Below are 576,716 nucleotides of genomic sequence, written 5' to 3' on the forward strand. Positions count from 1 at the left end.
GAGAAGGTAGGCTGCCCTGGAAACATTGCCATGCACCAAACTTAGAATTTTCTCCACCAGGAAGGCTTCTGAGATCACCTGTAAGCCATGCTTTCAAGTGGAAAGGCCGGCGAAACTTTCAGAAAAGGACAAGCAGTTGGTCTCCATCCTGGGTCTTCAGGATATTAGAGGACACAAATGGGGCAGGGAAACCCAAATCAGGGGTGCTTCCCCTTATCCTCCCCTTCTATCCCAACTGTTCCCATGTCCCCTGACCTTCTAGTCACTCCCGGGGACTAAGTGTCCAGCTTCTATGATCGGAGCTGGGGTCAACCTTCCAAGATGATTAGGCATAAAGAAAACAAGGCGGAGGAAGGAAGGAGGGAGCAAAAAAGCAGCCTGGAGAGAAGTGAAGAAAAAAAGAAAAGGCTTGAGGAGGAGGAAGGAAGAGGAGCGCGGCAAGGGGAGGCGGAACAATGAAGGTCTCAGGCCGTCAGAGGCGCACGATTCCGGCGGCACGTCCCTCGGTCCCCGCCTCCGGCCAGCAGCTGCACGCGGCGCAGCGTGTGGGCGCTGAGTCACGGTCCCAGAACGGGGAGCCGCCGTGCAGGTCTGGGGGGGCCGGCCCTGGTTGGCATTTGCAGACTGTTTTTTTCTTTCCTCTCTCGTTAAGGCTGTGTGCTGACTCCCACGTAGGAGGACTTATTAAACCGCACGTACTGCCTGACGGCTCTCGGGCCGCTCGCAGCGGCCGGCTGGGGGCGCCACAGCCCCGCTGATGAGCCCGCCGGCCCGCCACGGGCACCAGGCCGGCGGACGGCTGCAGTTGCTGGCGCGACTGCCGGATTCCCCGAGCAGTGCGAACATCTTGCTGGAGTAGCTTCTAACTTTAACACCGCGGCAGCCTGGAACAGCTCCTCACTTAGAAGGCCTCGGAGACCCCCCCACCCCCCGCCGCCCTAACTCTCCGAGGCGCGCTTTTGCGCCGGGCTCCGCGAGCTTCTCCATTAAATCTGGGGCTCTGTTGCGCAACCCCGAGTCCAGGCTCGCTCCCCCGCTAGGGCTCACCCTACCCCCGCCCGGCCCCGCCGCCACGCGAAGCTGCGACCTTAGGCGCCTCTGCGGAGCCTGGACCGGATCGCAGGACGGGCGCCCCGCGCGCCCCTCCAGGAGAGCGGCGCTCCCGCCAGCCCGGCACGCGCCCGAGCAGCCGAGCCACCTTCCCAAGCCAGGTGGCGGCGGGAGCCGGAGACTCCCGGGACGCACAGGGACAAGGGGCACCCTCCCTCCCAAGACTTGGGAGCTCAGAATTAATCAGCATCGAGACCGTTTATTATTGATTTGCTATTTTCGCATATCACCCATTTTTATGTAAATAGATAATGCAGAGACACGGTGTTCCTTCTTCCACAAGAGGTAATAAGTCTCTCACGCACACTCACACACTCTACGCAGCAAAAACAACGTTACACCTCGCTGAGACATTCACGTATTAAAATAAGTGGGGAGGGGGACAATGCAATGGTTTTTAAATGCCCTTAATACAATATATAACGTACAAAAATATCTCTATATTTGAAGTTACAAAAAAAAATCTTCTGACAGCAACGAACTTAAATATTGATAGTTACCTCTGTATATACAACACGCATTGCACTTTTCCTCTCTAGGTTTTGGAAAGTTCAAGTAATAGTGAGGCTTGCGCCCCGATGGGGTGACACCCCGTGAGAAATCAGTTTGTGGGCAGGCACGGCAGTGACTCAGACCCCTGTCCCTTGGTGGGGGGGGGGGTCTCAAGCATTTAATTCTCATTTAATTCTCAATTATAATCCTCTCCGTGAGCCTGGCAGGCCTCCCTTGCATTCCTCTGCCCCCCACGGGACACCTGGGCCGGCTTGGAACGGAGGGATCCGTGCCTCCGAGGAGAAGGGGCTCGCGCAAAGCCAGGGCTGGCCGCTGGACGGTGCCTCCCGGAATCCCGGTCTCTGCCCGACTTCCATCGGCAGAGGGGCTCGGCTCGGGGAAGCCCTCCGCCCAGGGGGAAGCCAGCGGGATGCACACGCGCGCCAGTTCGCTGCTGCCACAGGCGCCTACATCTTAAGGAGGTTGGCGAGCACCTGATGCACCCGGGGGGCCGGAGCCCCGCCTGGCCGTGGCTCCGGGAACAAGGGAGTCCGGCGAAGGCCGGGCTCGGGCAGGGAGCGCCGGCGCCGGCGGCCGTAGCCCTGAGGGCTAATCTTGCTCCTGGGGGCGACGCCGTCCTTGTCCTTGTCTGTGAACTGGTAGATCTGGTGCGCCAGTTTCTGCACCGTGCACGTTCCGAAGCGGCAGCCGAAGCTCCGCAGGCCCTGGAAATTGTTCATACTCTGGCGGTAGCGTTTGACTCGGATGCGGGCGGCGTCCGGACCGCTGGGGAAGGGAAGAAGGAAGGTAACATTAGACGCCCCCATCAAGCAGAGCTTTGGCCCCAGCCACGGGGAATCCGAGCCATTCAAGGACCAGAGGGACTGGAATCGGCTGCCGCCGTCTGAACTGCCAGGCGGCCCTAAAGATCCCCTGGGCCAGGGTAGTGGAGGAGAGCTCCCTTTGCCCACCCCGCTCTGGCGCAGGGCACTTACCTGGTCTGGGGGTTGCGAGAGGCGCCCTTCACGTCCTGGGTCCGAATAAGAGTCTGGGCCGGCCCGGCCTTCACTTCAGCGAGCCCGGTGGGATAGCTGCTGGACACTCGAAGTTCCCGCTTTCCGCGACTTACAGCCCATTTATTCCACCTAGAAAACACAAGACAGACCTCATTCGCATACCCCCAGGCCAAGTCCTGGTCCGGTCCGGCTCCCGTGCGCTTCTAACCCCTCGGGGCCGGCGGCCAGTTTCCCTGGTCTCCCAGGTGCAAGGACTGGAGAAGGAGCTGCCTGCGACTCACTTCTTTCGGAACTCTGACGCCACGTCTAGCCGTGCGGTGTCCGCGCCCAAGAAGGCGAGGGAGCCCAGGTATAAGAGGGCGACGGGAACCAGCTTCATGCTGGCGGCGATGCGCAGACCCTGGAAGGGAGAGAGGGGGGGGCCGAGCGTGAGCAGCACCGCCCGGGTCGGGGCAGGCAGGGTGTGGGGGGGCCCCCGCGCGGGCCGGCTGAGCCCGCGCTCTGCCTGGCTCAGACCCTTATCTCGCCCGGGCGCAGAGAGGCGCCAGCCGCATTTGCACCCGCCAGGCGGGTGACAGGCCCCGCAGGGGAGGCCCTCTGCCCAGCGCCAGGCTCCCAGAGCTTTCCAGCTCAACTTCTCGGAATTTGGGTAGTAGAGTAGAGGGGACTGGGTCTCTGCGGTTCCGGTTGTGTGCACCGCTGGGTTCAGTATATGGGACACAACCCGCAGAGGACCTTCCAAAATGGGTGGTACCCCCCACCCAGCACACTCTCAGCTTCCAGCACTCTAAAGACACCCCCCCCCCAGCTAATCCGCCCCGCCTGCGGCGCCTACCTGCTGAGGGGGTGATCTGCCAAGATCCGGGAGAAGGTCTGAGACGTCGCTCTGGTGCTGGCAAAACCCCAACGTCCAAGCTGCGGTGAGAAACTAGAGGTGGCGAGGCTCGAGCTGTTCCGCCTAGTGTCACCAAGAAACCACTGAGTGGCCGGGTCTGGTTCCTCCGCTTTATAAGAGCACAGGGGGCGGGGCCTGAACTGCCCTCGCACCCTCCCATTCTTCCCTCGGGCTCGCGCGGGCTTCTGCACTCGGGCGCGCGCTTTGCTGGTCCGAAGGGGTGGGGGTGGGGGGAGTGGAGGGGTCCCCCGTGCCCAGAGGGCTCAGCTATGAGCTCCGGAGATTGGTGTAGGAACTGCCACAACCCTGACTGTGGGCACAGGGTTCAGAACATAAATCAGGACTAAGGAGGGCCGGTACAACCTCTTAGGGTCCTTACTCAGGACCTATGCAACCCAGAGTGCGAGGCCTACCCGCACGGAACTGCAAAACCCAACGCGAGGTACCATGTGGATGGCCGGACCCCGGGACCCCGGGACCTCGGGACCTCCGGACCTCCGCAGCGGTGGCCTCGAGTGGACCGCGCCCCCTGCCGGCTCGGCGCCTGACCTGAACGCGACCCCAGACTCCCGCGGAGCCGCAGGGGCAGGACACGGAGCAGAGACCAGGGAGTGGGGCTCGCCAGCACCCCCAGAGAGGCTGAGACTCCATGGTTCTGGGATGGGCTAGTAAGATTTCGCAATAGGGGCAAGGCTCAGAATGGCTGATTTGAGAATTGGGATTTGGGGGGAGAATTATCCCAAGTTTCAGGATTTAGTTGCCTATTTGGAAATAAGAGAATAACAATAATTTGGACGGACGATACCGTTTCGTTTCTCGTAACGCCCATGTAATCTATATATTCCTTACAAGGTTACAACCTGAGAGAATGCCCTGCTGCCCTCAGAGACCTCATTCACCCATTGTAAACGTGAGGATTTACTGCCACGGAGCACACTAATGCTTCACGTATGTTAATCGTTTTAGAGTTTACAAAACATGGCCACATCCTGGTCTTTGATCCTGACACCTTGAGTTAGGTGAGGAAGGTTAACATTCCTGTTCTTATTCTACCAAGTAGATATTGAAGTTGAGAGAGGGGAAGAATTTGACCAAAGGCACACCAAACGTAGGAAGCAGTGAAGTCCTAACTCGGCCTGGCAGGCAAACAGCACAGACTCGGCTGTGTGGATATTTCTAGGCTGGGGTCATCATGCTGTCAAGGGGGAGAGGAGAGTCTTAGCCCCCGCCCAAGGATTTATGCCTGTTCATGATGAATCACCTCCAAGCACGTTTGTCACCCGTTCTCGTTCTTCCATCACTGCTTCTTGACTTCACTTTCTTACTTCCCTTCGGAGGGAACTAAGAGGGAACACAGCCTCTGCTGGAGCTCCCTAGTTCTGGCATTGGGGCCTCTGGTATCCTAGCACCCCCTACCCTACTCTCAAGTCCTGAAGCCTGGTGCCTAGACTAAGAGGCGGTGGGCACAGGACCACTGGGACCCTGAAGACTGCTTCTAGTACCCACCCCACATCTGTGTGAAGATGGGCAATTGGGCAGCCTGGGTGGCTCAGTGGTTTAGTGCTGCCTTCAGCCCAGGTCCTGATCCTGGAGACCCCGGATCAAGTCCCGCATCGGGCTTTCTGCGTGGAGCCTGCTTCTCCCTCTGCCTGTGTCTCTGCCTCTCTGTCTCCACGAATAAATAAAATCTTTTTAAAAAATGGGCAAATCACGTTTGCCCACTAGTTTTCCTATCTATGATATGCCCCCTGCTGATCTCTATGCTTCCTACCTGCTCTGCCACACTGGTTCTGAGACCCAGGGCAAAGGAAGCTGGCTGGGCGCTGGGTGGTAGGGACCTTGCCTCATCTGAGCCACACACTGCTGGTTCAGCGCCCTTTTCATTCCCAGAACTGAACCGTGGACATTGCACCCAGGGGAAGGAATGGCTGCAGCTGAAGTTATTTCAGGGAGTCCTCAGGGGGTCACCTGAATAGATCTGAGCTCCAGCTGAAGATGAGGGACAGATTCCTGGCTCCCGCGCTGGGTCTGACTGTGCTAAGAGCTCGGGGCCCAGAGGGGCAAAGCAGGGTAGTGGGCTGGGTGGCCGCCTGGTGGGCCGCAGGGGTGTCACTGCGGCCGACCAGGTCAGGCGGCCCGTCTGCTGGCACCTCAGACAGTAGGTGTTCCTGTGCCCTGTGCGCCTGCTCGGTTTCAAGGAGCCGCCCCTAGGCAAACTATTCTGCTTTTCTTCCACTTCCCATCTCTTCACTTCAGTTTGTTCCCAGAGAGTCAGGCTCTTCTCCCCAAGCCTGTCCAGGACAGGCTGGCTGTCAGTCTTCTCTGAGGATGCGACTTGCTGCCAACTTCCAGCTGGGTCCGCGCCAAGACAGGTTTTACTTTCATTTCTCTGGCGCGCGCGCCGCAGCCGCAACTGCCGTAGAGGTCAAGGACAGCTGGGCGCCGGCCTGCAGCCAGGGAAGGTCCCGTGGTCTGGACTCGTTCCTTCTGGTTCCCACCAGCCCTGGGTGGGGGGCGGGGGTTCGGTCTGCAGAGCTCTCTGGGGCTGTACCTCGTTACCTCCTCTCTGCGTCTTGCTGGAAAGCCCACGATTCCGTAGGAGCGAGTGCGGAGTGGAGAGAATTCGCTCTAGCTCCTGTGCGGGCTCGCGAAGGGTGCTCTGGATGCAAACCTCGCTTTGAGCCGCGGGCTGCTTCAGCAAGCCCAGCAAACCCAGGAGTGGGGGGGACTGGGGTGTGCCCCGCCTGGCTTCAGCGCCTACTACCCCAGCGACGTAGCACCGACGCCAGGAATTCCCAGCCTGAGAGCCTTGGCACACTTACCAGCCCAGCGCGCCTTGTCGCTCTAGCACTTAGATATCTGACGCTTCGAAACTCCGCCAGTTTTTTTTTTTTTTTTTTTTTTTTTTAAAGCAAAGTACTGGAATGGAAGCTCGGGATTTTGCTAGAACACCCGTATCTCCGAAAGACTGTGTGTGTGTGTGTGTGTGTGTGTGTGAATGTGCTCGCGCTCACACGCGTGTGCACTGGTGTTTGCGTAGGTGGCCGACCGGACCCAGAGTGTTTCCCTTAGGGGGTCGGGGGTATAAGTTGAAAGAATATATAAAAAATTTGCCAAATGTTGGCATCTATTCCCCACTCCCCCGCCCCGTGCAACCTGGAGTTCGCTTGCTTAATCATCGCTAAAGACACACACACACACACACACACACACTACCGGTTCTGTTAAAGAGTGGGATCTAGAAGGAAACACCACAGCGGGAGTTCTGCTTCTGGTGATTTGTTATAGTTTCATCCAAGTTGCAGTGATTGTAGACTAGAAGGAAGGAAAGAAGGAAAGGAAGAAGCATCTTTAAAATCTCACTGTCAAGAAGACAAAAAAAAAAAAAAAAAGAAATTCCAGTTAATGAAGGTCCACTTTTTTTGTGCCCAAGAATTCTTAAAGGGTCAAATTGTAAATAAACCCCAAACCAGGGTAATAAATGTATGTATCCTGAAATCATATATAAAGACACACAAATATGCTAAATATTTGTTGTATTGGTGTCTCAATTTCTTCTTCACATTCCAAATGAATTATTTTTCGGCCCTCAATCCAAGCCTTATTCTTAGTAATGTTTAGAGTTTAAAAAGATTTGTGGTGCTGGTTTCTCAGCTAATATGTGGACACAGTCCCTAAAGCTATTGTTACCACACTTAGGCCATGAAAAAAAATAATGGGAAGCAATATAAGATATCAATGATATTAATAAGCATAAAAGTGAATAGCTAAGTGCATTGCACAAATTATCTCAGATTCCTCTTTTTTTCAAACAGGAAATTTTATAATGCATTTATTATTCATATGTTTCAAAATGCTTTGCTGAGCTGAGGGCTTGTTTACAAAGTTCATTTGAAAACAAGGTTTAAGAAGCTTCCTGGAGTCATTAACACAAAATATTTTAGGGAAAGGACACAACCAGCTTTGTAGATTTGGTCATTCACAGGGAGAAGTAAAGCAGGCTTCAAAATTTGGCACTTTTTGGAATCTCTGATTTCTCCAAGAAGCAAATAAAATATAGATCTTTTCTAGAAAAATGCACACATATAGAAATCAAATTAAGTATAAAATTTGCTACCTCGGGGATACCTGGGTGGCTCAGTGGTTTAGCGCCTGCCCAGGGCGTGATCCTGGAGTCCCGGGATCCAGTCCCACATCGGGCTCCCTGCATGGAGCCTGCTTCTCCCTCTGCCTGTGTCTCTGCCTCTCTCTCTCTCTCTCTCTCTCTCTCTCTCTTTCTCTCTGTATCTCTCATGAATAAATAAATAAAATCTTAAAAAAAAGGTAAAACAAATTTGCTACATCATTTTTGTGCTTTTACACAAAATGAATGGACAGAAACAATCAGTTCTGGAGCACTTGGCTGGCTTAGTTGGTAGGGCATGCAACTCTTGATCTCTGGGTGGTCAGTTTGAGCCCCACATTGGATGTAGAGTTTACTAAAATTATTATATATATATTTAAAATATATTATATATATATATATATATATATATATATATATATATATATATATATATATATGTTTTAAATCTGTCCTTGTATGTGATAAAGCCAGAAGACAAATTTCCCTAAAGCTTAAAGAATGTAAATTGCTATAGGACAAAGAAAAGAGAAGAGGGTATACGGAGAAGAGGGTAAACATATTGAAACTTATTATACTAACAGCTATAACAACAAGAAGAAATTACTTCGAGGGAAATTTACTACTGATGACACAATGAGTGGCATTAATAAATGGATTATAAAAGAGAAGATTAGACCATTTGGGTTTCATCTGTAGCCAAAGGTGTTAAAAGAACAACCATTATGCTATCTGCCTCCAGGTGGGGATCCTATACTATCAGATTAGAACCACTGCAATGAGGCCTTTTTTTTTTTTTAACATTTTATTTTATTTTTTATTTTTTAAAGATTTTAATTATTCATTCATGAGAGACACAGAGTGAGAGAGAGAGGCAGAGACACAGGCAGAGGGAGAAGCAGGCTCCATGCAGGGAGCCTGATGGACTCCATCCCAGGTCTCCAGGATCACGCCCTGGGCTGAAGGTGTCTCTAAACCGTCCATTGAGCCACCCGGGCTTCCCATTGAGGCCATTTTTATGTATGGGCTGGCATGATTTGAAAGTGTGTTTATTCCTTTAACAAATACTTAGTGAGCATGCATTACATGCCTACCTCTGTGCTCAATGTTGGGCATACAGAAATCATCAATGCAAACATCATTCTTGCTCTCAACTAGCTTACAGAATGGTGGGGTAGCCTGACATAAATAAATCTTCAAAATAATAAATACATGATTGTAAACTATGGTAAATGTTGTGAAGGAAAAGCAAAATTAGGGGGACCTAATGTTCCAAATGGAGGAAACTGTGTACAAAGCCTTAGGTGTGAGAAAGCACTTGGTATATCAGGGAGAAGCCAGTGTGGTTGAAATGCATTGAGTGAGAAAGAAGAGTGGCATCAAATGAGATTAAAGAGGTCAAAAAAAAAAAGAAAGAGGTCATCAGTCATCAGGATTAGAGTATATAGGACTCTTTGGGATATGATGAAAATTTTGTACTTTATTCATAATGACATGGGACTCTACTGACAGGTTTAAAGGTGGGAGAGACATGATCTGATATATATTTATTTAAAGGATCATTTTGGCTATTTACTTTTTTTTCTTTTTAAGTAATCTCTATTGCCAAGGTGGGGCTTGAACTCATGACCTTGAGATCAGGAATCACACTGCCTACTGAGCCACCCAGGTGCCCCTATTTTGGCTATTTAATGTGGTGAATGGATTAAGGAAGAGCAAGAAGGGAAACAGTTACAGTGGTGGCACCCTGGAGAGACCAGTGAGGGCCTACTACCCTCCATAATTTCTATTACTTTACCCCTCCACACTCATACACACACACATTCCACCCTAAGCTTCACCAACAGAGTCAGCTTCATGAATACTCACCATGTTCCGTAACACAGGATCCCACACTTGGCTTAATGCTCTGTCGCTGTTTTGAAATTCTTTTTTTTTTTTTTTAAAGGTTTTATTTATTCATGAGAGACACACAGAGATGGAGAGAGGCAAAGACACAGGCAGGGGGAAGAAGCAGGCTCCATGCAGGGAGCCCAACTTGGGACTTGATCTGGGGTCTCCAGGGTCACACCCTGGGCTGGAGGTGGCGCCAAACCGCTGAGCCACCCGGGCTGCCCTGTTTTGAAATTTTTAATAATTTTTGGACAGAGGGTCCTATATTTTCATTTTGCATTGGGCTCTACTAATTATGTAGACAGTCCTGCTCACCAAACATGCAAGCTAAGTAAAAGCAGCCTGCAAACTCTCACAGCACTTATATACTTATACTATAACTGCTAATGTCACGTTTTTTTTTTTTAATTTTTATTTATTTATGATAGTCACATAGAGAGAGAGAGAGGCAGAGACACAGGCAGAGGGAGAAGCAGGCTTCATGCACCGGGAGCCTGACGTGGGATTCGATCCCGGGTCTCCAGGATCGCGCCCTGGGCCAAAGGCAGGCGCCAAACTGCTGCACCACCCAGGGATCCCTGTCACGGGTTTTTAATATGTGTGTCAGGATTCAACTATTCATATAATCACACGTATGAAAGCAACTGCAGGGTGATTTCTATCAACCATCTCTGAAGCCTCCTTCCTCCACCCCAAGCCCCAGGTAGAAATAGTGTGTTTGCTATATAAATTTAATTTGAAGACAAGGTTCATAGCCTACTTATTGTCTTTAAGTTTTACCTACATGGAAAGTCTGGAACCACCCATGAAGCAAGGATATCAGGAAGTGATTGCAATAGTTAAGGTGGAAAGTAATAGGAGTGGCTATTAGTAAGGTGGCTCAGATAGTGGGGTGTCAATGGAGGTGGAGAAAAGTATGCATATTTGGAAAGTAGAACCAATAGGGCTGCGTGATGAATGTGGGGCTGAGAGAGAGGCATGTGTCAAAGGTAATGATCATTAAATTTATTACTTAGGCAAATGAGTGGATGGAGATATGGCAATGGATCAGGCAATTTTATAAATGGTCTCCTTTATTGTTGGTTGTAGAGACTATTTGAAGAAGCCTTAACCATGCTCGTGGACATTTGGTTAAGTCTAACTCTCGTACTGCCTCTCTGAACTATAGTGGCTAACCACAGGAAGCACTTGAAATGACTGTACAGATCAACCACTCACTCCGCAACAGCCAACTGTAGGAGGAGAGGGCTGATAATTCTTGCTCACTAGTAATTGGCCCTTTTTTTCTTCTAAAGCATGAATGAAAGGCATCTGCTGTGTACACATCATCATTGTGTTGCATATTCTTCTTCCCTTCCTGCTCCTGCCAGCCATCAGTAAAACAAATCTGGGATTGCTTTACTCCCTCACTCTGGTGAAAGGTGATGGTAGTTATCTGAAAGGGACGGTCTGGCCTTTAGCCAACCTCAGTAATCAGCTGCCTTGTCAGGGCTTATCAGTTTCAACAGATTGGCAGCTGTCGGCTGAGAAGAAAAGCACAGCTCCAGTATATGCTACATATGTTCACATGTATTTATAAACATATGGTGCCTTTATACAAATAGCTGGGATATGTCAAAATCCCTATGTTACAAACACCCAGTTGCAAATGGAATGGCAGCCCACCTATTACCCAGCAGATAGAATAGGCCTAACAGCACACAGCATTTAATTCTAGGCTTTGAAAACAACTAAGCTTTGGGGATGCCTGGGTGGCTCAGCCGTTGAGCATTTGCCTTCAGTCCAGGGAGTGATCCTGGGGTCCCAGGATCGAGTCCCACGTCGGGCTCCTTGCATGGAGCCTGCTTCTCCCTCTGCCTATGTCTCTGCTTCTATCTATCTGTGTCTCTCATGAATAAACAAATAAAATCTTAAACAACAACTAAACTTTGGTTAAAAAAGAAAAGTTTAAATAATTTGAACCAACACTTGTTAATAAAATAAAACTCAACACATTTAAAAAGTGAAATGGGACTCCTATGTCATGTACAAAAATTAACTCAAAGTGGCCTAAATACAAGAGCTAAAACTATGAAACTCTTTGAAGAAAACAGGAGCAAATTTTTATCATCGTGCATTTGACAATGGAGTCATATGACACCAAAAGCATGGAAAACAAAAATAGATACATTGTATTTCATATGGTATATACAGACAATGGAATAGCCATAAAAAAGTATGAAGTACTGATACATGCTGCAACATGGATGAAACTTGAAAACATTATGCTAAGCAAAAGAACCCATAAAAGGTCACATATCATATGATGCTTTTATATCAAATATCCATAATAGGTTAGTCCATAGGGAGAAAGCAAATGGAGAAATGGGAGTGGCCGCTTACTGGGTATGATCAAAATTGTTTTGAGGGTGCCTGGGTGGCTCAGATGGTTAGGGGTCTGCCTTCAGCTTAGGTCATGATCCCACAGACTTGGGAATGAGTCCCACATACGGCTCCCAGCTCTGCTTTTCCTTCTTCCTCTGCTTTTCCTCCCTGCTTTCTCTCTTTCTCTCTCTCAAATGAATAAATAAAATCTTTAAAAAATTATTTTGGAGCTAGATAGAAGTGGTAGTTATACAACATTGTGAATCTACTAAATATCACTGAATTTTCAGTATACTTTAATGGGGTTAATTTTATGATATGTTAGTTTCATGTTAATTATTTTTGAAAGTTTTATTTATTTAAGTAATCTTTATATCCAACATGAGGCTGGAACTCAAGACCCTGAGATTAAGAGTCACATGCTTTTCTGACTGAGCCAGCCAGGCACTCCTTTCCTTAATTTAAAGAAAAGTTAAAAAAAAAAAAAAAAAAGTAAAATGGGGAAGGAACATGACAGCTGCCTTAAAAATCTGAAAGTCTAACCACTGAAAGATAGATTTTTTTTTTTTTTCTGTGTAGTTCCAGAGAGCAAACTTAGGGGAAGTTACAGGACAACTTTAATGTAAGGAGGAAGACCTTGCTAACAATAGGGCTTTAAACAGTGGAATGGGCTGCCTCCCAAGGAAGTAAGGCTACCCCTAACTGAAAGGGACCAAGTTGGGTAATGAGCTCTTCAGGGAAGTTATAGAGAGGACTTTTTTTTTTTTTTTTTTTTTTTGAGAAGATACTTACATGCCGGGTGTGACCGAGGCTTTTTTGGTTAAATTATTTTCAAGATCAATCTGTTATCTTCCCTCCACCCTTGTAACTAGGCTGATTCAATTTGACCACACACAAGCTATTTGCAAGCAAATTCCTAGAGTTAAGGTATTCCTTCCTGGGAATTTCAGTTCTTCTAGTGTAGCCAAGCCCTCTCAATTTGTAGATGAAGCAAGTATGGCACGGAAAGAGGAACTGATCAATTAAACTTTCAGAAGTTGAAACTCCAACTCTCTGGACTCCCTGTTCAGAGTTCAAGCTATTGCAACTTCCTGTTGGTAGTTGGAGAAACTGTACATTCCAGTCATCAAAAGTATTTATGCATCTTTATACCAGGCACTGTTTAGAGCTCTTAGATATAAATGGTAAGGGTCAAGTCCTCAGTTAATGAGTAGCAATGGCAACCACGAAGATGATCACATTGGCAAATGATGGTGATCCCCAAAACTTCAGGCTACCACCTGTAACCTATCCTACTACTAAAACTTCCCCCAATACTAACAAATGACAAAACATGGGGGGGGTGTGTGTGTGTGTGTCTCAGCAGACAAATTCAAAATGATCAATACGAGCTGAAAAAGATAAAGTGACCTAGATAATTCCCAGATTGGATGATGAGACCCACTAATTCATTTTATTTTTGTGCTTGTGTAGGGAAGTTGTAAGTCATCACCTGCGGTGGCTACAAGAGCCCCGGGACCGCTGCAAGGAGTGAAAACGTAGACGGGAGGGGCTCCGCTGGGAGACAAAGTCTCCTCCCTCCGTTGGTTCCGGCCAGTTTAGGAGGATCCCGGGGATGCCGCGTTCTTTGGTGGAATCCTGCCCCCCTTCCCCAGGCACTCCGGGGGAAGCCCAGGTCAACCACCCCCGGCCCACCCAGCACTGAAGCCCAAGGCGCCTCAAGATTGCGCAAAAGCCTCTCCCTCCCCCGCGTGTTCGGTGGCATGTTCCTAAAATTCCCATCTGCACAACATAAACAGGAAACGTGCAGCAAAAGCCCTGGCAGTGCAAATTCCATGCTCCAGTCGAGGGCGGGGGAATCTTGTCTTTGAGAGGGGAGTAGAGGCGGGAGGGGGGAGGGGAGGGGAAGAAGCAAACTTTCCAGGAGACCCCTCAACCATCCCGGTCTTTTCTTCCCAGATCCAGAAAGAAAGAATAAAGAAAGCGGAAGGAAGGGCTCCCCGCTTTGGAAAAAACAGGGGAGGGGGAGGGGGGGCACGAAGGGGCAGCCACGCGTCCTAGCGAGCCCCACCCGCAGCGGCTGCGGTGGCGGGAACAGCCCCGGCCGCCCGCTCCCCGCATCCAGCAGCCCGGGCGCGCCTCGGGGCTGCGGGGTGGGCTCGCCGCCCGCCTCGGGCTCGCCAGTCCACGCGGGTGGGGGCGGGGGAGGAGCGGGCGCTCCGCGCCGCGCAGGCGCACAGCGCGCCTCGGTTGTCAAACATGGCTGAAGGGCCCCCGCTGCCGCTACTGCTGCTGCAGGGAAAATGCTGAGCCCTCCCGGGCACGGCGGGCGGCGGCGGCGAGGGCGGCTACGGGCACCTGCTTCCCGGGCGCGGCGGCGGCGGCCATGGCCCGGCTGGCCGACTACTTCATCGTAGTAGGCTACGACCACGAGAAGCCAGGTAAGGGTGTGGGGCGGGCGCCGCCCCCAGGCCTCCCCGCCCCCGCCTCCCCCCCACAGCCCCCCCGTCCTCCCCGGCCGCCGGCCAGTGGGCTCTGCGGGGCTGGGCGTCGCGGCCGGGAGGCGGGGAGGGCCGGGCCGGGCCGGGCGGCGGCGGAGCTGGCCGTCGGGGTCCGGCCTTCTCGGCTGGGCTGAGCCTCGCGGTGGGCGTGAGGGAGCGACACGAGGGGAGGGGGAGGGGAGGAATCTACGTCGGCGGGGGCCCGGGGCGGCCGGGCCGGCGCGGCTGGGGGCGTGTCTGGGTGCCGGGACCCTCGCCCTGGAGGAGGCCGGCGGGATTGGGCCGGGACTGCAGGGCTGGGGGGGCGGGAGCCGACCGTGCTGAGTTCCTCAGGGATGAACTTGTGCCCTGCATCCTGAGTGAGCGACGAGGGACGCAGGCGCCTGTCCTCTCCTAAAAGGAAACGCGGCGACCGTCCGGTGCTACCTCACTCCTGCGTTGTTGGGGGTCTGCCTCGTCCCCGCCCCCCCCCCCCCCCCCGTGAACGCGTGGTACCGGGGAGGGGGACAGGATCCTTGCGCTCTTAAACATTTCTAGGAAATGCTCCCTGTTCTCTCAGGACGGATAGGACAGTCGTTTCAGTGTCTGAACACTATCTTTTAAGTAAGGACAGTCAGCCGATCGCTGAAAGTCTTGTTTCACCTTAATGTGTGGATTAAAAAAAATTTTTTTTTGGATTAAAAAGGTTTTTTTTTTTAAAGATTTTATTTATTTATTTATTTATTTATTTATTTATTTATTTATTTATTTATTTATTTATTTAGATTTTCTTTATTTACTCATGAGAGAGAGGCAGAGACACAGGCAGAGGGAGAAGCAGGCTCCATGCAGGGAGCCCGATGCGGGACTCGATTCCCGTTCTCCAGGATCACGCCCTGGGCTGAAGGCAGGCGCTAAACCTCTGAGCCACCCGGGCTGCCCAAAAAGGCTCTTTTGGGTATAGGTGACACGCCGTGTTTAACGTGTGTTTTCATTATTTTAATTCATCACAGAACTTTATTCACAAGGAACAGCTTGTCGAATACATTGTATTTCAGTTTCGTCAAGGACTTCTGCAAATTAAGAAAATTCAGGGTTCGTGCACGTTTAATTATGTACTTGCATTCCTTAATAGGACTGTATAGCCGAGCATAATGTAATAAATTGAACTGGGAAGAAACACAAATGTTTCAGGGTAATTCCGGTTGCACACTTTTTTTTTTAAAGATTTTATTTATTTATTCATGCGAGAGACACACACACACACAGACAGATAGGCAGAGACACACGCAGAGGGTGAAGCAGGCTCCATGCAGGGAGCCCGACTTGGGACTCGATCCCGGGACTCCAGGATCACGCCCCAGGCCCACGCCCCAGGCCAAAGGCGGCGCTAAACCCTTGAGCCACCCGGGTTGCCGTGCCCGGTTGCACATTTGTAAGGAATTTTAGATAGCAGCAGATAGTTCCTTCATCTTTCAGAGGAGATGCTGAGATTTTGTTTTGCCGATGGTTACAGCCATTTGTAGTGCTCAACTGTCCCTTTCCCTTTCACTATGACTCTTCCAATAACTTCCTTTAGTGAGAACCTTTTATATATTTTAATCTTTCGTTACTCACAACCTGATTGAGGTCAATTGTTAAGAGAAGGGCTTTGGATGTATTTAAAGTATCTTCTGGCTCCAACATTTTCCTTTTTCCTAGTAATTTTGCGTAGTCTGGTGTCTCTTACCAAGATTAACAATATGAAGAAACACAGTTTATTTTTAATATTATTTCATTTTTACCAACTTTCTTTTCTTTTCTTTTTATAAAAGGTTTTATTGGGGGATCCCTGGGTGGCTCAGCGGTTTAGCGCCTGCCTTCGGCCCAGGGAGTGATCCTGGGGTCCTGGGATTGAGTCCCACATGAGCTCCCTGCATGGAGCCTGCTTCTCCCTCTGCCTGTGTCTCAGCCTCTCTCTCTCACTCTGTGTCTCTCATGAATAAATAAATAAAATCTTTATTTTATTTTATTTTTTAATAACAGCTTTAAAAAATATATATCTTATTTATCTATTCATGAGAGACACAGAGAGGGGCAGAGACATAGACAGAGAGAGAAATAGGCTCCCTGAGGGGCTCGCCATGCGGTACTCCCTCCCAGGACTCTGGGATCAGGACCTGAGCTGAACGCAGATGCTCAACTACTGAGCCACCCAGGCGCCTCTTGTTTTTTTTTTTTTTTTCTTAAAACTGAAACAATCACAAACTTGCAGAAAACTTGCAAATGAAAAGAACTTTTTCTCCTGAACCATTGAGAGGAAGATGCTGACCTGATGCCCTATTACCTCAGAATACTTTAGTATGCATTTTTTTTTACAAACAAGGATATTCTCCTACTTAATCACAATACAATTATCAAAATCAGGAAATTTGTATTGATAACAGTACTCCGTCTAGTTTTCGACTGGTTCAGGCTTTGTTGATTGTTAATCAACATTCACCATTAATCTTACTGCTGGTAAAAGGACCCTATTCAGAATTACATGTTGCTTTGTTGCTTTTACTTGTCTTCTCTCTGTAGTCTTCATTCTGGAACAATTCCTCCATCTTCTTTTGACTTTCATAACCTTGATACTTGGGAAGATTACAGGGTAGTTATTTTGTAGAATGCCCCTCAATTTGGGATTATCTGTACAGGTTATGTACTTGGATGAAATATCACAAAGTGATACAGTCTATCAGGTGGTACACAATTTCAATTTATCTATCGGTGATTTTCATTTTGATTACTTGATGTAAGCAATGCCTGCTAGTGTTCCTCGCTATAAAATTAGTATGTATCTGTAGATAAATAATTTTGTGTGGAGTGCTTTGAAACTATGATAAGATCATAGTTCCTCATCTGACTAATGTATTCCTGTATTTCTATTTGTATGAATGTTTTTTTAGTGGATTATATTGTTACTATTTATTTTGATGTTTAGATTGTTCCTCATTTGGCTAATGAGAGCCCGTTAGGCTGGCTTTTTTTTTTTAATATTTATTTTAAAAAAATAAAGATTTATTTATTTACTTATTCATGATAGACATAGAGAGAGAGAGAGAGGCAGAGACACAGGAGGAGGGAGAAGCAGGCTCCATGCCGGGAGCCCGCCGCGGACCCGGGACTCGATCCCGGGACTCCAGGATCTCGCCCTGGGCCAAAGGCAGGCGCTAAACCACTGAGCCACCCAGGGATTCCCATAGGCTGACTTTTATGTCTTTTTGACATGCCTCCATCATTCTTTGAGCATGTCTTTACTTTTTAGCACAGATTTATTCTGTACTCTACCTGCCTTAGTCCTGCAGTTGGTTGTTTCTCCGGACCCCTGCTTCCTTGGGAGGCCTGGATCCTTTTAGTGGAGAATGACATTTTTTTTTTTAAAGATTTTATTTATTTATTCATGAGAGACACAGAGAGAGGCAGAGACATAGGCAGAGGGAGAAGCAGCCTCTGCGCAGGGAGCCCGATGTGGGACTCGATCTCGGGACCGCAGGATCATGACCTGAGCTGGAGGCAGATGCTCAACCGCTGAGCTACCTAGGCTTCCCGAGAATGACATTTTGAAGGTACAATCTCAGTGCTAGTATGTTTGTTGCCGTTGGGTTGTTAATTCTCCCAGACCCTTTTAATGGATGAAGTGGGGGAATACATAGATGTATGTGTACACACACACACACAAACACACTTACATCTGTATTTATTTATCTGTACATATTTAAAAGCATGAGTTTGTGTGAATATTAGTGTTAGTATCTCCAATTTCAGTACAACACTCCAGTTCTTTTCATATTTGTAATACTCTCCTCTGATAGAAATCTGGCTTCCATTATCCTTAATATATTTACGTATTTGTTCAATCTTCCTGTATTTAACCAAACTTTCATATTTGCTACCACCCCCTCCTTTCCTTGATGCCTTTTTTCCTTCTGTTAATTCTTCATTCTATCCCTCCCACGCTCCTGCCCCTTTCAGAATCTAACAGCACATACCAGGATGTCCCAATACAGAAAGGATACTTTCTTCAACTGCTCTGACTCCCCATGTTAGCTTTCTCACTGTTTGTGGATATACTTCTCACCCCACTTAAGGCTCTATATACCACATTGGGCTGCTATTTATTTATTTATTTATTTATTTATTTATTTATTTATTATGATTTTAGTTATTCATGAAAGACAGAGAGAGAGCCAGGCAGAGGCAGAGGTTTTATATTTATTTATTTATTTATTTATTTATTTATTTATTTATTTATTTATTTATTTATTTATTCATGAGAGACACAGAGAGAGAGAGAGAGAGGCAGAGACACAGGCAGAGGGAGAAGCAGGTTCCATGCAGGGAGCCTGATGTGGGACTGGATTCTGCGACCGCGGGATCTTGCCCTGAGCCAAAGGCAGACGCTCAGCCGCTGAGCCACTCAGGCGTCCCTGTACTGCTTTAATGTGAAGACATCCTCTTCATTCTGTTCACACCAGTGTGCCATGCCAGGTTGCCCCTCTGTGTTGACACCTTCCTTTCAGTGCTTGGGCTGAACATGTTTGAATGATCCTTCCTGCATGGACTCCTTTCTTGGTTCACTTGGGCTCTTACAACTCCCACTCCACCCAAGGCTGACATGACTATGCACCATCCCACAGCAGGGGAAGGGAAAGATTATTTTATTATTATTTATTAGTTGTGGGGGGGGGCAAAGGGGTGAGGAAGAGATCGAATCCTAAGTAGATTCCATACCCAGTGTTTGAGCCCGATGGAGGGCTCGATCTCACAATGCTGAGATCATGATCTGAGGTGAAATAAGGGCTTCACCCTCTGCCTGTATCTCTGCCTCTCTCTCTCTCTCTGTGTCTCTCATGAATAAATGAATAAAATCTTAAAAAAAAAAAGAATCAGATACCTAATGGACTAAGCCACACAGGTGACTTTTTATTTTTTATTATTATTATTATTATTTTAAATTTTTATTTATTTATGATAGTCACACAGAAAGAGAGAGAGAGAGAGAGAGAGAGAGAGAGAGAGAGAGAGGCAGAGACATAGGCAGAGGGAGAAGCAGGCTCCATGCACCGGGAGCCCGACGTGGGATTTGATCCCGGGTCTCCAGGATCACGCCTTGGGCCAAAGGCAGGCGCTAAACCACTGCACCACCCAGGGATCCCTAAAGATTTTATTTATTTATTTATTTGAGAGTGAGAGAGAGGATCACACCCTGAGCCAAAGGCAGACGCTCAGCCACTGAGCCACCCAGGTGTCCCTTTTTTTAAAAAATTTTTATTTATTTTTTTATGATAATCAGAGAGAGAGAGAGAGAGAGAGAGAGAGAGAGATATTAGCAGAGACACAGGCAGAGGGAGAAGCAGGCTCCATGCACCGGGAGCCCGACGTGGGATTTGATCCTGGATCTCCAGGATCGCGCCCTGGGCCAAAGGCAGGCGCCAAACCGCTGCGCCACCCAGGGATCCCCAGGTGTCCCTTTTTAAAGATTTTATTTATTTATTTGAGAGAGAGTGAGAGAGAGAGCAAGCAAGCAAGCGTGTGAGAGTGAGCATGAGCTGAAGAGAGGGAGGGGAAGAGGAAGAAGGAGAAGCAGGTTCCACGCTGATCAGTGCTCCTTCCTGGGACTCTAGGATCATGACCTGAGTTGAAGGCGGATACTTAACCGCTTAACTGACTGAGCCACCCAGCCTGCCAACTATCTTCATTTTTCTTTTTGTTTTTACTTTCTCCAACTTTTACTGAGATTTGTCCAAGAAAAATTGATAGTGACTGCATGGTTAAATCCCTTCTATGACTTTACTTTTATCTTTATTTTTTTTAAATTCATGAGAGACACAGAGAGAGAGGCAGAGACATAGGAGACATAGGCAGAGGGAGAAGCAGGCTCCATGCAGGAAACCTGATGTGGGACTCGATCCCAGGGCCCTGGAATCATGCCCTGAGCCAAAGGCAGATGCTCAATTGCTGAGCCACCCAGGCATCCCTTTTACTTTTTTTTTTTACTTGAATATCTTTTTTTATTTTTTTATTTTTTTTTAAGTTGGCTCCACAGCCAATGTGGAGCTTGAACTCATGACCTTGAGGTCAAGAGTCGCATGCTCTACTGACTGAACCAGCCTAGGTAGCCCTCTTTTTGTTTTTTTGCTGTCTATTAATACATTTAGAATTTAATCCATCTATCTAGATAGTATTTAACCTTTAGTCAAGTATCTTAATCATTTGAAATTCTTGTATTCTTTCGTTTGAACCCGTGTAAGTATATTAGAGAAAGATTTGCAGTACTCAGGTATTTGTTTAGGCAGTATGAGTGAAATAAGCTAAGAGGTAAACCTAACGGACAATACCTGAAATATAGTTTGAGACATTATAAAAATTGATAATTCATGGGCAGTCCTGGTGGTGTAGCAGTTTAGTGCCGCCTGCTGCCGGGGGTGTGATCCTGGAGACCCGGATCGAGTCCCACATTGGGCTCCCTGCGTGGAGCCTGCTTCTCCCTCCACCTGTGTCTCTGCCTCTCTCTCTCTTTCTCTCTCTCTCTCTGTCTCTATGAATAAATAAATAAATAAATAGAATCTTAAAAAAATAAAAATTGACAATTCATTATTATTATTATTTAAAGATTTATTTATTCATGAGAGACAGAGGCAGAGACATAGGCAAAGGAAGAAGCAGGCTCCCTGTGGGGAGTCCGCTACAGGACTTGATCCCAGGACCCCGGGATCATACCTGGAGCTGACAGCAGATGCTCAACCACTGAGTCATTCAGGTGTCCTGATAATTCATTATTATTGAACCATTGTAATTCATACTCAGCCTGGGTTCCTTCTCTTTTCCCATTCTTTTTTTTTTTTCTTTTCCCATTCTGTATTGAAGTACAGTAGTTGAGATTTTTTGGTTGCTGTTTATTGCTAGCTGTCAAGAACCATTTGGGATTCGTTGATTTGACAAGTATTTATTGCTTTTCAGGCATCATGCTAAGTGCTAGAACAAAAACAAATGAATAAATGTAAGATGCTGTCCCTACCTTAGCCATTAATGGAGACAGTCTTGAAATAAATAATGATAAATAAAGAAGATGGATTCACTTTACTGTGAAAGAAAGTGAAAACTTCTTATGAGAGGTGATGTTTAAGCCAAGTTATTTAAGATGAATAAGCACTGCCATGTGGAAAAGAGGGTAAAGGAGATTACCAGACAGATAGAAGAACATGTAAATATGTGGATGGTTCCAGGAATGGCGGAAAATATACTGTAGATGAGAATTGAAGTGAATTTTGCTAGAGTGGGTTCAGATAAGATTACGAAAAGTTATGTATATCAGATAAGATTATGAAAAGTTATGTATATCAGGCTATGGAATTTAGCCTTAAGTCTGTAGACAGTGGGATCTATTAAAAAATGGGGGTCTTCGGGCACCTGGGTGGCTCATTTGGTGAAGTGTCTGTCTTTGGCTCAGGTCGTGATTTTGGGGTTCTGGGATTGTGATCTCGGGGTCCTGGGATCGAGTTCCGTGTCGGGCTCCCTTGTTCAGTGGGGAACTTGCTTTTCCCTCTGCCTCTGCCCCTCCCCCTGCTTTTGTGTGTACACATTCTCTGTCAAATACATAAAATCTTAAAAAAAAGAAAAAGAAAAAAAATGGGGGGGGGGTTTCTTGAAAAGCAAGAAACAACATAGAAGTGTGACCCAAATGGCAAACTCAGGAGCTTTTACAGTGAGAATGGAAAGTATGGAGTCTAGAGAAATTTAAAAGCTCAAATTAGCAAAATTTAATAATGAAATGGGATAAAGGAGGGATAAAGGAGGAAGAGTTGTTGAGCCTAACAAAGTTTCTTCCCTAGTTAATTGAGTGAGTATTGATTCTATGAATGTAAATAGGGAATTCAGAAGAACAAATAAGTTTGGGTGCAGGAAAGGAATGCTGAGCTTAGTTTTGGATATGGAGATTAAAGGTGCTTGCTTATAATCAAGGTAGAGATGTCATTTAGGTGTCTAGATGTATGGGTCAGGAGATAAGAGAAGTGAAAATTAGAGATTTAATTTGACAATTACCAATATCCAACTGATTGTTAGATATAAAGAAAAAAATGAGATTGTTGAGGAAGTGTGTATAGAATGAAAAGGAGGGGCCTAAGAATTGAGCCCAGGGAAAATTCAATATTTAAGGGGTAGATAGAGCAGTAATAGCCAGGAGTGGTCAGAGGTATTGCAAGAGAACCAAGATAATGTGATATCATGGGAAACTTGCATGTAGAGAATTTTGAGGAGGAGGAAATGATGAATGTCAAAAACTCTGAAGATGTCATGTATAATGAGGACTAACAATAGTGTCTTAGTCCATTTGGGTTGCTGTAACAAATTACCATAAACTGAGTGGCTTAAACAACAAACATTTATTTCTCTCAGTTCTGGAGGTTGTGAAGTCCACGATCAAGGCCCAAGCTGATTCAGATTTTGTGAGGGCTGGCTTCCTGGCTTATAGAGAATGGTCTTTCCATCATGTCCTCACATGGTGGAAGAGGCAAGGGAAGTCTCTGGGGCCTGTTTTGTAAGGGCATTAATCTCATTCAGAATCCTTAGGACGTAGTCACCTCCAAATACCTTCACTTTGGCTCTACCTCCAAATGCTAGCACATTGAGGATTAGATTTCAATATATGAATTTTGGGGGACGCAGTCTATGGGAAATAGGCTCATGGACTTGATAATAAGGATAGTGACTTTATTTATTTATTTATTTTTAAATTTTTTAATTTATTTATGATAGTCACACACAGAGAGAGAGAGAGAGAGGCAGAGACACAGGCAGAGGGAGAAGCAGGCTCCATGCACCGGGAGCCCGATGTGGGATTCGATCCCGGGTTTCCAGGATCATGCCCTGGGCCAAAGGCAGGCGCTATACCTCTGTGCCACCCAGGGATCCCCAGGATAGTGACTTTAGAACATTATCGTAGAGTTGTGGGAGGCCAAAGCCAGTTTGATAAATGCATGTCCTAGGTCTTATGCTGTATATGCCTCACAGAGTCCTATTTATTTTGTTTCTTTTTAGAAGCTCACTATGACCTGACTCCCCTGGCTTGTGGGAAGTGGAAAGAGGAGTCAGAGGTGATGTCAAAAATTCCAAACATGAAAGTCTGGGATACTTGTGATAGAAAATATTTTACTCTTAACATTTATTTGTCTTTGTGGTCTTGTAAGATGATGGGGTTTTATTTACTTTAATAGCCATCCAAATGGAGACTTCAGAAAGAGGGACAGATAGGGGCTGGGCACTAAGAGTTGAGAGTCATTAGAATAGAGCTATCACACTGAATACCACCAGAAAGTTGGTATAGAGTGGAAGAATAGAGGACCAAGGACTGAGTTTTGGGAAATTTATTGCTAGAAGAGTAGAAAATAAAAGAAGGCATAGAAGAAGGGTTGGAGAGTTTAGGAGAGATATTTAGTTTTCCTCAGGACCTATTCTCCTAGAGGGTAATAGAACCCCTGGTTTTTTATTAGTCATGTGGCCATGTAGAAGAGGGACTATTTTCGAGTTTTGTTTCTTTCCTGTTTTTTTTCTCTCACTTTCAATTTTCTTTCTTTTTTTTAATATTTTATTTATTCATGAGAGACACACACAGACACACAGAGGGGCTGAGACACAGGCAGAGGGAGAAGCAGGCTCCATGCAGGGAGCCTGATGCAGGATTCAATCCCAGGACTCCAGGATCACCCCCTGGGCCGAAGGCAGGTGCTAAACCACTGAGCCACCTAGGGATCCCGGCATCTTTTATTTATACCTGTTTTCCACCCACGATTTCAGCATTGACAAAACTTTGATGTTACCTAGAAACATGGTCATAACATTCATGTACAACTCAAAGTGTAGCTAAAAACAAGCGTCACATTTTCTATTATTTCTAAAAGAAAAATAAATTCTGTAGAACATGTGTTCATATTTGTTTTTAATTAATGCTTTGTCATCTTTTCTGTTTGATTTTAATCTGAACAAATAATGATACCATTTTTATTACTCAGTAAGCATGAATGTTAGTTGAAGTAGTTTTTAAAAAACAGTAGTTTAAGTCCCCAAACATCTAAAGCTGGACTGATTTAATTTGTACAGTTAAACTGAAATAATGTTTTCTAAAAGCTATCCTGTCACTTCTTTTTTTTTTTTAAGATATTTTATTTATTTATTCATGAGAGACAGAGAGAGAGAGAGAGTCAGAGACATAGGCAGAGGGAGAAGCAGGCTCCCTCCCTTTTTTTTTAACAATAAGATATTTTGTACAATTACCCACTGCTGGATTTGACTTAGGCGGGACAGAGAGTATCTCTGCCTTCCTGATTTATTTTAGCCCCTGAAGTTATTGTAGATTAACATAATGGCCCCCAGGAAGGTGATATATTCTTGAAACTTCACCGCTTGATCCTTGTTCTGGTCCAGGTCCCCCATCACCTTTGCAATGTCAGCATCCTGCAGCGTCAGGCCAGTGGGGAATTCTTTCTGGGTCAGCTCCTTCTTGGTCAGGATGTTCTTGTCACCTTCCCTGCCTGAGTTCTTGTGGGTGGAAGATGGCCACAAGAAGGCCAATGGCCTGATCCAGGGGGCAAGCCATGGCTGGGTGCTGGGCTCAACAGGCAGCTATGAGAATGTTGTCGAGGGAGTGTTAAGGATCTCCTGTCACTTTCTTTTTACTCCCTTGTGTGATGAGTCTGGTTTTTTTTTTTTACTAATGATTAAACAGTAATTAGTTACCAAAGCATCTGGTTAAAAAAAAATCCAATCAAAACAGCAAAACTGGTCTCTCCTGTAGACCAGTTGTCTCCTGGTCACATGTTATGTGAGGCTCACTAGGGATTGTTTATTTTTTAAAATATTTTATTTATTTGACACACACACACACACACACACACACACACAGAATGCACACAAACAAGGGGAGTGGCAGGCAGAGGGAGAGGGAGAAGCAGATTTCCCACTGAGCAGAGAGCCCGACATGGGGCTTGATCCCAGGACTCTGGGATCATGACTTGAGCTGAATGCAAATGCTTAACCGACTGACCTAAGCACCCTGGGATTGTTTATTTTTAATGGGCAATTTTAGAGAAATGGTGTGATGAAATCACCATTTTGCCAAGAGTTATTTGTGTTTGTTGATCATGAGGTTTGAAGCTATTGAAGAAATTATTTGAAGATTTAAGGAAATTTTGTGAGTAGCTAACGGCACATAAGTAACCCTCAGCTATGGTGAACTACTTGGTATTCTCTTTAAAGAATCAATACGGTTTCTTTGACTTTGCAATTGCTACTCTTGTTATCTGTCTGATTTTAGCCATCCTACTGGGTGTGAAGTGGTATACTATTGATATTTTTAAAATAAATATTTATTTGAGAGAGAGAGCGTGCGAGAGAGAGCACATGAGCCAGGGAAGGGGCAGAGAAGCAGACTCCTCACTGAGCAGGGAGCCTGACTTGGAACTGGATCCTAGGACTCTTGGATCATGACCTGATCCAAAGGCAGTCACTTAACTGACTGAGCCACCCAGGAGCCCTGTTTTTTTTTTTTAATATTTTATTTATTTATTCATGATAGAGAGAGAGAGAGAGAGAGAGGCAGAGACACAGGCAGAGGGAGAAGCAGGCTCCATGCCAGGAGCCCAATGTGGGACTCGATCCCGGGACTCCAGGATCGCGCCCTGGGCCAAAGGCAGGCGCCAAACCGCTGTGCCACCCGGGGATCCCTATTTTACTTATTATAAAACAAATTGTAAATCTATTCATTTATGAATTATGCAGTCTGTGTGGGTTTTTCTTTTTTGTTTGTTTTTGTTTTTTGTAAGTAGGCTCCACTCCCAGTGTGGAACCCAATGTGAGACCTGAACTCATGATGCTAAGATAAACAGTCTGACACTTGACAAACTGACAGGTGCCCCTGCTGTGTTTTTATTTTCTTTTATTTTTTAAGGATTTTATTTATTTATTCATGAGACAGAGAGAGAGAAAGAGAGAGAGAGAGGCAGAGACACAGGCAGAGGGAGAAGCAGGCTCCATGCAGGGAGCCCGATGTGGGACGTGATCCCAGGTCTCCAGGATCACCCTCCAGGCCGAAGGCGACGTTAAATTGCTGAGCTACCGGGGCTGCCCAATGAATTAATTCTTTAATTTTTTAATTTTTTAATTTTTTAATTTTTAATTTTTTAATTTATGATAGTCACACACACACACACACACAGAGAGAGAGAGAGAGAGAGAGGCAGAGACATAGGCAGAGGGAGAAGCAGGCTCCATGCACTGGGAGCCTGACGTGGGACTCGATCCCGGGTCTCCAGAATCGCGCCCTGGGCGAAACGTAGGCGCCAAACCGCTGCGCCACCCAGGGATCCCTAATTCTTGTAAATTATTTAAAAATTGTCTGGCACACCACATGAAAAAATGCTCAATATCACTTGGCATCATGGAAATACAGATCAGGGGGATCCCTGGGTGGCTCAGCGGGTTACCACCTGCCTTTGGCCCAGGGTGTGATCCTGGAGTCCCGGGATCGAGTTCCACCTGGGGTTCCCTGCATGGAGCCTGTTTCTCCCTCTGCCTGTGTCTCTGCCTCTCTCTCTCTCTCTGTGTCTCTCATGAATAAATAAATAAAATCTTAAAAAAAAAAAAGAAATACATATCAAAACCATAGTGAGATAGCACCTCACACCAGTCAGATTGGCTAAAATTAACAAGTCAGGGAACAACAGATGTTAGCAAAGATGTGGAGGAAGGGGAACCTTCTTACACTGTTGGTGGGAATGCAAACTGGTACGACCACTCTAGAAGAAAATATGGAGGTTCCTCAAAAAGTTGAAAATAGAACTACCCTAGGGCCCAGCAACTGTACTACCAGGTATTTATCCAAAGGATACAAATAGTGATTTGAAGGAGCACCTGCACCCCTGTTTATAGCAGCGATGTCTGCATTAGCCAGACTATGGAAAGAGCCTAGATGTCCATCAACAGATGAATGGATTAAAACGTGGTATATATACCAGAGGAATATTGCTCAGCCATCAAAAAAATGAAATCTTATAATTTGCAATGAGATGGATGGAACTAGAGGGTATTAGAGAAACCCTAATAGATGGATGGTACTAGAGGGTAGCCAGAGAAAGACAATATGGTTTTACTCAAATGTGGAATTTAAGAAACAGAACAGATGAACATAGGGGAAGGGAGGGAAAAATAAAATAAGATAAAATCAGAGAGAGACAAACATAAGAGATTCTTTTTTAAAAAATTTCTTTTAAAAGACTATTTATTCATGAGAGACACACAGAGAGAGATAGAGACATAGAGGGAGAAGCAGGCTCCCTGCAGGGACCCTGATGTGGGACTCCATCCCCAGACCCCAGGATCACTACCTGAGCCAAAGCCAGATGCTTAGCCACTGAGCCACCCACGTGTCCCCATAAGAGACTCTTAAGTATCGGAAACAAACTGAAGGTCGCTGGAGGGGAGGAGTGTAGGGGGTTGGGGTAACTGAGTGACAGGCATTAAGGAGGGCACTTGATGTGATGATGAGCACTGTGTATTTTTTTTTTTTTTAGCACTGGGTATTATATGCAACTGATGAATCATTAAATTCTACCTTTGAAACTAATAATATACCATATGTTAATTGATATTGAATAAAATTTAAAAATTTGGCACACAATAATAGTGTAAGTTTTAATTTCTAGAAGTGGAATTGCTGGATCAAAGGATATGTATTTTTGTATGGACATATGTTAATTTTTTGTTCAACATTCTTTCCTTTGGGAAGCAGCCTTCTCTTTCCCGTAGTCCCAGGGAAAATGCTAGTACTAGTTACTCCCCACCCTCTATCTTAAACTGGGCTAATTAGAGCCATCCCTGAATCTTTTCTTCTGGAAGGAACAAGATACTCTCTTTCTACAAGGATGACTAAGGTGGGATACTTTGACTTAGCTGGGGCTGCCAATGTTCATTTTCCTACTGTGTTGAGAGTCTGGCTGAATATTGAACGGAGTCAAAGATAGCCAAAACATGAAGAGAGAGAGAGAGACAGAGCTTTGGAAACATCATTTAAACTTTTGGTTCCAGCCATTCTTGAAAGCCAAAAGAACATTAAAAAAACAACCTCAAAACAGTTTTTTTAAAAAAAGATTTTATTTACTTATTCATGAGAGACACACACAGAGAGAGGCAGAGACACAGGCAGAGGGAGAAGCAGGCTCCATGCAGGGAGCCCGATGTGGGACTCGATCCTGGGTCTCCAGCATCAGGCCCTGGGCTGAAGGCAGCACTAAACCACTGAGCCACCCGGGCTGCCCCCCAAAACAGTTTTGAGGTGCATTGCTCAATTCTCTTCCAGAAAGATTGTGTTAATTTATACTCCCATTTCCTTCAGGAGGATTTTAATTAGAAAAAAATCACTTAATAAGATTTACGGTTTAAGCAGCAACATAGTAAACTGCATAACTTCATGAAGGTGAAAATGCTAAGGACCTGGAACAGGGATATTAAATATTATACCTAATTCAGATTCTGTCTCTGAATGTTATAGATTGCAACTTGTCTTTGGCCTTTATCATATTGTAAACATATTTAAAATCAGTAATTTGGGCAGCCTGTGTGGCTCAGCGGTTTAGCGCCGTTTTCAGCCCAGGATGGAGTCCCACATCAGGCTCCCTGCATGGAGCCTGCTTCTCCCTCTGCCTGTGTCTCTGCTCCTCTCTCTCTCTCTCTCTGTGTGTCTCATGAATAGATAAATAAAATCTTAAAAAAAATAAAATCAGTAATTTGAATTCTGAAAATTACCAGGTCTTGTCTTTTGTATTTGATTTATTTAGACTGAAGAGTTTTTGAGGGCATGGTCTAAGTAAATCCCAATAGTCTATGAATAGACAGGTCTTTGAAACTGGAAAAAAATCCTTTCAGCAGAGATCCTTTTATTATTTTAGCAGACAACTTTACCTAAAGAGGTGAATAATTATTTACTTGGTACTTATCAAGTAGATAGATTTGTAGAGCTTTCTTTTTAATGATTTCTCTAATAGACTGAGTTAGGAGAAAGAATTTGTATCTTCCTTGGAAAGGCCCATCTTCCATTGATGAGACCATTCTGTAGATGACTTCTTTTTCTTTGATACGCTGTAGTTTTTTGTATATTTTATTAATTTACAAAATCAGCACCATGATTTGAAGAAAACAGTTAATTTGTTTGGGAACTTGACATCTCAATATGTTTTCTCCTTCAACCCAATATTCTATTGTTATACTTTATTTAAGATATAGACTTAAAAACTTGAAGATTCTTATTTAAAGAAAATAACATTTTGGGTCAGTTTTTAAGTGAAAAAAATCTGTTTATACTTAATGACATTTGCTTGTAGGTAAAAATATGTGCTTTGTTTTTTCCAATTTAAACTAAGTCTAGCTACATTTAGAGAAAGAAATCAAGTGTCAGAACGAGCTTGGAAAATAATAGTAGGAAAATTAATTTGCAATGGAAAGTAGCAGTTGGGACTGGAGTGAATTTTACAAATGCTTTATAATTGTCCCACGCAGTTGTATGGAATTTGAAAAGAATGTTACTTGTTTTTCTTTTGAGACAGATGTTTTACCAAATAATTTTAGTCTGAGTAAACCAAGATTCACACAGGATTAGATTAATAAAACTCATTTTTTTTTAAAGGATGAAAGAATTGAGAGGGAACAACAATAAAGATTGATTTAAGATGGTGTAAAACTAAAGGCTTTTAAAAACACAACTTTATTACCCTTCTGCCTCTCCCAAATTTTCTTTGACTGCTATTGTTCAGATTGTGTGTTTGAGAAATATGGTTGTAGAAGCATGAAGGATATTTGAAAACACTATAGCATTTGATAAAGTTACCACAATATGTTTCAGGATATTATATGACAACATTCTTTGGCCTTTTATAATTGTTTAGAAGATGGGATGCATAGTTTCCATTAGTATGGCTGCCATTTATCAAATACCATATGCCAAACTTTATTTATCATTAATTTCTCTCAACAACTACATAAGGTAGGTGAAGTTACTGAGACTTGGAGACATTATGTAATTTGCTTAGGGTTATATAGCTGGAACCGGTGGCATCAGTCTCTGAATCCTGCTTTTAGTTTTGTTTTGTAAGTCCAAGGCTCATGTTCTTACACTGTGCACAATCCTCTGTTGAAATTGGGGAATTCTCAGGTAAATATACTATTCTTTGTTTATTCAAGAAATGTTTATTGGCTATTATGTGCTGGGCATCATTCTACAAAAAAAACCAAGCCAGATACTGATACCTTTTACAGGTTCTATTAATAGGAATACGGAAAGCTAGACTCTTCTCCTTTAGAGAAAGATTAGCAACCTTTCATAAATGAAGTGCCAAATGGCTTCTGTTAAGCCATTCAGTCAAGTGTCTATTGAGTGATTGGTCAGGTTGAGGGAGTAGATATTGGCTTTGTTCTTAAGGAATTTATAATTTTGTTAAGCATGATCAGTTTCACTAGCAGAGGAATGGAAAATTCATTTAAAAGGCAGACATCTAGGGTACTGTGTGGCTCGGTTAAGCATCTGCCTTAGGCTCTCAGGTCATTCTCCCAGAGTGTTGTTCCCCCTCACCCACTGAGCCTCATGTCCGGCTCCCTGCTCAGAGAGGAGCCTGCTTCTCCCTCTTCCTCAGTCCCTCCCCCTCCTCTCTCTCTCTCTCTCTCTCTCTCTCATGCGCATTCTCTCAAGTAAATAAAATCTTTAAAAGAAAATAAAAGGCTCACATCCACTAAACTTATAATCTACTAAACTTATAATCATCAAGAGGTTTTGGACAGTCACAGACATCAAGGGGATACTAGCAAGAGTATGTAGGTAGGGACTAGGAGGTGGAACTGCCTGTAGAAAAAAAAATCCACCTAAATGTCTTACAGGAATTGGAAATTCAGCATCGGCAAGTAAACATCCCTGGCTCTTCCAAACCTTTTCTTCTTGGTCATTCACCCAAATCAAAAACTTGCCACACTTTTCCTTTTCCTCTTCATTTTCACTTTAAAGTATTTTATTTTTCTCCTTAATTTTTTCTCATATTTTTCTTTTTCTGTCTGTTCTACAGTCACTGCCATAGTTCAGGTCCTTTTCTATTATTTTAGAGAGCACTCTATTTGATTTTTTTTTAATTTATTTATGATAGGCACACAGTGAGAGAGAGAGAGGCAGAGACACAGGCAGAGGGAGAAGCAGGCTCCATGCACCAGGAGCCCGACGTGGAATTCGATCCCAGGTCTCCAGGATCGCGCCCTGGGCCAAAGGCAGGCGCCAAACCACTGCGCCACCCAGGGATCCCGAGAGCACTCTATTTGGATAGAGGTTTGGCTGTGTAGAGATCTAACATAAAGGTCTACAACAGTATAGAAATTTATTTCTCTTTCACATAAAAGTCTAAGTATACAGTTTTGGGTTTGTATAGGCTGCTTCCAGATTTATGTTTAACATCTTAACTCTATCACATCTGTGTGCCAAGTAAGAGGATGGAGGAAGTGGGGAAGAGGGATAACTCCTTCCCTTTAGATCCACATCACCTCCTTTGGCTGAAAGTTACCAGAAGGGATACTGAGAAATGTGATCCATATCCCTACTTAAAATTCAGGCTTCTATCACCACCACCACCAGCGCTATTATCATCATTATAGCTATTAAGAGACATCTAGCAATCTGCTTTAGGAACCTCCTTATCCCTCTCTTTTCAGTTAAATTCTTCTCTGGCTAATTCCATACTGTTACCAGAGTAATATTTTTATTTTATTTTATTTATTTTTTGGTGCAAAAATGTGCTTTTATTATAGCATGGGGATAGGACTCATGGGCAAAAATTGCTGCATTGTGAATATGAGGAACTATTGATTATATACTTTTAAGCTGGGGGTGGGGTAGAGATAAAGGAAGTTTCTAAAGGGATTTTCATGTTAAAGAAGACTTACAGGATCCTGAAAGTATGACCAGAGTAATTTTTTTTTCTTCTTCAATAAAATGGTAATATCACTCTTTAATCTTTTAGTAGTTTGGCTTCAAATACCGAGGATGCCTCATGGTATTTGAAGATGTAATTGGCAGAGGAAATCTGAAATCTACATTACCTGTATCCTGCAGTCATGGTGTCCTGCATGACAGGGATACTCCTTCCCTATCAATAATGATTGGTGTCTCCTAGTCTATTAAGGCCTCAGTTCTACGTCCTTGACTGAGATATCTCTAGTTGACCAAATTGTGTCTTCTCCTGTTTTGTACTTTTGCAGTGAGGATATACATGAGGTAGTATAATTGGTTGGTTGGTCATAACTGAGAATAAATTCTTTTTTTTTTTAAAGATTTTATTTATTTATTCATGATAGTCACACACAGAGAGACAGAGAGGCAGAGACACAGGCAGAGGGAGAAGCTGGCTCCATGCAGGGAGCCCGACGCAGGATTCGATCCCGGGTCTCCAGGATCGCGCCCTGGGCCAAAGGCAGGCGCCAAACCGCTGCACCACCCAGGGATCCCTGAGAATAAATTCTTGGCTCAGACAACCTGAGTTTGCATTTCTTTTCTTTTTTAAAAAATATTTTATTTATTTATTCATGAGAGACACAGACTTGAGAGAGAGAGAGAGAGGCAGAGACACAGGCAGAGGGAGAAGCAGGCTCCATGCAGGGAGCCGGATGTGGGACCTCCTCCTGGGACTCCAGGATCACACCCTGGACCAAAGGCAGGCACTAAACCGCTGAGCCACCCAGGGATCCCCTGAGTTTGAATTTCTTAACCACCTACTAGAATGTGACTCACTTACTTATTAAGCTGAATTTATTCTCTGTAGACCTGAGATAATAGTAACAGTAGTCCCTGCTTTCTAAGATTGTTGAGGGTTAGATGAGCTCGTAAGTAGGGTCTTTGGAAAAGTACTCAAAAATGGCATTTATTATTTTTATATATGTATGTGTTCTTTATGTGTATACATAATACTTGGGCATGTTTCATAAAATTTCTGCTGTATATGGTTTTTTATTGAGTTCCCTGGATGTTTTCACATTAACTAGCCAGAGGTACAGACATTTTAACATATTTAAAATATAGGTACTTTTTGTGCTGATTATTTTGCTGACTTTTGTACTTGACTATATACTCTTTTAAGACAGGAACTGTATCCTACTCATTTTTTTTTTAATTCTGGTCCCTAGTAAAATACATGGCACATAAAAGACCCCTAGTAAATATGTGTGAAATGATTTTTTTATAGGTTTTATTTATTGGGCAGCCCCGGTGGCACAGCGGTTTAGCGCCGCCTGCAGCCCAGGGCGTGATCCTGGAGATCCTGGATCGAGTCCCACGTCAGGCTCTCTGCATGGAACCTGCTTCTCCCTCTGCCTGTGTCTCTGCCTCTCTCTCTCTCTCTCTCTCTGTGTATTTCTATGAATAAATAAATAAATAAAATCTTTTTAAAAAAAAGGCTTATTTATTCATGAGAGACACAGAGAGAGAGGCAGAGACATCGGCAAGGGGCGAAGCAGGCTCCCTATTGGGTCCCTGATGCAGAATTTGATCCCAGGACCCTAGGATCATGACCTGAGCCAAAGGCAGCCACCCAACCACTGAGCCATCCAGGTACCCCTGTGAAATGAATTTTGAATGAAAAATTTACTTCTGTGAGATGGCAGCCTAGATGCCATCTATTTCCTGCTCCCTCCCTCTCTTTAACAGGCACTTTTCCTAAGAAGAGAACTTTATTTTATTTTATTTTATTTTATTTATTTTTTAAAAAAGAGAACTTTATTTATTTATTTATTTATTTATTTATTTATTTATTTATTTATTTATTTTAGAGAGAGAGAGAGAGAGAGGCAGAGACACAGGCAGAGGGAGAAGCAGGCTCCATGCTGGGAGCCCGACTTGGGACTCAATCCTGGGACTCCAGGATCACGTCCTGAGCCAAAGACAGGCGCGAAACCTCTGAGCCACCCAGGGATCCCCACGAGAACTTTTAATAAATAGATCAGATCTTTATTATAACCATTAAATCATTTATTCTGAGCTTTTTTTCCTGATAAGCTAAGTTTAATTTTCCTGAAGTACTTTGATTATTAGAGTTGGAGATGAGGGAGACTGAGTCACTAAGTTATTGATGGGAGTGGGGGAAAGATACTGGCTGCTGGTCATTCCTCCTCCATTATATAAGTAGTACTGTAGAGTTATGAAGAGGGGAATGTGGCAAAAGAACTGTTTTGGAATCTAAGTTAAGTGTAGATCTCTAAGCTATGCTATTTCCAAATGTACCTTAGTAGGCTTTGTTTATTTTTTTAAGACTTATTTATTTATTCATGAAAGACACGGGGGGGAGGAGGCAGAGACACAGGCAGAGGGAGAAGCAGGCTCCATGCAGGGAGCCCGATGTGGGACTTGATCCCAGGACTCCAGGATCATGCCCTAGGCTTAAGGCAGGCGCTAAACTCCTGAGCCACCTAGGGATCCCCTCCCTTAGTAGGCTTTAATTAAGATGGAAAGCACAATCAAAGAAGCACCTTGAATTATCTTTTTTTTTTTTTTTAAAGATTTTATTTATTTGAGAGAGAGAGAACACAAGCAGGGAACAGCTGAGGGAGAAGGAGAAGCAGGCAACGCCCTGAGCAGGGATCCCAGTGTGGGGCTCGATCCCAGGACCCAGGATCATGACCTGAGCCAAAGGCAGATGCTCAACCGACTGATCCACTGGGGTACACCCTGCAGCTTGAATTATCTTGTAGTTGTTATTTTTTTATATTAACTTCATAAATCTTTAATTTCTTGCTAGTTATCAGATGGTTGTTATTTTAAGACTTTTTTTAAAATTTTTATTTATTTATGATAGGCACACAGTGAGAGAGAGAGAGAGAGGCAGAGACACAGGCAGAGGGAGAAGCAGGCTCCATGCACCGAGAGCCCGACGTGGGATTCGATCCCGGGTCTCCAGGATCGCGCCCCGGGCCAAAGGCAGGCGCTAAACCGCTGCGCCACCCAGGGATCCCTATTTTAAGACTTATTTGGATAACTTTTCTCAAGTAGAGCTTGAATTCTATTATTTTTGAATGTTAAATACTTTTTTGCTTTCTAGGGATAATAGACTGCTCAGATATTCCCTCACTTTTCCCATGAGGATATTTGAATATGTTGAATAGATTCCAGAGATTTAAATTTCAGCCAGGATAAATTTTCCATTTGATATATCATTCTTCTTTTTAATGTGGTCAATATAGTTTAACTAAATGAAAGCTAAAAATGATATCTCAGTAGATGCAAATAAAATAAAATAAAATAAAATCATTTGACCAAACTCAGCATCCATTTATGATAAAAACTCTCAACAAAGTGGATATAGAGAAAATGTATTTCAAATACTAAAGGCCATATATGACTAACCCAGAGCTAACGTCGTGCTCAGTGGTGAAAAGCTGAAAGCTTGGGGTGCCTGGCTAGCTCAGTTAGTAGAGTGTGCAACTCTGGGTTGTGAGTTTAAGCACCATGTTGGGAGTAGAGCTTACATTAAAAAAACAAAACAAAACAAAAAAAAACTGAAAGAAAAAAAAACTGAAAGCTTTTCCTCTAAGATCAGGAATAAGACAAGGATGCCACTTTTATTCAACATATTTTTAGAAGTCCTAGCCATAGCAATAAGGCAAAAAAAAAAAAAAAGGCATTGAAAGTAGAAATAAGGTGTAAAACTTTCAATATTTACAGGTGACATGATACTATTCATAGAAAATCCTAAAGTCTCTACCAGAAATCTGTTAGAACTAATTAATGAATTTAGTAAAGTTGCAGGATACAAAATCAATATAGAGTATATTGCATTTCTATGCACTAATAACTATCAGAAGGAAAAAATAAAGCAATCTCATTTACAATTGCATCAAAAAGAATAAAATACCTAAGAATAAATTTATTTTATTTTTTTTAAAGATTTTTATTTATTTCTTCATGGGAGACAGAGGCAGAGACACAGGCAGAGGGAGAAGAAGGCTCCATGCAGGGAGCCCGACACGGGACTCGAACCCGGGTCTCCAGGATCACGTGCCGCACTGAAGGCCGTGCTAAACCACTGAGCCACCCGGGCTGCCCACCTAAGAATAAATTTAATGAAGGAGATAAAACACCTGTACCCTGAAAATTGTAAGATGTTGATGAAAGAATGAAAAAGACCAATAAATGGAAAGATATTTTGTGCTTATGAAGGAGTTAATATTGTTCTAACTCTATTATCCAAAGCAATCTATAGATTCAATGGAAAGATTATTTTGTACTTAAGAAGGAGTTAATATTGTTCTAACTCTGTGTATTATCCAAAGCAATCTATAGATTCTGTGCAATTTTTTTCAATGTTTCAGTGATATTTCTCTCAGAACTAGAACAAATAATTCTAAAATTTCTGCAGAACCATAAGAGTCTAAATAGCCAACACAGTCTTGAGAAGGAAGAACAAAACTAGAAGTACCACACTCCTTGATTTCAGACTACTACAAAGGTATAGTAATCACATAGTATGGTATTGGCATTATAAATAGACATACAGATCATTGGAACAGAACTGAGAGCCTAGAAATAAATTCACACTTATATGAACAATTAATTAATTAATTAAATCTTTAAAAAAATTTTATTTATTCATGAGAGACAGAGATTAAGAGAGGGAGGCAGAGACCTAGGCAGAGGGAGAAGCAGGCTCCATACAGGGAGCCCAATGTGGGACTTGATCCTGGGACTTAAGGATCATACCCTGAGCTGAAGGCAGATGCTTAACTGCTGAGCCACCCAGGCATCTTGAACAATTAATTTATGACAAGGGAGCCAAGAACATATATAATGGAGGAAGGGCAGTCTCTTCATAAATTGTGTTGGAAAATTAGCCAAATGCAAAAGAATGAAACTAGGTCACTGTGTAACACCATACACTAAAATGAACTCAGAATGGATTCACAACTTGAATGTAAGACCTGAAATCATACAATTCCTAGAAGAAAACATGGGCAGTAATGTGTTTGTGGATCTGATGCCAATGGCAAGGGCAATAAAAGCAAAAGTGAACAAATGGGACTCCAAACCAAAAAGCTTCTGTATAGTGAAAGAAACCGTCAAAATGAGAGGGCATCCCAATGAATGGGAGAAGATATTTGCAAATCATATATCTGAGAAGAGTTTAGTTTCGAAAATATATAAAGAACTCCTACAACTCAGGGCACCTGGCTGGCTAAGTTGCTGGAGGATGTGACTTTTGATCTTGGAGTCATGAATTCATGACTTCAAGCTCCATGTTGAGTGTAGAGATTATAAAAACAAACAAACAAAACTCATACAACAATAAAAAAATTAAAAAATGGGCAGAGGATTTGAATAGATGTATTTCCAAAGAAAGTATATAGATGGCCAATAGGTACATGAAAAGATGCCTATTAATAGGGGAATGCAAATCAAAACTACAGGGAGATATCACCTCACACCTGTAAGGATGACTATCATTAAAATGATTAGAAATGTTGGAGTTGATGTGGAAAAGTAGTGGAGCGGATATGGAAAAAAAAGGGGACCATTGTATACTGTTGGTGGGAAACATTATGGAAATTCCTCAAAAAATTAAGAATAAATCTACCATATGATTCAGTTATTGCACTTCACTTCTGGATATTTAAGAAATATGAAAACAGTGATTCAGAAAGATAAGCTAAGATGTGGAAACAACCTAAGTGTTCATTAGTGGATGAATGGATAAAATGTGGTATAGATAGACTGGAATATTATTCAGCCATAAAAAGAAGGAAATCTTGCCATTGCAACAACATGGATGGACTTAAGTGAAATAAGTTAAAGACAAATACCATATTATTTCACTAATATGTAGAATCTTAGAAAAAAGAATGAACAAACAAAATATAGAAACTCATAGATACAGGCAGCCCCAGTGGCGCAGCGGTTTAAGCGCCTGCCTTCGGCCCAGGGTGTGATCCTGGAGACCCGGGATCGAGTCCCACATCTGGCTCCCTGCATGGAGCCTGCTTCTCCCTCTGTCTGTGTCTCTGCCTTTTTTTCTCTGTGTGTGTGTGTGTGTCTATCATGAATAAATAAAATATTTTTATTTTAAAATAAAAAATAAATAAAATAAGGCAGCCCCGGTGGTGCAGCGGTTTGGCGCCGCCTGCAGCCCGGGGTGTGATCCTGGAGACCCGGGATCGAGTCCCATATCGGGCTCCCTGTATGGAGCCTGCTTCTCCCTCTGCCTCTCTCTCTCTCTGTGTCTCTCATGAGTAAATAAATAAAATTAAAAAATAAATAAAAAAATAAAATAAATAAAAATAAATATTAGCTTATCTCTAGAAATAAGCAAGGCCAAAGACATTGCAAGTTCTTTCTGATAAAGTTTTTTTAATTGAAGTAACATTAGTATTTAACATTATATAAGTTTCAGGTGTACAAAATAACTATAATTTTTTTTAATAGAGGGAGGAGGAGTGGGGAGGGGCAGAGGGAGAGAGAAGAATACCAAGCAGGCTCCATATCCAGCATGAGCCTGACAAAGGGCTCAATCTCAAGGCCTTGAGATTATGACCCAAGCTAAAATCAAGAGTTGGATGCCTTAACCAACTGAGCCACCCAGTCTAAGTTTACAATTTTACATCTACATAAACTGCAAAGTGATCACCACCAAAAATCTACTTACCATCACCATATAATTGACCCTTTCACCTATTTTGCCCACCTCCTAATTCCCTTCGGCCCAAGATAAGCTAATTTTTAAATTGCATATTTGAGAAAACTTGAACTCTATAGAAATTAAATGAATGGATAAAATGAAAATTGTTATTTATATAGAGCATGTAACTCAATAGACACAGAGACAGACGTGTATACTAAAATTTGCACACATGCCTGCATGTGTGTGTATATATCTTTTAAAAAATATTTTATTTATTTATTCATGAGAGACAAGAGGCAGAGACATAGGCAGAGGGAGAAGCTCCCTGGGGGAGCCCAATGTGGGACTTGATCCCAGAACTCTGGGATCACGCCCTGAGCTGAAGGCAGATGCTCAACCACTGAGCCACCAAGGCGTCCCATCTTTTTTTTCTTTTTAAGATTTTATTTATTTATTCGTGAAAGACACACACACACAGAGAGAGGTAGGACACAGGCTGAGGGAGAAGCAGGCTTCCTGCAAGGAGCCTGATGTGTGGGACTCAATCCTGGATCCTGAGATCACGCTCTGGGCCAAAGGCAGATGCTCAAACACTGCCACCCATGCGTCTCTGTGTATATGTATCTTATTAAAGTATGAGTCTGTGAGATATATATAAAAAAATAAAGTTCATAGTTTACTCCATTAGAAGTCATTGCATTTCTCTTGATAATAGTAATTGATATTTTAGTAGTTTGAATTAATCATAGTTACCATTAATGTTTTAAGAGCAGAAGAATCACTTTTTTTAAGAAGAATCATTTTTTTTTTAATTTAAGATTTTATTTATTTATTTATTCATGGGAGAAAGAGAGAGTCAGAGACACAGGCAGAGGGAGAAGCAGGCTCCATGCAGAGAGCCCCACGTGGGACTGGATTCCGGGACCCCAGGATCAGGACCTGGGCTGAAGGAGGCACTAAACCGCTGAACCACCTGCACTTCCCTCAGAAGAATCATTCTTTTATTCATTCATACATGGCATCCCCTCTAAATAGAAGTAAATTGTACTTTTTCCCAGAGTTATGTGATGATAGTTCATATAAAATTTTATTTTTTATTTTTTATTTTTCTTAAAAAATATTTATTTATTTATTTATTTATTTATTTATTTAGAGCGAAAGAAAGGCAGAAACACAGGCAGAGAGAGAAGCAGGCTCCATGCAGGGAGCCTGTCGCGGGACTCGATACCCAGGTCTCCAGGATCACACCCCGGGCTGAAGGCGGCGCTAAGCTGCTGCGCCACCGGGGCTGCCCTAAAATTTTATTTTTTAAAGATTTTATTTATTTATTCATGAGAGACACACTGAGAGAGAGAGGCGGAGACACAGGCAGAGGGAGAAGCAGGCTCCATGCAGGGAACCCGACATGGGACTCAATCCCGGGTCTCCAGGATCACGCCCCAGGCTGAAGGCAGCGCTAAACTTCTGCACCACCGGGGCTGCCCCAAGTGTTGATTTTCTAAAAAATATTTTATTTATTTGAGAGAGTGAATGAGCATGAATTGGGGGAGGAGCAGAGGGAGAGGGTGAAGCAGACTCCCCTGCTGAGCAAGGCGTCTGATGTGAGGCTTGATCCCAGGATTTTGAGATCATGACCTCAGCTGAAATCAGATACTTAACTGACTGAGTCATCCAGGCACCGTTTATATGTTTTATTACTGGCCTTTAGCAGGTATAGACAGAAGGTACCTAAAGATCCTAAATGTATGCTGTGTATAGTTTTTGAAAGAGGGAAGTAGTAACCCTTCTTTAGGATTAATTAAATGTATTGAAGAAAGAGAAGATGCTGATCAATTTTAAAGAATGTCATTGGGATGCCTGGGTGGCTCAGCAGTTGAGCGTCTGCCTTCTGCTCAGGTCTTGATCCCAGTGTCCTGGGATGGAGCCCCACATCAGGCTCCCAGCAGGGAGCCTGCTTCTCCCTCTGCCTATGTCTTTGCCTCTCTCTGTCTGTCTCTCATGAATGAATGAATGAATGAATGAATGAATAAAATCTTTAAAAAATAATGTCATCACTTTTTACATAATTGTTTTTCTAACTTGCATGGTCATAAAATTAGACTCTACCCAACTCCTCAAGGATACCTTTGTCCTCAGATAAAGATCTAAGACCTCTGTTGTCATTTCATTATTGATTGTTACTTTGTATGTGGTGGTACTCTAATATTAGCTCTTTCGTAGGCAAGATTGTGCCTTTAATGGACATAGATTCAATTACTTGTAAAAGAGAATTAGTTTTATTGAAATAAAAATACTGTAGACTTTTTATTTATTTTTTTAATATTTTTTTCTTTCTTTATTTATGTTAGTCACACAGAGAGAGAGAGAGGCAGAGACACAGGCAGAGGGAGAATCAGGCTCCATGCACCGGGAGCCTGACGTGGGACTTGATCCCGGGTCTCCAGGATCGCGCCCTGGGCCAAAGGCAGGCGCCAAACCACTGTGCCACCCAGGGATCCCCTGTAGACTTTTATTAACATATTGTGGGTAGTGAGGGCAAATTATGAAAAAAAAATGTGGACTTTCAGAATTTTGATGTGATTTTCAAAGTATCCTAACAAAATTATTTGCTACTGAATACGAGAGCCTAAACTATCCAAATCAGAGGAGAATGATGCAGATAATAATTCTTAAAATAACTATGAATTGGGATGCTTGGGTGGCACAGTTGGTTAAGAATCTGACTCATGGTTTCTGCTCAGGTCGTGATCTCAGAGTTGTGGGATTGAGCCCCGTGTTGGGCTCCTGCACTCTGTACTGTCTACTTAAGATTCTTTCTCTCTCAAATAAATAGATAAATCTTTAAAGAAAATCATGAATTATTCTTAGGAAGTAAATAATTATTTGAACATCTAATGTTTATCTGTTGTGATCCAGTTATTAGTAGGATTAAAAACACAGTAAATGGTAATGAGATCACTTGTTTGCATTTGACATTGTTATTTTTTAAAATTTTTTTAACATTGTTATTAAAGGCCTCAATAGATACTACTATGTATTTGTTCTTTTTGTATTTCTTGTTATTTTAGTAGGTCTGCAAATTGATTCCAGTTATATTAATCTTTGAATAAAAGAAATGATTTATTATATTATAAAATGGGTTTATTTTGTTGTCTTTTAAAAGTTGTTATTTTTTGGACTCTTAAAATGTTGATGCTTTAGATAAGATATATCTGGTATTGATATAACATTTTTATCCTGTTGTCGAAAAATCATTTCCTTAGGATCAAAGATATTTTCAGAGTATTTGATATTATTAGTTCTGCAACTTGTACAAAGGGTGAGAGATTCCCTAGAGTTCAGATATTGTGATTACAGTGTACTCATAGATTTTTTTATTTTTTATTTATTTTAGTTTTTTATTTTTATTTTTTTGTACTAGTAAAGTTAAAAAAAAACAATATTTACCAGATTTTTACATCCAGAAATAAGATTTTTTTTTTAAAATTAATCTCTACACCTTGGGGATCCCTGGGTGGCTCAGTGGTTTAGCACCTGCCTTTGGCCCAGGGTGTGATCCTAAAGTCCCGGGATCAAGTCCCACGTCGGGCTCCTTGCATGGAGCCTGCTTCTCCCTCTGGTTGTGTCTCTGCCTCTCTCTCTCTCTGTTCTCTCATGAAAAAATAAATAAAACCTAAAAAAAAAACCACAAAAAACAAAAAACCTCTACAAGTAGTGTTGGGCTTGAACTCAGAACCCTGAGATCAAGAGTTGTACCATTTTTTTTTTAAGATTTTATTTTATTTATTCTTTTCAAGGAAAGGGAGAGAATCTTTTTTTTTTTTTTTTAAAGATTTTATTTATTCATGAGAGAGAGAGAGAGAGAGAGAGACAGGCAGAAGAGGGAGAAGCAGGCTCCATGCAGGGAACCTGAAGCGGGACTCGATCTGGGGTCTCCAGGATCAGGCCCTGGGCTGAAGCCAGCGCTAAACCGCTGAGCCTCCTGGGCTGCCCTTTTTTTTTTTTTTCCTGGGCTGCCCCTTTAAAGATTTTATGTATTTACTCATGAGAGACATAGAAAGAGATGCAGAAACATAGGCAGAGGGAGAAACATGCTCCTGGGAAGGAACCTGATACAGCGCTTGATCCTAGGATCCCGGGATCAGGACCTGAGCTGAAGGCAGACGCTCAACCACTGAGCCACCCAGGTGCCCCAAGAGTTGCACTATTTTCTGACTGAGCCAGTCAGGTACCTGTGAGGGCAGGATTTTTATGTTGAGTGAGAGAAAAGAAGTATATGCAAATTAATAGTAATAGCTAACATTTATTCAGTACTTGCTGTATACAGAAAGCATGTTACCAACATCTCATTTAATTTCATAGTTTACTGATGTGGAGATACTCTATTTCCATTTTACAGATGGAAATTAGAGGCTTTACATAACTTGTCTAGAGTTTTGTATCTTAGAGTAAAGGACCTGGGATTCAATCCCAAGCATTCTCTCTGCAGTTTGTATTCTTTTAACACCTGAGCTGTGTAGCTTAATTTCAGTGAAATGAATTAAATTTTCCTTGTTTCACTTTAAATGAGATTGGTCGTAAGGAAAAGAGAGTTACTTAAGTTAGTTCAATTAAAAGGAAGATTATTATAAAGGGTACAGATAAGATCTAGAAATCCAAGGGCTTGGTTCATAGGAGCTAGTACTAGGTCCCAAATGCAGGCACAGCCTGTCGTTTATCTCCTAGGCTTCTGTTCGACTCCCCTTTTTCCCTGTTGGCCAGTTCTTTTGCTCCCCAGGGCTTCCTGTTTCTTTTTTTTCCTTTAATTTAATTTAATTTAATTAATTAATTAATTTATTTATTTTTAAATTTTTATTTATTTATGATAGTCACAGAGAGAGAGAGAGAGAGAGAGAGAGGCAGAGACACAGGCAGAGGGAGAAGCAGGCTCCATGCACTGGGAGCCCAATGTGGGATTCGATCCCGGGTCTCCAGGATCGTGCCCTGGGCCAAAGGCAGGCGCCAAACCACTGCGCCACCCAGGGATCCCTATATTTATTTATTTTTTTAAAAGATTTTATTTATTTATTCATGAGAGACACACACACACAGAGAGAGAGGCAGAGACACAGGCAGAGGGAGAAGCAGGCTCCCTGCAGGGAGCCTGATGTGAGACTCGATTCTGGGTCTCCAGGATCACACCCAAGGCTGAAGGTGGCACTAAACCGCTGACCCACCCAGGCTGCCCGGGCTTCCTGTTTCTTTATTACTTCCACTAGCTGTCCTCCTGCCTCTCTGTGGCTTTGCTGGTCCCTCTGCTCTCTTGTCTCCCATTTCTTGGGATAAATCATCTTGGCCTTTTTCACTTTTTGAGGCAGACCACGTAAGTGAGTGGGTTGTCCTTTGGGTACCTATCCTACCCAGTCATTTTTAAACAGAGGTAAAGTCACGTTATCCAAAACATGGCTATTGGCTCTCAGTGTAGTCATGACATTTTCACCTAGAAGTGGGGTATGAGTCAGCATGTATTGTAAGATTTATTGATTGACCTAGTTTAGGTGAGTTACCAAAGAAAAAAATGTGGTCATATGAATTTTTTACTAGATAAGTATTTTTTTTTTTTTTTAGATAAGTATTTTCTAAGGTACATTCCACAAAACAGTTCTAGGCACTGGCCTGTGAAGAGTAGTAACTTTGGCTAAATGTATAAGGAAAATTCTGCCTAATGTGTTTACTTCTTAGAGATTCACATTGTGAGTATGAGAATCCCTGCAATGTGAAAGTTTGATGAGCGATTTATTTATTTACTTATTATTCTTAAAAAGATTTTATTTATTCACGAGAGACACACAGAGAGAGAGAGGGGCAGAGACACAGGCAGAGGGAGAAGGCAGGCTCCATGCAGGTAGCCCAATGTGGGACTCAATCCCGGGTCTCCAGGATCAGGCCCTGGGCTGAAGGCGGTGCCAAACCACTGAGCCATGCGGGCTGCCCTCTTTTTTTTTTTTTTTTTTTAAGATTTTATTTATTTATTCATGAGACACACACACACACACACACACACACACACACACACACACACGCAGAGGCAGAGGGAGAAGGCTCCATGCAGGGAGGCCGATGTGGGACTCTATCCCTGAACTCCGGGTTCATGCCCTGAGCCAAAGGCAGACACTCAACCACTGAGCCACCCAGGCGTCCCAGATGAGCTCTTTTTTGGTATAACATTTCACATACTTATTTGGTCACAGAGCTCCTAATGAATGGTAGATATCTCACTGAGTAGTATTTTTTGGAAGCTTTGTATCTCACTGAGTAGTATTTTGTGGAAGCATTGCATTAGAGTAAGGTAGGAGTTTGTCGTTTTTCTTTAGAATTAGTTATTGTTATGGAATTGGTTATTTTAGTGGGTGGTCATTGACAATAGAGGATGGTTGTTAAAAACATAGCCTTTGGCCTACGTAGATAGGATTTTAATTTCAGCACTATTTATTATATGTGATTTTATGTAAGAACTTAATCTTGGGGCATCTGGGTGACTTAGTTAAGCATCTGACTGAATCAGGTCATAGTCTTAGGGTTCTGGGATTGAGCCTTGAATAGGGCTCTGCACTCAGCAGGAAGTCTGCTTCCCCTCTCCTTCTACCCCCCCACCCCCCATAAGAGAGAGGAGGGAGAGGGAGAAACAGGCTCCCTGCCGAGCATGGGGCCCAATGTGATGTTCGATCCCAGGACCCCAGGATTGGGCAGATGCCCAACCAACTGAGCCACTCAGGTACCCCAATAAAATCTTTTTAAAGAAAAGAACTTAATCTTTATGGGTCTCAGTTTGCTGATCTGTGATATTTTCTGTTGGATGCTTAGCCAACATCTGACATTTTTTTTTTTTAAGATTTTATTTATTTATTCATGAGAGACCCAGAGAGAGGCAGAGACACAGGCAGAGGGAGAAGCAGGCTCCATGCAAGGAGCCCGATGTGGGACTCGATCCTGAGAATCTGGGATCAGGCCCTGAGCTAAAGGCAGACACTCAACCGCTGAGCCATCCAGGTGTCCCCTGACATAGTTTTAAAGGCTTAATAAGTTGTGACTTGTAAAACTACCTGTTTCTATTAGAAAATGTTTGGGTGCACCAGTTAGGACAATCATTCTTCTATAATAGGAAACTATCTTACATCTGAATAGTTTTATCTAGCATAATTCATGTGTTAGATTTCATTTTAGGATAAATATGGGATAAATCTGGGCTCAAAGGAGAATCTCAATTTAGAGAAAAGGTATCGTTGGCAGAGAGGCTATTAAATCTTCATACCCAAGAGAAGAAAATATTGGGGTGGTGTAAGGAGATGTTACCATTTAAGACCTGCTGTATAGGACTGTGTGTGTAGGGGGTGACACTTTGGTGAGAGATCATGCTCTAGAGAGGGTGAACTAAATATTTGAGTCTGCATTTACCTAATGATGTTTTGGTTTATAAACCAAATGTGTATCGATAAACATAATGCTCCAAGAGTGAGGGACAGCTACAGCCCATTTCTGAAAAAAGCAGTTAGCTGCAAGGGCTTGCATCAATTGTTATACTTTTTCTTATGAGTCCCCTCACTTTGCCACAGTTCATTGGACCATGGATTGACATCAGTGATATATAACGTAGGCCTATTGGCTTATAAATTAACCTGACCTAAGAACTGTACAATAGTTCTCTCTTACAGAATGGTTAATTCACTCAGTGTAATCCTCTTCATTAGGGAATTTGAATATGCACTAGCAAAGAAAACAGTAAGCAGAAGCTCAGGGCAATAGAAACCATGTAGTAGAGAGAGTAGTCCTAGTGGAGAATTAAACAACCACTGTCACAGGAGACGCAGAATAAGGAAATAGTTATAATATTTAGGGTTCTTACTGGATACCAGTGGATTTTTTGTTTGTTTGTTTAAAATTTTATTTATTTGAGAGAGCGAGCGAGCAAATGAGAAAGCACAGCAGGGGGAGTGACAGAGGGAGAAGAAGAAGCAGACTCTTTTCTAAACAGGGAGCCTAACCCAGGACTCTGAGATCATGACCTGAGCTGGAGGTAGACGTTTAACTGATTGAGCCATCCAGGCACCCCTGGATACAAGTTTTATTTTATTTTGACCAGTGTTCCAGTTTTCAATGGGGCTTAATTGTGGAGACTTTTCTTGTGCTTCTGTGCTATCCCACATATTCTTAGACTAAACTCTCATTGTGAAGTAACTTAAATGAATCTGCATATAGTTCTGGCAGTTGGAAAGAGCCCATCTTAATATTGGCACCTACATCCTTTAAGTAAAGCATGATAATTCAGTTAGTTTATGTAAATTAATTAATTGATTAGCTGGATGGGAACAACAGGGACTTTGCTTGTGGCACTATTGACCAGGGAATGTAATAAAGATTATGCATCCCTTTTTTGACCGGTTGCCCCAGTCTTAGAGCGAAGAGACCTGGGTTTATGGCTCTGCTACCCATTAGCTATGTATTTCATACATATGTATTTCATGGGCCAGAGTTTTTTTTCTGTAATTTGAATTAGTCAAACTATTTTTCTTTCACCAGAAAGGAAGCTTTTTAGTAAAATTGGTCGTTGTTTACGGTACTTAGAAATGGTTAGAGATAGCTATAAATCTGAAAAATGAGAGGAAACAATAGCAATCTAAGTAAACATTGAAATATTGATGTAGCTTAACTAGGAAAGTCTAATAGTATTCAGCATTGTTCTATTCTTTTTTTTTATTCTATTATTTTGTTTATGAAAAAGGAATGTTGAGGGGATAGTGTATTTTCATAGATGTGGCATTAACTTGTCTACTTTCACTACAGTGTTTATTTTTCTCTTTTTTATTTATATTTCAAATATTTATAGCAATTTCCTCTAGAGAATTTGACAAACAGGTAGATTTGTTTTCTTAATGCAGTGCTTTCCTAGGTTTTTCATCCAGAGTCAACCTGATAAGGGGGCAAAAGACCAAATGCTTTTTTGTTGTTGTTGAGAATCTTGGATCTATGAATTAGATTAAAGTATGGACAAACTAAGTTATACTATGATTCACTAATAGTGATATCTTAGGTCAACAGTAATTCTTACTTCTTGACAGAAAAAGTTCCCTTTAGAAAAAATAATTGCAGACTGCCCCCAAAGTAGTCATTGTACTCTTAATATGATAGATTAATATTTAAGCATTGCTAGATTCTGTGATTTAGAGATCTTGGTTGTAACTTTCTGCTTTCCCATGGAATCATGAACATAGCCAGGAGCAAAAAGAAGCTTTAAAAAAAGAAAAAAACATGTTTTGGCAGTTTACCTTCTTTATTCCATTATGTATAATTACTTTGTAGGATCAGAAAAACGTCTGTTGCAAAGGTGTGTAATCCAGTCTCTTATGACAGTCTCTTATGACAGGATTTTATTTATTCATGAAAGACTCAGAGGGAGGGAGAGGAAGAGACATAGGCAGAGGGAGAAGCAGACTCCCCACAGGAGCCTGATGCAGGACTCGATCCCAGGACTCCGGGATCACCACCTGAGCCAAAGGCAGATGCTCAACCATTGAGCCACCCAGGTGTCCCAAAAGTCATAACATTTTAATTTGTTTTTAATATCTGCTCCAGTGCAAGCTTCAGAATCACCAATGTACATTTCAATGCAGTGACCAAGCATTGTAACAGAAAATACTGCCTAAAACGAAGGGCTGTGAGGAAATAGTAGTATTTTCAAAGTTGCCCACCGGACTGTGGATATACCTTATGACAGAACAGGTGGATGAGATGAGTTCTAAGGAATTAACATGGTGATAATCCAGTGCCTTTGGCATATTTTTTAAGCTTCCTTTGGACATGTCCAAGTTGTTCAACAAAGGTTCCCATTTGTCAACTGTTACTTCATGCTGAATTGCTTTAATTTTTTTCCGAAAGCATCAAGAAACCGTTTTTCTGCTGTTTTCCATTCTCTATTCTGAAGTGCAAGCACACCAATCTTGTGCATAACAAAAGGATCTTCCAGTGCAGTGTTTAGCTTATGCAAAGTTTAGCGCTTGGCCAAAGAATCTTTCAGCCTATTTTAAGTTATTGGTCAATCCATATTACAATACAGTGTAGAGCATTGGCAAATGACACTCTTTCATCACCTATATTCTTATGAAGTAAGCAGCCATGGCCTGGTCATGCTCACTCTCAACTGCAAACAATTGCTGGTATGCTACCCATGTGGGCCTGTACTCTTCTCAAGCATTGTTGCTTTGCTGATACACTTTCTGACATGTTCATTTTTATGACCAACCATGAGATAATAGCGTCCCACTGCAAACCAAGATACAGGATTGCACACCAATATATGAGAAAGAGAGAAAAAGTCATTTGTTTTATTTAGCTCCACAAATGTCCCTGTATGTACAGGTAAACAGTTTGCATGGAAAGGATCTTTCACTATTACTATAGAAGTAAGATGGTAGCACACTTACGTGCGTATGTATGTATGTATGTATGTATGTTATTTATTTAGAGAGATAGAATGGTAAGCAGGTTTCATGCCATGGTGGAGCCCTGCCTAGGGCTCTGTCTCTTGATCCTGTCTCATGATCCTTGATCATGACCTGAGTGGAAATCAAGAGTCAGATGCTTAACTTACTGAGCCACTCAAGTGCTGGCTTGTGTACATTTTAAAAATCACAGTTATGATGATTTCATTCAGCTGAAGACACTGTCACATCCAGAATCTCTTGCAAACGATCTACATAATTAGGGAGGACAGTTTCACTGGTTTATTATACTTTTAAAATTTGTTCTCAAATAGAAAGTATAGCAATTCCTTTTCTTCAGTACAGAGCATGCTAAAAGGTAATGACTCAAGTTCTTTTCTTTTTGGGCTGTCAACATGTGATGTGACATTAAAAGATTAAATGCTTCAAAACAGGCGTGGAGTCTTTGTAGCTATAGGTTGCTAAGGCTTAGTTATCCAGGTCATCTTAGATTTTCCCTTGTTAAGAGATAAATGGAACTTTTTTTTTTTTTTTTTTGAGAACCATGACATTTCCCATTCATTGGAGGGGTATTCAAAGGTACTTTTATCAAATATTTTTCAAATAACGTATTGTTGATTGTTTCTTCCATATCAAGAATATCAAGAGCCTGCTGATGCTTTCTTGCAGCATAATCACTTGTAGCTACAAGGTAGTGACAGCTTCCTTTGTTCAGTTTTTTGTGACTGAAGTGTATGAACTGCTTTGTAATATAGCACTGTCAGGTAAAGACACAACCTATGGAAGTCCCTGAATTCCTCATGAGAGAGTGAAGCTTATCTGCACAAAATAGAGCACATTGATACTGTTGCTGGTCCAGCTACTGTGAGATGTGCTAGATGTGCTTCCGCAGCTGCTGCATGTTTATGGCTGTGCAGCCTTGGTGTCCAGCTGAGCGGATTCAGCAGTCACCCTCCTTCCCACTGATACCCCCCCCCCCGCCTGTGTTGCCTAAAATAAACATAAAGTTCTTAGGAGTTAAAATCACTGTCTTAAAGACTATGCATTAATGTACTGGCAGGGTTTACTTCTGATTTTATGTAGTTCTTACTTCTATCTGTTGCACCCCTTAAGGAGAAAAATAAAAAGGTTTTCAGAAACAGAAGTTGTGACTGGCTGGCTTTCTTTCTTTTCTTTCTTTCTTTTCTTTTCTTTCTCTGTTTCTCTCTGTTTGTTTTTAATTTATTTATTCATGAGAGAGACAGAGACCTAGGCAGAGGGGGAAGCAGGCTCCCCCGGGTTCAAAACTTGAGCCAAAGGCAGACGCTCAGTTAATGAACCACCCAGGTGTTCCTATCTCTACTTACTTTTTCCTATCATTAAATTTTTTTTTTTTTACAAATCAAGTTATATATTCATGTAGCTTAAAATCAAATTTCTATGAGGCATATTACAAAACCATCAAATTTCTATGAGGCATATTACAAAATCACCCCGTATTGTTCTTCACTACTCTGTCCCCCACTTTTGTTTTTTTCATCCCCAGAGGCAACTCTTGGAAACTTTTTTTTTTAAATCTTTTTTTTTTAAATTTTTATTTATTTATGATAGGCACAGAGAGAGAGAGAGAGAGAGAGAGAGAGAGAGAGAGGCAGAGACACAGGCAGAGGGAGAAGCAGGCCCCATGCACTGGGAGCCCGATGTGGGATTCGATCCTGGGTCTCCAGGATCGCGCCCTGGGCCAAAGGCAGGCGCCAAACCGCTGAGCCACCCAGGGGATCCCAACTCTTGGAAACTTTTAAAGCTGTTTTTTTTGGTATTTACTGCTTGTGTCAGAGGTTGCTAATTGTTCCCCTTCCTCAGAAATGGAACCTCTGGTTTTTAGCTGGGTGCATTGCTACCTGGAATATAGATATGCTGCAATCTTCTTGCAGCTAGTTGTGGTGATATGACTAAGTACTGAGCAAGTAAGTCACAGGTGACTTCTGGGAGGTGCTTTTAAGAGTAAGGAGCAGAGCCTTCATTACCCTTCTTTCTTGCTGGTTAGAAGGTGGATGTTAGAATTGGTACTTGAGCTGCCATCTTGGACTGGGAAGTAAAAGCTGTATCTTAAAGATTGTACAATGAAAAGACAGTCATGGGTTCTCCATACCAGTCCTGAATTATTTCATTTATGTGGAAGAGAAAAAAATTTCCCTGTTAAGTTCTTGAGGTTTCTGGTCTCTTGCAGCCCAACCTAAGCCTAACTAGTATACCTCCATGTCAGTGAATAAATCTTATATTACTGTTTTTTTTTGACTGTTAAAATATATAACTATATTTCTTGATTTCTTGCATGAAAATGGGGATTGACTTTCACCTAGCCTGTTATATTTGCCTGCTCAGGCACACTTCTCACTTACCTGGCATCTTCCTAATACCTTGTTACAATGTAGTTTTGGCTAAATCAGCATTCAGTGCTTTCATTTTGACTGTGTAAATGAACTTAATAATCTTTGTTGTTTGCTTAGTGTTCTATTGCTTATCATTAATTCAAACTCAGCTAATTCTCCAAGTTATCTAAAATCTGTTAGCTTTGTCTTCTTGAAGATCTCTCTCTGGGCCTTTTGAGATGTTTTAATATGTATTGATTGTTTTGGTGATTGATGATGCACCACTGATATCTTGGAATTTATCTTCCCCCATAATTATGAAGATTCCCTTTTTTTGTCTTCCTTGTGTTGAATTTTTTATTCTTGGATCTCACTTCTTATTTTTTTCCTTAATTTTGTTGAAGCGTATCTTTCAGTGGCATCTTGAGAAAGGGAGGGTACAAAGGAAGTGATATTACTGAGGCCTTGCATGTCTGAAATATTTTTATTCTTGATTGATAATTTGGATTAACTAGAAATAATTTTCCCTCAGAAATTTAAAGTTATTGATCCATTATTTTTTCGTTTTCGAGATTGTGAAGGGTCTAGTGCTACTCTGATTCCCAGTCTTCTGTGTGATGCTGTTTTCCCTCCCACAGAACTTTTGGGATCTTATATGTATTTCTGGTTTTTGAAACTTCATGCTTTTTAGTGGGTCTTTTTGTATGCATTATCTATACTTTCAGTAAGCTCTTCTAAACTGGTAGTTTATGAACTTAAGTCCTTCCATTCTCCACTGTTTCTCTTCCCTTTCTGGAAGCCCCGTTTTCATTTCTTTGGTTTTTGTTTTTTAAGATTTTATTTGAGAGAGAGAAGCATGCACACTCGAGAGAACACGAACAGAGTTAAGGGTAAGAAGGAGAGGGAAAAGCAGGGTTCCTGCTGAGCAGGGAGCCCAGCATTCTGGGCCTCAGTCCCAGGACGCCAGGATCATGACCTGAGCTAAAAGCAGATACTTAACCAACCAACTGAGCCATCCAATCATCCCTGGTTTTGTTCTTATTCTTTTTTGCTGTTCTGTTAGTTTCTTCCCTTTTTATTCTATCTCCTTTTCATTTCTGCTGTCACTAAAAATATTTCAACAGCCTTTTTTGTCTCTGAATATTCCTTTCCATAACATTTGGTTTTTGTTTTTATGGTTAGAATATTTTCTCTATGTCTTTAAAGATATTACTGATTTTAAAAAATGTTTTTGTTTCCTTGAATAAGACTTTTTTTTTCTTTTATTAGCTTCTTGCCATCTTTTAGTTTTATTCTTCCCTTTTAGAGGCTTTCTTTAGCTTTCTCTTAATCTTGTAGTCATTGCGAAATTTTGGACTATTGGCTTCACCATTGGTTAAAAATGGGTGATCCTTCTGGGATTGGGTTTGATAACTTCCCTTGAGTTTTTGTTTGTTTGTTTGTTTTTACCTTTGATTTGTCAGATTTCCCAGATAAGGATCTTTCCATTTCCTGCCTGGGAGGTATAAATTTCGTTGCCAGAATTTGGGGAGCAGGGTAGAGGAAGATTTGAGATTGCAGAATTCATTGTGTAAACTTTTTTTTATTTTTAAAGATTTTATTTTTTTATTCATGAGAGAGAGGGGCAGAGACACAGGCAGAGGGAGAAGCATGCTCCATATAGGGAGCCTGACGTGGGACTTGATCCCGGGTCTCCAGGATCATACCCCCCGGGCTGAAGATGGCACTTAAAAACCGCTGAGCCACGGGGGCTGCCCCATTGTGTAAACTTTTACACAATTTCCTCTCTGCAGTTTGATGTGCCTGTTCTCAAATGCTAAGTATTCCCATAGGCCAATTATTCTCTTAAATTTTTTCCTAATAGTAAATCTCAGCTCTTCTGCTGGGATAGAGCAAGACAGTCACCCAGATATATAGAGAAGGGAGAGCATCTGGGGATCTGCTTCTTAACTAAGCATTTAAACAGTTCTACTCACATTTCATTTCTGGAAGTATCTGGTACTGCCAACTGCAGAGCTTGTTGAGAGTTCTGAAGTGTAAATCAGGTAGCTTCTTGTCATCCCTTATATTAGTTTAGGATTTAGTGTTCTAAATTTATCCTGCTGCTTTTCAACTTTTAAACTTGCATTTTATCCTATCCTGTTTTTTCCTTTCTCTTTGTGGTTGCATTGCTAATCATTGTTTCTTTGCTAACACCACTCCTTTATTTTAAAACTTTTCTTTTTTAAAGATTTTATTTATCTATTCCTGAGAGACACAGGCAGAGGGAGAAGCAGGCTCCATTCCACGCAGGGAGCCTGACGTGGGACTCGATTCCGGGTCTCCAGGACCACACCCTGGGCTGAAGGCGGCGCTAAACCGCTGAGCCACCTGGGCTGCCCTATTTTAAAACTTTTGAAACAGAAAGAACTAGTAAGTTGATTTGCTTATTGACTGTAATACCCGGTCAAGTTACTGCAAAAGTATTTTAGAATTTCAGAATTTCCTGGGTGTTAATTATTTTGTAAGATTTGTTTGCTTCATTAAAATGAGATGTTGGGCAGCGCCGGTGGTGCAGCGGTTTGTCACGGCCTGCAGCCCAGGGCGTGATCCTGGAGACCCTGGATGAGTCCCATATCGGGCTCCCTGCATGGAGCCTGCTTCTCCTTCTGCCTGTGTCTCTGCCTCTCATTCTCTCTCTGTGTCTCTATGAATAAATAAATAAAATCTTAAAAAAAAATGAGATGTCAACTCTTAAAAAGGGTTTTCTTTTTCTTTTCTTTTTTTTTTTAGAGACCATGAGCCAGGGTGGGGGGAGGGGCAGAGGGAGAGAGAGATTTGGAAGCAGGCCCCCACATCCAGCGCAGGGCCTGACTTCAAGCTCTGATCTCACCACCTGAGATCATGACCTGCCCAACTGACTGAGCCACCCAGGCACCCCTTAAAACAGTGTTTTTAAGATTAAGATAACATTTCTTACAATAAGAAAACAAATGAAAAATGTGTACATGTGTCTACTTTGCTTTATCGGCTAGGGCTGATACTGTTTTCCTTCCTTTTCCATTATAGCCATAACAAAATGATACGTTATGAATCTTTTCTCTATAAGCTCTCATCTCTACCTGTTGGCTAACACAGGTAGATTTTTTTTAAGACTTATTTATTTATTCATGAGAAACACAGACTGAGAGAGAGAGAGAGAGAGAGAGAGAGAGAGAGAGAGGCATAGACACAGGCAGAGGGAGAAGTAGGCTCCATGCAGGGAGCCTGATATGGAGCTTGAACCTGGATCCCAGGATCACTACCTGAGCCGAAGGCAGGCACCCAACCACTGAGCCACCCAGGTGTCCCAAGACAGGTGGATATTAAACCAGAATAGAGGGGTACTTTGGTCGCTCAGTTGGTTAAGCATCTGCCATCTGCTTAGGTCATGATCCCAGGATCCTGGGATGGAGCCCCTCATTGGGCTCTCTGCTCAGCAGGGAGTCTGCTTCTCCCTTTCCCTCTGCCTGCAGCTCCCTCTGCTTGTGCTCTCTGTCAAATAAATAAATAAAATCTTAAAAAAAGAACCCAACTCAGAATAGAAAGAGGTTCTAGTAAAAAGAGAAAATTTAGTAAGCACAAAGAAATATGAATTTTTTCTGTCATTTGGCAGATATTTGTTGAGTACCTGTTATGTTCTAGTAATGCACAAAATGAACAGTCTTTGTTCTTATGGAGTTTATAGTCAGTTTGAAAGACCTCTAGAAAAAAACCTTTAGAGTACCTGGGTGGCTCAGTCATTTAAGTGTCCAGCTCTTGATTTTGGCTCAGGTCATGATCTCAGGGTTGTGAGATCTAGCGTGGCATTGGAGGTGGAGCCTGCTTAAATTCTCTCCCCCTATCCCTCTGCAACCAACCCCCCTTCCCACCTCATGTTTCCTCTCTCTTAAAAAAATGTTTGGGGGGATCCCTGGGTGGCTCAGCGGTTTAGCATCTGCCTTTGGCCCAGGGCGTGATCCTGGAGGCCTGCGATCGAGTCCCACATCGGGCTCCCTGCATGGAGTCTGTTTCTCCCTCTGCCTGTGTCTCTCTCTCTCTCTCTCTCTCTCTTCTCTCTCTATCTCTATCTCTCATGAATAAATAAATAAAATATTTAAAAAAATGTTTGAACGACTGTTGCCTACAATGTCATACTATATTAATGTTTACAAGTACTCCAAAACAGTGTGCATCTCAAATTTAAATGTGCATTTGAATCTATTGGAGATTTGTTACAAATATAGATGGTGATTCAGTAAGTCTGAGGTGCGGCCTGAGGTTCTACATTTCTTTCTTTAAAAAAATTATCCTTTTTAGCTATTGATTTACATATGATAAAATTCACATATTTGGGACTCCTGGATGGCTCAGCAGTTGAGCGATTGCTTTTGGCTCAGGGAGTGATCCTGGATCCCAGGATTGAGTCCCACATTGGGCGACTTGCATGGGCCTGCTTCTCCTCCCTCTCCCTATGTCTCTGCCTCTCTTTCAGTGTCTCTCGTGAATGAATAAATAAAATTAAAAAAAAAAAATTCACGGGGGCAGCCCCCGCTGGCTCAGCGGTTTAAGCACCGCCTTCAGCCCGGGGCCTGATCCTGGAGACCCGGGATCGAGTCCCAGGTCAGGCTCCCTGCATGGAGCCTGCTTCTCCCTCTGCCTGTGTCTCTGCCTCTCTCTCTCTCTCTCTCTGTCTCTCATGAATAAATAAATAAAATCTTAAAAAAATTCATGTATTTTAGGTATATAAGTCAACAACTTTGACATGTATGTATGTATCTATATCTATGCAGTTGTTACAACCACTCTAAAGATAGCGTTTTTAACAAGTTCCAGGTAATGCTAATGAAGTTTGGTTTGAGGACCACACTTCTCTGAGTGTTGAGTCTATAATCATCAGTTGAGACTTTAATCACTCAAACTGAGGTAACTCAATAGAAATAGGATTTTTTGGTTGATTGATTTTTATTTTAAAAGTGGTCATGAAAAAAATGGTCATGACTATATTTGTACATTTTTAAATGTTTTGAACAGAAAACGAAACCTTGAAAATTAAAAAGGGTGATGAAAACTGCCCTATTCTTGCCTTCTAGCTACACAGTTTCCCTTTGCAGAGCCATTTATTGCATATCCTTCTTTAGATATTCTGTACAGAGAGAAGTAATTATGTATTTTAATTACCTGCTTACCTCCCTCTTTTTTACACACATGATTGCAGTTCAAATGTTCTTTTTCTTTGATGCTTTTTATTTTTAAAATCAGATTTTTATCTTTTGTTTTGTAACTTTAAAAAATTGAAGTAAAATTTATATAGAATAAAACGCACATATCTTAAGTGTACAGTTTGAATTTTAACAAACGAATATACCCTTGTAATGTAATCTCAATCAGGACTTTGATGCCTAACTTGGGCTTCTGGCATGCTTATTTTGATGTTTCTAATTCTATGATCATACTTTTAAAAAAGCATTTTTGGAAAAAATGGAAATGGAAAAACATTAACGAACCACTGTTTTATTGCATATAGGACTAATAAGTGCTTTTGAGATAACATCAACTACTTCAAAAAAAAAAATAGACTTGGGAAGCCTGGGTGGTTCAGCAGTTGAGCATCTGCCTTTGGCTCAGGGTGTGATCCAGGAGTCCCAGTCCTGGGATCGAGTCCCACATCAGGCTCTTTGCATGGAGCCTGCTTCTCCCTCTGCCTGTGTTTCTGCCTCTCTCTCTCTGTCTGTCATGAATAAATAAATAAAATCTTTAATTAAAAAAAATAAATAGACTTTTTTTTTAGAGCAGTTTTAGTTTCATAGCAAGATTGAAGGGGAAGTACAGAGTTCCCATATATACTCTACTCCCACAAGCACAGCCTTCTCCATTATCAGCGTCTTGCACCAGAGCAGGACTTTTTTGTTTTGTTTTGTTTTTTTGTTTTTAATTGCAGTTCAGTTTGCCAACATATAACACCCAGTGCTCATCCCATCAAGTGCCCCCCTCAGTGCCCGTCACCCAGTCACCCCAACCCCTGCCCACCTCCCCTTCCACAACCCTTTGTTCATTTCCCAGAGTTAGGAGTCTCTCATGGTTTGTCTCCAGAGCAGGTTTTTGTTACAGCTGCTGAACCTAATTTGGCACATCCTAATCATCCAAAGTCCATACAAAATACAGGATAGTTTCACTACCCTAAAAATCCTCTGCATTCTGCTTGTTCGTCTCTCTCTCTTCTTAACCCCTGGCAACTACTATTGTTTCTTTGCTTCCATAGTTCTGCTGTTCCTAGACTGTCCTATAGTTGACATTATGCCATATGTAGCCTTCTCAGATTGGTGTCTTTTTTTTTTAATATTTTATTTATTTACTCATGAGACAGAGAGAGAGAGAGAGAGAGAGAGAGAGAGAGAGGCAAAGACACAGGCAGAGGGAGGAGCAGGCTCCATGCAGGGAGCCCAAAGTGGGACTCAATCCCGGGTCTCCAGGATCACACCCTAGGCCCAAGGCAGCGCCAAACCGCTGAGCCACCCGGGCTGCCCAGATTGGTGTCTTTGATTTAGTAATATGTATTTAAGGTCTTTGTATGTTTCTTCATGGCTTGATAGCTCATTTCTTTTCAGCTGTGAATAATATTTCATTGTCTGTATGTGCTATAGTTTATTAATCCATTGACCCACTGAATGACATCTTGGCTGCTTCCAAATTTTAGCAATTATAAATCAAGCTACTCTGCATATCCATGTGCAGGTTTTGTGTGGACATGTTTTTAATCCCTTTGAGTAAGTACCAAGGAGCATGGTTGCTGGATTGTATAAGAAGAGTACATTTAGTTTTGTGAGAAACTGCTAAAGTGGCTGTATCCTTTTGCATTCCCACCATCAGTGAGTGAGAGTTCTTGTTGCTTCATATTCATGTCAGTATTTGATGTTGTCAGTGTTTGGATTTTGGCCATTCTAATCGATGTGTTAGTTATTGTTCTAATTTGCAGTTCCCTAATGAAATATGATGCTGAACATTTTTTATATGCTTATTTGCCTCTTCTGCATATCATCTTTGGTGATGTGTCTCTTCAGATCTTTTGCCCATTTAAAAATTATTGGGTTGTCTATTTTCTTAGTGTTCTTAGTGTTGAGTTTTAAGAGTTTTTTCCATATTTTGGAGAAAAGTCCTTTATCAGATATTTTGCTTACAGATATTTTTTCCCAGTCTGTGGCTTATCTTCTCATTCTCTTGAATTGACTCACTTATTAGGTGGAGATTCTGAAAAAGATTGTAGGTTAACAAAAATTCTGATTAGAGAATGGTTTATCACTCAAACTGAGGTAACTCAATAGAAATATTTATTTTTATTTGAAAAATATTTTTTTACAAATTTTTTTTTATTTATTTATGATAGTCACAGAGAGAGAGAGAGGCAGAGACACAGGCAGAGGGAGAAGCAGGCTCCATGCACCGGGAGCCCGATGCGGGATTCGATCCCAGGTCTCCAGGATCGCGCCCTGGGCCAAAGGCAGGCGCCAAACCGCTGCGCCACCCAGGGTTCCCCAAATAAATAAAATCTTAAAAAATTTTTTTTTAGTTATCCTCCATTGTCTCTTTTTTTCCCCCCAAAAAGAGTTTATTTATTTATTTTTTTTGTGAGGCTTGAACTCATGACTCTGAGATAAAGACCTGAGTTGAGATCAAGAGTTGTGTGCTTAACTGACTGAACCACCCAGGTTCCCCTCAAAGATTTTACTTTTAAGTACTCTCTACACTCAATGTGGGGCTTGCCTAAGACCAAGAGTCATGTGCTTCACCAACTGAGCCAGCCAGGTGTCCCCTGCTTTGTTTTGTACGTAATAAAATACTTTAATTATTTTGTTTCAACCCATTTCCAATTTTTATTCTTAGTGTCTTCCTTTATAGAGATATATATAAGGCACCAGCCAAACTGAGTCATTTTGTATTTTCCCACAGCGCTCAGATTCAGGGCCTTGTGTGTTCTGTCTTTTCTCCTCTCTACTCAAAATCTTGTATCCTTTAATTCAAGTACCACCCTTTTCATGATACTTTAGGGAAGACTATGAGTCTAACCTAAGAATATAATAAAAATATGCAAAACTTGCTATGTGATGGTGTTTATTTATTTTTATAATTTTTATTTTTATTTTTTTTAAAGATTTTATTTATTTATTCATAGAGACACAGAGAGAGAGAGAGGCAGAGACACAGGCAGAGGGAGAAGCAGGCTCCATGCAGAGAGCCTGATGTGGGACTTGATCCAGAGTCTCCAGGATCACGCCCTGGGCTGCAGGTGGCGCTAAACCGCTGCGCCACCGGGGCTGCCCTATTTTTATAATTTTTAAAAAAGATTTTATTTATTTATTCATGAGAGAGAAAGAAAGAGAGGAAGAAGCATAAGCAGAGGGAGAAGCAGATTCTCTGAAGGGAGCCTAGTGGGGGACTCAGTCCCAGACCCCAAGATCACACCCCGAGCTGAAGGCAGATGCTCAACTATTGAGCCACCCAGGCATCCCATTAAAAAAAAAAAAAAAAAAAGATTTTTTAATTAATTAATTACTTAATTAATTAATTTATTTATTCATTCATTCATTCATTCATGAGGGACACACAGAGAGAGGTAGAGACACAGGGAGAGGGAGAAGCAGGCTCCATGCAGGGAGCCCGATGTGGGACTTGATCCCACGACTTCAGGATCATGACCTGGGCCAAAGGCAGATGGTCAACCTCTGAGCCACCTGGGCTGCCCGATGACGATGTTTGTTGCAGCATTATTTATAGTAGCTAAATATTGGAGACAACCATAATTTTTAGTGACAATGGAATGAATGATTATAATGAAAAGTGATGTTGGGACATACAGAAACATGGAAAGATGATTATGGTATAGTTGGGGAAAAAAGCCAAGTATCAAAATCGTACATAGGAGATCCCTGGGTGGCTCAGCGGTTTGGCGCTTGCCTTTGGCTCAGGGCGCAATCCTGGAGTCCCGGGATCGAGTCCCACGTCGGGCTCCCTGCATGGAGTCTGCTTCTCCTTCTGCCTGTGTCTCTGCCTCTCTCTCTCTCTCTCTCTCTCTCTCTCTCTCTCTATCATGAATAAATAATAAATAAAATCTTTAAAAAAAAGTAATTACAGTTCTGAAACAAAATACAAAAGAAAATAGATGAAAGGAGGCTTCCTTTCATTTTTTTTTTTTTTTTAATCAGATACAAGATTTTGAGTAGAGAGGAGAAAAGACAAAACAACAAGGCCTGGAATCTGAGTGCTGTGGGAAGTACAAAATGGCTCAGTTTGGCTGGTGCCTTATATATATCTATATAAAGGAAGACCCTAAGAAAAAAAATTACAGATGGGTTGAAACAACCACACTAACACACCAAAATAAGTTGTGTTAGTGTGGTTGAATCACATGTGTTTTTTGTCCTCTCATCTTATACATTTTATGTAATATATGTAAAATTAAATAATTATAAATTGTTATAGTAAATATTTGTACATTTTATTTTATTGTTTAAAAGTTTGGTCAGGGCAGCACCGGTGGCGCAGTGGTTTGGCGCCGCCTGCAGCCCAGGGCATGATCCTGGAGACCCTGGATGGAGTCCCATGTCGGGCTCTCTGCATGGTGCCTGCTTCTGTCTCTGCCTCTCTCTTTCTCTCTCTCTCTCTCTCTCTCTCTCTGTGTGTGTGTGTGTGTGTGTCTCTATGAATAAATAAATAAAATCTTAAAAAAAATTGAAAAAAAAAAGGTTTGGTCAAAACAGTGTTGGGAAAACCTGAGAATGAAGCACATAAAGTGTTGAATATTGGGTAATTGCATTGAAAGGGTTTGCGGTGTTTTATACTTAGTTGTAAAAGCGTTCTGTACTTTTAGTGACAAGGAAAGCTGAGAAACATCTGAATGTGATGTTTTGCTATGGTAGAATTGGTGAAATTTTAATCTTCTAGTGTCTGGCTCTTTGAAGAAAAGAAGACATTTAAGAAAAAAAATCATGGGGTATTGCCTATGAGAAGAAAAGAAGGTAAGATAAAATGGGAGTCCTGATAAGTGCAGCTATTGAAAGGACATTGAAAAGGAAGGACAGCCATATAAACAGATGACCATAAAAGAGAGACACTAGATGTTAAAATAGTGTGGAGAAGGCCAAAGCTTGGAATGAAGCTTGTGACAAATGCTTAAGTACATAAAAAGCTTTTAAAATAGTTTTAGTAGCAATGACAACAAAGAAAGAAAGAATAGTCTTGCTATTTGGACTGTGGTGTTATATTAGTAAATTGTCAGAGTGAAAGCAGAGCTTTTCTATTTGCATTTGGCTTTGATCTTTTATTTCAAGGAGAATTATCTCTTTTTATTTGTATTTGAGTATAGTTGACATACAATGTTACATTAGTTTCAGGTATACAGCATAGTGATTCAACAAGTTAATGTGTTATACTATGCTCACCACAAGTATAGCTACCATCTGTCACCATATACTACTATTACAATTGAGTATATTCCCTAAGCTGTACCTTAAAATTTTTTTTTAAATTTTAAAGATTTATTTTATTAGAGAGAGAGATAGAGAAAGCACAAGTGGGGGGAGGTGGGGAAGAACAGAAGGAGAGGGAGAAGCAGGCTCCTGACTGAGCAGGAAGCCCAATGCAGAGTTTCCTCCCAGGACCCCTGGATCAAGACCTGAGCCGAAGGCAGATGCTTAACCAGCAGAGCCACCCACGTGTCCCTAATCTGTGACTTTTATTCCCATAATTTATTAATTCCATAATTGGAAGCTTCTACATCTCCCCTTCCCTCATTTTGTCCATAGCAACCATCAGTTTGAAGGAGAATTATTTTCAGAATAAAGAGGATAAAAGAGTTAGTGTTCTTTTTCTTTCTTTTCTTTTTTCTTTTCTTTTCTTTTCTTTCTTTTCTTTTCTTTTCTTTCTTCTTCTTCTCTTTTCTTTCTTCTTCCTCCCTTCCTCTTTTTTTTCTCTTCTCTTCTCCTTTTCTTTTCTTCTTTTCTTTTTTTCTTTTCTTTCTTTATTCATGAGAGCCACAGAGAGAGAGAGGAAGAGACATAGGCAGAGGGAGAAGCAGGCTTCATGCAGGAAGCCCGACATGGGACTCGATCCCAGAACTCTGGGATCTCGCCCTGAGCCAAGGCAGACGCTCAACCACTGAGCCGCCCAGGCATCCCAGGCTAGTGCTCTTTTTATCAAGTATGCTTATTTTGTAAGATTGTCATTTTTGTTGTGAATTAAAAAAACTAACCCGTATGGGGAGAAAAATGCCACCTTTTACTACTGATTCAATTTCATTAATAAGTAAGAAATCTATTCAGATTTTCTTTTTCTCCCCCCCTTTTTTTTAAAGATTTTATTTATTCATTCATGAGAGACACAGAGAGAGAGAGGCAGAGATACAGGCAGAGAGAGAAGCAGGCTCCATGCAGGGAGCCCGATGCGGGACTCGATCCCTGGTCTTCAGGATCACACCCCAGGCCAAAGGTGGTGCTAAACCGCTGAGCTACCGGGGCTGCCCTTTCTTTTTCTTCCTGATTCAGTTTTGGAAGATTGTATGCTAGGAATTTATCCATTTCTACTAGGTTGTCCAATTTACAGGCACATACTTTTTTATAATCTTTTTTTTTATTTTTTTTTAATTTTTATTTATTTATGATAGTCACAGAGAGAAAGAGAGAGAGAGGGGCAGAGACACAGGCAGAGGGAGAAGCAGGCTCCATGCACCGGGAGCCCGACGTGGGATTTGATCCCAAGTCTCCAGGATCGCGCCCTGGGCCAAAGGCAGGCGCCAAACCACAGCGCCACCCAGGGATCCCACTTTTTTATAATCTTTTAAAATTATTCTGTGTATTTCTGTGGTGTCAGTTATTTCTCTTCTTTCATTTCATTTTTTTTTTAAGATTTTATTTATTTATTCATGAGAGACATAGACTGAGAGAGAGAGAGAGAGAGGCAGAGACACAGGCAGAGGGAGAAGCAGGCTCCATGCAGGGAGCCCGATGCAGGGCTGGATCCCGGGTCTCCAGGATCACACCCCAGGCCAAAGGCAGGCGCTAAACCACTGAACCACCCAGGGATCCCTCCTCTTTCATTTCTAATTTTAGTATATGTGCTGCCGAGGCACATATACTCCTGTTTCATTTCTGATTTTCTTATATTTTTTAGTCACAAGTCTAACTAGGGAAGCCTGGGTGGCTCAGCAATTGAGTGTCTGCCTTCGGCTCAGGATGTGATCCTGGAGTCCCGGGATTGAGTCCCACATCGGGCTCCCTGCATGGAGCCTGCTTCTCCTTCTGCCTGTGTCTCTGCCTCTCTCTCATGAATAAATAAATAAAATCTTTTTTTTTTTAATGTCTAAATTTTATCAACTTTATCTTCTCAAAGATTGGTCTCATTGATCTTTTCTATTGCTTCTTAATCTCTATTTCATTTATTTTCACTGTAGTGTGTATTATTTCCTTCCATCTACTAGTTTTGAGCTTTGTTCTTTTTTCTAGTTTGGTAAGTTAAGTTGAGATATTTTTCTCTTTCTTGAGGAAGGCCTTTATCACTATAAACTTTCCTTTTATTTTTTTATTTAAGATTTTATTTATTTATTCATAGACACAGAGAAAGAGGCAGAGACACAGGCAGAGGGAGAAGCAGGCTCCATGCAGGGAGCCTGATGTGGGACTCGATCCTGGGACCCCAGGATCACACCCCAGGCTGCAGGCGGCGCCAAACCGCTGTGCCACCGGGGCTTCCCTATAAACTTTCCTTTTAGAACTGTTTTTGCTGCATCCCAAAGATTTTGGACCATTTGTTTACATTTTCATTTGTCTCCATTTATTTTTTAATTTCTTTTTTGAGTTTTTCTTTTTTTTCTTAGATTTATTTATTTGAGAAAGAGAGCAAGGAGGATGGGCAGAGGGAGAGGGAGAGAATCTTGAGCAGACCCCTCAATGTGTGCAGAGCCTAATGTGGGGCTCAATCCCAGGACCCTGTATTCATGACCTGAGCTGAAATCAAGAGTTGGATACTTAACTGACTGAGCCATCCAGGTGCCTGTCCTCTTTGACTTCTTTGTTGATCCATCCACTGTTTGGTAGTCTATCATTTGGCCTCCATATGTTTTGGGTTTTACAGTTTTTTTCTTGTACTTGATTTCTAGTTTCATACTGGTCAAAAACATTCTTAACATGATTTCAGTCTTCTTAAATTTTTTGAGACTTGTTTTGTAGCCTAACATGTGGTCTATCCTGGGGAATGCTCATGTGCACTTGAAAAGAATATGTAAGGGCACCTGGATGGTTCAGTTGGTTAAATGTCTGCATTTGGCTCAGGTCATGATCCCAGGGTCCTGGGCTTGAGTCCCAACATCAGGCTCTCCATAGGGGAGCCTGCTTCTCCCTCCGCCTATGTCTCTGCCTTTCTCTCTGTGTCTCTCATGGATAAATAAATAAAAGTTTTAAAAAGAATAAAAAATAAAAACCTGTACATCTTTATTTTATTTTTTATTTTTATATTTTAAAATATTTTATTTTTTAAGTAATCTCTATTCCCAGTGTAGGGCTTGAATTTCCAATCCAAGGTCAAAAGTCACATGTTCCATTGACTGAGCTAGCCAGATGCTGCAAAAGCCTGCTAGTGCTCCAATTTTTTTTTTAAGATTTTATTTATTTATTTGTGAGAGGCAGGGAGAAGTAGAGACATAGGCAGAAGGAGAAGCAGGCCTCTTACCTGGAGCCTGCTATGGGACTTGATCCCAAGATCCCAGGATCACAACCTGAGCCAAAGACAGGCACTCAACTACTGAGCCACCCAGGCATCATCCCAACCTGCACATTTTTAAAACTTCTGAAACAAATTTCTAATTGATCTCTAAATTTTACCAATTTACATTTCTACCAGCAAGGTATATGAATGCTCTTCTTTGTATTTATTTTTGTTTAAATCCCCTTATCAGCTCTGGGTCTTGTCAGTTTTTTTGCCAATCTGATAGATAATAAATGGTATTATATTTTATCTTACTACAAATGCTACCAATGTTTGAGTCTAGAATGATGAAATGTTCCTGGGTTCTAGTAAAAATAGGTTCCCTTGGGATAGTTAGAAGTAAACTGCACAAAATGTTATTTTTAAGAATTTCCATGGAAGGAAGGATGAATTTGAAGATTGTTTTTAATAGAGTTAAAAAATGAAAACAAAAAAATAGCCCTTTCTCTCTCTTTTTTAAAGATGATGTAGTCATTGTCATCTGGTTCTCCTGTAGAGATAATAAAGGAAATAAATATAGAACGATTATTAGGAAATAAATTTCTATTTATAGTAGCACAAATACATCCTCTGCAACTAGTTTTTAGGGACAGAGAGTACTCCATATCTAGGATCTAGATGTTTACTATTTTTTTAGGGAACATTTTTATACCACTTAGACAACTGCTTTCCTTGATAGGAAATTGAGTTTTCAGAATGCTGCATCTGTTTAAAAGATCCTTTTCATTTTTCTGGTGGAATTTAATATTCCATTTAGGTCTTTTTTATGAAAGTAGAAATTTTTTTATTAATTGAAATAAAAAAAATTATTTATTTGACAGAGACAGCACAGCAAGGAGAGCTGCAGACAGAGGGAGAGGGAGAAACAGATTTCTCACTGAGCAAAGAGCCCAACATGGGTTTTGATCCCAGGATGACCTGAGCTACCCAAGCACTCTTGTTAATTGAAATTGTTAAATATTATCTACAATATTATCAAGTTGTTGTTTTCTAGGATATTCTTCTGATATGAATTAGTTTAGAAGATTGTTAGTGATTTTTGTTTTTTTGATTCATATAAGTTTAAGGATTTTGAAAAAAAGATTTTATTTATTTATAATTGAGAGACAGAGAGAGACACAGGCAGAGACACAGGCAGAGGGAGAAGCAGCCTCCCCTCAAGGAGCCTGATGTGGGACCTGATCCCAGACCCCAGGATCACAACCTGAGCCAAAGGCAGACGCTCAACCGCTGAGCCCCTAGGTGTCCCATGGATTTTTTTTTTTGTCCTAATTCTGAGCAAAACAGATTCTCAGAGACAATAAAGGAAATATTTTATGTTCTGTTTGTTTATTTTTTTTAACATTTTTTAAAAAATTTTATTTATTTATGATAGGCACACAGTGAGAGAGAGAGAGAGGCAGAGACACAGGCAGAGGGAGGAGCAGGCTCCATGCACCGGGAGCCCGACGTGGGATTCGATCCCGGGTCTCCAGGATCGCGCCCTGGGCCAAAGGCAGGCGGTAAACCGCTGTGCCACCCAGGGATCCCTAAAGATTTCTTTATTTGAGAGAAAGAAAGAACAAGCAGGGGGAGGGAGAATCTCAAGCAGACTCCCTGGGAGTGTGAAGCCCAATGCAAGGCTTGATCCCACGACTCTGACATCATGATGTGACTTGAAGTCAGATGTTTAACCAACTGAGCAACCCAGCTCCCTGTTCTCTTATTTATTTATTTATTTATTTATTTATTTATTTATTTATTTCTCTTATTTTTAATTAAAATTTTGCGTGAATGTTTGTCAAGTCAGTCTCCTCAAACCTTCCTTCCCCAGAATGGCAAACTGAGATGTTAAATAAACCATTAAAATGGAATACTATTTGAGATGTGTGAGTATTTGAGCCTATTTTTGGCTTTGGGTTAATAAAATTATTAAGTACTCTCAGTATTCTTGTTGTATTAACTATTGGGCATCCTGGTAAACCAGGCAGATGAGGTCTCTATTTTCTCGGAGCTTTAGTCTTATAGGGGTCTCAGACAATAAAAAGCAAAAGGAAAGGAAAAGAAAAGAAAAACACCATAATTGGAAGTTGTGACAAGTGTTATAAAGGGAAAATAGTGCAACATTAGAGAATAATGAGGAGTCCTAATTTTGAGAAGGTGGTCAAGGATAAGCACTCTGAAACGGTAACAGATAAATAAACATGTAAAGATTTGGAGGGAGCCAGCTGTGTAAATAGCTGCGTGTCTTAGTTCAGGCCACTTAACAAGGTTCCATAGATTGAATGGCTTATAAACAACAGAAATTTATGTCTGACAGTTCTGGGGGCAGTAAGTCTGCAATGAGGAAGCCATCATTATTGAGTTCTGATGTGAGGGCCTTATAGGTTTCAGACTGCCATATTCTTTTTTTTTTTTAATATATTTTATCTATTTATTCATGAGAGACAGAGAGAGAGGCCAGAGGCACAGGCAGAGGGAGAAGCAGGCTCCATATAGGGAGCCTGACGTGGGACTCAATCCCGGGACCCCAGGATCACGCCCTCAGCCAAAGGCAGGTACTAAACCGCTGAGCCACCCAGGGATCCTGCCATATTCTTACTGTATTCTTACATGGTGGAAACAGGGCAAGAGAGCTTTCTGGTAACTTCTTTATAAGGGCATTAATTCCCTGCTTGAGTACTCTACTCTCATTATCTAATTACCTTCCAAAAAGCCCAACTTCCTATCTGTCCCTACCTGCATGCTATCACATTGCAGATTAGGATTTCAATTTCAAGAATTTATGGAGAGGGCAGCCCCGGTGGCGCAGCGGTTTAGCGCCGCCTGCAGCCCAGGGTGTGATCCTGGAGACCGGGTATCGAGTCCCACGTCAGGCTCCCTGAATGGAGCCTGCTTCTCCCTCTGCCTGTGTCTCTGCCCTCCCCACTCTGTGTCACTCATGAATAAATTAAAAATCTTAAAAAAAAAAAAGAATTTATGGAGGGATTCAGTCTGCTGCATAGGGGGATGGGTAGGGTAGGGGGATTAAGGCAATTTGAGGGAACAGTGTATAAAAAAAACTTTAAGTACGAAAGATCGCGGCTTGTTCAGGAGGGCCTCTATATGAGAGAAGGTGAAGTAAGAAGCTGAAGTATATATAATGGGTGAAGTTAAGATTAGACTGGGTTGAATATGGTTGTAGAAGTTGGAGCCTGATCAAACACATCTTGTAAGCTTAGTAAAGAATTTATTCAAAGTGCAAGGGATTTTTTTTTTTAGAGATTTATTTTTATTTATTTGTGATAGAGAGAGAGAGAGAGAGAGAGAGAGAGAGAGAGAGAGGCAGAGACACAGGCAGAGGGAGAAACAGGCTCCATGCTGGGAGCCCGACGGGGGACTCGATCCCGGGACTCCAGGATCGTGCCCTGGGCCAAAGGCAGGTGCTAAACCGCTGAGTCACCCAGAGATCCCGCAAGGGATTTTTTTAATTAAAGATTTTATTTATTCATGAGAGAGAGAGAGAGAGAGAGAGAGAGAGAGAGAGGCAGAGAGAGACAAAGGCAGAGGGAGAAGCAGGGTCCATGCAGGGAGCCTGATTCGGGACTCAATCCTGGGTCTCCAGGATCACTCCTTGAGCTGAAGGCAGATGCTCACTCAACCACAGGCGTCCCAGAGATTTTTTGATCAAAGTGCAGTGGGGGAGGCAATGAAAGACAGTGACATGATCCAATTTTTTTCTGTTGTGAGAATAATAAATAGATGGGCAGCGGGAAAACAGTAAACTAGGTAAGATGATGGTTGAGTAATCTAAGTAAGAAATGATGATGGCTTGGGTAGAGGCAATAAAGATTGAAAGAAGTGAATGGATTCAAGATATATTTATGAGACAGAGATGGCAGGACATATTGAAGAATTGAACATGGGACAAAGAGGAAACACAACGTCCATAGAAATATGGCTTGTTAGGTTTTATAGTCAGTAAAAGTATTTATTCAACGATGTGTACCTACTGTGTTACTTTTTATTTATATTTCTGGTTTCATAAAATGAATAAATAAATGAATTTCATATATACAATTTAATACAGGTGTTTTAGTCCATTTGATCTGCTGTAACAAAAATACCATAGGCTGAGGCGCTTATAAACAACATGCATTTATTTCTTATCATTCTGAAGGCTGGAAACTCCAAGATCAAGGTGCTGGCCTACTCAATGACTAATGAGGGCATTTCCTTGTTTATAGGCAGCCATCTTGCTATGTGCTCACATGACAGAAAGGGCAAGGGAGCTCTCTGTGGTCTCTTTTATAAAGGCAATAATCCTATTTATAATTCATAAGGGCTCCCATGACCTAATCACCTCTCAAAGGCCCACCTCCTAATACCACCACATTGGAGGTTAGGATTTGAGTTTATGAATTTTGTGAAACATGAACATTCAGTTTATATGCGGAGGTAAAGTTACTTTCAACTGGATTATATATAACTGATAAAACATCCCTGAAAATATAGCATAAATTAATAAAAATGATTTGTATACAAGGTTAATGAAACACATTACTAACTAAAAGACATTGTTTATCCTAGGTACTTACTAAGTATTTGTTGAATTAATGAATGTATTTCTAGAGATTTCCAGTGCTCTTTATTCTTTCTGAAGATCTAAGTTTCCCTTTAGTCATTTTTCTTCTGCCCAAAGAAATTCTTTTAGCATTTTGTGTGCAGTTCCCCTGGCCCTAAAGCTTTATTTCTTTTGTTGTTGTTCCCTTTTTCCCCCTAAATCTTTTTTTCCTTTCTGTCCAAATTCCATAATTTTATTGATCTATTTTCAAGTGTACTGAATTTTTATTTATTCATTTTTATTCACTGTTAAGCACATCCATATTCTGTCTTTTTCAGTCTAGGTTTTTTTTTTATTTTAAGATTTATTTATTTTTAAAAGAGAGAGAATGTGTGTACATGTGGCAGGTGGGGCAGAGGGAGAGAATATTTCAACCAGACTTCCTGCTGATTGAGGAACCTGACGGGCTTGATCCCACAATCCATGAGATCACAACCTAAGCTGAGGGGAGGTGGTTTTACCAACTGAGCCACCCAGGTTCCCCTAGTCTAGGATTTCTATTGGTTATTTTTAAAGTTTCTAGTACTCTGTTAAAACTTCTTTTTGTTATGATCATATTTTTTCTTTTATTTTAAAGATTTATTTATTTATTTTAGAGAGAGAGGGAGAAACATGATTGGGAGGGACAGAGGGAGAGGGAGAAAAAAATCCAAAGCAGACTCTGTGCTGAGGGCAGAGCCTGACTCAGGGCTTAATCTCATGACCTGAGCCAAAACCAAGGGTTGGATGCTTTACCAACTGTGCCACCAAAGCACTCTTCTTATGATCATCTTTTTTTCTATATCATTGAGGATAAACCTAATACTTACTTGAAAATCTTTGTCTATTAATTTTAACATCTGAGTAATCTGTACTTAGTCTCTATTAGTTATCTTTTCTCTTAAAATGGGTCACCTTTTCTGTTTTTTTTTTTTTTTTTCTGTCTGTAAAAGAATCTTGAATTGTATCTTGGACATTGTGAATGTGAAGTTGTGGAGTCTTTGAATTCTGTTAAGTTCCTTCAAAGTGTGTTGATATATATGTTTAGCAGGCAAGTAATTAACATGATTAACATGCCTCTTGGGTGGTGGTCCTTAATTCAGTTCTTTATCCTTAGCTAGGCTTCTTGAAGTTTATTACTTGCATATGTAGTTCAGAGGTCAGCCAGAAAATTACAGAGTTTTTTAAAAATTTTATATATTTTTTCATGAGAGACAGAGGCAGAGACATAGAGAGAGAAGCAGGTTCCATGCAGGGGGCCTGATGTGGGATTTGATCCCTGGACTTAAGATCACACCCTGGGCCCAAGGCAGGCGGTCAACTGCTGAGCCACAGGAGTCCTGAAAATTATAGAGTTTGTACCTAGATTTTATGTTTCTCTTTCTCTGGCTCTCTTCTTTCTGAGACTCCTCTTTTCAGCATCTGTGGTCTCCCTGAACTCTGTCCTCTGGTTCTTCAAGATGGTAAGTATGTGAGGTTTATGTGGAGTTTTAGGTATCCCTTGTAGTGCTAAGTGGACCTGCCCTCAGGAAAAAACTGTAAATGAGAAATTCACCCAGTACCACTCTTTTCCAAGTATTTTTTTTTAAATTTTTATTTATTTATGATAGTCACAGATTGAGGCAGAGACACAGGCAGAGGGAGAAGCAGGCTCCATGCACCGGGAGCCCGATGTGGGATTCGATCCGGGGTCTCCAGGATCGCGCCCTGGGCCAAAGGCAGGCACCAAACTGCTGCGCCACCCAGGGATCCCTCTTTTCCAAGTATTAACTCTCTTCTAATATTTGCCTTCTTTCAGTCACTCTTTAGTTACTTGATTTTTGTATTTTATTTTATTTATTTTTTTAAAGATTTTATTTACTTATTCATGAGAGACACAGAGAGAGAGGCAGAGATACAAGCAGAGGGAGAAGGAGGCAGCCTGATGTAGGACTCGATCCCAGGACTCCGGGGATCATGATCTGAGCCAAAGACAGATGCTTAACCACTGAGCCATTCAGGTGCCCCGATTTTTGTATTTTATTTATAGTTTATACTTATCTGTGTGAAGATTGATCTGGTACATGCTTACTTAGCTGTAATACAAGCAGAACTCTCCCATGTTCCCTTTTGTGTGGGCAAAGTCCTTTCAATATTAAGTCTCCTACTGTAGATACCAGTTTTTAGACATATCATGTGCTAATTTAATTAGTTAAGACATTGTCATTTTGAATATTGCATTTATAAATTGCCTGACTCAAAGAGAAAAATCAGGGCAGCCCAGGTGGCTCAGCGGTTTAGTGCTGCCTTCAGCCCAGGGCCTGATCCTGGGGACCCAGGATGGAGTCCCGCATTGGGCTCCCTGCATGGATCCTCCCTCTCTCTCTCATGAATAAATAAACAAAAAAATCTTAAAAAAAAGAAAAATCACACTTCCTGATCTTAAAAGATAATATATATTTTTTCTTTAAGATTTTATTTCTGTTACATTATGTAACAGAGTTCAGAACTTTTTTTTTTTTTTTTTTTAAGATTTTATCCATTTATTTATGAGAAAGGGGGTGGGGCAGAGACACAGTCAGACAAGGGACTTGATCCACCATCTCCAGGATCAGGCCCTGGGCTGAAGGCGGCGCTAAACTGCTGACCCACCCGGGCTGCCCTGTAACAGAGTTCAGATCATGAAGGGCCTTTAATGTCATGCCAATAACTTTGGACTTTAAATTATAGGTAGTAGGAAGCCATTGACATGTTTTATTTTTTTAAATAGATTTTATTTATTTATTTGACAGAGAGAGAGGGCACATGCAGCAGAAGGAGGGAGGAAGAGGGAGAAGCAGCCTCCCTGCTGAGCAGGGAGCCTGACATGGGGCTCAATCTCAGGACCCTGAAATCATGACCTAAACCAAAGGTAGATGCTTAACCAACTGAGCCACTCAGGTGCCCCCATTGACATGTTTTAAATGTGAATGTGATATAATCAAATTTAGATGTTTTATGATTATTTTGATATCAATACACAGAAAAGAGATATGGGGGATAGAGATACAAATTAAGGCAAGAAATTATAAAAGCCTAAGAGAGTAGTGATAGAGAGAAGGGAATGAATTAAAGTGAGACCTTTGGAGAAGCCATGGGTCTTGGTAATAGATTTGTTGTATGTGTTGTGTTAAAGGACAAAAAGTCATCCGGTAATTGGTAGTTCTCTTTCCTCTCAGAGATTATTATAAAATATGGTAACATCTCTCTAGGGCTTAGAGTTTTTTACCTTCATAAATATTATCAGGAATCAGCAGCATATTTTGACTTCTGGTAGAGGTATCATGTCTCTGACTTGTAGCAGTGTGTATTTTGTGGTTTTACAGTGATGATACTTTCAGAGTAATAAATAGAAGAAACTATCTAAACTTGTCAGTGGTTGTTTCATTTGCTTTTTATTTTCTTGAGTATGTAATCACAAATTTACTTATTTTTTCCATATTGTATGTACTAATAACTTTTATTTTTAGTTGGTTTTTTTTTTTAAACAAAACACTTAGTAACTAGAAGAGTATGAAAAGTCTCCATTACTTTGCCCATCCTCTTTCCTGTTTTATTAAAGTAAGACCTCTTGTTTGTTTTATTTTTTTTGGTGGACACATAATAGAGAAATTAATATATTGAATAACTTTAGACAATAGCATCAGTTGATTCATCAATACGGAAAATGAGCAATTTAGTAAACCTAATAACTAACTTGTCCCTCTACTTCCTCATAGTTTGTTTGCTATGTTAATATTGTTAGTCTGAAGGATAGTGTTATATAACTTCAGCTTCTTGAATTATCAAATGTATGGTGTCTGCTGATTACTTCCTGTGGAAGGTAAAGAAATTAGAGTACCTCATACTTACCTTTAATTCCTGAATTATGTGTTGTGACTTTTTAGACTGCTCATTTAGACATTGTTTATATATTAAATATTTGCTTTTTCCTAAGATGAATTTTTTTTCCCCAAAGATTTTATTTATTTATTCCTGAGAAACACAAACAGATAGGCAGAGGAGAAGCAGGCTCCCTGCAATATTCCCCAGGACCCCAGAACCACGACCTGAGCTAAAAGGCACATGCTCAACCACTGGGCATCCAGGTGCCCCCTAAGATGAATTTTCTTATCTATTATCTTTTTGATTCTTTTAAAAGTTCTTATTTTTAGCCTTTTTTTTTCACATTCCTTGTGTAGCTCTAATTAGACATATGTAATAAGGATTAGAACAATCTATAATGGGAAGATTTTTCAATTCCATTAGAAGAAAGAGGAAGGCAGGATGGGAGAATCATGATTATGGTCTTCATACAGCTTTTTGTATGTTAAGGAAGAAATAGACATGTTCTTTCTAATTATAGGAGATGTCAATTGGTAAGAATACTTGGAAAAGATTTTGATTGAGTGTTAAGAAAAATAAAGTTTTAGGATAATTTGGATATTTTCAACAATAGAGTGAAATAATCTCTCAGCCATTTTCTAGCATCTTTTTTCCCTTTTCTAGTTATAATTCCATAACTCTTTAACTTTGCTCTGATCTACCTTCACCTTCCTTGTTCTCCCGATTGTTTCAATCTAATACTCCCAGCATTGAATGAGCCTAACAATTCTTTTATTTATCTTATGTTTTAAAGCAACTAAATCCTTCTGGAGATTACATAGTTGTTGGACTTTTTCCCCCTTAAAGATTTGGAATAAGATATTATGGAAGTATGGAAAAGGAACGGTTGGTCATGGGACACAAATGTCAGAAAACATTTCTAAAAAGAGATGACCCTTGAGTTTAATCATGTAAAATGAGTAAGAGTTAACCTGTTGATGGGCAAAAAGGAGATGAGATTGATGAGGTGAGTTTGAAGGGACAATACATTCAAAGGCAGATAGATTACTTTGAATGAACGTATTTGGGATGCTGTTCATAGGTTGTGGAAAATAGAGTGCGCATAAGGGTATGGCTGAGAGGTAAGATTCAGATTATTAGGAATTTAATCATCATCCTGAATGTATTGAGAAGTGAGTTAATAACTGAACAAATTCTGGCAGCATTGAGGAAAATGATTTGGAGTGAAATCAGGGAGAACATTAAGTTATTGCAATAGTCTGTGAGAAATGAGAAGGATGCAAAACAAAACCACTGTAGTAGGTGTGGGAGAATATTGAATTTCAAAATCATAAGAGGTACATGGTTGTTATTGATGTAGAGGATTCTTATTTACGGAATGCCAGATGATCACAAAGAGGTTCCTATAAGATGATGTTTACCTTACTTTGAAATCTAGTTTTCAGTAATGCAGGCTTAGGAAATTGCATTATTTATAGGTCAAACTCAATATTTTCATTATGTCTCTGGAAATACATTTTTATTTTATTTTTTAGATTTTATTTATTCATGAGAGACACACACAGAGAGGGAGAAACACAGGCAGAGGGAGAAGCAGGCTCCATGCAGGGAGTCCGATGTGGGACTCCTGGGTCTCCAGGATCAGGTCTCCAGGATCACGCCCTGGCCCAAAGGCAGATGCTCAACTGCTGAGCCACCCAGGCATCCCTTGGAAGTACATTTTTAAATTGATAATGAGAAATGTAACTTTCAGAGTGAGAGTACTTAATAGTCTTCATGACCAATACATTCTTTTCCTTTCAACTACTTTGTTTCTGGATATGATTTAGGTTCCACCTTTCAAATGTACTTTGATTTGGAACAAAATCACACAGAGATAGAGGTGAGGGTGGGCTTGAATTTTGTTGGCATGGATTGAGAGAGAGAGAGAGAGAGAGAGAGAGAATGGTTCTGAGCTAGCAATTTGTGCAGTAGTTTCCTAATTAAGTGGGTGGCTTTCTATTTCTGCAGCAGCTTCCTTTTTTCCAGCTTCCTGCAGTGACAGCTTTCCTGATTGTGGCTGAGGAAGTGAAGGATAGTTCTATGGGCTAGGAGTTGTTTCTGGGAGCTCATTCACTCTGTCGATACAGCCTCCCTTTCCATTTTTCCAGTGATTTTAAGAGCATCTGATTCTTATATTAAATCCCTTTTTGTTTAAACTACCTAGAACGGATTCTGATCCTGGATCAGTACAGTAATTGGTACCAAAAGTGTTACAGGCAACAGATCCTCAAGAAGTAGGGGTCATTTGTAATCAATCCAAGGTGCCTAGTGGTAAAAGTTACTTGTTTTCAGAGCAGTCACCTGGAATGGAGTACCTGTTGAAGGCAAAGCTTAGGTGAACTGAGGGGTGATTATTTTAGAAGACAAAGGAATTTAAAGATTATGGGGAGGATTAGCTATTTTTAACTCTACTACAAAGTCTAAAGCAGTGGTTTTCAAGCTGGGGTGATTTTGCCCTGTAGGGGTTATATGACAATGGGTAGAGATATTTTTGGTTGTCATAACTGGGGGAAAAGGGTGTTACTGGTTTTTAGTGGGTGGAGAACAGAGATGCTGCTGTACAGGACTATCTCCTCTCCATTATAACAACATATTATCTGGCCCACAATGTCAATAGTGCTGATGAGCTTGAGAAACTGATTTAAAGCAGATGGCAGGGGCATCAGAGTTTAAAGATCTTGGCTGCAGTTACGGTTGGAGAACTCTAAAGAGTTTTATGATTGGCTTAAAATAATTTTTTTACATCTTATAACTCCAGGGCTGTCAGAACCAAAATCAGGTGCTGAGTCTGATCCAACAAGTTGTTTTACCTACAATGTAGGTTGAATTCACAGCTTAATCCGGTTTCTTAGGTGTTAGGTAGAGCATTGACTGGGAAACAGTGAGAGTCTAAGAATTGGAATGGTGACACTTGGAGTATTTGGATTGATTCCAGGTATTCTTTTTTTTTTTTTTTCTTCAGGTATTGTTACTCTGTAGTTTTTACTGAGCCTCCCTTGTCAGCGGAAACAATCCTTCTTTCCTTGACCTTACCTTGTAGAGCCAAGGTTGTTCTCATTCCCATCCGTACCATCTCATGGTCTCTAAAGTCAGATCCTAGCAAGTCCAAGGGGCCAGTTTCAAACTGAAAGATGAGTTTGTTTGTTTATTTATTGTATTTTTAAAAGATTTTATTTATTTATTCGTGAGAGACAGAGAAAGAGAGAGAGAGGCCGAGACACAGGCAGAAGGAGAAGCAGGCTCCATGCAGGGACTCAATCTCTGGTCTCCAGGATCCCACCCTGGGCCAAAGGTGGCGCTAAACCGAGCCACCCGGGCTGCCTGAAAGACAGGTTCAAGGATTAAAAGAATTGTCAATATTTTACTCATTTATATTCGCAAAAACCTAAGAAATAGATATAAAATTGGATTTTGAGGGTGCTAGACTAGGAAAGGAGAATCTATTTTTAGTTTGGGCTGAATTTATTAATGTAGGTTCATTTAATGGGAGATTTCAGATTTGGTAATTGCTGAAGCAGCAAGGACTGGTTCTAATTGCCTGTTCAGTTGACCAAAACCTTGATTCAGTAGTCATCTACACTGAATAAAGTTGAGATGTGAGAGTTGGGAAGTGAGGAATGTTGGGATGAATTTATGTTCAGCTGGCTTCCTTGATCTCTAATTATGTTCCCCAAGATGGATGTTTTTACTATCTTTAAGAAAATACAGTGATGAGTGGTAATTTGGTATCCTTAAAAGGTGCTGCAGTAGCTTTCTTGTCTAGCCTTGGTATGAATATGAGAGATGTTATTATTAGATGGGCCCCCTGAATTCAGTGGGATTATGGAATGGCAGAGGGAAGTAATAACTATCAGAGGCAAGGTAGGCATGGTTATCATTGTAGGCAAATTGATTAAGGTGTCCCTAAGACTGTTATGGAGGGGTACCTGTATGTAAGTACCTTCCTTTGAGGCAGAACTTTTTTTTTTTCTTTTTTGGTGATATCACAGGTAGGTATATTTAATTTTTTTTCATAGCCTTTCCTAAAGAAAGGGATCTTTGGCCATTTATGACTATAACTGTGCATCAGGGAAGGGAAATATTCAAACCTTGCAGGGGTTACTGGGGTCTGAGCTAAAACTAATTTCTAGTGATTCAGGATACCATCTTGTCTCACCAGGCAGAATGGGAGCTGTATAGAAATCAGGTATAGAATGAAGCTTTGGCTTGAAATTATTTCATAGTGGGCCTGGGGAGTCTATGAATTCATCCTGTGGTTATATCTTGTTTCTTAGTGCATATTTGGAATAAATGTGTTTGACTGTTGGGAGAATCCCCAAATTGGCTCTGTATCCATGGATTAAGAGCCATTATGGTAGGAAGAACCAAGTGTAACCCCCTGGAACTCTCTCTTTCTACCAAGATAATAAGCCACAGCAGTCATGGTAGGCATGCCTACCTTGCCTCCTAAATGGCTCTCATTACACACTCTTTCTCTCTTAACAGAAAAACATTAGAAGTGGCCAACAGTGTAGTATAGTGTCATCATATTGCCTCCATAGTTACATCAGTTTTTAGCTCTATGCAATAGTTTATTTATTTTTTAAAATTTTTCTCTGATTTATTTTTTTTGAAGATTATTTATTTATTTATTCATAGGGACACAGAGAGAGAGGCAGAGACATAGGCAGAGGGAGAAGCAGTCTCCATGCAGAGAGCCTGATGTGGGACTCCATCCAGGGTCTCCAGTATCACGCCCTAGGCTGCAGGCGGCGCTAAACTGCTGCGCCACCGGGGCTGCCCTATGCCATAGTTTAGTCTATAGGGATTTTGTTCATTTTACAGTCTCAAAAGTACATTCCACTGGTCCCGTGCAGTGATGACATCATGCTGATTGACAGTACTTTGTCACAGAAAACCAGCAGGCACCCTAGATCCTTTGTAAAGACCAGATAATGGGATATGAAACAGAAATTTTTAGGATCTGACACTTTCATGAAGTTTCCGAGATTGTTTTGTGATGTGTTGAGATATCCCTTCTGAAGTAGAAGATAAACTGTTATATCCCCTGTTACTTAAAGGACATATAATAACTGATGGGTCTCTTTGGATTTGGAGTCAGAATATATTACATATAAGTATACTGTTACAACCCCTTTATTGATTAATCTGTAAAGCTGTCCTTAGGTTGCTATAGGAGCTTGTTGCAGGCTCTGAAAAAAGAATCACTATAAGGGGCCTTTGATTTTGGAGCTTAATTATATCCTCTTTGGCAAGCAGATATTCTATTTTGGAAAAAGCCTTTAGGCTTGCTGTTAAATCTGACAGAGAATGAATGTCCAAGTACTGGAGACCAGTGACATGAGCAACATATGCAGAGAATGGCTAGCAAACAGCATTCTATCACCAAAAGATGATATTTAGGATTGGGGCGCAAGATACAGGTACCAAAAGCACATGTACATTGTACAAGGAAAAGACTCTTCCTATACTGCTACCTCTCATAACCCCACACCCATGGTTTCATTCTTGGGGAGTTACCCATGTACCTTGTTAACAGATGGTTCTATACAATGTGCTGGCACTTTGTCAGGCTAGTGGACAGACTCTTAGAAACTACCAGTTCCTTTCTAGTGTCAATTTTTTTCTTTTTCTTTAGAAACAAAACTGTGATGTCTTTTTCTTTTTTCTTTCTTTCTTTCTTTTTTTTTTTTTTTAGCAGTATAGTCACTTAACTAAGGCTCTCATTTGGTTGAGTATGGCTCTGTGACTAGGGTGTAGCCAATGATGTATAAGTGATACTGTTCTTCCAGAAATTCTCTTTACATAATCTGTCTTTTTTTTTTCTTCTCAATTTCTACATGGAGCCCTAACAGACATATTACACCATGACAATGAAGGTGAAACTTTGTAGATAGTGGAGTGGTGAACTCAAAGAAGCTGGATTCCTGAGACCATAGATCTGTCAGTTCTGGACTCCTACTTCTGGAGTTCTTTTAGATGAAATGAGATAAGCCCCTATCTTGTTTAAACTGCTAATATTTTATGTTTTCTGTCATGTGCTGCTAAACCTAATCCTGAGATGCTGAATGCCTTGATGGATATGATGCCACTATCTGATACAGGGAATGGAGCAGAAGATACAGGTTTTACAAAACAGATGGAAAATCCCATTTTGGTCTTAATTTGCTGTACCTGCAGAAATGCTCAATAAAGAATATAGATGGATGACACTAGGAGCTTGAGAAAGGTGCTGTTTTATCTGGTAGAAGAAGGCAATGTATGTTTTCAGGTGAGTTTCAAGGAAGACAACCTGTTATAAAGTATCTTATAACCAGTTTAGAATTTGGTTTTGTTTTGCAGGGTAAGAAGTTTGATTTTTGAGAAGGATTGAGCAGAAAAATATAAGGCTTAGATTATCTGTGCTGTAGTTCTGCTCAAAGATGAACTTTGAGTTGGAAGTTAAGAGATGTAAAAGAACATGGATTTGTGAAAGGGGAATATTGTAGGTGGAGGACATGTTAAAAATATTTGAGAAGAAGAAATTTGGTATCTATATTTCTTTTTTTTTTTTTTTTTTTGATGTTCCCTTTCTTTTTTTTTAGATGTTCCCTTTCTTTTTTTTTTTTTTAAATTTTTTTTTTAAATTTTTTTTTTTTTTAATTTATTTATTTATGATAGTCACAGAGAGAGGCGGAGACACAGGCAGAGGGAGAAGCAGGCTCCATGCACCGGAAGCCCGATGTGGGATTCGATCCCGGGTCTCCAGGATCGCGCCCTGGGCCAAAGGCAGGCGCCAAACCACTGCGCCACCCAGGGATCCCTGGTATCTATATTTCTTTAAAAGCCTGATTGATTTGCAAGGCACAGAGTGCTAGAGATTCTTTAAAACATGGAAATTTTTCTGCCTTCTCCTTTACTGGCTTATGGTTAGGGAATCCATTGATAGGGACATATTGAATGAGTTTGAATCAAAAATTTTTCTGTATAATGCCTGGTTGCATTGTGCAACAAAAAGGAATCTCTTGTTTGAGAAGAATGAACATGATGAACTTTGATGATTTTCTTTTTTTTTTTCTTTGCTGATTTTCAATCAAAAACTTTTCTCCCCAGTTTAAAATTGTTCTATTTTAAAATTCTTTTTTTTAAAGAAGATTTTATGTCTTTATTCATAAGAGACCCAGAGAGAGAGAGAGAGAGAGAGGCAGACTTAGGCAGAGGAGAAGCAGGCTCCTTGCAGGGAGCTGGATGTGGGACTTAATCCCGGGATCCCAGGATCAGGTCCTGAGAGGAAAGCAGACGCTCATTGGTTGAGTCACCAGCCGTCCCAATTTAAATAACCCTTCCCCCTTGGGTTATTTAAATTCAAGTTAGTTAACATACACAATATTTATTCAGTTCAGGGGCTGCTAAACCGCTGTGCCACGGGGGCTGACCTCAGGGTAGAATTTAGTGATTTATCACTTGCTTATGACACCCAATGCTCATAACAATTGCCTTCGGGGATCTTTGGGTGGCTCAGCGGTTTAGCGCCTTGCCTTCGGCCCAGGGCGTGATCCTGGAGACCCGGATCGAGTCCCACATCGGGCTCCCTGCATGGAACCTGCTTCTCCCTCTGCTTGTGTCTCTGCCTCTCTCTCTCTCTCCCTCTCTCTCTCTCTCCCTCTCTCTCTCTCTCTCTCTCTCTCTCGCTCTCGCTCTCTGTCTCTGTCTCTCATGAATAAATAAAATTAAAAAAAAAAAACAATTGCCTTCCATAATGCCTGTCACTCATCTACCCCATCCCCCCATCCCCCACCTCTTCCCTTTTCTTTATACCTGTATTCTTTCTTTTCCTCTTTGTCTACCTCTCTTTCATTTGCAAGTTTCATATTTTCTCAGTATTACAAAATAAGCATGTCTTTGTGATCTTCAGTTTGATTTAAGATTACTTCAGTGCAAAAGAGGTCTTTTATTCTACATTATACAAAATAACAATGTTTAGGCAGTAGCCTTAGGGTTCTTTGCCAGCGGACAAATTATTGAGGCTTAGATTCATAGAAGTTATTTTAAATTTTTTAAAATATTTCATTTATTTATTTGAAAGAGTGTGAGCTTGAGCTGGGGGAGGGGCAGAGGGAGAAACAGACTCCTTGCTGAGCAAGGAGCCTGATGCAGGGCTGTTTCCAGTACCCCAGGATTATGACCTGAAGGCAGATGCTAAACCTACTGAGCTACTCAGGAGCCCCATAAATTTTTAAGTAAGTATCGTTTTCCTATCAAGATATTCTAACTTGAGGAGTTTTTTGGTCAACAATCATAGTTTTATGCCCTCTAGTGGTAACATGTATATATTTCACATTTTCTGGTATTTGTTATGTGTAGAATTTTAGAGCCAGAAGAGACCTAAGATCATTTTTCAGTAAGACCAAGGTTCAGAGAAGTTAGTGGATTTGCTTAAGGTTACTAGTTAGAGATAAAGCTAGGATGGGCGTTAGATCTCATAATGTAGTGGTTCTTTTTTTTTTTTTTTAAACAAGACTTCATGATGTATATGTATATTTGTGAGGGCTTTCTTAGATTAGTTTGAGGGTATTTATTGTAGGAAGATATTTATATTTTGTGTTTTTTCTTTAAAAAATTTCTTTTAAGATTTTATTTATTTATCCATGAGACACACACCACACACACACACACACACACAGACAGGCAGAGACACAGGCAGAGGGAGAAGCAGGCTCCATGGAGGGAGCCCAACATGGGACTTGATTCTGGGACCCCAGGATCACACCCTGGGCTGAAGGTGGCGTTAAATCACTGAGCCACCCAGGGATCCCCTATTTTGTGTTTTTTCTATTTATAATTACTTTTGATGTCTTTAAGATAGTAGTGTTTGAGAAAAGAAAGTGTTTGGACTTAGAAGAGTGACTGACATGAGAAGGGAAATGGAAAGCAAATTGAGAAGACACAATAGTTTTCTTGAAGTAGTTGATTACTTGTGGGAGATGGTTGAGCTTATTTTTAGCTTGTTTACATTGAGTACAAATGTAATGGTATTGGAATGGTCTAGTTTCTTTCAGTAGAATAGAAGGAATAGAAGAGAGCCAGTGCCCAAGAACTAGAAATATTTACTAGGGTCATATACAGATTAAGTTCTATGTTGAAAGAACAGTTGATTCTGGTAGTTCCCATTCTTCCATCCTGTCAGTACAGCAACTAAATAAAGGTTGCAAGTCAGGCAAGCAATAAGCTTCAAGGACAGAGAAATTTTTTTTTTAAAGATTTTATTTAGGGATCCCTGGGTGGCGCAGTGGTTTAGCGCCTGCCTTTGGCCCAGGGCGCGATCCTGGAGACCTGGGATCGAATCCCACGTCGGGCTCCCGGTGCATGGAGCCTGCTTCTCCCTCTGCCTGTGTCTCTGCCCCCCCCCCTGTCTCTGTGTGACTATCATAAATAAAAAAAAAAGAATTAAAAAAATAAAGATTTTATTTATTTATTCATGAGAGAGAGAGAGAGAGAGAGAGAGAGAGAGGCAGAGACACAGGCAGAGGGAGAAGCAGGCTCCACGCAGGGAGCCCAATGCGGGACTGATCCCAGGACTCCAGGACCACACCCTGGGCCAAAGGCAGGCGCTAAACCAACCATTGAGCCCCCCAGGGATCCCCAGGACAGAGAAATTTTAAGTGATCCTGAAGCCTGTTGGAATGAGGATAGAGAATGGATGATATTACCTTGGAAAGAGGTATGGAGCCACTTGACAGCCGGATACTAGCCACTGGTTGAGAAGCATTTGAGTAGTAGATTTAGGATGACTTGGATTCACATTTGTGGTCTGCCACATATTTATACAGTGTGACTTTGGGAACATTATCTAATATGTAAGTTCATTTCTTTATGTATAAAATGGAGATTAGTATTTTTATTTCATAGGTTATTAGGACGCCTCATGTATAGTAACTGCATTTATAAATGTTGGTTGGATTTGGATCTGAGGGTGACTGACCTAAGCAAAGATAAAACCCTAGTCATAGGGAGACTTGGATTCTGAACAACTATTTCAACATAAGAAAGAATTTTCTAATAATTTTGGAAGTAGTGATCTCATTTTCACTTCAGATGATAAGGCAGAGGATGAACATCTATTTGGGAATGTTATAGAAGGTATTCAAACATTGAATTAAATTATTAAAATTTTTATTTTAATAATCAAATATAATTTATGAAACTCATAAGGGGGATGACAGTTTACTGTATGTACTTCTATTTTTTACTTTTTTCATTTTTCTTTTAGCCTGATGCTTCATTATTACTTTTTGTAGCATTTCCTTTCTGTTTGAACAGTTTCCTTTAGCTGATCTTTAAGTGTAGGTAGGTCTACTAGTAACAAATTCTTTTGTTTTTTTAATCTGAAAATGTGTGTATTTTCCCTTCATTCCTGAAGAATAGTTTTGCTGGAAATAGAATTCATAGTTGACATTTTTTTCTTTTAGCACTTGAAAAGTGTTGTGCCACTTTCTTTTGACCTCTGTGATTTCTGATGAGAAGTTTTCTGTCATTTGAGTTGGTATTATTTTGTTGGCAATGTGTTCTTTCTCTCTGGCTTCTTTCAAGAGCCTTTTCTTTTTAGTGTTCAGAAGTTTAATGATGAGGCATCTTGGTGTAAATTTCTTTTGAATTTTGAGATTCACTCAACTTCTTGAATTTTTTTTGTTGGTTTGCCAATTTTGGGAGTGTTTTAGCATTATTATCTCTGAATACTCTTTCAGTTCCACCCTTTCTTCTTCTAATATTCCAGGGTTATGAACACTAGATACATTTAAAAAAATTTTTTTAAGACTTTATTCATGAGTGACACAGAGAGAGAGACACAGAGAGAGGCAGAGACACAGGCAGAGGGAGAAGCAGGCTCCATGCAGGGAGCCCGATGTGGGACTCGATCCCGGGACTCCAGTATCATACCCTGAGCCAGAAGACAGATGCTCAACTGCTGAGCCACCCAGGCGCTCCAGAATTTGTGATTATTGATGAATTTTTATGACAGCTGCTTTTTAAAAAGATTTTATTTATTTATTTATTTATTTATTTATTTATTTATTTATTTATTTATTTATTTTAGAGATAGTCTGAGCATATGAGCAGGGGGAGGAGAATAGGGAGAGGAACAAGCAGATTCCATGCTGAGCACAAAGCCTAGTGTGGGAATCAGTTTCATGACTCTGAGATCATGGCTTAGCTGAATTCAAGAGTCAGGCGCCCAGCTGACTTAGCCACCCAGGCACTCCTGACAGCTGCTTTAAAATCCTTGTCAGATATTCTAATATCTTATTCATACCTGTGTTGCCATCAGTTGACTGTCTTGCATTCAGGTTTTGATTTTCCTGGTTCCTGGTGTGATGGTGATTTTTTTATTTTTTATTTTTTATATCTTGGACATTTTGGCCATTAAATTAGTCATTCTGTTTAGATTTAGCACATGGAACATGGTTTACTTTTGTGGCTTGTTGTTCTAGTGGCAGTTTAATTTTCAGAGCTTTTGCAGTGTTATTTTGGTCTTTGGGGTTTATGTGGTTCTCCTACTGGTTCATGTTGGTGCTTCCTGATGTGCCAAGTGTCCACCAGACTAGGATGTCTGATATTTCTTGGTTGGGGAGATTAATCTCTGGCCCAGAGGGCCCAAAATGTTGAGTTAAAAATTTTTTTTTTTTTTTTTTGGTTAAGATTTTATTTATTTATTTGTGAGAGACAGAGAGAGAGAGGCAGAGACATAGGCAGAAGGAGAAGCAGGCTCCCCATAGGGAGTCTGATCCGGGACCCCATCCCAGGACCCCAGGATCATGACCTGAGCCAACAGCAGGTGCTCAACCATTGAGCCACCCAGTGGCCCCATGTTTAGTTGATTTTTTTTCCTTTCAGTATTTTAAAGATGTAATTCTACCGTGTTCTGCCTTGCATTGTTTGTGAGAAGTCTATCATTCTTATTTTTCATTACTCTATGTACAATGTGTCTTTTTAACATTTTTGCTTTATATCTTTTTAAAGTAATTTATGATATGCCTTGATGTAGTTTTGTTTATTATTATTATTGTATTTGGAGTTTGTTGAGCTGCTTTGGTCATGCATATTTGGTAGGTGATTGGAAGTTATTCCACAGCTCATTGATGCTCTTCATATTTTTCAGTCTGTTTCTGTGCTTAATATTGGAGAATTTCTATTGTTATAACTTAAAGTTCATGAATCATTTTTTCTGTAGTGTCTAATTCATTAATTCTATCCAGTGTATTTTTCATGTCACTGTTTCTGAAAATATACATCATACTCATTATAACTTTGAATGTTCTTATCTACGAATTTTATCATCTGTGTCAAGTTGAAGTTTGTTTCAGTTGGTTGATTTTTCTTTTCATCATGGCTCCTATTTTTCTGCTGCTTTTCTTGCCTGGTGATCTTTGGCTAGCTGTTAGACATTGTATATTTTACTCTGTTGAGTGCTGAATGTGTTCTTATAAACATTTTTGAACTTTGTCCTCAAATGTAATTAAATCACTTGGAAATGGCTTGATATTTTTGAGCCTTCTTTTTCATTTTTGTTAGGTGGGCCCACAGCAGCATTTAGTCTAGGACTAATTTTCTACTTTATTGAGGCAATACTCAACTGAAATTTTTGCCTGAAGCTGAAGGAATTAAAACACTTCCCATCCCCTGCCCCCACCTTGGCTGTTGGGAACACAAACTATTCTTGCCTTTTGTGAGCTCTAGAGAATCATTTTCTCTGTTCCTTTCATGTGGTTTATTACCTGGCCTCAGGTGGTTTTATCATACTCAAGTACTAATTAGTATTTAGGTGAAGACTCAGGAGACCCTCTGTGGATCTCTGGTCTTCTCTCTTCTCTTTGATATTCTGTGCTGTGAACTTCAACCTTCTTGGCTTTCCTGGACTCCTAATTCTATTGCTTCAGCTCAGGGACACTGCTGGACTCCACTTGGATTTCCCCCTTCCCCCTTCCTGTAGTCTGGAAATGCTCACGAGGGAGTTAAGTTGGGGCAGTTGTAGGGCCCACCTATTCTCTCAGGGTTCACTGTCCTCTACTGCCAGATTTCAGAGTTTCAAAACCATTGTTCATATATTTTTGTCTGGTTTTTTAGTTGTTGTAGGTCGGTGGGTAAATTCAGTCCTTATTATTTCAAACGTCTTTGGTGATGTGGAAGTCCCTAAAGTAAAGACTTGAGACAATATTACAGTGTTGCCACTGGGGGAATAATTTAATGATTTTGATCAAGAAAGTTAGCATGATGAACTTTGACTTTGCAGAGCTTATTTCCATACTGCCAGATGCTTGAACATGCTGGAGTGAAGAGAAACAGGAAGCAGGGAGGTGAGATGGTAAGGCTGCTGCTGTCATCCAGGTGAAATATGATGAGAGTGAACTTCTGGAGTGATTGGGAATGTGCAGGGGTGAGAGCACATTTGAGAGGTATTTGGAGATGCAGACTTGAGAAGGTTTTCTTATTAGAAATGTTGGTATGCAACTATATGTAGATTTTATAGCATTTCAGATCGCCTTTTGTTCTTTCTTTACTGTTATTAAAGACATTTTATTAAGCAAGAAGATGCAGTCTGAAGAGCTTCACAAAATGCAAAATCATAGTTTTAATTTCAGTTTGTACTCTTCTATTTTTCTTAATCCTGACATTTATTCTCTATAAATCATTGAATTTATACATTATCAGTGAATTTTCAGTTTAATAGAGACTAAAATTGTGTAGCTATTGTTGACTTAATATTTTTTTTAATTTATTTTATTTTATTTTTTTGACTTAATATTTTTAATGGTATACTTTATTCTCTATGTATTCTGTTCAATTTTAAATGCATTCTTTTTTACTTCTGTAAAAGCCCATGGGCTCTTTGCTAAATATAACTCTGGAAAAAAATAGTTTGTGTGTTCTAAATAAACCTATTGAATAATAGGAGATTATACTGGAAAATCAGAAAATCACATTACATTCCTACCTAAATTTTTGAATAACCACAAAAGGCTTATTTCAGTTGAAATAAACAGACTTCTTTGATTAAATGCTAAATGGATCAAATATGAAAGCCTTTTGTGAAGTGATTTCCTGCATGCTTTCATTTCAGTGAATGACCAGTTTTTATTTTCTTTATCCTTTGAAAATTGGTCTATACTGACACAATCAGATCTACTTATTTTGATGAGCTTCAATTTTCTAGTTGATTTTTTTAGCATTACAGCATAAGTCTTATGGTAACCAGGTAAACAACATTTAAACAATTATCATTTGCTAAAAAGCAGATTTTGTAAATCAAGAATGGAAGTTTGGGACTTGCTGGTTGAATATGATCCTCATCTTAAATTTTTTTATAATTTATTTATTCGTAGACACAGAGAGAGAGAGAGAGAGAGAGAGAGAGAGAGGCAGAGACACAGGCAGAGGGAGAAGCAGGCTCCATTCAGGGAGCCTGACGTGGGACTCGATCTCGATTCTGGGTCTCCAGGATCACACCCTGGGCTGCAGGCGGCGCTAAACCGCTGCGCCACCGGGGCTGCCCCCTCATCTTAATTTTACCTATAAACAGGTAAATTAAGTTTCTGTTGGTCAGATTCTATCCTACGAAGAAGAATAAGTCAATTATATGTACCTGAAAGGTCAGAATTTCTGATTTTCTAGAATTGTGCTTTTGCTTTAGTCATTTCAGTGATAGCATTCTCAGTGAAATAGAGAACAGGTGTTAGGCATAAGCCTGAAGTTCCAAGCAGATTGAATTGATATAGAATGCAATAATAGGGTTGGTACCAATGTCAGTAATGTGTATATAGCATGTTTTGGCCAAGACTTTTTCTAAGTAGAAATTCTGACTCCAGTTGGTAAATTAAAAAAAATTTTTTTTGTTGTGGTAAATTAAAAATTTAATCAGGCCTATACCAGTATTAATGAAGTTTTTTGAGAAAATATTCTCTGGAGGAAATTCTTGAGCAATTTTTTAATGTAACACAAATACTTTCCATTTTTTTCAGTTTTTGTTTTCCTTACTGAAATTGTTTTTATTAGAAGTTTATCAATACCCATCAAACTGTTAACTTAAAGTGGTTACATTTTATGATATGTATGTACTAACTAAAAACCAAAACAAAAGAAAATGAGTGATATAAATATGGTGGGTAACAGACATAGGATGTAAAAAGTGAGTGTGCTGGGCTGACTAAAGAAATTTCACAGAGATATAAGTTTAGTTTGAAACACCTTTGTATAGATATATGATAGCATCAAAATATGTTTAAAAAACGATTTACATCTTTCATTCAAAAGTAACTTCAATAAATCAAGAGTCCTTTGGTCACCAGAAGACCTAATATGACAGACACCAAGCTTCACTGTTAGTGAGAGCAGTTCTCTACATTGTATCAGTTAGATTAGTAATCTCCAGTATTCAGCTCTGAGTACCACTCAGACAAACTGACACAAACTCATTTTGTTATAATCATGATGTTAATAGTCATCATTGTCATCATTAACAACATTTATATAGTGTTTACCATAATCAAACACTTGTTGAAATGACTTACATGTATGTTAACTTACATTTTTTTCATAAGAATGCCAATACATAGCTAATAGTATCCCTTTTTAATGATATGGAAAAAATGAAGCACAGAGAGGTAATGTAATTTTCCCAGAGTTACATAGCAAATAAATATGGAACTAGATTAGGATGCAGGTAGTGTAGATCCTGAGTCCATGTTCTTAATGATGTAAAAAAATATATATATGGGATCCACAGGACAAATTGAAAATATTTAGAGTTGAAAAAGAAGATTGGGGCATTGAGGAGGGGCATGGAGGAGGAGACAGGGGGACAAGATATTTGTTAGCTGTATTCAAATATGTGACTTATGACTGCAACTGTACAGTCTCTGCTTTTGTCATCCAGTGGTATTTTCTCTATGTGTTTGTGTCTTTTTTTTTAAATATTATATATTTATTTATTAGAGCAAGAGCACAAGAACAGGAGCAGGGGGGAGGGGAAGAGGGAGCAGGAGAAGGAGACTCCCCACTGAGCAGGGAGCCCAATGCAAGACTGGATCCCAGGACCCTGGGATCATGCCCTGAGCCAAAAGTAGACACTTAACTGACTGAGCCACCCAGATACCTTATGTCTCTGTTTTTTATTACCAAGGTACTTGTCATTGGATTAGGGCACACCCTAATCAATTGTCACCTTATCTTAACTGATCATATCTTCTAAGACTGTATTTCCAAATAAGGTTTCATTTTGAGGTATTAGGTGGACATGACTCTTTGGGGTACACTATTCAACCTGGTGTACCTAAAAACTAAACACATTTCCTGTCTTTTGGGATTTTAAATTTTTCAGATTCATCTAAAGATACCTATTTTGTGATGAAAAACTGAAAGATATATATAGAGAGAACCAGAAAAGAGATAACCTTAAATTTTAAGTCACAATTATCTTCTCAGTTTTAATTCACTTATTATATTTGGTGTCATTTTTAAAATAAAAGAATATGATAAATTATGATAACATACACATAATTAAATATTTCATATATCAATTTCTCAGAAAGATTTTCTGCTATTATGATCATCCAAAGATAAGATAGGCTGCCCTGAGATATTGAACATTTGTGTTGCAATACCTGTCCAAATACAGACTAAAAGAGCATGGTGAAATATAGGAGGAATGTATATATTATAGATGAATTGTGTCAAGGTTCTTTTCCAGACTCTTTTTCATCCTTCCACAGATTCTGATAGATTCCATTTTCAATGTAGGCGAAATTTAAAGAAGATCTATTTCTCTCAGATTATCTTAACTCTGGTAACAGAAGTGTATAAATACCATTGCAATGAAAATAAGATTTTCATCACTCTAAAAAGGTCTCTTGCACCCTTGTCATTCAAATCAACTTTTGGGGTTCTTTTGTTTTCATGTCAGGTGTTCTCAAGCCATTATTATTGCTTCCTTCTTACTCTTGCACAGATGCTGATACTTTGCAGGCTTTGTGGATGTTAGTAGTTTTCCTCCAATTGCAGTACTGGAGGAAATGTAAATGTCCATGAGGTTTTGGTTGTGCCATCTTCTTTTTCAAATTGTAAAAAATACATAGCACATAACGTAAACCATCTTAAACATTAAGTATATGGTATAGTAGTGTTAATATATGTATGTATACTATAGCAGATTGTTTTATGACATAGCCCTAGAACTTTTTCATCTTGCAAAACTGAATTTCTTTACTAACTGAACTACAACTCCCCATTCCACTCTGCCCATGTCCCCTTGGCAATTACTATTTTACTTTCTGTTTCTCAGAGCTTTACTTCTTTAGTGGAAGTGGAATCATGCAGTATTTTTTTTTTTTTTGTAATTGACTTCTATTATTTAGCCTAATGTCCTCAAAGCTCATCCATATTCTAGCATATGACAAGATCTCCTTCTTTCTTAAGGCTGAATAATATTCCATTGTATGTATATACCACATTTTATCTATTCATCTTTTTTTGCTTTGTTTTGTTTTAGAGAGTGGGAGAAGAGGGGGAGGGGGAAGGAGAGGGAGAGTGCAGACTCCACACCCAGCGTGGAGCTGATGTGGGGCTTGATCTCATAACCCTGAGATCATGACTTCAGCCAAAATCAAGTCTGACGCTTAGCTGACTGAACACCCGGGTGCCCCTCTCCATTCATCTGCTAACGGATGTTTTGGTTACCTTCAACTCTTGTCTATTGTGAATAATGCTGCAGTGAACACGGATGTGCAAATATCTTTTTGAGATAAATTCATTTGGATGCATAGCTGGGCATAGGATTGCTAGATCATATGGTGATTTGGGTTTTTTGTTTTGTTTGTTTGTTTTGAGGCACTTCCATACTATTTTTCATAATGGCTGCAGTCAATTTACCTTCTAGACAATAGTGCAAAAGGGTTCCAGTTTCTCTGCATTCTCACTAATAGTTTATATTTTCTGGATTTTTGATAGAGGCCATCCTAACCTATGTGAACTGATGCCTCATTGTGGTTTTGATTTGCATTTTTCTAATAATTTGTGGTGTTGAACATCTTTTTTGTATAGTATTAGCTGTTTATATTTCTTCTTTGCAGAAAGGTCTATTTAAGCGCTTGCCTATTTTTTTTTTTATTGGATTACTTGGTTTTTGTTAAGTTGTAGGAGTTCCTTTTTAAAAAATGTTTATTTTAGAGGGAGGGAGCGTACGAGAGAGAGAGAGAGAGAGAGAGAGAGAGCGAGAGAGCACGAGCAGGGGAGGGCAGGGAGAGAGGGAGAAAGAGAACCTTGAGCAGACTCCCTGCTGAGTGCAGAGCCCAGTGCAGGGCTCCATCTCACAACCCTGAGATCATTACCTGACTGGAAATCAAGAGTTCGATGCTCAATCGACTGAGCTACCCAGGCTGCTCAGTTGTAGGAGTTCTTTATCTATTCCAGGTATTAACCCCTTAACAGGTATATGGTTTGCAAATATTTTCTCCCTTTTTGCAGGATATAATTCATGGTGTTGAGTGTGTCCTCTGCTGCATAGGTGTTTTTAGTTTAGATGTCTATTTTTGCTTTTGTTTGATGTTTTATCTGAGATATCATTGCCAAATTCAGTGCTATGAAGCTTTTCTATTAGGTTTTCTTCTTAGGAGTTTTATAGTTTCAGATCTTAAGTGGAGGTCTTTAAGCCATTTTGAGTTAATTTTTGCATATGGCATAAGATAAGAGTCCATCTTTATTCTGTCACATGTGGATGTTTGGTTTTCCCAGTACCACTTGTCAAAAGACTATTCTTTCCATATCGTATAGCCATGGCACCTTTGTTAAAGATCACTTGATCGTATACATGAGGGTTTATTTTTGGACTCTCTATCTGTTTCATTGGTCTTTATGTCTTGTTTTCATGACAGTTCAGTTGTGCTATTTTGATGCTGCTTGTTTTAATTAATTGAGGAATAATTGATATATCACATTATATTAGTTTTGGATGTACAACATAATGACTCAATATTTATATTGTGAGATGATCACGATAAGTCTATTTCTGGGGGAGGTCATTTAATATTTGTTGTCTTAGCAACTTTCAAATATGTAGTATAATATTATTAAAGATAGTCACTGTGCTGCACATTACATCCTCATGACTTACTCATTTTATAACTGGAAATTCGTAATTTTTAACTCTCTTTATCTGTTCTTCACTTCTACCTCCCTCCCACCCAACCTCTGGCAAATAATCTGTTCCTGTGTCTATGAGCTTGCTTTATTTTTTTAAATTTCTCATATACTTAAGGTCATATGGTATTTGTTTTTCTTTGAACTTATTTTACTTCGCGTAATACCCTCAAAGTACATTCATTTTTTTGCAAATGGCAAGATTTCTTTCTTTCTTTCTGTGGTTGAATAATATTCCATTGTGTGTGTGTGCGCACTCACACACACATACCACTTTATCCATTCATCTGCAGGTGGACACTGAGGTTTTCGATTTTGGCTATTATAAATAATGTTGCAGTGAACATGGGATGCATATACCTTTTTGAGCTAGTGTTTTCTTTTTTTTTCAGATAAATACCCTGAAGTGGACTTGCTGGATCGTATATGGTAGTTCTAGTTTTAATTTTTTGAGGAAACTCTATATTGTTTTCCATAGTGACTGCACCAATTTAGCTTTCCACTAGTAGTGTACAAGAGTTCCCTTTTCTCTACATACTTGCCAACACTTGTTTTTGCCTTTTTGTTTTTTGTTTTGTCTTTTTGATCATATGCTTACTGCCTATATTTTCTTCTAGGAGTTTTATGTTTTAGATTTTATGTTTAAGCCTTTAATCCATTTTGACTTGATTTTTATGTATAGTCTAAGATGGTGGTTCAGTTTAATTTCTTTTGCATATAACTGTCTAGTTTTCCCAGCACCATTTATTGAAGAGAATGTCCTTTTCCCACCACATATTCTTGGTTCCTTTGTTGTAAATTAATTGACCATGTATGTATAGGTTTATTTTTGGGTTCTCTATTCTCTTTCATTGATCTATGTATCTATTTTAATGCTAATACCATACTATCTTGATTACTATAGCTTTGTAATATAGTTTGAAATCAAGGAGTGTGATGCCTCCAGCTTTGTTCTTTCCAATCATTGCTTTGGCTATTCAGGGTCTTTTGTGGTTTCACACAAATTTTAGGATTGTTTGTTCTATTTCTGTAAAATATGTCATTGGAATTTTGATAGGGGTTGCATTGAATTTGTGGATTGCTTTGGGTAGTATGGGAATTTTAACAATATTCTTCCATTAGTGAGCATGGAAAACCTTTCTATTTATTTGTGTCTTCTTTTATTTCTTCTATCAGTGTCTTTTTTTTATTAAGATTTTATTTATTCATGACAGACACACAGAGAGAGAGGCAGAGACACAAGTGGGGGAGAAGCAGGCTCTGTGCAGGGAGCCTGACGTGGGACTCCATCCCAGATCTCCAGGATCACACCCTGGGCTGAAGGTGGAGCCAAACGGCTGGGCCACCGGGGCTGCCCCTTCTATCAGTGTCTTGTACTTTTTAGTATACAGGTCTTTTTTCCCCCTGATTAAATTTATTCTTAGGTATTTTATTCTCTTTGCTATAATTGTAAATGGGTTATTTTCCTAATTTCTCTTTCTAGTAGTTTTTAAAATTAGTGTAGAGAAATACATTAGATTTTCATGTATTTTCTATCCTCAACATTACTGAATTTGTTGATTAGTTCTAACTTTTTTTTTTGATGGAGCCATTAGGGTTTTCTTATATATAATATTATATAAGTGACATAATATTACGTAATTTGCAAATAGTGACAGTTTTACCCCTTTTTTTTTACCAATTTAGATGTCTTTTATTTCTTTTTTTGTTGCCTAGTTGCTCTGACTGGGTTTTCTAATATGATGTTGAATAAAAGTGGCAAGAGCAGGCATCTTCATCTCGTTTGTGATCTTGGAGGAAAAGCATTCAGCTTTTTACTGTTGAGTATGGTGTTAGCTGTGGGATTATCATATATGCCCTTTATTATATTGAGGGACATTCCTTCTTTATCCACCTGTTGATAATTTTTATCATAAATAGAGGTTGAAAAGACCTTATTCAACTTATACTTGAAAGTTAGTATAACTTTCCCTATTTTCCATTACCCCTCAGTTTAATGCTAAGTGAAAAATCTAGACAGAGAAAGACAAATACCCTTCATTATTAATAGAGCTAAAGAAGCTTTTGTTTTTACATGTAAATAATAATAAATTTAGTTTGAAATGTGTTAGCTAGTCAGAAAGTCTGTACTTAAATTCCCACAATTTGGGGTACCTGGGTGGCTCAGTGGTTGAGCATCTGCCTTTGGCTTGGGTCATGATCCCAGGGTTCTGGGATCGAGTCCTGCATAAGGCTCCCTGCAGGGCACTTGCTTCTTCCTCTGCCTTTGTCTCTGCCTATCTCTGTGTCTCTCATGAATAAATAAACAAAATCTTAAAAAAAAATTCCCGCAGTTTTTCATGAATATCTTTGCAATATTGAAATATAATACAGGACTGAATATAAAGTTTGTTAGGTGTATAAATCATCTAAAAAACAAAGTCATTGTGAGACGTCTTGATGTGTGCATCCTGCACTTATAGACAATTTTATTATTTTTTTTATTTTTTTAGATTTATTTATTTATGATAGAGAGAGAGAGAGAGAGAGAGAGAGAGAGAGAGAGAGAGGCAGAGACACAGGAGGAGGGAGAAGCAGGCTCCATGCTGGGAGCTTGACGTGGGACTCAATCCTGGGACTCCAGGATCGCACCCTGGGCCAAAGGCAGGCGCTAAACCGCTGAGCCACCCAGGGATCCCCCTTATAGACAATTTTAAATTGCCTTTTTAAAAATTGCTTTTTAAGCCATGAAAGAATGTCAGCTTTTAAGCTTTTTCTTTTGGATACTCCCTTATTTTTAAATTTGGATTCTTGTAAGTTTACATTTCTTATCCTTGGGCTTAAATGATGCTGCTAGTATGTCAAAATAGAAGTAAGAAATAGCTCTGTTCCAAAATGTGGAATTTTTTAGTCTGTCTCTGATTTCATTAGACTCATGACCTGATTTCTAAACAATATGGTTTTCTTTCCTAATCTTTACTGTCGTTATACTGCGCCTGCATCTGCCCTTTTATTTGTATTTCAAAAACCTCAATTCAAGTTCTAAATATTCTCACAGCAAGTTTTATCCTTCTCTTCTTAGCACCTAACACAAGTTATTGTTGAATAAATGAATTTTTATAATAATTTGTTTGCCAGTTTTTCTGCATTTGTTCTCTTAACCATTCTGCGTGGTTTCCTAGACTAGAAAATTTGATAGTTTGTTCTAAAATCTCAGGTATGATCATTGCTTTCTGTGGCAAATCATTCTGTTTTTTGATAATTGTCATTCTTAGAAGGTTCTCCCTTTATATTGACTCAAAAATAACTTCTCTGCATTATATCTTTGACTCTAGTCTGCTTCACTTCATCTTCTTTCATGTTATAGCTCTTCGGGTATTTGGAGCACAATATATATTTTTTTGCTTTTCCTGCTTTTCAAGTTTTAAAAAATTTTTTTTTAAAAAAATTTTATTTATTTATTCATGAGAGACAGAGACATAGGCAGAGGGAAAAGCAGACTCTCCGTGGGGAGCCTGATGGCAGACTCAATCTTAGGACCCTGAGATCACAATCTGAGCCACAGGCAGAGATGCTCAACCGCTGAGCCACCTGGGCATGCTTCTTTTTAAGTTTTCTGACTAAATCTTTTGTTTCCAGATCTTTTACCAGTTTGAAAGATGATTTATCAGGGTGCTTGTTATAATGTATGCTAGTTTGGATTCTTTAGTGAGAATTAATATGGACCTGTTCATTCTAGTGAGGGAAAGATATCATAAAAATACCTCAGAAGTTTGGTAACAGGCATTATAGTGCTGCCAGAGTTTACTGGAGGTAGAATTTAGCTTTCTCTTGTCGCATCTCTGCTTCCTTCTACGTATGTATACTCTTAACTTGTTTTTGTTGGCAAGTCTGCCTAGAGTTTCTCTTGTTCTGTAACTTTGGTTTTACACATGACCGTGGTTGCCTGACCTTTCTCTACATCATGGCAAGTCTTGATACATTTTTTTGACTGCTTTAGTCTCCCATTTTTCCTGTCCAAAATTCCCTACCAGAAGGATTTGATTTATCTAGCATACCTCTTATAGCTAGGTCATTCTGGTCATAAGTTGCTTGCCAGTTTATAGATGCCCTTGCCCACTTAACAGTCCCATTTATTTATTCAACAGTTGTTTTGTTAAGTATCTAATAAATACCAGGAATTATTCTAAGTGCCTAGGATACATAGGTAAACAAAGCAGAACAAAAATCATTGTTTTCATTCTAGTGAGATGAGATAGACAAGTAACAGTAAATATAATAACCAAATAAAGGATTTAGTAATTTCTTTCTGGCTGGTGAGAAGAGTAGTAGGATTGTATGCTCTTGAATGTGACTGCTGCCCTTCCTTGAACTGTGAGTGATGCCATTTTTGATAGAAAAGGATGTGAACAGATGCATATCACACAGAATGGCTATTGTAGATAACATCTGATCTAATTTAGATAGGCATATCATAGAAAAAGACTTAGTGAATTATATATTAGAGTAACATCTCTCAAAGTTCAGAGTCTATATTAAACTAGGCAGTGTATATTTTATATATCTGTAGTCTAAGCACACACAGAAGGCACTCAACTAATTTTTGTCAATTGGTACAAACAACAAATACCAAACATTCTGTTTTGTGTAGAGCAGAGTTTTATATTTCTCTGCCAAATTGATCACTACTCAGTCAATAGTTCTGCAGATATACTTCTTCCTTATAGCTACTGGCAATACCATACGTATAGTATATTAGTTAGCAATCCCAGAGAATACTGTTGGGCTCTTCTGGAGTCATTGGCTACCACTAGAAGAGTCACTTTGTAAGGGGACTGATAGATGGTTGGATCATTCTGGGTCACTTGCTAATCCTTGTGGCTGAGCTGGGTGGCCCGCAGCCACACCAGGACCCAGGGGAAAGTGGGTTACCAAACATAAAGGAGGGAAAAGTGTGCCTGACTACACCAGTATTTCCTCACCCTTCCTAAATTTGTTTTGGACAGTTTGTCTAGCATATATATTTTTTTCAAAGAAAAGCATTTCCAAATGTGCTGGTGTTCTGCTGAACATCCCCCTTTTAATATATTAACTACATTCAATTATCATTGAATCATTTCTTAATTTTATGATTTTATGGGATAGGAGAGGAGGGACTAGAAAGAAAACATGAAGGCACCAATTAATAACTGCCCCCTTCCTTTTCCAGTGTAGTTGCATACAATGCAGTGGACAGTCAATTTTGTCTGCCTAATGTCTCTCCTTTGTAGGAAGTAGTCTTTCTTTTAAGCAATTTCTTCATTTCCTACCCAGTAACTGAGCCCCATTTAATATACGGTGCAAATAAGAGCTGCTTCCACAGCCACTCTTATTGACATGGCATACTTTATTTCTGGATGTAGGGATTAGTCCACAGTGGACATCTGACTCCAGGACACTTTTCCCTCACTGTGGCTTGCTTCTCAATATAAAATGTCATCTTCTTAGCATTCTTACGTACAATAGTATTGCCTTTAGAATAAGTGCTGAGTAAAATGTATAAACTAGGAAAAGAAAATGAGTTTAAATATTCAGACTAAATGCTTAAAAATCAAGAAACAAGAATCAAACAATGCTTGTTTACTTTTTGTAGAGCACCTTCATAAGTTCCTTGAAACCTGGTAGCTGCAGCAATTTATATATTTGAAAACTAAATTATTGTAGCTCTTTGCACATTTTATTTGTAGTGAAATATTATTTACCATTTTTATTTGTCATTTTCTAACCTAATTTCTATTTACAGATAACATTCATATAACTGAAAGTCATATCACTCATGAATCGTATTTCTGTGTGTATTTAGAAATGTTATGTCAGTATTTCAAACTGAGCTTTCATGTTATTGAAACACTGCATACCATTTTTTTTTAAAGATTTTATTTATTCATTCATTCATGAGAGACACAGAGCGAGAGAGAGAAAGGCAGAGACACAGGCAGAGGGAGAAGAAGGCTCCATGCAGGGAGCCCCATATGGGACTGCATCCTGGGTCTTCAGGATCAGGCCCTGGGCTGAAGGCGGTACTAAACCGCTGAGCCACCCGGGCTGCCCTGCATATCATTTTAAAATCAGTAAATATGTTGCTTCTGGAGAACTTTTGAATGTTATGCTGCTGCCAAAGAAGGACTTTTAATCTCTCAAATTGACAGTAATTAAAACAAACAAATGTTTAGAGTAACAATAGTTGGTAAAAATGTGGTGAAAATGCTAGTCTTAAAGAATTTACAGAATGTAAAAAGACTGTTGGATGTCTTTTTGTGGCCCCCATGGCTTTGTGCTAGTTGTAAAATTTTTCATTCTCTTTGACCCAGTAGTTGTATATCTAAGAATTTTTCTGGGGCGGGGTGCCTGGGTGGCTCAGTTGGTTAAGCATCTGCCTTTGGCTCACGTCGTGATCCCAGGTCAAGCCCTGAATGAGGCTCCCTGCTCAGCAGAGTCTGCTTCTCCTCCTCCCTCAGTAGCTCCCTCTGCTTTTATGTGCTCTTTCTCTCTCTCTCTGTCAAATAAATAAAATCTTTAAAAAAAAATAATTTGAGGGGGAGAAAGGGAGGTGAGGATAAAGATTTATATAGAAAGATGCTTTTGTAGCATTATTTATAGTAGTGATAAACTAAAAAAATGTATGTTGAATATCAAAGACTTACTGTGAAATATTAAGTAATAAATGAATAGAAAAAGCTAGGATTTAGTATGATCTCAATTCTGTAGAAAATAATACATGTGTACAAAAACGCTTGAGAGATAATTGTCTAAAATATTAACAGTAATTTTCTCCGGCTGTGGAATTATGGTGATTTCCTCTTTATATTTTTATGTATTTAAAATTTTTTCTGCAGTTAACACATATTTTTATAATTAGTAAAAATTAATATGATAAAATATTTCTTGAACTTAAAATACATTGCATATCACTCTCAGAGCTGAATAAACAGTATATGGATACTTTGTTAATTATAAGATAAATAACATGCATTTATCACTTTTTGAAAATACAGGGAGATGTGAGTTTAAAATAATTTCGGTCAATATTAACAAATTCATTAAAATTAACATTTAACTTGGCATGAACTAAATGCCAGACATTCAGGTTGCTCTGTGCTTGGGGAACAAAGATGATACTGAAAGAAAGAAAAAGCTTGCTCTCATTTCTTTTAGAAAGTTTTCTGTAGTGTTCTCTGCCATGCTGTGTTAGGTTTCCTTCTATCCTTGTACTTAGCATGCTATAATGAAATTATCAGCTTATTTGTTTGTTTCTCTTAATAATTATGAGTTTCTTGAGGATAGGAGCCATGTCTTCATTTGTTTATCTCCACTGCTTAGCAGTTTGTTGAATTAACTGTTTGCCATGTCAGAAGTGTTTGTTTGATATAGATTTTGAAAAAATGAGTGCCTATGATAGATCACTTTTAATTTAGTTTATCTTGAATTATATCCTTCATTCCCTTACAATGATGGATATAAGAAGGCAGTTGTTCGTTTAATTAAGAATGTTTTTATTTTGCCTTTTTCAAATGTGATCTCATTTTTAGAACACAGTAGTGAGTTGTTCAGTTAAATGAATTTAACTTTTTATTTATTTTTAAAGTTAAAAATTTGGCCATAAAGTGATTGAACTCTAGATGAGGGGCAAAGGGGAAGTTTAATTTACAGAGAGAGGGTGATAGATGAAGACAGATAATTTTTTAAATTAACAAATTGAATAAGGTGTTTAAGTCTCACTTAAGTTAGGTAGACAAATAATCAGTATTGTTGCTTTCACTACAAAGTCAACAGGGACAAAATATAAAATATGTAAGCACCTGATGCTCTTTTAAAAGTATAGCAAAAAGTAATTTAGATCTACCATGTACTTTTCATCCCTAAATTACTCAGAGATTATATCTCCAGTGTTGAACTATTCTTTTTTTTTTTTAACATTTTATTTATTTATGAGAGAGAGAGAGAGAGAGAGAGAGAGAGAGAGAGAGAGAGAGAGGCAGAAACATAGGCAGAGGGAGAAGCAGGCTCTCTACAAGGAGCCTGATGTGGGACTCGATCCCAGGACCCCGGGATCCTGCCCTGAGCCAAAGGCAGACATTCAACTGCTCAGCCACCCAGGCATCCCAAGTTGATCTATTCTTTAGAATCACAGGATAATTTTAAAACAGTGGTATTATAGACTGGTGGTTTTCAACCAGGGGCAGTTGAGTCCACTCTTCCCAGGACATTTGGCAATGTTTGGAGATGTTTTTGGTTATAATGACTTGGCAGTGATGGTGGGTTGAGGCAAAGATGCTGCTAAACTAAATATCCTAGAGAGAACAGGCCCTCTCCCACCCCCATCACACAACAAAGGATTATCTGGCCCAAAATGTCAATAGTGCTGATGTTGAGAAACCCTGCTTAGGCAATTGTCAAGCTCTCATACCACTCTAAAAATCCTTATTTTACCTGTAATAGTGCTTATGTACCCCATAACTGAAGCTTAGTGCTAATAGTCCCATTTCAGTTGTCACTCAAGATTACTTTGTCTCGGGACACCCAGGTGGCTTAGTCGTTGAGCATCTGCCTTCGGCTCTGGGAGTGATCCTGGGGTCCTGGGATGGAGTTCCGCCCCGGGCTCCCTGCAGGGAGCCTGCTTCTCCCTCTGTCTTTGTCTCTGCCTCTCTCTCTGTGTCTCTTATGAATAATTAAATAAAATCTAAAAAAAAAAAAAGTTTACTTTGTTTCCCTAGAAGAGTTTTAAAAATTTCATCCCGAGATACTGAGAAGATTGCTTTCTTTATTGGGAACAGGAGCAATTCCTCCATGGTATGGTAGAGGCTCTAGATTTTAATGCCTCTGTTTATTTTTCTTAGCTTTTCATATGTGTCACTCTTTTGAGAATCCATAGGATAGGGATTGCTTGTTATTTCAATATTATGTTTAGAAGGTAAATACTTTTGTGTCCTTTAAAACTTGAAATATTTAATATATTGATTTATTCAACAAATACTCATTTATAAATAAATATTGATATAACAAGTATTAAGATTTTTTTGTAGTGTATAACTAATTCACTTTGATTTTAATAGGGTCAGGAGCAGGTCTCGGGAAAATAATCCAGAGATTTCCACAAAAGGACTGGGATGATACACCTTTTCCACAGGGAATTGAATTGGTAAGTTAGTATTGCTTTATTGTGCTTTTATAATGACACTTTCCTTTTTATGTTACATTTATAGTTTTATTTATTTTATAGTTACTGTTAAATGATTTGGTAATTTAACTGTAACATGTTACTAGAAATAATACCTCTGCTTCCAAGTATAGTAACCTTTGAATATATTGATTCTGGAATGCTTGTTTTGCTATTCTTTTCTCATTTAAGCTTCTTTCTAATATTAAAGATGAAATCGATGATCTTTATGTACGCGGAAACTGTCAAATTCCTCTGATTCGCTAGTGAAAGTCTCAGCCTAGTAGCTTCAGTGATATTGTGTCACAAAACAAATAATTATTATATTTTTGTTAGAAAATTTTCAGGTTATTGTTTTGGTGAAAACTAAACAAAAACAGACACCTCTCCCCTTCACCTCTCGAAGGTTGGTTTAATGATCACCAGTCATGTTCAGTTTGGTCTTGAAATCACAAATTTGAATTCTTTTTAGCTACATGATCTGCAGATTGCTTTATAATAGTGCAGTTAAACTGCTTTATTTTTGTCAGTCATTTTTAAAGGAATTTAACAGTTGAACACATAATTTGGATGGTCAGGACATTCTGTTGACAGATCCATGGTGGTAAAATGAGGGACTGGAAAGAGGAGTACTAAAGCATTTTTTAAAAAAAGATTTTATTTATTTATTCATGAGAGACAGAAAGAGGCAGAGACACAGGCAGAGGGAGAAGCAGGCTCTATGCGGGGAGCCCAATGTGGGATTCAATCCTGGGACTCCAGGATCAAGACCTGAGCCGAAGGTGGACGCTTAACTGCAGAGCTACCCAGGCGTCCCTAAAGTATTTTATAATATGACTATAAGGTTTTGTTTTCAAACAGTAGAGTATGGATGTGTGTGTGTTTCTATGTACTTATATTGTGTGGGTGAATGCATTACATACATACACCCATATGAGAACTGTTCTGTAAAGCAGTTCTTGAGAGAACATTTGGAATGATTTGATAATAGAGTGCAGGCTCCGGAGGAGACTACCTGGGTTGAAATCCCAGCTGTATGGTATGACTTTAGACGAATCACTTAACTTCTTTGAGCAGCAATGTCCTCATCTATAAAATGAGGATAATGACAATACCAATCTCATATGGTGTTGTATAGATAAAATGGGAAAAAATATACAAAACACTAAGAACGATGGCTTCCAAAAAGTAAGTGCTCAGTAAATGAGGTAGCTTGTTGATAATTATGATAATTATTGTCATTGCCATTTGTTTGATATCTTGCAGCATCTCCCCTTTTTCCCCCAAACCCCCAGCAGAATTGTTCGTTCTCTTGTTATTTTTCATCAGAAATACCATTAGGAATAAAACTGATGTTGAAAATTGTATATTTTCTCATTCTAGCTAATGACTGTCCATTTCTGCTTATGGAGGATAAAAGATACATTGCTGAATGCTTAATTTTGATTGTTATAACCAGCTATATAAAGACAGCTGTGGGTTCTGTAGACTCACCGAGAGGGCAAATCTTGAAGTTGGGTATTAAAAATGGGGAAAGAATGTGAGGATCTAAGGAAAAGTAACTTTTTGGAGAGCCCTTATAGTCCTTTCTTTTCTCCCCGACATGTATACAAATATTTGTGATTGGCCTTATGGTGTGAGTAACCAGGTATTAATACTGTTAAAGCTTTTAAACCCTGCTTCAGTATCCTTTTTAGTGATGACTGAAAGGGGGAAATTTTGGTGCTGAGGACCACTGAGAACTCTTGTGAGTTCTTACTGTCTCTCACATCAAAGTGTGGAGGGATGTAAACTATATCATTTTGATAGTGTGAGTAGTGAATCACCATCATAAGCTTTAAGAACAACAGACATTATTGGGGCTATTTAGTTGTGACTGGGAAGGGATTATTTTTGTGTTTTGGATGCCAAGAGAATGAATACTGTGATGTCTGTTTTTCCAGTCATGAGGGAGAGAGACATATTGATTTCACTACCAAGTAAATGGTATTTTACAGACACTCCCTTGTTCAAGTGCTATCAGTGTATCTCCAATAACAAGTAGAGTCTTTTGTGGCTGACTGGTGAAGTGAGGTGCTAAGAGATAGACAGAACTTTTCCTCACCTAAGATTTTCTTAGATGACCTCTTGGCTGATCTTAGCAAAGCATTTCAAGATTTTTGTGTGCTGGATTAATATTTAAAGAGTTTTTAATCTGGATTATACTGGAAATTGTTTTCCTTTTTAATTTTTCCATCATTGGATAGTAACTTTGATACTTTGTTGTGCTTTGTCAAGTACAAAATAAATCTGTTGATCTAATATCTATTAAAGCCCAATCTTAAAACATAATAGAATAATTTAACTTTTAAATTTTGGTCTTTTTTATTATTTATTGCTTTGTGTTATGCTTGATGTATTAGAAGCGTGCAACCATTCTACATTTGAATAGCAATAACTTGAATAACTGTGAAATACTGTAAAAATTAACTCCTATAAGCATCAAGGCCAGATATAGGCCTAACCAAATTTTAGTCTAATTGAAGGTGATCTGGCTCAGTCCTAAGTGGTTTGTTGATTCCAAGGTGGTCGTGTTTTACATGGAAAAAAAATTACAGTGTTTTACAAGGAAAAAAAAAATCTCAGCCCTTCCAAAATAGTAAAAAAACTTTTAGCATATACCATTAATGGTAATATCTAATAGTTGCACTGGATTGATAGTTTCTGATGAACTCAGATAAATTAATTGATTGATGGTGGTATGTCTAATTTATGGTAAGCAAACTAAGGATTAGGAAGTTTTTTTTTTTAATTTTTATTTATTTATGATAGTCACAGAGAGAGAGAGAGGCAGAGACACAGGCAGAGGGAGAAGCAGGCTCCATGCACCGGAAGCCCAATGTGGAACTCAATCCCGGGTCTCCAGGATCGTGCCCTGGGCCAAAGGCAGGCGCCAAACCACTGCGCCACCCAGGGATTCCCAGGATTAGGAAGTTAAACAATTTCACTAAGCTCTAAAAGCTAAGATGCCGCAGAGCTAGGTTTTAAACCCATTACCACATGAAATACTGACTCAGTCTCAGCCACAATCTGAGAATATTCTGAGAGTCACACTTTAAAACTGTGGTTAGCATTTATATTTTAGTGTAAATGCAGGATCTGAAAACAGGGTTCTATAATTTTGAAGAACTCAGGTTCAGAAATGTTAAAAGAACGCTGTATTGTTGGTTAGAAACCAACTTCACATGTTTATTTTGTTTCAGGAGAAATCTGAGTTCAGAGCATAATACTGAAATTACTTTGTATTGCCTCCTCTCCTCTTCAGTCAGCATATATTTGTTATATATAAGTTCTGAATAACAAATTATTATGTTTAGCCTGAAGACTAAACTTTATGATTTGTGGGAAAAGACTTTAGGTTTCCATTCACTAATACATCAAAATCCAAATTTAATTTAGAGGATACTGAATTTGTTCTTTTGTTTTTATGTAAAGAATTTGCCCTTTTTTCTTTTCTTCTGTTGAGAAATACTGAACTTTAATTTGGATGGATTTTAAAAATAAAAATATGAAAATAAGCTAAACCAAACATAATGACTACTTTTCCAGTTCTGGGATATTTTTATCTTTTTCTTGTGCTTTTTAGGCACACATAGAAACCACAGACAGTCATATAAATAAAGTTACAGTTAATTTTAGTAACAATATTTCAAAGAAAATTTAAGAATTGTTTTGCAGAGGCATTCTATGGCTAACAATCTATTTCTGATTACAGGAACAAATATTTTTATTGGCTAGGGTTTGGGCATCAGCAAAATAGTATTGTTCTGACAGTAGCTCTTTTTAAAGATACCCTGTCTCAGAAGTGAATCCTTTTGTATTATTCAGAAAATTTTGTGCCATATTCTTCACTGTAATGCCTTCTCTGAGGCATTTGTATAGCTGTGTAATTTTTTTAGAAGACTAAAATACTATGATAAAAAATGCTGTGGCTTGAGTAAAAGAGTAATAAATGTTTAGTTAGAATCTCTAAGTTTTACCTTTGTAAAACATGAGTTCAGTTACTTACATACTAGTGATTTGACTACCTCAGTATGAATCCAGTTTTCTGTAAGTATAGATTGGAGAGAAGAGGAATAAAACAGTGTATGCAACATTCTGAAGTTTTAACATAGAAATAGTCTTAGTATGGGATGCTGTTTGTCAGAGAAGTAAGTATAAGTACCCTGTAATGCTTTAATTCTTTAAGCCATTTAGAATGCATTGAACACAACATAGGATAGCAGTTGTCCAGCGGACCTGGATATAAATACTGTGTGGTCAGGGAACTGAGTGTAGAAAGGATGGAAGAGAATATTCTCTCCCTTCTTTGTAGAGGAGTATGTATGAAAGGAGAATGAGGATGGTAGTGAACATATTGGATGACAGAATCAGAGTTCACAAAGATTTTAAAAGGAAGTTATAGTTATTAGCTAAGAAGATGAGATATAGGGCAGTAAGTAAAAATGTAGGTTTCTGCATGTGAGTATAAAAAGCCACTTGGGGATCCCTGGGTGGCGCAGTGGTTTGGCGCCTGCCTTTGGCCCGGGGCGCGATCCTGGAGACCCGGGATCGAATCCCACGTCGGGCTCCCGGTGCATGGAGCCTGCTTCTCCCTCTGCCTGTGTCTCTGCCTCTCTCTCTCTCTCTCTCTCTCTCTCTCTCTCACACTGTGTGCCTATCATAAATAAATAAAAATTTAAAAAAATATTAAAAAAAAATAAAAAGCCACTTGTATAACTAATTATTTAGAATAAAGATGGACAGGATAATTTGCCAGCCAAAGAGATTTGAGAAATACATGAAGACACCTAAAAATATATGATTATAAAAAATACCTATGAAGATATTATAGGTAGTGTACAAAGCCTCTGTGCTGACATAGGGCACTTGGTGATGAATTCATTTTTTTTTTTTTAGATTTATTTATTTATCTTAGCAAGTGTGTATGAGTCAGAGGAAAGGCAGAGGGAGAGAGTATCTTTAAGCCGACTCCCTGCTGACAGGGAGGCCGTCTGGGGACTTGATCCCCAGACCCATGAGATCATGACTTGATCTGAAACAGAGTTGGTTGCTTAGCTGACTGAGCCACCCAGGCACCCCTGATGAACTCAGTTTTAAAGATGGTATAAAGAATGTTTGGAAGGACTTTCAGTTTTATGTAGAGTTGAGGCTGAAAACATAAGGATCCTGCTCTGAAGTATGAAGACATGGCTTTTAAAACATTCTAAAAACTACAAAAAAGACATTTAAAGTTATGTTCATGACAAAGCGAGTAGATATAAACGGAGGTTAAGCTGGTAAGTGGTGGTTTGAACTCACATTTTTGTTTCCTACTCCCAGACAATTGTGTCTTTGAAGTAATAAAACCACATGGCAGGTTGGAACCTGATGTAGTCTAGAGCATGCATCTGAAATAGTAGATTCTCTCGACATCTCTGAAGTGGAGGATACTCAGTCTTAATGTTATTCTCATATTGCTCTATACTCATCAAAGTGGCTTGTTTCCTATACTAGATTTTCAGTTACTTACAAACCTCTTTATTTTACTGTTGGATTGATAGTCTCAGTTATGCTAAAGAATTTTTCACCTGGCCAGTCTCTGTGGTCTGCTACTTCAGTACGGCTCTCAGAACCATTGTAGGACAAGGTTTTCTCTCCATGTTAAGGTTCTCTTATACTTAATGCTTTGAATCCTGAGGAAAGTGTAGATCTACACAGACCTAACCTACTACAAATTCACACTGTTTGCAAATAGCCTGGCTCTCGTTATCACAGGGAGTACTGCAGCTTTTCTGTTGTATAAATTTGTTGTATCACCACTATGGGTTATTCTACTCTTCTTAACTTCTGGTTCTTTTTACAAGTTTTCTGTTTCCATTGATCTTAAGTATCATTAAGACTAGCTAAAAACATCTTTTCTTTATCTCTTTTAGCTATGATACTATTTCTTCATTATAAAATGTTTCGAATGATTCTCCTTCATTTGCTGTCTCCATTTTTCTTTTTTTTAAAAATATTTTATTTATTTATTCATGATAGATACAGAGAGAGAGAGAGGCAGAGACACAGGCAGAGGGAGAAGCAGGCTCCATGCAGGAAGTCCGACACAGGACTCGATCCCGGAACTCCAGGATCGTGCCCTGGACCAAAGGCAGGCGCCAAACTGCCGAGCCACCCAGGGATCCCCTGTCCCCATTTTTCTAAGAGACAAGTGTGGTACAGTGCAAAGAATATGGCATCAAGAATTCTAAAACTATGAGCAAAGTTCATTTACCCTTTCTGAAAATATTACTTTTCTTATAGGGCTGTTATCAGGTGGTTGTTAATATTTAATAAGCTATAATGTTATGATTTCCTGCCATCTGCCATACACCCATCTTATCCACATCTCAAGGGTTTATTCTGAAGTTTAGTTTAATGTCTTTTCCATTCCAAAATTACAAAGTTGAAGTTTCTAGTATTTTCTTAATTCATGAAGGTAATAATAGCTGTTATAATAGATAAACCTTGAGATTTTAGTGGCTAGCATGATAGAAGTTCTTCTTTTATTACTTGCATGAAGTCTAATTAGTGGCAGTGGAGTAGATGGGAGTGGGGTTTACTGTCTTCAGAGTGGTGTTGTCAGGGTCATCTTGGGTATCACCATTGACAGATTGGGAAGAGAAAGCATGGAGGATAGTAGGGCTGAGTTTTATGGGATGGGCCTGGGAGGCTGTATGCATCACTTCATTCTATTTATCACAAAGTTAGGGACACCTAAGTGGCTCAGGGGCTGAGCGTCTGCCTTCAGTTCAGGGGTCATCCCCGAGTTCCAGGATCGAGTTCCAGGATCGAGTCCAGCATCGACCTCCCTGTGAGGAGTCTGCTTCTTCCTCTGCCTGTATCTCTGTCTCTCTCTCTCTGTGTCACTCATGAATAAATAATAAAAAAAATCATAAAAAACAACAACAATAGAAAGTTATATAGCTCCAGTTAACTATAATGGGAGTTTGGTAAATAAAGCCTAGATGTGTGCCTAGGAGAAAAGCAAAACAGATTTAGTAAACAACTAGCTTTTTCTCTGCAACAATGTTCTTGTTGAATTCAAACATCTTTTTCCTTATTGTAATTCTCCTTGACCATTTTATTTTTGGACATTGCTGTTATTTAGTCTTTGTCTCAGTTCCTGGCACTGAACTCCTGAAACCCTTGGAATTTACTGTCTTTCGTATGCTAATGAATAGCTGATTGGTTTAGTGGGCCCTAGATTGCTTCAGGAACCAACTCTGTGATTAGAGGTCTGGAAATTTCAGCCCCACTGGGGAGAGGAGAGAAGCTGGAGACTGAGTTCAGCCACTAGCAGCCAATGGTCTAATCAGTCATGCTTACCTAATGAAAAACATACCATAAAAACACTAAATGAAAAGGTTCAGAGACCTTCTGAATTGGTGAACACATTGATGTGATGGGATGGCAGTGTCCTTCCAGAAGGTATGGAGGCTGTGTAGGTCCCTCTTCTCATACTTTTCCTAATACCTCTCTTCTTTTTGGTTATTCCTTAGTTGCATTCTTTTTTTTTTTTAATTTTTTTTATTTATTTATGATAGTCACACACACACACACAGAGAGAGGCAGAGACACAGGCAGAGGGAGAAGCAGGCTCCATGCACCGGGAGCCTGACGTGGGATTCGATCCCGGGTCTCCAGGATCATGCCCCGGGCCAAAGGCAGGCGCTAAACCGCTGCGCCACCCAGGGATCCCCCGTAGTTGCATTCTTTATAATAAACTGATAAATATAAGTAAGGTATTTTTCTTGAATTCTGTTTTTCTAGCAAATTATTGAACCTGAGGGGGGTGGTTGGGTAAGCCCCTGAATTTTTATTCTGCACGCAAAAGTGTGGATAAACTTAGGTACCCAGTTTGCAGCACACATCTAAAGTGAGAGCAGTCTTGTGGAGCTGAGCCCTGAGCCCATGACCTCTGGAGTCTGTGCTAATGCTGGGTATTTAGTGTCAGAATTGAATTGAATTGTTGGACACCTAGTTGGTATTGGGAAAAAACTTCATGCATTTGGTGTCAGACAAGATACAAGACAGTTTTCATCATGCTAATTTGATGAGCAAACTCCATAGGTTTGTTGCATATGGCACATTTCCTTTATTCATCCATTGATACATAGGTTGCTTTCATATTTTGCCTATTGTAAATAATGCTGCAGTGAATACAGGGGTACATATGACTCTTCAAATTGGTGTCTTTGTTTTCTTTGGATAAAACCTGGAAGTGGAATTACTGGATCGTATGGTAGTTCTAGTTTTAAAATTTTTGGGAACCTCCATACTGTTTTTTGAGTGGTTACACTAGTTTACATTCCCACCAACAGTGCCCAAGGGTTCCCACTTCTCCACAGCCTCACCAACACTTGTTATTTTTTTTCTTTTTCATCGTAGCTAATCGATAGGCATGAGGTGATATTTCCTTGTGGCTTTGCATTTCCCTGATGATCTGTGATGTTGACCATTTTTTCATATGCCTGTTGGAAATTTGTATGTTTTCCTTGAAAAAATGTTTGTTCAAGTGTTCTGCCATTTAAAAAATCAGTTGTTTGGGATCCCTGGGTGGCTCAGCAGTTTAGAGCCTGCCTTGGCCCAGGGCGTGATCCTGGAGTCCCGGGATCGAGTCCCATATCAGGCTCCCTGCATGGAGCCTGCTTCTCCCTCTGTCTGTGTCTCTGCTTCTCTCTCTTTCTCTGTGTGTGTGTCTCTTGTGAATAAATGAATAAAATCTTAAAAAAAATCAGTTTGTTTTTTGGTATTAACTTGTATAAGTTCTTTATGTATTTTGGATATTAATTTCTTTTTTTTTAATTTTAATTTATTTATGATAGTCACACAGAGAGAGAGAGAGAGAGAGAGAGAGAGAGAGAGAGGCAGAGACACAGGCAGAGGGAGAAGCAGGCTCCATGCACCGGGAGCCCGACGTGGGATTCGATCCCGGCTCTTCAGGATCGCGCCCTGGGCCAAAGGCAGGCGCCAAACCGCTGCGCCACCCAGGGATCCCGGATATTAATTTCTTAAACAAAAAAAATTTTTTTAAAGATTTTATTTGGGCAGCCCAGGTGGCTCAGCGGTTTAGCGCCACCTTCGGCCTAGGGTGTGGTCCTGGAGACCCAGGATCAGTCGTCCCATGTCGGACTCCCTGCATGGAGCTTGCTTCTCTCTCTGTCTGTGTCTCTGCCCCCCCCCCCCCCCCCCGCCGTCTCTCATGAATAAATAAATAAAATCTTAAAAAAGAAAGATTTTATTTATTCATGAGAGAGAGAGAGAAAGAGAGAGAGAGAAAAGACACAGGCAGAGGAAGAAACAGGCTCCATGCAGGGACCCTGACGTGGGTTTCCAGGATCACACCCTGGGCTGAAGGCGGCGCTAAACCGCTGAGCCACTTGGGCTGCCCTAACTTCTTATTGGATGTATGATTTGCAAATATCGTCTCCCATTCAGTAGATTGCCTTTTAGTTTTGTTGATGATTTCTTACCTGCAAAAGTTTTTTAGTTTGTTGGGGTAATCCCAGTTGTTTGTTTTAGCTTTGTTGCCCTTGCTTGAGGATTCTGGTCTCCCCAAAATATTGCTGAGACCAGTGTCACAGAGCTTATTACCTGTATTTCCTTCTAGGAGTTTTATGGCTTCAGGTCTTACATACAAGTCTAATTCGTTTTGAATTTCTTTTTGTACATGGTGTAGGAAAGTGGTCCAGTTATATTCTTGTGCATGTGGCTGTCTAGTTTTATCAGCTCCATTTGTTAGAGAAAATGTCTTTTCCCCACTGGATATTTTTGCCTCCTTTTTTATAGATTAATTGACCATGTAAGCACGGGTTTCTTCTGGGCTGTTTTGTTCCACTGATATATGTGTCCATTTTCTTACTAGTAACACACTGTTTTCATTATTGTTTCATGTTTCTTCGTGTGTGTGTGTGTGTGTGTGTGTATGTTTTAGTTTCTCTAGAAAGTGGTGGTATCACTATTTTGTCAGTCTTTCTGTACTTGAATCCTAGTCATACCCCACACCACACAGAAAAATTAACCTGAAATGGATTGTAGACTAATTGTAAAAATTGAAACTAAAAGATCTATCTTAATCTAATCTCTATCTATCTATCTATGTATCTATTTTAAGATTTTATTTATTCATTCATGAGCGACAGAGAGAAAGAGGCAGAGACACAGGCAGAGGGAGAAGCAGGCTCCCCACAGGGAGCCCCTTGTAGGACTGGATTGCAGGACCCCAGGATCATGTCCTGCGCTGGAGGTAAATGCTCAACCACTGAGCCACCCAGGTGCCCTGAAACTAAAACATTTAAAAAGAGAACGTCTTTGCAACCTTTAGTTAATGAAAGACTTTAGATGGAACACCAAAAGCATGACTGAATAAAGTTTTTCTGGAGTACCTGAAAACCTTTGAAAAAGAATGTATCATTATACAATAAAGGTAGATACTCAGATAGCAAGAATTCTCATTTTGTTTCATAGATTTCATTTAGATCTACAGAATTTGGATGCTACTTGAGCCTTCTCTATTTTCTCTTTTAGTGAGGAGAAGGACATTGGAAAAAATGAGGGGACATGCAGCAGTTCACCTAGAAGCTCAGGGCAAAGTTTTCTTAGGTGTTATCTGTGCTTCTGAGCCAGGTTTTCTTCTTCAAGTCAGAATTTTGGATATATTATAAATATATGGGGTGACTTTGACAGTAGAACTTTTTAATTAAAATTTTAATTGCTGTAGATAATAGCCAACTTTTGATATGTGGTATGGAAGAAAGAATAGTGAACTTTGGGGTTTTATGTATATCAGTGTATATACCCATGTATAGATAAATAATTTTTTTAAAGATTTGTTTATTCATGAGAGACACAGACTCTCTCTGTGAGTCTCTCTCTCTCTGTGAGAGAGAGGCAGAGACTTAGGCAGAGGGAGAAGCGGGCTCCTCACAGGGAGCCTGATGCGGAACTCGATCCTGGATCCCAGGATCACAACCTGAGCTGAAGGCAGTTGCCCAGCCGTTGAGCCACCAAGCATCCCTAGATAAATAATTTTTTTTCCTAGATAAATAATTTAATTATAAATGACAACAGCTATTTAGAAAGAGCATCCATTTCCTAGGTCATATAATCTATTTTCAAAGGTATATAAGGAATGATATTTTGATATTATCCATCTCCCTAACTCTCAGTTTTGGTCTGATCAAGTACTTCCATGATCTAGAAATCTTATTTATTATATGGAATATGTTCAGATGTTTTTGCTTGAGTTTGTATTGTGCTTTGAGTATTCATGTGGAACTTTCCCAGTTATGGAAATCACTGTGCATGGTCATCTTCCTATAAGTTACAAACGTGTCAGTTTTAAAAAGTGAAGTATTTGGTGGCCTCTAGTGGTACTCATGTGTCTATAAAAAGTCATTAATATTGCCAACATACAAAATTTAGGGGGAAGGAGTTAGTAAGGTGACAAAACACATATATGTAGATTTATCAAGGAAAAGTTTTTGATGTTTGAAAACTAAAATTTTATTAATCAATTATAAATCTTTTTTTTTTTTTGGCTGGGTACAGTATACTTTATTGGTGGTACATGACAAGGTAGGGCTCCGCCAAGCCCCTCCCCTTCCTCGGGGTCTAGGATGTAAATTGGAGGTCAGGAGATTCTCAGTGTGTTGGGGGATTAAGTTGGGGCAGGGACTCCCCAGCAGCTGAGGGCCTCTCTCTTCCTTTTGTTCTTGCTGGGGCTGGTAGTCCAGGAGGCTCTTACTCCTTGGAGGCCATGTGGACCATGAGGTCCACCACCCGGTTGCTGTAGCCGAATTCATTGTCATACCAGGAAATGAGCTTGACAAAGTGGTCATTGAGGGCAATGCCAGCCCCGGCGTCGAAGGTGGAAGAGTGGGTGTCACTGTTGAAGTCACAGGAGACAACCTGGTCTTCAGTGTAGCCCAGGATGCCCTTGAGGGGGCCCTCCGATGCCTGCTTCACTACCTTCTTGATGTCGTCATATTTGGCAGCTTTCTCCAGGCGGCAGGTCAGATCCATAACTGACACATTGGGGGTGGGGACACAGAAGGCCATGCCAGTGAGCTTCCCGTTCAGCTCAGGGATGATCTTGCCCACAGCCTTGGCGGTGCCAGTGGAAGCAGGGATGATATTCTGGGCAGCCCCTCGGCCGTCATGCCACAGCTTCCCAGAGGGGCCGTCCACGGTCTTCTGGGTGGCAGTGATGGCATGGACGGTGGTCATGAGGCCCTCCATGATGCCGAAGTGGTCATGGATGACTTTGGCTAGAGGAGCCAAGCAGTTGGTGGTGCCGGAGGCATTGCTGACAATCTTGAGGGAGTTGTCATACTTCTCGTGGTTCACGCCCATCACAAACATGGGGGCATCAGCAGAAGGAGCAGAGACTCCTTCCCTCTTGGCCCTGCCCTTCAAGTGAGCCCCAGCCTTCTCCATGGTGGTGAAGACCCCAGTGGACTCCACAACACACTCAGCACCAGCATCACCCCATTTGATGTTGGTGGGATCTCGCTCCTGGAAGATGGAGATGGACTTCCCGTTGATGACAAGTTTCCCGTTCTCAGCCTTTACTGTGCCATGGAATTTGCCGTGGGTAGAATCATACTGGAACATGTACACCATGTAGTTGAGATCAATGAAGGGGTCATTGATGGCGACAGTATCCACTTTGCCAGAGTTAAAAGCAGCCCTGGTGGGTGACCAGGCGCCCAATACGGCCAAATCCGTTCACTCCGACCTTCACCATCATGTCTCGGGGATGCAGCTGGCACTGCACCAGAAGATGCAGCTGTCTGTCGAACGGGGAGGAGCAGAGAGCCATCAATTATAAATCTATCAATTATAAATCTATTAGTGATGTGGCTGTCTCTACTAATTTATAGCAACATTTTTTTTAAAGATTTTATTTATTTATTCATGAGAGACAAAGAGAGAAAGGCAGAGACACAGGCAGAGGGAGAAGCATACTCCATGCAGGGAGCCTGATGCGGGACTTGATCCTGGGACTCCAGGATCATGCCCTGAGCCAAAGGTAGATGCTCAAACTCAACTGCCGAGCCACTCAGGCATCCCTATAGCATCCCTTATAGCATCCCTTAACATCACTAGACTTCCTTTACTTTTCAGAAATGCCTTGAAATGATATACATGTATCTTAATTGGAAGTATTTCCATGTAGCTTATACTTGGCCAGCAATAGTGTACTACTGCATTGTTCTGAGATGTGTCCATGAAGGGGAGTGCTAAGATTGATTTCTGACATCTCCTTAAATATAATAAAAGATAAAAATAGGTATGAGTATTGCATAAATTAATCATAAAGATAATTAGTCCTTAAAGTTTATTTCTTTAAACAGCAAATTCTGGTTAACTTAAAAATACTTCACATTTAGCAGAATTGTCTAGAATCTGAAACGTATGTAGAAATTTAGAAAGATCACTTCAGAAGTTGGGAAAATTTAAACTCAAGATTTGGAAAGCTAAAGAGAAAACACAGCTTTAAATAAGTTAAATTTATTTTATTTATTTTATTTTTTTAGATTTTATTTATTTATTCATGAGAGACACAGAGAGAGAGAGGTAGAGACACAGGCAGAGGGAGAAGCAGACTCCATGCAGGGAGCCCTATGTGGGACTCGATCCCAGGACTCCAGGATCATGCCCTGGGCTGAAGGTGGTGCTAAACTACTGAGCCACCGGGGCTGCCCAGTTAAATTTATTTTAAGTGCTGAAAACTTCATTCATGCTAAAAATAGGATACAAAGTCTAGAGATATTTTAATAACTTGCCCCAAATCATAAAGCTCCTAAATATTGGCAGAGTTAATAATAAAACTCTGGTCCTTTGACTCTTAACTAAAGGTTATTAAAAATTAAAATTCTCTTTGTGTTTGTTGAGGGAAACTCATTCTTTAAAAAGTTTTTTTCCCCTGCTATTTAAAAAAAAATGGTTAACAGGAATAGCCTTACTCTAATTAGGCTTAACTGGCATTAGAAAGACATGAAAAGTATTTCTTTTTTTTTTTAATTTTTTTTTAATTTTTATTTATTTATGATAGTCACAGAGAGAGAGAGAGGCAGAGACACAGGCAGAGGGAGAAGCAGGCTCCATGCACCGGGAGCCCGATGTGGGACTCGATCCCGGGTCTCCAGGATCGCGCCCTGGGCCAAAGGCAGGCGCCAAACCGCTGCGCCACTCAGAGATCCCATGAAAAGTATTTCGACATCAAATTCAGAAGTATCTAATGATACAAATCTTTGTTAACTAAGGAGTTGGTGATTTTTATTTCCTCCCAAGATATAAACTCTTTTTACAAGAATTGACTATAGAACATGTGGATTTGGGAATAACTTTGATTATGACAGCCGTAGTATTCTAATGAAAAAGTTATATTCTACTATTGGGTTTATAACTGACTGAAAATTTCACTAAGAATATGGTAAGATGTTAAGTATTTTTCTCAAATTCAGTAGTATGTACTTAGAAATAAACTGATATAAAACTTAGATGTGCTATAAATTTGTGAATTAATTATGATTTCCATTGTTTGAGCCACAGTGGGTTCTTTTCCCAGGCAGAGACAGTTTTGCCTGAGTACTGATAAATAAGATGAAGTAGAATCCTGGATTCTGGTTTTAAATGTTTTACTTTCTGATAGGCCAGAGAAGTAGAGGAAGAGACATGCTCAGAGTTAAAAAAGAGGCACAAGAAGTTCCCTGTTCATGAGTGATACTTCCACTAATTCCATCAGCCAGAGATTCTTTTAAAGTAAATGTGGCCTCTTTAAATTCTGGAAGATGCATTTTAATTATATTGTTCTACCTAGGTAGCATGTGTAATTTTATTTCACAGAACAACCTGTTGTCTCTTGGTGACAGTGACAGCTATAAGTAGAATGATGTGATGCTGCTAGTACTAATAGTGAAGAATCACTTTCTAAACATGAAAAAAGATTAAGAGTAGAGTCCAGAAACTAATAATTTAAAAATTTGGTATGATGATGAAAATGTTATGAAATCCTTAGAGTCTCCTGGTCAAATTCTAGCCTTTGTTTTGATGGTTAAGTCAGTTTGTATCGAATACTTTTGCCAGGTGGTCAAGTGTCTTTAGCCTATATTAAATACTTCCGGTGATTTATCTTTAAGTGATTTCTTAGTGCCTATTATGTGCAGTTTGTTTGGTGCTGAGAGTTCTGGTAAATAAGACAGGTGTGACCTATGCCTTCATATTCAGGCTTGTAACATATTTATAATGATGGCAAACATTCTCTGTTATATAAATTCACCTTCATAGTTCTATATATATCATCTTCAAAGGTCTTGCTCTTTTCCATAAATTTATAGCACTAACCTGACCTGTTTGGGTTAATATTCTAGTTTTTGTTCCTGTACTTGGAAATAATATGGGTTTTCTGTATTAAAAGCCTGTTTGGGACACCTGGGTGGCTCAACGGTCAGACCTTAGGCTCAGGGCATGATCCCAGGGCTCTAGGATCCTGTCACACATCTGGCTCCCTGCAGGGAGCCTATTTCTCCCTATGCCTATGTCTCTGCCTCTCTCTTTCTGTGTCTCTCATGAATAAATAAATAAAATTAAAAAAAAAGCCTGTTTACTAAATTTGTATTAGAATATTTATATATTCGGGGATCCCTGGGTGGCTCAGCGGTTTGGCGCCTGCCTTCAGTCCAGGGTGTGATCCTGGAATCCCAGGATCAAGTCCCACATCAGGCTCCCTGCATGGAGCCTGCTTCTCCCTCTGCCTGTGTCTCTGCCTCTCTCTCTCTCTCTCTCTCAAGTCTGTGTCTCTCATGAATAAATAAATAAAATATTAAAAAATAAAATATTTATATATTCAAATTCCTCTTTTGAAAGTTGGAGGTTCTAAAATGTTTGGATGTATCACTATATTACAAACACTACAGGACTTGGGGCAACCTGGCTGGCTCAGTTGGTAGAATGTGTGACTCTTGGGCTTGGAGTTGTAGGTTCAAGCCCCACATTGAGTGTAGAGATTATTTAAAAACAAACAAAACAAGAAAAGAACAAATACTATAGGACTCTTATTAATCTAATAAAATTAGATTTTCTAGTACATATGCAGGGCAGAATGTTGAAACTTATCAGCCTATTTATTTATTTAAATATTTTATTTTTTATTCATGAGAGATGCAGGGACATAGAGGGAGAAGCAGGCTCCTCGCAGGGAGTCTGATGCAGGACTTGATCCCCAGACCTAGAATCACACCCTGAGCCAAAGGCAGATGCTCAATCACTGAGCCACCCAGGCATCCCTTTATCATCCTATTTAATAATATTACATTGAGAGTGGGATTTCAGACATATAATTTCAGACATAAAATCTCTTGAAATGACTAAAATGGGGATCTTGTTCCATGTAATGCTGGATGTTATACTGTGTCAGTGTATGCTTAGGATCTTAAGTTGCCTTCTGTTTTTCAAAAAGAAATTCCAACTCTGACATATCTTTGGATATTTGTTTTAGCTAGCTTTGCAGTAGATCATATTGAGACCGCAGACTAGTGCCTGCTATTGCTAGTGAAATTGTGAGCTCTTGCTAATGCTCTGGTATCATTTTAGAGGTGTTAGCTGTAGTGCTATAAGGATATAAAGACCTTACAAAGGCCACAGATAATGTGAAGTTAATCTTCTCCATATCACATTGGATTAATACCTGTGACAAGTTACAAATGCCAATAATGATGTATTTTATAATCTCAGATCACCTCAGCTTTTTGGTTCAGGTCAGCTACTCTTTGTATATGAAAGTAAAAGATTAACCATTTTACTGAAGTCATTTAATGTGTTGGTTCCAAGCAGCTAAATGAGGCATTTCTTCCATATTTAAAACAGAAATGAAATAGGAGGATCCAAGGTATAGGTCAGCATTAACTATTATTTCTCTCTGCCTTGCAAGAGGAAGAGCAGAAGAAAGCACTTCCCACATACTGGCATAAAGGGAGCTGGGGGGCGCCTGGGTGGCTCAGTTAGTTAAGCATCTGCCTTCAGCTCATCCCTTGGTCCTGGGATCAAGCCTTGCTTCCTGCTCAGTGTAGGAGCCTATTTTGCCCCTCTCTCTTTGCCTCTCCCCCTGCTTGTGCTCTGTCTTGCTCACTCTTCTTTCTCAAATACATTAAAAAATAAATTCTCTCTCTCTCTCTCTCTTTTTTTTTTTTTTTAAGATTTTTACTTATTTATTCATGAGAGACACAGAGAAAGAGAGAGGCAGAAACACAGGCAGAGAGAGAAGCAGGCTCCATGCAGGGAGCCTGATGTGGGGACTTGATCCTGAGACTCCAGGATCATGCCCCAGGCTAAGCAGGGGCTCAACCGCTGAGTCACCCAGGCGTCCCAGTTTTCTGTCTCTCTCTCTTTTTTTTTTTAAGATTTATTTATTTATGAGAGACACAGAGTGATGGAGACACAGGCAGAGGGAGAAGCAGGCTCCCTGCAGGGAGCTGGATGTGGGATTCCATCCCAGGACCCCAGGATCACAACCTGAGCCAAAGGCAGATGCTTAACCACTGAGCCATTCAGGCATCCCAATAAATAAATTATTTAAAAAAGTGTGTGTGTTGGTGGGGGCGGGGGGTAGCTGGGAAGCAAAGAATCCATATAAGGGACCTTCAAAATTGTTTTTTGGTTTTGGATGACCTTCTGGTTTGGGATAGATTAGGATTTATGAATGCTAAGAGCAAGCAAGCTGTGAGCTGGGTGTAGAAATTGCCAAGTGATCCCCTGCACCACTTGGCTGGGCCATCTTTGTGTTGTGATTTTGAGATGAGGGACTGTGAGCAGCCTTGTATTAAAGGAAGTGTAAAACGGTTGGAAACATTGTGATTTATCATATACTGTGGACTGTTTTTAAGCTTGTAAGCCTCTATTTTTGTTTCTATTTGGTAATGTCTTTTAACATCTCCAAACTGCCTCATTGATACCCATTGAAATCAAAAAGGTTTAAAGGGGGGACGCCTGGGTGGCTCAGCGGTTGAGCATCTACCTTCGGCTCCGCTTGGCTCCGGGCCTGATCCCCAGGCCCTGGGATCGAGTTCCACATAGGGCTTCCTGCAGGGAGCCTGCCTATGTCTCTGCCTCCCTCTATGTGTCTCGAATGAATGAATGAATGAATGAATAAATAAAATCTTTAAAAACAAAAGATTTAAAGGAAGCCCTGTGCTTTCTTGAGTGTTGTATAAATTATGATTATGGTAATTGAAGTGAGACCACCAGGAGTTAAAAGGTCACTTAATCCAGTGACTGTCCTTTCCTGTAGATTTTATTTCTAAAGACGTAAAGTCTCTGTTTTAATGGAATAGGAAATAAGATTGATAAAGTTTTATTTTAAAGTTTTGCTTATCCAATGTTTGGTATATATCTGGAAGGGAAAGTTAATATATAGGCTAGAATGATGGACTGATATTAATAAAGAGAACTTTTATGGGGAAGTGTAAAATATTGTTATTATATCCCATAAAGCTGGCATAAGAGACAGCAGTTCATTTGAAAAAGATGTTTTATCTATAAGGTTGGCATGAACTATTGGCTTCTTTAAAAGCTGATGCAGTTTTTTGCTATGGAATCGCTAGGATGATGGCAGTAAGAGTGGAAATAGAGTGGTATTTAATTGACAGGGTTTGGTTGAATGATTGAATATGGAATGCACTAAGAGACTAAAAGTTATCATACAGGTTCAAATTTGGGTGACTGGGAGGATAGCAGTACCTTGACAAGTTAGTGCAAAAGTAGAAATAATTTCAGACCTGTCCAGTTTGACTACAAATTAATTTAGGGGTTGTAACACCTAAAAAGACAATTTGATAGAATGATTAAGAGCATGGACTCTAGAACTTCAGTGTTTGAGTTTTAATTCTGGCTTCACATGGTAACTCTGTGACCTTAGGCAAATTATTTAAAGACTATGCCTTTTTTTTCATCACTCTAATGAGAATAAAAATAATATTAACCTTATGGAATCATTATGAGGAGCAAATGAATTAATATATACATAAAGTTCTTAGAACAGTGTGTGGTACATAGTAATCATTATGTGTTAGCTGTTGTTACTGTTGTCATTATTAGGTTATGTTTTCCAAAATAATATTGTGATTTGGGGATAAAATTTAGTGATATAAAAAGAATTTATTTCACTTAGAACAATTCCAAGAGACTTTTCTTTCCTGCTCTCTATACCCTCTCAAATTTATAGAATCAAAGTATAGAAAGTTAATTGCGCAGGTTTAATTATTAAATCATGTTAGTTTTACTGTGAAGGGAAAGGTAGTGGAAGTGGGAGATGGAGAAAAGGTGTTTGAATATGTTTTATTACTGTAATTATAATTTTTTAATGCTTTTAATGCCGTATTAAAGATGTTTATTTCCTACTTTTGTTATCCTTATCTGGACACTATCTTAGCTCAATTAAATCCAAAGTTCAGATGTCAGATTTCATTTTTTTCTGCTAGACTTCATTCCATGACATTAATTTCAATGAATTTGTCTGTTATTTTTTATTATCCTGCACAGTTTTTGCTGACCTCTACCTTCATATACTTCCTAGTGTTATCATGGCATCTGCAGGAAGCAGTTTGCTTTCTCAGAGGAACTTTAACCTAAAGACTTAACTGGAAAAGCTGTTTTTCAGAAATTACAGATGAAAGGGACAGTCTAAGGAAAACTACCAGACTGGAAGAAGCCCCACAAATAAAAGGACTATCCATAGTTATTCTTAAATCTGTGGAATTCATATAGTTTTGGTTTGCTTCTCCCTGATTTCCCTCTACCCATCACTTTTAAATAAGCTATGCTATGTATACCCTTTTCTGTCCATTTCTTTTTTTTTATTTTTTTAAAATTTTTATTTATTTATGATAGAGTGAGAGAGAGAGAGAGAGAGAGAGAGAGAGAGAGAGGCAGAGAGAGAGGCAGAGACATAGGCAGGGTGAGAAGCAGGCTCCATTCACCAGGAGCCCAATGTGGGATTCGATCCCGGGTCTCCAGGATCGCGCCCTGGGCCAAAAGCAGGCGCCAAACTGCTGCGCCACCCAGGGATCCCTGTCCATTTCTTATAAATGTTTAATGAGCCTTTCTGTTTAACTGCATGCCAGATGAATGTTTTTGAATATGGAATGTGCCTAGCAATTGGATACTGATAATTCATCTTTCAAAATTTGTGACTGTTTTATTTAATTTTTAAAAAATATTTAACGTCATTTAAAAAATAATGCTGTTCTCAGCTGCGTTCTAATATCCTGACCAGAAGAGAATGCAATGCCATTGTAGTTAATGTTCTGTCTAGTTGCAAGGAAGAATCTTGCTCAGATAGCTTTATACCCTGAGTTCTTATTTCGGGCAACTCTGCTTTGAGTGTTCAGCATTAGGGTGGGTCTTTTCATTCTTGGCTATGTATGTCTTTGTGAATTATATTCTTCCATTGCTCCCAAGGACAGAGGTTTAATTTTTTTTTCAGAGGTTTAATTTAGTTCCATTAATGATCAGCATTCGTTAGGCTTAGATTCAACTGCAAATAACAGAAAACCCACAAGAGTGCCTTCAGTGAGGTTAGGATGTGTTTTTCTTCCCCGTAAAATAAGGCAGTCTGGAAGTAGTAGATGGTTTGGTGCTGGTATAGCAATTTTGTGATTTCATTAAAGGCTCAGGCTCTAACTTTCTTTTCCTCCCTTTATGGGATGTTATCCTTACCTTCATATTCTTATTCTAGGCAGAAAGAAGGGAAAGGGGGGGGGGAGATTAAAAATGTGACTGAGTCTTCTTCCTTCTAAGAAGAGCTTTCCAAGAAGTGTACCCAGTGACTTCTACTTACATCTCCTTGCCTAGAACTAGTATGTAACAATACCTAATTACAAGAAAGGCAAAAAAAAAATTAGTGGCCTTTATGTTTGTTTTAAAGTTGGGTGTATTGCCACTCCCAATAAAATCTCCTAGTAGGGGGAGAAGGGAATAATAGATACTGGATGGGCAGCTAGTTGTCTCTATCATATCCTCCAGTATAGAGTTCTTATAGGGCATCCTTCATCCACACACCCTTGGATTAATTATTTGTGGTTAGGAAATTAAGATTGGTTTCTCTTGAAGTTCTTGGCTTTGCAAGTCATAAAGAACTGCTTTGGGTTTTGTTGTTGTTGTTGTTGTTGTTGTTGTTGTAAGTAAACTCTACCCTCAAACTGGGGCTCAAACTCATAACTTCAAGATCAGGAGTCACATGCTCTACCAACTGAGCCAGCCAGATGCCCCTGGTTTGCTTTTTAAGGAAGAGGCCCTTGGGTGGCTCAATTGGTTAAGTATCTGCCTTTGACTTGGGTCATGGTCTTGGGGTCCTGGGATGGAGCCCCACATTCGGCTCTCTGCTCAACAGAGATTCTGCTTCTCTCTCTTTCCCTCTCTCTTTGCCCCTCCCTTCCACTTGTTCTATCTCAAATAAATAAATAAATAAATAAATAAATAAATAAATAAATAAAATATTTAAAAAAATAAAGAAGAGGTAGTATAGCTGATAAGCACTATGAGGCAGCATGCCTTGTTTATTAGTAGAGTTATTTAGTTTGTTGTAGAAATAATGCATAACTCTGGACATATCCATTTATGTGGCAGCCAAAATACCAAAAAAGATTGAAAATTGTTGTCTTCAAGGAACCGAACCTCATTTCTAATTCACAATTAAAAAAAAAATTCACAATTTTCGATCTTTCCAAATATGGTGATATCTTTCATTATATGTTCTATTAAAAATGTACTTCTTAATTTCAGGGACAGTTCACTAGTGTTTATTTAGTAGCTTTGAGTATTTAGCCATTATTTGCCCTTCTCTCCTCACCTCAAAGTATTATGGGAAAAGCCCATCGTTTTTGCTTATCCTCACATCCCCAATGTCAGGTATATATGAGGTAGTAAATAAATATTTGGTGAATAAATAATTGACTAAAGGAACAAGAATGGTAGCCTTCTGTTTGACTTTGAATAATCCCAGACAGAATATACTGTTATAGAAATTCACCTTTTCAAGTTTTATACAGCTCTAGAGAGGCAACATAATAGAACAGAAATAATATGACTTTGGAGTCCTTAGCACAACAAACTTTTTGGTCCACTCTGTGTGCCAGGTACTACTTTTGATGCTGGAGTAGGAAAAAAAGTTAAATATGTACCCTTATCTCCAGGAAAGAGAGAGACAAACTTATAAATAGTACTTATTAAACTTACTGGATATGTGCTATATGTATACACTAGGTTCTAAAGGTAGATCCTAAGTGGGTTAACGTAGGTTGGAACAGTGCATTTGAAGAGCACAGAGGTGTGGTCCAAGAAGACTGTTGAGAAGATGGAAGTAGCTATGTGGGTGACAGTTGGCCAGATGAGGTAAATGGGGATCATGTTCTGGATAGAGAGTAGCTGCTTCTGTGGGGACAGATACAAGACATACAAAGAGTGGCAGAAGGTGTAGGAGCCAACTAATGGAGAACTTAGATTTTTATCCAGAATACCATTAAAGACATTTTCAAAACAGCTTTTTGCTCTCTGATGAAAAGGGAAGCATATTTTTTTTATCTTGTAGAAGATCTCAGAAAGACATCAAAGTGTATAAAGAATACAATAGGGAACCCTGGGTGGCTCAGCGGTTTGACGCCTGCCTTTGGCCCAGGGTCCGATCCTGGAGTCTCCAGATCGAGTCCCGCATCGGGCTCCCGGCATGGAGCCTGCTTCTCCCTCTGCCTGCGTCTCTGCCTCTCTCTCTCTCTCTCTCTCTCTCATAAATAAATCTTTAAAAAGAAAAAAAAAAGAATACAATCAATTGTATTCTCTTCAACTAGATATATAACCGGTCTTAACATTTTGGTACATATACTGCTGTAATTCCTCCGTTTTTCTCCCTCTGTCTTCCCTCCTCTTCCCTTTTCCTTCTTCTCCCTTTTCTCCTTTGTTCTTTTACCCTTCTCTGGCCAGATCTTGTTGGCCTATATTGCAACTAAATGAAGGACTCACTGAAAAGAGAGGTTAAGGTATAGAAAGAGGCAAGGTTTTGTCTTGAAGTCATTTTCTGAAATATGATGAAAGAGGCATTGTTTGGGGGGATGGAGAGTTTGAATTTGGTTATTAGATATGTTTAAAAAATATATTCAGCCCACCTGGAAGCGGCTTCTCGCGCTCCTTCTGGAAACTCTGTCAGGTTCAGCCTCCTCACCTCCACTCCAGCCTCCACCATGTTCATCAGGGTGACCCAGAAGTCCTACAAGGTGTCCACCTCCAGCCCCCGGGCCTTCAGCAGCCACTCCTACATGAGCGGGCCCGACTCCCCCATTAGCTCCTCCACCTTCTCCCGGGTGGGCAGCAGCAGCGGCAGCTTCCGGGGTGGCCTGAACAGCAGCATGAGTGTGGTTGGGGGCTACGGCGGGCCTGGGGCCATGGGGGGCATCACGGCCGTCTCAGTGAACCAGAGCCTGCTGAGCCCCCTTAAGCTGGAGGTGGACCCCAACATCCAGGCGGTGTGCACCCAGGAGAAGGAGCAGATCAACAGCCTCAACAAGTTTGCCTCCTTCATCAACAAGTTCAGACACCTGGAGCAGCAGAACAAAATCCTGGAGACCAAGTGTGGCTTCCTGCAGCAGCAGAAAACCGCTGGAGCAACATAGACAACATGTTTGAGAGCTACATCAACAACCTCTGGAGGCAGCTGGACACGCCGGGGCAGGAGAAGCTGAAGCTGGAAGTGGATCTTGGCAATATGCAGGGGCTCGTGGAGGACTTCAAGAATAAATACGAGGATGAGATCAAATTGTGTGGAGACATGGAGAATGAATTTGTCCTCATCAAGAAGGATGTGGATGAAGCTTACATGAACAAGATAGAACTGGAGTCCCACCTGGAAGGGCTGACCGACGAGATCAACTTCTTACGGCAGCTGTATGAAGAGGAGATCCATGAGCTGCAGTCCCAGATCTCGGACACGTCCGTGGTGCTGTCCATGGACAAGAGCCGCTCCCTGGACCTGGACGGCATCATTGCCAAGGTCAAGGCCCAGTACGAGGACATTGCCAACCACAGCCGGGTGGAGGCCGAGACCATGTACCAGATCAAGTACGAGGAGCTGCAGACATTGGCTGGGAAGCATGGGGATGACCTCCATTGCACGAAGACTGAGATTTCTGAGATTAACCGGAGCATCAGCCGCCTCCAGGCTGAGATCGAGACTCTCAAAAACCAGAGGGTTGCACTGGAGGCTGCCATTGCCGACGCCGAGCAGCGCAGGGAGCTGGCCATCAAGGACGCTAATGCCAAGGTGGCTGAGCTGGAGGCCGCCCTGCAGCGAGCCAAGCAGGACATGGCCCAGCAGCTGCGCGAGTACCAGGAGCTCATGAACGTCAAGCTGGCCCTGGACATCGAGATCGCCACCTACCGCAAGCTGCTGGAGGGCGAGGAGAGCCAGCTGGAGTCTGGGATGCAGAACATGAGCATCCATACGAAGACAACCAGCGGCTACTCCGGTGGCCTGAAGTTGGCCTATGGGGGCCTCACAAGCCCTGGCCTCAACTACGGCCAGAGCTCCTTCCAGTCCAGCTTTGGCCCTGGCGGTTCCTTCAGCCACAGCAGCTCCTCCAAGGCTGTGGTTGTGAAGAAGATTGAGACTCGTGATGGGAAGCTGGTGTCTGAGTCGTCTGACGTCCTGCCCAAGTGAAGAGCCACCGTGGGCCCTCCCAGCCTCCTTGCTCTTGTGGCCCCATGAAGCCTTTGAGGGAAGGAGGTGTGCAGGGGAGCCTTGCGTACAAGAGACCCACGTAAGGCTCAGCCCTGGTCCCCAGCCTACCCTTAGGGGGAGTCTAGTGCCCGGTGGACTCCTTCTTGTCCATGCCCCCAACCAAAAGCCAATTCAAGTGTCTTTTCCCAAATAAAGCCGCTGCCAGTCCCCCCCCCTGCCCAAAAAATCTTCATAAACACCTATAGTGCTTAGTATGTCTCTAGTTCTATTTTAAGAGCTTTACAAAATTACATATTTAAATCTCATGACCTTACAAAGTATTAATTATTTCCATTTTATAGATGAGGAAGTTGAGGCATGAAGAGGTCACATAGTTTGTTCAAGGTCTATGTTAGCTGTAACTGTGGTAGACCCTGGAATCCTGGTTCTGGATTTTAAGTCATGGCAGTTTGGCTCCAGTGTTCATGCTCTTTACACTATACTCTCAAGTTGAAGCTGAAACTATTTAGATGAGTATAAGGGAAAACTGGGATTTTTTTGTGGGAATCAGTTTTTTAACATTAAAAAGCCTACTTTCCAATCATTTAGGTTTGGCTTTATTTTTATTTTTATTTTTTAAGCTTTGGTGAATTGAAAGGTCAACTCTATATAGAAATAGGTTTTATCTAGCAACCTGTGATACTCAGTTACTTTCCATAAAGTAAACGATCTGTTAGCATGACAATTTGGATCTTTTTAGAGATATAAACAGTTTAATTGCTTGGCAGTTTTCCCTATTTCTAACTGTTCCTGTAATATGAAAACACTGGTAGAAGTAGAAAATAAAATTAAGACATTTGAAAAGATTCTCTATTTTAAAATAAGATGGAATTGAAAATTGTCAGAAATGCAAAAGATATTTAGCTATTTAACATTATATATGTGGTTTTATATACACACACACACAGACACACACACTTTAAGATATATATCACCATTCTTCTGAAGTAGAAATAAAATGAATTTTTTTTAATAAAATGAAATTTTAACAAAAGAACACATAGAATTTCTAGACTATAAAGATATATTTAATTTTTTTGGCATTGCCCCAAAGTCTCATTTTATATCTCACCTTGAAAAATTCAAATATATGGGGACAGGATATATTTTAGCATGGTATTGCAACTTTTCTTTCTTTTTTTCCTTTAAGATTTTATTTATTTATTCATGAGAGGCACAGAAAGGCAGAGACATAGGCAGAGGGAGAAGCAGGCTTCCTGTGGGAAACCTGATGCGGTACTTGATCCCACAGCTCCAAGATCACAACCTGAGCCAAAGGCAGATGCTCAACCACTGAGCCACCCAGGCGTCCCTATTGCAGCTTTTCTTGAACCAAGAACACTTTATACATTTTTAGACTCTAAGTTTTATTTTTCCTTTTTGAAATGTTATCTATTAGCAGAACATGGCGATTGTGTTACAAAATTTAATGTCTCTAGAAACGACTTCTATGTTCTAACAGTTGAATATTCTATTTTGAGGGAAAATAAATTATGGATTAAGTGGGACCAAAGTATAAAACAAATTTCTTCTGAGTGATAGTGAAACATTTACTGAATTATAACTATTAGCAAAAATAAAGTTGACTAGCCATTTATTTTCCATGTGAACAACATTGTAGCTCACTGCTGTTTATTACAATTAAAAAGTAAGTCTGGTTAGTTAAACACCAAATCTGGATATATAGAGAAAAAATAGTTATTCCAAGAGCTTTCAATAATAAAATAGGAAGTCAGAATTTTGCAGTTTTTTTTTTGGAGTCAGAAGGTGGGTAACTTCCATTTTTAACTTAAATCAGTTTCTGGGTTTATTACCACTTGTTATAAAAGGCTACATTGTAGATGCATGGGTGAAGTAGAAATAGATCAGCCCTCACCAAGCTTTGAATTATTTTAACTCCTGATTGGATTAAGGTTATCTGTTCTTTCTAGAGCCTATAGGCTAGCTGCCTGCTAAAAGAAAACATAAATTCACTTTGGAGGAAGATAAAATTATTTAAACTTTTTTTTAAAAAAACATACAATATTCAGCATTCAGTTGAAAGTAATCAGACATCAAGGAGACAAGACAATGTGATAAAAAAACTAAGATGTAAGGGCAGCCCTGGTGGCTCAGTGGTTTAGCACCACCTTCAGCCCAGGGCCTGATCATGGAGACCGGGATCTAGTTCCATGTGGGCTCCCTGCATGGAGCCTGCTTCTCCCTCTGCCTGTGTCTCTCATGAATAGATAGATAAAATCTTAATAACAACAACAAAAACTAAGATACAATAGACAACAGAAACAGACTTACAAGGGATAGTGGCATTCAGACAAGACTGTTTTTGATATGTTTAAGGAAAATAGAAGATTAGCATTTTGCCAGAGTATTGGTAACTAAGAAAAGAGCTAAACTAAATTCAAAAACTGAAAAAATACAGTAACTGAAATAAGTATCCAGAAGATTGACTTGATAGCATACTAGGATTTGCTTGAGTTAGAATTAATAAACTGGAAGATAAGGTCAGAAACTGTCTTTCAAGCTATATCATGATGAAGGCAAAAAAAAAAAAAGGATAAAAATTACAGAAATGAGAAGATAAAATGAACCAATGTGTAAAATATCCTGAGGAATCTCCAAACAATAGCAGAACCAATAAATGAATTCAGGGAGTTTGTAAAATTTAAGCTCAATGTGTAAAAATTACTTTTGAATATTTATTTGCAATGAACTATTGGAACTTTTGAATATTTATTTGCAATGAACTATTGGAATTCATATGGAAATGTGAAAGAACTAGAATAGGAAAAATAACTATGACAATAAGAGCAAAGTTGAAACACTTAAACTAATGGACTTGAAGGCATATTATTAAAGTACATTAATTGACTCCATTAATACTGGAGTCAATATAGTTAATAAAATAATATTAATTCCATCAATAGAACAGAAAAGAGCATCTAAATATAAATACACACACACACACAGAGACACAAAACTGATTTTTTAGCAAGGTTAGAAAGATAGTTCAGTGGAAAAAAAGAATAACATTTTCAATAAATGATGCCAAAACAATTGTGTAATTCATTAACAAATGAACCTCCATTCACAACTTAAGATATCCAAATAGATATTGATGTAAATGTAAAATCTGAAACTAAAACTTTCCTTGATGGTCCATCAAGTCCATGAATTTTATTAATTCTGTTGATTTTTTCAGTGAGCCAGCTTCTGGTTTCCTTGATTTTCTTTTTTGCTTTTCTGTTATTAATTTCATTGATTGCTTTCTCATCCTTATTATTTTCCTTCTTTTGCTTACTTTGGGCTTGATACGCTCTTGTGTTTTGATTTTTTTTCTCCAAATTCCAGACTTCCCTCTTAATTTCTTATGGCGGAGGTTGAAGTCATTGATCTGAGACTTTAATTTTCTTCTAATAAAAAATATTTAGTACTATAAATTAATCCCAAAGCATTGCCTTAACTGTGTCTCACAAACTTTAATAAATTATGTTTTCATTTTAATTTAGTTTAAACTATTTTTTAACTTCCCTTTTAAATTATTCTTTGACCCACAGGTTATTTAGAATTGTGTTTCTTACTGTTTGAGGATTTTGTAGATAATCTCTCTTTTATTAGTTTTTAATTTAATTCCATTGTGGTCAGAGAATGTGGTTTATGTGATCCAAATAATTTCCAATTTAGTGAATGACTTTTTCATGGCCCAGAATATGGTCTGTCTTGGCTTTTACTATTTAATATTTGAGGTTCTTAAATCTTTCTTCTTTGTAATTGCAACAATTTCCCATATAGTCTTACTTCTTTATCACTGCTTACACTTCACTGTTTCTAGAGTTATTATTCTTTTATTCCTGAATACTAATCTGATTCTGACATTCTTTTTCCAAAAGTTCTGGTGATGTCCCATTATCTACAGGATCATTCTCTTTAGAGACCCTCCGGGTGGTTCAGCGGTTGGGTTGCTGCCTTTAGCTCAGGTCATGATCCCGGGATGCAGAATCGAGTTCCACATTGGGCTCCTGCAAAGAGCCTGCTTCTCCCTTTGCCTATGTCGCTGTCTCTCTCTCTATCTTTGTGTCTCTCATGAATAAATAAATCTTTTTTTTTTTAAAGAATCATTCTCCTTATTGGGGGATTATCTTCAATCATCATCAAGTTATTCTAAGAAAGCCTCATCTAGTATTACTATCCTTTTCAGCCTCTTTTCATATATTCTGTATTCCAACCATGTTAAACTGATTTTCTTTTCCAAAAATTCATTATGGAGTGCATTTCCTACATCTGTACCTTTGATCAAGTTATTCATTTCTTTTGGAATCCCTATCTCTTCCCTTCTTACTTTATATTTAACATTCATGCCAATTCTGTTCACCTATGGAATTTTCTTTCCTTTTTTTCAGCCAGAATCTACTGTGTCTTTGGTTCATTGTTTATACATATCTTAGAGTATGCTTTGACTTGAGATGCCATATTTATGTAGGCACTCAGTGTTTCTTCGGATCTCAATAGTGAGGAAATTAAGATAATTATAAGGGGTTTTTCAAAATTAATAGAATTAATATCTTTAATTCTGCACATGGACCAAGAGATTCAGTAAAGGTAAAAAATTTAAGTTCTACAAATGGAACAAAATCCCAGCTCAGTTTTCACTAAATCTTAGACATGACCAATCAGGGAGTTTGACAGTACTACAGAAATTAATGAATTGCAAAAAGAAACTGAAAATACTTTATCAACTGCCATCTATAAAATTATGTGTTCCTATACTTAGTGAAGGTAATATGTAGTAATGTTGGTGATTAGTTGGAAAATAAAATTATGAATGATGTTGGTATTGTATACATTTATGACAGAGATAGATGGATCAAAATATGAACAGGAGGAGAAGTTGAAATGACTTCCAAAGCTAGAAATTCCTCATGGTAGCCAAAGCTATTCAGTCAATAATTTCATATTATGTTCAAAATTTAGTTTAAGTTATGATAAAGCAATAGAAAGAATAATATTTTTCTAAACAACCTAAAAATTTCACATTATAATAAAATGATCTACATTTATATTTCAGGTTAAAATGAAAATTCAGAAGTGTTCATTTTTTTTATTCCTTTCATTCACTAATTTATCTGCTAATTACCTGCTGTATACTTCATGATCTATAAAAAATTGTGTAAGAGTTGTTCTTATAGCTAAGAAGAGAAGCTCTGTGCAATAGTAACATTTGAGTATCATTTTACAGTTTTCAAAACACTTTCAGGTGTGCTGTTTCTTGGGAGGAAAGGAATCCTAGTGAAAGGTGTCATTGGTATATGAAATCTGTGGTCTTTTTTTTTTCTGGTCAGTGGAAAGAAAGGGAGCTAGGTGAATAAACATGTGCTAAGTTTTTTTTTTTTTGTTACCATTACAGAAGCTCTTTAGAACTGGATTACTTGGACTATAGACATTTTTAGAGTTATTAAGTATGGTGTGTGTAGCATAGCTGAAAATAGACATATTCAAATATTATTGAATCTTTTGAAGGTGAGATCATGTATATCAGAATCTAAGATTTGGCGGTAATATATATATAAATGCATTCTCCTCCAAGGGAGATGTATGGCAACCTTTAGCATAGAAAATTGGGAGGAACCCTTTAGTTATCTAAGAGTCTTACAAGAAATGCTGACTGATGTTTCTATAATGATTTCACCCCAATTCCAGAAGGTATAAGTCATGTGTGATTATGAATTTAACACATTAGGTAATTGCCCCAGTTCTGCCTTTATCCTTTTTTGGTTATTTATCCTCCCCATTCATGCCTGTTCTTGTTTTTACTTAGCAGTTGACGTTTTTACACTGACTTGGGGTAAAAAAAAACCAGCAAGAACTAAATGCCTCCATTTCATACCCGCCATATTTATAAATTTTTTTCTTTGAAGTGTTTGTTAAGCCTGATCTGTTTTATCTAGTTGCAAAATGTGGAACATTGCTTTACAGTAGAATTAAAATAGATGATCAGTTATTTTCAAGGTGAAGCATTTCCAATTACACTGCTAAAAAATAGTCTGGATAGTTTTGTTCAGGAAAATATATTTAATTGTTTAAACAAAACAGGTAAATGTAGCTGATACTTAAATTTATTTTTTTGAAACATTTTAAGCCATTTCAGTCAAATTAAAATAAATTTAAATGTTGAATTATTAAATTTACAGTTAAATACTCTCTTCCTGAAATAACTAATCATAATCTGTTGGTCTTTTTTTTTTTTTTTTAAGATTTTATTTATTCATTCACGAGAGACACACACAGAGAGAGAGGCAGAGACACAGGCAGAGGGAGAAGCAGGCTCCATGCAGGGAGCCCGACGTGGGACTCGATCCCGGGTCTCCAGAATCACACCCTGGGCTGAAGGCAGCGCTAAACCGCCGAGCCACCTGGGCTGCCCATCTGTTGGTCTTTTTAAAAAAAATTTACTTAATTTTATTCATGAGAGACAGACACACAGAGAGAGGCAGAGACATAGGCAGAGGGAGAAGCAGGCTCCCTGTAGGGATCCTGATGCAGAACTCGATTCCAAGACTCGGGGATCATGACCTGAGCTGAAGGCAGACGCTCAACCACTCAGCCACCCAGGTTCCCCTAATCTGTTTCCTTATTCCTCTATGCTGATATTTGTTTAGAGAATGAGAATAGTGTTTTGCCCCTGCACTATCAGAATTCCTGATCTATAGACTCTATGACAATAATAAAATGCTTAATTTCAGCTACTGTGTTTTGGGATAGTTTATTATGCAGCAAGAGTGATTGAAAGATAAGTGAAATTTGATTATGCTAAAGAGAAAAGGCTCTTTACTGCTCTAGCAAAAGTTCAGAAATAGGATGTTAAATTGCCTGAAGCTTAGTATTTATTTTGGATTTGAAGGGATATTAGTTCATAACAGAAGAGAAAGCTGCAAAAGATAGTAGGGGCCAGTTTGTGGCTTTTAACACTTCATTAATGGGTTTAAACTTTTTTCTGTGTGTAATGGGAACATGAAGTTTTTTGAGTATAAAAGATCATAGAAAATGACAATGGAACTCTTAGATAGTTCCAACATCTTAGAATGTGTCTCAGGTTCATTTATTCTCATATGTTTATTCAGCAGACATTTGTCATACTTAAACTTTTGGCCAGAAACATAGTTTTGATGGTGTTTTTTTTTTTTTTTTAAACTACAAAGGCTTATTTACTATTTTTATGACATAAACAGTCAGAATAAGGGTCTGGTAAGAAAGCTAGTCATGACTTTTTTTTTATTGTTCTAAGTAGGGCACTAAAAATTATCCTGGCTATGTGTATATATTAAGTAGTTATAATGATAATGCAGAGTCTGATTATGGTAGAAAAGACTTGAAGGTTAAATCAAGTTCAGAAAATATTTAGTGGCGATACAAATCTCTGTGAATTTGTTAACTCTCACTTATGGATATTTATGAAAAAGCCTCCGGGAATTTGATGGGGATTGCATTCAATCTGTAGTTCAGTCTTGGGGGAGAATTGACATCCTAACAGTATCATTCTACTAATTCATGAATCCAGAATTTCTCTCCATTTATTTAGGTCTTCTGTAATTTCTTTCATCGGTGATTTGTAGTTATCTTGCAGCCTTGCTAAAATCATTTATTCTATGAGTTTATGTTCAGTTTTCTTAGTGCTTTTATTTTCGATTATTTTTTTTTAAAAAAAGGTTTTTTTTTGTTTGAAAAAGATTTCATTTATATTTGAGACAGAGAGAGCACAAGCAGGAGGGAGGAGTACTCAGGAGGGAGGAGTTCTCAGCAGGGAGCCCGATGTGGGGCTTGATTCCAGGAATCTGGAATCATGACCTGAGCCTAAGGCAGATGCTTAACCTGCTGAGCCACTCAGCTTCCTCTAGAAAATATTCTTGAACTTTTACATCATGAAAACACATTTGTGATGGTACTATCTCAGTCACTATGACTTTGTAAAATTCTTTTTATTGTAATATTTTATGCACAAAGTAAGAAAATGTTTTTAAGTCTTTGTTTTTATCTAGCTTATATTTATTATTATTTTCTACCAGTTGGGGTTCCAGAACATTTTGTCAGTATCTTTCATTGCATATTGTTTCACATGGGATTCTGTCATAGGATTCAACAAATTTCTACTTGTTATGCCTTTCTTTGGTCTCTTTTTACAGGCAAAAATTCATATACACTTGACTGTTTAACAACATGGGTTTAGGGCACTCACATTTCCCCTTTCCTGTGCAGTCAAAAGTCTGTGTATGATAACTTGATTTTCCAAAAACTTAACAACTAATAGCTTACTGTTGACCTGAAACCTTACCGCCAATATAAATAACCAATTAACACATATTTTATATGTTTTATGTATTATATACTATATTCTTACAATAAAATAAACCAGAGAAAAAGTGTTAGTAAGAAAATTGTGAGGACACCTTACCTGGGTGGCTTAGTGGTTGAGTGTCTTTGGCTCAGGGGTCCTAGGATCGAGCCCTGCGTCAGGCTCCCCAAGGGAGCCTACTTCTCCCTCTGCCTGTGTTGGTCTCTGCCTCTCTCTGTGTGGTTTTATTTATTTTATTCATGAGAGACACAAAGAGAGAGACAGAGAAAGACACAGGCAGAGGGAGAAGCAGGCTCCATGAAGGGAGCCCGATGTGGGACTCAATCCCAGGCCTCCTGGATCATGCCCTGAGCCTGAGGCAGACCCTCAGCCACTGAGCCACCCAGGCGTCCCAATAAATAAGAAAATCTTAAAAAAAAATCGTAAGGATGAGAAAATACACTTATTGTGCTGTGCTGTATTTATTGAATTAAAAAAATCCACATATAAGCATACTTCTGCAGTTCAAACACCTGTTGTTCAAGGGTTAACTGTAATTTAACTTCTTAGTTTTCTCAATGCTTAAGCATAATGCATGGCTCTTATGTTTAATAAATAGCTATTGATTGCTTTGAGGAGAAGAGAAAAATTGCATGTAGGTAACACAGAACCATTTTTCTCAAGGCTTATTACCACCAAGGAAATAATAGCAAAGTAGCAAGAAATAGTATTCCATGGGAAACATGACTCTGAGCTTGTGGTCAGTTTGTTTGGATATTATCTGCATTGGTCCAGGTGGAGAGAAATTCCTGTGTTGATAGCTGAATTAAACTAGATAAGAAAACAAACAGAAAAATAAATACTTATTCATATAAAATAATTAGGAAGTAAAGTTTGAAAGAAAACACAATTATTTCCCCTACTTGTTTTAAACTGATGAAAGATTTACACTTTTATAAATTCACTTTTATTTTTGTTGAACATCTTTTCCTATAAATTGATATATAAATTTAATAAAACTGACAAAATATATTTCTCATTTTCAGTCTGAATAATAGTTTTTTTTTTTTTTTAAGAATTTGAAGCTCAGTAACTATATACTCTAATCAATTTCACAGTCATCAAAGTCTTTTACCAATGTGTGATTTACCACTATAGATTCTTTATCTGGCTATTGGTTCTTGGTATTAGAACATGTTGTAAGATAGGTAGGGACTCAGGCTGATTATTTCATGGTGACCCTTTTCAAAAAATAATCTTTGCTTTTAGTTTTCAGAAGTAAGAATCATTTTTTTTTTTTTTTGTAGGGGAGAAAGGTTGTTGTTAATGGTATAAGTATCTGTGTGAAGTCTTTGGACCTAATAAAATATTAGCCATTTCGTTAATTTATTCAACAGTTATTTGAGTGCCAAATTTGTGTACAGTATGCTTCTTCTGTATTCTCATAGATGCTTCAATCAAGTAATAACTTAAAAAGTCCATTACAGGTATAGTCTCAAAAATTAAATAATCTTTTGGTGGGCTTATTAAAACTGTGCTCCAGCATGACATTGAAAGGATGTACTGTATATTTTCTTTTCATTTCCCAGTTTTGGATAAGTTTCTTAGCACTATGTATGGTGGTAGACATTGTAACCTAAGTTAAAACACAAAAAGGTTGATATCCTTAATTAATGAGCACCTAGAAATGAATAAAACCCAATAGAAAAAAATAGAATACAAACTGTCTTTTCAATGAAGGAGAAATTCACTTTGCCAGTAACTATGAGAAGCTACCTCTAATCTCAGGCATAATTTTATTTTATTATTTTTTTTTTCAGGCATAATTTTAAAAGGCAAATTAAAATAACAGTGAATGAAGAGTTCAGCAGTCAGATTGGCCAAATTATAAAGGTCTATAAGTAAGTGTTGGTAACTTGGTAGGCATATACACACATTAATGATGAGGTTTTAATTTGTTACAACAAGCATATTCTTTGGTATTTCTTCTACTAGGTTTCTGGTTAGGTAAATAGACCAAGTTTCAGATTTATGGAAAAGAATTAGATAGATTGTCTGGAAAGTTCTTTATGATACCATTAAGTGAGAAAAAGATGATGTGGATAGATAACAAATTTTTATTTAAAAAACTATTACATGTGTATGTTTATAGCTAGATCTGAAGCAATGAAAGAATATTTGTTTCCTTTTGTGACATAAGATTTTATTTTTTTTTCAAGTAGAGGTAGGTGATTTTAATTGTATTTTTAAAATAATTTTCTTCATATAAGTATGAAAACTGAAATAGTAACATTCTCTGGGAGATTTCCTGTTGTGGCATTTTATGAAATTACCCAATTTAATAGGAGAAGCCTTCAGTGTGTCCTATTGATATTTAAGAGGGAGAAAGCAGAACAAGTATTAATAGTATATAATACTCCAAAGTGTCATAAATAAGCTAAGAGTGGAGGAATGAATATTTTACACAAATAAATTACAGGTATTTGTGACCTGGGCCTCATGTCTTACTTCTTATTTCTCTTTCTTTTCCTCAGTACTCTTCCTCCCTGCCTTTCTCTTTCAAAGGTGAACATTCTTTGATTCAGTTTTATAGTATTTTGAGACACTTTAATCCCAATTAATTCTTCACTTCAGTAGGGAAACTGGAAGGAGGTTTCCTCTAGTTGAGTCAAGTGGTTGGAATGGTGAGACTAGGCAGGGAGGGATAAACCAAAGTTATGAGTTACTTATGTGGTGACTCATGAAGGAATCAAGTTTTGAGTAGCTGCGTGCCAAAAGAGAAGAAAGGTGTAGACAAGGTGTGTGTGTGTGTGTGTGTGTGTGTGTGTGCATGCCTACACATGTGTGACCTGGTAAAGTATGTACCATACCTTAGGTATGCCCCTAAGATTACATATTAATATAGTTAAATCTGTGATGTGTAAGGCTACTTAATATAAATTTTCATAATGTGCTGTAATAAGTGATGCTTCCAAGTAGTATGCAATAAATATGTAGGTAGAAGGGCCAACCTAAATGAATGTGTGTTCAGATTTCCACATCTCCATCTTCACACCCAATGTCAATGCATTTGTTTCTGATTGGAAAATAATATAATTAAATTTACTAAAATTATGTATAAACTGATAGTATCCAGTAACTCATTGAGAGTCAAAGGATTCTTATGAGAAAAACTAAGCATCTGTGTTTTCTTTCTTTCTTTCTTTCTTTCTTTCTTTCTTTCTTTCTTTCTTTCTTTCTTCTTTCTTTCTTTCTTTCTTCTTTCTTTCTTTCTTTCTTTCTTTCTTTCTTTCTTTCTTTCTTCCTTTCTTCCTTTCTTCCTTTCTTCCCCTCTCTCTCTCTCTCTCTCTCTCTCTCTCTCTCTTTCTTTCTTTCATTTTATTTATTCATGAGAGATGCACAGAGAGAGGCAGAGACATAGGCAGAGGGAGAAGCAGGCTCCCTGCAGGAGAGTCTAATGTGGGACTCTATTCCAGGACCCTGTGATCACAACCTGAGCCAAAGGCAGACGCTCAACCACTGAGCCACCAAGGTGCCACACCAAGTACATTTTAACAAAGATTTTTGATGTCTAATTTTACTCCTTAACTGTTTGGTTGTTTGGCCTATTTTTAGGATGTTGGTCATATTCTGCGTGATTGAGGATGTTGAACAAATGAGATGTAGGAAAATTTTTATGATTCAAATTTTAAGCAAATTTCCTGTACCTGTTTTGAGTTCTTGCTCCACATTCTAAAATACGTAAGAAACATACAGTTTATTCTGCAGTGTTCAAGTAAGTGCTTGGTGTGTATCAGCATAAATTAATTAATTAATTAATTAATTTATATTTTTATTTTTGAAAATATTTTATTCATGACAGAGAGAGAGAGAGAGACAGTGAGAGAGACAGAGACAGAGAGACAGGCAGACAGAGAGACAGGCAGGCAGAGGGAGAAGCAGGCTCTGTGCAGGGAGCTTGACATGGAACTTGATCCCAGGTCTCCAGGACCACACCCCAGGCTGAAAGCGGCGCCAAATCACTGGGCCACCGGAGCTGCCTGCATATATTCTTTTATTGATGTTGGTTGTTTTTGTTTTTAAAAATCATTTGGGGCGCCTGGCTGGTTCAGTCAGTAGAGTATGAACTCTTGATCTCAGGGTCGTGAGATGGAGCCCCATGTTGGACATAGAAATTACTAAAAAAAAAAAAAAAGGTACTCTTGGGGCATCTGGTTAGCTCAACTGGTGAAGCATATGATTCTTGATCTTGGGGTCATGCGAATGTAGAGTTTACATTAAAAAATAATTAGCCTTAGGAGAAATAGGTGACCAACTACTGAAGAGTCATTTTTAAAACTGGCTTGTGAGAAAACCAGCCCTGAGTACCTCTGTTTTGAAATTGTGGCTTGAAGTTTCTTCTTTTTACCATGTGAAAAAAAAAGAATCTTTCCCTATCTAAACAGTGTTAAGGCTTTATATGTAAATGCTCTGGGGGGAAATGAGAAACCTCCCCAAATTTATATTAAATTCTTTCTTAGGAACAGAATTCGATTGAAAGAATGAATATTCCACAGGAAATGTTCAAGGAAGTAAGCAGGCTGAGTGGATTGGAAGATTCAAGCCAGTCTTACCTGAAAATTTTGTCTGTTATCTAAGTATATTTCAATAATATTCTCTCTGCATGATTATTTTCTCTTCTGGATGTCAATTCCATTTCTTTGGAGAATAACCTCCATTTATTGAATGTTGGCAGTCATCACTAACAGGGAAATGAAGTTGAAACCACAGTGAGATACCACCTCATACTGACTAGGATGAGTACTGTTGAAAAAACTCCCGAAATAACAAGTGTTAGCAAGGATGTGGAGACTTTGGAACCCTTGTGCACTGTTGATGGGAATGTAAAATGGTACAGCTGCTGTATAGTGTTTCTTCAAAAAATTAAAAATAGAATTATCATATGATCCAGCAGATCCACTTCTGGATATGTATTCAGAAGAATTGAAAGCAGAGTCTCAAAGAGATATTTGTATATCCATGTTCAAATTCAAAGCAGCATTATTTATAATAGCTCAAATGTGGAAGCAACCCAAGTGTTCATTGACTAATGAATGGATAAAGAAAATGTGGCATATTTATACAATAGAACATTGGCCTTAAAAGAGAAGGAAATCCTGTCCTATGATACAACATGGATGAACCTTGAGGTTCACTTATATGAAGTCTTTAAAATAGTCAAACTCTTAGAAACAAGGAGTGGAATGGCATTTGCCAGGAACTGTAGGGTAAGGTAAATTGTGAGATGTTGTGAATCCAGAGTTTTGGCCCTGCAGGATGATAAAGTTCTAGAGATCCATTGCATGTCAATGTGAATATAGGTAATGCTGTTGAACTGCACACTTAAAAATGGCTATGATGATAAATTTGTGTTTTTACCATGATCAGAACTAAATAAAATATTGATACCAAGGTCTAACTGCCAAGATGCTCTTAATTTATATGGTTTGGGATGGGGTCCTGGCACTGAAAAATTGTAAAAGCCTCCTAGGTGATTCTGCAGCATGCTCAGATTTGTGAATCACTGAAATAAGCATAAAAACATAAGGAATTAGGGGTGCTTGGGTGGCTCAATTGGTTAAGTGGGTGCCTTCGGCTCAGGTCATGATCTCAGGTCCTGGGATTGAGCTCTGTATCAGGTTCTCTGCTCCATGAATGCAGAATCTGCTTCTCCCTCTCCCTGTGTCCCCTCCCCAGTTTGTGTCCCTCCCCAAATAAGTAACTAAAATCTTTAAAAAGACTCCCTCAAAACCCATAAGGAATCGTAAGACAAGCTACTAGGTAGATGATATCATGTGTCGTAAATAATTTCATTCCAAGAAATTAAATATTCTTTGGTTCACATGCTGTTCAATTCTGATTTACTAAGCAATCTTTTATTAGCCATTGGAGTTGGCATCAGAGAACCCTTTTAATAATAAATTGAATAGATTTGTGAAACAAATGAATCTTGATTCTCTCATGAATGATTTTCACCATGCCTATAACATAATAACACATCAGTTGGTTAAGAATTTATTTATTTATTTTATTTTTTTTAAAAATTTTTAAAAAAATTTTTATTTATTTATGGTAGTCACACAGAGAGAGAGAGAGAGAGAGAGAGAGGTAGAGACACAGGCAGAGGGAGAAGCAGGCTCCATGCACTGGGAGCCCGACGTGGGATTCGATCCCGGGTCTCCAGGATCACGCCCTGGGCCAAAAGCAGGCGCTAAACTGCTGCGCCACCCAGGGATCCCAAGAAAAAAATTTTTTTAATAACTTTTTTTTAAAGATTTATTATTTATTATTTATTTATTTATTTATTTATTCATTCATTCATTCATTCATTCATTCATTCATGAGAGACAGAGAGAGAGAGAGAGAGAGAGAGAGAGGCAGAGACACAGGCAGAGGGAGAAGCAGGCTCCATGCAGGGAGCCTGACATGGGACTCGATCCTGGGTCTCCAGGATCAGGTCCTGGCCTCAAGGCAGTGCTAAACCACTGAGCCACTGGGGCTGCCCTGGTTAAGAATTTTTAAATCTCCTTTTAACTTTGCAGTGATATACGTACAGTTAAATAACATTTAACTTAAACTTTTGCTTTATTTGAAAGATTAAGTGCAGTTAAACTGGAATTGTGCTTCAATATATATATATATTTTTTACCTAATCCATATTCTCACTTTCTGTTTTTTTAAATTTCCTTTTCCTTTTCTTACTGAGAGAGATGGGGGGGGGGAGGGCGGGAGAGAGAGAGAGAGAGAGATGAAGGAGAGAGAATCTTACACAGGTTCTGGGGCAGCCTGGGTGGCTCAGCAGTTTAGTGCCACCTTCAGCCCAGCTCGATCCTGGAGACCTGGGAGTCCTACGTCGGGCTCCCTGTGTGGAGCCTGCTTCTCCCTCTGCCTGTGTCTCTGCATCTCTCTCTCTCTGTGTCTCTCATAAATAAATAAAATCTTAAAAAAAAAAATCTTAAACAGGTTCCATGCCCATCCCAGATCCCCATGTGAGGTGTGATACCAAAGTCAAGAGTCAGACGTTCATCCTATTGAGCCACCCAGGTGCCCCTCTTTCTGGATTTTTAAAAGGAAATTTGTCTCCACTTTGTTGATACTAGTATTTACACATGAATCATAAGTGCTAAATACATCTGATGTGGAAGGCAAAGGAGAACAGGGAATACTGAGATAATTTTTGTTCTCTAGAGTTTTAGAAAATTAGAGATTGAGACAAAGGTGGCAGTAGGACATTATATTTATCAGTAAAATATAATAATGAATAGTACTACCATTTTAATTTTCTAAGTCTAGAATTTCTGCCTTAAGTATATAAGAATATGAAATTTTTTCTTTGAAAACATTTTCCAGCCCTGAGCATTGCAAAATATCTACTGGCAGGATATTAACTTGGAACAGCAGACTGTTCTTTTTTTAGTAGCCTTTTTCCTGCAGATGTGACTTTAACAGAGGAAGATATGTTGTTTTTTGTTTTTGTTTTTTTTTTAGTTTTTTTTTTTTTTTTTTTTTTTTAGTTTTTTGTTCTATTTTTTTGTGCTCCATCAGGTAATCAGTAGTAGAAGTAAAGACAGTAGTCATTTGTTAAATGAACTCCAGTCAATTTAGGTATATTGTGTGTAGAGCTGTTTGAATGTTGGTGATTTCTACTATTCTTATAAAATTGTTTTTTGAAACTCCTCTATGTAAATTTTAGAAATAAATTTTAACTATTTTAATATTGCTGTCTATGATTTGGAGGTAGAGGAAGAGCAGATGTATTTAGTTTCTATTCTAAAATGGGAGAATGAAAAATTGGTGGGAACATTTCTTATATTCCATTATCACATGACATTAGAAAAACAGGATGTATGGTGCAAATACTATTATAAAATTTTAAAAAATGCTTTGTAAATACTTTCCCCTTACCTATATTAGAATACACACTCTCTGGTCACATTTTAAATTTGATACTAAGGCAGAATTTTCTTTAGGATAAATTAGGTGGTATTTCTTTAAAATTTTTTATAAAGATTAATATCCTACTGAACAGGAATTTGACCCAGACTTACCTACATATGTGTATATGCTTCTAACTCTCTGGTCTTGACACTTGACTTTTTGCATTTTTCCTTTGTTGTACTTTAGTCCCTGTCGTAATCTGGAATGCAAAAAGAACTTCCGGGAAGGACATAGTATTACTTAAAAAATGTACAAATAGGAATAGAGTCATTAGTCAGTGACTAAGGATAGCTGAATTCAATTTCGCTGATGTTTAAAGTGTCTAATGTCCTGTCTTTCAGTGAGACGAACATTTGGCATTCAATATCTAGGATTGTGGGTGAGGTGAAAGGAAAGGTGAATTCTAATAATGAATCAAGGCAGGAACTGAAGGAGGCTTTGTTTGTTTCTTTAACTTGTTTTGTAATAGGATCACTTGTTTCAGTGAATAACCAAGTTGTAGTGACATGAGGAATTGCACGTTGCCCGTGAGATGTAGAATGACATAGGAACTGCCAAAATTCTTTCCATTTATCATGAATTCCAGAAACAGAACTTTTGACCAGAAGTATCACATTCCTTTTTTTTTTTTTTTAAACTAAACACTTTTCGTTCTTTAGGGAATAAAGCATTCCGGCTTTACTCGAAATCCCAAATGGAATCGTATTGCATGATTGTAATCAGAAAAAAAAATTGTAAATAGCACCCAAGAGAGACTCTTAAGGCTGCTTTACCAAATTTAAATACAACTTGTGTCTATAATCCTTTCTCTCTCTCCTCCCCTCCCAATAATCACACTTAATTGTATTAGAACTTTAATGAAAGTTCATAAACTTTCAGTCTAATTGGGAAAGAGGAATGTCAGTGTGTTAGCATGCAAGAAACCAAAGTATATAAGGGGCCTTGCTTATGATTTTAATTTTTTATATTAAGCTGAAAAGCAGAACAGGACCTGGGTTAATTTAATTTATTTAATTTAAGGGAGGGGGCAGAGGAAGAGGGAGAGAGAGAATCTTAAGCAGGCTCCATGCCCAATGTGGAGCTCAATATGGGGCTCAGTCTCACAACCTTGAGATCATGACCAGAGCCGAAAAATCAAGAGTCAGATGCTTAACTGACTGAGCCACTCAGGCGCCCTAGGACCTGGGTTTCATACATATTTTGTTTTGCTCTTTACTTCATGTGTGTCAATATTGTGTTGCAGGATAAGATTGCCAAACCGGATTTTTGACGAGGTTGAAATATATTTAGCTCTTTGTTTTGCATACTTTAATTTCTTTAAGATTTAGTTTCTTATCTCTTAATTTTCTTTCTCTCTCTCTTTTTTTTTATTTATTTATGATAGTCACACAGAGAGAGAGAGAGAGGCGCAGAGACATAGGCAGAGGGAGAAGCAGGCTCCATGAACCGGGAGCGCGACGTGGGATTCGATCCCGGGTCTCCAGGATCGCGCCCTGGGCCAAAGGCAGGCGCCAAACTGCTGTGCCACCCATGGATCCCCTTCTTTCTCTCTTCTAATGAAGAGAAGGGATAGATGATATTTTCTATATTCCCAAACCTCTTTAAGATCTAAGTTAGGAAAAAGGAATAGTTAAACAAATAAGTAGGGGCACCTGGGTGGCTTAGTAGTTGAACATCTGCTTTTAGCTCTGGTTGTGATTATGGGGTCCTAAATCGAGTCCCACATCAGGCTCCCCACAGGGAGCCTGCTTCTCCCTCTCTGTATCTGCTTCTCTCTGTGTGTCTCATGAATAAATAAGTAAAATCTTAAAGATACAAAAGAAACAAGTAAATAGATAAGTGCCATTGGTAACTTTCTGCCTCTAGCTACAACAGAAATTCAGAATTAAGTATATTAAGACTTGAAATGTATGAAAGGGTAATAAGTAGGGTTTTATTCACTATGAAGAAAAGGATGAGAGGGGGAAGGTAGTGAACAGATCTAGGCAGAGTTTTAAGAAAGGTGAAGATTTCCTTAAACAGACTGATCTGACTCAAAGCAGAGACTGAGGGAGGTAGAAGTGGGGGAAAAATGGAAATTAAAATTGCATAAATGTGTGAAGCCAAATAATGGATGAAAGCTGTGTAGAAATGTATATTTGAATTAGAAGAGACAGTAAGAAGCCATTGGAATTTCTTGAACAGGAAAGCAACATAATAAAAGCATTTAAAAAAAATGACTCTATCAGCAGTGCTACTTTGGAATGTTTGGAAGAGAATAGTTCAGTTTTCCCTAATGTATGAATTCTGTCCTGGCGTTGGAATTTGGCAGTCAATTCTTAAACAGTAACATTTTTTCTACTGTATTCAGTTATCTTACCTGGTATATGAATATCAACTTTGTATGTATGTAGTTTTACTTTTCTGTTTCAGAGCAGCATCTCAGTATAATCTTGGAAAAAAAAAAATCTTAACAGAGGGGTACCTGGCTGGATCAGTTAGTAGAGCATGTGACTCTTGATCTCAGGGTTGTAAATTCAAGTCCCACGTTGAGTATGAGATTAAAAAACATGCCTAGGGATTCAGATTTGAATTAAAATTCAGTTACCTTTGGTGCTATGAATCCAAATACCTCAACCAAAATGGTGTTCAGATGAGGAGATATTTTATATGCACAGTTGTATTTGTAATGGTGTCATAATTGCTTTGCTGCATAATCACTAAGAGGTTTCTTTTGACATTGATTGGAAGTTCTATCTTAACTGTAGAAACATTTAAGTGTGAAAGATGTGTCTTAGAATTGAGATTATATGGTATTTTCATAATGCTCATAGCAGATTTATGTCTCTAGTAGATTTGGAGTCTCAATATTATACACTAATAATTGAAACAATAAAATAGATTGGGAGTATTGTAGGATTTAATATCCTGAATTAGCAGGAAACAAAAAGAATAGTTACCAATAATAGAATATTAGATATGTATACTATGAATGAACAGTATTATTTCTGTGTGTACACATGAACCAACAGTTTTGGACTTCAGATTTTAATTTATAAAATGGAAGGTAGTAAATCCTGCCCTATCTTGCAGGATTGGTTGTGAGGAACAAATGAAAGACACTGTGTTTTAAATTTGCTTAAAGGATTATGTAAACTTTTAACATACTGCTCAAATGTATTTATTATCATTATTATCACTATTCTAAAAATACACAGCAGTATATTATAGTTCTTTATTAAAACCATGGTTTATAGAAAAGATTAGAAATTCCAGTACTTGGGATAGGAATATACATTTCTGGTATGATTTGAATGTATTATTTCAGGAAAAAGAATCTAAAGGAATGTTATATTTATTTGCTCATTGAAGCCAGGTATTTCTGTAATAATGATGAAGTCATCCATATCATAATTAAAAGAATAATAGAAAACACACAAAAAGGCATGGCTATGTAAATAATACAAATTCAAGTGTACAGATGAACTTCTTTTCCATCTTTCTGGTCAGGGACCAGTGAAATTCCTTGGGTCCTGGCAAAATAAATGAACCAATGTATCTGTCCTTTTGGTGTGTTTTCATAGTTCAGGGCAAAGCAGGGTCCCACAGAATAATGCAACCTCTGTTGAAGGTTGTAGTTATTGTTTCCATGGAGGAAACAAACTACCATGTAGAGAGTAAGTAGACACAATGAACAACAGAATGAATTCAAGAACTGGAGATAATAGAAAAACCTTAAAGACATCATGAAACAGTTTGTTTTAAATGTTTAGAGATTAAAAGAAGGAACAGGAACCATAATGTTAAACTTGTACGATATGAAAGAGAAACAGGAAGGTTTGAAAGAGACCAAATAATACTTAGAAATGAAAAAAACCCAGTACTTGAAATTAAAGTGTCAGTGATTTTCATTGAACAAACTTTTGTGTTCTGTGTGCCATAATGTATTTCTTACTATAGTATAATATAATAATTTTAAAAGAATTAGTTAATTTGAAGAGGGATTTGAGGAAATCACCCAGAAAATGGCATATACATATAAAGAGAAAAAATATATATTAGAAATGGTAAGAACATTGAAGACCAATTGAGTGTGTCTAACTTATGTCTAATAGGAATTTCAGAACCGAAAATAGAATGAATAAGAGATAATATCTGAAAGGAAGATAATAGCTGTAAGTTTCCTAAAATTAAAGAGAATCATGAGATTTTAGATTGAAGAAGCATATTATATTCTGAACAAGATGCATAAAAAATAAATCCACACTTAGTATTTATTGAACATTTATTATTTGCCAAGCATGTTCTAATTTATATGATTATTTCACTTAATTGCTTCAATAATCCTTTGGGAAAATTACTATTTTTGTTTCTTTTTAAAATCTGAGGAAACTGGGGCACCTGGGTGGCACAGTCGATTAAGTGTCCAACTCTTGATTTTGGCTCAGGTCATAATCTCAGGTCGTAAGATCAAATGCTGTGTGGGGCTCAGCACTGAGTGTGGAGCCTGCTTAAGATCCTCCCTCTCCCTCTCCCTCTTCCTGCCGCCCCACTCAGGCATACTTGCACTCTCTCTCTCTAAAATAAAACAAAATGAAATTTGAGGAAACTGAACCCAAGGAAGTTAAAACTCACATAACTTATAAATGATGGACAGTGTTTGAACACGTTAAATCCCTTGACAGCAATGACGAAGTAAAAATAGAAGTGGACACTATGTTAATAATATAAAGGGTACATGTTGAGATCTTTAAAAATTAAAATAGCAATTTTAAGCAGGTTTATCCTACAAATGTGAAAATTTTGAATAAAATTTAGGATTTGTAGTTTTTGAGAAAAATGTAAATTACCAAAGTTGGCTAAAGGAAATGGAAAACCTAAAAAGAACTTTAACCCTTAAATAAATGGATTCAGTTTTTAAAAACTGCCTGTATGAGAAATACCAGTCTCAGTTATATAACTTGTAACTTTTACCAAAATTTGAATTAGTAGCCTACCTCTCTCTTAAATGAAATGAAAAATTTAGTGATTTTCCTGATTAGCACTTATCACTTCTCTAACTTATGTCTTACTGCTCCATTAGAGAGTAACCCTTATGTGGGCAAGGATCATGCCTTGCTTATTTGCCTACTGCATCTTTAGCATTTAGTAAACTACCTGTCATTTGGTAGGTTCTCATAAATAACCTGACTGAAAAGTTTAGTAATGTAGTAATTATTTTAAAAATAGAAATCTTTGTGTTCTCATTTGAACTATCAAACTCCTACAGAGAAATAGTATATAAAGCAAGTTTGTTTATGTTTTGATATTTTATTATTTATTCTTTATAAAATGTATTTTATGAGGTTTTAATAAAAATATGTAAGTTTTAAAGTATGCTGTTAATGATGCATTATATAATTAAATGGGGGAATATTTTCGTGATGTATGCATATATCAAATCATTATGTTATACACTAAGTACCTTACAATTTTGTCAATTATATCTCGGTAAAGCTGGGGGAAATACCACCACCAAAAAAAAGGATATCATTTTAAACATACCTATTACTAGAGAATGATGTCTGTGAGATATAACAATTCTTAAATACTTTGAAGAATAATTTAGTGGAGGAAATAACAAATATTCTTTCCTGTTCTTTATCATAAGTACACAACTTTAATGCATTTTTTCCCAATTCTTCATCCTGTTTTCAACATACTTAGTAAGATTTTATCTTAACAGGAACCTTTTCTTATATTCTTTTCTTTCATTCACTTTATTATTTAAAGAGGTATGTCAGATTTAAATGATTTTGCTTTCCCTCCTCTTACCTCTTTTCTTTATTCCTTTTGCTTGTATATTCTGCTTCTTGCACATCATAAATTTTATTTTCTCTAAAGATGTGTTTGCTGACTGATTTATTAAAGATTAATAAATCTTATTAAAGATATACCTGATAATAAATGCCAGATTTACTCTCAGGTTTTTTGTTTTTTTCTTTCATGAGTTTAAATAAAGGAAAAGCCAGGTATGTTTTAGAAATAGGTACATTCTTATCATGTATGGGATGTGGCATTTTAGTTTATGGTTAGTGTTGTTCTTATTTTGTTCTTTGAAATCAGAGATTTTTCATCTTTCTGTAATCAGAGTAACTTTTGATGTCATTCAAATCGAATGTGAAAATTAAATAAAACTTGTAACCAATTTCTTCATTAAGGAATAGGAGTTTTTGTGCTTGATAGATTTAAAAAAATATTTTTAAAAAAGATTTTATTTATTTATTCATGAGAGACACAGAGGGAGAGAGAGAGAGACAGAGACACAGGCAGAGGAAGAAGCAGGCTCCCTGCAGGGAGCCTGATGTGGGACTTGATTCCGGGTCTCCAGGATCACACCCTGGGCTGAAGGCGGCGCTAAACCGCTGAGCCACCTGGGCTGCCCAGATTTTTTTTAATAGTGAAAAGAAAACATCTGTAACAGAGCACTTAAGTTAAATTTTTGTTCTTAATTTATTTGTATTTAAATCCAACCACAGTTACTTACTTCCAAAGAGGAAATCTTAGTGTAGCTAAGAGGTATTGGCACATCACCAAAATTTTGTATTAAATAAATATGTGTGGATGTAAGTTTCATTTCTGGTACTTTATAGTTTTGGAAAAGAAACACTGTTTCTGAGATTGAATTATTGCACAGTTTTACTGACACCAATAGCATATATTCTTTTGGTTTTTATTAAATAAATTTAAAATCTTTATTTTCTCTTTATATAAATTCACTGGATGGTGGCTTATTCTGAAAAATGTGATTGATTATTTCTTTTGTTTTGAATTTTTAAATGTGAATATTATTGACATACAGTGTTAAATTAGTTTCAGGTATTCAACATAATAATTAAGTTTCTCTATACCTTACTACAGTGCCTGTTCTTTTCTTGTCTATTACTTCACACTTTTTAAAAAAAGGATCCTATTTATTTATTTATTTATTTATTTATTTATTATTGAGAGAATGTGCCCATGAGCAAAGCAGACTCCTCACTAAGTGGGGAGCTCAAGAGATTTGGGGTTCAATCCCAGGACCTTGGCATCATGACCTGAGCTGAAGGCAGAAGCTTAGCTGACTGAGCCACCTACGGGTTCCACTTCACAGATATTTCAGACCCATATAGGAAATCATTCCCATCCCATAGGTTAAAAACTAATTATTTATATGATACTTCCTACCTTGAAAAGATTCTTCTTTTGGATGAGAATTTAAATTCTTGGAATAACCATAAAAGGTTTCTGTGAAATCATGTAAAATTATATTACAGTATGTTAAAATGGATTACCAGATTTAAAATAGTCATTTTATGCTAGGATAACATAACTTTAACTTTCTCTCCCTCCCCCCCTTTTTTTAAATTTTTAAAGATTTATTTATTTATTCATGAGAGACACAAAGAGAGGCAGAGACATAGGCAGAGGGCGAAGCAGGTTCCCTGCACAGAGCCCGATGTGGGACCCCATCCCTGGACCTGGGGTCATACCCTGAGTTAAAGGCAGACACCCAACCGCTGAGTCACCCAGGCGTCCCATAACTTAAACTTTCCTATTAAATCTTTGAAAACATAGAGTGGACAGAAATTAAGTAATTTTAATGTGCTTGTGTGTTTATGTATTTATATTTCTGTAACATGCATTTAATAAGTTAAAGTTATACTCACAACTATTTTTAACAAATTCGTACGTGTACTAATGTGTACATGTATGTGTACATGTCCTTTCCTGGATAAAATTAAACATATCAACAAGATTACCCATTTTCCTGATGAGACATTTTTTTGGTATTTAAATAGAAGCTATTAAATATTTAAAGGATGTCTGGTAGAGGACAAAGTAAATGTATATGTTAGAAGATCCATTTTTCTTTGTTCTAGTTAGCCAAGACCTTTGTTCTAGTTAGCAAGATCTTAATATGATAGAGGTTGGGTTTTGTGATATTAAATTTCTTGATTTTTAGACTTGTGTCCAAAATCAATCCAATAAGATGGTTTAAAACTTTAAGATCATGCAGTTAGATTCAAGTGTATTACTAGTTTTACTAATTTAACTGTGATTCATTTTATTGCATGTAGAAATTTATCTTGGATGTTGAAATCATGACATTTTAGTTAAAGCTATAGGTGTATTTTTCTTTTTTACTTCCTTAAAATGTCAAAAGAAAAATTGCTTAAAACAGTTTGTTATAATTAGTATGGCTACTAAACACATAAAAATAGAAGACTATAAATGTTAAATTGATTCTATGTTACTAGTTCATGTTGGTTAGTAATTGTATCTGTAATTTGGTATTTTGTGATAATTAAGTCAATGACTGCTTTAGAGTATGGGAAGACTCAGGAGTTGTAGGATTTTCTCTTTTGCTTGTGTATTTTTGTGGCCTCAGAAAAGGCAATGAAGAAATGTTTTATTTTTCTTCAAACATATAAAATACATCTGGAAGAATAAATTCACATCTGGTTCGTGGATTTCCTCCATGGAGATAATCCAAATTCAGTGTCAAGATTAGAGTTTGTACTCATGGGTTTGCAGAATCTGATGTGGAATTTGAAATATTTTGTTTGGATGTAGTTGGGGAAACAATTGATTCAGATGTTTGTGTTGAGTTCTAATTTTAGGTAGATTTCTCCCTTATTAAAAATAAAAATGTTTTGTGCTTCATAATATCAAGGTACTTGTAAACACTTTATATTTAACAAGGTGTTTTGGGGACTACTCTTAAACATTGTTCTATGAAAGAAAGATCAATTATATTGATAAACGTATCACATTATGATCATTGGCGACCTTTACCATTAGTGGAAATGTACTTCTTGTAATAGTGTAGTGTAGCCTCAATTGTGCTGTCACACTTCACTGACTCCATTTAAAATAGAAGCAACAGGGATCCCTGGGTGGCGCAGCGGTTTGGCGCCTGCCTTTGGCCCAGGGTGCGATCCTGGAGACCCAGGATCGAATCCCACGCCGGGCTCCCGGTGCATGGAGCCTGCTTCTCCTTCTGCCTGTGTCTCTGCCTCTCTCTCTCTCTGTGACTATCATAAGTAAATAAAAAATTAAAAAAAATTTAAAGTAGAAGCAACAGGAATCCTTTTTTAATTATTCTAAATGTCTGCCTAAATACAGTCTATAAGTTTGAAATATAATGGTGTATGTACTCAGTTCTTCCCTTAGTCTCACAATGGTTAATGAATGTATTTGTGTCTGAATGGTGTCCCTGGAGTAGCATAAAGTAGAAGCATTTGTGGGCTCAATCCAAGAAGCATGTGAACTAAAAATAATATTGTCAAACATTTATGAATTATTTGTCTTAAGCATTGAGGCTGCCAAACCTGGCTGCTAGTCATGTGAATTAAACTTGATAACAGTAGAGCAAATGGATGTTGTTCACTAAAGAGGATGTTTGATTTTTTGAAGGATTCTTTTTTCACCCTTTGACATGTGATATATTTTCTATATAATAACGTAATAAAGATTTATTTGTAGATAAATCTATAACTATTTGCTTTTCTATATGTTTTTTAACCTTGAACTTTCTGTGGAATAGAAAAATGCATTTTGCATATGTGTCTAATTTAGTGGTTTCTAAACAATATGGCAAGAATTTTTGTGTTTCAGCAGATTTTCCAGTGCATCATCAAATTGTAGGTATTATAAGTCTTTTAAGGAGCCAGTCCTTGAGGGCTTCTCCTTCTTTCTTCTTTTATTCCTCCTTTTAACCTTTCATCCCACTTTCGTCTTTGGCACATAAAATTTGTTCTTGGCAAATGAAAGTAAGACAAAACATTAATTTTTTAAATCATATTTATACTGTTGTTACTGTTAGAAATCTGATTTGCTGTATTGGTTCAGGCAACCACTTTAAAAATTTGTCTATTACCATTTTCTTTTGCAGCCTTCTTTGATGTTTTGTTCTCCCTACTTTTTGTTCTGTAGTTCTATGAATATTATCTTAACATTACCACAGAGCACTCTGAATGAATGCTTCATTGGTACATTACTCTTTCTGTGTGTGTGTGTGTGTGTGTGTGTGTGTGTGTATAATGTATTTTTTAACAGGGAGAGAAAGAGTGTGTACAAGCAATTGGGGCTAGAGAGAGAGAGGGAGAGGCAGGCTCCTCACCATGCAAAGAGTCTGATGCAGGGCTTGATCCCAGGACCCTGGGATCTTGACCTGAGCTGAAGGCAGATGCTTAACCAACTGAGCCCCCCAGGCATTTTATATATATATATATATATATATATATATATATATATATATATATATCTTTTAGAAGTATTTTTTGAGGGTCTATATAGCAGATAGTGTTCAGGGTACTAATTTTAAGCTGATTCGCCTTTCTTCCCTTTCAGGAAATGGAACTCCTTCCTTACCCTGTCATTCATGATTTGTAATTCAGTTTATTCTACTATTCTTTCTCAATTACATATCCTTTCCTAATCATCTTCTCTTTATCGTACTTTTTTTAAAATTTTTATTTATTTATGATAGTCACACATATCATAAATATGTGTGAGAGAGAGAGAGGCAGAGACACAGGCAGAGGGAGAAGCAGGCTCCATGCACCGGGAGCCCGATGTGGGATTTGATCCCAGGTCTCCAGGATCACGCTCTGGGCCAAAGGCAGGTGCCAAACCGCTGCACCACCCAGGGATACCTCTTTATCGTACTTTGAATTTGATGGTTTTATTTTATACCACTGAGGGTTGTATGTTACGCTCAGACATGAGAAATAATGGTATTATTGTAAAGGGTTTACTTTAATAACTTTTAACATATGCATATATCCAGGAAGCCACTACAATGATCTAGATAATGAACATATCCATCACCTTAAAAGCTTTTTCATGCCCTTTGTAATCCTTCCTTCTCATCTCCAGACAACCACTAATTTGCTTTCGGTCAGTGTGCATTTGTAGTGGGTTGAATGGTGTCCTCCCAAAAGATATGTCCACTTGGAACCTGAGAATGTGACCTTATTTGGAAGATGTGATTGAGGATCTGGAGATGACCTCATCCTGGATTAGGGTGGGCCCTAAATCCAATGACAAGTGTCCTTATAAGAGAAAGAAGAAGGAGACAGGAGAAGGTGATGTAATGGAGGTAGAAATTGCAGTGATGCATCTTGGCCAAGGACTGCCAAGTGTTGCTGGCAGCCACCATAAGCTAGGGAAGAGGCATAGAATACATTCTTTCTCAGAACTTACTGAAGAAACCAACCTTAAGAACACCTTGATTTTGGATTTCTGGTCTTTAGAATTGTGACAGAATAAAGTTCCGTTGTCTTAAGCCACCAAGTTTATGATAATTTGTTTTTATTTTCTATAAATAGAATTATAACAGCATATATTCTTTCTTATCTTGGTTCTTTTACTCAGTATATTTATTTTGAGAGCCATCTTTGTTATTGCATGTATTGAAAATTTACTTTTTATTGCTGAGTAATATTCTCTATGTGGTATATGTTTATCTATCTATATCACAGTTTATCTATTCACTTGATGAACATTTGGTTATTTCCAGTTTTCTGCTTTTATAGATAAAATTGCTATGAACATTTGTGTTAAGTTGTTGTGTGGATATATGATTTCATTTTTTTTGGATAAATTCCTAGAAGTTGAATGAGTATATTTAACTTTTTTAAGAAACTGCCAATGGCTTTTTGAAAACATTGTACCATTTTACATTCCTTTGAGTAGTGTATGAGGGTTTCAGTTTCCTCATATGTTGGCCAACTCTTCTTGTAGTCAGTCTTTTTAATTTTAGCTATTGAACTGGTATACGGTGCCATCTCATTATGGTTTTAATTGTCATTTTCTGAATGAACTATAATATTGAACAATTTTTCATGTGCTCATTTGCCATTTGCACATCTTATTTGTGAAGTATGTGCCCAAATCCTCATCCCATTAAAATGGATTTTTTTTCTTATTCAACTTAGAGATTAAAAAATTCTATCTGGGGACACCTGGGTGACTCAGTGGTTGAGCATCTGCTTTTGTCTCAGGGTGTGATCCCAGGGTCCTAGGATCGAGTCCCACATTGGGCTTCCTGCATGGAGCCTGCCTCTCCCTCTGTGTATGTCTCTGCCTCTCTCTCTGCGTGTGTCTCTCATGAATAAATAAATAAAATCTTTAAAAGAAAAGAAGCATGCAAGTCCTTCACCAAGTATGTGATTTACAAGTATTTTCTCTTCCTGCATCATGTCTTTTAATTCTTTATAAGTATCTTTCAGAGAGCAGACATTTTTTACAAATATTTATTTATCTGAGACAGAGAGAGAGAGATTGAACAAGCGTGAGTTCGTGCACATATGGCGAGTAGGTGTGGGAGGGGCAGAGAGTATCCCAAGCCGACTCCACGCTGGGTAAGGAGCTGGGTGTGGGGCTTGATCTCATGACCCTGAGATCATGACCTGAGTGGAAATTAAGATCAGATGTTCAACCCACTGCACCACCCACGCACCTCAAAGAGCAGAAATTTTTAAATGGACCAATTTTATCAAAAATTTTTAAAATTTTTATTTTATTTATTTATGATAGTCACACAGAGAGAGAGAGAGAGAGGCAGAGGGAGAAGCAGGCTCCATGCACCGGGAGCCCAACGTGGGATTTGATCCCGGGTCTCCAGGGTCGCGCCCTGGGCCAAAGGCAGGAGCCAAACTGCTGCACCACCCAGGGATCCCTCAATTTTTTAATATAACTTGTTTTGCATATTATATCTCAGTGATTATTGTCTAACCAATGTAAAAGATGTTTTGTTTTCTCAAAATTTTTTTATTTCAACAAGTTTACTTAGGTGTTGTTTACATAGAATAAAGTACACATATTAAAACATATTAAAAATTTTGATATGTATGAACACTCATAAAACCATCACAGTGAAGATAATGAATGTATTCATCATATTAGTAACTTCCTTTTGCCTCTTTGAATTCTCTCCCTTGAATTTTTTCTTTTTTCTTTCTTTCTTTTTTTTTTTAAAGATTTTATTTATTTATTCATAGAGACAGAGAGAGAGAGAGAAAGACAGAGACACAGGCAGAGGGAGAAGCAGGCTCAATGCAAAGAGCTTGACGTGGGACTCGATTCAGGGTCTCCAGGATCAGGCCCTGGGCTGCAGGCGGCGCTAAACCGCGGCGCCCCCGGGGCTGCCCTCCCTTGAATTTTTTCCCATCCACTTCCCTCTGCCAGGTACTCACTTTGCTTTTTGTCACTGTGGATTAAATTGTAATTCTAGAGTTTTATATAAATTGGAATCCTAATATATATTGTTTTTTTATCTGGCTTATTTCAGTCAGCATAATATTTTAACCTTCATCCATGTTTTATCATGTATCTGTAATCTATCCCCCCCCCTTTTTTCTTCTGAGTAATATTCCATTGTATAGTTATACTACAGTTTGTGTAGCTGTTTACCTGTTGGTGATCTTAGGATTCTTTCCAGTTTTTGGCTATTACAAATAAAGCTACTATGGACATTTATGTTATGCATTCTTTGGACATATACTATCTACTCTTGGATAAAAATTCAGTAATGGAATGGCTGGATTAGATAGTAGATATATGTTCAACTCTCTGAAGAAGTGTTTAAACCTTTTTTCCAAAGTGGTTATATCATTTTACATTTTCCCCATTAGTGTATGTGAACTCTATTAGAGCTTTTTCATTCTCATCAACACTTAGCGTGGTCAGTCTTTTCATTTTAGCCATCCTAAGAGAGATGTAGTAGTATCAAATGATTTTAATATGCATTTCTCTAATGACCAATGATGTAGAACATATTTTCATGCTGTTTACCATGTGAATAGCTTCTTTGGTGAGGTGAAGTGTCTCTTCCCATATTTTGCAGTTTTCTAATTGGGTTGTTTTTCTCTTTTTGAATTTTGAGTGGCCTTTTATATAGTAGATGCAAGTCCTTTATAATATGCTTTGCAAAAAAAAATTAAGGGTATGGCTTATATTTTCATTTTCTTAATGGTAAGTTTTTTGACAAGTAGAATTTTTAAGTTTTAATAATGGCCATTTCATGGAACTTTTTTCTTTTATGGATTATATTTTTTGTTACATCTCATAATCATTGCCTAATTCGAAGTAGTGATTAAGATTTTTCTCTTGTTTTCTTCCAAGACTTTTTATTTTTAGATTTTTTTAATGAGATTTATGACCCATTTTTAGTTGTTTTTTGCATATAGTGCAAGCTGTAGATCAAAGTTCAGCTTTTGTCTATGGAAATCCAGTTATTCCAGACTGTTGAAAAGGCTGCTTTTGTTCTAGTGAATTTACCTTTGCACTTTTGTTAGAAATCACTTGTCTGTGATTTCTATATGAGTGCATCTGTGTGTACACTCTCTTTTCTGTTCCAGATCTATTTGTCTTGATGTTAGTAGTACACTATTTTGAATGCTGTGTCTTTATAATGGGTCTTGAAATTTGGACTTTGTCCCCCACCCATTTTTTTCCAGAGGTTTTTTGGCTATTTTAAGTCTTTTGCTTTTCCATATAAATTTTGTAATCAGCTTTAAAAAAAAAAGTTCTGCTGGAATTATTTTGAAAAATATTTAAATTGAAGTATAATTAACATAATGTTATATTATTTATTTTTTTAAATTTTTGGATATACAGTATAATCTATACATTACTGAGTGCTCATCAGTATAGATTTTTTTTTTTTTTAAGAGACAGAGTGTGTGCTCACGGGGGAGGCAGGAGGTAGAGGGAGAGAGAGAGTCCCAAGCAAGATCCCCACCTAGCACAGAGCCTGTCGCAGGGCATGATCTCATGACCCTGAGATCATGACTTCAGCCGTCATGATCTTAGGCTGAAATCACTCAAATCAAGAGTCTGATGCTTAACCAACTGAGCTACCCAGGCACCCCAAAACTATTTTTATTTTATTTTATTTTACTTTATTTATTTATTTTTAAAAATTTTATTTATTTATTCATGAGAGACATAGAGAGAGAGGCAGACACAGGCAGAGGGACAAGCAGGCTCCTTGCAGGGAGTTCAATGTGGAACTTGATCCTGGGATTCCAGGATCATGCCCTGAGCCGAAGGCAGATGCGCTTAACTGCTGAGCCACACAGGCATCCCCCAAAGCTATTTTTAAAAGGGAAGTATAATCGATACTCAAAACAAAATGAATGAATCTCAAGGTCATTATTCAGAATGATAGTAATGAGATATAAAAGACTATATTCTGTATGATTTTATATGATTTTTAAAATTTGATTTTATATAATTTTTTATTCTATATGAAATTCTCGATGAAGCAGAAACTACAGTGACATTAAGTAAATCAGTGGTTGTCTGGGGCCAGGGATAGATAGAAGGAATTGACTAAAACAAGGCAAGAGTGATTTTTTTTGAAGTGATTGGCATGTCTGATTTTAATTGTGGAGATTTCTTCATGGGTATATAAAACTTTCAAAACTCATCAATATGTATACACGAAATGAGTACATTTTGTTTATGGAATTCTATTTCTTTTTTTTAAGATTTTATTTCTTTGAGAGAGAGATTGAGAACCCAAGCCAGGGGGAGGAGCAGAGGGAGAAGCCGACTCCCCGCTGAGCTGGACTTGGGGCTCGCTCTTGGGACCCTGAGATCATGATCTGAGCCAAAGGCAGACACTTAACTGAGCCACCTAGATGCCCCTATGGAATTATATTTCATTAAAACTGACTTTTAAAAAAGTTGGGGGCAGCCCGGGTGGCTCAGCGGTTTAGTGCCTGTCTTCGGCCCAGGGCGTGACCCTGGAGACCTGGGATTGAGTCCCATGTCAGACTCCCTGCATGGAGCCTCCTTCTCCCTCTGCCTGTGTCTCTGCCTCTCTCTCTGTCTCTAATGAATAAATAAATAAAATCTTAAAAAAAAGTTGGGATGCAGTGAAAGTTGTGCTTAGAGGAATAGTTTTACCTCTATAAATGATTATATCATAAGACAAAAGACTTAAAATTAGTGATTCAAATTTTTACCTTAAAACTAAAATGATAATCAAATTAAATCCAAGGAATATAGAAGGAATTAATTAATAAAGGTAAGAGTAGACATCAAAAAAATAGAAAATTGACAAAGGCAAGAAAGAAAGCATACAAAATTGATTCCTTTAAAATTTTTTTCAAGGAAAAAATTTCAAAAATTAAAGAAATTGTTCTCAACCTACTCTTTTAGGTCAGCATAACTCCCACATCTAAACTAGATGAGGTTGATAAAAGAAAACTGAGGACTGTTATCTGCTATAAATATAGACATACAAATCCATACAAATATTTGCACATGAAATCTCCAGCAATATATAAAAAGGATAGTACATTATGATTCATCATAATCAAGTGGAGATTTACCCATGAATGGAAGGTTCATTTAATATTTGAATATCAATCAATATAATTCATATAAACACAATAAAAGACAAAGTAACCACATATATGGGTGTTTCAATAAAAGCAGGAAAAACATTGAAATATTTGAACACTTGGGGTACCTGGGAGGCTCAGTCAGTTAAGTGTCTGCCTTTGGCTCAGGTCATGATCTCGGGATGTGTCTGCCTTTGGCTCAGGTCATGATCTCGGGATCCTGGGATCAGACCCAGCGTGAGGCTTCCCTCTCAAAGGGTGTCTGTTTGTCTCTCTCCCTCTGGGTCACCCCCCACCTCGGGCTTTCTCTCTCAAATAAATAAATAGAATCTTAAAATAAATTTTAAAAATTATTGAACACCCATTTATACCATTTATAATAAAAAAGTTTTTCCCTTACAGTAGGATTGTAAATAACTTCCCTGGTCTGATAAAGATGGTCTCCAAAAAACCTAGCACAAATATCCCATTTAATGGAATAATATTGAAACAATTCCCCCTAAGATTGGGAACATAACAAAGAACCACTCTCACCACTCTCACCACTTACATTTAAGCATAGCTCTGTTATTTAATAAGGTGGTACAAAGAAAGAAAAGATACAATGATTAGAAAGGGAGAAGTAAAACCATCATTATTTGCAAATCATGTACTATAAAAAATTACTAGTGCTAACTAGGTGAATTAGTAAAGTCTTAGGATATACAATTAGTATTATAAATTTCTTTCTGTAGATTGGTGGCCATAAGTGGAGATGGCATTAAGTGAATTTTAATTTTAATAGTTGGAAAACACGTGAAATACTTTGGATTAATTTAAGAAAAAAACCCACAAAACCTCTAAGTGGAAACTCCAAAAATTGCTGAGATAAATTAAAGAAGATAAAGGAATAGGTAAGTCATATTCACGGGTTAGATTTCATAGAATTGTCACCATTTTTTCTGTATTAATCTATTGTTTGAATGTGATTCTAAACATCCTAATCCCCAAGGAATTTTTTTTTTGCAAAAGTTATCAAGCTGATTCTAAAATTTATATAGAAGTTCAAAGAACTTAGAACTACAGAATGTCTTGAAGGTGAAAAGAGTTGAAATACTTATATTCTGCAGTTTCAAGATTTTCTATAAAGTTGTGGTACTCAAGACGGCACTGTATTAGCATAAAATATACAAATACTATATAGATCAATGGTACAGAGTAGAGAATCCAGTAAAAGACTTACACTTGGAAGATGAGTTGATTTTGAGGTGGCAAGCAGTGTAGATAGTGAAAGGAATATCTTTTTAACAAATGAAACTAGGATTCCAGAAACAAATATCAATTTTATATGGATTATAGATTTAAATTTTGGAAATTAGAATTATAAAGATTTTATAATATGTTTAGAAGAATATCTTCATTACCTTGGAGTATGCAAGTAAATAAGAGAGGAATGATCATAGAAGAGAAAATTGATAAAATAGACTTCTTTGAAGTTAAAAGATTTTCCTCAGCAACAGCCACTGTTAAGAAAATGACAAGGCAAATGACAGCTTATATTTACAAAACATATATTTGACCAAGGATATGTACCTAAAATGTCAAAATGATGGTTTTCAAATTTATTATAAAAAGAAAGTCATTTCTGAGTTTAGGTTTTAAAAAGACTGCACTTTCCACCTTGGGTGTGCTCTTTCATCCTACCTCTTTTAAGTAACTTGATCTGGGGGAAGCCAGCTTCTATATCATGAGGACCATCAGGAAGCCTATGGAAGGTCCTTGTGGGAAGAAACAGGCCTGCCATAAGCCGTATGAGTAACTAGAAAGCCGATCAACCTGGCTGACAGATTATATGCAGGGTGTGGAGAGAAACTGAGCTAGAGCTACCCAGCTACTAAGCTCTTGAATTTCTGACCCTCAGAAACTGTGATGTAGTAAGTGTTTGAAGATGCACTTTGGAGTAAAAAGATACACAAATAATACATTTGGCATAAATGAAGCAAAGGGAATAGTTGTGTGGTGCTAATGAGAGCAACCCATAAACCATTTTAAAAACCATAAACTATATAACGAACTTATAAAAAGCACCACACACAAAAAAACAAATAATCTAGTTAAAAAATGGGCAGATGATATGAACAGACATTTTTCCAAGAAGACATTCATATGACAGAATGAAAAGATGTTCAACATCACTCATCATCAGGGATATATAAGTCAAAACCACAATGAAATATCACCTCACACCATTCAGAACCCATAAACAATTTTAAAAACTAGCAATAATTCCTAAGGATAAATGTATACATGCTCTATGACCCAGTGATTTTGCTGCTTCATATATACCCAACAGAAATGTGGACACTTAAAAAAAAAAAAAAAGAAATGTGGACACTTTACATCACAGGTCATATACTATAAAAATAGTATAAAGCCAGAAGTTACAGGTGCTGAGATGAGCGTAGACTTTTGTTTTATGAAAATGGAAACAATAACACTTGACTGGTGTAGTTGATGTCACTTGACTCTTTGGTGACTCCTAGATTTCTGGACCTGGGTACATGGTTGAAGGGGAAAAAAATCAATCATTTTGTTTGGGTCACAATGAAATTGAATTGAAATGCTGCAGATGTTAAGTAGATCGTTGGATTTATGGGTCTATGGTAGTAGATATATGTATTTCAGATTCTTTATATAGAAATACCATCATCAAGCTTCATAGGTGGAGGATTTCTTCTAGGGAGTAAGAATTCTGGAGAAGAGTGAAGGTCTTTGAACTCATCTACTTCTAGTGAACGCCAATATTTAGAGTTTTGTTAGAGACCAAGAAAGAACTGCCAGTGAGATATGCAGAAGCCCAGATAGTATAGTGTCCAGCAAAACTGGAGAAGTGGTAAATCCTGTTGAGGAAGGAATAGGTGGTAAATCCTATTAAATGTTGCTGAGAGAGTAATTCAGGATAGGAGAGTCAAATATATTAGACTTTGCATGCTATTTGTATTTGGGCAGTTTACTTAATTCTTAATTTCTTCACCAAAAAGTTTGTGAAGATTTCTTTTTTTTTTTAAGTTTTTTACTTATTTAAGTAATCTCTACAGCACAAGTAGAACTTGAACTCACAACCCCAAATCAAGAGTTGCGTTCTCTTTCAAATGAGCCAGCCAGGTGCCCCTATGGGGATTTCTTTTTCACTAATTTTTTCTTTCATGGATCTAAGAGATCTTTATGTATGTTTATTTTCTTTTGTGGTCTCTGACTTAATGACCAGGTACTTGCTTGGAAACTAATACTATTTCATAGCCTAGTGTTTATTTATTTAAAATTAAATTGGATTAGAGTAGTGACTTCTAGGGGGAGCCATGGTGACTGAATGCTATAAATGTATTGGCTTATTTCCTGTTTCTTTGTTCAATAGGCTTCTTTTATTTAGATGTCCAGTTATGTCCCAGTTTCTATGGCTGCTTCAGAAAAATAATAATCATAAAATCTACATTTTGAGAAGCAAGTTGTTTTATACTTTATAAAATAATTCTCTTTTTCTCTAAAGCATTGACCCACATTGACAGGTGATGAAGTAGTTCAGTTCGGTATGACTTAAGTCCTTTAAAGGACTTATGTCCCAGGCCAACAGCAGTTCCATTATTTGTACTTGGATGATGACTTTCATTTAAATATCATTAAGCTCATGAGAAATACTATTTTTATTATTATTTTGAAGTCCCTTGTGGAGAAGAGGGCAAGTAATTTAGATATGAATAACTGATTTCTGATACATTTCCCTCTTGATAAAGTAAAGGATATAGATAAGATTATCCTCTTGATAAAGTAAAGGACCAAGACTTTGTGCTAATTCCATTCCTTTCTTAACAGAACCTTGACCTTTAAGACTATTCAAACTAAACATGGTTTGTTTGTAATTGTTACATGTTAAGACATTCTATGGCTCCTGTTCAGTTGACTTTTGAAATAGTTCACTATTAATGTAGTTTGGACTTCCAGTTTTTGGTCTGGCAAAATGCAAATGACATATCCAATAAAGGGTTAGTATCCAAACTGTATAAAGAACTTATAAAACGCACCACACTTAAAAAAAATAATCTAGTTAAAAAATGGGCAGATGATATGAATAGACATTTTTCCAAGAAGACATTCATATCACAAACAGAATGAAAAGATGTTCAACATCACTCATCATCAGGGATATATAAGTCAAAACCACAATGAAATATCACCTCACACCATTCAGAATAGCTAAAATTAAAAACTCAGGAAACAACAAATGTTGGCAAGGATGCTTACACTGTTGGTGGGAAAGCAGAGTGGTGCAGCCACTAGGAAAATAGAATGGAGATTTCTCAAAAAGTTAAAAATAGAACTACCCTACAATCTAGCAATTGCAGTACAAGGTATTTACCCAAAGGATACAAAAAGTACTAATATGAAAGGATACATGCATCCTGATGTTTATAGCAGCATTATCAACAATAGCCAAATTATGGAAAGAATCCAAATGTCCATCTGCTGATAATGGATAAAGAAGAAGTGGTATTGGGATGCTTGGGTGGCTCAGCGGTTGAGCAACTGCCTTTGGCCCAGGGCGTGATCCTGGGGTCCTGGGATCGAGTCCCGCATCAGGCTCCCTGCATGGAGCCTGATTCTCTTCTCTCTGTCTCTGCCTCTCTCTCTCTCTCTCTCTCTCTCTCTCTCTCTCTGTCTCTCATGAATAAATAAAAGTCTTTTTTAAAAAAAGTATCCATCTATAAAATGGAATATTACTCAACCATCAAAAAGAATGAAATTTTGCCATTTTCAACGAAGTGGATGGAGGTAGAGGTAGAGTATTGTGTTAAGTGAAATAAGTCAGAGAAAAGCAAATACCATATGATTTCACTCATATGGGGAAATAAAGAAACCAAACAAATGTGGGGGGAGACGGAAGAGAAGAAAACCAAGAAACAGACTCTGGACTATAGAGAAGAAACTAAGGGTTCCTGGAAGGGAGTTGGGTGGGGGATGAAGAATGGGTTAAGTAGTTAATGGGTTATTAAGGAAGGCACAGGTGATGAGAATTGGGTGTTATATGATTCTAGGCCAAAACAGTTACAAAACCTATATCTGACCAAGGACATAATTGAATTTAACACCATCAGTCAACTGGATATAATGGACATCTATGCACTACTTCGTCCAGCAACAGCAGAATACTGTTCTTAAAATTACATGGGACACTCTCCAAGATAGATCACATTCTGGGCCATTAAGCATACCCTAACAAACTTACAAGAATGGAAATTGTACAATGTCTGTTCTCAGACCACAGTGGAGTTAAACTAGAAATTAATAACAGAAAAATTCCTATACTTGGAGATTAAATAACACATTTCTAAGTAACACATGAGTTAAAGAAATCTCAAGAGAAATTTAAAAAATATTTTGAAGTATTTAAAGTAATTTAAGGAATGGCAGGTTGGCATAGAATAACATTTATTCAGGTATGTGCTTCTCATCCTAGCGTCTACTGTTTTCCCCCTTTCTCAGACTTTACCTGGCTCTATTTGTTTGGGGTAATTTTTTGTTTAGAAAAAAAGAAAATGCTCAAAAATTATTTTCCAAAAGGTTAAAAACTTATGGTTTATTAAGGTAATAGAAGTTATGTATTCATTATTAATTGGCTTTAAAAATGACTCTAGAGGAGTATGTTAATTATATGTAGTACTACTACATATGTGAGAATTAGAGTCTAAAGTTTGAATAGGACAGATATCTTGCATTGCCAAAGTGATCTTATGAGATTTGATAAATCTGTATAGTTCATAAATAATATAAAACTAAATCTTGGGCAGCCCCGGTGGCGCAGCGGTTTAGTGCCGCCTGTAGCCTGGGGTGTGATCCTGGAGACCCAGGATCGAGTCCCACGTCTGGCTTCCTGTATGGGGCCCATTTCTCCCTCTGCCTGTGTCTCTGCCTCTCTCTCTCTGTGTCTCTATGAATAAATAAACAAAATCTTAAAAAAAACACACACAACTAAATCTTAATCTTAAGCAGCAAAAAAAATAAAGCAGCTGGTTCTTGCAATGTGGAAGAAATTGATTTTATTTTTTCCAGCTAACCACTGAATGAAGTTGTTAGTATATTTTGAGTTTGCATTGATTGAAAATTATAAAATGTGGCTTAATACTTGAATCATACACTGTACAAAAAAATTTTTCCCCTAAAAGGCCTTCCTGGATTTAATTTAGCTATGTGGAAAACAGGTTTTAGTTTCTCATTTTATGCATTACTTTAGAGTATAATTTCACAGAATGGAATAGTAGGTAGAATTGTGCACACTGCATTCATAGTATATTTTCTGTCTCTTGTCTCTGTCTCTCTCACACACACACAACACACCCACATGCTTTGGTGTTGGCTAAGCTCATTTAGTTTAATTCCTAAATTTAAATGCATGTGTATGTGCTATCCGCTTATTCTGATCTTAAATCGTTGTTCTTTGCTTCTAATTTGTACCCTTTTTTGTTCCTGTTACAGAAATTATAACTTCAGTACACATAGAAAGTTGACCTAAATTGCAGAATTAATTTTCTAGTTCTAGAACATTAGAGAAAACAGTCTGTGATAAATAAATCATATGATTACAGGGTAGCACTGCATATGACTTACAATATACCTCTTTTTCATGTTTGTATAAGAAAGGTTCTATTTTAGGGCAGGCCATACTTTTTCACTTATGTGATTTATAGAGTTATATGATTACATGGTAGCACTGCTGATGATTTATGACATACATCTTTCTCGTGTTTGTATGAGAAGGGTCCTATTTTAGGGCAAGCCAAAGGTTTTCACTTACAGCTTCATACTTCAGTTAATCACAACTGTATATAGGTTGCAAAAATGGCAACTTCGGCCCTGTACTCATGGATTTCTACTTTTTAGAGTAAGATATTTTAAAACTAAATATTGCAATAAAAATTACCCATTTTCTAGGAAGAAATAAAATTGCTTAGAATACATTATCTCAGAATAAAAGTAAGGTATTAGCTATACTTTTGGTCTAAAAAACTTTGGATGGCTCTAGGGCCCTAAACCCTTCCTGTTCTCTTGGGATTTATTATTTTTATTTATTGATTTGTTTATTTTTTAGAGAGGGGGGGCTAGGGGCAGAAGGAGAAACTTAAGCAGTCTCCACGCCCCCAGCATGGAGGCCTACACAACCCTGAGATCATGATCTGAGACTAAGTCAAGAGTCTTGGCACTTAACCACCTGAGTCACCCTGGTGTCCTGGGATTTGTTATTTTAATTTTTGATTCTTAAAATTAATAACTTTGTTTTTGCTCTATTCTTCTATATCATTTGAAACATTATTTTCTTTAGATATTTTCTTCAGATCATGTTTGATGTAGGTTTTCAGTATTGTTGAGTATTCTTGAAATTTTTAATGTTTAATTTCTTTTAAATTAGTTTAGGGTGATTAAGCTTTACAGTACAAATACATTGAATTAAACTTTTACTTTAGTATTTCAAATTGGGCTAATACCTTTGGATGTCTTCCAAGAGAAACATGGAAGCAAAACTCAAAAACCCCCTAGAAATTTGTAACTGAACCTTTATCATAATTGACAGTTTTCTTGGTTTTAGGTCATTTCATGCTTCATTTAAAATATCTCCTGCAACAAACCACAAAAATATGCACTGGATCCCCTATAAAGTATAAAATTATCCTGAAATAAAAGAACTGTTGAACTTTTCCCATATCTACAGTGCTAATACTTTTTGAAGTTAATGGATATATCTACCTTGCCCATCCCCAAAGTTACCTGTGTTGCAAACATTAAATAATAATTAATTTTTTGCATTTATCTTGTATACTGGGCAGTATTCTTAAGTGCTTAACATTCATTTTAGGTCAAGTCTTTATGGAGCATTTTATTTACGTATAGAATTATGCTAAGCAATATGGATACTTTCCATTGACACATAACTTGGGGTAGCAACTTGCTTATAATTAATACAGAATAAATTAAATACAGAATTATTTAATTTAATAAATTACAGAATTATTTAATTGAAATTAAATACAGAATATGGCATATAGTATAGTAAATGATATAGAGAGGCTAAAGTAATTAGGGAAGACTTCGTCTAGAGAGGATAGTAACCATGTACAGAAGTAGTACTTCTTGAAAACCATGGACAAGTTTATAGGAAAATGTTACGTTTGATCTGGAGATTTCTTTCTTTAGGATCTATTGTTTGTGCCATTTGTTTGCCACCAAGTGTATGCTACTTTTTAATTGTGTTTATCTTTTAACACTTACCTATCCACTCCCAAATTAGATTATATTCCTGAAAAGTAAAGTAATGTAGTGCTATACTACATTATACTCAGTTGTAGCATAATATCTTGCATATAGTAGGTACTCAGTGATGTTTTATAGTTATATCATCTCTGGAAGGTATGTTGATGAGTAATTATTTCTCAGATACCACTTTCTTGTATTTTCCTGCAGGAGAACTGCAATACCATAAAAGTTAAGTTTCTTTATTGAAGCTCCTTTTTCATAGCTTCCAGAGCTGGAAATTCAAGAAGTGGGAGAAAAAAGGAGGTGAATGATTTAGCATAAATACCTAACACTTGGGATTTAGGAAGGAGGAAATTATTTTTGGATTATTTAATTATATCAGGTTCTGATAGTTTATTTTTCATGGTAAATTTGTGTCTATTAGTTGAACATGGTCTCTTCTACTTGAGTCAGTGTTTGAATAAGACATGTCAGTTCTTTCACCAGGTTTATATACATGTAATTGTGGCAAAATACATATAACATAAAATTTAGCATTTTATCCATTTGTTAGTGTACAGTTCAGTGGCCTTTAAATATATTTGCATTGCTGTGCAGCCATTTTCTAGATATTTCATGTTAATTTGGGATCTAGAATGAGTAATAGTTCTGGTGAGACAAAAAGATACTATATGAAGTGGCTTTTACAGTTTTTGGGAATGTTATAGATTGTGAGAAGATGAGAATGTGGGGACTGGGAAAAGGAAAATGTCCGAGTTTGATGTTTTAGCAATGGAATAATTTATATATTATAATGATTCTTAACATCAGGAAAATGAATGTGTATGTATCATTCACCAAGTTTCCTTTTTTCCTCTTTTTTTGAGATTCGTATTTATTGTTGCATGTATCAATAAATTTTGTCTTTTTATTGCTGGGTTGTAGTATTTCATTGTATGTATGTACCACAGTTTTACCCATTCACCTGTTACTGGACCTTTGGTTGTTTCCTTTTGTTGCCTATTTTGAATAAAACTGCTAAGAACATTCATGTAAACTCTATATGTTTATACATAATTTCTTTTCTCTTGGGTACATTCCTTTTTTTTTTAAAGTTTTTTTTTTAATTTTTTTTTAATTTATTTATGATAGTCTCACACACACACACACACACACACAGAGAGAGAGAGAGAGAGAGAGAGAGAGAGAGAGGGAGAGAGAGAGAGGGAGAGGTGGGGGCAGAGACATAGGCAGAAGGAGAAGCAGGCTCCATGCACCGGGAGCCCGATGTGGGATTCGTCTCCAGGATCGCGCCCTGGGCCAAAGGCAGGCGCTAAACCACTGCGCCACCCAGGGATCCCTCTTGGGTACATTCGTAAAAGTTAAATGAGTGGATCATATGTTAGATGTATGTTTAACTTTTTAAGAAAACTAATAGACTATTTTCCAAACACATTTTACCAATTTACATTCTTACAAGCAGTGCATAAGACTTCTTGTTCTTCTTTCTCCTAGACAACACTTGGTAGCTTCAGTCATTTTAGTTTTAGCCATTCTATAAGTGTATATTGGTATCTAATTGTGGTTGTCATCTGAAATATGTTCTTTGGTAAAATATCTATTAAAATATTTACCCATTTTAAAAATTGTTTCCTTATTAATTGAATTATAAGAGAAGTTCTTCATATATTCTCTACACATGTATATGTTTTACAACTATATTTTGTGTATATATTTTTTAAAGATTTTATTTATTTGAGAGAGATTGAGAGAGCACCAGCAAGGCTAGGGGGAGAAGGAGCAGGGAGCCCTGATGCGGGCCTCCCATCCCAGGACCCTGGTATCATGACCTCAGCCAAAGACAGACGTTTAACCTGCTTAGCCACCCAAGTGCCACTGTTTTGGGTATATGTTTTTTCCATTCTGTAGTTAATGTTTTCATTTTCAATCTTTTGCAGTGCAGAAATTTTTTGTTTTGGTGAAGTCTATAAATTTTTCCTTTAGTGTTTATTGCATCATATCTAAGCTTTGCCTAACCTAATGTAACAAAGATTTTATTTTATTATTTTTCTAGTAGTTTTATAGTATCCTTTACATTTAGTTCTATGACCCATTTTTTAAAAAAGATTAAAAAAATTTATTTATTTGAGAGAGTGAGAGAGCACAAGCAGGGAGAGACGGGCAGAAGGAGAGGGAGAAGCAGACTTCCTGCTGAGCAGAGATCCCGATGCAAGCCTAGATTTCAGGCCCCTGAGATCATGACCTGTGCCAAAGGCAGATACCCAACCAACTGAGCCACCTGGGCGCCCTCTATGATCCATTTTTTTTAAAAAAAGATTTTGTTTATTCAGGAGAGGCACAGAAAGAGAGGCAGAAACATAGACAGGGGGAGAGGCAGGGCTCCCCACAGGGAGCCTGATGTGGGATTTGACCCCAGGGCCCTGGGATAATGGACCTGAGCCAAAGGCAGACACTCAACCACTGAGCCACCAGGTGCCCCCCTCTGTGACCTATTTTAAATTATTTTTTGTATACTGTGCAAATTGTGGCTCAATAGTTACTTTTGCGGATAGGGATGTCCAGTAGTTCCTAGTGCCATTTTTGGAGAAATTATTCTTTTTTTTGGAGAAATTATTCTTTTCTATTGAATTGCCTTTGTAAAAATCAAGTGTGTTAATATATGTATGCACCTATTTCTGGACACTATTCTGTTCCATTGGATATTTATTTGTCTTTGCTAATAACATCCTCTTCATTACTGTAGCTTTATATTAGGTCATGAAATCTAATACTATGAGGTTTTTAGTTTTCTTCTTATCAAAATTATTTTGGCTATATTAGGTCCTTTGCATTTCCATATCAACTTTAGAAACAGCTTGTAGATTTGTACAGAAACCCACTGTGATATTGACTTGTGTTCAATGTATAACTCTGTGTGGAAAGAATGAACATAACTAAATTAAATTTTCCAATCCATTAGCATGGTATCTTTTTATTTTTATTCTATTCTATTCTATTTTAATCTCCAGTGTAGTTAATATACATTGTTATATTAATTTCAGGTGTACAATATAGTATGATTCAGCAATTTCAATTTATTACTCAGTGTTCATCAAGATAATGTACTTTTTGGGGTGCCTAGGTGGCTCAGTTAGTTAAGCATCTGCCTTCGGCTCAGGTCATGATCCTGGAGTCCTAGGATCGGAACCCCACATTGAGCTTCCTGCTCAGTCAGGAGTCTTCTTCTCCTTCTTCCTCTGCCCCACCTCTCACTCATGCTCTCTCTCACTGCTCTCTCTCTCTCTCTCTCTCTCTCTCTCTCTCAAATAAATAATAAATTAAAAGTCTTTATAAAAATGTACTTTTTATCTCCTTAAACTTTTCCACCCACCCCCACTATCCATCCTCCCTCAGGTAACCATCTGTTTCCTGTAGTTGAGTTTGTTGTGTTTTTGTGTTTTTTTTTTCCCCTTTTTCAATTTCTTTGTTTCTTAAATTCCACAGATGAGTGAAATCATATGGTATTTGTCTTTCCCTTACTGACTTACTTTACTTAGCATTATAGTCTCTAGAACCATCCATGTTGTTACAAATGGCAAGATTTCATTCTTTCTTATTGCTGAATAATATGCTATGGTGTATATATACACCATGTCTTCTTTATCCATTCATCTATTGACAGACACTTGGGCTGCTTTCATAATTTGGCTATTATAAATAATGCTGCAGCAAACATAGGAGTGCATATATATCTTTAAATTAGTATTTGTTGAGAGATTTTTATTTCTTTCATTATTTTTAATTTTTTTGTATATAGATCCTATACATACTTTGTTAAATTTATTTCTAAATAATCCATGTTTTCTTATGCACTTGTAAATGATACTTTAAAAATATTGTTCTTGTGGTTTTTTTTAAGATTGATTGATTATTTATTTATTTATGAGAGAGAGAGAGAGAGAGAGAGAGAGAGAGAGAGAGAGAGGCAGAGACACAGGAAGAGGGAGAAGCAGACTCCATGCCGGGAGCCTGACGTGGGACTTGATCCCGGGACTCCAGGATCGCACCCTGGGCCAAAGGCAGGCACTAAACCGCTGAGCCACACATGGATCCCCTGTCCTTGTGTTTTGTTCCTTGCTAATCTCGCTTACTAGTTCTAGTAGCTTTTGTAGATTCTTTCAAATTTTTTATGTTGATAGTTATGTCACTTAAAAATTGAAGAGACTTTTGTTTTTTCTCTTCTAATCTGTATGCCTCTTTCCTTTTTTTGTCTTGTTTTTTTTTCCTTTTTTTGTCTTGTTGAGGTTATTGTGCACCCACCACAGTGTTAAGTAGTGGTGGCAATGACAGCTGTCCTTACCTGTTACATATATGCAGGCAAAAACATGCATTGTTGCACTATTATATGTGATACTAGCTTTGAGTTTCAGGTTGATAACCTTTTTCAGGTTGGGAAATTTTCTTCTATTCCTAGGTTGCTGAGAGTTTTAAATCATAAGTGGATGTCATATTTTTGTCAAGAGTTTGTTCTCTGTTAGATTGATCATATGGAAATTTTCATGATATGAAAGCATTATACTGATATGGTGCATTATACTGATCAATTTGCAAATAATTGAATTAGCCTTGAGTTCCCGGAGTCAACTTCACATAGTCAGATGTATTCTCTTTACACATGACGAGTTATGACTTGCTAATATTTTGTTGGGGATTTTTTATTTGTATGCACATGGGATATTGGCCTGTAGTTTCTGTGTTCTCTGGTTTTGGTCTCAGTGTAATGCTTGCCTCAAAAAATAGATTTGGGGGCAGCCCGGGTGGCTCAGCAGTTTAGTGCCTCCTTCAGCCCAGGATGTGATCCTGGAGACCTGGGATCGAATGCAACATCGGGCTCCCTGCATGGAGCCTGCTTCTCCCTCCGCCTGTCTGTCTGTCTGTCTGTCTCTCTCTCGTGTCTCTCATGAATAAATAAATAAAATCTAAAAAAAAAGATTTGGAAATATTTATTTTTCTATTTTCAATAGGTTTTTATGGAAAATTAATATTATATCTTACTGAAATGTTTAATTGAATTTGCTCATGAACCTGTAAGGCGTAGGATTTTTTCTGTTGGAAGGTTTTAAACTAGAATTTCAAAGACATAGGACTATTCAGTACATCTATTTCTTTTGTATCTTTTTAAGAATTCACCCATTTCATATGAGTTACTGAATTTATGTGCATGAATCATAATACTAATGTTTGTTGGATCTGTGGTCATTTAAAAAAATTTGTGTCTCCTCTTATTCTTTAGTCAGTCTGACTAAAGTTTTATAAATATTTTTGAACTTTTCAGAGAACTAGCTTTTGATTTCATTGATTTTCTCTATTGTTTTTCTATTTCCCTTTTTTAAAAAAAAATCTCTCTGATCTTTATTATTTATTTTCTTTTCCTTTTGGTCCATACACTTGGATATTTGAGGAGAATTCTTTGCAAATTTCTGGAGTTTTCTCTCTGAGCATTTCTCTCTTCTGTGGTGCTCTGCTGTGCAAGCTTTAGCTTCATGGTCTTTCTGGATATCTGCCATGTCTTCTCAACTTAGGGAGTCTATTGGATTCTGTGCCTCTCTGTGCTGTAATCTGGAAGCTCAATGTGGGAAGCTGAGGTAATCATAGCAGTCCTCTCATCTCTCGTAGATCATTGCACTTTATTAACTGATGTCTAGTGTTTTGAAAACTGTTATGCATATATATTTTGTCCAGTTTTTTAAAAAAAATCATTTCCACAGGAGATTAGTTCCCTGTTATTCCATCTTGGCCCATCATTTACTTTTCAATTTTTATCTTATCAAAATGGCAAACTCTTGAAGGGAAGACAGCTTTTGTACCCTTCATAATATGTAGTACAGGGCCTTGTACTGAACTAGTGCTTATTGTGAATTTGGCTTATTACTTGAGTTTACTTGAGCTGGGTGAAGAGGGAGATAAAAAGCAGAAGAGTAAAGCCTCTATGTGACTGCATTTCCCCTGCTTGTCAAATGAACCCCCTGGAGCCCTGATAACATTCTATATTCCACTCCCATCTGACAATTCTAGCCCTTGTAGCTGGGTTACTGGAACTACCGTGAAAACCCACCAGACATCATTGGGCCAACTGGTCCACTTAGTCTTAGTTTCCATTAGAGTGTGTAATTTGATAGACTGGTAGGATGTTGAGAGGGGAAGAAGTCTATGGGAATATCATAGATTAAGAAATAATGTCAAGGAGTCTTTTCTGGATGCTGACTCCAAATGTCCAGTTTCATTATTATTATGAAGATTAGTTTTTCTTTTGTTCTCAAGAATTATCAGCAGTTACTGTTTCTTCAGAAGTTTTTTCAGTCCCTTTTTCTTAAATTCATTACATGAATATTCAGGCCTTTCAATCTACCTTATATGTCTTTTAGCTGTGGTTTCAATTAAATTTTTTTTCCCCTGTCTATGCTGAGCTCTTGGTGAATGCATCAGGACTATCTTCTATTCCAAGAATTCCACCTTCAGTCTATCTAGAGAAAAGTCTATTTCATCTATTAATTTTTTATATCAAAGACTGTATTTTTTATTTTTAAATTTTCTTATAGAGTTCTTTTCATACCTACATTTCCCCCTTTCCTTTGTTTTCATTGTTTCTTATTCATTTTCACTTGAAGTTTTGCCCTCATATATCTCTGTGAACATTGTTTGAACTTATTTTTAAGGTCTTAAATTTTATTTCCATAAAATTATTTTTATATTGAATAAATTCATATTCTGATTATTGATTTTTCTGGCTGTAATTTTTAGCATTAGATTTCTTCCTATGACTCTGAATAATTGGTATACTGTCTCATTTTGAGTGTGGTGTTTTTTTTGTTTTTTGTTTTTTGTTTTTTTGGTGGTGTTTTTTTTCTGTCCTTCCTTCCTGTCTGTGCATACACCTATCTGTTTCTAGGTATTCAGCTAACTTTCACCTTAACCTTTCTTTTTTCCAATCTAGAATGAAGTCTTATTCCAAATTTCAGTGATTCTGTCATAAGTTACATTGGAGATATCGTAGAAACATTTGGTACTTTGCTTGAGTTTCTGATAAAAGGTTAATAGGTTATGCCAACACCTTCTCCCTTATGCAGGCATTTAAAAGCTCTAGGTAAAGATTGGCGTGTGTGTGTGTGTGTGTGTGTGTGTGTGTGTTTTCTAGCCTTTTTTCTTGAACTAGCTCATTTTTTGGAGGCAAAGACCAGTATGGTACTGATCCCTTACTCCTTTTTAATGTCTGTAATCAACAGGCCTTTGCTTTTAGCCAACTTTACTTTTTTATTAATGACTTCTGTTTTATTACTGGCTGCTAGAAATTTGTATTGTGTCTTTGAACCTATGTCATTTGTGTTATCTTTTCATGTATTTTCTATGTCCTGGCCATGTTTTTGGTATGCAGTTAGTGATCAGAAGTTTACCATTATGTTATGTTTATGATTTGGAGTCTCATTTCCAGGTTAGTAGATTTCAGAATAAATATACCTGGATTCATTCCTCCTGATTCTCAATGGATAAGAAAAGGCAGAGGAAACTTATAAATCAAATGTTACTCTTTTATTGGTCCTCTGAAATAGATAATACATAAGTGGCTTCTTTATTGAGTCTTGCTCACTTGTAATTACTTAGTTTAATTCTAAATTCTTTGAGTTATTTCTCCAGAATTTCTGCTACCAAGTCTTCTGAACACTGTCATATAAAGAGACATTGTTAGCCTAGAAGTGTGAGGTCCTAGAGCCTATCTGCATTAATCTGGGGGACATTATTTAATCTTTCTGTATTTGTTAAGTCCTTTATAAAACATGTGTAATATCTGCTTTCACTATCTCATGGGACATTTGTGAACATTGTAGAAGGTAATAGAGTGCAATTCAACAAAGTTTTACTTACCACCTGTTTGGAGAGGGACGTATTCCTAGGTTCTAAGGAAATGGAATGAAACAGTTCTATGGTTATTTATAGTACAGTGGGACATTCAGCGTGGTTTTTTTTTTTTAAGATTTATTTATTTTAAGGAGAGGAGGGAGAGAATCTCAAGCAGACTCCCCACTGAATGGGGAGCCAACTCAGGACTTGATCTCATGACCTCGAGACCATGATGTGAGCAGAAATCAAGAGTTGGACCCTTAACTGAGCCACCTAGGTATCCCTATGCAGCCTGATTTATAATCAGTTAATACAGAGTAATCTGTAATGAATGCTTAAATACCGATATTAAGCATCAAATTAAGAAGACCTAAAAAAGAACCAATTTAGGCTTCAGGAATGAGCAAAAAATTCACTTAGGAGCTGATCTTCGATTTAAAGCCCCAGGGCTTTAAAAAAGCCAAGGTGCTATGTAAACATATGGTGTGCTATTATTTTATATGCCAGATATTTTCCCACGAGCTAATCTTTTTTTTTTTTTTAAGATTTTATCTATTTATTCATGAGAGAGACACACACACAGAGGCAGAGACATAGGCAGAGAGAGAAACAGGTTCCCCACAAGGAGCCCGATATGGGACTCAATCCTAGACATGGGATCACACCCCGAGCCCAAGGCAGACGCTCAACCAGTGAGCCACCCAGTTGTCCCCCCGTGAGCTAATCTGATTGCAGACAATTTAGCCATTTCTCCTCCTCCTCCTCCTCCTTCTTCTTCTCCTTCTCCTTCTGCTTCTTCTTTTTAAAGATTTTATTTGAGGGAGAGAAAGGAGCATATGAGCAGAGGTGGGGTGAAGGACAGAGGGAGAGGGAGATGCAGATTCCTCTCTGAGCAGGGAGCCTAATGTGGGCCCCTTATCTCAGGACCCTGAGATCATGACCTGAACTGAAGGTAGTCACTTAACTGACTGAGCCACCGAGGCTGGCGCCCCTACTCATTTCTTCTTCACCTTTTTTGTTTGTTGTGTAGGTCTGCCCTTGCTATTAAATCTTCATTCTTATTGGTCGTGATGTTTGGGACTAGGCATATTCCTGTGGTGTTGCAGTCTTTCTTTCTTCTGTGAATACTGATTTAGATGTTGCTTTTTCAAGAGAAAAATTTTTTCCTTATATGTTTTATTTTTTTGATATTGGAGTAATTGAAAAGATTTTCCCTCCAGGCTGCTTTTCAGAGATTGTTACCTCTGCAGTTCCGAAGAAACACTATTTGGTATTATCCAGATACATTTAGACAGAGCTTTTGCAGTAGAACATTTTGTTCTATTTGCTGTAATTTTTTTTAAGGGACAAAGATAAACAGCTTAAACAGATAACCATCTCTGGTTGCTGCTCCTAACAATAATATTTAGCAGCCAGTGAATACTCGGCAAGTGCCTTTCTCAGAAAGGCTACATTAAGTAAACAAGCTGTAAATATTATTGGTGACTGATAGATGATAGAATTTAGGCTAGCCAGCTGCCCATATCAGGCTAAAACATTGTTTTTCTGTTTTGGTAAATAATACTCATCTTGTTTATACAGGTCTTATCAAAAATAGTGTTAGCATTTCATACCAAACATATTTTTATAAAGCTCATGAGAACTAAAACTAACAAATTTTGAATTGCTTGAATCCTATTTTATCAGTTTCTTTAGATGTATGTTTTGGTTTATTTCCAAATCACAAGTTATACTGTATCCTGTGTTTTGAAGTATGATAGCTTTTGTGCAGTGTTCAGTCACCATTTACAGTAAAATTTGGTTTGTTTTTGTCATAGAAATCTCAGCCATGGATTGAATTGATACTTGGGAACATACTTTTATTTGATCCTTGACTGCTAAAGGATTTTATTACAGGTGTTTTGTGAGGCTTATATACCTAATATTTGGTGGCTTTTGTATCAGATACTACTATAATTTGAAGTGTCATGCCTTTGTGTACTTTATAGTACCATTCTAAGGCATTTAACTATTTCTAGCCCTCTTGACTGGGTCCACAAAGGAGATAGCTACTATATACATATTTAAGTTCAGATGTTTTCTTGGATTACTTTATGTTTGAGTAATAGCACATCATCAGAATCACCAGAGACACTGGAAAGTGAACTCCCACGTGGATTTTATTTTTCTTATCATAGTTTCAGTGCTTGACACAAAGTAGTTGATCAGTAGACTAATTGAATTAATTGTCATCAGCCTCAGAGTCACCATCACTGCTCCTATTGCTTATAGAAATTACTGACATATAGGATCTAGATCCTGTCCTCCAACACTGGTCTTCTCTCTTTTATCCTACCGTTTAGGTCTCAGGTGAAAGGTTTAGTCATCAATCACCTCCATTCCCTTTTATAATAATAGCAATAGTAGCAGTAGTGAAAATAATACTGATTGCTAATATATCTGAGTATCAGTCCGTATAATAGGGCTTATTAATCATTTGCTATGTTGCAGATACTATGCTAAATAATTCACAATGTATTATATCACTTAATCTTATCAGGAAAATGTGAGGTATTTTATGATTAAGAAAAACTGAAGCTCAGGGTAATTTACCAAAATCATACCCTAAATTAAGGCCAGACTCAGGATTCAGTTTCCTTTCTAGCTGGTGCCAAAGGCAATGAGATTATCAAGTTCAGCCTTCTTTATGAATCTGTTTTTCAATATATCTGATAAAGTATCATCCAGCTTCTGGTTTAATATGTTTAGTAGGGGCTCTTATTCTCTAGGAGATAATTTCATTGTTTGACAGCTATAATTATTAAAAGGTTTTTCATAATATTAAAGAAGCATTAATACATGTTTTTGTAACTTTTAAACTTATTATGTCATTAAACTTTTCCAGAGATATCTAAGGTAGAATGAGTCTGTTCTTACTCACATTAGTTATATTTAGCAAATTATACTTAAAGCATATGCACAGGGGCACCTGACTGGCTCAGTTGGTAGAGCATGAAACTCTTGAACTCAGGGTCATAAGTTGGAGCCCCACATTGTGTGTAGAGATTACCTAAATAAATAAAAACTTAAAGAATATATGTATACATATATGTAAGCAGGAAATCTCTTTCAGATGGGTTTATAATCATGTATGTGTGACATAAAAAAAGACGAGAGAACTTATGAATATATTTAACATTTTCTGTAACCTTTATCTCGTTTATTCCTACATCCATATCTAATAAATAGTGATAAGTAATGAAACTCAGAGCAAATGGATTTTAATTAACCTAAATGAAATCATAAAAGGGATTGTAATGTGAGGAATATCTAACTGTTGCAGACTTTAAGAGATAGTAGAATTTGCATAATGAATCTGTCATAATAAGTCACTTGTGAAAGTTGGATAAAATTTAAAGAATATTTTCCTTCTGTTAATCTCACTAAGTTTATTTTGTTTTTAGTTTCTTATAGATATACCTTTTCTAAGAAGAGTATTAATTTAGACATCATTTCAACATCTACACTTTTTATATTTACTCTGTGTCATATGCAGTGCTAATAAGCATTGGGCAAGGTGCAGTTGTATCAGGTAGGGTTTTTGTCCTCAGTTTTTTTATCAAAATAGAGAACAGTGAACTCCCTTATGCTTGTCATTCAGCTAGAAAACCATTAACAATGGTCATTCTTTATTCACCTGTAAGCCCTATCCACTTACCAGCCTCACATTTTTCCAGATGTAGTATTTTGAAAAAAACACAAATATTAATTGGACCATATAAAATTGTATATACCCATCCATTTTTGACCTATAAAACAATTGCATGTTTTCAACTTAGTATCATTTCATTCATAAATATTTCAGTATGCATTTCTAAAAGAGAAGACCCCTTTTTTTATTAACATAACCTCAATGTCATTATCATACCTAAGAAATTTAACAGTAATTCCTTAATATCACCAAATATCCAATAATCTTCATGTGTCTTCACTTGTTTATGTGTGTGAACAGGCAATATTTATGTTCATGGTGAAAAATTAAAAAAGAATACAAAGTGGGATCCCTGGGTGGCTCAGCGGTTTAGCGCCTGCCTTTGGCCCAGGGCGTGATCCTGGAGTCCCAGGATTGAGTCCCTCATCGGGCTCCCGGCACGGAGCCTGCTTCTCCCTCCTCCTGTGTCTCTGCCTCTCTCTCTGTGTCTATCATGAATAAATAAATCTTTTAAAAAAAAATACAAAGTGAAATGTCGTTTCTATTTTGACCTTCTAGAGGTAGTTTCTTGTTTTATTTCAGAGATAATTTTATTAATATCCAGCTACACATGTTTATCCATCTGGAGCAAATGCTGTCAATATCCTGCCCATTTTTCCTAAGCACCTTGCATTTCTGTATACATTGTCTCAATGCCTGATTGCCAGCACCTATGATTTTTAGTTTGAGGGCTTTCTTTAGCACATGGACGAGCCAGAAGTACTGGAATATTCAAGCCTGCCATCTCAGGAGCAGCCTTCAACTAATGACTTACAGTAATTGAGAGAAAAGCCTTTAGCTCCCTTGCTCTTTGAGTGAGATTATCACTCCAATGCATGTCCTATACTGTCTCAGAATTCCACAGCATGATTGAGCACCGGTTGCCTACAGCTGTAGTCTGCTTATTAATGTGCACCATGACTGCCTTCTCTATTGCTCTACCACAATTTCCTGGATTATCTCTCAAATAAACTACTTGCACTAAAATTTTTACTTCAGGATCTGCTTTTAGGGAATCCATTATATAAATGGTGGTACCCTTAATACCTGCTTTTTTTTTTCTAAGTAATCAGAGACACCCCCCCCCCCCCGAGAAAGAATCCTGTTTATTTGGCTCTAAACACTCCAATTTGGTCAAGTTTATTTATTTATTTATTTTTACTTCTCAGTATCTGCTAGGATAATAGAATTTTGTCTATTATTATTTGAAAAATTTTTATCTTTTAAATTATTGTATTTTTTAATTTTTAAATTCACCTTTTTATTTGTTTAGTGTAGAGCCCTACATATTTTAACACATGTTTAGATCTGAGTAACCACTATCAGGATACAGGACAGTTCCATCATTCCAACAAACTTCCTCATGTTGTTCCTTTATTGTCACATTCTTACCTCTTGTAACCCTTGACAACCACTGATATGTTTTCCATTATTGTGGCTTTATGTTTTCAAGAATGCCTTATAAGTGGAATCATACAGTATATAACTTTTAGGTCCTGGGTTCTTTCAATTAGCGTAAAATATTGGAGATTCATCCAAGTTGTTGACATTATCAGTAGTTTGTTCCTTTTTTGTTTATTTATTTATTTATTTTGGATGATACAAGCTGTGTTTATTATGCCATCCAGGCATCCCGCATGTACTTTATTTTAAAGCCAGTTTTTAGTATACTGAGCTTAATATATAGTATGTAATTTTATTTTATAAAAGATTTCACCTTGGACAATCTTTCCCTGTTCAGACCTGCTGATAAGTAAATCCTTTTTCCTTGGATGGGTAGTGTCTGCCTTTTCCTTTTGTTTTGTTAAACTTCTCCCTTAAAAATAATGCGCCTGGCACCTTGCATTTCTTTTTGTTGTTTAAAGGAGGCTGTGTTAGGGGATAGTAGGCCCTTGAAATGTTTTCTTTAAAAAGAAAATTAGTAATTCTCAAGTTTATCTTCCTTGGGCTGTTACAAAGCACTTGAAAAGACCAGAATGCAAATGAATGTTTCACACATGGTGTAATTTCTCTAGGTTTAAATTTCATATAATATCAGCCACATTATGTATAAATCTTTTGAAGGAGTCAGTTGAAATCAAGATTCCACTGGGTATTTGTTTTTTGAGATCATGATAATGGAATTATAAGTGGAAAAGCCCCAAATGAGAGCATTCCTTCCATTTGTTATCCAGGAAATTAGTAAAATTCCAATGTTTATAAACAATGTTTATAAACCAAAAAGGAAGAAGAATTGATACATAACTCACCTTATTTCCTGCACTGTAGTTTTGAATTTATTCTAAAAAAAAAAAAACCCAAGGAATTCTTATTTGTAGGTTTTCTTTTTCTTTCTTTTTAAAAATATTTTATTTATTTATTTGAGAGAAAGCATGAACAGAAGGGAGGGGTGGAGGGAAAGGGAGAAGCAGACTTCTCACTGAGCATAGAGTCCAAATTGGGCTTGATCCCAGGACCTGGAGATAGGGCCTGAGCCAAAGGCAGACACTTAAATGACTGAACCACCCAGGCACCCCATTATTTTTCTTTTTCAATGAAAAGTATATCTATTATTGTTTCCCTGGGCCTTTATACCTGAGTATTTCTGACTCTTAAAGGGCAATGAGTTTCTATAAGTAAGCAGATTTGTTTGGCCTGAAGAGTTTGAAATATCAACTTTCAATACTGACTAGAATCTTATTTCCTTTAAATACAAAGTTTTGATGATATGATTCATCTTTTCTTAGAAGCTGTTGATGAAATTTCAGCTTTAACAACTGTAGTCTCATTAAGTTCTACCTTAGAGTTTAAGATAAATACCTATGTTAAAAAGCAAAAGTAAATATTTGTATGTGGTGAAATGTTAACAGTGAATCTAGATAGGGATGGGTGGGTTTGATTGCACTATTTGAATTAAACCTGAATATTTGTCTATACACATACCTGTGTATATAAGTGGTGCAACAATATTAGGAAGGAAGCATTTAGAACTATAATAGTGGTCTGCTCCCCTCCCCCTTTCTGTGGGATTGTGTTCACAATATCAGTTACCTGTGGTCCATTGTGCCTGGAAGCAGGTAATCTACCTTCTGACAGATCATTAGGTCAGTAGTAGCTTAGGGCTATGTCATAGTTTTTTTGTCTTTCATCTCACTTCACTTTATCACATAGGCATTTTATCATTTCACATCATTGCAAGAAGAGTGACTACTGTATAATAAGATGTTTTGGGAGAAACCACATCCACACAACTTTTATTACAGTATACTGTTATAATTGTTTAATTTTATTATTAGTTGTTAATCTCTTAATGTGTCTAATTTATAAATTACACTTTATCATAGGCATGTACTGTAGTAAAAAACTAGTGTATCTAGGGTTTGGTACTATCTGTGGTTTCAGTCATCAACTAAGAGTCTTGCAACATGTTCCCTGAGGATAAGGGGGGACTTCTGTATTAATAATGAATAGTATGGCTGGAGGTAAAGGGTAGACTGTCCATATCACTGGTCAGCAAGAATTTGAACTTCTTCTCTACAAACATTTGTATTGCTTGGATTTTTAAAAAAAGTATTTTGTTTATTTAGCAGAGAGAAAGAGCAAGACCAGCAAGCATAGAGGGGAGGGGAAAGGCAGAGGGACAAGTAGATTCCCTTCTAAGCGCAGATCAGGAAGCCTGACACAAGGCTCTATCCCAGGACCCTGGGATGACATCTGAACCATAATCAGACGCTTAACCAAATGAGCCACCCAGGTGTCCCTGTATTGTTTGGATTTTTAACGACAAAAACAAATTCATTAAGTATTTATTTTAAAAATTTTAAAATAAGAATTTTTGTTCACTGACATCTCAAAGGAACAATGCTGTGAATTCCTTAGAACCTAGAGGTAGATAAGAATCAAGTAGAAAATATTTTGAAGGGAGAACCTGGTGGTAGGTAGGTAGGTAATAATAGTAGTAACAATTATTTATTGAATGTTTACTCTTTGCTGGGTACAGTTTTAAACATTTTAGGTGCATAAAATAGTTTTTACAAAAGCCACATAAGTAAATGAATGTATTTCCATTTTACAGATTTGAAAATGGTTTTTGGGAACCTACACGGCTAAATAAATGGCAGTGCTGAGATTTGAATACAGGTCTGTTTTATTCTAGACTCTTGAGCCATAATAATAAAAAATGGAGAGGAAGTAAGAAAATAGTATTTCTAAAGACATAGCTCTGGAATTGGTTGCAATGGTCAGATCAGTAGTATGTAGGACCACTGGTCAGATGGCTGGACCTTGGATTCAAATGAGAAAGGACTCTTTTCTCCATTGAATGGAAGGGTCCAAATAAGATGAGCTATCTAGAAGTTATATGACCATAGTGTTCATTCCCTAAGATAGGTATCTCAGGATTAGAGGTGAATTGTAAGCAGATAACTCAATTGACTATGATTTAGCCTTTAAATCACTTAAGGAAGCATTTAATCCTGTATGAATTTATGCAAAGTAAAACTTACCTCTGTGGGTGTTGTGCTGAGGTGGCAATTAGAGATGACTTGCAAGCAGCAGTAGATCAGGAAACCCAATATGCAGGGAGAACTTATGCTTAGGGACCTTCTCCATTAAGATTTTGCTTCATCTTATTACGTTTTGCAATTATTTATTTATGTATTTATTTATATTTTATTCAACCTCTAGATCCACATTATTAAAAAAGATTATTTATTCATGAGAGAGAGAGAGAGAGAGGGAGAGGGGCAGAGACACAGGCAGAGGGAGACACAGGCTCCATGCAGGGAACCTGACATGGGACTCAATCCCAGGTCTCCAGGATCAGGCCCTGGGCTGAAGGTGGCACTAAACCACTGAGCCACTCGGGCCGCCTTTTTTTTTGGCTTTATCACAGTTCTTGACATCAGGTAGCATTAGTTATCTAATTCTGTCTTTTCCAAAGTTGTTTTGGCTATTCTAGGTCCTTTACATTTCCATTGGAAATTTTTTTTAGGTGTCTTATTTAATTAATTAATTTATAAACTTAAATTCAGTTAATTAACATACAGTATATTATTAGTTTCAGAGGTAGAGTTCAGTGATTCATCAGTCTTATATAATACTCAGTGCTCATTACATCATGTGCCCTCCTTAACCTCCATCACCCAGTAATCCATCCTCCCCCCACTCCCCTCTAACAACCCTCAATTTGTTGTTTAATATTAAGAGTCTCTTATGGTTTGTCTCCTTTCTGATTTCATCTTGTTTTATTTTTCCCTCCGTTCCCCCATGATTCTGTTTTGTTTCTTAAATTCTACATATGAGTGAGATCATATGGTAATTATCTTTCTCTGATTGACTTATTTCATTTAGCATAATACCCTCTCCACCCATGTTGTTGAAAATGGCAAGACTTCTTCTTTTTTTTTTTTAAGATTTTATTTATTTATTCATGAGAATACACAGAGAGGGGAGAAAGAGAGAGAGGCAGAGACACAGGGAGAGGGAGAAGCAGGCTCCATGCAGGGAGCCTGACATGGGACTGGATCCCAGGTCTCCAGGATCACGCCCCGGGCTGTAGGCGGCGCTAAACCGCTGAGCCACCGGGACTGCCCGGCAAGACTTCTTTTTTTGATGGCTGAGTAGTATTCTTGAGTGTGTGCATGTCTCTGTGTCTATGTGTGTGTGTATGTATGTGTATGTGTGTGTGTGTGTGTGTATCACATCTTCTTTGTTTATTCCTCTGTTGATGGACATCTGGGCCCTTTCCATAGTTTGGCTATTGTAGACATTACTGCTACTATTAACCTTGGGGTACAAGTGCCCCTTAAGATAACTACATTTGTATCTTTGGGGTAAATACTTAGTAGTGCAATTCCTGGGTCATAGGGTAGCTCTATTTTCAACTTTTTGAGGAACCTCCATATTGTTTTCCAGAGTGTCTGCCCTAGCTTACATTCCCATCAAGAGTATAAGAAGGCTCCCTTTCTCTACATCCTTGCCAACATCTGTCATTTCCTGACTTGTTCATTTTAGCCATTCTGATTAGTGTGTATCTCATTGTGGTTTTGATTTGTATTTTGCTGATGCTGAATGATATTGAGTATTTTTTCATGTGTCTGTGCCATTTGTATGTTTTCTTTGGAGAAATGTCTGTTCATGTCTTCTGCCCATTTCTTGATTGGATTATTTGTCCTTGGGTTTTGAGTTTGGTAAGTTCTTTGTAGATTTTGGATACTAAGCCCTTTATCTGATGAGACATTTGCAGATACTTTCTCCCATTTTGTTGGTTGTCTTTAGTTCTGTCAACTGTTTCCTTTACTGTGTAAAAGCTTTTTATCTTGATGAATTCTGAGTGGTTCATTTTTGCCTTTGTTTCCCCTGCCTTTGGAGATGTGTCTAACAAGAAGTTGTTGTGGCCAAGGTTACAGAGGTTGCTGTCTGTGTTTTCCTCTAGGATTTTGATGGATTCCTGTCTTACTTTTAGGTCTTTCATCCATTTGGAGTCTATTTTTGTGTATGGTGCAAGAAAATGGTCCAGTTTCATTCTGCATGTGGCTGTCCAATTTTCTCAACACCATTTGAAAAGATTGATTCATGAAGAGACTGACTTTTTTCCATTGGATTTTCTTTCCTACTTTGTTGAAGATTAGTTGACATAGAGTTGGGGGTCCATTTCTGGGTTCTCCATTCTATTACATTGATCTCTGTGTCTATTTTAGTTCCATAAGATACCTGGGAATAAATCTAACCAAAGAGCAAAGGATCTGTATTCAGAAAACTGTAGAACACTAGAATGCCTTGGTGACTCAGCAGTTGAGCATTTGCCTTCAGCTCAGGTGTGATCGTATGGGGCCCGGATTGAGTCCTGCATTGGGCTCCCTGCAAGGAGCCTGCTTCTCCCTCTGTCACGGTCTCTGCCTCTCTGTATCTCTCATGAATAAATAAATAAAATATTTTTTCAAAAAAAGAAAGAAAATTGTAGAACACTGATGAAAGAAATTGAGGAAGACAAAAAGAAATGGAAAAATGTTCCATGCTCATGGATTGGAAGAACAAATACTGTTAAAATGTTTCTGCTACCTAGAGCAGTCTGTACATTCAGTGCAATCCTTATCAAAATATCATCAACATTTTTCACAGAGCTGGAACAGATAATCATAAAATTTGCATGGAATCAGGAAAGACCCTGAATAGCTAGAGGAATATGAAAAAGAAAACCAGAGCTGGTAGCATCACAATTCTGGGTATCAAGCTATATTGCAAAGCTGTAGTCATCAAGACAGTGTGGTATTGGCACAAAATCAGACATATAGATCAACGGAACAGAATAGAGATTCTAATTGAAATTTTAAATTCAGATCTACAATTTCTACCAAAAACAAAGCAAAACTAAAACTCTGGCATTTGGGTTGGAATTGCAATGAATCTATATATTTATTCACAGAAAGTTAATTTGGAGAACTGACATAATGTGTACCTTTCTATTAATTTAGGTCTTCTTTATTTTTTTCAGCAATATTTTGTAGTTAAGTATATGTCTTTCATATTGTTTGACATATTATCCTTATTATTCTTGATGCTATTGTAAATGTTATTTTATTTCTTATTGTTCACTACTACTATGTAGAAATGCAGTTGATTTTTAAAGAGATTTTATTTATGAGAGAGAGAGAGAGAGAGAGAGAACACACATAAGCAGGGGAAGCAGCAGACAGAGGGAGAAGAAGTAGATTCCTCGCTGAGCAGAGAGCCCAATGCAGGGCTTGACCCCAGGACTCTGGGATCATGACCTGAGCCAAAGGCAATGTTTAACCAACTGAACCATGCAGGTGCCCCAAAATACAGTTGATTTTTGTATGTTGATCACATATTCTACAACCTTAGTAAGCTCACATATTAGTTCTAAACACTTTTTTTTTTTTAGTTTCCATTAGATTTTTTTACATTGACAGTCATATTAGTGGATAGGGTTAGTTTTATCCCTTACAGTTGATACATTTACCGTTCCTTCCTCCCTCCCTCTACCTGATTGCTCAGGCTAGAAGCTGTAGTACAGTAGAATAGAAGTGGTGATAGTAGACCTATCTGTCTTGTTCTTGATCTTAGCAGTAAAGCATTCAATTTTTCAGCATGAAGTATAATATAGGTTTTGTGTAGATACTTTTATCATGTTAAGAAAATTCACTTTTACTTCAAGCATACTTCTTTTTTTTTTAAAAAAAAAAGATTTATTTATTCATGAGAGACACACAGAGAGAGGCAGAAACATAGGCAGAGGGAAAAGCAGGCTCCCTATGGGGAGCCTAATGTGGAACTTGATCCTAGGATCCCAGGATCACAACCTGAGCCAAAGGCAGAAGCTCAGCCAACCAGTGAGCTACCCAAGTGTCCCTTGTGTAGTTACAGTTTTTAACAGAAATGATGCTGAATTTTGTCAAATGCTTTTTCTGCTTCTATTAAAATGATCATATCATTTTTCTTTTTTAGTTATATTTTCTTATGTAAAGGTTTTTATATGATGAGTTACATCATATTTGTTGTTGCTTTTCAAATGTAAACAAACCCTGTATTCCTGGGATAAATTCCTCTTGGCCATTTTATATTATTAGCCTTTTACTATACTGTTGAATTCAGTTTGCTGAAAAACATTTTAAAATAATTTTTGCGGGGCGCCTGGGTGGCTCAGTCAGTTAAGCATCTGCCTTTGGCTTGGGTTATGACTTCAGGGCTCTTGTTTGGCAGGAGGTCTGCTTGTCCCTCTCCCTCTGCCCCTCACTCCTACGTGCGCTCTCTCTCTCTCTCTAAGATAAATAAATAATAAAATATATTAAAAAAATTTTTTTTGCAACTGTGTTCATGTGTTCTGTATCTTTGCCAGGTTTTGGTATCAGGGATATACCAGCCTCATAGGATGAAGTTGGGAAGTACTTTGTCCCTTTCAATTTTTGGAAGATTTTGTGTAGAATTATTATTACTATTATTGATTCCTTAAATGTTTAGTAGAATTCACCAGTAAAGTCATCTGAGACTGTAGTTTTCTTCATGGAAAGGTTTTTAACTATAAATCCAATTTCTCTAATAAATATGAGTTATTTGGGTTTTTTGTTTTTTCATGAGTGAGCTCAGGTCATTTGCATTATTTAGAGAATTTGTCTATTTCATCTCATTGTCAAGTTTATTTGCACAAAGTTATTCATAATATTCCTTCATAATCCTTTTAATATTTATAATCTCTAATGATGTCATATCTTATTCCTGATACTGGCAATTTGTGTCTTCTCTTTTTTGTGATAAATCTGGCTGAAAGTTAATCAAGTTTTTTTTTTTTTTTAATTTTTATTTATTTATGATAGTCACAGAGAGAGGGAGAGAGAGAGGCAGAGACATAGGCAGATGGAGAAGCACGCTCCATGCACCGGGAGCCCGATGTGGGATTCGATCCCGCGTCTCCAGGATCACGCCCTGGGCCAAAGGCAGGCGCCAAACCGCTGCGCCACCCAGGGATCCCAATCAAGTTTTTTGATCATTATCTTTTTCTATTGTGTGTGTTCTCTGTTTTGTTGATTTTTGTTTTGATCTGATCCCTATTATTTCCTTTTTTTATTTACTTTGAATTTAGTTTTCTTTTTTATCTAATTCTTAAGTAGATGTGACGATCATTGAGACCTTTCTTACTTTCTACTTTAAGTGCCATATATAACTTTCTCCTGAAGTCCTGATTTAGTAGCAACCTACAAATTCTGAAAGGTGGTCTTTTCATTCTCATTTAGTTCCACATACCTTATAATTTCCTTTTGATTTCTTCTTCGACCCATGAGTTGTTTTGAAATGTGTTATTTAGTTTTCAAGTATTGTAGATTTTCCAGAGATCTGTTTTTGATTTCTAATTTAATTCTCTTGTGATATGGGAATGTGCTTCTTATGATTTGAAGCCTCTTAAATTTATTGCAACTTATTTTATGGCCCAGGATATACTCTGTCTTGGCAAATGTTCCAAGTATGCTTGAAAAGAATGTGTATTGCTGCTATTGTATAGAGTGTTATATAAACATCAGTTAGGTCAAGTTGGTTGATAGTATTTTTCAAACCTTATACATCTCTACTTTTTTTTTTGTCTATTCTATCAATTATGGAGAAAGATTTTGAAATTTTTGAGTAGAGGAAATTTGTTTCATTTATTTATTTATTCATTTATTGCAATTCTGTTAGATTTGTTTTATGTATTTTGAAGATCTTTACTTAGGACACAAATATTTAGGATTTTATGCCCCCTTGATGAATTGGCCCGTATATCATAAAATGTCATTTTTGTTAATATTCTTTGTTCTGCGATCTACGTGATATTAATGTAACTATGCCAGCCTTGTTTTGATTCATGTTAACATAAGATATAGTTTCCTAGTCCTTTTCCTTTTAACATCTTTGAAACTTTGTAATTAAAGGGTTTCTTGTAGGTAGCATGTAATTGAGTCTTATATTTATTTGTTCATTCAGTCAGTAATTCAATCATGTATGTATGTATGTATGTATTTATGAATGAGAGGTAGAGAAAGTAGGGAGGAGCAGAGTGGGAAAGAGAAGAAGAGGGAAAGACTTTCTAGCAGACTTTATGCTGAGTGCAGAGCCTAATGTAGGGCTTGATCCCACGACCCTGAGATCATGACCTGAGCTGAAACCAAGAGTTGGACTCTCAACTGACTGAACCACCAAGGTGCCCCAAGTCTTGCTTTTTTATACAGGCACAATGCCTCTGCCATTTAATATGATTATAAATATATTTAGGATTGAGTATATTATTTTGTTCTTTGTGTTACATTCATTTCATTGGTCTTTTCTTGTCCTTTATTTTCTGCTTTCTTTTAGATTATTTTTCTTGGGTATTTCATTTTATTTATTTTGTTGGATTATTATTTCTAACTTTTATTTTTTCATTTTTGGGGCTTATACATCTTTATCTTATGGCACATTTAGCTTAACATACTCTACTATATCACTTTTCCTGTGATATGTGAACCATATAATACCACTGTACTCTTCCATTTTCCCCCTCTGACTTGTGCAGTTGTTGACATCCATTTTACTTTTTTTTTTTTTTAAAGTTTTCATTTTAAGTAACTTCTACATCCAAGTGGGGCTCAAACTCACAGTCCCAAGATCAAGAGTCACATGCTCCACTGACTGAGCCAGCTAGGTGCCCCCATTTTGATTTTCTATATACTTTAAACCCCATACTACAGTGTTATTTTGCTAATAAGAGATTTAAATAATACAAAAAAATCTTTTGTATTTACCCATGTAGTTACCACTGATAGTGGTCTTCATTGTTTTGTATAGATCCATAGTTTCACCTGGTATTATTTTTTGTCCATTATTTTTTCAAGCAATTTTTTCTGTGCGTCCTCTACACTGCCTTGATTCTGATTACTTATATGATAGGCTGTTTGAAGTTGTCCCAGAACTCACTGATGTTCATTTTATTTTGGAGGATTTTCTTTTCTTTTCTCTTTTTTTTCTTTTCTTTTCTCTTCTTTTCTTCTTTCTTTTTTCTTTTTTCTTTTTTCTCTTTTCTTTTCTTTTCTTTTCTTTTTTCTTTCCTTTCCTTTCCTTTCCTTTCCTTTCCTTTCCTTTTCTTTTTTTCTTTTTTCTTTTCTCTCTTCTCTTCTCTTCTTTCTTTTCTTTTTCTTTCTTTTTCTTTTTCTTTCTTTTCTTTCCTCTATACCCAACACAGGGCTTAAACTCACACCTTGAGACCAAGAGTTATATACTCTTCCGACTGAGCCAGTTGGGAGTTTCTCTGTATTTTACTTTAGATTATTTTTATTCCTGTCAAATCAAGTTTATTAATCTTTCCTTCTGTAACATTTATTATGTTTTGAATCCTATCCAGTATATTTTTTTAACTCATACATTGTAATTTTCCTTTTTAGAAGTTTGAGTCTTTTATATTTTTCATGTTTCCATTGAACTTTTTCAACATGTGACAGTTACAACTTTCTGTCTTTTCTGCTCATTCTAATATCTCTGTCAGTCCTAGGTCAGTTTTGTTTGATTATTCTCCTTGTTAAGGGTTTTGTTTCCCTCTTTGCATACCTGTTAATGTTTAATAGGATGCCTGACATCATGAATTTTATCTTATTGGGTGGTAGATATTTTAAATCCTCTTGAGCTCCTGAGATACAGTTAAGTTTCTTGTAAACAATTTGATATTTTTAGGTATCGCTTTTATGATTTGTTATGTGAATTCTGAGCAGATCTAGCTCAGGACTAATTATTTCCACTACAGTGGCAAGACTTTTCTGTGTACTCTATCCAAGCTCTTGAGAATTATGAATTTTTCCAGTCTGGATAATGGGAATGGGCCCTTCTCCCAGTCATTCTTAAGCAGCGGGCACTGTTTTTTTCTAAACTTTGCAGATGGCTGTCCTGCCATCCTCAGGTAATTTCTTTAGACACATGCACTGATCACTACCCTGCTGACTTCTTAAGAGGAACTCTACAGACTTCCCCCATTCTTTCTCTGTGCAGCTCCCTCCTCTTTGGTGTTCTGTCTCCAGAGAGTCTCTGCTCTGTCTCATCTAGGGAGTCCTCTCAGCTCTACCTTTGTATCCTTCTTCCAATACCATGGCCTATAAATTCTCTCAAGACAGAATGCAGGGCCAATAGTCGAGCTCACATTATTTCCCCTTTCAGGGATTTTTGTCCTTTATTACCTTATATTCAGTGTCTTGCAAACTATTATTTCATATATTTTGTCCAGCTTTTTAAGGTATTTCAGTCTGCAGGGTAATCTCGGCCAAAAAATGAGAGTCCTCTTTCTTTATTAATTTTATATTCATTTATTTTATTGTATTCCATCATTTTCATAGTAGTTTTTTAGTTGACACTCTTCAGTTTTCCAGGTTATATGATCATGTATTGGGAAATAATAATTTTACCTTCCATTGTTTATTCGTTCGTTCGTTCATTTATTTATTTATTTATCTATCTATTTATCTATCTATTTATCTATTTATTTATTTATTTATTTATTTATTTATTTATTTATTTATTTATTTATTTATTTATTTATTTATAAGAGACACACGGAGAAAGAGGGTCAGAGACACAGGCAGAAGGAGAAGCAGGTCCCATGCAGAGAGCCTGACATGGGACTCGATCTGGTGTCTCCAGAATCAGGTCCTGGGCTGAAGGCAGCGCTAAACCGCAGAGCCACCAGGGCTGCCTGTTTTTAGCTTTAATTTCTTTCTTTGTGATTGCTTCTGCTAATTAGTGTCTAATAAATGATATCAATGGTAATGGGACTCATTGTATAATTTATTTAAGAATGGGTGTTGAATTATGTCCTATATTTTAAATTATGGAGTTAATTTTATTGCGTTTCTGATTATATCTATTAATGTGATTAATTAATAGGTTTCTGTTACTATTTTGATCTTTGATCTGTTTTAAAATATATAAACCTGTTTTTTTCTCTTTTTCCTTATTGTTTTCCCTTTAGGATTTTTTTATTTTTTAAGATTTTATTTATTTATTCATGGGAGACACACAGAGAGAGGCAAAGACCTATGAAGAGGAAGAGGCTCCCTCACGGGGGAGCCTGGTGTGGGACTTGAACCCGGGCCCTGGGATCACACCCTGGACTGAAGGCAGGCACTCAACTGCTGAGCAACCCAGGCGTCCCTCTTTAGGATCTTTTCTTTCTCTTTTATATATTGAAACTTTGTGATGATTTGCTAAAATTAATGAGTTTTAAAAAGCATTAATTAAGGCAGCCGAGGTGGCTCAGAGGTATAGCGCCGCCTTCGGCCCAGAGTGTGATCCTGGAGGCCCCAGATTGAGTCCCATGTCGGGCTCCCTGCATGGAGCCTGCTTCTCCCTCTGCCTGTGTCTCCCTCTGCCTGTGTCTCTGCCTCTCTCTCTCCTCTCTGAGTAATAAAACCTTTAAAAAAAATAAAAAGCATTAATTAATTATGATAGGCATTGAAAAATATAGTCTTGTCCTAAGGTTCTGGCATTTTTTTTTTTAAGATTTTATTTATTCATGAAAGATACAGAGAGAGGAAGAGACATAGGCAGAGGGAGAAGCAGCCTCCATGTGGGGACCCTGATGCGGGACTCCATCCCAGGACCCTGGGATCATGACCTGAGCCAAAGGCAGACCCTCAACCACTGAGCCACCCAAGAGCCCCAGGTTCTGGCCTTTTTGTAAAGAAGAGGGTTGTATTGTTTTTTGTTTTGTTTTGTTTTGGGGGTATTTTTTATAAATTTTTCCTTTGGATGTATTCTTTTTAAATTTCCTGTTACCCAGGAATTAGAACTCCTGCAGTGATCCAATTTCCTTCTCTCTCATTTTCCATTTGTTTGTCCCTTCTGAACACCACCTAGTGTTATGGTTTCTTTATTTTATTTTATTTTATTTTATTTTATTTTATTTTATTTTATTTTATTTATTTTTTAATAAATTAATTTTTATTGGTGTTCAATTTACCAACATACAGAATAACACCCAGTGCTCATCCCGTCAAGTGTCCCCCTCAGTGCCCGTCACCCATTCACCCCCACCCCCCGCCCTCCTCCCCTTCGGTTTCTTTATTTTAAAATTTTATTATATTTCTCTTGCTTTGTAAATGTTTTCTGATATATAAGCTCCTCTGCTTAATGTTTTGATCCCTTCTTTATTCTCCAGTGTTTGAAATTTTCTGTGTCTCATTACATTCTTTATGGTCTCTTTATGCATTTAAATAGGGGCTCTTTTTTTGTTTTGGTGACATGCATACATACCTGGTACCTCCCATTCATTATCTTTTCCAGCAATTTGTAGTGAAAACCAGTTTTCCAGCTTCCAAATTCTTTTTTTTTTCAGCTTCCAAATTCTTGTTAACATTTTAAACCTTTTCTCTCCTTTCACATTACTTTGCTGTTTGTATTTTTTATTACAATTTTATTTTATTTTATGTATTTATTTTAAAGGTTTTATTTATTTATTTATTCATGAGAGACACAGAGAGAGAGGCAGAGACATAGGCAGAGGGAGATGCAGAACTCTATCCCAGGATCCCAGGATCATACCCTGAGCTGAAGGCAGATATTCAACCACTAGCAATGTCTGTCAGTTCTAACCTTACAATCTTGAAGTATCATTTGTTTCCAGGTTATGCTAAGGTCTGAAAGAAAACTGGAGGGAAACAAAGACCAATAACATCCTGAAAAGGAATCCCCATGTATGAAAACAATATTAATTGTCAATTTATATAGTATTTTCTTTTATAATATCACTCTAAATAGCTGGGTTTCCTCAGTGACTTAAAAAAAGGAGGGCAAAATGATGGCCAGTCCGTTATGGCAGTCAGTTCTAAACAGTTTAGATTTTGCACCTGTGATAGCATTTTTTTTCCTGTTTGCCAGTAAAGACACTGGGGAGAACAAAATCCTGATTTTATCCTGTTTGTTTAATGCTTATCATTTTGCTTACTATCTTTAGTGAGTACTATCTTTTACTAGTCTGTTTCCAGCTGTCTAAACATTTTCTCACATTCCTGTCAGAAATGTTACTGCAGCTCAGGTTCAAGAATTGTAGTGTCCATTCCCTCATTGTTTATTACTTCCTCAGTACACTCATTTATGATTTGAATATTGTATTTTAATCCAAATCCTATGAGGAATACTTCTCATTAAACAGTGGGATCATCTCTTCATACTCCAAATTCTATTATTACTTAATCTTATGATAAAGTAAATTTGGAAAGTAGACATTTTAACTGGAGATTAAATTTCTTTTAATTTAAAGCATTTGAAAATTGAAACCTTGAAAACCCTTTAAAATTCTTGAAATTTAAAATCCTTTGAGAAAACATTTTTGTAAACTCAATTGTGTGAGCTATTTTTTATTTTCTGAATATTTGCATACTTATTTGAATATTTCATTTCATTCATTTGAAATCTCCTATGAAATGTATGGTTTTTTTATTTTTAGGGGAAGAGGTTCAGAGAGAGAGAAGGACAGAGAGAATCTTAAGCAGGCCCATTCCCAGCGCAGAGCCCAAGATGGGGCTTGATCTCACAGCCCTGAGATCATGACCTGAGCTGAAATCAAGAGTCTGACACTTGACTAAGTCGCCCACATGCCCCTATTTAAATGCATAATATAAAATAAATTCCTCTATTGCTGTAATTTCATGTGTGAAATAAAGAGATCTCATGTATAACCAGTGTCTAGTGGACTATCTTGACAGCTTCCTTGTGCAAAATTTAGTAAAAAATCTGACCAGGCCTGCCATAACTCACCACTACTGTCTTAATTGTGGTCATATTAAGTACTTATTGATCTGAAATGCGATCCTTGGAATTTCTCAGAAGTTTTATTGTTAATACTTTTTGTCTTATCAGAATTTAATGGAATTCCCTTTATAATGTAAACAATGAACCCATTTTAAGTAACTAAACTTTACTTAACTACCCAAACTTTAATATTCTCCTTCTGGATGTTTTGTATTTATTATTATATGTTAAAGGAAGAAATTTTCTTATAAGCTTTACTTTTTAAAAGAGACATTGATTAATTTTTTAAATTACAATTCCCAGTAAGTTGTAAAGTTTTAGATGTGGATGAAGGTCTTGGAAATATTCAGATATGGATGAAAGTCTTTTTCAGAGAACCTTCTATAATATTTCACTTTTGAAAGATTATTCAAATTAATCACAACAATACTATGGACGTTTTTGGTTATTCTACAATATTTTTATTATATTCAGTATATTTATGTATGTATATATATAGTATTTGGAAAAAGTGGACAGAGTAAAAGTTGCTTTTTCTAGTTTTAAGGTGCAAAATATTTGTTCATTTAAGTGATAGACCTACTTGCTTATGAAAGTTATTTGTGAACTCTGTTCTATGACTGGTATCTTTGAATTGAGAAGTCATTATATTTGATAGAATTAGAAATAACATAAAAAGATTTAGCTTAATCCTCTTTGAAAACCTATAGTTTCATTTAAGTCTTGCAAAAATATGTAGTTATTCTGTAGTGAATAGGTTTTAATGCCATTTGCCAAGCCTAATGAACGGCTAATAATGAATTACAGAACTCCAAGAGAATGGTATTATTTGTTATTAATTCATAGAACATATTTGGTCAGAAGAGTTGTTTGTTGAGCAATGGAATCCATCCATGATTCAGGCTCAGATGTCTCTTTCTTGATTGTGAACTCATTTTAGAAAATGATGTACCTGAGCACCTGGGTGGTTCAATCAGTAAACCATCTGCTTTCAGCTCAGATCCTGATCCCAAGGTTTTAGGATTGGAGCCCCACATCAGGCTCCCTTTTCAGTGGGGGAGTTTGCCCCTTCCTCTCCCTCCACTCCTCCCCTAGCTGTGCTCTCCTGTTCACTCTCTCTCAAATAAATAAAATATTAAAAAAAAGATGTACATAATTCTAGACAGAAGTTTGTTGAGAAAGAATAAGAAGGTTTTTTTTTTTTTTAAAGATTTTATTTATTTATTCATGAGAATACACAGAGAGGCAGAGACACAGGCAGAGGGAGAGCAGGCTCCATGCAGGGAGCCTGACATGGGACTAGATTCACGGTCTCCAGGATCACGCCCTGGGCTGAAGGTGGCGCTAAACCACTGAGCCACCTGGGCTGCCCAAGTTAAGAAGGTTTTGAAAGACACCTCTTAGTTTTGATGTAACCTGATTAAAACTCCCTAGTGCTACCAAGAATTATCTCTTTCTGCTATTCAAGCAGTTTAAGCCAATGTTAGTTAAATGTTAATACTTATTTCACTAAAATAGCAGGTCTCACGCTTTTGGGTCTCACACTTTATACTGTTACAAATTATTGAGTATCCCCAAAGAGTTTTGTTTATGTAGTTTATTCATTTATGTATTAGAAATTATAACTAGGAAATTTAAAATGATTCATTTAAAAGAAGAATAAGCCTTCACATATTAAATAGTATATTTTTTTATGAAGAAAGAACTGTAGTTTCCAAAACAAAAAATAGGGAAAACAATGGTATTATTTTATATTTTTGGAAATATCATTGATATTAGCTTACTAAAAGACAACTGGATTCTCATACCCACCTTATTTTTTTTTTAAATATTTTATTTATTTATTCATGATAGAGAGAGAGAGGCAGAGACACAGGCAGAGGGAGAAGCAGGCTTCATGCCAGGAGCCCGACATGGGACTCGATCCCGTGCTTCAGGATCAGGCCCTGGGCCAAAGGCAGGCGCCAAACCGCTGAGCCACCCAGGGATCCTCTCATACCCACCTTTACATCAAGCTCTTGCAATATGTTGTTTTGATTAAAGTATAGTAAGAAAATCAGGTCTCACAAATATATATTTGGCGAAAAGAGGAATATTTTAATAACTTTTTCAGATAAGTATGGAAATTCTTATTGAATTTCTCCATGCACCGGGAGCCCGATGTGGGATTCGATCCTGGGTCTCCAGGATCATGCGCTAGGCCAAAGGCAGGCGCCAAACCGCTGCACCACCCAGGGATCCCTTTAAAGACATTTTAAACTGAAACTGATTTTCGTTTTTAATTGCAAACATGCAACTGTGTGAAGAATACAATGACTACAACTATAATTTGGGGCTTGCTGCATTCATTTCTGTTAAGGTGCCAGCAGTTTTAACTGCCATGACTTTAGCACTGTCAATGTCAAGGTGAAAGAAACCATTAATTCTTAGTATTATTATGAAAATAATTTTTACCACTGGGACTTCTGTGACTCTTATGCACCACTCTTTGAGGCTTGCTATTCTAAAATTAAAAATCCTTATCATGGCCACAAGCACTTGGGATAGATAATTGTTGAGTAGAAACATACACATAAAGAAAATGACAAGTCAACTTTTCTGTACCAGATTAGTAGGATAGCTAATAAGTTCAAGGGAAATATATAAGAAAAGGTTGTTGTTATTACAATAAATATGTATAAAATGGTTTTGGAACACAGGAAAGGAACTTCTTGATTGTTGAGTGTAGAAGGTACTGGAGATAACTGGGAAGTTACAGAGAAGTATACAAAGAATAAATGATACTCAAGTACTCAATAAATATTTGTTGAATAGCTATTTCAAAATAAAATGTAAAGAAACATGTTTTCACTTACTTGCTAATTAGTGTATTTTAAGCTTTTTATGCCATTTTAAAAAATTCTGGTGAAATCTACTTATGAAAAAGAGTCTGGTAGAATTTCTATTTTGGTAGAGAAGCTTTGAACATGATTACTGTCTCTCTCCGAATGTAAGAAATTATCCAGATCTCCCTTTCTGATGTCTCATTAGACTCAGTCAAGGAGGCAGTGAGACAATGAAAGGAGGGACAAGGGCAGGTTTTGGAAGAAACAGAAGGAGAAAGAAAATGTTATAGATATGATGACAGTAGCTAAAGTTGGATCCGATGGGGTAATGTTTACTTCACTGGATTATATGCCAGGGGCTATTCTCAGCACTTTGCATGTGTTAATTTATGTAGTCTTCCCAAGCACACTAGCAGGTGGTTAATGGTCTATCTTTTATAGACAAGGAAACTGAGGTACTGAAGGATTGAATAAATTGTTCAAAGTTACACAGTTATTGAGCAGAATAACAGAAGATAATCTGGTACAGAGAGCTGCTGTATTGGTGAGCTCATTTCTATTTTTGTTCCATCTCTTGAACAATACTACTAATCAAGATATCTTATTTTCTTCAGATTTTTGAAAATGGACTTCACTTTTTACAGCATACACACACACACACACACACACACAGAGAGACACTAGGAAGAGTAGTTTTAGATTCACAGCAAAAGTGAGCAGAAACTAAGAGTTCCTATATACTCCCAGTTCCCAAAACACACGGCCTCCCACACTATCAATATCCCAGCCACAGTGGTACATTTGTTAACAATTGATGAACCTCCCTTGGTTGACATATCATTATTACCCAAAGTCCATAATGTACATTAACATTCACTCTTGGTGTTATACATTCTGTAGGTTTTGACAAACGTAGAACGGCATGTATCGACCATTATAGCATTATATAGTATTATATGTATATAGTATTATAGAATTGTACCATATTGTGCATATAGTATTTATTATATAGGTTCCATGCCCTGAAAATCCTCTGTATTTTGCCTGTTCATGTCTCTGCAATGCCCTCAGTTTCAAATAACCATTAATCTTTTTGCTGTTTCCATAGTTTCTCATTTCTCAGAATGTCATGTAGTTGGAACTACACCACGTGAAACCCTTTTGGATTGAAGTCTTTCATTTAGTAATATGCATATAAGGTTCTTCCATGCCTTTTCATGGCTTGATAGTTTGTTTCTTTTTAGCACTAAATAATATTCCATTATCTTAAATGTGCCACAGTTTATCCATTCACCTACTGAAGAACATCTTGGTTGCTTCCAAGTTTTGGCAATTATGAATAAAGCTACTATAAACATTCATGTACAAGTTTTGTGTGAACATATGTTTTTAATTCCTTTGGGTAAATACCAAGGAACAGAATTGCTGGATTGTATACTAAGAATATGCTTAGTTTTGTAAGAAACTATCATACTATCTTCCAGCATGGTTGTCTATTTTGCATTCCTACAGTAATGAATGAGAATTCCTGTTATTCACCATGTTTGTTGGCATTTGGCATTGCCAGTATTTTGGATTTTGGCCATTCTAATAGACAATGTGACAATATCTCGTTTTAATTTGCAATTCTGTAATGACATAAGATGTTGAACGTCTTATCACATGCTTATTTTTTTTCTGGGTATCTTCTTTAGTGAGGTATCTGTTAAGATCTTTTGCCTGTTTTCTTCAGTGTTATGTTGGCTCTTCTGGATCTTTTACCCCTCCATCTAAACTATAAAATTAGTTTATCATTATCCACAAAATAAGTTGCTGAGATGTTGATTGGGATTGCACTGAACTATATAGATCACATTTGGAAGAACTGATACTTGACAATGTTTAATCTTCCTGTTTATGAATATAGAATATTTCTCTCTATATTTACTTCTTCTTTGAGTACTTTCATTAAAGTTTTATAGTTTTCCTCGTGTAGATTTTATAGAAATTTTGTTAAATTTAAACTAAGTATTTAAGGTTAAATACTTGGGAAGGTTCTAATGTAAATAGTAATATATTTTTAATTTTAAACAACAGTTCTTGTTGGTATGTAGGAGAGCAGTTGAGTTTTATATATGAACCTTGTATCCTCGAACCTTGCTATAATTGTTTATTACTTTCAAGAGTCTTTTTTGTTGATGCCTTCAGATTTTCTACATAGACAATCATGTCATTTGTGAACAGTTATATTTTTTTCTTTGCAATCCATATACCTTTTATTTCCTTTTGGGGGGGTTGTCTAATTGCAATTTTGAAGAGTTGTGGTGATAGGGGACATCGTTGCTTTGTTATTACCTTAGTGAGAAAACTTGTAGCTTCTTAATCATTAAGTATGGCATTAGGTGTAGGATTTTAGTAAATGTTCTCTATCAAGTGAAGGAACTTCCACTCTATTCTTAGTTTTCTGAGAGTTTTTATCATGAATGGGTGTTGGATTTTCTCAGATACTTTCTCTGCATGCATTGATATGGTCCTGTGATTTTTAAAATCTGTCTTCTTGATGTGTTTAATGTACTTTAAGGTGTTGAACCAGCCTGTGTAACTGCAGTAAATCCTACTTGGTTGTAGTTTATAATTCTTTTCATACATTGTTGGATTCCACTTGTAAATATTTTGTTGAGGGTTTATGCATCCTCTCAGGAGGGAAATTGGTCTGTGGTTTTCTTATGATTTTTTACCTACTTTTGCTGTTAGAGTAATGCTGGCTTCATAGAATGAATCAGGAAGCATTTCCTTGGCTTCTGTCTTCTGGAAGAGATTTAGAGAATCATATAATTTCTTCATTAAATGTTTAGTAAATTTACCAGTGAACTTTCTATTTTGGAAGTTTATTAATTATTGATTCAATTTATTTAGTAGATATAGACCTGTTCAGATGGTGTGTTTGTTCTTGTATCAGTTTTTAAAAATATTTCATTTATTCATGAGAGAGAGAGAGAGAGAGAGAAGCAGAGGGAGAAGCAGGCTCCATGCAGGGAGCCTGATGTGGGACTTGATCCCCGGTCTCCAGGATCAGGTCCTGGGCAGAAGGTGGTGATAAACCACTGAGCCACCCAGGCTGCCCCATTCTTGTATCAGTTTTTTTTTTTTAATTTTTTTAAAATTTATTTATTTATGATAGTCACAGAGAGAGAGAGAGAGAGGCAGAGACACAGGCAGAGGGAGAAGCAGGCTCCATGCACCGGGAGCCCGATATGGGATTCAATCCCGGATCTCCAGGATCGCGCCCTGGGCCAAAGGCAGGCGCCAAACTGCTGCGCCACTCAGGGATCCCTCTTGTATCAGTTTTATCAGATTGTGTCTTTCAAGAAATTGATCCATTTCATCTAGTCTGCCAGATTTGTAGGCATAGAGTTGTTTAGAGTATTCCTTTATTATCTTTTAATGTCCTTGGGATCTGTAGTGATGTCCCCTCTTTCATTTCTTATATTAGTAATTTGTATCTTTTTTTCCCCTTAGTTAACTGGTTAGAGGCTTGTTGATTTTACTGATCTTTTCAAAGAACTAGCTATGGTTCTTAAGAAAATTTTCTCTGTTGATTTTTCATCTATTTCATTGATTTCTGCTCTAATTTTTATTATTTCTTTTTATCTGCTTACTTGGTATTTAATTTGTTTTTCTTTTTCTAGTTTCCTGGGATAGAAGCTTAGATTATTGATTTTAGATCTTTCTTCTTTTCTAATATATGCATTCAATATTATAAATTTTCCTTTAAGCACTGCTTTTGCTGAATCCCAAAAGTGTTAATAAGGTGTATTTTCATTTCTATTTAGTTCAAAATATTTTTCACATTTCTTTTGAGATTTTATCTTTGACTCATGTATTATTTAGCAGTGTATTGTTTAACCTCCAAGTATATGGGGACTTTTTCAGCTATCTTTCTGTTACTAATTCAGGTCTGTTGTAGTCTAAGGGCATATGTTGTATGATTTCTAGTCTTTAAAATCCATTAAAGTGTGTGATATAGCCTATAATGTGGTCTATCTTGATGAACAAGATACCTTTTTCATTGTATTGAAGACTTAGATTAACGAAGGAATTGTAAAATAATTCTATTTTCTGTCAATGATAGATACTTAGCACTTTATCTTCAACTCATTTCATGATTTGTTCTAAAGGGGGAAGTTATTCATTTATGATGATTTGTTTCTATGTATGCCAATCTGTATCTCAGAATGAGTGGCATAATCTTAGACTGTCTTTATAAAATGTATATGTACATTAAAAAATATTCTACATTAGAAATCTGTACTTAAATATATATATATACAAAATATATATTTATATAATGGGTTAGGTAATATATCACATCAGGTGGAAATTTTTTTTTTACAATGGAGGGATATTTAACATTTCACAAAAATTTATAAATAATAAATTTTCATTATACTTTTAAAATGATAATTTTTTTCTATCCCATTTAGTTTTGTCAGCCTGGCGGGTGGCAGCTGTCCAGAGAGAGAAAGCAGCCAACATTTTTTGTGGTGGTCCTGACAGATATTGACTCAGATCGACATTACTGCTCGTGCCTAACCTTCTATGAAGCAGAAATCAATCTTCAGGTATAGAAACTTTTCTAGCCAAAGTACAAAAGAACAACATTTACAAATCTTTTTTTTAAATGCCATATTTGTTTTTGTTAGAACTGTGAGTTTAAGTTCTTTGGACTACTTTAAAAAGGCTGAGGTACTATACTCAGGAGAAGACAGGAAAAAAGTAAACTTTAATTGTTTTATTTTAATATTGATCATAATCTGAATATTTCTAAGAAATATTTATGAATTGGTTTATTAGGAAGATTTGTATACTCTCATGGAAAAATTAATTTTCTGTCAGTCCTTTTCCTGAGAAGTCTTTCACAGAATAGAGAGCATTTAATCAGAATGCTTATAAATCACCTATCACAGTGCTTGATAATATTTTTTAAGTACTCAACTAATGTCAACTCTGGTGGGAATATCAGCACGGCAGGACTGAAATTCATAGAACCATAGAAATGAAAAATACTAGGTTGCAAAAAATATTTGTTGGGGTTCTTAGTTTCAGACAACTGAATCTACTTAATTTATGCATAAAAGGATTTATGATAATGTATTGGGCAGTTTATGTAATTTCATGGGTGAGGGGTGAGCAGGGAACTAATTTTGGGTACTAGGAACTGCCTAACTTGGGTCTGTTTTAGGAGAAACCATACTTTTTCTGCCTTTGACCACTTGGCAGTTTGATTTTGAGTACAGTTTGAGTACACTTTGAGTACTAGACAATATAACCTTTACATGTTGCCCAAAAAAAATCTAACTTCTCATGTGCAACCTGTCTCACTATCTTACATTGGTGACTTCGGCTTTATATCTCATATGGGTTGTTTCCTTGTGGAAGTCAGATTGCATGTAGGCCACACCCGCCTGGAAAGGAATCAGAAAAACTTTGTTGTTGTTGTTGTTATACATTTGTTAGTTTTGCTTTGAAAACTCTATAGTACAAGAAGGAAACTATAAAAGACTTTGGAGGAGGTTGAGTAAGCCAATCTGCATTATCTGCAGTACTTTCTGCTACATGCAGATGAAAAGTATCACTGCCAGAGTGAAAGATTGGCTTGCTTTCCAAAATGGCCTCACAAAGAAGCATTTGTTGTTTGGGTTACTTTAATTAAACTTTAATATCTGAATTTTCTGTATGCAGAAATCTTAATTTGCAGTACAAGAGGAGATAAATCACGTTTCTTGACACAGATTTACGTTATCTAGATTCACCAGACTGATGTATTAAAACCAGCATGCTAGTTTATTAATTTACAGTGATAAATTAAAAGGCTACATAGAAGAAAATATTCATCATCTGTATTACCAATACATTCTTTATTGTCAGATCTTTGTGGGAAGCCATATTAAAACCTGAAGGAAAAAAAAAACCTGAAGCATTTTATTTGTGGAATTGAACTAAAAATATTTTAAGTCAAATATTTAATGCCTAATAGACTAACATAGCCCATTGTTTCTTTTTGAAATTGGGGATTATATTCTTAATGGGGACAAAAACTTAGAAGTAGATGACAATAGCCATTTCTATCCTGGATAATGTTTGAGTGGAGTTGTCAAGAAAGAACTAATCAAATTCTCATTTTTGATCAATTCAAGCAAAAGTGTTCTACACCCAAGATCCTCTCTATCTCTATTAGATGACCTTTTATTTCTATGTTGATTTTGAGAATTTAAGATAGTTCTGAGAATGCAGTATTTTATTTCTCTATCCTTGACAGTACCTCTTTGGAACTCCCTAGAATTGCCTGATGAAACTAACTGATTATTCGGGTTCTTCGTATTTCTCCTTCATTACCAACCCCTCTTGCCCCAAAATAACTGACAAAAAAGTAATAACATTAAGACAATGTAAGGAGTTTCTACATTATTGATGGTGACCTAGGAAACTCTTGAACTAAGTTCCTCCTACTGACACCAGATCTACAGCTACCATGGAGTGATTCCCTCTGAAAGAAATCTAGAAACTAGCTGAGCAACTCACATTGTGCAAACAAAATACCTACACTGAAACGAGTAGGAAAGGCAAACTCGTACCATAAACTCTACCCTTGAGCAGTGATGTTGGGAAGGAATTTACAACTTCTAGCTTTTCCCTGAGGTGTAAAGTGTTTATTTATTTATTTATTTTTAGGTGTACAGTGTTTAGACCCAACATCCAGCCCCAGCTTTTAACACTTGCACGTGAAGGATGGGCATCCAAAACACCTAACTTTGAAAACCAGTGGGGTTATGCCCATGAGACACACCAGACTATAGCAAACAATGAGAGTTCTTAACAGGTTCACCAGAATTCACTGTGGCTCTCCTCCCACAGCTCAGAATGGAGGAAACAGAAATGCCCATTTTCCAATCTTTCCTGAAAGAGTCCTATGTGCATGCTTTAAAAGCTCCTGCCTTAAGGTCAGGTGTCTAATTTAGTACATCTCTGGGGGTGTTACTGGAGACCAGGAAGGCTAGCGGGTGCCATCTGTGTTGTCTCTCTGGCTCACTTCACCAGTTTTCCCTTGGAAAGAACTTGTGCACATGTCTGGCACTTTAGATTTGCAGTTGCTGCCCAAAGAATCCCCTGGTTCTTGTAGCCAGGAAGGCTTAAGCTGTCATCTCCCACAGGCCTTTAGAAAAGAAAGAAAGTTCTTAACTAGGCATCCTCACCCAGGAGCAGACAGAAACAGTCATCTTCTTTTTCTTTTTTTTTTTTTTTTTTTTTAAGATGTGTATTTGTGTACATTTAAAGCTGCTTTCTGAGGATCTGGCTTTTAATCACTCTGAATCTAGTTGTTAAGATCCTTCACTTTAGGACACTGACAAGTCTTGGCACACCCTTAAATACCGGAAGCACTAAAAATAAGGCAGTCTGACAATCACAAACATTTGTAAGATAGCCAAGAACTATGGCAAGAATGAATGATAAGGCTCATCCTCCTCCAAGAGGCCTCTTCTTCAAGATTAAGAGAGGTGGTTGTTTTATTGAATGCATAAAAACTAACAAAGAGAATCAAGGAAAATGAAGAAACAGGAATATGTTACAAATGAAAGACTAAAATTAAACCTCAGAAAAAGGAGAAATGGAGTTAAGAGATTTACCTGATGAAAGGTTCAAAATAATGATTATAAAGATGCTCATTTAGCATAGGAGAAGAATGAATGAACAAGGTCAGAATTTTAACAAAGAAAACTTAAGAAAGTACCAAATAAAAATCATAGAGATGAAGCATAGAATAACTGCACTGAAAAATACCAAAAGGGATTAAACAGCAGACTAGATGAAGGAGAAGAAAGGATTAGTGAACCTGAGGACAGGGCAGTGGAAATCACCCAATCAAAAGCGCAAAAAGAAGAAAGAATGAAATAGAGTGAAGATAGCTTTAAGGACTTATATAACAACATCAAGTAGACCAACGTTCATAATTTAGGTATTCCAGAAAGAGAAAAGAAAGAGAAAGGGTCAGAAAATTGATTTGAAAATGTAATGACTGAAACCTTTCCTAACATGGGGAAGGAAACAAGACATTGAGATCCACGAAGTCCATGGAGTTCCAATAAAGATGAACCCAAAGAGAACACCACCAAGACACATTATAATTGAAGTGGCAAGAGTTAAGAACAAGCAGAGAATCTTAAAAGTAGAAGAGAAAAACAACTTGTTCATACATCTCCCATGCCTATGAGCTCATTTCTCAGCAGAAACTTGGTGGCCAGTAGGGAGTAGTAAGATAGATTCAATTAAGAATACTCGACTTGGCAAAGTTGTCATTCAGAATTGAAGGAGACATAAACAGTTTTCCAGATAAACAAAAGCTAAAGGAGTTCATCACCACTAGATTGACTTTATAAGGATAAAGAGAGTTATTTAGGCTGAAATGAAATGAAATGACATGAAAGGACACTACTTAGTAACAGGAAAACATATTAAAGTATAAGTCTTACTTGTAAAAAATATCTAATGTTGTGAAGATATTGAGTTAATCAGTTACAAAGCCTAGTACGAAGGGATTTAAAGACAAAAGTAGTGGGGTGCCTGGGTGGCTCTGTTGAGTATCTAACTCTTGATTTTGGCTCAGGTCATGAACACAGGGTTGTGAGACCAAGCCCCACATTGGGCTCCATGCTCAGCTCCTTCTCTTTGTCTCCCTCTACTTCTCCTCTTTTTGTCAAGTAAGTAAGCAAATAAATAAATAAAATCTTTAAAAAAAAAGGACAGAAGTAAAATAAAAAAAAAAGACAAAAGTAGTAAAAATATAACTACAAAAACTTGTTAATGGGTATACAAGATTACAAGATAAAAAAGGTGTAAATTATGACAGCAGAAAAACATAAATTAGGTAAGGAAGGATTAAAAATGTAGAGCTTAGAATACTAAGTTGTTATTAACTTAAAATAGACTGTTATAAATATAAATTGTTTTATGCAAACTTCATGGTAACCATAAGGAAAAACCTATAGTAGATATAGAAAATATAAAGAGAATGGAATCCAAGCATGCCACTAAAGAAAAATATCAAGTCACAAAAGAAGAGAGCAAGAGAGGAAGTAACGGAATTACAAAATATCCAGAAAACAAGGAACAAAATGGCATTAGTAAGTACAAACTGATCAATAATTATTTTAAAAATGTAGATAGATTAAATTCTCTAATCTGAAGACTAACAGTGGCTGAAAGTATTAAAAAGAATAAGATCCAACTAAATGGTACCTACCAGAGACTCACTGTAGCTTTCTGGATAGGCAGACTGAAAGTGAAGGGGTAGAAAAAATAGGCCCTGCAAATGGAAACTAACTAAGCTACTGTAGCTATACTTATATATACTGTAGCTATAAGTCAGACAAAAGAGACTTTATTATTTTTTATTTTTTTAAAATTTTTATTTATTTATGATAGTCACATGGGGAGAGAGAGAGAGAGAGGCAGAGACATAGGCAGAGGGAGAAGCAGGCTCCATGCATCCCCGACGTGGTACTCGATCCCGGGTCTCCAGGATCGCGCCCTGGGCCAAAGGCAGGCGCTAAACCGCTGCGCCACCCAGGGATCCCGACTTTATTATTTTTTTAAAGATTTATTAGAGCGAGAAAGAGCCATTTGCAAATGGGGGAGGGGCAGAGAGAGAGAATCCCGAGCAGACTCACCACTGAATGTGGAACCCAATGTGGGCTCAGTCTCACAACCCTGAGATCATGATCTAAGCCAAAACCAAGAGTGGGATGCTTAACCGACTGAGCCACCTAGTCGCCTCCTATATGACTTTACCTAAAAACTATAATAATAGACAAAGAAGATCATTATATATAATAAAGTAGTCATCTCCTCAAGAGGATATTAATAATTGTAAATATTCATGTACCTAATGTCAGAGCACCTGAGTAAATAGACTATTTAATATTTAAATATTTAATTTAATATTTCTCCCTTTTTTGTTCTCCAGTATAGAATGCAGTTTAAAATCACATATGTCTTTTAAGTATCATTTCTCTTTGTCTCTTTCTGTATCTGGAATAGTTGTTCACCCTTTCTCTGTCTTATGATATTGACACTTTTGAATAATACAGGGCTCTTGTCCCCTTTTATTTTATTTATTTTATTTTTTTAAGATTTATTTATTTATTTATGATAGACATAGAGAGAAGGAGGCAGAGACACAGGAGGAGGGAGAAGCAGGCTCCATGCCAGGAGCCTGATGCGGGACTCGATCCCGGGACTCCAGGATCGCGCCCTGGGCCAAAGGCAGGCGCCAAACCGCTGAGCCACCCAGGGATTCCCCCTCTTGTCCCCTTTTAATAGGATATTCATTATTATGTGTTTTTTTCTGATGTCTCTCATCTTTAGATTCAGGTTATACATCAAGAGTTGGAATGCTACCAACATTTGAAATACTAAGTGTATTTCTTATAATGGTATCCATCTATTATGTTAATTGTGGTAACTTGATCGGGTGATTGCCAGGTATTTCCATTCTATATTGCTGTATTTTGGCTTGGAACTAATAAGCAATCTGTGGGAAGACACTTTAAAACAATGCAAATATTTTATTACTCATTAATCATGCCTCCCTAGATTTACCAGTTAGTGATGATTCTTGCCTGTGCCAATTTTTATTATGATGGTTGCAAAATGATTATTTCCCACCTCCCTACCTTTACAAGTCAGTAGTTGACTTTTTACTATAAGCAAGAAAGAGCTTTCCTGTGTCTTGTCTATCTGAGCTACTTATTTATTCCACTTTCTTTTTTCTTCAGTACTATGTAATTAATGGTTTTCATGCATAAATAGTCCTAGGTTTGTGCCCTTTAGGTTGGTTCATGTATTCTTTTGTTAAGTCCCTCCATTTTTAAAAGCATTTTTGAAACTTTTTGTCATAATAAGTGATCCAGGATCATCTTATTCCTTCCTTACCCTTGGCCTTGAAATCAACCTTTTTTCCAAGCATCCTTGGCTTATTTGAGTGGAGAATAATATTAGAAACCAAGATGTAGGTTCTTGTGTATGTGGAATCAATGTTTAAAAACTTTTTTTTCTTTTAAGCTCAGATATTTGCCCATTTTCCATTTTAAGTGAACCAAAATTATGATTTACTTAGTTCTTATAATCAACTTACAGAAGGTTAGATTCTGCTTCTAAAAGTTTTTCCAAGATTTTGAAAATGAAAATAAGCTGTAAGAGTTCTGGCTCCTATAGAATTGCACTGAGGTAGTTAGGTACTCACCAGAATTATATGATAGCTTTTCTGTGCTCATAACAGAAAGTTAATATTTTTTGGAATTGGTCCTCCAAAATGGCACAATGAGGTAGAATTTGAGAAAATAATATTAAAACTTAGATGATATTCCTTTCTAGGTCATCATCAGTGTTTTTCCCATTTTTGGTGTGAAGTTAACTATGTTCTTTTTTTAAAAATGTGTTTTTCTTAAAAAAATGTGTTTTTCTTTTATTTCTGGATCATATCATCAGTTCCAAAATAGACCTTCTTAATTCTCATTTGGTGTGAATTACTTCATACCAAATATACTATGACACATTATTTGGAAGCCTGAAGAGGAGGAACTTAGGGACACGAACCATCCAAAGTATGATTGTGCAGCTATAAAAATGTTGGCTCTTACCTTTCCAGGATACAGTAACACTGTCAGTAATCACAAGCAAAATCTTTGCATTAAACTTTTGAAAGCATGTTCCCAAAATTATTCAACTAGACAAAATGATTGTAAATTTCTTTGTATGTAATGAGTAAAACATGATTGATGTAAGGTTGCTTTTTATGGCCTATCTAAAAAATGATAGACCTGTCTAAATTTGTATTTAGTTGTATCTTTTTAAAGTGTTTATAAGTGTGTTTTTGAACCAATAATAATGATGCAATTCACAGTAAAGTCTTTGGTATGTCAGCAAATAAATGGTCAAAGGATGGGAGGGGGAAATGATTCAAAGTAAGATGAGGAATAAAGAAACAGGTACATAGAAGGAATAAGATATGTTTCTTCATCTCAAATGGCTTAAACTCTGGTGTGAGAGGGACGCCTGGGTGGCTCAGTGGTTGAGCATCTGTCTTTGGCTCAGGGTGTGATCCTGGGATCTGGGATCGAGTCCCACATCCGGCTCCCTGCATTGGAGCCTGCTTCTCCTTCTGCCTGTGTCTCTGCCTCCCTCCCTCTCCCTCTCTCTCTCTCTGTCTCTCATGAGTAAATAAATAAAATCTTAAAAAAAAAAATCTAGTATGAGAGGCAAAACTAAAATTTAAGTATAAAGATACTCATAAGTACCTATTGCTAAGTACCAGTTCAGTGATTAAGTTAATAATTAAAGACAGGGCAGTGGGATTAAGTCTTAACAGAGTTTAAAGGACTCAGTGGCCATTTAAAAAAACAAGAGCTAAAGAAAGCTTAGAGTAAAAGAAATAGAAATAGAAAGGAAATAGCTTTTTACCGGGACTGCAAAAAGCTTATGGATAGAAAAAAAGATTACTGTGTTCATGATACATTGAAGGCTGATCAGTGTTCCAGGCACTGTGCTAAAAGTTTTATAGCACTTTTATTTAATTCACAGGTAGTTTATTTTACTTTATTCTCTCAATAACAGCACTTCGTAAGTTTTAACATTCCCATTTTATGGATGAGGCTAAAAGACTAACCCAGGGACATTCAGGTACTAAGTCAAAAAGCTTGAATTTGTCTGTCTCCAAAGACCAAATATCAATATCAAATACTAAAATATATATTACAAGGCTACAGAAATTATATCAATGTGTTACTGGTTCAAGAAAAATTGTCAAAAGTAAGACTGTAATTGGTCTTACTTATTATCAATATCTGACAATGGAAACATTACACATCAATGGAATCTGTGCATCTTAACAAGTATATTGAAATAGTTATTGCACTTTGTGAGAAAAAATAAACTTAAATGCTCATAGTAAAATACAGCAATTCCAAATGATTGAGCAATTTATCTGGAAAAAATGAAGTAATAAAAATGAATTTCTAAACTGATCTCTTGTTGGGGAAACTTGGAGCAGTGTAGGAAATCACAAAACATTTGGTAGATTTATCTGTAGAATAGCCTAGTCATTTTTTCTTTGTTTCTCTTTTTCCCTCCTTGATTATCAAACGCTAAATTGTGCTCATTATAGAATATTTAGAATGTATTGGGAAAAAAGTAAAAGAATAGAAAAAAATGGATGTATTTTGTTTCAATAATAAGGGTTTTTTAAAAACTAAAACTCTAATGTCTACATACTAATTGACCATATGGATATAATATATTTAAACCATCTCCTAAAGGACGTTTAATTCCCTTCTTATCAATATTACGAATATTAGGATATTCAGTGATGAATATCTCTTTGGAATAATTTTGATTCCATCAGGAAGGTTTTATCAGTAATTACCTCACTGAACTAGAAATCATAAATAGAGAAGAGTGAGAACTGGGCTTCCTGGTAATACAGTCAACATTATACTTTGTTTTTAAATACTTTGTTTTTTAAGTAATCACCACACCCAGTATGGAGCTCCAACTGACAACCCCAAGATCAAGAATCACACACTCCACCTACTGAGCCAGCCAGGTACTCCACAATCAACATTATACATGATGGTATCCTAGAGACTAATCCTCAGACCTTATTCAACAAATGAGTCTAATGAAAACTAGCATAGGTAACATAATTCAGACAGAGATAAAAATTGGGGGGACATATATCCTGAGTTTATTCTAAAGTTTGATAATTTGCAGCATATGCAAATATCCATATAGGGCTCTCTTTATAGTAGAAATGGTGAAGATTATGCTTTTTGTCAAAGGGTCTTTTCTCCATTGTCTCCCCTTTCCTGTTTAATGGGCAGAATGCTGTATCTTAACAGTCCGCTGTAGGGAAAACATTTCATTGAATTAGTGATGACCAGGGATCCCTGGGTGGCTCAGTAGTTTAGTGCCTGCCTTCGGCCCAGGGCGTGATCCTGGGGTCCCAGGATTGAATCCCACATCGGGCTCCCAGCATGGAGCCTGCTTCTCCCTCTGCCTGTGTCTCTGCCTCTTGCTCTCTCTGTGTCTCTCATGAATAAATAAATAAAATCTAAAAAAAAAAAAAAGAATTAGTGATGACCAATTAGTATTACATTCTTAAAATGCTGAGACATTAAAACAATAGAAGAAAATTTGAGAACAGGCTCCCAAAGTCCTTCAATATCAAATGTCTTTTCTTAAATTTCAGCAGTTTTACACTAAGAAGTGCTGCAGCAAGAACTGTATGTTGTTATTACTATTTCATTTAAATGCAAGAATTATTACATGCAGCTATACTTAATGGAAAAAAGTATAAACATCTTTCTAGATTTATAGTTCGGCTTTTCATATGTCATCTCTTCTATACAGTTTCTTTGAACTAATACCTATGTTTTATAAAGTCTGTATATGAGTTCAAGACAGTGGAAAGAGAACTAGACCAAGAGTTAGAAGATTTGACTTATTAATCCTCATTTTATGTTGAATGAACAGTATATCATAGCAAGTAATTTCATATCTCCGGGCATGAGACTCTTTGTATGTAAAATGAAGTAGAGACTTCTTGTACTATATTACTTTTATTATTCTATCATGTTAACTACATCTGATTTTATACTTAAAAAGATTTATTCGCCTTAGAGAGAGGGAGCACGTGAGTGTGAGTAGAATGAGGGGCAGAGGAAAAGAATCTCAGGTAGACTTCCCATGAGCAGGGACCCCAGTGCAGGCTCAGTCTCATGACTCTGAGATCATGACCTGAGCTGAAATCAAAAGTCCAGTGCTTAACTGACTGAGCCACCCAGCACACCAATACTTTTTTTTAAAAGTTTTATTTTTTAAGTAATCTCTATGCCCAATGTGGGACTCAAACTTAACTACCCTGAGATCAAGAGTCAGAGATGCTCTTCTGACTGAGCCAGCCTGGCACCCCAACTACATCTGATTTTAAAGATAGATTTTAATTTTGCTCATAGTAGATACAAGCTTTCTATCCAAACTGTGATCCACAGAATACGATTCTTACTCATCTGAATAAGGCCAACTTTTTAGACCAATAGGTCTAATATGACCAAATGTCCTATGTCTTTATGGAATGTTTCAGTATGCCATGGTTACATGATCACTCAAATATCAACATCTATTCTTTAAGAAAATAAAGCTGAAATCTTGAATCTTAGTCCAAGCCCAGCATATAAACTTCTAAATTAGGGATTCCAGGGAAGTACATTTTATTTACATTACACTTAAACTATGAATTTTTTTTTACTATGAACTTAAAAACTTAAGTTCTGTGATCCTATAACTCACCAAATATATTTTTTATCTAAAAACTAATATTTTAGTTTCTTCATCTAAAAATTAATATTTTATCATTTCTAATCTTTTTCACCAATTTCAACACATAGCAGAAAAGAACTTTCAAAAGAGTCCGTTGACTTTGGTGGTTCACAAAATAATATTCTTGAATTTATGAGAATCTAATTTTGAGTTGGTTAACCTTGTTAGAAAGAAGTAAGTTTACCTGCAGTTTCCCTATCTTATAAAAAAGTTTGTACTCATTTCTTTTTCTTCAGAGAAAGGAATTAGCTTAATAGTATTTCTCATAATGTTAACATTTGAAGTCAGCCTTAGATTTTCTTAATAATTTTATAAGATACACCAAAGAGGGCAGCCCGGGTGGCTCAGTGGTTTAGCGCCGCCTTCAGCCCAGACCTGATCCTGGAGACCTGGGATCGAGTCCCACGTCGGTCTCCTTGCGTGGAGCCTGCTTCTCCCTCTGCCTATGTCTCTGCCTCTCTCTCTGTGTCTCTCATGAATAAATAAATAAAAAATCTTAAAAAAAAAAAGATACACCAAAGAATTCTTGAGTACTGTATAACAATTGATTTGAATTAATTATGTTTTGGAGATAAAGGATGAGAAACATAGTGCCAGTGACCATATTCTTCAGTTTATGATGATTAATTTATTAGCCGTGATTTATTCACTGCATGTTAACTGGAGGGTAAAAGGTGTTTAAAAAAAGATATGCAATAAAAATTACTGAAATAAAAGATGCCAAAAATTAAAGCTTCTACAAATTATCATTGTTATGCTTTTTATATTAAAAAGAATGTTACAAACTATCTATTAATAATGTGAACATAGGCAACAAATTTTAGTTAAGTACGCCTACCATAAAAATTTAGTGTTTAGCTCATACTTTTAAAAGGTATATAAGGGTTAAAATTAGGAAAATGGAAATAAGCAGGATAGATATATAGTAAAATTCAAACTGGTCAAGTACATAGCATATCACCTTTTTCTAAACTTGACCTCTTTAGATGCTTTGATTTGTTGGATTTCTTCTTTTCCTATTCCCTTTCCTTCTGACTGTTCTATTTTCCTTTAAGTTCCAGCTCACTGCTGTGGGCCTCCCTGATTTCCCTTCTCAGAGTTTCTCAAGCACTTTAAATATGAACTTCAAAATGTTGCAATATTGTTCTGCATTTGTTGCTGTTATCTCACCTGTGTTGGTTTTAGCTCGCAAGCTAGATTATAAATTTCCTGACACAAAGAATTGCACTTTATTCTTCTGTGACACCTGCTATGTGGCCAGCCATTTAGTAAGTGTTTAATAAATAAACACATATTGATACATTATTATTTACCTTTTAAAACTTTAAACTTTTTGTTATAAAGATAGTACAAGAGTAAACATTTTAGCAAATTATTTTTCACTAGATATGTGTGTGCTTTTATGTCATAAATGTCAACCATAATCCCATGACCCAAAGACAAATGCTAAGAAAAATACAAATTTTTTGGAGTATAATTTCCCAGGCCTTTTCTCCTCCATATTAAAAATGTATACATATTTAACACTTCTACTGTTTACTAGTTTTTAAACTTGTTGCATTTAGTATATTCCTGTGTCATATTTATGATAGCTTTAAATTGTTTTTATAGCCATTTTAAAAAAATTGAGATATAATTGACTTTATAGCGATTAAGTATAAACAGAGCTTTAGCTTCTTGCTGTCCTGTTCTTCTAATAATGGAAAAACAGTGATTGAAAGAGGAATGGAACTTGTATTTATTGAGCTTTTAAAATATGCAAGACATATTGCTTCCTGGTTATTCCCCATTCCTTTCTTTCATCTCCAGCCCCAAATTGTATCCTTTTTAGTTTTCTAACCTCAGTAAATACCATTACTGTCCATCCATGTTTTCAAACAAAAAACCTAGAGTTACCACTTACCTCCCCTTTTTTCATCCTTCACATTCTAGCCATCAGCAAATCCTGTCAATTCTACTTCCAGATTGAATCCTTAATCACTACTTTTCTTCTGTCTCCCATTCTACTCTACTATATATCTTGCCTAAATCACCAGACTTCTAAAAATGACTTCCTATTTCTACTTTTGCAAACTATTCTACATTCAACATTAGAGTGATTTTTTTCTTTTCTTTTTTTTTTTTTTTTTTTTAAATTTATGATAGTCACACACACAGAGAGAGAGAGAGGCAGAGACACAGGCAGAGGGAGAAGCAGGCTCTATGCAGGGATCCCGATGTGGGACTTGATCCTGGAACTCCCGGATCATGCTCTGAGCCAAAGGCAGATTCTCAACCACTGAGCCACCCAGGTGTCCCAAGAGTGATTTTTTTCAAAGCAGAATTGAGATTACCCTCCTTGCTTAAAACTCTTCAACAAACAATTTAATAAAAAATGCACAGTGGGGCTCCTGGGTAGCTCAGTTCGGTTAAGTTGCTCTGACACTTGGTTTCTGCTCAGGTCATGAACTCAGGGTCCTGGGATTGAGCCCTGCACTGGGCTCTATGCTTAGCAGGGAGTCTGGTTCAGGATTCTCTCTCTCCCTCTGTACCCCAACCTCCCCCGCTTGTTCTCTATCTCCAAATAAATAAATCTTCAAAAAGAAAAAAATGCCCAGAGACCTAAATAGGCCTTTTCCCAAAGAAGACATATAGTTGGCTAACAGACACATGAAAAGATGCTCAACATTGCTCATCACCAGGGAAATGCAAATCAAGACCATAATGAGAAATATCACCTTATACTTCTCAGAAGGTTAAAATAAAAAAGACAAGAAATAGCACATGTTGGTGAGGATATAGAAAAAAGGGAATCTTTGTGCACTATTAGTAGGAATATAAACTGGTACAGCCACTATGAAAAATAGTATGGAGATCACTCAAAAAATTAAAAATAAAAATACTATATGCTTCAAAAATTCCATTACTGGGTATTTACCCAAAGAAATTGAAAACACTAATTTGAAAAGATATATCCATCTTTATTTTTGCTGCCAAGATTTGGAAGCAACCTATGTGTACATTTTTTAGGAAGAGGCATTTAAAAGTAAACCTCAAAAAAAAAATTAAAAGTAAACCTCAGGGGATCCCTGGGTGGCTCAGCGGTTTAGCGCCTGTCTTCGGCCCAGGGCATGATCCTGGAGTCCTGGGATTGAGTCCCACATCGGGCTCCCTGCATGGAGACTGCTTCTCCCTCTGCCTGTGTCTTTCTCTCTCTGTGTCTCTCATGAATAAATAAATAAAATCTTAAAAAAAATAAAAGTAAACCCCAGACACCATATTTTACCTATAGATATTTTAGTATGTGTCTCTAACTGAAAAGGACGTTTTTACTTATCAATCTAGAATTAAAATATTTAACAAAATTAATTATGATTTTGAATAGTGCCTTAATGTCATCTGGTATCCAATTTAGTGTATCAAAAATGTCTGAGTTTATTTACATCAGAATCCAAATAAGTTATACACATTGTAATGTTGATATTTCTTAAATTTCTTCTGTTACAGCCTCACTTTCAGGAGTGGTGGAGAAACTGAGTCATTTGTCTTATGGAATGTCCTACATTCTAGATTTGGCTATTAATTCCCTATATTTTTATTTAATTTTTACCTCTGTTTGGTTTATTTTCCATAAAGTGATAATTAGATCTAGAGTCTTGATCAGATTCATATTCAGGTTTTAAAGTAAGACTACTTCAAAGATTGTGCAGTACTTCCTATTTTATCATATCAAGAGGAGCTTAGTTTTTGGTTGCTCTTTTTTTTTTTTAAGATTTTATTTATTTATTCATGAGAGAGAGAGAGAGAGAGAGAGAGAGAGAGAGGCAGAGACACAGGCAGAGGGAGAAGCAGGCTCCATGCAGGAAGCCCGCTGTGGGACTCCATCACAGGTTTCCAGGATCACGCCCTGGGCTGAAGGCAGCGCTAAACCGCTGAGCCACCTGGGCTGCCCTGGTTGCTCTATTTTTAATAATGTTAAGATCGATTTGTGGGTTTGGGTAACGCCATTCTTCACTTAATTGTTTTTGTATCCGTTGATGATCATTGCCTAAATACATTATTTCAGTAGGAATTGCAAAAAGGTATTTCCTCATTCTGTTCCTTATGTATTTATAAACTGAATGAAATTCATCTATAAAATAGAACTTTTACAACTACACTTAGATAGAAAAGAATAATTATTCCTTTTTTAAAAACTGTTCAGAATAGTAGATTAGAACCCTAACCATTGTCACTAGTGACAACTTAAAAAAATTGTCATGAATTAATGGATTTTTGTGTTTGAGGAGTTTGAATCAACTAATTTTTATTCATTTTGATCCTGTTGTTCTTCGACACAGTAAGATGAATAGGCTCATTTTGTACATTTTTCTGACCCAGATATAGAATGTTATTTTTCCAAGGAGTTCTGGTTTTCTTTACTAGGAAATAGTGTTTAATAACATTTTTTTGTATAAATGAATTAATACCAATAGTATAGTATAGAGCATAAGTTAGTTATTGTTATTTTCTTTTATATTTTCATCTTAATTTGTCCTGAGCAGTGATTCTCAAAGTGTGATCCCTGAACCAGCAGTATCAACATCATTGGGGAACTTGTTAGAGAAGTAAATTCCCACCTCAGACCTACTGAATCAGAAACATTAGGAATTGGACTCAGAAATCTGATTTAAAAAACCTTGCATGGTTTGATGAACACTGAAGTTTGAAAACCATTGATCAAGAGTAGCAGTTCCTAACAAATTTAGTGAGAAAAGACCACGAGTATGCTAAATATTTTCCTGGAGTAGCTATGTGGAAACCTAGCTCCCAGAGGCCTCGTCTGTTTTCTAATCTTCAAATCTTATCTTACTTTATGAAATATGAGAATTGATGAAAGATATCAACTTGAATATTTATGAAATAAGTATTCTGTTTACCAAAGGATATAAAACCTATGAACATAAATGCACTTCAATTTCACACATTTTGTGTTTTGAGATAGATGATAACCCTTTCCCAATGTTTGTCCCATAGGCCACTAGATCCTCTAAATGTTCTATAATAAAGAGATTTCATTGGTCCAGTAAGTTTGTGAAATATTTTGTATCTCCTTTATTTGGCATTGCACAAATAATATTTGCATATCAAGTCTGAGAAACCCTGCAGTAAAGAAGACTATTTAACTTGACTTTACCTTAATGTTTCCAAAATTCTTTGATTAAAAGACTTTTTTGCTAAGTAGTGTTTATTAGCTTTCAGCAGAAAATTCTTTGGGAAATGCTGCCTTAGTATATCTTAACAGAATAAGAACTTTCAGACTATGTACCACTTAAACATAGGAAGCTTACTGGGTGAAAATATAGTAGCTCTACAAATGAATTTGTTCTACCTTCAGAATACTATAGAACCCAGAAGCTATTGAAGAGGGAAAATATCTGGATATTCTCTTTCCTAAAGGTAAATTCAATTCTTAACTGAAGACTGTTGGCCCTGATTTGTCTGAAGACTTGTTATCCTAATATGTGTATTTCTCATGTGGTCATTATTTTCCAGACCAATGCAAGGCAAAACCAGGTTTTATCATGTGGACATGTCAACATGATTAACAGATTATTTGGCAAGAAATGAAGTAGTGGGCAGCCCTGGTGGCGCAGTGGTTTAGTGCTGCCTGCAGCCCGGGGTGTGATCCTAGAGACCGGGGATCAAGGCCCACATTGGGCTTCCTGCATGGAGCCTGTTTCTCCCTCTGCCTGTGTCTCTGCCTCTCTCTCTCTGAATAAATAAATAAAAAATCTTAAAAAAAAAAAAAGAAATGAAGTAGCTTTTCAGGGGGATTTATAGACCTTACAGAATTTTGCAACTACTAAGACTCCTTTATTTGCAATTTTGGAAAGTTTTAAAGTCCTTAAATTGCATAACTGAGGCAATTTTATATAGTGATACACTGTAATAAATTGCTTATATTTCAAAAAGGAAATGTAGTAGAACTGGTAATTTTTTACTTCTGTGATTACTTTTATCCTCTTTTTTTTTTTTAAGATTTTATTTATTTTTTTATTTGAGAGAGGAAGATAGAGCATGAGTGGAGGGGAGGGGCAGAGGAAGAGGGAGAAGCAGACTCCATCCCAGAATCCTGGGATCGTGACCTGAGCCGAAGGCAGAGGCTTAACCGACTGAGCCACTCAGGCCACCCACCTCCCCTTATCTTTCTTTTTAACTGGGATGTTTAAAGAAATACTGAAAGAAGAGTTTTAGTGTGAAATAGTGTTGTTGAAAAATGAGCTGACACAGAGATGATATTGGATTCAACAGTTTTTTTCAAGGTAAGAGATAGGAATCCAGCATCAAGAATGCAACAGAGATGAAGTTGACGTATTCAACCTGTGTAACAGGATGGACTTCATGAATATTATGCCTATGGAGTCAGCCCATAAAAATCAGTAATCTAATAATTCTTAGCATTTTTGTCTCAGGATATGTTTAAAGGGCAATAGAGTTTTTGGGGCAGATTGATATGGTGAGTACTAATTTATCCCATATCATGGAAGCACAGAGACTGTGACCTACATAGAAGGTAAACTACATGGAAGCCGAGAATCCCACTAGCACATGTAGTCCATAATAATAACAGGTAGGGAAAAAAATCTATAAATGGGCAAGTTGTGGCACGTGCTTGTGATAGGTACAAGAGATAAGGTGACCTTGTAAGACAATTCAATAGAGTGTTTAAGATAAATTTATATCTTTATAAAAGATAGATTTGTATCTTTAATGGGACCTTCTAGAATTAGGAATAATCTTAGGTTAATAAAAAGGTTGCAGATATTGTTTGGTGAGATAAACATGTGAAATTTTTCTGATATAAAATATTAAATTTCAAAGCATTATTATAACACCTATTACATTCATAGCCTGTTTTGAATTTCCTGCTTATTTTTAAGCTTCTCATATCTTTTCAATATGTGAGAATCTATATTATAAAATACGAACCAAATACGACCAGTATCATCATGTAATTGTTACACAAAAGCTATTCTAGTAGGTAGAGAGAAGAGGCAGTATTCCCTTAAAGGCTAAATTATTTATAGAAAAATTTTATTCAAAAATACCACATTACTGTGTCCTGGAACAAACCTTATTTTATTTTATATTTTAATTTTTTTTCAAGCACACGAGGGTTTATTAGCAAGCTCGAGCTTGGGTCCAAGTATACCTGACACAGCGGAGCAGGGACGTGGACCCAAACCTTATTTTAAACAACAGTTTTTGGATTATAAAAAAATTTTATCATAAAACTACATTTTGCTTTGAATAGAGGAGTATGAATTTTCTTTAAATTTGTGACATTTTATTCTTATAGGAGAGCTATTGGAATTAAGAATAATGTCTTATGATTTTTAGTACATTTATGAAGTAAAAGCCTCTGTAATAAGAAGTCATGTAAAGATGCACAGAATTATTTTTACTTAATACTGATTTACATTATATTTGGCCCTTTTTGTTGTTGTTAATTACTGTTTCATTTAGTGAATGTTTAGTTAAAGAATAGCTTTAAGAAATGACCAATGCATTGTATTTTGTGTTTTGGTCAAAGTAGGTTAATAGTCATTTATTTGAAATGTTTATCTACTTAGTCAAGTTGGCTTCTAATGGTACTCTAGGGCATTTATCACAATCTCATAAAATGGATAGCTTTATCTCTTTGAGGAATTTTAGTCATTTTTTTGTCATTTCAGATTTGTTAGTAATCTATGAAGAATATGATTCATTATGTGTGGAAATCTTTGGCAAATTCATATTCATCACATTTTTATTATTTCTAAGGATTTCAAAAACCAACCTTTTAGCTTTTGCTTTGTAACAAATGAAAATCTTTCAAGAGCATAGGGACCTTATGACACATATAAAAGTAAACAGATAGTTCCCTTCGGATATGTGCATTCCATAGACATCTAATACTTGGTTATATTTCACTGTACTAGAAAATATGTGAGCGCCAAAGGAGATAGAAAATACAGTTTTTGGCATCTATTAGTGGGGGGAAAAAAGACATCCTTAGTAAAATACCCAGGAAACAATTCCAAGAAAGTTCATTCCTGCATGTATGTAGTAAACAAATATTCAGAAAGTATCAACCATGTGCCCAGCATCTTGTATTAGTAACTGGGAAATTACCAATGAACAAGACAGAAATCCTGGTCTTTATGAGCATATTCTAACGGAAGAGACAGACAAACAAAAAACAAGATAAGTGAAATGAGTAGTATGGTGGATGGAACTAGTGCCATGGAGAAAAATGAAGCAAGGAAAGAGGATAAAGAATGTTAGGAATTGTAGTTTTGATTAGGGTGCCAGTGAAGGCTTAACAGCAGAAGTCACTTGAATGAAGACCTAACAGAGATGAGGGAATTTATCATTAGAATATCTGTGAAAAGAATATTCTAGGGATAGGAATAACAAACAGTGCTTAAAGACCCTTAGCTGGGAGCTTGCCCCACACATTTGAGAGCAACAAGCAAAGAGGAATGTAAGAGACTGAAGGAGGCTGTTAAAATAATCCAGACAAGCAATGATTGTGGTATGAGTGGTCATGGTAAATAATCAGAATTTGCTGACAATTTGGATAGGGGATATGAAAGAGAGAGGCATCAGGGTGTTTGATTTGCCAAATGGAAACATAGGATTTCCATAATTGAGATTGAAAATACTGTAGGAGGAATGGAGTTCAAGGATAAAGACTGGAGCTATGTTTTGGACATGTTTAAGATAACTGTTAGTCATCTAGGTGGAGATGTCAAGCAGGTAATTGGATATAGCATTTTGTGGCATTTTGGGGAGAGATTTGATGGGAGAAATGAGTTTGAGGACATATGATATGTTGGTGAACCGTGCTGAGAAGTAAGACTAGGAGAAAAATCAGTAAAGGAAAGGCTTCAGGAAACAAGATAGACTTTTGAGCTGGAACTTTTATTAATGGAAAAGAAAGAGGAGAGGATTCTAGTTAGGGAAAATGTCCGGCATCTTGGAAGATTGTCTAGGAATAAATCTGAATGCTTTACTGCTTTGTCTTTTTTTTTTTCTCACCTTAAAAGTTTTATAGAGTATCATAAAATATTATGGAACAACCGATGCACAGGGAATATTTGTTGACATATAAATGGGAATAATAGTTTTCAGAGTTTATTTAATTAACCAGTATTTTTAGTAATTGAAATGTAAGGTGTCTTTTATTGTAGATGTTTTTACCGTGCTAAAAAATACATAAGATTTACCATTTTAACAATTGTTAAGTGTAGAGTTGAATGGAACTAAGTATATTCTGGAAGTTAGTTTTTGTGTATAAAGATACTTTCTCTTCTCAAAAAATCAACATTGTTGCTTATAAGCAAAAGGAATTTCAAGCTGATTGGGCTTTATTTCTAAGATTGGGCATTGCACAAGCCTTAGAATCCTAAATGATTGTCATTTTTGTTTGAAATATTGGGACCACTAGAAAAACAAGAATGAAAATTACTGCCTTACTTCTAAAACAGATCTTTTCTTTTCTTAAAAGCTGACTTTCCGTTTAAGTGAGTGTCATTTTTAGTTGTTCAGATCATATTTAAAATAATTTGAATGTATCTTCTTTACCTTTGATTACTAGTACTTTCTCAGAAATCAAATGCTCCCAGAAAGTTGTGGTATATATCTGCAGTATAACCAACTTTTCAAAAGTGAAATAAGCATGACTTCATTTATAATTTCTTTGCCTACTTACTTGCTTTTTAGATTCCTGTCAAAGTATGTATTTTAGTTTGAGTTTTGTAAATTATAAAGTATATAATTAATTTTGTATTTTGTAAATTATATGAAAATGTGTGATATGTCCATTTTGTGTGAGTTATAAGCCTTGAAAATTCTGTCTGTTGATTACAGTGCATCTTTTTCTAGGGAACAAAGAAGGAAGAGATTGAAGGTGAAGTGGAAGTGTCTGGTTTAATTCAGCCTGCAGAAGTGTTTGCTCCCAAAAGCCTGGTGTTGGTATCCAGATTAGATTATCCAGAAATTTTTAGGGTAAAGAACTCATAGTTGTCATTATTGATTTGTATTATTGTGTGAATCTATTTTGAGTGAACCATGGTAACAAGATTTTGTATTTAAAATGTCTTTAAATTGATTTAGGGATTCATCAATAAAATAAATTTAGTGTGAACTGAAAAAAATGTTTCATGTTGGATGAAATAAATCTGTAAGTTAATTTGTGAATATTTAAACTTAAAGGATGTACTGTTTGGTTTAAAATAGATCCCATGGCTACTGACCCCCAAATTTATGAATCTATAAGAAATTATATGATTGCCTGTAGCAGATTTAAAATGCCTCAGTAACATAACAACTTTGTGTATTTTTTTTTAAGATTTTATTTATTGATTTGACAGAGAGAGAACGAACACAAGCAGGGAGAACAGCAGAGGGAGAGGGAGAAGCAGGCTCCCTGCTTTTTCCCAGGACCGTGGGATCATGACCCAAGCTGAAGGCAGATTCTAAACTGACTGAGCCACCCAGGCACCCCAACTTTGTGTGTTTTTATTTATTCTCTTTTGAGAAATCCAGGCTAAGTAAACAGAACGGATATTTGCAATTTCAGATAGTTCTAACTGCCAACATACCTTTAAAATAGCTTACTTCCTGGGACGCCTGGGTGGCTCAGTGGTTGAGCAGCTGCCTTTGGCCCAGGGCGTGATCCCGGAGTCCTGGGATCAAGTCCCACATTGGGCTCCCTGCATGGAGCCTGCTTCTCTCTCTGCCTATGTCTATGCCTCTCTCTTTCTGTGTCTCTCATGAATAAATAAATAAAATCTTAAAAAATATATTGTTTACGTCTAGATATTTTCCTTTTTGAGACATGTAGAATTTTCAAATGCAAGGAAAAAATTTTATTTAGTTATAAATACATTTAAGCTTTGAAAGAAGAGGGCTTGTTTTTCTTATTTCAGTTGCTACCTTTAGTAATAGTAATGTTGATTATTGTCCAAAATCACAGATCTCTTTGGAAAGTATAAAATATATCTTAAATTTCCCAAGGACTTGGGAATTTAATACCTAATTTCTGGAAAACTTTTCCATATTGTTGAGACTATATATATTCTAGAAAAATTAATGTCAAGATTTCAATGATAATGGGTAACACCTAACAAATACTAGTTTTTTACAGTCACAAATTTTAATAAACTGAAACATTCATAAAGATTGCATTTTGTCTTCCATGTGTCATTTACCTTTCTCTGAGCTTAAAACATTTATCATATCTCTATTTTTCTAACCTTTGTAATAATTAACAAAAATTTTTCTGTAGAGCAGGTGTTCCAAATTTATAAGATTCACAAAAATACAAACTTTCTAAATTTTTATCTTGAAATTTGGAGTTTTGCAAAGTAAATTGAGACAAAAACAGTTTTTAAACCCCTACAAATTTGCTGAAGTGGTTATCTGAGTGCAAGCACCTGTTTTACAAATTATGGATTTCTGCTTTTTATAAACTCCTCTCAAAAGCTCATTTAGAGCTTCTGGTCAAGGAAGAAAATTTAATAAACTTAATAATATTTGCTGCTTAAAATTTTTTCCATGGCGGTTTTTTAACTGGCTTCAAAGAGAAATTTCCCTAGGAGCAGATGTCACAGCAATTTGTTTTCAATGCATACTTTTTCCATGACAAAACTACATGCATCTTCTCTTTGCAGGCTTGTCTAGGTTTGATCTACACTGTGTATGTAGACAGTCTGAATGTCTCCTTGGAAAGTCTCATTGCAAACCTGTGTGCATGCCTTGTCCCAGCGGCTGGAGGGTCTCAGGTAAATAGAATAAAAAGGGAGATGAAGCAGGACTGTTCCTCTTCTCTCCTCCAGTTAATTTAATTTATGAAGAAAAGAAAAAAAAATTCCTTAAATAATTTCATTTAAAGAGGATCTTAGTTAAGCATTGTCCCTATGGTCTGCCTTCTGGAGACCCAAGATTCCATTCTTTTCTTAGGTCATGAGGTTAATTTTAACTCAGGGTTCACCTTTCACATAGCATAATTAGAAGTCATATTTTGTGTAACTTGAACTCTAGTTTACATTTTCTTGGAAATATGCTTTTTTTTAAGGTGAACATTTAAAATGCATTCTTTCTACCTTTCTTACTGCTTTATGTATTAACATATCAAATATTTTTTCAGTGATAAAGATTAGGAGATAACATTAAGAAAACCCTCAAAATAATTCTTTATTACATTTATAACTACTTCTGAGTAGATTTATTTATTTATTCATTTCCCTGGGTAACAGCAATTATACATGATCCTAAAACCATTTTGTGTGTTATGTGTAGAATAGCTTGCATGTAAGCTTTGTAAGAAGGGGGCATATTTTTCTTATTTCAGTTTGCTACCTTTAGCAATAATGATGTTGACAATCATCCAGAATCACAGATCTTTCACAAAAAGTATAATCTATCCCTTAAAATTTCCCCAAGATTTTGTCATGTATTTAGCCTTAAGGGAGGACATTAAATTTTTTTACTTACAAGAAACTTTCTCAAAGTGATCGTGGGTTTTTCATCTCGTTTGTCTTAAAATTTTCATTTTCATCTCTGAAGTGGAAAAATAAGAACCTCAGTTTCTATGTCTCAGTGTTTCTAGGGAACCATACTTTTTTTTTTTTAAAAAAAAAGTCTCTTTTCCTTAGTTCCTAAAACTGATTCGTTGTTCACTTACTCTGCTTATTCTTGTGTAATACTATGGAAGAGGACAGCCCTCTAAAAACTCCATTGTTTATTCTCAGTCTGACAGAGATGAGACTTCCAGTGAAACTGCCACCCTTTTCCCTTGCCCTTTGACTTTTAATTGTCTTTGTCTTACCTGGAATCTTCTGTTACTCTTTAGTTTTTATCTTTTTTTTTTTCTTCCTGTTCCCTTCTCTTTCAGTCTTCTCCCTCTACTCCATGGGCAGAATATAAAATGTGAGTTTGGTCACAAATGGACCTAAACTTTAAAGCGGAATTGTTTTGTGGACCTTTATCATGATGGGATTTATACTGACTTTATTTTGTTAATTTATTTTTTAGTTGAAAAAACTTTTTATTGTGGCTACTAGAAATTTTAAAATATTACATATGTGGTTCATATTATATAGTTTTTGTTTCTTCAAGTTTTATTGACATATAATTGGCATAAAAATGTTGACTAACATTATTTTTTAGATAAGTATGATTGTCAGTGATTTTTATATCATCATTATTGAATTTCAGCTAATTATTGAATTTTCTTATACGATGTTCATTTGGGCACAGTGTAAGTTGAATATTTTCAGTTACATTATTACTCTTGACATCTCCTAATTGGATCTTACAGGATTATCACTAACTCTAAATTTGAACTTTAAAAAAGGAATATGAATTTAAAGGAATTTTTTTTTGTCTTAAGAAAATGTCTGAAAAGAAATAATTTATGTTTGTGTGTGTGTTTTTGCCCCATTCTGCAGAAGCTGTTTTCCTTGGGTGCGGGAGATAGACAGCTGATCCAGACTCCTTTGCATGATAGTCTTCCTGTCACAGGCACTAGCGTGGCTCTCCTGTTTCAGCAGTTGGGTATGTCTTTTCTCCCACTGGCAGTGTCCTCTTGTGGATTTTTTTTAAGCTCACATTGCCTAACATGAATCAGGAGAATTAAAAGCTAATGATTAAATACCTAATATATAAAATATATAATTATGTGGGTTCTAATCTTAAATGGTATTTATTCTTTTTTCAAAATTTTTAACTCTAGGGCAGCCCCTGTGGCACAGCGGTTTAGCGCCGCCTGCAGCCTGGGGTGTGATCCTGGAGGCCCGGGATCGAGTCCCACGTCGGGCTCCCTGCATGGAGCCTGCTTCTCCCTCTGCCTGCGTCTCTGCCTCTCTCTCTCTCTCTCTGTGTCTCTATGAATAAATAAATAAAAATCTTTTTAAAAAATTTTGTTTTAACACTGGCCTCTTTTACTCTGGAATCATTTAGACTATAGAAAATAGGCAGATTTTCTTTATGCTTTGAAGATGAATAGATAATCTATTTTGCTTTTCCTTAGATGAATTACTTTTGTAGAAGCCTCATCAGATGGAACAAAAAGTCCTGTCCTTCTAATCCATCATCTGGATCAGGACTTTATCTCTGATTTTATAGCAATGGCAAGGCTGAAGAACTGCAGGGAGGACACCAGAAAGTGCACTCTGTCCATTGGACAGCTTGTACTTCATTTAAGGAATAGTATAACTTTAAAGTGAAGACGTTTCTAATCAGGGCTGCTAGAGAATCCCATTTACTTTCCCTCTTACTTGTGCTTTGTATGTGCTGCAATAGGAATGTCCGGTTCTCTTTGAGTCTCATGTTTGTCAGTGTTCTTCATCTGTCTTTGTCTTTTTTTAAGTTTTGTTGAAACCTTCCTTTACCTAGGGCTCACATTCTTTTCCATGAAATTATTAGCTCCTTACACAAAACTTCTACCTTCTTGTTTCCCTTCTGTCACATGTTGAGTTTTGCTTCTTGCTTAGCTCTGTAATTTGTCACTCCTTTTTCATTAATGGCCTCATCCTTATTTTTCTGTTATGACTTCAGTTGTCAAATTTAGAAAGCCTCAAAAGAAATTAATGTAAATATACAGAGTTTTAGCGTATCCTAATAAAGATTAATGGTGATACTATTCCCAAAGTAGTAGTTTTTCCCCCCATTACGTCTGCTTCCCTTCAGGAGTTCAAACACTAAAATGTAACTTATTCCTTCTTCTCTCCCCTCTGAAATCTTCTACTACTCACTGCGTCATTTCACTTAAGTCCTAATTTAAAACTATTTTTTTCTTAATGTATGAAATAGATCATCTCTCCCTGGTGGCACTTAATTATCTAAAGACTATTTTGTTGATTAAATACTCTTTCCATAACTTTTAGAAAAATTTTAGGGGGTTCATGGACTTTTTGCACCCTCTCCATGGTCCGTACTAACCATTGACTTAGTTGATTTTAGCCAAGCACTATTCACATGACTTTTTTTACTTTTAGAAGAGACTGTATACCCCTCCACAAATAAAATAATCTACCTTTTAACTTAATGGGTGTTTTATAAACCTCTTATATTTTTGTGTTTTTACAACAATTTGACAAGGGGGAAGGGAAGGGATATTACTGGTATTTAGTGCCCAGGACTAGGGAAATTAAATATCTCTTGTGCATGATGTATATGCAACAGAAGGGTTTTTACCTCAATAACATTGGAACCATTCCCACTGAGAAAAATTACTGTAGATAAAATATAAATTTGTAAAACCAAACCTCTCTTTATAAGGGTGGTCTCTATAATTTAGACTAACCTTCTTAACAATGACTACTAGAAAAGCTACGTAAATATAAACATCATCTTCTTGAAAGCATCAGAGGCAGTAAAGATGCCTAAACGATGGAACAAGAAAAGAAGGAAACCTAGAGAAGTGAGCCAGACATTTGGAACCAGTTTTTCCCAGAGCATCTGTTGATTTTGGAAGAAATAAATGAAAAGCTGATCACAGCACTGTTGGTATCCCATAGGGAGAGAGAAAACTGAGTTCAGGTTTTACCAAGGGAAATTTCTCTATAAGGCTCTCATGCTTTGATTTGGGATTACAAAGGATGACAGCCTAGGAATGAGTGAATCACAAGTAGACGAGGTCCACACAAAGTCCCTTGAGGAACTGAAGTGGAACTTAAAATCATTTCAGTTCCTAGAAATGGATTATCATGATCTTTGATGTTACTGTCTCTAGCCATATAGTACAAGCAAAAGTAAATTCCTCTCTGGAGGGGATCCCTGGGTGTCTCAGCGGTTTAGCCCCTGCCTTTGGCCCAGGGTATGATCCTGGAGTCCCTGGATTGAGTCTCGCATTGGGCTCCCTGCATGGAGCCTGCTTCTCCCTCTGCCTGCGTCTCTGCCCCCCGCCCCCCCCCCCCATCTCTCATGAGTAAATAAATAAAATCTTAAAAAAAAATTTCCTCTCTGGAACAAGATAACCATATTCTAGGCCGTCAGTTCTCTAAAGAATGTCTATAAGATCAAATCAATAAATAATCACTCAATCAAAAATAACCAGAAATATGAGGACTAATCCTGTATGAAAGAAATACAGAAGAAACCATAGATTATGTAAAAACCCACAGGGTCACCAGAAGATAGTTACCAGATTCACATATTAAAATAATTGTACTTAAAGGCACCTGGGTGGCTCAGTTTGTTGTATCTACTTTTGGCTCAGATCATGATCTCAGGGTCCTGGGATCAAGTCCCATGTCCAGCTCCCTGCTCAGCAGGGAGTCTGCTTCTCCTTCTCCCTTGACCACTCTCTCTCCCCCTGCCCTTGCTCTCTCTCTGTATCTCTCAAATAAATAAAATCTTTTAAAAAGACAATTGTGCTTAAAATACTGAAGGAGATAAACAGTCAAGGGTGAGAATTTGGGGAGTGACATCCACAAGATGGCAGAATAAGTCCTACTCCTTTTGCTTCCACAGAAACATTGCTTTAACAATAGTATACTGACCAAAATACCTTTATGAGAATTCCAGAATCCAGCTAAAAATTTGCAATACCCCAGATGATCACAAAGCTGAGAACAGACACATTAAAATGGGTAAGAAGAGCAATTTCACTTTACTCAGAGAGCCTCTCCCACATGCCTGCAGAACTCAGCGCTGAGAGGGGATACCTCAGCTTGCAGTTTCTCCTTGGAGGAGGGGAAAGGAGAAGAATGGAGTATGCATTCAATTTTCCAGCTCTATGGAGGGCTGCCTGAGGGTCAGACTGTCTCACCTCATTCAGAGTACTGACAGGATTGGCATAGTTTGGATGCCACTGAGAACAAAGAAGAATGAAGGGTAGCTTGCTGTACCATCACTGCCTGTTGCAGCTGAGAGAAGGGGCAAAACTTGGGGCATATTCCTTGGGAGGGAGGGAGGGACAGGAAAAATAGCATTCCAGCTTTTCAGAGAGCTGCCTGAATATTGGCAAAGTTGTAGAGGAATTGTAAATTTAATTTACTGCTGATGAGAATGTGAATTAGAGCCCAGTTTAACTTTCTATGAAAGTTAAATAAACCAAATAATCCAGCCATCCCATTCCTAAGCCTTTCACTCCATTTACGTAAGGAAAATGATAGCACTGTCCATAAAACACTTGTATATGAATGTTCATATACACTTTTTTATAATAGTAAAAGCTGGGCAAGATCAGTGTCCATCAATGGCAGTGGATAATGGTGATGGTAATGGATAAATAATCTCTCATATATTAATACTACTATTAAGAATACTAGTTAGCAATACAAAGTAATGAATTATTGATGCATGCTACAGCATGGATTAATTTGAAAATAATTATGCTAAATTTTAAAAAGTCATACACAAAAGAATGCATATTGTATGATTTGGTTTCTATAAAGTTTAGAAAATTCAGTCAAATCTCTAGTATTAGAAACAGGTGCCTTGCTACCCTGGGGGTGTGAAGAGAGGGATTACAAAGAGATATGAGGGAACTTTGGGATGTTTATGTTCGTTATCTTGATTGTGGTGATGGTGTACAGTGTGTGTGTGTGTGTATATATATATACACACACACACATATATGTGTATGCACACACATATATATATACACATACACACATATATATGTTAAAATACATCAAATTATACAAGTGAATTGAAAACATATATTCAGTGCCTGGGTGGCTCAGTTGGTTAAGCATCTGCCTTCGGCTCAGATCATGATCCCAGAGTCCTGGAATTGGGCCCTAAGTCAGGCTTCCTACTCAGTGAGGAGCCTGCGTCTCCCTCTCCCTCTGTCCATCCTTCTGCTTGTGCTCTCTTGCTCTTTCTCTCAAATAAATAAAATATTAAAAAAGGGGAAATGTATAAAAATGTTTATTCATACAAAAACTTGTACATGAATATTCATAGCAGTATTATTCATAATAGCCAAAAAATGGAAACAAACCAAATGCCCATCAATACATAAATGAATAAACAAATGGTGATATATCTGCATAATGGAATAATATTCAGTTATAAAAAGGAACGAATTGTTGATATATGCTACAAATGGACAAATCTTGAAAACATGTGAAATGAAAGAAGTAATACTTAAAAGGACATATATTTTATGATTCCATTTATATGAAATGTCTACAATAGGCAAATCCATGGGGATAGGAAGCAGATTAGTGATTGCCAGGAGCTAGGGGGAAGGGACAATGGACTGACTGATGAGAATGGAGTTTCTCTTCGGGTCATGAAATTGTTTCAGAGTTAGAGACTGGTGATGGTTTTACAGCTTGTAGCTGTATTACACACCACTGAACTGTACACTTTTTTTTTTAAGATTTCATTTATTTACTCATGAGAGACAGAGAGAGGCAGTGACATAGGCAGAGGGAAAAGCAGGCTCCCTGTAGGGAGCCTGATACAGGACTTGAACCCACAACCCTGGGATCACAACCTGAGCCAAGGGCAAATTTTCAACCACTGAGCCACCCAGGTGCCCCTGAACTGTATACTTTATAAGGGTGAGTTTTATGGTATATAAGTTATATCTCTATTAGGGCCTTGTCAAAGCAATTCAGGAGCCACCTTGAAGAGATTTGTGATTGATCTATGGTGGTATAATTTGAGCTTCATAAATGGTGATAATTTAAAAAGAAATTTTTTAAAAATTCATTCATGAGAGAGAGAGAGAGAGAGAGAGAGAGAGAAGAGAAACGCAGAGACACAGGCAGAGGGAGAAACTGGCTCCATGCAGGGAGCCCGACATGGGACTCAATCCTGGGTCTCCAGGATCAGGCCCTGGCCTGAAGGCAGTGCTAAACCGCTGAGCCACCCGTAAATGGTGATAATTGCAATTAGTTGAAACCCAGCAAATATTTTTATTTTTAAAATTTTTAAATCAAAAAGCTTTTTTTAAAAGATTTATTTATTTATTTGAGAGAGAGAGAGCATGTATGGACAGGGGCAGAAGAAGAGGAAGAGAATCTCAAGTAGACTTCCCTGCTAAGTGCAGAGCCCAACATGGGGCTCAATTTCACAACCCTGCCTGAGATCATGACTGAACTAAAACCAAGAGTTGACACCTAACTGACCGACCCACCTAGGCACCCCTGGCAAATATTTTTAAATCTATGAATTCATAATAATATTAAATAAAAAATTATTGCCTTAGGATATGACAGGGAAATGATTTGTTATCATGAAAAGTTATCATAAAAGAATGAAACATTCTGTTTTTATGAACTGTAGCACAGGGTAACTCAATAGTAGATTTAGAAAATTATCTTTTTTTTTGAAGTATCCTATCAAGGGCAGCCCGGTTGGCTCAGTCGTTTGGCACCACTTTCTGCCTGGGGCGTGATCCTGGAGACCCAGGATCGAGTTCCACATCAGGCTCCTTGCATGGAGTCTGCTTCTCCCTCTGCCTGTGTTTTTGCCCCCCCCTCCCCCGTGTCTCAAATCAATCAATCAATCAATCAATCTTAAAAAAAAAGTATCCTATAAGTAATTGAAAAAAATTATAGTACTAGAACATTATCATTTTACAGTCTTTAGTAAATGAAGATCTGAGCATCAACAAGTTTGTCACAGGAAGAAAAACAAACAGATACATATCTAGCCTTGCCAAGCACTACCTGTAGCTTTGTCAGAGGGATTAAATCTGATTGCAGAAAACACAGAAGATAGGGGAACATATTGAACTACACAAGATTGCAATTGTCAAAATCTGGATTTGTAGAAAATACAGTATATATGTGTATACTGAAATATTATTCAACCATAAGAAAGAATGAAATCTTGCCATTTGCAACAACATAAATGGAGCTAGATAGAGTATATACTGCTAAGCAAAATAAGTCAGAGAAGCCAAATACCATATGATTTCACTTATATGTGGAATTTAAGAAACAAAACAAGCAGAAGGAAAGAGAAATACAGATTCTTAACTATAGAGAACAAACTGTTGTTACTAGAGGGGAGGAGGGTAGAGGGAGTGGGGGAAATAGCTGAAGGGGATTAAGAGTACTCTGATCATGATGAGCACTGAGTAATATATAGAATTGTTGAATGACTGTATTATACACCTGAAACTAATATTACACTGTATGTTAACTATAATGGAATTAAAATTTTAAAAAATCTGTATTTGCAGAAACTCTATTGGTCAAAGGTCCCAGATTCTTTAACAAATAAATTATAAAGAAAGGGATGGAGGAGTAGCCTCTAGATTAAAAGTGATTTAAAACATCCCAATTTTTATAGATTGAGATTGAACTATAATATCGAGGAATGCACATGATAAAACTATAGAAAAAAATCAGGAAAATGGTTAATAGAATAAAGTCAAGATAAGGGTTATTTATGAGAATAGAAAGGTAGTTCTGATTGGGGGCTCATGGAAGGGGCCTTTAGGGTTGCTGGCAAAGTTCTCTTTCTCGACTTAAGTAGTGTGTGAAAGTTAATTCATTAAGCCATCCATTTTATTTGTATGGTTTTGTATATTTGTGTTTAATCTTTCAATAAAAAAAATATATATATTTTTTGAAATTGATAAAACTAGAGTCCCCTGGGTAGCTTACTCACTTAAGTGTCTGACTTAATTTTGACTCAGGTCATTATCTCAGGGTGCTGGGATCCAGCCTGGCCTTGGGCTCTGCACTCAGCACAGAGTCTGCTTATCCCTCTCCCTCTGCTCTTCCTCTCCAATCATGCATTCTCTCTCTCTCTCTCTCTCTCTCTCTCTCTCTCTCAAAGAAAGAAAGAGTTTTAACAAAAAACCTGACAAAGCTATTTTAATTCTTTCTGTGTATATAATTTTTTTTTTAAATATAGTGCTTAAACAAATTAGAGATTTTATCCTCAGGTAACAGAAGGTCTAGAGGTAGGCAGGACAGGGCTGATATGTTTGATTCCCATATGTCTTCAGGGATAGTATGGAAATTCTACTCCATGCTTTTTTCCTATTTATTAATAAGAAGTTTTCCCTTATAAGACTGTGAGCTTTAAGAACTTCCTTATCTTATTATTCTGTGTGTCCTCTATATTTGTTATAATATCTTGGACTCAGAAGACATTAATATTTTCGGAATAATTGAGTGAATATATTAGCTATGAAGAAAATGACAATCATTATTTCATTAGAAGATGTTCTACATATGGATGAAGTATGCCGGAACATATGATTATTAGTCATTTGAAGATCAAATTTCATTATTTAGTATCTAGTATGTTTAAGCTGAAATATCTTTTGCTTACATATTCAAAATTTAACTTTTTTAGGGAAAAAATAAGGAAAAGATAAGAAAGGGAAGGAGAAAGAAGGATGCCTCTAAAACAGCGCAGAGTTGTAATTTCCAAAACATGTGGTACTGATAATTCTGACTAAAAGCATGTTCTTATCACCAGTCATTTTGGTTGGACTGTTGTTGAAGGCCATTATTAGACCATTATCAGAGTTCACTACCTGGGTTGGGGGTGAGATGGTGGTGGTGGATTTTATAAAGCACAGACAGGAAGCAGATAAACCTAAGATTCTTTGTAGCCTTGACCAGTTTTCCTGTGGAAGGTCTAAATGTAATGATAGCATTTCCTTGGTTCTTCTCTCCAAGGATTGTTAGATAATGAATTTGTTTTCCATAGCCTGAGATGTCTCTGTGTTTTCCTGAAATAGTTATGTGGACTTCTACCATCACCCCATAATTTCCTGTCAATCACCTTCATCTCTTACTTGCCATCTTATTTATTTGTTCCCTGTTGTAGCTATGTGACCTATTTTTGTTTACCTGAAGATTTGTGTTTTAGGTGTGGAAAACTGTAGGTTTTTTTTGTTTTTATTTTTTTAATGTTAGATTGCCTTCACAGGACTGTTTTTTTTTTTTTTTTCGAATCCATGGCTGTTTAACTCAGATGTCCCTCCTTAACTCAAATAATTTTGTGAAATTCTCATGACATGTTTTGCTGTATATGTTTAGCTATAATTTGTATTTTAACAGCAAATGCACTAGTTTTAGAAAACTTATTCCCCAGTTTTTACAGTATATTATTTATTAGACATTTTTAAAGTCATAAACTAAAATGATCTTGGACCTTCAGCTATCATTACTCTATTTCCATAGTTAAACAATAGTGTTATATCATCTGTACATATATGTTTTTCCCCAGCTTTGTTGAGGTATTATTGACACATTCCTTACTTAAGTTTAAGGTTTACAAATGTGATGACTTGATACAAATATATATTGTGAAATGTTTACTACAGTAAGGTTAGTTAACACCTCTGTCCACTCACATAATTATGATTTTATATGTGTTTGATGATACTATTTAAGATCTACTCTCTTAACAACTTTCAAGTATATAATTCAGTATTGTCAATCACTGTGTTGTACATTAGATCCCCCAAATTTATTCATCTTATACCTAGAATTTGTACCCTTTGGCCAGCATTATCCCATTTCCCACACCTCTTAGCCCTTGGCAATCACCATTCTATTCTGTTTCTGTGAATTCAGCTTTTTTTGGATTCCACATATAAATGAGAACATAGAGCATTTGTCTTTCTCTGTCTGACTTGTTTCATTTAACTTAATGCCTGGGGATCCCTGGGTGGCGCAGCAGTTTAGCGCCTGCCTTTGGCCCAGGGCGCGATCCTAGAGACCCGAGATCGAATCCCATGTCGGGCTCCCGGTGCATGGAGCCTGCTTCTCCCTCTGCCTGTGTCTCTGCCTCTCTCTCTCTCTCTGAGTGACTATCATAAATAAATAAAAATAAAAAAAATAAAAAAAACAAAACTTAATGCCTGTAATGTCTATCCGTGTTGTCACAAAAAATGATTTTCTTTTTTTTATGGCTTAATAACATTCCATTGTATTACACATGTTTTCTTTATTCATTCATCCCTTGATGGACTCTTAGGTTGTTTCCATGTCTTGGCTGTTATGAATAATGCTGTAATGAATATGGGAATGTAGATACCTCTTGGAGATTGGAATTTCATTTCTTTCGGATGTACAATCAGAAGTATGATTGATGGATCATATGGTAGCTCTATCTATTTACCTGTTTATCTCTATTTCCTCAGATACCTCCATATTGTTTTCCATAAAACCTGCACCAATTTGTATTTGCACCAAGAGTGCTCACAGGATGCCTTTTTCCCACCACCTTGCCAATACTTGTTATCCTTGTCTTTTTAGTAATCATTCTAACAAATGTAAGGTGATAACTCACTGTGATTTTGTTTTGCATTTCCCTGATAATTAGCGATGCTAAGCATCTTTTCATGGCATTCATATGTCTTTGGAAAAATGTCTATTCAAGTCCTTTGCCCAGATTTTATTTTATTTTATTTTATTTTAATTATTTTTAAGATTTTATTTATTTATTCATGAGAGACACACAGAGAGAGAAAGGCAGAGGCACAGGCAGAGGGAGAAGCAGGCTCCACGCAGGGAGCCCAACGTGGGACTCCATCCTGAGGCTCCAGGATGAGGCCCTGGGCCAAAGGTGACTACTGAGCCACCCGGGCTACCCTGCCCAGTTTTTAATGAGATAGGTGGTTTTTTGTTTGTTTTGCTATTAAGTTGTATACGTTCCTTATATATTTTAGATATTAATCTAATCTCTTATCAGATGATTTGCATGTATTTTCACCTATTCTATAAGTTGCCATTTCATTTTGCTGATTTCTTTTGCTGTGTAGAAACTTTTTATTTTGATATTGTCCCACTTGTTAATTTTTCTTTTGGTGTCACATTAAAAAAATCTTTGCCAAGACCAATGTAAAGGAGCTTTTCCTCTAGTAGTTTTATAGTTTGGGTTCTCAGTTTACGTATTTAATCCATTTAGACTTATTTTTTTTGTGTGCGTGATGTGAGGTGAGATAGGGGCCCAATTTCATTGTTTTGCATGAGAGTATCCAGTTTTCCCAGCACCATTTATTGAAGAAATTATCTTTTCCTCATTGAATATTCCTGGCTTCTTTATCAAATATTTGTTGACCTTATATGTGTGAGTCTATTTCTATGATCTCATTTCTCTTCCATTGATCTGTGTGTTTGTTTATATGCCAGTATTATACTATTTCTATTACTATAGCTTTATAATACACTTTTAAATCAAGAATTGTGATGCTTACAGCTTTGTTGTTTCTCAGAATTTCTTTAGCTATTTGGGGTCTTTTATGGTTCCATATAAATTTTAGGATTTTTTTTTTCTGTTTCTGTGAAAAATATCATTAGAATTTTGATAGAGATTGTATTGAATCCATAAGATGGTTTGGTAGTGTGAACATCTTAACAATATTAATTCTTCTGATTCATAAACACAGGATATTGTTCCATTTATTTGTGTCTTTTTTAGTTTCTTTTTTCTTTTTTTTTTTTTTAACTTTATTTATTCATGAGAGACAGAGAGAGAAAGAGAGTCAGAGACACAGGCAGAGGGAGAAGCAGACTCCACACAGGGAGCCCAACACAGAACTCGATCCTGGGTCTCCAGGATCATGCCCTGGGCTGAAGGCAGCGCTAAACCGCTGAGCCACCGGGGCTACCCCTTTAGTTTCTTTCATCAAAGTCTTGTGGGTTTTAACATAAAGATCTTTCATCTCTGTAGTTAAGTTTTAAAACATTTTTTAATTTAAATTCAATTTAGTTAATATATAGTGTATTATTAATTTCAGGAGTAGAATTTAGTGATTCATCAGTTACATATAATACTCAGTGCTCATTACATCAAATGCCCTCCTTAATGCACATCAGCCAATTACCCCATGCACTTTCCTCCAGCAATCCTCAGTTTGTTTCCTATAGTTAAGACTCATCTGTCATGGTTTGCCTCCCTCTCTGTTTTTATCTAATTTTTTTCTGTCCCTTGCCCTGCATTCATCTGTTTTGTTTCTTAAGTTCCACATGTGAGTGAAATCATATGGTATTTATCCTTCTCTGAGGTATTTTGCTTAGCATAATACCCTCTAGTTCTATCCACATTTGCAAATGGTGAGATTTCATTCTTTTTGATGGCTGAGTAATATTCCAGTGTGTGTGTGTGTGTGTGTGTGTGTGTGTGTGTACATACATACGTACCTACGTACATACAGCATCTTCTTTGTTCATTCACCTGTCAATGGACATCTGGGCGCTTTTCCATATTTTGGCTATTGTGGACATTTATGCTGTAAACATTGGGTGCCTGTGCCCCTTTGAACCGCTATATTTTTTTATCCTTTGGGTAAATACCTAGCAACGCAATTGCTGGGTCATAGAGTAGTTTTATTTTTAACTTTTTTGAGGAACCTCTGTATTGTTTTCCAGAGTGGCTGTACCAGTTCATATTCCCATCAACAGTGTAAGAGGTTTCCCCTTTTTCCACATCCTTGCCAAATTCTGTTGTTTCCTGAGTTGCTAATTTTAGTCATTCTGACTGGTGTGAGGTGGTATCACCTTGTGGTTTTGAGTTGTATTTCCCTGATGCTGAACAATGTTGAGCATTTTTTCATGTGTCTCTTAGCCACTTGTCCATAAGTTTTTAATAATTTTTTATGCTATTGTGAGATTGTTCTCTCTATTTATTTTTCAGATAGTTTTTTGTTAGTGAATAAAAAGGCAACTGATTTTTGTATGTTGACTTTGTACCCTGCAACTTATCTGAATTAGTTTATTAGTTCTACTAGCTCTTTGGTAGAGTCTTTAAAATTTTCTCTAGGGGCAGCCCCGGTGGCTTAGTGGTTTAGTGCTGCCTGCAGCCCGGGGTGTGATCCCCGGGATCGAGTCCCACGTCGAGCTCCCTGCGTGGAGCCTGCTTCTCTCTCTGCCTGTGTGTCTCTCTCTCTCTCTCTCTCGCTCGCTCGCTCTGAATAAATAAATAAATAAATGTTTTAAAAAATAAAATTTTCTTTATATAAGATTATATCATCTGCAAATAGTGACAGTTTTATTTCTTCTTTTCTTATGTGGATGCTTTTTATTTTTTCTTCTTGCCTAATTGCTCTGATTAGGATTTCCAGGAATATGTTGAATTGAATGGTAAGAGTGGGCACTCTTGTCTTATTCCTGATCTTACTAGGAAAACTTCAACCTTTTACCATTAATTAAGATGTTAACTGTGGACTTGTTGTATATAGCATTTATTATGTTGATGTACATTCCTTCTATACCCAATTTGTTGAGAATTTTTATCATGAAAGGAATGTTGAATTTTGTCAAATGCTTTTTCTGCTCCTATTGAGATGATCATGTGATTTTTAAATCTTTCATTCTATTAATGTGGTATATCACATTGATTGATCCTAGGAATAAATCCGATTTGATGATTGTGTATAATCTGTTTAATGTGATGCTCAATTCAGTTTGTAGGTATTTTATTAAGAATTTTTACATCTATTCATCAGGGATAGTAGCCTATAGTTTTCTTTTTTTCTTTTTTTTTTTTTTTTTAGTTTTCTTTTCTTACAGTGTCCTCACCTGGCTCTGTTATCAAGTTAAGGTCGGCCTTGTAAAATTAGTTTGAGAGTGTTCCCTCCTCTTCAATTTTTTTGAAAGTTTGAGAAGCATTAGTATTAATTCTTTAAATGTTTGGTAGAATTTACCAGTGAAATAGTCTAGTCCTCGACTGTTCTTTGTTAGGAAGTTTTGATTACTGTTTCAATCTCCTTACTCATTATTGGTCTGTTCAAAATTTCTATTTCCTCATGATTCAGTCTTGGTGTAAACTTTTTATATGCGTACTTTCTTTTTGCTTACTCAAATTAACGTTAGCCAGTTTTTCAATAACTATTATTAGGTCAGTATTTCTGTGTTGATTGATTGTCTCTAATACTAAATATCGATACTTTTAATAAAATTATTAAAATAACTAGAGCTTTTTCCTCAGTTTACATTACAAACATTTTTACTTTGTACATAAACATCCTTAAAATGTTGAATGTAGCTGTAACTTTCGATTCAGAAATCTTTTAATTTTAAATATTTTAATGGAAACATTTTGGTATTCTCTTTTGTCTTTCCCTGGAAAAGCTTCTGTCTATAACACTATATAATTATTCCTGAAATGACATTAACTTTTTCAAGAATATAAAAAATAATTTATAGTCTTCAAATAGAAAGATGAAAAGATGCCAGAGGAAATAATGAAGGCTTAGGTGGTAGAAAATATTATTTTTACGTGAACACCTTTATGAAGATGTTGATTGGTTAATTTATGAACCATATGATTAATGCATCAATTGTAGACTAATTTTTGTTTTTTTATGTTAAGAGTTTGAAATCTAGTGCCTTGGATCATGTTTATGTTTTAACTAATTTTTTCCAGCTCATTCATATGACATTATTTTTTGTTTTAGTCTTATTCTTAATTAAAATGGGAAAAAATTAAGTAGTAATTTTCATTCTAAATATATGTAGTTAAATAAATAGTTGTGGAATTTGAACATATAAGTGTTTAGACCATTACTGTGAATGGCATATTGTGCTCTAAGTGGAAATGGGAAATTTAATGTTTTACTATATCTATGATTAATCATTTTTTGACAGTTTGAATATCAACTATTTTCTGTGGGGATTTGAAACAAATTAAATCTTCTCACTAATCTGTTCTGGAATACTTTTCTGAAGGAACTGCTTACCATTTGTACTCTACTCTGGAGACCAAAGAATCTTGGGACAACTGTTTTAAATTTAATTTTTTTGTAATAAATAGCACAAAAAATAAACTTCCTCTAATGTCTACCTGCAGGAGTATTTTTTTTTTTTTTTATTCAATGGTTTATAAAACCAATACCATATGCCAGGTCTGTGCTAGTCACTAGTGATATAAAGATGAAACTATCACAGCCCCTTCTAGATATACTTTTAACCTAGTAGAGAAACATAACATATTTTAAAGATTATATTACAGTATAATTAATGCAATACTAGAGATACCAAGAGATACCTTACTTGCTAGAAAAGAGGACAAAGGGATTACAGGCAGAAGGAAAAACGTAAGTAATGGTATAGAAGGTCTTCATAAAATTTTAAGAGGCTGGATAAAGCTTGAATATAGGGCTGTAGGAAGTAGATCAGTAAAATCATCACTTTTCTTTTGTAAATTAAAGATTAAAAGTTTATGCTAGTTTTGTAAAAGAACCATTCTTAAACTACCACAGACTGACTGACAGTGACCAATTGAGAGCTTGTTAACTAATATACTACTCTTGCTGGATTAAACATAAAAGAGCATGTGGTTGTTACATGATATAATTTGAGGACAGTTCAGAATAATCCTTATTCAAAACTATCTTCTCCCTTTTCCTTTTATGGTGCTTAAATGCTACTATTAAACAGTTATCTCTCCTTTTGTACTGTTATCTTTTAATGAATACCAATGCTTTGAGGCAAGACATCCACCAGGAAGTTGTCCTTCGTGGAGCACCTGGGTGGCTTAGTTGGGGTTAAGTGGCTGTTTTTGGCTCAGGACATAATCTTGGGATCCTGGGATTAGAGCCCCACTTAAAGCTCCCTGCTCAGCGCGGAGTCTGCCTCTTCTCCTTCTGTCCCTTCCTACCGCTCATGTGTGCTCTGTCTGCCTCAAATGAATAAATAAAGTCTTTTTTTAAAAAAGGAAAAAGAGTTGTCCTTCATTCTCACAAAATTCTCTTGTCTAAAATTTCATTTTGTTTTTAGCACTTAAAGATTAATATTCTTACAAAATATGGCTACTCTAGGGATCCCTGGGGGGTGCAGCGGTTTAGCGCCTGCCTTTGGCCCAGGGCGCGATCCTGGAGACCCGGGATCGAATCCCACGTCGGGCTCCCGGTACATGGAGCCTGCTTCTCCCTCTGCCTGTGTCTCTGCCTCTCTCTCTCTCTCTCTCTCTCTCTCTCTCTCTCTCTCTGTGACTATCATAAATAAAAAAATTAAAAAAAAAATAATATGGCTACTCTAGTATTGAAGTATGCAATTAACAAATGATGGCAGGGTAAATTACCCTCTTTTTCTGTGCCCTGTAGCCGTTTGTGTATGTCTCTATTCTATCGTGTTTAATTATTTACTTACCAACCTGCCATCTTCACTGAACTGTGATCTCCTATGAGCCTGCCTCACATTTCCTTTTTGTCCCTCAGAGTTCAGCAATTTCTTATATATCTCAGCAGCTTGGTAAAGGCTTAACAGTGGAGGAAAAAAGGAAAGAGGAGAAGAAAGGAAGAAGTTTTAATTAAAATAATTATTTTGGGGGATCCCTGGGTGGCTCAGCAGTTGAGCGCCTGCCTTTGGCCCAATTGTAGGGCGCGATCCTGGAGTCCCAGGATTGAGTCCCACATCAGGCTCCCTGCACGGAGCCTGCTTCTCCCTCTGTCTGTGTCTCTGCTTCTCTCTCTATGTCTATCATGAAAAAATAAATCTTTAAAAAATATATATAAGTAAAAGAATTATTTCTGCCAAGGTAATTCCTTTCTGTTTGATCCTTGCTTTAATTCTTCAGTTACTCAATATATTATCCTTCCCTTTTGTTTGCTATTCTATTCCCAAGACCCCATTTGCTTCCCTCTTAAATTTAGACGTTAAAGATATTTAAAAACTGGTCAGTCAGAACAGGCACAGGCTAGGAATCTGGGCCATTTGGGATTCGAATAATCTGATGTAATTACCCCAGATTCAGAATCAATTGTAGAGTTAAACAAGAAAAGGAATGCATTGTACCTTTTTACACAGTTTTGGTTGAGTTGGGCCATTTATGGATTGTTACTTGGGAGTATCTCAATTTTAGATTTGAATTATTTGTGGTCATATGTATTTGTTAATTGACTTCTTATATTTAAAGATTACCACATTTCTCAGCTCTATTTATAGGCTCATAAAGTATATTTAATTCATGTCATACGGAAGGGAATAGTCCATGTTCATAACCACTTATATATACATGGTTACCCAATTCAGTTACCTTTTTAAACTATTTTTACTTAGAAGATTTCCTTTTCTACCATATTTAGAAATGATAAACTGAATTTGTAGCATATTAAATGTTGCGTCTCAGTGATAGTTATAAAACTAAAGTATATAAACTTATATAAAGCTTTAGTTAATTTGCAAAAGTAGAGATCTTGTTTTTCTTTATTGCTAAGTTCCCATACTTGAAATATGGTAGATACTTAACAAATATTGATTGAAAAAATGTGATATCTCCTTTTCCTTGACTTGTGTCAAGTCATGACCATTATTAATTGTTTTCTCTGCTGTGGATTCATGTAAAAGAACTATAATAAATTATTTAAGCTTTCCTAAAATATATCCTGTCATGAAACGATGGCATTCAGTTCCTCAATTTGCCTATTTAAATGCTGAGACATAGTGTTGTAAATCTGTGCAACATATTATTATTCAGAGAAGGGGACAATTCTGGAGAAAAGTTTTTGGTGGTGTTTCAAAACAGGAAATAAATACATTTGTTAATATGTGATGCTATGAATTCTAGAACTTTAACCCCAAAAGAAAAGTTAAGATCAGGAAGTAATTTTTCAGAATGTTTTACTATTTGAATAATCAACAGGATGTGTGTGAACCATTGTAGTGAAATCAGTAGTAATTATCACTGGAATGTTTGTTTGTCTTCTTTACTGTTATTGTGCAGCTTTAGATGGACATTGACTACCAAAGACTAGGAAATAATTGAAGATTATGTAGAAAACGGATTATGACTTGCAATTCAAAAAATTTTAATTTCTAAATAACAGCATAGCTGTAAACACAGCAACGAACATTGCTAGTTAGGAATAAAAACATTAATTTCTTAAAATATTTGAGACTTTTAATTATCTGAAACTCAAGAAAGCATGTAATATTTAAGAATACAAAATTTAATCTTCAGTTATGCATGGGTAAATTATTTGTATATATACACTATCTTATTTTCTGGGTAATAGAGAACTTCTCCTTTAAGCTCTAGAATATTGTCCCTAACTCATATCTAATATAAATCCTAACGTAAGTCATGTCTTAGTAAGTATAGTGTAATATTTCCTCTTGGTATCATAAACTGATTGTTTTTACTGATGTCAGTGGTTAGAGTCCTTTAAAACTTCATGTCTGCCTTCTTCACATTTATCTAATACTAAATGATGCCGACTATGAATTTTATCTTCTCATAGATTATCAGTATGGATTCTTTTTTTGTGGGGGATCGCACAGGGTTCAGATAGGAGTGGAGAGGAAAAAGTTCTTCCCCAGAGTCTGTAGGAAAGAAAGCCTGGATTCTTTTTCATGGTATTTGAATTCTTCTTGAACATGCCTTTGATAAAACCACTTACAGATTTCTTAGTGCCTTTTCCTCCTCTGTCCTTTGTTTCTTTGCATGTGGCTTTCTGTCAGCTTTGAAAGCCTTTCTCCTCTTGTCTCCCTCACTAACTTCTGCTTATCCTTTAAAATCTTAACTTGAAAAAAACAATCTAACTTGAGGGTCAGTTCCTTTGTAAATCACAAGAGCCTTTATTTTATTTTATTTTATTTATTTTATTTTATTTTTCACAAGAGCCTTTAAAAGATGAAAGAGACAGAGGAGTCAGTGTCAGAGTGATACATTCTGACATCACATAAATGAGAAATCTCAACTGAATTTTTGTCAGCTTTGTAGATGGAAGGGGGCCATGAGCCAAGGAATGTGGGCAGTAGCTAGAATTTGGAAAACCCTAAAATAGGGCTTCTGTCCTGTTGAACTTTAAGATAAATGTTTGTGTTTTTTTAAACAAATACTTTTAATTATATTTTTAAATTAACTTATATTCACATTTATATACATGTTTCCATAAACCAAGAAAAACTGAACTATTATGTACATTTTTTAAATGGTTAACATGTTTTGAAGAGTTTTTATTAAAAAGTTATCAGGACCTGGTTGAACTTTTTCCTATAAATATAAAATATCTATTACTGTTTTTATTCATAACAAATTCAGATCTAAGCTTCTACAAAAGCTGTATTGCCTAATAACATAATAGGGAGGACTAAGTACTTAACATCTTCCCTCTTAAGCACTGGCTTAACATAAAGTGATTATTTTAAGAAACAGCCTCCCCCTGCCCCACCTTCTCTCCCTATTATAATTACAACACAGACACTAATATTTTTGCTAAGTATTCATTTAATCATGAAATAGAGACAGGTAGATGCAGTATTTTAAGGAAAAGAGCATATCAAAACCTTTTAACTTTTATCAAAGGTTTTGACAATGAGAACTTTATAAAATATCATGAAATTCTATTTGCTATGCAGTAAACATCTGCTAAGTAGGAGACATATGCCACATTATAACAAACATTTTAATGTGTAAAATAATTCTGAATTCTTACTGTAAAAATATTTGGCTAAAATATGAAACATCTTTGCAGTAAAACTGACAATGTAGCTTAAGTCAGATTTCAGAAATGTCTACTGGGTAAAATGGGAATGTTTCCTTTCACCAGATAAATTCTGAACAGTTAAGGTGCCATAATCTAGACAAGGCTAGTAAGGAATATCTTGTTACTAGAAAAAAACAGTATGTAATGTGGACTTCCTCCATGTCAAAGTGACAACTAATGACAATGAACTAACTATACATTAAAACAAAAGAATATAAAAGGTAATATATTTGTGTTGTTTTAAGCCACCAAGTTTATGGTAACTTGTCATAGCGACCATTGGAAACTAATATCAACTACAGAGTTCTTTTACATAAATTTTTTATTAATTTATTCATGAAAGTCACAGAGAGAGGCAGAGACATAGGCGGAGAGAGAAGCAGGCTCCCTGTGGAGAGCCTGATGTGGGACTCAATCCCAGAACTCTACAATCACGACCTAAGCCAAAGGCAGATGCTCAACCATTGAGCCACCCAGTGCCCCCCAATTTTTTATATTAAATATTTTGATTCAGAAGTAGCTAAATTGGCATAGAAACTCCTGAAGTATGCATCATTCACATCCTCCCAACAGTAATACTTTATATAATTATAGTACATTGTAACAAAACCAGGAAATTGATTCAGCCTCGTTGAACCAGAACACAATACTGTTAATTCAAGAAAGAAGTAACACTTCTCTGAGTAGACCTTTTTATATAGATTTGACTTCTGAAAGTATATGTAGGTCTTACATGCTCAGAAAATATACTAGGTGAGTCATGATGGGAAGAAAAAAAAATTAAAACTGAAAGCATACAAAAACAAACTCTACTGTCTTTCAGGTGAAAAACCTAACCACACTGAAGAGGAAAAACTACTCAAAATAACTTATGTACATAGTATTTGACTAACCTCAGTTTTGGACAGGTTTAAGGAGAGAATTTCAAACAAATTGTGAATTCCTGTTTAGTTGGTGTGGTGTTTTGAGTTAGAATGACTGAAGAAATCTTTAAACTATTTTATATGTAATAGAAGATGTAACAAATGAATAAATATGTGTATGTTATTAGTATCCAGAGTTCTCAGTGGAAGAAGAGACAAACAAAATATCTATTGGAGTCAATGGGGAGACCTTGGAGGAGTGGATTGAAATAAAAAGTAGTGGTGTGGAGGTGCACCTGGGTGGCTCAGTTGGTTAAGCGGCTGACTCTTGATTTCAGTTTAGGTCATGATCTCAGGGTTGCGAGATAGAGGCTCTGCACTGAGCATGGAGCCTGCTTAAAATTCTCTCTCTCTCTCTCTCTCTCCTCTTGCCCCTCAACTCAAACCACCCCCCCCCATGCACACTCTCTCTCTAAAGAAAATAGGAAAATAGGAAAGTTATGTTATGAACCCAGGATTTCATATCTATCTATCTATCTATCTATCTATCTATCTATCTCTCTATCTCTCTATATCTGTGTGTGTGTGTGTGTGTATACAAACACACCATTTCTTCTTTATCCATTCATCAATTGATGGACATTTAGGCTCTTTGTTGATAATGCTGCTATAAATATCAGGGTACATGTATGTCTTCAAATCAATATTTTTGTATCCTTTCTATAAATTCCAAGTAGTGCAAGTGCTGGATCATAGGGTAGTTCTATTTTTAACTTTTTGAGGGACCTCCAAACTCTTTTCCAGAATGACTGCACCAGTTTGCATTTCTACCAACAGTGCAAGATGTTTCCCCTTTCTTTGTATCTTCACCAACACCTGTTATTTCCTGTGTTTTGAATTTTATTAATTTTTGAAAAGATTTTACTTGTACATTTGGGATACTACCCCTTTATCAGATGTGTCATTTGTAAATATCTTTTTTTTAAAATATATTTTTTTTATTTATTCATGAGAGACACAGAGAGAAGCAGAGACACAGGCAGAGGGAGAAGCAGGCTCCTCCCAGGGAGCCCAGTGCGTGACTCAATCCCAGGACCCTGGGATCATGCCCTGAGCCGAAGGTAGATGCTCAACCACTGAGACTTCCAGGCGTCCAAAAGTGCTTTTGGTATTTTGATAGGGATTGCAATTAAATGTGTAGATTGCTTTGAGTAGTATAGATATTTAAAATATTTAACAATATTTGTTTTTCTAATCCATGGGCACGGAATGTCTTTCCATTTCTTTATGTCCTCTTCAATTTCTTTCATCCGTGTTCTATAGTTTTCAGAGTACAGATCTTTCATCTCTCTAGTTAGGCTTATTCCTATCTTAGTGTTTTTGGTGTAATTGTAAATGGGATTGATTCCTTAATTTCTCTTTCTGCTGCTTCATTATTGGTGTATAGAAATGCAATAGATTTCTGTACATTGATTTTGTATCCTGTGACTGCTTAATTTGTGTATCAGTTCTAGAAATTTTTTGGTTAAGTCTTTTTGTGAGTATCATGTCATCTATAAATAAAGTTTGACTTCTTCCGTGACTATTTGGATGCCTTTTATTTCTTTTTGTTGTCTAATTGTTGTGGCTAGGACTTCCAGCACTATGTTAAATAACAATGGTGAGAGTGGACATCCCTGTCTTGTTTCTGACCATAGAGGAAAAGCTCTCAGTCTTTCACCATCGAGGATGGGGTATTAGCTGTGGGTCTTTGGTATATGGCCTGTAGGATGTTGAGGTATGTTCATTCTATCCCTATTTTGTTGAGATTTTTTAAATAAAAAATGGATGCTGTATTTTGTCAAATGCCTTTTCTGCATTTATTGAGAGAATCATATGGTTCTTATCCTTTTATTTTTTTTTAAAGCTTTTGTTTATTTATTCATGGGAGACAGAGAGAGAGGCAGAGACATGGGCTCCCTGCAGTGAGCCTGATGTGGGACTCGATCCCAGGCCCCTGGGATCACAACCTGAGCCAAAGGCAGGTGCTCAACCACTGAGCCAACCAGGCATCCTGCTTATTCTTTATTTTATTAATGTTGTGTATCACATTGATTGATTTGTAAATATTGAACTACCCTTGCAGCCCAGGAATAAATTCTGCTTGATCATGGTGAAGAATTGTTTTAATGTACTGTTGAATTTGATTTGCTTGTATCTTGTTGAGAATGTTTGCATCCATGTTCGTCAGGCATATTGGGCTGTAATTCTTCTTTTTAGTGGAGTCTTTGTCTGATTTTGGAATTAAGGTAATACTGGCCTCGTACAATAGTTTGGGAGTTTTCCTTGCATTTCTATTTTTCTTTTTTTAACACTTTGAGCAAGGTAGGTATTAACTCTTCTGTAAATGTTTTGTAAAATTCCTCTGGAAAGCCATCTATCCCTGGACTTTTGTTTGTTGGGACTTTTTTGATCACTGACTCAATTTCTTTGCTGGTTATGGGTCTGTTTAAATTTTGTTTCTTACTATTTCAATTTTGGTAGTTTATATGTTTCTAGGAATTTATGCAATCCTCCAGATTGTCCAGTTTGTTGGCATTTAAGTTTTCATAATATTCTTTTATAATTGTTTTTCTGTGGTGTTGGTTGTAATCTCTCCTTTTTCATTCTCAATTTTATTTATTTGGATCCTTTCTCTTTTCTTTCTGTTAAGTCTGAGTTGGAGTTTATCAGTTTTATTAATGTTTTCAAAGACATAACTCCTGGTTTCATTGATCTGTTCTATTGTTTTTTTGTTTGTTTCTATATCTTCTTTTTTGCTAAAACCTTTGTTATTTCCCTTCTTCTGCTGGCTTTGAGCTTTATTTGCTATTCCTTTTGTAGCTCCTTTAGGTTGTGTATTTGAGACTTTTCTTTCTTCTTGAGATAGGACTATACTTCTGTACACTTACCCCTTATGACCACTTTTGGTGCATCGAGAAGTTTTGGACTGTTGTGTTTTCATCTTCATTAGTTTACATGTATCTTATTTCTTTTTTTTTCTTTTCTTTTTTAGATTTTATTATTTATTCATGAGAGACACAGAGAGAAGGCAGAGACATAGGCAGAGGGAAAAGCAGGCTTCTCGCAGGGAGCCTGATGTGGGACTCGATCCCAGAACTCCGGAATCACGCCCTGGGTCAAAGGCAGATGCTCAACCGCTGAGCTCAACTGCTCAGCCGCTGACACCTGGGTGGCATCCCTTTATTTCTTCCTTTATCTTCTCTTTAACCTCTTCATTCTTTAGTATGATGTTTTTTAACCTCCATGTGTTTGTGATCTCTCCAAGTTTTTTCTTGTGGTAGACTTGAAGTTTCATAGCATTATTGTCTGAAAATACCTATCCATTTCAAAGTCTTCTAAAAAATAGAAGCAGAGGTAACATTTCCAAACTCATGTGATAAGGGTAGTACTACTCTGATACCAAAACCACAGACATTGAGCTTGAAAAAGGAAACCACAATCCAGAACCTCAATTAACAATAGAGGTAAAAATGCTCCACTAAAATCAATTTCAGGGGATATCTGGGTGGCTGAGTTGGTTCAGCATCTGACTCTTGATTTCAGCTCAAGTCTTGTTCTCAGGATCACAGGTACCCCATCAGGCTCCATGCAGGTCTGCTTGTCCCTCTCCTTCTCTGCCTCTCTCCCTGCTGTTGAATGTGCATGCTTATACTCTCTCTCTTTCTCTAATAAATAAATAAAATCTTAAAAAAATTTTAGCAACATGTTAAATGGTTTATACACCATGGTAAAGTAAGATTTATTCTTGGGATGCAGTGATGGTTCAGCATAAGCAAATCAACATGTTGTTCTCTTCAAATTGGTTAATATGGTATGTGAATTTTACCTCAGTTAAAAAAAATTGTGATAATGTTTCATATTGAATAAGACTAAAGAAATGCAACAGCTAAATGGAGTATCTGATTCTAGAACAAATCCTGAATGTAGGGAAAAATTTCTAAAGAACATTAATGGGACCAAAAGCAGTCTTGAGAAAGAACAAAGATGAAATTATCACACTTTCTATTTTCAAACTGTACTACAGAGCTATAGTAATCAAAACAGTATGGTACTAGCACAAAAACATATAGGTCAATGGAATAGACTAGAATCCAGAAATATACTTCTGCTTATATGGTCAGTTAATCTCCAAAAAAGGAGACAAGAATATACAATGGGGAAAAGACAGTCTTTTCAATAAATAATGATGGGAAAAGTGGACAACTTCATGCAAAGGAATGAAACTGGATCACTTTCTTAATCTACGTACAAAAATTAACTCAGGTGGATTAAAGATTTATTTTTTGTTTAATTTTTTTTAAAATTTATTCAGAGAGGGATAGAGATGAGAGGCAGAGACACAGGCGGAGGGAGAAGCAGGCACCATGTGGAGAGCCCAATGCGGGACTCGATCCCGGGTCTCCAGGATCACGCCCTGGGCTGCAGGCGGCGCTAAACCGCTGAGCCACCCGGGCTGCCTGGATTAAAGATTTAAATGTAAAACTGGAAACTATAAAATTCCTAGAAGAAAAATTAGGTATTAATAAGCTCTTTCACTTTGGTCTTAGCTGTATTTTTTGGGATACGTTAACTTCGCCAGGGGTAATATATTTTGAATGATTATCCTTTAACATTTATATACTTTCTATGTAATTTCTCTTGGTCTGAGACTTGTCCTTATTTTTTTATATTGTTTTTTAAAGACATTTTTATTTTTATTTTTTTAAAGACCTTTTAAATTTAAAATAATTTTATTAATTTTATAATTTATGATATGTATATTTTGTACTTTCCTTATCTGAATTTTCAAAGATATTTTTGACATCTTTTAATGAAAGTTTTAATATCTTTTTATAGTGACTCATGTCACCATTCAGAGAGCTTGTCAGTTCAGTGAAACAGTTTTGAGTGCCTTATATATAGTCAGTACTTGGCAAGGGGTTTATAGCAGTGTATAAGGGGATATCATGCACTTCGTCTTCATTGATGAACAAAAGAAGCAGAGATATCAAACTAAAAAAGGTGCTCTAAGAGCTAGGTTAGTTTCATATTGATCATACAAGTGTGAGAGGTGGCAACTGGGTTGGGAATACAGATGTAAAACCATATATATATTTGGTCATGGAGTTCATACTTAATCTAGTAGGTCAGATGTCTTCAAACATTTTTAGCATTAGAACCCTGACTTCAAAGGAAATTAATGGTAGCAACTACAATACTTACAACAATAATCTTAATATCAGCTAATATGTCTTGATTAATTATCATAGTACCATGCTGACATGGTTATCATGTGTTATTTCTTCTTTATAGCAATCCTATAAGATAGGTTTTTAAATTATCCTCATTTTACCAACTGAAACAAGATTAATATATAAAATAGGTTGAAGCAAAGCTTCTCTTTATAAATTGCTTCTTTGGAAAAGAATACATTTGAAAATAGTTACCCAGAAGGATGGGAAGATACTGAAGGGTTTGAAGCATGAAAGTAACATAATCAGATTTGCATTTCATGTCTATCATGCTAGACTGTGGAGAATAGATCTGAACTGAATAAGGACTGGATTAGAGACACCAGTTATGAAACTCTATGTTAGTCCAAGTGAGGTAAAATTAAAAACTTGAATTGTAAATTATAAGTTCAGGTATATCATATGGGATAAATTGGGAATGATAAAAAAGGATAGCCGTTATAATGCCTCAAGAAGAAATTTGCATGCTTCATATGAAGGGACAAGCCATGGTAAAGGGAGTTATAGAAGGTATTTTATTTTTATTTTTTTTTATAAATTAATTTTTATTGGTGTTCAATTTACCAACATACAGAATAACACCCAGTGCTCATCCCGTCAAGTGTACCCCTCAGTGCCCGTCACCCATTCACCCCCACCCCCCGCCCTCCTCCCCCTCCACCACCCCTAGTTCATTTCCCAGAGTTAGAAGTCTTTATGTTCTGTCTCCCTTTCTGATATTTCTCACACATTTCTTCTCCCTTCCCTTATATTCTCTTTCACTATTATTCATATTCCCCAAATGAATGAGAACATACACTGTCCTTCTCCGGTTACTGTGGCCAAGTTCAAAAAGGGTGTTGCCTGAGTTCTCCTCTGGGATTTTGATGGAATCTTGTCTCACATTTAGATCTTTCATCTATTTTGAGTTTATCTTTGTGTATGGTGCAAGAGAGTGGTCCAGTTTCATTCTTCTGTATGTGGATGTCCAATTTTCCCAGCACCATTTATTGAATAGACTGTCTTTCTTCCAGTGGATCGTCTTTCCTCCTTTATCGTATATTAGTTGACCATAAAGTTCAGGGTCCACTTCTGGGTTCTCTGTTCTGTTCCATTGATCTATATGTCTGTTTTTGTGCCAGTACCACACTGTCTTGATGAACACAGCTTTGTAGTACAACCTGAAATCTGGCATTGTGATGCCCCCAGATATGGTTTTCTTTTTTAAAATTCCCCTGGCTGTTTGGGGTCTTTTCTGATTCCACACAAATCTTAAAATAATTTGTTCTAAGTCTCTGAAGAAAGTCCATGGTATTTTGATAGGGGTTGCATTATACGTGTAAATTGCCCTGGGTAATATTGACATTTTCACAATATTAATTCTGCCAATCCATGAGCATGGAATATTTTTCCATCTCTTTGTGTCTTCCTCAATTTCTTTCAGAAGTGTTCTGTAGTTTTTAGGGTATATTTTGAGAACCATTTGAATGGTAAATGGTTCTCCAACCTTTTATTTTCAGGTTGTAGGTGTCCCTCTGTCTAAAATGAGTCTCTTGTAGACAGCAAATAGATGGGTCCTGCTTTTTTATCCAGTCTGAAACCCTGCGCCTTTTGATGGGGTCATTAAGCCCGTTCACGTTCAGAGTTACTATTGACAGATATGAGTTTAGTGTCATCATGATATCTATTTAGTCCTTGTTTTTGTGGATTGTTCCACTGACTTCTTCTTAAAGGGGAGTTTTAAGAGTCCCCCTTAAAATTTCTTGCAGAGCTGGTTTGGAGGTCACATATTCTTTCAGTTCCTGCCTGTCTTGGAAGCTCTTTATCTCTCCTTCCATTTTGAATGAGAGCCTTGCTGGATAAAGTATTCTTGGTTGCATGTTCTTCTCATTTAGGACCCTGAATATATCCTGCCAGCCCTTTCTGGCCTGCCACGTCTCTGTGGAGAGGTCTGCTGTTACCCTAATATTCCTCCCCATGAAAGTCAGGGACTTCTTGTCTCTTGCTGCTTTAAGGATCTTCTCTTTATCTTTGGAATTTGCAAGCTTCACTATTAGATGTCGAGGTGTTGAACGGTTTTTATTGATTTTAGGGGGGGATCTCTCTATTTCCTGGATCTGAATGCCTGTTTCCCTTCCCAGATTGGGAAAGTTTTCAGCTAGGATTTGTTCAAATACATATTCTGGCCCTCTGGCCCTTTCGACGCCCTCGGGAACCCCAATTAAACGTAGGTTTTTCTTCCTTAGACTGTCATTTATTTGCCTTAATCTGTCTTCATGGTCCCTTAATTGATTGTCTCTTTTTTCCTCAGTTTCCCTCTTTGCCATCAACTTGTCTTCTATGTCACTCACTCGTTCTTCCACCTCGTTAACCCTCGTCGTTAGGACTTCTAGTTTGGATTGCATCTCATTCAGTTGATTTTTAATTTCTGCCTGATTGGATCTAAATTCTGCAGTCATGAAGTCTCGTGAGGCCTTAATGCTTTTTTCTAGAGCCACCAGTAGCTGTAGAATAGTGCTTCTGAATTGGCTTTCTGACATTGAAGTGTAATCCAGATTTTGTAACTCTGTGGGAGAGAGGGCTGTTTCTGATTCTTTCTTTTGAGGTGAGGTTTTCCTTCTAGTCATTTTGCTCAGTGCAGAGTGGCCAAAAACAAGTTGTATTGGAACACGGGGGAGTATCACTGGTCCGTCTCCAGCTGGTCTTCTGGGGGAGGGGCCTGCTGTGCTGATTTTCAGGTGTTAGCACTTGGGGGAGCTGCTCTGCCCCTGCCTGCTGCCGGGCTCAGCGGGGGTTGTTTACCCCGTGGGGCCCCAGGAGGAACAGCAGCAGTTGCTATGGCAACTCTGGAAGCCTGGATTCAGCCTCCGCAGGAACTACGGGGCTCGGGCTCTCGGTTCTCTGTCCGCAGGGCCTGGAGGCTCCGGGGCGGGGCCGCTGATCTGCTCAGCTCGGGGCAGGAGCGTCCTTGCTGTCCTGGGCCCTCCCGGCCTCTGCCTGTCCTGGGGGAGGCCGGATCCTGGGCTGTGTCCTGGCGCCCTGTGCTCCGGGGCCTGCGCTGGTGGATTCGCGCTCCCGCCCCGCAGCTCCCTCCCTGGAGCCGCTCCCGAGCCCCTCTGAGCTGCTCCGGTCGGTCCCGCCGTGCGAGCTGCAGCCCTTAGGGAGCTCGGAGCACTCTCCTGCGCTCGCAGGTGTCTGTTAGTGTCCCAGGGAGCCTGAGGGCATCCCTGCTCTCCTGGGTCCTGCTCTAACTCCCTGCGAGCCCCTTTCCGCCCGCCCGGGAAGCTTGGTGCAGCTCCTGCTCCTCCGGGACGGGACGGGACGGGCTCTCCTGTCCTGGGGACACTCGCCCCGGCCTCAGCCCGGCTCCTCGCGGGGCCCCTCCCCCTCGGAGGCCTTTTGTTCCTTTATTTCTTTTTCCCCGTTTTCCTACCTTGATAGAAGCGCGGACTCTTCTCACTGTAGCGTTCCAGCTGGTCTCTCTTTACATCTCAGGCCGAATTCCTAAATTTTCAGGATTGTTTGAAGGTTATCTAGGTAATTTGGTGGGGACAGGTGATTTGGGGACCCTGCTCTTCCGCCATCTTTATAGAAGGTATTTTAATAGTCACTCTTGATTTAGTGTGTCCATGTCATTAAGGTTCACTGATATTTTTTAAAAAAAGATGATTCAGTAGTAAAAAGAATAAAATAAGAAACAGTATATTTATTTAACTTTATTAAGTATGAATGCTGTATTTTCTAGCAGTGCCACTAGAAAAATAGAAACAGGATTTATAAACTCAGCACTAGAAAAAGGAATAAAAGAAGGTCCTGAATAGTTATGAATCATTTAGAAAGGGGGGGAAACTCTCTCTCTCTCTCTCTCATTCTCATGAATAAATAAATAAGATATAAAGAAAAAGGGGGGAAAGGTAGAACAAGTAAAAATATTGAATAAGTTATTATATGTATGTATATATAGAAATAATCACCGTAAGTATAAGTCAATTAAATGACTTACTTAAAAGACAAAGGTTGTCAGACTGGATTTTTTTAAAGGTCAACTATGTTTCTAAGAAGTGGAGAAAGGCTGAAGTGAAAAGATGGAACAAGACATATCAGGAAAATTTCAACAACAAAGTTGGCATAGTTATATTAACATCAGACAAATGGACTTTGAGGAAGAAGTTATTTGAACAATGCCAGCATCTAAAACAGGAATTTAAGTATAGTCCTTGGAGATGAGGTTATAAAGAAGGTAATAGTACATTTCCAAACAGCTAATATATTTAATGAGTGTTACATTGATTTGAAGAGTAATGACAAACAAAATGTAAGTTTGAGAAAACAAATACTCATAGGTTATTTGGAATTTATAGCTTAACTAAATAGTTTTCCTTAGAGATTTAAAAAATAATTGGCTTTTTCATTCCATGTCATTTTTTGTCTGTTTGCTGGCAACACTTATAAAATGAAGTGCAGGGGATCCCTGGGTGGCTCAGCGGTTTGGCGCCTGCCTTTGGCCCAGGGCGTAATCCTGGAGTCCCAGGATTGAGTCCTGCGTCGGGCTCCAGGCATGGAGCCTGCTTTTCCCTCCTCCTGTGTCTCTGCCTCTTTCTCTCTCTCTCTCTGTCTATCATAAAATAAATAAATAAATAAATCTTAAAAAAAAATGAAGTGCATTTGGTAAGCATTTGCTCTTGTGTTTTCAGGAATTCAAAATGTCCTCAGCCTCTTTTGTGCAGTTCTCACAGAAAATAAGGTTCTCTTCCATTCTGCAAGTTTCCAGAGACTGAGCGATGCTTGCAGAGCTCTGGAATCTTTAATGTTTCCTCTTAAATATAGGTGAGATTTTTAACTTGGTACTTTAATCTATTCCTAAATTCTGCATTACTTACTGGTGGTTAGTTGAAATGTCCTAGCACAACAGTTTTGAACCTCAAGGGCATGTTTTACAAAGTTATGCTGTACACATGATTTTGATGAAAATCTAACCTAGAATTTGGAAAATTTCCAAGTTCATTACTGATTGTTGATTAACTTAGTGAAAAATAATTTGAATTGTATTGTCAGCAACATTTAATTCTCTTTGAATATAACTGGTGGTAAAAGTCTTAAGTTAGTTTTACCTCATTATTTGATATTAAAGAGTTACTAATTTTTAGGAGTTATAATGGTATTATGATTTATTAAAAACTATTCCTTACCTTTTTTTAGATACCTACTAAAGTATTTATATATAAATGATATGATGTCTGGGATTTGCTTCAAATAATACAGTAGGGAAGAAGACAAAAATGGGTAGAAACATATATGAGACCTTGCATTGGTAATTGTCAAATCTGCCTTGGATGCATGAGGCTTCATTTTCCTTTTTTCCTCTGGACTTTCTGGGTGGAGGGGGCATGTTAAAATTTTCCATAGTAAAAAGTAGAAAGACAAAACATCTAAACAATGATGCCCTGATAGTGTTATGAATAGAATATTTTATTCTAATATATTGTTTCATCGATTTGATAATAATAACATTTTGGAAACTTAAGTTCATACAAACTAGAAAAAATTTAGATTGTTTCCAGATTTTATTTAAAATTTAAAAATTTTTAATTTTTAAAAATTTTTCTTTTTTTTTTTTTTAAACCTTTGTGCCTTTTGTAACCCCTAGGTAAGAGAGCATTCTAGGCCTTAATTTTGTACTTTGCTATTCTGATTGAATTCAAATATCAAATACAGAAAATAGAATTTGAATGATTGTTTTATTTAGATGAATCATTATCAGTATTGAGGGAGAAGGCCTATTAAGGAGTCGTTGTTACCTGCTGATGTCAGATTTTTATGTAAGGAACAGTGCTTTCAAGCAAGATTAACAAATTTAAAGAGGTTGCTTGCGCCTTAGAGGGATAAGGGATAAGGGAGCTGCTGTGGGTTCCATTTACTTTACATCTTGTTACATCTAATCATCTCTTTCACATAAAGATTTTTTTAAATATTTCTTTTAAAAATTTAATATTAACAACCATGAGAATATTATTGATAATCTCTAAATGCAGGATTCTAAAATTCAGACCACATAAAAATGAAAGAAAATATGTTCATATTATGGGAAAACAAATATATCTCACATATGCTTTTATTATTTCCAGTTATCCTTATATTCCCATTCTCCCGGCTCAGCTACTGGAAGTTTTAAGTTCCCCAACGCCTTTTATTATTGGAGTGCATTCTGTCTTTAAAACTGATATCCATGAACTTGTAAGTACTCATCTTTAAATTGCCAGTTATTTTTTTTTTAATTTTTTTTCTTTATTTATGATAGTCACAGAGAGAGAGAGAGAGAGAGAGAGAGGGGCAGAGACACAGGCAGAGGGAGAAGCAGGCTCCATGCACTGGGAGCCTGACGTGGGATTTGATCCCGGGTCTCCAGGATCGCGTCCTGGGCCAAAGGCAGGCGCCAAACCGCTGCGCCACCCAGGGATCCCTAAATTGCCAGTTATTGAACCCAAAACCTTATCATAGTTCTTTGAGTCCACTAAGGTTTCAACTAATTACTATTTTCAGTTCTGTTGCATTCCCAGTAAGAAAGATTAGCTGGAAGAAAAACATCACAGAAAAATAGAAATATATTAATTACTTATAGCAAATATAGAATATAACATGAATTTATTAATATTTTAAAATGCCCCTCTTTGGCATATTAATTTTATCTTTCTGTATTATCCATCCTATATATGAGAAAGGAAGTTAAAATAGTATTCTGTTTATTCTTGTGTTATGAGTGCTTTAAGGTATTTATATTTTGAAATGAGGTCTGTGTTAATGCTGAATGGCTGATAGCTAAAAAGCAAAAGCTTTTCAAAAGAATGAAGGATTTTAGTGGAATATAAATTATCCTATTCTTAATGCCATATGAATAGAAATACCAAAGGGAAAAAAGGAATACTCTGTATTTAAGTCAGTTCTGGAATAACGTGTTTAGCTCTCTGTACTGAACTTATTTAAGAGGAACTGTCACAAAGTAATGTGCTTCGAGAAGGACTATCAAGACTAGAAACTATATCCTGTGAGACCCTTAAGGAAATTTTCTCAGATAATAACCTGATATTGTTTGATAGCTAAAGATAAGTATTTTTTTGTAGCTCTGAAAGGCTGAAAGAGAATCAGTGGATGTAGTGGGTATAGAAACAAATTTCTTCTCAGTATAAGGGCTTTCAACTATTAGAGCTGCCCAATGATGAAGAATGGGTTACTTTATGTGAGGAATGTACTCTCAACTACTGTAAGTCGAGTGCAAAGAGCAAATTCCATGTTACTTTTCAGGGATTTTAAGAAAAATTCTTTTTTGAAAGATTGGTCTATATGACATCTGTGATCGACAGATTCTTCAAATTTTGTAATCCTCCTTTTGTTTTAGTTTTAAATGCCAGCAAAGACATAAGCTCTGTTGGTACTTACACATGATTATAATTGTAATCAAATCATAGGTGTCATTAAAACTAACGAAAGACAATTCAACATTGTAATTATAAACAGGACCCTCATGCATATATTAATTATTTTTCTTCCTTTATATGTTGATATCTAGTTCCTATTTAACTTTGATATTACCGTGTAAAAATATGTGTAAATCAATAAACATACTTAGTAAAACCTAGTTAGTATTAATAGAAGCATACCTGTCTGGTTAAGAGGTAATTTTTTCCACTAACCACAAACTTTCTAGAGGTAGGACAAGGTAAATGTTTCCAAAAATAAATTTCTTAATTTTTTTAAAAGATATAATTTATTCATGAGGAACACAGAGAGGAGAGAGAGAGGTAGAAACACAGGCAGAGGGAGAAGCAGGCTCCATGCAGGGAGCCGACGTGGGACTCGATCCTGGGTCTCCAGGATCACACCCTGGGCTGAAGGCAGCGCTAAACTGCTGAGCCACCTGGGCTGCCCAAATTTCTTAATTTTTAATGAATAAATTAGCATGAATTTTAAGCCTATTATCAGCATAATAGTTTCAGCAGTCTTGGCTATTTTCTCTATTCCATTTTTGTGTAAGTTATTTTTAAAGACTTTTGTAAAATGCTAAAAATCAGTTTCTTAAACACTCAAACAGTACCATTTTGATGTACACTAGTTTTTTAACTCTTGTAATGAGTACTATATTATTTAGGATATGACTAAACTATACCAAAGCATCCAAAATACAATGGTTCAAACAAAATGGAATTTTATTTAACATGAATGCAGCAGTCCATAGTGGTGTTCCATTATACCAGACCGACTTACTTCATGAACTCATTCATGGTCCAACTTCTTTCCTTCTTGTTTCTCCACCAGAATCCCCTCAGGCATTGTTATCATCTGAATGTTCAAGGTTAGGTTGTTGCCAGTTCATAGACTGAGTTTTTGGAAGGAGAAAGCATAGGAAATCCTTACGTCTTGTCTATTCTGAATACCTGAAAGTGTACACATCACTTCTCACATTGCATTAGCAGAAAATCACATGCCACACCTAATTTCAATGGAAGCTAAGAAATACATGGTAACTGGGAAGTCATGAACCCAACATTCTATTGCTATGGACAGCCAAGAGTCTTCCACACCTGGGTCTTCTCATTTTGAATTAATGAAGAGCAGGTTAATTTGCTTAACAATAAATACATTTTATTAATTATTTATTAATTTTTTATCTCCTTTAGCTAGATGTAATCATAGCAGATTTGGATGGAGGCACTATTAAAATTCCTGAATGCATTCACCTCTCTTCCCTCCCGGAACCACTTCTACATCAGACTCAAGCAGCTCTTTCTTTGGTATGACATTTTTAATAGTAATTTTCTTTTGATTTAAATGTAAACTTAGGTAACTGGAATTAGATATCATTGGCAGTATGCTTACTTTAAAAAGAGTTTTATGTTCTTAAAACATGGATATATTATCACAGAATATTTAGAATAGAATTCTTCACTAGATATTACCTGAAGAATACACTTTAAATTCTGTTTGTTCTATATTCACTCTTTCACTCAGCATAGTTATTTAGTAGTTAACATATACCAAATACTGTGTTAGGTATTGGAAACATACCAACACACCTGTGAAAATAAGACCAGGCTCTGCCTCAAAATCCCTGGTTTCCCTAATATCCCTTATTGGAAGGGATATTGCTCCTTATCCTTCAAGCTCCTTATTGACATCTCATTCCTTTTTAGTAGTTGTGCTACTTGCAAAACAGTGTGATACTGTCTTCCCAATGTTTTCAAGTTACTAAAAAAAAAAGAACCCTGTAACTTACTGATAGATTAAATATCTAGCATTCTTCCTGAAGTAAAGGTTTTTTTAAAAATTTTATTTATTTATTTATTTTTTCGAAGTAAAGTTTTAATACATCTTGTTTCTTGAGTGTTTCTCACTGGCACATTTAATGTTTTTATAGTTATTTTACCTTAGTTGATTTACTTCTTTTTTACATTTTTTTTAAGTAGGCTCCATGTCCAACTTGGGGCTTGAACTCATGATCCTGAGCTCTAGAGTCACATGTCCTACCAACTGGGCCAGCCAGGCACCCCTTACCTCAGTTGATTTTTTAAATCAGAGCATTTTATTTTACTGACAAAATTTTAGGTGCCAATTAATTCATCATCAGAAAATTGAATCTTAGAAATTCTGCATTTCTTTTCAAGCTAGAACTAAAGCCTTCATATTCTTTTCTTTTTTTTGTAAGGAGGGGAAGGGCAAAGGGAGAGGTCAACCTCTATGCCCAGCATGGAGCCCGACATAGGACTCAATCTCACAACCCTGAGATCATGACCTGAGTTGAAATCAGGAGTTGGATGTTTAACTGACTGAGCTACCCAGACACCTTAGTCCTCATATTCTTGAATAATATTCCAATATGAGCTGTTTTAAAAACTTTTCCCCTGATGGGGTGTCTGGCTGGCTCAGTTGGAAGAATACCAACTTTTGATCATGTGTTCAAGCCCTGCATTGGGGTAGAGATTAATAAATAAATCTAAAAAAATTAATTAAAATTTCCCCCTTAAGTAGTAACTTAAATAGGAACTCAGAAGTCTAGGATTATCAGAAAGGATTTTATTTTTAGAATATTTTCAAATTTATATTAGTCCGTATATTGTTAATAGTGGTATCTATAAGATGTGAACATTTAGAGAAGACTGACTTTTCCTAACATAATATAGATACAAGGTGTGGTAGAGTGGAAAGAATATAAGGGCATGACTCAGGAGACCTAAATTCCACTGTACATCTTGCCACTTGGTACTATTGAGCAAATCACATTACATCTCTAGGTCTCTGTTTCCTGGACCTTATCTATAGGATGAATGTTGTATGCATAGGATGACTAAAGGACTGTTTACCAAAGTAAAGTATGGAGATGATTTTGGGTCACATGTGGAAACCTTTTTTATTTTAATAATTATGTATTTGTCATAATAAAAATAGCATTTAAAACCTATGCTTTCATAGGTAATATCACCTAAGAAAATACTAGATATAAATAGGTAAGTTGATTTAAAGACAATTTAAAGAAAAATATTAACTAAATAACAGCATGGGTAGTATATGAATATAGCAGAAGTTGAGAAGGTAGTATTTGAGTGATTAAAAATGTTTACTATTTCTATAAACCATAAATAAGTTTCTAAATATTATATATGATTACTTAATGATGATATTTATAGTTATTTGGGGATTAAGTTAAAAAATTAACAAATTTAAAAATTTTAGTTCTTAAGTCAGTGTCTCCTGGTATAGATTTTGCTGCACACTGATATACCTTAACCTGCAATACCTGTGGCATCAAAATTGATCAGTGAGTTTGGTAAAACTGAGTATACTTGTTTTTGTAGTTGTCAAGCACAATGGTGAATTGTGTAGTACAGTGTGGTACTGTAAATAAGACATAAGAACATAGTGTATTATCAAACTAGAACCAAAAAGAAATCATGTTTGATGAACTGGGTGGGAGCTTTGACACACAATTATAGGAGCTTCATTTGGTTAGTAAATAATTGTGATCAAATGGGAACACAGTACTTGAACTGTATAATAACCATGGATGATTTTCTAGACATGAATTATACTATATTATTATAGTGATGATTAGGTAGTTGGATTACAAATATTGTCAATACCTTACTGTCAGTTTTAAGTATTATTATGTCTTTTCATCTAGTATAAGTATGCTACCAAAACCTGAGTATTTGAAAATGATTTTGCGAAGACAAAAATTTGCTACTTGTGAAGTTTCATCTTTTTCTCATTAAGTCTTGCATACATCTTTACCTACCTGCTCCCCAGCCTGATCTTCTTCAAAGCCTAACTCAAATGTTACCGTTTTTTTTTTTGTTTTTTTTTTTTTTGTTTTTAGCTTTCCCTAGGTTGAATTATACTTGAGGTCTCATATATATTATTATTTATATGGTTATAGTACTTGCATGTTGTTTTGTCCTTTTACCCTTCTAGACTGTGAAGTCCATAAGCTTATTCATTTGATCCTCAGTATTTCAGTTAATTAATTTTTAATTACACTAATAAACATAAAAGCAAATGCTTGTTTAACATTTTCAGCTATATAGACAAATCACTCTGCCCGAGCCTGTTCCCTTCCCACAGGTAACTAATATTTCATAGTTCAGTGTATATTCTTTCAGGACTTTACATTTCTATGTTTATCAGTGTGTGTAGATAGATAGATAGATAGACCTTTTCACAATAGTACACACAGAGCACCTCAGCTAACTGCGTTGTTTCCTGGAGGGAATATATTGTTATTTATGTACTGACACTTTTTCCTCTCAGTACTCCAAGTAAGTTAGTTAAATAATAGGTTTTATTGAAATTCAGATTTTGTACATAACCAAATTTCTTTACTTTAGATTCTACACCCAGATTTGGAAGTAGCAGATCATGCTTTTCCCCCTCCACGAACAGCTTTATCCCACTCAAAAATGCTGGTAAGAAGTTTAGTACTTAAATTTAATGTTTTTAAATAGAGCTGTACTTTTATTTGTATGGTTGTTAAAGAAGCTGAGTGTAGTGACAGTCAGATGTACTGCTTAATAATAAGTGTACCGAATTAGAAATTAGAACTGTCACTGACTGATCTTGTTACCTGCTCCCAGAGGATCCACAGGGCAGCACATTGACTGGGCTACTGTTGCCCCAAGGAGGCAAGAGTAAGTTGGGCTATAGCCTGGAAAACTATGCGAAGTATTAAATGGAAAGGACCAGCAAAGATTAAAAGGGAAGCTTGCAAAAAATGGAAACACATATAAGAGAGTCAAGTTTGATGGGTAGATGAAAATAAGTTCTAACTGGAAGCCATGTAAGTAAGGGTTAGTATATATAATAAAGACCCCTTTAAAATTTTGCTTAGTGCATTCCTTAGACTTGAGCTTTGTGGCCATCAGAAGCCTTATAGAACTGGATACCTTTGATTAGTTATTTAAATATTCTTGAGCATTTCTTCATCCAGGAGTTGACCAAATAAATCTGTAAGTTTCCGTTCAGTTCTAAAACTATGATTTTATTAAAACCTGAATTATCAAAACCAAAGTCATACCTTACTAATATAGGAATAGATTTTTATAAGTTGGATAAACTTTGAAAGAATTTCATAAACTTTTAAATACAGTCTTTTGAGATTTTTTTTTCTTTTATATTTGTGACTATAATTCTTTTGATGGATATAAAAATCAATTGACTTGGGAAAGATGTCCTTCTCTAACTTGGTGAAGAGGGAGACTGGCTTTTTCTGAGAGGAAAATTCGATCTACTAAAGGCAAGCTTTGTTTGGCTCACTTGAAAAAAGCAACTATTTAACAGCCTACTATGTTCAACAATGTTATAGGCTAGATGCCTAACACCCAGGGCTGCCAGGAGTAAGACTTATGTATAGGAAGTGCAGAAAGATTAATTAAATAATCTCTCAGGTTTTCAACTTTTGTCTTTGTGATATTTCATTTGTTTTTTTTAAAGAAATTCAGTTACCTAACTTGTTTTGTCTTATATTTTTTAGGATAAAGAAGTGCGTGCAGTTTTTCTTAGATTATTTGCACAACTCTTCCAAGGGTATAGATCATGCCTACAACTTATAAGAATTCATGCAGAACCAGTAATACATTTTCACAAAGTAAGATGATACAGTACTGTGTTGTATGTGTCCAAAACGTGGCCTCTAATTTAATAAAACAACTTAGCAACTTAGTTGTCTTCTTCTAGCCATGCATTTTGACCTTAGTTTATCAAATGTGTGTTTTTTTTAATGTGGTTATTTTTTAAGTCTCTGCTTTGTATGATTAGATGATAATTTTTAATAACACTATGAAACTGACATGTTTTCTTTAGAGTTCACTTAATTTTAAATTGGTTTTCCTCTTTTTTTTTTTAAAGGATTTATTTAGTTATTTTGGAGAGAAAGAGAGAGTTGGAAGAGGGGTAGTGGGAGAGGGAGAGAGATAATCTCAAGCAGACTCCCTACTGAATGCAGAGCCCAACTACATGGGGCTCCTCCATCTTACCACCCTGAGGAAATGACCTGAGCTGAAATCAAAAGTTGGCTGCTTAACCAGCTGGGCCTCCCTGACACCCCTAAATTGGTTTTTCTTTTAAAATTGAGTGTTAATTTTTTGTTTCTTCTCCTGCTTTATCGACAAACTCATTTTTATTCTAATACAATATTTCAGGTATCAAAAGTCCTTTTTGAGAGAATATATTTTATAACCCCACATTATGCATGAAGATATTTATTCAGTCTTTGATCTCTTTTTGTTTTGACCATTCATCCATTTTTAGGTGATAAATTATTCATTTTACTTTTTTCTTTCTTTACAGACAGCTTTCTTGGGGCAGCGTGGTTTGGTTGAGAACGATTTCCTCACCAAAGTTCTTAATGGAATGGCATTTGCAGGTTTTGTTTCAGAAAGAGGTCCTCCCTATAGATCCTGTGATCTCTTTGATGAGGTATAGTTCTTATCAAATGAATGGATATATACAGACAAAATTGGACTAGTGGTTAAAAGTTAAATAGTATTTTAATCAAAATCCTAAATATATTATAAATTAAATATCAAATAATACAAATGTTATTATGCTTATTAGATCTTGATATTTATAATGTGGATTTGAAAAATTAGAAAAAATATAAGATGTCACAGAAATACATTAAGTATCTTGAACAACTGAATTTAAATAGTTCATTAAAATCTTTTTGAAAAATTGACAAGCTTATTTTTTAAGGCAATAAGTACAATGATTCTTTTTATCAGTTTCATCGAGAGAAAGGTCTAGGTTTAACATATAGGTATGTGATTTCAAACTATAGTTACATCTAGTCTATTAGCATCATAAAGCCATAGTTGGCTCAGTGGCATTCTTTTTTTTAGGATTTAAATTCATTTAATTAACATATAATGTATTAGTTTCAGAGGCAGAGGTCAGTGACTCATCAGTTGCTTATAACACCCAGTGCTCATTACACCTCCTTAATGCCCATCACTCAGTTACCCTATCCCCCGTCCGCCTCCCCTCCAGCAATCCTCAGTTTTTTTCTATAGTTAGGAGTCTTTTATCATTTATTTCCCTCTCTGATTTTGTCTTATTTTATTTTTCCCTCTCTTCCCCTATGATCTTTGCTTGGTGGCATTCAACATTGGTCTATCTCCCGTAGGAGATCTTAAATGTATGGAAGGCAGATTTCATCTCTATCTTCAAGGAATTGGCCATGTAATGGGAAAATTAGAACAAATGTGACTCCAAATAAGGATGCTCTTTTGTGTTAGTCGTGATTTACTTTAACACATCTTTCCATTTATCATTTAACTGCATTTACAGCAGCTCATTCTGGTGGATAGAACAATGAATATTATTCCCATTTCAATTTCTGAAAGAGCACTATATTGGAACCAATAAATCTAAAAGTTCTGTGAAGTATATGAAAGGAAAACACTCTTAGCACCTAAGATATTGGAGAATAGTAACAGTGATCATGTTTTGCTGCAAGTGGTTTTATTTTATATAAAGAATATAGGAGCCAAGTTCTATCCTCGGTTCCGAGAAAGATCTTTTATTTTCTGCAAAGATAAGTAATCACAGGTAATGAATGAAGGGGCCCATGCTGTGGTTCTGAGTATAGAGATCTGCACCAGATACCTTAGTTAATAACAAAAACGTTTAAAGACTTAGGAGAGATGCCCGGTGGTGTGTAGTTCTTTCTGATCAATTAATAATCACTGATCCCCTAATACCAACATTTAATATGATTGATCACTAACTAATACTAATATATGTATATATCAGCTTTTATATCCTGAACTAAGTAATTGATACATAATGTTTTATGGAGTTACATTAGATGCTCTCCAGAGTCCTTTCTAGTTCTCAAATTTTATTAGTCTCTAAAGCATTCTGAATAGTAACATTGGTTTATATACCTTACTTTTTTGTCTATCTAAATTCTCTTAGTAACTCATTCTGGCAGCTTCATCACAACTACTAAGTCAGATTGATTGCCTGCAGAACGCTTGCTTGCTATGATCTCTGACTATTGTTGTACATCTTTCCCTTGCCTGGAGTATCCTCTGTCTACCTTTCATTGTAACCATGGCTTCCTAGTTTTCATGGTCTGCTCTTGTCTCACCACTTCCTCCAAACTTTCCCAGAGTAAATGACTCTTGAGAGCCACTTAGTCTGTATTAAGTTTTATGTTAGGTCTCTAACTTTATGTGGCAACTTACCTTTTATAATTTGTATTTATATACATAAGATATACATATAGCCTCTTGATTGGAAATGATGCTAAGGCAAATGATGCTATTGAGTCTCCCCTTAGCGTTCATCCAGTTCTGTGTTCTGCCTACAATTAGGATTTTTGGTGTCTAATTTATGTTGTTACTTAAAAGCCAGTTGTGTATATGTATATTTCAGCCAAAGGCCTCAACGGAATGAGATGCTGACCTAAGTAATTTCTCCTTCCACCCCTGTTAGGCCATTTAATTTGCTTGAGTGTGCTTTTTTTTTTTTTTTTAAGATTTTATTTATTTATTCATGAGAAAGAGAGAGACAGAGAGGTAGAGACACAGGCAGAGGGAGGAGCAGACTCCATGCAGGGAGCCTAACGTGGGACTCGATTCCGGATCTCCAGGATCACGCCCCAGGTCAAAGGCGGCACTAAACCGCTGAGCCACCCAGGCTGCCCTTGAATGTGCTTTTAAAGAAAAATAGCATTTGCTCCTGGGAAAGGGATCCTTGTTTTCATTTAACCTAGGGCAGTCTACCAGTCTGAAGATTTAAGAGGCTTTGAGAGGCTACTTACATTGTGTATTGTCTTGTCCCCACTCCCGTCAAATAGGCCTGTTAGAAGGTAAGGTATATTTACCTTTGTTTGACAATCTTTCTGAATCTTGGACTAAAATAGGTGAAGTCATAGTTTTGTATGTTTGTCTTCTTTAGTGAATCTGTTAGTTTCCAGAAGGAAAAAATCCTGTATTTTACCCCTTTTTTAAAAAATCATCCATCAAAAAAAAAAAAAAATCATCCATTTACCCTTCTTTCCCATATACATATTTTTCCTGTTAGTATTCTTCTCTCTACTTCAAATGGATACACCCACACAGTTCTCTCTATGATACACTAAATTAATTTACTGGGGGAAATGGATTAGAGTTATATAATTTGAGAACTAGAAGGAGGCCAAAGGTCATTTTGTTTTTCCATCTGATAGTAGAGATGAAAAGACTGAAGCTCAGGAGTTTTACTGACTTGTTCCAAATCACACTGTCAGCAGAGCTAGGACTAAAGTCTGAGTGACCTGACTTGAACATTTGGTTCATGTTTTGTGAGTTAGGGAAGTGTTTGTAGACTTTCTGATCATCTGAAATTCTCTGAGTGCAAGAATTCTCCGTATGAGGCCTGGAAAATGAGAAGGTCTCTCCCAATTGCAGAAATGACTTTTCCCATGAAGAAATCAGGCCCCAAATCATCAGGGAGAGACCACCAAACCATCAAAAGACTTGACTGATTCTGTAATTCTAGAATAGAGGTGAAACCCAGCAAAAATGTAAAAGATTTTGTTTTAATAATAGTATGTATTTTAGATGCTTTTTGGTTTGCAAATTGTATGAAATTGTCACAGTTTTCTAATTTAGCATATTTTGGAGTTGATGTTTTGCCATTTGATTCTTTTTCCAAGTTGGTAGCTTTTGAAGTAGAGCGAATTAAAGTTGAAGAAAATAACCCATTGAAGATAATAAAGCATGTCAGAGAACTGGCTGAGCAACTATTCAAAAATGTAAGTAAATATATTTTAGATAGTCATTAATTTAATTTAATTTAATTTTTTTAAAGATTTATTTGAGAGAGCACATGTGTGTGCACAAATTGGGAGTGAGGCAGAGGGAGAGAATCTTTCAAGCAGCTTCCCCACTAAGCATGGAGCCCAACTGGGGGCCTGATCCTAGGACCCATGAAATCATGACCTGAGTCAAAAATCAAGTGAGGTGCTTAGCCAACTGAGCCACTCAGGCATCCCAGATAGTTAATTTTAAAAGTATGTAATTATCTTATTTAAAAAACTAAGAAGCTACATCTTTCTAGTAATAATCTTTTTGTTCTGACTTAAAACTTTTTGGATTATAAGTTACAAGATATTACAGTTCAAAGTGATTTTCCTGTCAATCAGCTATGCTACAAAGATAGCTTAATCATGGTTTTGCAGTCTGCTATGTGCCCTTATTGTGATTTTCATTTAGGTCTCTGTGTTCTTAAGAGCATTTTTAAGATGTAAAGATTAGACTCATTGGAGACCAGAACTAGAATTGACCGATATGCTCTGCTTTAGTGTGGTGCAGTGATTGTCATCTGGATCAGGAAAATTGTTTGAGTTGTATTGTTTTGAGCAGATAGAGAGTAAAAAGCTGAAAGAAAGAAAACCAATTATTAAGTGACCACAGAAACTCAAGGATGGAAATATTCCTTGTATAGAAGAAATGCAGTAAGTTATAAAGATTGGGATGTGATAAAGTGTGAAGTAATCGTTTGGATGCCAAGACAGAAAAGAACCTAAGGTGATAGGGAGATTATGTACATGCAAAAAAATGGATTTTGGCTAATGATTACTAGTCATACTTCCTATGTGTGAAACCACCCAGAGTTGAAACTTTTACTAAGAGAATGGAAAGTATGGTATTCCAGGGGAAAGTTAAGGGAAGATGCATTTTTCAGGAAATATATTTAAGAAGGATTTGGGGTTGGTTATCCTAGTATTGTTTAAATTAATTATTTGAATAGATGGACCTTTTGGACATGGGGTCATCAGTCAGTGCTTTGTCACATTCATGTGAAATCTGAGACACAATTGGATAAAAACAGGAATTCTGAATTGTGTTTGTTTCATATTATTCAATTATTTGTATATTTTATTTCTGAAGTTATTTTAAAATCTATCCCTTTAACTAATACTCTACGCTCCACATATAACTATGTCCAGTATAAATCTATTTCTTGATTAATATGCTGAAACTTAAAAAAAAAAAGTTCTGTGAGAAGGAAAATGTGCGTTCTGTACTGGTCTTTGCCATTTATGATGGCTGTGTAGAACTAATGTATTGCATGACCTCGTGAGAAATTTCTGATGACTTACTGTAATAGTGATGAATATTGAGTGTTTAGCACAGTGTACCAAACATGGGAGTAAGCACTTTTATATGCATCATCTGTAATCTTCATAACCACAGGTTAAGATAGGTGTCATTATCCCAATTTTACTGAAGATAATTGACTCAGGATCGTATGGCTATGAAGTGATTGAATCCAGATTTTAAATTCAGAAACTTTCATCTGTCCAATTCCTAAGCCTATTTTCTTTCTCTCCATTAGGCTGGCTCATCTCCAACTGGAAAAATAGTGATACTTCCAATGACAGACTTTATACTTCATTCTTTATAAAGCACTTTATCATACTTTTGCATTTGATCTTATAAATAACCCTGTGAGATAAATAGGGCAGATGTTGATAGGTGAGGAAACCAGAGGTAGAAAGTTTTTGTCTTGTCCACTAGGAGTGATTTACTGATAGATTTCAAAAAATAGCAAAACATCCAATGGGAATCAGTGTTTGAGATTTTGGGACTGATCCCTTGAATAACTATATGTTTATTTCTTAGATCTTTATAAGATTATTCTGAGCTGTAAAATTTTATAGCCTTTAAGTGACCAGAGCTGGGGTTTTGACACAGATTTGTGCCTGTTATATGACTAAGTACATCGCATATGTAAGGTACTGTGCCAAGCCACTCTGATGCAAAAACAAAAGTAATTTCCTTTCTTGCCATCCTGGAACTTAAGTTTTGTGATAGCTTATACTACATACTACTAATATGTAATACTACATATTACATAGCTTACACTAAACTGACACAAAACTGAAAACTGAAATAAATAATAGTTATATATTCTTTTTTTTCTCTTTAAATAGACACATTATTATATCCATAGGTGATAAAAATCCCAGAACTACTGTTAGGCACATAAATGTAAACCCTGCTGAATATTTAATGTTATTGAGCTTGTGCAACCCTAGCATGGTTTTTTTTTTTTTTAAGATTTTATTTATTTATTCATAGAGACAGAGAGAGAGAGGCAGAGACACAGGCAGAGGGAGAAGCAGGCATCATACAGAGAGCCTGACGTGGGACTCGATCCAGGGTCTCCAGGATCACGCCCTGCACTGCAGGCGGCGCTAAACCGCTGTGCCACCGGGGCTGCCCCCCCAGCATGGTTTTGAGGCCAGTGACCTCTTTCTGTCTTCCTGTCTGGATGAAACCCAATCTTGCTGGGCATGATTTTCTGTCCTTGCTTCTAGCATCTTCCTTTCATTCAACAAATGCAGTTATTTCACCATGTTCTTTTCTAGATTGAAGTCTAATTTGGTATCTGTTTGGACTTTGATTACTTCATCCATTACTTGTTCTAACTGATGTAGTTCAAGGTTTGTTTTCTGATTTTCTGCTCTGAGGGCTGAAAATCACTCTTCTCCAAAATAATATCTTTTTTTCACATTAGTAGCCTAAGACATTATTTGCTGAGCGGCAATCTCCTGCTGCATCTTGGTGACCACATATCCTTGTAGATGATATCCACGTTGGTGTCTATGATCTTTTTTTTTATTTTTTTTTAAGATTTTATTTATTTATTCATGAGAGACACACAGAGAGACTGAGAGAGAGGCAGAGACACAAGCAGAGGGAGAAGCAGGCTCCATGCAGGGAGCCTGATGTGGGACTTGATCCCGGAACTCCAGGATCATGCCCTGCACTGAAGGCACGTGCTAAACTGCTGAGCCACCCAGGGATTCCCTGGTGTCTATGATCTTGACCAACGCAGCCAGTGATTTTTGCTTGCTGGGTGGTGAACCCATTTTCTTCAAGTAAACACACTAAGGCATGGGTATCAAAAGTAGAGCTTCTTGTTCCCAAAAGAGGTGAAATCTCTCATTTTGTGCTCCAGATCTCTCTTGGAGGAAGACACTCAGCTGTGGCACAGACAGAGGATTCTGATGTCCCTCAAGGGGGCCTGCCTGGATGCAGGGGAAGGGATGGAGGTTCCCGGGCACCAGCACTCCTGGTGGACAGGAGGCTGGCCCAGGAAAGGCAGAGCAGTTAAAAATTATACCTTCTTAAAGATAAATGTAAAACATAAACAACACCTATCCTTTAAAAACAACACTTTTAAAGTGATCACCATGAGGGACTGTATTACTAGGTAAGAGAAGTATATTGCCCTTCATTTATTAACCCTTATTGGGCATTCCTCCCCATCAGTCTTATTCTATTCCTTTTTTTAAAATTTATTTATGACAGTCACAGAGAGAGAGAGAGAGAGAGAGAGAGAGAGAGGCAGAGACACAGGCAGAGGGAGAAGCAGGCTCCATGCACCGGGAGCCTGACGTGGGATTCAATCCCGGGTCTCCAGGATCGTGCCCTGGGCCGAAGACCGGCGCTAAACCACTGCGCCACCCAGGGATCCCAGTCTTATTCTATTCCATTTAGTTTAATCACTTCCATTTTTTCAGTATGTATTTATAGGCATCTGCTAGTGTGAGGCATTTTCTAGGTATACAATTCCTCTAATATCCTTCAAAAGAAATACATGTACCTGATCAGTAAGAGTTTCAGAATATCCCCTGGATTGTCATCAGACTTTCTGAGATTCCTTCTGGTTGTAAGATTCTAAATTCTGCAAGTTTCCAACATTCCTGAAGTGAATACATTACAAAGTTAAAAAGCAGAGCATGATGGTAAAGTTACTTTTTTGGGTCATGCAGGAAGTCCAGGGGAAGGAGGGAGGATGATCTCAAAGCAAGGAAAATAATCCAGATGGTTCTATTTTTAACTAGTCAGGGATTTTTTTTTTTTATCACATTCTAAAATTCCCTTTTGGTAAGCAGGAATCAACCATATAATTTGACTGTTTCCTTATTATTGGGTTAGAATTGAGACCTGGTGATTCCACTTAGATGTTTGTAAATACTTTGTTGCAGTGAAGTCTGGTATGTGTACCTAGTCTCTGTGCTTTGCTTATCTTTGAAGTACTGAAAAGGAACCTTAATTTCTCAGTTTCTTCTCACCACTCCTTTATATTGCTTTTTAGTGAGTCAGAATGTGAAAGATATGAGTTGGATGAATTGTAACTCATTTTGGGCGCTCTTTTAACTTTCTGGAGCTTCCTAATAACTAAGGAAAGAATTTGGTGACTTAAGTAGAGGAGGGGAATGGTAAGTGGACATGAAGGAGAAGGAAGGAAATAACTCCATTTGAGACAAGTTGTGTTAAGCATTGGCAAGTTTTATACCATGAAGATTATCTGTCATTTATTATACAGCTTTTCTTTCCATTCTCAATTGATAGTACTGGGTCTGGGTCTGCTTGAGTTGGCTTTCAGACTCCTCTTGTCTACATGATAGCACATTTATGTACTTACTGGCTTTGTCTCTGTGATTTTCGTACACACTTACAAAGGACCACTAGCTATGCACAAAATGAGAATGTTAAGATAGGCCAAGATAAGAACTTTATAAAACCTCCATTCCAAGGCATCAAGAAATCAGTTGGACATGTATTTTACAGTTTTACAAAGTACAGCTTTTCTAACTTGCTTTGTATCTGTAATAGTACGTAAGTATTTGCTAGACTGTAATTTGACAGTTTTCTTAAAATTTAAAGGAAAAATGAGAAGACTTGGGGTTTCTTGTAGAATAATATGAGATCTCTATTTGTGCTGTAAGAATATTTTTTCCCCCAGGATTGCAATGAATAGATTTTGAAATCCTAATGGGAGAACAAAGCCCACGTACAGGAATAGCCTTTGTAAGTCCCATAAGATCTATACCCTTGGGCAGCCCCGGTGGCCCAGCGGTTTAGTGCCTCGTGCAGCCCGGGGTGTGATCCTGGAGACCCAGGATCGAGTCCCATATCGGGCTTCCTGCAGGGAGCCTGCTTCTCCCTCTGCCTGTGTCTCTGCCTCTCTCTTCGCTCTCTCTGAATGAATAAATAAATAAATAAATAAATCATTAAAAAAAAAGATCTATACCCTTTACATTGCCACATAAAGTTAAATTCACTACCAGGCAAATTTAATCTACACTGATGATATTAGTACTCTTTGCTAACTGTAAATAAAAGGATTTTGTTATTGTTATAAGAAGGAAGTAAAATACTGTGATTATCTTTAGTCTTAAAAAGTCAAAACATAAACCACTTACTTAGATTTTTGTGATGAAATCCCTAACCCAAACATAAAAATCACACTTTCCCCCTTATTTATTTGTTTAAGTCACATTTGCTGTGATACAATTTACATATAGTAAGATTTACTTTTTTAATGTACTGTAGATTTTGACAAATGATCTTGAAATGAAAGTATTCAAAGAAATGAAATGGGGATCCTTGGGTGGTGCAGCGGTTTGGCGCCTGCCTTTGGCCCAGGGCGTGATCCTGGAGACCCGGGATCGAATCCCACGTCAGGCTCCCGGTGCATGGAGCCTGCTTCTCCCTCTGCCTATGTCTCTGCCTCTCTCTCTCTCTCTCTCTCTCTCTGTGACTATCATAAAAAAAAAAAAAAAGAAATGAAATGAAACTATACAACCATCACCATTACAACAAAGACAGAACATTTTTGTCACCCTTCAAAATTTCTTAATTTGTTATAATCACTTCCTCCTACCACCTCAAGCTCTTAGTAACTGATCTGTTTTCTGTCTCTGAAGTTTTTGCCTTTTCTGTAATGTCAGTATGTAGCTTTTGAGTTTGGTTTCTTTCACTTAGCATATGCCTTTCAGATTCCTCTTTGTTGCTGCATATATCAGTTGTTTATTTCTTTTCATTGTTGAGTGTTATTCCATTGTATGGATGTATCAAATTTGTGTTTGTCCATTAGCTAACTCTAGGGCAATTTTGGCAATTATGAACATATGCAGAACATAAATGAACATAAATTTTCATTTCTCTTGGGTAAATATTTAGAAGTAGGATGCTGGGATATATGGTTAACAAAATATTAATTTTATAAGAAAACTAATAACTGCCAGACCGTTTTCCCAAACATCTATACCATTTTGCATTCCCACCAGCCATATATGAGTTCCATTTGTTCCACATCTTTACTAACATTTGGTATCATTGTTTTTTTGTTTTATTTTCTTTTTAGCCATTCTTATAAGTGTGTGGTATCTTAGAGTTTTAATTTGCATGTCAGCAGGTGAGTGAAAGTATAGGTCCCTTACCTAGTCATTACATGATCCCTCAGCACTTGCGAAGAGTATTTGTCTTAAAATACTCCATCTCGAATCATGAATTAGAGCAGTGGTTCTCAACAGGGGCAACCCCTCTCCTCTAGAAATTTGGTGTATGTCTGGAGACATTTCTCGTTGTCACAGCTGGAGAGGATGTGCTACTGGCGTCTAGTACACGGAAGCCAGGAATGCTTCTAAATATCTTAAAATATACAAGACATTCACTATCCCTCCCCCCCAAAAAAAGAATTACCTAGGTCGAAATGTTAATAATGCCATGGTACAGAAACCCTAGATTAGGGCAACCATCACATTAGATATTAAAGTCATATACCAAATTTAGTTGTATTAAGGATGCAACGTTAATTCAGTAGGATGATCATTAAAGGTCCTGTGAGGATGGAAAATTGAAAATGTTTCCTTGCATCAGTATTGTATTCATAGCTAGGCAAAGCCCAGTTACATTTTGTCAGTGTTCAATGACTTTGTCCAGTAATAGTATTGATTTCAGCTATGTTTGAAAAAATTTGTATAACATGATATTTCATACAACTCTATGAATAATTGGTGCACATTAAATAATTTTTTAAAAGGTTTTATTTATTCATGAGAGACACAAAGAGAGGCAGAGACATAGGCAGAAGGAGAAGCAGCCTCCTCACAGGGAGCCCGATGTGGAATTCGATCCCAGAACCCCAGGATCACGCCCTGAGCCAAAGACAGATGCTCAACCACTGAGCCACCCAGGCATCCCAGTGCACATTAAATAATTATTAAATACCTAAATTAATACGGGGAACTTGGTAGCTGCAAACAAGGTCACATTCATTTGTCATGCACTGCTAAGACCAACATGTGGAAAGAAATATTTTCCCCAATGTTGCCTACTTGGGATTTCCAGTAGAGTTTGGGGCTTTTGTTTTATTTTGTTTGCTTTGCTTTTATTTGAAGTGCATTCTCAGCCTTGTTTTCCTTAAGCCCTAGGCATATTCTCATTTGGCTTGCCCCCCCCCCCCACCAAAAAAAAGAAATAAAAGAAAAATCCATGTTTCCAAACCAGATGGTATGTGTGTCATTCTTTCAAGTCTGAGAAAAATCACTGTACTTCCCATTACTATCATATATTCTCAAAGCAGGATTACAGAGCCTATTTCTTGAAAATCATTACTAATTTTAAAATTCCCTCTAAACAGTAGTGCATTTTGCTGGCTTTTTGGGGCAGTTTATCTTGGTTGCCTTGGACAGAATTGTTACCATGTTCACCATAAGTATTTAGTTGCCCGAATTCTTGGCTAGTAATTTATAATTTCATTTCTGTACAATCGAAGATGAAAATTTGGCAGCTGCTTTATTTTATTGAAAATAATGAATTTCCTTGTTTCCACAAAGATATTCAACAACAAAATCGGGCTGTGGTTTTTAATGAGCTCAGTAATCTTCAAGGGACTTGCCCAAATGCAGTTGAAACTCCAAGTAAGAACAGATGTTTCTAAGAATATGCAGAGTTCAGTGTGAGCCTTAAACTTCTCATTTTTTGTCTTCTAAAAAGTCATTATGTGACCAAGTTGGCTATAAGGTAGCAAATGTTTATTTATATTTACCACACTGTCCGTTAGAGGGCAGCAGTATACAGACACAGTGACCAGAAAACCAAGTATTAGTGTTTCAGGAGCATGAGCCATTTTTGCTTTTCCATCTTTTAAACACAAATTGAATATAATATAGTAACTTTATCCCATAATCTGAATTTTTATGTAGACTATCCATACAACTACAATAAGCCTCATCTTTAAACTTTGTTTTAAAATGATTAAAAAATGCTTTTTAGTCTTAATTGTATATAGATTTGGTTTATAATATTTCAGATCACTTATGAGAAGAAAAACACTATTAGCAACTAATGGCAATGTCTTTTCTTTAATAAGTGATTCCTGTTTTAACCCTTACTGACTACAGTTATTGTTGTTAAAATATAAGTAGCTGGTGATATGATAAGAGTCTTGGGAAAACAACATGATTTAAGTTTTAGAGGCATGGTGTCATACCAAAGAATATGTAATGAATAAGTATTTTTCAAATGAATGTACTCTAAATGTTTGAAAAAAGCTTTCATATTTATTCTGTGTGTGCGTGCGTGCGTGTGTGTTATAAAAGGCTTCCTATAACAACTCATTTTGTCCTCACAAGAACCTTATGAAGTAGATTCTGTAGAATTATCTAGATTACAGATGAGGAAACTAAAACACAAGTGGTGAGTGAATTGACACTGCAATTGACACTGCATGTGACACTGTCACATGACTGGTAAGTGGCTAAGCTGGAATTTGACCCAGAGATCTGACATCAAAAGACCATGCACTAAAAATACCTTGTTGTACTACTCTTTCATTGAATTGTCTGACCTTTCCTCTGAATTGTAGTGCCACCTGTGTTACATTTTTACACATAGTCCTGTTTTGGGCTCTTTATTCCATTAGCCTTTTTAACCCTTACTCATACCAGTTGCCATACTATATTAATCATTACAGGTTTATATAAATTTTAATATCTAGGAAGTTTGACTTTTCCATTTACTCTTCTTCAGAAATATCTGTACTATTTTGGGATCTCTATTCTTCCTTACAAAATTTAAGATGAACCTATCACATTGCAGGATTTTTACTAGAAATAATATATGTATCCTTAATTTTCTAAATAGCCTTAAGTCTTAGAACAAGATTGAAGAATATATACATTAAGAGAGATGGATAAAATATAGTTAGAAAAGATACTAGCATCCCTAAGTTTTATTTTCTACCTTTATTTTCCATGTTTTAAAATTTGTTACAATGAATATTATTTACATCATGGAAAATAAAGTTTTAAATTTTATTATAAAGAAAATAAATGTAAATAGAATCAGAAGTAATGAAGAATGTATTTTATTTTTTTAAAAAGATTTTATTTATTTATATAACAGAGAGAGAGAGAACACAAGCAGGGGGAGCAGCAGGCAGAGGCAGAGCGAGAAGTAGGCTTCCCGCTGAGCTGGGAGCCCAATATGGGGCTCAGTCCCTGGACTTTGGGTTCATGACCTAATCCAAAGGCAGACGCTTAACCAACTGAGCTACCCAGGTGCCTCTGAATAATGTACTTTAAATGATTCTGATTCAGACCCTCAAAATCCACATGAATTACCTTTCTAGCCTGAAAAAAACTACCAACAAGTTTTAGAAAACTGGTATTTGTAACTTTAAGAAGATATCTTAGCCATTGTGTCTGAAGAACAGAGAAAAACAAACATACTACTTTTGAAAAGGACAGTTTCAGGAACTACAGACCAGTGAGGTTGGTGTTAATCTAGGCATAATTTTAGAACAGTTTTTTCAGCATATAGTGTAGAAAGTAGTGATCATGAAGACTTGGAGAGATATTTATCTATCTATCTATCTATCTATCTATCTATCTATTTATTTATTTATTTATTTATTTTCCCCTGCCTTTACTAAAAATACAAAGGGAAAATACAAAGTAATGAAAGTTACTTTGGCAAGAACAAGTTTTATATCTGACTTCACCTTCTTGGGAACCTTGTAAGAGAAGCCTAAGTATATTACTTAGGCAAAGTTACGTACCAAGCATTACATAATGAGTAGAAGAAAAACTAGAACCCAGGCTTTTTTACACTTAAAAGAGTGTTAATTCCATTGTGTTGCTGAGATATGCTACCTGTATCATCTACCTTGACCCAACCGTTTCTTTATCTGGGTCTAGGCCAAATAACCATAAAGAATTGTGGGGAACAGCTCTAGTAGGTGATGACAGATGTCCATTTTAACTGTATGGAGAACATATACAGTAGTGTTGAGCTTAATCTACAATATGAATAACAGGTTCAGGGGGAAAGAGAATTTCCTGGTTGCAAAGAATAATGGTGGTAAAGCAGCTTCCCTAGATAGACAATGTTATTAAAGGATGGATTCCATTCTGCCTATAGTATTTGAAATATAATCCTACTTAACTGAGTGGCTGGATAAAAATTGACACCAGCCTTAAGGGTCTATGTAAATATTAACTGACACATTTAATTCAATTATTGCAGGCCTAGTAAGTGTTCAACATTGTGTCCCACTCTTTGGAAAACAGTAGAAAGTAGTTTACAGTGCCTGCTATGTGCCAGGCAGTTTCTGGATACAACAGGTATACAGCAGAAGACAAAAAATATTTTTTGATTGGCTGAAATGTGGGCCCTCGCAGAGCTTCATTTTAGTAAGAGAAGGGTAGACAATAAAAAGTAAAATTTGTAGTATATGAAAAAGTGGTAAGTACTAAGGAAAAAAATATAAGAGGAAAAATGAGTGTGTTAGGGGGTATAGTTTAGGTAGGGTGGCCAAGAAAGGTGGCATTTGAGCAAAGAAATACAGGAAGGAATAGAGGTTACTGTTCAAATTGTAGGGAGATGGGTAGAAGGAATGGTTAAGTGCAAAGGCCTTGAGGGGAGAACAAGAAGGTCTCCATGGCTAGAGCAAAATGAAGAAGAGAGTCTTCATGTAAATTATTTTGTAAATTATTTTAGGAACTTTGGATTTTACTCTCAGTCAGATGAAGATCTAGTTTGAATAGAGTATGTGATGAATGAGTAGAGTAGGTGATGGTTTGACATATTTTTAAGATCATTCTGCAGTGTTAAGGATAGAGTAAGGGAAGGAGCAAGGGTGGAAGCAGAGAGACTGTTCTGTGGTAATATAGACATGTTGACATGAACCACAGTGTTGTTGAAAAGTGGTCAAGTTATGGACATATTTGAAAGGCAAAGTCTGAAAGATTTATAGAAGAATGGATAATTAGGTATTAGAGAAGGGCATTAAAGATGTCTCTAAGCTTTTCACCTGAGTAGAAAAATAAATATGTCTTTTACTGAAGTGCGGAAGACTATAGAAAGCAGATTTGGAAGAGTAAGTGCTCCATTTTGGACATATATTTAAGATGTTATTTTAAATCCAAATGGAAATACTATGGGTGGATAGTTGAATATTTGGGTATGGCATTCAAGAGAAAACTCAGTGGGGGATAAAAATTTATGATCATTGGCATTTTTATGGTTTAAATACTGAGAATGGAAGCTGTCACCAAGGAAGTAAGTAGAAATAGAAAAGAGGCCCAAAGTCTGAACCCTGGGCTCAGATAATAATTCTGAGTAGACAGGTGAAAAGTAGACAAAGATATAGCAAGAAGACCTAGAAACCAAGTGTGAAAGTGTTCATGGAAAAGGAATAAGAGTGATCAGCTATATCACATGCTACTGATAGGTCATATAAGAAGTAAGATTCTGGTTCTCTTTATGGCATGTATCTGAATTATGTATAATCACTCATCTGTCTGATTTCAGTTTGTGGCCCTCTGAGTTCCCACTCTCTAGCTGGCAGTCTACCATTGTTATTTTAACTTCTGGTTAATTATACCTGTTTGATGTTGCAGGAGAATCCCAACCCTCATATGGCATTCCAGAAAGTTCCACGTCCAACAGAAGGATCCCACTTGCGAGTTCATATTCTTCCTTTCCCAAAGATTAATGAAACTCGGGTACAGGAATTAATACAGGAAAATCTTGCTAAGAACCAGAATGCACCTCCTGCTTCACGAGTGGAAAAGAAATGTGTTGTGCCAGCAGGTCCACCTGTTGGTATGTATTTATCTGGGAGTTTTTTTGTTTTGTTTTAGAAGTAAACCTTTTATCAAGATATAAGACACAAAATTGAAAGTGTACCACTTAACAAATCTTTACAAAGTAAACAAACTTGCGTGACCAGAATTGGAGCATTGTCAACATTCAGAAATATCCTTCCATTCACTGTCTCTCACAAACAGTAACCATTAACCCAGAAAAGAAAAATTGTTTCTTTTTTAAAAAACAGCCATATTGAGATAGAAGTCACACACCACAAAACTCACTCTTTAATACTCACAATTCCCTGATTTTTAGCATATCCCAGAGTTGTGCACTCATTTTCACTAATTTCAGAATGCTTTCATTATGCCAAATAGACATACCCCATACCCATTAGCAGTCACTCCCCATTATCCCCCAAAACCAGCCCTTCCCTAGCATTAGGCAATAATCTTTCTATCTTTATAGATTTACCTATTCTAACATTTTATATACATGGAGTTATACAGTGTGTGATCTTTTGTAACTGGCTTCTTTCATTTAGCATATTTTCAAGGTTCATCTTTCTGGCATGTGTTAGTACTCCATTGCTTTTTATGGCTGAATAATATTCTATTGTATAGATATGTGTGTGTATGTATATATGTATATATTCCTTTTCAGATTTACATGTTTAGCGTGCAGAATGATCTCTCCTCTAATTACATCTCTATTCCTTATCAAGTGTCCTTTCATTGTTTTGATCATTTTATTTTATTTTTTTTTAAGATTTTTTTATTTTATTTCAGAAGGAAAGAGCAGAGTGAGGGAGAGAGTACAAGTTGAGGGGAGGGATGGAGGGAAAGGGAGAAGCAGACTCCCCACTGAGCAGGAAGCCTCATGTGGGGCTCCATCCCAGAGTTCTGGGATCATGACCTGAGCTGAAGGCAGACGCTTAACTGACTGAGACACCAGCTGCCTCTGATTTGATCATTTTAAATGAATTGTGTCTAAGATTTAAAATCTTAGCCAAGCATAGATAGACACATGGCTACCAGAAAAATATAGTGATTTTTTCCTTAAACATTTAAACATTGTTCTTTAAATCCTACTTTGACATATTACTTAGAATATATTATATATATATATATTTATTTATTTTTATTTTTTATTTTTTTACATTTTGTTACCTGTTCACCAATTGGTGGATAGTTGGGTTGTTTCTCCTTTTTGGCTACCATTTTAAGAATGCTGCTGTGAGCATTCATGTGTAAGTTTTTGTATGTATATATATTTTCAATTCTCTCCAGTATATACATGGGTGTGGAATTGCTGGGTCATATGGTAAACCTATGTTTAATGTTTTGAGGAACTGCCAGAGAGTTTTCCAAAACAGCTGCATCATTTTACATTCCAACCAGCAATGTATGGGCATTCTGATTTCTCCATATGCACTAATGTTGTAGAGCATCCTTTTATGGACTCACTTACCATTTTTATATCTTCTTTGGAGAAATATGTATTTAGATCCTTTATTCATTCTTAATTGGGCTACTTGCCTTTTATTATTAATTCATAAGAGTCCTATATATATTTTGTATACAAGTCCCTTATCAGATAATATAATTTGCAAATATTTTTCCCATCCTATGGGTTGTCTTTCTTTATTGATTTTTATCTTCTTTTTTATTTTATTTTTTTATTTTTTTTTAATTTTTTTTTATTTATGATAGTCATACAGAGAGAGAGAGAGGCAGAGACACAGGCAGAGGGAGAAGCAGGCTCCATGCACCAGGAGCCTGACGTGGGACTTGATCCCGGGTCTCCAGGATCACGCCCTGGGCCAAAGGCAGGCGCCCAACCGCTGCGCCACTCAGGGATCCCTTTTATCTTCTTTTTTAGCTATTGAGAGAGTTGTGTTCAGGTCTCTGGTTATAATAGTAAAATTGCCTATATCTCATTTTAATTCTATCCATATTTTTCTTCATATATTTTGAAGGTGATTTATTGGATGCAGATATATTTATAAATATTATAGCATCCTGGTGATTTATCCTTTTATCATTATGAAATGTTCTTGTCTCGTTCTTGTCTCTAGTAATGCTCCTTGCTTTAAAGTATACTTTGATGTTTATATTGCTATACCAAGATTTCCTTTCTTAATGTTTGTATGGTTTATCTTCTTTTATTCTTTTATTTTCAAACTTTCTAGGGCATTTTATTTTATTTTATTTTTGGGCCTTATATTTTATGAATGCCTCTTATAAACAGCATGTGGTTGGGTTTTTTTTAAAAACCAGTCTATCTTAGTATACTACTTCTATTATTGAATAATATTCCTTATATTTATATAAATGTAATTACTGATATACTAATGGCTTTAATGTAGTTTACTGGGTTGTTTTTTTTCTATTTAATCTTCCTGCTTCATGTTTCCTCCTGCTTTCTTCCTTTCTTTTGGATTAATAAACTATTTTTTTAATTTAAAAAAATTTTATTTGAATTCAGTTTGCCAACATAGAGTATAAAACCTAGTGCTCAGGGAATCCCTGGGTGCCTCAGAGGTTTAGCACCTGCCTTTGGCCCAGGGCGCGATCCTGGAGACCCGGGATCGAGTCCCTCATCAGGCTTCCGGCATGGAGCCTGCTTCTCCCTCCTCCTGTGTCTCTGCCTCTCTCTCTCTCTCTCTCTCTCTCTATGTCTATCAAAAATAAATAAATAAATCTTTTTTTTTTTTTATAAATTAATTTTTATTGGTGTTCAATTTACCAACATACAGAATAACACCCAGTGCTCATCCCGTCAAGTGTACCCCTCAGTGCCCGTCACCCATTCACCCCCACCCCCCACCCTCCTCCCCCTCCACCACCCCTAGTTCATTTCCCAGAGTTAGAAGTCTTTATGTTCTGTCTCCCTTTCTGATATTTCTCACACATTTCTTCTCCCTTCCCTTATATTCCCTTTCGCTATTATTCATATTCCCCAAATGAATGAGAACATACACCGTTTGTCCTTCTCCGGTTACTGTGGCCAAGTTCAAAAAGGGTGTTGCCTGAGTTCTTCTCTGGGATTTTGATGGAATCTTGTCTCACATTTAGATCTTTCATCTATTTTGAGTTTATCTTTGTGTATGGTGCAAGAGAGTGGTCCAGTTTCATTCTTCTGCATGTGGATGTCCAATTTTCCCAGCACCATTTATTGAAGAGACTGTCTTTCTTCTAGTGGATCGTCTTTCCTCCTTTATCGTATATTAGTTGAGCATAAAGTTCAGGGTCCACTTCTGGGTTCTCTGTTCTGTTCCATTGATCTATATGTCTGTTTTTGTGCCAGTACCACACTGCCTTGATGAACACAGCTTTGTAGTACAACCTGAAATCTGGCATTGTGATGCCCCCAGATATGGTTTTCTTTTTTTAAAATTCCCCTGGCTGTTTGGGGTCTTTTCTGATTCCACACAAATCTTAAAATAATTTGTTCTAAGTCTCTGAAGAAAGTCCATGGTATTTTGATAGGGATTGCATTATACGTGTAAATTGCCCTGGGTAACATTGACATTTTCACAATATTAATTCTGCCAATCCATGAGCATGGAATATTTTTCCATCTCTTTGTGTCTTCCTCAATTTCTTTCAGAAGTGTTCTGTAGTTTTTAGGGTATATTTTGAGAACCATTTGAATGGTAAATGGTTCTCCGACCTTTTATTTTCAGGTTGTAGGTGTCCTTCTGTCTAAAATGAGTCTCTTGTAGACAGCAAATAGATGGGTCCTGTTTTTTTATCCAGTCTGAAACTCTGCGCCTTTTGATGGGGTCATTAAGCCCATTCACGTTCAGAGTTACTTGAACTTCTTCTTAAAGGGGAGTTTTAAGAGTCCCCCTTAAAATTTCTTGCAGAGCTGGTTTGGAGGTCACATATTCTTTCAGTTCCTGCCTGTCTTGGAAGCTCTTTAACTCTCCTTCCATTTTGAATGAGAGCCTTGCTGGATAAAGTATTCTTGGTTGCATGTTCTTCTCATTTAGGACCCTGAATATATCCTGCCAGCCCTTTCTGGCCTGCCAGGTCTCCGTGGAGAGGTCTGCTGTTACCCTAATATTCCTCCCCATGAAAGTCAGGGACTTCTTGTCTCTTGCTGCTTTAAGGATCTTCTCTTTATCTTTGGAATTTGCAAGCTTCACTATTAGATGTCGAGGTGTTGAACGGTTTTTATTGATTTTAGGGGGGGATCTCTCTATTTCCTGGATCTGAATGCCTGTTTCCCTTCCCAGATTGGGAAAGTTTTCAGCTAGGATTTGTTCAAATACATATTCTGGCCCTCTGGCCCTTTCGGCGCCCTCGGGAACCCCAATTAAACGTAGGTTTTTCCTCCTTAGAGTGTCATTTATTTGCCTTAATCTGTCTTCATGGTCCCTTAATTGATTGTCTCTTTTTTCCTCAGTTTCCCTCTTTGCCATTAACTTGTCTTCTATGTCACTCACTCGTTCTTCCACCTCGTTAACCCTCGTCGTTAGGACTTCTAGTTTGGATTGCATCTCATTCAATTGATTTTTAATTTCTGCCTGATTGGATCTAAATTCTGCAGTCATGAAGTCTCGTGAGGCCTTAATGCTTTTTTCTAGAGCCACCAGTAGCTGTATAATGGTGCTTCTGAATTGGCTTTCTGACATTGAAGTGTAATCCAGATTTTGTAACTCTGTGGGAAAGAGAGCTGTTTCTGATTCTTTCTTTTGAGTTGAGGTTTTCCTTCTAGTCATTTTGCTCAGTGCAGAGTGGCCAGAAACAAGTTGTATTGGAACACGGGGGAGTATCACTGGTCCCTCTAGCTGGTCTTCTGGGGGAGGGGCCTGTTGCGTTGACTTTCAGGTGTTAGCACTTGGGGGAGCTGCTCTGCCCCTGCCTGCTGCAGGGCTCAGCGGGGGTTGTTTACCCCGCCGGGCCCCAGGAGGAACAGTCGCAGTTGCTATGGCAACTCTGGAAGCCTGGATTCAGCCTCCGCAGGAACTACGGGGCTCGGGGCTCTCGGCTCTCCGTCCGCAGGGCCTGGAGGCTCCGGGGCGGGGCCGCTGATCTGCTCAGCTCGGGGCAGGAGCGTCCTCGCTGTCCCGGGCCCTCCCGGCCTCTGCCTGTCCCGGGGGAGGCCGGATCCTGGGCTGTGTCCCGGCGCCCTGTGCTCCGGGGCCTGCGCTGTGGGATTCGCGCTCCCGCCCTGCAGCTCCCTCCGCGGAGCCGCTCCCGAGCCCCTCCGAGCTGCTCCGGTCGGTCCCTCCGTGCGCGCTGCAGCCCTTAGGGAGCTCGGAGCACTCTCCTGCGCTCGCAGGTGTCTGTTAGTGTCCCCGGGAGCCCGAGGGCATCCCCGCTCTCCTGGGTCCTGCTCCAACTCCCTGCGAGCCCCTTTCCGCCCGCCCGGGAAGGTTGGTGCAGCTCCTGCTCCTCCGGGACGGGGCTCTCCTGTCCTGGGGACACTCGCCCCGGCCTCAGCCCGGCTCCTCGCGGGGCCCCTCCCCCTCGGAGGCCTTTTGTTCCTTTATTTCTTTTTCCCCGTCTTCCTACCTTGATAGAAGCGCGAACTCTTCTCACTGTAGCGTTCCAGCTGGTCTCTCTTTACATCTCAGGCTGAATTCGTAGATTTTCAGGATGGTTTGAAGGTTATCTAGGTAATTTGGTGGGGACAGGCGATTTGGGGACCCTGCTCTTCCGCCATCTTGCCCCTCCCTAAATAAATAAATCTTAAAAAAAAAAACCCTAGTGCTCATCTCATCACGTGCCCTCCTTAATGCCTGTCACCCAGTTACCCCATCCCCCCCACCTAATAAACTATTTTTCTTATTCCATAATTTATCTCTGTTAACTTGTTGTTTATATGTATGTTTATTGTTGTTTTAGAGGTTTACCTAGAGGCCATAGCACGCATCTACTTTTGTCAGTTCAGCTTTCACCAGAAACTTTGCAGGTCAGCTTAGCCATCTGCCAGAGTCAACCCTGAGTTCTCAGCCTCCTGTGTATACCCAGTATTGGCAAATCTTCTGGGGGAAAAAGTAGATGTGTGTGTTAACTCACCTCTCTAGCTTCTTTTCCCTTCTCTGGAATTTTAGGTTCTCCAGTCCTTCTGCTTCTATAGGAATTTGATATATTTAAGAAGATCATTTTGCATTTTCTCTGACTTTTGTAATTTTTCTTGGTAGGAATTTTGGTTTGCTACAAACTATTCCATCATACCTTAGAAGTGAGTGTAATTTTATTATCAATGGATAACAGTATAGTCATTGTATATTTATGTAGGAATGTTAATTTGCCATTCTTTTCCTTTTTTTAAATTTAAATTCAATTTGCCAACATAGAGTATAACACCCAGTGTTCATCTCATCATGTGCCCTCCTTAATGCCTGTCACCCAGTTACCCTATCCACCTATCCACCTCCCCTTCTGCAACCCTTTGTTTTCAAAGTTTTTGCCATTATTTTCTTAAGAATTAATAGCTTTTACTTAAGTGTTGATTGGACTTTAACATAGAGAGGGGATGGAGAAGGTAGACAAGTTAGGGTAAATAGTTATCTTTTGAAGGAGTTAGATAACTTTAATATTCATAAGCTAGCTGAGTTCTTTCTTTAAATACCTACGTGAAGAGATGAGAAATTGTTTAAAATTTAATTTACTTGAATTGTAGCCTTGTCTCAATATTATCTTTGTATAGTCTCTTTACTTTCCTCATTTTCAACCCATGTCAAATTCTTTCTTTAGATATATGTGGAGTATCTCATTGTAATCAGTGAGAGAGGTACACATAACTTAGTATTTAGCCCTGTGTATAAAATCTGAATGAATGAATGAATGAATGAATGAGCCTATGTCCAACTTTCTGGTTCATTTGGGTTGATCAGAATCAGAATTTCCTTTGTACTAAAATTAAAAAATATGAATGTTTCATTTTACATGACACTCATTTAATATAACTGTAAAATTGCTCTGTATGAGGCATTCACATTTTGAGAGGTTAATTAGTTTCTACCCATTCTTTAGAGGAGCCAGACTAATGATGATTGGCTAGAACTAGCATTGGAAAGCCAAAGCTTTAGAAAGGAAACCCTGGTAAGTCAAGTACCCATAAACCAGAGTTGTCATCAGATGTTAGAAAGTGAGTATTAGAATGCCACAGCTGGGGATTTGGCTAATCTGAATATCAGTAACTCAAACTCCAACTTTCTTCTGGGAGTGAACTAAGTCATAGTCTCAAATAATTCCCAGATGGTAAAAGACTTGCTACCAGAAAATCTGTTTGTTTTTTTTTAAATAGCTTGCCCTAAAGAAAATTTAAAATACTGAAGAGATTTTAGAATTAAAAGTTTATAAACACAGGTTAAAGATATTGCTCAATAAAGTGTGTGGTATTATTTGGATACTCTAAGAAGTTTCTTACTCTAAATATAGATAGATTTCTAGTTCAGCCTATTCCACTGACTTAACATGTGTGGGAAGCACCAGAGCACACAATTAAGAATGAACATTTCATACAGAAGTCATGTGAGATAATATATTTAACTATCATGATAATGCAGAATATATCAGTGTTGCATGATTAAAAACAATATGAAGAAAACTGGTAAAATTTGAGTTCTGTTGTCTAGTTAATTATATGGTGCCAGTTGATTTCCTGATTCTGATAAAGCATTATAGTTAGGTAAGATGTCACCATTGAGGATAAGCTGAGTGATGAGTACATGAATCTTCTCTGTGCTATTTTGTAACTTTTTGTGAGCTTAAAATTATTCAAAATAAACTTTTAAAAATGATTTAAGAATATAAGATTTTGTAGTAATGAAATGAAAAGGATGCTGATAAATAAGAGATGATAGTCTTTCTTCTTAGATATGAAGGAAGTGAAGGGATTATACCTTTAGATTCCAAGAGCAGCCATAAAATAAGAGATCTTAAAGAAAAAGCAGAATCAGACCTATAAATGTAGAGAACAAGGAGGGGTTTGGGTAAAATGGGTGAAGGGGAGTGGGAGATAGAGACTTCCAGTTATGAAATGAACAAATTACAAGAATAAAAGACATAGCATAGGGGCATCTCAGTGGGTTAGTTGGGTGAGTGTCTGCCTTTGGCTCAGATCATAATCCCAGGGTCCTGGGATGGAGCCCCCTATCAGGCTTCCTGCTCAGGGAGGATCTTGCTTCGCCCTCTCCCTCTGTCCACCCCGCCTTGTGCTCACTCATGCTCTCATGCGCTCTCTCTCTCTTATAAATAAAATCTAAAAAAAAAAAGATATAATAAAGAATTCAATGGTATAATAGCTAGACAGATGGTAGCTACACTTGTGGTAAACAAAGCATAATGTATTAACTTGTCAAATCACTAAGTTGTACACCTGAAACTAATGTAGCATTGTGTATTAACACTCAAATAAAAAGAAAAAAAATATATAAAGAGTCTTTCTTTTTTAGCTTAGAATTATTGATACTACATGTTTTGTAACAATGATTTGGTAAAGTTCTTGGTGAAATTATACTTCTATTTAACTAACATTACTTTTATTTATATCCTAATACTCTTTTAATAAGAAATTTATTCTAATTTTAGGCTATATATTAGTCTAGAATTATTCAATCTTATGGTAAAGGTGACTGGTACGTAGTTCATAGGACTAAAAAACTACTCCCAAGTTTATATAGTAATTCATAGGCCATAACCATTTCTCTTTTTGTATAGTGCTTTCTCAAGCCCCCATTACTCATATTTGTAGAATCTGATTTTTTTGTGGTATGTAGTTTTTCTTTGGTAATGTCTTAGAAATATCAGCTTCTTTTTTTGTTAGTAGTCCTCTCACATATAAGTATTAGCCATAGCCACTTTTGTCATGATACTATACCCCAAACACTTATCATTTTGTTTACAATTGAAGTTAAAAGTAGATGTTTACTTTTTCACAATCTTACTGTGCATTATGAATTAATTTGCATAAGAGTTTAGTTTGTCATTGGAATCTATCCTGTGAAATTATCCTTAAAAGCTGTTGACTAACCTGACACTTCAAAACCTAATTATGTAATCAAAGCCATGAAATGGAATACCTTCGATGCCATGCAACCATAAATTCTAAATGTTGGTCATGTAAATAGGTACAACCATATAAACTGTAAACAGTAATATTTCCTTTGCTTTTGTAATTGCTGAAGAAGTTTAATTTATTTGTGTTGTCTTTATATTCTTCTCCTAGTTTCGATAATGGATAAAGTGACAACAGTTTTCAATAGTGCACAGAGATTGGAAGTTGTTAGAAACTGCATCTCATTCATATTTGAGAATAAAACATTGGAGACTGAAAAGGTAATAAAATGCCTTCTTTCCCAAAAGCATTCATCATTTCCTTTTCAGATTTACATGTTTAGCGTGCAGAATGATCTCTCCTCTAATTACATCTCTATTCCTTATCAAGTGTCTTTTCATTGTTTTGATCATTTTATTTTTTTTTTTAAGATTTTTTTTTAATTTTATTTCAGAAGGAAAGAGCAGAGTGAGGGAGAGAGTACAAGTTGAGGGGAGGGATGGAGGGAAAGGGAGAAGCAGACTCCCCACTGAGCAGGAAGCCTCATGTGGGGCTCCATCCCAGAGTTCTGGGATCATGACCTGAGCTGAAGGCAGACGCTTAACTGACTGAGACACCAGCTGCCTCTGATTTGATCATTTTAAATGAATTGTGTCTAAGATTTAAAATCTTAGCCAAGGAGGGGCAAGATGGCGGAAGAGCAGGGTCCCCAAATCGCCTGTCCCCACCAAGTTACCTAGATAACCTTCAAACCATCCTGAAAATCTACGAATTCAGCCTGAGATGTAAAGAGAGACCAGCTGGAACGCTACAGTGAGAAGAGTCCGGCTTCTATCAAGGTAGGAAGACGGGGAAAAAGAAATAAAGGAACAAAAGGCCTCCGAGGGGGAGGGGCCCCGCGAGGAGCCGGGCTGAGGCCGGGGCGAGTGTCCCCAGGACAGGAGAGCCCCGTCCCGGAGGAGCAGGAGCTGCACCAACCTTCCCGGGCGGGTGGAAAGGGGCTCGCAGGGAGTTGGAGCAGGACCCAGGAGGGCGGGGATGCCCTCGGGCTCCCGGGGACACTAACAGACACCTGCGCCCCGGGAGAGTGCGCCGAGCTCCCTAAGGGCTGCAGCGCGCACGGCGGGGACCGGAGCAGCTCGGAGGGGCTCGGGCGGCGGCTCCGCGGAGGGGGCTGCGGGGCGGGAGCGCGAATCCAACAGCGCAGGCCCCGGAGCACAGGGCGCCGGGACACAGCCCAGGATCCGGCCTCCCCCGGGACAGGCAGAGGCCGGGAGGGCCCAGGACAGCGAGGACGCTCCTGCCCCGAGCTGAGCACATCAGCGGCCCCGCCCCGGAGCCTCCAGGCCCTGCGGACGGAGAGCCGAGAGCCCCGAGCCCCGTAGTTCCTGCGGAGGCTGAATCCAGGCTTCCAGAGTTGCCATAGCAACTGCTGCTGTTCCTCCCTGGGTCCCACGGGGTAAACAACCCCCGCTGAGCCCTGCAGCAGGCAGGGGCAGAGCAGCTCCCCCAAGTGCTGACACCTGAAAATCAGCACAGCAGGCCCCTCCCCCAGAAGACCAGCTAGACGGACCAGTGATACTCCCCCGTGTTCCAATACAACTTGTTTTTGGCCACTCTGCACTGAGCAAAATGACTAGAAGGAAAACCTCACCTCAAAAGAAAGAATCAGAAACAGCCCTCTCTCCCACAGAGTTACAGAATCTGGATTACACTTCAATGTCAGAAAGCCAATTCAGAAGCACTATTCTACAGCTACTGGTGGCTCTAGAAAAAAGCATTAAGGCCTCACGAGACTTCATGACTGCAGAATTTAGATCCAATCAGGCAGAAATTAAAAATCAATTGAATGAGATGCAATCCAAACTAGAAGTCCTAACGACGAGGGTTAACGTGGTGGAAGAACGAGTGAGTGACATAGAAGACAAGTTGATGGCAAAGAGGGAAACTGAGGAAAAAAGAGACAATCAATTAAGGGACCATGAAGACAGATTAAGGCAAATAAATGACAGTCTGAGGAAGAAAAACCTACGTTTAATTGGGGTTCCCGAGGGCGCCGAAAGGGACAGAGGGCCAGAATATGTATTTGAACAAATCCTAGCTGAAAACTTTCCCAATCTGGGAAGGGAAACAGGCATTCAGATCCAGGAAATAGAGAGATCCCCCCCTAAAATCAATAAAAACCGTTCAACACCTCGACATCTAATAGTGAAGCTTGCAAATTCCAAAGATAAAGAGAAGATCCTTAAAGCAGCAAGAGACAAGAAGTCCCTGACTTTCATGGGGAGGAATATTAGGGTAACAGCAGACCTCTCCACAGAGACCTGGCAGGCCAGAAAGGGCTGGCAGGATATATTCAGGGTCCTAAATGAGAAGAACATGCAACCAAGAATACTTTATCCAGCAAGGCTCTCATTCAAAATGGAAGGAGAGATAAAGAGCTTCCAAGACAGGCAGGAACTGAAAGAATATGTGACCTCCAAACCAGCTCTGCAAGAAATTTTAAGGGGGACTCTTAAAACTCCCCTTTAAGAAGAAGTTCAAGTAACTCTGAACGTGAATGGGCTTAATGACCCCATCAAAAGGCGCAGAGTTTCAGACTGGATAAAAAAACAGGACCCATCTATTTGCTGTCTACAAGAGACTCATTTTAGACAGAAGGACACCTACAACCTGAAAATAAAAGGTTGGAGAACCATTTACCATTCAAATGGTTCTCAAAATATACCCTAAAAACTACAGAACACTTCTGAAAGAAATTGAGGAAGACACAAAGAGATGGAAAAATATTCCATGCTCATGGATTGGCAGAATTAATATTGTGAAAATGTCAATGTTACCCAGGGCAATTTACACGTATAATGCAATCCCTATCAAAATACCATGGACTTTCTTCAGAGAGTTGGAACAAATTATTTTAAGATTTGTGTGGAATCAGGAAAGATCCCAAACAGCCAGGGGAATTTTAAAAAAAGAAAACCATATCTGGGGGCATCACAATGCCAGATTTCAGGTTGTACTACAAAGCTGTGTTCATCAAGACAGTGTGGTACTGGCACAAAAACAGACATATAGATCAATGGAACAGAACAGAGAACCCAGAAGTGGACCCTGAACTTTATGCTCAACTAATATACGATAAAGGAGGAAAGACGATCCACTAGAAGAAAGACAGTCTCTTCAATAAATGGTGCTGGGAAAATTGGACATCCACATGCAGAAGAATGAAACTGGACCACTCTCATGCACCATACACAAAGATAAACTCAAAATGGATGAAAGATCTAAATGTGAGACAAGATTCCATCAAAATCCCAGAGAAGAACTCAGGCAACACCCTTTTTGAACTTGGCCACAGTAACCGGAGAAGGACAAACAGTGTATGTTCTCATTCATTTGGGGAATATGAATAATAGCGAAAGGGAATATAAGGGAAGGGAGAAGAAATGTGTGAGAAATATCAGAAAGGGAGACAGAACATAAAGACTTCTAACTCTGGGAAATGAACTAGGGGTGGTGGAGGGGGAGGAGGGTGGGGGGTGGGGGTGAATGGGTGACGGGCACTGAGGGGTACACTTGACGGGATGAGCACTGGGTGTTATTCTGTATGTTGGTAAATTGAACACCAATAAAAATTAATTTATAAAAAAATAAATAAATAAAATCTTAGCCAAGCATAGATAGACACATGGCTACCAGAAAAATATAGTGATTTTTTCCTTAAACATTTAAACATTGTTCTTTAAATCCTACTTAGAAATTTAACATTTTAAATATAATTTTATTTATTGCAAAGAATCTAGTCAGAATAAGAAGTGAATTATAAAAAAAGTGGTATTCAACTAAATGTGCCTCATTAAAGCATATTTTCTTGCCTTCTTTAAGAAAACATGTTAAATATAGGGATCCCTGGGTGGCGCAGCGGTTTGGCGCCTGCCTTTGGCCCAGGGCGCGATCCTGGAGACCCGGGATCGAATCCCACGTCGGGCTCCCGGTGCATGGAGCCTGCTTCTCCCTCTGCCTGTGTCTCTGCCTCTCTCCCTCTCTCTGTGACTATCATAAATAAATAAAAATTAAAAAAAAAAATAAAAAAAAAAAATAAAAAAAAAGAAAACATGTTAAATATAATGTAACCTTTTTATATTAGTGACTCATTATAGCTCTGAATATCTATTACGAGGGACTAAACCATGAAAAGAGTAACATCTCTCTTACGCTTAGGGTAAATGACCCCAAGCCTTTTTAGGTTTTGACTTTTTTGGTTTCCATTTTGTCTTAGGCTTAAAGTGTTAAGACTTCCTTTTGTTTTCTTGCTTTCAGGTTTTACATCCTGTTTCTTGTACCTGCCTATAACAATATTATTATGCTCTCCTACACTCAGACTTCTTCCTTTCCTTCTTATTTGCTCCTCCAATCTGTATTTTTTAGGTTTACAAGGTTAAATAAGCTTATTATTTTTTTTAACTTTTTACTTATTTATTTATTTATGATAGTCACAGAGAGAGAGAGAGAGAGAGAGGCAGAGACACAGGCAGAGGGAGAAGCAGGCTTCATGCACCGGGAGCCCGACATGGGATTCGATCCCGGGTCTCCAGGATCGCGCCCTGGGCCAAAGGCAGGCGCCAAACCGCTGCGCCACCCAGGGATCCCGCTTGTTATTATTTTATATAAAGTACATTAACTAAGCTCTAAATGGTGAACTGGAAGAGACATTCTTCTGGGTATGAAGTGAAAGAATTTTAATGCGTAAATCTGGACATTTGTATTTGTTGATCTGAGTCTTTTTTCTTTCTTTAATATGATAATGAAGTGAGATGAGGGGATGTAGAATTCTCTAGTCATAAATTAAAATTGACTAGTGATTAAATAATTGACCAATTTAAAAGTATAAAATTACCTGTGTTTCTTGTCATTTTAATTTTTCTTTCTGTTCTTGCCTCAGAGATGTGGCCAGTTATTGAAAGAAGGCGTCTAAGTGTCATGAATGTTTTGGTGACCAAAGTTTTGTTGAGTTTTTTTTTAAAGTGAAATTAATGTTTTTTTTTAACTTATAGTATAAATCAGTCTTATTTTTCATGCTGGCTTACAAATAAAAATAACTATAAACCTATCTATTTTATAATTATTCTTAATAACAAATCAAAACTTTTCTGTAAGTTTAATTCTAATATCTTTGTTAAGGTTTATTGGGTACGCTTGAATTTTTAGTGTGATTGAAAGTTGTTATTTTCCATTGAGGCCTTTTGTTCACTTCTACTCTCTTGTCCTCAGACCCTTCCAGCTGCACTGAGAGCCCTTAAAGGAAAGGCAGCAAGACAGTGTCTCACTGATGAGCTGGGATTACATGTCCAGCAAAACCGGGCTATATTAGACCATCAGCAGTTTGACTATATAATAAGGATGATGAACTGTACTCTACAGGTAATCTTAAGTTCTTTCAGATTATTTCTAATATTTGAGAATGCTTTTTATTTTCCCAGGAGATTCTGTAATTACTGATATGTCAAGTTCTTAAGCCTTCCGTACATAGTGAATAGAATAAAGAATCAATATCCATAATATTTCTGTCAGAAACATTTATTACTTGTCATAAATAATGAGTTTTCATACTATCTTTGTATGCTCTTGAAGAATACTTTAAGCCAACAAATAGGTAAAAATAAGTTATTTTGTTCTTGAAGCAAGCCTTCTGAAAATGAAAAGTTGTCTTTAAAACAGTTTCATGTTACATAATGTTAGATTATTTAATAATTAAAAAAACAAAAAAAGATTATTTAATTACTTAATTTTTCATTTCATTCAGTTTTTAGTAGTACTATTAAGGGAGATGATAATGAATGATGGATAATCCAAATTATAAATGAATTACTCAATTAGATAATTGCTAAGCACCATACATATAAATAAGGTCAAAAAATACTTCTAGTTGGCGTCAAAATATATATTTTATCTTACAGAAATAAACTTCCCATAGAATAATGAAGACAGTTTAGGAGAAGCAAATAATAAGATTTCACCATCCTCTCTCACATGTTAGATACTGACATTGGCATCATATTGTTTATAGGTGATACAGAAATTATTTCTCAAACATTTTGCACAGGAGAAAAAAGTGTAATTAAATAATTAAGAATTCAAAGACTATCTGTGGAACTCTGAAGTAAACAAAGTGCATGTTAAATTCTGTTAGATTGGAAAATGAGAATTACTAGGTATAATTAATAATGAAATTTCTGGATGAAAGAAGGCCTAGATAAATGGAAAGATAAACCATGTCCATGGATTGGAAGACTCGATATTGTAAAAATATCATTTCTTCCCAAAATAATCAATAGAGGCAATGCAATTTCCATCAGAATTCTAACTAGAAGAGCAAAAGCCTAAGAATTACCAACGCAGTCCTAAAACAGCAACAACAAACTTGGGAATTGGTCCTGTTAGATACCAAAAAGTAGTTTAAAAGAAGACATATAAAAAAAATAAATAAAAAATAAAAATAAACGAAAACATACAAATGGCCAAAAGGTACAGGAAAATGTATTCAACATCACTAATCATTAGAGAAATGGAAATCAAAATCACCGTATCACTTCACATTTGTTAGAATGGCTATTATCAAAAAGATAGAAGATAAGAAGGGTTAAGAAGGATGTGGAAAAAAGGGAACCCTTGTGCACTGTTGGTAGGAATGTAAATTGTTACAGACACCATGAAAAACACAAAAGTAAAATCAGAGCAAGCATATTAATTCCAACAATCCCACTTCTGAGTATGTCAGAGGAAAACAGGTATTGAAAGGTATCTGCACCCCCCATGTTTACTGCAGCATTTTTAACAATAGCCAAGATGGGAAAACACCGTGTCTATCAACAGATGGATAGAAAAAGAAGATGTGGTATATAAAAGCAAGGAAATTATTTAGCCACGAGAAAGAAGGAAGTCCTGCCATTTACAATAACATGGATAGCTGTTGAAGGCATCATGATAAGTGAAATAAGTCAGACAGAGAAAAATAAATACTGCATGGCATAACTGATATGTAGAATCTTAAAAAAAAAAAAAAAAAAAGAAGAAGAAGGTCAAACTCTTAGAAACAGAGAATAGAAAAGTGGTTGCCAGGGCATGAGGAATGGAGGAAATAGAATAAGAAAAAAAAAAAAAAGAAGTTGGTAAGAAATGCAAATTTTTACCTATTTGTTGACCAAGGCCTAGGGACCTAATATAAAATGTGGTGACTATAGTTGATAAAACTGTATTACATACTTGAAATTTGTTAAGAGAGTACAACTTAAATATTTGCATCAAACAATAACAAAACATAAATATGGGACTCCTTTTACAATGTATGCATATGTCAAATCACCATGATGTGCACTTGAAATATTTTACCATTTTATTTATCAATTATACCTCAATAAAACTTAAAACAATTTTTAATTAATTTAAGACTGTAGAAATCAAAGACAGTATGGTATCGGCACAATCATAAACAGATTGACCAAAAGAACAGAATATAGAACAGAGTTCATAAACGGATGTTGATAGATAATAAACAGAGGTACACATATATGGGAATGTGATTTATGACAAAACTGACATTTCAGATCAGTGACAGAAGAATGAAAAATTTAATAAATAGCTGAGAAAATTAGGTGGCCATGTGTACAAAAAAAATGTACAGATACCTTACTGGTGTTTGTATATCACACTATATACTAAAAACAGTTTCATGAGGATTAAAGATTTAAATATGAAAAGACAACCTATACAATTTTTCAAACAAGCTTTAAAGGAGATATCCTTGACATTGGGATAGGAATAGATTTGTTACACAAGTCACAAATAGCGCTGATCTTAAAAGAAAAGATTGATAAATTTGGCCACATTAAAATTAAGAACTTCTCTTCACCAAAAAGAAAAAACCATAAAGATAGTGAAAATGCAAGCCTCAGAGTGAGAGATGTTTGCAAAGCATATAACTGCTGACAGATTAGAGCTCAGATTATAAAAACTCTTACAAATCAATAAGAAAAAGGCAACAAATTTTTAATGAGCTAGAGACTTTAGAAAGTATAAAAGTATCTCAGAATAAAGGAAACCCACTTGGTCAGTAAGAGAGGCTACTCCTTCATTACAGTTCTGGAAAGAGAAGATATGTGCAGCTAAGTTCATCAGAGCCCAGGTGAACCCATCAGAGTTGCAGTGGAGCTGTAACCCCATGAAATGTGAACAAGAAATAAACATTTTTTTCTTATAAGCCACTAAGATATTGAGGTTAAATTATCTAGAAAAAAGATCTATGTCAATAATTGACGAAGTGTAAATTAATTAATTAATTAAAAATATCTTGTTTATTTATTCATGAGAGACAGAGAGAGAGAGAGAGAGAGAGAGAGAGAGAGAGAGAGGGGCAGAGACACAGGCAGAGGGAGAAGCAGGCCCCACACAGGGAGCCCAATGCGGGACTTGATCCTGGGACTCCAGGATCACACCCTGGGCCAAAGGCAGGCGCTAAACCACTGAGCCACCCAGGGATCCCCCGAAGTGTAAATTTAAATCATGATGCTAGCCTTTTACATTCACTATTTTATAATAATTTAAAAATCAGAATACCAAGTATTGGTAAAGTTATGGAACAAATGGAACTTGTAAACTTTGCTAGTTAGAGAGTAAAATGGTATATAATTCCTTTAGAAAATTTAGTAAGATATAAGACAGTAAGAAATAAGATAATTTGTTATTTTCCTATGAAGCTGAATATGAACTATTCTATGACTCAGTGATTCTCATTTTTGTAGGAAGGAAATAATGGAGTACCTTTATGAGAAGAATAAAACATAATAAATTTGACCTAAATTAAGCTATGCGTTTTGTTACTTTGCTGCAGTTTCTTTGGTATTATAATTATAGAGAACAAAGGAATTTGATTAACAGATGGAGGTCTCTAGAAGCCCTAAAGTTAGGTAATTTCTTGATACCCTGTGATTGCTGATAAAACTACAAAAACTGTTTTAGAGAGCTTTTTTTCCGTTAGAACTTTTTGTGCTATTAACTGAGGAATTAAGTTTTAAGGTTTCTTTAACCTTAATTTTAGCATATACCTATTAGTCATTTATAGAAGAGTGAGGTACCCTCAGGCTATGAATATTTTCCTTTTTCACTTGAATAATCATATTCTGGGGAGAAAAAAGCATGGATTTTTTTTTCTGCTTTCAAATACACCTGGACTAGGGCACTTAATATTTTTTTATTCAATATTTCATAAATACATAAAAACAGATACTGCCTTTATTCCAGCACATGCTGTTGTTTAACCTTGTATAGAGGCTTCTCAGATATAAATGGGTTCACATGTGACATTCTTATTTTAATAGGTTATTTATTACTAACTTGGGATTTGTTAGTATTTATATTCTTGTTGCAACAATGTTACTTGTGGGGATTTAACGTGACATTCTGAACATTTTTTACAAAAAGCGTAGAGTTTCAAGGCAGAGAGGCCAAACATCTGTGTTGGTATTTTAAGAAAGAAACCTTAACTAAATGAACTAATTTTTAGCTAGCAATTTGAAAACTTTACTAATTTTGCTTTTCGTGATTTTGAAGTTTTTCTGTCCTTCCCTGTCCTCAAGGGGAAATTAAGTGGAACTTGAGTACTGCAAGGGATTATTTTATTTATTAGGTTCTTTCAATGCCAATGAAAATTTTTAAAGGACTGGTTTATAAAGGCTATATAGATTATTCCTATATATCATCTCATTTCAAATAACTAATCATCTTTTGGGTGCTTTTATAACTGAGATTACTATAAATCTCTCCAAAAATATCATGGCCTTAACTCTTTCATTTTTAGCAAATACATGATTAAAACTTCATGTGTCAAGATCTTAGCTAAAGTTTTTTAACAATAAATTATAATTTAAAAACCCGTGATGTCCTCCATTTTCAGCATCATAAACAACTGCATGCTAGAGGAACCCTCTGACTAGTATAGTAGAAATAGATCTTAGAAAAATTGTATAAAAAAAAAGAAAAATAGTCATGTGATTTGGTACATTGTTTTTTCTAAGAAGAAAAGGAAATTTCTAATAGGCTCTTTTTCTACTCTCAGGAAAGGGACAAATACGGAAAACCAAATTCTCAGCAATTAGCAATTAGGAAAACCAAATTTGTGAGCACAATTAAGCATTGGCCTCTACAAGGAGAGCTGTTTGACCCTGGGAGTTTTGAAATAGGCTAAGACATAAAAAGGGGAATAAAATAATTCCTATTCAATAGCATGCCTCTCCCCTTGTCTCTAGAAGAATCAGTTGTAAATCTTTCCTGGAAGAATGTATCCCCAATTTAAGATTCAGGACTCCCACAGATTAAATTCAATAAAATATGAACTCACTATTTAAAAATGACCAAATACTAGGGAAGTGAGCCAGTATGAATTAGTGTCAACAGAAACAACCAACAACAGATTTATATACTAAAAGACCCTATTTTGGAATTATCCAACTTGAACATAAAATTAAAATATTTAAATAAGTATATAATTGAATATATAATTAAAATATTTAAATAAATAAATAATTGAGTACAAAATAAGCTAATAACCAGAAACTAATAAAAATGGCCATGTGAATTTATATAATCACCAAAAGTAAAAATTTAGAGGATGTGGAAAACTCAGTTTTGTTAAGATGTCTGTTCTCAGCAAATCAATCTATAGGTAAATGCAATTCCAATCAAAATTGCAACAAACTTTTCTAGAGATTGACAAGTTGACACTAATTTATATGGAACTGCAGAGGACTTAGAATGGTCAGAAAAATCTTGAACAAAATTGGATGACTTGCAGTACCTGATTTTAAGACTTAACAACCCACAGTAATCAAGACAGTGTGACACTGACATAAACATCAACAAGTAAATCAGTGGAAAAGAGTGCCCAGAAATAGACCCACATTTATGGAATTTTTAACAAAAGCACCAAAACAACCTGATAGGGATAGGAAAACTTTTTCCATAAATAGTATTGGAATAACTGAATAACCACATGAAAAAAAGAATCTCAACCTCTGTGTCACATCAAACACAAGGATAACTTTGAGGTAGAGTATAGACCTAAACATAAAATATGAAACCATAAAGCTTTTAGGAGAAAGCATGGAACAATTTCATGACTTCGCAATGGGCAGCAATTTCTTAAGTCACAGAAAGTGATAAGCAAAAAAGGAAAAAAATTATCATTATACTTCATCAAAATTAATACTTATGCCCCTCAAAAGACTGTATTATCAAAATGAATAGGCAAAACTGGGGGAAAAATATTCCTGAAATATATATGTGGCAAAGAACTGGTATCATGTTTATATAAAGAACTTCTACAACTTAAGAAGCCAAACAAACCAATTCTTAAAAATGGAAAATTTAAACAGATTTTCACAAAATAATGTGTGAACAGTCAATAACCACATGAAAAAAGGTCTCAATATCTTTAGTCATCAGAGAAATGCAATTGAAAATCACTGTGAGATAGTACTGTATAACCCACCCTTAGGCTAAGATTAGACTGACAATACCAAATGTTGGTGATGTTGTAAAGTAACTGGAAGTCTCATACTTTATTGTTGAGAACATAAACTGGTACAGGCACTAAAGAAAATAAGTCTGAGAGATTCTTATAAAACTAAGCATATACCTATTCTGTGATCTGACAATTTATAGATGTCTGCTGTTTATTTTGAAATGGCACTAAAAATAATATGGATTAATGGATAGATAGATGGATAAATAAATAATAAAGCAAGTCTAGTTAACTGTTCATGATATAATCTAAGAGGAAATGTACAGGTGTTCAGTATAAAACTCAACCTTGATGTATGTTTGAATTTATTGCTATAAGTAAAAAAATACATAATTACAAAAAATGGATAGGTTAAATATCACATGCATGATGCTGCTGAGGCATTCATATTAATGACCCAGGCATTCTTATTACTGGTGGTCTGCACATAGGAGTGGTGGATTATCACTGAGATTTCTACTTCATGACCACCACTACACTTTGCCCTTGGCCATGGGCCCACAGCCTTGTGATGAATCAGCCTGTTTTGGCAGAAGGAGTTGCAAGCCTTCAGGTTATTGGCTCGGTGCTGTATGTCTGCTTATTCCTATTTATCGGGAAGCTGGAACAGTTCCCCATGACCATACATTGTGGGTGGGCAGACATGGTGGCATCTACTCTCACTAGCATGGCTGGAGATGGAGAGATTTTAAGGATACTCATGCACTGTTCGTATGTATGAGGTAGCAAATTTGGGGATTTTGTTCAGTGCTGTCATCTGAATGTATCCTCCCAGATTCATATGTTGGAAACTTAACCCCCAAGGGGATGGTTTTAGGAGGTGAGGCTTTGGGGAGGTGATTAGGTCATGAAGATGGACCTCTCATGAATGAGATTAATATTTATAAAAGAGAATCAACAGAGCTCCCTTAGTCCCTTCCACCATGTAAGGTTATGAGAAGTCTACAACCCGGAATAGGGCCCTCAGCTGACCATGCTGGCATTCTGACTTGAACTTCCAATCTCCTGAACCGTGAGAACTAAATGTCTATCGTTTATAAACCACTCAATCTGTGGTAGTTTGTTATGGCAGCCCAGAACAGACTAACGCATTAAGAGTTTATTAATCAGTAGAATACATCTTACTTAATCAGGATAAGTTTTTTACTTCTTTCATCTCTTCTCTTCCTTCATTTACTAATTTCTACTGTATACTAGTCTCTATACTAGATATGGAGGTACACTTCATACTGAAATGATTAAGAAAGATATCCTAGTTCTTAAGGAGTTTGCAATCCAGAAGGAAAATCTCACAGGTAAACATATAATATAGTAGGAGATGTACTGTGTAAAAACACTTAACGCTATTACGGGATTACTAGATTTTGAGTGGGAAGGACATGGTCACAGAAAGCATTTGTCAGACAGAGGTTGAAAGAGTATTCCAGATAGAGGAAGTTGTTAGTAGAAAAAAAAGTATAGAAAAGGGCCTGTGTTTTTAAAATTTGAAAAATATTAATGTGATACCAAATGTAGGGTAGAAAGATGTTGGGAGATGAAAGAAGTCAATAGAGTAATTTCTGGTTAAAGTGAACAGATTAAATATGGACATTTGGTTTCAGCTATGACCTCAAACCTTAGTAAAACAAAAGTAAATGATTTTTTAAAATGTAGAAACCCACAGGCAAAACAGGAAAGGAGACAAGAGCAATGACATTTTAGATACTGGAAAGCTAATGGTGAATGATTTTAGTTAGCCTGTTCAATACAGCTTTTTCCTAATTGATGGTTGCAAAAGCCTTGAAGAACCCAAATTGCAGAACTGCAAAAGGCTCAGGGATTGGGGACATAAAGTTATCTCTGAAAACAGGAGGTTTAGTTGGGGCTAAAATTTAAAAAAGGATTGGTTGAAAGTCCCCTTAAGATGCAGTTGGGTTGCCCTTCTAGATCATTTTTCAGTTCTGTATAAACAGCCAGCTACCCCTCCTTTACCCTGGTAGAATATTAGAGGTTTGTTTGTGTATATATGTATGTATGTATGTATTTTTAAGATTTTTAATTTATATATTCATGAGAGACAGAGAGAGAGAGAGGCAGAGACATAGGCAGAGGGGGAAGTAGGCCCTGGGCAGGGAGCCCAACGCGGGACTCAATCCTGGGTCCCCAGGATCAGGCCCTGGACTGAAGGCGGTGCTAAACTACTGAGCCACCCAGGCTGCCCTGTGTATTTATTTTTAAGAGAGAGGACATCACTAGGCTGGGAGACCCTAGGCCTGGCTGAGGAAATTTTGATTTTCTGCAAACAGGGGAGTTAAGTGAATGACAAATACTGAGAATACCAGTAGACTTTCTCCCTTCTGCTCCCAGAACTCTGGCAACTTGTCCTCAAGTCAGGAAATTGGACAATAGCTCTTTGAGAATTATGGCCAGCCAGAGAGAAAAAGATCTTACCAAAGATACTGAGATTAGGAGTTTCTCAACAAAGTAGCTCAACTGGATCATGCTAAAATGAAGCTTGCAGTCAACAAGCTTCACCATGTACACATTCTTTTTATCTTGTCATTCTTTGCTTTACTTTGGGTAGAGTATGACCGAAGCAGAAGAGGCCACTAAAGTCAGGTCAGCTCCTACCATTGTTCCTCAACTCTGCTTTCATTCCCTACTCTCCCTTCTGAGAGAACCATCTAATCATTATCCATAATTGTCCTGTGCTTCTCCTTCTTGGATATGTGTATCACTGTGATGGCCTCAGACAACCTCAGCATTCTTTTGCTCAGAAACTGGGTTAGCCACAGTTATTACTACCTTCTGGAAATAAGCCCAAAGAAATTAAATAATTTTCCCAAATCACAGAGTCTATAAATTGAAGAGGTGAATTCTGAATCTAGTTTTTGTTTTTATTTACTCTGTGCCTTTAGCTCACTGATACTGTGTCCTTCAAAACACTATAGGTGGCAGTTAGATGCTCTATAGCTAAATTTAAGTGTAGATCAGAAGACTGTATTCTAGAAACTTGTGGATATTTCTTTTTCAAGTTTTTAGAATAATAATTGCTCTTGAAAAACTCAACCCTAACTGAATAAAAACAGATTTTGTATTGTTCATTATCATACATCCAACATCCAAAGTAGCACCTGATACATAGAAAGTATTCAGATATGTTTGAATATATAAATGATTATATAATTATTTTTTCAAGTATAATTTTTAATAAAGATAATTATAAAAGATGGAAAACTTAGCCCAGAAAGGCCAATTACTTCTTTAGTAGGTGAGTTTTTGACATAATAATTCATATCAGTTTTAAATACTATCACATAAAGCGTAATGAAGAAAATTAATTTTACTTCATAATTAGAAAATTCACAAAACAGACCAAGAAAAACAAAAACAGCCATTTTGAAAATAAATACAGTTCATGTCAAAGTAGTATAAAATGAAGCCAGAAGTCTTTAAAAAAATTTTTTTTCTTCCCAATATTTTCTCACTCTTTTATGGTTTTTGAGATTGGTTAAGGGTTCAAGGCTTGAGATTCAAGGGTTACTGAACTCTTCTGATTTAGCACCTTTGGTATCTGTTTTTTCACCACTGCCGTTCTTGAATTTGGAGACAGTAATGATTAAAATAAGTAACTTTGAGGGCACCTGGGGGGTTCAGTTGGTTAAGCACCTGCCTTTGCTCAGGTCATGATTCCAGAGTCCTGAAATCAAACCCCACATGGGGCTCCCTGCTTAACGGGGAGCCTGCTTCTCTCTCTTCATCTGCCTGCCTCTCCGCCTGCTTGTGTGTATGCACGTGCTTCTCCCTCTCTCTGTCAAATAAATAAAATCTTTTAAAAAAAGAAATAAGTAACTTTTTTAAGTTGCTTATTAAGGCACTAACTTGGTTGTTAATAGTTTTGAGTTTCAGATTTAGGAGAAAATTCATTAAGTTCATTATTCTGGGGCACCTGCGTGGCTCAGTGGTTGAGCCTCTGCCTTTGGCTCAGGTTGTGATCCCGGAGTCCTGGGATCGAGTACCACATCAGGCTCCCCACAGGGAGCCTGCTTCTCCTTCTGCCTATGTCTCTGCCTCTCTCTGCGTCTCTCCTTAATAAATAAATAAAATCTTAAAGAAATGAAAAGAAGTTCATTATTCTAACAGCTATAAAGTTTAAGCCAAATCTTCAGCTACCACTACTCAACTAAGATCATTGGTGAGAACTTATTGATAAATATTGTGGAAACTTTTCAATCCTTATTTGACATTTGGTAACATTTCATGATGCTCTTTACAAAACCTTCCTCTCTTATCTTTGATGGTAATATTTCCCCCCCTGGTTTTCCACTTCTTTTGAATTTCTTTTTCAGTCATTTTGATATGGCTCCTCTTCCATCACCCTTGCAAATGGTGATGTTCATTTGCATCTTTAGACCCATCTTTAGATTTTCTGCCAGTCTAAGATTCTCATAGGCGATCTTACTGATCTCCATTACCATCTTTTACTTATGCCTTCCAAATTTGTATCTCAAGCCCAGATCCACCTCTTCTTTCAGACTAAATATCCTGCTGGTTATTGTCCATGTGTGCTTGAATGTCCCAAAGCTATTTAGCTGTTATGTTCCAAACTGAAATAATAATCTTTTACTCCCATTTCCAGCTACTACCCACAAACTCTTCTCTTGTTTCCTACTTCAACAAATGGCACCTATCACCCAAAAACATGGAATTAGACCTTCTCTTAGCTTTATCCTTCTATTTAATCAGCCACTGAAGCCTATATATTCTACTTCCTAAATATCTCTCAATTCCATCTACTTTTCTCTGCCCTTAAATTCCAGTATTCTGATTTAGTCATCAACATTTCCTACTTGCTCCTGCACTAACTTAACTGGTCTCCCTACATCCATCCTGACCCATCCCCCTATCATATCTATTTCCTTTCTTTACCAAAGTGATATTTCTATAATTTAACTTGGATCTTGTCACTTCCCAGCTTAAAATTCTCCCCTTTTGCCTTCAGAATAAATTCTAATCATATCTTGGCTCATATCTACCTCTGTAGCATCATCTTTCACTGCTCTCAGTCTTCTGACCTTTGCACATCTTACTGCCTTAGTTTGGAACACTGTTTCTTTCTAATCCCCATTCCCTTATTTATCTCTTTCACCTAGCTGACTCCTACTCATGCTTTCACTTCAGTTCAGATGTCACTTCCTCCTGGAAGCCTTCCTCTGCCCATTAATTATGGATTGGTAGCCACTTCATTGTGCTTCTGCTGTATCTCATTTCTCCTATCCTATCCGTCATGACCCTGCAATTATGCTTATTACAAATAATGAAATTGCTTGTTTTGACTTCTCTGTTTTTTCCATTATGTCTGGTATGAAGTAGTTTCTCAATAAAAATTTGATGAATGAGTAAATAAGTGAATGTAATATAAGTAGCTATTACCTCAGCTAGTTTAAGTTTCAGTTTTACACATTTTCCATCCCTACACAGGTTTGTAGCATTTATCCTTTCTTTGTTACACAGTAGGTTTCCCCTTATGCATAGTTTCACTTTTCCCCAGTTTCAGTTATCTGTGGTAAGCCACAGTCAGAAGCCCATGATCCTCCTTTTGGCTATTCATCAGTAAGTCAGTAGGTCAATAGTAGCCTAACACTGTGTTGCAATACCTATGTCATTCACCTCAATTCATCACATCACATAGGCATTTTATCATCTCACATCATTACCAAGAAAGAGTGAGTATGGTATGATATTTAAGAGAGAAAGAGAGGGACGCCAGGATGGCTTAGTTGTTGGGCGTCTGCCTTTGGCTCAGGACGTGATCCCAGGGTCCTGGGATCGAGTCCCACATTGGGCTCCCTGCTTGGAGCCTGCTTCTCCCTCTTTTCTCTGCTTCTGCCTGCTTTTGTCTCTACCTCTCTTGCTCTGTCTCACATGAATAAATAAATTAAATATATTTTATAAAATAGACAACATCAACATTATTGTTATTACAGTATGTATGCCTGGTATGCAGATCTTTGTTTCTAAATACCAATCTCCACTGAAGGGAAGAAATGACTCCTTGAAAAAATGGCTACAGCCAGGAATACAGCAAAGAAAACATAAGAAAGGCTTGGAGTATCTTCACATTCCAAAAGATACAGACTGCTCAAAGAATGAATGGACTCTAGTTAGATTTTTGATTATGGTAAAACGTATATAACATAAAATTTACCATTTTAAGCATTTTTAATTTACAGTTCAGCAGCATTAAATAACATTCACATTGTTAGGCAGACATTTCTCCCATTCATCTCCAGAACGTTTTCTATCTCCCAGACTAAAACTGTATACCAATTAAATAGTAACTCCCGGGATCACTGAGTGGCTCAGCGGTTTAGCATCTGCCTTTGGCCCAGGGAGTGATCCTGGGGTCCTGGGATCGAGTCCCACGTCGGGCTTCCTGTATGGAGCCTGCTTCTCCCTCTGTCTCTGCCCCTCCATCTCTCTCTCTCTCTCTCTCTCTCTCTCTCTCTCTCTCATAAATAAAAAAAAACCTTTAAAAAAATAGTCACTCCCATTTCTCCTCACCCCACTCTAGCCCCAAGTGACCTCCATTCTGGTTTTTTTTTTTAAAGATTTATTTATTTATTCATGAGAGACAGAGAGAGGCAGAGACACAGGCAGAGGTTGAAGCAGGCTCCATGCAGGGAGCCCGACGTGGGACTCGATCCTGGGACTCCAGGATCGCGCCCTGGGCTGAAGACAGTGCTAAACCGCTGAGCCACCCGGGCTGCCCCATTCTGTTTTTTATCTTTATGAGTTTGACTGCTGTAGGTGGAATTATGTAGTATATGTCTTTCTCTGACTGGCTTATTTCATTTATTCATGTTGTAGCAGGTATTAGAATTTTCTTCCTTTGTAAGGCTGAATAATATCCTACTGTATGTCTACACCATATTTTTCTTATTTACTCATCTATCAGTGGAAACTTTAAGTTGCTTCTACGTTTTAGTATTATAAATAATGCTACAATGAACATAGGTATACAAATATCTCTTCAAGTCTCTGCTTTCAGTTCTTTTGAGTTTGTACCCAGAAGTGGAACTGCTGGATCAAATGGTAATTCTATTAATTTGTGGGGGATCACTATATTGTTTTCCATAGCAATTGTACCATTTTATATTCCCACCAGTAACACACAAGGATTCTAATCTCTCCACATCCTCACCAGTGCTTGTTATTTTTTGTTCTTTAAGAGTGAGAGGTGGTATCACACTATGATTTTGATTTGCATTTGCCTAATGATGATGGTGGTATTGAGCATTTTTTCATGTGTTTATTGGCTGTTTGTATATCTTCTTTGAAGAAATGTCTCTTTAAGGGATGCCTGGGTGGCTCAGCAGTTGAGTGTCTGTCTGTGTTTGGCTCAGGGCGTGATCCCGGGGTTTCAGGATCGGGCTCCCAGTGAGGAGCCTGCTTCTCCCTCTGCCTGTGTGTCTGTCTCTCTCTTTGTCTCTCATGAATAAGTAAATAAAATATTTAATAAAAAAAGAAGGAAGAAATGTCTTTTTAAGTCCTTTGGCCATTTTTAAATCACTGTAGTTGGAATTTTTGAGGAACTTGATAATACTCTAAAATTTATTTGAAAGAACATGAAGAGCAAAGAACAGGAATTTCCCTATCAGATATCAATACTACTTTGAAATCATCATATTAAAATTAGTGTTGTATTAGAAAACAAGAGACTAATAAACCAATAAAATAGAGTATGTGGAGATGTACTAGTGTTTATGGGAACTTAATAGGTATCACAAATCAGTGAAGAAAGGAGAAATTATTTAATAAATGCTGTTGGGAGAAGTGGATCACTATATGCAGAGAAAGTATTCCTCTATAGTAACACTTATAGAGATGTTCTTCAGGTAGATTAAACATCTATATGTAATGCTAGAACTACAAAGTTAATAGAAGAAATGAAGATGAATATCTTTGTGTCCTAGGGCCAGGGAAAAAAATATTTAAAATTTAAAACATAAATGCAATAATACAAAGTAAACATAAATACAAGCAATAGAAAACCAGATGGATTTTGCAAGTTATTAAAAGCTTCTTAAAAAAAAAAAAAAGCTTCTTGGGAGGGGCAAGATGGCGGAAGAGCAGGGTCCCCAAATCGCCTGTCCCCAGCAAATTACCTAGATAACCTTCAAACCATCCTGAAAATCTACGAATTCGGCCTGAGATGTAAAGAGAGACCAGCTGGAATGCTACAGTGAGAAGAGTCCGCGCTTCTATCAAGGTAGGAAGACGGGGAAAAAGAAATAAAGGAACAAAAGGCCTCCGAGGGGGAGGGGCCCCGCGAGGAGCCGGGCTGAGGCCGGGGCGAGTGTCCCCAGGACAGGAGAGCCCCGTCCCGGAGAAGCAGGAGCTGCACCAACCTTCCCAGGGGAAAGGGGCCCGCAGGGAGTTAGAGCAGGACCGAGGGCGGGGATGCCCTGGGACTCTCGGGGACACTAACAGACACCTGCGAGCGCAGGGGAGTGCTCCGAGCTCCCTAAGGGCTGCAGCGCGCACGGAGGGACCCGGAGCAGCTCGGAGGGGCTCGGGCGGCGGCTCCAGGGAGGGAGCTGCGGGGCGGGAGCGCAAATCCAACAACGCAGCCGCAGCCCCGGAGCACAGGGCGCCGGGACACAGCCCAGGATCCGGCCTCCCCCGGGACAGGCAGAGGCCGGGAGGGCCCAGGACAGCGAGGACGCTCCTGCCCCGAGCTGAGCACATCAGCGGCCCCGCCCCAGAGCCTCCAGGCCCTGCGGACGGAGAACCGAGAGCCCCGAGCCCCGTAGTTCTTGCGGAGGCTGAATCCAGGCTTCCAGAGTAGCCATAGCAACTGCGACTGTTCCTCCTGGGGCCCAACGGGGTGAACAACACGCAGGAACAACAGGCAGGCAGGGGCAGAGCAGCTCCCCCAGGTGCTAACACCTGAGAATCAGCACAGCAGGCCCCTCCCCCAGAAGACCAGCTGAACGGACCAGTGATACTCCCCCGTGTTCCAATACAACTTGTTTTTGGCCACTCTGCACTGAGCAAAATGACTAGAAGGAAAACCTCACCTCAAAAGAAAGAATCAGAAACAGCCCTCTCTCCCACAGAGTTACAAAATCTGGATTACACTTCAATGTCAGAAAGCCAATTCAGAAGCACCATTATACAGCTACTGGTGGCTCTAGAAAAAAGCATTAAGGCCTCACGAGACTTCATGACTGCAGAATTTAGATCCAATCAGGCAGAAATTAAAAATCAATTGAATGAGATGCAATCCAAACTAGAAGTCCTAACGACGAGGGTTAACGAGGTGGAAGAACGAGTGAGTGACATAGAAGACAAGTTAATGGCAAAGAGGGAAACTGAGGAAAAAAGAGACAATCAATTAAGGGACCATGAAGACAGATTAAGGCAAATAAATGACAGTCTGAGGAAGAAAAACCTACGTTTAATTGGGGTTCCCGAGGGCGCCGAAAGGGCCAGAGGGCCAGAATATGTATTTGAACAAATCCTAGCTGAAAACTTTCCCAATCTGGGAAGGGAAACAGGCATTCAGATCCAGGAAATAGAGAGATCCCCCCCTAAAATCAATAAAAACCGTTCAACACCTCGACATCTAATAGTGAAGCTTGCAAATTCCAAAGATAAAGAGAAGATCCTTAAAGCAGCAAGAGACAAGAAGTCCCTGACTTTCATGGGGAGGAATATTAGGGTAACAGCAGACCTCTCCACAGAGACCTGGCAGGCCAGAAAGGGCTGGCAGGATATATTCAGGGTCCTAAATGAGAAGAACATGCAACCAAGAATACTTTATCCAGCAAGGCTCTCATTCAAAATGGAAGGAGAGATAAAGAGCTTCCAAGACAGGCAGGAACTGAAAGAATATGTGACCTCCAAACCAGCTCTGCAAGAAATTTTAAGGGGGACTCTTAAAACTCCCCTTTAAGAAGAAGTTCAGTGGAACAATCCACAAAAACAAGGACTAAATAGATATCATGATGACACTAAACTCATATCTGTCAATAGTAACTCTGAACGTGAACGGGCTTAATGACCCCATCAAAAGGCGCAGGGTTTCAGACTGGATAAAAAAGCAGGACCCATCTATTTGCTGTCTACAAGAGACTCATTTTAGACAGAGGGACACCTACAACCTGAAAATAAAAGGTTGGAGAACCATTTACCATTCAAATGGTTCTCAAAATATACCCTAAAAACTACAGAACACTTCTGAAAGAAATTGAGGAAGACACAAAGAGATGGAAAAATATTCCATGCTCATGGATTGGCAGAATTAATATTGTGAAAATGTCAATGTTACCCAGGGCAATTTACACGTATAATGCAATCCCTATCAAAATACCATGGACTTTCTTCAGAGACTTAGAACAAATTATTTTAAGATTTGTGTGGAATCAGAAAAGACCCCAAACAGCCAGGGGAATTTTAAAAAAGAAAACCATATCTGGGGACATCACAATGCCAGATTTCAGGTTGTACTACAAAGCTGTGTTCATCAAGACAGTGTGGTACTGGCACAAAAACAGACACATAGATCAATGGAACAGAACAGAGAACCCAGAAGTGGACCCTGAACTTTATGGTCAACTAATATTCGATAAAGGAGGAAAGACGATCCACTGGAAGAAAGACACTCTCTTCAATAAATGGTGCTGGGAAAATTGGACATCCACATGCAGAAGAATGAAACTGGACCACTCTCTTGCACCATACACAAAGATAAACTCAAAATAGATGAAAGATCTAAATGTGAGACAAGATTCCATCAAAATCCCAGAGGAGAACTCAGGCAACACCCTTTTTGAACTTGGCCACAGTAACCGGAGAAGGACAAACAGTGTATGTTCTCATTCATTTGGGGAATATGAATAATAGTGAAAGGGAATATAAGGGAAGGGAGAAGAAATGTGTGAGAAATATCAGAAAGGGAGACAGAACATAAAGACTTCTAACTCTGGGAAATGAACTAGGGGTGGTGGAGGGGGAGGAGGGCGGGGGGTGGGGGTGAATGGGTGACGGGCACTGAGGGGTACACTTGACTGGATGAGCACTGGGTGTTATTCTGTATGTTGGTAAATTGAACACCAATAAAAATTAATTTATAAAATTAAAAAATAAAAAAAAAACAAAAAAAAAGCTTCTTAAAAAATATTTATTTATTTATTTATTTATTTATTTATTTATTTATTTAAGAGAGAGTACACATACACGAGTTGGGGGAGGGGCAGAGAGAGGATCTCAGGCAGACTCCCTGCTGAGCTTGGAGTTCAGTTTCACCCCATGAGATCATAACCTGAGCTGAGATCATAACCGGAGCCAAAATCACAATAGACAATAACCAACTGAGCCACCCAGGTACCTCTAAAATTCTTTAATCAAAGAAGGACAGCATGAATGAAGTTAATATACAGATGTTAATTAATAGACCAGAAATCTTATTTTACTCTCTAAAATCAATAAGAAAATATCTGGGGGATCCCTGAGTGGCGCAGTGGTGTGGTGCCTGCCTTTGGCCCAGGGCACGATCCTGGAGATCCGGGATCGAATCCCATATCGGGCTCCCGATACATGGAGCCTGCTTCTCCCTCTGCCTGTGTCTCTGCCTCTCTCTCTCTCTGTGACTATCATAAATAAATAAATTTTAAAAAAAATTAAAAAAAAAAGAAAATATCTGGGATATACAATACAAAAAAATTCTCTAAATCACCAAGAGTTAAATAGCAACCCCAATGAAAATTGAAAAAAGTGGAGCACCTGAGTGGCTCAATTGGTTGAGCATCTGCCTTCAACTCAGATCATGATCTCAGGGTCCTGGAATTGAGCCCCACATTGGGTTCCCCACTCAGTGGGGAGCCTCCTTCTCCCTCTCCCTCTGTCCCTTCACTTCCCTCCCCTGCTCATGCTTTCTCACAGTGTACTTTCTGTCTTTCTGAAAGAAATAAAATCTTAAAAAAAAAAATTGAAAAAATATATGAAGAGGCTCTTTATAAAAGAGAGAACTCAAAAAGCTACAAGGATACGTAAATTAAAATAGTAACTTTATATTCCTAAGGCTGGAAAAAACTAGAAAGTAGAATAGTAAAGTATTGGTAAGGCTGTAGCAATATAGGAATCCTCATGAATTGCTGATGAAGAACATAGATAGGAATCATTATTTTGGGGAACAATTAGGTGGTACTTAGAAAGAGACTATGTATATAGTATCCTTTAATGCAGCAATAGTTCTGGATAAATGATTGATGGAGAGAGGGGAAAGGAGAGGGATATTAAAGGAATTATCAGTCATCCCTTGTTATAATGTACAATGTTTAGATTTTCCCCTGCCTAACATGAATTAAAATATAGGATTTATCATACATCTGTAATTAAATGATGTCTGTAGATTATTTAGTCCACATATTTACCTGTTTTGAAGAGGGAGAGAGTAAGGACAAATTGAAGCCCCTGCTAATCTCTCACTGCCTTTAAACCTTCAACTTTGTTGATGCAGTTGACTTGCAGAAAAAGTTAATTCCATTTACTACAGAGTTGCACATACACTAGCTCAGAATGCAAAGAAGCTGAAATAAGAGCTTGGAGGAGCTACAGACTTGACTGACAAAATAAGCCAGAAGGTTGTTGACACTACCGTGACCTCTAAACATAAACATGGGTGCTGTTCCACTTCCACCTTTCAAGTCTCTGGCAACTCTTAACTCAGAACCATCTAGAGAAGGGAATTCTAGAGAACATAGTTCCAGTTTAAATTGACATGGTACAAATCACTACTCTCTTCTTCCCAGTCAGTACCCTAATTTAACATGAGACCCTCTGAGGCTGTGAACTGCAGTTGTGTTGTAATTCAGTCACCTACAGGATTAGACTTTGTTATGATATTTAGATTTCTCAACCCTGCAGCTACAGGATCTTATTTATTTTTAAGAGTGATCAGAGAAACTGGTCCTTATATCCTTGTGATAGAAATTTAACACCCTGAGTTTATTATGATCTTTTCTTCAAATTCTCTAATACATTTCGAAACAATGGACCAGCCTCATTGTTCCTCTTATATGAATTAAAATATTTATGGCAACAATTACTTGATTATCTATAGGCACTCAATTATAGCTATCTATTGGTGGTAATTTGTTTTCAATTGAGTGCCATGGACTACCAGTTAACTATTTTTATTAATTCTTTTTTTTTCAGATTTATTTATTTATTCATGAGAGACACACAGAGAGAGGCAGAGACATAGGCAGAGGGAGAAGGAGACCCCTCTCAGGGAACCCGGTGTGGGACTTGATCCCAGATCCTGGGATCACACCATGAGGTGAAGGCAGACCCTCAACCGCTGAGCCACCCAGGCGTCCCAATCTTTTGTTTTTAAAACATTTTTAGTTTCACAGCAGAATTGAGAAAGTATAGAGATTTCACATATAAGTATAGATATTTCACATATACCCTTTGTCCCACACATACGTAGCTTCCCCCTTTATGAGCATTCACCACCTGAGTGGTACATTTGTTACTATTAATGAACCTATGTTAACACATCATAATCATCTAAAGTCCATAGTCTACATTGTTTCACTCTTGGTATTATAAATTCTTTGGTTTTAGATGAATATATATTGAAATGGATCCATGCAAGTATTTTTATTGCACTAAAAATCCTCTGTGCTCTACTTCCTTCCAATTACTACTGCTTTTGAATCAGATCTAAAATCCAATTTCAGATTTCCACCCTTAAGTTGCTTTTCTTCTGAAACAATTATTGGTACAGATCGGGAAGCTCCTTAAGTAGCACTCTTCATTTTCTGCAAGTTTGTTGTATTATAGTTCTCTCAGTTACATCTGTCTAAATGTGTAGAAAAGACCAACAATAATTTCCAAATATTCTGGGCAATAAAATAATTGTTTTTTTACAAATGAAATTTAAAATACTGTCTTAGCTAGTTATATCAGATTTCATTGAGCGTTTACTATAATATCTAAGGGATATTTAATAGAGATTTAACAGACCACTGACAGTCATGGATTTGATATTCTTTGTGTTGACCAATTGAAAACAATTTATGATAAATAGTAATTTGTATTTTTGCTGAAGCAGAAATTTGAGCTGTGCGTGTAATGCTATTATATGCTGGCCAAACACTTAGCTAGTATGGAAACTTTGCTAATCACGATTCATTCTGCATCTCAACTTGACCTTGTTTTCAAGTAGTCATTGTGTGACTCATGAAATTCTATTTGTGAAATATATAATATTTATGACATATGTATTGTTTAAAGAATAGTAGTAAAATAGATACACATGTACCCAACACCCAGTTCAAGAAATGAAAGATTAACACTGAAGTCCTTGGGAGCCCCACCACAACTCTTCCTGCTCTTCCTCTCCCTTAATGCCACTCTCTTACATTTGATATTACTCATTCCTTTGCTTTTCTTCATGTTTTTACGTCATAGTTGTACTCTTAAATATAATGCAGTTGAGTTTTGTCTGTTTTGACCTTCATATAATTGGAGTCATTCTGTTTTTTTCATTGATACAATCAGTATTTGTTGAGCAACTGCCTAAAATACTTAATCCATTTTGGTGTATAAAATTATGGTTTGTTTACATTCATTGCTGTATGAGTCCATGCTACTGTTGAAGGCTATTTGGTAATGAAAACAGTGTTGTAACTGAAAACATCGTTGCAGTAACCATTCTTATACACTGATGCACTTGTGCAGGAATTTCTCTTGAATAAACACATAGGAATGGAATGCTGAGTCAAGAGTATGTGCAACTTCAACTCTACCAGATTATGACAAATTGTTTTCTAAAATATCTTTATAAACTTATACTCTAACAACAGTGTGTGAGAGTTATTATGACATTATTAATTTTAAATTCTACTAGTCTGGTGATTGTTAAATGGTATATACCATTGTAGTTATAATTTGCATTCCTTAATAACTAATAAAATAAAACAGTTTTTCATGTTTATTAGCTTTGCATATTTTCTATGTAAGGAAAGGACTATTTGCCTTTTTTGCCCTTTTTTTTCTTTTGCATTATCTTTTTCTCATTGATTTATAGGAGTTCTTAATATGTTCTGAATTCCAAGCCTTTCATGTGGCAGATATTAGTTTCTAGTCTGTGGTTTTCTTTTTGTTGTTGTTGTTGTTGTTGTTGTTGTTTTGTTTGTTTTTGTTGTTTTGGGGTTTTTTTTTTTTTTTGCTTTTTTTTGTTTTTTGTTTTTGCTTTTCTTTCTGATAATTTTTGGTAAATATAAGTTTATTATTTTAATCTAGTCAGTTTCATTAATTGTTTCCTTTATGGTTTGTACTTTTTTATGTCTCATGTAAGAAAACCTTCTCTACTGTGAGGTCATAAAGATATTCTCATATCCTCATTAAATATTTAATAATTTTACTTTTCATATTTAAGTCATTTATCTAAAATTAATTTTTTGTGAACTGTATGAAGTACAGATCCAGTTAATTTTTCCCCAAATGTATAATCAATTGCCTGTAGAACTAGTTGTATAATAGTATATCCTTTCTCCAATGATTTGCTATGATCCCCTTTTCATGCATCACATTTCTATATATATATTTGGTCTGTTCAGGATTTCTGCTCTGTAAATCTATTTACCTATTTTCCCAAAAGCATCATATAGTCTTAATTAAAGTTTTGTGTGGTTTTTTTTTTTTTTAAGATTTTATTTCTTAGAGAGAGAGAGAGAGAGAGCGCACACAAACAGGGGGAGCAGCAGGTGGGGGAGAGGGAGAAGCAGGGAACCTGATGTGAGGCTCCATCCCAGGACCCTGGGATCATGACTTGAGCCAAAGGCAGATGCTTAACCAAATGAGCCACTCAGGTGCCCCACTTAACTAAGTTTTATAATTTTAACATCTGTGAGACAAGTCCCTGTACTGACCCCAGTGAAATCCTAAGGAATATCTTCCCTGTTTTTTGCCCTTTGCTTTTCTATATACTTTTAAGAATCGCCTTACTGAATTCATGAGAACTCTTGTGGGACTCTGATTAAAATTGTGTTGAATCTGTAGGCTAATTTAGATAAGAACTGATCTATTCACTAGTCTTTCTATCCATAAGCATAGTATATTTCTTAATGTATATAAGCCTTTAATGTGTTTTAATAACTTTTTTGCATTTTATTTTTTGTTAAATGCTTTTTATAAGTTTCAATTTTAGCTCGTTAGTTAACATACACTGTAATATTAGTTTCAGGTGTACAGTGATTCAGCAATTCTATATGTCACCCAGTGTTAATCACAAGTTTACTTCTTAATCTCTGTAACCTATTTAACCTGTCGCCGCACTCATCTTCCTTCTGATGACCATCAGTTTATACTCCATAATTAAGAGTCTGTTTCTTCATTTGTCTCTCCTCTTTTTTCCCCTGCGCTCATTTGTTTTGTTTCTTAAATTCCACATATGAGTGAAATCATATGGTGGTTGTCTTTCTCCGAATGACTTATTTCACTTAGCGTAATATTCTCTAGCTCCATCCATGTAGTTGTTTTTTTTAAAAGATGTATTTATGTATTTATTTATGATAGAGAGAGAGAGAGAGAGAGAGAGAGAGAGAGAAGCAGAGACACAGGAAGAGGGAGAAGCAGGCTCCATGCCAGGAGCCCGACGCGGGACTTGATCCCGGGACCCCAGGACCGCGCCCTGGGCCAAAGGCAGGCGCCAACCGCTGAGCCACCCAAAGATCCCCCTCCATCCATGTAGTTGTAAATGACAAGATATCATTCTTTTTTTAATGGCTGAATAATATTCCAGTGTGTGTGTGTGTGTGTGTGTGTGTGTGTGTATGACATCTTCTTTATCCATTAATCTATGGATGAACACTTAGGCTATTTCCATATCTTGGCTGTTGTAAATAATGCTGCTATAAACATAGAAGTGCATGTATCCCTTTGAATTAGTGTTTTTGTATTCTTTGGGCAAATACCCAGTAATACAATTGCTGGATTTTAGGGTAATTCTATTTTTAACTTTTTGAGTAACCTCCATACTGTTTTCCAGAGTGGCAACATTCCCACCAACAGTGCACAGGGGTTTCTTTTCTCCATATCCTGGCCAAGACCTGTTGTTTCTGTGTATTTGATTTTAGCCATTCTTACAGGTGTGAGGTGATATCTTAATTGTGGTTTTAGTTTGAATTTCCATGAAAGAAAATGATGATGAATATCTTTTTCATGTCTGTTGGCCATCTTATGTCTTCTTTGGAGAAATGTCTGTTCATGTCTTCTGCCCATTTTTAAATGAAATATTTTGGGGGTATTGAGTTTTATTAGTTATTTATATATTTTAGATGGTAACCCTTTATCAACTATATTATTTCCAAATATCTTCTCCCATTCTATAGGTTGCCTTTTAGTTTTGATTTAATAACATTCTATGATTTTTCTCCATGACAGTCTTTACATATCTTTTGTTACATCTATCCTTGGTTATTCTATCATTTTGCTTTTAACTGTTGTTGCTATTGTAGATGGTATCTTTAAAAATTACATATTCTAGTTGCTTTTCTCTGATATATAGAAATATATTAAGTTTCTTAATATATTTGCAAACTTCATTGTATGTAATAATTTGCATATTCTTTTTAGTTCTTTATGTTGGTTATCATTTCATCCAGTGTCATCCATATCATCTAGTAATAAGTTTTACCTTATTTTCCAAACTTTATTCATTTTATTTCTTTTTCTTATTGTCTAGCAAAGATTTGTAATATAACATTAAATAGAAGTGACACCTTTTAAAGTTTAATCATTAAGCTTTCTATTTGTTAAAGGTTTTTTTTTAACAGCGTTTAACATTTTATTTTTAATTTAGTTTTATTATTATTTTTAGCACCGTTAAATTAGTTTCAGGTATACAGTATAGTGATTCAACACTTCTATTCAACACCTGGTGCTCATCAAGTTTGGTTAGATGTCCTATATCAGATTAAAAAGTTCTATTTCAAAACAAAGTAAAACAGACTTAATTAAAGATCATATAGTATGGGGAAAAAGTCTTCTTCCATTCTTAGTTTGTTCAGAGTTTTTTTTTTAATTTTTTTTTATTTTTTATTTTAATTTATTTATGAGAGTGAGAGAGAGAGAGAGGCAGAGACACAGAGACACAGGCAGAGGGAGAAGCAGGCTCCACGCACCAGGAGCCCGACGTGGGATTCGATCCAGGGTCTCCAGGATTGCGCCCCGGGCCAAAGGCAGGCGCCAAACCGCTGCGCCACCCAGGGATCCCTGTTCAGAGTTTTTATCATTAATATGTGTTGTTTCATGAAATGCTTTCTCTGCAGATACCAATTTTCATGAATTATTGAACTTGGTATGTTAGAAATTTTCTCATGATTGTTTCCATCATTTGAGATTAACCTATAAAATCTCTTACTGTTTTTGACTGGTATTGGAGCAAGCTTATATATACTTACTGTTAGAAAATGAAGTAAAGGAGCACCAGGGTGGCTCAGTCTGTTAGGCATCTGACTTCAGCTCAGGTCATGATCTTAGGGTCCTGGGATCGAGCTCCACCTCAGCTCCCCACTGAGCGGGGAGTCCACTTCTCGTATTCCTCTGCCCCTCCCCCTACTCATGCACTCATATAAATAAATAATATCTTCTTATAAGAAAAGAAAATGGGGGCGCCTGGGTGGCTCAGTGGTTGAACCTCTGCCTTTGGCTCAGGTCGTGATCCCAGGGTTCCAGGATTGAGTCCCACATCGGGCGCCCTGCAGGGAGCCTGCTTCTCCCTCTGACTATGTCTCTGCCTCTCTCTGTGTGTCTCTCATGAATAAATAAATAAATCTTTATTTATGAATAAAATGAAGTAGAGATTGTTCCTCTGTATCTCCTATCTGAAAGAGTGAAGGTTAGACTGAAATAGCATGTTCCTTAAAAGTTTGTTAGAATTCACAAGTAAAGCCATCTGAACCTAGTGTTCTCTTTGTAGGAATATTTTAAATATCCAATTATAGACTATTCAGATTAGTAATTTTTCCTTGAGTTTATTTGGTAATTTTTTCCTAGAAACTTGTCTGTTATGGATTTCTTCTTTTTTAAAATTGGTTTTGTCAGTTTTATTACTCTATAAACCCTTTGCTTTTTTTTTTTCAGTTTTTAATTTTCATTCCAGTATATTTAACATACATTGTTATATTAGTTTCGGGTGTGCAATATAGTGATTCAGCAATTCTATACATTTATTCAGGGTTCTCTCTCAGACCAGGACCCTGCTCCAAAGGCTGTATCCCAGCTAAGCCTGCTAACCTTTATTTTATTTTTTATCTTCACTGTATAATTATTATTTTTTTAATTTGAGTTCAATTAATTAACATATAGTGTATTATTAGTTTCAGAGGTAGAATTGAGTGATTCATCAGTCTCTACTCAGTGTTCATTAAGAGCAAATTTTTTTTTTTTTTATTTATTTATGACAGTCACAGAGAGAGAGAGAGAGAGAGAGGCAGAGACACAGGCAGAGGGAGAAGCAGGCTCCATGCACCGGGAGCCTGACGTGGGATTCGATCCCGGGTCTCCGGGATCGCGCCCTGGGCCAAAGGCAGGCGCCAAACCGCTGCGCCACCCAGGGATCCCAAGAGCAAATTTTTTTGTGTTCTTTTGTGTGCTCCTCCCTCTCCCTCCCCTCCACTCTCCCTCCCACACTCTCCCACTCTCCCTCCCTTTCCTTCCCACACTCTCCCACTCTCCCTCCCTCTTCATCCCACAACTCTCCTACTCTCCCTCCCTCCCACTCTCTCTACCACTCTCCCTCCTTCCCACTCTCCCTCTACCTACTTCCCTCTCCCTCCCTCTCCACTCTCCCTCTCTCTCTCTCACGTAGCCTTCTCTGTAACCATAGCTCCCTCCCCTCCACAGCACCCTTAATCTCTTTCTCCCTTAAACCACATCTCCTCACTTCCTATTTTCATCCATGTGGCTTCTTCTCTCTTTAGTTGTGGAATTTGTTCTCTCAGTCTTATACTGATTTCTCAGTATTTAGGATGATTTGGTGGTTACCTAGTTGGGTTTGTGGCACAAGAATAGCCCAGAGTCCAGCTCCTTGGATGCCATCTTTGATTGTCCTACATGTGTTATCCAAACCCTTTGTTTTTGTATCTTTGTTTATTTATTTGTGGGTCTATTTTTATTATTTTCTTTCATCTACTTTTAAGTTTTATTCTTCCCTTTTTTTTTTTTTTTAACTCCTTTAAGCTACAGATTTAAGATGTTCCCAAACTTCCTGAGTTTACAGAGTTCTTCTATCTCAGCAGTTTTTTTCCTTGGTGCCTGCTGGGCAAAAAGAAATGCCTAACAGTTTCACTTATTAAGTAGTTAGGACCAACTTAATATGTATTTTTGTCCTCACAACTGAAAATATAGGGCAGCCCGGGTGCTGAGCGGTTTATTGCCGCCTTTGGCCCAGGGCGGGATCCTGGAGACCTGGGATCGAGTTCTGCATCGGGCTCCCTGCATGGAGCCTGCTTCTCCTTCTGCCTGTGTCTTGGCCTCTCTCTCTCTCACTCTGTCTCTCACAAATAAATAAATAAAATAAATAAAAAAACTGAAAATATATATGCATATTTGAAAAAAATACACATAAATTCTAAAAATCAATAGTTTTATTTCATTTTTAAATAACTGTAACTACTTGCTAATGGTATGTGTACTGCTAAGTACTACACAGTTGTTCAAACCATGGTTTGCACCCCCTGCATTTCCTGTTCCACCTTGCTTTTAGCATAGTACTTGCTTTTACATTATAACCACCATTGAATAACCTAGCTTCATAAAGGTGTGATGTTGTACCACTATCAAATGTTGAAACCGTGAGTTACCTCAAGCTAGTTGTTCATGAAATGTTAAGAGATGTTGAAACATGTTGTGTTTCCCCTAAAAATTAAAATTATAGGGGCAGCCCAGGTGGCTCAGTGGTTTAGTGCCGCCTTCAGTCCAGGGCATGATCCTGGAGACTCAGGATCGAGTCCTGCCTTGGGCTCCCTGCGTGGAGCCTGCTTCTCCTTCTGCCTGTGTCTCTGCCTCTCTCTCTCTCTCTCTCTCTCTCTCTCTCTCATGAATAAATAAATACAATCTTTAATAAAAATTAAATTAAAGTATATCATGTCACTCCTGCGATTTGGATGTAGCACCCCAGGGTGACTCATCTCACAGTTTAGGAACCAGGACTTTAAGGCATTTTTTGTAATAACTGCGTAATATTTCATAATGTGACTGCAACTCAGTTTTTTTGAAACAATCTGTTGATGTGAATTCACCTTCTGTACAGTTTTTTTTTCCCATGTTAAATAAAACTTCAGTAAACAGCCTTGTGCATATGTCTTTATGCACTGGTAGTTTTATATTGCTGTAGGTTAGATTCCTAGAAGAGAATTGCTAGATTAAATTGCTTATGTATATTTAGTTTTAACAGGAATTACCAGTTTGCTTTTCAAAAAAGCTGTTATGATTCATGTTTCTGCCAGCAGTTATTGAAAGTATCTTCTTCTCCACGTCTCTGCCAAAAATAGGTTCAAGGTTCAGTAGCTCTTTACAATGTTTGCTGTTTTCCAGATGGGCAAAGATTATATGATGGAAAGTACATACAAAAGTCTTGTTTTAGTTCACTTCTGATACATAGCACCTAACGCAGTGCCTGAACCATAGAAAGTTTCAATGACTATTTATGAAGTATATGAATCAGGAATAAATGAATCAAACCAGTCGTCCAGTCAAACAATTAATCTCATTGTTTCTTTGATTTGTAATTCTTTGACTATAAGTGAATTTTATCATCAATTTAGATGTTTGTTTAACCTTTCCAGATTTGTTCTTTTGTGGCTCGCTTATGGATACCTCTTGCCTATTTCTCTTTTGGATCATTTTGTAAAAGCATTTATAGTTTTTACCCCAAACGCATCATTTATTAGCTTTATATTTTATCTTTTGCCATAGCAAAACTTTTAATTTTTTGCTCAGATTTTAGCTGTTTTTTAATATCTTCTATATATTTTCATTTTTTTATTTAGTTTTTAAAAATTTTTATTTATTTATGATAGTCACAGAGAGAGAGAGAGAGAGGCAGAGACATAGGCAGAGGGAGAAGCAGGCTCCATGCACTGGGAGCCCGACGTGGGATTTGATCCTGGGTCTCCAGGATCGCGCCCTGGGCCAAAGGCAGGCACCAAACCGCTGCACCACCCAGGGATCCCTATTTTTTTTTTTAAAAGATTCTATTTATTTTGCAGAGAGAGAGAGAGAGAGAGAACAGCAAGGGGAGTAGCATCAGAGGGTGAGGGTGAAGCAGGCTCCCTGCTGAGCCGAGAACCTACATGGGGCTCTATCCCAGGATCCTGGGATCATGACCTGAGTCAAAGGCAGATGCTTAACTGAGCCACCTAGGTGCCTACTGTATTTTCACTTTAATTAAGTGATTTCTTCATTTCCAAGATATATGTGTTGTCTAAATGTTCTTGTAAGATTCTTAGTCCATCTTGAACCTTTTTGTTTTTTTAAAGATTTTATTTATTTATTCATAGAGAGAGAGAGAGAGAGGCAGAGGGAGAAGCAGGCTCCACGCAGGGAGCCCGACGTGGGACTTGATCCTGGGGCTCCAGGATCACACCCCGGGCTGCAGGCGGCACCAAACCACAGCGCCACTGGGGCTGCCCTGAAACCTATTTTTATAATTGCACAGTTTATTATAAGTGTCCAATTTATTTTCTTCTGAAAGGATAGCCAGTTAATGCTAGCACATGTTAAATAATTTATAAGTGTCCAATTTATTTTTATTTTATAAGGCTCCATGCATGGGAGCCCGACGTGGGATTTGATCCTGGATCTCCAGGATCGCGCCCTGGGCCAAAGGCAGGCACCAAACCGCAGTGCCACCGGGGCTGCCCTGAAACCTATTTTTATAATTGCACAGTTTATTATAAGTGTCCATTTTATTTTCTTCTGAAAGGATAGCCAGTTAATGCTAGCACATGTTAAATAATTTATAAGTGTCCAATTTATTTTCTTCTGAAAGGATAGCCAGTTAATGCTAGCACATGTTAAATAATTTATAGCTTTCCCACTGAATTGAACAACCACAATTGTCACATATAGAGTTTTCGTACATATTATGATTTATTTCTGCATTTCTTTTTCTACTACATGGATATTTATGTATATCTAAACTAATAATTGGTTTTAGTAAGTGGTTTTTTTTATGTTCTGATACCTGATAAGGCAAATTATCCTACACTGATACTCTTTTTGGTTCTTTTTAAAAATCATTCCTGGACTCTGATTCTTTTTTTTTTAATTTTTATTTATTATTTATGATAGTCACAGAATGAGAGAGAGAGGGGCAGAGACACAGGCAGAGGGAGAAGCAGGCTCCATGCACCAGGAGCCCGACGTGGGATTCGATCCCGGGTCTCCAGGATCGCGCCCTGGGCCAAAAGCAGGCGCCAAACCGCTGCGCCACCCAGAGATCCCTGGACTCTGATTCTTTTGTACAAATATCAAGATGATAATATTGAATTTCCAATAAGAATCTATTAGAATAGAGAATGCAAATCCGTTAAAATTGCATGTAACGTATATGTTAATTTGGGGAGAATTAATATCTTAATATACTAAGTCTTTCTGCCCCCAATAACCAGTACATTTGTTTCAATTTTTTTTCCTTTTTATAAATTCTTAAAGTTTTCTTCTTGTAAATATTTTGCTTTGTTAAATGTATTCCATAGTATTTATAGTTTGTATTGCTTTTGTGAATAGAGCACTTTTCCCATTTCCATTTCTAGTTGCTTTTTGCTAACAAAATAAAAGATATTGGGATGCCTGGGTGACTGAGTGGTTAAGCCTCTGATTTCAGAGGTCATGATTTCAAGCTCCTAAGATCGAGCACAGTGTCAGGCTCTTCACTGAATGTGGAGCCTACTTAAGATTCTTTCTCTCTCTACCCTCCTCTCTCTTTCTCTTAGAAATAAATAAATGAATAAATTAAAATTTTAAAAATTAAAAAATCAGTTATTGATTTCATATATTTCATATTTATCCATTTTACCAAGTTCTCTTTATATTTATTTCATATTTATCTATTTTACCAAGTTCTCTTATTAATTTTAGTGTTCTATTAAAATCTTGGGTATTCTAGGCATAGGGTGGTACCAATCCCCCCAAAAGATGTTTTATTCCTTCTTTGCCAGTGTTTATACCATTTATTTCATTCTTATATCTGTTTGTATTTGCCAGAATCTCTAAGATAGTATTAAAAAATTTCATAGAAGTCATCTCTTATTCCTAATTGAAATAGTGTTTTATCATTTATGATAATACTTATTTGGCTTTAGTAAATATTCTTATTATATAATGAACTTTTTTCTATTCCCATTTTAGTTAATTATTACGTGTATTGCCTGATAAATATTTTGATGGCTTTTTAAGCACCTAATAAAGTACTGTTTTTCTCTCCCTTAGTGCATTGATAAGATGGATTAAGTTGATAAATTTCCCTCATTGAATTACACTTGGACTTTTTTACTCTACACATGAAACTTGTGTTTTCTCTGTGGAAACTTGGGTCTTCTCTTTGACTCCAGTCTTTTAAAATTTCACAATGTTCCCCGATGTCATTGGGCTATTTGCATGTGTTTTGCTGGGTACTTGATACATCCTTTCAGTCTGTCCTTAATTCTGGGTAATTTTCTTAAATTGTTTTTTTTTGCATTTCTGTTCCTTCATTTTATCAATTTACTCTTTTATGATATACTAAAGATGTTGACCTCCCTGGAACAATCTTCTAATTTTCTTTTCTTTTCACTACCTTTTTCGGTCTCTGATTGCTTTACCTTTTGGGAGATTATCTCAACATTATCTTCCAACCCTCCAATTGAATTTTCATTCCAGCTCATGTTTTCTAATACCCAAGAACACTTCTCAGTCTCTGAATATTCCTTTTTTTAGTATTCTGATTTTGTTTCATGAATGTAATAATTTCACACATCTTTCTGAGGATATTGATTGTGTGTGTGTGTGTGTGTGTGTGTGTGTGTGTGTGTGAGAGAGAGAGAGAGAGAGAGAGAGAGAGAAATTTTCTTATCCTTGCATGGTTCTCTTTCTATAATTCCTTTGACCAATTTTTTTCTTTTGGTCTTTGTCTTTTATATTTGAAGCTTTGGTTACATGTCTGGTAATCTTTAGTTGTATACTTATTTGAGAACTCTTAATATATTTAACTCCTTTTTTCCCTTTTTTTTGGGGGGGGGGGCGTTAAGGGTGGAGTTAGGGAGCTGTCCAGATTTCCCAGAAAATAATCTTCTTGTCCTACCTGGAATGTGAAAATCTGGCTGTCAGAGTCCTAGGAGCCCAGTAGAGTAAGAGGGCTAGGTGTTTTTAACATTCATTATATAATATTTTACTTAATTTTGCTAATTTTCAATTTGGTACACCAACCTTCAGCTGGGTCCACTGTTTTTCAATTTAGTCATCCTCTATTGTACCTTTCCCAGGTGTCTGCTGGGGTTCCTTCACTCAATTTTGGAAGCAGCTATTTATGGCCAGTTCATGAGCCTTTGATGATTTTCAGGTATAAATTGGATTATTCGTGGTTTTTCCCCATTGTCAGTTGAGGGTTTAGTGTTCCCATTTCTACCATTTGTTCATCTGCTTTTCAGCTTTCCATTTCTATACGTTCTTATAAGTGTATCATTGTATTGCATACCTTTCTTAAGGAAATAATAAATAGGGTTTTAGGAGGAAGCAAATTTGGAAGTGTTAAAGTGTTCTAGCCTTACATTGATCACTACCTCTCATCTTACTAGTTTAAATTCCACTCAGCCACCATGGTAACAGTACAGCCACCTTTTGTACAGTATAGTAACCAAAAAACTACTCTTTGCCTTTGTACCTTTGTTCATCCAGGATTCTTGTTCTGGAATGTCCATTACCTTCTAATTTCCCCTGGTTCTGGTGAACATAGCATTTAAGCTTCAGCTCAACTTTTATCTTTCATGCCATGCTCAGATAGAAATGGCCTCATCTCCATTATACTCTTACCATAGCACTGATAATAGTCTTTTGTAACATTTTAAACATATGATAAACTGAACTCTTGATACATAATAAACGTAACATATTTCAAGTGTCCAACTTGATAACATTTTTAATAAGTATAAACACCTATGAAACTATTACCAAACTAAAGATAATGAACTTCATCCCCAACTTTGCTGATAACCTCTTTGTAACTCTTCTATTAAAACACCAACAGCATTTTTCATAAATACAGAAAAAAACTCTTAAAATTTATATGGAACTAAAAAGATCTCAAATAACCAAAGCAGTCTTAAAATAGAAAAAGCCAAAAGTATCATAATTCCAGACTTCAAGTTATACTACAAAGGTGTGGTAATCAAAACAATATGGTACTGGCACAAAAGTAGACACATAGATCAGTGGAACAGAATAGAGCCAGAAATAAATCCACAATTATATGATCAATTAATGTACAACAAATAGAACAATGGAGGCAAGAATGTGCAATGGGAAAAAAAATAAAACAACAGTCTCTCCAACAAATAGTTTTGGGAAAACTGGACAGCTACATGCAAAAGCATGAAACTGGACCATTGTCTTATACCATACATAATGGAAAATGGACTAAGGACCTAGAGCTTCTGGGTGGCGCAGTCAGTTAAACATCTGCCTTCAGCTCAGGTCGTGATCCCGGGGTCCTGAGATTGAGCTCCATGTTGGGCTACCTGCTCAGGGAAGAATCTGCTACTCTCTCTCTCTGCCCCACCTCCCCCCACCCATGCTCTCTCTTCCCTTCTGCCCCTCCCCCCTGCTCGTGTTCTATCTCTCTCAAATAAATAAAATATTTTTAAAAGGTGGATTAAGGACCTAAATGTGAGACCTGAAAACATAAAAATCCTAGAAGAGAGTATAGGCAGTAATTTCTCCACCATTGACTATATAACATTTTTCTTGATATGTCTGCCTCCTGAGACAAGAGAAGCATTAAAGCAAAAATAAACTATTGGGACTCTTGTCATAATAAAAATCTTTTGCACAGCAAAGTTAACGATCCACAAAACTAAAAGCCTACTGAATGGGAGAAGATGTTTGCAAATGATATGTCTGATAAAGGGTTAGTACCCAATATATAAAGAACACAACTCAACACCAAAAGCCAAATAATCCAATTAAAAAATAAGGGCAGCCCTGGTGGCCTAGTGGTTTAGTGCCGCCTTCAGCCCAGGGTGTTAACCATGGAGACCTGGGATCGAGTACCCTGTCAGGCTCCCTGCATGGAGCCTGCTTCTCTTCCTCTCCCTCTGCCTGTGTCTCTGCCTCTTTCTTTCTCTGTCATCAATCAGTCAATCAATCAATCATGATAGACATTTCTCCACAGAAGACATACAGATGGCCAACAGACACATGAAAAGGTGCTCAACATCACTCATCATTAGGGAAATGCAAATCTTTTCTTTTTTTATAATAAATTTATTTTTTATTGGTGTTCAATTTACCAACATACAGAATAACAACCAGTGCTCATCCCGTCAAGTGCCCCCCTCAGTGCCTGTCACCCATTCACCCCCACCCCCCGCCCTCCTCCCCTTCCACCACCCCTACCTAGTTCATTTTCCAGAGTTAGGAGTCTTTATGTTCTGTCTCCCTTTCTGACATTTCCCACACATTTCTTCTCCCTTCTCTTATATTCCCTTTCACTATTATTTATATTCCCCAAATGAATGAGAACATATAATGTTTGTCCTTCTCCAATTGACTTATTTCACCCAGCATAATACCCTCCAGTTCCATCCACATTGAAGCAAATGGTGGGTATTTGTCATTTCTAATTGCTGAGTAATATTCCATTGTATACATAAACCACATCTTCTTTATCCAGTCATCTTTTGATGGACACCGAGGCTCCTTCCACAGTTTTGCTATTGTGGACATTGCTGCTATAAACATCAGGGTGCAGGTGTCCCGGCGTTTCATTGCATCTGTATCTTTGGGGTAAATCCCCAACAGTGCAATTGCTGGGTCGTAGGGCAGGTCTATTTTTAACTCTTTGAGGAACCTCCACACAGTTTTCCAGAGTGGCTGCACCAGTTCACATTCCCACCAACAGTGTAAGAGGGTTCCCTTTTCTCCGCATCCTCTCCAACATTTGTGGTTTCCTGCCTTGTTAATTTTCCCGATTCTCACTGGTGTGAGGTGGTATCTCATTGTGGTTTTGATTTGTATTTCCCTGATGGCAAGTGATGCAGAGCATTTTCTCATGTGCATGTTGGCCATGTCTATGTCTTCCTCTGTGAGATTTCTCTTCATGTCTTTTGCCCATTTCATGATTGGGTTGTTTGTTTCTTTGGTGTTGAGTTTAAGAAGTTCTTTATAGATTTTGGAAACTAGCCCTTTATCTGGTACGTCATTTGCAAATATCTTCTCCCATTCTGTAGGTTGTCTTTTAGTTTTGTTGACTGTATCCTTTGCTGTGCAAAAGCTTCTTATCTTGATGAAGTCCCAATAGTTCATTTTTGCTTTTGTTTCTTTTGTCTTCGTGGATGTATCTTGCAAGAAGTTACTGTGGCCAAGTTCAAAAAGGGTGTTGCCTGTGTTCTCCTCTAGGATTTTGATGGAATCTTGTCTCACATTTAGATCTTTCATCCATTTTGAGTTTATCTTTGTGTATGGTGCAAGAGAGTGGTCTAGTTTCATTCTTCTGCACGTGGATGTCCAATTTTCCCAGCACCATTTATTGAAGAGACTTTCTTCCAATGGATAATCTTTCCTCCTTTATCGAATACTATTTGACCATAAAGTTGAGGGTCTACTTCTGGGTTCTCTATTCTATTCCATTGATCTATGTGTCTGTTTTTGTGCCAGTACCACACTGTCTTGATGACCACAGCCTTGTAGTACAACCTGAAATCTGGCATTGTGATGCCCCCAGATATGTTTTTCTTTTTTAAAATTCCCCTGGCTATTCGGGGTCTTTTCTGATTCCACACAAATCTTAAAATAATTTGTTCAAACTCTCTGAAGAAAGTCCATGGTATTTTGATAGGGATTGCATTAAACGTGTAAATTGCCCTGGGTAACATTGACATTTTCACAATATTAATTCTGCCAATCCATGAGCATGGAATATTTTTCCATCTCTTTGTGTCTTCCTCAATTTCTTTCAGAAGTGTTCTATAGTTTTTAGGGTATAGATCCTTTACCTCTTTGGTTAGGTTTATTCCTAGGTATCTTACGCTTTTGGGTGCAATTGTAAATGGGATTGACTCCTTAATTTCTCTTTCTTCAGTCTCATTGTTAGTGTATAGAAATGTCATTGATTTCTGGGCATTGATTTTATATCCTGCCACGCTACCAAATTGCTGTATGAGTTCTAGCAGTCTTGGGGTGGAGGTTTTTGGGTTTTCTATGTAGAGTATCATGTCATCGGTGAAGAGGGAGAGTTTACTTCTTCTTTGCCAATTTGAATGCCTTTAATGTCTTTTTCTTGTCTGATTGCTGAGGCTAGGACTTCCAGTACTAGGAAATGCAAATCAAAACTACTGTATCACTTCACACCTGTCAGAATGGCCAAAACTAACACACAAGGAACAAGTATTGACCAGGATATAGAGGAAAAGGGACCTTTTCTGAGTTTCAGACTGATCTCTTGTCTCTTTTATCTATGACTTATTTTTTGAAAAACACTTTTATTACCTAGTTCAAAATCTCCTGTTTTTTTAGCCTGCAGAGATGGACATTTTTGATTATTCTTGAAGGAATTAAATGCACTGGCTTAATAGCCCCTGCCATAAATTTTCTAAATTGTATTTCAAAAATTGCAATCAAAACTCAGGAATAGCGTAGTTGTGGAAGAGAAAGGTGGGGGAAAAAATCGGTTTCCATAGCTTTGGGTCTACAAGACTCAGATATTAAAGGTATTACCATCTAATGCAGCATTACTTAAGATGGTGCATAGAACTAGATACCAATTATGTGAAATGTAGCTAGTCCAAATTGAGATGGCTGTGAGAATGAAACATACCCTGGATTTTGAATACTTCATTTGAAAAAGTATAAAATGCCTCAATACTTTTTATATTGATTACAAATTGAAATGATTGTACTTTAGATATATTGGGTTAGATAAAATATTATATTTAATTTTATCTGTTTCTTTTTTACTTTTAAAAATCAGACTACTAGGCAGTTTTAAATTATTTGTATAGTTCACATTATATTTCTGTTGGACATTGCTGTAGAATCCCACACTCAAGCCTCAGCCCAAGACATTGATCCTGCTTCACTCTACCCTATATTCATTTTCCTTTGACCCTGATGATAGAAAATTGGTTTTAAAAAAGAATAATTGAGAATAACAAAAGTCTTCCAGAGATTTCTCAGTGATGCTTTTTAATAGTGGACTTAGCACAAAACTCATCCAAGCTACCAAACTTTCTGGTCTGTAACTGTGTGTTGCCTCACACTTTACACTTTAGTGAAATCCACATAGCTTGGATCTTAACTGCAATATTTGGCTGAACTTTAGATAGGCATTTGGGGCCAGGAGTTAGAGATGCACTCTTGAAAGTCCATCAGTTAGGAAAACCAATTAGGTATAGACACTTGTCCAGTAAGTTGGTACATTCCAAAAGGTCACTGCTACGTCCTTCCTTCTGCAGTTCACAGCATGACCTCCATGTGCCAGGAGCCAGACTAAAAATTGGTAAAGATTTACAACCAGTTTTGTTGTCAGGAAGATCTGTCCCTTTTTATAGTAACTTTTCATTCTTCAAGGTTACTGAGCCTTTGACAGGTTCAGAATTTCACAACCATAGTATACAGTTGCCATTATATTCCTGTGCATTAAGAATTATATTTGGACTGAAATATCCTAGCCCTTTTTCAGCGTATCATCTCCCCCCAAAGTCTATCTCACAGTTGCAAAATTTCTTCCACTTGATTTAAATTTCTCAGGCTCTCCTTTGTGGAATGCAACTTTGGCCTTATCTGTGATAGTGTTGTTGTTGTTGTTTTCAATTAGGGTATGTTTCAGAACAAGTTCTGCAGTTTGAGGAATGACTTTTCTATCAGTAATGCATCAGAAAGTTGTTCAGCCAAGGTTTTGACCACTATCGTAGCCTCATGAGGCACTTCTCGTTAGAGATGAAGTAATGTAATTTTAAGGACACTCTTTCCTAATGTGGTCTGTCATGAGCAGGTTTTGAGCCTAACATTGTGTTCTGTAAACTTCATGCGACTAGCTTCTGGAATCTACTCTTGTAGCCAAAGTATTTGCAGAGAATATTTGTCTAGATAGCCACAAAAAGAGACATTCTTGATGAATATTTTAATAATTGAACCAGTTGAAATCATAAATGGCACTTAAAACAGTTTAGACTAAAAATAAAAATAAAAATCATTACAAATTGCTGAGTCCAAGCTCTTTTCTAGGTGAGAAACTAAGTTCCAGAGAGGTAATGTGATTTGCCTAGATAAGATCACAGCGAAGATAGTGGCATACTATAGATAAGAATATGGTCTAATGATATCTTTAATCATGTCTCTGTGTAAATAACAAACTGGTCTTCTGGGGGGGAAAAAAAAGATATGGTATAATGATGTTCATCCCTGTTCTTTTTCCAGTGTACTACTCATGATCTTTAAACCATAAAATAGTGTTTGGTCTATAACCATAACATTTCTTCAGATTTATTTAAGGAAGTTTTTTAATTCATTTAAATAAACATAAACTAGCTCAATGTTGGAAACTTCTCTTGAGGCAAAACATAATGCTTTTCATAAAAATCAAAATCAGTGGGCCTGATTTCTAATGCAGAATATATATATATTGGTTGTTGCATTCAGCTTTATATTTAAAATACTGCAATGAAAACCATATGCAAACTAACAGCCATTAACTAACGGCATATAGGAGGAAACAATTAGAGATGTGAAAGGAGAGAAATGAATCCAAAGAGCCTGTTCATTTTCCCGTTCAGCTTAAATGCCTAAATTTATAAAGCCTTTTCTGATAGCTATGGCAGTATCACTCCCTAGAATAGTGTCCCCATAACACCTTTTTCTACTTCTAGTGTGGCATGCTAAACACATTGATTTGCATTAGCTCATGTTCGGCCTACCTGTCTATTCCACTAGTTTGTAAGCCCTTTGAAGACAGACTAACTCTAATGATGGTTACCATATCTGAGTTTTCACTTTGTAGGCCCATATTGAAAAATGAACACATAAGTATAAACTAAGATAAACTTTTATAAAACAGATTTTATTATTTTTAATTAATTCATTTTATAGAGAGTAGGGAAGGGGCAGAGGGAGAGGGAGAGAGAGAATCTCAAGCAGACTCCATGCTGAGCGTGGATCCTGATGCAGGGCTCCATCTCAGGAGCTGAAATGGCCTGAGCTGAAATCCAGTCAGCTGCTTGGTGTCCCTAAACACTTAGATTTTAGTCTAATGAATTTAGTGCCAGTTGCTTTAAGCAAATGTAGAGTAATATGAATAACTTTATATCACACATTCACATGACTCTAAAATCAAGTCAGAAAAATAAAATGAAGTCAGATATAGCCCTATTTTTTAGATGTTCAAGGTCATATCAGAAGGACAATATTGGTACACTCTTGGCCAGTGTTTCTCAAAGTTTAGCATGTGTTAGAATAACTGGAGAGCTTATTAAAACATATTGCTGGTCTCTACTCCTAGACTTCTGATTCAGTAAATCTGGAATGGACCCTGAAAATTGTCATACTTAACAGGTTCTAAGGTCATACCTGCACTGCTGGTCTGTGGTCACGTCTTGTGAACCACTATTATAGGCAAATAGACTAAGAAAAGAATAGAAGCAAACTGAAGCAGAGAAGGAGGGAAGTGGGAGCAATGGAACAATGTACACACTGAGAAGATTAGTGATAGGAGCAGTTGCAGAGCCCCAAGCATTAAGAAAACACATCCTCTTCCCACTTCTTACTTCCCTATGAGGATGCCACTGTCCTGACAACTGGACATTCTCAAAAGTACTCTTTACTAACCAATCAGTTTTGTTTCACAAAATTAGCCTCTTTCTGCATTTAGTCTTTTTAAACCAGTACTTTGAGGGATGACTTTTCTGCCCAGCACTAAAATCTTAAAGAGAAAAAAAAAATCTTAGATAATGTCTCTTTCTTTCTTGGGGAAAAAATAATTTTATTACTCAAAAAGAAGAGAACATAATCATCTTCATTTTTTTTTACAGAATCCCTTTATGGGAGGGCTTTTTTATTTGTTTTTATTCTTTTATTGAGATGTAATTGATGTACAATATTAGTTTCAGATGTACAGTATAACAATTTAATATTTGTATATATTGCAAAATAATCACCCCAGTAAGTCTAGTTAACATCCATCTGCACACATTGTTACAAATTTTATTTATTGTGATAAGAACTTCTAACATCTATTCTCTTAACAGCTTTAAATTATACTTTATTAGATCCCATGACTTATTTATTTTATAACTAGAAGTGTATACCTTTTGACCTCCTTCACCCACTCTCCTGTACCCAGCTCCGGCAACTACCCATCTGCTGTGTCTATGACTTTCATGTTTTGATATTTTTTTAATTGTGCATATAAATGAGAACATACAGGATTTATCTTCCTCTCTCTGACTTACTTCACATAGCATAATATCTTTTACTTCCATCCATATTGTTATAAATGGCAAGACTTTCTTCTTTTTTGTGTGGCTAAGTAATATCCCATCGTGTTTATATACCATGCTTTTTTTTATCCATTCATCCATTGATGGGTACTTGGGTTGCTTTCCTATTTTAGCTATTGTAAATAATGCTGTATTGAACATGGGGGTGTATATATCTTTTCAAGTTAGTGTTTTCATTTCCTTTGGATAAATACCCAGAAGTGAATTGCTGAATCATATGATACTGCTGTTTTTAACTTTTTTAGGAACCTCCATACTGTTTTCCATCGTAGCTACACTGATTCACATTCCTACCTAAGGGTTCCCCTTTCTCCACATCCTTGCCAATACCTGTTATTTCTTGTCTTTTGGTAATAGGTATTCTAACAAGTGTAAGATAATATCTCATTGTAGTTTGGATTTGCATTTCCCTGATGATTAGTGATGTTGAGGATGTTTTCAAAATGTTTAATTAAAACCAGAAAGAGAATTTAATAGGCTGTCATGCCAGTCATTTGACAAACTTTTGTGTTCCAAAATAAAAAACTTAAACAGTTTCCACCTGAGATTTAAGGCCCAATGTGTATGTCACTTAATATTTACACAATATTAAGAGTTATCCATGGTTGTTACACTCCCCTAATACACCTGCCTACTTACTGAATTTTATTTCCTATTTCCTCACTATTGGACTTAGAAGACACTGATTAGTTTTTTAAAAGGAATGAAGTAGAAGCTGTTTCAAATCTTGCTGGAAAACCATGTAGCTAGGAAATGTGAAGGAAAAGATAAAAATATTCAGTGATGGCCTGGAGAAACTTCTAGAAATTGTAAATTCTAGAATGTCCTGCTGGTTTGGGCTCCTGGTCAATTATCTTCACACATTTAGTTCCACTCCACTCCTAAAACACAACTAAAGTGATAGTAAAGGGATTGTTTTTTTAAGATAAGCATAAACCCACAAAAACGAATAAAACAGATAAAGAAATGTTAGCAAAAAAATTTTGGAAGACAGAAAGCAAATGGGCAAGTGGTTAAGTGACTTCACAGACATGAGAAAGCTAAATTAGGAGCATGAGAAGAAAGCAGAAAAGCATTCTGATTTATATAGTAGAACAACCCCCAAAACTCAGGAATCAATAGGAGTAAAAAAGTTAATGGCCATGGTGAAAGTCCAAATAAAGGTAGTGAGTATGAAGATGAGGGAACACATGACAAACGTGGTGAAAACAGAATCAACAGCATTTGATTAAGCTTCAAGAAGGCGATGATTACAAAATTGTTTAATTCACACTCCAGCACAATGCACCTAGTTCAACTAAAGATATTTGTTGGGTAGGTAGATGGAAGGAAGTTAGCATTGGAAGCATCACCTTGGTATCTGATTGAATGTGAGAATATGATGTGATAGATTTCTGGCTAGGTGCTGAATAGATGCTGGTCCTTTTTAACTAAGACAGTATAGAAGAATATCAAGTTTGAAGGTGAGGGTGAAGGGTAGGAGATAATTTCAGTTTAAGATATATTGAGTTTGAGGTATTTGCATGGCATCAGTTTGGAGGTATCTTGTCAGCTGGAGCTAAGGAGGGTTGTCTAGGCTGAAAATACAAATTTCAGTGGTACCTTATACCATAGAAATGGTCAAACCAGCCTATGAAAATAGCAACTGTAAGAGAGATCTAAGAATGAAAAAGGAGCTGAGAAATACTGATATTTAGAGGGTTGGCAGAATAATAAAAACCAATAAAGGATGTTGAGACGAAAGGATCATAGATGTAAGAGGAGAAAAGATGTGAAAAGAAAAAGTAGGGTCATAGAGGTCAAGGAAGAAAATTAGTTAATAATAAAATGACTACTTTTTAAAAAGTTAAATTGTATGAATAAACATGATTTGTGATTAGGAAAAATACAAAATATTTGATACAAAGTATCAAATGTTAACATTGGTTGTTTATAGGGTTGTGGAATTTATCACAAGATGTTTTTCTTTCTTTTTTACTTACCTGTATTTCCTATGTCTTTTATAATGAAATGGAAGTTTGTATGTTTTGGCATTTTTTTCTTTTTAAGAGAAGTAGTTTTTTTTTTTTTTTTAAAGAAGCATGTATTTAATCTTAACGAATAGTATAGAGGTTAAATTAAATGTCTAAACATAATCCATTTGGTTAGCAAGTAAAAGAGGTTATTCTTGGTGAACTTTGGCAGTGAAAGTGGGGGCAGGGGTTCAAAAGGCCAAAGCCAATCTAGAGGGGATTGATCTTATGGCCAGGGTCTAGTTGTATGTTTTCATTAAGAAATAAGTACAGAACTCATACATTGTTTTCTTAGGATTCCCAGGGCTGCTTTAATGTTCTTATCCTAACCTTATGTAACATTTCACGTTTTACTGTCTTAACAGTGCTGTAGAAAAAAAATTAACCACAGAGTTGATAATTCCTTGGTTATTTATCTTTAAGGATAGTTAGATGTGGTTAATTGAGTCTCACTTTCATGTATTAAATTCATTGTATGAAATCTGCTTTTGACTTTCTTTTTTTTTTTTTTTTAAATTTTTTTTTTTATTTACTTATGATAGTCACAGAGAGAGAGAGAGGCAGAGACACAGGCAGAGGGAGAAGCAGACTCCATGCACCGGGAGCCCGATGTGGGATTCGATCCCGGGTCTCCAGGATCGCGCCCTGGGCCAAAGGCAGGCGCCAAACCGCTGCGCCACCCAGGGATCCCTGCTTTTGACTTTCAAAAAGATTTTCATAAATACTGCTGCTGAGTAAAGTCTTACACATTCCAGAATATTCTTCTTGAAAATAAGAGCTAAGTAAGGTTTTTCTGATTTTATGTTATTATTACTTTTACAATGTAGATCATGTAGAAAATTATCTCTAGTTATTTATGATAATTGGTTATGTAAGTATTTTCTCTCTTGTTAATATTACAAAGCCAGCATAATGGTAATTTATGGATTTAAAATACTAAAAAGAACTCTTGGTTTTTCCTTATAACCTCACATTCTTGAAGGCTTTTTTAATCTAGAAGGCTTTTTTTTTCTATAGGTTTTATTTATTTATTAGCCATTCTAAATATGACAGATTAGCCACTCTAATTGTGGCAGATTTATAATTTACTTAATTTTTCCCCCATAGGAACTTACTTAAAATATGCTCTTTTGGGGGGAGGTGGAGCAAAGGAAAGCAAACAAAAAATACAGCGTAAAAGATACCTTGAAACTATGTAAACTATATAAATTATTAATGTTGTCTCTTCATGGTTAAGTCCACCAGCTTTTCCTTGCTTTGAAGATAGAGGAAGCCGTTTATCAATTAGAATTTCTTTTTGAAACATTCTATTTCCTTGACTTCCATGATGAAACATTTCCTACATATCCTCCTACTTCTCTGGCCATTTCTTTTCCATTTTGGAAAGCTTATCCTTCTCCACCTGGCTTTTAATTTGTAAAGCCTCATATTCCTTTTTTGTCTCATTCTGTATCCTCTTAAAGGATGATATCTTCCATATCCACAACTTAACTTGCAAATTTGTTTCTCTCCCCCAAACCCTGCCTCTGAGCTCTACACCCAGGTATCCCAGATATCCATCTGGCTACCTGATATCTCATTTTTATGTCTCAAAGACACTTTAACTTCAGTTACAAACTGAACTTATGATATCCTTTTTCTCTACCCCTCAAGCCTCAAACCTGATCCCTTTTTATTACTCCCAGTCTTGGCAGATATACCACGATTGATCCAGTTACACAAACCAAAACCTGTGTCATCTTTGACACCTTTTGCATCATCCCCAACATCAAGTCACATTGATTTTTACTTCATAAAATGAAAGCAGGGATCCCTGGGTGGCACAGCAGTTTAGCACCTGCCTTTGGCCCAGGGTACGATCCTGGAGACCCCGGATCGAGTCCCACATCGGGCTCCTGGTGCATGGAGCCTGCTTCTCCCTCTGCCTATGTCTCTGCCTGTGTGTGTGTGTGTGTGTGTGTGTGACTATCATAAAATAAATAAAAATTTAAAAAATAAAATGAAAGCATTTTAACTCAATCCAGTTCTCTCTGCCAAAATGATGGGTCTTTTCTTATCTTCTGGTCCCAGGGCATTAACAGTCAAAGTGCCTTGGTGACAGCTAAAGTTTATAGATTAATGAGGTTCTTGTTTTGTTTCCTGGTAGAAGTGTTCTTCCTTTGAGGACTAGAACCTCTAACCTTGCAGGGCTCAGAGTTCTATCAATGGAAAGTGCAGAGTCTCCAAGTGGGTCACTATTTGTGATAAGTAGTCAGGGATTATGTTTCCTGGATCTCCTACAGAGCCCTTTATTGCTCTGAACCCCACTAGGCCCAGATATAGATAGAATATGCTGCCTCCATAACCCAAAGGAGCCTACCAGAAGTTGTGCTTCCTTCACAACTGGGAGATATAAGATGCAACAAATTATCTTTTACTTTAAATGAGATGTCCCCAAATGCCAGAACCCTCATAAGGCATATCTCTCATCCTCTGGGTGCATATGCCTTACCAGGGTTTCCAATATGGTAGCCACTTATTTTTCATCCAGCCTGATGAGCATGTCGTCATCAATGTAGTACGTCAAACGCAATATTCTATGTGATGTTCAGATGGTCCAAATTTCTTCACAGTGATTTTGGATGGAAGGGGTTTTAGTTAGCATAATCCTGTTTACCATTGTCCACTTCATATAAATGCAGACTATTTCAGATTGTCCTCTCTCATAGGGATAGAAAAGAACATGTTTGCCAAATCAATGGTTGTGTGCAACATACCTGAGATCATGATAATCTGCTTTAGCAAAGACAACACATCTTTGACACATAACTGCATCTGGTTTCTGCAGTCACCAGACTGAAGAATTAAACAGAGATAAGACAGAGACCATTACTCCTGAATCCTTTAGGTCCATGAGTGGAGCTAATTTTCTTTATCACCACCAGTAAATCCATTTCACCAGTAGATCCATTTAAAATAGAGACTAAAGTTTCATCCCAAATAGTGGGGGAAAGGGCTTGTTTAAAAAAAAAAAATATATATATATAATATTATTTTAAAATATTTAGGTTATGATTTTCACCATATGCTATTTTATTTTATTTTATTTTTTATGCTGACTATTTTAGAACTAAAGTATGAATCTGACTTTCATTTGGGTGAGGGAAAGGTTTTAAAATATTCTTTCTAACAAAATCATATGATGGCTTCCTTTGTGTTTGGCTATAAAGCACTTTCCTACAGATCATTTTTGCAAAAATATTTAAAGTCTTCATTATTTTTCCCAAGCAACTCCATTAGTCACTTTGACATCAAATTGTTTCTTTTAATGCACATATAAAATCATCCTAACTCATTATCTTTTTTTTACTTGATCTGACTTTGTTAAATTCTCCTTTGTCGGTATTATTTGATTTAAGCAATTCTTTTACATCACTGTGGTAAATTTCATGGCATCCTATATTGTATTCGCATATGTATATCTTGATGTGATTTGATGAAAGAGCCCAATGTTAATCAAGAAAGTATGGTTCAGGAGAGACTCATTTTGATAATGGTAATGATGATCCTGGTAATGTATTCTTTTTGTGTTGATTCTCTAGATCAAAACTGTGTTTGGAAGATTCATCTGTGATGTTGGATATACCTATAATTCATTCATTTTCACTTGGACATAGTATTCCTTTGTATCATTATACCACATTTTACTCATTTTGCCGAATACCTTTTTTTTCGTTATAATGGACACCAGACTCTTTACATATGAAGACTAACTTCTTTTCATTATTTGTTTTACTTTCTCCTACCTACTTTCTCCGTTTTTTATCTGTAGCACCCCTATTAGGTTTATTTGAGAAACTTTGACTTGATCCCCTGTTTCTTAAATATTTCAAATTCCTGATAGCATAAAAGGATACCATGAGAAAAATTATCTTCCTGCCCTTCCTTGTATTTTAATTTTAGTAAGCACATTTTTAAATTTTCAATTACTTTTCATAGATGAAATATAATTTCAAACTCTCTTGAGGATATTATTTATAATTACTGCAAGATTTCTTCTTTGGTCTAAATTATATGTTTCCACAGATGCCAGTTTTATTTTTTTTAAGATTTTATTTATTTATTCATGAGAGACACAGAGAAAGAGAGAGAGGCAGAAACACTTGCAGAGGGAGAAGCAGGCTCCATGCAGGGAGCCTACATGGGACTCGATCCCTGGTCTCCAGGATCACGCCCTGGGCTGAAGGTAGCACTAAACCGCTGAGCCACCCGGGATGGCCCCCCCCCCTTTTTTTTAAAGGAGATACCAGTTTTAGATTCCATGTCCTACCTTATTGCATTTGAGCGACATGAGGACAGAGGTTTAAAGCACAAATCCTGGGGACACCTGGGTGGCTCAGTAGTTAAGCATCTCTGCCTTTGGTTCAGGTTGTGATCCCGGGTTCCTGCAAGTCCCACATCAGGCTTCCTGTAGGGAGCCTGCTTCTCCCTTTGCCTGTCTCTGCCTCTCTGTGCCTCTCCTGAATAAATAAAATCTCCTGAATAAATAAAAATATAAAAAAATAAAGCACAAATCTTGGAGTGAGGATTTCTACCTGGTTTGAAATTCTGGCTCTGCCATTTGTAAAATGCCTTCTAACTTCTGAGAGCCTCAGTTCCTTCCTCCACAAAATGCACATAATTATAGTATCTACCGTCTAGAGACATGAAAATTAAATAAAATAATTTCTATAAATTCATAATTAAAACTTGTCTGATACTTCATAAACACTCAATGTTAGCTATTATTTCTAGAACCAGGTGCAGTGTTCTGGTTTCCAGGCATATAAAATAGAAGCAGACTTGGGACATTCACTCAAAAACTTATAACAAAGATTGATATTATTTGTCTAGCCTAGCATTCACCATCTATCCCATTAGAAGTTATGTTACATATTAAGTAGCCATAGTGTTCAAAATTATGATACATTCTTTATGGTTGTGTAAATTAATTTAGTATTAAAGTAAACCTGATGCTGAAACTACAGTAAGAGTCCTTTTGCTTATTTTGTGCTTAGCACTGTACTTGGAAAGGGTAGGAACATATGGGGACATCATATGGAAGTGCCAGGGGGCAAGAGTATAAATGACAAAGCGAGGCATGGATATTAGATGTGGTAGGAATTACTATGATGTGGAATATGTGATAAGTAAAGCAGACTGGCTAGAGCTGCAGCTTTTTGTTGGGGGCCAATTTGGGCAGTTGGGTTTTGGAGTTAGGTCCACAAACCATGGAGGGTTGCTGGCACAAGAGTTGGGTTATTATCCTGTAATGGTCAGGGATTTTTGAACGGAAGAGTATGATATAAAGAGGTCTTTTTGGCTATTGTAGTTTAAATTTCCATCCCTATGTGGAAGATATAAGTAAATTTCTCAGTGTTTTGGACAATTCAGAGAAACTTCTTTCTGGGTTATGTCTAATCTAAAGAAAAGTTAGTTCTATAAGACATTATGCCTTTCTGACTCATTTTTCTTTAATATTTAAATATTTCATTTTTGTGAGATTCCAAAGTTTTGTGAAATAGGAATGGTGGGCCATGACAATTCAAAGGTATGCAGATTAAAAGTTTGAAGTAATTGAGGATAATGAGAAATTAAGATTGCAGAGCTCACTTTTCAGTTGTAGCAGGAAAATTAAAGGTAAACTACATAACAAAGTTCAGAATAAAACATGTATAAGTATTCAAGTCCTTGCAAGTTTATAAATTGCCTGTTATGTCTGCAGCTACATTGCTATTATGTGGCCAAAGCACAGGGGACTTCAGGATGTGTATTTATGGACTGATTGCCCAACAGATAACTGCACTATTCCGGAATGCTATTGCTATGTCAATAGTTTTAGGCCTATTGTTTTAAAATTTTTCCATTTTTCAACCTAATTAACTTAGAATGTCTCTAACGTGATTTACAAAGAATTTTATATTTATATTTTGCAATCAGCATTTGACGGCGCTCAGGTTTGAGACATGCACTACAATGTGTAAACATTTTGTACAATAATAAATAGCTCCTAAATGTTTTATGATTGCCTGGTCCCTGCTAATTGGTCATGGATTGAAAATCCCCATTGTTTAATTTTTTTTAATTTGTGGGAAATTTTTATAAATGAGCTTGTGGGGCTTCATATCACAGCTGTTGTCATTTAAAGTTTGGACAGCATCATTACAAATGAAGCCCTGCTGTGAAATCAAAGTCAAAAGGCATCTTGGCATCCCAACCATTTCCTTAGGAGAAGATTACGGCTCAAGTCTGTTGAATTTTATTGCCTTGGGCCTCATGACAGTCTTCAGAAACATGCTAGGCATTTCTGTTAAAGAAACTCAGATGTGCTAGGACACAGGGGATGACATTCTTGTGCATAGCAGTATCTTAAGCAAGGGAATGAGGAATAAGGGAGGAAAAGATGATTCACACTTTTTGCCGTGTTCTGGGATCATTTTATAAAATCCACAGAAGTGATAGAGACTATACAGTGGGTGATACCATATACGAAGAAGGTGTGATATTTTCCTACATGATCTGACTGTATATTTTTTCCAGCTTTATTGAGGTATAATTGACAAAATTGTAATATATTTAAAACATACAACATGGGGCACCGAGGTGGCTCAGTGGTTGAGCGTCTGCCTTTGGTTCAGGTCATGATCCTCAGTCCTGTAATTGAGTCTGGCATCGGGCTCCTTGCAGGGAGCCTGCTTCTCCCTCTGCCTATGTCTTTGCCTCTCTCTGTGTGTCTCTCATAAATAAATAAATAAAATCTTTAAAAAAAAAAAAGTACAACGTGACAATTTATATATTGTGAAAGGATTGCCACAATTGAGTTAATATATCCGTCACTTCACAAATTCATATATTTGCCTTTTTTGGAAGTAAGAACACTTAAGTTCTATTTTCTTAACAAGTTTTTTTTTATACAATACAGTATTATCAACTCTAATCACCATATTATACATTAGATCCTTAGACCTAATCTTACTAAGTTTATACCCTTTTGACCATCTTAACCCATTTCCCACATACTCCAGCCTCTGGCAATGACCCCATTCTGCTCTGTTACTGAGTTCAACATTTTTCTTTTAAAATTCCACTTTCAAGTAGTATCATGCAGTATTTGTCTTTCTCTATCCAGCTTATTTCACTTACCATCATACGCTCTTTTATCCATGTTGCTGCAAATGGCAGGATTTCCTTTTAAGGCTAAACAATATTCCACTGTAAATATATACCACATTATCTTTATCTTATCCTCCATTGATGGACACAGGTTGTTTCCATACCTTGGTTATTGTGAATAATGCTGCAGTGAAAATGGGATTATAGGTGTCTCTTCAAGATAAGGATTTCCTTCCCTTTGAATATATGTGCAGAAGTGGGATTCCTGGATCATATGGTACTTATATTTTTTTATTTCTTGAGGAACCTCTCTATTGTTTTCCTTAGTAGCTATACCAGTTTACATTCTGACCAACAGTATATGACACATACTCACCGCACCTGTAATTATTTGTCTTTTTGATAATAGCTATTCTAACAGGTATGAAGTGATATTTCATGATGGCTTTGATATGCATCTCCCTGATGACTAATGATGTTGAGTACCTTTTCATATACCCATTAGCCATTTGTATGTCTTCTTTAGAAAAATGTTCTGTTCCTTCACGCATTTTTAATTGGGTTATTTGGGGTTTTTCAAAATTGGTTTTTGTTTGTTTTACTATTGCATTGTGTAAGTTCCTTGAATATCTTGGAAAATAATCCCTTACTGGATGTGTAATCTGCATATATTTTCTCCCATTGCACAGATTGTCTTTTCACTTTGTTGATGGTTTCCTTTGCTGTGCAGAGCATTTTATGTAATGCTACTTATTTATTTTTACTTTTATTGCCTTTGCTTTTTGGTATCAAATTCAAAAATTAGGGGATCCCTGGGTGGCTCAGTGGTTTAGCGCCTGCCTTCGGCCTAGGGCGTGATCCTGGAGTTCCGGGATCGAGTTCCTCATCGGGCTCCCTGCGTGGAGACTGCTTCTCCCTCTGCCTGTGTCTTTGTCTGTCTCTCTCTCTCTCTCTCTCTCTCTCTCTGTCTCTCATGAGTAAATAAATAAATAAATCTTAATTTTTGAATTTGCAGTTTTTTGTGTTTTTTTATTGCCAAGATCAATATCAAGAAGCTCACCACTTAAGTTCTCTCTTAGAAGTTTTTTAGTTTCAGGTCTTGCATTCAAGTTTTTAATCTATTTTGAGTTGATTTTTCTGTGTAGTATAAGAAAAGAGCCCAGTTTCATTCTTCTGCATATAGATACCTAGTTTTCCCAGCCTGATATCTTAAAATAAAAATGTGACTCCAAGGTAATGACTGCCTTCAAAATCATCTCTCAGTTGATTATATTATTTTCTTTGAAATGAGTTCTGATTCCTCTTCTTCCTCCTTCCCCTTTGCCTCCCTCCCTTAGCTCTTTCTCTGTCTCTGTCTTACCACCCCTCCCTCCCTCTTTTTCTTCCTCACTTTCTAACACACACTCTTTTCTACTAGTATGACTGAGAGATATTACTCAGTACTATTAGTTATTCTTTTTATATCTAAAATTTATGTTCCTGAATATAAAACCAAAGGTCAGGGGCACCTGGGTGGCTCAGTGGTTGAGCATCTGCCTTTGGTTCAGGTCATGATCCCGGGGTCCTGGGATCAAGTCCTGCATCAGGCTCCAGGGAGCCTGCTTCTCCCTCTGCCTGTGTCTCTGCCTCTCCCTGTCTCTCATGAATAAATAAATAAAATCTTTTTTAAAAATTTAAAAATTAAAAAAAAATAAAACCAAAGATCACTTGATCTAAGTTTAGATCTATCCAATCTGTAACCTGACTCCAGCAACCATTTCCAAAGACACATCATGAATGAATATGGTTGTCCCTCATATTTTAAGGATGGGTTCCATTTTTTTTTAAATTTTTTTTTTATTTATTTATGACAGTCACAGAGAGAGAGAGAGAAAGAGAGAGGCAGAGACACAGGCAGAGGGAGAAGCAGGCTCCATGCACCGGGAGCCTGATGTGGGATTCGATCCCGGGTCTCCAGGATCGCGCCCCGGGCCAAAGACCGGCGCTAAACCACTGCGCCACCCAGGGTTCCCAAGGATGGGTTCCATTAAGCCATGGATTTATCTCAGCCCTATAAAATGTGTTCTTACTTGTCATATGTTTTCCCTCTTGGGATAGCTTCCTGAGTTCATTTAGATAATATTTGTTGAATGAATGAAAATTGTTATTGAAAGGAATATTGTGCTAACTACTCTCAACATTCATTCTGGAAATGTAAAACTTACCAAGATAATTTGTTTCTACTGATCTTTATGCTTTGTGAAACTCTGGAAAAGGTATAAATCATTCATCAGTTTTCCATAAACACTGATACTGCTTCTTATTCACTGCTGTAAAAATACCATCAAAGACAACAACAACAACAACAACAAAATACCATCAAGGAGCTAATAGTTTAGTAAGGAGATTGAAAAGTAAATAGATAATTAAAGTGTAGTGTGCTATGCTAAGTATTTCCTAACCTTGGTGATAATGAAGAAAACATATATTGAATATTTGTTATGTGCCAGGTACAATTTTAAGTATTTTACTTGTATTACTGATTTTTAACTTAATTATAATGTGATCTGACAACCATACCTCTATGTTACTAATCTTTTGAAATTAACTGAAATTTATTTGATGACCCTGTATGAAGTCAGGTTTTCTAAATCCATCTGAACAGTTATATAGGGCTAGAGTATAAATAGATCCAAGTAGGTTTTTGTATATAGTGTTCTCTATATGTCCATTAGCTCTGACTTTTATTTTTTATTTATTTATTTATTTATTTATTTATTTATTTATTTATTTATTTATTTATGATAGTCACACAGAGAGAGAGAGAGAGAGAGGCAGAGACATAGGCAGAGGGAGAAGCAGGCTCCATGCACCGGGAGCCCGACGTGGGATTCGATCCCGGGTCTCCAGGATTGCGCCCTGGGCCAAAGGCAGGCGCTAAACCGCTGCGCCACCCAGGGATCCCTAGCTCTGACTTTTAAAAAAAAATCTTCTGTACTGATTTTTCTACCTGCTTGAGGAATGAAATACTGAAAGTGGTATATTAAAATCTTTCAATGTGATTGTGGATTTATATTCTTTAATGTCAATTTTTGCTTTATATATTTTCAAATGAAGGCTGAGTTAAGTATATACACATTTAAAATTGTTATATCTTCCTGAATAATTGAGCTGTTTTATATAATGCTTCTTTTTATTTCTTATAATACCTTTTACCTTAAGATTATTTTGTATGATTGTTAATATTGCTATCTCAACTTCTTTTAATATTTGCTTGGTCCATCTTTTTCCATCCTTTTAACTTTTGTGTATTCTTAAGATACAGATAATGTCCTTTTAAAGAACAAATATTTGAATGCTAGCTTTTTTTTTTTTTAGGATTTTATTTATTTATTTGAAAGAGAGAGAGAAAGCACAGCAGGGGGAAGGGCAGAGGGAGAAGCAGGCTCCCCGCTGAGCAGGGGAGGGGGCCTCCATCCCAGGACCCTGGGATCTTGACCTGAGCCAAAGGCATATGCTTGACTGACTGACACCCAGCCTTCCATAGACTCTAGCTTTTAATTCAGTGACAATCTTTTAGCCAGAATATTTGGTTTATTTTGGCTATTGTAATTTTATTTATTTCTACCATCTTATTTTGTTCTTTTCTGATTGTTTCTCCTTGGGGATTTCTTTTCCTCTTTCGGGCTTTCCTTTGAGTTATAAGTATTCCTCTCCATTTTTTTCTCTGTTAGACTGGAAGTTATAACCCATCCTATATTTCTTTGGCAATAATGTAGAAAATTTTAAATACTCAATTTATCAAAATCCAATTCCAGTCTGCCACCTCACAATTTCTGTCCTATTGTGGTTGTATATGTTACTTGTATCGTAATTTTCTTTGATACCCAAAGATATAATTGTCATTGTTTTAGGTCACTGTATGTTTAGATTTACCCACATATTTGTCAATTTCCTTGAAGAATTATCTTTTTTATATCTCACACTTTTTAACTGGTATCCTAGGTGGTCCTAGGGATCCCAGCATTATGGTATAGCTCTCCTGATGAACTTCCAAGTTTAGCAAGCACTAGGCTTTGTTTCCTCACCCATGACTCCTTTAGTTGTTCAAAACTAATATTCAAATTTACTTTGCTCACAAGCTGCTTCTGAGGTAAAATTTTACTTCAGTGCTCTATATATCACTCCAATTCCACTTAATTTACATTTTGGCCTGAATATTCATTACTTTCTTGCCAGTTCATTGCTTTGCATTAAAATTTTTTTTAATATTTTATCTAGCATCTTTTAATCATTCAACAAAAGTATCAAAGAATGAAATTAACCATAAGTCAAGAAAAAAGTCCAAGAATAACAAGTGTTGCCAGCGATGTAGAGAAAAGGAAACCCTCTTATACTGTTAGTGGGAAATGCAACCATATGGAAAACAGCATAGACAGGACACCTGGGTGGTTCAGTGGTTTGGCACCTGCCTTCGGCCCAGGGCGTGATCCTGGAGACCCGGGACCAAGTCTTGTGTCGGGCTTCTTGCATGGAGCCTGCTTCTCTCTGCCTCTCTCTCTGCCTGTATCTCTGCCTCTCTCTCTGTATCTCTCATGAATAAATAAATAAAATCTTAGAAGAAGGAAAGAGGAAGGAAGGAAGGAAGGAAGGAAGGAAGGAAGGAAGGAAGGAAGGAAGGAAAAGAGCATAGAGGTTCCTGAAAAAAATAAAAAATAGAACTACCATATGAGCCAGCAATTCTACTGCTGGGTGTTTATCCAAAGAAAGCAAAAACGCCAATCCAAAAAGATATATGCGCTCCCCTGTTCATAGCAGCATTATTTATTAATAGCTAGGATATGGAAGCAGCCTAAGTGTTCCTCAGTAGATAAACAGATAAAGATGTGGTGTGTGTGTGTGAGAGAGGAAAGAATGAAATTTTGCCATTTGGGACAAAGATGAATCTAGAGTAGGCATATTATGCTAAGTGAAATAAATCAGAGAAAGATAAATACTGTATGATTTCACTTATGTAAACCTAAAAAACAATATGAATGAGCAAACAAAACAAAACAGAAACAGACTCAGATACCGGAAGCAAACGTGGTTACCAGAGGAGAGAGTGGTTGGGGTATAGGCAAAATAGGTGAAGGGGATTAAGAGATATCAAGATCCAGTTATAAAATAAATCATGGGGATGTAATATACAGCATGGGAAATTTAGTCAATATTGTAGTCACTTCTTTGATGAGACTAACTAGCCTCATCAAGGGAATCATTGGGTAATGTAGAAAAATATTGAGTCACTATGACGTACCCCTGAAAGTGATAGGATATTAAACAAATAAAAGTCCATAACAGGTTTTAAAGTGATCTTTTGGTAGGAATTCTCTCAGATTTTTGATAATCTTGAATCATAATTTTTCCAAAATATATTTTCAACTGCTTTTTAAAAAAACTGTTCTGAGTCAAATTAGGTTTGGAAATGCTGCCAACCAAATTCTCTCCATAACAGTCACAATGTAAAAACTTTGAAAAGCCCTACAGTTTTTTTTTTTAAGATTTTATTTATTTATTCATGAGAGATACACACACAGAAAGAAAGAGAGAGAGAGAGGCAGAGACACAGGCAGAGGGAGAAGCAGGCTCCATGCAGGGAGCCCGACGTGGGACTCGATTCCGGGTCTCCAGGATCATGCCCTGGGCTGAAGGCGGCGCCAAACCGCCGAGCCACCGGGGCTGCCCGAAAAGCCCTACAGTTAAAAAAAAAAAAAAAAAAAAAAACACCTCATTTAATTTTGTTTAGCCAAATTTCCCCACAAGGAACAGCTATCAATACTATATAAAATTAATGTATGTGCAAGTTCAAGTATACTCCCCTTATCATTCCTGTGGAAACCTTTTAGGTATGTTTCCTTGAGGAACTAAGGATTGAGTTGCTTTAACTTTGTGCTACTGTGAACATGAATGTACAAATAATCTATTCAAGTCACTTGTTTTGATATATAACAAGTAGTAGAATTTTGGGTCATATGGTAATTCTGTTTTTAAATTTTTGAGGAACTGCCATACTGTTTTCCTAGCACCTATACCATTTTACATTCCCACTGAGATTATCTATCGCATTCCCCAGCATTTCAAACCCAATGAGTTTTGGCATTGGCAACATTTCTTGCCCGATTAATAACAAAATACCTTTTGTGCTCAATACTAATTTCATTTAATGAAATGAAATGACTAATGTCATATAACAGTTCCAATCAGTTATATGATGGATTCCAGTCTTGGAGAAGTTAAAGTGTGGGGGAAAAAAAGTGTCATCTTAGAGTCCATGAAATACAGTAAATACACTAAGAGCCCCTCAAATTTTTTTTTTATAAATTACACAGCTTTTAACAGTCTTTATAAAATAAGAAAGTAAAGGTAGCTGGTTACCAGTAGTGTATGAAAATAATTCCTAAAAACATATAAACTACCAAAACTGAAACAAGAAGAAATAGAAAATGTAAACAGAAGTTGAATCAATAATCAAAAAAACTCCCAGCAGATCAAAGACCAAGGCCAGAGGCTTCACAAGTGAATTCCACCAAACATTTAAAGAAGAGTTAATAACTATTCTTCTCAAACTATTCCAAAAAATAGAAAAGGAAGGAAAACTTCCAAATTCATTCTATGAGGCCAGCATTATCCTGATACCAAAACCAGATAAATACTTCACTAAAAAGGAGAATAACAGGCCAATCCCTGATGAACTTGGATGCATAAATTCTCAATAAAATACTAGCAAACCGAATCCAACAATACATTAAAAAAACTCATTCACCACAATCAAGCGGGATTTATTCCTGAGTTGCAAGGGAAATTCAATATTCACAAATCAACATGATAAGCCATGTTGGTAAAAGAAAGGATAAGAGCTATATAATCATTTCAATAGATGGAAAAAAGGCATTTGACAAAGTACAACATCCATTCGTGATAAAAACCCTGAACAAAGTAGGTTTAGAGAGAACATACCTCAGTGTAATGAAGGACATGTATGAAAACCCACAACGCATATCATCCTCAATGGGGAAAACTGAGACCTTTTCCTCTGTAGTCAGGAACAGGACAGGGATGTCCACTCTCACCACTGTTATTTACCATAGTACTGGAAGTCCTAACCACAGCAATCAGACAACAAAAAGAAATAAAAGGCATCTAAGCCAATCAGGAAGAAGTAAGACTCTTAACTATTTGCAGGTGACATGATACTCTATATAGAAAACCCAAAAGACTCCACCAGAGAACTACTAGAACTGATACACAAATTCAGTAAGTCGCAGGATAAAAAAATTAACCTGCAGAAATCTGTTGCATTTCTAATCACCAATAATGAAGCAGCAGAAAGAGAAATTAAGGAATCATTCCCATTTACAAATACACCAAAAACAATAAGATACCTAGGAATAAACCTTACTAGAGAGATGAAAGATCTGTACTCTGAAAACTACGAACACTGATGAAAGAAATTAAAGAGAACACAAAGAAATGGAAGGATATTCTATGTCCATGGATTGGAAGAACAAAACCAATCTACACATTTAATTGGAATCCTTATCAAAATACCAACAACATTTTTCAAGAGCTAGAAGAACCAATCCTAAAATTTGCATGGAACCACAAAAGACCCCAAATAGCCAAAGAAAACTTGAAGAAGAAAAAGCTGGAGGCATCACAATTCTAGACTTCAAGCTGTATAACAAGACTGTAGTCAAGACAGTATGGTACTGGCACAAAAATAAACACATAGATCAATAGAACAGAATAGAAAATCCAGAAATGAATCCACAACTATATGTGGGCAGTTAATCTTCCACAAAGCAGGAAAGAATATCTAATAGGAAAAGAACTGTCTCATCAACAAATGGTGTTGGAAAACTGGGCAGCTACATGCAGAAGAATGAAACTAGACCACTTTCTTACACCACACACAAAAATAAATTCAAAATAGATTAGAGTCCCGCATCAGGCTCCTCACAAGGAGCCTGCTTCTCCCTCTGCCTATGTTTCTGCCTCTCTCTGTGTGTCTCTCAATAAGTAAATAAATAAAATCTTAAAAAAAAAATATATATATATATATAAAAATAAAGACTAAATGTGAGACTTGAAACCATAAAAATCCTAGAGACAACAAAAGCAGTAACCTTTTTGATGTCAGCTGTAGCAATTTCTTACTAGGCAAAGGAAACAAAAGCAAAAGTAAATGACTGGGACTTCATCAAAATAAAACGCTTTCTGCACAACAAAGGAAACAACAAAACTAAAAGGCAACCTTCAGAATGGAAGAAGATATTTGCAAATGACATATCTGATAAAGAGTAAGTGTCCAGAATATATAAAGAACTTATCAAACTCAACACCTAGAAAAATGAATAATCCAATTATAAATTAGTCAAAAGACACAAACAGACATTTCTCCAGAGAAGACACAACACAGATGGCTAACAGACACATGAAAAGATATTCAACATCACTCATCATCAGTGAAATGCAAATCAAAACTACAATGAGATATCATCTCACACAAGTCCAGAAGGGCTAAAATAAAAAACCCCAAAATAACAGGTGCTGGCAAGGATGTGGAGAAAGGGAAATAAGTGCAATACGTGTTATAATAAATATAACTATAGATGTATCTCAGACATACAAGAGGAAAAGATTCATGTTCCATGATAGATCAAACTACTTATATTTATATAAATCATAATAAGCTTATGTATAGACCAATATTGCACTGTTGGTAGGAATGCAAACTGGTGTAGCCACTCTGGAAAACAGCATGGAGGTTCCTCAAAAAGTTTAAAATACAACTACCCTATGGTGCAGCAATTGCACTACTAGGTATTTATCCAAAGAATGCAAAAATACTAACTCAAAGGGAATACATGCACCCCAATGTTTATAGCAGGATTTCTTATAATACCCATATTATGGAAAAAACCCACATGTCCATTGGCTGAATGAAAAGATAAAGAAGTAGTGGGGTGTGTGTACACATAACCACAAACACAAACACATTGGAATATTACTAAGCCATAAAAAATAATGAAATCTTGCCATTTGCATTGACCTGGATGGAGCTAGATAGTATTATGCTAATGAAATAAGTCAGTCAGAGAAAGACAAATACCATGTGATTTCACTCACATGGAATTGAATTGAAGAAACAAAACAAAGGGAAAGGAAGGAGGGAAAACCAAGAAACTTATGTAACTTTAGAGAAGAAAAGAATGGTTACCAGAGGGGTGGTTGGGTGGGGAATAGAGTTAAATAGGTGATGTGGATTGAGGAAGTACTTGCTGTAATGAGCACAGGTGTTGTATGGAAGAGTTGAATCACTGTTTTGTACACTTGAACCTAATATTACACTATATGTTACCTAATGGGAATTTAAGTAAAAACTTTTAAAAAGTCTTTCTCAAACGTATTTTTATCTCATTTCTAAAATAATGTGCTTCAAGGACAGTTTTGTTTTTCAGTTTTACCTAAGTAAGACTTAGTGACAATTTGGAATAAAAGTAAAAACCCCGTAATACAGTAAACAGTGTATCCTAGATTTTTTTCCATATATTTGTGATTTCTAGTATAAATGTCCTAATTATGCTTGTTTCTCTTTGTTTAAGGATTGTTCAAGTTTAGAAGAATATAACATTGCTGCAGCATTGCTCCCTTTGACCAGTGCTTTCTACAGGGTAAGTTTCATTGGTCTATACATAAGCTCATTATGATTTATATAAATATAAGTAGTCTGATCTATCATGGAACTACATGAATCTTTTCCTTTGGTATATCTTAGATACATCTATGGTTATATTTATTGTAACACTTATTGCATACAGTTGACCTTGAACAACACAGATTTGAACTGCATGGGTCCACTTATTTGCGTTTTTTCTAGTAGAGTACTACAGATGTATTTTCTCTTCCTTGTGATTTCTTTTTTTAAGATTTATTTATTTATTCATGAGAGACACAGAGAGAGTGGCAGAGACATAGGCAGAGGGAGAAGCAGGCTACTTGCAGAAAGCCTGATGCGGGACACAATCCCGGATCCCAGGACCACGACCTGAGCCGAAGGCAGGTGCCCAACTGCTGAGCCACCCCAAGCATCCCTCCTTATGATTTTCCTAATAGCATTTCTCTAGTTTATTGCAAGAATACAGTATATAATACATGCACCTAATATGTGTTAATCAACTATTCATGTTATCAGTAAGGTTTCCAGTCATCTCTAAGCAATGAATAGCTAGGTTTTGGGGGCGTAACAGTTATACACAGATTATTGACTACACAGAGAGTCAGTGTCCTAATCCCCACATTGTTCAAGGGCTAAAGATACTGTGTGTAGAAAATTTAATATATAATATTAAATCATCTTCTAAGATGGAACCCCACCTATTCCATCCCTCCTTTTTTGGGGGGCGGGGGCTTTATTTTTCTTTAAAACATTTTGTAACACCTGAAATTATATTATATATTCATTTGTTTACATTTGAGTATTTTCCTCTACCACAGAAAATAAATTCCATGAGGCTAGGATATTATTTCATAAATATTTATTGATAAGGCCAGGTTTATTTGTTTGTTTGTTTTTAAGTCTGTGCACAGTTAGAGATCTTAACCCAAACGTTCTCCATTATTTGGAGCTCTTTCTCTGCTAAGTCACTGCATATCCCTCTTTCTTCCTACTTACCCCTCCCTTCCTCTTTGAAAACAGAAAGTGGAATTTATGATGTTCACACTTCTGAGAACTGGCAAGTCATACTGAACATGCTCAGGAAACAAGGACAAATCTAAAAAATGCCAAACAAATGAATTCAAGGTTTAGAGGCTAATGACAACTAACGAGCCTCACCATCATCTTTTGGTCTTCCCTCCCTAACTTAAGCCTGGCTCCAGGCCCACATCATATTTCCTTTAATGCATACATACTAGCCTTCTCTGAACTCCCTGATCCTTCATCTCATTCCCTGCTAGCATGGAGAACACTATTACAGAAATAGGCCAGGCTATCCTGGATCCCAAACCATGTGGGAAATTTATCTCCATATCTCAGAGCAGCCAGAAAACTTAGTCCTCTGCCTAACAAGCCTTCATATTAGGCCCTCACCTGGCATTTTTTAAAGAAAATGACATTTTAAATCTATCCCACTTCCAAGATTTAAAAAATATTATGTAGAAATAAATAAGAAACATAGGGAAAATAAGAATTGCAATAGAAACTCAATTGCTTAAGGAACCCATTGCTTATGATTTTTTTTTAAGGGGAATCTTTTAACCATTTTATAGTGTATATTAATGAGGGTTTGATCAGGATAGCAGAAGTACCATGAGCAATATAATTAAGGAATTTATTATAAGGGACCAGCCCTTACTTATATTATTATAAAAACTGGGGGGAAAGTTTTTGGAAGGCTTTGAATTAGGCTCTACCTGTGGGCCTGAAGTCTCTATAGGTCATGACACAGGGAAGAACAAGGACAAAGTGGAATCTGTGTATATCTCTTACTTCTTCTAACCCAAACAGTGCAAATGACCTGCAAAAAAAGCAGCACTATTAGCCATAGAGCTACACAAGCATCTGGCCCTGGGCTAGGAGAAGCTGAAGGAGATGTGGCAGGAACTGGAAAACTGTGAGCTTAGTCTCGTCGCCATATCAATGTGAGCCGGCATAGCAGTGACAGAGTGTGTGAGCTGTAGCAGCACATCCTATATTACCTTCAAAGTGTAATGACTGCTGATTCATTTTTGTTCAAATCTTAGAGAAATTTCTCTTGTGGCCAACCCAAACCCTGGAATCATAGAGAAAAGAAAATCTGGGAAATGTCCTCACTTAGCTTAGTTTACACAGTACAAAACCATCATACTGATTTTTAGTTTTGTGGGAGTTTTTAAGTAGTTAATAAGTTGGGTTAAATGCCATATTGTTTCTCTGTGTTATCAAACAATAATTCAAACTTATGTTTTAGGAGTGGGTTTATGGATTTAATTCTTTGTTGTTGGCTTGGTTTGGCCATGAATTAGGAGCCAGAAACCATACCAGTAATATGTGCAGGAAAAACTTAAGTTATTAAGTAGTAAGTAGCAGGGGATTAACTCCCAAGAAGTAAATAGAATTCCAAAGAATACAGGCATATCAGAAACATGGAGCAGCTACTACTTCTTGGGTGTAGGCAGAGTACCCAAGAAAGGAGCAAACTTGGAAGAAGGCTTCATCCCAATAAGACTTGTGATTCAAACCTTGCTAGAGCAATGTTTTGGCCACTGGATGGCATAGAAATTCATTGAGGTGCCACAGACCAGAGCTGTTAAGTGGGAAACTACCTCCTGAAGTTCTGGCAAAACTTGCTGGTAATCCCCCTTAGTAGAAAGCCAGTGAAACTTAATAAGAAGCCACTGTCTGGACCACCACTGAAATTCCAAAAATGGTGAGCATTTGGGGGTGTCCCGTACACCACTAGCAGGGGCATGCCATAGGAACTAGAAGGAAAAAGCACACCAGAACCAGGAAAAGAAACCACTTCCTACTGCATTGGCCCTTCAGCACTTTATACTGACAAAAGTTAGAATTATGCCAGCTGGTAAAGAAGAAATGTTTATATGTCCAGTTCCAGTATCACAAAGCAGGGCAAAGAAAGGTCAATTTGGAGGAAAGACATTGCATCAGTAACTGACACAGTGGGGTTAGAGAGGGTGAGGGTGGATCATACCAATTCTCAGATACTTTCTAAATTTCTAACTTATAGGGAATTATTTCTGGTGTATAATTTAGGAAAATTTTGTACATGTAAATTGCACTATCCTGGTCACAGATTGCAAATGAGCCATGCTTATGGTGTTCAGCCAATATAAACTCCTGGGTCTTGCTCAGCATGCTTCACAGAATTGACTCAGCAGTTTGTCATATTTGAACTTATGTGAAAATATTTTTAATAATATTTATTGGACTTTTTTTTCAATGCAACAAAACTTTATTGAACATCTCAATATACAAAGTTACTATGCCAGGTAACATATGGGCAGCCACATGAGTGAAACATTGACATGGCCAGTAGGAGCTTATACTAGTCTTTCTAATACCAAATAATAAATACATAAAACTGTTCCCCAGTGCATCAACTGGATGGGTATTTCCTTAAATAAAATATATATATGAGATTAGAAAATTCAGATACTACAGAAACATAAAAATGCAAAACAAAAGCTTGTTTTCCCACTTCTACCCCATATCCTCTGACAGTTGGCTTATTCTTAAGGAAAAAAAAGTCACTCGTTGCCAGTAGATAAATACAGATAAAATTACTCTTTTTTTAAAAACTAATCAAATCATTTACATTGTTTCCTCACCTTGTTTTTTTCATTTGGTCATCTTGAAGATCTTTTTATATACCTAATTAGTATATAACACTAATACCTAATTATATTAGCTATTAGTATGCAAATATATTTTTTTCTTAATGAAAAGATAGTGTCTGTGTGTATGTGTGTTTATTTACCGTAAGTATAAGAGCAGATTATTTCACTGATCCAGGTGAAATGTGATGTTTGTCTTTTAGCATTTTCCTTTGTGTAAAAATATCTAAGATGTTTCACTTGTAACATTATATATCTTAGATCCTTGGGAATTTTTTATGCCACAACACCACAAATTTGAGGCGTTTTTTCCCTTTCAGTTTTCTCACTTTTTCTACTTTTAATGAGTTCTATGTAACTCATGCTTCTTTAACTTATGAAGCCTTTCTTGAAGGTGATACTTTAAGAGCCAGGTTTAAATTATTAAGGATTACTGGGGATACCTGAGTGGCTCAGCTGGTTAAGCATCTTCCTTTGGCTTAGGTCCTGGGATTGTGCCCCGCTCCCTGCTCACTGCTCAGCGGGGAATCTGCTTGCCTTTTCCCCCCAATTTATTCTCTCTCTCTCTCTCTCTCTCTCTCTCTCTCTCTCAAATAAAATCTTTTAAAAAATTGTTAAGGATTACTTTAATGGTGAAAAACAATGTAATCATTTACATTTATATTAGCTTATCATTTATATGATGCTTTCATCCTCAGTTCAGCAAACAGTTATTAGGTATGGCAAGCCCTATGCTTATGTTTGTTGCCTAATTGCAAGTGAATAGCACATGGTCCTTACCCTGAAGAAACATACTGTCTAATGGCCTTTCATATTCACCAATCAGCTTTAAACGGAGGAACATTTCAGTTACTGAATAACATTGGGTTACCTTTTGTTTACTTAGGTCCTTTTTATTTAAAAAAAAATGTTTGTTTAAATTAATTGATATATACTCAAAGTTTAAAGCAGGGATTCTTGTGTAAATGTCACTTTTTGGAATAAAAAGAATTAAAGAGTAAGCTAAAACCCAGTAGTTAGGGCAGAAATAAAACCAAAATAAGATACCCTTCTCTTAATCTTTTCCCATGATAGCCTTGGACAAAAGTAAAGGCCATGGGGCCCCTTCATCATGAGCTACTGTGTAGTGCCCTCTCCATGATCCATAAATCTTAGAGTCATCCTGTTGTAGTTCTTAATCACCCAGATAATCTAGAGAGTATCCTAGAATCTATCAAAATATGAGAGATCCCTTCTTTTACTTCTTTGAGGCACATTAGTTGGTTACTGATGCTCAAAATGAATGCCCAGAAGAATTGATGCTTTCTCCCCTGGTACTCATTGTAATTCATGTTTACTGGGAAGATATAGAAATACCCTATTTGACTTAAATTCAAGCACTCTGAAGAGACACATTGCCAGATTGCAAAGATCCCCCATACACAGGTGGCACTTTGTAGGTTATTTATTGATCAAGATAGGTCTTGCTTCATAACAGCATTATTTGGGCTCTCATTCTCAATAGAAGTGGACTTATTTCTTCTTTAAAATTCTCATTTCAAAAAAAAATAAAAAATAAAATTCTCATTTCATTCCAACATGTTAAAAAAAAAAAAAACACTTATCTTCTCTAGTATCCAAAAGGATACTCCCAGAGGACTCATTTTTATTAACAGGTTTGTTGAAGTATAATTTGTATACTATAAAATTCACTCATTTTAAGGGTATATTTTAGCAATTCTTAGTATATTTACAGATTTGTATAACTCTCACACTATCTAATCTTAGAACATTTTCATCACTACAAAAGAAATCTCCTATCCATTCGCAGTCACTTCTCATTCCCAGGCAACTACTAATAGACTTTCTGTCCCTATAAATTTGCCTTTTCTAGACATTTCATATAAATGTAATCATATATGTTCCTTTATGTCTGGCTTCTCTTAGTGAATAAAGTATATTTGAAGTTTGCCCATTTTATTAGAAGATTTCTTTAGGATTGTTATTAATTAAGAATTCTTCATACCCAGAGTGCTTAGGTCACCTTCTGTATAGCTTTAAATTGTATATAATTCAATATGTAAAGTATAATTAAACTAATTCTCTTTTAGTAAATATACCAAGAAAAAAATGTGAGATGTAGAACCTAATTTTATAGTTCTTTAATTTTTCTGTTGCTAAATTGTAAATTTTGCTTATACTGTCTAAATGAACATCGACTTACCTAATTGTAAATAAATTTGAGATCTAGGTATTTATCCACTTCAAAATATAAAAGCCAAAGGCAAGTAGATATATTCAGAATAGTGTGATAGGAAAATCTGTTCATTACTACCCGAAAAAAGTCCTTTGTGTAAACCTAGCTTTTACCTAATCAGAGAAGGAAAAGTGAGCATTAAAGCATGGAGAACCAGAATTTCCTGAGCCACCTCCTAAGTAATGACCTTTCTGCCACCATACTAGAAGTATTTGTCCTCCCAAACCTTGACCCCCAAAATGAGCAAACTAAAATCTGTTTTCTGCATCTTTCATGTCAAAACCTGATATTTCTTGTGTAAGCCTATGTATCAAATAGAACATGGTAAAGAACAGAAGTCCAAAGGAAAGTGATAGCAATAATAAAGACAGCTCATTCTTACTACCTAGTACAAGGTGCTACATTTGACTTGCAGGGCCTAATCCAAATGAATGGATATTACTCCCATTTTAGATGAAGGAATCTCTACCATTTAGCTAGTAAGTAGCAGAGCCATGACTCAAACTCAGTGTCTGACTCCAAAGTTTGTATTCTTTATGATAAGATTCCCCAAGTGAGTCTCAATTTATATAGCAGAGTTCTGGGAGCTTTTCATCTTTTTGCTTAGAGGTACTGAATTGACATCACTCCTGTCCCCTCATTTCTCTGACCAATATTATCCTTATATCCAGCAAGGATACTTCATTAAGCTTTGGCTTAGAGTGGGCAAAGTCAGGAAATACTGGTTAATTGGATGTTATGATTAATAAATAATTGTCACATATTATTATATGTGAATCTCTAATTTCCATGTATTTCTAATAGAAAACATACTAAGTACTCAGAATCACACCAGATGCACTTTTGTAATTCTCTGATAATTTAGAAGTTACTTGAATAACTAACTGGTTTTGCCCTTAAGTTAGTAATATAGACCCTACTTGTCCTACTTTTGATATGACAACGTATAGATAATTTTAACCAATGGAATCCAGATGAACCTAATTCATGGTATTAAGACTGTTGCTGGAAGAAAACTCTTACAATAACATAAAAAAATAGATATTTCATCAGTTCTTCTTTCCCCTCTAATGGTAAATGACAAGAGAGATTCTTAAAAATCTACAAAATAGGAAAAGAATTTTGTTTTTCCTAAACTTCATGATCTGGATACATTGCATTTCCTACAATAGGTCTCAAAGGATGACATTTTTGGCAAAAATCGGCAGAGGGTGGTGATGAAGGGTCTTTTTTCATCTTTTTTCTTCTGTAAAATAAAATACTAAGCTTAAAAATAAATTAGCAGAAAAACATTTGAGAATGAAGACAGACATCAACAGTGGGCTGAATCCAAATTTGGCCTGGCAAAGATATGAATGTGCTTATTACAGCAGATACCTCCAGCACAGCAGAATTTTAGAATGGCCAGAAACAGTGTCTTGCTTTTATTTCCTCCCTTCATTTTCTTCTTGTTCTTTCAGACAACTTAGCATTCCTTCCTCCTCCCCTCTAAGCACAACCTCTTCTTGCTCCTCCTACTGTTTCTTTCCAGTTTTGGGTGGCTGCTCCTCTTCTCCTAGCTGCTTCTCTTCTCCTAGTCCTGTAAAACCTCTCCTTCTGAGAAACTGAATTACTTTAGAATTACTGTTCTTTATTAACTTATCTTCACTGTTTAGTAATATAAGGCAGTTTGGAAATTTAAAGGAACATAGTTACTTATAAAGTTACATTAACTGCCTGGTAAAAAATTGTATTTAAACTAATTTGCTGAGTGTCTCCTTTGTGTAAAACTCTGTATTAGGCATTGGGTGAGTTGCAGTGATACCTAAGACATGATTTCTGCCCCCCACGCTCCCCAGTAGCTGGTTATCTTATAGGGTAGAGAGGAATGAAAATCACTACTAGTAAGCAGAATAGGAGGAAACAAAGTGAACTGTTATACTGAAGAATGTACCAATGATGAAGGACACAACCTTTTTTATTTGAATCCCTCATACTCTTATAGGCTTCCTTACATAATGACACTGTGATTTATGGTAACTATTTCCCCTTCTTCCCTTTCCCTCTGGGTTCAGGCCTTGATACCTGTGATTTTTGTTCCCTCCCTCATATGAGGGCCTTTTTTCTCAGCTTTCTAATCCACTCTCCATACTTTCCTGGGCTTATTCCTCATTCTCCCCTCTTTTCCTTTTCAGAACCCTTTTTTCTATTACTGCTTCTGCTGCAAGCAGTCTTAGAGCATCCTTCAACATTAATATACATGAACTGGGGCACCTGGGTGGCTCAGTCAGTTAAGCATCTGCCTTCAGGGGATCCCTGGGTGGCTCAGTGATTCAGCGCCTGCCTTTGGCCCAGGGCGTAATCCTGGAGTCCGGGATCGAGTCTCAACGTCGGGCTCCCGGCATGGAGCCTGCTTCTCCTTCTGCCTTGTCTCTGCCTCTCTCTTTCTATGTCTATCTTGAATAAATAAGTAAAATCTTAAAAAAAAAAAAGCATCTGCTTTCAGCCCAGGTCATGATCCCAGGGTCAGGATCCCTGTTCAGTGGGGAGTCTGCTTTTCCCTCTCCCCCTCTCCCAGCTCATGTGCTCTTTCCTCATATATATATATTGATATATATATATATATCAATTGAATAAAATCTAAAAAAAAATACACACACACACACACACACGAAAGCCATACCAATCAAGACATTTGTATTAATATTATAGGGAACTTTGGGGATTCCTGGGTGGCGCAGCGGTTTAGCGCCTGCCTTTGGCCCAGGGCGTGATCCTGGAGACCCGGGATCGAATCCCACGTCGGGCTCTCGGTGCATGGAGCCTGCTTCTCCCTCTGCCTGTGTCTCTGCCTCTCTCTCTCTCTCTCACTGTGTGCCTATCATAAATAAATAAAAAAAAAAAAAAAAATTATAGGGAACTTTATTCACAAAGGATAATCTGTTACCAATTTCAACCTCAACAATTGTTACATCTTTTTGTTGGATTATCACTTTTATTATTATATAGGGCCCTTCTTTGTATCTTGTTACAGTCTTTTTTTAAAGTCTAGTTTTTCTGATATAACTACTGCCACTCTGGCTTTCTTTTGATATCCATTTGCATGATAAATGTTTCTCCACCCCCTCACTTTCAAATTGCAAGTGTCTTTATTTTATTTATTTACTAAAATATTTTATTTAAATTAAAATTGCCAACATATCGTATAACACCCAGTGCTCATGCAGGTGTCTTTAGATCTAAAATGAGTCTCTGTAGGGGTGCCTGGGTGGCTCAGTTGGTTAAGCATCCATCTCTTGATTTTGGCTCAGGTCATAGTCTCAGAGTTGGGAGATCAAGCCCCACTTCAGGCTTCAGACTCTATGGGGAGTCTGCTTGAGATTCTTTTCCTCCCTTTCTGCCCCTTTCCTCCTGTATTCTCTCTCTCTCTCTCTCTCTCTCTCTCTCTCTCAAATAAATAGATATTTTAAAATAAATAAAGTATGTCTCTGTAGGCAGCATAGAGATGGATCTTGTTTTTTTCTTTTATCCATTCTGTCATCTGTCTTTTGATTAGAGCATTTAGTCCATTTACATTCAAAAAAGTTACTGATAGATAGCTCTTTATTGCCGTTTTTACTGGTTTTATTGTTTCTTAAGGTTTTCTGTGATCTTTCTTGCCTTCCATGTTTGCTGATTTTCTTTAGTGATATATTTGGATTTCTTTCTCTTTATTCTTTGCATATTTATTAGTGGTTTTTGATTTGTGGTTGTCATTAGGTTTGTATATAACCTCTTCTGCACATAGCAGTCTATATTAAATTGATGGCCATTCAAGTTCGAACCCATTCTTTACTCCTGTCCTCCCCACGTTTTAGATATATAGTGTCATATTTTACATCCTTTTATTTTGTGAGTTCCTTGAACTTTTTAATAGAAATATTCATTTTAATTGCTTTTGTGATTCCTACTTTCATACTATCGTTTTTGGTCTTTTTCCTCCACTCAAAGAGTTCCCTTTAATATTTCTTGTAGGGCTGATTTTAGTGGTTATGTACTCCTTTAATCACTGCTTGTCTGTGATCTCTTGCTTTCTACTTCTATTTTGAATGTTAGCCTTGCTGATAGAGTATTCTTGGCTACAGATTTTTTACCACTCAGCACTTCAAATTTATCATGCCACTTGGTTCTGGCTTGGAAAGTTTCTGCTGAAAAATCTGCTGATGAAACCCTTATGGGGTTTCCTTTGTATGTGACTGTCCTCTGTTGTCTTGTGTCTTTTAATTTTTTTTCTTTATCTCTGTATTTTGCCATTTTAATGATTAGATGTCTTGGTGTAGATCTGCTTTTTGTGAATTTTTTCAGAAACATCCAGATCTTGCCTTCTGGATCTGGATATGTTTCCTTCCCCAGATTAGGGAAGTTTCCAGCCATTGTATCTTCAAGTACATTTTCTGCCCCCTTTTCTCCCTTTTTCTTCTGGAACTCCTATAATACAAATGTTATTATATTTGATGGAGTCACTGAGTTCTCTGAGTCTATTTTTGTTTGCATGGTTCTTCTTTCACTTTTTTTCAGCTTCATTGCTTTTCCATTTCTTTGTCTTCTATGTCACTAGTTCATTTCTCTGCTTTTTCTATCCTGCTGTTTATTCCATCAAGTGTGTTTCTCATTTCATTTGTTGAGCCCTTTAATCTCTGCTATATTATTCCTTATCCCTGTGTTAAAGGATTCACTAATGTTCCCCACTGTTTTCTCAAATCTAGAGAGTAACCTTAGTCATTGATTTAAATCAGGCATGTTTCACTTTGCTCTATGGCTGTGGCCTTATTTTGTTCTTTCATTTGGGATAAATTCCTGCCTTTACATTTTGTCTAAGTCTCTGCCTGCTTCTCTTAGAAAAGCCTGCCCTTGAAAATAATGGCCTTGTGGGAGCACCTGAGTGGCTTAGTCAGTTAAGCATCTGCCTTTGGCTCAGGTCATGATCGCAGGCTCCTGGGATGGGGCCCTGAGTTGGGCTTCCTGCTCAGTAGGGAGTCTGCTTGTCCCTCTCCCTCTGTTCCTCCCCCTTGCTTGTGCTCTCTCTTGTTCTCTCTCTGTGTGTCTTTCACACTTACTCTCTCAAATTAATAAACAAAATCTTTAAAATAAAGAGAAAAAAATAGCCATATGAAGAAGATATCATGTAGTTCTGAGGCCTGAAGCTTTAAGGAACTACATGACCTGACATAATACAACTGCTGTTGTGTTCTGGGTGTTCAGTCCTTCAAGCCAGTCATCATGGAGGCTCTCTTTGCCTGTTGTCGGCAGTATTTGGTCTTTGGCCTGAATGTGGCAAGTTTTAATTAGGTATACTTTGGTCTGCTTATAAAATAAGACCTGACACCACTTCCATAAAATAATGAGTCCCTGCAGAATTCTCTGGTCAGAGACATGGTGTGGGCAGAGTTTGTGTTAGTCTTCTGGGGGAGGACTCTGCACAGGGACTGAGGGACGTGTGACCAAGAAGGACAGTCCCAACCAGGAGCTTAGTGTAAAAGCCAGTTAGGCAGCCAATGCGTGCATTCTGCTGGTTCCTGCATGTGGCCTATAATTGTGCTGAGGGATAGGGATGAGAAATGTTGCTGGCCAGCTCCTTTGTTCCTGGAGCAGTGTCTCAGTGAATGCTGCCTCTCAAGGACATGCTCCATGAAGAGCAAATAATCTCCCCATTGTGTCCCATGCGCTCTTTAGCTGACTATTTCCACACTGTCTCTGCCATGGTTGTTTGCCCACCTTCTCTCAAGGAGCAGCCCTGATGCCTCTGGACTCTCCCACAGCGCAGCCCACCGACACTTAAAACTTTAGGCATTAAGCCCCTCTGCTTGCAAGAATTCACAAAATTCAGCCCTTCTCACTTTCCAAGCCAATGGCCATGGGGAAATACTCTCCTTGTGCATTCCTGTGTGCCCCTCTCTCTCACCCTTCTCCATGACTACAGCTCCCTCCCTCCCCTCTGTAGCAGCCAAGATCTGTTTCTCCCCTAAACCATTTCTCTGCACTACCTACCTTCTTTGATATGGCCTCTTCTGTATCTTTAGTTGTGGAGTTTGTTCTGCCAGTCTTTAGGTCAGTTTCTGTGGTATTTAGAATGATTTGATAGTTATCTAGTTGTATGCATAGGACAAGGTGAGCCTAGGGTCCTCTTACTCTACCACCATCTTCCCCCAAGAATCTAGTAGGAATCTGTGCTTTTGACCACTTCCTTGGGTTCCATTGGTGCTTGAGCAGCTGAAAGAACTCAGAGAAAAATGTTACTTGCTAGATCACCAGCTTATTATGAAAAGAAATAACTCAAAAAAAAAAAAAAGATATAACTCAGGAACAGCCATATGGAAAAAGATGCAAAGGACCAGGTGTGGGGAAAGGGTGCATAGTTTCTGTGCCCTCTCCAGGTGTGCCTCTCTCCCAAAGTCTCCCTGTGTTCACCAACTCAGAAGCTCTCCAAACCCCCAGTATTCCATATTTTAGGTATAATTGTGTTACTTTTTTGTTTTTTTAAAGTAGGCTCCACACCCAGCCTGGAGCCCAACACAGGGCTTACCCTCATGATACTGAGATCAAGACCTGAGCTGAAATCAAGAGTCTAACATTTAACCGACTGAGCCAGTGAGGTGCCCTTAATTGTGTTGCTTTTAAATTCTTCCTTAAGATGTGGTCTGACTACCTGTCATCTAAAGTCTGAGCTTATCTAAAACTCAGATATCTAAAACAACCCATGAAATAATTTTTCCCTCATGGATTTTCTATACTTGATAGTTCGATTTGTATATAGAATTCATTATGAAATAAAAAATATTTACCCATGAAGATATTATCAGTCAAAAATAAGCCATATTCAAAGCCATTTTAACTTCTTAAACATCAGAAAAACATTTTTATTATTTTCATAATATATTAATATGTATTATATGTAATATATATGATATAACACTTAGTCACATGTTATATTATTAACAGGCACTGGGCTTTGTAGGGAATGGTGGGGCAATGGGTAATACCCAGCCACCATAAACCAAGGACTGAGAGCTGATTTCAGGAGAAAAATTGAGTTAACCCTGAATCATCTGTTATTTTATGCTGGCTTCCCTTCATGATTAGTTCAGGTTATAAAATAAAATTTTCCTTTTAATGGAAAGAGAAGTGCTCTTAGGTCAAATTTTCACCCACTTCTCTAGAATTACTTGCATTGACGGACCCAGATTGTATGTGATTACAATTCAAATAACATTGATTTATACTTAAGAAACATGTATTTTATGGAAAAAAATTACACTTTAAGGTAGAGCTCAATTAAACTTTTGTCTGATAATATCTTATTTAAATAGCTAATGAGTGTAATCTCATGGGAGGAGGAAGCCCTGAGCCTCCTCCAGACAACCTAATGAACAGCTTACCTACTGCCCCCAGTCAACTGCAGACCAGAGGAAACACTGCCTAGAAGAAAAAAAAAGAATTAGTATCTCAGTGGGACCCACAGGTTACAGAGGAGAGATCCTACATTCTTTCCCTTTGTTTGCATAAACTGACTATTCTTAGAGGCATGAGATTGTTAGGTCTGTTATTGGGTGGTTACCTCCCCTTTCACTTCTGGTCCTGGAGTAGTGGGAGGTGGCAATAAACATAGCATTGAGTATTTAACTGAAGCCATTTAATGAATCGCAGCTGTATTAGTACAGCCCCTATCAATTTTCTTAAAGGAGGGGGTGGCAAGAGTTCTTGTAACATTTTTATGCATTTGGCTCTGGTTATGATATACACTTAGAGACAAACCAATGGGAAAGATGAACCTCTTTCCCACCAAGCACACTGCCATTTGTAATTCATTTTCAGTAGATCTCTTAGAAATTGTTTATTGAGTATATAATTGTATTATATATAAGATGCTGTAAGGATGGTGATGATGATAATGATGATAGGATAGTTAAGGTGTATTAAGCATTTCCTTATGTGTCATGCACTGTGGCTAAGTACTTCATGTGCATTAATTAGATCATAATCTTTACAACAATCCCATGGACTAAGTATTATTGTCTCCATTTCATCTTTGAGGAAATTGGATCTAGATAAATGTAAAGACCTTGTCATGGTCATTCAACAAGCAAATAGGAAAAGGTGGAATTTGAACCTAGGGACTTCTAGAGTAGCAATATAGCACGCTAAATATTCTGAAACACCCCTACACCTACAACACCACCACTAGCAGCAAAAAAAACCCACCAAAAATGTAATATAAAATACAGGTATGTTATTAAGTACATAACTAAGCACAAGAAAGTAAGAGAAATCTTCAAGAATGAAATATGAAAAGGAGGCAGAAATCTGAGGTGATCTGCTTCCACTGCAGCTTAAGCTGCAGCTAACCTGAAGACATCTAGTAATACTTGGAACCTAGAGCCTTCAGTATTGGATGGGGAGACTGAAATTTGTAAATATTTATAATTTAAGGAAACAATTTCTAATCCATGGTAATAGCTCTCAACTGAATTATTATCCTCTTACTGGTTTCCCTTGCTTTCACCTTTGCCCCTTACATTCCATCATCAACATGACTGCCATAGTTACCCTTTTATTTATTTTTTTTATTTTTTTCATAGTTACCCTTTTAAAGCATAAGTCAAATCATGTCATTCTGCTCAAAACCCTACAGTGACTTCTCATTCTACTCAGAAGCACCTTTCCAAATTTAACTTCATAATTTTGTCCCTTAGTTTCCTCATGTCTTTGCCTAAATGTCAGTTTCTCAGTGAGGTCTATCCTGATAACCCTATTTAAAATTCTACCCATTCCTCTCCAACACTGTTATTCTCCATTCTCTGTTCTTATGTGTGTGTGTACATCACAAATACTTACTATATTTATTTTCTCTGTCTTGCCACATGAATGTAGGCTCTAGGAAAGAAAGAAGTTTCATTTCTTCACTGAAACATCCTCATCTCCTGGATTGTATCTGGTACATAATTGGTCCTTAATAATGATTGAAGGAAATTAATGAAATGTAAAAACAAAAATACAATAAAGAAGACCAATAAAGCCCAAAGTTGTTTTTTGAAAACTAAAACTAGACTTCATACTCCATTTTGTCTAACTCCAGAATCCATCCATTTAACCGCTACACAGTATACAGCTTCCAAAATACAACTTCCTTGCACTTTCACAAAATTAGCCATCTAGTAATTGGATATCAGAGTCACACTGACAAGGCCTTAATGGCTCTGTGGCCTTCGATGTGTTATTTTACTTCTCTGTGCTAAAGTGTCATTAACTACAAATAAAGATGATAATGGTACCTACCTTGTAGGGTTATTATGAGAATTAGATGCAATATAACATGTAAAGTGCTTCCTGCCTAGCACGTGATAAGCCTTCAATAAATGTAAATGACTGCTTCTGTCATTAACCACCCCCCATTTTCTTGTCGAGTTAACTCAGTTCTTCCAGGAGGTCTTATGAATGTGGTAAAAGCTAATCAAAAGTCCTATAGGTGGACACACTGGATGTCTAGCACAAGATTCAATACTCAAACCAACTGTGTCATTAATTGTTATTGGCTCTGTGCTAAGTTTTGATGGCGAAAACAGATCAATAATGTGGGGAAGGGTGGAGTTGAAGAATGGAGAACATGGTTTGTGTATTGCTTTTGGATCAGGAGAACTTTGGGATAACCCTCCAAAAGCTACATAACAACAAATCTCCTCCCCTCATACACAAACACCCTACTCTACTTAGCCTATATACTTCCTACTTAAAGGGTCATATGCTGGTTACTCTAACTGAAAACAAACAAGATATCTGACTAACTCCCCAGTGGTATCATGTCAAATATATGTTTAGAAGCAATCTGTCACTAAACATTCGTCACTTTGGGGTAGAAGGAATTTAAAAGTTCTATTCAAGCCTGCTATCTATTCTTCCTATCCTCTTTTACAAGATGACAAACTCAAATGCTTAAAGAAACCAGACAAATGTCATAAATGATTGAAGAGGAAATTATATAGAACTGGAGAATGCTTGTTTCATGTTAAAGGAACATTTATTTATTTAGTTCCAGTCATTTCTTGTCAGGTAAAAACGTGGTCACAGTTTTCAAAGAAGACATCCACTTTTACAATTTTCCTAATTATTAATAACAAGATTCAGAACAAAAGAAGTACAAGCTGCCAGTCTGTAGCCTCTGCTACAGAACTTCTATGTGGAGCTGTGTAGGAAATAATGAGAATTGCAGAATTTTAACTTGAAAGATAGTTCTGGTGAAAAATATGAATTTGAGAGTCTTGTAAAGAGAGAAGACCACCAAGCCCAGTTGGGAGGAGAGAGAAAAAAAAATAATAGAGATCAGAAACTTGGGGAAAAAACCTGTGGAATGAGATGAGGAAAAGCCAAAGAATAAGACAGCATAAGATGCTCACATGTAGGAGATCAAAAGAAGTTGCTAAATTCCTACTTTGGAATAGAAATTAAAAGAAAGTTGCTAACTTGAGCAGTCTTTTAGTAGATTATATAGTGCCATTAAAATCAACTAATCATTTATTTTGAGAGAAAACAATGAGAAAGGAAATATGAGTGGAAGCTAGGCTCTAATTTATTCCACAGTGGCATAGAATTTGATATATTCTGTTGTCCCCTCCAAGTATATTTTCTCTAAAAAGAATGCACTGAAAGGAGGCAGCATCCCATCTGCTGAAAAGTCACACAGGAAGATGGGGGCAAGGCTGCAGAGGTGGGTCTTCTGTGTTTCTGATTCTGCCTCAGACTTAGTATATCTAGTATCCTGGATCCTATTAAGGATTCCAGGGCAGTCAAATAATTCCTTTGATTTAAAAATAAAATTTTACAGCAGAATAACTTAACCAAAACATGAAAATTTGTTTGAATATTTCCATCTTCTAGAGAAAATGGACTTCTCTCAAAAGTGTATTTCTTCTTACTTTGCTATAATCATGTATAGAATCTAGTATAAAATATTTAAGTCCCCCAAATTGAGAAAGGAATCAACCAACTTTAATGTCCACTCTGGTTTTGCTTAGAAACAGTGAGATCTCTGCTATTTCTACCCACTGTCCCACCTATTGTAAAACTTTGGTGGGGAGGCAGGAGAGCTGTGGTAGGGGAGATGATTGTGAATTTTACAGCCATAGACTAGACAGAATTTTATTCATGGGCAACATGAGGGTTGGAAGAAACTATTAGATTATAGATTTAAATTATTTAGAGAATATTTCAAATTTTCAAGATAATGCAATTAAAAGTACACAAGCCACTTGGGAGAGTTGACATGATGTGTAGTAATGGGTAAATTTATACTATTTGAATATCTAGGTCCCAAAAAGCTTTGGTTTTTATATTTACTTCCTCATGCTGTTTCCATGAAATCTTGGGAATGAGTTTATATGATTGAATACATAACTTATTTTTTTAGGTTTCCTTTTTTTTTGTTGTTGTTTTTAAGATTTTATTTATTCATGAGAGGCAAAGACATAGGCAGTGAGAGAAGCAGGCTCCCTATGGTGAGCCCGATGCAGCACTTGATCCCAAGACCCTGGGATCACGACCTGAGCCAAAGGCAGACATTCAACCACTGAGCCACCCAGGTGCCCTTTAGGTTTTCTTTTAACATTACAGGGAACAATTAGAGAAAAGTGAATAATTCTTAATTTAGCTCAGAAGATACTGGTGACCATCTTAATTGAGAAGTCAGAAGCTAGATACATAGTATGGTGCCTCCAACAGGGCTTGAACAGATAGGGACCCTCCTGGGCCAGTATTCTTGTGAGCACAAGTAGTTTTTCCATCCACAGCTCTGTAACAGTTGTTTGTCCTCATTTCATTTGTGCCCCAAGAAGAGTAAAATCTGCAACGTTGATGTTAAGGAGCAAGTGTGCTACCAAAACTATAAGAGGAAAATGCAGGGTTAGAGAGTCAGCTTCCTACATAGAAGAGCAGTGGAAAGCAATATAGCAGAGATTCCTAACCCTAACTTAACATATCTTTATACACAGTGAACTTACAAATAAGATTTCATTTGAAACTTAAACTCCACTTTCAAAAAAAAGTCTGAACCCCACTCCCATCTTTAAGTGGTCCAGAGAGTATCACCAAAAATTTTGTTGAATTGAGTTGATTATCCAGTGTTCAGTACAAGAGCCCAAGTCCTCTAATTCCAGATCAGCTCTTTGTACTATATGAGCTGTAATCCTTTGGCCTGGATCCATGACTCTCAACCTTGTTGCACATTAGTCACCTGAGTGATTTTAAAGACAGCAAATACAAAACTCCCATCAAAGCCAGTTGAAACCAAAATCTTTGGGGGTAAGGTCTGGACATCAGTGCCTTAAAAGTTGCACATTTTAGTTGCACATAAAAGGGCAGTGGGTGGTTCAGTGGTTGAGCATCTGCCTTTGACTAGGGGCGTGATCCCAGGGTCCTGGGATTGAGTCCCACATCAGGTTCCCCAGAGGGAGCCTGCTTTCTTCCCCTGCCTGTGTCTCTGCCTCTCTCTCTGTATCTCTCATGGATAAATAAATAAAATCTTTTTTAAAAAAGTTTCATATTTAGACTCAGAAGTCTTTAAAGTTCCTAAAACCCAGAGAATCTGTTACCATTTGTGAAAATGCTGGTGCTGTCTCATATAGCTTAATAACATACTTTACCAGTAGACATTGTTTTAAAGACAGTACTCTCCAGAGTTGATGGAGAGAGAGAATGGTGCTTTTAGGACCTAAAAAATAACTCCCTGCCTTTTTTCAGATCTATAAGTTTAAAATTCTGAAAGGTTAATGAAAAATAAGATACCTGTCTTAATTCATTGTACCTATTGATTTCTGTTAAAAAGTATGTATTCAGCTCTTTATGTTCACAGCCCTTTGGTAAGCTAAATGAGGAACCTTAACATAGAAGATATAGACTCTATCTTTGAGGAACTTGTGATTTATTATAATTTATTTGGAAAAAATAACTTATAAAATGCAATAATAATAATAATATACTTAGCATTGATTGTACATTTCCTAAGTACCAGAGACACTGTATGAACCACCTTACATGTACCATGCTGTTTAATCCTCACAGTCATAACCTTGAGAAGTATGAGATTAAAAACCCTACTTTTTTCTTTATTTAACAGATGAGGAAAATAAGACACAGAAAAACTAAGTAACTTACCCAAAGTTATTTAAACATAGGTAGTCTGAGTCCAGGACCCATTCCCCTTCACCATCAGTCAACCTATTAAGTAGTAAGAGATAATGAAATCGTTCTTTTTAAGCCACTAGCTTTTGGACTGTTATATTTCAGAGCAATAGATAACAGAGATACTGGTACATAACAAGTGCTATGTAACACTTAGCTAATATTGATATTATTATTATGTAGATCTTTGATGCCAAGTTCTGACATCCAGATATCATCAATGAAGGTGTGGTTATAGGTGCTTGGGTGAGGGGAACAACATTAATTAATTACACAATATTTTCTTAACTTTGTAGTGGAATATGGCTTAAAAGAAATCTTGATTAGTGTAAGAGAAGATTTTTTTTAAGATTTATTTATTTGGGAGAAAGAGCAGGAGCAAGAGGGGCAAAGGGAGAAGAGAGAATCTTAAATAGACTCTACACTGAGTGTGAACACAGGACTCAATCTTAATGACCCTGAGATTACTAGATGAGTCAAAACCAAGAGTCAGATGCTTGACCAGCTGCACCACTCAGAGCCCCAAGAGAAAATATTTTTAAGAACTGTTTTTGGAAGATTCACAAAAGTAGAATATCATATATTGAAGTGTTAATCTGTGGTTTCATCATGCTAAATTACTTCACTTCATTATTACAAATATCTGCTGAAGTAAACAGTTGTATACTTTCTGTGATTCAAGAAAATATATCACCATTAATAATTCTTGGTATTTCTTGTGGTTAAGTCAAAATTTTACTGGCTTCATCCTAATACCAGTGAAATTTGATAGCAGATTTTCTATAGAATAACAATAAAAGTACTAATTCATAATTTTCAGAGTTTAACAAATAATAAAGAGATTTGTTTTCTTTTTAAGCAGGCCCTGCAATGCAAGCCCAGAAAGGCTCTCTGGCTGCCGTTTACATTTTTGCTATGTCTTAAGTTAAAAAGGCATTTGTATTAGACCAGAATTTTTATCTATTTACTAAATAATTGATTTCCCAATTGCATGTTTGATGGCTTGACTCATTATGTTATAAAGATCTATGGTATTACAAGGAAAGCTGTGGAAGAACAACACATTTTGCTTTACTGTTTTTCTTACCAAATAAATTCATTTATTTAATTGGAGGTGGAGGGGATTGCAGAGACTATACTTGGCCAACACTAAAATCTGTTATCTTCTTCATCCAAGAAAGTTAACTGAAGCTGACATGACTTTGAGAAGTGCATTGTAGCTGACATCTGGGTGTGCCTCATACCAAAATGTTATCATGAGAGATTGGTCCAATAGGAATGGAATTTGAATCCTTTCAAAGAATTGAAAAAAAAAATTTATCTGGACTATATCACCTTTTTTGGAATTAATAAACGACATTTTTACAGCACAATTCTGTTAGTGGGATGTTGTGTCACAAATGTCAGTTATTTGTTCTTCCTAATGTAACTATATACTATCCCAATGGCTTCATCCCAATGTTCTAAACCTTGTACATGACAGTACATTTTATAATACCATCGTGGCCCCCAGCAAAGTGCTAACCACATCTTTGGTGCTCTGAAAAATGTTCATAGTTAGAGTATAATTTATCCTTAGGTACCTATGCTGTGCAGAGAGCCCTCTTTCCAAATGCAAATCTTATTTTTTTTAAATAATTGCTTAATTATTTTATCTGTCATCACGTGTTTCTTTTGGGTCTTGAAAAAAATGAGCTTCTAAACCAAAAATGCTTTAGGAATGTTTTCTGGTGCTACAAAAGGCAAAGAAGTTTAGTATCTTTACATTTATGGTTGACATGTATGTAATCTTAAAATACCACAGACTCCAGATCTTTTTGTTTTCCATGATGAGCATTTGTTCAAAGTCAGTAAACAGGATTAAGGTATGCATCCTATAGGATTGATATAAATAATTACAAATATTTCCTGTTCTTTCTCCTACTTAAATTTGAAAATCATACTTCTTATTATCTCAGTTATTGATAAAAATGTTGGAAAGGGCAGAACTTTATTTTAGGCTACTTGACACTTTCTTTTAGGATAGTGTCACTCTACTTAGTCATTAGATGGAGAAAATGTGACGAGTAAAATAATTTGGAATCAAATCACAGAATGCCTAGAATTGTCAAAAACCAAACTTTCTTCTCTGGAGCCGAAATATAACACAAAGAGAGTTTTGGGATAAAGAGGAACAGTAATTTTATTATTTTGTCAGGCAAAGGAGGTTTTAGCAGGCTGCCTTCAAAACTGCCCAGTATAAAAGACTGAGGGGGGACACCTGGGTGGCTCAGGGGTTGAGCGTCTGCCTTTGGCTCAGGGCATGATCCTGGGACCTGGGATTGAGTTCCTTGTTGGGCTCCCTGCGAGGAGCCTGCATCTCTCTCTGCCTATGTCTCTGCCTTTCTCTGTGTGTCTTTCATGAATAAATAAATAAAATCTTTAAAAAGCGGATATTAGAGGAAAATACAGAATCTGAGTGTTTTCCATAGGAATCTGGTACATGCTGCCACCTGCATTCATTATGTATTCATGGTGGTCACATGAGTAGCATTGGCTCCGACCATCCAAATCTCTCTCAAATCTCGTAACTAAGTATGTGTTGAAATCAGTGAGATGTCAATATCAATATGAGTTCCTAGAACAAAAAATTCTATAGAAAAACAAGTGAAGAGGATTGGGAGGCTTCAAGAATGAGGAAGAGAAAGTTTTGTTCAGTTTAAAGTCAAGCCTTGCTAAAGGATTAGTGTATCCATTTTAATTTCCATCCATCTTTACTTTTCCATAGCAGTGTCAGGATGTCATATTAAGGAGTTTAGACTAATATTATTCTCTAGTCACCAAGAAGAATCTAGCAGCATACTCTTGAACAAGGCAATGACAAAATTGTGTTTCAGAATCTTTTTTTTTTAAAGATTTTATTTATTTATTCATGATAGACATAGAGAGAGAGAGAGAGAGAGAAAGGCAGAGACACAGGCAGAGGGAGAAACAGGCTCCATGCTGGGAGCCCAACGTGGGACTCGATCCCAGGACTCGATCCCGGGACTCAATCCTGGGACTCCAGGATCGCGCCCTGGGCCAAAGGCAGGTGCTAAACCGCTGAGCCACCAGGGATCCCCTGTTTCAGAATCTTACAACAGAATGGAAGATGTTCAGGAGGATTTAGAGGTTGGAGGAACAGAGGCCACGTAGCAGGCTAATATGACAGACAAATGTTGATTACAGTTACTAGAAATCTACATGGAAAGTTATCTATAGCATGGTTTGCTTTTAGCAGGGATTATAAACCAAAGAGGCCAATGAATGATGCAAATGAGTTAAACAGGTCAAAGGAAGAACATATCTAATGAGGGCAGCTACCACTCAGCTCCATCAGTTGTCACCCTATAGGAATGCAGAAACATTGTTACCACATTTTTCAGTTTTCAAGAGAAGCTGAAAATTTAGCCTTTAAATAAAATCTCATTTGTAAATGTTGGCTTAATTAAAAAAAAAACTCTAGACAGCTAAAACAAAAAATAAAACAAAACAAAAACCCTGTATCTGCAGCTGGTAGGATGCTAGCTTTTACAACCTATAGCTTTTAGCTTCTCTGGCTATGAATTCTTATTGTGTAGTATAGTAGGGAAAAGACCTAAGGGCAAGAATTAGAAAACTTCTGGTTAAGTACAGCCTGATAACATAATAGAGAAAAGAATGGAAAATGCAAAAGTCATGACTCTTTTTATGGGTAGCAAAAGCCAAGATTTTATTAATAACTTGTCCCTAAAGAGCAATTTATAAATAGATTGCTCCTTTAGCTTAATTTTGCTTAGGTAGCATTGTTTCCTTCTTATTAGTCAGCATTGTTAGCATTTTTGAGAAATCATAGATTTAACAGAGACTTGTGGAGGAGCTGCTGAATTACAGAAGTTATTACAGCAGAAAATAAATTATGTGGTGCTATAAATACTTGACTCAGTGACTCAGCAAATTCCCTTTATGTACAAAGAGAAACATGTTGTACCTAACTTATGAGGTCTGTTTTTAATTTCTTCAGCTTTGCAGTGGTTCCTGTTTGTCACTGATAGATTTTTACATAATGTGAGAGACATAAAGATAAAGAGAGACCATGTTCAGCAGGCGATTTAAGTATTGGGAAATGAAAGCAGTGCGGGAACCCTCAGTCACTGGACTGCTTTTGTGTTGATGGCAGGGGATTACCAGGAAAAAGTCAGAGAACCATCTGGAATGGCTGTGAGAAATTAGTTTTATTATGCTCTTGGGTGACATTTCCAACCAATAAAATTAGAATAAAAATTGTAATGTTAGAAGCAAACCCCTGGAAAATACATAATTAACTTCGTTAGAGTTCAACAAGCATTCTGTGTATCTCTAATGTTCATATTTAAGGTACTTTAACTGGACATTTGAGTTGATGCCAATATGTGCCAGAAATGGTTTCTTCCTCAAAGGCCATTAGGGGAGAGACTATATGTACACAAAATTTTAAAATTATTTATGTTTAATTGATTAATAGTTCAATACTTTATTTATAAAACCTAGTATATAAAACCTAGTATATAAATTGTTGGTCTTTTAATATTTATTATCTCTTAATGAGCATGCAAAAACAGAACAATGTAGGAACTGATTTCATATGATACATCTTCTTAGAAAAACAGTAGAAAATTATTTTGAAAAGCCCTCTATATCTTGATTATTTTCTGCAATAAAAATACTAATTCTCCTTATTGCTACTAAATAGAGCATAATGGCCACTAAAATCTGTCAAAAGCTCTCCCATCTTGGATAATTCTGAGAGATTCTAACATGTCATTTCAGCACATGCTTGAGTAAAAATGTCCTAAATGTAAAAACAGAATAAAATAATTATTAGAGAAGTATAAACAAAGTTCTGCATAAGAGAGTGTCTTGATCTGCTTGGGCTGCCATAACAAAATAGCATAGATCATGCCTTAAAGAATAAACATTTATTTTCTCATGCTTCTGGAGGCTAGATATCCAAGATCAAGGTTCTGGCCAATTCAATTTCTTGTTAAGGACTCTGTCTGACTTGGAGCTGCCTCCTTGCTGTCTTTACATGACCTTTCCTCAGTGCATATGCAGTAGAAAGGGAAGGAGGAAGGGAAAGGGGTTGAGAGAGCACTCTCTGGTATCTCTTCTTAGAAGGACACTAATCCTATCAGATCAGGACCCCACTCTCAGGACCCCGCATTTAATCTTAATTACTTCTTTCAAATACACGATAGTGGGGGCTAGGGTTTCAACATATGAATTTTAGGGGGACATAATCAGTCAATTTATAACAAATTGGAAACAGAGCGGAAGCAACCAGGAAGGCATTTTGGAAAAGGTAGCATTTGAACAGAATCCTGGTGATTGAGTAGGATTTTAACCAGTAGAAGTTGGAAGGAGAGATTCCAAGTGGAAGAAATAGCTTAACCAGAAAGCAGAGTAGAAGTGCCTGGGTGGCTCAAGTCAGTTGAGTGTCAGCCTTCAGCTCAGGTCCTAATCCTGGGGTACTGGGATCAAGCCCCATATTGGGATCCCTGCTTACCGGGGAGCCTGCTTCTCCCTCTCCTTCCCATTCATACTCTCTCTGACTATCTCTGTCATTCTCTCTCTCAAATAATTTCTTTAAGAAAGAAGGAAGGAGGGAAGGGAAGAGGGAAGGGGTATATTTAGCACAGAGGGAATCAGTTCTTTCACCTGCAGGATGATATCTACATGAGTGGATAGTACTTAGGAAGTCAAGAGGATTGGAAAGGATGTGGCCAAATTATTTTATACCTTATAAAACACCATTTTCTGGTTTCAGCACTTCTATTACTAGCTGTGTGACCTTGGTTATGCCCCTCTACTTCTGTGTGTCTAAGCATCCCATATGTCAATGAAAAAAATATCTCTGGGGTTTCATTTAATTTAATGAGTCTGTACTTCAAGTAAGTGATTTAAAGTTCACAAGTATTATGTGTATGTGTTTGTGTGTGCCCATATACTTCCACATTTGTGCTCTCACACCAGTAGATGTGCACACTCATACAAATGTTTGATGATAGGCAGAAAAATCTACTGCCACTTATCAACATTGACTTGTATTCCTCCCACCTCTACATAAATTGGGAACCTTTTTCTGCATATTCCAGTGACCCAGACCAGACCCCTTAGGGAGAGGTGACCAGGCACACTGGGGAAAATATGTGATTTCCCCAACCTTGTTCCATGCCCTTTTCCAACTTCATTGGCTCTTTTATTTTCTCCTGCTGTAGATTCCTGATTCTTTAATGACAGTTTCTTTTGTCCTGTTAAGGAAACTTACTCTGAAAGCCTTCTTTCATAGTCAGTTGTAGGCACCTGGGTAAGGAATCCATAGACTCGAAGGGATATTTTCTTTTTACTAGGAACTAGGCCTTAAGCTGTAAGAATGAAACAAGAACAATAAAATTCTAGACAATAAATGGGCATAGAGCTTGGGAATAGAGGTGAGGAGGTGAATGTTGTGGTGTTCCTAAAAGCCTTAGAGGTGGGAAATGATCCCCCTGGAGCTTGAAGACCATCTTCAGTCCTAGAATAGTCTAATATACTTTACAACTATTTATTCTTAACCCTGGACCTGTCTTGGTTATTTTTAGCAAAATAATTACTACTATTTACTTATTTTCTAGAATTCTAGATATAGTTGTGGGCTTACCTGTGCAAACACTTTGATAACTTTGACCCAATCTATATGATTCAGTAGATAATTCTTCTTCCTGCAAAATGGCTACTGGGTTAACAGCTTGTTCCTTATTATAGAGGCTTAGTTGTAATGAATCTTTCCAACTTGAAAAAGAAGCAGTAGAACTAAAGTTGAAGAAGTCTTGTTTTCCTCAAAAACAGGGGCATATTTCTTTTTAAGAAATACATTTTCTTTCCCTACTATATATAGTCAGCATATAATACTAAGTTTTACTTCTCAAAAATAGCTTAGTGTCTGCCTTTTTCAGATACACATCCACGTCAAGAAGGTGTTATCTTCATAATGAACTTAAGCTACAGCTTGGGTGACTCATCTCAGAATATTCTATCAGTCAGAAACTGTTCAAGGTCCAACCCCAGTATTTACTGCTCTGTGGCCTCCACTTTGCGTAGGCACTACCTTAGTGAATCACACTGGCTATCCGTCACTCATTCTTTGAAGACCACAGTTTCAAAATAAAACCCTTAGAAAATGTAGGCACTGAAGTAACAGTTGCAGTTACTTCACCCACGGTTCACTGTACCATGAATGTAACCTACAATTTGAGTCTTTATTTGGTCATTGACAACGGCCTTAAATTTCTGAGTCAAAACTTTAGTGAAATTCAGAAATATAGTCCCTAAGATGTTGATTCTTTTGTTCATAGGAAATGCTTTCAAAACTTACTTAGCTTTAGTTCTAACAAAATAATATTTTGGGGTTTTTTATGTTTTTTTTTTTTTGTCTTTGGAAAAGTTGAATAGATGGAAACTATGAAAGGAAAAGATGTACTACAAAATTGTAATTCAATAGCACTGGTTTATGCTTTCATCTAATACAAAACAGAATATAGTATAAGGAAGTTCATTTTTCTTACATTATTGGTAATAAAATTCAAGTTAAAAATTAGAGCTTGCTAATTGTGTTTTTCCTCTAGGTTCTGTTCATTATCAGAATAGTCTCTCAAGTAGTGATAATATCCAAATTTAATCAGAAGGTTTAACTGTAAAGTTTAATCATACAAGTAATGAAATGTACACTTCCAGGGGATACATCTTTGTCTTTTTATCCTGATGTAACAAAAAAAAGGGATGTATTATATGCAGGTTATCTAGAGGTGAATGGCCATAGGCAGCTTTCTGAGCCTGGTCTGCCTTGCTACCTCTGCAGACCCCTAAAACTGTTTGTTGTCTACCCAGGCAGGTGCTCATATTTTTCTAAGATATCCATGACTTCCCACATAGGCTTTCACCTGTTATACAATGACCTATATAACTATGCCACTGCCTGCTCTATCTCCATGAGCCCCTGGCTACTGCTGCTGTTTACTAAATACATATTAAGTGCCAGATACTATGTTGAGTGTTTTGTTTATTGGATCTTCCCACTGCCATGGGGCAGAACTACCCTGAAATGAAGTGAGCATATGTTATAGTATAATCTTCTTAGATTTACTTCCATAGTATATCTTCTGAATTACCAGACTGTGGCGAATGACTACAACTACTGTTCATGACTGTGGGCTAGTTTTTTCTTTTTTATTGTTGTTAAATACACATAACATAAAATTTACCTTCTTGACCATTTTTTAAAAATATTTTTATTAATTCACTTTAGAGAGAAAATGTACAAGCGTGTGAGCAGGGGGAGCGGCAAAAGGAAAGGGAAAGGGAGAATCTCAGGTAGATGCCCCACTGAGTGCAGAGCCTGACGCAGGACTTGATTTCATGACCTGAGCTAAAATCAGAGTCAGACACTTAACCAGCTAAGCCACCCAGGCTCCCCTTGACCGTTTTTAAGTGTACAGTTGAGTGATATTAAATACATTCACATCGGGATCCCTGGGTGGCGCAGCGGTTTAGCGCCTGCCTTTGGCCCAGGGCGCGATCCCGGAGACCCAGGATCGAATCCCACGTCGGGCTCCCAGTGCATGGAGCCTGCTTCTCCCTCTGCCTGTGTCTCTACCTCTCTCTCTCTCTCTCTCTCTCTCTCTCTGTGACTATCATAAATAAATAAAAAAAATTAAAAAAATTAAATACATTCACATCACTGTGCAACCACTGCCACCATATGTTCTTTTGAAGTGGAGGTGCTAGATCATATGGTAATTCTTTTTCTGACTTTTTTTTTTTTGAGGAACCACGCAACTGTTTTCCATAGCAGCTGCACCATTTTACATTCCTAACAGCAGTGTACAAGTCTTCCCTCTTCATATCATCTCCAGCCCTTGTTTTTGTTTTTTTTTTCTGGTTTTTTTTACCCAGGTTTATTGAAAAATAATTAGCATACTTCACTATGTAAGTTTAAGGAATACAGTATGATTTTTTAATTTATTCATTTTTTATATTATTTTTTAATTGAAATATAGCCGACACAAAATGTTACATTAGTTTCAGATGTGCAGCATAGTGATTCAGCAAGTCTATACATTATGCTATGCTCACAAGTGTAGTTACCATCTGTCACGAGACAATGCTATTGCAATACCAATGACTGTATTCCTTGTTCTCTACCTTTTATCCCCGTGTCTTACTCTTTTCATAACTGGAAGCCTATATCTCCCAATCCCCTTCATCCTATTTTCTGAGTTAGCTTTTTTCTTTTTTGATAGTACCAATCCTAATGGGTGTGAGGTAGTATTTTACTATAGTTTTGATTTGCATTTCTCTAACCATTAGTGATATGAGCATCTTTTCATGTGTTTATTGGCCATCTATCTTTTGTGGAGAAATGTCCACTCAAGTCATTTAACCATTTTTTAATCAGGCTGTTTTTCTTGTTGTTATTTTTGAGTTTTAGAAGTTCTCTATATATTCTAAATATTAATCAGATACATGATTTGTAATATTTTTCAGAGTATGATTATCTTATGTATGATGTGCAGATATTTTCTCTCGTTCTGTGAGTTGCCTTTTTACTCTGCAGATAGTATCTTTTGATGCACAAAATTTTAAATTTCGCGAAGTACAATTTCCCTTTTTTCTTTTGTTATTATGCCTTTAATAATCTGAGAAATAAATCATTGCCAAGTCCAATGTCATAATATTTTTATACCATGAATTCCCACCTCTTTTAGACCTTTGTGACACACTGTAAAAATTGTTTTATAGTGATCGCTTCAGGTCATCTAAAACATTCCCTAAGTCCTAAAAGGCAGTTTCCCCTTAATCTCTGATAAAGTGGAATCCAAGAAGTATTGGCTGTTTTTAGAGTGGCTAACCTATTATTTTTATCTAGGAACAGTATTCATTTTCATCAGTGGATGAATAAAGGTTACTCTAGAACATGTGCTATTTGGGGTAAATATATAGCCTCTTTGTATTTGTCATTTCATCTCTGGAATCTGCCAAACCAAAAATCCCTGGGCATTGGAACCATTGATTCGTCAATACCTCATCCACCCTCACTCTTTATGCCATTGCCTTATTTTGAATTTGCAATTTGCTTGGTAAAAATGTATTATCCTTTTATATATATGCTACATTTGATTTGCTAAAATTGTGTTTAGAATTTTTGCATTTATATTCGTGAAACATATTGGTCTAATTTTGTAATGTCTTCTGGTTTTGTAATCAGCGATAACACGCTCATAGAATGAGTTGAGAGGTCTTCTGTCATTAATTATTTGGAAGAGTTTGGTAGATTGGTATAAGTTATTTCTTTTTTTTAATTTTTATTTATTTATTTATGATAGTCACAGAGAGAGAGAGAGAGGCAGAGACACAGGCAGAGGGAGAAGCAGGCTCCATGCACCGGGAGCCCGATGTGGGATTCGATCCCGGGTCTCCAGGATCGCGCCCCGGGCCAAAGGCAGGCGCCAAACCTCTGCGCCACCCAGGGATCCCGGAATAAGTTATTTCTTAAATGTTTGAGAGTTTTAGTGGAGCCATTCATGTTGGGGCTTTCTTTGAGGAGTCTTTTTACTACAGTTTCAATTTCTCTTATAGTTATGGGCATATTCAAGTTATATTTCCTCCTGAGTGAGGTTTGTAGTTTGTATCTTTTAAGGACTTTGTCTATTTCATCTAAATAGTCAATATTGTGGACTGTAAAGTTGTTCATATTTCTTTATGATTTTTTAAAATGTCTGTAGAATGTTTGATGATGTTACCTCTCATTTGTGACATTTGTAATTTTGTCTTATTATTTCTAATCAGTCTGGCTAAAGATTTATTTTAGTAATCTCAAAGAATCTGCTTTTGGTTTTATTGATTTTTTTTTCTGTTTTCTGTTTCATTGATGATTGCTTTGATCTTGATTCCCCTCTTTTGTTTGCTTTGACTTTAATTTGCTTTTTTTTTTTCCTATTTTTTCTAAGTGTAAGCTGTGGTTATTGATTTGAGACCATTCTTCTTTGCTAACACAGGCATTCAGTGCTATAAATCTTCCCAAAAGAAATGGGTTAGTGGCATCTCGTAAATTCTAGTATGTTTTCACTTTCATTTAATGCAAAGTACTTTCTAATTTCCCCTTTTATTTCTTCTTTGATCCATGAGTTAGTTTCCAAATTTGGAGATTTTCCAGATAACTTTCTGTTATTAATTGCTAATTTAATTCCATTTTGGTTAGAGAATATATTTGTATGGTTTGAATCCCTTTAAAATATATGAAGGCTGGGGATCCCTGGGTGGCGCAGTGGTTTGGTGCCTGCCTTTGGTCCAGGGCGCAACCCTGGAGACCAGGGATCCAGTCCCATATCGGGCTCCCTGCAAGGAGCCTGCTTCTCCCTCTGCCTGTCTCTCTCTCTCTCTCTCTCTCTCTCTCTCTGTGTGTGTGTGTGTGTCTATCATGAATAAATAAATAAAATCTTTAAAAATATATATATATATGAAGGCTTATTTTATCACCTGCAGTCAGGTTTTGGTAAATGTTTCATATGCCCTTGAAAAGCATGGATATTTTGCTATTGTACTATTAAAGTCAAGGAGGATACTTTCTACCTCTGGATTTGCCTGTTCTGGACATTTCATTAACATGAATGAAATTTTACAACATGTGATCCTTCATAATGACTTCTTTCACATAGCAAAAAATTTTCAAGGTTTATCCATGGGATAGCATGTATCAGTACTTCATATCTTGTTATTGCCACATATTACATTGCATGTATGTGCCACATTTTATTCATCAGCTGATGAACATTTGAGTTGTTTCCATTTTTGTATGAGATATCAGTCATATACAATAAAATACACATTTTTAAAGTGTGAAAAGGGCTTTTCCTTCTCTAAGTAGTATAGAGTTTCAGCTTTATCTCATCTTCAAAATTTGCTGCCACTTGTAAGTCTGCTTTATGACTTCTAAAATTGTATTAACATCACTGATGGTGTTGTCTTTCTCATTCTCTTTACTCTTGTTTTACCATTTTTCTCTTTTGCTGTCATTTCAATGGCCTTTAAGGAGCAAAGGAATATTCAATCTGCCACACTTAATAAAAATATCCCTTAAAATTCTTTTTGAAGAAGGAATATAAATTGTCAAAATTCTGTTACTTTTACTTCATTTTAATTTTGCCTTTTTCTACTAGTTTTTGTATACTTATGGACATCATCATAGCATATTTGGCTGATTTTCTCAAGTGTCACATAAATACTTCATCACATTAAGCACTTTAATGGCAGCATAATATTCTTTTGCCTAACCTTTCTCTCTATAATTAGACATTAAAATTGCTAACTTTGGAGGGAGTATAGCTATTAGAGATAATGCCATAATAAACATTTTTGTTGAGCTTTTGGGCTATTTGCAAGTACATATAGTGAGAGCTATGACTCACCAAATTCTTTCATTTTCTATGCCAGGACCAACTGATGCCTTTCTTCTTTGGTTCCTTTTGTAGTTACACCTTGGAGAAAACACCTTGTTATGTATCTTCTAGCCTCTTTACTGATGGTATTCTCCCAACCAAGTCCTTAATCTTACTGGTTTATAGTGGTTCTATATACAATATCATTAGGCTCATAAATTTCACATGTGGAATTCTTGTCTCTCCATAGGGATTATAAGCACTTTGTAGACAGAAGTCCCATAGTGCTTGGTATTGAGTTAATAAAAAGCACAAGTTTACAGTAAACATTTATGGATAGACTTTCTTAGTTTCATCCTAAACAGGTTTAAGAATACTTAAATAGGTTTTTAAATCCATGAGTTCGTAAAAATATGAATAAAAAAAGAAAAACTGGTCATCTCTGATAGATGCTAGAAAACAATACATTGTTTTTAAAATTGATAAATGAAGGGATAATATCATGTATCTTTCCAGTATAGCTACATGTTTGTGTCACCAAACAGTTGATGAGAAGTTTCTCTTTATAGAAATGTTATAACTAATAAGTGAGGAAATAATGCTAGAATGAGAATATCACTATTTTATTTTTCCTAATAATTAATAAATCTAAGCATTGACTGTCAATAACCTTTAACATCACAAAGAAAGAGACAGCTGTAAATAGTGGTACCATCCATGAAGTATTCTTGCCAAATAAGCCTGAAAATAAACAAGCTTCTGGATACAACTGCCTATTTGCAGGAAATACAGAGGGCAAAAGAATATGTCACATGGTACCACTGGGATATAGTCAGCAACCACCAGACTAATGGAAACTATTGGATAAATGATCCAGTTTCTTCAATAAATAGATTGCAAATGGGAGTGAAAGTAAGAGAGAGAAAGAGACAGACAGATGGTAGAAGAACCTATAAATTAAAACTGACCTCAGAGATATATAAACTAATGGTAATATATGAACCATATTTAGGTCCTTCCTGAATCAAACAAACTGTGTAACAAAACAAAACAGAGAAAAAAAGAAAAACATTTAACATTTATAAGATAATTAAAAACTCATTCACTGGATATTTGACATTAAAGAATTATTAACTTTAAAAAATAGATTTGTAAAAAAATCTGCATGAAATAATTTCATATTGGAAAAATAGCCAATGTATCAATAACCCAAAAATGTTTATTGGTACAGATAACAATGGGAATTATCTTTTTCTTAGGCCCCTCTAAAGTATTTCCAGGCACTATTAAATGGTACTGAAACTAATAATCAGAGTTGACAGTTGATATGCGTTGATAATGTTCATACACCATTATTTATAACAAAAAGTTGGAAATAATACAACTGTCCACTAACAAGACCAAGGAAATATGTACTCATGTATTGGAATTCCATACAGTAGTTAAATTATGCAGTAATTCAGAAACTAGATTCTGTAGCTAAACTACCAGAGTTTGAATCCAATTCTAGTTCCACCACTTCTGGGCAGTCTTCTCTAGGACAAGTTACTTAACTGCTCTGTACCTCAGTTCCTTTACCAATAAAACAGGAGTAAATAAGAGTACTTATCTCAGTGGATCATAAGGTTGCATAAGTACTAAGTACGTTAATAAATATAATAAAAGCTCAGTTAAAGTTACTAAATTACTTTTAGTAATTATTATTATTTATTGTTATTACCTGAATAAGTCTAGCACCATAATATGTGAAAAACCAAGTTGCAAGAGAAAGCACAATATGGTACCATTTATATAAAGTTTAAAAAACCTGCAAAAAGGGAGAAGGAGGAAATTTGGATCCTATCTTGTATTTTTAAGAATACCAAACCCACCTGCTTACCTCCTCTCTCTCCCCTTCTCCCCAGTAACTCCATCCCCCTTGCTCTGAGCAAGTTAACAACTTCTGTGTGCCCTTGCACACCTTCTACCTATTCTTTTAATTAGACAAACTCTATACATGGGAATTTCCTCCTCACCATTTTACAAAATAAACAGGTTATAAAATTCTTTGCATTTCCTTTCTTAGTAAAAATACATAGTGGAAATCTTTCCAGGTCAATTGATAGAGAGCTTACTCACTCTTAGCCATACAGTAGTCTGTGTTGCTTTATCTTCTGTGATGTGACTATACCACCATTTAGCCAATTATTTCCTTAGTGATGGTAATACACTCTGTTTCCACATTTTGTCCCTACAAGAAGTACTGCAATAAAATAAAACACGTTCTTAAAAAAAAAAATAAAGCCAAACCCAGGGGGTCTCCCAGGTGACTCAGTCAGTTGGGCATCTGACTCTTGGTTTTGGCCCAGGTCATTGTCTCAAGGTTGTGAGATAGTGCTGCTGGTCACATTGGGCTCCACATTTAGCGAGGAGTCTGCTTCCCCTCTTCTTTTGCCCCTCGCCCTACTCACTCAACTCTACTTCTCTTTCTAAAATAAATAAAACCTAAAAAAAATTAAAAAAAAAGACTACCAAACCAGGCTGAGGACTTGACAACAAGCATATATTTGATACCTACTAGTTTTTGGACCACAAAGGAAAAAAAATTGAAATGTCATCTGATCTCTTAATATTTACTAAACAACTTAATACAGAGAATCATTAGAAGGATGAGTGGTTTAAGGACTTCATCCCTGTCATTCCAGCTACTGAAATTGGCATATCAAATGAATACTGGGCAATGCTGGTGAGTGAATATACTTCTTGTATAGGAATTGTGTGCCTGGATTTTCTAAGTAACCTGAGAGAAGTTTAGACCATTAGGAATTTGAGGTTACGTTCATTGTTCAATCTTGGAGTGTCAGGTAGCAGAACAGAAAAAACTATAACAGTTACCTTTTTTTAACTACTTGGATTATTTACCATTCTATAAATTCCACTGACTAGTGCACACAATATCCAATATACTCCTCGCTTATAGGCTACTCTCTTTCTGCTCCTTCTGAGTTGTATGTTTACAGAGTTCGTTGTGTTTTGTCTCAATTAATTATATAGTTTAACTAAATGTTATATAAGTCAATGAAATATAAGTTGTATACTTTGAGAAGCATCATCAATAAGGGATAAAATGAAACCTACAATATAATCCTGTATATGATTTGTGAATCATATACAGTATAAAAATCATACAAATGGGAGTGAAAAATACCTAATTCAGGATCATTGTTACCTCTGGATTCAGAGGGAAATGGGATCAAGAGAGGTACAGAATGGGCTTCAACCAAATCTATAATGTAAAATGTCCCGTTTAAAAAAAAATGCACCAAGCAAAGACATTTAAGGTTTGTTTAAGATTTGATAAATACAGGGATACCTGGGTGGCTCAGCGGTTGAGCATCTGCTTTCGGCTAAGGGTGTGATCTCAGGGTTCTGGGATCAAATCCCACAACGAGCTCCTTGAGTAGAGTCCGCTTCTCCCTCTGCGTGTGTCTCTGCCTCTCTCTCTCTCTCTCTCTCTCTCTCTCTGTCTCTCATGAATAAATAAATAAAATCTTTAAAAAAATTTAATAAATACTAGTTTTTGATTCACATTTTTCCTATTCCTATCTTCCTTTTGTTTGTCTCTCAGAGTAAGCATTTAGAGGGGAAAAAAGAAAGGCAAACCATAAAATAGACCCTTAACTACAGAAAACAAAGAGGGTTGCTGGAGGGAGGCAGGCAGGGGGTGGGGGGGGTTGGGTTAAATGGGTGTTGGGTATTAAAAGGGCATTTGTGATGAGCGCTGGATGTTATATGTAAGTGATAAATCACTAAATTCTACTTCTGAAACTAATATGACACTGTTAACTAACTGGAACTTAAATAAAATTTGAAACAAAAAAAATTTCAAATTCTTAAAGTGACTGAATATCTGGAATTGGTCTGGCCAGTGTAGAATCATAAAATGACTGGCTGGCACTGTCCCCAGACTGTGCAAAGAGGTATACTTTTATTCCAGTATCCAGAGCTAGATAGGAAATACCCAGCAACTTAAACAGTGAATCTTTGTATTCTGTGTTGTTCTTTAAGACCATTACATATTTATGGAATCAGTCCTACTAGCTAGCTTTTTTTCCTGAAATCTGGTTTCCATCTGAGCTCCCTAATTGGGGCCTTGGGCCTAGAGAACAAACATGTCTAGCTAGACCTTAGACAGGTCCCTCATACTGATACCTTAACCTTTCCCTTGACCAACTCGTCTCTGAGATGATAAGTGTCCATTTATTTGGATTTGAATCTGGCCTCTTGATTGGTGAGCCTTGTGAGTTTATTCTCCATATCCTATCCCTTGCTGAGGTTTCCTTTGAACGCTTTGTGGAAAATGAATGGCATTGCTTAATCTAGTACCATCTGGGTTATTTTTTTTCTAGATAAGGAAGGTAGTCAACATATTTTTTAACATCTCATAAAATTGTATGGCAAAATATCATTTGTTTGTTTAGAGAAGAATCAAGAATTATTAGGAAGTGTAAATTAAATAGTATTGACAAAATTGGAGGGAAAGAAGAAGAGATGTCATTTGACAACAGCATTGTGTCTCATCTTTATGCAAAATAAAAGGTCATAAAGTTGGCATATAGGCCAATTTGAGAAACCATTTTAGGAAAGTTTTTTCTTCAAATGAAAGAAAATGTTTTCTTCAAACCAAAGATTATAATCAGGAGATAGTTTTATAGATAGATGCCTATTTTCTTTGTTTACAACTAATATTACTATCATAGGACATAGCGAGTTGGAAACTCTAAACAATCTTATCACATCTTTCTCTAGATAATTATAACATAGTTTTTGTTTTGTGGAATATCTTAATTTTTGTATCTTACAGAAGTGATGTTGAATAATAGAAAACCTTATTTCTATTCCTTTCTCCTCTACCCATCTTGCTGTATGACCTTGGGTAAATCCATTTCCTTCATAGAGCCAGTCTCTCAAATATACAGTGAAGATAGGCACTATTCACCTTACCACCTCTTTTCAAGACCAGCTAGACTACAATGCTCCATTTTTCTAATTCCTGTCTAAAACCCTGATGTGATGTAGGCAGAATAAGATGCTACTGCCCTCTGCTGGTCCTAAGAAGATACCCACCCATCATTGAGCAGCCCTGCCCATCCTAACAGTGAGAGACACAGTGGGCCTTGCTTGTGGCTGGCAAAACAGCAGGAAGCCACAAAAAAAAAAAAAAGGCGAATTTCATGTTTGGAAAAATAATCACATTTGAAGTATTTGGGAATTAATGATTTCTTATGCATATATCAGATGCAATAACTATTGTGTGACTGCCTTGTCACCAAAAAGTATTTATTCTATAGTCACTTCCCTCTGCTACAGTTTCTCACCTGGTAAACAAGTTGTGAGTTCTGACCTTTTGAGCCACTGTCACTGTTTTATAACATCTTTCTGCCTTGAAACATATACAGTCCACTTTTGTTTGGAAGATTTAGGGGAGTTTTTGCTTATTCATTTTGTTTGTCAATAAATAGGAAGATGGGCAGCCCCGGTGGTACAGCGGTTTAGCGCTGCCTGCAGCCCAGGGCGTGATCCTGGAGACCTGGGATCGAGTCCCACGTCTCCTGCATGGAACCTGCTTCTCCCTCCTCCTGTGTCTCTGCCTCTCTCTCTCTCTCTCTCTCTCTCTCTCTCTCATAAATAAATAAATAAATCTTTTAAAAAAATAAATAAAATCAATAGGAAGATGATAATTGATATGTGCCAAGGAAAGGGAATATGCATCATCAGGAAGAAAAGTGCTGAAAAAGAAAGGCAGGGCTTCATTATACTCTCAGATCCCTATGGAGCTCTGTCAAGTTGTAATAAGAGATCTATAATTGATTAATAGCTTTTTTGGTGTGTCAATGATCCTAAAAGTACCTTATCTGAGAAACTGATAAGAATTTATTAAAAAGCTGTGGTTTTCTGAACTCATCTGTATTAATTTCAGAACTCTGAAATTTCAAGAGCTGCTATTTATTATTATGCACTTGTAAGAAATAGTGCTGCCTTTGACCGTACTTACAGGAAAGGCAACTGAAAATTATGCTTTTGTCTTGTTTGAATTTCATGCCTTTAAAATCCCTTTCAAAATAGGTCTGTGCACTGCTACCGAGATCATTGTTAGTCCTGAGAGTGCTGCGGGGCAACAACAACAAAAGTGCAACCTACACCCTAAATATCTACAAGCAGAGTATAGGAGGAATATGTGATTCATATTGTGGCTTCTGCTTACGTATGCACAAACCACACACATTTTGCCCATTATTTCCCATTGGTAGATCGTAACTGTATTTTAAACAAGTATACAGGCATTATGAAGATCCACTGTGATCCTAATGCAGCTTCCCCTTGGGGAACTCTTGATTTTTGTTTCATAGTCAAGCCCAACTTATAGCCACCTGATAGGAGTTACATTCAGTCACCTCAGCAGCAGTACATAATTCTATCTTGGGATGCAGAATACAAAGACTCTCTAAAGCAAAATCACAGCCATCCGACTTCCAACTACATAAATACTACGTTTCACGGAATGTGTGGTGCCTATTTCCAGTTCTAGGTTTTAGTCTGCTCTAGACCAAAAAGGAAATTAGGATGTATTGAGGATATCATTTTTACCAGGTATCTTATTCATCTGTTAGGCATTCCTAAGAAATGAACCAACTATATATATATATATATAACCTTAATGGTAATCTTCAGTGTCCAATATTCTACTCACAGAAAACAAACTTAATTCCAAAAAATAAAATGGACAAAGAAAATTGTCTATTGAGAATGTTACCTTCTGTTTGCTGAGAAATGATGGATTAAAATTTTTTTGAAATAGCTTTAATATGTGGAAATGAAAGCAAGGGCTGTGGAAAGATGGTTTAAATCATTAACTGAAACTTGACAGTATATATCATATGTAAAAGTCAAAATACAATGTTAATCAAAATCATATCAGATCTTCAAGGAAGAATATTACTTTGGAAAGAAAATCCTAAAGTGCAGAAAAAAACAGCAGTGCTAATTAGTACTTATTTTATGATGTTCTTTTGCAAGACAATTTGGTATAGAAAAAAGCAGGGGCTTTGGAACCAAACAAACTTTGGGCTTAAAAACTAGCTTCACTACTTCTGTATTTTGTTATCTGACTTTAGGCAATCACTTAAACCTCCCTGAACTTTTATTTCCTCTTTTTTAATTGGCAATAATAATGTGCAACTTATATTTGGTATTAAATAAGATATGTCAGTATTTATGAAGTGACACAAGTACCTGCAGAGTTAGTTTTCCTTCTCTCTATTGTAAATCACAGAGTAAGGTTTACTCGTGCATTGAAGCTCAGCAAGAAGTCCTGGAAAAGAAGGTCTGGTTTGAGATTACCTCCTATGACCAGACTTGGTTACCAGAAAAGGCCCTCAAAGCCCAGGACAGTCTGCTAAGGGGTATGTGAGACAGGAAGCAGCCTTGGTGGGGAGGAAAAGGGCTAGAGTAATCAGTAGGGAGGGTACAACTCTTCTTGAGTCCCAAATGCATGATCTGCCCTCATTCTGTGTGTAAGGCCAAGCTGCAGGCGCACTCACATTTCATTTTGTGCCCTCAAAGAAATGTACTGTAGAAAAAAATTTGAATTATCTGAAGTTTTATGTTTAGGTTATGATGGATTTCATTTATATATCCTAATTGTTATAAGAGCTACCAACTCTACAGTGTCTATTATGTGCATGGTACAGTGCCAAGTACTTTTCAAATATTCTCTAAATCAGATAATAACTTTGATTTCTAGCTGTTGCTAAAATGTCCATAAAGTGACTGAAACCGTAAAGGGCTTCATAGCAAGCCCAAAGTTGTCAGTTAAAAATGAATATGTTGCTGATTGCTAAGCTTGTACTGCCATAAAATACTGTTTAGATAAACCCTTTGATGATATCTGTGGTTAACCATGAGTCCTGTAATTTTCTGAATTGTCATGACTGTCAGCCCTGTGGTGATGCATATTGTATGTTCTCACAGAAACTGGCCCCTGGAGTCAGCCAGTTTGCTTACACCTGTGTTCAGGACCACCCCATTTGGACGAATCAGCAGTTTTGGGAGACAACTTTCTACAATGCAGTGCAGGAACAGGTGCGCTCCCTGTATCTCTCAGCCAAGGAAGACAATCATGCCCCATATCTGAAACAAAAGGTAAGAGAAGAAAGATATTAGTGTGGGACTGGCATCCTGTCTTCAAAGAAAGCTTATTAAGATATTCCTAGGGCAAAAGAATATCCAGTCACTTTCTACCAGTATATTTGAGGTTCATTTTAGGGAGTCCTGTGGTGAGCATCTTCTTCTGTTGATTTCTGATATTATATTTTTCCATAATAACTTCTTAATATCGTTCTTTAGTGGTAGAATTGTTTTATTACATTTTAATAAGTAGGAGTTCTTTTGAAACAATTATAGGAAGTTGAACAGAAAAAAAGAAAGAAAGAAAATACCTGGGCAGATGTCTTTGTGCAATTAACTTTTTGAAGAAATGTCAAATTAAAGTTAAATGATTCTTACAAAAAGCTTTTGCACAGCAAAGGACACAGTTGACAAAACTAAAAAACAACCTCCTGAATGGGAGAAAACAATTTATAAATGTCAGATAAAGGGCTAGTATCCAAAGTCTATAAAGAATTTATCAAACTTGACACCAGAAGCAAGAAATGGGCAGAAAAGGAACACTTGGGTGGCTCAGCTGGTTAAGTATCTGCCTTCAACTGAAGTCATGATCCCAGGGTCCTGGGATCAAGCCCCCTCATCAATCTCCCTGCTCAGCAGGGAACCTGCTTCTCCTTCTCCCTCTGTGCTCCTCCTGCTTATGCTCTTGCTCTTTTTCTCTTTCAAATAAATGTACAAATAATCTTTTAAAAAAGGAAATGAGCAGAAGACATGAACAGACATTTCTCCAAAGACATACAAATGGCCAACAGACACATGAGAAAATGCTCAACATCACTTGGCATCAAGGAAATACAAATCAAAACCACAATGAGATACCACCTCATATCAGTCAGAATGGCTAAACTAACAAGTCAGGAAACAACAGATGCTGGCAAAGTTATAGAGAAAGGGGAACCAATGCAGGCTGGTACAGCCACTCTGGAAAACTTTTTTGAAGTTCTTCAAAAAGCTGAAAATAGAGCTGCCTTATGACCCAGCAACTGTACTACTAGGTATTCACCCAAAGGATGTAAACATAGTGACCTGAAAAGGCACTTGCACCCCAATGTTTATAGCATCAATGTCCACAATGTCCACAAATATGGAAAAAGCCCAGATGTCCATCAAAGGTTGAATGGATAAAGAAGATGTGGTAGATATACAATGGAATATTATTACTCAGCCATCAAAAAAAATGAAAACTTACCATTTGCAATTATATGGATGGAACTATGGGTATTATGCTAAGCAAAATAAGCAATCACAGACAATTATATGATTTCACTGATACGTGGAATTTAAGAAACAAAACAGAAGATCATAAGGGAAGGAAGGGAAAAATAAGATGAAAGCAGAGGAGACAAACCATAAGAGACTCTTAAGTATAGGAAACAAACTGAGAGTTGCTAGAGGGGAGATGGGTGGGGAGATGGGGTAACTGGGTGATAGGCATTAAGGAGGGCACTTGATATGTAATATGCTCTGGGTATTATATGCAACTGGTGAATCATTAAACTCTACCTCTAAAACTAATAATACACTCTGTTAATTAATTGAATATAAATAAAATATAAAAAACAAAAAGTTAAATGGCTCTAAAAAATATAAAATTGAATAGTTCTTAGAAGTATGTCAGTGATAAATCTAGTTTTCCTTTTAGGAATATTCTATATGTTTCCATATAGTTTATTCAGCATAAATTATACTTAAGAAAAATATCAAGAAAATATTTTAAAATAAGAAAATTGCAGGGTGCCTGGGTAGCTCAGTTGGTTAAGCATCTTGCATCAACCTCCATTTTAAGTTGATCTTATTTTATGTGAGGTAAATGAATTTAGATTTCTTTTTTTTTTTTTTTTTTTTTGAGAGAGAGAGAGGCAATTAGCCAGGAAAGAGGGAGAAACAGACTTCCCACTGAGCATGGAGCCTGATATGGGGCTTGATCCCAGGATTCTGGGATCACGACCTGAGCCAAAGGCAGAGGCTTAACCAACTGAGCCACCCAGGTGCCCCCATTAATTTAGATTTCTAACAGGAACTACATAGTAGTGTTCAGATATTTCTATGTCTCATGTAATTTTAAACATATTGTTTGTTCTGGAGTATGATAAAACAGAAACTTTAATAAAAAAATAGCACTGGGGGATCCCTGGGTGGCGCAGCGGTTTGGCGCCTGCCTTTGGCCCAGGGCGCGATCCTGGAGACCCGGGATAGAGTCCCACGTCGGGCTCCCGGTGCATGGAGCCTGCTTCTCCCTCTGCCTGTGTCTCTGCCTCTCTCTCTCTCTCTCTCTGTGACTATCAAATAAATTTTTAAAAAAATAGCACTGACATTTATCTTATATTCCAAATTTTTATTATATACCATTAGTGTGAATTGTTTAATTTAATATAAAACTGAGATTTTTCTTTCAAACACCAAACGCATTTGAGTAAGTGGTAACTATAACTGATGCAAGTTAGTTTGAGGTCATGTTCCTGAAATATCTGGAGTGGTATGGTGCTTTTGATAGGCTTTTTAAGCAGTTGTAATGCTTACATTGGTATAACTCAAAAGCCTTTGTAGAGCAAACATATGTCACTGCTACTCTGTCCTTTCTTCTGAGAAGTCTCTCTATGATGCCTAGATTAGATACAAGTGAGACTATATACATACTAGCTCTTCTCAACTTTTTAACCTACTAGGAAATTCTTTAAAATCCCATTGTCAGATTCATGGAAAAAAAAGAATTTTGAGAAAATGGCTGCAAAGTAGGAGGATCATAGGCTTGTTTCATCCCACAAATACATCCAGTTGTCCTAAATACCCCAGAAATCAATCTGAAGACTGGCAAAACAAACTCCACAACTAAAGGTAGAGAAGAAGCCACATCAAAGAACGTGTAGAGACGCAGCTTGGGAGGGAAATGTATCATGGCCACTACAGTAGGGAGAGAACCATGGATGCATAGAAGAATGAGAGACAAAGTAGCACACAGGGGAGCACGTGGGGAAAAGAAATCCCCATAGCAATTGACTTAGAAAAAATAAGAAGGCCCAAATTTCATGAGTTCTCGAAACCAGTGGAGCTTAAAACCTGGAGTTTTAAGGGTCAGAAGACTTGGCTCAAGGAATTCCCAGAGGACATTCAGGCTGCTCTTGGAGAAAAAGCAGATCAAACAACCCAAGGACATAACAGCATGGAAACAGTAGTCTGAAGGATACCTGAGACAGACAGTGGGGAGGTTAGTTGTTCATCTCAGAGCATGTTCCAGAAAGGCAACATTCAGAGAGACCCCTCCAGTAACAAAGGAGCTAGCAGGTGCCATTTATCTCTCCTGGCCCTCAGCATAAACTTGGAACTGCAGGAACTAGCACAGCACCAACACTCACTTCATAATTTGCTTATGCCAAGCCCCCTGCACTAAGTGGAACCACCCTTCTCAGTCCCAACATAGCAGATCCCCTCCCCTAGAAGACTGGACCAAATCCCTGCTAATACTACATCTCCCCACCTGGGAGTTTTGTTGGTTGTTTTTTGTTTTTAATAATTTGTTTAAAATATTTTATTTATTTGAGAAAGAGAGATAGCAAGAGAAAGCAGGAGGAAAGAGAGGGAGAGAAGCAGGCCTCCCCGCTGAATGGGGAGCCTGATGAGGGGCTTGATCCTAGGACCCTGAGATCATAACCTGAACTGAAGGAGACACTTAACTGCCTGAGCCACCCAGGCACCCCGTGTTTGGTTTTTTTTAAGCTTTATTTATTTATTTGAGATAGAGCATGGGCATAAATGGGGAGAAGGGCAGAGGGAGAGAATCCCAAGAAGATTCCCCACTGAGCACAGAGCCATAGGTAGTGCTTGATCCTACAAGCCACAAGATCATGACCTAAGCTGAAACCAAGAGGCGGGTGCTTAATCCAGGCACCCCTCCACACCCAGGAGTTTTGTAAGGCCTCAGTTCAAATGGCAGTGGCAATAGGTCTCATTTCACAAGCAGACCAGAGCATACCTAATTACAGCATGCCACATTTGGGCCAGGAACCAAACACTGCCTACAACAGGCAAAGAGAGCCTCTGCAGATGACTGACCTGAAGGATAAAGCAGCCAGGACACAACAGCAGACCACACCAGCACATGTTGGAGACACATATAGAAGCACCAGGCCCAGGGAAATAGGAGACACTATACAATAGGACTTCTTCATGAAGCCATTATCCTCAAGAACAGGAGAAATAGTTGACTTCCTAACACACAAATAGGCAACAGAGACTTAAATAAAATGAGAGGGATCCCTGGGTGGCGCAGTGGTTTAGCGCCCGTCTTTGGCCCAGGGCGCGATCCTGGAGACCCGGGATCGAATCCCACGTCAGGCTCCCGGTGCATGGAGCCTGCTTCTCCCTCTGCCTGTGTCTCTGCCTCTCACTCTCTCTCTGTGACTGTCATAAATTAAAAAAAAAAAAAAAGAAAGAAAACAGAGGAATTTGTCCCTAATGAAAGAATAGGACAAGGCCACAGCCAGAGATCTAAATGAAACAGATATAAGTAACGTGCCTGGTGCAGAATTTAATCAGTGATCATAAGGATCACTAGACTTCCTAACTTGAGGAAAGAGTGGAAAACATCCATGAGACAGACCATTAACACAGAGCTCTAAAGGCAATAACATAGCATAGACAAAGGGCTCAGTAAATACAGTGAAAAATGCACTTGATGGAATGAATAGCAGAATGGAAGAAGCAGAGGAATGAATTAAAGACCTAGGAGACTAGGATCAGGAAAGTAATCAGGATCAACAAAAGAGAGAAAAAAGAATCATGCAAATTAACAATAGACTTAAGGAACTCTGTGACTCTATCAAACATTGTAACATATATATTATAGAAGTCCCAGAAAGAGAGAAAAGGGGGCAGAAAATTTACTTGAAGAAACAATGACTGGAAACTTCCCTAATCTGGGGAAAGAAACAGATATCCAGATCCAGAAGGCAAGGGGATCCCGAAAAAAATTCACATAAGCAGATCCACACCAAGACATCTCATCATTAAAATGGCAAAATACAGAGATAAAGAAAAAATATTAAGGACAGTTACATACAAAGGAAACCTTATAAGGAGGCTTCATCAGCTGATTTTTCAGCAGAAACTTTCCAAGCCAGATACAAGTGGCATGATATATTTAAGGTGCTGAGTGGTAAAAAAAAAAAAAAAAAAAAAAGTCTGCAGCCAAGAATACTCTATCCAGCAAGGCTAACATTCAAAATAGAAGGAGAAATCAAGAGATTCACATACAAACAGTAATTAAAGGAGTACATGACCACTAAATCAGCCCTACAAGAAATACTAAAGGGAACTCTGTGAGTGGAGGAGAAAGATAAAAATTACAGTATGAAAGTAGGTATCAAAAAGCAGTTAAAATGAATATTTCTATTTAAAAAGTTCAAGGAGCTCACAAAATAAAAGGATGTAAAATATGAGACCATATACCTAAAACATGGAGAGGATGACAGGAGCAAAGAATGGGTTCAAACTTGAATGGCCATCAACTTAATATAGACTGCTATGTGCGGAAGAGGGTATCTACAAACCTAATGGTAACTATAAATCAAAAACCACTAATAAATATGCAAAGGATAAAGGGAAAGAAATCCAAATATATCACTAAAGAAAATCAGCAAACACGGAAGAAAGACAAGAAAGATCAGAGAAAACCTTAAGAAACAATAAAACCAATAATAAAATGGCAATAAAAAGCTATCTATCAATAATATTTTTGAATGTAAATGGACTAAATGCTCTAATCAAAAGACAGAGGATGACAGAATAGATTAAAAAAAACTAGACCCATATATATATGCTGCTGACAAGAGACTCATCTTGGATCTAAAGACACCTGCAGATTGAAAGTGAGAGGATGGAGAAACATTTATCATGTAGATGGATGTCAAAAGAGTAGCAGTACTTATTTCAGACAAACTGGACTTTAAAACAAAGACAGTTACAAGAGCCAAAGAAGGACACTATATAATAATAAAGGGGAAAATCCACAAAGAAGATATTTATGCACCCAACATGGGAGCACCCAAATACATAAAATAGTTCATAACAAAGATGAAGGAACTAATTGATAATAATTCAATAATAGTAGAGGACTTTAACACCCCACTTACATCAATGGACAGGTCACCCAAACAGAAAATTAACAAGGAAACAATGGCTTTGAATGATACACTGAACCAAATGGATTTAACACATATTCAGAACGTTTCATTTTAAAACAGCAGAATACATATTCTTTTCAAGTGTACATGAAACATTCTCCAGAATAGATCACATATTAGGCCACAAAACAAGCCTCAAATTCAAAAACAAGGAAGTCATAGTATCCATCTTTTCTGACCACAGCACTATGAAACTAGAAGTCAAATTAAAAAATCTAGAAAGACCACAAATACACGGAAGTAAAATAACATGCTACTAAACAATGAATGGGTCAACCAGGAAATACAACAAATTAAAAAGTACATGGAAACAAATGAAAATGAAAACACAATAGTTCAAAATTTTTGAGACACAGCAAAAGCAGTTCTAAGAGGGAAGTTTACAGCAATACAGGCCTACTTCAAGAAGCAAGAAAAATCTCAAATAAAAACCTAACCTTTCGGCTAAAGAATCTAAAAAAAAGAACAACAAACAAAACCTAAAACCAACAGGAGGAAGGGAACAATAAAGATTAGAGCAGACATAAATAATATAGAAACTAAAAAAACAATAGAGCAGATCAATGAAACCAGGAGCTGCTTCTCTGAAAAAAAAAAAATCAGTAAAATTGATAAACTTCCAGCCAAACCTATCAAGAAAAAAAGAAATAGAACCCAGATAGATAAAATTACAAATGAGACAGGAGAAATAACAACACAGAATTACAAACAGTTATAAGAAATTATTATGAAAAACTCTATGCCAAAAAATTGGACAACCTAGAAGAAATGGATAAATTCTTAGAAACATATAATTCACTGAAACTGAAACAGGAAGAAATAGAAAATTTGAACAGACTGGTTACCTGCAATAAAATTAAATCAGTAATCAACAAACAAACAAAAGTTCAGGATCAGATGGCTTCACAGGAAAATTCTGTCAAACATTTAAAGAGGTAAAATCTATTCTTCTCGGGAATCCTGGGTGGCTCAGCGGTTAAGTGTTAAGCCTTTGGCCCAAAGAGTGATCCTGGAATCCTGGGATCAAGTCCCACATTGGGCTCTCTGCATGGAGCCTGCTCCTCCCTCTGCCTATGTCTCTGCCTCTTTCTCTGTCTCTCTCATGAATAAATAAATAAAATCTTTAAAAATAAAAAATAAATAAAATAAAATCTATTCTTCTCAAAAAACAGAAAAAGAATGATAACTTCCAAGTTCATTCTATGAGGCCAGCATTGCCCTGATACCAAAACCAAATAAATATGTCACAAAAAAAGAGAACTAGAGGCCAGTATGTCTCATGAATGTAGATGCAGAAATCCTCAACAAAAATGTAGCAAACCAAATCCAACAATACATTAAAAAAGTCATTTACCAGGATCAAGTAAAATTTATTCCTGAGTTGTAAGGGTAATTCAGTATTTGCAAATCAATTATCATGATGTATCATATCACTAACCAAAAGGTTAAGAAACCATAGATTATTTCAATAGATGGAAAAAAAGCATTTGGACAAAGTACAACAACGTCCATTCATGATAAAAGCCCCAGGTTTAGAGGGAACATACCTCAACATTACAAAGGCCATATATGAAAAACGATGGCAAGCATCATATTCAATGGTGAAAAAAACTGAGAGCTTTTCCTGTAAGGTCAAGAACAAGACAGGATGTCCATTCTCAACACTTTTATTTAACATAGTACTGGAAGTCCTAGCCACAGTAATCAGACAACAAAAAGAAAAGGCATCCAAACTGATAAGGAAGTAAAACTATTTGCAGATAACATGATACTCTATATAGAAAACCCAAAAGACTCCATCAAAAAACTGCTAGAACTGATACACAAATTCAGTAAAGTCACAGGCTAAAAAAAAATCATCATTCAGAAATTGGTCATATTCCTACACACCGATTATGAAGCAACAGAAAGAAAAATTAAGAAAACAATCCCATTTATAGTTGCACCAAAAATAATAAGATACCTAGGAATAAACCTAACCTGTACTCTGAAAACTATAAAACATTGATGAAAGAACTTGAAGATAATGAAAAGAAATGAGAAAACAGGGGATCCCTGGGTGGCTCAGCGGTTTAGCGCCTGCCTTTGGCCCAGGGCGTGATCCTGGAGTCCCGGGATCGAGTCCCGTGGCAGGCTCCTGGCATGGAACCTGCTTCTCCCTCTGCCTGTGTCTCTGCCTCTCTCTCTCTCAAATAAATAAATAAATAAACAAATAAATAAATAAATCTTAAAAGAAATGAGAAAACATTGTATGCTCATGGATTGGAAGAACAAATATTATTAAAATGTCTATACTACCCAAAGCAATCTACACATTAAATGTAATTCCTGTCAAAATACCAATAGCATTTTTCACAGAACCAGAATAAACAATCCTATAATGTATATGAAACCACAAAAGACCCTGAACAGCCAAACCAATTATGAAAAAGCAAAGCAAAGCTAGAGGTGTCGCAATTCCAGATTTCAAGTAATATTACAAAACTATAGTAATCAAAACATATGATACGGCACAAAAATAGACACTTAGATCAGTAGAACAAAATAGAAAATCCAAAAATGCACCCACAACTATATATGAATCTTCAACAAAAGAAGAAAGAATATCCAATGGGAAAAAAGTAACCTTCAATGAATGGCATTGGGGAAACTGGACAGCAACATCCAAAAGAATGAAACTGGATCACTGTCTTTCACCATACACAAAGTAAACTCCAAATGGAATAAAGACCTAAATTTGAGACTTGAAACTACAAAAATCCTAGAAGAAAGCACAGGTAGTAATTTTTTTGACATCAGCCATAGCAACTTCTTTCAAGAAAGGTTCCCTGAGGCAAGGTAGACAAAAGGAAAGTTAAACTATCAGGACTTCATCAAAATAAAAAGCTTACACACCACAAAGGAAATAATCAACAAAACTAAAAGACAACGTACTGAATGGGAGAAGATATTTGCAAATGACAGATCTGATAAAGGGTTACTATCCAAAATATATAACGAACTTATAAAACTCAACACTCAAAAAACAAATAGTCCCATTAGTAAATGGACAGGATATAGAACAGACATTTCTCCAAAGAAGACCTACAGATGCCAAGAGACTCATGAAAAGATGTTCCTCATCACTTACCATCAGGGAAATGTAAATCAAGACTACAGTGAGATATCACCTCAAACCGGTCAGAATGCCTAAATCAACAACACAAGAAACAAGTATTGGCAAGGATGTGGAGAAAAGGGAACCCTGTGCACTGTTGGTGAGAATGCAAACTGGTGCAGCCACTATGGAAGACAGTATGGAGGTTCCTCAAAAAGTTGAAAGCAGAACTATCCTAGGACCTAGCAGTCACACTAGTGATTATTTACCCAAAGAATACAAAAAGACTAAGTCAAGGGAATACATTCACCCCTATGTTTATAGCAGCATTATTTACAATAGCCAAATTATGACTGCAGCCCAAGTATCCATTGATTGAAGGGTTGGGGCATACACACACACACACACACACACACACACACACACAAAAGCACACACTGGAATATTACTCAGCCATAAAAAAAAAATAATGAAATCGGCCGGCCCTGGTGGAATTTAAGAAACAAACAAGTATAAGGAAAAAAAAAATCCCTGAAAATGTGCTCTTAATTATAAAGAACAACATAGTGCTTACCAGAGGGGAAGTGAGTAGGGGAATAAGTAAAATAGGTGATGAGAATTAAAAGTACAGTTATCAGGGGATCCAAAGTCTTAAAAAAAATGTACAGTTATCATGATGCATACTGAGTAATGCATGGAATTGTTGAATCACTATATTGTATACCTGGAACTAATATAACACTGTATGCTGACTACACTGAAATTAAAATTAAAAACATAAAATAAAAATTTACTTATTTATTTATTCATGAGAGATACAGAGAGAGGGGCAGAGACATAGAGGAAGAAGCAGGCTCCCTATGGAGGCCTGATGTGGGACTCAATCCCAGGACCACAGGATCACAACCTGAGCCAAAGACAGATGCTCAACCACTGAGCTACCCAGGCGCCCAAAAAAATAAGATAAAATGAAATCCCATTATTATGTAACAGTGTGTATTATCAGTACCTATGTCCTGATAATATTTGACTCCCACATTTACAAGAAAATCTAGCTCTGTTTTTTCTAACTTTGGTCATTCTGTCTCCTCCCAAAGAGCAGAAGAGAAGAAACATACCAGAATATTATTATATGCTACTGGACATTCATTTATTTATAGGTATTTCACGTCAACCCTTTTTTTATAACTGGCAGTTTGAAAGGATGGAGCTATAGAGATAAATAAATGCAATGAAATGTTAGCAGTGAAAAGTGTATCCATCTGTGCTTTGGTACTGCTTTCTTGGATTTATCACATTGTTCTACTCAAGGCCGGCTGGAGGTAGCAGGGAAAAAAAGACTTGATTTTGTCTTGTTATTGTTGTTCTGTTTTATTTATATATTTTCTTTTTTTGGTGACAGGTATTTAATAGATGGATAATTGAAACATTCCATGTTTTTTGAAGCTTGTGTCATAGATTTGCATTGTTCTGCTTCATTTTTTTAGGATAAGCTTCCAGATGACCAGTATCAGGAGAAGACTGCAATGGACCTGGCAGCTGAACAACTACGCCTTTGGCCTTCTCTGAGCAAATCAATGCAACAGGAGCTGGTGCAACGTGAGGAAAGCACTGTCTTCAGTCAGGCCATTCATTTTGCAAACCTCATGGTCAACCTGCTAGTTCCATTGGATACAAGTAAAAACAAGCTCCTAAGATCATCAGCACCAGGTGACTGGGAGAGTGGAAGCAACAGCATTGTCACAAACAGGTACCAAAATGTGCACATACAGAGACACTCCTGTTCTTGGCTTAGCAAACAAAAGAAAGTATTTTAGGCAAATACTGCTGTACATATTTCAAAAATTTAAGCATTTTCCTTACCTTCAGACTTGCTTAACTCCTTTTTTTTTTCCAACTCTCCTATGTTAAAAGACATCCACTTCATCTGACTATTCATAACCATCTCCCACAGTCTCATTTCTTTCATGACCTGATTTTTCAAATGTCTCACCCACTACTGAATAAGCCCTTCAGTTACTTTCTGCCATAGCAATTTACAGAAAGCACTCTGGAAAATAACTAATGAACTTCTTACCAAAGTTATTGTTTCTTAGCCCTCCTTTTTTTCAACTTACTCATTGCATTTGTCTATAATCACGTCCTCAACTATGCCTTGCTCCCAACCAGAGGTACCTTGTTCTGGTACCACTGAGAATAAACCGATAGACTATGAGGCCTAACAGGATTTGGCTCCTGATGACTTCTGCTCTGACCTTATTTCCTGTCATTCTTCTGTTGAGAAAACTAGTCTCCCTGCTAATGCTCATCCTCAGACACTCTGACCATAATACTGCCTCAGGGTCTTTGTACTTGTTCCCACAATCTGGAATACTCTCCCCGAAATAGTCACATGAATCATTCCCTCACTTCATAAAACTCTGCCCAAATGTCATCTACCTGGAGAGGTTTCCTGACTTCCCTGTCTTAAGTAGTAAATCCATCACTCTTTCTCCTACCTTGCATTTTTTTTCTTTCATGCTACCTGATTTATCTTCATATATTTGCTTATTGTAAACCTCATTCATTGCTGAACCCCCAGGTCTTTGCATGTAGTACATGCCCAATAAATATTTGGTTGAACATGATTAAATGAATGAATAAATGAACTGCTTACCCAACAGTAATGACATTCTAACATTTTAGGTCTTCAGTGATGCTCTAACATGCTGGTAGTTCTTCTAACTTTTATAAATCCCTCTCAGGCTCTTTCAGGCAGCTTCTCTTTGCTGTCATTCTCAATTCCTCTTCCATGCTCCTCATACTCTCTTAGAAACTCATCCACAAGCCCACATCTCTGACCACAACCTCTCAATCTCCCTATCCCAGTTACTTCATTTTTGTCAAGAACACCTGAGAGCTTCTAGTCTTCCACGCTAGACAATTTTTTGTTGTTTTGAAGTCAGCCTTTTACACCATGCAGTTGGCTGCACTGGTCTCTTATTTCTTCCTTCAGGTAGTTATTTTATGTGAACAATACAGCCTAAGCCTTCATCACATGAAACTATAGATGACCGTGCTCATTGAAAGTCTAGTGAGTAAAAAAGAAAAGAAAAAAAGAAAGTCTAGTGAGTGGCTAAAGCACTCAAGTTCTTTAATGCTTTAGAATGATATGAGGCCATATTCACTGTTTAGCTCTACCTTAAAACTGATTCAGCTAATGTGGTTGGATTTGGAGGAAAGAGAATTAAGTTAGAACAGACAAATGAGTCTTTTCCATGATTAACAGTCTAAAAGAAGGCAGAGGAGGCAGGAGTATTTGTTGAACAGTGGGAATTGAAAAGCAGCAAGGACAGGGATTGTACTTTTACATCCTGTTTCAAATTCATTCCCTTCTATTGCATGATTTTTATCACCTACAGAAGATTGATGGCTTCAGAGTGACTAAAAGTATTGTGGTTCACCCAAAAGAGACAAATATTGGCAAGAGAAGGGTTCACAGGACAGTTTGATTCTTTCGTTTGGAGAAATATGCTATTTTCAGGGAAAAGTTCTTTTACTTTGCCCACCAGAGAACATGTCTCCCTGTTGTCAAAGGCCAAAGATAGCTGTATTACTTTGTCTGGCTCTATGTGGTAATTAACTTGAGAAAACAGGTTTTTCTTAGAAGGTTCAAGTATCAGATAATAAATGAAAGAGTCTATTTTTGCTTTAGTTTCTGTGGTTCCTGAGTTCCTTTTTAGGAGAATGACAGAGGTATTTCTTACAAAAACAAATCTGGGTCCAAAGGACAATGCCTAATAGTAGCTTTCAAATATAGGCAAGTAGAAAATCATAATATGAGCAAATTTAAATTTTTATCACAATTGACTGTGATAGAGTAGACATTTGTTATTTGCGTACTGATCATGATTCCTTTCCTTGATTTTCTCAGTATTGCAGGAAGTGTAGCTGAGAGCTATGATACAGAAAGTGGGTTTGAAGATTCAGAAAATAACGACATTGCCAATTCTGTTGTGCGATTCATTACCCGATTTATTGACAAGGTTTGCACAGAAAGTGGAGTTACTCAGGATCATATCAAGAGCCTTCATTGCATGATACCAGGTAATCAATTTGCAGATACTGGAGAACAAGAATATTGGAGATAAATGAATAAGAACTGTTTTTAGGGATCTATTTTTTTCAACATAACACCAATAATACTTGTCTTCCATGTAGCTTAGCCATGCTATTTATTTATGTACTGATTAATTTTTTAATATTTCTAAGTTATGATAAAATACACGTAACATAAAATTTGCCACTTTAAACTGAGTGAAAATATCAGTGAGAGAGACAGAACATGAGAGACTCTTAACTCTGGGAAACGAACAAGGGGTAGTGGAAAGGGAGGTGTGCGGGGGTTGGGGTGACTGGGTGATGGGCACTGAGGGGGGCACTTGATGGGATGAGCACTGAGTGATATGCTACATGTTGGCTCTTTTATTTTGAATACCTGACTTATCCTAGGAATTGTAGCTATGCATATTGAGACCCTAGAAGCAGTACATCGAGAGAGTAGAAGACTCCCACCTATACAAAAGGTAATTATTTCAGACTACATGTTTTCAGGGTATAGCATCTCTTACTTAAAAACAGCAACAATAGACTGTTGTGCCCCCAGAAAGTACCTTCTGCTAATCATTTACAGAGACTTCAGGTTTTTTTGTTTTGTTTTGTTTTGTTTTGTTTTGTTTTTAGACTTCAGTTTTAATGATACATTTAATTTTCAGAGGAGTTTATCATGTAGATCCTCATAAAACAGATACTGAAGGAGAATAGTAGATTCAACAAAGGAGGAATAATGGCCTCTTGTTGAGTCTGTTTTTATAGGCAGGGCATAAATTATGAACATTCTAACTTCTAAACCCAAGCCAAGATTTTATGCCCTGCCTACTTCCAGAAAAAAAGGACTTAAGGCAATTACTATAAAAATACCAGGTTCCTGAATCTGTTTACGTTATAGACATACATCACAAGCATCTGGGAAATCTATTAAAATTTGAGAATTCTGAACCCCACCTCAGCCTCCTGAATTGGAGTTCCCTGAGACTTGGCTTGGGAATCCATACTTTCAAGTACAAGCCTCCCAGATGATTATTTTGCAGCTAGTCTGGCACCAGTCTATGGACTTGGGTCAGGTCCCTCTTACCTATATCACAAAACTATTAAAAATAAATTCAAAGGAAAAATCAGAAGCCAGATGGATAGAAAAGATATTTATATGAGAAATCTGAAACAGGATGATCATTATAACTTTGGCTTTACATTTAGCTCTGAGCCTCCTTGAGCCAACAAAAAGAATAGTGCTGATTTATATAGTTTTTATTGCTTAGTAAAAAATAAGCATATCAGATCTTCAGGAGAAATTTTTTTTCTGGCACGGATATCTTCAGAGGAGTGTGTCATGTGGTTATATATTTCCCAAGGTGTGTAAATGTTCATTATTTGGCTATTCATTGTGTTAATATTCAGTAAAGGCCAGGAAGGACAGATCCTTTTAAAGATACATCTATTTTTCTAAGGATTTGTTTTTTAAGCTGACAGAAGTAACAGTGTTCTTTTTTTTTTTAAGTTTTATTTATTTATTTATTCATTCATGAGAAACAGAGAGAGAGAGAGGCAGAGACACAGGCAGAGGGAGAAGCAGGCTCCATGCAGGGAGCCCGACATGGGACTTGATCCCAGGTCTCCAGGATCACGCCCTGGGCTGAAGGTGGCACTAAACCGCTGAGCCACCCAGGCTGCCCAACAGTGTTCTTTATATAAAATCAAACCATTAAAGAATTACACATTATACAAAGTGAGAGTCCTCTATGGTCTTTCCAACCCCACCTCATCTCTACCCTTAACCATGATAGTACCACCTTTAGTAGTTTGGTCCATATTCTCACAACTTTCTTTTTTCCAAAAAGAGGGAATTATAATATACATCCTGGTTTACAGCTTGCTTCTTTCACTTAACAATGTATTCTTGATATCTTTCTATGTTAATAGGTATAGATCTAGATCTTTTTTTCATGGTTGCAAAATGTTCCATTGAAGATATTTTAAACATCTTAGTAATTTCTAATGATTTTGCTGTTAATAAGCAAAAATCTTTTTACATTTGGATGTAAAAACATCATTTCTGCCTCTTCCCAGATCTGTTTTCTCATTTTGGCTACCTAAGCAGTCTGACTCAGGTTTTTTAGATCTGCAACTGAAAAGATAACTTTGGTCTAAGTGTTGGATACCCAAGATTTGTGTTTAAAATACTTTCTCTGTTGTCAGCCCAAGATTCTTAGACCTTCTCTACTGCCAGGAGAAGAAATCATCTGTGAAGGTCTTCGAGTCCTGCTAGACCCTGATGGAAGAGAAGAAGCTACTGGAGGCCTTCTTGGAGGCCCTCAGCTCCTGCCAGCAGAAGGAGCCTTGTTCCTCACCACATATAGAATTCTATTCAGGGGGACTCCCCATGATCAGCTAGGTATGATCATATTATGCCACCAGAATATGGATATCCATGTGCTACTTGAGGCTTTGATTCTATTTGTGTGCAGTAACTTGTAGATCTTTTCAGATTCAAAGTAAGCCTTTTATCACCAGGTATTTTTTAGAATCCTTTGTCTTTCAAAGCTAATGATAATTTGGATTATCTTATCCTTGTCTTATTTAAGGAACCAAGGATATATTCTAAACAATAAGTCAAGGGTTCACATAATTTTATGAGGCAGTATATTGTGATTTAGAGATGCTCATAGTATATAGCTACTAACAATGTCTCCTGCTGATTTGTTCCACCTTTCTAAGTCCTACATTTAAATGTAAGGCTCAGGTCTTCCAGACACATGATCCCTTTTGTGAAAAGATATGCAAACCATTGCAGGGTTGTACAGTACTAACTAACCTCACTTCCTCTCATCATATTTCAGCTAACCCCATTTCCCTCTTGGCAGACAAGTTCCATTCCCTAACCACCCTCAACTTCTATTTCTATTTTCTACTACTCTATGCAGTCTTCCATATTAGAAATAAATAGCATGCCCTCTCAAATCCAAATTATCTTTTTAAAATCACTGTAATCTCTATCTAAACTATCCTGGTTGTTGGGAAAAGCATAGAAGATTTGGGCTAAAACTTTTGGGCTCCAAATAAGGAGCTCAGATATAGATTTCTATTGACCAATCTTGATAACCTAAGTAAAATCCCTGACCTCTTGCTGGGTTTCAGTTTCCCCTTTCATAAAGTTAGGGAATTGGGATTTTTTTTTTTTTTAAGATTTTATTTACTTCTTTGACAGAGAGAGAGCACAAGCAGGGGGAGTTGTAGGCAGAGGGAGAGAGAGAAGCAGGCTCCCAGCTGAGCAGAGAGCCCAACGTGGGGCTTGATCCCAGAACCCTGAGATCATGATCTGAGCTGAAGTCAGATGCTCAACCAATTAAGCCATCCCAGTGCCCCAGGAATTGGGCTTGATTGGCAATAATTCAGTGGTTCTCAACCTTGACTGCATATTTGAATTATCTGGAAAGCTTTAAAAAAGATACCAACCTGGGCCCAACCCTCACACAGTTGAATTAGTACCTAGAATAGAATTCTAGAAATGGGAAAGACCCAGGTATCTGCCTTTTTAAGCCCCAAAAGTGATTATGATCCATAGGAAGGATTGAAAACCATTGGGCTAAATGATCACTAAAGTTCCTTCCTCGTCTGCAGTTCAGTTACATTTGATGAGATAAACTATATACCATATTTTGTTAGTGGACTTCAGATGTATAAAATGCAGTATCTTTAAAATCTCACAGTTGTGTGATGCCTTGGTTAGATAGAATCAAGATGGCTTATTGTCTTGTTCATAAAAGAGTACTTACCATATAATAACAAAAAGCTCATAAAATTCAATAAACGAAATGAATCTAAAGGAATAGTTGTATTCATTTGAAAAAGAGTGAAAATGGAGCAAAGTTTTTTAGCCCTCTCCTGTCATATCCTTATACATAAATTATATTTGTATTTGAAGGCAAATGTAATTTTAAAAGAAACTAAATATCCAGTACTTACAATTTCTTTTGTAAGTGGTTCAATGGCCACAACATACATTCTGAGGTTATAAATATATGAGATACTTTGTCACTTATGTTGTTCTAATTTATTTCTTTAAAAAAAATCAAAACCATACTTAATGTGAAGGCTTATATTGTTCTCTCGGTTTTTCCTGTCAATTTTTGGGTTAATTTTGTATTTTAGGGAATTTCTTTTTATCAGAAAAAGCCTTCTTATTTGCTTCTTTTATTTTATTTCTTTTTAAATATCTAATTTAAAATATCTCCTTTGGGGCACCTGGGTAACTAGTTGGTTAAGTGTCTGCCTTCAGCTCAGGTCATGATCCCAGGTTGTGGAATCAAGCCCTACATTGGACTGTCTGCTTGGCGGAGAGTCTACTTCTCATTCTGCTGCTCTCCCTGTTTGTGCTCTCTCTTCTCTCTCTCTCTCTCTCTCAAATAAATAAAATCCTTTAAAATTTTAAATTAAAAATCTCTTTTAAAAACACAAAGAAGGGGATCCCTGGGTGGCGCAGTGGTTTAGCGCCTGCCTTTGGCCCAGGGCGCAATCCTGGAGACCCGGGATCAAATCCCACGTCGGGCTCCTGGTGCATGGAGCCTGCTTCTCCCTCTGCCTGTGTCTCTGCCTCTCTCTCTCTCTGTGTGTGTGTGTGTGTGACTATCATAAATAAACTAAAAATTTTTTTTTAATTTAAAAAAAATAAAAAAAAGAAATCCGATAAATTTACATGTATTATATAAGTATAGGTCGTTTAATAAATCCTAGGACTTAAATTCTGTATACATCCTAATTTTGTTTAGCCTCTGGATATAAGCTCAACATAAGAGGATAAACAGAATTTTCCAGGTTAGGAATTGACAGATCCAGAGAAAGAGAAATTCTGCTGATGCTATGTGGATATATGTATGAACTCAGATAAATCTAGTTCAAGTTCTCACCCCTCTGGCTTACCAGCCAAGGCACCTAGCCCATTGCTGCTCCTGTTCTTTTACTTGTACCACTTCCTGAAATTCCCCCCTCTTTACCTATGCTCTCTTCAAAGCTCACTTAACCATTTCTCACATCTTCCAGGAATCATTCTCTAGCCATCTAGCTTGCAGAAATCTTCTCCCTTTCTTAAATATTTAAAGCCCTATTCCCTCAAACCTAGGAGCTAATTATGTTATATTCTGCACGTGACTCTCCTCTCCCAGTGAGAACTTTGACCTGTCAAAGAGAGGCTTTATATGTGCTACTTATTTTCTAAACTTGCATCTTCACAACCTCTAGTAGTTGATAATTATTTGTATTTTCCCTTCCTTTCTTTAATATTTAAATTCCTAAAACTCTTCAGCCTAAGTTTAGTCCTGTGTCTTCCGAAGGCACAAATACATGGTGTACAGCACCTTTTACCATCTATGGAAACACATTTTTAAAATCTTTTCTCTTTTGCTTTATATTTACATTAAATATCACGGATGCCCTTAAGATTAAGAATCTTATTTTTTTATTAAAGATTTTATTTATCTATTCATGAGAGACACAGAGAGAGAGAGGCAGAGACACAGGCAGAGGGAGAAGCAGGCTCCATGCAGGGAGCTTGATACGGAACTCGATCCTGGGGCCCCAGGATCACGCCCTGAGCCCAAAGGCAGGCACTAAACCACTGAGCCACCCAGGGATCCCCAAGATTAAGTATTTTAAAGATTGCCTTAAACCAGGTGATCTTATGTGGCACAGAGCAGGTTGGGGAAATAGAAAGAATGAAAGCAGGCAGACTGTTCATTCACTCCTAGAAAGGATTGTATCTCAGGAGTGAATTGTCATGCAATAAAATCAGTGATTGTGATTCTAGAACCAGGCATTTTCTCTCACTGCATTCCTGGGCATTGTCCTCTCCAGATACATTTCTTTAGCAGAGGTTGATAAAATGAGAAGCAGAAACTCTATAAATAAAGCTGTAAAGTACTGTTGCTGAGTCTGTGTCCTGATTTCCTGTAGTTGGTGAGCAGACAGTTGTGCGGAGTTTTCCTATTGCCTCTATCACCAAGGAGAAAAAGATTACAATGCAGAACCAGCTTCAGCAGAACATGCAAGAAGGACTGCAGATTACATCAGCATCTTTTCAGGTATTAACCATTCCTCTACTATTTAAAAGTTTTCTACAAATGATGTGGCCACTTTCTGTGGTAATGGGGTCAGAAGTTCGAGGATGAGGAGGATCAGAGGGTCTAAGAGGGTAATCTTCAACTGAGTAAACCCCTGAATCATTTTATTTAATCCTTCACTTCCTGAACCCTTTGGCCAACTGAGTACCAACAGATTATCTGTCAATATTAAGTGATCCTAGAAATTCAGACACATACAGTTGACTTGTTTTCTGTGCCAAGTCTTACCTTTGTGTTTAATAAAGGCTTTAAATAGAAAGCAATTCTCTTGACACCTGTTTCAGAAGGAAATGCCCTATCGCCCTTCTTGTGGAAGAGATAAAAGTCTTAGAATTATAGTCAGGACTAAAGTACTATTGGTACTAACTAAATAAACCTCTAATTAGGCATAGGTTTTTCTAGGGGGCTTTGAATGTATCAGAACTTGTGGAATTACTGATACAAAACACTGGTACAAAAGACACTGGAAGAGTGTTCTTTTCTTAGTTTTTCCTTTTTACAGTTCTCTGTAGGTGATACTTTGCTCTTCCTATTTTTATGCCTTGTCTCTGACTTTGCAGATTTCTGAGGGTGCCAGTTCTTAACCACATTCCTTCCAGCCAGGAAGCTAGGACCTCCCTGTACTCATTGTGTGAATTATGATCTCTAAGCTCCAGACATTCTCCCATCACCTGGGAGCAGGCATATCCTTGGGATTTCCGTTCCACCTGCCAAAGGACTCTAAACTGGAATATGACCTGACTATATTGGTTAGGATTCTAGTCAAACACTTTTTCTTACTAGGTATATCGTATCACTGGGTAAGAAAAGGCTTCCTTAGGCCAAATCCTCACCTAGAACCAATAGTTGAAAAAAAGGAGGACATGTTTCCTACTTCAGCCACTGTAAGTTAATTTCTCAATCCCATCATAAAACGGATAGTCTTCAAGAAAGTCTTAAAGAAACTCAGCTTTAAGGTACATGATTTTCCTTGCCAGAAAACCATTTATAACAAATGAGCTTTTCTGAGCCTTTTTTTTTAAATAAAAAAATTATATTACACGATATCTAAGGTCCCCTCAACCTCTGGACTTCTGCCATTTACTATTATTTTCTGTTCCTTCAGTCACTTGGGGATAAGTTATCTGGAAATCCTTAATCCTTCTGATGTATTTTTCTCTTTTGTTTCTAGTTGATTAAAGTAGCATTTGATGAAGAAGTGAGTCCAGAAGTAGTAGAGATCTTTAAGAAGCAGCTAATGAAGTTCCGTTATCCTCAGTCCATTTTCACCACCTTTGCTTTTGCTGCTGGACAGACTACCCCACAAATAATTTTACCCAAACAGAAGGAAAAGAACACCTCCTTCCGGTAAGAAGACAGATTTCTTCATGTCAGCCTTTTCATAGCTCCTGGTCAGGGGAAGTGACCCATCCTTCGTGTCATTGCATACATGAATGTTCTTTTTGTCTGCCATTCTGTGAAGCCTGTTGGACCAAGCTCAGAAAGTTATGGAACAGCAGCACTGATATATGGCACAGGCTTCAAAAACTAAATGCTACAAGAGGTTTTAATCAATATGTCCATTGCTCATGATCTGTTCTTAGATGTGAAATTCTTTTCCCCCTTTGTCCCATATTGATCCCTTGCTAACTGCCTTTGAGCAAGCCCTTCAAAGTTTTCTTTGATATCCAGGCTTAGCAGACAGTTTTGCCTTGACCTAGAGATGGTACCCTTTATTTTTTCTTTTTCTGTAACTTTTTGTTTTGGTACAATTTCAAATTTACAGAAAAGTTACAACATAACACAAAGAATTCCTATATACCATTTACCCAGATTCACCAATTATTTATGTTTTGCTCCATTTTCTTTATCATTCTCTCATATATATTTTTTCTAAACCATTTGAGTTATATACATAGTGCCCCTTTATCCTTAGATGTATCAATATATATTTTCTAAGAAGAAACCATGGTTTATAACCAGGAAATTTAATTGGTATAAAATTTTTATCTAACTCAGAGTCCTTATTCAAATTTTGCTGATGATCATTTATAGGTACTTTTTTTTTCTGCCTAGTACAGGATCCAGTCCAGGATAAGACACTGCATTTAGTTGTTATATTTCTTTGTAGGACCCCTTATTTTCTGATGAAAATTTTTAGTAATTTATGTTGAAACTTTTATATCGGGATCCCTGGGTGGCGCAGCGGTTTGGCGCCTGCCTTTGGCCCAGGACGCGATCCTGGAGACCCGGGATCGAATCCCACGTCGGGCTCCCGGTGCATGGAGCCTGCTTCTCCCTCTGCCTGTGTCTCTGCCTCTCTCTCTCTCTCTCTCTGTGACTATCATAAATAAATAAATAAATAAAGTTTTAAAAAAAAAAAAGAAACTTTTATATCTTGGTTATTACAAAATAACAATTGCTTAAAATTTATCTTCAATTAGTGATAAAATATAGGGGCCAAAAGTTCAGTTCACTCATCATTAATCACTTAGAATTTGGGCATCTGCCAGTACAAATTACCTATTAGGGAGTACTCTGCAGATGTTGGAGAAAAGCCCTTTCCTTTGCCTAAAAGTGGGGTAGGCCGGAGATTATAGAAGAGTTGAGGTTCCAGACAGTGTGTGATTACTAAATTACAGAGCTGACCACCTGTATCACTGTTACCTGGTAAGTGAAAGGGACCGTGCAGATCCAGAAATGATACACTAAGACATGAGCAGCTTCCTAGGTATTTACAGCAGTGAGCTAAGTATCTTGTCTTAGCTCTGTGGAGTCACAGAAGAGCCTGTTACATCTATCATTCCAACTCTCTGTGAAATATACAAAGCTTTGTATGGTGTTTTATGTTTAGAATCTATGGACTATGGGAAGAAATACCAACATACATACACACACACACATATAAAATCAACCTTTTTGTATCAAGTTTAATCTATCCAGCTGCAAAAGAGATATAGCAATTTTAAGATTTAAAACACCTTAGAATTGTCTTGACTATGTAAAGGTTTTCAGTGTCAGAAGACAGGACACCACACATACACACTTAAACATGGTGCCTAACTATGATCTCAATGGAAAGCCTATGATTTAGCAAAAAGAGTTTGAATTAATAGAGAAGGGGGCAGATTGGCTTCCATGTGGTAAGTCTTCTGCCAGCATAGTTTGTGGGAACTGGTGGAGGCAGTGGCATAGATAACCGGAGTGTGTTAGGTGCATGTTTGACCAAAAAGCCAAACTGAGTTTAGATTTGAGCTAAGGGGCTTGTGTGCCACTCTACGTTCTTGCAATTTTGCCTACAACTGTAATGATGACAACAACATTTTATAGGAAATTAGTCTATTGCCATATAAAAAATCATCTAAAGAAAGAAAGGCTTACTAAAGGTCTGGACAATCCTGGTAGTAGCTGTAGGTATGGAGAAGAAACAAGTTGAGCTATGTAGGTATCAAAAAATGTAAATGGTGTCCTCATATTAAATTGATGGTCTCTTTGATTTTATGACTTATAGAACCTTCTCAAAAACAATTGTGAAAGGTGCCAAAAGGGCAGGGAAAATGACAATTGGGCGGCAATATTTATTGAAGAGGAGGACAGGGACAATTGTGGAAGAGAGAGTGAATCGTCCTGGATGGAATGAAGAAGATGACATATCAGGTATGTGAGAACTCCTTTCTCCTTTATGAATCAGTTTTATTCTTTCTTATGTGAGTAAGAATAAGAGACTCAGATGTAGTTGCCCTTAAACTTTGACTTACAAGAACCTAGATCTCATAAGAAGATTGGAGGCACTTACCAGCTTCTCAGTTATTTTCTCAATATTCCATTGTTCAGATAAGATTTTGCTAAATTAGGGATCCCTGGGTGGCGCAGTGGTTTAGCGCCGGTCTTTGGCCCAGGGCCCGATCCTGGAGACCCGGGATCGAATCCCACGTCGGGCTCCCGGTGCATGGAGCCTGCTTCTCCCTCTGCCTGTGTCTCTGCCTCTCTCTCTCTCTCTCTCTCTCTCTGTGTGTGACTATCATAAATAAATAAATAAAAAAAATTAAAAAAAAAAAAAGATTTTGCTAAATTATACTTCTCTTTTACTAAATCCACAGACCTGGTTGGCCATTGTTACATAGGTCTCATCAAAGGGAGAAAGAAAGAAACCCCAGTGCATGGGAAATTTAGATATAAAGTAATCCCCTGTACCTTATTATTTATGCAATAAGAATAAGAAAACAAGGACATTGGATATTCAAAATTAAAGATTTGGGTTTGAGGTAAGAACACTGTGGGTATACTTAATCAAAATGAGGGACCAAAGATGAAGAGATTCTTAGATGGTAAGAAAAAAAAAAAGCCTTGTAAATATTTAAAAGGACAGAATCTGAGAAGCTGAGGCACCTCTCAGTTGGGAAAACAGAGGTAGGAAACCAATTGCAAAACGTCTTATTGACTGTTTTCTGTTCCTTAACCCATTGTGGAGTATGTTTATAAAACTAACACTAGGGAGAATCTGATCTCTAATAGGAGGCAGGATGTCTTTCCACCCTTTTTCTTTTCAGGATCTTAGAGCCAATCATCTGTGACTATACCACTATTACTTCTACTAATAACAATAAAGACATTTTGAAGAAAGAAACTTCATGTTTAGAGAGATCACTGGTCAAAAGTCCCCATTTCAGTGTGTGTATCTACATACTCTGAGAGCGATGAAAAGACCCACCATTGCATTACTGGAGTGACCATTTGTTGGAACCCTGGCCTCCTTACAGTCACATGGAAAGCCGTAAAAAAATTAGCCATCAGTATTGATTCTTCTAATTTGAAGTTTTTATGATTACACAGAAGAAAAACTATTATTCTATGATATTTATTCCACCAAAAGACCAATTATATGATGCTTTTTGCTCCTCTGAAAATAAAAAGCCAACACAAAACTGATACCTGATAATATATTTGCATTGTGAAATTCACAAACTAAAACACAAAGTCTTATGTTGGCAAATTGAATTAAAAGTTTAAAAAATAAATTAAAACACAAAGTCTTGTATTTGTAGGGATAAGCTGTTAGGATTTTTTTTTTCTTTAAATGCAAGAGAGCCATATCATTCCCTTTGACATTAGAACTTTGAATATATATCCAAAATTTCTGAAACCGTAATGTGACTTCTCTCACTGTAGAAATAAGTAAGAAAGTAAATTAGGACAGTTTTTAGCATGGAAATTTTTTTGTTGTTGTTGTTAGAACATGCAGTACCAATTAGGAATGTTGGGGGTTTTTCTTAAATCCTCCCTAAAATGCTTGATTATTGGGTAAATCCCTCCACATCTAAAATCTTAAGGGATTCTGCAACCTGTGATTGCAAAATTATGAGGGAGTTTCCCATGTATACCACATCCTCTGACAAAAATATTTTCCAAAAAAAAGTATAACCTCTTGATACCCCTCTAAGAAAGGTCTATTCCCACAAGTGGACTTCTCCTTAATCTAGAAATTTCTAATAAAAGTCTGTGTTCTGGGACACCTGGGTGGCTCAGTGGTTGAGTATCAACCTTTGGCTCAGGGCATGATCCCAGTGTTCTGGGATCGAGTCCTGCATCAGGCTCACTGGAGGGAGCCTGCCTGTCCCTCTGCCTATGTCTCTGCTTCTCTCTTTGTGTCTCGAATGAATGAATGAATGAATGAATGAATGAATATGTTCTGAAAAGTTAAATGAAACTTGGGTAATGAAGTTTGTGTAGTGATCATACTAAAGATAAATTTTACTGATGGGTTAGCCTCTGATAAGATTTAAATGTTTATTTTATAGAGTTCTAAATAGAAATCACTATACTTTGGCATTAATAAGCAAGCCTGAGGGCAGCCCCAGTAGCACAGTGGTTTAGTGCCACCTGCAGTCCGGGGTGTGATCCTGGAGACCTCGGATCGAGTCCCACATCGGGCTCCCTGCATGGAGCCCGCTTCTCCCTCTGCCTGTGCCTCTGCCTCTCTCTCTCTCTCTCTCTTCTCTCTCTCTCTCTCTGAATAAATAAAATCTTTAAAAAAAAGAAAAGAAAAAGCAAGCCTGATTAAAACAGAAAAATGTGGCTAATGAATTCAAAATTTTACTATTTTTAGAAATTTTGAGTTAATTTCCCTGGCATTTTTTTTTAACTTTGTTAATTTTTTTATTTAAGTAGTGTCTACATCCAATGTGGGACTCAAAATCAACCCCGAGATCAGGAGTCACATGCTCTTCCCACTGCACCAGCCAGACATACCCCTTCTCTGGCATTTTGAGTTAATTTCCCTGACATTTTGAGCTCCTGAATTTTCTTTCCTGACTGTCCATTACTGTTTTAATATATGTTTGAACATAATGATTCTTCAAAGAATTAGCAGGACTTAATTTGTGATATACATAGTGCCTAGAGCCCTAATATAAACCTCTCTTGGTTTAAGAATCCTCTACAAAAGGAAGCTTCTAATCTACTTTGAGCTATATCATTTTTTCAAAATCTGTTTCTGCCTTCACAGTTTCAGATGATAGTGAACTCCCTACAAGTACCACTCTGAAGGCCTCAGAGAAGTCTACAATGGAACAGTTAGTGGAAAAAGCTTGTTTCAGAGACTATCAGCGTTTAGGTCTGGGAACCATAAGTGGCAGCTCTTCTCGCTCAAAACCAGAGTATTTTCGAATCACTGCCTCCAATAGGATGTATTCACTCTGCCGGAGGTAAGTCTCTTAGTGGGCCCCAAAAAGACACCTTTCTTTTCTCCCATTTTGTCTGAATAGGCCGTTTGTCCCCATAGCCCAAAGAGAGAAAAATATCAAAAAATTAGGAGCAAGATCTCCAGGGATATGTGTGTTTAAGGGACACTTTTTAGCAGCATGAGCAAGCATCTCCTTGGCATTCTCAGAAGTATAATTGTATCAGTGAACAGTGCAGTGCCTAGGTTAGAGCGAAAGGATAAAGGTCAAAGTTTTTGTCCCCTTTATGATTTTTTTCTTGTTTTTCTACCCCCATTTGCATCTTTTCTACCATGCCTGAAGATAACTTGAAATAAAAATAGGATTTGCCCAGACAAATAGTAGAGATGAAAGTCTGCTTGTAGGCCAGGGGTCCACAAGCTTTCTCTTTAAAGGGCCATATGGTACACATTTTCAGTTTTGCAGACCATATGGTCTCATTGCACTACTTTGCCACAGAAGCAGTCATAGACAGTAAATAAGTGAATGGGTGGGGCCTGTTTGGACTGCATGCTGTAATTTGTTGCCCTAAGTGTAGGCAGGATTTTCTTATGCTAATTAGAATATTTTCAAGAGATATTTCTTAGAGAATGTAAATGAATGTATTTTCTTCTATTGTCATCTCTCACTGTTTCCTATGTCAGTTAAGTCCTATTCCATGCTTTTTTTTTTTTTTAACTACATTTCTGACGTCCACAAGTTTAATCATTTTGATCTCCAGGTAAGTTGTTTCCTTTGCATTCATCAATTCCCAGTTTGACTGAGAAGAATAATGCTGTGAAAGTACTTTGTATATTGCAAGCCTTGTATATATTTTAGAAAGTTATCTTAATGTTATTATTAGTTTCAACCTCTCTGATCCTGAAGAACTATGGATATCTTATTTTAAATGACAGTTTAAATTTATAAATACTTGTCCATCAGACACATGAAAAGATGCTCAACATCACTCATCATCAGGAAAATGCAAATCAAAACCACAATGAGATATCACCTCACCCCTGTCAGAATGGCTAAAGTCAAAAACACAAGAAACAACAGGTGTTGATGAGATTGTGGAGAAAAAGGAACTGTCATGCAGTGTTGGTGGAATACAAACTGGTGCAGCCACTCTGGAAAACAGTATGGAGGGGTTCCTCAAAAAGTTAAAAATAGGGGGATCCCTGGGTGGCGCAGCGTTTTGGCGCCTGCCTTTGGCCCAGGGTGCGATCCTGGAGACCCGGGATCGGGTCCCACGTCGGGCTCCCGGTACATGGAGCCTGCTTCTCCCTCTGCCTGTGTCTCTGCCTCTCTCTCTCTCTCTCTCTCTCTCTCTCTCTCTCTCTGTGTGTGTGTGTGTGTGTGTGTGTGACTATCATAAATAAATAAAAATTTTAAAAAATTAAATTAAATTAAAAAAAATTAAAAAAGAGTACAGGGCTGCCGGGTGGTTCAGCGGTTTAGTGCCGCCTTCAGCCCAGGGCCTGATCCTGGAGACCCAGGATCAAGTCCCACATCAGGCTCCCTGCTTGGAGCCTGCTCTTCCCTCTGCCTGTGTTTCTGCTTTATGCTGCTTTTAAAGGAGATATCATATATCAAAAATACAAAAAGGTTGAAAGTAATAGGATAGAACATTGCAAAACTGCCTTTAAAGAAAAAAAATCGGGATCCCTGGGTGGCGCAGCGGTTTGGCGCCTGCCTTTGGCCCAGGGCGCGATCCTGGAGACCCGGGATCGAATCCCACATCGGGCTCCCGGTGCATGGAGCCTGCTTCTCCCTCTGCCTGTGTCTCTGCCTCTCTCTCTTTCTCTCTCTGTGACTATCGTAAATAAATAAAAATTAAAAAAAAAAATTAAAAAAAAAATAAAAAAAAAAAAATAAAGAAAAAAAATCACAGTGGGGAAGCCTGGGTGCTTCAGTGGTCAAAGGTCTTTGCCTTTGACTCAGGGCGTGATCTTAGAGTCCTGGGATCGAGTCCCATATCTGGCTGCCGGTGGGGAACCTGATTCTCCCTCTTTCTATGTCTCTACCTCTCTCTCTCTTGTGAATAAATAAATAAAATCTTATAAAAATTAAAATTAAAAATATTACAATGACAATTCATTATGACCAAGTGGAATTTATTGCAGGAATACAAAATTGGCTTGAAAAATTGAAAATCAGTCAGCATAATTCACCATCTTAAAAGAATTAGAAAGAAAAATATGTTGCATTCCAGAAGGTGAATCAAAGCAGAAACGGCTGTTGTGAACTGGTCCAAGGCATGCAGTGATGGAAGGTCCTGGAGACAGTACATAGCAGAACAACCAGACAGGAGATTCCTCTAGGCCAGAAAGGAGGGAGCCTTAAGGGCATGTGATCCTCAAGCCCACTGTTCCCCTCTCCTCCTATGGAAATTAGTGCACAAACTTTCAATGTTTGCCGCTGGAGGATCTCAAACTCAATCTTAGAACTTCCAGAACAAGTAAACTGTGAAAATGGAGCTAAAATATTTCCTTTTTTTTTTAATATTTCCAAATTAATAATATTTTTTAACTCCAAGAAAAAAAGAAAAACATAAATTAATTATATACAGAAAAGTATTTTATCAAATGTACATTTATGATTTTTAATACAACTCTTAGCAAATTAGAAATAAGCTCTTTTTAAAAAATTTATTTATTCATGAGAGATACACAGAGAGAGGCAGAGACACAGGCAGAGAGAGAAGCAGGCTTCTTGCAGGAGCCCATTGCAGGACTCCATCCCAGGACCCCAGGATCACAGCTGAACCAAAGGTAGACTCAACCACTGAGCCACCCAGGTGCCCCAAAATAAGCTCTTTAGTGTCTAAAAAAATCCTACAGCAATAATTATTTTATGAGAAAATATTGAAAACTTTTACTCTAAGATCAGAACAAATTAAGGATGACCACTTTTACTCAGTGTTATACTAGAGATACTAGAAAGTGCCAAAAGACTAGAAAAATAAACAAAGGCATGAAGATGAAGAGAAAGAAAACTATCGTTACTCACAGATGACTTGATTATATACACAGAAAATCTGAAGGAATCTACAAATATACCTTTAGTAAAGTTAATACATGAATTTAGTTAGGCCACTGGTACAAGATTATTATACAAAAATTACCATTATATGTACCAAAAGCAAATAATTTAAAAATGCAATTTTAAGTGATTTTATTTTGGTACTACTGATACTATTTAGAGTAAATCTAAAAAGCATTTCTGAGGAATAAATCTAATGAAAAATGTGCAAGACTTCTACATGGAACAGTCAAAATAATACTGAGGATCATTAAATATATAAATAAATAGATATTTCATGTTCTTGAATTAGAATTACTCAATATTTGAAAACTATAATTTTTCCAGAAAATGGTCTGTAGATTGGGTGTAGTCCCAGTCAAAATCCCAGCAAAATGTTTATGGAAAATAAAAAGATGATTCTAAGAGTTACATAAAAATACAAAAGGTCAGGAATAATCAGTATAGTCTTATAGAATAATACTATAGGATACCTAGACTTTTTATAAAACTACAGAATTAAAATAGTACGGGATTCACACAAGGATAGTAAAACAGACCATTGGGAATATTAAACAGCTTAACATATATAGACACTTTATTTTGGATAAAGATAGCCCTTAAGAGTAGTCAATAAAAGATGTTTTATCAATAAATGGTACTGGATATCTATACAAGAAAAAAATTGATTTTTATACGTACATTATACCACACACAAAAATCAATTCACGTTAGTCTGTAGACCTACATGTAAAAGGTTAAGACAATAAAGCTTCTAGAAGATAGGAGAATATCTTCATAACCTTGAAGTAAGAAAAGAATTCTGGAGGCAGGAAAAGCACTATCCAAAAGGAGGGGATTAATAAATTAAGACCTTCTGTAGATAACAGAACATCAGAAAACATCGTTAAAATAATTAAAAGGCGGGATCCCTGGGTGGCGCAGGGGTTTGGCGCCTACCTTTGGCCCAGGGCGCGATCCTGGAGACCCGGGATCGAGTCCCACATCGGGCTCCCGGTGCATGGAGCCTGCTTCTCCCTCTGCCTGTGTCTCTGCCTCTCTCTCTCTCTCTCTCTGTGACTATCATAAATAAATAAATAAAATTTAAAAAAAATAATAATTAAAAGGCAATAAAAAAATGACAGGAGTCTTAAACAGTCACTTCAAAAAAGATATCCTGGTGCCAATAAATATCTGAAAAGATACTCAGACTATTAATCTTTAGACGAATGAAATTTTTTTTTTTTTTAGAAATTAAAGTCCCAATGAGACTACTTTATACCTGCAAAAATGGCTAAAATTTAAAAGACTAACAACAAAAGTGCTAGTAAAAATGTCAAGCAAATGGAACTCTCATTTATTGCTGGTGGGACTGCAAATTGATTAAACAACTTTGGAAAGCTGTCTAGCAGTATCTACTAAACATCTAAACATCTATTGAACATACATATAACCTGTTATCTGCCAGAATTCCCAAAAGACACCTATGGGAATGTTCATGGCAACATTTTTCTTACATAGTCAAAAACTAGAAACTATTCAAAATCAACAATAGATAGTGTAACCACATAGTGGGATACTGTACAGCAGTGAAAACAAACTATAGCTATATGCAATAGCATGGATGAATCTCACAAACGTAATGTTGAATAAAATATGCAAAAGAATAAGTTCTATTTGTTCCATGTTTTTTTAATCCAAAAATAGGGGACACCTGGGTGGCTCAGTGGTTGAGTGTCTGCCTTTGGCTCAGGGTGTGATCCCAGGATCCCAGGATCGAATTCTGCATCAGGCTCCCCACAGGGAGCCTGCTCCTCCTCGCTCTGCCTGTGTCTCTGCCTCTCTCTCTGTGTGTGTCTTTCATGAATAACTAAATAAAATCATTAAAATTTTTTTTTAATTTTTTTTTAATTTTTATTTATTTATGATAGTCACACAGAGAGAGGCAGAGACACAGGCAGAGGGAGAAGCAGGCTCCATGCACCGGGAGCCCGACGTGGGATTCGATCCCGGGTCTCCAGGATCGCGCCCTGGGCCAAAGGCAGGCGCTAAACCGCTGCGCCACCCAGGGATCCCAAAAATTTTTTTAAAGAAATAGAGGGCCCTATAGAAGACATGAATAGACATTTTTCCAAAAACATACAGATGTCCAACAGACACGTGAAAGGTGCTCAATCAGTTATCATCAAAGAAATGCAAATCAGAACTACAATGAGTTACCACCTCACACCAGTCAGAATGGCTAAAATCAAAAACAAGAAATAACAGATGTTGCCAAGGATATGGAGAAAGGAGAACTCTCTTACCCTGTTGGTGGGAATGCAAATTTGTGCAACCACTCTGGAAAACAGTATAGAGATTCCTCAAAAAGTTAAAAATAGAGCTATTCGACAATCCAGTATTTGGTACTTGGCCAGTATTAGGTACTTAGCCAAAGAATACAAAAATACTAATTCGAAGAGATACACGTATCCCAATGTTTATAACAGTATTATCCACAATAGCCAAATCATAGAAATAGGTCAGGTGTCCATCAACTGATGAATAGATAAAGAATATATATAGATATTATATACATACAATGGAATATTACTCAGCCATAAAAAAGAGTGCAATCTTGCCATTTGCAATGACATGGTTGGAGCTGGAGAGTATTTTACTAAGTGAAGTAAATCACTCAGAGAAAAACAAATACCAGATGATCTCACTCATATGTGGGATTTAAGAAACAAAACAAATGAGCAAAGGGAAAAAATAGACAAGCCAAGAAATAGACTGTTAACTCTAGAGAACAAACTGATGGTTACCAGAAGACAGGTGGGTGGGGTCATGGTTCAAATAGGTAGGTGTTGGGGATTAAGGAGTGCACTTGTTGTGATGAGCTCAAGGTGCTGTATGGAAGCACTGAATCACTGTCTTGTACACCTGACACTAACATTTCACTGTATTTTACGTAACTGGAATTTAAAAACTTAAAGAAAAAATAGAGAGCCATAATAATGGAATTGCTTCTTTTCATCAATTTGTAGTATAGAAAAATGCAGCATAAACTGCATTTTCTCCCCCTTCTCTCAGCATTGGCTTTTATTAAGATAAGGGTTTAGAAATTCTAGGGATCCCTGGGTGGCTCAGTGGTTTGGCGCCTGCCTTTGGCCCAGGGCACGATCCTGGAGACCCGGGATCGAATCCCACATCGGGCTCCCGGTGCATGGAGCCTGCTTCTCCCTCTGCCTGTGTCTCTGCCTCTCTCTCTCTCTCTCTCTGTGACTATCATAAATAAATAAATTTAAAAAATTTAAAAAAAGGGATTAGAAATTCTAGAAATGGGTAGTTGTGATGGTTGCACAATATAGTGAATGTACTTAATGTCACTGATTTGTATAATTAAATATTGTTAACAAATTAAATGTTATATTAGGTATATTTTACCACAAAAAAGATGATCAGGGGCACCTGGGTGGCTCAGTCAGTTGAGCATCCAACTCGATCTTAGTTCAGGTCTTGATCTCAGGGTCATGAGTTAAAGCCCTACTTTGGGTTCCATGCCAGGCATTGAGCCTTCATCGGAAAGAAGATCAAACATAGATGCAAATATATAAAACTAGAGGTTGGGGGGTTACTAATATGAAATGTCTTTAGTATAATATTGCTAAATAAACTAAAGGAAATGACTCCGAAACCTGCCTATCTTCTTGTGTTTCCTAATCTATAAAAACAAAGTATTAAAAAAAAAAAGTATTCCTGTCTATTTTGTTTTTTCCCAGCGTCATATCCTGTAACTTTATGAGCTAATTTTGTTTTAAAAATTATCAACATGTAGTGTTAATAAGAAATTTAGACTTATTTTGACATTTGAACATACTGTTTTATACCAGAAATCATTTGGTTTTGATTTTTAGTTCTTTCACTATCTCAGACAGGCTGCTATGAGTGTATTCTGTGCTCAGTTGTCATTTCAAAATGCAGACTACTGAGTTGACAATTTGGCTTGTCATCCTTATAAAGTTTATTTTAATCCAGTAATCCTACATCTTTAATTAATTAATTAATTTTTAATTTATTTTTCATTTTTTTAATAATAAATTTATTTTTATTGGTGTTCAATTTGCCAACATACAGAATAACACCCAGTGCTCATCCCATCAAGTGCCCCCCTCAGTGCCCATCACCCATTCACCCCCACCTCCTGCCCTCCTCCCCTTCCACCACCCCTAGTTCGTTTCCCAGAGTTAAGAGTCTTTATGTTCTGTCTCCCTTTCTAATATTGCCTACCCATTTCTTCTCCCTTCCCCTCTATTCCCTTTCACTATTATTTATATTCCCCAAATGAATGAGAACATATAATGTTTGTCCTTCTCCGATTGACTTATTTCACTCAGCATAATACCCTCCAGTTCCATCCACATTGAAGCAAATGATGGGTATTTGTCATTTCTAATGGCCGAGTAATATTCCATTGTACACATAAACCACATCTTCTTTATCCAGTCATCTTTCGATGGACACCGAGGCTCCCTCCACAGTTTGGCTATTGTGGACATTGCTGCTAGAAACATCGGGGTGCGGGTGTCCCAGCATTTCATTGCATCTGTATCTTTGGGGTAAATCCCCAACAGTGCAATTGCTGGGTCGTAGGGCAGGTCTATTTTTAACTCTTTGAGGAACCTCCACACAGTTTTCCAGAGTGGCTGCACCAGTTCACATTCCCACCAACAGTGTAAGAGGGTTCCCTTTTCTCCGCATCCTCTCCAACATTTGTGGTTTCCTGCCTTGTTAATTTTCCCCATTCTCACTGGTGTGAGGTGGTATCTCATTGTGGTTTTGATTTGTATTTACCTGATGGCAAGTGATGCAGAGCATTTTCTCATGTGCATGTTGGCCATGTCTGTGTCTTCCTCTGTGAGATTTCTCTTCATGTCTTTTGCCCATTTCATGATTGGGTTGTTTGTTTCTTTGGTGTTGAGTTTAATAAGTTCTTTATAGATTTTGGAAACTAGCCCTTTATCTGATACGTCATTTGCAAATATCTTCTCCCATTCTGTAGGTTGTCTTTTAGTTTTGTTGACTGTATCCTTTGCTGTGCAAAAGCTTCTTATCTTGATGAAGTTCCAATAGTTCATTTTTGCTTTTGTTTCTTTTGTCTTCGTGGATGTATCTTGCAAGAAGTTACTGTGGCCAAGTTCAAGAAGAGTGCTGCCTGTGTTCTCTAGGATTTTGATGGAATCTTGTCTCACATTTAGATCTTTCATCCATTTTGAGTTTAATTCAAGTTGACAAAAAGTAGTATATAAGGCAAAGGAATCATCAGTTTAACAGAGGGCTTTTTAGTAATTCCATATAGTTTTATTTTCTAAGTTTAGGTTATTCCATAGGAGTCTACAGTATTGCTAAAGCGGTCTTATTTCAAAAAAGGCTGTAGGTTAATGAATTTATTTAGCTGCTCTCACCACCTCAGTTATTTCTTCTCAATCCCTGAAGAAATGAGTTGAAAGTAAGTTCCATGTTTAAAAAATATGTCTTACCCCTCAACCAGTATGTTTCTGAGTCTTAGAAAATTATGGAGTATGATGATATTCATGTTCTCATATTCTCTGTCCCCCCTCCCCATTTCTTTCCTGTTGTCCTATTCCCCCCACCCCCTGCCACCCAAATCATTCTCTCTCTCCTTTCCACATCCCTGAAGCTATCCTGGCCTTTTAGTTGTACCTCAGGCTGTACAAGACAGTAGTTTACCAAGAGTTGCACGCTGCTATCGACACAATCGCCTGCCTGTTGTATGTTGGAAGAACTCAAGAAGTGGTACCCTGCTTCTCCGATCTGGAGGATTCCATGGCAAGGGAGTGGTTGGTCTTTTCAAATCTCAGAACTCCCCTCAGGCAGGTAAGCATCTCTCTACAGCACAGTTAATGATCCTTTCACTTCAGAGAATTCCTAAAAATAAAGGAAGTAATATCTGGGAATGTCATTTATGCCCTTATATTGAGCCTTCTCTCACATGCAGGCTTTCCACTGTGCAAAATAAAACATGTACTACTTGACAGTGTGGGCTTACACCTTGAATTTGACATCTTGCTTAATATGCCTATCTATATATGGGTTTTAATAGAAATTATCATAATAAAATTTTTGGTTCTAGGCTATTTTTATTTCAGCAAGCCAAGGTATCCACAGATGGAAACTAGATTATGCTAACCCTTCTCTTTCCTTCTGGGAAACATCCAAATATATTTAACATATATAGGGATTCTCTGTACCATGTAACATGAGATATTTTATCTCATTCCTACAAGTCACACACACACACATACAAGTCAGCAAACTAATGACCAAAAAGCTGCCTTAAAGACTCTCAAGGAAAGGATATTTTAGGAAGCTACAGGAAGGCCAACTTAAGAAAGCAGATAGTGCTGCTGCCCTGTTTTCTGAGGATATTTTTAAGCACTATCTCTGAGGTCTTGAAATCAGGAGCTATATATTTGCTGACCTTTCCCATAACTTCTAGCTTATAGTAGATGCTCAGTAAAATTAAACAATAGACCATCAAGATATCAGATCCAATTTAGGTACGACTATGTTCTTAACTGTTTAGAAACGAGATAAGTTCTATGGTTCAGATGTAAAACAATGTGCTTTTGATATCTCTTTTTTATTCTCATATATTTCTCTCCTGAAAGTTAAAAATTGGCCAGTGCATCTTTAACCATTCACTTAACTAAAAGCAGCACACACACATCATCATCATCACCATCATCATTATTATTATCCCACCTGTCTTGGAGTCTCAACATTGGTATAATTAAAGGCAATTGGCTTTGAACTATTTTTGATACTGAGGAATCCTCCCAAGCCATATAGTAAATATAATAGAATGGAGCATATGTAAGTTAGGTAAAGTGAGGGAATCATTTCAGGAACACTGATAAGCATATCACTGAGCTTTTCATTGGAAAAAATTGAAATTATTTTATTCCACTGGTTTCTGATATTTTAAATCTAATATAAAAATATTTCATATTTTTTGAGCTCACACATATGCTTATATTTTAATATCTTTGAAATTGGAATGTGATCTTAAAATTGATGTGATCTGAAAGAATTGTCACATTTTAAAAGGAAGAATTTTTAATTCTTAGTACATAAAAGAATGGTGCATCTTATAATTGATGACATTTTAGAATTTATAATAAAATTTAGAATTTTATTTTATTGTATTTATAAAATACAATGGCATCTTAATGTTTGTAAAGTATAATTTTATATTCAAGATATAAGAAAATTTGTTGACACCTATTGTCCTTCTAACGAGTCCCTAATGATGCCTCTTTAAAGTGCCTGGGCCAATTTCAGTGATTCTTTGCTCCGTACAAACCAGTTTCAGACTACCTCAAACCTAGAATTGCTCTCACATTTATTTCCCTCTGTGCATCCCTCTGTCCCTCTCTTAGAAGGACCAGGGAATCTGGCAGTAGCTATTGCAACCTTCTCCTCATTTTCCTTTACTCTTCTGCAACAAACCCCTACAGGTTTGTGTGCCCTGTTAGACCTGTATGGCAGAACTAGAAGAAAGCTACTGACATGGGGAATTCTCACCTCTGCCCATTCAGGATGCCAAGGGAACCTACTCCATCCTCTGCTCCGAGATAGTAGCGTGGACAGGATAATTAAGGGAAATCATCAGGGAGATGTTGCCTTTTGTGACTCTTCATTTGTGAATTGCTTACATAATGAGAAGCTACACCTATGCTTCAAACGATTTTCCAGAGCTGGGCTCTTTCTGGGAGGATGACGAGGCAACCAAGAATAGGTGTGGTGAAACCAATATCATAAGACGATAGCCATCTAATAATTTACAGCTTTGAGTGGGGCAAGTTTCTATATTTGGGTGTGGTAACTTGAAGATTATATACAGAAAGAATAAGATAGGTAGGTAGATAGATAACTCTTATTAACAGAGACAGTTTGTTTTATTCACTTTTTCTTTTATAGCTCCTACCTCCTCTTTAGAATCCTCCAGTAGCATAGAACAAGAAAAATACATGCAAGCCTTACTGAACGCAGTTTCTGTGCACCAGAAACTTAGTGGCAGTAATACCCTTACCGTCAGGCCAGCACTTGCTCTGTCTCCAGGTAAGTACTAATCACACTTTTCTTCTTGACAGCTATGAAAGGTTAGATTCATTTCCAGGATTGGTCTCTTTAATTATTTATACTGTTCGTTTAGTACGACCCCTTAAAGCTTTATGCTGTGGGGCTATAACTTTAGCTCCTTTTACTTAAAAATCAGCATATTACTGTTAATGTCTAGTAACAGTAACCAAATGCAGGGATTCAGTTATTTACTTTTTAAGAGTAATAGGAGTGGAGAACATAAAGTCATCTCTTTTTTTCTTAGAATCTGTTTTACATAGACTTTAACATATTATTACAAGTTGAATGTATAAGTTGAATACCAAACTATTAAATGCATATGTAGTAAATCATCATGTATAAGTTTGAAATGCCTGAAATTTCTGCAGCCTTTTATGATTTGTAGTACAGTTTGTTTTCACTAGATTTGGATGAAGCCATTAAGACTTGTACTAATATTCTGTTTCAGTTATCATGTGATGGAACCCCAAAGGGTTCATGTAGAGGTAACCCTAATGTGTTAGACACAGGAGCATGTGACTTGAAAAGTTGGTCTCCTTGGCTTAATCAGCTATTTGAATTAGCTCAACATAAGCAGAAAGTGGCTTTTCTTGTAAAGTAACACCATGCATGCCTTGCTTCATTTATCATTAAATTCTCTGATTGCACTTGCCAAACCTAACTCTCTATAATCTTGCAAATGTGTGTATCTCTGAGGAAATAGTAACAGTGCCTTGTTATCTCTATTAAAGCTGTGGGTACTTAAAAAGTACAATGTTTGGCAGCAATTAGACATGCTACACATGAAGATAACTTTTTGTCATTTGAGTAATGTTAACCTGAACGACCTGGTTTTTGTTCTTCTTTTTGGCTGACTTTCAGGGACTGAAAGGAGGACTTCAAGAATGTCCACTGTGCTTAAGCAGGTAGTGCCAGGACATTTGGATGTAAACCCATCCAATAGCTTTGCTCGAGGAGGTTAGTAAGATTGATTTTATAACTGAGCACTGATACAACCTTGAAATCAGAAAACTTTACTCTAGATAGTGCTATTTTAAATCAACTAATTATGGTTCAAATTGTTCTTAATCACTCTTTTCTAAATACATGATCTAATTTGTTACTGGTATCGTGACAGATGAGTTTAGCCTCCTGGAACAAGAGGTATAATAATGCTGAAATTTTAGCTATTGATGAGTTTGGAAGCAGCAGCAGGAGGTAAGGGAAACATATCTCAATCAGTGGCCAGCCCTGCAAAACTCTACAGTGCTTCAGGTTTGCAGGGTAGAAAAGCTGACCACAGACGTATTAAGCAGCTAGAGGGAAGTAAGTAATCTGAGCCTCAAAGAGTTGTGCCTGTAATTTTTACTCCTGTTCTCTGAAATACTGGGTTAGGGAACAAAAGAGAATGATACCCAGGTTACTCTTTTTCCTATGGGCTCTAGCTCCTGGCATAAGGAAGTAGAAAAAGGCCTGTATTGCTCATTTAGCTCCAGAGGTGATCCACATTGGTCTCTGGAGATTATGTGAGATTCTTTTACTTTTCAGAGGAAATTCTGTATTTGCTCTTTTAGCTCCAGAGGTGATCCACATTGGTCTCTGGAGATAATGTGGGATTCTTTTACTTTTCAGAGGAAATTCCAAAGCAAGTATCTTGATTATAAAATCTCCTACTTCATACTGGATTCATAGAATCTTGGGCTTCTCACTTCTATGCAATGCTGAATCCCCTTGGAAATGTACCAAGTGAATGATCCCAGTTCTACTTGAACATCACCAGTAATGGGAAATTCATTTCTTCCTAATAGTAGTCTCTTGCGTTTGTAAGGAGCTCTTTATTTGTTAGAAAATTCTTTCTCATATTGATCTAAAAATCTGCCATTTTGTGGCTTTTACATATGGGCCCTAGCTCAGCCTTCTTAAGTTAGAAAATTCTAAATCTTGATCTCCTATACCACAGTCCTTTGAATTTACAGCTGATATCATCTTTTCACTCTTAGAACTTTCATTATCTCCAAATACCCCAATTCAAATGGTTGCCTTCTACTCACCATCTTTGTCACTTAGTGAACTCTCCATAGAGTTGAACTCATGCAGCCTAAGATTACATTAGATATGAGGATAGCTACATCACTAGGTTCACCCACACTTAAATATCTTCCTATGTGCTCTTGTTCTTAATAATATACATGACTAGCCTTGAGGATTGGTTTTTGAACCTAAATATACCATGTGCTGTATCTACAAAATTCCATCTTTTTTTATATGGACTATTGTTTTAGACTTTGAATCCTGATACTGTCTTCCTGTGTCTTAGCCTCTTGTCATGCATCAATTAGATCTCTGCCGTCATGTAATTTGTTGTTTAAAAAATTGAGCAAACCAGAACTAAGAGCAGAAGTCTTCATCAAAATAATATGGAAGCCTCCTTAAAGAAAGAAATTGTCTGTTAATATATAGTAGTTAAAAGTCCTACTAAAACCCACCTGGCCCATATTTCTAAATCTCTGCCAATCATTTTTTTTAAGATTTTATTTATTTATTTATTCATTTATTTATTTATTTATATTTTATTTATTCATAAGAGACACAGAGAGAGAGGCAGAGACACAGGCAGAGGGAGAAGCAGGCTCCACATAGGGAGCCTGACACGGGACTCAATCCTGGGGCTCCAGGATCACTCCCTGGGCTGAAGGTAACACTAAACCACTGAGTCACCCAGGCTGCCCTCTGCCAATCTTTTTAATTCGATTTTTTCCATTCTTTGCAACTGTTAACTATATCACAAAAGATTATATGGTTAATTTACCATGACACATTATAGGAATTAGTGCTTTTTCCTAAGTAATCATAAATTATCAATTATCCATTAGTAATCCATTATAGAATTTGGTTCAGAATCAACATAAAAGAAGTCTCTGTTTTACAAAATTCACTTTTTCCCCTTTTAGAAACCAAGATTACTATGCTCATCTCCTGGCTGTCATCCTGGTTCTTTTTTTTTTTTTTAAAAGATTTTATTTATTTATTCATGAGAGACAGAGAGAGCGAGAGAGGCAGAGACCTAGGCAGAGAGAGAAGCAGTCTCCATGCAGGGAGCTCGATGTGGGACTCAATCTTGAGACCCCAGAATCACATCCTGGGCTGAAGGCAGGCACTAAACCGCTGAGCCACCCAGGAATCCCCTGGTTCTGTAGATACTTTTTTTTCTGCCTCATTAGAACATTCTGCAATTGCAGGATTTCCTACTAGCTTTCAACCTTCTTCACTCATCTTCTGAATTAGTGTTTCAGGCCTGAAGGTCATTGTATTAGTTTGCTAGGGCTACTATAATAAAGTGCCACAAACTGGTTGTCTTAAACAATGATTGTCTCACAGTTCTCTGGAGGCTAGAAGTTCAAAATCAAGATGTTGTTAGGATTGATTCCTTCTGAGGGCCATGAGGCAGAATCTGTTCCATGCCTCTTCCCTAGCTGCTGGTGGCTTACTAGGCATCTTTGGCATTCCTTAGCTTGTAGAAGCATCACTCAGGTGCCTTCATTTTTATCTGATGTTCTCCCTATGTGTCTGTCTCCAAATTTTCCCTTTTTATAAAGACATTAATCATATAAAATTGGGGGTCCATCCCCCTCCAGTGTGACCTCGTCTTAACTAATTACGTTTGCAATAATCCTGTTTCCCAGTAGGGTCACTGAGGTACTCAGTGAGGGGTTAGGACTTCAACGTATGAGTTGGGGGTGGAGGCATACAGTTTAACCCATAACATTTATATATAGCTCTCCTCTGAATTTTTAAAATACCATTGTTTTAAAGTTTAAGATACATACATCATTCTTATTTCTTTCTTGATGAATTTGAACATAAAATAGTACAATGACTGTCTCCTAAGGTTCCTGCCTGCTCTTTCTGTTGCCAAGAGCTCCTATCAGAATTTGGCTCAAGGTTGCAGTTCGACTTATTGCTTTGTTTACCATTGAAAGTTTATATTGTCAGTAAGGCATGTCAACAATTTTTCCCCATTCTGCTCATAAGTTTTGACTTTGTAAACTTTAAGAACACATTATTTATTCCTCCATTTGGCCAGATGACTTGTAATATAAATTTCAGGTACAAAATTACCTCTTCTAGGTTACTGCCTAGGCTCATGGATAGTCACCAATATGTTTGACCTACAGTATCTTCTCTTTTTTCAATATTGGCCTCAGAACTCAGCCTTTTTTATGCAAAAGGATCCCAACTTATGGTCACATTCTAGTCATGAGTTCATTCTTTGCTATTCTCAAAGGTACCTAAAAGGCTATATTTACCTCTTACTGTCAAAAATCTATTTGATTTGTTGCTGACCCATTCTATACATAATGAGGCCATAATTTCTGACACCCTTTTATTTCTGACACCCTTCCCAAATATTTTCTTCTGAAAATTACTGTGAACATTGTGTTTCCTTACGACACTTTTTTGTTCCTAACCAGATGCCCATCGTTCTAGTATCTTAAACTAGGATCCAGAAACATAAATCTTACCTTTTTATTCCATCTCTTAATTCTTTTCTCCCAAAGCTTCCTAAATCTCCCAGGGTCCCAGTGGTTAACTGGAAGATGAGATACTGCTGTTTCCTGGCGTGTTGAACTTCTTCTTTGATCCCTAAAGCTGCTTCTTTTGTCTCTTCCAACAGTGTCATTCCTCCTCACTTAAAATAACAGGAATGGACTGGAGCAAGCAAGTTTGGGAAATCTTAGAATATTCCCTATTAACATTGACTATGACAGGCAGACACACACTCATATGGGCCAAGTATAGACACTTACACACCTTACAAATAGTTCATTTCCTTGTACGTCCCCTCAATGAGAGGTTCTTCATTTTTCCAGATAGCTAGGCACCATTTCTTCAGAAGTTCCTCATCTACCCTGTGTGGGAAGAGCCTCCTATCTCTAAATCTTACATCTAACCTTCCTCTTTTTTTTCTTCTCTGTATTTTACTGTCTTTTCATTCCTTTCATTGTCATAGTCCTAGGTTCTGATTTTCTTCTTAGGTTATCTACACTATGTGCCTTTCTCACTGTGATGATGAGCCAGAGTTTAGATTGACCTCCACCTTCTCCATCACCCTTTATTCAGTCAGGGCAATCACTTTACATTCTGTGTTGATGAATTCCTAAGGCAGGGAAAGCAACTTCTTTTACACAAGAACCAATTAAGAAGTGAAGATGTGAATAAAGCACATTACTTTTCATTTATAAATTAAAATCACTTCCAAGCTCTATGGAGAAAGCATGTACTTCTAACTTGGATAAATTATTTTGTTGACTCGAAAAATGTCATGAAAGGGGCACCTGGGTTACTTAGTCAAGTGCAACTCTTGATTTCAGCTCAGGTCTTGATCTCAGGGTTGTGAGTTCTGTGCTGGTCGTGGAGCCTACTTTTAATTAATTAATTAACTTTTAAAAAGAAAATGGTTACTGCCTCCTAAATAAAAAATATAACAGCTCAGTATATTTGAGAAGTAACCACATGGAGGCTGGCTTTTAATTTTTCCTCCTATACACTTCCATGGCCCTTTATGTTTCTCTACATGTGATATTTTATCCTTGTAATAATCTCTAGGATATGTATTTTAAGAGTCTCTGAGAAATGAAGTGATTTGGCCAAGATCACATAGCAAATAGCATAACTGTTACTGGGATTGTTCAGTCCATTTCAATGCAGCATTCACTGAATATAGCTTGTACCTCATGCACCATGCTAGTCATAAGGCCACCTTGATAAATTCAGTATCCATCACCACATCCAACCCAAGTATCTTTTTCCTCTTCTCCTTTGGCCTGAACAGAGTGGAGGGAACAATACCAGTGCTTAGGAAACACTCATGTTTTGAACACCAGTGCATTCCCCTGGGTGGGATGAACTGCACATTTCTTCCCTGAAGCAATCCCCTTAGCCAGACCCTGCTGGACAGTTCCAGGACCACATGGTTGCTTACACAACAGGACACTAAGAGTTTGATTCAGTTACATTCAGGTTCAAACCACAGTGCTACCACTGAATGTGTGATTATTAAACAATTTAGGAAACCTTTTAATGCTCAGTGTCCTCATCTATAAAGTGCAGATAGTAAATAGTATCTAGTTTTAGAGTAGTTATGAGGAATAAGTGAAATAATGTATGTAAAGCACTTAGCTTAGTAACTGGTTCATAATAAGAACTCAATAAATGTTAGTTCCATGATTGCTGTTGTGATTATTAGTTATAGTTGCCTAATACTCCACTGAGATGGGAAGAAAGTCTACATTTGCATTTAAATTACCTTAAACCAGGTTGCTCCTCACAGGCCCAAGGCAAGAAAATTGAAGACATCTGCTCTAAGTCTAGGCCAATAATTTACAAACTGTTTTGATCGTGATTCATAGTTAAAAATACATTTTATATTATATTACAATATGTATTATATCAGGTAACACTAAGTCACGATGCAAAATGTATATATACTAAAACAAAAACCACCAAGGGGGGGTCTAATGCCTTTGGATAACATGACTGCCAGATGGGCTTACAGTTCTCAAAGCCCTCTGCTGGCCCCATGTCACAAAAGGCCATTTGTTCATTGTTGATTTTCTCTATGTAATGAACATTTGGCAGTTTTTCATTAGTGAGCCTCTATTTGGGGAAGTGATTAATTTTTTATTATTTAATACCCTTCTTTTCATTCTCTCAGAATTGAAGATACATTAGAATGGTCATAACAGCTCCAAATGTATCAATTTTCAAAAAGAAAATAATCCGCAACTGTTTCTAGTACCTATATATTAGGCTATCAGCAAGGATACAAGAATAGATAGGATTAGGTCCCTACCCTTTGGAACACAAAATCTAGTAGAATAAAACTATGCAGTGTGATCACAGTTTAAATAGAGCTCTCTACAACTCTGGAGACAGTGAGGAATGCTTTTCAGAGGAGTTCACATTTTTCCTGGATCTTAAGGGTTAGGGAGTTTATCAGGTAAAGGAGTGTGAGAATCTGTTCTAGGCAAAGGGCCCCACATACAAAACTGGTGTGTGTTCAGGGAATAGCATCTCAGAATCAGGAACCAACCAGTCAGACTTCACTATAAGCATTTAGGAATCCCATATTCCTTTAGGAAAGCTCAAAACCTTAGCAGAAAAAAATAGCTGACCAGCACAGGAGGCCTTGTGCCTTTACCATGTTGTCCCATGGTCCTTGTTCTGTCTTGCAAAAGAATTCCTTGTGTGCAATCAGCCAGTGCCTCCTCAATCCTTAGCTTTTTTTTTTTTTAAAGATTTTATTTATTTATTCATGAGAGACAGCGAGAGAGAGGTAGAGACATAGGCAGAGAGAAAAGCAGGCCCTATGCCCGGAGCCTGATGTGGGACTCAATCCCAGGACCCCAGGACCAGGATCTGAGCCAAAGGCAGACGCTCAACCACTGAGCTACCTAGGCACCCAACCCTTAGCTTTCTGAATTCCTTTGGCCACTAAAGCCATTAATACCCTTTATTTTCTGCTTCTGACAGAGTGAGGCAGAAATGAAAACACTGCTAATGATTTTCTTTTTATCAGATTATGTGATATGCAGTTTTGCAGTATATAGCTTAATAATACTGCTGTTAACATTTTCAATACTGAATAAATACAGAATCATTTTCTTTAATTGACTTGAGCAGTTCTTTGCTCAAGAAATAATATAACTGTAACCTACTGCTCACCACTTTTGTTACTACCAGGTAAAGTTTGCCATAGTCACAGGGCACTTTTTTTCTGCCAGGAAAAAACAATATTACTCAAATTACAAAAGTATTATCTCTAATACTGCCTATCATTTTGGTGCAAGTAGGGGTTTTAGGAGAAGTCATTACCTCAATCATCACAAGCTATATTTTTTAGTGGCATTGGGGATTGTCACAGGATCATGAATTTTTGCTGCTCATACTATCTATTAAAAATAAATGTAATTTCAAGATGAAAAGAAAAAAGCATAGTGTGGCATTGCTTGATGCTTTACTGCAGAAATATGCACTTAGTTATTCCAAATGGTTACTAGAGCTTCATTCCTGATGTGATGACTTTACTCAAAGAACAAACGTGTTATATAACACGTAGCATTTGCCAACCAATCATCTTCCTTAAATCCTAGGGCCAATGCATTCTTAACGTTTACCCCCCACCCTCAATTCTTTAATTTTATATAAATTTATTTCTCACCAAATGACAATCTTCAAAAGCTTATTCCATTTGGTATAATTTGTTAGTGGCACTCTGCTGTGCTGTCCATTTCATTGTGCTTATAATATTTATAATCAGGAGCTGAAATTTCATTTAACAGGCACTCAGTACATCTTTTTTGTGTGACTGTGCAGCTTTTTGTTAGTCATATTTTCTATTTATACTTTTATTATATTTACATTTTTCCCCTGTGTTAACTTAACCTCAAAAATTAAATAACCTATTCTTCTCTTACTCAATTTGCTCTGATGTTTGCTGCTATCTACATTTCATTCCTCCTTCTGTCTTTAATCTCACTTACCAGTGCATGGGTACAGAGATAAGTGTTTTACTCAGTCAAATCCCAAATCTTCAACTAAGGAAAGAGTCCATAATCAAGGTACTGTATATCTGTCCTGATGTGTCACTCTTTTTTAACCATCTTCATATGATGAAGTCATTTTTGTTACAAGTGACTTTTTTCACATTCGTTTGTCAAATTATGTCCTTCATTTTCACCCATATTCTGAATTTGTTCTGTGATTCCATTTATAAACACTTGCCATAATATCGAAGACAAACTCATAGGTCATGTAGAAAGATTCATCCATGTTTTTAAGCAGAAATCACCTAAAACACCTTTTCCTGGGAACTGGTCTCCTGACCATATAAATGCTTATAAAGAGAGAAGCAGATAAGACAAACATTATTGTGGTGACTTGCAGTCACCTAGAAACGGATTAATTTAACATTTGGCAAATATTAAAGCCTTCTAAATCTAGGGAAGAAACCTAACTTTAGGGAAGCAGTGGCAGTGGCCTGTACCCCAGTGACCCCATCACGAGCATGAACACCATGTGAACATTTATGAGGGGCCCTGTTATTTTTAAGGTACTACAATGTTTTTCAAAATTTGAGGCTTAGTATTTGCCTTTGTGTTTGGATATTGAATATTGAGTATTCACTTGCATGTAGAAATCCTTGACTTTTCTAATTAATATAATTAACGTCAATTTATAACATGAGATTCTTCTAGCAGCTTAGCTTTGGCCTTTCCCTTAGGAGACATATGAGACATCTGCTTTTGACTGAAATTTTAAATAAAGCTAAGGATCAGTGAAATGCACATTACTAAATTTATAACTTCTTACTATTTTTCATGAATACTAGAACAAAAAGGTGAGAATATAATCTTTGCTGGGTTAAAATTCTATCATTTTGGCATGACACATATATATTAATTCTAAATCCAACCTTAGATTTTAATAGGTGTAGTAAAGTTCTAATTTATTACTTAATCTCCATTTCTTGTTGTGTTGACTGGCTAAAGCAGAGGAGTGTTCCTTACTTCTTTCACAAAACCCTGAGAAACTAAGTCACTACGTGTTATCTCTTTGTTGCCTTCTGCCCACATTTTTTGTTTCCTTAGTGTCTGTGCACTCTTTCTATTTATGATCTCAGCATTCATTTATAAATACTGACTTTACATCAAAATGCAAAAATAGGATTGACTTGGGTGATTTCTTAGGTCCCTCCAACCCTAAGATTGTGTGATTTGGAAATGTTGTATTGAATAGTGCTTATATGTTGTAAAAGTAAACGACAAATTACCAATATGATCCATGATATATACTTAGGTGAATTAACTTGCTATTACTTCTAAAACTGTACCTACAGAGCATGCATCTTTTCCCTATTCAGTGGCATTCCCACATCAGATTATCTCACTCAATCGTTTTGGCTTTTGTGAAGGTGTATGGGCAAGTCTTCGCTCTAGCACTCGCCTGATCAGCTCTCCAACATCTTTCATTGATGTTGGTGCCCGACTGGCAGGCAGGGACCACTCCGCCTCCTTTAGTAACAGCACCTACCTGCAAAACCAGCTCTCGAAACGCCAAGCAGCCCTTTATATATTTGGTGAAAAGTCTCAACTAAGGGTAAGATTTCATTTCCTCACTTAGAAGCTTTGCAGATATATGAAGGAAGTTTATAAAACCTATTTCAAACCAGCTTTCCTAGAAATTTTGTTTTACAGCATAGATTCTTAACCTGGAGTTAATAATCAGTCTCAAAAAAAATTGTAGTTAAAAAAAAATTGTAGTTCATATATATGTATGTATATATGTCTGAATATACTTACTCATAATCATTAAAAAATCGAACATCAGGAATATTAGGAAGTGTATGTACAAAAAAGAAATAAGGCTCATTCAGGGTATGTTTTTCCATTGTCTTAGTTCCATAGGAATCTGTACCCCTGGCAAAATAGATCCCTATTGATAAAGAAAGTGACAGGAAGGTAGAGGAGTGAAAAGAAGACCATGACACTACATATGGAGACAAGGAAAGGCCAAGACTGTTATCTAAGTTAAATTTTAAAAAACTTTGCAAGGCTGTATATATAGAGATACATGTCTTAAGACAAGTGAGAAAGTTCAAAATATTAGATACTAATCAACTTTAGTCTTTTTAAAATGATTATGTAAATAAATAAATAAATAAATAAATAAAATGATTATGCTAAAGAACTTCATTATGCTCAGATCCTATAAATTGGAAAGATAGTCTCTGCCTCCAAAAGCAACTATTCCTTGGGATTGTTTTAGCAATGCACACATTACAAAATACATTACCACTGATAGGTTTGTGGGAAATTAAAGTATTTGTTAAGTCAGAAATCCCCTCAAAGTTTAGCTGACTCTAGTCAGCACTGGGCAATCCAGACAGACCTTCTGTTGAACCATGGAGCAGGGGCTGTGAGCAGGATCCCATATGCTTGGTTCTCAAGATGCCAGTGATTGAGTCATCTCTTCTCTGGCAAGCTGTCTTTGCTAGCTCTTCTCCCACTGCCAGGACTGCTGCAATCACTTAGTCACAGCCTTTAGGGTAGAGGGCATGAAACTGCTGGGTAATACTCAGTTTTTAAGTATGCACATGTTTCTTCTGATACAGCAGATAACTTTATATCCAGAAAATAGTTGGAACACTTTTCAACAGTAATCCAGGGTTGCCTGTACAGCCTCTTTGGCACCAGTGTCTTTCCCAGAGCACAGACTTTCCACACTTCAGCACACCACTTATTCATAACCTGATTTACTCTCTAGGCTGTCTCCTAAATTCTCACCTCTGCCATTGCCTTTGCACGTCAGTCTTCAGATGAGCTGTGTGATCAGGCATATATGAGTAAGAAAGACTGACTCCTTGCAACTCTTCCTCCTCTTTCTCCCTCTCTTTCTCCTTCCTTCTTTCTTTTATCCATAAAGTATTATATTTTAAAAAACATAATACCACTATCCCGGCACAGTGGTTATTAGGGTTTCTGTATATTCCATTCAAGTTTTCCTTTTATTTATTCAATTGTATCTGTAGAGTGTAGGTCCTTATCTGTCTGGTGTGTGCCACATTCTGGCTAACACAGTACTGTCTAGTTGTAACCCAACACTTTCTTCTCCCCACAAAGGAGACATATAGGAAAGCAAGTAAGTAGGGAATGACCTATTCTAAATAATCTTGAATTGCCCTTGCTAACCTTTTTCAATTTACAATACCTTAGACTTAGAAACAAATTCCTTTTGACCTAGTGTTGGTCAACACTATGGTTAATAGTTCCTGGTTCATAAGATGTGCATACCTAGTTCATGTACATTTGAGAAATGGAAAGAAACCTGGTTTTCCTGGAAAGTAAACTATCTTTTATCTATTATAAGTTTAAAAAAAAAACTAGCAGATAAGAACTTGTGTATACTACTAAGTTCTTATCTAAAGAACATGTTTCCATGTCGTGTAATAGTCTTCATAATTACTTTCATCACTACATGGCATTCCATGTTGTTGAATTTTTATATTTATCTTCTGTGTGTAAAATTGCAATCACATTTACAAGCATATAGTTTTTTTATTGAGATACAATTCAGTAGGGTTTTATTTTATATTTTATATTTTTTCTTTAGGGTAGCTTCCTTTTTAAAAGAGGGATTATTAAGACAAACTTTTTTTCTTGATACATGTTAGAAATGCTATTTAAAAAAAAAGAATTAGGATTTTTTGCTTTTTATTTTAAAACTATAATATACCTTTTTGAAAATACTCTGAAATAACCAATATAAAACATTAGCAGACTCTATGTATAAGTTCTTGGCAGCAGTTTTTTTTTAATTGTGATAAAATACAAATAACATAAAATTACCATCTTCATGCGTACAGTTCAGTAGTGTTATGTACATTCATACTGTTATACACCCAATCTCCAGAAAGCAATTTTACTCTTAGAAAAGCAAATAGTCTAATTACAGTAATTTTAGCAGAATGTGAAGAAAGCACAGAGAATATGAGAAAACCAATTCATTCTTTGACATGAAAAGGTTGAGAACTTTTAAATCTTGAGAACTAGGGCAGCCTGGGTGGCTCAGCGGTTTAGCACCGCCTTCAGCCCATGGCGTGATCCTGGAGACCCGGGATCAAGTCCCACATCGGGCTCCCTGCATGGAGCCTGCTTCTCCCTCTGCCTGTGTCTCTGCCTGTCTCTCTCTCTCTCTCTCCTCTCTCTCTCTCTCTCTCTCTCTCTCTCTCTCTCTCACATGAATAAATAAAATCATCAATCAATCAATCTTGAGAACTAGGCAACTAGATTATCAAAACAAAATAGACCAAAGGGCCATCAGTTTAGTATTTTTAAATTATAAATACAACCTCATGTGGAATAAATGGATTAAAGATATAAATTATAAAAGTATTCAAATAAATAGAGACTGATACATGTGTCATACTGAATGGAAAAAATACTATCCCAGTGCTAGAAATCACAAAATCTTTCAGAATTTACTATATATAAAATTTTGTATTATTAGCTTTAAAAGAGTAACAGTAACATTAGTAATCTTAGGGCACTGAGGTAGTGATTTTTATTTCCTTCTCAATGTTTATCTCTACTTTTTTTTTCATTTTACAATGACTGTGTTTTACTTGCATAATAAGAAACAGATATGTGTATATCTACAAACTTTAATTTGTAGAGTTCTGGAACCTCAACAGTATATTACCTTTTCATTACAGGGTATATCTTGGGGAAACTTCATTTACAGTTTTGGATTAATTATGCTGTCCACGTGTCATTGGTTCCTCTTTAGGCTTTGAGGGTCATGGCCTTATAACTGGCTTATATATGGTATTATGAATTCCATCAGGTTCCAGCCTACCAGTAGCCTCTCCAAATTCTCAGAATGACAGCAAGCCAAGTCAAACCACAAGACCTTACCGAATGGCTCTTTCCAGTAATACTGACACATTAGCCACACAAGATTGACTTTCCTGACCTCTGCAACCTCTGTAGCTACTTGGCCTCAACTAACTGTGCATCATTAAGTATTGCCCTGTTAAAAACAGTGCTCTTTTACCTATAGTACTGCATCTGCCTAATTCTCTGCATCTTCACCCACAGAACTTCAAGTTAGAATTTGCTTTAAATTGTGAGTTTGTTCCTGTTGAATTTTATGACATCCGACAAGTTAAAGCCAGTTTCAAAAAACTGATGAGGGCTTGTGTTCCAAGCACCATTCCTACTGACTCAGAAGTGACCTTCCTGAAAGCCCTGGGAGACTCTGAGTGGTTCCCACAGGTAATGTCTGGAGCAGCTTGTCTTATAACTCAGAGAAAGAGAAGTCCAAGTAGATAAACAGAATGGATACTTGAGAGGGAAAAAATATTGTGTGCCCTCACTACCTGACATTCTCCCCTTACTGTATGCCCTCCATAAAGACTTTCCAGTTTCAGGGAACCGTATGATATAGAAGATGGCAGGGGGTAGAATTCTTCATCCCTGGGCTTTCATCTCTCTATAATTGAAAATTTGGTCTTCATGGGTTGCTGAGGAGGAGGACATCTTTATTGTTCGATGGAAACTTTCTGATATGCAGTAAATTTAATCATTGGAAAATATTTATAGGACTCCTGCTCTGTTATCAGCAGAGTGAGGATCCAGGACAGAATGTGATATCTGATGACTCCAAGAGCCTTTCCCTGTTACTTTCTTACCTTCCATGTGTCTCTGCCTTTTCCATGTGTCTAGATTTTAGAATCACCCTCAGACCAGCTACCAAAATCATTTTGGATACCCTAAAACCTACCTAAGGTTTAGGAAAAACTGCATATCCTTTCGTCAGCTCAGTCAAGCTTGAGATGTTTTTAATTAAACTCTTATTAAGAAATTAAGGAGAAATAGGTATGCCAGCACACATAACCCACATTTCTTCCAAACCACAGAAGAAAGGTATTTATGACATGCATGTTTTAGACACTGATGCAGACATTTAACCAAGAGCATCTCCGCAGTATACCCTTCAGCCTTGTCTTCAGGCCACTGATGCTATGCCCATTATTCCTTTGCCCCCTGTAGGAGTTCCCAAACCCTCTAATCTCCTGTTCCTATCTGTCTCCAAGCCTCCTGCCTCTCTTAAGGAGGAAAAAGAGTTGTTTTCCATAAACCAGGAAATGATTGGGAGTACCTAAGGCAGTGACTATTCTCAAGATACTTAAACTCTTTTTTAAAAAAAATTAGCTATAAATCTGGATCAGGGTATGTTGATGACTATTATAGCAGTTCAGGATACTTTTGAATAGCCATGGAAGAAGCTGATCAAGACTCCCTTCTATCCCAAAGCTATAAGCCCCTACCCCAAACTATTCTCACTACCCAATCTATCTGTATTTCTGATACATTCTGTGTCCTACTTCTTACTCCAAAATAGATCCTTACCAGAAGTTGGTAACTAAAGTCAGTGGAAAATATTGCCCCACTTGGAATATTGGCATTTTAAAAGTTAACTCAGAGCAAATGCTAAGCCCAAGAGAATACAGGCCTGGTAATATCTATGTTATAGGAACAGGGAGTAAGGAGTTTCCCATTGCTGGAGAGGACATGTGCCTTGTTCCTAGGTATAAAATAGCCCAGATCTCTTTAAAGTATGGGGGATTTTATTTTGTTTTATGTTAGTTGACAGATTCATTCTACAATTTATATCAAAAGATGCTTATAATAGTTTTAAACTATAATATACAATTGATTTTGAATCTATATGGTCTGCTCACAACCTAGTTGTTCATTAGGGACTTTGAGTCTTTTGGGTTGGCTTCAAAAGCTGAGCACAAATATAAATTTTCTTTCCATTTAATATATAGTGCAGACAAATAAGAATGTCTTTTTTAAAATATAAAATTAATTTGTCAAAAATTCAGCCCTTTAAAGTGTACAATTCAGTGCTTTTTAGTATATTCACAGAGTTCTGCCTCCATCCTCCTATCTAATTACAGAAAAATTAAAAGTATCTGAAATAGAACCGATTATATCATAGAAAAACAAATTTTAAATCCAATAACTGTGTTGGTAGGGCCACTTAGAATCTGACTTTTCCACTCTATGGGATTACATAGCTCTTCTACTTTGGGGAGATCATGTAGGGTCAGTTTATTTCATTGTCTATCATTTGAACACGTTGTTTTAAAATGTGTCTACTTCTAAATTATGTCATTGTTTCATCTTGATTTTGACAAAGAACCTTAAGCATTTAAAACTTATGTGATTCTTTTGTCCAAATACTTCATCCCTAACTTGTTTCATCATCTAAGGTTGATAATGAGTCTGTCTGTTCTTGGTGTTCAGAAAGTGCCTGGTCTAATTGTGGCCTCCTTTCCTATCTTTTAGCTTCACAGGATAATGCAGCTGGCTGTGGTTGTATCAGAAGTACTTGAGAATGGTTCCTCAGTTTTGGTCTGTTTGGAGGAAGGCTGGGACATCACTGCACAAGTAAATGATTAAAACATAGTTTCAGATACTTAGTTTTAGATTTATATTTAAATTCAGTTGTTTTTAAATCCTGCAGATGAATCTTTTGTATAATGACTAATGTGTTTATGGACAAAGTCCTATGTTAAAAACCACCATATCCATCAGAAAGTTTTGTGCCCTGAGCTTCCAGGCACTACATATCCTGGAGCTCTGGTCCAGGGCATCTGGCTCCCTCATGACAGATACACCATGCAAGCATACAAATGGAGCCGTTGATCAGAGGGTAGGACATGGACCATCCTTCCTGTGTTTTGTCAGTCCTTTCCCTAGCTTTCAATAAGCTCCTCCTTTATCCACTGTAGAGTAAAAAAGGGTATAAATATAAACTATGTAAGACATTAATCTGTATCTGCCAAAAAGTAGATAATAGGTTGGAACTGATCCTCTAGCCTTATTAATTAACCTGCAGGAGGGGACTATAGTCAGCAAACTGGTTAGGTAAAGATTAAAATCATAATTCCCTGAAAGAAAACGTGTAGCCAAAATGAGTTTGAGTTTTAGTTTTTACTGGAAGTTTGCAGAATTAATTTGATTGGCTGTCCTGAAGCAGCTAGTGAACAAATTTGCTGTTATGGTAACTTTGCCTGTCTTAGTAACAAAATTTTTTCAGGACCGAAAGTAATGTATCCATCCTGCTTGTGTCCTAGGTGACATCCCTGGTTCAGTTACTCAGTGATCCCTTTTATAGGACACTTGAAGGCTTTCGGATGTTGGTGGAAAAAGAATGGCTCTCTTTTGGTCATAAATTCAATCAGCGGAGCAGCTTGACCCTCAATTGTCAGGGTAGTGGTTTTACTCCAGTCTTCCTGCAGTTCTTAGACTGTGTACACCAGGTAAGTAGAGCAGACTTTAAATTGACTTGATGTGAAAGAAAGAAAAGAACTAACATTTATTGAGCATAGCCGTGCTGTGCCAGGTATCTTCATGTCATGATTCTGATGGACTCAGCCATAAGGCTTGCTGAAATCTTAGCAGTGGATTCCTGGGAATAGAGAAGAAAAAAAAAAAAAAACTAGTTGGTTTCTGAATCTAGGATAGCTGAGTTAGCTACTGGCTGGCCCCCATGCGAAGTAGCCAGCACTCTAACTTATCATCTCCCAAGAAGAGGAGCAAACTTGGGTTTGTCGTTCAGGAAGGTTTGATCTATGATAAAACAGCAAAAATCTCCAGGTGATGACAGGGCCTGAAATCCAGCAGGTGCTTATCCCCATTCTGGAGGATTTTAGCTTGTGCCTAGGAATATGGAAGGTGGAGCTTAACCCCTGAGAAAGAATCAGGGCCCAATCAGGCAAGCCTGTGAGGTTGAGAACACCGGCTTGATTCTACTCAGTGACTTAATCAGGGCTAATCAGAGACCATACAGAAACCCAAGTATATAATCCAGTCATACCCAGTGGGAGCAGGGGAATGGGGAAGATGTGAATGCTCTACAGGCTCCCTCCAAGCCTCATCAGTTACAAACTTCCTAATGGGGCCTGAATCAGAATTGGGCTTGAGAATTACATGGCACCGGGTTTGCTAAATTGGTCTAGGAAAAGCAGTGTTGACATTTCCAACTTTACTTCATCTGCACCATAACAATGAATGTGTTTTGGCATGTCAGACATATTTGTCAGAACCATGAGCCTCTTGGAAATAGATTGGCCTCGGATATCTATTGGAAGGAAAGATGGAAATGTTTTCAGGAACCAGTACTAAAACTAGGTCTTCTAAAGAGGTTTTGTTTTGGTTTGGTTTTTTTTTTTATTCTATTTGTCATTTGATCAACTTTATTAATTCACTACATAATTTTTCATTTATTTAAAGTGTATATAATTCAATAGTTTTTAGTATATTCACAAAGTTGTATAATTGCCACAATCAATTTTAGAACATTTTACCACTCCAAAAAAGAAACTCTATACCCATTAGCAGTGACTTTCCATCTCTGACCCCCGACCCCATCCCCCCTACACACACATTCTGGTGGTTGTTTTTGACTGCTCTAATCAGCTTCTTAAAGAAAAGATCTATTGAATAATTTCAGTTAATTCTGTCCGAACATCATCCAGAGAAGCTGGCTGTAGGATTGAGTTTACGTTTTAAATCTTTGCAGCAAAAGGTATATTTGTTTACTATTTGAATATGAGCCTTTTTATTTTGTACTTCTTTTGGCAGATAGATGAGGGAGGCATTTGGAGCCCATTGTCTCTGAAACAGAAAGCTTAACTGATACCAAAGGAGAGGCACAAGGATCTTTTTCTCACATCTAGATAGATGAACCATACGAATTCTTTATGAAAGCACTTCTTATTATCTTGCTTATTGCCTTATATTGCTTACCAAACGCACTAAGCTGTCTACCTTAAACTTATACAGTGACATATGTCAAGTATTTCTTGGTAAAACTGGCAGAGGTATGGGGAGGCAGGTATAAGCAACTACATACTATATATGATTTCATTTATAGAAAATTCTACAAAAGGCAAAACTATTGTGACAGAAACAGATCAGTGGTCATTTGGGACCAGTGGTCAGGGACCATGAAGGGGCGTGAGCAAACTTTTTAGAATAAGGGAACTATACTAATTGTGCTGGTGATCACACAATGTATACAATGACCAAAACTAATCAATCAACCTGTATGGTGTAAATAGGAGGATTTTATTATATGTAAATTATATATCAATGAACCTGAAAAACAAAAAAAAATTTTTTTAAGATTTATTTATTTATTTATGATAGACATAGAGAGAGAGAGAGAGAGGCAGAGACACAGAAGGAGAGAGAAGCAGGCTCCATGCCGGGAGCCTGATGTGGGACTTGGTCCCAGGACTCCAGGATTGCGCCCTGGGCCAAAGGCAGGCATTAAACTGCTGAGCCACCCAGGGATCCCCCAGAAAAACAAAATTTTAATTAGTAAGTCCAACATCTCAGTTAACTGGAGTTCCAGGGAAAAAAAAACAACAGCTCTCTGGTTTTTCCAGAGAAAAATTTGTCAGTCTGGTACCCAGAGAATACTTATAAGCCTGGCTGCCTGCTTTTTAGAAATAGGGCAGGAAATAGGTCCAGGGAGATCCCTCTTTTTCTATGCTATTTTCAGTTTCAAGCCTCATCATGAACCCAGTTGTGCCTACTGTTCCCAAGTCCAGAGCTCATCTAGTTTGGTTTTTCCAGAGGACAAACTTCTAATCCCTTGCTTTCAAGAAGGTAATCACATGACTGCATGGGGTAGGAGAGGACCCTGGAGATCTCACCACTTCCTCTATAGACTTAACCTAGTCCTCATTTTTGGCTCCCATTTCACCTCTGTATATGTTACTGAGTTCTTGGGCCTCTGAGTCCTGAGCCTTTCTGAGACAGGGCAAGCTGTCACCTTCTCAAATCATTTTCATCCTACAAGCATTCCAATGTAGCTTCTCATCTTCTATCATTTATTGCTATTCTTATATTCTATTTTCCATTGTTCATAAATGTACTGAATTTTCTTGACCTGCTACTGTTTCCCTTTCCATTCTCCCCACCTCATTTTAGGTTATTCTACCTTATAAAAAATCCTTTCCTTTAATTAAGGGAGAGTTGGAGGGCAGCTAAGTTTGTATGGCTGGATTTGGTTTAAGTTAAATGCCTTATTAAATATGTTAAATATCCATGCTCAACTTGCAAAATTCTGCATACCTAAACATGAGAGTCAGCAGAAGAGTCCACTCACAATCAATAAGAGATGGGAGGGTCTCACAGGAGACATACTGTCCTCGAAAATGACATCATTCCACCCCAAGCGTAATAATAATTACTTGAAATATAATACTTATATTTTATTATTAGGGATGGGTAGAAGTGTAAGTAGTCTAGAATTGGAAAGTAACCTGTATTTTGTGAGTACCCCTTAAATGATATAAATAAATCTTAATATAAATGAAAGTATAAATTCCTGTTGTCTTTAGAATACATTACAATAGATGCTAAAACAATGTAGTGTTATCTAAAACATCTTAGGGTGTATGTTTAATTTCTAGTAACTTTTTATTTTGAATAATGAGTTAAGGGCCGCTGGTGTGGCTCAGCGGTTTAGTGCTGCCTTCAGTCCAGGGCGTGATCCCGGAGACCCGGGATCGAGTCCCAAGTCAGGCTCCCTGCATGGAGCCTGCTTCTCCCTCTGCCTGTGTCTCTGCCTCTGTGTGTGTAAAGTCTAAAAAAATTTAAATTAAAATAAATAAACAAATAATGAGTTAAAATTCAAATGTCCTATATAAATTGAGCTTTAGTGACAGCTCAGTTATTTGTAGGTGAATGCCTCAGAAACTGTAGAAAATAATATTGTTTGGAGCCTAAAGACTCCTTTAGCATTAATTCAGATCTGATTATACCACATTAAAATTTTTTATAGATTTTTTTTTAAGATTTATTTATTTCAGAGAGAGAGTGTGTGTGTGAATGGGAAGAGGGGCAGCGGGAGAGAGAGAGAGGTAGACTAACCATTGAGCACGGAGCCTGACACAGGACTCCAATCTCATAACCCCAAGATCATGATCCTGAAATCAAGAGTTGGACACCGAACTGACAGAGCCACTCAGGTGCCCCAATGTTAAAATTTTTCAAACTAAAATATGAATTTTCAAAAGTTTTCTGAACCTCTTTTGCCTTAGTACCCTTTCACATAACAACCTGAGTGCAGGCAAGTCATGGCAAAGTAGCATATGACCTTAATTGCAGTATTTAAAGAATGCTTGGCTATGATAGGTATCAGCTTTGGTGAAGCAAATTACTTCGTGCTGAAAAGGGATTGTTTATTCATTCAAAAACAGAAGACTATAGAAGACTAGTTAACAAATAGTGCTTCTGACTCTTGCTGACTTAATTATAAGGTAGTATTTCATCATCTCCTACATACTAGTTTTAGGCATTAGAGAACGCCTTCTTTGAATACCTTTCAAGTGAACACCAGTGCTTTACATGACTACAGCTTTTGCCAGACAATTCAAACTACCACTGTCCTTAATTTCTCAGGGGCACAAAACAGAGCCAGGCCCAACATTAAAAAAAATTTTTTTTTAATGTGCAAAATTACACAGCAACAAGCAAAACTCCCAGGTGGAATGTGTTCACTGCTTGTTAACCATTTCTAACACACTGAATGCCAAAAGGCAGTCTATGGAAATTTGCCTAGACTTGTCCATTAGTACTAATAGAGTTACAAAGAAAACAGATGAAGTACTGATCTTAAATTAGAACTGCCTCATCATATAAAAAGCCATTGTTTACGCCAGTATATCCAGGTGTCAGATGAATTATAAATGCTAGATCACTGTTTCATAATAGCAACATCTGGCAAATTTTTGTTGCTTCTAAAAGAAATTGGCTTAATTCAAGTGATATCATTACAGGATGCTTCCTTTTCTTAAAATAGTTGAACCAAATTCAAAAAGAAATATATCCAAAATACAAAAATACAATTTTTACCTAAAATTTATTTTTAAAATATAATACCAAGGGAACAGACATGTATAATATGAATACATGAAGTATAGGAAAGCATCTCCTCTATTTCAACATTAGAGTAAATCTTTGTATCTTAGGACTTTTTCATTATTTCCTACTTTGAGAAAAACAAATAAGAATTATAACTTTGCTTTTGAAGTTTATTCAAGTTGTAAATTGACTCACTCTGGTCTGGTTGTGTGATATGGTCTCACGGTTATCATACATATGCCGGCACTATGCTAGGTCCTATTCCAATAAGAAAAGCTATTTGTCTCTTGAAGATATGAACTTTCCTTGTGCGCACATGTGTGAGGAGCCACACCGCCCTCACACAGTTTAGTTACTCTAAAATGTATCCATTAATATTGGCAAAATAACTGCAGTTAATGGATTAATGGTATATTCAAAGTTTCTGGTGTCTTCCTGCTTCCCATCCATTTGAAAACTGGCAAAAATTGATGTAATCCAAGCTGTTTTATAACAAAGCAATTTTGCATTAGGGTTTTAATATTTTGAACCCATAAAATAAGTCTGAGTTTAAATATTTTGAGCCCATAAAATAAATCTGAATTTACATATCAGTCTTAACTTACTAATTTTTGATCCTTAACAAATTATTTAACTTCTCAGGTGCTTTGGTTTCTAGATAGATACATGAATACGTAGACAGCTATCAGAAGGATTACAAATCTTATGTAAAGTGATTGGCACAGTAGAAACTGCACAGTTAATGTTTGTTAAATCTTTATCTTGAAATAACAAAAACTAACATTAATTACTTATTTTTCTAGGGTGTGTCTACCATACCCACAGTTTTCCCAATATTGATGCCATTCTATATAAGGTCTCTTATAGCTTAACATTTCTAATTCTCCAAAGCAAAATCCAATGTTAACTTACTATATTTTATTCCCAAAATGTTGATCTTTCCTGGGATTTGAGTCACAGCTTATTTTATGGGCCTTTAAATTTTATAAAGTACTTAATGACATATGGGCAAAAAATAAGACCCCTATAAATTCCTATGTCTCCAAATTCCTTTTCAGATTCTCTTCTTATAAATAAGGGAAATTGGCAGGTTTCAATCCATAATGGAAAACAAAACTAAAATACCTCACATAGCTTCATCTTTTAAATCTGTATATTTTTATCTTCCATCAAGATAAATAAAAAGTTATTTTGGACAACAGAATCCAGATGATGCCTGAAAAAGGCCTAAAATTCTATTCATTAGCATATTTGAGGAAATGCTCCTATAGAATTAATTTATAGACTGAGATGCCTATCATTTCCAATTCTACATAATAAAATAAGACTAAGTTTATTTGAAACAGGTTTGCCTTTAGGTTCCAAAAATCTTATGGCCAACAGCACAGAAAAATAATGAAACCAAATGCTGTTCTTTGAAAAGATTAATAGATTGTTAATCTTTGAAAAGATCAATAGATTGTTAAACTTCTAGCCAGACTGGTCAAAGAAAGACACAGAATACCAGTATTAGAAATGAGAAAGATGACATCACTACAGATTCTACAGATATTAAAAGGACCATAAGGGAATATTATGAAGTTTTGCACCAATAGAATCAACAATTTAGATGACATGGACAAATTCCTTGGAAGACACAACCTACCACACTCAGGAAGAAATACATAATTTGAATAAGCCCATGTCTATTAAGGAAATTGATATTGTAGTTAAAATCTTTCCACACTGAAAACTTCAGACCCAGGTGGTTCCACTGGTTAATTCTACCAAGTATTTAAGGAAGAAAGAATAGCAGTTCTATATAAAGTCTTCCAGCAAATTGAAGCAAAGGGAATACTTCTCAAAAAAAAAAAAAAAAAGGGAATACTTCTCACCTCAGGCTATGAGACCAGCATTACCTTGGCCTGACAAAGACAACAAAAGAACACTATAGACCAGTATCTATTCTGATCAATATTCAAATTTTCTAAACAAAATTTTACCAAATCAAATCCAACAATATATTTAAGAGATAATATACCATGGTCAAGTGGCATTTATCCACTTATCCTGTGCAGGAATGCACAGTTGGTTTCACATTCAAAATCAATCAAAATAATTCACCATATTAAGAAACTAAAAAAGAAAAACCATAAGGTCATCCCAATAGATGCAAAAAAGCATTTGAGGAAATATAATATCCATTCCTTGTAAAAACATTCAGGAAACTAGGAATAGAAGGGAACTGGCTCAAACTCTAGATAGTATCTATTTTTTAAGAACCTACAGCTGAGGGGGATCCCTCGGTGGCTCAGCAGTTTAGCACCTGCCTTCAGCCCAGGGCATGATCCTGGAGTCCCAGGATCAAGTCCCACATTGGGCTCCCTGATGGAGCTTGCTTCTCCCTCTGCCTGTGTCTCTGCCTCTCATTCTCTCTCTCTCTCTCTCTCTCTCTCTCTCTCTCTGTCTTTCATGAATAAATAAATAAAAATCTTAAAAAAAAAAAACCTACAGCTGACATCATCATAATAGTGAAAGACAAAATACTTTTCCCCTAAGATCAGAAACAAGGTGTGGATGTTTGCTTCACCACTTCTATTCAACATTGTACTAAATAAAGATCCTACCCATGCAGCAAGGCAAGAAAATAATAATATAGACATCCACATAGGAAGTGAAATTTTGTTTATTCACACACAACATGGTTGTCTATGGACTCTACAAAAAACTACTTGAATAAGTGGATTTAGCAAAGCTACAGAATACATGATCAATATACAAAAATTACTAGTACTTCCACATACTGGCAATGAAATATTTGAAAATTAAAATGTAAAGATTATTATCTTTACAATGGTATTAAAAAACATGGGTGGAATCTAACAAGATATGTTAAAGGCCTAGACATTAAAAAGTACAAAACATTACTGAGAGAAATTAAAGGCCTAAATAAATCAAGAAATACCTCTTGTTTATGGGTCAGAAGGCTCAATATTGTTGACATATGAGTATCCACAAATTGATCTAAAGAGTCAGTACAGCCACAATCAAATGCCCAGGTGGCTATTTTGTAGAAATTGGCAAGCTCATTCTAAAATCCATATGTAGGGATGCCTGGTGGCTCAGTGGTTGAGCATCTGCCTTCAGCTCAGGGCATAATCCCAGGGTCCCAGGATTAAGTCCCACATCGGGCTCCCTGCAAGGAGTCTGCTTCTCCATCTGCCTATGTTTCTGCCTTTTTTCTGTGTGTCTCCAATGAATAAATAAATAAGTAAGTAAATAAAATCCATATGGAAATGCAAAGAATTTAGAATAGCCAAAACAACCTTGAAAAAGAACTAGCACTATCTAATTTTATTATAAAACTACAGTAATCCAGATTGTGTGATAATTGGTGTAAAGATAGGTCAGTGAAACAGAATAGAGTCCAGAAATAGTCCCACACTATATGTGATATATAGAAAACTGACTTTTCAATGAAGGTACAAAAGACATTGGTAGAGAAAGGATAGTCTTTTCAACAAATAGTGCCAGACAATTGGATTTTTAGGTCCAAAAACAAATTAAAAAAAAAAAAACTTTGATCCAAACCTAGCACCAATATAAAATTTAATTCAGAAGGGATCATAGACCTAAATCTAAGACCTAATATTATACAACATCTGGAAGAAAACATAGGAAGAAATTTTTGTGACCTTGGGTTAGGCAAGGGTATATTACATTCAATACCAAAAGCATTATTTATAAAAGAACAAATTCCTAAATTAAACCTTGTCAAAATTTAAAACTTTTGTTCTTCAAAAATCACTGTTAATAAAATGAAAAGACAAATCATGTGTTTGCTTAAAGGACTTGTATTCAGAATAACTCAAGATTCTTGGGGCACCTGGATGGCTCAGTTGGTTAAGCATCTGCCTTTGGCTCAGATCATGATCTCAGGGTCCTAGGAGCAAGCCTAGTGTCAGGCTCCCTACTCAGCAAGGAGTCTGCTTCCCATTCTCTCCCTCTGCCCCTCACACTATTCCTTCTAAATAAATAAATTAAATTGTTTTAAAAATTCTTAAAACTCAGTAATAAAACAACCAACCTATTTTTTTAAGATTTTATTTATTTATTCATAAGAGACACATAGAGTCAGAGATAGGCAGACGGAGAAGCAGGCTCCCAGCGTGGAGCCCAATGCGGGACTTGATCCCAGAACCCCAGGATCATGACCTGAGCCAAAGGCAAACACTCAACCACTGAGCCACCCAGGTGCCTGAACCTGTTTTTTTATGGGCAAAATATTTGTACTGACTTTACCAAAGATGTACAGGTGGCAAATAAGCACATGAAAGGATACTTGACATCATTTGTCATTAGGAAATGCACATTAAAATCACAGTGAGAGACCACTACATGCCTACTTTAATGAGCAAAATATTTTCAACTGATGACCCCAAGGATAGATGAGACGTGGAAGAATCAGAACTATCTAACACTGCTGGTAGGAATACAAGATTGTACCACTATTTGGGGAAATGGTTTGGCCATTTTTTTAAAAGTTAAATATACCTACCTACCATACGATTCCTCATTCCATTTCTAGGCCATTATGCAAGAGAAATGAAAGCTTTTGCCCATACAAAGACTTGTACATAACTCTTCATAGCAGTTTTATATGTAATAACCAGAAACCCAGAAGCAACTCAATGTCCATTCACAGCTATAAATAAACAAATTGTGGTATATCCATACAATGAAATACTACCTAGCTGTAGAAAGAAATTACTGATAACCCAACAACATGCTTGCATCTCAAAGAGTTATGCTTGATGAAAGAAGGCATACAAAAAAAAGAATATATACTTATGATTCCATTTATATAAAGTTCTAGTAAATGCAAATTAATCTATAGTGACAAAAAGCAAATCAGTGTTTGCTTAAGAGAAGGGTACAGAAAGAGGCAAGCAAAGGGTGCACAATGAAACATTTAGGATTTATAAATATGTTCATTATCTTAATTATGAATTAAGGTTTCAGAGTTTTGTACATATGTCAAAATGTATCAAATTATGCCCTTTACATGCAGCTTTTGTATGTCAATTATACCTCATTAAAGCTGTTAAGAAAGAAAAAAATCTTATGGCTAATACACCTCTAAACTCTCATTTATTGCCCACATCTTAAGTCCTTGGAGAAAGTCTCTTGGCTTTCTGTTAAAACAATAGGGCATTTGGGTAGCTCAGTCAGTTAAGCCTCCTACTCTTGGTTTCAGCTCAGGTCATGATCTCAGCATCCTGGGATCGAGCCCCACGTCAGGCCCACATCAGGCCACACTGGGCTTTGAGTTCACGCAGAGTCCACTTCTCTGCCTCTCTCTCCCATTTCCTCTACTCACTGCCACTCACACGCGCCAACACGCACTCTCTCTCTCTCTCTAAAATAAATCTTTTTAAAAATTAAAACTTAAAAAATTTTTAAAATAGAAATTAAATAAAGGATGAAACAATACTTAACAGAAGAAGAAGGAAGCATATAGATTGTGCTTTTTGGAAACCACTGTGGTACTTTACAACAGAAGAATCTAGGTGTCCCATTGACAAGGAGTAAAAAAGCCAGTGAACTAGACAAACTGAGTCCCTGGAGATAGGACTAAATGGAGAAAGTATAATTTTTCTTTTTTACTGGAAATCTAAGCACCAGATTTTGTTGGGCAAATACAATCCGGTCTTCATTTCTCATTATGACAAAAAGACATTTCAAAAAACAGAATTGAGAGCCCAGAAATAAACCCACACATATATGGACAATTAATTTACAACAAAGGAGCCAAGAACATAAAATGGAGAAAGGATAGTCTTCAACAAATGGGAAAACTGGACAATTACATGCAAAGAATGAAACTAGACTTCTGTCATATACCATACACAAAAATTAAATCAAAATGGATTAAAGACTAGAATGTAAGACCTGAGACTATAAAATTCCTAGAAGACTCCAAAGACAAGGGAAGCAAAAACAAAAATAAATGGGACTACATCAAACCAAAAAGCTTCTGCACAGTGAAGGAAACCTCAAAATGAAAGAGCAACCTACTGAATGGGAGATATTTGTTAATCATCTATCTGATAAGGGGTTCATATCCACAATATATAAAGAACTCCTACAACTCAGTGATTTAAAAAAAAAATTAAAAATGGCAGAGGATCTAAATAGATACTTCCCCCTGTTTCTTAATATCAGATTCCAGATGTAGTTATCCAGATATTATTAATCAATCCAGCATTCAGATCAGTGTGATTTTTTTTTTCCTGTGGAAGAAACCTTTACATGCTTGTTTCTTTTTTTTTTTCTTTTTTTTTTTAATTTTTATTTATTTATGATAGTCACACAGAGAGAGAGAGAGAGAGACAGAGACATAGGCAGAGGGAGAAGCAGGCTCCATGCACCGGGAGCCCGATGTGGGACTCGATCCCTGGTCTCCAGGATCACGCCCTGGGCCAAAGGCAGGCGCCAAACCGCTGCGCCACCCAGGGATCCCCTACATGCTTGTTTCTTAAACTGTGGCTAAAGAGTTTGGTTTTATTTTTTAAGATTTATTTATTTATTTATTTATTTATTTATTTATTCATGAGAGAGAGAGGCAAAGACACAGGCAGAGGAAAGAGCAGGTTCCCTGCAGGGAGCCCAATGTGGGACTTGAACCCAGGACCCCAGGATCACGACCCGAGCTGAAGGCAGACACTCAACCACCGAGCCACCCAGATGCCCCACTAAAGAGTTTTTTTAAAAATTGTTCAATATCGGGATCCCTGGGTGGCGCAGCGGTTTAGCGCCTGCCTTTGGCCCAGGGCGCGATCCTGGAGACCCGGGATCGAATCCCACGTCGGGTTCCCGGTGCATGGAGCCTGCTTCTCCCTCTGCCTGTGTCTCTGCCTCTCTCTCTCTCTCTCTCTCTCTCTCTCTCTCTCTCTCTCTCTGTGTGTGTGTGTGTGTGAGACTATCATAAATAAATAAATAAATAAATAAATAAATAAATAAATAAATAAATAAAATTGTTCAATGTCTTCTTTTCTGCTTCGAATAGACCTAATAATTAACCCTAGTTTGGGGTATATTGGTCTTTAACCTCAAGCAGTCAGTTACTACACGTGCCCTGTGGCACACAGACACACCCCCAATGTCCCAAGCATTGACACTGTGATGCTATCTAAGCACCAATTCCAGTTCAAGCAGGGTGAGTGCCAGGGGCCTTGAGAAGTGTCTAACCTTTCTAACATAATTGTAGGGTCCAGGATTTGTGGTGAGGCTAGTCACTCAATACAGTGGGCTGTGGAAGTATTTTTCCACTTGGAAAGGAGTTTTGCTTCTAGTCCTAGCATATGATCTCCCTAAAATGCTTGTAAGTTCAATTTAAGGTCATTTCCATTATCATTTTCATTCTACTTTACCTCATAAGTGGGTCTTCAAAATTACATTCTTAAGCATATTAAGTATCAGAATAATCAAGGAAAGATACAGACATGTATGGAGCAGTAGTTTCTATGGAGAATAGTCATTGGGAGAACTGTTTTGTCATTTAGAGCTTTGTTTAATAAAAGGTTTTTTTTTAAGTTTTTAGAACCTATTATGGACTAAGTCTGTAGAAATAACCCTGAACTCTTCTTCCCCTGTGACTAGCAAGGTTTATTCCAGCATCTGTTGGGGCAAAGTTGTTCTTGGAGCTCACTCTCCTTGAGCACATTGCAGATTCCTCCTTCCTAAGACTCTCCGATGGAAGGGAACCAAGTTCCATCCTGGGCCTGTCTCCTTCTTCTGCTCTACCACCCACAATCTGAGTCACCCCCTCTCTATCATGTGCACACTGGCTATTGGGGTGATGCTATTGATTTTGAACCAGGAGCTCAGACTAGAGAGCTTGCAGTTTTAAAACCTTGGAAGAGGGCACACTACCTAGCTAATCAGAGCCATGTCACAGTTGTCCCATAGAAAGCTCTCCTGTCTTATGGAGACCTGATGCAACAGGAAGTGGCTAAGATCAGGGAAGCAGCTCTACAATATACAAGCCCATTGAATGGGAGTCACACTCTATTTCAATATCTTTTCCTAAAATCCACTTTATATTACTTTAGTTCATTTAAAAAGCCAATAAGAAAATGTTATGGGGGGGAAAACTTTAATCACAGAAAACTAAGTTTCTAACCAGATGATAAACTTTGATAAACCAGTGATATCCAAATCATGACTTTAAATTCTCACTGATTTGTTAGGCTGTAACATCAACATATTACACACATACCTGCTCACTTTGACTGACCAAATGTGGATCTACATTGCCACATTAAACATGGAAAGAAAAACTGGCTTCTAGACAGCCTGCCTAATGTGTTCATTTGAAATAGCTTTTAAGCAAGTATAATTATGATTGGAACTCCTCTCAACCAAATAAAATTCTCTAATAGTCATGAAAGATTGGGCAATATAGAGGTGAGATTGTTAGGCAGATTGGAGTCTCCCAAGGTTATCGGCCTACCTTTTGCCAACATTAGATGGTTCCATGGAGTCTGCATACAGCTTGTCTAAGGTATGCTATAGCTCAGTAACCATTTCAAGCTTTGCCTTTCCATCCCTCCCATATCATGCCTTCATCCTTATTCCTATGTCCATTGACCTCACTGCCTAACTTAATGATGACAAATTAGGTTGAAAGGCATAAGCTCCTCCCCCTTCCCTTGGCTCTTGAACATATCTTTCTTCTAATCTACTCTTTTATCCCTCCTCATTTCCAAAGCTGCACCCTGTATCTGGACTCTTAGCCTCATTCATTCTTGCTTTCCTGGGGCCTTGCTTATCTTAGTTATCAGCTCTTTTGCACAATTTATTCTCTCTCTGTTGACTTCTCCTGCATTGTCTTCAGACAGGCACATATTTCTTTTGTCCAGAAAAGATCTCTTGGGGGATCCCTGGGTGGCTCAGCAGTTTAGCGCCTGCCTTTGGCCCAGGGCGCAATCCCGGAGTCCCGGGATCAAGTCCCACATCGGGTGCCCAGCATGGAGCCTGCTTCTCCCTCTGCCTGTGTCTCTGCCTCTCTCTGTCTCTCTGTGTGTAAAATAAATAAATAAATAAATAAATAAATAAATAAATAAATAAATAAATAAATAGATCTTTAAAAAAAAAAGAAAAGAAATAAAAGATCTCTTGCTATCCCCTAAACCACCAACTCCTCTTCTCATTCCTTTCACTGCCAAACTTCTCTGTACAACTTTTCTTGCTTTACTACACACTATTATCCCACAAGTGTCTGAAAAGCAAGTTATGACTTATGGTAATTTATGTCTGTCAATTACCTAGCACAATATAAAGCAGTGAATGTGTCACAGACCTTGAGTTCAAATTTGGTCTCACTGGCTACTGTCAAATAACCTTGGGAAATTACTTAATCTTACTCATCCTTAGCTTCTTTGTTTCTAAAGGAAGGGGGCATGGGAATAATAGTGCTAATCTTCTAAATAGGCATTTTTCCAAAGAAGACATACAGCCAGCCAGTAATTATTACGAAAAGGTGATCAACATCACTAATATCAGGGAAATGTAAAATCAAAACCACAATGAGGTATCACCACACATCTATTAGGATGGCTAGTATCATGAAGGTAAGAAGTAACAAGTGTTGGTAAGATGTAGAGAAAAAGGAGCCCTTGTGCATAGTTGGTGGAACTGTAGATTGATGAAGCCACTGTGGAAAAGTAGTTCCTCAAAAAATTAAAAATGAAGTGACCTTATAATCCAGCAAACACACTTCTGGGTGTTTATCCAAGGAAGTGAATTTGGTATCTCACAGAGATAGCTGTACTCCTATATTCACTGCAGCATTATTCACACTAGCCAACATATGGAAACAATCTAAGTGTCCATCTACAGATGAATGGACAAAGAAAATGTTATATATGTAAACAATAGAATATAATTGAGCCATGAGGAGAAAAAAAAGGAAGTCTTGCCATTTGCAACAACGTAGCTGGGACTTGAGGGTATTATGCTAAGTGAAATAATTCAGAGAAGAATAAATTCAGTATGATCTCATTTATATGTGAAATCTAAAAAAGCCAAACTCATAGAAAGAGTAGAATGGTGGTTGCCAGAGGCTGGAGGTTGGATGTAGAGATACTGATCAACAGGTACAAACTTCCAGTTATAAGAGAAGTAAGTTCTGGGAATCCAGTGTACAGCATGATGACTATACTTAACAATACTGTATTATATACTTGAAAGTTGCTAAGAGACTAGATCTTAAATGTTCTCACTAAGAAAGAAACTAATTATGTGACGTGACAGAGGTATTAACTCATCCTGTTATAGTCATAATTTCATAATAGTAAGTGTATCAAATCATCACATTGTATACCTTAAATTTACCGTGTTACATGTCAGTCGTATCTTAATAAAGCCAGAAAAGTATATCTTGCAATATTGTTGTGGGGATTAAATGAAATTATTTTATAAAAAACTCCTAGCATGGTGTCTGGCTTATAGTAGGTACTCAAAAAGGCTGGTTCCCTTCCCACGTCCACTCATGGTAGGGATTCAGTTGATTGAGTGACCAAATGGTCTCCTGCATATTTCAGGTCACCATTCAGTGGCATGGTATCCAATTTTTGTTAAGTTTGATTCTTACTCTTTTCTTTGCCTTGTCTGTTTCAGGTTCACAACCAATATCCAACTGAGTTTGAATTCAATCTGTATTACTTAAAGTTTTTGGCTTTCCATTATGTGTCTAATCGCTTTAAAACATTTCTTCTGGATTCAGACTATGAAAGATTAGAGCATGGTATGTGTTTGCATTCCCTTGTTCCATCTTTTTTATTAGTCTTGTGTGTTTTCAATTAAAAACTCTAATATACTACCCCCAAGTGTGGCAAAGCCAATTTAGGGTTTTACCCTGAAATATAAAAGTAGAACAGATATAAGTGTGTGCCCAGATTTTCAGATTATGTGCTGTGCTAACTCTTAGGGACTACAAATGGTCATCCCTGTAGCACCTTTGAAAGGTAAAATCTGCTTACTATGTTAACATCTCTAACCACCATACCACCATACATCTCATACCACCATAACAGTGGTATCGCTGTTAGAAGAGAAACATTTGACTTAGTTTTTCCATCCCTGATACACTCTGTTAGGAAAGGTGCCTGCCCTTGGAGGCAGTTCGAGTAGCAGGAAAGGCCATGGGCTCTGGAGCAAGTAGCCTAGAGTTCAATTCCAGCATTCCCAGTACCAGCTGAGTACTTTGGACAAGTTAGGTGCCTCTCTGACTTTCTTCAGTGTCCTCATCTTTAAAATAAGGACAATAATAGCACCTATCCCTGTGGGCCATGATGATCACATTAGGAAATACTTGTAAATTTCTTAGCACAGTGTCTAGCTTATAATAATCAGTCATTGAATTTTAGACATCGCCATCATTATTATGATTTTTAACAGCAGTAATACTTGTAAAGAGTAGATTTTGAAAGGGGCTGACTTTCAAAGCCCCTTTCAGCCCCTGTGAAAACTTTCCCCACAGGGATTTTACATTTTTTTATTTTGTTGTTGTTATAGGGAAAAGGGAAGGGAGGATACACAGGATCTTATTAAGACAGTAAAGAAAAAAAATCAGCTATTTTCAATATATGTATCTGGATATTCATAAAGAGGACTCTTCTAGTGACTGAAAATATTTACTGATGTTCTCAGTTTAAAATATGGAATCAGGAAATGTTGCTTTCCAGTGCATACTATTAAATTGTCTAGTATGATATTTCATACTTTCGGTAAAGGAGACAGCACTGGTTCTTATTTATACTTCCAGACCTTTGTCAACTCATAGAATTGTTTTTCCACACATCATAATCAGAAACTTTAATTTCAAAAAAAAAGAAACTTTAATTTCTTAAGCACTCTGTGTTGGGAAGACATTAAGGAGAGCTGATTGATTATATTGGACATTGGAGTCACTTGGAGAACTTTCAAAATGACTCGTATCTGGGACCCATCCTCAGAGATTCTGATTTAATTGGTCGGAGGCAAAAACCTAAACACTGGGGTTTCTTAAAGCCCTTGATTTTTCTGATGTGTGGCCAGGGTTGAGAACTACTACACTGGACTCGGCAGTTAAAAGGTAGACAGGAATACTAATTAGTCTTGGGGGCCTCTTACAGGATTTTGTGCAGCCTTGGGCTTGAAACATTCTTTTCTGATAAACTAGTAAAATGCTTATTGACTTTTGACTGAGTCCTTTCATTCAAAGCAAGACAGCACTGTTAAGAGAGGCACCCTTTCTGGCCCTTTAAAGAAATATCCTCCTTCCTCACCCTTACACATCCTATATTAAAACCAAAGTGAGCTCATGTGAGTGGCAGATTGACTGTTTGATAGGTACAAGGATAGGATCTAAAAAGCCCTGAAGCACCCCCCTCTCCATTTGGCTTTTGTTAAGTCACCCAAAGATACAAACCATACCCTTCTATCATCCAAAGTCTCCATGACCATGATTTGCAGTATATATAAACCACTAAACAAGATGAAACTTTAAATGGCTTCGTAATGAACAGCTGACAACTGGAAAAAGAAACATAAAATTATGTTTTTAACTGAGCTTCATCATATCAACTCAAAGTCATTTCCTTTTGTCCTGAGAAATGTGTAGAATGATTCCTGGCATGGAGCTCTATGAATCTAGGTAGAGATGTAGGATGTAGATTAGAAGAAGGTCATGATGTACTACTAAATACTTGGGAAAGCCTTATCAGATGCTTTCTTTCCATTTGGATTTATTTTCCTATAGCTGTGAAGTTCATTCTTCTCCTTAGCTTTGCAGTTACCTCCTAAGGTTTCTGTATGTACATTGCCGTTTTAAGAGTGTTAAGATATATTTCACTTTTCATCTGCTACATGCATCATAGTTTTAGGCAAACTGTTGATTTGACTTTTGTTTTAGTGATTTTTTTTTTTTAATAGGAACTTTGTTTGACGATAAAGGAGACAAGCATGCCAAAAAAGGAATTTGTATTTGGGAGTGTATTGATAGAATGCACAAGAGGAGTCCCATTTTCTTTAATTATTTATATTCACCAGTGGAGCTAGAGGTACAGTAAGAAAGCATTTGTATTTCATTTCCTGAATATTTAGTGTTAAAGTTTTCCTTACTTTTAAGGATATATAAGCTGTTTAAACTTTTTATAAACATTGGACTAGGAAGCTATTTAAAATGCTAGAAGCTATTTAAAAGTTTGGTACACCGTGGGTTTGACTTATGCTGGAATGGAGAATGTCCATCATATTGACCACAAAGATTAGGAGCTGCCCCCCCCAAAAAAAAAATCTAGAAAGGATAAGTTAAAGAAAGTCAAAGCAAGGCAACTTTCCATGGGAAGAAAGACCAAACAAAACTTGAAACCTCAACTAGTTATCTAAGCTGAAAAAAATCTAAAATACTTTAGAAAAGATTTCCTTAAGACCATTTGTACCAAAGCCATGGAAGAACCCCTACAGGAAGCAGGGATGCTTCTAGCCCAGCCCAAGAAGGATGACATCTCAGGGGCAACCATGCTCTGTGATGCACGTCTATATGAAGTGAGCTCTGGGATGGAGCAGACTGGTTGATGAGCAGTACCACCCTACTCAGGGCAAGAATGTCCCTGCACTTAGCCCCATACATTAGGACTCCACTCTGGCCTTTTTCCAGCTGTCTCCTCCTAAAGTACGGAGCACAAGAAACCAAGTGTATGTGCTTCGATACCCTTTCTATATCTAAACCATGCCCCAAAATTTCTTGCCCAAATATAAGTTACTCATGAGAGTACTTCTCCCAGTCTATCTCTCAAACCAATGCATGTGCCCCTCAGCCTCAGGGGTGCCTAAGAAGTAGCTGTTGGGCCGGGAGGAGAAAGAGTTTAGCTCTGTGGGCTGGGGTATATATACACATTCATAAAAGACCTTCAGAATATAGGACAGAACCAAGATGAGAGGAGCAGGGACTTAGGCTGAGGACTGGGACCTGGGACCAGCTTCCCCAGCATCACCACTTTCTGGTGTAGAATTCCAAGGAGTCCGAGATACCTCATATTGAGCCTGGTCTTCTAGGCCATTAGGAAGTTCTATTTATCAAGGTAAGAGGAGAGACATCTTTTATTTAATAGTTTATCTTGATGTAAAATATTTAAATATTTAGACATCTGGTATTTGAACATCCATTCATGCTCTTGCCTTAGACCCTGCAAATATTAGGGGCTGCCAGTAAACCTGAGCTACTTTGAGGTCAAGATGATATTTCAGAATTCTCTTTGAACAGGCCCTGAAGCCCAATGTAAATGTCTCCAGCCTCAAGAAGTGGGATTACTACATAGAGGAGACCCTTTCCACAGGGCCTTCATATGACTGGATGATGCTGACCCCCAAGCAGTTCCCTTCTGAGGACTCTGAAGTGGCTGGAGGAGCTGGGCCCCAGAGCCAAAGGAGAACAGTGTGGCCATGCTATGATGACATCAGCTATGCTCAGCCCGATGCACTCACCAGCCTTTTCAGTGTAAGTCAGACCTATGGAGACATGCACATAGGGTGCCTGAGGCCTCAGGAACCAGGCTAAGTTAAAACTGGTTTGTAAACTTCCAGACATGGCTCTCCTCACTCTGGGCTAGTGTTTTAAGTGGCACTTCAGGAGGTTGAGGAAACCAAATTTGCTCCCCAGCAGCAGCGGGGGACCAGGCTCGACTACTGGAAAAGAGTCAAAAAAAGTAAGTTTTCCGGCATTATGAGGAAGCAGTCAAACAAATGGAGCAATTTGCAGCTTCCCAGCTGTTTTAGCTGCCCAGCAGCCTGAGTCAGGGCTGGGTTATGGCTTTTGTGGGTGCTTTACTTCCTCTGGTCAGAAGTGTGGGGAGTTGATGGTCTGATGGGAATACTGCCAACCATCTTCTACAGGGAATATTCTGGAGTGAAACTATCCCAGCAGTAGTCACCCTGATGAGAGCAGCAGCCCAGGGAAAGGGTTTGAGCCCTGAAAGGGGCCAAACAGTTCCTGAAGAGTTTTTGTCCAGCCTTCTGACTGAGAGAAGTGTGTATGCTGCAGTGAAGGCACTGTCACAGAGGCAGCTGCTCTGATCTCCAGCTTCCCTCTCTGAAGGAAATTCCATTCCTTGGGCATTTCTTGGTTCAGCCTTTCCACATCTGGTTTTAAATCATCAGAGTTGGGGGTTCCTCTGTCAAGGACAGACCTTACCTCAGCTTAGGGTTTGGACACCAGCCCAGTGCTTGACCTATTGCTGTGGCCATTAGATTTCCTGTGGGCTGGCCAAAGGTGAAGGTGTTTGGGATACATATTTGATCTCTTTATTTGAGCTATTGTATACAAAAGGGCCTGATTACAGAGCCTAATAAATCACCTTTGTCACAGTGCATCACACCAGCTAGAGGCTCCCACCACTCTTCTTGGCTTAGGAGACCTCTGAGGCCACCGACTTTAGCTGCCTTCTGCCTTCTGGCCATGTTGTTCACAGTACAGGCTCTGGGACACATTCTGATTTCTGTGAAATACTTAATGTCAGAAAACTCCTTTTAATTACTTCACAGGAAATTGAAAGATTGGAGCATAAATCGAACCAAACCCCTGAGAAGTGGCAGCAGCTATGGGAAAGAGTAACCATGGACCTTAAGGAGGAGTCCAGAGCAGACCGTGTGAGTTGATAAAATCCTTTGAGGAGCTACTTCTGAGCTTTTTGAGGGTGCTGGGTCAGGTAACCCAGGTGGGTTTTTGGCCAAAGGGAGGGGTGGAAAGGCCATACCCTGGAGGTCCAGGGCAAAAAGTTCCAAATGACTGAATACTTTCTGAGTGTCTCACTTTACCGCAGTGACATAATACTTGTGTTTCAGAGCCCCGCATCCAGGGAAGATTACTGGGTTCTTTTCTATCTGTGCCTCTGTGGTTTCAGCTGATTTTCTGCCACATGAACGGGGAAGGGAACACTAGGACCATCTTTCCTTCAGAGAAATAACCAGAGAAAAGAAAATACATTTAAAAGACAAATTATGCTACTTTCTGTTGCTCACATCCCCCTTCTCTGTTTCTGAACTAAGAAACATTTATCATAACAATATTTTAAAAACACACACTCTGTTTTCTGTTTTTCATACCCTCTCTTATGTTTTTATCTTAAACTTTTATCAGGCATGTAATATGTGCAAGAGGCCATGCTGAGCACCACCCACACTTTAACATCTTATGTAACCTATAGTGAGGGGGTGATGTCCCTTCCCACGTGTGAGGGCTCAGACACAGAGATCACACACCTAGTACTTGGTACAGCCACCATCAAATCCACATCATACTGGCTCCAGATGCAACAGAAGGGAAGTCAGGACAGATGTAAGTGTTCTGAAGATTTCAGAAAGGGGAGGTCACCAAGGTCCAATGTCACAGAGGGACAAGGAGAGTATTTATTCTTTTAAAGAATACAGTACACAGATAGTTATAAACAGAGGATAAAAATCACCTATAATTGATAGCCTAGGGACACGTGGGTGGCTCAGTGGTTGAGCCTTTGGCTTGGGTCATGATCCTGGGGTCCTGGGATCGAGTCCTGCATCAGGTTCCCTGCAGGATACCTGCTTCTCCCTCTGCCTATATCTCTGCCTCTCTTCCTGTGTCTCTCATGAATAAATAAAAATCTTTTTAAAAAAAAATTGATAGCCTAGGAACAAACCACAAGCTGTCAAACTTGTATCATTCTAAATAGACATATAAAATGGATTTACTATACATACTATTTTAAAACCTTCTTTCTTTTTTATTTAATATGAGGTATACATGAGCTTGCATTTATCACTCACTATAGTCAGCACAGCAGTTTTAATGGCTGTCTAGAATTCCATTATATGGAAATCCCATTTTTTTAACCAGTCTCCTAATGATAGACATTTAGGTTGTTTGTGGTTTTTTACTATTATAAAGAACTTGAGAATACACATCTTTGTACATATATTTTATTTATTGCTCCAGATTTCTTCTTGAGATAAATTTTTAGAAATGAAATTCTTGCATGAGTTGCTCAATAAAATCTTTATAAAGCTTTCATAACTTTTTTTAACTTAAAATACAAATTTATTATCTTACAGTTTAGGAGGGTTTTATTTTTTTTTTATCAAAGTATAGTTCTTTTTCAGCCACAGAGACACCCTTCAGGCTCCCCAGGAATTGTGTCTACTAACCTCCCCTCCTGTCAGAAGAGGTCTCTGCTGCACCTCCCAGACAGCAGTGCAGGGCAGGAGCACAGTACTAGCGTCTCCCCGTCCAATGGTGTGGACCGAAGAGCAGCCACGCTGTACAGCCAGTATGCGTCCAAGAATGATGAGAACAGGTGGGTGTGCCAAGCCCTGCCCAAGGCTGAACCACCTGCCCTGCAATAAGCTGGCCAGTGTAAGACAGCCTTCTGTGAAATTAAAATTGATTTGCCTTCATTCTTTCTTTGTTTCTATTGTAAATGTGTCAGATGGCTCTTTGAAGAGAAAAAATCAAAATTACAACTAAAATAATGTCAAGAGGTTATAACAATTTTTGGTTAAGTCCTGGTTATTATTATTTCATTTCTGTCAGATGATTTGAGGGAGTGTTAGCCAGCACTTTCTCAGTGGTGGACATCAGAAGTTCAGTTCAGGGCAGCCCCGGTGGTGCAGTGGTTTAGTGCCGCCTGCAGCCCAGGGTGTGATCCTGGAGACCGGGGATCAAGTCCCACATCTGGCTCCCTGCATGGAGCCTGCTTCTCCTTCTGCCTGTGTCTCTGCCTCTCTCTCTCTCTCTGTGTCTCTCATGAATAAATAAATAAAATATTTTAAAAAAAAAAAGAAAGAGGGATCCCTGGGTGGCGCAGCGGTTTGGCGCCTGCCTTTGGCCCAGGGCGCGATCCTGGAGACCCGGGATCGAGTCCCACATCGGGCTCCCGGTGCATGGAGCCTGCTTCTCCCTCTGCCTGTGTCTCTGCCTCTCTCTCTCTCTGTGACTATCATAAATAAATAAATAAATAAATAAATAAATAAATAAATAAATATTAAAAAAAATAAATAAAAAATAAAAAATAAAAAATAAAAAAAAATCCACCAAAAAAGAAAGAAAGAAGTTCAGTTCATGTTAGCTTAAGCAAAAGGGAATTCACTCACATAGACAGGGAAGGCCAAGGATGTACCAGTTTCTCACATAGCTTCTGTTCATTTGCTGGCTCTGCTTTCCTGTAGGGGTTGCATTCCCAACATGGCACAAAAGAGGCTACGGTGAGCTCCAAACCTCACAAGTTTAGTAATTCTAGCAGAAAAAGGCAGAGTTTCCCCCAAAGGTCTAATAGAAAGATTCTGGAGAGAATTCTGGCTTTTTTTGGACCATCTGAGGGAAAGAGAGCCTTGACAAACAAAAACAACAGACATCCCCATTCACAGCACTTTTTAAATGAAAAACCCAAATTAAGTGCCCTGTCATCATTTCTTCTAGGTCCTTCGAGGGAACACTTTACAAAAGAGGGGCTCTGCTGAAAGGTTGGAAGCCCCGTTGGTTTGTGTTGGATGTAACAAAGCATCAGGTAATACTGTCAAAGCCTTCAGAAATCAACTTCTCTCTAGGCTAGACTGCAGCCTCACTCTACCTTGGAACTGACCAGTCACCCTGGAACCAGAGGAGTACACATTTGGATTCTAAAAGCATTCATCTCTAAAATGGAGTCTACTGAGAAGCACTTGGGTGGCTCAGTCAGTTAAGGATCCAACTCTTGATCTTAGCTCAAGTCTTGGTCTCAGAGTTGTGAGTTCAAGCCCCACACTGAGTTCCACACTGGACATAGGGCCTATTAAAAAAAAAAAACGAATATATATGTATATGGGGTGTGTGTGTGTGTGTGTGTGTATGTGTGTGTGTGTGTGTATAGGAATCTGTTGAGAAAGATACAAACTAGTACCTCTATACAGTGTTCTGGTAGGACCTGCACCTAGAAGACCATTTCCAGATAAAGATTTTAGATGGGGACCACATTTCTTTCTCCTCAGGGCATTTCATAAAAGTTAGAGAGTCCTTGTGGAAGAGTATAGAGAATTTGTTTACAAATATGCAATGGAAACCCTTTGGGGGATTGTACTTCAACATAACAATGTCTCTTAAATCATAGAGAATACGCTGTGGAGACAAGTTCCATTAAACCACTAAATAAAAATAAAAATAACAGCCTCTTTTGGGATCCCTGGGTGGCGCAGTGGTTTGGCGCCTGCCTTTGGCCCAGGGCGCGATCCTGGAGACCCGGGATCGAGTCCCACGTCGGGCTCCCGGTGCATGGAGCCTGCTTCTCCCTCTGCCTGTGTCTCTGCCTCTCTCTCCCTCTCTCTGTGTATCTCATGAATAAATAAAAAATATTAAAAAAAAAAAACCACTAAATATAACATAGGACAATGTCATAATTTTTCTGTAATTTATAATTACACCAAATTATACTTGGATTCTTACCAATCTTTTGGATATCTTTAACATGAAAGGTATACAGTTCTTCCATTTAGACCTGTTTACACCATGCATGACTGGAGAGACAGAAAAGTCTGAGGCCAGAACCACAGTGACAGAGGCACCAGACACTTTCCTACTGTGTAAGTTACAGAGTAAAATCCAGGCTTATTTAGTTAGAGAATGATATCCAGTCCTGGCACATAATAACCACTCAGTCAAATGTTGAGCTATTTATTGTAGTTTTCAAAAATCACTTTATATTTACATGCTGTTTGACAACTTGTATTTTTATATATATCTTGAACATATTTTCCTACCAGTTTATAAAGATCTTCCTTGTCATTTTTTAAAAGTTTACATAGTATTCCATATTATTGATATAATTAACCAACCATCATATAATTAATGAATGCCCCATTGAAAGAAGATACATCTTTTCAGTTTTTAGCCGATAAAAATAGTGCTGGAGGAAACTTCTTTATGTATGTCTCTGCATGCTTGTGGGAATGCTTCTGTAGAGGTGAGATGTATCAATAGGCAAAAACATTTTAAATTTTGGTTGCAATTGCCAGATTGTAGTCCAAAAGGTTTCTAACAAATTATATGCCCCACTAACAATGAGAATACCTAGTGCCTTACATTCAGCCTGAGTATTATCGGCCATTTTAAATATATCTCAATCTAACTGAAAAGTGAAATCTTACTGATTTCATCACCTTTCTTTCATCAGTGAGGTTGCTCACCTTTTCAGATGTTTATAGGTCATTTGCATTTTTTCTGAGACTTGCTTGTTGAGATATTTTTACTTTTCTACTAGATTGTTTATCTTTTCCTATAGCTTTATAGGAATTCTGTTTATATTCTAAACAACCTCTTTTTTATATGTTACATTTTTTACAATTGTTAGTTAACATTTAAATTGATTTTTTAATATGTAATACTTCATGCATTCAAATTTCAAAAAAACATGTCTTTTTCCTCTTTCTGTCAGCCAACTAGTCCTCCTTCCTAGAAGCAAGCAGTGTTTTTATTTTCTTACTTTTTCTTTCAGGCAGGGGTTAGTATCCAAATACATTTTGAAAAGCCATGCCATTTCCCCTTTCTGTTTTTCTCTTACATCCCATCTGTATCCTTTTGGTTCCAGCTGCGATATTATGACTCAGGTGAGGACACAAGCTGTAAAGGCCACATTGATCTGGCTGAAGTAGAAATGGTCATCCCTGCTGGCCCCAGCATGGGAGCCCCAAAGCACACAAGTGACAAGGCTTTCTTTGATGTAAGTTGATCTTACTTGTCTTTTCCTGGCTCTGTCTGGATATGATTCCTTATAATCCATCCACCTCTAAGAATTATGGAACCTCAAAGCAATTAATGATGACAGCAGATCGGTTGCAGACCCCCTGGCCATGGGAACTGCTACAGAACTTGAACTCAGCGCTCCATCCCCAAACCTAACCTCTCCCAGCTGTTCAGATGTCTCAGAAAGACTGCATGTTGCTTTGCACAGAGGACTTCTTCAAAGAGTGTCCAGCCACATATGGAGGCAGTTGAATTCCCTGTTAAATGTTTATTTTACTCTCCACCTACTGTCAAGAACAGATGCTACTTCCTTTTAGATCCAGTCATGCTTGACAATCCACAAAAATTGTCCTTAGTCATACGTGATGCCTATTTGCCCTAACATCTTCAGCAGATCTTAGGTGGGCCTTGGGGCATTTTATGGGCCACATGATAGAGTTCTTATCTAGTTCCTATAGCCAAGCAGAGCTTCATAAAGAGCACGGTCATACTCTAGGGCTCTGTTCTGGCTATGAAGCCATTTCCTTGAGTTTGGGCTTCCAGTGTGCCCCCAACTGAAGCCTTTAGAGAGGGAATGGAGAATGGACAGGAAAGCCAACTTCATCATGGTATGGATGAATCACAGGCTTCCCCGAAGAGCACAGGGAGCTTCCATGGAACCTTTCCTGCATTGGTACGGTGCATGGGAGAGGCCCGAGATCCCAGCCATTCCTGACCCTCCTCCTTAGTCAAGGAAGTCCCCCAAGAAAATGCAAAATGAGGCTCTCCTAGCCTGTCTTCTTTTTCTGGTAGTACCCTTCTAGTAACATCTGCGATAACTTTGGGGACCAAAAAAAACATAGTGACTGTAAAGACAATGACAGTATGGTAGTGGAAGGGGGGAAAAACAGAGTTCTGGGGCAGTATGGAAAGGGGGGGTTCACTGGGATTGATTTGCACACTTGTCCAAAGCCATAAAACAGGCTTGCCCTTCATCCATAGTTCTCTTCATTTGGTTTTGTAGCTCAAGACCAGCAAACGTGTGTATAACTTCTGTGCCCAGGATGGACAGAGTGCCCAGCAGTGGATGGACAGGATCCAGAGCTGTATCTCTGATGCCTGATGCCCATGTTCAGCCCAAGCAGAAGAAGAAGGACTCATGCTGTCAGATAGAACAAAGTGCATGAATCCTTGAGGAGCTGACAGCTTCCTGTTTGGTTCTAATGAGTCATCCCAGGCCTAAGATTCTCCTGCCCAGTCTTACCCAGTGCCCTCTTTGAGCAGTTGCTATGTCTGCTTAGCTTGAGTGAATGTGTCACAGAGGTCTGGTCAAGAGCCCCAAGCATTCCCTGTATCTTGCACTAGGTTGTTCTAACAGGGTCTTAGTGATTAGGGATCAGAAGAATGCTTCCTGAGCCAACTGTATCCATCCCCTAGGCAAAATGACTACCACTTACTTGACTCCTTCTTGATGAAATTAGGTCCTTTTTGTTCCCTAAGATCATAATTTCCTTAGAGAGCTCTCTGACAAGCAAAAATTCAAAACCCTCCAAGATGATCTTACATGCTGTCCAGAACAGGTTCCCCGCAGAATAGCTCCTATTCTTACTGCCTGACCTTAGAGATGCTCAGTTCTCTGGTGCCTCCAAAAGGTGCTTCCATGACTCCTGCTTGGTCACTGGGGATCACAACAAGAACCTCGGGGCTCAGTGGCAGGCAAAGGGGGAGCACACAGCATTCTCCTGAAGGACAAAGATGGTCCAGGGAATGTTGCAACAATGACCAGGCCAATGCAGGAAGGTACTGCTTCCAAAACACTGAATTTTCTAGGCCAAAGGTGCCCTGAGGATCTAGGACTTTTTGTTCCTATGTATTCTTCTGCTCCCTGACAGCTTCTTACACAAAATAGCATGCACAGAGCCGAATGCACTAACTCACAAAATAAACACTTGCACTGAACTCTTAATGAAGTGAAGATGTTGGAAAGACAGAAGCCACCTGTTCATGAGCACACCACACCTGTGACGGGTTTTGTAGACAGCAGTGACGCTGTGGCATGATCAGATACTCAAACAGCACTTCTGCACATGAATAGTAAGAACTGTTTATAGATTTTCTTTGCTTTTGATAACATTGTGTTTGTTCAGCCTAAGATCTGTGGAATGCTGTTTGTTCATGGTGAACAGCAGCCGCATCTCTGCTACAGGCACCGCAGCCAACTGGAGTCAGAGGTAGCTAGATCATTGTTTTGAAATGTTAATATGTTAAATACCAAACTAATATTTCAAAAGTATGTATATATGATTTCTATATCCTTGTTTTTCAGATAGCCTACTTATAATTTAATATAAAATTAACTGTTTCATGCATAAGATTTCAGTAATGAAAATAGTTCCCCTTTTAAAAAATAAAAAACCACTTTGTCTTTGTAGATTACAAATAAATCAGATTTTCAAATTTAAAATTACACACTAGGAAATAGAACTGTGTTAATATATAAGAAATTGAGGAATAATAAGAATGAAGGACTTTTCTATCATTTTCATTTTATAAATTGCCACCTGTGAAAATGATTTTTGCACATTATTTGTATTTTTTCTTTGTATATGAAATAATTTTTTGTACTTTGTAAAATATGGAGCCCATTGTACCTTCAGCTATTTGAGACTGTACACAGTGCTTCTTTTATAACTGGATTCTTTTAACTTTCATAAAGGTGTTACATGCCTTACATTCACTAACCACCTTGAATTAAATTTATTTCTTAAGAAAAAGCATCATCTTTTGCTGTGAAATAAAACTCACTGTGTAGTGCATAGTACTCAGAAGGCAACATTCAAGATTTATATAGGAGACTAAAAGTTCAAGTGTAAAATGGCCCATCCCATGTCTTAGTTCTATTAATGCCATCACCGCCCTTTGTATAGGAAGTAACCAGACACACTGGGCATGCTGGCATGAGCTTCTGGGTTCTGGACACACTGGCTTTAAGAGTTTAAGTAAGAGACCTGAAGCTACTCTTCCCACTCTGTGCCTGTAATGAGCTGTGTGAAATTGGTGAAGTCCTTTATGTCTTCTGGGTCACAGTTTTACCACCCATGGTATATGGCAATTTGTGAGAATTTTAGGCAGGATAAACAATTCTAGTCGGGTGTTTTTCTGCTGGTTTTTCTGCTCCAGGAAATTGTTAAACAGCACAAATGAAGGATCAGTGATTTCAGTTCTGGACTATACTTCTTCTAGTTAAACCCTTGAGTTTGCCTTGGGGACCTTAGCCATGTCTCAACATGTATCCAACAGAATGTAGGTTCTCATCTCAGGGCTAAACCTCTTAAGTCTTTTGATATCCAGGAGCCCTCTCTGAGCCAGGCAGAATGGGCCCCTGGCGCTTTCAGATTCCCTCAGTCTAGAGGGCTCATGATCCAGGCTGGGCCCTCAAGCTTCATTGGTCCCAGGCCTCTCTGGTCTTGGGACCTGCCATTCTGCCCCTGTTGTGTCCCTGAGATTCAGTCACAAGGGAAACCACTTGGAGGTTGAGCACAAGAATATCCAGATGTCCTTCATTCCTCAGGTCTTAGCTGTGAGGGAGAGAAGAGCACTGGATTCCAAGGAAGAGAGACTAGGGCCTAGCATCTTGTACAAAGCTTAACTGCCACCACCCCTTACCTGTGGCACTTGAGACAAAGCCTTTCTATAGCCAATTTCTTGAAAGATACACATCTTGAAAAGAGCATGTTGTTCAGGTCCCATCCCCAGACCCTTTGGCCCCAGTTCCTTATTCTCACTTCCCAAACCCCTCTGCCCAGTGGCCTCTATTCCAGAACTAGAGCTTAAACTGTTCATGGCATGGCACGTTTGCTTCGCAACAGAAATTGACATTTCTAGATGTTTCATTGGGAGTTCTTTTAAGAGTTATTAAGTCACCCCATCATCCCATAAAGAATTTCTGAACAATCTTAAACTGATAACCAGGATACGCCTTCATCAGCAGCAACTGGAGCTATGAATTAAGCAAAGAACAAAGCAGTACTGATGAAGAGAGATGGCTTTGAGCAGCACTGTCAAAGAGATACATAATGCAAGCCATATAATGTATCTTTTTTAAAATAAGAAGTAGATGGTAGTGATTTTAATAACATTTCATCTTATTTTTAATGCATCTTATCTCAATGCCCTTGGCCCCACTCAGGCTCAATCCAGAGGTACTATTTCCATTTTATGGACTGCTGCCAGGCCCATCCGTTTTTATGACTTGATGCATCCTACAGAACCATCCTACAGAATCATAATGGACAGTTTCAGATGTCCCTCTTGGTGTACCTTGGTCAAGTGTTCTATCTGTACCAGAGCCTAGTAACATGCTAGAAACTGTTTCTCAAAAGATGTGTAATTTGCTGCTGCTGATAACGTGGCCCTGCCATGGCATCCCAAGGGTCTACTTTGGGATTCTCCCTCTAGGACTTGCCATAAGCTCCATATGACATCTTCCCCCTTTCCCATTGCTGACACTTGCAGCACCTCTAAGTTCCAGGCATGGTAACCTGGCCCTTTTTCAGAGCCTTCTGTGGGTTATAGGACCCACCTACAGCTGGCATCTTCACATGTCACCCAGAATAATGTGTTGTCTCTAACCCCAAAGGCAGCTGCCAGGCACTGTGCTTTCTTCACAGTGGCAAGAGATAGAAGATACAACTATTTCTCTTACTCTTTTACTGACCACTGAACCCCCTTAAAAACTTCATTAAAGTGGCAGGTCCTTAAATCTTCATAGGATTTAAGTGCATGTGACTTGGCCATGGCCTCCAGCATAGGGACAGCTCTTATTCATCTTGCCTAATCACCATGGGGTCACTGATGTAATGGATCAGTGTGATGTTCTGTGGGATATCCACATGGTCCTGATATCTTGGAATTACGTTAACACAGAAGGCAAGGCAGTTTACACAACCCTGAGGCAAAACTGTAAATGAATATTGTTGTCCATCCCATGTGAATATGAACTGTTTCTGATCCTCCTTTCTAATTGGAATGGAAAAGAACATGTTGACCAAGTGACTGCAAACCACATACCTATGGCCTTATTAATCTGCTCTAGCAATGATCCCATGTCTGGCACGGCAGCTGCAAGCAGGGCTCCTCCTTGGTTAAGCCTGAGGCAGTCTATCTAATCTTTGCCCAGGATAGGTCTGATTCATGCAGAGGTCAGATGGGTCAATTAAATGGAGAAACAGTAGGGACCACCACCCCCTCATCCTTTAAATTGCTAATGGTGGCATTATTTTCGGCCACATCCCCTGGTAGGAGATGAGATCTTTTTATTTACTATTTTGGGCAAGGCAAGGGAGTAGGGAGAAAGCAGTCTCAGAGGTTTGCACTTGGCAATCTCTGCTATGATCGCTCCCACCCAGTAAGCCCATGCCCTGATATGGGGGGGGGGGGTCACTCCAGCTGTCCGATCACGGGCGTTCTAAGTAAGCACGCAGGTACAAGGGACTGCTGGGCAGCATCATGGACCCAGCGAGCCTGCTATGAGCCTGACTTTAGCCAGGACTCCCCTTTTACCTGACCTCCAGAAGCCCCACTCTGAAAAAAGGGCCCATGATGATGCTTTGAGCCTCCAGATGTTCCTGTCAACCACAACACTGTCACCCAAATTAATGGCCAGAGACCTTTGGGGTGAGACCTCAGGAATCACCATACATACTTGTTGCAGTTTTGCAGGGTCCTTCCTCCTAGACGCCTGGCCCCTCTTCAGACTATGGGTTCCGGATTTACAGATTGGCTCAGGTCTGGGAACTGAGCAAGGGACCAAGACTTTTCCATTGTGCCTGCCTCTTGCATCTCCATTTCTGCTTTTTTAACTGTAGTTATTTAGCAGTGCCTTACCGGCTGCCTGTTTTGCCCCTAGGGACACCATGCTCCATGTGCCTTCTCCACAACTTTCTGTGGGTTGAGTCCCCTTGCCTACCCCACTGTCATTACTGACCTTACATAATATATCCATTCCAGCACACCCACTTTTGCCAGCTTCTTTTATTTCTTCTTTAACCATCTGCCAGGAAAACTTGGGTATTTCCACTTCACTGAGTGTTAGCCACTGCTTTTTCCAGACTTCTGAGAGCCACCCCAAGCAGAATCTGCCCTGTCGCCTCTTGTCCCATCTAGGGTATTAAATCTGTGTCTCAAGAAAGTGCCCCCAAAATCCATGAATTCTTGCTTATCCGGTCTTAACATTTCAGCACCCTTAATCAAACATTCCCAAAGTCCAATCCCAGGAGCATTCCTCTGGCTCCTGCCAGTGTCTGTGAGGGTTACTGTTTTTTTCATGTAGACTCTTCTTTACTTCACTATCAGGCCCAGTATGTCCCCAGCTGGATTACTCTGGAATTCAACCCTAATTATAGTCCTTGGCTACCAGTAGAGGAAGTAGGGGCAACTCCCAAGAGAGTACCTGTTGCCCGGCAGGGGTGAGGCCTCTGTGGCATGTTTCAGCACAGCAGAGGCAGTAGCTCTTCTGAAGAGGGATGGCCGTCTCTGTAAGCCTGGAGCGTCAGGAAGGCTGCAGCACCAGCATCCTCGGGGGCTTCCATCCTGATGTCTTTCTCTCATGTTGCAGGGTTCCAGATTTTCCCCACCAGGGAAAATGACCTGACCTTCACAAAACTACCTTGGCTGAGCATTCAGACTTATCGGTGCAACTCTTATCTTCAGCCTGCCACTCAGCTATATCTGTTCTCCCCTGCCAGAGATAAGGGCTTCTTTGTAAGCTACCATGGAGGCTTGCTGGCTCTCACATTTACCCACTGTTTGTCAGTGGCCCGCAGTCCCTTTCTATCCTGCAGGACATCACCATGAGTTCACGGTAACCAGCCAACTTATTTTTCAGATGCCTGGACTGTCACACCTACTACAACATTCCCCTCCTTTAGGAAATTTTCCCAGGTCTTCACCAGTGAAATATTTAGCATTTGAGCTGCTACCTTGCTCTAGGGACTACTTGGGCTTCCATCAACCAGGATGATCATCCTCTTCCCCATCCCCTCGGAGACAGTCCCAAATCCCCAGCTCGCCACTGTTTCCTCAGACCATTTATGTTATTTCTGGTCCTCCTTCCACAACAACAGGACTCTGTGTGCAAGAGACTTAACAGGGGGAACACGTGTGAGGGAAGATGAGCAGGGCACAGGTCAAGGGAAAGTTGGGAGGGACATCAGGCAGTGATGTAGGTGTGACCCCTGTGAACAAGAGACAGAGGGATAGAAGGTGGTGTGGAGTCTTTGGCTGCAGTCCAGATCTAAAAGGAGCAACACCACTGGAGAGCCCTTGTGCCAAAACTGCCTGCCGGGGAAGTCTTGTAGCTCCCAAAAAGGAACCCACCTTAATCGTTGGCTGAGGGCAGCCTGTGAGCCTCAGCACAAACTGTGAGGATATCAGAGCGCAGCCACAGGGGCCAGTCTGAAATCTGAGAGGTGCATTTTCATGCCACCACACATGGTCTAGGGATTTCTCTCCATTGGTGCTCTAGACCCAAAGGAACAAAGGTGTCTGCATTTTCTACCTGAGGGCAGTACGTACTGAAGCTCCTGGCTTTGTCACATACGAGCTTTTTTGGCCTAACTTCTCTGAGCCTTATTTTCCTCACCTATAAAATGGGAATAAAAGTTGTGATGATATGTATGAAAGTGCCCAGCACAAATGGACTCTCAATATATCATTCGGTTGAATCCGATGTATTCAAATACATAATAAACACCTAATACAAGCGGGGCACTCTCACTCCCGAGGAATCTCCAGATAAGATACAGCACAGGCCCAGAGAAGCTCAGAGAGAGACCATCTGGGCAGCCTGGGTGGCGCAGCGGTTTAGCACCGCCTTCAGCCCAGGGCACGATCCTGGGGACCCGGGATCGAGTCCCACGTCAGGCTCCCTGCATGGAGCCTGCTTCTCCCTCTGCCTGCTTCTCTGCCTCTTTCTCTCTCTGTGTGTCTCTCATGAGTAAATAAATAAAATCTTAAAAAGAGAGAGAGAGAGAGAGAGACCATCTGTGGTGTGCAGAATAATGCCCACCACCGCCGAAGGCATCCATGTCCAAATCCCCAGATTCTGTGAACATGCTACCTGACGTGGCAAAGGAGAATTAAGGTTGCAGGTGAAATTAAGGCTGCAGATGAGTTGACCTCAAGGGATCATCCTGAGGGGCCCAGTGTCATCACGAGGGTCCTTATAAGTGGAGGAAGGAGGCGGAAGTGAGTGGCAGAGAAACGCAACATGAGAGACACGGCCAGTCATTGCAGCTTTAAAGATGGAAGGGGCAGAGGCCAAGGAATGTGTGCAGCCTCTGGAAACTGGAAAAGGCAAGAAAACATCCTCCCCTCAAGCCTCAGAAGGAATGCAGCCCTGCCAACACCTTGAGGTTAGCCCAGTGAGACCCATTTAGACTTCGGACCTTCAGAACTGTTAAGATAATATATCTGGGAGGTTTTTAAAAAAATTTTGTTACATAAATGAACCCATTATAGGCTAGCAATGTTTCAAATGGTGGAGCTTCTACTGGCCTCAGCTCCTCCCATCTGATGGCAGACTTGACTGTGACGGCAGAAGTGGTGCCGTGGGTCCAGACACCACTAGTTTTCAGGCAGGAATCCCAACACCAGATGCTCACAACTCCTCTCCATCTTGGTTTTGCCCCAGAAGGAGTAAGTGTACTTGGCTTGCTGGCTTAGATTTCCACTTTCTCCACCACTTTCCTGAGAGAGGCACTATAACAGATTCCATCCACATTTAGCACATTTCTGCCCTTCCTGGTGCGTTAGGCCATGTCACCACAGACTAGGACTGAGCCCAGCGAGCAATACATCTGTTGTTTTAAGTCACTAAGTTTGTGTCACAGCAGCAACAGAAAACTAACACAGCATGAAACAAAGTGACCTGCTGTGATCTGTACGATGACAGAAGTGTGTGCCGGGCACAGGAACCCAGGACAGGGACACTGCATGCAAGGTGGCCCCAAGGGAGGCGAGAGGGAGGCAGAGGGCCGAAGTGCCGTGGGAGGTGTGGGCTTGGGGGGCTGCACATGCAGGGGGTTCCTGCAAGGCCCCGACAGGGTGCTCACACACGTACCTGCAAACACAGTCCTGCCACACAGACAACAGACAAGGGTATGCATGTTCACACATGTACACTTGCACACGTGTCCACCCTCGTGACACAGGCACTTTGCATGCAGACACCATCAGACACAGGCCTGCCCATCACCTAGGGTCCACCTGTTTATGGTGACCTCTCTCAACATCCACATTTCCGAGGGGCAGCTGAGTTTAGCAGGTGGGCTAGGGGTCCCTGCTGTGACCCCATCACTGGAGGCCTCACCAGTGGGAGGTGGCCTCGAGTCATTTCTCTGCAGGGGCTTCAGTACGTGAGGTGCCAGGGCAAGCCTGACCACACACGTGTTCCCCTCAAGCCCCCCGCTGTAGGATGGAGCCGACTGGGAATGGGCTAGTCCCCCGAAATCACAGAGTGCCCATCTTTCTGTGCATTTGTCTGCCTGTTACACATTCAGTCAACATGTTTATTGGTATTTGCTGTGTGCCAGTGCCTGTTCTGAGTTCTTTGGACCCCAAGTAAAATAAGCGGTCATCCATACCCGCAAAGTAGGATATCGAGCATAATCTGAACTGTGACCAGGTGGGGACAGCTAGGGGCCTGCAGAGAAATGGGAGCAACCTGGGGCAACAGAGAAGACTTCCCAGCATGAAAAACTGACGTGACTGGAGTAATTTTAAAACAGTCAGGGAGGCCACGACAGAGAAACCTGGCCTTGTTTGAACTGGGCCAAATGGCAGTTGTTTTAGGAAATCGTCCACAGAGTCAACAGGACAGCGGGCACTCTGGCCATAAAACTGTTGGGGACTTTCTGAAAACAGAGTAGTTAACTAAAGCACACCAGGAATGGTTCTGTTTACGAACAGCAACAGAATAGTCAATCGGTGTGTAGCCAAAAGCAGTGCAGCCTGTCAGTACCGAGTCTTGGACTTGCCACCCCCACTTCCTCTCTCTCTCACGAAACCCCTTGCCTTCGCCCAAAGGCAGGACACTTTTCTGGTTACTGCCAGAATCTGTGCTCCCCAAGCTGCAAATCTCTGATCTCAAATACACACCCATTTGCCTCTCATCGTGGCTCTTTATTTTCAGGTGGACATCTGAAGAAATGACATTTACACTAAGCCTTAGACAAGACAAGGACAAGAAGGAGCTAGCTGGGCAAAGGGGAAGGAGAGGAGGGCAAGGAAAGGACGTTAATTAAGGCAGGACGTGACATGTGTTTAGAAAGATCTCCCTGGTGAAGATGCACAGGGAGCCAGGGAAGCAGGGAGGGTAGCTAGGGGAGGCCGCTGCTGTGGCTGTTCAGATCTGAGAATGCAGGCAGAAGGGCTGGAGAAACATACCTGAGGTGGCATCTGTAGAGGGGGCAGTGGGGAGAAGGAGGGGATGGACAGGACTGTCAGGATGGTGCCTGAGAGACCTGGACATGGCCACAGCCTCAGAGTCCAGTGGACAAAAGATGGCCCTGGCGCCACAAGCAGCCGCACACTTCCTCGGGGACCCTGGTGGAGGGGGGGGGGGCAGCATTTCCAGGGTCTGGGAGGGGTTATGTCCCACAGCGTCAGACAGGCGACCCCCTGGCCCCGACCCAGACACACCATACAACCTGAAGGAGAGAAATCAAGTAGCCACTCTCTGCTCTGCAGCTGAGGGCTCCATGCTTTGGAGAAGTTAGATGACCTGCCCAGTGCCCAGTAGTGTCTGATGCACACAGGTTTGAGCCCAGGCTTGGGTGACTGAGTCCTGCTCTCACCACCCCCAGCCATCATACTTCAACCAGGCCAGTCTTGGCACCAGAGAACGGAGATTACAGGGGACCTGTGACCTCTACCTCCCACTCAGCCAGGCCAGGCCACTGAGAGGGCCATTCAGGGCTAGGAGCACACTTCCATGACCTCACCCTCCTGGGGACTGGACCAGGACATAAAGTTTCCTCTGCTGGTGGAATGAGCTAGGGCCTCCAGGGAGAGGACAGAAGGGCCCATAGCTGACTCAGCACCCTTACACTCTCTCCACACCGGCTGCCCACCCCACACACCACCTGAGAAGTATATATCCCTGTCTGGAAGCAAGGGTTCTGGCCTCCCTGCCAAGAAGAGCCTGGCCCGGCTCGGCCTAGCCCAGCTCACCCCCCACCATCACACAGCTCAGCAAACCTGGGCCTTCCAGGTCAGAAATGCATGCCCGGTCAGGAGAAACAGTCCAGGGCTTAGAACAGGGATGCTCATGTGATCCCAGTGAGGTCTGGTCCTGTCTGAGCCTGTTTCCTCATCTGAAATATGAGTTTCGGCTCGTTTATCCTAAAGCTTCAGCAGCTGGGATGCTCTTTTTGTGTCTGCTCTATAGACTCTGGCCCCATTCCAGTCGAGGGGTTGGACACCAGATGCCTGGTCCCTGCAGAGAACCCCCGACTCTGGCCTCAGAGATCCACCTCCTCACTCCCCGCAGGTCCCCCGAGGTTCACTGCAGCCCCAGCCAGAGGAATGTGAGCCATTCCCGGCATCTCCTCCCCTGTGGCCAGCCCAGAGAGGAGCTGGGGCCTCTGGGCCATTCTGACAGGAAATTAGCTGGGCCTGGCCTTCCCCACTACCAGCTGCTCTGCTGACCCTGACCCCCTGTTTTCTGAAACCTGATACTGCAAATTTCAGAGCCTCCTCTCCATTCCCAAGGAGGCCAGGGTGAGCTCTGTGCCTAACCTCCAGCCTGCATGCTGGTTAGCCTTCCTGCCCTGGGAACCCCAGCCTTGCTGTGACCCTAAGCAGGCCCTACTCTCTCTAGGAGAGCGGTGTCCCCATGTCTGAGGCTTGAGGCAGAACTCATGTGCAGAGTGGCTACAACATGGAAAACTGCTTGGAGGGAGGCAAGTGAGAAGGGCTGTGGAGAGACCACGGAAGAGGCTGTTGTGGTCCAGGGAAAGGGTGCTGGTGGTTAGGATCAGGAAGGAACTGGGAAGATGTGAGGAACTGGACAGAGTCCAGAGCTGCTGAGGCAACATGATGAAATGGGTGGTAGTCTGGCCATGGAGGCTGCAGGGAGAGGTGTCTGAGGCCCCCTAGTTTCCTGAGCTGCAAAGCTGGATGCCTGGAGGTGCCTCTTGGGGAGACAGTGAGCACCAGGGGCTGAGCAGGGCTGTGGGAGGAAGAGAAAGGACCCAAGTTTGCCTTGGACCATACAGGCTTTCCGAAGTCCTAGTGAACATGCGGATACCAAGAGAATGGGCTGGAAATGCGCACTGGGGAGGCAGGAGAGTAGATGGTAACCCACTCTGAGAGGCGGCCAGCCGGCGCCCAGGGACAGCCAAGCGGGCGACCTGCGCGGGGTGGACGCGGAGGGCGCGGGCGAGGAGCGGCGAGACGCGGGAACCACCCGAGAACGCTGTGCCCACCAGGGACGGGGGAGGGCGGTGCACGCGGCCAGGGCTGGCAGCTGCCGGAAGCCTCGGAAGAGGAAGCCTGGAGAGTGTCCTGGGGTCGCAGGGCACCTCCGCGAGCCCGATCTACGGAGTGGGCGGCCCAGGGGACAGGCCTGCAGCGGGCCGAGGCCGCGGGAGACGAGAGCGGGCGGCGGACGGCCGGGCGCTGGGGCAGCGGCGGGAGGCCGCGGCGTCAAGGGCGAGCGAGAGGCAAGTGTTTCCACGCAGCCGATGAGGCCGCGTCACCGAGAGGTCGACAGCAGCCGCGGAGGCAGGGCCGACCGGGAGGCAGGGCCGACCCCCAGGAGGCGGGCATCGCGCCCGCGGGCGCCTTGTGCGGGCCGCTCCGCGCCTGCGCGGCCAGCGGGACGCACGTGCGAGCGCTCCCGCCCCGCCCCGCGCACGCACACGCACACGCACGCACGCACGCGCTCCGCACGCCTTAAAGCTCGGGCATCCTGACGTAGAATCCTGACGTAAAACCCCGCCTCAGGTCGTCTGTCCTGGAGGTGACGGCCGGAGGCGTCCCCGAGACGTCAGGTGGCGTCCAGCGACAGGCTCCTTCCGGAACGACGGCAGGCTACTGTCGCACGGAGTCTTCCGCTCACGGGTTTTCCACGAAGCCTGCCGTTCGCCTCCGCCCGGGAGGAGCCCGGAGCCCGCGCCTGTGCCGAAGGGCGCCCCCCGGGGGCCACGTCGCGGCCCGGCCCTCCCTGTGCGCCGCGCAGCCGAGCGGGCCACCTCCCCCGGGGGCGCGGGAACGGGGTTCGCCCGCCTCGCCTTCCCGAGGTGTCGGCGGCGCCTGGCGGTCCGCCCTCACGCTGAGACATCCTCTCCCCCGCCCCTCCGCCCAGGGCGCCCCGACCTCGGACCTCGTCCCCTCTGCGCCGCTGCCCCCCGCACCCCCGGGGCTGGCGCCGAGTCCCGCGTTGGAGTCGTCGTCGTCGTCGTCGTCGTCACCGTCACTCGGGCCTAAAGCTCTTGCCGAGCCGCCTCGGGCGCCCGCTGCCTCCTGACGCCTCCACGCGAGCACCCGCAGGCAGCCGCTGGCTCCCTGACCTGGGACGGGCGCATCTCCTCACCCTGCACTCCCGGCCCGCCCGCCGGAAAAGAAACCTTGCTTCTCTTCCTCTGAAACGGGAACTCCGTCCTTACACTTGCCCCGGCCACGGGCTGAGTCGTCCTCCACGGAAGGCTCCCTGCTCCCGCACCCACTGCTGACCCTACCTTCAAAACACACCCTACACCTGACCACTTGTCACCTTCGCCCACTGCCAGCCTGGCCCATCTCCCGCCGGGGCTTGTGCCGGAGCGCCCTCGGAGCCTCCCTGCTTCCACCCACCAGTGGCCAGGGAAGGCTCTGTAGATACAAGTTCATGGCATCCTCCGCCCAGCATCCTCCAGTGCCATTCCCTCTTCCTTGGACTGGAAGTCTCTAAGACCTTACAACAGCTTCCAAAACCTGTGGTGATCTCTCCCCCTTCACTGCCTGTTGGACCTCGCCTCCTGCCATGGGCCCTTTGCTCACCTGCATCAGCCGCCACCACACCTGTCCTGCCCTCCTGTTAGGACACTCCTCCCCCAGACTTCCATGAGCTCACTTCTCACGTTCCTCTGCTCTCTGCCCAGAGACGCTCCCTGACATGTCCTGTGCGTGACAGCACTCAGGCCTGGCCTTGTCCCCCCACTCCTCGCCTGCTCTCCATTGCCCACAGCGTTGCCCCTCACAAACAGCTGCCTGTCTGTCCCTCCCCTCAGAAAGCAGGCTTCGTGAAGGCAGTAACTTCCTGTTCACAGTCTACCTCTCTCAACACACGGAAGCATGGTTGAGGCACAAACATGCACATAAATAAGCACTTGATAAAAAACTTGGAGGAAGGAGCAAGAGCCAAGAGGAAGCCGCTGGAAAAAGGCTTGGGTGCCCACGCAGCTGAGGGGGAACCAGGAAGGACAGACTGAGAGATCCACAAAAGATGAAGAGAAGAGCTGTCCTTCCTGACCTGGCGGTTCTAATCTGCGTGAGGCTTGAATATTGGTGAGTTCTGCACACCAGTTCTCTGGTGAGTTTTTTATCTTCAGCCATCTCCCACCTCTTTCCTGATGATACAGGTTTCTGGTCCTTGCAACCAAAGTAGTCTTGACTCAGGCACTATCCTTCCATCCACCCTCCACATCTCCACCCTACAGTTAGCCTCCCAACCAGCTAGACATCTGGTCATCTGTCTTAACATCTGTCTGCAAATCAAACAGCCTACTGGACTCTTCATCCCCAAGAGTGCCTACCTGCCCAGAATCCACCCATCCACCTATCACAACCAATAACTACCCCTCCACATGTCAACCCTTCAAAACACATGTGGTAGCGTAGGGCCAGATCATGAAGAGGTTTGACACCAGCTAAACGGTAGGGACCTATGGAAGAATTTTGAGCAGAAAAGTTACATAATCAGTTCTGTATTGTAGAAATAGAACACTGGCAGTTGTGAACAAGATGGATTAGAGGGGTGGAATCTAAAAGCAGGAGTACCAGTTGGGTTAATAATCCAATATTCCAGATGATGAAATGGGACAGAAGCAGAGTGGCTAGGAAAAGGAAGCTTTGAGGAAAAGACAGGGAAACAGCCATGGGAGCAGGCCTGCCCAGATGGGGGACCATCTAATGGGCCTTGGCTTAGCAACCCTCAGGTGGGCCCAGGCACTGTGCTTGCCGCAGCTCTCAGGTAAGGCTGCATCTCCTGTACATTGGGCCCCAGAAGTTCAGGATGGTAGTTCCCAGGGGCCCAGTCCAGAACCAGTACTTTCTGGGCCCATCTAGAGCCCTCTGTCCTATAGCTCAAACCCCTGAACAAGTAGTATTTCCAGAATACACTACCACCACCAACTCCAGCATCACAACTCAGCCCTGGCTGCAGAAAGCTGGGGCCTCTTTTCTGTTAATTTTCTCCAACTCCTCAGAGGTTGGGCCTCAGGCCCAGTGAAGTCACAGTTTGGGAGGCAGCCCTGGCTCCCTGCCGCCCACGGAGTCTATATTTGGAGCAAGACAACTCCCTACAGACATAGACTAGGGACCCACCCTGCAGCACTGCCCCAACTGATTTTACCTATCCAAGCAGTCACTTGCATTTTCATTTATTTCCTTATTCATTCATTCGGTCACTCGTATTCATTCCATCCCCCTAGTATGATGTGGCAGGGACAGTAGGATGTGTGGCAGGCATGTATCGGTGTGTCAGTATATATGGGTATCTGGGTTGAAATAGGGGTAGCAGAACATACTCCCAGTGCTCTCCTCAGGGTTCAACAGTGTCGGTGACTCAGGATCAGGTCTAAGTGGCGTCTGTGGACACCTGTGAGTATGTGCATGCAGGCACGTGCTCTCTCAGGAGGCAGCTATGACTCAGCTGCACACGGCGTCTGTGTGTACCTGTGCGGCTAGGGCTATGTGTACAGGCGCGAGCTCTTGCCCCCACAGGGTGGGGGAAGTGGTTGCAACTGACTCAGCAGCATGTGGTGATTGGGTGCCCACAAACCAGCTGTGACTTTACACCTTGCTCACTTGCCAAACCAAACAACCAGTGTTGGGTGCAAATATTCTGCATAGAGTGTGCAGGGACAAAGTTCCAAGCCAGGGGCCTCCAATAAGCAGTGTGGGTCCAGCTGATTCTGTCCCTCCACTGGCATAGGGCCCCCATCTCAGCCTCTCTGGCCTGGCCTCCTGGAGGCTGGGAGACTGTGCCGCACATGGACTCCTCCATCACCCTCACCCACCAGTCCGAGTCTGCACACGTTAGGAATCAGGCCAAGAGGTACAGAGCTGCCAGCCCAATCCATTTTTCTCCCACTCCCCAAACGCCTCCTGTTTCAGCCCAGATTGTGTCTTTCTCCATCTGAGCCCAGTCGCAAGCTTAGCAAGCACAACCCTAGGAGCATTTCCAATCCCTGGGGCTCCAGACCCACTGCCTCGGCTATGGCACTGCCTGGTTCCTCCCCATCTTCTTCCTCTGTGTTCCTTGCCCATCTATCCCCGACTGTCTCTCTCCTTATCTGTCCAAGGGTCTATCTGTCTCTTTCCGAGGCAGACTGTCTGCAGCGGAGGCTTCGCAGAAGTGGAGGTGCTGACAGGGTGGGGGTGTGAGGAGGCCACTCTGTGTCCCTACTTGAGCCTTATCAGGAAAACTGAAGTTACTGCTTAGGGCTCAGGCTGGAATTTCGCCCTAGATGACCTTGCTCTGTTTGCTGGGGCCTCCCCAGGGACAGCCAGGGTCAGACCAGTCAGAAAACAGGCCCTTCCTTGTTGGCGGCTCCCCCTCCCTCCTCACCCACTCTCATCGCACCGGTGGCCCCCAGCCAAGCCTCTCCGCAGAGGACACAGAGGAGAGAGGGCTGCCCCTTCCTTGGCTCTTACCGGAACAGGGCCCGAGCTGTGTGCGTGCTGGGGGCAGCAGGGAGGGATGAGTCATGACCAAAATGCTGCAGGCTACCAGCAGGGCACTCCCCAGGCCTCCAGAAGGAAACCTTGGGGCCTTTGGAGGAAGGGGGCTCCCCCACCTTCTCTTCTCATGGGCTTCCAGGCAGGCCTGCACTGCAGACGTGTGGTACATGCGGAAGGGCTGGGAGAGGCTCTGGAGTCAGGACACCTAGGCTTTGTCCCCCACCCGTCACTGCCTGCCCTTGAGCAATTACTTAACCCTCTGAGCCTCGTTTTCCTCATCCGTAAAGTAGGGGGAAATAGCACCTTTTGGGGCTTTTGAGAACAAAATGGGCCCGCCCACGGCTGGCTCTGGTGGGCTCAGCGTCCGTGGTTTTCTTCAGCCCTTGGCAGGACAGGGCCCTTACCCACCCGCAAGGGACCGATCCTGCTGCGGGTGGGACAAGGGATGGCGGGGCGGCCAGGCCATGGCGCACGCCTGCCACCTGGCGGCCCCCAGCAGCGTCACTCAGGCCAGCGTCCCACTTCCTCAGCTCAGTCTGCCCACGCACAGGGGCACAGGGTCATTCCTTCAAAAGTGCCCACAGCTTACAGCCCCTGGCCTGGGCCACTTCAGGACCTGCCGGGCAGGCTTGGCGGGGAGGGCTTCGTAGGGGTGTCCCTCTTTCAAGCCCAGAATAGGCCTGAGACCGCTGACAACCCCGGTCCACTGTCCGGGGAGGGGTGGGGATGGGGGTGGATTCTGGCAATATTTTATTCTCCATACCTCTTTTGTCTCCATTTTCCACATTGAGTATTATTTTGTGGTTAAAAAAGAAAACTACAAACGTTATTTCTTTTATCAGATTTTATTTGAGAGAGGGGGTGGGGGTGTAGGAGAGAATCCCAAGCAGACACTGCACCCAGCGCTGAGCTGGTTGCTGGGCTGGATCCTTCCATCCTGAGATCATGACCTGAGCCAAAATCAAGACTCTATTGCTTAACTGACTGAGCTCCCCTACCTCAGGTGCCCCCAGACGTTTTTTGTTTTTTGTTTTTTGTTTTAAATCAAGGAGAGAGGGGGCCTAACTGGCTTATCCATCAGGGAATCCTGGAAGTTTTGACTTTCTAGTATCTCTGTTGCATGAAGTCTCCCATGGTTCGCTGGGAGGAATGGAGACTAGGACTTGAGGGCCTAGGATTGTTGGTCCATCTTCACGTGGCTGCCATTAATGCTCTTAAGAAGAAAGGCAGGAGAAAGTATCCCCAGCCTCAGGACAGGGTGGGGTAAATAAACAGACCAGAAATTCTGTAGAACAGAGTTGCTTGCAGGTCACTGTTGTCTCCTGTGAGCTCTGATAAGGCTCAGCGGACTATATCAGGGACATATTGGAGGACAAGGTTGTCTTGCCAAAAGGGGCCATTAGGGACACCTGGGTGGCTCAGCAGTTGAGCATCTGTCTTTGGCTCAGGGTGTGATCCTGAGGTTTTGGGATCAAGTCCCGCCTCAAGCTCCCTGTAAGGAGCCTGCTTCTCCCTCTACCTGTGTCTCTGCCTCTTTCTCTGTCTCTCATGAATAAATAAATAAAATCTTAAAAAAAAAAAAAGAGGGGGCCATTAAAAAGCCAGCCTTTGCTAAGGACCTACTAGGTGTCAATATAGCCATGAAGAGTCTGTCCTGCCCTTACGGAGCTTTGGGCTCACCTCTGAGAAAGTTCATCAGAGCTGAGTGCAGTAGGGAACCTAACCCCACATGTGTTGAGACAGAATCAGCAAGAACATCAGAAGTGGCAGTGGGAGCAGCTGCTGGGTGAGGCCCTGAGAGGGGAGTGGCTACCACAGGATCCCAGAGGGGAAAGTAGAGGCCGGGGTTCCTGGGGCTCCTGAGAGTGGCAGTCCCAGGCTTTTGAGACCCACTTTAGAGCCTTGCTGTGGCCTTCCGAAGGGCTGGTGTGACTGGAAAGTGGGAGTCTTGCTGAACAGGAGCCCTCATCCTGGACTTCAAACATTTGCCAAGTACCTGTCTTTGCAGGACACCTCAGAAGGGACACCTGCCTATGGAAATGCAAAGAGCACATTCTCCAGTAGCTTTGCATGATCACTTATCTCAGTCACCTGCAGACTTTTCTCTGGTCTGCAAGTCTTTTGCCAGTTCAACAGCCAAATCCCCATTTTGTGTCCCAGCCCAGCCAAGATGGAAAGCCCCTCATCACATGACTTTTGAAAGAAAATGCACCAGGTTGAAACAAGACACGTGGGGGTTGGGGGGAAGGTATGTCTCTGCAATGTGGAGAAACCTGAACTTGTTGATATTCCCTCACCAGTGATGGACACCTGAACAGTATGTGAGACCCCTGGACACCCCTGGAAGGATACTTGACCTGTGCAGGACCCCCGCTGAGAAGAGAGAGTCTCACTTAGGGTGACACAGGAACGTAGAACCACGAGTAGAACCCAGATCTGGGTCACTCGGAAATCCAGCCTCCGTTCCCACTCAGTACTTTTTTTTTTTTTAAGATTTTATTTATTTATTCATGAGAGACACAGGCAGAAGGAGAAGCAGACTCTACATAGGGAGCCCGACGTGGGACTCGATCCCAGGTCTCCAGGACCACGCCCTGAGTCAAAGGCAGACACTCAACCGCTGAGCCACCCAGGCGTCCCCCCACTCAGTACTTTTGAAGGCCACTGACTTAAATAAATAAAATCTTTAAAAAAGGGCAGCCCTGGTGGTGCAGCGGTTTGACGCTGCCTGCAGCCTGGGGTGTGATCCTGGAGACCTGGGATCGAGTCCTGCATCGGGCTCCCTGCATGGAGCCTGCTTCTCCCTCATCCTCTCCTTCTGCCTGTGTCTCTGCCTCTCTCTGTGTGTCTATGAATAAATAAATAAAATCTTAAAAAAAAAAATCTTTTTAAAAAAAAAAAGGGATCCCTGGGTGGCTCAGCGGTTGAGCATCTGACTTTAGCCCGGGGCGTGATCCTGGAGTCCTGGGATCAAGTCCCGCATCGGGCTCCCTGCATAGAGCCTGCTTCTCTCTCTGCCTGTGTCTCTGCCTCTCTGTGGCTCTCATGAATAAATAAATAAAATCTTTTTTAAAAAATTGAAGGCCACTGACTAGTAATCTCAGGCTGTGAGGACAGCCACACTAGAAAGAAGCCATTCACCCTGTCCCTTTAGCCATCTTACAGCTGATTGTGCTGTGGGAAGTACAGGGCCTTGGGACTCAGGGGTGAAGTTTTCTACACTCCTTTTAGGATTCTTTGTGTGTTCCGGGGAAACATATTTCAGATGCGAATGGCCTTCAAATGGGAACAGAGAGCCCACTTTGGCAGCCCTAGGCAGTGGTGCTGCTGCTTCTCACGTGGGAGGAGGGGGCTGGGCCTGGGCTTCTGAGGGGAGCAGAGGGACAGAGGAGTGTGGAGGTGGCAGCGATCCTGGCACCCCGAAAACCAACCTGTGTGCTCACAGTACATCCCTGGGAAGCTGGCCCAGGATGGCCCATCAGGAGGGCAGAGAATCTGAGATAAGAGGGAGGAAATGCACAAAGTGGGGCCCACGGAGGCCTGCTCTGAGACCCAGTGTGGGCGGCAGGGGTCAAAGCAGAGTATCAGCTGAGGGGAAGAGGCAGGGTAGCAAGGGACAGGAAGTGAGGGGTTCAGATGGGGAGGAAGAGTCAGCTGCTAGCCTCAGGGACTGAATGGAATGGGGGCTGCTTGCCTCTCCCCACTCCACGCCTTGCTGGCTCTCAGCCAAGCCCTGTAGATTGCTGCTGAGGAGGTGGACATTAACAGGGGGAAGGTCCGCAGTCCTGTGGGTACGCAACCCTAAGACAGAAGAGGACAGAAGGGGAACCTGAGGCTAGCTCTGGTTGGAAGCTAGTGTCCACCACAACTTGGCCACTGCGCAGGGCCGAGGACTCAGCAACCTCAGGCCTACAGAAGCTGAGCATAGGACTAGAGCAGTCAGAGCCCTCCCTCCATAGAAAGGTGAAGCATGGACACGCAACTGGCTGGGTGATGGGGGACAGAAAGACGGGTAGACATGTTTGATGTCCAAATGTAAAGAGGAGGCAGGGGGTATAATGAACTGCATCCTAGAAGATGTATTCCAGTGTGGATTTGGCTCATCCCCTTCCAGGTACTTCTCTGCAAAGTGAGGGGTTTGGACAGACTGACCTCTAGGGACCAGCCTGGCATTCTCGAGGCACTAGAGTTACAAATAGGGACCAGAACAAACCTTGTGTGCGAAACTGATACATTTTACTTATAAAACTATGCATTTCCAGCATCCCAGAAGGTTCACTTATGCTCTTTTGCAATCAACAACCACCCTTCATACCCCAGGGTCACTAGAATTCTGACTTGGAAATCCACCAATTAGCTTTGGTGGTTCTGGAAATCAATATAATCATGCAGAATGTTCTCTGGTTTCTTTGCTCAACGTGATGTGAGATTCATTCATGTTGTTGCATCTCTCAGTGATGTGTTAGATCTAATAAAAAAATGCAGTATCCTGGGACACCTGGGTGGCTCACTCAGTTAAGAATCTGCCTTCGGCTGAGGTCATGATCCTGGATTCCCTGGACCAAGTCCCCAGTCTGGCTCCCTGCTCAGCGGGGAGTCTTCTTTTCCCTCTGCCCCTCTCCCACTGCGGGCACGCTAAGTAAATAAGCAAGGAAAGAGGAAGAGAAAGAAACCTATTCCTTAAATGATTCCCAAAACTGATCCTTTCAATACATTTTGAGCCCCAGCTGTGAACTGGTGAAGGCTGGGCAGTGCCTCTTCCCACCCCACGTGGCCTCAGGCTAACTGCTCCTCGCTCTGCGGGCTGCTGTGCCTTGCTGGCACTCCTCTGAGGGCACAACGAGAGGCTCTGTCAAGCGGAACGGGCACCGAGGCAAGGCACACCACCAGCTGGACAATAAATCTGACTCTCCTTACCATCCACTCAGTGGTTCTGGTAGACCCTCCCTCCCTCTTCTGGAAAGAAAATCAAGGTCATGGCAACTTTTGTATTTCACACCTCAGCAACCTGCATCGCAGAAAGACTTTAGAACATAGCCAAGGCAATTCTCTTTGGATCTGTGTTAAAAGGGCAATTTTACAGTTTCTGAAGCACAACGCCCCACACTGGCTTGTGCCAAGGCTCCTGCCATCTGCTCTCTGCCAGCTCACAGAGCAAGTGGCCTCCCTCCCTCCCATTTCTACCGAAGAGGTCAACTCCTGGGACTCCTTGAGGGAAAACCCTGACTCGTGTTCTGGACACTAGAACTTGCCTCTCTGTAGAGCAGGTTTTCTCAGCCTTGGCACTACTGACACCTCAGGCCAAAAGACTCTTGATTACAGGGGACCGACTGTCCCTGAATTATAGAATGTTTGGCAGCATCTCTGGCCTCTCCGCACCAGATGCCAGTAACACACACAGTTGTGACAACCAAAAATGTCTCCATATGTTGCCAAATGTCCCCCAAGGGGGCAAAATTGTCCCCCGTTGGGAACCACTACAGTAAAGAAAGATGTTTAAAAAAATACCAGTGAGTGTGTGCTCTCTCCTTCTAGAAGGGAAAGATCAGCTTTCCAAGACACAATCAAGCTAGACCGAGTGAGTGGGCCAGCTTAGGCCACAGTAGGCATTTTAACCTGGCAACCGTGTGAGACTAAAACAAAAAAACCACACTGTTTACTCTGGTAAAAACCGAAAGAAAAACTAACAGGCATAAAAGGAAAATTCGGGAAAGCAGAGGTTAAGAGGATTCGGAGGTAAGGGCAACAATGAGGGAGAAACCATCTTTGTAAGTTCCCGTTTATGAGCGCACACGTCCACCATGGTTTCCCACATGAGTGACTCAAACACCAAACATGAAGCTATAGCTAACCTCATGACAGCTCTGGTTTGGGGGGGTCCAAGCTCCAAACTCAGTGTTTTCAGGAAGTATCCCTAAACTCAAGTTCATCTCATTCTATGAAAATACACACACATACACACAACCTTACCTTCTGTTAAATCAGACAATTTAAAATGCATGCTGTTCTGGTACTTTTATTTTCTTACTGAGTCCATTTTACTAAAAAAACAAACAAAAAAAAACCCAAACATACAAAACATTTTTAATACATCTTAGAAAATTAGCAAAAAATTAAGTTCAGCATATTACATTGTACAATATTTAGGTAAGAATATTTGAAAATTATAAATATTTGTTCCCTCTCAACATAGGACATCATAAAAATACATTTTTAAAACTTTCTTCATGTATAATTCCTATAAATGATCATGTCCCTATTTATTAAGGAAAGGCCTGATTATGACAAGCATTCACACATTCCTGAAATGTTCTGTACAGTAACTACAAAAGTAAAAGCAGGGGTCTGGCAGCACACTGACCGTTGAAACCATCTTAAATATTAGAAAGGCTTCAGTTAGTATCAAATTATCATTCCAAATGGGATTTACCGAGTTCATCTCTGCGCTGTCTTTGATTCCTAAGTTTCTATCTCCGCCAAAGCACTGCGTGAAGGTGTTTCCTTCCTGGAGCTGATGCCACGGGGTCGGGATGTCAATCAGCATCAGCAGAAACCGATACACAGGGGACAGCGACCTCCCAGCGCAGGCCAGGACCCCCGGGGCCATGGGGACCCCTGAGTGGGGGCCACTCGCAAGTAGCCATGGCAATTGGCTCCACGAGGCAGGCAGAGCAATCTAGCTGGAAGGGCATGTGCTGGGGAAAGGCTGAGCGGGGGCCCCAGCGGTGCCCCCACCCCTACCCCTACCCCCGTACCCATGGCAGCTGGTGGCATCCCCCCACCCACCCCCCCGGCTCTGTGCTCTGCCTGATTCCAGCAAGCACCTGAGGGAGCTAAAGGGAGTTTTCAGAAGCTAAAGTTTTCCAAGAAAGTAAATAAAGAGCATGATAGTGTCGACTTTTTGTTTCTTTTCAGGTAGGCCCTTATTTTCAGGAAGATAAACAAGAAGGCTTCCTTCGTATATTGAGCTGACAGGAGGCAGGGAAGGAAGAAGGGTTGGAAGCAGCCAAGCCAGTTCCTGTGTGTCCAGCATCAGCATCCCAGCTACAGCCGGAGGGTGCACACCCGACGGGGCCCCTGCCCGCTTGTCACTGCGTCACTGGTCACTCAGTGCTCTTCTTCCCTTTCCAGCTCTTCTCTCTCTCTTCAAGTTCCGCCTGGGTGAATGCTGCAGGGCCCCAGTTAGTGATCAGGTGGGGGTTTTTGGAACCTAGAGACAAACACACATTACATACAGGAAGTCCCATATCCTTCAGTTAACACAACTGTTTTCCCATAGATAAAACAGTAACTTTCTCTTTTATTTCTGAGAAATATCCATAAATGTCATACTGGCCAAAACAACCAGAAGACGTGCACAAGGGGAATTTACCTGGGCCTTCTGATCCTTTACACAGCAAATAATTTAAGAGACATTGACCCTAACTAGCTTGGTTTCCTTTTTTTTTTTTTTTTTTAAAGATTTTATTTATTTATGAGAGACACAGAAAGAGAGAGAGGCAGAAACACAGAAGGAGAAGCAGGCTCCATGCAGGGAGCCTGACGTGGGACTCGATCCAGGGTCTCCAGGATCCAGGACCATGGGCTGAAGGCAGCACTAAGCGGCTGAGACACCTGGGCTGCCCCACTAGCTTGGTTTCTATATATTTGGGCTAATGAAGATTTTCAGCACAACTCAAATATAAAAATAAAACAAAAATAAACTGGAAATATATCTGAGCACTTCAAGGAGCATGTTACCTGGCTCTATCAATCGGATTAACCCTTCATGCTGTGCCACTTTGTCCTTCCAGCTCTTGGTCTTACTAGTTGCCATCTCCAGCTTCTTTTTAACTCCCTGGAACAGAAGTAGATTTCGGATCATGCAGACACAGTGGGAGTTTAAGAGCCAAGTAATGTCTGGGCACTTACTACATCCTTTTGGGTTATCCCACGGAATCCTCCAGCCACTCTAAAGAGGCAGGAACTCTTACTACCCGCATCTGACAGACACAGAAACCGGAATGCAGAATCTGACTAACCTGCCCAAGGGCGCCCCACGCACCTAGTTGCAATGCTGCACATGAATGTCTCCTGCGTGTGCTTCAGGCTCACCGCCCCTAGGCTCCACATCCCGTCTTCCCCTCCTGCGTGTGACTTTAGGGTAACTCTCCCTGACAGCTGACACCACTTCAGCTTCATCAGTAAATGGCCCTGAAGGGATGCTGAGGAAGGAGGTTTGCTTCCAGGTTCCACTGGACCCTTCTCAGTTGCTAAGAACCTGCCACTCTTCTCAGCGGCCTAGCATGTGGGGCACCCAGGTCTCACCCCATTAGGCCTTAGGGACACCGCCCTGTGGGCTGCTTCCCCCAGTGCTCAGAGGACAGCCTCCCAGTCACAGCTGTTCTGCTGTCCAGGGGGCCAAGGCCAGGCCCTCTTCAGGGAGGTCGGGATCACTGGCAAGGAGCCAGGGGAACCCTCCTGCATCTGTATTCCCCCTCTGGGTGCTCGGCCTCAGCCTCAGAGGCACGGGCTGCCTCCCGTAACTGCCGTTCTACCTGTAGTTCCTGCATCCTTAGAGTCTTCTCTACTGCTTAGCAGGTAATCCCCTTGTTGTGGGTAATCACTGCTTCTATTAAGCTTCCCGTGTTCAAATTACTGTGTGCCTCCTCACTGGACATCACCAGATCCACCTCACCACCTGCAAGAACTACTTCTTACAGCTAAGCAAAATTCTCACTGTAGCCTCTTAAAATAAGCAAATATTATTTCTCAAGGTTTCAGTTTTTACTTTAATTCCAGTTAGTTAACATAGTGTTATATTTAGAGGTCTAAATGTTTGGTTTTACCACTTTACATGCACATTTGCAGGGATGAGGTGAATTACCTCATACTGCTCAAGTGCCTGTTTCCGCTCGAGCTCGAGCTGCTCCAGCTGTTCCATGGCTTCCTGAAGGGCCTGTTCTTTCATGACACGCTGATTCTCCAACTCCTGCTTCTCTGCCTCGGTTGTCTGAATGGCCTGCTGCTGCTCCAAGTGCCACTTTTCTAGTTCAGCCCTCTTGGAAGATTCTTCTTCTAGCAACCTGTAACACAGAGAGTCAGGATCAAACTTGCCTGGGCTCCCACACCCACCCTAGCAGATGATAGAGCCACTGAGAGGAGCACACAGACCTCAGGTCATCTAATCCACCTCCCTCATTTTACAAGGAAGAAACTAGGAGCCACAGAGGCCCATATTCACAAAGCTGGTAAGGTAACCCATGTATTCTGTTTCACCCTGCTCCTGTTTCACCCTTTTTTTGAAAACAAAAGTAACATTTATGAAAGGTTTAATGTGCCACAAACTGGGCCAAGAGCTAAGTGTATTTTCCCAATCCTCACAATAAACTTAAGTGCTATCAATATGCACAGGTCAACGATGAAGAAAGTGAGGCACAAAAGTGAAGTGACCTGTATCAAGTCATTCACCTGGCAGGTGAGAGGGCCAAGTTTTGAAATTTGCCTGGTTGCTAGAGCATTTAAACACTTCTCATCTAATACAAACCTATTATCAAGGTGAAGGAAGAAGGAGCCAACAAAAGGCAGAATAAAACAGATACCACTTACTGAACAATCACTACATGTCAGAACCATAACTTCATGATTGCTAACCCCCCATCAATTCTGCAAGGTATTATCATCCCTCCAGATGAAGCAATAAAAAATCAGGGTGTTTAAAAGTATGTTGCACAGGTAGTAGTGGATTTTAACCAAGGTCTGTGTGACTCCAAAATGTTCTTTGAAGAACTGGCTATCCAAGAATATCCAATTATGGAGACATTTAAATATACTAACGTACAATCCAAACCTGTACCCAAAGTACAGACAGTGTAGTTAGATGCCAGCCCAGCACGGGGCACACTTCCAGTGGCCTGACCATCAGCATGCTCTTTCAAAGCCAGTGACTGAAGGAATAAAGTAATAGTCCAGATAGCCTCCTGTCACCACTCCCAGCAGGCCCTCTATGATACCCTGCGGGCTGGTTATCCTGAGGGATGGGCCACCCACTGCTTCACAAATTAGGTGAGTTTATTTACGGGCAGCCTCATCCCTAGGAAGTTCTTCCTCAACTAGAAGGAGCTCTCCCACCCACTACCCCTAGTTCTACACAAGACCATTCACTCCCTCCCCCAATGTCTCCTGGAGTGTGAGATCCACAACTGAACACAAGACTGCAAATGTGGTGTGACCAATGTTTACCTACTCAGTGTACATGTATTATGCACCTTCTGTGTGCTTTTCTAAGGACTGAATGAGACTAGAAAGGCCTGTTGTTTCTTCATCCTAGTGGTAAGAGTATGGAGGGGAAATGGACATTTGGAGGTATTCAGGCTACCCAGTGTGAATCCCCTTCATGTGTCCAAGGAATCTACCACAGTAGGGGTCTAGGTGGGAAGCAGGGCCCATCTCCCACTACATAAGCCACAGACCCCCGCCCTCCTGCCCTTTGGCAGCCAGGGCTCAGTGGAAGCCTGAGCTGGGCTTGGCTAAGCAGATGCCCTTCCTGGCACTCTGACACTGAAGCAACTGACACACAGGAGCAGAGACAACGGAGACTTTGTCTTGCTGCTGGTGGCAACATCCAGTGTTGAGTGATAGCAGAGGCAATGGTGATATCAGCAGCATCCTCAATGATCTCTCCCCCATGGATGGGTTTGTGCTGTGGTTGGGCTGCTCAGGCTCCTTTGGTTAAGCCAGTATTCAGGTCTGGCCACCTGTCTGCTCTAAAACAGATAGAAGGCCTGTCCAGAGCCCCAGAAGCAAGGCTCTATCAGGGCCCGAGAATGAGAACAAACAAGTTGGCCAGCCAATCTGGCAGACAGTCCCCCCTCTTCACCAGGACCTTAGTCATTCCTAGAAATGACGTTAGCCCAAGCAAAGTACTTAAAGGCACAGGATACAAACTGATGTGGCACCTGGCCTGAAGCTTCCTCACAGTCTCCTCATCTTGCCGGGCCTGTCTCTCATCCTCGAGAGCCTCCTGCAGCTTTAGGTACATGTCTTCCAGCTCCCGTACTCGCTGCAAATACTGTTCCAGTTCAGAGGACTTCTGGGCAACCTGTTCTTCCATCTGCTGTCTGATCTGATGGCATAAAAGGGTCACGTTAAACTCAGGTTGCTTTTACCCTCAGGGCAAGTCTCCCACTGCTCCACCATCATGAACGATGCCACTACCTACAGTGCATTGGGGTGGGCAGGGCCCAGTCCTTCCCTCCAGAATGGCAGGTGGAGGAAGGAAAGCACCAACCCAACACCAATACCAACACCACACCCAGAGTCTGGGGACAAACTATGATTCCTCCCCAGTAGGGTTCCATCCCTTCCACACCACACTTTAAGGTCAAGTCAAGGAAAAAAAAAAAAAAAAAAACTATTTCCCTGAATAATTTCTTTTTAAATTCTTTTCTATTATAATGCCACAACCTCTTTACCCACAATCTTCTCCAAAAGGAATGAATCTCTGCCTTAAAACAGTCAAAGGATTAAAATAAAGGGGAAAGGGAAGACTGAGGAATGGCCAGGGTCCTCCCACCTCTGGCTGCTCAAGGCCCCTTGCTCCGTCCCTGGGGCACATCCAGCCCTGGGGGGACTCGAGTACCTAAGTTAGCGCCCTAACAAGTATATGTGTTCTCCTTTCTGAATTAAACAGTTTTAAATCTCTGCCTTAAAAATTGAAAGACAAGGACATCTAAATGTAACAGCACACACACTAGTATGTGTCTGCAGTTTATAAAATTCTCACTGCTCACTTCATCCTCAGAAGAGTCATGAGCGATCACATGACAAGGCCTCCAACTTAAAGAAGAAAAAAACTAATGCTCAAAAGCAGGTACAGAGAGGAAAGAAACCCAGATCTTCTGGCTGTGAAAGCTTTGCTCCTTCACCCCACATCTGCCTGCCTGTGTAATTTTCTCTCATAACAGGAACACGTCTGTCTCAATGCGAAGCAACAAAAAGTTACTTAAAAAATGTCAAGAGCATCTACTTAATGGAGAGTGGGCTCAGTTCTCTTCCACACATTACAACTCTGTACACAAACCTGTGTTCCAATGAACTAGCTAACCACCTAAAGCAACCTGGCTCTTGGGTCTCTTGGGGGATGGGAACCTCTAAGATGAATCAGAGCTGCTAAGAGCAACAGATCAGAATTCATATGTTCTCATGATCTCAGAACCTCCCCGCGAACTTTGCTCATTACAGAAGAGAAATACCATGCTTACTTTTTCCATAGCTATTTATTTTCCAAGCCAGGACTCTTTGAGAAGGAAAAGGGATGCTGTTAATAACTATATCAGGATAGCAAGGACTATCCTAGGCAAACCAAGAAATATAGTCACCCTAACCACAGTATTGAGCCCCCACCCCAATCCATGAATTTCACTTCTGGAGTCCTGAAAGCAAGATTTATATTCTTTTTATCTTTATATCTTTGGCATGGTGCCGGGCACACAGAAGGTGCTCAATAAACCCATAATGAATAAAGAAACACAGAACTTCCCCATAGCTCACTGCATGTCAGAAGCATAGCCTAGCTGACACGAAGGCCTCACTCTGGCTTCCCGGGCCTTGGCCCCTCCCGCTTCACGCAGACTGGCTCTGTGAGCCAATGCAGCAGCATTCCAAGTTCCCAGCTGTGTGGTACTCACAAGCTTCTCTCGCTCCAACTCTGTGCTGAACCTGGCCTGTAGTTCCACTTGAGTCTGAAGGCGTTTCTTTTCTTCTTCTGCTGCACGAGATGCTGCTTCTTCCAGTTTCTACCCAATCAAAAACCCACCCACAGAAAAGCAGTAAATATTAGAGTGGAGGTGTGTTAGAAAGTGAAATGGGGGCACCTAAGGTGGCTTAGTCAGTTAAGCATCTGATTTTGGCTCAGGTCATGATTCCAGAGTCCTGGGATGGAGCCCTGCATCTGGGCTCCCCACTCAGTGGGGAGTCTGCTTCTCCCTCTGCCCCTCCCGCTGCTCATGCTCTCTCTCTCTCTCTTTAATAAATAAAATCATGGGGGATCCCTGGGTGGCTCAGCGGTTTGGCACCTGCCTTCGGCCTAGGGCATGATCCTGGAGTCCCAGGATCAAGTCCCACATCGGGTTCCCTGCACAGAGCCTGCTTCTCCCTCTGCCTGTGTCTCTGCCTCTCTCTCTCTCTCTCTGTCTCTCATGAATAAATAAATAAAATCTTAAAAATAAATAAATAAACAAGATCTTTTTTAAAAAAATCTATATATGAAAAAAAGGAGAAAAATGGCCACACTTAAGCACATGGGAAAAGCCAAACATTCTTAATGTTCAATCAAGATGGAAAAAAAGCTTTTAGATCCACTGGAATTCCATTCCAACAATTTTCCATTCAATATACAAAATAAATTAGGTAAATGAATGACTTTTTAAGTCTGAAGAACATCATGAAAAGACATCATGAAAAGAAAATTTTGTATAGTCATTGAGTTAAATTTAACTTGCAAATGTACTCATGAGGTTCAACATCTATTTCTTTTTTTTTTTTTTTAAGATTTTATTTCTTTATTCATGAGAGACACAGAGAGAAACAGAGAGGGAGAGACACAGGCAGAGGGAGAAGCAGGGTCCATGCAGGGAGCCCGACGTGGGACTTGATCCCGTGTCTCCAGGATCACACCCTGGGCTGAAGGCGGCACTAAACCGCTGAGCCACCCAGGCTGCCCTCAACATCTATTTCTTGAGTTCTTTCTGTACGGTTTTATCATCTCACACATTATTCCTTAAAACTTAACAGAGCTTGACTTAACAAGGGTGGCAATGAGGAGCTCCACGGACCCATTCCCCTAGTGGAACATCCATAACTGGTGAAAATAATTAAAAAAAAAAAAAAACACCAAAACAATGATTTAAAGTCTCTGGAAATTATCTTAAGAGCATACAGCAAATGGAGACCATTTATCCAAGAAAATCTACTAAATATTACTAAGAACAGTGAGTCTGTGGCATTTGAGCCATAGTGTGCCTTCCTTTCCTCCCTACAATGTCAGTGAGAACAAAGTTCTACTCCTGGTAAAGAGGGAGCTCTTTCCTCATAGTCTAGCTACAGTACCCCACCCCAGAAAGAGCAGCCACTAGTATTCTCATTCTTTCCAGCCCCATGTTGCAGAACCTCTATTCCAAGCAAAAGTGACTAAGAGGTCTGAGATTCTTTCTTCCACCCAGCCCCGCTGAACTCAGGGATGACAGGCAGAAATTACTAGGCACCATCAGCCCCTTGTCCCAATTACCTGTACAGAAGAAATTCCACACCAAAAGAGGCAAGCCTAGAAGACCAGAGGCTACCACCTCCATCTGGTGACAGGCTCATAAAGCAGGAATACCATGCCAATAGAAAGAGACTATTTGTTTCTGCCACGAGCTCCAGAGCACTGGCACATCGGTTTGGCCAGACAGATAGGCAAGATCAGAAGTTCTCCCCAAAAGACATGACATAACTTTTTAAAAAGATTTTATTTATGGGATGCCTGGGTGGCTCAGCGGTTGAGCGTCTGCCTTTGTTTGGCTCAGGGCGTGATCCCCAAGTCCTGGGATCGAGTCCCACATAGGGCTTCCGGTGGGGAACCTGCTTCTCCCTCTGCCTATGTCTCTGCCTCTCTCTGTGTATCTTTCATGAATAAATAAATAAAATCTTGAAAAATATATAATTTATTTATTTATTAGAGAGAGAGAGAGCATACAAGCAGGAGGGAGCGTGGGCAGGCAGAGGAAGAGGGAGAAGCAAGCTCCCTGCAGGGCTCAATCCCAGGACCTTGGGATCATGACCTAAGCCAAAGTCAGATGCTTAACTGACTGAGCCACCCAGGCGCCCCAGAAATGTTATTTAAAAGGTTATTTAAAACACAGGGTGAAGAAGTTCAAACTTAATGATACTCTTGAAAGCAACAGAAATTTTAAGGAATTAAGAGGTGGCTCATTGCTCCACAAGACCAACAAACTAAACCACAGATCAGCTAGAAGTTAGAAACTGAGACAGAAAAGAGCCCTCATGTAATAGGAACAAGTCTCAAAGACCACAAGTGGGCTTGAATTTAAGTAATATCAGACTCCGGAGCAATTTAGGTCCTGTGCCACTGTTGAAAACAATAGAGCTCTAACAGCTGGATAGGATACCAAAAGAGGCAGACAGCTTAACAGAGATATCAGAGACAGAGACACACAAAGAGAACCGTGCTAACGTCCTGGTCATCCCAGGGTGCTTTGTGCGTGCCCAAGGCTGTGCCTGAAGAAGACAGTCAAGAGGCTTCACAGTGTGAAGAAAACAGAACTCACTGTAATAGCCCAGCCACGTCACTAAACAAATGAACAAGCAAACAGCATGCCCTGAGGGGAGGGAGGAAATCCATACCCAGAGTTGCTACAATATATTGTCTAAAAAGTCCAGTTTTCCAAATGGAAAGATATTTCATGATCATGGATTGGAAGAATAAACACTGTTACAATGTTCCACCCAAGGCAATCTAATGTAATGTAATCCCTATCAAAAACCAACAGCATTTTTAACATAACTAGAACAAATAATCCTAAAATTTGTATGGAACCACAGAAGACCCTAAATAGCAAAAGCAATCTTGAAAAGGAAGAACAAGACTGGAGGTATCACAATCCCAGATTTCAAGATAGACTATATAAAGCAGTAATAATCAAACAGTATGGTACTGGCACAGACACATAGATCAATGGAAAAGAACAGAAAACCCAGAAATAAACCCACAATTATATGTTCAATTAATCTACAACAAAGGAAGCAGGAATGGGAAAAAGTCTCTTCAACAAGTGGTGCTGGGAAAACTGGACAGCTACATGCAAAAGAATGAAACTAGATCACTTTCTTACACCATACACAAAAATAAATTCAAAATAGATGAAAGCCCTAAATGTGAGACTTGAAACCATAAAAATCCTAGAAGAGAGCACAGGCAGTAATTTCTCTGACATCGCTTCAGAGCATCATTCTTTTAGATAGGTTGAGGCAAAGAAAACAAAAGCAAAAATAAACTATATCAAAATAAGTTTCTGTACAGCAAAGGAAACAATCCATAAAACTAAAAGGCAACCTACTGAATGGGATAAAATATTTGCAAATGATCTATGTGATAAGGAGTTAGTATCCAAAACACATTAAGAACTGATAAAACAAAAAAAAAAGAACTGATAAAACTGATAAACTCAATATTAAAAATAATAATAATAATGATCAGTTTAAAATGGGCAGAAAGGGGTGCCTGGGTGGCTCTGTCAGTAAAGTGTCCAACTCTTGATCTCAGCCTGTGTCTTGATCTCAGAATCATGAGTTCAAGACCCGTGCTGGAGCCTACTTAAAAAAAAAAAAAAAAAAAAGGCAGAAAACATGGACAGACATTTGTCCAAAGAAGACCTACAGTTGAGCAAGACACACGAAAAGATACTGAACATCACTCATCAATCAGGGAATGCAAATCAAAACCACAATAAGATGTCACCTCACACCTGTCAGAATTGCTAAAATCAAAAACACAAGAAACAAGAGGTGTCAGCAAGGATGTGGAGAAAAAAAAAGCCTCATTCACTGTTGGTGAGAATGCAAACTGGTGCAGCCACTCTGGAAAAAGTGTGGAGATTCCTCAAAAAATTAAGCATAGAATTACCATATGATCCAGCAATCACACTATGGGGTATTCCCCTAAAGAATACAAAAACATTAATTCAAAAAGATATATGCATCCCTATTTTTATTGCAGCATTATTTACAATACTAAGATATGGAAACAACCAAATGTCCATCAAAAGATGAATGGATAAAGAAAATGTACACATACACACATACACACACACACACGCAATAGAATAGAACTCAGCCACGAAAACAAATGAAATCTTACCATTTGCAACATGGATAGAGCTAAAGGATCTACTACAATGGTAAAATTCAGAGAAAGACAAATACCATATGATTTCACTCATATGTGGAATTGAAAGAAACAAAACAAAGAAAAAAAGAAAGGAAAAAAACCAGACCCTTAAATACGAGAACAAACTGGTGGTTACTAGAGGGGAGAGCTGGGTGGGGGGAATGGGTGAAACAAGTAAAGGAGATTAACAATACACTTACTGTGATGAGCACTGAGTATTGTATGGAATTGCTGAGTCACTATAACGTATACTTGAAACTAATGTGACACTGTATACTAATTACACTGGAATTAAAAATATTTTTTTTAAGATTTTATTTATTTATTCATGAGAGAGAGGCAGAGACACAGGCAGAGAGAGAAGCAGACTCCATGCAGGGAGCCTGATGTGGGACTCAATCCTGGGACTCCAGGATCACGCACTGGGCTGAAGGCAGGTGTTAACCCGCCAAGCCACCCAGGGATCCCAAAAAAATAAATTTTAAAAATAAATAAAATGTCCAGTTTTCAACAAAAAAAAATTATATGAGATGTACAAAAGAAATATGTGACACATATATAGGGAAAAAAAGCAGACAACTGATTGCCTTTGAAGGGGCCCTGATGGTGGATTTAGCAAGGATTTCATAGAAGTTATATGTTCAAAGAACCAAAGGAAACCATGCTTAAGGAAGTAACAAAGTATAGAGATTATGAATAAAAATATATAAATTATATAAATTATATAAAAAGAACCAAATGGAAACTCTGGAGTTGAAAAGCAAAATAACTAAAGTAAAAAATTCACTAGAGGTTCTCACCTATGTATTTGGGCTGCAAGAAGAATCAAAGATCAATAGGGAGAAATGCAATTTGAAGAACAAAGAGAAAAAGGAATGAAGAAAATGAACAGAGCCTCAGAGAAATGTGGGACACTGTTAAGTGTACCAACATCCACATAATGAGAATTTCACAAGAAGAGGAAAGAGAGAAAGGAATAGAAAAATGTTTAAATGGCTGAAAACTTTCCCAATTTGATGGAAAACATTAATATACACATCCAAGAGTTTAAAAAACTCCAGGATAAACACAAAGAGACACATACCCACACACATCATAATAATTAAACTACAGAAAGACAAAAAGAAACTCCTGAAAGCAACAGAAGAATGATTCATTACACACGAGAAAACACCAATAAGGGGCAGCCCGATAGCTCAGCGGTTTGGTGCCGCTTTCAGCTCAAGGCCTGATCCTGGAGACCTGGGATCAAGTCCCATGTTGGGCTCCCTGCATGGAGCCTGCTTCTCCCTCTGCCTCTCTCTCTCTCTCTGTGTCTCTCATGAATAAATAAAATCTTAAAAAAAAAAAAAAAAGAAAAAGAAAACACCAATAAGATTGAGAGCTGACTTTTCAACAGAAACATGTGACTAGTACTGAGCAAAGTACTGTAAATAGAAGTGAAATGTGATACTTCTGGGCTGGAGTACTTAATCAGCAAATCATTGAACACTTTTTAATTAAAGATTTTATTTATTTATTTGACAGAGAGAGAGAGAGAGCACAAGCAGGGGGAGTGGCAAGGCAGAGGAAAAGGAAGAAGCAGACACCCCACTGAGCAAAGAGCCCAATGTGGGACTCAATCTGACCCCAGGATCATGACCCAGGCCAAAGGTAGACAGCCAACCAACTGAGCCATCCAGGCACTCCACTGAACACTTTTTCCTCTGGTACAGTGAATAGCAAGATTTGAAATAGTAGCTATTGCACCTGCTTGGATTTCATAATTATAGATGTATATACTCTGCTCCAGCAATCCCACTTCTAAAAATTTATTCCAGATACATTGAAATGCGTATAAAATGACACAGGTACAAAGTAATTCCCTGCAGCACTGCCTATTTAATCAAAGATTAAAACAACCCAAATGTCCATTGAGAGGGGACTGGCATTGTTTTCTTAATTTCTCTTTCTGATAGTCCATTAATAGTGTATAGAAACAACAGATTTTTAAAAATATTTTTAAATTAATTTAATTAATTAATTTGAGAGAGAGAGAGCACACACAAGAGAGCACAAGCAGAAAAAGGGGACAGAGGGAGAAGTTTAAGCAGACTCCTCACTGAGCAGGGAGCCCGATGTGGGATTATGACCTGAGGATCATCACCTGAGCTGAAGGCAGATGCTTGACTGACTGAACCACCTAGGCACCCCTAGAAACAACAGATTTTTGCATATTGATTTTTTATAACTTTACTGAATTTGTTTATATTAGTTCTAACAGTTTTTTTTTTGACAGAGTTGACAGTTTTTTCTACATAAAATATCATCATCTGCAAATAGTGACAATTTTATTTCTTACTTTTCAATTTGGATGTCTTTTTCTTGCCTAATTGTCTGGCTAGGACTTCAAATACTATGTTGAATAAAGGTGCTGAGAGTAGGCATCTTTTTCCTGATCTTAGAGAAAAAGCTTTCAGCTTTCCACCACGGAGTACAATGTTAGCTATAGGCTTTGCGTGGTATTTATTATGGCAACATACATTCTCTCCATACTAAAGAAATAATGCAGTATTAGCAAACCAAGTTAAAAGAACCATATACCATGATCAAGTGGGATTTATTCTTTTGTATCATTTAAAATTTGAACCATATGATTATATTATCTATACAAAAGATTGTATTTTTTAAAAGAAACCAAAGTATAAACAAAAGTTATTTGGGAATAGAGGGGGATGAATAAGTAGAGCACAGAGGATTTAGGGAAGTGAAAATAAGCCTGAATGATACTGTAATGGTAATACATGTCATTATACATTTGTCCAAACCTACAGAATGCAGAACACCAAAAATGAACCTTAAAGTAATCTATGGACTTTGGGTGCTATAGGTGTCAGTGTAGCTTCATCAACTTTAACAAATGTATCACTCTGGAAGGGGATGTTTATACCAAGAGAGACCATGCATCTGTTGACACTGGAGGTATATATGGGAAATCTCCATTATCTTCCTTTTAATTTTGTCATGAACCTAAAAGTACTCTACAAAAATAGTCTTTTTTCAAAAAAGAATACTTGGGCAATCTCTTTAAAGAAATCTATTAATTTACAGAAACTACCATAATTTCTTGTTCCTTCTTCCAAGTGAGGCCAATCAAGTCTTACAAACCTCACAAATGTTATCAAATTCCAGGTGATTAAAATATTCATCCAAGCAGGTTTTTTCTAAATATGTTTCAATGAAAATTGATGAATTGTATTTTTTAACAAGAAAAATAAAATTAAAGATTATTAAGGGATCTATTATAATTCTCAACATTTACTATCAAGTTAGTTGCTTAAGTAATTCTTGTAAAACTAGGTAGTAGGAAAACTGTCTACTTTGGCCTAGGTCCTTGCCAACACTGGGCATACATTCACATAAAGCAGAACAGAAGACGTACATGCTCATGGGAGGCAGAGTTTAAAAGAGTCCATATATAGTTTAAAAGGATGCCAGATGCCTAAGTCTCAAATGCATGATGCTAAGTCAACGAACCCAGTCTTGAAAACTTACATACCGTGCAATTCCATTTAAATGACAATTTGGAAAAGGCAAAAACATAGAAATAGAGAAATCGATCAGTGATTTCTAGAGGTTAGGGATTAGTGGACAATCTGGGTATAGGGGACAGTGTGAGGAAATTCATTGGGGCATGAGAATTTTTCTTCATTCTGTCTGTGCTGGTTACAAGAATCTAGACACATATAAAAACTCATGAAATGATATATAAACCATGAATCTTACTGTTTGTAAACTAATAAGAAATTAAAAGGGACACCAGAATTTTGTAATATAAATATATATATATAAATATAACTTGGGTAGTAATTTCAGGGGTATTCACTTTATGATTCTTTGTATACACTCTATATATGATATATACATATATAATGGAATATTCCTCAGCCATCAAAAAGAACGAAATCTTGCCATTTGCAATGCTGTGGATGGAACTAGAGGGCATCATGCTAAGTGAAATAAGTCAGAGAAAGACAAATACTGTAGGATTTCATTCATATATAGAACTTAAACAGATGAACATAGGGGAAGGAAAGGAAAAATAAAATAAGATGAAAATAAGGAGGCAAATCATAAGGGACTCTCAACTATAGTAAACAAACTGAGGGTTGCTGGAAGGGAGGTGGGGGATGCAGTTATTGGGTGACGGGCATTAAGGAAAGCACTTAATGTAATGAGCACTGAGTGTTATATGCAACTGACGAATCACTAAATTCTACCTCTGAAACTAATAATATACTGTATGTTAACTAAATTGAATTTAAATTATAAAAAAAAGGAGGGATGATGGATAGGAACAACTATTTCTAACATCGGATGCTCACATAATTTGTAAGGTTATAAAAGTATTAGAAAATTATTTGTGAGTCTACTCAGAGGATGTCAGCACAAAGTGTGGCATTTTCATGGACTGCAAAGAGAGAACCCCATCAGGAATGTGGGGGCTTATACTGTGAGCATCTCTCATACTCCAGGAAAAAGGTGCTACATAGGAGACACAAAAGGGTCTTTGATCTTATAGTTAGGAGGTGCTCTCTCATTTAAGGCAGATAGGCTCAACCCATCCCAAACCCACCAACACCCCCACAATCATGATACAACTAAGCAACCAGTTTTTCCAATGAATGTCAACTATATAATCTACAGTACTTGACTTCCTAGCCCTGAGATGAAAAGAGAAACTAACCCAGACTCTGTATCTTTGACTCCAAATGGTAAGTGAGACCCACAGTTCTACACTAAGGGTATTCACAAGTAAGGATGGGAGCTAAGGGGAGAAAAACTAAAAAGGCAATACATCCTGCCCAGATCACCAAAAGTGACCTTGACATCCTTAGGGGAATAAAATTCCTCATACCTCTCTGACAAAATTCAACTGTGCTCACTATTCTTATTCTTTTTCGGTCAATGAAATGCCTTGGGCTGGGAAAACCAGGATATCTCTCTCACTCAGCAATCTAGACATACTTCCTGAGAAAACAATTTACCAAAACATCTGCTAAAACTGTGTGCACCTGGTCTTGATAGAATCAAAGCTTATAAGGAAAGTAGCTGTGGCCCCCACAGTGAAACAGAGAGCCCTCCTCGGGCCCAGTGGCCATTCTCACCTTCCTCACGGTCTCCAGCTCCTGCTGCTTGTTTTCATTGGCAGCCTGAAGCTCCTTCATCTGTCGCTCCAGCTCCTCCTGTTCAGCCAGCAGCTTCTTCCGGAGTTCTTTCCGTCGCTGACGGGCTTCTTTATGTGGTGGGGGACTGCCCAACTTCAGCAGATGGATAGTAGAATGAATGGCTATAAAAGGTGTAGGGCGGAAACAGGGACAGACTGTTTATTCTTCATAAGCCTAAAATGCAGATGGCATACTGGAAAGAAAACCAGAGACCCAGTGTAGATTCTGATCCTGCCACTGAGTAGTGGTGTGACCTTGAGCAGGTCAAAACCTGGAGCATCAGTCTCCTCATCTCTAACATGAAAGATGTCATCTCTAGAGTCCCTACCAGCTCCAAAATTCCATTAACTGCTTATCTCTGCTTAAATAGGTACTTGATTCAGGAATATCACACACATTTGAAGAATTTAACAACATTTTCAGTGCCCTTCTCTATGTTTCTCAAAGGACCAAGTAAGAACAAGACATAGTAAGAGTTGAGGTTCAAAGTTCCTGATCTCTGATTTGCTACCTGCTGGGTTTAGTCTGCCCCTTATCTATGCCTTATGAAACCATATCCTTATACACTCCCTTCCTGAGATGGTAAGAGTAGCTATCATTTACTGAATACTTACTATAAGGATACCCTTTACATGCATTATCTAATTTTTATGTATTTTCCTTACTATTTGAATTAAATTTGATTTTTTCAATAGCTAACACTTTCACATTGTTCAAATTCAAAAGCATGAAAAGACATATGGGAAGTCTCCCTCCTGTTCCCCAAGTAGTGTCATCTCCCTCTCCACTACCAACTAATGCCAACAGTTTCCTGTGCATCTTTCCAGAGATATTTTAAGCATATACAAACAAACAAACAGATCCTCCATCTTCTTTTCACCTAATACACTCTCCTGAGCCTTGAGGGTTTTTTTTCACTCAATTTATCTCGAGAGCTAGCAATAATATCTCTTTAGAGCTTTCCATATCAGTATATAAAGCATTAAACAGGCTACCTGGGTGGCTCAGTCAGTTAAGTGTCTGCCTTCGGCTCAGGCCATGGTCCCAGGGTCCTGGGATCAAGGTCCACATCAGGCTCCCTGTTCAGCAGGGAGTCTGCTTCTCCCTCTCCCTTTCCCCGTCCCCTCTGCTCATGCTCTCTCTCTCATGCTCTCTCTCAAATAAATAAATAAAATCTTTAAAAAAATAAAGCATTATACCCCACTGTGGGGACGCCTGGTTGGCTCAGTGGTTGAGCATCTGCCTTCGGCTCAGGGTATGATCCCAGGATCTGGGATCTAGTCCGACATCAGGCTCCTTCCAGGGAGCCTGTTCTCCCCCTGCCTATGTCTCTTCCTCGCTCTCTGTGTCTCTCATGAATAAATAAATAAAATCTTTTTTTTAATAAATAAATAAATAAAATCTTTAAAAAAAATCTTAAAAAGAACCCCATTATGTTTCTTCCATTATTTATTCAACCATTTTGCAATTAATGGACATTTAGGTTGTTTGCAATCTATCACATTTCTGCAATGACATGCCATTTTTAAAATGTGCAAGTCTATCTTCATTATCGAATTATTAAACCTCACGAAAACCTTGAGAGGTACGTACTGTTATTATCCCCATTCTACAGAAGAGGAAAAACAGTTACAAAATTCATAACTCAACTCAAGTGACCCAGGGAAGAGGATTCAAACCTAGATACACTTGCCTCAAAATCTTAAGTCACATCAAAATGACCACAATTTTCAGTATAACATAATTTTACTTATGTTCAAGAATATATGCAGAAGCCTCTTTCATGATTAAAAAAAACCCTCATATATGGTATTTCATGCTTTACTAATTTTAGAATAATACTTTAGTTTAAAAGTTATTAAATCAAAAGTTTGTACTCTTGGGCATTGGTGCCTCAGTTGATTGAGCGACTGAGCATCTGCTGTAGGCTCAAGTACATGATCCCAGGATCCTGGGATGGAGCCCCCCATCAGGCTTACTGCTCAGTGGGGAGCTTGCTTCTCCCTCTCTCTCTTTGCTCCTTCCTCTGCTTGCGCTATCTCATTCTCTTTTTCTGTCAAATAAATAAATAAAAATCTCTAAAAAAAGTTTGTGCTCTTAAGACAATTATTTGAAACTAGTGATTTCTTGTGAAAATAACAGATCTTGAAAATTACTGGAAATATTTAAAAGTGACTGCATTATTCCTCTTTTGTTGTATTATTAAAAATTCAAGATGGTCACTTTAAAATAGTCTTTAAAAGGGGAAATTCCATTCTCTTTAAATAGTAAAAGTAAATAAAATCTGAAATGTCCAGTTTATAATTTTCCCACAAATTCATTATACAAATGAAATTGATGAAAAATTTGGGAACTCCTCTCACTTTATTTTTCTTTCAGCTACTATGCTGCATGTAGAAATAACTACAATGAGGGAACAATGCTTTTAGTATCTTTAATAAGGTTAAAAATACAAAGTCAGAACTCAAGTTATGTCATGACAAATAATAAAAATTGCCTTACCCTGAATCCACTCCTGTTTCTTCTTCTTATCTGAGGCACTGATTTCAAAAGTCTTATCAAAACATTTTATGAGAAAAAGGCACTTCTTTCCATCTTTGTCAGGCAAGGGCTAACACAGAAAGCGAAAACAGCTTTTTAAAATTTTATTTTAAGCATTTAAATTAAATCCAACCTTAATCATTTATACAAATCTGGCCGAAATTCAGTGTCAGTGAAAAATGTCTATAAGGGTATATTTCTGGTTTACAGAATGCTATCCTGTAGGCAACAATACCTATGGTAACAGTGAACCCTGATTAGTAAACTCCATCTGGACTGTGAGAACCATCAACACCTGATGGAGACACCATGCTTTGGCTTTCCTGAGCACAGTAACTGATACATGAGCACACCACACCCCTTACAGGAACCCTGGAAGGTATATCCACGTTGTTTTAACAGGTATTGACTCCAGCGCGCCATGAGGCTTCTGACCCAGGGTGATTTCCATACCTGCCTGATGCAGATACACTTTCTTTGCACCTGAGATATTACTGCTAGCAAGCTATAGCTCCTGTCCTATATCCTTATAAGTAGACTGGAATGGCCTATGTTAATCTCGTGAATCTCCACATTTAGCTGAATCTAAGAAGACCCCTTAGTGGCAGTGCACACCCTGAGACATTAATATATCTATACTATTTCATCCATCAAAACACACTCATTTATAAGCGAGATTTTAGGTATTTTAAATGTTCTTCAACAAATACAGTTATGATAGTTCCGATACAAATCAAAAACTCAAAATGTATGTTTCTTGAAGACTTCACTTTATAGAATTAACAGCTGTTAAATGTTAAGTAAGATGTCCTGAAGGTTACCTAAAATATTCAAAGGTAATACTTATATTTTCTTTAGTTTTATTTACTGTATTCAAAATGGCCCAGAGTTCCTCATATATTCATGATTTCAAACCCTGTCTTACTGATTTTTTTTTTGCTTTTTTTAGAACTCCATTTTATTGAATAAGTGTTTCCTTAAATGTACAAATAAATCTGACTTAATCCCTATACTTTGTTCATGAGACAGAAAACAAATTCACATTATAAAAAAACTTGTCAGGGATCTTTGGTTTTTGGTTCAGGAAGTTTGGCAACCGTACACCTATACTATTTTAGAAATGTAAATTTTAAGAGTATTTTAAGGTTCTAAAGACCAGAAGCAAGATAAAATACTTGAGCAGCAGGGGGCAGCATCAGAAAGTGGTAACAGTAGATTCTTACCTCCACACAGCAGTTTTCATCCAAGAGAATGTCTCCTTTCTTATCTTTCAGATCCTCACTCACATAATAAGAAATTATGTTGGGTTTTAGTACAAACCAACGTTCAGTCCAGTTTTTCCGTCTGTGGCCTTTTTTCATCATGTAACCCTATGAAAGATTAAATCTGATATAAATGCCTGGCCTTTTACTTTAAGAGCTAATATCTCTTCCTTGAATACACGAGTATCAGTGGTTCTTGACCTTTATGGATCATGAACCTATTGAGGATATAAAGGCCAAGGGCACTAAACCCAGTCAAATTCACACAAATACGTGCACACAAAAGTTTACCAGAATTCTGGATATGCAGAGACAACTGTCCACTGCACTTGCCATCCCCTAGTGCTATACAGATAAGTAGCCTTAGAACTCCTGGTGCCAAAAGCATTGTGATTTTTTAAAATTCTTTTTTTTTTTTTTTAAAGGAGGGAGAGAGAATCTTAAAGAGAATCTTAAGCAGGCTCCACACCCAGCATGGAGCCTGACACAGGGCTCAATCTCATGATCCTGAGATCATGACAAGCTGAAACTAAGAGTCAGACACTTAACTGAGCCACCCAGGTACCCCTCAAATTCCTGATCTTTTAGGGATGTCTATTGAATTATTTATATATAAAATGACTATCTGGGATTGTTTCAAGGTATCTTGAAGGTATTAAGCAAGTAGGAAGAGTAGGATTAACCATGTGTCAGTGGTTACTGAGGCTGGATGAATGGTATATGGGAGTTCACTACACTATTCTATTCTGATTAAAACACATACACACACAAAACTCTAAGTGATTGTCAGTAAATTAAAACCTCACGAAACGCAAATATATCTTTCAACCAACCAATCACCTTCTGGCACCAACCTCCCCTTCTACCTGACCTCTCCCTATTCTGGAAAAAAGAACTCTGCTTCAGATGAACAGAAAAGGAACTAGCAGGATTCTCGCTCCATTTTTTTTTTTTTAAGATTTTATTTATTTATTCATGAAAGGCACAGGCAGAGGGAGAAGCAGGCTCCATGCAGGGAGCCCGATGCGGGACTCGATTCCCAGAACTCCAGGATCACGCCCTGAGCTGAAGGCAAGCGCTAAACCGCTGAGCCACCCAAGTGTCTCAGGATTCTGGCTTCTAAATGTAGCTCCTACACTCACACTTCTAGGCCTATACTTCCTTCCCCCATATTAGTCACAAAGATGATATGACTGATAAAGTAAAAATTCATTATTTTTACTTAAGCAAAATGACACGTTATCAGCCAAAGCCCTTCAGGGTTGTTTGAAAATAGCCGATTTTTTTTCCCCACACTTATTTGAGAGAAAGTGTGTGCAGGTACACAAGGGGGTGGGCACAGGGAGAGATAATCCGAAGCAGACTTCCCACTGGGCATGGAGCCCAAAGCAGGGCTCAATCTCACAACCCTAAGATCATGGCCCCAGCTGAAAACAAAAACCAGATGCTTAACTGACTGAGCCACCCAGGCACTCCAAGAATAGCTAACATTTTAATCATCAAATGTGTAAGTGCTAATAACCAGTAGTAGATCATACATTACCATTAAATATATATTAGCTTGCCATATTATTTAATTATTATACCAAGTTCTAATCATATTACTTATTCAGTTCCCTATTCTTGGACATTTAAGTAAAAGCTATCTCATACTAAAATTCATCTGAAGTCAGATTATCCTGCTATCCTGGTGGGCTTACAAGTCTTTGAACAGAGACCATGTCTCATGCCTTTTTTTAGCACTAAAAACCTACACAAATGAAACCTCAATTAATGTTTATTGATGGGCTCAATTAGGAAAAAAGAGTAAAGACAACATCTGCTGAGTAAATAAAAGGCCAAAGTAAGGAAATCTCAATTTGGAGTTATTATTCAGTATAATAATTAAGAAATTTGTAAGATCCACTAAAAATATATAAATTCTATTTAACAAGCATCAAGCTTCCCATATGTATATCAGATGCTATGTGGGTCATAATCTAATAAGTATAATTTTGCTACATAAAGGTATTTTCTCCCAAAAGTAAGGGTATTTTTCTGATTTCATAAAAATATATAATCATATACATACATTCATGTATAGAATCATATACAAAGTAATAAGTCCAATAATTAAAAAGGAAAATAAAGAAGAAAATAAAATTTACAGAGATCCCACAATCCAGAGACAATCACTTTTAACATTTTGGTGACCATTCTTCCAGATAGCCCTACACGCATATATCACATTTCATGAGCAGGGTTACAAGATACTTCCTATTGAACAACCTGTGTTTTTTTCTCTGAATAATATGCCATGAGGATCTTTCAGATCAACAAATGGATGTACACATGACATGAAAGTACTTTAAAAACAGTCAGAAATGTCACTTAAACAGTTCTTTCAAAATAGTAACTTCTCAATGCTTAAGTGTACTTCAAAATTGCACCAGTAACTTTTTTAAATGAAAGCCTAATACAAGCCTGGGAAATTAAGAAACTTTATTCCTGTTCTAAATCAGTGTAAAAGGGATCCCTGGAAAAAAAAAAAAAAAGCGGGGGATCCCTGGGTGGCACACCGGTTTGGCGCCTGCCTTTGGCCCAGGGCGCGATCCTGGACACCCGGGATCAAATCCCACGTCGGGCTCCCGGTGCATGGAGCCTGCTTCTCCCTCTGCCTGTGTCTCTGCCTCTCTGTGTGTGTGTGTGTGTGACTATCATGAATAAATAAAAAAATTTTTTTTAAATAAATAAATAAATAAATAAATAAATCGGTGTAAAAGTATAAATGACTAATAAGGAAAATGTCTTATTTCAAATATGTCAAATTCTAAAGGTGAGGAGAAATAGTGTTACAGGACTCTTACCTGTTTCAACACATCTAATATAAGCTCATTAAAGACTTCATTAATTGCCATGGACACTGTCTGCCGATCCATGCCTTTGCTGAACTGTCCATTTCCAATAAGCTCAATCAGTTCCCACACAGAAAGGCCATCTTTACTGTCATCAAAGTTGATTTTATAATGTTCAAATTGTTCTTGCTGCCAACCTCCTCCCATAGCTTCTGTAAGTTTCTTAAGCAGGTATTCAATCTGTACAAACAAAAATGTAAAATTATTAATTCCTAGGAAAAAATAAAACTTAAACTTAGGTATGTATATGTTATTTACACTCAAAGTCAACTTAGGAAATTTTTTTTTTTAGTTACAAAAGTAAATCTTTAAAGAATCATGAAATTATCAGGGGGAAAGGTATAGATAAAATGCCACTGGTCCTATATTAACCTTATAAAATAAGTAAAGAAATATGAAACTGATAACCCTCTAATAGCATATAATATCTGTATGATAAAACTATAGAACTAGGGGATCCCTGGGTGGCTTAGCGGTTTGGCCCAGTGCACGATCCTGGAGCCCCGGGATCGAGTCCCACGTCGGGCTCCCGGCATAGAGCCTGCCTCTCCCTCTGCCTGTGTCTCTGCCTCTCTCTATCATAAATAAATAAAATCTTAAAAAAAAAAAAACTATAGAACTAAAGCAAAGTGCACACATATAGTACCACAAACTAACTGATGTGATTTGATTATTCTGTTGGATATTTCAATATATCAAAATATTGCTCTTACTGAACTAATATGCAAGTACTAAATTAAATAAGCATCTCAAAATAGTATGTACAAATTAGACTTCGATTTACAAAGTTTCCATGTAAGCCAACTATTTGAAACGGATTCCTCTCATTATAGCATTGACAATATTGGCAACAATGGCTGAATTCCTAGCCTGGGATGGAAAGCTTATTAAATCCTGAAACACACACACACCTTTGTGTAGAAAAACAGTAGAAAATGTTGCTATTGAAATAACAGCAGGTGAACAAAACAATGAGGCAGTAATACTCACTGAATGAAAAATCAGTATCTGATCTTCTGGAAAGCCTGAGTTTCCCGTAGTGCTCTCAAATTCAACACATACAAAAATGAGTCACTTCTACCTTCCAAATAGCTTCCCCTTCTTTTTTTTTTTTTTAAGATTTATTTATTTATTCATGAGAGACACAAGAGAGAAAGAGACAGAGACATAGGCAGAGGGAGAAGCAGGCACCTTGCAGAGAGCCTGATGCAGGACTCGATCCTGAATCATGGGATCATGCTCTGAGCTGAAGGCAGATATTCAACCACTGAGCCACCCAGGTGTCCCGATAGCTTCCCCTTCTATTATTGAGTTCATCTGGGAATGACACCATATATCCATACCAATCCCTGTTTGCCCACTCCCTTATATCAAATCAGTGATAAAAACCTACTGTTTTTACTTCCCTAGATCAGTGTTTCTCAAACTGTACGTTATAAACCAATATGAAATCAATATACTAGGTAGTAACCAAAATCTTCTTTAATGGAATGGAAATATTTTTCATCTAAAGACAAATGTTTTGTGATAAGTTTGGTTATGGATGCGTCTATGTGTGCTGGATCATGAAATAAAATATTTATCTTTCTATGGGTTACAGTCAAAAGAGAATTAAAAACTTTGTCCCAGTGGTTCTCAAATCCATCCCCTCCTACTTTGTTCAGATCTCTCAATTGGTATCCTTGCCTCCAGCATTGCTCCCTTGTATCTATATTCTGCTAGAGAAATTTTTCTAAAACATAAGCTAAGCCTGTCACCTCGCTCTTTAAATCCTGTCCTGGCTCTCTATCACCTCAGAGATATAGGCCAAGCTCTTCTGTGTCCCTTGGTGACCACCATCCCTCCAATCAGGCTTACTATCTCTAACACGTCCTCCATTATGCCTGCTTCGGATTTTACACTTCACTATACCACAGATCAGAAGTCTCAAACTAATTCTGTAAAGGATTAGGGAGTAAATATTTTAGGCTTTATGCATCTCTATTATGTTACTCTTTGGGTTGTTGCTGTTTTGCTTCGTTGTTGTTGTTGTTTACAATGCTTTAAAAATTTATTTTTTTAAATTATTTATTTATTTATTTATGATAGTCACAGAGAGAGAGAGAGAGAGAGAGAGGCAGAGACACAGGCAGAGGGAGAAGCAGGCTCCATGCACCGGGAGCCCGACGTGGGATTCGATCCCGGGTCTCCAGGATCGCGCCCTGGGCCAAAGGCAGGCGCCAAACCGCTGTGCCACCCAGGGATCCCTAAAAATTTAAATACTATTCTTAGCATGTGGGCTACACAAAAATAGGCTATGGGCTAGATTCTGCAGTGAGCCATAGTTGCCAAGACCTGCCATAGATTATAAGGAGCTAATCCACTAACATACTTTTTTATGCTTCTGTGCCTTTCTCCCATGCTATCCTTTCTGTTTTGAATACTCTCCTCATTTCTATATCTAACTGGTATTCATTCAAATCCTGTATCATCTAGGATATTCCTATTCCTGTATGTGGAACAGCAGCAGCAGCATCACCTAGAAGTCTGTTAGAAATGAAGAATCTTGGACCTCACCAAAACTCAAAATCTGCATTACAACAAGAACCCCAGGTACTTCCATATGCTCATTAAAGTTTGAGAAGCACTGCTTCTAGCAAAACTGCTCGGACCAACCCTAATCCAGGTCAGGATGAGGGTTCTTCTATGATCTTTTTTTTTTTTTAAGATTTTATGTATTTATTCATGAGAGACAGAAAGGCAGAGATACAGGAAGAGGGAGAAGCAGGCTCCATGAAGGAACCCGACGCAGGACTCGATCCTTGACCCAGGATCATGCCCTGAGCCGAAGGCAGATGCTCAACCACTGAGCCACCCAGGCGTCCCTTCTATGATCTTCTATGTCACTGCACTTAGAATGCTGAAATTATCTTTACTCATTTGCTTCCCCACCATTTTCTGAATTCCTTATAGAAGGGACCACGTCCCACTCATCTTTGAATGTCCAGAACTCAACATCATACCTAGAATGTGGTAGAGCTCAATTAATGTTTACCAAACTGAAATAAATTAAGCTAAGCCTCAACGTGTGTTCATCTATGAAATGGACATAGTAACACTTATCATTTGGGGATACTATGGGAATTAAATGAGACGGGTACCGATTATTTTGCATAGTGTCTGACACAGCAGACACTCCATCAATGTTACTTACTTTTGCACTGAGTGGTGTATTATTCAAACATTTAAAATTATATTTTAGAAAGCATTTATGAAATAATATAAATTAAAGAATGCAAAATTAAATTTATCTATAATTTCCACTGCATAAAAATTACATAAATATTTCGACAAATACTAGAGGAAAACATAGAAATAGTCTAATTTGTTACAGACAAGATTGTAAGTTACTTTTTTTTTGTAAGTTACTTTTTCTTATTCTCCTTTGTACTTCCACTAATTTGGTTAAAATCATGTCTCTGAAATAACATATTTTAGCAGAAAAAGAATGTCAACAATAGGAAAAACATGCTTGCAAAGAAATGTACATCCACAAAATATCACAAAGTCATAAAATAACAAGAGTGCTATAGATTTAATTTGATGGGATACTATAAAGTCCTCTAGGATGGAAATTACTCTCAATCTAGAATATAGTAGGTAGTCAACAAATGTTTAATTGTTGTAGAACAACTTAGGTCTTGCCTTTCTCTTGCCGGAGACAGATCATCTACTGTTAAGCTTTTCAGATGTTATTATTATCTTGGCTTTTAAATAGAAGTAACCGGATGGGGGGTGCCTGGCTGGCTCAGTCGGGAGAGGATACGACTCCTAATCTCAGGTGGTGAGTTCAAGCCCCACATTAGGTAGAGCTTACTTAAGAAAAAAAAAAAAAATTTCATTTGCACCTGGCAGGCGCAGTCAATGGAGCATGCAACTCTTGACCTTGGGGTTGTTGAGTTCAAGCCCCACATTGTTTGTAGAGATTACCTAAAAATAAAATCTTTAAGGGGCATCTGGGTGGCTCAGCGGTTGAGGGTCTGCCTTTGGCTCAGGTCATGATCAGGGTCCTGGGATCAAGTCCCGCATCAGGCTCCCCTCGGGGAGCCTACTTCTCTCTCCTTCTGCCTCTGTCTCTGCCTCTCTCTCTGTGTGTCTCTCATGAATAAATAAATAAAATCTTTTTAAAAACATAAAAAATAAAATCCTCAAAGGAAGAAAAAAAAGTAACAGGAATAGTCAGTGGAGGAGAGAAAAAGAAAATGGTTGAGAGAGAAAGAAGGCGAGAATGGGGCAAAAAAGGAAGAAAGACTAATGACAAGAAGAGATTAAAGAGAGACAAGAGAGAAAAAGAAAGTAAAAAAGGACATTAAGATAAATAATTGCCCAAAGTAAAATATCTTGGAGGCATTACATGTTCAGTCTCCCTAATGCAGCAAAAAGGGGGGCCTATGCCATCTGATCACAACTTGGGATAAAGATAAAGGCAGTGCAAGCATAAAAGCTGATAGAACACTCACATATGCATATGGTCACATGTACAGGCGTGACAAAAACTGGTGCATCCGAATGACCATTCATACTACCAATCAGGAAACAGCCTTAGCTTTTACTCACCTACCACTATGAATACACCCAAGCCCCTCCCACTCCAAGCTTCAGTTCCTCTTGTGTATCAAATCGTCTTTTATAATGTGAGTAACTCCGAGTGCCTGTGAGTAGCAAACTCAGCTCTACAGGCAGTTTCCCAGGATCATCCTGAACCTTTCTGAAGATGCATTCCCAAACCCTCTGAGTTTGTCATCAGCACAGAGCATCTATCTGCTCAGCATTCCCAGTGAATGCCCCAGACAAATTATCTAGATTCATTTCCTGCTGCCTTTCAACACAATCATACACTTATCATTACCAAATAATTGAAGGGCCTCTTAATTCATTATATTGGGCCAGGGGGAAACAAACATTCCCATTCTCAACTATTCAATTATACTAAATAATAAATCACGTGCTGCCGTGTTAGTCTCAAGTGGCCTGCATCAATTCTAAGAGCTCATTCAGTTTCAGGAAGCAGCTTACTTCCTCCTTCCAAGCAAGTTTCACCAAAAATAACAAAGAATAAACTTTCTTTGGCTGCATGTGATTTTCGAGGCCTTTGACTCCAAAAATTATTTTGTTAAAAGTTCTTTCCCTGTCATCATAAAAAGGGCCTTTATTGGCTTAACAATTCAGGTTTTACTTCATGAAGGGCCTCTTAAAACTTTTTCAGGCTTGATATTTAATTGTATCAAGGCAATTCCTCCAAATAAGCCCACAACAGACACATCCTGTTTTGTTCTTGGCTCTGTGGAAAATAAATACTAATGAAAAAACTATACAGATACCATTTCCAGGAATATCATTTGGCAAAAATTACACAACTATCTTAAACAGGAACTACTATATCTTGACGTCTGTGTGGTTAAGTCACTTAAATATCTGTATTTTTGATGTTATTTTCCGGATAATGGGAAACTGAGTCAAAAGCAAACATTTATATAATTTATGTCATTCATGTAACTACCACTGTTATGTATATCTTTTATAGCATTAATCAAAACTAGAGAATAAAATCTTAGTTAAAAACATTCTGGACTTAAGATACAAATAGTCATTATGGTAGATAAATGTTTATTAGGAAACATAAAAATTACCTTAAATGTAGAAAGCTTTAAAAAGTTGGTAAGATTACAAATTAAATTCATATATACACTATTGACAAATTAAGACATTATATTTCAAAATTTATTTTTAACATGTATCTGTCTTTGCATTAAATTTTATTAAATCTCTAGTCTGAAACTAGTTCAAAATATGTTTTTAAATGTTATTAAAGTATTCAGAAAGGAAGCAAAACATAACAGACAATGGGCATCTTAAGAAATATTATGACTCTAGTATTTTCCATAAAATAGTGTGACCTTGAGTTTACAGTGCTTGACCCAAGGAAAGATATGCTAAGAACTTAATAAATACAGAGCTGCATTTTAACCTCAGGAGGCTGGTTCAGCAACCAGACAAAGCAATTCCACATAAATCTGTCCCAATGGTTCCTTCTTTCCCCACACAAGTACTCCAGGCCACAGAGAAATTCTACATCTAAGCAGAAGAAATGCTGAGGGAGTTAAGGATGTCAAAACAGAGTAAGTCCAAACAATAACATGACAGGGTATGCTGTGGCTTTCCATACAAGTCAAAGAAAAGCTGTCACGTTCTCAAATAAGATTAATTTGTCTAGAAAGAGGACCAAAGAGGACATTACTCTTAGCTCTCAAAGATGAAAGTAAGCATGCTGTGGAGTCTTGTTGGGGCTCTATAGTACAGAAAAGGATAGAATCATGGCACACCACAAGGCTCACATGGGTCCCACTTCTTCAGGCCACCTGGTACATAAATTTTTGAGTCTCTTAGCAAAGCAGTCAGGAAGCCAGTGCTGGCCAGCTCCCTTCACAGCCTGTGGCTCAACAATGATTTAAAACCAATAACAAGTCCTCCATAGCAAGCAAGTGCTACCTTGAGGAATAAGGTAAGTTCCCTTATTAATTTCTAATACTGAAACCAGGGCAAGATCACTTTCAAGTCCTCCACTGTGAATATTTTAGTGATGGAAAGAACCCAAACATCACAGGTTCACAGGTAAGAGACCCACCGCACCTCTAGTTCCAAAGAAAACACAAATAAATTTAGAACACAGCATAATTACATGTCTTAAGAGACAATACTGAAAGTTTTATTAGCATAATTCTTCCAAGCAACAGCTAGGTTTTTAAAATACCACCAGTACATCTTTTTCAACACTATCAATATTCCATTCCCTTCAATGTGTCTCTGTATTGAGCTAGACAATTTTGGTGAACAACTCTGTACCACTTTTTTTTCCTATAGCACATTTTATTCTTTATTTCCCTTTTAACATACACACATTATCTCATCATTATTGTTACTAAGCACTAAGAAACTGTTCCCATCACTAGAGTAAAATTGCATTCTATGTGATTACCAATGACCACCTAACTGGTAAATCCAAGGGCATCTCCCTCATCACCCTGTAACATCTAATCCAAGTAACTACTTTCCCATTTCTTAGAACTTTTTCTTTCCCCATGACTCAACACTCCTCAGTTCTCCTCCTACCTTATAGACTATTCAATTCAGCTTCCTGTACCAAATCTACTTCCTCTTCCTGCTACAGAAACAGTCCCAAGGTTCCATCCTCAGCCCTCACTTCTCCCACAACAGTTTCTTCCTCTCTGATCTAATCTACTTCCATGGCTTCCTCATCTCTGTCTCCAGTCTTGGCCTCTCACTAGCTCTGGCTATGCACTTCCAGTTGAAAACAGGACTGCTCCACAAGTATGTTCCACCTCAAATAGCAATATACCCAATCCACCATCAGACACCATATCCCCAACTTATTCATCATCTAGTCATTCATTAATAAACACACACACACAGACACATTTAGTGAGCACTTAACATAGGGCCAGATGTTACATTTAAATGCTTCACATCATCAACTAAGTCCTCACAAGAGTCCAATGAATGAAGCAGTTATCCCCACTTTACAGATAGGGGAACCCAAAGAGATTAAGCAATCTCTTCAAGGTCACATGGCTTAAAAAAGAGTCAGAATTTAAACCAAGTAGCATGGTTTTAATCATGATTTAGACAACTCCACTATATTATCTCCTGATTGCCCAAGCCTGAAAAGTGTCCATAGTCCTACCCAGCCAGGCATTATGAACTTAGTCCTGTCACCTCTGGATTGGTCACATCTGACCACCCTTTCTTTTTTTTAAATTTTTTTTAAGATTTTATTTATTCATGAGAGACATACAGAGAGAGAGAGAGAGAGAGAGAGAGAGAGGCAGAGACACAGGCAGAGGGAGAAGCAGGCTCCATGCAGAGAGCCCAATGTGGGACTCGATCCTGGGTCTCCAGGATCACGCCTTGGGCTGAAGGCGGCGCTATACTGCTGAGCCACCCGAGCTGCCCACATCTGATCTTCTTTTCCATTCTCACTGACATTACTATACTTCAGTCCTCAAATGCCACTTACCTTCTCTCAACTTTCCATCTCCCATCTCTCCATATTTCATCTATTTATACTTGTCAGTCTCTTGCTTAAAAATCATCAGTAGTTCATAGCTCCCTACTGCCTACAAGATAAAGTCAAAACTCTAGCCTCATCTACTACTACTCTTCTTCACAGCCATCATGTTCCAGTTAGAAAGGGCATGTGTTATTCTTTTTGACTACCTACCATCTAATCCCCTTCTCATGTCTAGGCAATTCCCTACCTCCCAACAAAGAAGCTAAAAATGCAAATAGATCCTTTACAGGCCTCCTTTGCAGCTACCTCATGGCACCTGACATAGGCCATACCAATTAGATGTGTTATCCTTTCACTGTGAATTGGAAAGCAGGCACAAAGAATTCTCTCTAGTAGCAAGAACAGCTGCAGGAATACTGGAGTCCTGGGCTGTACCAAGCATGCAGGGCCAGAGGTGTTCCACAGCACAAGTATAATCCCTACTCTCTGGTGGCAGCAGCATTTTCCTTGTAATAGTTCCAGACTGATAGCTTTCAAACCTGGTTTCTCAGTCATCATGGCAATTCTGTGAGCTCCCCCATATCCTTTTTGGTTTAAATTAGCCCATCCAGCTGTTTCTTTTCTTTAAGATTTTATTTTATTTATTTGACAGAGAGAGAGAGGGAGGGAGAAAGCACAAGCAGGGGGAGTAGCAGGAAGAGGGAGAGGGAGAGGGAGAAGCAGACTCCCCGCTGAGCAAGAAGCCTGATATGGGGCTCAATCCAGGACCCCAAGCCAAAGGCAGAAGCTTAATTGAGCCACCAAGGCACCCCATCATCCAGCTGTATCTAAGTAAGCATCCTAACTATTTAGACAAGCGGAATACCTACCTCACTCACCTTAGAACATGCCCTTTGCTTTCCTGATCCATAGAACCTTTCCCACTGTTTCTTCCATCCAGAATTCTCCATTAGTCAAAATTCTTCCTATCTTTTTAAGGCCCAGAACAAGTGCTACTTTCCCCATAAACATAAAAGCTAACATTTAATGAGCACTTTCCAGGGGCCAGGCATTCTCCTTGTCTGATCTTCACAAGAACAGCAGGAGGCAGATACTAGCATTAGCCCTATTTTATAGTTAAAGAAACTGCAGCAAAAACAAATGACATATATCATCCAAAGTCACACAGCTAGTATTCAAATCCAGGTAATATGAATGCAGACTCCTGCTCTTAACCAGGGAACAGTAAATGACTGTCACAAGTCAATTCTAGTCTATCAGCCAAATCTGACTCATGGCATGTCTGTCTGTCTGTCTATCTATCTATCTATCCATGACCTAAGATCAGTTTCTGTATTTTTAAGTGGTAGGGAGGGGAAATAAAGAATATTTCTGGGTAGCCTGGGTGGCTCAGCGGTTTAGTGCCGCTTTCAGTCCAGGGCCTGATCTGGAGACCTGGGATCGAGTCCCACGTCAGGCTCCCTGCATGGAGCCTGCTTCTACCTCTCCCTGTGTCTCTGCCTCTCTCTCTGTGTGTCTCTCATGAATAAATAAATAAAATCTTAAAAAAAAAAAAGAATATTTCATGACCATGAATATTATATAAAATTAACATTTCAAAATCCATGTTATTGAAGCACAGCAACATACTGTCTAATGCTTTCATACTATAACGGCAGATTTAAGTAGCTACAATAGAGACAGTATGGCCCATAAGGGCCACAAAACCTTAAATATTTATTGTCTGGCCCTTTATGGAAAAAGTTAAAGACTCTTTTACCCATTACATTACATTGCCTCTTACAAAACCTTCCTTCCTTACTTCCCCCAAGCTGGAATAAATCTCTCCCTTCTCTGTATTTGCATGGCCTTTGCACCTCTCTAATAACAGGTAATCTATTTTGCTTTGAATCACACTTAAATTTCTTTACTTGAGCAGACTTCAAATTCCTTGAAGGCAGGAAATAATCTTTTTCGCTCTGCATTCCTCTTGGCGCCTTGCTTATTGTTGGCAGTCAATAAATGCTTGCTGACTTTAAATAAAATATTGCAGTGTGCACAAACAGATTTTCCTAACATAAGTATGAATCACAGAAATCACAGATTAGACTCTGTATTGACAGGATAGGTAATAATGGGCTCTCTTCAATCATTACTGGTAGGTGTATAAACTGGTACAGCCTTTGTGACAGGCAAGTCTGTCTTGTCCTCCAATGCTTTGAAAATGTGTTTTTTAGGACTCAGAATTCCACTGTTGGAAATCTGCCCTAAGGAAATAAGCAGACCAGTGTGCAAAAATGCAGTAACAGTAGTCACAGGAGTTGACACATTTACTGAGTATATATTACATACCAGGTACTGAGCTAGGTCTTTTTTTTTTTTTAAGATTTTATTTATTTATTCATGAGACACACACACACACAGAGAGAGAGAGAGAGAGAGAGAGAGAGAGAGGCAGAGACACAGGCAGAGGGAGAAGCAGGCTCCATGCAGGGAGCCCAATGTGGAACTCGATCCCGGGACTCCAGGATCACACCCTGGGGCTGAAGGCAGTGCTAAACTGCTGAGCCACCCATGGATCCCCGAGCTAGGTCCTTTAAATGCAGAACCTCCTAACCCTTAAGCACTGTTATAAGCCCTATTTTATAGACGAGTAAATTAAAACTCAAGAGGTGAAATAATTTGTTAAAAGTTAAGAACAGACTTTTTTTAAGGGGAACTCTATACCTAATTGTAATTCTGAGAATTAGTCTTTTCTACATTTACTATTATAATAAGCATGATTAATTTTATACATATATAATTTTTTAAGGCAGTAAGCATAGAAACCTTACTCTTGGGATCCCTGGGTGGCTCAGTGGTTTAGAGCCTGGCTTCGGCCCAGGGCATGATCCTGGAGTCCCAGGATGGAGTCCCGCATTGGGCTCCCTGCATGGAGTCTGCTTCTCCCTCTGCCTCGGCGCCTCTCTCTCTTTTTCTCTGTGTCTCTCATGAATAAAAAAATAAAATCTTAAAAAAAAAAAAAAAAAAAAAGAAAAGAAAAGAAAAGAAAAGAAAAGAAAAGAAAAGAAAAGAAAAGAAAAGAAATAAACCTTACTCTTGTCTTTTTTTTCCCTGTGGAAGCTCAAGGAAAATAAGTCAGAACAGAATAAGAAAATGTCCTGTTTTCATTTACTTTGGAAAATACAATAAAAAGTCATGATCCTGGACTTTGAAACAAGGATAGTATTTTCCTCACATGAAACAGACTTGAGAACACTGTGGATCCTATGTTTCCCATACAGCATCATTCAGCCAATTTTGCCCTGTTTTCCTAAAACGCCACACTGGTTTTCCTACTATGTAAGTAGACAGAAATTATGTTGTGACTTGTATGGAATAAAGACTCTGGATATGAGGACAGATTCATCTATAATTATAGTACTTCGGAGAGGAAAAGTCCCACCCTGTCTGCAAATCTCCAGGGATAGTACATGACCCCAATATACTGAGTTTTGGACTTCTGGATTCAGGCTATTTTGCCTCTGATCCAAAAACACTAGTCCCAGATCTCCCTCTATATCTATACTGAATTAACATAATACTCTAAAGCTAGATCTATTAATGCTATGATGGCCATGTAAGAACTTCCCAGAGCTACATCTTACCTCTTCTGGCACAATAATTAATGGATACTTGTCCTCAGACAAAAAGTTGAAAATAACCCATACTTTAAATGCATCGTCTTCTGTAATGAGCAGGGGACTCTTGGTGAGGTTTTTTTTGACACAGAGGGTCCAACACATCCTATTGAATTCAATCTTGTCAAAGTTGTCTTGGACCTAAAAAAATAATGAGTTAAAATTTCAGTGAAAAAATTCTAATGAACAAGGAAATATTCCAAAATAAGCAGGTTATAAGCCAAGTAAAACAGATACAGCTTTCCATCATAACCAATCCAATTAACTAATAACCATTTTCTAAGTATTTGGTTGTATACCACACTTTGAAAGCCCAATTAAGAATGTTGTGTTTTTTTTAAGATTTTATTTATTTTTTTTTTCGAGAGAGAGGCAGAGATACAGGCAGAGGGAGAAGCAGGCTCCACGCAGGAAGCTCAATGTGAGACTCAATCCCAGGATTCCAGGATCACACCCTGAGCAGAAGGCAGACACTCAACCACTGAGCCACCCAGGTGTCCCCAAGAATGTTATATTTAGCCTGACACTAAAGCAGTATCTATCTGTCCCAATCACTCGCTTGGCACATAAAATACTGGGTAGTTATTTTTTCACGTGCACACATTCTCTTCTAAATAACCCTACCGATCCTGGTACAGATGAGTGGAGAATGTCAATTACAGAGTATGAACCACATGCAGATATTTCATCTTTACTTATATAGTCAAAGATGATATTTCTTTTGGAAAAAAACCTTAACTGAAATTCTAAAAAGACAGCCCTGCCATACGGTCATTCAATCATACATTCAACATTTCCTCAGCCTCTACTATGAGCCAAGTACTATGCTACAAATTAAGGATATAACAATGAAGAAGTTGGTCTCTGCTCACAGAATAAATACTCAGTTTATTAGGGAAAAAAGATATTCAGTAGACAAGTTCTAATATAATACCATGTATAATTCAACAGTTTTTCACTCAACAGATAAAATTTAGATAGTAATTATTATCTGCCAGGGATAATACAAAGATTCTTAATATAATACTAGCCTATGTCTCCAAGGAATGCCAAGACAATTATAATATAGTGTGATAAGCATTATAATAGAGATAAGCAAAGGGTTCTGTGGGAATACTGAGGAGTTAATCTAATCTTAAGAACTGGAGGGGGCAGCCCGGGTGTCTCAGCGGTTTAGCGCTGCCTTCAGCCCAGGGCGTGATCCTGGAGACCTGGGATCCAGTCCCATGTCGGGCTCTCTGCATGGAGCCTGCTTCTCCCTCTGCCTGTGTCTCTGCCTCTCTCTCTCTCTCTCTCTCTCTCTCTCTCATTGTGTGTGTGTGTCTCTCTCATGAATAAATAAAATAAAAAATCTTTAAAAAAAAAAAAACTGGAGGAAGATCTGCAGAAAAAGGGATATGACAGAGTAGAATCCTAAAGGATCATTAAAAGTCAAACGGTCTATAGTCCCTATGGAAAACAATATGGAGGATCCTCAAAAAACTAAAATAAAAACTGCCATATGACCCAGCAATTCCACTTTTGGGAATATACCAAAGGTAACAAAAACACTAACTCAAGAAAATATCTGCACCCTCATGTTCCTAGCAGTATTATTTATAATAGCTAAGACATGAAAACAACCTAAGTGTCCATCGATAGATGAATGGATAAAGAAGTTGTACTATCTTGATGCCAGGACCTAATCATGACCAGAACTGAAATCAAGAATCAGATGCTTAACCAACTAGGCCACCCAGGCACCCTTCATAACCTGCATTGTAAAAGCCATATTCTGGGGCAATAAGGAAGATGTAGTGGAGAAGGCAGAGTGGGTGGCAGGACACCATGAACAAAGCCTTCCTTTTTGAAGATATCAAGTGTTGTGTGTCCTGGCAGCAGGGAGAAATATCTCTTGATCTCTAACTAGAATTTGTGGTTGGCACACCAGTTCCCCATGAGTATGTAGATAACCTCTGTGCTCTGCCTTCAGTACCCTGTTTCAGTCTGGCACACCTTCCCACACTCCAATCATACACAATTGATCCCACGAAGGGAAAACAGCGAGCGCTGCTGCAGTTTCTTTTTTCTTTTCTCTTTTTTCTTTAACATCATTTATGAGGACTTTTAGCATACGCTTGGCATTTTATATGCAGTTTCTTACTTAAACTTCATATTAGCCTTGTAAGGCCAAATATTGCCCCTATTTTACAGATCAGGAAATAGAAGTTCAGAAAAATTGAAAACTTAAACTTCACATGGCTTGTAAATATCAGGAAACAGAAGTTCAGAAAAACTGAATACCAAGTTCATGTGGCTGGTAAATACCAAAACTAGAGTTTAAATCAAAGTTCAAATGCTATCTCTTTCCACTATGCTAAACTGCTTACAGAACTCAGTAGATGGAGGATATCTACGTGATGGACATCTTCACTAGTTTCACAGGCCATCAATTCTATCCACCTGCCCCCTAAAAAACACTTTGGGGAAATGACATGTACACAGAAGCATATAGCCTTACCCTGAGGAACAAGAAGTGATACTATATAGGTTATATGATGAATTATAGGGTTCCTGAGGCAAAGTGGCTAGACTGATGGCTAGAAAAGCAAACACAGATCAAATTACAAATAGCTTTTATAATTTTAAGAAACAGACTATAAGAAACCCCTAATTGAAGGGTTTTAGAGCAGAGAATGAGAGCAGATCATCTGCTGCCCAGATGAGTATTTTGCAAAAAGATGGTATTCAAGACCTTGAAGTATATTGAAGAGTGCAAAGAAAAGTATTACAAGGGATCCCTGGGTGGCGCAGCGGTTTGGCGCCTGCCTTTAGCCCAGGGCATGATCCTGGAGACCCCGGATCAAATCCCACGTCGGGCCCCTGGTGCATGGAGCCTGCTTCTCCCTCTGCCTATGTCTCTGCCTCTCTCTCCCTATGTGACTATCATAAATAAAAATTAAAAAAAAAAAAAGTTTAAAAAAAAAAAAAAGAAAAGTATTACAAAAGACAGGAAAGGACATTTCCTTAATGGCATGAGCAAAGGAATGGCAAAACATCACACCAATCAAGTTTAGGGAATAGTCATAGGATGGAGACAAAAACAAGGGAGAAGGAAAGATAAAGTCTTCAATTAGGAGCATCTTCAATCTCAAGGTTGGTAAGATATTTAGGTGGAGGTGTCCAAAGACAAACAAAGAAGTGGGACCGTAATCTAAGAGGAGAGGCAGATTTGTGAGTCAACTGTATGGTGATGATGACTGAAGCCATGATGGTCAATGAGATCACTGACAGAAAATATAAATTGAGAAAAGAGATGAGATCAAAAAACAGAATCTCAGGGGATACAGACATTTACAAAAGAGGAGGAAGAGGAATTATGATGACCAAATGAACAAAGTGGTAGGAGAACCACAAAGATAAGAAAATTGAGTGAGGAAACAAAGTTTGATCAGGAGTGCCAAATGCTACATTAAAAATGAGTTAAGAAAAGATCACTGGTTTTGCAATTTGGTGGTTACTAGTTATCTTCAAGAAAGCCAAGAAGTTTGGGTAAAAATCAGACTGCAGTGCATTAGAAACCGAGCAAATTCTCCATATATCTTCCCAGGAAATAAATAATGGCTTTTTGATCCAAGTGCACTGTATAACTTAATTTTAATGAATTGTCTATTTGGCTCATTATTTCTCTAAAATTTAACACACTATTCTCTAGTTTAATCATGCTCAGGGATAAAAATATACTAAATGATGGCATTTACATGTTTTTAAAAAGTACAAATGAGATCATGTGTGGAAAGCCCCCAGCTAACACCATACACAATAGTGGAAAACTGAGTTTTCCCTCTAGGATCAGTAACAAGACAAGGATGCCCACTCTCACCACTCTGATTCAACACAATACTGAAAGTCCTAGCCAGAGTAATTAGGGAAGGAAGGAAGGAAGGAAGGAAGGAAGGAAGGAAGGAAGGAAGGAAGGAAGGAAGGAAGGAAGAAGGAAAGGCATCTAAATTAGAAAGGAAGAAGTAAAATTACCTGTTTGATGATAACATACTCTTTCTTATATGTAGAAAACACTAAAGACTCCACAAAGAAAACCTGTTAGAACTAATAAATCTGGCAAAGTTGCAGGATACAAATCAACACTTAAAAATCAGTTGTGGAGGGGGATCCTTGGGTGGCTCAGTGGTTCAGTGCCTGCCTTTGGCCCAAGGCGTGATTCCTGGAGTCCCAGGATCGAGTCCCACGTCAGGCTCCCAGCATGGAGCCTGCTTCTCCCTCTGCCCCATTCTCATTCTCTCTCTATCATGAATAAATAAATAAAATCTTTAAAAAAAAATCAGTTGTGGGGGATCCCTGGGTGGCTCAGCGGTTTAGCGCCTGCTGTCGGCCCAGGGTGTGATCCTGGAGACCCGGGATCAAGTTCCACATCAGGCTCCCTGCATGGAGCCTGCTCCTCTCACTGCCTATGTCTCTGCCTCTGTGTGTGTGTGTGTGTGTGTGTGTGTGTGTGTGTGTCTCATGAATAAATAAAATCTTTAAAAAAAAAAATCAGTTGTGGAGGCATCTGGGTGGCTCACTGGTTGAGTGTCTGCCTTTGGCTCAGGGCATGATCCCGGAATCTCACAGCGAACCTGCTTCTCCCTCTGCCTATGTCTCTGCTTCTCTCCCTGCATCTTTCATGAATAAATAAAATCTTTAAAAAAAATAACAAAACTACAAAATGTTACCGAAAGAATGATATAAATAAACGGAAAGACCTTCCATGTTCATGGATTGGAAGACTTACTATTGCTAAAATTTCCACACTACCCAAAGCAATTTTTACAGATTCAATGTAATCCCTATCAAAATCCCAATGCTCTTTTTTTTTTTCCAGAAACAGAAAACATCATCCTGAAATTCATACAGAATCTCAAAGGAGGGCAGCCCAGGTGGCTCAGCGGTTTAGTGCTGCCTTCAGCCCAGGGCGTGATCCTGGAGACCCAGGATCGAGTCCCACGTCAGGCTCCCTGCATGGAACCTGCTTCTCCCTCTGCCTGTGTCTCTCATGAATAAATAAATAAAATCTTAAAAAAAAAAAAAAAAAGAATCTCAAAGGACCATGAATAGCCAAAATAATCTTAAGAAGAACAAAACTGGAGGCCTTATACTTCCTAATTTCAAAACATATTACAAAGCTACAGTAATCAAAACAGTATATAGTACTAGAGTAAAGAGAGACACATAGACCAGTAAAATAGAGCCTAGAAATAAACCCTTATGTATGTGGTCAAATGATCTTTTCTTTTAAAAGATTTTATTTCCTTATTCATGAGAGACACACACACACACACACAGACAGACAGAGAGAGAGAGAGAGAGAGAGAGAAAGGGAGGCGAGGCAGGGGGAGAAGCAGGCTCCCCACAGCAGGGAGCCCAACAGAGGACTTGATCCCAGGACCCTGGGATCATGACCTGAGCCCAAGGCATATGCTTAACCAACTGAACCAGCCAGGTGCCCTGATCAAACGATCTTTAACAAAGGTTCCAAGACTATACAATGAGGAAAAGATAGTCTCTTCAAAAATTGGTGCTAGGAAAACTGAATATTCATATGCAGCAGAATAAAATGGGCCCTTATACCACATACAAAAACTAATGCAAAATGGAATGAATACAAATCTAAAAGTAAGACCTGAAACTATAAAAGTCCAACAAGAAAACATAGTGGAAAAGCTTCATGACACTGGAAAGGTCAAGGATTTCTTGGATATGTCACTTAAAGCACAGGCAACAAAAGCAAAAATGGACAACTGAGACTACATCAAACCTTAAAACTCCTGCACAAAATGAAATCAATCAATAGAGTTGAACAATGGTGAACTAGTCCTTGCCATCACAGAAGTTACACTCCAGGAGGGGTATCAGGTATCAAACAATATAGCAATGACATAATCATCTACGTGATGAAAGCTGTGGTAATGCTACAAAGGGAAAACACAGGATACTGTAAGAACACTTTATAGCACAGCAGGTTAGCTCTAGGAAGGATAGGGAGGTGGTACCTGGAGAACCCTCCCTGAGGAAGTGACAATCAAGCTGAGACCTACAGAATGAACAGGAATAGATGCATGTCATGGATGGAGCAAGCTGTACAGCAGAGGAAGCGACATGTCTGAAGGCTCTGTGGCAGGAAGGGTCTTGGTAATATGAGGAACAGAGAGAAGACCAACATAAGTGCACTAAAGTGAACAATAAGGGGAGAGGAAGAAAAAGAGGCTGGAGAGGGTGACAGAAGCCTTTATAGATTAAAATAAATCTATCCATTGAGAAGATCTCAAGGTCTGTTCTAACTACAAAAGATCTAGAAATCTGTGATTCCATACTCCATCTCATCTAAGATTACAAACTGTGCTCCAGAATACCAGTTTATATCCCATATAATTAATCAATAGGCTCACACTTTTGGAAAACTAATAATGGCTGCCAGGGGCTTCAAGGTATCCAAATGGAAGATAATATCCTAGAAAGAAATGCACAGAGCTGTTCTCATTTTCAACATGTATTTCTTTTTCACTTAAATTCATACAAAAGAGGGATCCCTAGGTGGCTCAGCGGTTTAGCGCCTGCCTTTGGCCCAGGGCGTGGTCCTGGAGTCCCAGGATCGAGTCCCGAGTCAGACTCCCAGCATGGAGCCTGCCTCTCCATCTGCCTGTGTCTCTGCCTCTCTATGTCTATCATAAATAAATAAAATCTTTTAAAAAATAATAATAATAAACAGATCAAAATATAAACAGTGACTTCCTTTAGATGGTAAGGTTATGGGTGATATATATTTTCTAAATAAGTTCCTCTTTATCCTTAATTTCCAACAATAGCCTGTATTACCTTTACAATTAAAGAAACCATGCTTATTACAATACTTCACATTAATCATCAGGGGGAGATGCAAATCAAAACACAATAAGACACCACACTTCATAAAATGTGGCTTTATAATCAAATGATAGAAAATAACAGGTATTGTGAGGATATGAAGAAACTGGAACCCTCACACATTGCTGGTAGGAAAGTAAAATGTGCAGCTGCTTTGGAAAACAGTCTGGCAGTTCCCCAAAAGGTTAAACCACAGAGTTGCTGGGACACCTGACTGGCTCAGTCAGTAGAGCATGGGACTCTTGATCTCAAGGTCATGAGTTCAAACCCCACACTGGGCACTGAGCTTACTTTAAAAAAATAATAAAATAAAAATTAAAGTAAATAAAATAAAATAAACCTAGGGGAGCTTGGGTGGCTCAGTCAGTTAAGCATATGACTCTTGATTTCAGGTCAGGTCATGATCTCAGGGTTGTGAAACTGAGCTCCGTATGCAGGGTGTCTGCTCAGGACTCTCTACCTCTCCTTATGCCCCTCCCCAACCCACACGTACTCTCTCTTTTTCTCTCTAAAGTAAATAAATCTTTTCCAAAAAAGAAAATAAACGTAGAGTTGCCATATGACCCAACAATTTCATTCAGGCAGTATACCTGTAGGTTAAGTACCATCATTAACCGTTTTAAAGAGAATTGGAAATGTATATCCACACAAAAACTTGCACATGAATGCTCAGAGCAAATTTAAAATAACCAAAAGATGAAAACAACGCCAATGTTCATAATCTGATAAATGTGCAAACAAAATGTAGTATAACCATAAAAAAATAAATATCCTGCCATCAAAAGGAATGAGGTACCATTACATGCTACAATGTACCTGAATTTTGGAGACATGCTCAATGAAAGAAGGCAGACACAAAAGGCCTCATATTACCAGTCCAGAACAGGCAAATCCATAGAGACTGAAAGTAGATTAGTGTCTCCTAGTCCTAGGAATATGGGGAAGGAGACAGTGAGCATTCATGGATACAGTTTTTTTGGAGGAAAATATTCTAAAATTGACTGGTGATGGTTGCACAAAAAAGTGACTATATAGGGGTGCCTGGGTGGCTCAGTCGGATGTCCAACTCTTGATTTCCGCTCAGGTCATGATCTCAGAGTCATGAGATCGAGCCTCACACTGAGCTTCATATAAAGCTTCTCACTGGTGTGGAGACTGCTTAAGATCCTCTCCCGTCCTCTCTCTACCCCCTCCCCGCAACCTCCACTCACATGTGCATGATCTTTCTCTCTCAAAAAAATAAAATTTAAAAAAAAGTGTTGGGATGCTTGGGTGGTTCAGTGATTGAGCGTCTGCCTTTGGCTCAGGGCATGATCCTAGGGTCCTGGGATCAAGTCCCACATTAGGCTCCTCACAGGGAGCCTGCTTATCCCTCTGCCTATGTCTCTGCCTCTCTCTGTGTATCTTTCATGAATAAACAAATTTTTTAAAAAGTTTTTAGTGCTGTAGAACTTCACAAATATGATGAAAATATAGAGTCCAACTCAGCCATTGTGCCAAAATATTACTATACACATATATATTATATATACTGTTATACATACTATATATTATATACTACTACATACAGCAATAAATATATACTATATATATGTTGCATACTATATACTATATATTATACTATACATAATATACATACTATATACAGTATATATTATACTTAACATAATAAGAGCAGTATGACTTCCTACTAAATGACAGTTGTTAGGCATCCATTTGAAGACATTTTGATTGCTGGTGGTATACAGATTGGAATAACAGAAATCTGAAATCTCATTTTATTGGAAGAACTACAACCGACATGAACAGCAAGCATTTGGTATGTCAGCCTAGGAAAACCATGCAGAGGCAACTAACCTCTAGAGAAAGGACATTATATTGAACTGAAACGTTTCTTTTTGTTTTTCTTCTATATGTATATATGTTTCCAAAAAAGCCAAAAGCCAAAAAGAAAAGGATTATTTATACTAGAAAAGCAGCAGATTCCTCAATGAGGACTTGGCATGTTGCCAATGGGTTACTGGCTTTAGTCATACTACCTCACACCAACCCTTAACATGTGGAATCAGGAAAAAGAACTGACAATGATTCAGACCCAAAGGCCTAATAGGCTATTAAATCTCATGAAAGAATTAGATTGCGACATAAATATGCTGAAGCAGAACTAGCTTTTGATGTAGTCTATTAGGGCTCTGTAATAAAATATTATATTGTAAAAATCTAACAATATACTGCTTTTTTCAAGTATTCACTGCCAGATAATCCAGGTATAATCTCTCTGCAAAGACATGGAGGGGAAAGCTCACAAAAAAACATTCTTCCTAAATGTTTACAGAATTCCATTCTTTACTAAAGCATTTAACAAACAAGCAAAAAACTAAAAAATACCTGGGAAAGACAAAATATCTGATACAAGAACACAAGCATATTAATCATTTGATGTTTCAGGAAAACTGAAACTCTATCAAGATAAAGAACGATAGGAATATGATTATCTCTGAAGAAGCAAATACAGGAAAATTACTTTGTAGAAAGTAAATTTTAACATAATTTATCTCTTAGTTTCAACTCCTTTAGAATAATTCTCCTAGGCAAAGACAGAAAACCTCTAAAGCCACCCAGAGGAAAAGTAATAAGAATGAACACTAAAGAACACCAGATAATAATTAAGAGAAAAGAATCATCTTAAAACTTTTGAGAGAAAAATCTAAGAAAACTAGAGGCTGACAGTTTGAGATTTGTCAGAATAGTCACTCCACCCTTTCCCCTTTATAGCCAATAACTGGAACAAACAATGATTCTAGAAGGAAGTAATTAATCCCTCAACAGTAGTTAAAAGAACACTGATCTAGATATTAAATGGCTTAGGTTTAAAATCTATCTAACCCTTATTAGTTAGGCAACCTTATGCTGTTTCCTCCTGAGTTAAATGGGAATAAGAATTCCAGTTATACACTGCAGGATTAACATGAGGATCAAATGACATTGTGTGCGTGTGTGTCTGTGTGTGTGGGGGGGGGATGTATATAACACAAAGATATGTATATCACATCTTGCAAATGTTTAATCATTATTTTGTATTTCTTTTGTGTAACTGACAACAATCTCTAAACTATGTTAACATTCTCCAGTCACTACTGGCATTTTTTCAACCAAGTTTCAAAACAAGGACTAATTTTTGCTCAATTTAAACCTACACCATGGAAACCTTGGCTACTTTATTTGGACTGAAGGACTGGCAAAATTCCACTCCAGGTGGCTAAACAATAATAAACAAGAACTTTCTGTTTCATCACATCCTCACTCATATTATGAATAAAATTTTTCTCCAAGTTTAGTGGCTATTTTTGAACTTTTTAAATACTGCTATATTTTCTCCCCCAATTACAAAACTTTAAAATACCTAAATACTAAAACAAAAAACATTTTAAAACTTAAAATTCAAGATATTTAAAGTTACATCAAAGAGAACAAAATTCAGTATTAGAGTATAGCACTTTGAGATATGAAACCATGTTTCTCTATTCACTGACCCACCCCTCACAAATTCTAGCTCTGAAAAGGCAATTTTCAGATTTCTGAAAATTTCCCAGTATGTTCTATATTTTAATAACAGACAAAATTCTGCTTATGGTCTTTAATTGGGGAGGGGGGAGGTAGGGGGCAAAAGGAGAGGAAGAGAGAGAATCCTAAGTAGGCTCCATGCCCTGTGCAGACCCCAATACAGGGCTCAGTCTCACAACCCTGAGATCATGACCTGAACCAAAATCAAGAGTTGGGACACTTAACCGACTGAGCCACTCAGACACCCCTCATTGTCTTTAATTTTTAAGATTAAACACAGTCATACAGCACATCATCAAATATTTGCAGAATTTAAGACATTTACTAGTAATACAACTACAGAGCACAAATGAGCTACCTCATCAATGAACAGAACAGCACCCAGGAAAAGCTCCGGAAAATAGTACGGCATCATATTGTGAAGCTTTGAGATCTCACAAATTAGCTTCTATATAATATGATTAAAACATTTTTTATTGAGATATAATCCACAGGCCATAAAATTTGCACTTTAAAGTATACAATTCAATAGTTTTTAAAACATTCACAAAATTTTGCAACCACAATCTAAACTATACACTAAACTATAAAAAATGTATACATAGGGGATCCCTGGGTAGCTCAGCGGTTTGGTGCCTGCCTTTGGCCCAGGGCGCAATCCTGGAGTCCTGGGATCGAGTCCCATGTCAGGCTCCTGGCATGGAGCCTGCTTCTCCCTCTGCCTGTGTCTCTGCTCTCTCTCTCTTATGTCTATCATGAATAAATAAATAAATCTTTTTTAAAAATGTATACATATACAGCAATAAAAATCCAAAGAAGCTTTAGAAAAAAATATGTAAATAGTTGTGTTTTTTTTTTTAAGTTTACTTATTTATTGGAGCATCTGGCTAGCTCAGTCAGTAGAACATGCAACTCTTAATCTCGAGGTTGTGAGCTGAAGCCCCACGTCAGGTGTAGGCAGTACTTAAAAATAAAAAAAAATTTTAAAGATTTTATTTATTCATTAGAGACACAGAGAGAGAGAGAGAGAGAGAGAGAGAGAGAGAGAGGCAGAGAGAGAAGAGAGAGAAGCAGGCTCCATGGAGGGAACCTGACGTGGGACTTGATCCTGGGTCTCCAGGATCACGCCCTGGGCTGAAGGCGATGCTAAACCGCTGAGCCACCCGGGCTGCCCAAAATAAAATCTTTATGCAAAAAAGTTTATTTATTTATTTAAGTCATTTCTACACCCAACATGTGGCTCAAACCCATGACCCCAAGATCAAGAGTCACATGCTCCTTGGACTTAGCCAGGTGCCCCAATGTATTTTATTTTTAACTTTGAAGTATTATCATTATCACTTTTTGAAAGGCATTTTTAAAATATATACAAAAATTTTATGCTTAGTGTTATAAACAGGCAAAAACATGAATTTTCTAGCCATTCATGTGAATATATGATTACTTTCACATCTAAACTAAGTGTACACAAATAACTAAATAAAGTATACACAATATGGAAAAATGATACTAACATATCATTCAGTTAAAAAAAAAAACAATTTGAAGAACTTTATGCATAGCAAGATCTTAGCCATACAGAAACAAACACTATGCATTATGTAGGAGTATATTTGCATGTAATATATTTAAAAAGATCTGCAAAGATATTCACCAAGCTGTTAACAGTGGTTACTCCTGGATGGTGAGATTAGAAAGAGTAAAGTGACATTCACTTTTTATTTCATATATTTTTGTATTAATTGCCAATTTAATAATAAGCATATGCTACCTTTTATAATTTTTAATGACCAATTTTTAAAAATTATTTGAAGGTACCATGAGTTTAGTAGTTTCTTCTAAAAAAAAAAAAAAAGAAATACATGAAATTCAATACCTTCTTGTGTCAATTTTTAATTATCCAAACTATAAGAGAAACTGAACACAGCAGCAATGCCAATAGGTTATATTTGGCTACTAAACACAAAATAGGTTTTTGCAGCATCTTTTCTCATACCCCATAGGAAGCATCTGAGTGGTACCCTGAAAAGTCTATGATGAAAACTTTGCTGTACAATAGCTATTTAGTAAAGATAACTAACATCACCTTTTACCCTAACATACTCATGCTTTAACAATCATTGCCAGTACATGTGGAACCAAAATTTTAAAAGGAAAAAAGAAAAACACTCTGAGAAGACATTACAAACTAATACAAAATACAGCTCTTAATTTCAAACAAAATGACCCAACTTATAAAATATCACACCAAGTTTTAGAAGACAGTGGAAAAGAGGAAGAAATAGGAAATGTCTGTCTCCCATTCTCTCTTTTCTTTCTGATTTATCTCCTGATGACTCATACTTGAACTCCTTAATGAACTCACCAGCAAGGGGCTCTGGGGCCCACTTGAAATGTGCAAATCAAACAACGTTGTAAGCAGGAAGACATTAGAAGCATACCTTTAAAAAAAAAAAAAAAAAGAAGAAGAAGCATACCTTTTCCAAAATGAACTTGTTTAAGTATGGCATGTAGCCCTGATTGGAGACAGGCCCCTCATCATCATCCCTGAAGTGCTCTTCAAGGGCAACAGGGTCATGTGGAACCTTCAGCACCGTACACAGATTATGGGACAGGACCTAAGGGGAAAAGAAAGTAGTTTAAAGGCATCCACTACACTAAGCAGTTTCCATATGGCAGCCTCACTGTCTGAACTTGCCGCTCCTTGCCCTAGGGAGACAAAGATAGAGAATAAGCTAACAAACATGGGGTGAGTACTACTAGGCTGCCAGCTCCCCTCGTAGTTATTACTTCATTCCCTCCCTAGTTCTGGTTCACTTCAAACAAGTCTCTTTAACATGCCTACAATGAGCCAGCTCCATGCAAGAATCTGTGACTATACACAGGAATAAAAGAGCGTCAGGAACGCAATGACACTGTCACAGCACTGTGTGGTGACAGACGGTAGCTGAGCCTCTAGTGTGCAAAGCCAAACATATAGAGAAATTGAATCACTATGTTGTATGTCTGAAACTAATGTACACTGTGTATCAACTATACTCAAAAAGAAATTTTTAGGGATCCCTGGGTGGCGCAGAGGTTTAGCGCCCGCCTTTGGCCCAGGGCGCGATCCTGGAGACCCGGGATCAAATCCCACATCGGGCTCCCGGTGCATGGAGCCTGCTTCTCCCTCTGCTTGTGTCTCTGCCTCTCTCTCTCTATCTGTGTGACTGTCATTAATAAATAAAAATTTAAAAAAAAAAATTTTTTAAATATCCATGACTATAATATTCCTTGTAGTCTTTTAGCACTTGGCCTACATTAGAAAGAAAAAAAGGGGAAGGACCAAGAGGATGTTTTCAAAATTAAACTTCTCCCCAGGGAGAGCAGCATCAGTTGGTGAGAGCTGTAGGAAAAAGAGCACGGACCTGGGCAGCTGCAGCCAGGCTTCTGGACCAAGTGACTGAGCGGGGCCAATGACACCTCTCTAGGCTCCAATGTTCTTACTTGTTCAACACGAAGGGCCAAGTTAATATATAAATGTTACCAAATATTAAGTAGCAATCTCTAAGTGTCCCAATATCTCTAAAATTCTGTGATACTAGGCTACACTTACAGCATGAGTCTAAAAGAGCATAACTATAAAAAGAAAAGAAATCAAGGGCCTAGTTTACAAATAGGAGAAAAATTAATTGCAAAAATATCTCAGAAGTCACCAAAATGGTTGAAAATCTTTTGTAGAAAACTCGCACTCTGTATATAAAGCATTACTGGTATTGGCATAATGTGAGTGCATACTTTAACACTCAGGAAGTTCAATTAGCAGTTTGGGCTATCTGAGTACTAATCTCATTTTGCATTACATGAAAATTTTACAGTGAAACTTAAATCCCTCCCATTTCATTTTGGTATTCTAAACAGGACAATTACATAGTTAACACTGTACTTACTTCAACAAAGAATCTTATCAGATGTTAAATCCCAGGTTTAAATCTTCCCTTCTCTCAGCCCTACACATTTAATCACGTGAAGATCTACATTCATCTCAATGAAGACTTTCAATGCCATCAAGCAAGTCACTTTTTTCTGCATACACATTTCAGTTAGAATTTTTTAAGGTTAAAAAAAGTAACCTATAAAAAGAATATTTGCATATCTTCTCTCTATATTTGTTTTGTTTCTCAAGGCTTCATTTATGTGGAGATCCTTTTCCACACGCTTTACTGGTTTTAAGGAAGTTAGTAAAGTAAAGGAAGTAAATTCACAAATGGTTAAATGAAGTAATGAAGACTTTTATCAGCCCCTACAAAGCAGGCTGTGTTTCTCAAGCAAAACCTCTATTTGCTAACACTAGAGCACATGAAGAGAGCACGGTAGAGCTTTTGCTGAAAAATCTTGCCCCACAGCCAGCAAAAACCTAAATCAGTATTTCCTTTCTCTATTTACCTAGTAAAACTTATGGAGTAATTATCTACTCCCAAAGAGGTTTTGTGAGGATCAACTTCAAGAACATAAAATACTTAAAACCTGCAAAGTCCTATAAAAATACGAGTTTAGAGAAATAAAGAGCCATTTTCTCCAAGAAGGCTCAAAGGTCATTCAAATTTGAAATCATTTGAGATTTAATGAAGTAAAAATTCCCAACCACTGATTAAGTTACAGTGCATTCATACAATGTTAAGAACAATAAGGAAGCTCACTGTGTGGTGATATGAAAAGATCTCCAAGATAAGTTAAATGAAAAAAGCAATATGCTTAAGATTATGTTTAGTATGCCATCTTTCATGTACAAGAAAAAGAAAGAAAAAATAAGAAACTCTAACAGAATATGTAAGAAACTAATAACAGTAGAGGAAAGACTAGCTTGGTGGTAGACCTGAGGTAGAAGACCTTTCATTGTTTAGCTCCCCTTTTTCCCAAGTTTGAAAAAAATTTTACCTATTTAACAATGTTCCAACTATTTAAGAACTTAAACATGTATTTTTAAAAAGCTGACTAGCCTAAGATCACACATCTTAGATCTATTTATTCTTGAAGTCTCTATTTTTCTTTTATATTAACCTACTAGAAATTAGGTATATAAGGCACAATCCACAGCAATGAACCATGATTAACACGAGTGAGACAGAAGGGCAATCAATGAGTTCAGAAAAGAGAATGTGTGCTAAAGTGACTTCAAAGAGGAAGTGAACGTAATGTAGGCCTTGAAATAAGGAGAGCTTTTTGGATAGGAAAGGGCAACTGGAAAGCTTTCAGATAGAGGAATAATGAGAAAAGTAGTTGATTAATGCAAACTCCTCAATCTCTCCTGTACTCCCCTTTCTCTACCTTCGGGTTTCATAGATCTTTCCAAGTCAAGTCCTGGCAGGGGCTTTGGATGCCATATTGTCATCCTCTTCATTTTATAGATAGTGAGTACTCGCTCAAAGGGATAAAATTTGTTTTGTTTTGCTTTGTTTTGTTTTTAACCAAGGTTACTTGGCAGAACTGAGACTAGAATTCAAGTTTTGTAATCCCTGGTCCAATACTCTCTAGTAATAAGGAACATCATGGTTTTAGTTCTCTAAAGTCAACAATGTTCTTTGTATATGTAGGTGCTTAGTTCAATTCAGTGATCCCACTAAAGAAGATTTACATTTGAACTCTAGACTTCAACCTTGGACAATTAAACAGTACTTTTGATAAGAGGGATAGCTGAATTCAGTGACAATTTTCTTAACTTTATCTTCATTTAGTTAGACAAATTGTTTTTTTTTTTTAATTTTTTTTTAATTTTTATTTATTTATGATAGTCACACACAGAGAGAGAGAGAGGCAGAGACACGGGCAGAGGGAGAAGCAGGCTCCATGCACCAGGAGCCTTACGTGGGATTCGATCCCGGGTCTCCAGGATCGGGCCCCGGGCCAAAAGCAGGCGCCAAACCGCTGCGCCACCCAGGGATCCCCTAGTTAGACAAATTGTGAGGGAAACAACACTTAATAGTAGCAAGGACCCTAGAGGAGATCTGAGCACCAGCCCTGCTCTCACACAGTCTGTTTCTGTTTAGTGGTTTGCCACTTACTGTTTTATAATGGTTTAATGTTTTGCTACTTATATGCTCAGCCTCAGTATCCTCACTGCAGAATAAGGTGTTAACCCTGTTTCTAAAAAAAATTTTTTAAAGCCAATCCTTAATTGTCAACCCTAAACTTGTTTTATGAATTCAGCAAAAGAGCTACAATCTGATAAGAAATACAGCTTTTTTCATTGTTAATATGGCCTAGAATAGGTAAGTTTTCATCAAACAAAATAAACTGAATAACGGATAACTGAAAATGTTTTTTCACTAAAAAAGAAAAAAAAGTGTGCTATCTTTTTTTTTTTTTAAAGCTTTTATTTATTTATTCATGACAGACAGAGAGAGAGAGAGGCAGAGACACAGGCAGAGGGAGAAGCAGGCCCCATGCAGGGAGCCCGACGAAAAGTGTGCTATCTTTAAACCTTTTCCAAAAAAATTTTTTTTCAAAGATTTTTTTTATTTATGTGACAGAAAGACCAGGGGGAGCAGCAGAGGGAGAGGGAAAAGTAGGTTCCCTGATGATCAGGGAGCCCGATGAGGTGGCTCGATCCCTAGGACCCTGGGATCATGATCTGTGCTGAAGGCAGATGCTTAACCAACCGAACCACCCAGGAAGCCCCAGAACTTTCCAAAACTTCTATTAGCAATCTTTTAAAAGCCTAAACAGTATCTCAAGGGTTTTTTTTTTTTAATTAAAAAATATAATATATAAAGAAACCAAAATCTCAAAAGCCAGAATATAAACTACTAACAAGAAGTAAACACTCCAGGGACACCTGGGTGGCTCAGCGGTTTAGCACCTGCCTTCGGCCCAGGGAGTGATCCTGGAGTCCCAGGATCAAGTCATGCATCAGGCTCCCTGCATGGAGCCTGCTTCTCCCTCTGCCTCTGCCTCTGTCTCTGCCTCTCTCTCTCTCTGTCTCTCATGAAAAAGAGAAAGAAAGGAAAGGAAGGGAGGGGAGGGGAGGAGAGGGGAGGGGAGGGGAGGGGAGGGAGGGAGGGAGGGAGGGAGGGAGGGAGGGAGGGAGGAAGGAAGGAAGGAAGGAAGGAAGGAAGGAAGGAAGGAAGAAAGAAAGAAAGAAAGAAAGAAAAGAAAGAAAGAAAAAGAAAGAAAGAGAAAGAAAGAAAAGAAAGAAAGAAAGAAAGAAAGAAAGAAAGAAAAGACTTCATAAGTTTGTATAATAGCTTATGCTTTTTAGGGTAGACTCACATCATCCATTAGTTGGTTTCAGTCTTGTCCTTGGGAAAAGTAGGTATTACTGCTATTTTACAGATGAAGAGGCGGAGTCAGAGATTAGGAGTTGTGCCTCAAATCACAGTTTTATGTGTAGTAAAACTAGGACAAGAACCCAAGCTTCCTGCTCTGATGCCCTTTCCACACTTGCCACTTTCCCTCTTTCTGGAAGAACAGAAAGCCCTAAGACTCTGTGGCCATGTACCCCTGTTGTAAGGCTCAGGTGCAGTGATGGACTGATGTTCACCTAGTCCTACCTAGTCAATTCTAGGACTCAGTGAGGTGGCCGGCACAATTTTGTGGAGCAGAGTTAAATCCAGTGGTAAAGAACTACATATGCCTAGAACTCTGGTACCCTTCTCTCTCAGGGAGCCCCTATCTCCTAGCACCAACCTTTGGGGGAACCAGTTCCAAGAGGCACTAGCGTCTCCAGATGAGGAAGCTGGAAAGCAGACCAGGATGAAAGCAATCAGGAAGAAAGAGGGCTCCAAGTTCTTGATTTGTTTAAGGACTGCCTCTGAATCACTCTAATCAGAATGTCTGCAAGTTTCTTGAAAAAACTGAATTTATCCCACTTCAAATGCCTGCTCCTCCAAAGGCCATTCTTTTAGCACCCACATGATTGCTAAGCAACTTTGCTCTCATTCCTGATATGAAGAATAAACTATTGTTTACTACAATAAAAGATCCATATCCATGCCAATAATCCCTCTCTCCAGTTCTTTCATAACTATCTACTATTGCCTCTGCAAGGGCCTTTGCTGACAAGAGATGACTGATTAACTGTATGAGCCCTGTTCGTTGGTCTGTTCCTGTTCAGTGGTTTGCCATTTATCCTCTTTAAGCACTTTACTCCAACTATCATGAAACAAAATCAAAGATGATGAACTACTAAACAGTGTTTTAACACACATGAGTGCATAATGTTTACCCTCCACCCTCCCAAAGATGTAGAGATTATAAATGTCCTCTGAAGCGTGCCCCCCCCCCAACAAGTCACACAATTTCCCTTTACAGGATGTGCGTAATGGGCAAACTTCAACACTGAAGAAAAAGGGAGGTGGGGATCTCTATTCCAACATGCTTATCTGAACCAACACAATTACAGAATTATAATTTATAATAAGCAATCTTAAAAAAATGAAAATTCCTGTCTGATTTATAAAATTTCAAGCTAATGGCAAATTACCAGAAAACTCTTCCTAACAATGACCCAGAATGACCAATTTCCTACCAGTATTATGCCCTGCCTTAAAGAGCATTGTCTTAATAGAAGTCCTGCCCCTTTACCACAGAGTCATTTTCCCTTTCCTGACAATATTCTTTCATCCTGCTTATCACTGTTTAAGTCTTGCTTGCTTTCTCTTAAATTACCTTCATTGTAATCAGCCTCAGAAATCTCCAGGTCAGTGTTGACTCAGTTCCTAAAAGCAATCACCATCCTGACACTTTTACCAAATTAATCTTATTAAAGTGCTGCTTATCATATTATCCCCTCATCTAAAATTCATCAAAAGCCTACAGAAGGAAAACCCAAATAAGTATCTCAGCCCTGTATTTAAGTCACTCAACAAGTCAAGCCCTCTTTACCTTTCTAGCATTTCTTCTTACCCATCTTGTATGAACCATACAAATCCCACCAAACAAGTTTACTCACTGAAACACACACAAATCCTGTACCACTTCCCTTCCCTCCAGGCCTTTGCTCCAACCACCCCTATACCTCCATTCCCATCTAACATAAATGTCATCCCTTTCAGAAGCTCCCACCACCCAAAATCAAGATGGTCTTTCCTCATTCTGCATTTCCCAAGCACTCTGTATTTCTTATTTTACACTACCACACATGGTTTTTCTCTCCCAAGATTGTAAATTTCTGAAAGAAAGGCCCATGTCTTACCTATCCTTGCATTCCCACAGCACCTCACATGCTATCCAGAGGGCAGAAAGCTTTCAATAAATGCTAAATGAATCCTTTCTAAAAATCCTCTTTTAACAGTAAAACTATAGTATTTTAATAATGACAACCTTAGGAAATATTCTACTCCTGCCTCTTAGCTTCATGGATAAAAAGAGCGGGGCCTGAGACTTGGCCTAAGTCACAATGTGATTAGTAACAAAACAGGGATGAGACTCCAGGTCTCCACCAGCCTGTCCCACAACAATGGAGTGCTAGAAACATTCCATTTGCTTCATTACATCCTTCAAGACTAGATCATTCTCCACAAACTCTGGAAACCTTTACTGGCCCTCCTGTCTGCTGAACTCCTATGCATCATTTAAGCGAATTGTCTCATATGCTAGCAGTATCTCAAATACCTAGCTGCAGCTCAGTTAAGGGAGGAAACCATACCTAATAGTTGTATTCCATATTCTTCACAGAGACTACCAATAGAAGCATCACACTTATGGACAGATTAAGGCAGGATATGTAACTCAAAACCACCTGTTGTGATGTTGTCTACAGACTGTATGCCATGAAACTACCTAAATTAAGCACCTTTAATAAGTTATTTCAGATAATTAAAAAAAAAGTTATTTCAGATAATTAACTTAGCCCTCTTCAGAAATCAAACAAAGTATCAGTATATTTAACCACATAAAAAGATTTTTAATTTCCCTTTAAAAAGAGACACCACAGGGGCACCTCCATGGCTCAGAGGTTGAGCATCTATCTGCCTTTGGCTTAGGTTGTGATCCTGGGGTTCTGGATCTGAGTCCCACATTAGAGCCTGTTTCTCCCTCTTCCTATGTCTCTGCTTCTCTCTCTGTCTCTCTCATGAATAAATAAAATCTTTAAAAAAAGAGAGCGACACCACAAAGAAACAAAGAAAAAAGGCTGATAGCTCCAATATTCAAATTACTCTTAGAAATCAAAGATGAACACCTAATGAAAAAAAATGGACAATGGACATGAATGGGAAATTCATAAAAGAAACAAATGGCTAATAAATACAGGAAAGAAAATAAATAAATAAATAAATAAATAAATAAATAAATAAATAAATAAATAAATGAAAGATGCTTAACCTAGTAATCAAAATAATGTAAATTAAAAGAGCTATCACTTCTTGAATAACAATACCTGATTTTTGAACAGATACAGGGGAGTGAAGATCACCACTACCCAACACTGGAGAAGGAATAGAGCAGGTTTTCTCCATCACTACTGACATTTTGGACCAGATAATTTTTTTTTCCTTTAAGTAAGTTCCATGCCCAGCATGGAGCCCAAGGCAGGCTTCAATTCACCAGATCAAGATCTGAGCTGAGACCAAGAGTCAAACACTTAACTGACTGAGTCACCCTGGTGGCCCTAGACCAGATAATTCTTTGTTTAGGGAGCAGGGGGAGGTGTGTCCTATGCATTGTAGGATGTTTAGCAGCATCCCCAGCTGGAAATACCTAAACATCTCAAATATCTATGAATAGGAAAGTGGTTAAATAAAACATGGTGCATCAACACAGTAAAATAGTTCATAGCCATTATTAAGGATGTTGTCTGTATCTATCAGACAACAGTGATATGGAAAGTGATATGGAAAGCAATGGACAACAGTGATATGGAAAGAGGACTCTATCACCTCTTTAAGAAATAGGTTACAGGGACACTTGCGTGGCTCAGTGGTTGAGTGTCTGCCTTTGGCTGAGTGATCCCAGGGTCCTGGTGTTACAGTCTTATATCAGGCTCCCCGAAGGAAGCCTACTTCTCCCTCTATGCCTCTGCCTCCCTATCTCTCATGAATAAGTAAATTTTTAAAAAAATAATAATAATAAAATAAAAAATTTTAAAAAGAAAATAGGTTACAAAAGCATATGAAATATAGTCCCATTTATATAAAAGGATATGTTTGCGTACAACACATGTACGTATGCATGTGTATATGTGTACAGAGCAAGGAAGGAGAGGAAAAAGGTACGGAGAAGAGAGAGAAGATTTTAGAAAAATATTCACTGAAAAGTTCATTGCACCTGCCTCTGGTGGTAGAATTTTGGGTACTTTTACCTTTGTCTCTATACTTCAATGTGTTGTTTGAATATTCTATGTATTATCTTTATAATCAGAAAAAGTGAAGCTTTTATATTTATGGAAAATTTTTAAATTAAATATGTCTGGGGGGTTCAAGCTAGAGAACACCAATAAAATTACAAAATTACAAGAGATCATTGTAAGACTATAGAGTTGAAATTAATTCAGTTCAGTCATTCACAAAGAACTATGCTTTGCCATACCTCTTGAAGAAGCCACACGATAGGCAACAAAGTCCCAATCTGGGACAGCTTCCTTAGATTCCAGTGTCCCACTGGACTATGCAGAAACAAATATCTTTAAGATAAATCATTTATAAAAAGATTTAACAGGCAGCTTGGTGGCTCAGCGGTTTAGCACTGCCTTCAGCCCAGGGTGTGATCCTGGAGACCCGGGATCGAGTCCCACATCGGGCTCCTTGCATGGAGCCTGCTTCTCCCTCTGCCTATGTCTCTGCTTCTCTCTCTGTCTCTCTCATGAATAAATAAAATCTTAAAAAAAAAAAAATTAAAAAAAAAAAAGATTTAACTCCAATTGAAGTGTCTACATCTACCCTCCCACTACTCTGTAAGTTCCATAAAGAGAAGGTCTGGGGACACCTGGGTGGCTCAGCGGTTGAGCGTCTCATCTGCCTTCAGCTCAGGGTGTGATCCTGGAGTCCCAGGATCGAATCCCACATCAGGCTCCTTGCATGAACTGCTCTCCCTCTGCCTGTGTCTCTGCCTCTCTCTCTCTCTCTGTCATGAATAAATAAAATATTTTAAAAAGAGAAAGGTCTGTATTTTATCCATCTGTGCAATGCCAAAACCTAAAAAAGTTCCTGATGTTCAACAAATGTTTGCTAAATGAGCCCTATTTAAGAATTTTCTTTTCTCTTTTTCTCTCTTTTTTAAATTTAGTTTGCTTCTCCATCTTTATCTAGATAGGTCTTTGAATTTATTTCCCTGTACTACCACTATATTCCACTGGGGAGAATTTTTGTTTAATTGGAATCTCTAATTCAGATCACTTTTAGAGTAAAAACCAATGTCTCCGTTAGTTATTCATACCACCAGAACTAGCAGGCGTAACTCGTCTGGCCTGAGGTCTAGTAGAGCAATCTCAAAATTCAAGTAGAGATTTTTTTTTAAGATTTTATTTATTTATTCATGAGAGACTCCCAGAGAAAGGCAGAGACACAGACAGAAGAAGAAGCAGGCTCTGTGTGGGGAGCCCAAAGTGAGACTCGATCCCAGGGCTCTGGGATCACCACCTGAGCCAAAGGCAGATGCTCATCCACTAAGCCACCCAGGTGCCCCTCAAGTAGAGATTTTTGAGAAAAGGACTCAATAAGAATTAACAAGTGTGAATGAGAACTCTATAACAGAAGAGAGATAAATTAGGTAGGTAGTACACTCCATCCAAAAGAAAATCTGAAGCCACAGTATACACGCAAAGTGATGATCACAAATCTGAAGTTTATGTTTTCTGTCCCCTCATCTGACCACACTGTCTCCTTATGATCTCCATAATATGGCTTCCATCCCCATCAATCTCATGAAATTGCTTTTTCAAAAGGATTCTGTGGCAGACATAGAGACGTACCACTCAAATCCCTCAAGAATGGAAATGCTGCTTAGCTACAAGGACTGTAGTTAGCTGAGAGCCTCCAGCTTCCTCAGGGTCTTCCTCAGCCAACGACTGAGCAAGATGGTCATATCATTTGCTCCCAATTTTGTCAGGTCCATACCACAGTTTGATAGCTCCTTTTCCCAGTCCTGCTTCTACTCTCTTTTCCCCCCATAGGTGTTTCTTCTCAATAGCCCTTTTGCACTCCCAACTCTGTCTTTAGCATCTGCTTCCTGAAGAACCTATGAGACAGACACTTTCTGAACCAGGCATTCTCCGAAGTTGCTGGCACTTGGCAGTCTAAATCATCCCCCTCCTCTCAGACTATTTTGGTTCTTCTTCTACAAAGGTGCCTTTGTAGGACCCGCTACTTCATCCCTCATTCTCCCAACTGGACATTTCCCAAAGCTCAATTTTCAGCCCTGAGTTCTTTCTCCTTATTCTCTTTTTCAAAAATGCTTTTATTCTGACAATGTTAAGTCACCTTTATTCTAATAACTCTCAGATCTCCTTCTGGTCTTTCCCTCTCAACTGAACTCTGATTTACAACCCTAACTAATACTACAGATTTCTATACTAAATTTGCCTCACATCCAAAAAACCCAAAGAAGAATTCATCTCCTTTCTCCCCAAAACAGGTTTTCCACCCTGATGCTGACTTTGGTACCACCATTCCTTTAACAAAATTATGGACTCTCCTCTTCATGTACCTCTTGTACTTTGAGTTTGTATTGCTGAGTCTAATTCAGGATCCCCAGTGCCAACTCCTCTCTCTACTGAATGAGCTGCTCTATCAGCTTACGGCTAACCAGAGAATGTAATGCTGGGGAAACAGGGGCTCCTTGCCCTCAGTAACAGGTCCCATTCTCCCTTCTGAGACTCCAACAAAGAGCTGCTGCAGAGCAAACACTCAACAGGATATGACTGTGGTAAACACATCAAGCTAACATAGTTAAATTAGAAGGCTAACCCTCAAAGACCTCATCTGGTACTTCACATTTTACAAATGAGCAAACTGAAGCCTGGTAAGAAGTGACTTCCCATGGCTACACAAGTATCAGAGCACAGACAGGTCTCCAGACTCCCCAACCAGTGCTCTTTCCTGACGTGTTTTCCTGCTTTCCCAGGGGATTGATCTTCCGTATTTTTCATCATAGATGTTCTTATAGATGAATTTGACACATCCCTTAAGGTCAGTGACAAATGTCTCTTCCTCTAGAAGCATTCTTTGACCTAAATCCTCCGATCTTCCCCATAGGATAGATAGGTTCCCCTCCTCTGTGTGCCCAAGCACCTTTTAGTGAGTGTGTGAAAGTTTCATTTAAAAAGAGCTGAAGCGGGGCAGCTCCAGTGGCGCAGCGGTTTGGCGCCGCCTGCAGCCCGGGGCGTGATCCTGGAGACCCGGGATCGAGTCCCACGTTGGGCTCCCTGCATGGAGCCTACTTCTCCCTCTGCCTGTGTCTCGGTCTCTCTCTCTCTGTGTTGCTCATGAATAAATAAATAAAATCTTTGGGAAAAAAAAAAAGAGCTGAAGCAAAAAAAATTAAAGTTAAAATTAAAAAATGAATGAATGAATGAATGAATGAATAAATAAAATGAAATAAAATAAAATAAAATAAAATAAAATAAAATAAAATAAAATAAAAAGAGCTGAAGCGGGCACCCCGGATGGCTCAGGCTCAGCGGTTTACTGCCACCTTCAGCCCAGGGTCTGATCCTGGAGACCTGGGATCAAGTCCCCCATTGGGCTCCCTGCATGGAGCCTGCTTCTCCCTCTGCCTGTGTCTCAGCCTCTCTCTCTCTCTCTCTCTCTCTCTCTCTCTCTAATGAATAAATAAAAATCTTTTAAAAAAATAAAAATAAAAATAAATAAAAAGAGCTGAAGGGACGCCTGGGTGGCTCAGTGGTTGAGCATCTGCCTTCGGCTCAGAGCATGATCCTGGAGTCTCAGGATTGAGTCCCACATTGGGCTCCCTGCATGGAGCCTCCTTCTCCCTCTTGCCTGTGTCTCTGCCTCCGTCTTTCTGTGTCTCTCATGAATAAATAAATAAAATCTTTTTAAAAAATTTAAAAGTTAGCTAAGCGCCTCCAGCTATTCCAAAAACATTTGGAAAATTAACATTCATCCTTACACAAGAATGACAATAAAGGGACAAAAATGGTAGAATTGGTCTTAAAAATCACTATGTTGCAGCCAACAATGAAATAATCCATTACAGGCAAGTGTCATGAATAGATCCCACAAGACTTAGGTGAAATGTGTACTTCCTTTATCTCACTATATTTGAATTGCCAGTTTGCTGGGTCTGTAACATTCACAAGACTAAAGCACTATGGGGTAAGGAACATTATCTGTTTTGATTCCCACTGCCACCATCCCAGCCTTGCACTCATCAAAGGACTCATCAACTTTCACAGAAGCCCCCCAACTGGTCTCCTGATCTCCAGCCTCTCACCTCCATCATCAGAATAATCTCAAAACTCTACCTTTGTCATAAATACCCAAAAAGTTTTAGTAACCTCCCCTCTTTGTAGGATCAGTTCTGGACTACTGGTTCTAATATAGTCAATCAACAAATATAAGTTAACCATCTATTCCGTGCAAGAACAAAAACACGTAAAATGTAACCCCACATCCATCACCCTATGAACTGAAAGAATTGATGGGACTGTCCTGCCTGGCAAGGTCGATAATGCTCCATTCTCCCAGAGCTGCTTATGCAATGAAATATAATACCATCCAGCATGTGTTGGAGCATGGTTGGTACACCATGCTCACATACACCACTTGCATGGTCCAAATCAAACATACTTGATTACCAAACAAAGCTCATTTTCTCACTGGGTGTTATGCTCTATGTTGGCAAATCGAACTCCAGTAAAAAAAAAAAAAGAAAGAAAAGAAAAACAAAACAAAACAAAGCTCATTTTCTTAAAGCAAAAGGTATAGGAGGCACAGAAGAATCTTAAGCTGAAAAAATTTGTTTTTCCAATAATGCAAAAATCTCTCCCTAATGACAACAAGATCTCTTCATTTATGAAATTCAACTATATGCAGATTTACTCCTAAATACCTTTCCACAGTTAAGTAATCGCTGAGAATTGCAGTTTCAAGAAAGCACAGATTTTCAATCAAAAAAAAAAAGGAACCTGAAGGTATAATGAGAAGGAAATAAACCAGTAAGCAGAGCAGAAAAAGAAATTCATGAAATGAATCCCAGGGGGAGATGGAGGAAGCTGAGACAAGAGCTACCTTAGACTTATGTTGTAGGACGGGAACAGGGACACACATAAGAGAGACTGCAGAGGCAAGCTGGAATACCTCAAACTCAAGTTCTAATGTGCTAATTATCCACTGAGGGGATTACATAATAACCCTTCTGTTCGGATGGAATGAGAACATAGCTACTCTGTGATGGCAAATGGGGTAAGTGGGAAAAGGTCACGCAAAGCCTCTTCTGTCTCTAGCTTCAGGTATGATGCACCTCAGGACTATAGTGAGACCTGAAAGGAAATATGAAATGGAGATCAAAAAGGTTAAGAACTCTGAGTCATAAGATTAGAAATGCATATTGGCTCTTAAGATGGAGGGCCACACACACACATACACAGTGCCTCACAGTTTGTATATTACCTTTCAAAAAGCAGAAGTTTACATATTATTTCAAAGAAAACCCCAACTTCCAACTTATCTAACTGAGGTTATGAGTAAAGAAAGGAAATAACCCAGAAGCCATTATCATTTTAAGATTTTTAAGTGTCTCTTACATGTTATTTGGAGAGCTATCTTTACTATTTTGTTTTAGTGAAATATGAGAAATATTTACAAAGACTTGTAGGCTCTTTCATGATTCCAATTGTCTCACTCTTTTTTTTTAAATTAGATTTTTTTAGTTCCTCAATAGAAACAACTTTTACCACAGAGGTTAATAGAAATATAATACTAAAGATTAGGAGAAAATACTATACATGCCAAGGTCACAAAAATTAACCATATTTTTACATTGTGCTTCACACGATAAAAGCCCTTTACTGCACCTTGCTTCCATTATACATTTGTTCTGCTTACGTAGAGGACATATTCCAAGTGGATGCCTGAAACCCAAGTGGATAGTACCAAACCCTAGATACATCTCTTTTCCGATACATACATATCTATGATCAAGTTTAATTTATAAATTGGGCACAGTAGAATAACAACAATAACTAATAATAAAATAGGATAATTATAACATACTATAATAAAAGTTATGTGAAAGTGGTATCTCTCTCAAAATATTGTACTATACTCACCCTTCCTGTAATTATAAGAGATGATAAAAGGCCTACATGATGAGATCAAGTGAGGTGAATGATGTAGGCACATATTGTTATGCTACTACTGAACTTCTGAGGCTATGTCAGAAAGAGGACCATCTACTTCCAGACCACGGATGACTGCAGGACTGAAACCGTGAAATTCGAAAATATGGATAAGTGAAGACTACTGTATTTTCAACTGAGACTTTGGCCAGGCTCAATTACTTTTGTAAGTAGTAAGGTTAAAAATTTTTTTAGACTAGGGCAGCCCCAGTGGCTCAGTGGTTTAGCGCCGCCTTTAGCCCAGGGCCTGATCCTGGAGACCCAGGATTCAGTCCCACATCGGGCTCCCTGCATGGAGCTTGCACTCCCTCTGCCTGTGTTGTGTCTCTGCCTTTCTCTCTCTCTCTGTCTCATGAATAAATAAATAAAATCTTTAAAAAAAAATTTTTTTAGACTAAATGCCTACATGGGAACAGAACATATGATATTCATAAGATATATAAACCAGCTGCAAAGCAAAGAATAAAAGATATTTAGCTGAAAAATCGATCACTGAAGAAATGAATAAAGTCAAACTACCCATGTTGGGACGCCTGGGTAGCTCAGCAGTTAAGCATCTGCCTTCAGCTCAACGTGTGATCCTGGAGTCCCAGGATCAAATCCCACATAGGGCTCCCTGCATGGAGCCTGCTTCTCCCTCTGCCTAGGTCTTTGGCTCTCTCTCTCTGTGCCTCTCATGAATAAATAAATAAAATCTAAAAAAAAAAAAAGAAAATCAACTACCCGTGTTGTTCCTCAAATTCTACACTTAGGTCCTCTTTTACTTCAAAAGGGCACAATTAAAAAAAAAAAAAAAAAAAAAAAAAAAAAAACACTGTGTTTCTAAAAACAACACGATAAAAGTACACAGCCAAAAAGTTTATTTCAAGACATTTCCAGGACTGACATGTAATTCGCACTGCAACCATAATTGCAGAGTAAAGTTATAATAAAGGTTGCAAAAAATATCACTAGACTTTGCTATATTTAAAAGGACATTTACTAAAACAATAAGAGTATTAATTTTAAGGTACATTTTGATCTCTGGAAGGAACATAATAATGGTTACCTCCAGGGCAGGAAAATAGTGTGGGCCAGGGGTTGGAGAAAACTTTTCACTTTTATAAATGCCCTTTTGAACTCTTATGAGTTCTTTTTTTATGAATTTTTTTAAATTTTTTTAAGGCTTTATTTTATTTATTTATTCATGAGAGAGAGAGAGGCAGAAGGAGAAGCAGGCTCCATGCAGGGAGTCTGACGCGGGACTCAATCCCGGGTCTCCCGGATCACGCCCTGGGCTGAAGGCGGAGCTAAACCACTGAGCCACCGGGCTGCCCGAACTTCATGAATTCTATATCATGTGTGTATATGAACTATTCCAAAGTTTCTCTTTGATATACAAATGCTTAAATAATAGCCTTCATCACCTTATCTTCTTGGATGTGTTTTTTTTCTTTTTTTAACTTTTATGTTATTTTAATTCTAGCACAATTAATATAATGATATATTAGTTTCAGGCATACAATATAGTCATTGAAGAATACATTACTCAGTACTCATCACAATGCATGTACTCTCTTAATTCCCTTACCTATTTCACCCATCCCCCACAACCAACTTCCCTTTGGTTAACTACCAGTTTGTTCTCTATATTTACGAGTCTGGTTTTTTTTGCTTGTCTTCCTTTGTTCATTCGTTTTGTTTCTTATATTCCACATGAGTGAAATCATATGGTATTTGTCTTTCTCTGACTTATTTCACTTAGCATTGTGCCATCTAGACCCATCCATGTTGTCACAAATGTTGCAAATGGCAAGATTTCACTCTTTTTCATGGCTGAGTAATATTCCATTGTATTATACACCACATCTTCTTTATCCATTCATCTATCAATGGACACTTGGGTTGCCTCCATATCTTGGTTATTATAAATAATGCAGGGGCACTTGGTTATTATAAATGCTGCAGGGGCACCTGGGTGACTCAGTTAGTGTCTTTTAGCTTTGTTGACTGTTTCCTTTGCTGTGCAGAAGCTTTTTATTTCGATGTCCCAATTGTTTATTTTTGCTTTTATTCCCTTGCCTTAGGAGACATATTTAGAAAAATGCAGCTAAGGCCTATGCCAAAGAAATTACTGCCGGTGCTCTCTTCTAGGACTTTCATGGTTTCAGGTTGGAATTGCATGTATTTCTAAGTAACTGGAGATTTATCATCTTTCAGCAAGATCACTGAAATTCTAAATCATCTGAAGATCATTTTAAAACAAAAGTAGAGGGCAGCCTGGTGGCTCAGCGGCTAAGCGCCACCTTCAGCCCAGGGCGTGACCCTGGGGAGCCAGGACCGAGTCTCACGAGTCTCACGTTAGGCTCCCAGCATGGAGCCTACTTCTCCCTCTGCCTGTGTCTCTGCCTCCCTTTCTCTCTGTGTCTCTCATGAATAAATAAATAAAATCTTAAAAACAAAATCTTAAAAAAAAAGTAGAGAATAATTATTGCCTCTAATTCAACTAATATGCCCTATACCTATTTCCATGGACTTCTGCAAATTGATATTAAAACCTAAAAGCAAGAAAGTCTGCTTCAGATGGCATATTAATACGGTTTCCTAACATAATCTATACACAAATACCCCTCATTAATATATATATACACACATACACACACACACACATACATACTCACACACACACACACACACACACACAGGTGCCTGGCTGGCTGAGTCAGTGGAGTCTGTGACTCTTGATCTTGAGGTTGTAAGCTCAAGCCCCACATTGGGTGTAGAGATTAATTAAAAATAAATATTTTAAAAAATGCACACACACAGACAAAAGTAGGACATAAACACCAAAACCAAACCAAGAGAAAAAAATGGGTGAAAAAAAAACCATAACATTCAATTCAATTATATTTATTCAGCTACCTAAATGTACCTAGCACCTTCCTATAGGTATGTGTCCATCAATCACTCAGTTTTTTATTCTCACACATCAATTACAGGGTATATTAAAATTGAATTCAAAACAGTAATAGTCTTATAGTTTATTCTAAGGAAAAAAACTATTCATAAATACAAGGGTTTTTTAAAGATTTTATTTATTTATTAGAGAGAATGAGCATGCATATGCAAGAGAGAGAGAGAGAAAGAGGGCAGGAGCAGAGGAAGAGGGAGGAGCAGACTCCCTGCTGAGCAGGAAGCTGCTTTGCAGCTAGACCCCAGGACCCTGGGATCATGACCTGGGCCAAAGGCAGACACTTAACTGACTGAGCCACCCAAGTGTCCATAAATACAAGTTTAAAAGCAAGCAGAGAATGTTTGTGAAGACTTTTTCCCCCACCATATCTACTTCAGCCAACAAATAGATCAGTACACAATTAGGAAAAGCTTAACTCGGGCAGCCCCAGTGGCCCAGCGGCTTAGCGCCGCCTGCAGCCCAGAGTGTGATCCTGGAGACCTAGGATGGAGTCCCGCGTCGGGCTCCCTGCATGGAGCCTGCTTCTCCCTCTGCCTGTGTCTATGCATCTCTCTCTCTCTGTGTCTCTCATGAGTAAATAAATAAAAATCTTAAAAAAAAAAAAAAAGGAAAAGCTTAACTCAAAATAATTCAGTTTAATGTCCCTCTGTATCCAGCCTGAAAAAAGAGTAATACCCAATCAATACAAAAATTTTAAAAATGAGTTGCCTTCTAACAATCCCATTGCATATTAAACTAATACAGCTGATGACTCCTGTAGGGGTACACAGGCTGAGTGTGGTGAGGGGTAAAGGCTCATAAGGCTGCAACTCAGGTGGGGAGCCAAAATTGGCACAACTGGAGCCCAAGAGACAGAGGTTTCCTACAGAGGGTGCAGACTGCAAGAAAGAACCCTGGGAGATCACAGGGAATGAGAAAGGAAGAGAAAGAATCAAAGTTAAGAATAGTGAGGCAGAGGTGGTTCCCCTTTTGTAGGAGGGTACAGGGAGCAGGGGTTTGGGGGGAGGGGAAGGGTACATTAATGAAGATCAGGAAGACAGTGACCTACGCTAACTGTGACTAAACAACCTCAACATCTTGCCTCTATAGTAGCTTATACAAGTCACAAATGGTTTTCAAATTCTGGTTTCCATATTTTTATCTTATTGATAAATTCAATGAAAGTCTATGTTTGCAACAACAACAAAATAATAACTTACGTTGTTAATTTATGCTAAATATGTTAAATATGCTATTAATAAAAATTAGGTATAAAACAGAAGTTTTTTGTACTAAACTGGAGAAACTGAAGGAAAATATTTGCTAATTTTTTTAAAGATTTTATTAATTCATTTGAGAGAGACCACGCACACGCATGTGCACATGAGTAGGGAACAGGGTAGAAGGATAGAGAGAAGCAGACTCCCCACTGAGCAGGGAGACAGATATGAGGCAAGGCTCCATCCCAGGAGCCAGAGACCATGACCTGAGCAGAGGATAGACACCCAAGCACCCCAAAATTTACTAATTATAGCAGTGACTCAAACACATCTATCTAAATGAGTACTATATTGGGCAGCCCGGTGGCTCAGTGGTTTAGCGCCACCTTCAACCCAGGGCCTAATCCTGGAGACCCAGGATCGAATCCTATGTCAGGCTCCCTGCATGGAGCCCGCTTCTGTCTCTGCCTGTGTCTCTGCTTCTCACGCGATCTCTCTTTCTGTGTCTCTTCATGAATAAATATATAAAATCTTTAAAAAATAAAAAAAATAAATGAGTACTATACTGCAAAATAATCTCCTAAAAGTAAAAAATGAATTTATTCCCAAGATGATGCCAATATTCTAAACTTTTCACAACTTCTCTTTAAAGAAGAAATATGTAGAGGTACTTCAGTGGCTCAATGGTTGAGCATCTGCCTTCGGCATAGGTCATGATCCCAGGGTCCTGGAATTGAGTCCCGCATCAGACTCCCCACAAGGAGCCTGCTTCTCCTTCTGCCTATGTCTCTGCCCCTCTGGCTTGTCTCTCAAGAATAAATAAAAAATAAAATCTTTAAAAAAAAAAAGAAATGAGTCACTCTCATTACAATCTCCAAAATATGTGTATAGAACAATAAAAATAACAGCTTAACTCTCAAAAATAAGAGACCATGTCTTCCTTGAAAACTCTTCTCCCTCAGTTCCAGTGCTGCTCTGAAGTGGTTCTTACTCTTGTTTCCATTCCCTTGACTTCTATTCTTCCTCTCACCACATACTCTAGCCATTCCCCAAGGCCATCAATTAATCTTTCCTCTCTTTTTTTCCAAGTTTCAAACTACTAGATCCTGTACTGACAGCCCCACCCTTGCCAAGGACATCATCTCCAACAAGGCCCTCAAAAATAAAACAATATAAATAAAACCCTACATGTTCAAAGTTAACTTTCATTTCTTCTCTAAACAGTTCCTTTTGATAACTTTCCTGTTTCTATTAAAAACCTCGAGTATCCATTGGTCATCCACAGTTGAAATTTGAAACATTTCTGACTCTGTCCTTTTCATTTCTCCTCACACCCAATCATGAGTCAAGGCTAGTAGACAGCAAAATTCCTTCCCTCACCATCTCCCATTCGTCCATCCTCACCACCTCCACCCCCTATTACCTCTCATCAAGACTACTGCAATAGTTTCCTTTTTTTTTTTTTTTTAAATTTTTATTTATTTATGATAGTCACAGAGGGAGAGAGAGAGAGGCAGAGACACAGGCAGAGGGAGAAGCAGGCTCCATGCACCGGGAGCCCGACGTGGGATTCGATCCCGGGTCTCCAGGATCACGCCCTGGGCCAAAGGCAAGCGCCAAACTGCTGCGCCACCCAGGGATCCCTGCAATAGTTTCCTAATTCCAACATGTCCAATCCACTTTAACCCAGGTCACATGCTACAGCCCAAGTGATTTCCTAAAGTGCACTTCTTATCATGGTCCATCACCTCTCCAAAAACTTGGAGGCTCTATGGCACCTACCTCACTAGCCTGGTACTCAAAGTCCTCTCTGTGCATTAACCACAATCTATTTCTATTGCTTTATCACGAGCAATAACTCTCTTTTAGGCAGCCCCAGTGGCGCAGCAGTAGTGCCGCCTGCAGCCTAGGGCGTGATCCTGGAGACCCAGGATAGAGTCCCCCGTCAGGCTCTCTGCATGGTGCCTGCTTCTCCCTCTGCCTGTGTCTCTGCCTCTCTCTCTGTGTGTGTCTCTATGAATAAATAAATAAATAATATTAAAAAAAAATAACTCTCTCTTTTTTTTTTAAAGATTTATTTATTTATTCATGATGGGGACACACACACAGAGAGAGAGAGAGAGAGAGAGAGAGAGAGAGGCAGAGACACAGGCAGAGGGAGAAGCAGGCTCCATGCTGGGAGCCCGACGCGGGACTCAATCTCAGGACTCCAGGATCATGCCCTGGGCCAAAGGCAGGCGCTAAACCGCTGAGCCACCCAGGGATCCCCAACTCTTAAATATACAGACATACACTCACTCATACATTACACTGCAATCAAAATAAGTTACAGAGAAGTCCCCATAAATGTCTGATTAATTCCAGACTGCTGCAATAGATGACAGGGATGCCTTGGAACTACGAGCAGTCAACAAATATCCAATGAATGAATAAATGAATAGAATGGCTTAGCTTTCCCTCCAGCATTTCTATATGATCACATCCTGATTGTTTCCAAGTTTATTTCAAAGAAGCTTTTTTCATGAAATTATCTCACCAGTAAAAAACTAATCACCTTTTCCTTTAAAATCTCATGGCCCCTTATCTTCTAATCCACTCAACATCCTCTATCCAATTATATTTATTTATCTCAACCATCAGATTTTACATTTCTTAAGGATAAAGTAACCAAGTAATATAATTGAGAGAAAGAACCAACCATCTCTAATACTTGATTATTTTCTTAATTTGCCTACCAAAATTTAAACTCCTTGAAGGCAAAGATTTGTCCCCCCACCTCTACTACCACCCCTAGCATTGGGCACAGTATTAAAATGAAATACTAAAATATATTCAAATGATCTGAAAGAAGGAAAGAAAGAAGAAACAGTGAAACAAAAATTGGAAAACAGAAGCCAAATAGTAAAATTAGTAGCTTTAAATCTAACCAAATCAATAATTACATTAAATGTAAATGGTCTAAACACAACAATGAAAAAACAAGAGATTGCAAGAATGGATTAAAAAACAAGACCCAATTACAAGTGATCTATAATAAATTCACTTTAAATATGGTGGTATAGGTAAATTAAAAGTAAAAACAGTAAAAAGTAAAACACAGCTCTATTCATAATCACCAAAAAGGGGAAACAACACATATGTTCAAAGGTGAATGGATTAACTTGGGTACATCCATACAATGGATTACTTAATAAAAAAGGAATGATTAACACATACACACAATAACATGGGTGAAAAAAAAAATAACATGGGTGAATCTCTAAGGCATTACCCTGAGTAAAAGAAGCCAGTATCAAAAGGTTACATACCAAATTACTTCATTTACGTGACACTGTGGAAAAAGACAAAACTATAGCAATTAAGAACAAACCAGGCCATTGGTTCACCCCAGCTGGAGGTGAGAGGGCAACAAGAAGCTTTCTGGGATGACAGAACTGATAGAAACCCGATTTTGGTAGCAGTTACAGAAATTTATACGTGTGTTAAAATTCATAAAACTGTACACCAAAAAAGTCAATTTTACTGTAGTTAATTTAAAAGTAAAATAAGCATTAAGAAAATGATCTCTCTGAACCTTTCCAAACTATAATTTTATGAATGAGAAGGGAGGAGTATGAAAGGAAGATGGGGAAGAAGAAAAGCAAATGCTAAATCCTACTGGCATAAAAGCCACTACTCATAAAAACCTCCTGATTACTGCACAAAATAAACAAAGCAAACCCAATCTTCAGAAACTCATTCTCAGAAGAGGCTAAGAAAACCAGACATTCAGATCCAAAATGTGGATATTAGAAAATGCCTGTGAATGGCTCTTCTTGTCTGTTTCTATATTTTATACTTTCAAGAAGCTGCCAATTTCTCCTGGCTAAGTGCCACTTTCCCGGCTTGGGGTTACTCAACTTACAAGCATTCCTTTATTTATACCCTATACTCTCAATGATGGGGTCTTTGGCAGTCACAATAAAGCCTCTGGCAGAAAGATCGGGGCTCCTCACCGGGAACGAAGGTCCCTGCGGGACACAGCACACGCGAGACTGACCTGAAGCCCCTGGGCCGGGAGGTCTTTCTCACAAGTCAGAGAGCGTCTCCCACCACCAAAGCCCCCAAAGGAGGAAGCGGCTGGAGGCCAGGCTCTGGGCACTTCTCCCTCCTCTGAACAGCCAGGCTGCCTCAGCCGCAGCTGGCCGTTTCGGGGCCGCCCGGGTGTGGAGCGCGCGCTCTGCACAAGGCTCTGCCCCAGTGATCTTGGGCAAGTCCCTTCCTCTTCCAGAGGGCGACGGTACTCCGGGCGTGCTGCCTAAGCCAGCTTCCCACCGCCGCTCCGACTCTGAGACTCTCTGCCCCCCGCCCTTCGCCAGCAGGAGCCCGGCTCCTCAGACCCCATCCCCGCCTAACACACCCTCTCCCCGCCCCGCCCCCCACCGCTCACGAGGGGCCCCGAAGGGACTACCCACCCGCCCGAGGGCACCGCCCGAAGGCAGCAAGGAGGCTGAACCACCGAATCCCGGTCTCTGGCCCCTCAGCGCGGAGCAGGCCGCCCGGCCGCATTCCTGCCCGCCCCTTCCTGGGGTGCCCGCCCGCCGGGGCCGGCTTCCACCACGCGGGGGGCGGGGGGCGGGGGGGGAGAGCGCACGCGGGAGGGTCGGAGGGGGACCGGACCCGGGCGGGGTGCCCACCTTGAGCTGGGACTTGGAGACCTTGCCGCTGTGGTCCAGGTCGAGCGCGGTGAAGGCGTGCCAGATGCCCTTGAGCAGCTCGTCCTTCAAGCCCCCCATGGCCGCCGCGTGGCTACCCCGACTGCCAGCCCGCCTCGCCGACCCTCAGGCCAGTCTGACGCCCCTCCGCCGCCGCAGCCACGGCCGCCGGCTCTTCAGTCACCTGACCGCGCCAGGCCCCGCCCCCGCCAGGCCCCGCCCCCGCCAGGCCCCGCCCCCGCCAGGCCCCGCCCCCTCGGCGTCCGCCGGGAGCCAGGCGCCGTGCGGGCGCACCCGGCGGACGGGGCTTCCCACCCCGCGGGGAGGAGTGCGGGCCTTCCCTGCGCTCTTGCCCGCGGAGCACCACCCCGCAGGTCGCTCGGGTTCCCCAGGCCGCCTCGGGCCTGCTTTGGGGCTTGCGTGCCCACCGAGCAAGACCCTCATTCCGAGTTAAAATACGAGTCGGGGTGAGCAGCCCGCAGCCCGCGCCTCGCAGTAAGAAAGAAAAAAAAAAAAGCCCCGCGTGTGTCCAGCGGTCGCGCCAGTGTCTGAGGAGAACGGAAAAGTCCCCGAGCAGGGGCTCCAAGGCCAGCGCCGATCCCAGCCGGGGGAGGGGGGGGGGAGGAAGGATGGACTTCGGAGGGAAGGGTTTTATTCATTTTTCACACGTTTCTTTGGGCTGTGGGGGGCCTGGAGCCGAGGGTTAAGGTTGGTTTAGAAGCCACAGAGTCGGGCACGCTTCGCTTCCTAACCCTCAGCTGTCGAGGGTCAGTACACAACTTAAGGGTTTGCCTCTGGTCAGTGTGCTGTTCCTGGTGTTTCTGTGCTTGCACAATAGTTGGTGAGAGAGTCCCAACAAATCACTCCACCTATTTTACTAGTCAGAATGGGTGAACACATCCAAGCCTTTGAAGGCGTCCTCTTCATCGTAGATGTTTAATTAGTATCCGTTAACTGTGGTCACCTGAGCTTTGGGGGCTTCAGATTCTTCACATATAGATGAACACGTTGCACCAGATGTTCTGCAGGGGTTCTTCTCAGTGTTCACATCCTAGGATAATAAGGATTGCTGGCTGACTCCAACCTGATGAAGTCACCAGGCACAGTCAGTGCCTTGACTCTCCAATCCAAGACTAAATCTGGACAACATGGACAGAAGAACAAATACCAAGATTTTTCAAAAGATCATTCTCATTTCAAGTTTGGTTTTGTTTTCCTCTATTGTGTTCCTGAATGCACACATATGCACCTTATAAAGAAGGGAAAGATCATCATTAGGAAGGGGAGGTGGGAAAAAGCAGAAAAGGAAAGAAGTGCTCAATGAGCTAGAGACTAAAGGGAATTTAGTGGGCCAGAGGAAAAGATAGCCCAGAGGAAGGGTAGGGGTGGAAGCCGAGAGACTGCTGGTGCCTCGCTGTGAGGAACCTTGAGGCCCTACCCCACTTTACCACTTTTCTTTTTTTTTTTTTTTATGAATTTTTATTTATTTATGATAGTCACAGAGAGAGAGAGGCAGAGACACAGGCAGAGGGAGAAGCAGGCTCCATGCACCAGGAGCCCGACGTTGGACTCCATCCCAAGTCTCCAGGATGGCGCCCTGGGCCAAAGGCAGACACCAAACCGCTGCGCCACCCAGGGATCCCTTTACCACTTTTCTTGACATGCTAGTATCACTTTTATCATTTACTCTCCCCAACTCCAGTCCAAATCTGCCAGTAAGGAAAAACATGATTCAACCTTTAATTTCTGAATGCCAACTCAGCTTTCCCCGGGCAGTGACAAAAAAATGAAACCCTCCTAATTCTCAGGATTCAGCTTAACCACTAGATGGTTCTCTCAGTATCTGCTAGCACCAAACAGGTATTTCAAAGCTATATATATATATATATATATATATTCACATAACTAGGACCCAAATTCCCATTTCTTCCTCAATCTCAATTCTCATAATCCAAACAAATTTTAAAGCAGAATGATGTCATGAAAAGAGTGTTTTGGAACTTGACAGATTATGTTAGTTATCTATTACTGTGTAACCAGTTAACCCTAAATTTAGCTTCAAACAATAATAAACATTAGCTCAAAAAAAAAAAAAGAAAAAAAACATTATCTCATATTTTTCAGTAGCAGGTGTGGGACACACTTGTCTCTTTAATTCACAGTTCTTTAGATGAAGAAGAGCTCCAGTCAAGGAACCTCATACACCTAGACCTGACTTTGAGGCAATCTTGGACTTCAAGGCAATTCCATGAAAGGGACATGAATCGTAGTGGCTGGGATGAAGCGAGGACTATGGTGGATGGTCTCCAAGATGGTACCAATTAACTCTGTTTCTCTATAGGTCCACAGTGTTCTAAATATCAAGAGGTAAATCTAATTCCCCTCCCCTCGGATACGAGCTGGACGGAGTGGCTTGTTTGATCAACAGAATGTGGCAGAAGTAAAAGCCTGGGACTTCTGAACCAGGTCACAAAAAACCTGGCTTTCACCTGGATTTCTTGGAATTCTCTTACTCTTGGAATGCTGCCTCTTGGAACCTTGCTGCCATGCTGTGAGAAGCTAAGGCCACATGGAAGAGTCGCTTAAAAGAGAAAACAATGCTGGCAAGATCCCAGCTGTTTCAACCATACCAGCCTAGACATTAGCTATATGAAAGAAGGAACCATCATAGACATTCTAGTCCCAGCAGATACTACATGGAAAAGAACCCAGACATACGACCCCCGTCAAGCTGTCCCTGCCATCTCCAGCCATTTTGGGGTCAACACAGCTGAGGCCCCAGACATTGGAAAGCAAAGACAAACCGTCCTTTCTTTGCCCTGCCCAAACTTCTGATCCACTGAATCATGACCAAAATGAAATGGTAGTTGTTTCATGCCACTAAGTTTTGAGTGGTTTGTTATGTAGCATTAGATAACTGAACAACAGTGAAAAGATAATGTTCCCAACATAATGTTTCCTTCCTCTGCCCACCAGAGAAGATTCTGGTCTGGCCTACACATTCTTCCCCTCCCCTGCCTTCCAGGAGAGTCCTACCTTCCCAGACTAGTTCTTAAACTCTTTTTGTCATGGAGAATTAGGAAGAAAAAAAAAAGAGGAAAAGAAGATCACAGTGCAAAATCGGTGGTGGGGGCGAGGGCAGGAGTTGGGGGGAGCCACAACTCAACCATAGTTGTTGAGAAGAAAGGAAAAGCTGCTCTAGTATGTGAAGGCAATGGGTGAGAAAAGGGGCATTCTAACAAATCTCATGGAAGACTTTATAGCTCCATAGCATTTGAAAGGTGTAGATAAAGGACTTGAAAGCTTTTCAAATACTTTTGGCTAGAGAGACTTTGTTCTTTTATTCAGGACTAGCTTAATTATGGCTAATACTTGTGGCTTCTAAGTGTTAAAAACAAATGGCACTCCCTCCCCTTGGACTGCATTCCAGACCATGTTTTTTCTGCTAAGGGCTACAAAGGGAAAGTATGTGTACAGGTGAATATGCTGCTCTCTTGAGAACAGGGAAGGCTGCAAAAGAGGAGTGACGATGAGGCTGAGTTGCAGCTAACTGAGCAAAAGTGAGAGAAGAAACTTCCACACAGAAAACAGTCTAGACAAAGCATGGTTTAGTCAAGAACCCCAAGCAACCCCAACTCCACCAGTGTGGAATGTAGAGAACAATGACAAGAGCAGAGATATGAGAAGAAATTGGACAGGTTAGCATCTGAGGCTATACAGGCAGGAGACCTAGGCCTGTCAAGTCTGTAGAGCTCTTATCTTTCTCAGGCTCTGAAACTGCTCTATAATCAGTGGCACAATCTAGCAGCAAGAAGCAGAAATGCTGAACGACTGTGCCTGAAGCTGCAGATGTGGGAGTGGTGTCCAGCCCCTGCCCACTCAGCTGCTGATAGCATCTTCATTACTGCCATTACACCCGCAGCTCTCTTGGGGATGAGGGGAAGCTTCTGGTTCCATGGGAAATTTCATAAACTGGTCCCAGAATTTAAGTAGCACCCCAGGGAGTCAGGCCCACTCCACATCCGAAGAGCTAGAGGAAATTGCAGTCAACTAGGAAAAACAACAGCCCTCTCTGCCTCACAGGAGTGGGTTATTGTAAGGAACAAATAAGATACCATCTGTGAAAGCACCCATAATCACGAAAGCCTATCCAAATGGGAGGGGCAGTAATGACGAACAAGAAGGAGATTATAATAATAGAGTTCTGATGCCAATAAGGACTGAAACCTCTAAGGCTTTAGGGTTGGGCCTTTTGCTCAAGGTGCAAAAGCAGAAAAATTTGATCTTTTAATGATAAGACCTATGTGACAGAGCTAATTCTTAAAGCATCTCAGACAACAGTAGCCGGAGTTTAGGCTGAACCCAGTGTTCTATAGAATATCCTGATTTCATGATCTCCTACTGAGACCAAAACCAGCTCTACTGACCCACTGACTGCATGAATATCAATGTCAACATTACCCACTGAGGATAGGGATAAGGGTAGGCTTCTCAAAGGTGGAGATTGAGTCTTGAAAATTAATAAAAATTGATAGACAGCTGGAGAGGAGAAGGAAGGGCATTCCAGAAAGAGGTAGCTGAATGTGCAGAAGTATAAAAGCCTAAATAAATAAATAAATAAATAAATAATAAATAAATAAGCCTGTGGGAGATGAAGGAGAAGGAGGAATATAGAATGGTATTTTGGCTAAGGGTGCCTAGGTGGCTCAGTGGGTTAAGCATCTGCCTTTATCTCAGGTCATGATCTCAGAGAGTCCTGGGATATAGCCCTGAGTTGGGGGGGGGGTAGTCTTTGCTCAGCGGGGAGTCTACTTCTCCCTCTCCCTCTCCTTCTGTCTTCTTTCTCCCTCTCTCACTCTCTTTCAAATAAATAAGTAAAATCTTAAAAAATAAAAAGAAATATGTACATAGCTGATCCTTGAACAATGTGGGGGAGTAGGGGCCTCGACCACCTCACAGCTGAAAACCCACATAGAGTTTGACTTTCTTTTTTTTTTTTTTAAAGGTTTTATTTATTTATTCATGAGAGACAGAGAGAGAGAGGCAGAGACACAGGCAGAGGAAGAAGCAGGCTTCCCACAGGGAGCCTGATGTGGGACTCAACCCCAGGGCTCCAGGATCATGCCCTGAGCCAAAGGCAGGTGCTAAACTGCTGAGCCACCCAGGGATCCCATGTTTGACCTTCTCAAAATATGACAGCCAATAGCCTACTGTTGACTGGAAGCCTTACCAATAACGTAAACAGTGGACATATATTTTGTATACGTATTATATACTGAATTCTCACAATAAAGTAAGCTAAAGAAAAGAAAATGTTATTAAGAAAGTCATAAGGAAGAGAAAATACATTTCTAGTACCTACAGTATCAAAAAAGTATCCACGGGATCCCTGGGTGGTGCAGCGGTTTAGCGCCTGCCTTTGGCCCAGGGCGCGATCCTGGAGACCTGGGATCAAATCCCACATCGGGCTCCCGGTGCATGGAGCCTGCTTCTCCCTCTGCCTATGTCTCTGCCTCTCTGTCTCTCTCTCTCTGTGACTATCATAAATAAAAATTTTTAAAAAATGTTTTAAAAAAAAGTATCCACGTGTAAGTGGACCCATGCCGTTCAGAGCTGTGTTGTACAAGGGTCAACTGTATTTGGTCTTCATCCAATCCCTGACACAGAACTCCTAAAACCCATGAATTTCCTAAGTGATGAGTGTGATTAAATTGTTTTTGTTATGTTAATGAACTTTTGGAGAGCACCTAAGGATGAGGGCTGCTTGCTAGGGAGCCAACCGTATCATTAGAAGGTTGGAACCTCCTAGGGAGCGGAGAAGTGCTGGAGATTTAATCTATCTCCAATGGCCAATGATTTAATAATTCATGTCTATGTAATGAATCCTCCATAAGAGCCCAAAAGACAAGGTTTGAAGAGTTTTTGGGTTGGTGAACCAGAACACGCCCACATGCAAGGCCCCAAACTCCAGAGAAACAGAAGCTTCTGTGTATAAGACTTCTCCCTATGTATCTCTTCATACGGCTGTTCATATTCACATTCCTTAAAATCTTTTGTAATATGCCAGTAATCTAGTAAATAAACTGGTTTCATGAGTTATGTGAGCCACTCTAGCAAAGCAATTGGACCCAAGAAAGAGGCGTGTAGGAACCTCTGATTTCCAGCTAGTCTGTTAGAAGCACTGGTAATAACTTGTGCTTGGACTGGTGATTAGCATCTGACTTCTGGGACTGAACCCTTAACCTGTGGCATCTGATGCTGTCTCCCAGAAGACCATGTAGAACTGACACCAGCTGGTGTTGGAGAATTCCTTGGTGTAGGGGGAAAACAACTACACATCAGAATTGGTTTCAGAAACATAGGCTAAGACACCTTGGTCTTTGCAGTCAGAAAAATGACCCAAGAGATTTTTTTTTTTTTAGATGATACTGAATACAAAAGCCTCCAAATGAGTAAATGAGTAGTAAAAATCTACTAGATTTCACTTCTGGTAAAATGACTCAACAGAGAGTAGGGGAATTTGGTATAAAAGCAGTGGGGCAGAAATCAGGGAGAGCAGCAAAACCAAAGCTCCAAACACAAAGGTAGGAGGCAGAGCCTGAAGCAGTGCTTGATTTGTACGTGGTTCCTGTGGTCAATAGCAAGGGTGTGATCTGAGGGCTTATGGGTGATATCCAGCCCAGATATACGATACAAGTAGATGAGTGGAAGAGAACAGACAGAAGAAGTAGAAGATCAGACAAGGGTCTAGAGCCCAGGGAACACCAAAATTTAAGGAGTGGTTTGAAGAGGAATCCTTTAAAAAGGCTAAGAAAATGCAGCTAGAGAGGTCCAAAGCCTCCCTAACCAGCTCCACTCTCCCTTCAGAGTGTCCCTCATCCTTGAGTTAATTCTTGATCCTTTCCCTCCACCCTCTCCATCAAAACTCCTCTTCTTCTGAGAGTAGGAAAGCAATCTAAGTTAAATCGATCCACATTTGGGTTTGAATGACCAATACTTCTCTACCTTTAGCCAGTTATTGAGTGTTAATCTCTAAATGTAAATTAATCTACAATGGATAAACTTTCAGTCTACTTGGGAATGGTAAAGAAAACTTCAGTTGTATGTAACCACCCTGGCTAATTATTTCAGCTTGAGGAAGAGAAGGAGAGGAGAGAGTTGAAAGCAGCTATAAAGCCCCTCTGAATTCCTATTTCAGTGAACTGTGGTTCCCTCCTTCCCACCCCCTATTTTTATTTTTTATTTTACTTTATTTGTCCTTTAAGTAGGCTCCACATTGGTCATGGAGCCCAACACAAGGCTTGAACTCATGACCCTGAGATCAATACCTGAGCTGAGATCAAGAGTCGGACACTTAACTGACTGAGCCACCCAGGAGCCTCTACCCCTCATTTTTAATAGGGGGCATCCAGGTTTGAATCTGCTGGAAACTTCTAACTCAAAAGCCATGCATACCTAGAAATTCTGGGAACTAGGACAAGCCAAACAATGATGTCCTAGTTGTAGTTCAGTTTCAGGTTGAATATCCTTCTTTCTTCTTCCCCTTTACTGACTCTCAGCAAGGACAGAACAATTTAGGCCCTCAGGCTGCACACAGGAAACTGATGAAGAGAGTAGAGAGAAGAGGACATCACTTTCCATCCATCTTCTCCTTCTGGGAGAGACATCAAAAATCTTTCTTCTGGTATAACCATTATGAAAAAGTTTGGAATTTCTTCAAAAAATTAAAAATAGAATCATCTTATAATCCAGCAATCTCACTCTGAGTATACATCCAAAGGAAATGAAATCAGTATCTTGGAGAGATATCTGTATTTCCATGTTCATTGCAACATTGTTGACAGCAGGGATCCCTGGGTGGAGCAGCGGTTTGGCACCTGCCTTTGGCCCAGAGCGCGATCCTGGAGACCCAGGATCGAATCCCGAGTCGGGCTC

The 576,716-nt window shown here is 38.3% G+C and overlaps 4 protein-coding genes and 2 pseudogenes across 7 annotated transcripts; 2 read left to right on the plus strand and 4 right to left on the minus strand.

Moving 5' to 3' along the window:
- Nucleotides 1-1,289: 1,289 nt before the first annotated feature.
- ADM (adrenomedullin) lies at nucleotides 1,290-3,584 on the minus strand. The gene is made up of 4 exons (XM_055317852.1): nucleotides 3,454-3,584; nucleotides 2,900-3,018; nucleotides 2,598-2,747; nucleotides 1,290-2,388 (listed from the first exon to the last, which is right to left on the minus strand). The coding sequence occupies exons 2-4, from the start codon at nucleotides 2,995-2,997 to the stop codon at nucleotides 2,070-2,072; spliced, it is 567 nt and encodes a 188-aa protein (XP_055173827.1). The 5' UTR covers nucleotides 2,998-3,018; nucleotides 3,454-3,584; the 3' UTR covers nucleotides 1,290-2,069.
- Nucleotides 3,585-14,136: 10,552 nt separating this feature from the next.
- SBF2 (SET binding factor 2) lies at nucleotides 14,137-477,515 on the plus strand. Of its 4 annotated transcripts, XM_055317649.1 has the most exons (41): nucleotides 14,137-14,334; nucleotides 102,331-102,416; nucleotides 203,337-203,474; nucleotides 224,176-224,298; nucleotides 225,966-226,076; nucleotides 227,745-227,850; nucleotides 257,471-257,603; nucleotides 258,902-259,010; nucleotides 261,449-261,562; nucleotides 264,650-264,727; nucleotides 265,792-265,905; nucleotides 266,607-266,735; nucleotides 269,962-270,060; nucleotides 282,016-282,220; nucleotides 291,395-291,504; nucleotides 296,495-296,644; nucleotides 355,317-355,385; nucleotides 394,927-395,097; nucleotides 405,885-406,147; nucleotides 408,311-408,483; nucleotides 408,889-408,962; nucleotides 410,692-410,887; nucleotides 414,442-414,569; nucleotides 415,780-415,955; nucleotides 418,099-418,244; nucleotides 421,093-421,291; nucleotides 429,996-430,192; nucleotides 432,299-432,439; nucleotides 433,322-433,417; nucleotides 442,413-442,597; nucleotides 446,098-446,274; nucleotides 448,357-448,458; nucleotides 449,148-449,333; nucleotides 464,614-464,740; nucleotides 466,909-467,036; nucleotides 468,242-468,475; nucleotides 469,519-469,623; nucleotides 471,109-471,302; nucleotides 472,424-472,511; nucleotides 474,564-474,695; nucleotides 475,722-477,515. In XM_055317649.1, exons 1-41 carry the CDS (start codon nucleotides 14,280-14,282, stop codon nucleotides 475,818-475,820), a joined length of 5,646 nt encoding a protein of 1,881 aa, XP_055173624.1. In that variant the 5' UTR covers nucleotides 14,137-14,279; the 3' UTR covers nucleotides 475,821-477,515. The 4 variants fall into 4 exon arrangements, with proteins under 4 accessions (XP_055173624.1, XP_055173625.1, XP_055173626.1 ...); XM_055317650.1 differs by lacking the exon at nucleotides 433,322-433,417; XM_055317651.1 differs by lacking the exon at nucleotides 203,337-203,474.
- LOC129504784 (protein S100-A6-like) lies at nucleotides 24,679-24,991 on the minus strand (annotated as a pseudogene).
- On the minus strand, nucleotides 48,649-51,937 carry LOC129504741 (cell division cycle protein 16 homolog; annotated as a pseudogene).
- LOC129504782 (keratin, type II cytoskeletal 8-like) lies at nucleotides 125,720-127,203 on the plus strand. The gene is given in 2 exon segments (XM_055317653.1): nucleotides 125,720-126,146; nucleotides 126,149-127,203. Coding segments are annotated over 2 exon segments (1,470 nt in total). The 5' UTR covers nucleotides 125,720-125,731.
- Nucleotides 477,516-498,415: 20,900 nt separating the features above from the next.
- SWAP70 (switching B cell complex subunit SWAP70) lies at nucleotides 498,416-568,955 on the minus strand. Its single transcript, XM_055318084.1, has 12 exons — nucleotides 568,764-568,955; nucleotides 545,141-545,281; nucleotides 532,170-532,343; nucleotides 520,428-520,655; nucleotides 517,543-517,689; nucleotides 516,281-516,389; nucleotides 513,719-513,900; nucleotides 504,313-504,420; nucleotides 502,582-502,748; nucleotides 500,511-500,709; nucleotides 499,385-499,481; nucleotides 498,416-498,854 (listed from the first exon to the last, which is right to left on the minus strand). The coding sequence occupies exons 1-12, from the start codon at nucleotides 568,860-568,862 to the stop codon at nucleotides 498,748-498,750; spliced, it is 1,758 nt and encodes a 585-aa protein (XP_055174059.1). The 5' UTR covers nucleotides 568,863-568,955; the 3' UTR covers nucleotides 498,416-498,747.
- Nucleotides 568,956-576,716: the final 7,761 nt, after the last annotated feature.

The sequence above is a fragment of the Nyctereutes procyonoides genome, unplaced genomic scaffold (genome assembly GCF_905146905.1).
Source record: "Nyctereutes procyonoides isolate TBG_1078 unplaced genomic scaffold, NYPRO_anot_genome, whole genome shotgun sequence".
NCBI lineage: Eukaryota > Metazoa > Chordata > Mammalia > Carnivora > Canidae > Nyctereutes > Nyctereutes procyonoides.

Excerpts from the sequence above, each read along its gene's own strand:
- ADM (XM_055317852.1), bottom strand. The coding sequence starts at position 2,997 with ATGAAGCTGGTTCCCGTCGCCCTCTTATACCTGGGCTCCCTCGCCTTC. Across the intron at positions 2,748-2,899 it reads GCGTCAGAGTTCCGAAAGAA|GTGGAATAAATGGGCTGTAA; the intron begins GTGAGTCGCAGG and ends TGTGTTTTCTAG. Across the intron at positions 2,389-2,597 it reads TCTCGCAACCCCCAGACCAG|CGGTCCGGACGCCGCCCGCA; the intron begins GTAAGTGCCCTG and ends TCCCTTCCCCAG.
- SBF2 (XM_055317649.1), top strand. The coding sequence starts at position 14,280 with ATGGCCCGGCTGGCCGACTACTTCATCGTAGTAGGCTACGACCACGAG. Across the intron at positions 227,851-257,470 it reads TCTCCTGTTTCAGCAGTTGG|GAATTCAAAATGTCCTCAGC; the intron begins GTATGTCTTTTC and ends TTGTGTTTTCAG. Across the intron at positions 414,570-415,779 it reads TTACATCAGCATCTTTTCAG|TTGATTAAAGTAGCATTTGA; the intron begins GTATTAACCATT and ends TTTTGTTTCTAG.
- SWAP70 (XM_055318084.1), bottom strand. The coding sequence starts at position 568,862 with ATGGGGGGCTTGAAGGACGAGCTGCTCAAGGGCATCTGGCACGCCTTC. Across the intron at positions 513,901-516,280 it reads GAAACAGGAGTGGATTCAGG|CCATTCATTCTACTATCCAT; the intron begins GTAAGGCAATTT and ends CACCTTTTATAG. Across the intron at positions 499,482-500,510 it reads AGGCACTTGAGCAGTATGAG|GGAGTTAAAAAGAAGCTGGA; the intron begins GTAATTCACCTC and ends CTTCTGTTCCAG.